We start from the raw sequence: 460,534 nt of genomic DNA, 5'->3' as shown, positions 1-460,534 counted from the left end.
GCTTGATACCTTTGAAAGATTTTTTAAAAATCCAGTAAAAAAAGCTGTGATGGAGCAAAAGAACATTGATGAAGAAATAATGTATTTGAGCATAGCACGGTATTTGATTTCTTGAGTTTAAGCATATTTTTGTTGACAAGCATTTTCTTGTTTACAAACATATCTTTACGCATAAATGAGTTAAACACTGCTTTAGGACATAAAAAATATAAAATGTGTAATTTTAATTTCATGCTACTTTAAATACTGTAGGGATTGCACTTTTCAGTATTAAGGGTTATACTCATGGCCAGGGATAAAGTTTTGAAAGGGCCTAGGTCTAGAGTTTAAGATTGGAAAAAAGGTAGATTTAAAATTGCAGTTAGAGCTAAGATTAGAATTGACATTGGGGCCATGGTTAGCCTAAGGGTTAAGAATTGTTTTACTGTAGGTTATGATTAAGGCTGTAAAATAGATTAGGTATTGGAGGAGGTGAAAAGCAAAAATTTGATTTCCAACACTTAAAGTTTACCACTAAAAAAACACATTAATTTGTATTTCAGAACTTGCACTAAAATAACCCCACAAATAAATTCAGTTTTACTTCGGAAAACTTGTAAAATGGCCAAAACCTAAAATATGTTCCAAAGCACAAAGTTTGACTATGGGCAATAATGAAATCCATTAATAATATTTGTGATTGCTCCCGGTTCTACCCACAGTCCAAAAACATTTTCGGACAAAATGTACTTTATTTCCAAAAAACATCTCACAATAAAACATTCTCACAAAATTAGCAAACATTCTAGCCAGGTATGAACCTCACATGCAATAAAACTTTCCGAACAGGGGTGATTGTCCATTATTAATCCATGCAAGTGGATGGTGGGGCTGGATTTGCACAATTAGAGAGTCTTTCCAAGCCCTACCACTTGCTTTTGTCCACTAGTCCCTGTACAGGGCCCAAAGTCCTTTCCAGCGCTCCCTCGCTATGGAGAAACCCCATTTGGCAAACTTCACGCTTCATCCTCCTTCTGAGGTCCACAAGTATCCTCTCCTCCAGCTCCCTCGCGCCCCACTCTGTGTTGTGCCGGATGAGAGTGTTCCAGTCCAAAAACAAATTGGTAGGTCAATTGGCTTCTGGGAAAACTGGCCTTGGTGCGAGTGTCTGTGTTTGTGTCTGTCTGCCCTGTGAATGACTGGCATCCCATCCAGGGTGTACCCTGCCTTGCACCCGTTCCTTTCCGGGATAGGCTCCAACTCCCTTGCAACCTTCAACTGGAAGAAGCGATTAGAAAATAGATGGATTGATCACCGATGATGATTATAAATAAATAATAAATGCTTAAAGAGAAGTCTGGGTGTACACTAGAAAACTACCAAAGATTGGAGAAAATATATTATACTGTGCTTGTTCAACAAATGGATTAAATTTTACAGAGTCTCCATAACTTCAAAAAAGTTTACTAAATTACTAAGTTAGGGAGAGTCTGTAAAATACCTAACAAAGAATAGAATGTTTCTAAGATAGATGTACCCTTGTAGTGAATGTCAGTTTTGTCACAAAGGGATAAGGCAACATTTATTGAAGACAACTGCTGCAGACTTATATTGATTTATTGCTGGTACCCAAGGTATTGATTTTTCTGAGAGCTGGAAAAACCTTCATATAAGCACTCCGTTGGATACACTGGCAGTAGCTAGAAACTGTTTTGTTTAAAAAATAAAATATTTACTGGAACATCTAGTTTTAAAAGTTCAGAATACAAAATGAGCTTTAAACTCAATGTTTCGCCTCAATATTTATTTTCTCCATAGCGCTAATACGCTGCCTTAGTTCCCGGTGCTGTCGGTTTTAATTGCGGAAGTACTGTATTTTTGCCCAATTCTGTGCAAGAAAAAACGCTACCTCGTCCGCCAGATGCTTTTGGATTTCCATACAGATCCACACGGGACGTCTTTAGTGCGGAGTAATAGCGGGTTTTCCTCAATTCTGCCAAGAAATGACACTGGTAGTAACACTTTACGATTTGTATTTTGCGTCTATTTTGCTGGTAAATGAAATACATAATATTTTATTCCCTCCTAAGTAACATTTTCTGCCATTAACTACTGCTGGTTTAAAATAAAAAATATCCCCAGAAGGGAAAATAAAATAGTATCTCGTTGTTTTCCTTAATATTTTAAAATATCAAACCTGAAGTGATTATTAAACAATTAAATATGGAAATCACGTTATTATTATTATTATTATTATTATTATTATTATTATGTCTTATTTTTAATTACTAATTACTTATTAATTTATTGCGCCTGTTAAAAAGTGTAAAAATTTCTGTTGCAAGTTGAGTTGAGTGTTCTTGATCGCTCAGTAGGTCGCAATTCATATTAACCAAATCGGTTGCCGCAGGACTTCAGGCCGAAGGTTCCCATACCATGGACATTGTCTCTTTTGGCTTTTGTTTTGGCTTCTGTCCGAGTTTTTAATAGTAGGCGAATTGATTTCTCTCTTCTATTGGGGAACAGTTCTTTATGGAAGCCCGTTTCCGCCAGGGAGTTCTTAGACATACCTTCAGTCCTTAAAATGTCGAATGGGATTTTTAATTTTGATCAACCCTGTGTGTACCGTTTTCTGAGGTTCACAAATGCCCTCGTCCGGGTGTGCTGCCTAAAATTCAGCAAATCTCACAAATTCATAACGAAGCAGGCTGATTGTTCTGCTGTTTGTGATTCCCACCTGCATCTGTTCATAATTAATTGGATCACCTATTAAGGAGCTGTTTAGTTAGAACTGAGGTTAAGCAGGGTGAGGAGAGAACCTGCTTAGAGCTCTGAACACGGAAGTTGCTGGAAAGCTTCTATTGTTTACACGTGTTTTACATCTCCTTGAAAACGTGACGAAGCAATGAAAAAGAATGTTTGGATACATAGACAAGAATTTTAAAAAGAATTGTATAATATCTCAATTGAAAGATTTTGCACAGTTTTGATTACTGCATTACAGTAGTAATGACATACTGCTGTTTGTGGATCAGTCCAGAGAAGAGCGATCGAAGACATTCCTGAGCTTAAAGGCATGCCCCCCACTGAGGGCTTAAAGAGTGTATGAGGAGACCCGATACAAATATTTTTAGATTTTTTTTTTAAGATGATGAAAAATGTCAACCGGGGACACTTCCTTGGAATTAATTGTGAAACATGAACCAAAGCACACAAGAGTAAACTGTGGGTAGTATTCTTTTAGTAAACTGAGTACAGGAGACATTTTTTCTTCACAGAGGCTGGTGGGGCGTGGAACAAGCTAACTAGTCACATTGTTGAATATCCTGGATTTTTTCAGGAGACTTCTGGAGGAGATCTTCAGTCAGTTAACTACTTGCAACTAAGTAAATCACATGAGCAATATTAAAGTTTCTATTTAAGGTCATGCCACATCTAAGTAAAGTTTCACAGGCACTGTGATGCTAAAATTAGAATTTATGTCAATAAGGATAGCAAAAAAGGTGGGTAATTCCATAAGAAATCATACAGTAGTTCTTAGACTGCTGGAATATAATGTCTAAATAGAAATTGAAAAGTTTCTTTTCTTCAACACAAATGACAAAAGAGAATCCTTTGAAAGAAGTGCACTGTCAAACTGTCATGTTACATTCAGTGTGAAATCACAGAGACAGTGGCATGTTGGAAAAGATTGTCATTGTTGTAGCAGCAGATAAATGTAAGCAGTGTTGCTTGATCATTATCTCAATGAAAACAAAGAAGTGATTCTCAGAAAGAACTACCAAGGACAGTATGTTCACTTGAATTAAAGGCTTATTTTACCTGTTTGCAAGTGAAATCACATATTCATTACTATATTTGACTGAAATCTACAATATTGATCAGCCATTTGATATGTGTTTGATCTTAACAATTATGTGGTTTTGTGGTGAATAGTTTATCTTTGCATACATCATTCTCCAAAATGGCTTCTTTGTAAGAAAAGGATTGCCAAAAGTAATACTGGACCACGATGGCAGGTGTGTGGTGTTATCACATAAATGTGCAGTATAAGATGTTTCTGCACATTAACTCTTCCATCTCCTTCTGAAACTGGGATGAGATCTTTTTTTCTCTGGCATCAATGTGCTACTTTTGCCATTACACACACCAGTGTTGCACGTCAAATGAGAATCCTGCCCTGGAACGTACTGTTGTTTAATATCATTTGTCTAACTTAATGACCAGAAATATTCAAAATACAAAATATTCTTCATGGAACCATAGTAGTGCTCCAACATTTTGTTTGCCTATTTAATTGCTTCTCTACATTGTGCAAATTATCACCTCAATTTTCCTCAGTTTCACTTGGCTAAACCCACTGTTCAGAAAGGTTTCTTACAGTATGTACTGGAGATTCCCCAATGGGAGAGCATTCATTGAAATTGTTTATACTTCTGACCAGCCAATCCATCATCTGAATCATAGTCAACAAGGTGACCATAAAATGTTATCTTCAACATCACATACATCAGAAATAAGCATTACTTTGTGCAGATATTTTACTTCTTCCCAGCTACTTGAGGTGCTGATGGTGAGTTTAGAACAAAACTTTCCAAGATAGCACTCAAACCTCAATTTACTTTCTTAGTATTTCTTAGGGGCCACAGCAACAGGTTTCCTGCTTAAAATTGTACAAAACCTTTTTTATTACTGAGAGTCCTTTAAATACTCTTGAACTACTTAGAAACTTTTTTCCCTTTCACTTTCTCAAATGCTACAGAAGGTCTTCTAGCAGGCATGTCTTTTTTATAACAATCACTGGTAATTTTATAATTTGCATGAGTGTCAGGTCTTTTAATTTGTGTTGGGCAGGACGTGGGAAAACCAAGGTTTTTTTAATTTTCTCCTTGTGCTATATTATAACCCATCCCCTTGCTCTACCACCAGTCTTCATATAATTGGTCATAGCTGCTACCAGAGGTTGCACTGTAATTGGCATTCCTCATGTATTAATCTGAAGAACATCATACTTAAAAACAGTCTTTTCAAAGGAATCATATTTTTGAAAATCTGAAAGTTTCATATTAATTTCTAACCAACCTCAAAGAAAAATAATCGACCGGCCTTGCAAAGAGATTTTAAATGTGTATGTATAGTTAAGGATGTCTGGATAGGTTCAATAACGACTTAAATAACTGATGTAAATGAGCATATTTCAGAAGCTGTCTGAGTTATAAATGTGAAATTGTGCTTCAAATTCTTCTTCCATGAAACAAATGTATCCACCAACTATCAGGAAAGAGGTAGTCCTGCTAAAAATGAGAGGTAATCATGAGAAAATCAAGTTGATTTCATGTGGATTGACCCAAGTATTTGTAAAGTTGTCATTTTTACTTTGAAAGGAACAAGTAAAGGTTTATTCCATGCTGAAAAGAAAAGAGACAACATTTCAGTTGTGAAGCTTTCTTCAGGTGTGAAGGAGAGAGAAAAACTGGTTTCAGCATGGATTAAACCTTTACTTGTTCCTTTGCAGTCTACAGTACGCATGCTGACACATCTACCTACTTGAAATTTTACCTTTATACTATGAAGACCTTGTCTGTTAAATAGGTACATTCACCAATCTTATAGTGTCCCAAGATGGCTCCATATTTTACGATGGAGTCTTAAAATAACAAGATTTCCTTAAATGGAAGATTTGTAAATTTCAGGCATATAGAGCACGAATTATTTAAACAAGATGGATGAGGCCGCTTTCCATTTTTAATCAGTGAGTTGCAAGCTGATATGTGTAGTTATTCTTTGGAAAATAGACTATTTCAATGAAATAATTGTCACTGTTTCGTGTAGCCCGCTTGGCTTACAGTTTTCTTCAGCACTCAGCCATGTTCCCCTGGATTCTACACCCATGCAGGTGCAATGAGAGATATTCATTGTCACACTGATAGTCCAGTAAAAAGGAAAGGGAAACATTATTTTCACAGTTTTTTGTTCTGTTCAAAATATATACCTCACTTTTATGTCTGTAATGAAGGTGATGAGAATCTCTTGGTCACTGTCACAGAGAAAAGTGACGTTTCACCATTTAGAAAACAAATCTTTCTGTTGGGACTTCAAGGTTGTACAATACAATCTGAATAGTAAAATAAATCATATGGAAGTGAAGAAAAACTTGGACCAGAGTTCAATTTTGGAAGTGTCAGGAATTGTCATAAATGTACTCTTAGTAATCTTCACCAGAATGGCTGATGGTACACTGTCTTTATTGCCTGGAGCGTTTATCTTTTCTGACACCTCATCATATCAATGTTCTCTTCATGAAATTGCACGGCACTTCTAAAAAGCTACAAATCAGATTCATTTTTTGACTTCCAAAATTATATGTTTTTGATCCTATAAGTACAAATAAATGGAATTAACAAGCATCAAAAGCTTGGAGCACAAATTATAATCTCACAGTTAACATACCTTAAAAGACATGATGTAATTTTTGTATTGTTGATAAATATGACTATTCTGCAAGTTGTTGATTAAGATTATACAGTTTACATAATGTAATATTTTTAATTTATTTTTTAAGCAACACTTTCTCTGATCAAGGCATCCAGTGTTTAGGACCTTACATTGGTGTAAGTAGTCACTTAATGTTTCTGTAAATATGTTGAATTCTGAGAGACAACATATTTAAAAAAATACAAATGCTGTTGGTTCTTACACATGTTATGTTTTTAACAAACCAGTATATATTGAGCTGAAATAATTATTGTCATGATGACCATGAAAAGTCATTGAGCAGAATTTAATTTCAGGCAGTAGAGGGCGTATATTGCATTGTGTACATTGCATCAGTCCTTCTTAAAGTATCAAGATCAGTGAGTGCTTTTTGCCACCAGAGGGACTCATTGCGCTAATACAGATCTGAGGAAAGATGATTTGCCTTCTGAGCAAAGCAAAAGGGAGAATTAGTTTTTATAATAGATCATAGGTATAAAGATATTCTTGGATATTCTTGGATGCAACCCTGCATCTAAAATAATTCCTGTATCATCTTAAAAATGGATTCAAATATGTGAAACTGATAGTTAAGCAATGTGACTCGGCTATAACTAATTAATAGTAATATAAATAATAATAATAATAATTGCTTACACTTATATAGTGCTTTTCTGGACACTCCACTCAAAGAGCTTTACAGGTAATGGGGACTCCCCTCCACCACCACTAATGTGCAGCATCCACCTGGATGATGCGACGGCAGCCATAGTGCGCCAGAACGCTCACCACACATCAGCTATCAGTGGGGAGGAGAGCAGAGTAATGAAGCCAATTCATAAATGGGGATTATTAGGAGGCCATGATTGGTAAGGGCCAATAGGAAATTTGGCCAGGATGCCAGGGTTACACCCCTAGTCTTTTCGAGAAACACCCTGGGATTTTTAATGACCACACAGAGTCAGGACCTCGGTTTTACATCTCATCCGAAGGACGGCGCCTGTTTACAGTGTAGTATCCCCATCACTATACTGGGGCATTAGGACCCACATGGACCGCAGGGTGAGCACCCCCTGCTGTCCCCACTAACACCTCTTCCAGCAGCAGCCTTAGTTTTTCCCAGGAGGTCTCCCATACAGGTACTGACCAGGCTCACACCTGCATAGTTTCAGTGGGTTTCCAGTTGTGAGCTGCAGAGTGATATGGCTGCTGGCCTTTATGTTAATTTTTGTAGTACTTTTGTAGTCACAAATCATATTCAGACCTAAAAATATTTCCTGTACATATGTTTTTTCCCCATTACTCCCCATTATTGCCTAATTACTTTTTCTTACAATATTTACAGGGTGTTAAATGTAAAACAAATAACAAAAACGTAGTGTCATAGATTGTTAAAACTAATGCCATCAGCTGCCAAGTTTGTATTTTTTGCTGTTTTAGACACTGTTACATAACTGTACCAACAGTCTCTTACATGATTACAGCAAAAATAACACTAGAGACTTCAGTATTCTTTTTATCAAAAACCAACAACTCATAAAATAAATCACATTAATGTATCCTAATGTGAAACCCAAGCTCTACCTTAGAACATTTAAAGCTAAAAATTGTAAAACAATTCTTCAACATAGAAGTGCAAACATTGTCCAGTTCTATTATGATCACAGGTCCAATTGATAAGTACAGGCGTTTTGAGAACAAAAAAGAGTAATGTGGATTAAAGTTTAGTTACAGTGATACAGTGTAATGTGGGTAAGTGAATTTTCAAATCCACAAATCAAATTTGAGCAAGTAACATCTGTATCAGAATAATCACTTTTTCTGGAAAGTAATGTGCTTTCATTATAATATAGATAGAAAATGCACAATGCAGTTAAATGCCACAGATGCCATTAATTTTTGCTTCCCTTGCCTTTTTGTTGAATTAATAAGTTTGGGGGTTTCTTGTTTTGGTCACATATTTTTCTTTGGCTTCTTTAATTTTGCAGTCATGAAACATAATGAACATAAAATCCAAACACTCCAGTGGTTTAATATCATTGATAACGGAAATTTAGGCACCATAATGTTTTGAATAGAAGGTCTAGTGTTGTCAAGATGAACATGAAGGGTTTTTTTTGCTTTTCCTTTCATTTTGATTTTTCTTTCACTTAGTTGACAGTTTGTAGCTTAGTGCCTTACATACTCTATCCATGAAGACAGCTGATACTTAATTTGGTTTAAAAACACAAGAAAAGTTACAAACAAGAGGAGGCAATTTGACCCATTTATCTCTTTTAGTTGCCAGTTCCTAATTGATTCAAGGGTTTCATCCAGACATTTCATGATAGAAAACAGGATATCAGTGTTGACATGGCAGGGTTGCTTGTTACAAACTCCCTCGGCCCTTTGTGTAAAAAAAGATCCTCCTGCTCTCAGTTTTAAATGAACTTCCCCATAGTTTCCCCTTGTATCTTTTGGTTCATATTTCAATGTTACTTCTGAGAAAGTGCCAGGTTGACATTTTTCAGTCTCTTTGAAGATTTTAATATTTCAGTCGGGTACCCTTGTACTCTTCTAAGGACTAAATAGTTCTTTCTAACTTTTAGTGTTGGACATTCTTTTAAACCTGGAAATGTAGCTAGTTGCTCTTCTCTGAATTGATTCCAGTGTATTCAATAGTTTAGTTTACCAGTGCATTCTACAATTTTAACATAACATTCTTCAATTAAAACTCTGAACATTTATCTGCTGTATCTATCCTGGTATTCTTCACATACTGCTTTTCATATCCCACTTTCCAAGCTAATTCAAGATATTAAAGAGTACATCCATTCCAGGAAGACATTGACCTTCATTTTCATTTGGGGGAGGGGGTGTATAAGATTAGAAGATTAAAATAATGTAACTTTAAATACCTAAAACTTTTTCATTCGTTACTCAGTCAAACTCAATGTTTCCTATCTTCAGTTTGTGTCTTATAGTTCTGCCACCTGCAGGTCACACTCTGCACTTGCCTACAATATACATTGTAAGTCACATGTTCGCCCAGTCTTTATACTTGTCCCGCATGGCACAGGCATGTGAAATTAATAGATTGCCCTCAGATAAAATTCTATAAAGCTATAAAAGGTGTGTTAGCCATGTGTGTTTCTTATGTCAAAGATTCATAGTATTGATTTTTACAAGATTTTTACTTGACACAATGAAAATGCCAGTGTTTTTTTACGATGCTGTAGTGGTAAAATGTCAGCTTGATACTGAGCATAACATACTTTTTAAATCAGGTTTAGTGAAATAAGTGATGAATACAGTAAATGAATGAGTAAGCAATATGTACTTGTGTTGTATACGTGTTTGATTCAGAGATTGCAAAATCACATTCCAGAGCACATTACAGCTCTCAGATGGCTTCCTGTTGTTTGGCTGCTTCTCCTTAGTGTTTTAGGTTTTTTTTAGTCCAACAGGATGGTTATCACTAAGTATAGGAGGTATTTTTATGAAGATCCCATGGCACTTCCAGTGATGCCTTTAGTGACTGAAATAGGTAGGTAATTTCCATATCTGTGCCACATTGGCTCATTGAGCCACAGTTTATCTGGTTTCTGTGATGTTGAATGGGCAAAAGAGCATGTGACTCTCTGCTCCCCCAGGACGGGACACTGAAATAGGGATGCCTCGAAACGTGGCTCGGCGAATTCCATTATAATGACTGGGTGAAGTGTTGTCTAAACCGATATTTTGCATTCACTGAGAAATAAGAACCACAGTGCAAGCACTTAAGAGCTATTTTTAATCCTTGAGTATTTTGTCAAATTGAATAAAGCTTACAGCTCTTACTGTATTCCATATACTTTTATTAATATATATATTACCATAAACTTCTTTTAAGCATGGATCAGTTTGGATAAGGAATCAAGTTTGTGTAATGTACAACTTCAGGGAGAAAATAATGCATACAGTACCTCCAAGTTTGATGCAAGGAATCTGATTCACTTGTTGCATTGTTAATTACAGTATTAGCATAGAAAATGCTGGGTTTTATGTAACACTCCATGAAAAGCCATTTTGAATTTTGAAAGCACTCACTGTGTGCATGATAGACAAACCTATGTATTCAGGTAAAAAAGCTTTTAGGAAACAGATTTTGGATTTGTTCATCCTTAATCCCTACCTAATTATAGGCTGCTAAACTGTGAAGTCCTGTGCTCCACCCTTTACTGAACACTTTGTTCCTCTCATTCATTTTGGCCAAAGTCCATGATTCTTCTAATGCCTACAATAAATTAAAATATTTCCCTGTGCTGATGTTACCTTGTACTTAGTGGTAGCTTTGCCATCTTTTAGCATAGGTGTTTTTCTTCTTTGATCTGATGTATTATCTGTCTGCTTCTAACTTCACTGCTTCTAACTTCAGTGAGATGATAACACTCTTATTCCCAACTATAGTAAATGATGGCACCTTTTTCACTTGCTTAAACATGGTTTAAAAATGTTGCAGGTCACTTGGGTCATTAATTTCAACGTTTGCCCTAGCAGCCAGCATTCGCTGGTTCTTTTAGTTGTTTGCTTACTAAAATTATTTTATGCATTCTTATGCATTCTTCAAACTCAGAGCTTTGCACTATTTCGAGCTGGTTTTAGTCATTAAAACAACTAAGTGTTAGCTTTAACTCAATTTATTCTCTGCTTGTTTCATTGTAGTTGTCTTTCTCTCTCACCATTTTACTGATCTTGGTACCCTCCTGGTTTTATTTGATAATTATATGTTGTGTTGTTTTCAGCCCTTTTGAAGTTGATTGTGTTTTTCTTTAGCTGCCAACAAAATGAATAAATAACGTGCTGTATGCTGTGCTTTCTACAGATTATGTCTGGATGGAGAAAACAACACAGGAGACAGCAGGGATTCAATCAGGGACTCATCCTTTCAAAGAAGACAGAAAAGAGGCAGGTATTTCTAAGGTACTGTGAAGTGGCGGTGTTAATGTACAGTAACTGGTACTTAGCTAGCTTTGTTTAGGCTCATGCATGGTTACCTTGTCTACTGAAGGCAATGATAAACATGGGTGTGCAGGCCTCTGCTACCCCCTACACCCCTAAACCTCACTGGCTTCCCCTCAGTAGTGCGTCCATTGGCAGGATTCCTAAAGCCAAAACAGGGATAACAGCAATTCTGTCACAGACCCTGATACTCCATTTCTGGAGGAAACCGACAGCCTTTGCTTTTCCTGTGCCAGGCTCATTATTTTTTGCCTCTCCATGTGTTACTGAAGTGGTCCAATGGATCTTCTACCCTGCATAGGATTGATAGATGCATAGAGGATGTTCAGGGTATTTCTCTCCAACGCTGCATGACACTCATGTGCACTGGACTCCTCTGGTAGGCCATTCCTTGTTGACATCTGAGCATGTTACCTACAGTTGTAGGTCTGGTGGAATCAATCCAGTTGCTCAAATGATGTTAGGATGGCTGTGGCATACCCAGACGTTACCTGGTATAAATCTTCTGCCTTGGTATAGGAAGGAGTCATGTACGATTAAGGCTTTAGCACTTACCTGGACTGGAGAAGGTTCACTACCACTTACAGTACATCTTGTGGCTATGCACCATGAGCAGCCAACCAAGTCAACAAAAAATAATTTGTGAAAAAACAAAATAAGAGCAAATTTAATAAGGGGAAGCCAAAGAAAGTACAAACAGATGAACAGCTGGCCAGAACAAAACTCAACCAACCACCCAGGCCAAGTTATAAACTATAAGCCCCGCTCCGGGACCTCTTGATGGACAGGGATCCTCCATTTTAAGGGATGGGTTAACAGGATCTGTAACCTGACTCAAGATGGCAAAACAGATAGATACAAAAAAACCTGTTACAACAGGTAATGCACAACAAAATACATACAGTATAATACAAAATTAACACAGCCATTGATACTACAAAAAGAACTATATACAAATGTCCTATGACAGGCCACAAGGCAGTGCAACAAGGCCCTAGCAAAGCACTTAGTCACATTACGTCCCCTCTTTTCTGGAAGTGAGAAGTCCTTAAAAAGAAAAGTGACATTAGATTGACGTCAATCCACGAAAACTAATCTCAAAACTGTCAAAACACTCAAGGCAGTCAGAACAGTCAGAGAGTGCTTGTTTTTTCCACATCCCTTACTATCTCACTCACTAGTCCAGGGTTGGGTGTCGGGATATAAAGTCTGATTTGTAGCACTAGGGTGATAAATAATGTTGAAATCATAAGCTTGCAGCAGCAAATACCACCAAGACAAACAATGATCACTGTCTTTCATATTATTTAGCCATAGTAAGGTCCAGTGATCCATTTCAAGGATGAAGGATCTTCCCAACAGGTAATACAGAAATGCTCTAATGCCCATTTGATGGCTAGGCATTCTTTTTCTTGGTGGAATACAGAGTCTCCCTGTGTAGTAATTCCCTGCTGAGGAATAAAATGGGATATTCCTGTTCACCAAAACTCTAGACTAGCACCACCCCAATGCTATGCTCAGAGGCATCTGTCTGGACCTTGTAAAATCAAGGCTTTTGAGTATAGGATCACCAGTGAAGACTCATCCATGTGGGACTAAAAATCATCACATCATCCAGATAGGCGGCTGCTAAGGCAGGGCAGTCAGCTAGGATACGACCCATCCTCAGCTGAAAAGTAGCCAGTCTTCCATGGAGTCCAAAGGGCATTACTTGGAACTGAAATAAGTCAAAACGTTTTTGGAAGGCTGTCAGCTCTCAGGATTCGGGAGTAAGAGGCACTTGCCAATATCCTTCCTGATATCCAATGTTGTCAGGAAAACTGCCTTTCTAATCAGTCTATCATCTTATCAATCCTAGGTGTGTAATAATCTCTTTTTTGGGAACCAGCAATATAGGAATGCTTCAGGGACTTTTAGAAGGTTCTATGACCTTGCGATCAAGCATGGCACTGATGGCACCTTTGTGGCTGCTGTAGTTAATTATGGAATCCGATACCTTCTCTGGCGAAAACAAGTCTACTTAAATTGGATGTAGTGTTTAGTGGTGGAAGTGAGTGCAGGTCGTTCCTTGAAGAGGTCTTTGAACTCCTGTAACAAATTGGACAGGCCATCTTTCTCAGGCCCCTCAGGTGATTAATAACTGGCATAGAAGGTCTGGGGCCACATGGGAAGACTTCCTTGGGTTCTTCATTGTCCATAGCATGGCACACAAACAGGGAGGGTTTGGTTGCTGTAAGTTTTCTCCAGAGTTTGAGCAGATTTATATGAAATTTGTTTTTCCTGTCTCTTGAAGTGAAGTTCATAGTTATCTTGCTGCATTTTCCTGCAAACTTCATAATGTCCCTGCCACTGAGCTGGTCTCTGGCACAAACTTCCTCTGCATCATTCTAAGTTGACAGGTTTTGTCTGAATCAGTCCACCAAGCCATTTGTCAGTGCATGGTAGTACTAGAGCACAGAGACTTAATGTTAATGTTGTTAAGTTAACAATGAGGCCTGACTACCTGTTTAGCCGTGACAGATCAGAGTGGAAAAGTGTTCATATATCGTGCGGCATAATAATAGACAATCAAAATAAAGAGGTTTTCTGAAATGCTGCATTGTAAAGGGCAAACTATGTCCATTGCAATGTGTTTGAAGGGAACATCAATGAGTGGTAGTGGAATAAGAGGTACCTTATCTGAGTTTTGAGAGGTGAAATATACAGACATTCCTTACACGACTTACAATGCTGCACCACATTTTTGTACATTCCAGACCAGAAAAATTGAGCAACAATGTGAAAAATTCTTCAACTGACCTAAATGTCCTGCCAAAGGAACAGTGTGTTCCAGACAACACTTTCTCTCATTCAGATAGAGGTGACAATAGCTGTTTACCACCCTCACTTACCAATTATTATTCCGACCGACATTAACTATTGATGATTTAACACTGTTATGATGACATCTACACAGTTATACTTATTTTCATTTCTGTGGATACAACAAGTTGTAAGTTCTGTATTAAAAACTTTATCAGATACAAAAGATTGATTCACTAAAGTTTGCCTACTACAAGTATCGACTAACGTGTACAGTGACCTGCCCTTTCTGAGGAAATAATTATCACCTTTGTGAACTTTTCTACCTCAACGAAAACATGTAATAGCTCCTGCCGACTTACTAATACGTGATTTGGATGGTTGGGTATTTCGTGATCAGTTAGAAAAATGTAACTGAGACTGGGCAAAAGACTCAGAACTCCCTGCACCCCCAGAAGAAACTGACTTACCGGCTGGCTTCCTCACGGACTGAGATGACCAAGGCAAAGAACCGAGTGAATGTTGATCAACTCTGTTTCTGCCGAGTTTGGAGGAAGACATCAGACTGCTGAAAGACATCCTGGCCAGTAACCGGCATGTCCAATCCATCTCTTCATCTTTGCTGGCAGGACAGCAAGAAACTGCTCCACAATTAACTGATCCAGGATTTCCTCTGTGGTATAAATGTTGGGTCGAAGCCATCGGTAACAGGAATCACATAACCTTGAGAAGAGTTCCTTTGATGTTTCCGCCACTGATGGCGTTATTTCTCTGAAGTTCCGATGATAAGTCTCAGATGAAATTTCAGTTTTAGCCAAAATAGTCTCTTTTAAGCTATCATAGATCATGCAATCCTGAACATCCAAGGGCATGAAGACTTGTTTAGCTTTTCTCGTCAAGAGTCCAGTCGATTTTGCAGTCCAGGCATCCCGAGGTAAATTACAGAGCTCTGCCATACATTCAAAAGTCATTAGATACAGTTCAATATCATCTTTGTACTTTAACAAAATGACTTGAAAGTGTGTCAATGAAAAAAACAGAAGTCAGTATTGGAGCATCCATAAACAGTCCACTGGGCTGTGACTATATAAGAAATGAAAGAATTCCTGCTTGCAGTGAAGTTGCAGTTAACAATGGCTGCAGGTAATTTTGTAGAGAATGTAGTTTGGGGTTGCACTGATGAGCTTTGCATCGACTCCCTCTCCTACTGTGAAGCGGCTGCAGCTGGTGGCTGTGAAAATGTTGAAGCTGGAGCTGCTGAAGGATGAGAATCAAATATAATGCTAGAAACATCCTTCACAAAGTCCAGCTGTTGCACTGACTCTAGCTGTTTACCATGACCTATATTATGCCCATCTGGGGCATCCAAGCACTTTTCCAACCACTGGAACTTCCTGGAACTTCCAGTTCAGCAAACAGTGCTTTCAGGCTTGCTTCTCTCCAATCACAGGTATAACTTGGCACCAAGTTTGCTGTACAGTGCGATGTTGTATCTCCAAAAATGACCATGTTCTATAAACATAAAATGGGGGACTACAGATCTAGCTAATACTTGTCTCAGAAATATTGGTAACTGTTGGTTAAAGTCTGCACAGAAATGTAGCCCCTCTTCTGCATCCACCATAGCAGCCTGCCCCCTTCTTCTCCAACAGACCACCGACATTTAAAGAAAAGTCACAATGTAAGAAAAGACCAAAAAAACAAAAACAAAAAGTTTTTACTCCTAACACCATATGTGATTTACTACCAATCATAAGCAGGCACCCAAATCAACACAAAAAAGCACTGCACCATCTGAAAAAAGAACAAAATAAGTGTAGATTTATTAAAGAGCACAACCAAACAAAAGAAAACTCAACCAATTTCCACTACAGCATCTAGGACAGGTTATATACTATAAGCCCCACCCCCCAGGTTATCTTGATGGACAGGTGAGCCTCCATTTTAAAGGATCGGTTAACAGGCTCTGTAATTTGGCTCAAGATGGTGGAATATACAAGAATATACAAGTTGACTCAAGACAACTTTATGGATCCACAACAGGTAAAGTACAACAAAATACAACAATACATACTGTATAATACCAAAATAACACAGGAATTGATACTACAGAAAGATCTATTTAATAATGTCCTATGACAGGCCACAAGACTATGTGACAAGGGCCTAGCACAGTCTTTCGTCATACATCTCCAAAAAGGTGTATGTTTTAATTCCTCGGGTTCTAAAAAGGCACAGGGTTGAATATTGAAATGCTCTCCTTAGGTTTAACAAATTGTCATTATTATAGGGATCTGAGTTATGAACCAAAGTTATGTTTAAATGGCTTTTTTATTTAAATCTACAATAAATTAAATAAAAGTTGTTTCCATAAGTTTTATTTACTGTAATTACTCAATGCTCTGGATTCAGGAATACCACTAACTGATTCAAGCCATCAATTTTTTTTTTATTTATTAAATAACAGACTTAGGAGGATTTTTTGTTATTCTAGAAACTAAATATTCTATCTCTATTAAAGATACTAATATATTGATACCTAATTAATGGTATCAATTAAATGGTTATGCGATGTCTATAACTTCTAAGGAATGTAATTGGCATTTAAAACATTTCATTTTTTCTTGTCAAGATTCAATTTCACTACAATCTGATTTTTGTGTGATCCCAACATTAAATATAGCTTAACAGTTCTGTTTTCCTTGGAATTTTTCTGTAATGCAGCATCATTATTTCTATTGGTTACTTTAGTTCATATTAATCTAATCAGATTGTAATGCTGCATTTTAGAGTCTGCTTAATTTAACTTTTAAAAACATTGTTGAAATGTAATGAATTCCTTATTTTAAAAAACAGCATTTAATCTATATTTAAAGTTGTGTGAAAGAATTTGATGGCTAAATATTTTTGTTAAGATGCTTTTGAGTTGGATTTATGTTCTTACAGCATATTAAATGCAATCCTTTAAAGGAACAAGAATAATATATTCTAGCACATTTATCAAAGTGAATTAACAGTACTGTTAAATTTCTGTGCAGGCTAAGTATAGCCTTAAAATGTTATCATTTTACCTATCATTACAACGTAGGATCTTTGCAGTCCTTTTTTTTTTTGGTCAGGCATCTACAGTATCTTGATAACCTTCCTATCTGAGAGATGGAAGCCCTTATCTTCGGATACAGGATGTCCTCCTGCATTTTTTGGTCTATTTAAAATATTTCCTTTTTAGTGCAAATAAGACCCTTTCTAGTTTTCCAAAGTATATGGTGTATGGTTTATAGCTCTTTATAATTTATTATGTATAAGCTGTTATTTCTGAGATGTACTTAATCTGTTTGAACCCAAATTAGACACACACCATAAAAAAAGGTTTATTCTCTGACATCCCACCCAGGTTTTTCATTATTCAAGAAATGTGGGGTGTGTAGAAAAATATAATCTCCACAGTCTCACACATCTAATGAAGGGGTATGTAATAAATGTCTTCTAAGGTTTAAGACTAAGAAACCCCATTGATACTATGCCATTTTTAAACTAGTGGTGTAGGATTTTCTCTATATTAAGTGAATGTTCAGTTATCATTAACCCCATTACTCTACACTGTCCTTTTTCTGTCAAGATTTAGATGATTGCATTTCAAGTCTGATTGCTTCTCACCCTGCAAAGAACTGGGTTTCATTTCAGTTTCAATGAACACTCGGAAAAAAAATTAAATTATATAGTGTATAGCAGATTGATTATTGGACTCTGGCAATAAGATCTTGGCTGTGCACAGTAGATCTGCTTAAAGTATAAATCAATTCAGTGTTATTTACTTCATTACTCATGTGGTGACAAGCTGTGCATTTTACAGTAAACCTTTTTACCCTACAATGTTACTTTTTGGAGAATGGAAAGTAAGGGTGTCTTTGTAATGGTGCCAGTGGGTCAGACATTATGTGGCTCATATAAAGGTGTCTGTGGCAGTGAAAATGTTTGTGGTTAGTACAGATTCTAATGAGCATTGAGTTATCAAGAGAGAAAAGTTAAAAAATTTCCCATTACTAACACTTCATTCACGGTCTGATAAATTTACCGCTTCTTCTGAGACTGGAAAAAGTGTCACAGTGCTCTTGAAAATTCCTTGAAAATTGGTCTTTGTTTCAGTTGTAGGAAATGGTTTTGGTTGTGTAGTTTCTAACCTTGTTGCTTTTACAGTACAAATGATTCCAGAAATATAAAATACCAGTAATCCTTTCTTCACCACAATAAGATAAAGCTTGTCTGCGCTTATTAATAATTGAAAGAGCGGGTTTTATGGTGTAGAATCCCAAGGGAACTGGATTAACCCTTCGTTTTATTACAGGTATTATAATTTTTACATACTTTTGTGAATTTGAGACATGCTTTTTTGGTGTTAGTTAAGTCTGTTGTCAGATATGAACTTGTAATAGGATAGTCAGATTGTTTAGCATTGTCTAAATGTCATTTGTGACACATTTAACTCAAAATATTTCCAGAAATGTTTTCAGTCATCATAGACAAGACAAGATACAGATGCTACAGACTGCAGGGAAAAAAATCCAACATCGAAAAAGCTGAAAGACGTCAGCACCTATATTGGTAATATAGATTCAGCAGAGTGTCTTGGAAAGAGAAAGATTACAAGAAAAAACTTTTGTGGCTGAAGTATTTGGTGAATTTCAGATAAATACAGACTTCCTTAAATTTGACCATCTGCCCTTATTAGCAGAGTAAAAGCCTGATCGCAGTATCTTACACCCTCTAACTATTTACCATGAACTTCACTATGTCTAGAAAAACATTTTACTCTAATGACAAAAGATTGTGAGGGATGACTGATTCTGTTTTAAAACCTTAGAGTTTATTTCAACTGGCATGGATAAAACAGAAAAAGAGTAAAGTATTATTGTCTTGGCATCCTAAAAATAAGAAATGTTATAAATGAGAGTGGTCAGTTTGGTCTATCTAGCCCATTTCATTTCAAGTAGTGTACAGTAACTCTGATTACAGGAGAAGCTCTCAGGGATGATAAAGATTCTCCCTTTTTTATTTGAAGATCGATAATAACCTATACTGTTTTTTTCCCAGCTTAGTTCTATTTGGGATGTAACATTGTTTACAAAAAATCTGATCATGTTTTTTGTTTGCAAAACACTTTGAATGAAATCATAAGAGCAGCAGGTGTTACATGCTATACTATAGTCCTGTCGATTTTTTTCTTATAATTATTTCCTCAAAAGATTTTCTTGTATGCAGCACACTAGTAAGGCAAAATTTATGTATATTTCAGACAGGCGTCAAAATGTTATTTTCAGTTTCCACATGAAGAAGGTGCACTTTTGTATCAGTATATCCATTATTTAATAGCCTTACATTTGATTGCCTTTGGTGCAGCTATTGTTGACTGTTCCTCTAGAGCTTATGATTCATCCACTCATTATCATCTTCAACTTGTATCACTTACATTACTGCTGAATCGTGCTATTAATTGGCATCTTCATCATCAAAATAGCCAGTCTCCCATGTCAGGATGTGTTGATACAGAGATGCTGGCAGTAGGTGCATTTTATGGGTACAAAATTGCATGGAAGACGTGCTTCTGTGTGGAAATTAAAGGCTTTATGCCAGGTGATGGGAGCTTTGACATCTAGCCTCTGCCAGCAGACACTGCTAATGTCATAACATCCCAGAGGGTTTACAAATGGCCCCTTGCCTCTTCATCACTATACAGTATGTGCTTCAATTCAGATAATCAATAGTGCCATCAGGTTTTTTTCTATCCAATTCACACTTGGTCTAGAGATAAGGAGGCACTGCTAGCTTTGGTTGCTAAAAACATAATCACAAGATACATTGCTCTGCACTGTTAATCTATCTGTTTATCTGTCTAAAGACAGGTGTAAACATCTTAAGTGTCTGGACACCTGACTGTTAATGGAATGTATGTAGCTAACATTTAGTCATGTAGAGTCTATCATTCATTGTTCTTACTTTTGTTGATATGAATATTAAGTATTCTCTTCCTGTGGGCCTAAATAAAATGAATAGGCAGGCACCAATAGTTCATTGAGATGCTGAGATGCTGCTTTTAAATTGTGCCAGTTACATACAAATGTGATATATCTACATTTAGACTTTTTTAAGTTAGATGAGGGTTTCAGTTTGATGTTTTTTGTTTTCTTGCAATTTGGTTTCAGAAAAGTTTGTTTTCAAACTTTTTTTTATCAAATTTTAAAAGTTTTAGACTTCCCAGTTTTTCTTATCCAATTTTATAAGATTTTGGTTTTAACATTCTGTGTATATCACATAAATAATAATGTAATAATAAAGTAACCTGACTAAATGCACGAAATTCAAATTGTGATAGATTCTGCTTACTCTGTTCTGTTAAACAGTTGTCAATAGCAAAGGTCAATTGTTAATTTGCTTTATATTCTTAATTTCAAAGACATGAAACACCCATTGAAAATCTTATGAAATTTGTACATTAGACGAATATTGTGATGCCCTAAGTTGTTGGGTTAGGTCAGTGACCAGTGGACAGCTGCATTGGTTTTTCCAGTTGTGTAAATTTGCTCATGGTTTCCTCAAAGCTTGCTTGTGGTTGTGGTTTTGTGTCTATTGAAAAACAAAAATCAAGTGGAAAATGCATTAACGCTACCCTCTCAGTTCTTCCAGTACCTAATCCTTAAGTCAAGAGCCAGGAGCCGAAGATGTCTGTTGTAACAATAGGCTGAGTGTGCTGTAGGCATGTGTCCTGTTTTTGAACTGGTAGACTTTTTGCTTTGGGTTTAATGAGGGTACATGTGAAGACTGGAGCCCTGGTCAAGGCTGTGGCATACCAGCACCATGTGTTGTTTATTTATGACACCATTTAAATAATCAGTGGTCACCCTGTGGTGAGATGATGTTAGACTGAAGGGCATGTTCTGCTATTAAATTGAGCTTCCTATTTCCTATGGCGTAGTAAGTCACAGATGCCTTTAATATGGCGTTAGTGATACACAGACTGAATGGCATCTTTATGCCGTCGTTTTACATTGTTTGCTTGCACATTGTTTCCATGAACTTAGCAAAGCTGTTTATGCTAGAGACACAGGGGACCAAGAAAACAGGATTCTGGAATGGCATTGAAAAGTGATGGTGAGAGTTCACAGGACCCACAAACAGCTTTAATATCAGTGTAGAGGAAAAGCAAAAACCTTAAAGCAAAATTAAGCATCCTTGAGACTAAATGTTAATAATGGACATTTCTTTTGGCTTTTGTTAAAATCTGTTGAATGTGTTTCTTGCTGTAGAAAGTCTTTATTTCAAACTGTGAGTGTGTCAGGAAGTAATCATCCCACTCTGTTATGCATACTGGTGGTCCTAAGGGGGTTTTGATAGCATTTTAAATGGTGACTGGAATAGCTGCTTTGCACTCATGAAGATAATAAACAAGGAATTTAGGCTGGAATTTGTACAAAAATAAACAACATTGTGCATTCTCGAGTCAATCCTCATTCAGTACTCAGAAGTGGACAAATTGTGCTGGAGGCATGCATAATAACTTTGTGCATGCTTTCAAAAGGGAATTTCAGTCCATTATTAGTGTTGTTCAGTCAGTTACTGTTTGAACAGAGTATAGGTATTATTAGAAACAAAATGCTGAAGCAGGATATGATCAACCCAACTGTTACACTTAATGGCAAATTTTGCAAATGTACATACAGTATACCAGATAATTATGGTGTAACTATACAGCATTAAAAAATGGAAATTGCAAGACTGCAAGAGATTGAGGTGCCTCAGGAGAAATCTTTCATTCATTGGATTGGATACTGCCTGAAATGAAGGAACGATTGTTCTTAAATATTATGAAAATGTGATAATCATGGTATATTACTTTTTTTTCTAGCACTAGATAAAGGAGAATGGGCTACTTAGCTCATTACATTGCATAATGATGTCACACATATCTTCAGTAAATCAGTAACTTACTGTAGATACTGATTGACAAACTGAAATCTCAACTGTGGTGGAATTTCAGCTGAGATATTCATTCTGAAATATCCCAGGCATGGCTGCCTTCTATCTATTCTGTTTATATTTGAATATATTTAGATATTCCATTTTTTTTCATTTTTGGAAAGCTGTGTATTTCTGGTAAGGGTCACAACAATCTTTCCTGGAAACATAGGGAACACTATGAATGTACAGTAATTAATTTCTCTTGAAGGGATGTCAAGTACATCACAGGACACACATATGCACATTCACACAGGCACAAATTACAGACACTAATTAATCTAGGAACCAATTCTCTGAGAGACGGGAAGAATTCAGTATGCCTGGAGAAAACCCATATGGACATGAAGAGAATCAAGCCTAGTTCCCAAGAACTGTGAGGCAGTCACACTAACTTCCATGCCACCATGCTGCTGTGAAACATTGCCCAGTGATTTTCAGGAAGAATAGTGGTTTTCTGTAGGCAGTTGGGTTCTGGTAAACTTGTAATGTAATTTTATGTAATTTTAAGCAGATGTGTCAAAAGTCAAACTGCAACAAACACATTTTTGTCAGGACACTATACAAGTAATGAATTGTAAAGGTTTGTCCTGCTGTTGTGACAACCTTGACCACTTCATGTTGTGTGATAGGAGCTCTTCTAACAGCTCCTACACCCTTCGATGAAAGAAGTTCAACACAATGTGTTATTGACTAACAGTATTCTTTAACTCTGTATTAAAAAAGAGATTTAGAAAAGTTTTTTTCTTATTCATTGAAAAATACCTGGAGATTAATTAGAAAATATTACCTTTTTTGTCTGGAATGTTTTTGGCAACGATGAAGTGATTATTACTTTGTTTTTGTTCAAAACCACAAGTTTAAATGTACTTGGATCTTACATCAGTTATGGTCTGGAATTAATCAGCACTGTCTAATTAACTGTACTAGATACTCTTCGATTTAATTTTTGTTTATTGGACAGTGGTTTTATTTTACAAGTGGCTCAATTTTATGTGATTACAGATTGTCATTAATGATACGACAAAACTATTTTGAAGGAATTCACAAAAGGTTATTTTTTGACGACAGGGAGTCTGGTGGGTAAGTTGAGGCAACTGAAAATGTTTACTTACATAAATACATAAGGAAGGTTACAAATGAGAGGGGGACATTCTGCAATTCTGGCTAACTTTTTTCAGTAGCTAATTGATCCAAGGATCTCATCCAGCTGTTTCTTGAAGGAAGCTAGAATAGCAAAATGACCATAGCTAGGCAGTTTATTTCATACTCCCACAGCCCATTAAGTAAAGACGTGCCTCCTGTTCTCAGCTCTAAATGTACTGTACTACTGTCATAGCTTCCTCTTGTGTCCTCTGGTTTGTGTTTCACTGTTGATTCTGAAGGATTCCAGGGTATTGTTGTTGTCAATACCTCTGAGGCATCTGTATATTTGAATCTGATTCTTTTAGTCTATTCAAGACTGAGACTTTCCAGTTCTTTTAGACTGTCATTGTAGAATATTCCTTTGAACCCAGGAGGGCATCTAGTTGCCCTTCTCTTAACAGATTGTAGAGCAGCAATAACTTTATTTTATATTGCTGACCAAAACTGTATACAGTCTTCTAAACACTACTTCTTACTAATGTTACTAGTGTATTGTACAATATTAGCAAAACAGCCTTTCAAAATTCAATACTTTAAAATATTTATCTTGACATTCTGTTTGCCTTTTTATTGCTTATCCATATTGCCAGGAAGGTGAATATGATCTGTCTACGTAAACATATTTCTCATAAGTTGGTTCTTCAAACTCATTGCTTCCCATTATCTGTTTGATTTTTTTTTTGCAGTTTGCATGCAATATTCCTATACTTGTCAATATAAAATGTCATTTGACAGTTCTTTGCTCAGTCCTTAATTTGGTAGTATTGAATTTCTTTTACAACTTATGTGTTGTTTGCTAATCCTCCTTGCTTGGTATCATCTGTGACCTTAAATAGCTTGTTCATTACACTAGAATATGGATGGATGTTGGCCCGTTATGCCTTCCAGCATGTAGGAGGAGTAATGCTTCCATAACATTAGTTTTTTTTTTATGGGACAGGGTTGTTAGCCTGGTGCCCAACCTCCAACATGGAGGACCTGGAGGACCTGACACCCGACATGGGACACAAACCCACTACCCTGAGATTATGAGTCTCATGCTCTACCAACAGAGCTAGTCGGGGCCCAGTACTGGAATATAGATCAATTGATATTTATTAGAAAAAGAAGTAGTCCTAATACAGATCTTTGTGGTCTTAACTCTTAACTTTTATTAATTATTATCATCCCAGTTTGAGAATTCACCTCTTATCTGTGCTGTTTCTTGTTCTTCAGCTAGTTCTTAATCCAAGTATGTGCATTATCGTGAATGCCTACTGTACCAACTGCAAGTTGAGAATCTTTTATTAAATCAAAGGCTTTCTGAAATGTACACATACCACACGTATGCTCTGTCTGTATCCATTGCTGTTGTTCCTTGTTCAAAAACCCTTTCCTAAATCTAGGTTACCTATCTCTAGAATCTTATTGTCATACAATTGATCCTCTAGTTTACTTCTAATTGTTGTGTTTCCATAATCTTGCATTTAATAGAAGACTAATTGGTCTATAATCACTCGGGTCGGTTTTGTTACCCTTTATATGTATATACTGTACATATAATGACACTTCTAATAAATCTTGATTTATTACACCCTTAATTGACTATTTAATGCTTTATAGATTTATAATTAATATTCATACAACGTAATGCCTCCTCCTCCACTTTTCATACCTCAGATGGCCTAAGCACATCATCACTGGATATGAAAGTTACAACACAGTTCAATTCACAAGAAAAGAAAGCAATAATTTATTCTACTTGCAGTCCAATAAGATTAGTTTCTTATTGTTAGGATAGATATAATCCATAACAGAACAGAAAATCAGGTCATTGTGCTATATGACATTTTGTGGTAGGGAAGCAGTTGAAATAAGACTCCACTTCTACTATTGAGCTTTAAGCTTCACCTTACTGTTGCTATACAGTAAATGCAAGCCTACAGGCTTTCTACAATACAGCCCTCTTTGGAAAGGAATATACAGATTGCATCTGAAGATCCACTGAAAAATAGATGATCGCTCTGAATGAAGGAATATGCAAATAAACTTTTTTTAATATAAATTACTGAAAGCAAAAATTGTGTAGCATTATGCACATGCTTAGATTTCTTTCATGTTCTCTCAAGGTACCTGTTCTTATGTTGGTTGTTTTTTCTAAAGTTTTCAAACATTTTAAGTTCTTTTTAGCACATTTGGTAATGATATAGAGCTCATTGTTTTCTTTGAAGAAGACTTTCTATGTCTATTAATAATCTGTAGTGGGTAATGCAACTTTCTGAATCTAGAAAGAACCATCAACATATAATTTAAGTGCTGAGGCACAGCATAATTTCTTACTGTACTGTATATTTCCCCTTTAAACAGTGATAACCAGGAGTAATTGGTTTAGTTAAACCTTTAATACTCCACCTAGTGGATCATACTAGTCTGATATATATTTTTTTTACATTCACTGATGTAGAATGGAATGATAATTACTTGGTTAATCTTTTCTTTGGGCTTCGTCTAGTGTAGGTGATTATTAATTCAGACTTTAGTTTTAATGAAGTGGCCTGCATAACTCACTATTAACTGTGCTCCTAAAGTGCATATGCAGATGATGTAAGAAGAAGAGAAACTCTGCAGGTAAAATGCATGAAGGTCTTTAAAAAAGATTTTTGTGCATAACAGTACGTGCATAAAAATGTAACACCTGGTTTTAGATTATCACCCATTACCATCATTCTGAGTAACAGAAAAGGGAAATTCAGACAGGGGAAATCAACACCCTGCCAAGATTCAAGGGTTTTGTTTCGTGTTATTTCTCAAACTGTATTGTATGTCAAAGTCCTTGTTGAGTCCAATTCATTGGTTTGGTGGCCTGTATGAGGTACTGCAAGGTCTATATTTTTTCAAAAACATACTCCCTTTTGTAAAAAAGCAGGGCCAGTGGATTTAGAATTTGAAGTGTTTACTTAGGTTACATATTTTGCAGGAGAGAGAAAAAATGAGCAGATGCATATTTCTGAGGCTATCAAGTCTGAACAGAGTAAATCAATTTGAGCTCCTTGCAATACCTGAACAATTATGCCATTAAAAGTAACCACCAACACTGTGGTGGTCAGAATTAAGCAATAAAGTGGTTTTGGTGATAATCTTTTCTTCCCCTCTTAAAACTCCTAATTGCCATGGTTGGGTAGCCCACACAGTAAGGCATGAAATAAGAATTGTAGCATTAAGAAAAGCACTGTTTTGCCATCATAAGCACTGATCATTGACCACCATTTAACTATGAAAATGTAACCATGGAATTTTTCATTTTTGTAAACATATGCTTACTATTTAATTGTTAAAAGTACTGTAAAGCAGAAATGGTTTTGAAAGCTCTTATTGTATTTTGTCTTTAAGTGATCACTGTGGTGTTGGTCCCTGTTGTAATCTGTTTATAATGTGGTGCCCTTAATTGGGTCACTTTTAATGGATACGTATACTGTATATTCAATGAATTGGGTGTTCATCTCTTCATCAACTGTTCCTTTTTGTTCTATTTCACACTTTAAAGAAGACCTCCTTTGTTTGTTTCTGGCCTGGATTTTGTAAAACAAGCAAGATATCTTCATCTTATAGATTTTTCCGGGTTAAATAAACAGAATTGTTGTGGATGCAGTGTGATAGTAGCATTCTTGACTTTAATCAGAGATAACCAGGTCAAAAGGTGATGATCAATGAATTGATCCATCCTGCTCTGTAATTCTTCCAAAGAGCAGTCTTTTCTGTATATTTCTCATTAAGTTTTTTAAGGGTTTATAAAATGACTAATTCTTCATGCCATTTATAGTTGTATAGTTTTAGAAGAATATAACATTTGTGTATACTGATAACTGTCAGATAACTCATCTGCTACTGCACAATGTCCTTGAACATATGCTACTAGAAAGGTCTGCACCAGAGGATCACAGTCATAGTACATATAACCCAGCATAAACGAATTTGTGATGGCAAAAATGTAATTTTAAGGTCTTCCGAAGAATATTAAACCATGCTAGTATTAAAACTTGCATATAATGCTAAAATGCTTGGGATGGGCGTGATAGTACAGCTTCAGAGATAATTCATTTTAAAATATCCAACATCCTAGGGAGAAAAATTTTTAACTTTTCAAGACAACCAATTGCTTACTAGGGAAAAGCTTTGAAAAGTGACCTTTCAGTAGTTAATTACAGAGCAGGAGACTATTACATGCAATTAAAGTCACTCATTTTTTTGTTTTTTCTTGTGCTGTTTTCTGTTTGACATGGTTTTTCTTTCTGGCTTCATCGTCCCTATTTCATAATGTGTCACAAATCCTGCTGCTAAGACAGCACAAGATATAAAACCATATTTGACCTCACCAAATTATCAAGGAACTTCTTAGGGGCCTTCAGGTTCGTGGTGGGAAAATAAGTGTTTTACAGTTATTACTATGCAATTTTGTTCTCACTTTTATCTCCTGTTTGTCAGCTCTTATTTAGGAAGACAGATCATCTTCTCAAAGGCTTTAATCTGTCAGGTGCCTAAAGGTTGGGTGAGAATCTGAAAGCAAATAGAAAACCTGGGAGATTTCATCATGACAAAAATGTTTTTCTTCCTTCTTTTAAATTAAAGTCAGGCAGCTATAAGCCTTTCATAGTCCTCACTTAGATGGAGACACTGGAAATCAGCGTCTTGTGTGTTAGTCAGACTTTTGTTCTCTGAATTCTTTTCACCAGGATCACCAATTATATGCTTTAATGTAAATTTCAAAGCGTTTCCTGGTTACTTTTACAGTAGTAAACCACCAATTACTGTATTTTAAAGCCCCACTAAAATTACTTTCATTAACCTCAGTTGTACAAAATTAGTAAGAAAATGCTTTAATTTTCTAATAGAAAAAATAATTATTACAAAACAGAGTACACTTAAAGTTAATCTCTCCTGCAAATATGGACTAGTTGTTTTTTATTTAAAAAAAAAAATTGTATGTTGTTGGTTATATCATAAGTAATAACAATATACAGTAAGTGAGCAAGAATATAATCAGTCATAAATATCCTTAGTGACAGGCCTGTTCATGAACAACACTGGCCATTATGCATTAGGTTAAATGTATGCCTTTTACCTGCAGCTGGGAGCTCACTAAAATATTAATTTTCTCAATTTAAAATTCTATATCTGTGGTAGTTCTTGTCATACTGTGTGGATGTACTGTATCCTTCTCTTCCACAGTTTAACTGTTTAGCGACCAGCTGTGTATTCATTTTTTTGCATCAGAAGCATCTGTCAAGCACACAAGGGTGGAACAAGTTGCAATAGATGGAGTTTATTTAACTAAAGTTCGGGAGGGATGACAACAGCCACGCTCAATCATCCCCAGCCGTCAGCGATTAGCAATCACTCCCTTCGTCCTTCCTCCACCGAATGCTATAAATACCAAATGCGATATCTCTCTCTCCCTCGCGTGCGACTTTTGCATCCCAACTCCACCTCTGCAGCTGCCCCTTGGTTACCTTGCGGGGGGGTCCAGGCATCCTTGTCCTATGGCCAGGAGGTCGGCTCTCAGCCAAGCGGGTTTAAGCCAAATATTCGCTCCACAATAGTTCACCACGTTTTGATTTTGGGGCGTTGTCATTCCTCGTGAAATAAGTCTGAGCGGTGCTTTTCCAGTTTTAGAATAATGGGAGATTCAAATTATCTTTATTGCAATTGTCTAGAGCTCCATTAGAGTGAGTCAAAGGATACTTTAGTTTGGAAATCTAAACTGCACCACTTATGGAATTAAATAGGTGTGAGTTGCATAAACTACAGCTCCATAAGGTTTGAATACCTGACATGCTCTGTCTTTTCATAACTGGTTCTATATAATGTTGCTCTTGTCTTTCAAAAGGGCAACAGTGTGAAGCAGTGTTTAGGGCTCTAGCATACCAAATGTATAAAAAATATTACTTGTAATCCCCGTGTCGACCAAATAAGTTCTTTATGATAATATGCAAATTTAAATTATTAATGTAAAGACAATAAGACTATCGTGTCATATTCTTAAGTCAGTGTTGGGCTCAGATCATTGTTTTGCATTAGGCAGCAAAGCTTCTGTGGTTCTCAGATGAGTCTAAGTATCAAATATAATAATTAAAACTTCACTAATACTTAGCTGGGCAGATTGAAACATGGTTTTTCTAAACTGCTGCTACACTGTATTTCTGGCAGTATGTAGCTGTTGCCCTAGATTTTAGATGCAAAAGATAAAAGGCAAAAAAGGATTTCTATGCACATGAAATGTTTCATGTTACTGCCAACTTGAAATTTATCTTAATTAGAAATTGCTGTACACAAAAGTCAGACATTTAGTCCAACATTTACACATTCCATTATATCCTTGAGCTGACCGTAAATCTCTCATTTAAAGGCAATGAATCTGAAAGGTAAACTGGGGGAAAAAGACTGTTAACCAGCAAAGCTGCAAGTTTACATAGTGATTAACTGTGCTATATTCCAGACATACCATTTTTTGCAGGTTTAAACAAACCAAATTATTTTTAGCTAATTAATCTGTCAATGCCTTTGTTTCAAACCCAGTACTTAAAACATCTAGCGGTTTATACTGACATCTGATAAGTAAAATATTAGCCAAACAGATCCATTTTTTTATTTCGGAGCATTTTCTACACATTGTAGTTGGCTTTTTCTCTTTGAATAAGCCAATAAGATTTTTTTCATCTTAATTAATGTTTGTAAATGTTTGTACAAATTAACCAGATATTCAGCTTGTCTATTAACATTCACACTGTCAGTTTTTTATCTCTTCTACTGACTTTTGTGGAAAGAGTTTTTTTTTGCATTTATTCCAAAACATTCTACAATTAGAAAACTGTAATGACAGGATGTGGTTGGTACAGCTATATGACCTCATCTTCCTTAATCACAGGAATGGCATTTTCAGCAACCAAAGCCTTTCAGGAGGCTCTCTGGTTTAGCTTTGCTGATGTGATGTGTGCAATTATGCCTTGCCTGAAATGTTACCGACATCGTGTCAACCTTACACTTCGACAACTGAAATGAAGAAAAAATATACAATGAGGGATTTAAATGAGATGTAGCTATTATAGCAAGCAGGCTGAATACACAAGAAATGGACACCTGCCTGCTAATAGAATCCTTATAGATTTTTCCTTATTTCAAGATGTTCTAACTTTCAAGGCTGTAGATTCAACTCTGTTGACTTTCTGTCCAGGTCTCTTATACAGTATATGTTACAAGTAGTTAACAAATTAACTTTATTTAGATGCTAGTTTATACTTGTATTAATCTGTTAAAACATTACATTCTGTAAAATGCTTTATATTGAGCTGTTATAGATATGCTGTAAATTCTGCTGCCTCTTCCCAGTTATTTTTCAATTATAACTGTATTTTTAAAGTCTTTCTCACCTTGCATGTGGTGTAACCACTTATTTAACCTCATTATACCAAATGTACGTTATATCCACATGACAATAAGGAAATTAAACATGTGAGTTTGTGAACTCACTAAATACTGATGCCCAAATATATGAATACAGTACCTATTCAAGAATATATTTATATTAAACCTGCATATTAGTCTGATGTAAGTATTTCGCTGATGTACTGTCCCACAGAAAGTCACGCTTCCATATTTCAATATATGCATTTCAAAACCTTAACCCTTTACCTCAGAACATTAAATTTGTTTCAGCCCAGTGTTCTTTTCAAAGACTGTAATTTAAAGGGTGTGGGCAGGACACAAATATGTACTCTACCACACTGCATAAATGCTGAAGTCTTAAATTACAGATAAGATCATATCGCTTAACATTATTTGTATAATTTATATTAACCACACTGAACTTTAAAAAGAAAGGAAAACGGTCTTTCTTGTCCATTTTTCTATAGGCAGAGATCGTAGAGGTGCTGTGCTTCAAACAGAGAGCAAAAGAACAAGTAGATTGTTATTGACTTCCGGATTGATGGCAGATTTGATAAGCCAAGATCAGCATCAAATTTAGGCTTTAATCAGGAAAAGAAAATTGCTGCCTTAAAGTCAACCGAAGGTGTTGATCACAGGAAATCTAATGCTGGTGTATTTTGCAACCCACAGTATCTGCTTTCAGCTAGGTCACATTGCAAAGAGACTTTAATTGAAGTACTGTAGCAATGAGTAAAATGAACCTCATGTGTTAGGAAACCTGGACAGCAGTGTGTATCTGGATAATGCAAAGAGGCAGGTGTAGTTGATAATGTGAAGACTGATGAACAATTATTTTTCAAAGAATGTATAAATGCCTGAAAATGTAGATATGTCTGTGCTTTTCGGCACTTGTGCCTCTGTGATTGCACAACAGTAAAAGGATATATTGCAAAATGTGAGTAAAGTTGAGCAAACAAGTCAAATGGATTGGGGATATTTAAATTCTGTGCACAGATTTTGGGGTGAATTCTAAATATTTTGATAAAATGATTTCTTAATGGACAATCATTACATTTTTAACTGAATATTTTATTGAATAGATAATTTACATTGATTATTTCAGGTAGTTTAACATGGTGGTTGTAAATACAATAATACTAGATTTTTAGATTTTGTTTCTCTGTGGTTCATCTTCATTGCTGGTAGACTAGACATGATGCTTTAGGGTCAAATTTGAGTTTTAAGGATGTAGTTCTAAAAGATCACGCTGCCTAAGGAGGGAAACTTAATCTAAATGAGTTTACTTCTTTTTAGGAGACATGTAGAAAGTAGGAGGGGATAAGAGTTAATGAGAAAGAGTAAGTGAGAATAACGAGAAGTCATTTTAATTGTGAAGAAAATTAATTTTTAATTTACAGTAAAAGAAATTGGAATCTGCATCCAGTTTCACAACAAGAAGATAAACTTAAATGTTGCTTCTTATATTAGTCCTTGTATATTACGGATTTAAAAATCAAAGGACACAAAGGACAAAAAAGGAGGCTTTCAAGGAGACCACTTGGACCTATCAGACTTAGCTGCTCATTTTAAGTGTATCTGTTCCCTCTCTTCTTAGCCTTCCAATTGTGATTTCTTATAAGCAGAGTTATTTCGACTCGGAACACAAACACTGAATTCCAGGTAATTTTATAAATGTCATTTTATTCTAGTATATTCTGGCAATCTACAGTACAGTATACTGCTGCTGAGCTATGATATGCCAAAGTAGATTATACACACAATGTATTAATCTTCTGTGCTGCTCATTTTACCTATTGAGAATACATTATATAGTATAAATTGAAATCTAAAATTACTTGATTCATTTAATTGAATAGTGAGTTCATCCATGCCATACTAAAAGAATAGTAAAGGTGAGGAGTCAAGCATTTGAAAATTGACAGTTTTCTGTGGTAGTGCTTTCCTAATTGGGTGCATGATTGAGGTACTGTAACCAAATAGAAGCCTCGAGGTCTCAAAAACATTCAGTGATTACATTTTTTTATCATTACTCATGCTGTAACTGTGAAAAATTATTTTAATAGTCATTGCCAAGCACTGCATAAAGAGTTTTTTATTTGTAGTTTACCACAAAGAAGTATAGAAAGACATAAAAAAGACTGCAAATGACAGGAGTCCTTTTGGGCCATCAAGGCTGTTTGGTTGCTAGTACCTACAGTAACTGATCTGAAGGATCTTATCCAGCTGTTTCTTGAAAGAAGACGTCTTCATCTTTGACAACATGGTTGGGTAGCACTTTCTAGATTTCTATCACCCTTTACGTAAAAAAAGTACCTCCAATTCTTAGTTCTAAATGCACTTCCCAATCGTTTCCACTGGTTTGTGTTTCACTTTTAATTCCAGTAAAGTTCACAGGACTTTGTCATTGCCTCCGATGATTTTGACTACTTCAGTCAAGTCTTCCCACTATCTTTACTGTTAAAACTTACAGCTTTACTTCTTTTAATTTGTCATTGTAAGTCATTCTTTTAAGACTTATGTTTGGACTTATGTTTTTTTCTTTTGAAACCCTCTGTTTGGTACATGTCTGTTAAGCAATTCTTAGCTTAATCCAAGAACATCCGTTACTTTGAATACCTGAAATTTGAGAATTAATTCTTTATAAGAAATTTGATAGAAAACCTTCTCAAAATCTAAATTTACTACATATGATGTGTGTCCATTACTGCTGCTTTTTCAAATACTGTAACTCTTACATGTTAGTCATGCAAGTGTTACATTTTCTAAATCCATGATGAGACTTCCATTTCTATCTAATGATTTTTGACAATATGAGGATGGGCATGTAACTTTATATTTATCAAAACAATTGAGTTCATGGCTTATTTACAGACATATTCCATTAGAACTTTATGATGAAAAAATATAATATTTCACTTTTTGGCTGGAAGACAATAGCTGAAGTGAGACTCATCTTAAAAGCATGTAGCCTTGTATTAAAAATATTTAAATCCCAATAAGAATGAACTTAAGAGTTTATGTAGGGCTCATGCATCTTACTGTAAGTGAGCATAGGACCATGATCTTATTTTTGCTAATGAAGTAAGGTGACCAGTTGGGGTCAGGCATGGTCAGGAGTTCCTAACCAATTAAATGTGAAGTCCGGTCCATGGTCATCAGTATCATAATAGAAGACATAATTACCTGGGTTGTTTTCACTTTAGTAATGAAAGGTTGTCACATTAAGGTACATTAGATAGCAGCCAAGGTTGACATTTATCCTATGAGAATGTTCAAAATCACTTACATATAGTCATTTAGGCATATTCAGGTCCTCTAAGGAACGGATGTACCTGAATCTTCAGTCCTCAACATCGCCAACTTAAGGAATCAAGTTACCAGCACCTGGAAATCTTAGCTCAAGACCCAGTCAACATTCATGCCAGCATATAAGAGATAAATTCAATACTGAGACCCAGAGAAAAACAGGAGTACACGCAGAGAAATTATTATGGATCTCCACCACCTATGAAATTCTGCACCAAAGTTCAGAGTGCAAAATTATGGTACTTCCTCTTTTCTGGGATTCAGAGGGGGCCATGATGACTAACTATATGCCAGACAAAACTACTGCCACGATGTCAATCTGATGGAAGGCTGATCCAAGTCATCAAGTAGAAATGAGGGGAATGTTGATAAATGTCTTCTGTTGCTTCACCACAACTGAGCTGAGTAGACTGTGTTGCTCAAACTACCATTTGTGAATGTCACTTCAAGCCACTGAATCACCCTTCCTAGTGTACAGAACTTGAACCAGAATATTGGTTTGATTTGCACTGAAGGTTCACCTGTGTGACACAAGGTTTATAGATGATGAAACACTGAAAACAGCCGCTGGACCTCGGCTAGCTGGATAACTCGAAGTAAATAATTGTCGGATAGATTGAAAGAGAAGTGGGCTAAGCACATGAGCTTTAAACGAAAAAAATATTGAAAAGATTTTCGAAAGAAATACTGTACAAAAATACCGTTTAAGTAGAGAGCTACGTGATCTTATTGACCAAATGTACCTTATAGAAAAGGTATGTTCAAGCTTAATGCAACCAAAATAGAGTTCGAAATTAAAAGATGAAAATCATCAAAAAGTATATCCACTACATCTCTATATTATTGTTGATGGAGGTCATTCAGCTTTGTTCATGGTATACATCTCAGATGTATAACAGTAACATTTAATATATAAAAACAGAAGAACATAATCCTTTATTAATTTCCTTAATGGTATACCAGTTCTTTTTCTGCATTAGCTGCCAATCCAATCTCCAGGCTATCCTGTTTTCTTCTCTACCACAAGAGGGAGAAGAGGGGTTTACTCTCTCCTGTAAAGTTGGTGCTGCTATAGGAATATAGGAATATAGGAAACCTATAAGATATATAGCAGACAGTAGATACTTAGGGGTGCACTTTACAATTTGACAAGGTGTAAAAGAAAAAATGCTATTTTTATTGCATCTTCTACACAATGTTGGGTGGTGATTTGGGCCTTAATGAAAGAAACCTGGACCCACCTTTACTTTCTGCATATTCTCACTTATGTTACTCTCTGTGTAGTGCTAGAATATACAGTATATATGAAGAAATATCTGTTGGTCACTTAACAATGACAGCAATTAGTATGGATTTGAGTGAATAACCACAGGTGACTTTAAATGGGACAGAAGGTAGGAATAAACTGTCTTACATTATTTTGTGTATGAAATTAATTAAAAAATTATGCACCTTTCTAAGCCATTGGGTCCCGATATTTATAAAGCAATGTTGTTTTAAGTGCTTAAGAGTTACCAATTCTGCCACCAACATTTTTTATTTCTCATTATAAGTGTTATTTTTAGAATTGTTATAACTTGATAGGAAACCTTTGCAAGAATATAGAGGCTGACTTTCATTAGAAGGCTCTTTGCAAAGATCTCAGGTGTGTTTTCTTTGGATCAAATGTTGTAATTCTTGCTGTGGACTGCTCAGCATGTTCTTGACAGCCGTTAACTTGTAGCATTAAACAGCCCTGTTAGGAAATATTAAGAAATAACTATAAAAACACAGTTTTTACTCTAGATAAAGTGTGGTGATCGTGGTCTTTTGTATCCAAAAGGAATGATATGGCTGCAAGGTGTAAAACAGCACTATGGTTCATTAAGGCAAAGCTCCCTTTGTCATGTGTCTGAAATGTTATCACTTAAGGGAATTTCCAATGCAAACTTTTTAATGTATGGTTATAACTTTCCCATGCATTTCATACATTTAAATTCAGAATGTCAGCTGTAGTGTGCTATTCTGAGTGCTTAACTGTACACCTATTATGTCTGAAATATTTAATATATAAGAAGATTATTTGCTTAGTTCAGTTTTCGGGGATTTCATCACTGAAGTAGTATATATGTATATCTAAAAACCTTCTCAATTGATGTCTGGCACGTGTGTTCAAGAACGAAGCTTATGGCAATAGGAGTTTGTTGTAGTTTGTTGTCAAGTTGAAGTTTTGTAACTCTGTAAGAAAGAATAAAGTCAAAGACTATGAAATAATGAAAGTGCTCACGTATGTTTTAAGAGTTAGACTGTTCAGGCTGTTAGTTTTAACACTTTTAGTCCCTTAAATCAGATAACAATGAATAATACTGAGATATGAAGCCAGCATAATATTTTGCATATCATCTCTCACAAGTGGTGCTGTTTGTATTTGAATAGGATGTCCCACTTAGGCTGTTGAAGGAGATGATTATAAACCAACAGCTTTTAACTATCTGGATGACAGATAAAAGAATAAATAGTATTGGCACCTGTGACTGGCTGAGTTAAATATTTGACCATTTTAATATTGAATCTACAATAAGAGGTGAAACACAATATCACACACCAAAAAATCCTGAGTTGTGACTTAATTGAAGTAATTGATCTCCAGCATTAAAAAGTAGCATATAAAATGTGTTCACAAAGGTATGTAATTGCTGAGCTGTCTACAAGCACGTTTAAAAATAGGACCTATGCACCTGTACAGAAAAATAGTATTCGCCTCACTGACTGTTCAACAGAGCTGTGAAAGCTCTTTTTAAGTACCAGGTACAATGAACAGACACCAGACAGTGTAAAATTAACTTTTTTGTGCCCCCCCCCCCAAAAAAAAAGTGCTATTAGAGCACACTCATTGCAATGTGAATTTGATTATGAAATGATGCCAAAAATGATAAAACACTGCCGTACAATATGTAACTTCTCTCAAATTATTGAACCCATATCTAATTTTGTTTTCATTGTATGTCATGGGGTTTCAATCTGAAAGAAAGAGTTTTTTCATTAATTTCTTTTTAAAATTCAGCTCATCATCCCACTGCACTGGGCTAAGCAGTATGCTTGATGAAACTCAAATACATCCTTGGATGGAATGTATGATTCTGATATTTTGCCTGTTGAAAGAATTTAATGAGAGAACAGCTGGATACCAGATGAAAAATGAGTTTCTTCCTATCTCTGTCGCCATCCCTGCTTTGGTTTGATAAACATTGGGTTTTGTCCCGTTGTGAAAGACTTGTTCCTTGTTTCTGTTTTCCATTCAAGAAATAAATGCAGGCGATTTTTTAACTACTTCCGGTATGTCTCCAGTCAGGTTCAGAACTAAATGATTTAAGTCAGTCTTCTGGTTAAATAACTTATTAGTAAGGACTGATTTGGAGTAAACATTTTTATGTGCTGTTTTAAAACTGTGACCAGTAATTCAGTGACATATCACTACAATATTTTTTCAGTAACCTTGGCAAAACAAGTAACTGAAAATGAATTTAAAGTTTTGTCCACACTAAAGTTGGCAATAACTTCTCCAGAATAATTTACAAAAGGACCTCGGTTTATTGTTTCATCTGCAAGCTGGAGTACCTTCTGTTTAAATAACGTTTTAGAGCAACATTTTGAGACTGTCAAACACAATTAGAGACTGTTAAATATTCATTCAATATCCTGCAAAATTCATAAGGTGTTTTTAACAAGTATCAAATTTTTTTTTCAGCATTTATAGTAATGATGTGGTTTAAATTAATCTAATGTAGACACACAGCCATTACACAGTGTGAAGCCAATTTGTGGTTCACTTAGAATCAACTTTAGTTATAAGGTATCTCACATAGACACAGTAACAAGTCAAATTAAGAGTATTTGTGGAAAACAACTCTTTAATTCTCAAGAAAGAGAAAACAGTGTATTTTAAATGGACCTCATTAAATCTATTATATACTGTAAATGCACATTTACATATACACATTTAATGTTCCCCCATTTCAGGCTCAAATTCTAAAATGAACTGGCAATAGTTCAAGTCACTGAATTGCTAACAAACGCTTGCGACTATCACTAAGAATGCATCTGCAGAATTACATTATATTCCACTAAGGAAAGTGAATACGAAATATTCATTAAAAAATGAACTCTCATAATTGCATTTATGTTTCCAGTTTTTCATTAAACTTTAGTCCTAAGTTATTTTCACATTGTTTTCTTTGGCTTGATAGCCATCCAATTTCCTTTGTTTCCATCAAACATTCTAAATACATTCTGCTGAGAGAGGTATGTGCAGGATCGAAACTTGCGAAGGGTGACAGGGGGAGCTTGCAGGCACTTGGCAAGTGCAGTTTCCAGATTTGGGAGTCTTTTCTACCTTTTTACAGTTTTTGCCATGGGTAGATGTGAATTGGGAGGGAAAAGACATTGCAAACATGATGTTTCTCGTTGCTTTCAAAACGAGTCAAAATTAATTAAACCTCTACGATCCACTCTGCACATGGAATGCAGTGCATCTACAGCCTTGAGGAAAGAAAGAGAAGCAATCCTCACTGTTATTTCATTGAAAACTACAAGTCCTTTTTGATGAGGCTGTTTGCCTTTTCTACGTTTTATGTCTTTCTAGGTTTACGGTTTGCTACACTGGCTTCTTTACTTCGGTGAGCAGTGTGGCAAATGAAAAAGATTAATTGTTCACATTTTAAACCACAGCGGGGGGAAAAAAAACCCTCACTGTATCTGTTGCACTAATTCAAACCAGACATGCTCACACACTCAGCTTTCTGGGTTCCTGTGTATGTGGTGCCAAGGAGCATGCTGGCCTGCTCTGCACCAGAGCTGTTCGTCTGTTTCGGATACCCACGGAGACGACAGTGCGCTTAAGTCACAGACCGCATCTGTCTGCAAATCATTTGTGTTTCCAATCCAGTAAGAAACTACTGAGCAGGGCACTGGGCCATCATCGGTCTTCTCAGGCATCAGACTGAGTGATGTTTCATAAGAAGGTGTTTTAAAGATCAAAAACACGTCCCTGACAGTGATGAGTAGCCACCCAAATTAGGAGTGAGTGCATCAAATCTATTACAAGAATGGAGACAGTATGGAGACTGGTGGCAATAAAGAAAAAGGTTATTTTTAGTCCCTTGTAAGTGGATGAGGACTATGTTTAATGTGTGATAATTGTGCTTCTATTTGATCAAAATTAAATGTCTCTGTCATTTTTGCTCTTATTGTAGGTTTTAGTTTATTTTGTAAGTATACACTTAATTCACACGCTACACTATTACCTTTTTTTTACCAAAAATAAAAAACTATTTTGTTTTTCTGAACACTTTTTAAAGTAATTGTAAACCAAAATGAGAAACAAAAGTAAGTGGTTAATATATATATATTCCTACCAACTAAACGAATAAACTGAATTAGAACTACATTTTATCATCCTTCAGGGAGTGAAAATATACAGTAAGCCATTCAGGTTTTCCAGCTTTTGCATTGCAGATACTGATTTCTCTTTAAAAATCCCTTTTTCCTGTGAAGAGCTCCCTTTTTTCTTTTTTTGCAACTACACTTTAACCCTTTGATAATTTTTTGGAAGGTAAAATTATTCCTTGGCAATGTTGTGTCTTGGTGGCTCCACTAATGAAACAGTAATTTAGCAACACTTTGATGTTTCATTCATTACCTGTGTTGCAGTCAGCTAAGGCCTATATCTAAGGCCATCTCTTCTTGCTGCCTAATTAAATGTAATTGCTTTATTTTGTACCAGGGCTCATACTTGTAGCATAGCCTTGTAATAACATAAATTGCATGGATGGTCAGAGGACTCTCTGACGCCAGAGTGGAGACACTCCTGCTGTCATTCCCTGCCATAGCATGTGAAGCATCAGAACAGCAGGCTTGTTCTGTAACCTTATTATTACTGCTGCCTTTCAAGAGAAACTTATTTGTAAAATTCCCTGGCTGGAGAGAAAGAAGTCATTTTCATTTCACAATAAAAATGTCCTCTGTATTAAGAAATGGTCAATTAGAATGGGAAAAATATTTATTATCAATAGGTGTGCACTCTTTAATTGGCCTCTTTTATGAAAATCCATAGAAATCAGAGGAATAATTTCAGCATCATGAGTGAAGTGTACAAATGTATATTTTGTAATGCAACAATAACCCTTATACCCATATACTGTACCAGTTTATGTTATTGTAATTTTATGTACCTGTCATTTTGGATTTTAGAATGAGAAGTCTAAAGTATTTCGTAATTTATTTATACATTTATACATTTACAGCTTGTAGAAAATGGAAAATACGGCATTGGTGATAACATGATTTTGGAAGAAACATTCCGAGTTGTTTATGCAGCCTTTGCTAAGGTATTTTTGGAATGACATTGCAATAACAGAGGATAAGACTTCCCTTTTATTAGTCCCAATTGTAGAGAGAAAGAATGCTTGGAAAAGCATGGAAACTCGTTTTTATGTTTATGTCAATGTGTCATGGATAAAAAAAAAAACGTTTATGGGAGAAGAGAGCGAATTATAAGTCTGAAGTACATAATTAGCCCTGAAAAAGCTCCATGACCCTCGCAGCGGGCACAAGCCAGGCAGAAGGTGTGACACTGGCTTTAGTGATTAATCATAATGCGGAGCTGGAGTCACTCGCTTTAATGACAGGCCTTTCCTCTGGCTTTGTTCGACAGTCAGCAAGAGCATCTTCACTTGGTGTCCAGTCCCTCCCCCTTTACTGCTGGTGCCAGCAGGTCTGCAACTGTGGCTGTTAAGGCTAATATGACACAGGCTCCAGATCGTATTTCACTCAATATGAGGAACCCCGATGAGTAACTAAAATCTGATCGCAGCAAACCGATCAATTAAACAGAGGACGTTGGGTGGGGCGTTTGGGTTTATGAGCTAGGAAAGTGTGCATTAAGTTATTTTTCTGTTCATTAAAATTAGTTTATGGAGAAAATTGAGGGAAAGGGTGGGAGAGTATCGCAGACGCAGAGTGCAGCACTTCATCTGCCACTCATTGGTGTGAAATAGTTGGAGGTCCATGAAGGCCAGACTGTCATTATTTCACATGGCTCACAATGTGAACAAACAGTTACAAACACAGCAATGGTGGATCACACACAGCGTGTGTTTTTTTTTTCCTTTTGACCCATCTAGTGTGGTTTTCATGTCAAGGTCTTCATCAGGCATATTGTTTCCATCTAAAACAAAGCAACTTTGGTGATCCAAGTGCTAACCATTATAGCAATAATACTGTGCACTGGGTTATTTTGCTTGTGCATGACTACTTTATGTATTTGTCTTCACATTTATTTTTATATAAAGCATGTGTATAAAAATACAATGATGTATGTGTCTGGTAAAAATGGTTTTATTTACCATTTAAATTGACTGCCTGGTTTATATATATTATGGTATTTTAATGGTAAATAAAGCATGCAATGTTTGACCATATATTAGCTGGTTTGGAAACTCTTTGGAGTTAGGAAACTTTTCTTGTAAATATACTATTCCTATAATAATATCTACATATATTGGACATGTTGTTGTAGAAGATTACTTTTGAGAATAAATGTTTTTAAAAGATTATACATTGTACCTGTGATTCTGAGCGGCATAAAGGAAATCTTGGTGTTTGTGCATATTCCTTTCCCTCACCAGTCCTGGACAATGTGAGAAAGTGACTAAAGCAATCTGAATTCTGCGGTATTTAACCGAAAATGTACATTTTAAATACAGGGAAGTTTTTATGTAAGTCCTCATCTGGAATATTGTATTCACTTTCTGTCACGATACCACAAAGACAGCTATTATAGCTTTAGAAACAGTTAAAAAAAGAGCACTAGGAATGATTCATAATCTCATGGGGATTTAAAGGTATGGCCCGGAAGAGGGAGATAAATCTGTTTCATCTAGAAGTAAGGAGGTCAAGTGTTTTTGTTTAAAAATATAAAATCCTAAGGGGAAAACTGTATGTAAGGTCAACCCAGGAGATCATGCCGTGCTTGGCAATGAAAAATTAACAGAAAGTCACAAATGGAAACTAAAAAGGAATCATTTTAATACATAGAATAGTAAACACTTCTTTACAGGAAGATGCGTGGGTGTGTGGAACAGCCTTCCCAGGCAGGTGGATGAGACGCAAGCTCTGGCTTAGTTGCTAGACTAGCAAAGGAGCCAAATAACCTTATCTCATTGGCAGTACCTTTCATGTTAAATGAATGCTTTAATATTCTTTGTGAAATTCATTATTGATTTAAAATATTTTTTTCCACAAGAGAATGCGTGAACATGACGGATGTTCCATCTTTTGTACCTTTCATTTTTTAACTTTCAATCAGGAAGTGAAATTGAATAACTAATTTAATCCTATTAGTCAATTAACAAAATTTGTTTTCTGTCTACTGTAGTTCAGATTGTGTTTATTGTGGTCTTCTGCCCTTATGCTAAACATTGAAGAGAATTTTCACCTGTCCTCAGGCAAGTCTTTCTTACAGTATGTGTACTTCTTGTCGGCTTCTAGCTGGGGAAATTGTTTTATTTTAGTCTTTCTAATAATCTTGTAAATTAACTAAATTATAGGTATAGAGTTAAGTGTCAAAACTGTGACTTCGCCATAGAAATGGAAAGACTAAATAATATACAGTATGTAATAGAAATTTGAAAGACATGGTTATATCTAAACCATGCATTTCCTAACTTAAACTTCTTCAACTATTTCTTTAAAGCTTTGCCAATGGAAATAAAATGTTTATTTTACGCATGCCATCCTTTATTGGATTTTTTATTGGTTTACATTTAAAAGCATTGGATGTCTTTCGTTTAGCAAAATGCACATAGTTGGCGTAGTATTTCCACCGTAATGCAGGCGGAAGTAGATGTGTTTTGAACTTCTGTAGGAAGGATTAAAGGATATGCACACCTGCATTCTTCTTCTTTCCACAAGGAATGTCTTTTTTTTTCGTCTTTAGTGATCTTGAATGTTTGTCCTCCTGGCTATAGGAAGTAGAGCCACTTTGCCTGCTTTGGTCATGTCAGCTTCAATCCTCGTGACGTTTCATTAGTTCTTCCTTTACAGAATAATCCTGAGCAGAAAGAATGTGAAGCTCTGCTTATAGGAATCCTTTTATGACCCAAGTAATTAAGCCTACAAATTAGTGAAAGGCTCCGATGCGGAAGTGAACTAGTAGACTGTGGTCGGGACACAAATTTATGGATTTTCCCTTAAGCTGCTTTTCTTGAGAAAGCTTTGATAGAAAACATATGATATCAATTTTCATTAACTCTGTGTGGTTTCCGTGTTAGAAACTCTGATTTAGACCCTTCCATTATCATCCCCTTGCGAAGTCTTTTAAGTATTACAGATTGGCTTTGCACCCAGACATGCATTTGTTGTTATCTTTTAAAGTCAGATCTTTTGTTTACTGAGCGGATTTATTTTTGTTTGCACACTTTCAAGAGAGAAGCTTTGCAATGTAGGGTTTTAGCACTTCAGTTCTTTTACTCCCAACCTGAATGGAAATAACTACTGTGATCAAAGTGTACAGTACATGTTTCAACAGCTCATAGATTTGGGTAATTCTATGAAACTAGGAAAGAATTTGCGTAGCATTTCAATTGTAATTGCACACACTGTAATTGTGAGATATGTAATATGTTCTCAGTAATGTGTATGTTATTACTATTAAAAATACATTCATTTACTGTATAGTGCCTTTAAAAAAAACAAAGGTTCACATTGTAGTTTTGATACCTGCCTTGATCAAAAAGAGAGCTGTAATGTGAACTTACTGATGTTCTACTTCAAAACTTTAACCACAATACTGATACAATGACAATATTAAGGCGGTTAAAGGAAGGTGACTCTTAAGCAGTCTCCTTTAAATTTGTCATTATTTAAAACAAAGTCTTAAAACTCTCAGTTTTCTGTAATTAATCTATATTCTTTCTTCTATTTGTGGTTAAATGTCAAAATGCCTTTTTGTTATAAGACTGCTAATTATTGTGCACAATGAAAAGTGATATAGGAGACATGAATTAACATCACCTGAAGGCATATTCCATAAAAAGCGTGGGGAAAAGAGATTATAAGGAGAGCAAAAAGGTGTTCTTCAAAAATACACTGACAATGCAGTTTGAGCAGTCATTGTTAATCTCGTACTGTATGTGACAGGTACTATACTAGGTGCCCAACAATGCCTGAATACTCTAAGGATTCTGTAGGAGAATCTCCAAATATGTAGAAACATGACTGTTTTTTATGGATCTTGCTAATTTATTTTAAATTTATAGCTTTTCTATGTACTGAATAAACAAAATTACTGTACCAAGTAACAAACTTGTTGCCCTTGCTGTCATGTGAAGTGTGAATTTTGTCTAAGATGTGGTTCTAATATCTTATGATTAATACCATCTGGCTTTATTTTTTAGTCAGCAGAAAATAAAGCCACACTTCTGAGAGCCTGCCTGCTTATAATTAAGTTCTTAAATGAAGAGAACGATAGGAAATATATCAAAAACTTTACTTTTGAAATTATATTAATGCTCATAAATGTTTCACTGAGCAGTACACACAGGACCACCCCAGAGATTTGTAAAAGATCGATTAACTTGGTAACCCAGTTTCTAGGCTCCAGTATGGAATTGAGGTTTATTCTGTGAAAGGCAGAGAATCTGTAACAAATGGGAGATGTGAAGTTTTTTCTCTCCTTTATTTCCTGATTTATTTTTATCATTATAGTCTGATTATTGTTCCTTTCAAAACATTTAGTGTATTATGCTTTTCTTTGGTCATTAGACTAGTTTAAGTGATGTACAGTATAAATATTTCCAACACTGATAAATGCACCATACATAATACGTTGTGGCCAAGTACTGTAGACTTGGTTATTATTGAGAAATGGCAGCTGGTGTGGTTGGACAGATTTTTAAAAAAATAAGTTAATTGGTTCTCTCCATAGGAGGCAATGTACAGTTGGACATCCTTCAGCCTGACTCTCTGAAATAACCCTACTGAGATCCAGGGGAACTTACAGTCCAATACTACATGCCATTACACAAAATCATCATAACCTTAGCCAAAAGCAAACCTAGAAACATGGGACAGAATTAGGCTAATGATATTTCAAAATGATGGGAATGCTCAAGCTCTTTTCAGGCTGTTCATTTTATGTATGGATCCCCAACCCATTATTCAGTGTGGCGTTAGTGTTCAGTGTATGTAATAGTAATGTAAAATAGACTAGCACACTGCTGAAGAATTTAAGAAAGATTAACATTACCTTGGATGGCATGGTAGCACAGTGGTTAGACCTCAAAGCTCGGGGGCCCTGGGATGGAATTTGTATGTTCACCTATTGTTCAGGTGGCTTTCCGCTGGGTGCTCCGGTTTCTTCCCTCTTTCCAAAGACATATAGGTAGGCTATTTGGCTTCTGGGAATAATCGGTCCTGGTGTGAGTGTGTTTGTGTCCAGCAATGGACTAGTTTCCCATCCAAATTGTATCCTGCCTTGAACCCATTAATTGACAAGATAGGCTCTGGCTCCCCCATGACCCTGTACTGGATAAAGCAGTTAGAAAATGGACAGAAAGATGAATAAATTAGTTACGACAAAAATAAGTCATTAAAAAAGAATGACTTTTTATAGCCAGAACATTATTTGGGACTTGTCAATATTTAATTGCTCAGTATATCTATCAACTGCCATCGATTAACATGCCATTATTGACTTGAGACCACCTTCAGAAACATGCCCAAACTGTGGCATGAACTGAGTCAGTTATTTGGGAAAAGATTTGTTTTCGTTCTGGATAAATTTTGTCCCAGCGTCACTAAGGACATCGGTGCCAAGGCTTTTGGAAAGGGTGAAACACTCCCTGGAATAATGCTGCTAGTCTCTGGTTATGTGGGGAGCCAGTAATTTTGGGTGGCCTGCTTGTAATTTTCCTTGCCTCTTTTTCTATTTTAGGATTACTTTGTTTCTTTTCCAAACAAACCTACCGCTAATATTGACTGACGTATACATATTCGCGTAAAAGAAGTTATTTTACTTTGAGAAATGGTTTGAAAATATCCTCAAAATTGCAGTCTTATGTTAATAGCTTATGTAGCCATTATGGAGATTCAGTTGTTCTTTGTGCTTCTCTTAGCTGCACATGGAGATTAAAAAATGACATCTTTTGAAACAATAAAACAGTTCCTTTATTTTGTGTCATTAGGCACCAAATGGGCTAGGTAGGCAAAATAAGTTCCTGTTGTGTGTAATCGTTCTTATGTTCTTCTATTTTTGTCTGTTTTGTTGGGTTTCCAATTGTATTTGGGAGGATGCATTCCTGTGACCAGGACAGAGACTGAAATGAAGCTCAGTGATAGGATGGAAGCAAGACAACTTCATGAAACTGGAAGTAATCACTGACATAAGGCTGATTTACTCAAGCAACAATAACTTGCTGTTCCACTGCTGAAGCTGCTACTCTTCAAAGAAAGGCGGTGGTGAAAAGTTTTACATAGGTGGGGAATGTTCCTGTTGCACCTAAATCCAGAATAAAATATTTGTTTGTTTGTAACTAGATTGTATAAGTTGCTTAGCATTGTTCTTTCTATAAAGGTAAGCAATAATTGCTCGGGTAAAAATGGAAATACTTGTCCTGAGTTTGCAGTTCACTGTTTATTCAATGATTCCAACTACAAACTCTTTCAATAATAATAGGGATTATTAACGTTGCATTTATACATCAGCTTTCATCTTAAAGGACACCAAAGTACTTTACTCCACCACTGAAGTGCAACATCCACCTTGGTAACACACAGCTGCCATTTGCACCAGCATCCCAACTGCACAGCTCATCAGGTATGAAAGAGATGAATTCATCGTTTTAAGAAGGAACTACAGGTAGCCAGGTTGTGCAAGCTCAGAATGTAATTCAACCAAGGCACCAGGATTAACATTGAGAAAAATACTGACCTGGGTAGGGGGACAATTTTAATATTCTTCAAGTGCATTGACTTTTATCTACTTCATATTGTAGCAGATGAGATAGAAGTGCAAAATCGCAGCACCAGCTAAAAGAGGGGGTACATTTAAAAAAGGAATTTAGCCATAATACCACCACTCCAACTCTTAACCTGCTTCATCGCAACTTTGCAACACATTCTTAGATTTCTTTAGCTCCAAGATTGACAACATCCAGCATCACATTCTCTCCACTACGCATATCATTTCCATACCTCCTCCCTCCTTATCCAACTTTTCTGGTTCCCTTCTCTCCAACCTCTCTTGAATCTCTTCTTGACTCAGCATCCCTCAGTAAACTAGTTACACGCATGAAACCCACCACATCTATTTTAGATCCCATTCCCACCACTTTTATTCCATCCTGTTTCTCTTCTCTCTGTCCCATTGTCCTCAATATTATACATGAATCCTTGAGTACTGGCATTGTACCAATGGTCCTCAAAACTGCTGCCATTACCCCAATGCCAAAAAAGCTTTACATGGCTCTCGACAATCTTAATTTTCGCCCCATCTCCAACTTACCCTTTCTTGCAAACCAACTCATGGCAAATTACCTTTTCGAACCCCTCCAATCTGGCTTCCGTTAACTTCACAGCACAAAATCTGCCCTGGTCAAAGTCACTAACGATCTTCTAATAGCTGCTGATTCTGGTTCACTTTCTATACTCATCCTTCTTGATCTCTGTGCTGCTTTTGACACTGTTGACCATAACATCTTACTTTCTCGTCTTGAGACTATTTGGAGTTTCTGACACTGCTCTCAAATGGTTCAAATCTTACCTCACTGATCGCTGTCACTTTGTCTCTCTTAATGGGTATAGGTCTGAAATTGGTCTTGTTAAGTCTGGTGTTCCTCAGGGCTCAATACTGGGCCCCTTGCTCTTCAGCATTTACGTTTCCATTTGGTCAGCTTTTAAGATCACATGGCCTCAGCTATCATTTCTATGCAGATGATACTCAAATATACATCCATACCAAATCTGACACTGATGTGACTGTCTCTATTCTATCTAATTGCATCTCTGACATAAAAACCTGTCACTTAACTGTGACAAGAATGAAATCATGCTTATTGGCACCCCCCATCAACTTAGTAAAGCCAATCCTGTAACCCTATCTGTAGATGGTTCTATACTTGAGCTTTAGTCTAAATCGAAAAACCTTGGGGTGATATTCGATTCCGGCTTAACATTCGACCCACATGTGCAGCATATCGTCAAAACATCTTTTTTTCACCTCAGAAATATCTCTAGACTACGCCCTGTGTTATCACTAACTGTGGCTGAAAAGCTGATCAACACATTTGTGTTCTCTCGAATTGACTACTGTGATGCTCTACTTGCCGGGGTATCTAAATCTACTTTGAACAAACTGCAGTATGTCCAGAATCCTGACCAGGTATAGTGCAAGTGGTCAAATTACTCCTATCCTGGAGTCCTTGCACTGGCTTCCTGTCAAATTCCGTGTGGATTTTAAAATCCTCATGCTCACCTCTAAGGCTCTGCATGGCTTGGAACCTCAGTATCTGTCTTAACTATTATCTCCCTACTTCCCACCTCGCAACCTTCAGACTTCTAATTCTGGTCTCCTAATTGTCCCCCAAGCTGGTCTACATTGTATGGGTGACAGGCCCTTCTCCTGTTATGCCCCCAAGCTCTGGGACTCTCTGCCCAAGGATATCAGAGAGTCACCTTCTCTAAACTCCTTCAAATCCAGACTCAAAACCTTCTTCTTTAGAAGAGCCTTTACTTAACTGGTTCCATTCTTTACCCCTCTGCTTCTACTTTTCTTAGTACTACCATCCACAGTCTCCTCTATATATTGTAATTGTGTTTTATCTTGTGTATTCTTTCTATTTAGTGTTGTTGTCATTCTGTAAAGTGCTTTGAGAAGCCATCTTTAAAGGCACTATATAACATAAAGTTTATTATTATTATTATTATTATTATTATTATTATTATTATTATTATTAAAAGCCATGCCACTGGACCTTTAATGACCAAGTAGTCAGGGCCTTGATTTTCCCTATCTTTAAAAGAAAGACAAAGGCTCCCTGATCACGATTCTGGGGCTTTGGTTTGGAAATGTTTGTCAGCTTCTTCAGTTAGGTGCAACATGCAAAGACACAGTGGTCTGGGAAACATCTGAGCTCCTGTACAGGGGAGCCCAAATCTGGTCCTCAAGGGCCGCTGTCCAGAAGATTTTCTAGGTCTCTTCAAATCTCCAGCTTTTCAAGAGCAAGCATAGGCATCGACTTGTCCACTCAACAAATAACGAGTTCAATTAGGTATTTTATTAAGGGCTGAAATAGGAAGAACACCAGAAATCTTTTTGGCCTCCAGGGCAGGAAATACACACACTTTCTCTAGCACAAAAGAGCTTCTCAAACAAGAGAGGGCTCTTGTTTGCTAGTAACTAGTAGATTTGCTACTGCTCCTGCTAGGGCATCATCTTTGACAAGAATGTTTGGGGAGCTTGTTCCAGACCCAGACCTGACCACAGACAACCACATGCTCACTTCAGCAAACCACATACTTTTACTGAAAAAGTTTCACTAATAAAACTTTTTTTTTAGTTTATAGACTTGAGCGGAGACCACCTTTTAAATTCTACTTTTTACTACGCATTGCACCCCAATGAAATGTCACAAATATAATTCTGGATTGAGCAAGTTACTAAATTACAAATACATTTTAAGATACCACAAAATTGTCTTTAAAAAAATTAAATACTTCAATTTTTACATCTGCTTTACAAGAGTACCTCCTAACAGACACCTGAAGAAGGCTCAGCAGCCATACTGTTGCGTTTCTATTTGTTGTTTTTTTTTGGCGTGAAATTAACCTTTACTTGTTACCTTATAAGTGGGCTTACTTTTAAATAGGAGTAAGTAGTTTTTTAGTGTTCCTTCCGTATTTCAAAATAGTTGGTTTAGCACATTCAGTATTCCATCACGCAGATCTGTAGCATACAGTGTATATATAGTATTCCATGAAAAGAGGTTTTTCAGTTCAGTCATTTGTCTGATGTTGCCCACAAGACATTAAATAATTACCATGTTACACATCGCAGCAGACTTTCACCATTTCATTCCAGATATTTCTTCCCACATAAAGACAGATCATTGCATGTCATTGGTTAACTGGTTAGAGTAGCAGTCTGCGATACAGATGCTCCTTGGACTGTACATTACACTCCCAGTATCACAGAACACTCCAATATCAGTAAATTGTTCCATTTTGTAAACATTCAATCAACAGCTAATTGCTTTAAGGCTTGTATGTTACACGGTTAATGACATTCTACATTGCAAGTTCTTAATTTTTGGATAATTGTGGCTACTGATGTTATAGTGGAGTCTAATTAAAGTAAAGAATGAGGGTTAATTTTAAAGATAGAAATAGTCAATAATCCATGGAAGGTTAAGAAGATTAATTAAGAAAACCATAAACTACAAATGCACAGGTGGTACATGCTTTTCTATGAAGTCCCTCAACATCACTGACTATAATTTAAATATGTTCTTCCTTACAGATGTAGTCATATACTTTAAATCTTTTGCTTTTACTGCTGTCTCACAGGGGAGATTTCTATATCATCCCAAGAGTTTTGGGAATGATATAGAAAGCAAATGATCTATAACAATATCTGTAATGCACAATCTGGTTAACAAAAGAAGCTTATTAGATTTAAGGAAAGTTGGATGTCAACAGTGCCTTAATGTGCACAAGGACATGTTATGATCAACAAAAGCATGCTGTATGCCATCAGACAGCTCACAACTACAGTAGGTAGTTTAAATTGAAACTTCACGACAGTAACTTGAACACCTAGGGTTTTTACCACCTGGCATTGTGACAGAGAGATATGAATAAATGCTTGATTTGTGGACCATTTAGTGGTCCTAAGTCTGTAGCTGCACTTGAAAGAGGAGAGCATCCTCCATCTGCCGCTACACATAAACTTGCAGCTCTGAATCCAGCAACCCTCTTAAAGAGACTTAAAGAGTGCTGTTACTGGTCAGTTTTCTTTGGTCAGGCACTTAAAACGGAAGCAATTATGGCTTCAACCAGTATAAAAAGATTCTGTGGCAGAGCAGCAATGTGAGACTGAGATGTTGTCAGTATCAAACCTGAAAAGGCCAAGAAGCAAAATGCCTTCAAAGCTAAAGTGCATATGAACATCTGTTTAATTGCTTGAAATGGCATTTATTAAAACCCCACCCACAAATTCCCACTTTTATCTTGGGTAATTAGCACAATACTATACAACATAAATACCCATTCGATCTGCATGACCACTTGGGAGTTTTCTGATGATTATACAGCCTCTTGTTTGGCATCCTCTGTTGTAGTGAATGCTCATTGAAGGAAACCATTTCACTAAGTGCCTACCATTCAAGCTTTTTTTCATATCCTGTCAGATAAGAGTATACAAAAGCCCTTTTGCTTACTAGAATCTTCAAACAGCAGCTAAACTATGCACTTGTTGCTTAACATTTTCCTCTCACTTTAGCCCTGATAAAAGCATGTGTAATGCCTGGAAGCAAGTGCATTCCCTTTACCGCATCCACAGATTCCAGCTACTGAAAGTAATTTTCTCTGCCATTTTTGCATCAAATCAATCAACCATACCACAGTGATGTGGATTAATGAAGCACAGGGTTTTTACAAACCCAGCATTGTTCTGAGGATGCCTAGCTTTCTTAATGTCTTCAAAGCTGTCCAAAACTGCATATTGGTAAAAAACAAAAGGTGGGGGTGTGGAAAAACACTACTAAGAAAAAAAGTAATTTAATAGTTTTAAAAAGTATGCAACATAAATTAATAATTGCCTGGGAAACACCTCTTAGCAGATGACTCATCAATCATTTTCCTGATTCCCGTTATCATTTCAACCTTGCAGATTTTTAGAAACTTTTCCCTGAACAGAAAGTAATGAATGGGCAAATGAACCATTGTTAACAGGCTGATTTTGGTTCCAATATGGCAATTCAATTATAACATTTTTTCTGAGTCTCATAAAATAATAGTGCATTAAATTTATGATGTGGCCTTAATTGTCTTAATTATTGCAGGCAATAAAGTCAGTTTAGCAAGTTTAATGTTTATTTAACTCACTGATATTGTGTCTTCCAAATGTCCTTAATTTATGAGGCCAATTGGCATCTTTAGTGGAAAGCACAATTTTGGAAACATTTCTTGAACGGGATAATTATTTTATCCAATGAATATCACTAACAATTGAATTAAATAGATAAAAGTATGGATTTGTTAACAGATGGTCAAATGAGTAATGTATTTACACACTTTTTACAATGTGTGTTTCTCCTGTGAGGCTATCAGCAGCTGCTTAACAGACAGGCTTTACCTCAAACAGACCTTGTTGCTTATAAATTTAATTTGCTGCCTAGACTGTGAAAAACAAAACACTGCATGTAGCTCAAAAGAAATTGGCTGCTTAATTTGATACCTAATAAAGGTTTCAAGCTTTTTTTCCAAGTTGTTGAATAAATGTTTTGATGCCTGCAAGTAGTGGTTTGTGGCATGCAGTGTCATAGAGTTTAATTAATATCTAATAGGCCAGTGAGAAAATGAACATTAACAGCCCCATTAAAATATTTTAGGCACATATTAGTTGGGCTATTATATAGACGTCACTACATGAATGCACTTTTCAAAGTTTCTCAGCCACATCAGTAATTTATTTTTGGGAACTTTGAGAACTACTTTATGAAAGATTGTTGTATTTTAGACAAAAAGGCTGTACATTTAGGAAGTTGTTAAATGTGAGTCTCACTGTTGTCAGTAAGATCGAAAAAAGAGAAAGTGGACATCCTTGTTTAACAGGTCTCATAGGTCTCTACTCATACGATGAGTTTTTAAGAGTGTTCAAATACACCAGTGCTCAAATGTGCCAGAGGATAAATATTTTGGTGCAGTGAGTTTGACACACTTTGGAGCTGTGTAGCAGTATGTCTTAGATGGTGGATCGAGAGTCTGACTGATGTACTGTAGAATAGGATCCCCAGTTTTAGAGTAGCTTCTCTTTATTGTGGAACTACATACACCCCTTTTAAAACAGAACTATGGTCATGGAAGGCACCAATGTATGTAGTTGTACACATTGTTCATTTAAGATCAGTTTCCCTAGTCTGTGGATTATGGCCTGTTATGGCCAAGAATCTGGATGCTTTGCAGATTGTTCTCAAGCACTAAATAGGGTCTGAGTCTGATATCCCACCTTGTGGAGTGGGATATGATTTTGACTATTGTACGGTCACATTGAAGGTTGTTGCTTTCTGCCTGGCATGTTTAATTTTTTTCAAGATTATCCTTTGGCTATGTTATGTATGTACACTTACACAAAGCAACATTTAAGCAACCTGCCAATGTAAAAAAAATATTCAAAAGACTATGAAAGTCCACTGGATATATCCCAAATGTAAAATGAGAACAGTGCCTATGAAAGTGCCCAAGTAACACCACATATGAGAATCCCACCGTTAAGGATCCTGTGCCAGAATTCAACTGATAATGATAATGTGATAATGTTTCTTTATTAGTCCTATACAATTTCTTGCTTTAGGAATTTGTCTTTTCACATATCCCAGCTTTTCTCCATGAGACACAGACACACAGACAGGGAGAGAAGCTTGGGGTCAGAGCGCAGGGTCAGCCATTGTATGGCCCCCCTGGAGCAGTTAGGGTTAAGGGCCTTGCTCAGGGGCCCAACGCAGTAGGATTCCTCTGCCAGCTGCAGGATTTGAGCCGACAACCTGCCAGTCACAGGCGCAGATCCTTAGCCACAGAGCCATCGCTCCACCCCTGAACAATGTGTCCATGGGAAACAAACACTACATCCAATTCCTGTATCTAAATATCTTATCTACGGTTTCTGAAACAAATCTGCATTTTCCATATGGGAACCAGGGCTCCTGAATTCCAAATTGTCTTTGCACCAGCTACCATAATTATTTTAGTAATCTGTGGCACCTGCATTAACTAAGCAATTGATCAATTAGGCACTTGACTTATTGAAGGTTTCCAAATTCTGTAATATGGTGAGGAATCCAGGCACCAATGCTGACCACCTGTGGCCTGGAGAACAAGAACACCATGTGTGGTAGTTAGTTGTTAATTGATCCTGAGAACTCTTCCTGTTGTTTCTTGGAAGAAACTGGGGTATCGGCTTGAACAGAGTGTGTGGATAGCTTGCTCCATACTCCGACAAGCCATGTTGATTACACATTACTTGAATGCTGTAGCATCAAGAATTTACTTAAATTAAAATAATGATCATTACAATGATAAGGAATTGTGAATTTTTTTAATGTATTTAATAATATAGAAATTAGTTCATATTAATTAGGTATTAGTTACAATCTTACTGACATTAAAAATAAAATGAGTGGCATTGTTGAAAAACAGTGAGAGGGATCAAGTGAACTATTACCTCATTTACGTAATTGTGGTTCACAGTATAGAGATATACTGTACTGCTGTTTTGCAGGTGATACACCCCTTAGGCTACCTAAACAAGACTTGTGGCAAACCATTTTCTATTTGTATTATTTTGATTTTGAAACTTTTCATTAGTTTCCTTGACAAAGCACAGTTGTGAAATCTGGCTTTCTGGAAAACCTCCAGGTCTCACTCTCAGTACTGTAGTTTTTCTTTTTTAGTTGTGGAATTTGGGATTTTTTTTTTCCTTTAGGGCAAAACATTTTTTTATTTTTGACCATTTTGACAATTTTCCTTGAAAAAGCAATTAAGCACATTGCTACCTGAGGCAGCGTAGTGAAGATTGACTGATTGATCTAGTAACATATACAAAGTTTGTTTTCGGATAGTCATAATGAACCTTTTTTAACATAGATTTGTCAATTATATACAGTACCAATACAGTGTGGAATTAACCAGCTGTGAGTGAATGTCACAGGACACAGCAGTGACACTTGTTTCCATAGACTAGACATGCTTGTACCAGGTCATCCTCCTATCAAGCCAATTATCTTATGATACACTACCAGCTCTGCAGTGATGTACAAGTGGTAATGGAGGAGCAGCTCATCCACCACAGACATCACCTTCAGCGTGCAGGAGCTCCTGAGGAGTGCTCTAGCCCACTTACCCCAACCTTAGCCCTGGTGGCACTAAGCCAATTGCCTGCTGCCACCTGGGACATTGGGGTCCGCTGGTCTCTAAATCATAGAGCTCAGCCTGCACTCAAATCAAGCACCTTTACCAGTCCAGCCTCTGTTTGTTTTACTGTAGTATTTAAGTTGGAGTAATTAAATTTTGACAAATGCCTTGCGTACCCTGAAGAAATTGTACAAAAATGTACATATATTTTTGCAGTTCCTTTCCAGAAAAAATAATTCAATTTTTAAGGAAAAATTGAAGTAAATAATTTTTGTTCATTTTCCTTTTTTGTTATAAATTGCTTTATTTGGTCACACAGAATAGTAACCCTGAATTTATCAGGTATGGTTCCCAACATCGGTGGTATGTCGTTGCTTTTTTTTATATTGTTTTATTTTAGTTGAGCACAAGTGTATGTGTATAATGTAAGTTCATCCACAGGGTCATTAAACAGGACAGTAACTTGATCCACATTAGAGAGGTTCTGTTTACTGAACAGTGATACTACTTAACCTCATCAAATTTAGATACGTCTTTATAATTTTTAAAATAAAGTTGTCAAATCAATTATCATGGTGTATTTGTGTTAATATCTTAACAAAATCATTTACTAAATCTTTTGTAAAACAAGCTGAAAAGAAAAATGTAGTAGAAAGCATCTAGAAAGTTCTTAACTACTGAAAGGTGTGAAGCAACATGTTTAAATTTTAGGAGTTGATTGCCAAATACAGTATCTTTTTAATTTGGTTATTGTACGCATTTTATCTCTGTGTCAAAATCTGAAAACAGAATTGGCCAAGTGTTGAAATCATGTCAGGGATTAGCAGAACTTTGTAATGAGCATTTAATTAGTGCCTAATGCCAAAAGCATCTCTAAAACCATTATTATCTTCGATGGATTAGGACATCAGCCTTTGAAAGAATTATAGACAATGCAATTATTTGATAAATAATTTATTACCAGGAGTCAATCAGTTGAGCCAGTTAAAATATATTGATGGGCATTAAAATCACACTATATGCTATAGTTTCTTAATGCCTCTCAGTGTTGATTATATATTATTATTAATGTGCATGAATTTTTTAGGTCCTATATTATCTTTTTTCTTAGTTACATGTCTAGTACAGAACAGTACTACTGTATTAAAACAATTTCAGGAACTGTTAATGCACTTGCTGATACACAGATTAACTGTGAACGTTTTAAAATGTAGGTTGTTGATTTTGGATTGTGTATTGTTTTTAATTGAACAATCAACTTGAGCAGGGGAGTCTTCCACTTTTACCACAAAGTGCAGACACTGTTCAAAACGTGGATTAGTTCCGGAAATGTTGTAGAACCCCAAATACCACACAGAGGAAGTCCTTGGCAGGAGGATTTTTCTCCTTATAATACAGTGTGTTGCAAAGCAACAAAGCTTCTTTAATTTTAAGTGATAAAAACTTGATTGCTTCCAGATAGTCTTTTTTGGCTTAGCGTTTCCATTTGGTGACTAGGCAACATTAGGCAATTTAATGTCAAAAGGCAATTGAACATTCTGGTGTGGTAGGTTTATTCTAAAACAAGTGCTGCACAAATTAATAAGACAGAAAAATGCATGGATTCCATGATGTCTGGTGCTGTTCAGGCATGTGTTTTAAGTATTCTGTGTATTACAAACATTTGTGGTTGCTCCCCAAGGCTGTCTCCTCCTGAGAATTGATAATTATAGTTCACGGTTTAATTCTACAGCAGTTACAGCAATTACAGGTATCATAGCTACCATTAAGCTGTTTTAAGATAAGCATGTTGTCTGATAAGGGACATATAAATAGTATTTCATGTTCAAATGAGTTGTTATGCTAATATATGATGCTCACATACTGTGTGTACAAAATAATATGTTGTCCTGTACATGTGAATAACTTCTATGCTTCTCACAAAAAATAATAAAAAATGCAACAGAAAATCTCACATTGAGAACCAGCAGAATTAAGGTCTAAAAATAAATTCTTTCTCTAGTTTTAACAGTGCTATATGTACTTCAGATAACTGGTCAATGAGAACAATGAGATGTTTATGCCATAAACAAATACATTAATAATACAGTCAATCCATTCAGTTGTGATTAATTAAGTGCAAAATTAATTACAGATTCTCCACTTTAATTATTTATCTGCTTTACCAGTATTAAAATACAAGGGAATAAGGTTTAGTGGTATTAATGGTCGTTTCATCTCTTTATTTCTATTTCTACCTGATAATCACCTCACATTCGTCCTCATAGAAGATGCAATATGGATCACTGAGCCAGACATTGAGGATAATTAAACTAGAATAGTATAAGATCATTATATTTATTACTAATAAAATAAATCTCCTTAAAATGGCATTTGGTGCCACTGCAGAAATTCCCATTTTATTACAGTACAAAAATTAATGTAACAAAATATAGAAAGTGAAAACATTGCGCTAACATTTTTTCCTTGCCAGTGAAAGCTAAAGGATAGTGCATGGTGCAATGATTTTGACCTCCACTTCACTGTTGAATATATACTTCACTATTCTTTACAACATTTTTAAATATACATCCTTATGTTTCACTTATTTATGTTTTTCCCATTCAGGTACTGGAAGGTTTATTTGCAAGAAAAGAAAACAACTAAAGTTCCAGGAATAAATATGAGTGTCAACGTTATTTTTCTTTCTTGTTCTATTCTGTAGTACAGTACAGTATGTCATTTTTTATGTGCTGGAGTTCTTCTGTAAAATACTAAATTTGGGTGACTGGAAACAAGGTTAGCTTGCGTGCCATATCCCTTCTGTTGAACTTGTGTATCAAGGCATTGTGTCTTTTTGTCCTTTGTTTATCCTATCATAAACATTTTGTGATATCTTAAGCTTTAAAGCCAAAGGCACACGTCAAATAAATGTATATAACTGTATATCAATGTAATCTGCATAGAGACAGGATTAGGGAAAGTCATATAAATAAATTTCTTGGTAACCGAGAGTGATTTTCCATGTATTATTAACATTTATTTGTAGTGGTTGGTTGTAGATTAGCTTGTTATAAAAACTGAAGAATATTTACTTTGAAAAATATTGAATAATAGAGGTTTTAATAATGTTATTCAAGTAAAATTCCATTGGCATTTTCTGTGGAATGCTGACTGTTTAACAGACCTTAAGCCGTCTGAGGCCAAGAGAAGCCAACCACATTGTATTAGGTTAGTAAGACTGTTATCTATGTAACAAATCATTTTTAAGACAACTAGGAGTTTTAGACATCATTACCAATTTTCTAAATGTTTGTTGACATGAAATGTTATGTAAGAGGCCAAAGTTGTGGATTTTAACTGTGTCTGGGTGATTATGATTTATAGAGGCAGCCAAATCAAGACAAATACTCTAGACTGTTTTAAAACACTTCATTTTTCCAGGGCTCATTAGTGGGTTTTTTGGATGCTTAAGTGATAAACGCTCAATAAAATGCAAACCTGGTGTTGAGGCCCAAGCAGTTAAAATCTAAATTTTAACTGCTAGGTCTTTTAACTGGTAGGTCTTGTAAACAGTTCACTCACTTAAATCACTTAAAAGTTTCTTATGTACATATCTTTATATATTTTTGCAAGTTGCATGCTTTGGTAGATGACAACCACCAGAAATGGTGAGATTTGAATAGCCAAGGACTCAAAAGGGCATGTTGTTACCTGATAAGTAGCGATTTATGTTTTGGGTAAGAAAGCCCTCAACTACAAGACTAGCTTATTTCACCTGCAGAGAGTTTCCACTTAGCTCTTCAACACCATGGAGTATCCTCCCTTTTACATCTGTCATCAAGACAGTGAAATGTCATTAAGGACTGGTTCACCTTAGTGTCAACAGCAGGGTGGTCCCACTCCGGTCCTGGAGTAGTCAGTAGTCAGTATGTCTGCCAGTTTTTGCTCCAGCCAATGACCTGAATCAGCTCATTATTGGCTTATTTGGACCAATTCATCAATTTCGTCTGGCTCTTCAGATGCTTCATCTTTAAAGAGACCTAGAAAATCTGCAGAAACCATCTCTCTAGGACTGGAGTTGGACCATCCTGGTCTACAGAACTGTTTTTCTGATCATGGACCCTCACACATAGCACAACAGTTAGTCTACATTTTCCTTGTTGTACCTAATCCGCAATGTTTTAGGAAAAGCTATGACTAATTGCTCAAATGAGCAATACTGCACATGAAACTATAAGTATGATAAGTATTTTTTAAAAATACCTATATATGTATATACTTATATAATATGGACAATCAGTATTTGGGTTAATGAAAAATTATAAAATTTTACATCTTATTAACAGCATTAAACCTACTAAATCCAAGGCATGTGAATGGTTGCATACAATTAATGGTAGTGTATATCTGTAGTATCTATTCATGTGGTTTATAATAAATCCTTTGATATTACATTGGCAATATTTGTAATACTTACATTTTATTCCCCCAAAATGGGCAGATGAGATATCTATTCAATTCTACCTATCCAAATATGTCCATTGCCAGAACTGCCTTCATGCAGAGACTGTTTAGACAGTTAACCTCACCAGCAGAAAGTGTGAGGAAAGTGGAGCTATCTCTCATCTTAAGCTAAGAGAATGGGGAGGAAACTCCACATGGAAGCCACCCCAGTCTGGATTCAAACCTAAAACACATATGCTGTGACATAGTAGCATTAACACCTAAGCTATGCCACAATAATGCCCCAGATGAGACTTTAATATTAAAAAATAGACCATTACACTTCTAAGACTAACAATTCTTAGAGATTTTGTGCTTTATTCAACACAGCACAGACCCTGGCTCCAGCTGTGATGACTCATCAGCTATCTTTCTTCCACCTTTTCACTGAACAGCAGCATAAGAACATAGCATCTGTAGGGTAGATTGCTTACTGCTGTATGCTTTTTATGACCTGTTGCTAATGCTAAAAGAATGAAGGTTGCTAACAGTTCTAAAGAAATTACATCACAGTTCTTGGTAGATGAGATGAGACAATTTCAAAAGCTCTCTTACGGAATACTGCAACAATTCAAATACTGAGACAATTTCAAAAGCTCTCTTACGGATTACTGCAACCAAGTGCTACAATGCAACAGAACCCCTGGAATTTTCTGATAAAAACATTCAGAATATATAGTTTCCCTACAGTGTGTACAGACAATCATAGTTAATTCAAATAAAGATAACCATACCATATTATTCTATATTTCAATGATGTGTCTTCGTTTTTATTTTCTGCATGTGGATTGCAGATCACATTACGTTCTTTAGATTTTGAAAGCTTTTTTGTACGGTTTTCAGCTGCATTGCTTGAATACATTTGGCTTCAATTCATTACAACCACGTGGCTAGAAGATAAATTCACATATTTAACCTGAAGCCAAGGATTTGTGGCGCAAGAGGTGTGTTAGTGGCAAATGTGTAATAGCACAGTAATTTGTGTGACCACAGGCAGTTATTGCTGCACTCAGCCAGTGCAAATAAATGAGGACTGGGGTATTTTAGTTCTTTCTTTTTAAAAAAATAAGTTAATCATCTATGTGGATGAACAAATAACTTTTTTTACATGAGATGACTGATGCATTAGCTTTGGTTGATGTTTGTGGCAGACCAGTAGGATTTCCAGAAAAATTCCCTAAGGTTTTAGGTGAATTTATAAACCAGAATTGTCACTCCTGGATATTCTTTGTCAAGCCAGACCATTAGTTTACAGGTTTTTTTCTGGTCTCCCTGCTCTCAGTCAGCCCCCATGAGAATCCATTCATTCGTTTGTTGATTGGTTGATTGATTGATACATCTACTCATTTATTCAGGAAGAAGGGTCAAAAGTTAAAAGCAATAATTAGTCATAGTGTGAGCCATCCTAACGGCATTTTAAGTTTTGCAGTCATGAACTGAGAGAACACGCCTGTGGTGTTGTGCTTGTGCAAATATTTCTCTTCTTCATTTAAAAAATGTGTTTCCTACATTTTCCATGTGCATTGCACTTCCTAATTAAAAAATCTATGCTTTATTGCCATCCAGCTCTTTTCTTTTATATGAAGTACACTACCTAACCAACTGTATTTCCACTGTAAGGACTATGATAAGATTTGCCCATGTTTGAAATGTTATCACTCACAAAAATGTTTAGTACTTTTCATTTTAAAATAAATTTTCTTTTCATTTGTGAAATGCTTTCTTTCCTAATGCATGTTCTCCATCTTTTTTGTGTAGATTTGTGTCTCTTAGAAAAAATGTCCTGGTACAATAACCACATCACTGTGAGTGAGATCCTTATTGTGGCTGTAATGTGTAAATTAGTTGGCTACTGCTGGATTCAACGAGAAGAAAACAGGACAAATCTGTTTTAGAGAAGTGTTTCCATATGGACAAAGGAAAGAGCACATTCTTCTGGAAATGAAAGCAGCTCCTTTAATCTAAGAGACATAATCAATAAATGATAAGGATTCCAGCAGTGAGACAAAGTCATTCTTCAAGATAACTTTGGAAGTTCTTGATGGCAAAGGCCATGATAGTGAATTAAAACATTATGCAGAGTTTGTCACTAATCGTATCCCTTTAAGATATAGAGTACAATCAGTTGGTAAAATCATTTCCTGCAAGACTATTTTCATTTTTGGACAGCTCATAGTTTTATCTTGAAAGAATGATAATTGTAGCATTTAAAAAACTCATTAGAGATGTATGATAAAGCTAAAACACGAGTATCATTAAAAGATATAAATTGGCAAATATTGAATAAGCCAGATTCTTCTTAGTACTTGCCAGAGAATGAAAATGGGAAAATATTGCCTTAAAAGGCATTTAAATCTGTTTTTCTTATGAGCTCTCTCTTAATGTGTACTTCAAAGTACAGATCTGAATTTAAAAATGCAGAAATTATTTAAACGTATTAGTATATGCACAGGCTCTTAGATTATTGAATTGCTGATTAATGAATGAAAGCTATGTTTTGTTTTTCTTGTATTCAAAATACTTGAAAAAAAGTGACTTTGATTAAAATGAAAAATATCATGTATTACGAAGTAAAAAACAGAAACTGAAAAGCTAAACATTTTTGAACCAATTGAAATACCTTTAGAAATGGCAAAGGAACAAGTGATGCACACAGATATAAGTTGGCTGATATCACCATACTAAAATATTATGAATAAGATACAATATTTATATTTAAAATGCATGTTTTATATTCCTTAACGAAAAGTTATATGAATTTGTAAGTAAAAGGTTTTACAATGAAATTATGAAGAGCCCTCAAGGTCCAGTGATTACCCTTCAAGAAGCCCACTTGTCTGAAGGCTGTATCTTCAGTTTAAGGCCAGCTACAAAGTGGCAGTTCCACACAGTTTAATTTAATGATCTTTTGCAATGGGTCATTTTAATTGTTTCCTATAGCAATTTAATTTCTGCAATTTAATGCCGATGAAGATAACTTCACAAGATAACATCATTCTGAAAATACCTTTACCAATGGGCCAAAACTAAAATCCCCATGAGTCAGTTTTCTTTCTAATACAAACATTATACATCTTAATTTAGGTTTCCCTCTTAGTTAGTTAGTTTTGTTTTGAATTAAAAGTTTGGTCTCTGTAAGTATAGTTTATTTGCATCTATTAAAAATATACATATCCTATTAGGTGCTTTGCAGATTCTATAAGAGGACTGTGGAGGCTCAGTGATTGGAATACCAGACAATAGGGCATAAATAAATATTTTACGTTTTGCCTTACAACACAAAAAAGAAGAACCATTTGTTGTGATGTCATTTGTTGTGATGTTATTCATATACATGACCTCACAGGAAGAAGTCACTGTTTATGTAGGAGTAAATGACAGTCTGGTAAAAAGTCAGTTGGGTTGAGTGCTTTGTCAATGTAAACAGAAAACCTGATGCACATAAACCTCAAATGTCTTGCATGAGTGCAAACCTTTGCTTTTTGTGGTGTAAAGACCTCCTACAGTGTTATGTTTTTAAGAAAGCATGGGATTATTTTTGCATGTATTAACATCTCAAGATAAACTGGCACCACATAAAATCCTTGGGTCCTGTATTCAAAAGACTTAGGCTCTTAAATCCCCATTGCTTCCTATGGGGATTTAAGAGCCTAAGTCTTCTAAATATAGGGCCCCACTTCTTCAGCGATGTTGTGCAGAGAAGAGTTGGGTGTTAGCAATTCAGTTTGAATAGTACACAAACGTTTACTTCACACAGCAGACACCTCTAAGAGAATGAAATGCCCCATTTTATCATGAATGTTTTTGTAGGTCAAAGCCAGTTGATCTTCAATGGACAGAACTGTCCACAGAACAAGATTTCTGTGAAAAGCACAGTGCAGTGTACCTGTTAGCTAACTAGTTATTTTAAGGTTTTATATTTATGAGTTTAGTAAATACAACTTTTAAAACTTCTTAGAAACGGGAAAGATATCTGTTTATTAAATTGCAGCTGTGTGATCCGGAACGTGAGATGATCACATTTAACTTTATAAGCAGTGTCACACATTCAAATGTGGTTACCATGATGATTCGTAGAAGCAGAGCTGCCTATGTATTACTTTAGTTACAAACTAACCACGCATAACTCTTCTCTTTTGAGAGCTTTCTGGAAAGCTGGATGAGATTCTGGTATTAAGAAGCTACTACTGTACAAACAAGCAACCAAACCATCTTGCTTGCAACTTTAATTCTTGCTTGTTCACTCTTATTTGGGAATAAAAAGAACATTTTAAGACAGCCAGTTCTGTATCAAAGCATTCCTTTACACACTTAGAAAAGCTCTGAGAGTTAGAATGGCAGGTGCTTGGAATACTACCTGCTTAATCACAAAACATTCAGAACTGTCTGACCTCTGTGCTTTTGTTTTATTGCAAATTATTAAAAGGTTACAAATTATGTAAGAGTTTAGCCCATTGGGTTTCTGTGGTTGCTAATAGCTTAGAGTTTCCATCGTCCCCAAGGAAGCGACATTGAATGTATGTCATGTCCAAGTCATCCCCATAACATACTCTGAGAACATTGAATAAAACATTAAAAATTAAAACATTAATGGAGCGGTGCAGTGGCTCTGTGGATAAGGATCTGCGCCTGTGGCTGGAAGGTTGCTGGTTGAATCCCGCAGCCAGCAGAGGAATCCTACTCCATTAGGCCCCTTAAAAAGGCCCTTAACCCCAACTGCTCCAGGGGTGCTGTACAATGGCTGACCCTGCGCTCTGACCCCCAGCTTCTCTCCCTATCTGTGTGTCTCATGGAGAGCAAGTTGGGATATGCGAAAAAGACAAATTCCTAATACAAGAAATTGTATATGGCCAATAAAGTGATCTTATCTCTCTCTTATTATTGAATAAAAGCTCTTTACTCAGATTGGATGTATGCCTGGTATGTAAGTGGCATATGTCAATGTGTGTACATTTTCTGAATTTGCTTTTTCACGTCAGCTTACTGACCCAAATTCATTTGGCCTATTTCTCATTCTCCAGACCCCTTCCTTGTTCTTCTTCTATAGACTTTCATTAAAGAGAGACTGCATAGATGTGATCATAGGTACTTCCCCCAAAACAGGCCAAAGTGATAGTGTAATATTTAACTAATGTATTAAAAACATTTTGTCTATCCAGACAGTAAATGCCTGGTTATTGGATTTCAGTCTGAACCTCTGTGTTAGTGGTGAGGTCAGTACATAGAAAATTATGCACCACGTAGAACCTGCTTGCCTTTTTGTTTTAAAGACCTTTTGCTTTTGTTTGTTTTTCGTTGTTATTCAAGGAAGTGAGATGAAAACTATTGACTCTCTTCTCAATTGTTAAACTCCAGTTGCAGTGAGAGCAGACTGACTCAGTAACAGACCATAGTGTCCCACTTTGTATCAAAAATGAATGAAAAGACAAGTTATACCACTGGATAGAGTGTAAGTTGAGGTTTATTGATTATTCTTTAGGAACTGCAATCAATTTGGACAAGAAAATATGGTAGGTGACCTTTCTGGAGAATACAATAAGCAGCAGTCTTCACAGAAACTGCTGTCTCTTGCCCATTTAGCTTAGGAAGCAGAGCTATTGTTAAGATGCAGACAAGCTGTTTATACCTGGTTGGCACACAAAAGAAAATGCCCAATTCAAGAGACATGATGTCATACTAATGAGTTTTAAGGTTATAATAATTTTAAAACAGTAAAATGCAATGTTGTCAAGGTTTCTTTACTTTGAAAAAGTGAATGGAGTGGTGTATTGCTGATTTAATTTTACGATTACATATGAAGAATTATTACACCATAACATTTAGAAAACAACCGTAATGACAGAAATGTAAAATACACAACAAAACAAATCCATTAAATGTCTTTTTGCAATCATTTGTTAAACCCTTTCAAATATGATTGACTTCTGGTGAGAACCAGTTTGGCAATACCAATAATATTTTGCCAGAGATGATCAAAAGTCATGCAAAGGCTTGTTTATAACCACACATTTCAATCAATTCTTAATAATGTTACACAAAGAAACATATTCCCTGCGTAATGGATCTTCAGCTGATTCATAATTCTACAGCCAGAGATTTGACTAGTACTGGGATCTGACATCACATAATTCCTGTTTAACTTTAATTGCTGTCCACAGCTCAAAAATAGGGTATAACAGTGTATTGCTTACTTGCTTATCTCTGTCACAGAATTATTAAAAGAAAAAAAAAGTATTATTTGATCATTTGATCAGCTTTTAAGGTTTAATGTTTTGGGAGTTGTTTTTAATAGTTTGTGTAAAGTGCCTGTAAATTGTTTTTACATACATCAGACACAATATAATTGTATTATTGATTGATCAGTTAAACACCACATGACAGATTCATTCTTTCTTAAATGAAGTGGTAGATGCTTCTGAAGTAACCTACATGAGTCAGTCTAGGACCCAGCTTTACCGACCTTCTGATTTTGACCACAAGGGATTTTGACCCAGCTTTATTGACCTACTCTGATTTTTATTGTATTCCCAAGAGAGACACCTACAGTACTTCATCATCCAAAATGAAGTTTTCAGAATGTGAGAACACTGACACAAATTTAGAATCTTAAATTTATTGATTTATGTGAAATGTTAACAAATTCTATGAAAACGTTCTGTTTGTATGTTTGTTAGAGAAATGTCTATGATTATTGATGATTATTGATGTTTAATTTTCAATAGATAACATACTATTGTATTAAGCATGTTGTCCTTTGACATTTGATCTGGCATTACATTATATGAACATGTATACGTTCATATTTTCAAAAAAAATATTTACATCATGGACCATAGCCAGAAAAAAACAGCAGGATTCCCTCTCCAAAAGATACTTAAATATACACTGCAGTATTCACTATAATCCCGAGCTTCTATTATGTCATTCTTTGTACTGGCTTTTTTTACATGGCCCTGTATAATTAGGAATATTCATAATAAATTAGAACCCTAATTCTAATACAATATACAAAACAATGATTGGTTTCAAAGAACTAGATAACATCCACTTGTACATTAAAAAAAGCTTACTTGCTTCAATATGTTTTGTCTTTCACATGAAGTTCAATGGCTTCATAAACACTAAATGAAAGAATTTCAAATAATTGCCAGGTTACACAAAGATCAATGTGTTTAATCAGCTATGAAACTATGCAGCTGGCCTGAGATGCTCATGTTTTATCTGAATCTGTTTTCTGTGTTTTCTTAAATTAATAGTATATATACACCAAGGGTTAGAGAAGAGAGCTGCACCACGTTGTGAGCTGCAAAGGAGAAAGTACTGTAGATCTTCATTCCAATCTGAAAATAAATTGTGATTTCTTTTTCTCTTTGTAGTTTTTGACATGGAATTTATCTCAACTTGTTCATTTGTATCTAATATCTCCACTGTCCTGGTATTTAACTCCCAGCCCATTGCTTTTCCTATTACATGTTTTCATGTGCGAGTGTCTGTTGTTTTGTCCTGAATTATACAGTCCAAAATAGCTCCTGAAGACATCTAAAAGGCAAATGCCAGGAAGTATGAAGGGGAAACACATTAGCATTGCTCGGAGGTGAAAATACAGCACAAAAAGCTTCTAAAACGCTAAAAAAAATCTTACTTTTCGGCAAAGACCTTTTCAGCTGTGTGTCACTAATTAGTTCCCCCTCTAGACTTCCTGACAATCAGTATTTGCAGTCTTTGCAGAAGCTGTTTCATCTACAATTGGTATTTAACATGTCTGATATTCTTAACAGAAGAAACAGTCGATAATGCACAAACAATAAGTCATTCAGCAAGTGACTAATACTAATATGAAAATCTTCATGAAAATACTAATATGAAAAATTCACTACATGTTATGGGCAAATGCTAAAGGCACAATCCAGCATTTGTAAAGGACTTCTTTGTTTGATACAAAAAATAATAATATACCCTTAGGCTAGCTGATGAAGTTAAGCAGAGACAGTACCTGAAAGTACTATCCATAACATCATTGAGATCATGGTATTCATATTTCAAATGCATGACTTAAAAGAGGATAATCTTACTATTTATCTTATTCAATGGTTATTTTATCATGTATATAATTCCAAATCTTTAAGTCTTTTTTTTACTTTTTCCTACCTGTCCTGTAACATGGTCAGATACACTGGACTTGGATTATAACTGGAAACAAATATTATCATAATTTTGGGAATACTTTGAATAAAAACTGAAAAATGTCTGCTATACTTCTGTTATTTAATCGCAATCTGGACTATATTGAAAAAAGATAGGAAACATGAAATTTTCCCTTTGCACACAAATTGATTCATCTCCAAATCAAACAAAAACAGTCTTGATTGTGTTATAGATATATAGGATGTTTTGTTCTGCATTTTATCCCAATGCCATTTTTCATCAGTAAATGTGGTCTACAATCTGCTGTATGGCCTGCTTATTCAAAGTTAATATTAGCAGATGGGTGAGTTAGTAAAATGTTCGGTGTCATTTCTTTTGCATTTTCCCTAAACCAACCACACTGTAAAACATTAGCTTAATTGATGTTGCCTGTAGGTAGAGGCTCGGTTTTCTCATCTAAGCAGATATCTCATCTTCTGTTCACACCGTTTCAAGTTCTAAAATCTTTGTTTTGACCTCGGTTAAGAAAACTCATATGTTTCCCCTGGATTGTGAATGATCTTGCCCCTGGACTCTTCACATGAATAAGCACCTTGAAAATAACCACTCTACCTCGGTTTGCCTAAGAGTCGGCTGCAGTGGGAAAATACCTTTGAAGTTTTGTAATGTATACCCTCTCAGTCATCTTCCCCATTTTCTTTCTTGTTTTTAGGCATGGATATGGAAAAGAAATCTATAAAGTCCAAACTGAATATGTAAATTTTATGAAAAAAATAAGTGACATTGTTTAATTCAAATTGGAAAATGAAACCCATTAGCAGAGAAGGGGAGATTTGTATGTTAAAGCCTGGTGTTTAACTGCCTGACCCTTTTATCTTGCTTCTAAAAGCTTGTTCCTCATTATTAGTAGGTACCAAAGCAGTAAATGTTGTTTGTCTTCAGATAGTGCCAAACCTGTGACCAGGAAAACTTTTGAAGTGTTTTCTCTTACTTTATGTCACCTACTGTTCCTGTCAGCAGACCAAGATATACAGTATTTGATGGACTCAAGGTGTCTGTTTTAATTCCTCTTTTGACCCATATTCTCGTCTTCAAATACTTATGTAAATGAATAAACACTGAGATAGCAGTGCAGTGAGTAATGGTAATGGCCTGTATTAGATAACTGCTATTGTTTTTTAACAGAACCTCACTTCACCAGACTGTAACAACTGAAAAATCCTACAAATTTGCACCTCACTGAGATCAAAGATTTTGTGTTTTCCTCCTTTTTCCACAATTACTTAGGCAAATGAAGTTCTCTCTAACCCTCTTTTCTGTCCGGCTTAAGTCAGTCTTTTGTGTTAAACAAATGGGAGCATTATGAGCTGCACAGAGGGGAGAATGGTATGAAAGGGAAGAAAGCTTTCCTATTAAGCACTGTAAACTGTACGTGACACAATGGAGACAATGGAAAACATTAAACCAGCTTTGGCTGCTTCCTTCTTGAGCCATGAGGGGAAATAAATGTGACATAATTGCCCTTAATAATGAACATTGGTAGACTGACTTATCTTGGAGAATGACTGTGTCCCTTTTATATGGAGACAGAAACTAGGCCTCATGGCCTTTAATTTCCAAATTATTGTTTAACCTCAAGAACATTTGGGGATATTTATTTAACAAGAGTTATCTTGTTTCACCTCCTTCTGACCTCCATACCTTTGCCCCAGAGTGCTTCCTGTGTATTTATCTTATATTGAAGATTTTTTTGTGCGTCATGGCACAATTCAGACACCCACGTGCCTGAAAAAATGCAGCCCGCTACAGCTAAAAAAATATATCAGTTTTTCTAGGGGACATGTTTTAAATAGTTCACATTGCTGACATTTCTAGAAACGTGTAACCATGTTTGAAGTCTTTGAGTTTCGGATGTCAATAATTTGATGCCTTTTTGCTGAGCAATAGAAATATCTGTGAATATGGAAATGGTTTTAGCCACATTTCCTACACAGTACTATGGAATTATCCATCCATTTTCTAAACCACTTTATCCAGGTCATTGGGGAAACTGGAGCCTATCCTGGCAACCAAGAGGCACAAGGTGGGATACACCTTGAATAGTATGCCAGTCCATTGCAGGACACACACAAACAATACTCACAATAGGGGACATTTTTTACACTAGCTAATTAACCGACCTGTATGTCTTTGGATTGTGGGAGGAAACTTCAGCATCCAGAGGAAACCCATGTCAACATACAACCTCCACACAGATAGCACCTCAGGAATTGAACCCAGGGCCTCAGTGCTGCAAGACAGCAATGCTAGCCACTGTGATGCCCTATTCTGGAATTATATTTACCGAAAATGAAAAATAATTTGCACTGTATATGGTATAAAATTGCTATGCTTTTTGGATGTAATCATTCATGGTCATTTGTAGTTCGTTATGTGAATGTGTGCTTCCGTTGTCTCATACATTCAAAAAGCACTGCATTGCAGAGCAAAGCAATTTTTTTCTGTATTATAGAATACCAGTCAAGTTATTTTCAGGAAAATTCTATTTCACCAGAACCAAGGCTTAGGTTTATGTGAGTAATAAGCTTTCATTTAGGATATTTCATCATGTTTTCTGTGGATTGAAATGTCTAGCAAATATTCAATTGCAAAAAATGCAACAACAGCTTTGCTGTACAGTGCATTGTAAGGCCAGCGCAAAACTTTGGTTATTGATTTTTTCCCTAATGAATATACATAATCCCAAATGAGCCTTTTTGACTGCTTTGTTTTCCTTGGAATGTAAATGTATTACACTAAAAAAATTGCTTTCCTTTTGTAGGACATATTTAATACATTTGTATATATAATAAAATAGTATCAGTATTTGTTGCCAACAAATGTATATTTATTTAAACAACAGAGTGAGTAAAATAAATGTTTCTTTCAAAATAATATACAGTATGTATAAAGAAATAGGGTAGGTTTATGGGCATTTATGTATTATCTTTTGATTAAAAAACAACTATAACCTTTGGATATCTTCTGTAGTTTTGCCCATAGTACTTTTATTTTATTTTTGCCCCAGAGGGGGCAGACATAACATTTTTTATTGTTACTTATAATATTCAATTTAAATGCTGAAATGAAATGTACATCAGACAAGATGAGAGATGCTGTTTCAGAATTGATCACAGACTACCCACAGCGGAGCAGTGATAACAGGGTAACTGGTGTGCCACTTCAGGCTGAGATGAATACCATTTAAGAACAAGGTGACAATTTAGTTTATGAATGTCGTGGATGCTGTGGGTTTCGTTAATGTAAACTGTAGGTCAAACTAACACTTTTGCTAAAAAAATAATCTCCTCGGAAAACCAAGTTCCCGTGTATGAAAACAACACTATTAGGCTAACTGTTCACACCACAGTAGGACAGACTGAAGGGACACATTCGCCTTTTTAAAAACAAATATGCATGTGAAATGGAACACAGCCCAATATACAAAGGAAATGTGCTCAAGCGCTGCTCACGAGCCAAAGGTGTCAGACGTGTGAAACCATCAGCAAACAGGAGCTGAGCTGTTAAAAACCCACAGAGTACTGTACTATTTGGGAAAAGAAGCATAGGCATTTCATACAGTAATGTGTATATTATTAAATATACATGATTGATGAACATTAAGCTTAACCTTTGGAAAATTATGTACAAAATATAAAAGATAAATAAAGCCACTAATTGGACTCTGACACGAGATGAAAACAATGTTAAAACACATTTTTAAGAGTCACTGTCTGCCTCATTTTCACATGATCAGTACAGAATGTTATTGCCATGAGAGACAATTACACTTCGGCAGCACCTATTCATCTCACTAATTAGATGCTTTATATATTGTTGTGGGAGCAGTAGGTCTATGAATACTGGTGCCATGGAGCTCCACCTGGGTTGCAATGCTATCCATATTTCTGAAGCATCATCAGTAGGATTTAGGCCAGCACCTAAATTAACACGCCTTTCCTACTACATTCTTTTCAGGATATGCAATGATTATGGCTTACCTACTAGGTATGGGCACTGTAATCAGCCATAATGAGGATTGGACTGGCTATACCAAAAACAGTCCTGTACTGATTTCAGAGCTTCTGCTGCCTGCAGCAGTCATGTTTTACCACACAAAGTGGAAAGAAATTAATGACACTGTCCCCTGAGTGACAAGTTTGCTTGTTAGAGCTGTCACAGCTGAACCTAGAACCATCCATGAAGATAATAGGAGTCCATCATTATACCATATGATTTTCCTTTTAATTACCAAACTTTTCTAGAGCTTCATACAATTATGAGTCAGAATTTGCTTTGATAATGTGCAGGTGCCTGCAGAGGTATCTTTGTAAGGGTTCAGTAGTACAAACAGTAGTTTAAGAGAGTTCAGAGGACGAAAGGGGGCCTTATTCTAGGTGGTAATCTGAGTAGAACAATTGTTTTAATCCATTTTAATCCATGTGATATTTTCAGTACTTTCAGAATCATGACTTTAGGTTTTGTTTTGTTTTTTAATTGGGTATTTGTCTTATACGGTAAAAAACAACACTCGGCTTTTGCCCCGTAAAGGAAATAAGCCCCCTGACAATTAATGAGGAGAGCGGTATAGCAAATGTGCTGCTGAAAAAGGCAGTAGATCACACCTACCTACCTCACCAGGTATGTTAATTGATTTTCTCATCTAATTGGGATGTGTAAGTAAATCATCACAGCCCTTTGAAGTGGCTGAGGTAAGTTATTGCTGATACACTTATGCATTAGTTCTCCCTCTGTGTCTTTCTGTATTACATATTTTTATAGACGAAAAGGAGAAATAGCTCCCGTTCCTCGGGTATTCCCCAAAGCAAATCAAGACAAATGAAGGATGTATAGAGAGAGACTAGAGTAATAGAAGATTGCAATGCAATTGAGACATATTTGAGCAGATATAGCAGACATAATCAATGCTACAAGCCGCCGTTTAAAGATTAACAAGCTTAAAACATTCAGTCATTAACTGTGTTTTTGATCTTGGGCTGGCAGCAAACAGAATAACAATTTGGAATGTTAATGGAAGTAATCTACTTACTTTCACATCACTTTTCTGCCCAGATTTGTGTACAAAGTTAACAGCCTTGAATATTCCACACATGAAATTTGCATTTTGTTAAACTGAAGTATTTTTTAAACAAGAAAGAGGCTGAAACATTTTAGAGATGGTCAAAAAGCCATTTAAAAAATAATTACAGTTATCTACCTGTCTCTCTGTCTTTCATATGTTGGCTGAATGAAACTGAGTTGAAGTATACCATGTGCCTCATAATAGTTTTGTATGTGATACAAATAAAAGTAATTTGCTATAATTTCTATGTATGTTCTAGACACCTTCTGGTATGTTTTGGTATTTTAAGTGCAGAATAACTGTTTTGCAATACTAATCATGGTATGGTTTATAGGTCTGCGTGATTGCATTGTAAAATGATGATAAACATAATAATTATATTTAATATAATTACTTTATATGTCTATAATTTGCCAGTCAAAATTTGTTTTGTGAAGTCATGCTTTATATTTAATTTGTGTGTAATGCACATTTTATATTGCTAATTAATTAAATTAAATTTAGTTATGTTAGCCCTTAAACAGCTTCCCCAAGTCAGACTTTATTAAGTTTACCTAGTCTTCACTAACTTCATTCTAAAGTGTCTTAGGTGTTGATAACAGCCGAATCACATGTACTCATAGAAAAGTTACAAATTGGTAAAAATATGTATTTTATATAATATAATAGCCTACAGCTATTATTTTCAGCTTCTGAGCTGAAAGAGGAATGTCAGTTTCCCCCCACAAACATGGTAAAGAAATTGTGAGAACTCTCTGCACAGAATCAAACTTTTTACTGCAAATAGAGTACAAGCCAAACCATAGTATAAATCAAATTACTAATATATTTTGTATTTTTTTAATGGAATGCCAAACCTTCTTACATCAAATGTGGAAAAAAAGTATTTGTTATTCGTTTACGCAAGAAAGAGGTATTGTATAAGGCATTAAGGATAACACGCACACACAATGTGTTTTAATACCTACAGTACAATGCAAACATAAATATAAAGTGTTTGAGATTCTATCAGAAGACTCTGCATTAAAATTAATGTACTTAAATGGTACAATAGCTTCCAGATATAGCTACATTAGAAAACAATTGCAGGATATCTAAAAGCATTTATGAATGATTTAATAACATATAAGTTAGATGTGGATAGATAAATACAAAACACAGTAAAATAATGTAGAATTAATAACACTCAGTAATCAGGGGCAGATCTACTGATCTACAACAATTAAAAAAAATCACTAAAAGGTGCTAACTTTTTGTAAAAATTAAATGTTCCCTATTTTCACCTAGAGATCTAAGACAACCTAAATATGTGATAGGATTTAATACAGTAATATCAAAACTAAGGAATGAGGCCAGGCCATCATTGCACTATTTTTAACTGCTATTGCCTCTTCATGACCACTAGAGGCAGCGCAATTCGTGATGGGCAAAACATTCATTAAATACTTTCACAACACATACTTTAACAAACTTTTATATTAAAAAAATGGCATGAGAGCTTCATTTTGTCATATCTCATAATGCAAGTTAATTGTTAGTCTTACGTTACTTGGTATCATTATTAAATTTATCAGCACATTGTTTTTAAAGAATTTATTAAGGACATTTTTAATGAACTGGTTTCCTGTCTGTGTTTTGTCAATAAATGTGGTTTATAAATTTTTTGACCCAGACTATGAACAGGGGACCTTGAACTTATACTTCTGCCCTGGCATACAGTAGTTTGTAGTGGGCCCACTAAGAAAAAATCTGCAGACGTAAAAGAAAAAAATGAGTATTAGTACTACAAAAAAATCTTTACTACCTTTTAAAGGCTTTGTTTTTCCAAAAAAAAAGAGAATCAGACAAAGCTTTGTCTATTTTTACGTATTTCATAGTATTTGTAGGCACAATTTATAGTTATGTGCAAGAAAATGAGCACATACATACATGAGAGGAATGTTCAAAAAGATTGCTCTCTGTAATGTATGGAATTAATCTAGAATGGAGAAAATGCATTCATCTCTGAACCATGTAAAAATAAATCACAAATTGTGTAGAAGAATAAAAAAAATGTTAGTATCATACCTATTCATTGAACTGTAGAGTTATGCAGTCCTGTGATTTTGGGAGACCATATTTGTGCGGCTGAGAATCTGTTGATGCATAGCACAGTTGTTTCTCAAATTAACTGTTCCAAGTAGTCATTATAGTTGCAAATGTGTCACAGTAATAACAATTACAGAATGGCATGAGATTAATTGTTATTACACTGTTAGCAGCCTCAACCAATTGCTAATAGAATCCACATTTGAAAAGCTTTTTTCTTTAAAAAGAAAGTTTGTGGTGTGTGTTTTATAGAAAGCCTTGATAGCTAATTTTGAAAAAGGCATACTGAGTTGTAGTTAATACTGCTTTAAAATTTAGTGAAGCCATTTATGTATCTGGATGGTTAGCCATAAAACTATAAAAATAGCCAGTGAAATTGTCTGGATGAGGTTGCTGAAACTATTCTTTCATAATTATCGCAATAACGATTTGTCTCTCTTTTTTTGTGGATGGCTGTAATTATTCCTTAAAGGTAAATATTCACATAAGAAAGGAACATGAAACTCATTGTTGTGGGATGTATATTGAAGTTTAGTCATTAAAATCACTTTATATTCTATATAATGTCACATATTCTTGTCCTTGGACAGACAGATATTGTGTTATATTATATTATACTCTGTGAACAGTGCTAAAATAACTTGTCATGTTCTGTCATATACTGTTCAATACAATATAAACTGATTACGCAATGTATAGTCAAATTTTGTTTTACTCTGGGTTTTTTTTTGGTTATAGATAACACTTTAATCAAAGCAGATCTTTTTCAGACGTTTTCTGTGAAAAGTCTCTAAAGCTGTGTCATTTGTGTTATGTGCTGATTTTCACACCTCGTGTGCTGATTAAGTGGTAAAGGTTGGTAAGTTCACAATCAATCAGTGTGTTTGCTGTCTTTTTTTGTCTTTTAAGTTTTAATTTGCCATGTCTGCGTGTTAGTCAGGTGTAATATTTAAAAAGACAAAATATTTTTTTTCTGTCTTATATCAAAAAGCTTACCTGCAAACATCAATTTGAAAGTAAGCTACACAGTAGTTTCCCATTTCAAATCTTTCTGAGATTTCCTTGTCCAATGTTTTATAGGCTTAAAGATTGTCCTGCTGGTATAATTTTCTTTGGCATAATGGTTAGGAGCCTTAAGCAAAAAGTTAATTGGCATCAAAGTATCAGACAAGTGAAGGGGCTTTATGTTTCCAGGAAAAAGAACCTAGTTTCCTGAAACTTTTCTGGCTGTTGATTTTTGAGTGTTTTATACAGACACAGTACATATAACAGGAGATGCAAAACAGTATTTGTTAGGATAATGTCTGGAGAATTAATGGACTATTAATTCAGATATTTAATGTTTTCATGGCAGCCAGTACATACACATTATTAGGCAACATTGTTTTACCACTTTCCTGTGCACACTTGTTTTTCAATAGTATTTTAACTATCCATGTTTCTAATTGTATCATTTTTTGAGGGAAGTAAAATTGGGATTTTTTTTTCCACTGGAAACACTTTTACAATGTATTGGGATTCTGTAAATCAGTCTGTTATCAATCTCAGATCAACAGGCAGTGTAGTGGTGTGGCAGTTAGCACTTCCGCCTCAGCTCAGGGTTCTAGGTTTGATATGTCATTTAGCATCTCCAAAATGTCCCCCTGAAAACAAGTGAGTGAATTCACGAATGCATGAATATGTCTAGGAATGGACTGGTATTCTGTCCAGGGAGTAGTCCTGCCTTGTATCTTGGCTCTAGCTTCTCACTAAGATTAAGTGGATACTGAAATGAATGGATGGTCTATTGTTATATGATGTTTTCAGTAAAATACATGCTGAGACTGGACATGTGATTTGGTATAGAGTGCATCCAAGGATAAAATGAGTTGTGTCATATCATTTTGCTATTGTGTAAAAAAAAACATTGACATGTTTTCTCAGAAACCTCGGTTTCTGTTTGTGGTTGAGAAGTTGAGTTAATCAGTTTCTCAGTTCTGTAGTTACTCAGACATGCCCACTCTGAATCACTGCGTTTTTCAATATTAAAACAAAACTGGAACAACATACTCCAAACAAGAATCAAGTCAGACCAAGATCAATTTAGTTTTCCATTATTTTGGAAATACATTAAGCAGGAGTAAATATCATTCCACCACTTAGTACAAAAAAAGCACAAAAATCTTAAATGTCAAACCAATTTGTTCAGTCCAGTTCTAGCTGATGGATATGCTTTTCTTGAATTTTAAGTTGACTTTAATCCGAAAATAATATATCTGTTTTAGATAGGTATCGTATGCTCATATACAAGTGATAAATAGCTCAAAACATGACCACTGAAGATGCTGCTTCAAAAATAACATTTGATGGAAGAACATGCAATTTTGCTAACTAAGCCATAGAAGATGTAGAGGATATGTCAATTAGTTCAGTCTGCAGCATCAAATCGACAATATAAGGTTGACTGTACCCAATAAAATCAAGAACATCTGTTATTGTGGCTGTCATTGTTACTGTGAATGACTGGATGTTGCCAGATGACAAATTCATAACATATCTGTGGTACGGTATACTGCTAGCGCCTGTTTGGCAGGAAGGCAATGATCATGCAGTTGGATCCAACAGACTTTCCAGGAAGGGCTTCCCAAAAGACAAGACATTTGATTAAATCATATAGGCTATAGTTGACATTATATAGTTGCCAAAAGTGATATTTTGGCATTTATTAAGTATGTATTGCACATTAAATTACTCATTACTTCCAACAATTTAGGACAAGTTGCCAGCTTCTGTGTTTTGCAAAATAACATAAAATCGGAATATAAACGATTTTGCTTTCAGGGAGGCTTTTATAGTGTCCAATTTATATCGTTCATTTTCTGGAGTTATTTTTTGTGTCTTTGTGGGGTACTGTGTACAGGGATGGCCATTGTGTTGCTAGGATATAAAATCAGGAACATAGATTACAGAAGACAGAGGACAGCACAAGTTGGTTACATTTTAAAATGGACCAATGTACATTTATATACCTGATCCAAAAGAATGACATAGTGCCAATATCAGCATATATGCTTTTCATGTTCTACTCATATTAGAGCAAGAAGACATTAGGCATCATTCTGCCACTCAAGAAATCTGACATAAATTCAACATCTCTTCAAAAATATGCCATGCCCTTCAGTTTTCCTCTAAACCCGTTATTCAGTCTTTTTGGAATGGGGCTCAGACTTGTGAGGTGTGTTTGAATGATTTTTTAATGTATGAGATTTCAATATACATTTCTCATGCTGCTGGAGGATGATTTTCGGATATGTTTTCAGCCTATGTGCTGTGGTCACTAAGAACTATTTCCCATTAGCTCTACTGTATGAAGTGCAATGGAAGAGCAGTGACACAAAAACCACTTATCACCATAAATGCTATCAGGTGTCAATTGCAACAGTCAACACCATTCCTTTCGTCAAGGCATTGTGGTGGCTCTGCATCTCATCTGTTGGGATTAGGAGTCTTGTCATGACTGATGGCACTGGAAATCTTTGAGGTAAACCCACTTTAAAATTGGAACAAAAACTCACCTTTCCACAGGACAGTGAAGCAAGTCTCAAGGCCAAATGAATAAGAATGAAAAAGTGAATGTCCTTGAATGGCCCAATCAAAATCCTGATTTTAATCCAATCTGTGGAAAGACTTGAAAACTGCTGTACCAAGTGGTTCCCGAGCGTCCTGAGAGAGCTCAAGCAAATCTCTAAAGTACTTTAGAGACTTTGACTTTAACTGCTGCCAGAGGTCTTTTTTATAAACATTTAAATCCTGACATTGCTCAGATTAGATTTTCCTGTTTTAATTTGAATCCATTATTGTGAAATTTGTACTTGTAATGTTTGTTCTAGATTTCATTACATAATATAAACATGTACTTTTACATGGCTATTGCATTATTTCTCCATGAGTCTCAAAAATAACTGTTTTGGTTTTACTATAAGCAGAAACAGAGCTATGATCATGAGAAACATGATGTACCCACACAAAAAATTGACTCATTGACTTATTCATGTTTTTGGTACAGTGTAGGTACTGTGTACCGGCCAAGGATGTATGAGTAAGTCTGGACAGGTTCATTCTTGACATTTTTCTCTAAAACGATTTCTAAGGCTTCTGTTGGTTTAATCAAAACCATGGACTGATATGAAAGAGATGTTGGATTGAAATTAGAATACTGCAAATCTATAAAGGAAAGAGGAAATTATTTTCTGAAGCACTGAAAGATGGTTATGAAATTGCTCTGGCACAGACATTTCCACTGTTCTTCACATTTTCTGATTTGGTTATATGCAGAAAATGTTTCAGAATAATATCGATGTACTACATATTCTGTTTAGCATTATGAGTAGTAAAGAGTTAGAAAAGGAGATTTAATTAATAATCACATGTATCTCAAGTTGTTTTTTCTTCCTGTCAAGTCAGCTTTTTCCTTTCTTTGATCCAAACATCATAAGTAGGTAACAACACATGAGCTGTAGGCAGCAATCTTCCTGGTACCTAATTATCCATGTTTCCTAAATTAAAGACACATAGCATGTCACATCCTTATTTATTTGATATGTCAGTTAAGCAAATATTGGAAAGTGATATGCCAAGAGAGTATATGTTGTTCAAAACATATACTTGCTCTTGTTTCCCCTGAATTGCATCACAAAAAAGGCAACATGGTATCTTTCATATTCTACACCTGCTTTAAGTTCAGGAAAAATAAAGTAATTAGAGGTTGTGGCATCTGTGTATTCAAACCCCACCTAAGAGGAGGAAGGGTCCAATTAAATGTCAGCCAGAAACACCAAAGGTTTAGATAAGAGGAAAGGACATTTCAGGCAAGTGATACATGCTTATTAGAGTGTCTCTTTCTGTTTTTTAAAAATGCTGCTAAATCTTATGTTCTCTCTTACAGCGTTAGCTTTTCTTAACCTTTTATGGGCACAAATGCTGTGTGTAGTATCTGCCACTAAGGTAACCAAAACGTGTGATCTCAGATCACATATCACCATTAAAATATTGCTTGCTAATATATAGTACTAATTATACTGCTTCTGATATCCCTTTTGTGGTGCATTGTAGTCTGGTTTGTTTTTGTCTGATGTAGATAAACGCATCCTTAACAACAAATAAAAGGAGCACAAAGTGGCCACAAAAATGCTTTAATACCATGGTTTCGTTTAAGAAACGGCTCTATCAGATCCTCGGATCAATTAGTTACAAGCAACCAAAGAGAATTGAACAGCCCCTTCTTATTTGTGAATGTTCTTATGTTCTAATACTAAATATGAGCCATAAAGAACATAGTCTGCTATTTCATTATCACTTTTTTGATTGTAGTTTGATTGATATTAAATGGCCATTTTATGTTTTTTTTGAACGGATATCACATGCATATGCAGTGAACTCTTAATATTCAGATAGATCATTAAAGCCTTCTTTTATTATTCTCTTGAATTTTCCATTCTGAATTTGTGAGCGCAATTAAGTACTGAAGTGTCACAATTAATTAAGTCAATATCTGTGACAAACACTGCATGTAGGACAGCACACTGCTTTTCTTTAAAACCAAGGTAAGCACACAAACAGAAATCAGCACCTTGGCACCTCTTTTATGTTTTATATTTTCCTTGAGTCTCTGAATGAGCCAATGTTTGCAGTGTAACACAGTGCTTGTTACGCAGTTTATAGTAAGTATATACTTTTCAGAGACCTTTTGTAAGATACCGCTCAACCCCTTGGGCTTTCCAATAAAACACTATAAGACTAGTAGCACATATAGAAAATTATTGAAGGTAAGGTCATTATAAATAACACATTAGATTGAAAGTCTAAATCTTAATGCTGTAGTTTCATCGTATATCTTTAATTACAAGATGTCTGTTTTGTGTAATTCTTTCCTAGAACTTTCTCTCATGTTGTCCCTTTGGGATAACATAAAAGCTACTCAGTTATTTCTACCAGTATAAAGGTTTTACAGGCCTCATTATTTAGCATTTACGTCTTCTGAAGAGCATCCAAATGCATTTAGTGAAGTTAAATTTCATTTTTATAGCTAAATTTACTGTTTTGTATGTATAAAATGTTACTTGTTTAGTATTGTACTTATCATTTTGGTACACATACCTATAGCAGTTCATAAAAATAACTTGCAAAAGCAGCATTCATTGAAAAGGCTTCAGTGATTAAACAGAGCAATGTGCTTTGAGAAGGTTTATGAAATCACTTACGCCTGCTGCTCTAAGCCATGCTGAGGAACACTTAATTCAATGCAGCTATATAGCCTATCCCAGTGGTGCTGTCAATCCCCCCAAACTCACTTAGCTACTGAGCAGTAAAGGATGACTGCAACTCTCTTGTGCAACTTTACAGTTCTAATTTAACTGCTGTCACTGAGTGTATTGGAAAGAAAATCCAGAACAGCTGGCTCGTGAGAGGTTGTGCTGTTTTGTTTTGAAGCCTTTGAGTGGTTGTGGTAGAGCACAGTGACACTTTGGCAGCAGGCTGTCCAGAATGCCTCAGGGTTTGCCAAGATACAAGACACTCAGCTCCAGAAAGAAAAGAAGACATCTTAAGATCTGCAACATCTAACAGACGGTTCTGATGGGATGCGTAAATCAGGCTACTTGTTCTGCCCCATAGAAAATTGGAAAATTGGAAAAGCTATATATTTTATTCACAGTGCTTCCTAATTTCAATGTTGTGTGCTTGTTATTTTAGTCCTTAATTTCATTCATCCTAATGTTTCATTTTACCTTGATAAAGATTTTTTTTCTTCTGGATAAAGCTGATTTTCTGCAGACTCAACGCAATGTGTGAAATAATTAGGTGGGGCTGTGTGTCACAGTTACATGGACCATACTGAATATCTCTACTGCACCAATGGGATGCAGAGCACAGTGCAGCTCTGAGTTCTTCCCTGGAACATTCTCCTGCCATCACTTGTGACTTGTGATGGTGTGTTTTCTAGAACAAGTTAATGACAATGAAAAGACAACCCAGAGAATCATCCCCAGCAAGTATACTGAGTGCTCCTTACTCATCCTTACCTGCAGATATGTATGCAGTACAAAATAAATTCTTGTCACTGCTTTCACATTGTTTTTCAGGGGAAAAAAGACTTCAATTGAGATCTAGGCTATCCAAGTAAACTTCAATGTTCCTCAGTTAGATTAATGTTATAATTTAATATGAGTGGTTGTTGAAAAGACTGTGTTTCATTAGAAATTTACTGAATACAAAGACATTAGGCAACTATTATTTTTCTTGCTGGAAAGGAAATTAAGGTTCTGAGCTATGACTGTTATGAATGGCATCCCATCCAGGGTGTAGTCTCATCCTGTGCCCTGATCTTCTAAGACAGGCTTTGGGCTATAGGGGCCTGTACCAGGAGTAAGCAGCTTTCTGACAATGGATGGAGAAATATGTGTTAAGTTACATATTAAGAATTTATACCATATCTTTCCTGAGGATTTCATAATCAGATGTTTTCAGTATTTAAACATCAGGAAATCAAAATGCAATAGTTTGGATATCTATATGAAAAGCTAAAACCTACTGCTTCTGATTTGAAATATGATTCTGAAAAAAACATGATGAAATTGACATGTCTTAATTCATCAGTCTTATGAAAGACTGACTAGATCTGGAAAATGTATTTGCATTATTTAGATATTTTACTTTTTGAAGAATTTATTGCATTTTAAAGAACTAAGATCTTCTCTTTCATCAAGGTGTGTTGGTAAAAGCTATTTATTTTTTGAACCAAAAGTGCAAATAACAAGCAATATTCAATACAAGCTTAATTGTAGAGTTCTCAGCTGGTAACATCATGTCAGACCCTCCCTCTGGTCTTTGTACACACTGTTCTATTGTATTTAGCAGGTTTGATTTCCTAAGTTTTTTTAAACAGTCCAAACAAGCACTGTGCTTGGAATATGAGGTAACTATTAATAATTTACACTCTATTGTAAGAGGCATTCATGACCTAATTGTACCATTGCATCAGTGGGAGAGTCCTAAAAGACAGAACTGTGGAAACAAAAAGTTACCTACTATGCTAATATTGCTTAACAGTAATATAAAAACTTACAACTGTTAAAGATTATAAATGTCCATGGTAGAAAAACTGTATTTGTAGTGAAATGCAACCAATAAAAAGAATAAGTGCATCATGTTGATTGCAAGTATGCTTAATGGTACAATGTCTGCAAAAATTACTATTTCAAAGGCAAAGAATATTTCTTTAATATCAGACTTAATTATTTTTATTTACTTTATACAGAATATGTAAGTGTAACTGTTGTATCTATTCAACATGCTGATATTACATTCAGAAAGGAAAGGGTTTTAAACAAAAACAAATAAGTTTTGTTTATAATTAGCTTTGAGCTACGTTATCCAGATTTAATGGAATATATATATGTATGTATTTATGTCATTTATTATGTCAGAAGCATCAATGTATAGATCAAACAATATTTTTTACTCCTTTGAAATATTCTAGTTACATATAGAAGTGTAAATGGCTTTGTGAGTTGTGTCCTGATGAGACATAAGTTAGTGTCGAATGGTATGCAAGTGTGATGACAGCAGCCCAGTCTGGTGTTGGACATGTGCAGCCCTGCCTGCTTACAGTTCAGACACACTCCTCTTCACTGCACTTCCCAATTATAGCTGGTATAGACATGACCCTCTAATTCCATTTCTGTCTAGAAAGACTGCTCTTCATTTGCAACTTGCTTAAAGCCTTGCTCGCCCTAGAATCAATGCAGGTAAGAGATACATGTAGACTAGTTCTGATATTTCACAAACTGTTCACAAAATGTCAGCCCCATCTTATGATGCTCAACTGTGGGCTACTTATATACCTGATGTTCACTCATGAGTTGAATACCCTGCTCTTTTTTAGAATGCTTTTAATTAAGCATGGGATCACCAGTTTTCCCACTGGGTGGGAAAACATACTAAGTAAACAAGTTGAAAACGGTGGACAAAGATCTTTATTTAAACAATAGATACAGTATACAGTAAATCATAGTGATTTTGTATGAAAGATTAGCCTTCATGCATACACCCTATTACACAGACAGTATTCATAATCTGATACTGTGTAATAAGTTTAATGTATTTACCAATCAGAGGGAAACACCAATTACTCACCTCTGAGTTATTTAATAATACCAATTATTAATTAATAACACAATTTATTATTAAAATGCCTCATTGCCTGTTCATAGTCATTATAATAGGTAAAGTATTTACTGTGTATACAGTATGTACTTTAAATACATTCCAAAGTATGTTGCACAACATATGCGAGCATATGGAACAGTGCACAATCTGTGCCATGTGGATAAATAATGTATATTCTCAGTTTATTGCTTTTAAATTACTTTAAGTCAGTTACATTTTGTGTTAAATATTGTTTGCTTATTTGTAAACGATTTTCTGTCTACTGCGATCAAATACCTTGACAGAAAATAAATATATTATTAGTATCATGAGGTCCTAATGTGTGTTATAGTTTAGTAGATGTTTCATGCACTCTATCAGAATTGGGTTTGTTTTTCCACAATAGGTTTGTTGTTGTGTTTTGGTGAAAAATCCCATTTGCAATAGAGGTGATTGATTACAGCTTCAAAGAGAATGTGTCTGCCAAGGCAGTGTGTAAACATTTGCGCTGTTTCGCTGGAACTGGATTGCTACTTTATTGTGCCCAAGTGAAAAAGGGAAATCCGTCTTTTAACGCTGATGTTTGCTGATTAGTTATGAGTGAATGCCAGAAACATGCTCCAGTAACTCTTGCTTCCCTTAAGGGAAGCAGATCAAATAGCTTTGCCCCTCTTTGGAATCCAGAAGATGCCTGTCTTTTTTTTTCAAAGAATTATCTCCTTTACTGTATGTCTAGCAGGTGGTTTTTAGTTTCCTCAGCACTATTGTGTTGGTCGAGATTCCTCTCACAGATGTTTTGGGTCTCTCAGTTGTTGATGGTATTGACAAAAGCAGGAGGGGATTCTCTGATCTCGGATGTTGCCCATGTAGAAGAGGCGATTGCAAACTGTACATCCTGTGCTTTGAAATGCCTACCCTTCTGCTTTGTCTCTCGTGACAGCTTGAAGTAAAGACTTAAACTCTTGGGGTTCTAATTACCTGAAAGGAGGAAGAAATGTCATAGAACTTAAACAATGCATTCTTAGAAGAAACAGCAAATAGTGAAATGAAAAGAACACGATTATATAACACTATGTGCATTTGTACTTTGAGTTTTTAATTATCTTGGAATTGCTTATTCTATAACTTTTAAGCCTATTTTGATAAACTAAAATGTAAGATGAAGTATTTATATAACTAATTCAATTTTCACAATGAGAAATTGAAAGGAAGTTGGAAACAAAAAAGTAAGGTACAGCATAAACAGAAGGTACAGGTTTGAAAAGAGCACATTTGTATTTCTCAAACATATGTGTCTGATATATCATAAGTGGGAGTGCTGTTCTTTGACATTGGGTGTATTTTGAGTCCTTGGTTAGGCCACAATGATGCTCAGCAATGGAGCTGTGTCATTTGTCATACATGAATGTAATATAAAAAATGACTTAATTCTTCATTCCTCCAACGAGGGTTACTTTAAAGAAGGTGGCACCTCAGCACCCATGGATGAACTGAGAGACAGGGTACCACTTTCAATACATTACCCACTTTGATCAAGTGACCATCCTCCACTGACCCCTTGTGTATTCATATACAGAAACTATCACCTACCTCTAAGTATATAATTAAACTGAAGCCAAACATGAGCATATTACATCATTACTGGACTCAAGAAACTAAAATGGGCTGGACTCGCAGAAAGAAAAGATTATGAAAATAATATAATTGGACCATGGAGATTGAATTCGGACCTCTCTTCAAGAGATTGAGTACATTTTTCTGCACACTCTTTGACGATGTGAATAAAGCTGGCATTCACCTATCCAAATAAGTACTGACATTGCTATCTTTCTTACATCTTTCTTATGTACTCTTGTGTACATAACATTCAGGAACTGAAGAGTTTATATGAAAGTAAAGTACTTTTGACATAAAATAAAGAAACAAAGTAAACTTTTTAACAAAGTAAAGTAGCTTTTTAGTACTCAGTGTGATGACTTTTAACATTAATTTAAGGGTGAGAGGATTTTCATTTTTAACCCTCCAAACATAAGATATTTGGAAATCCAAGAATTATATCAGGTTAAATGTTACTTGCTCATATGTTGACACTTTTATTATATTTTACTATAGTCAGTAGTTGTAGTATGTTAGATTTTTATTTATATTCCAATTTAAAGTATCATAAACCCTTATGAAGCATTGCATTACACTGTGTGTTTTCAAAGTAATCCCATATGTTTTCTGTGGCCACTTTATTTCTTCAGTGGGAAATTTTTGTTTTGTGCCAACAGAATAGCCTTTGACTCCAAAATTCAGGATCATGGGCTCTGTTGAAGAAATCTGAGATTTTAATGCTATGCTCCCATATGTTGAACCATATGGTTTCTCAAGGGTAGATGGAATGATATTTCAGGAAACATGACTGAAATTTGCAAGTGGGACTCTCACCTGAGATGTTTTAGACTCCTACAAATAGCCTAAATGGCCATATGGTGTTCACTGAGGTGCCATGTTTAATCGGTTGTACATCAGGAACATGTAAAATGGGGTAAAGTCTTGTTAGTCACAACTAATTTTAGTTTTAATCAGAAAAAAGCTTTTTGTTAAATGAAGTCTCATGATAGTATTTCACTGTAACCAGCTTGCACGCCCATTTTGTATACAATGTAATCATAAGCAAGTATCAGTGTACTATAGTATTATCTCCATTATATCCACCACAGCTCAATGGTATAGAGTGTATCTTGTTGAAATGCATGTTTTTTTTTCAAAATGCACACAGCTCACTCGAATGTATTTATATCTTAGTTTGTAATTTGATATTGTAAATGTTGATGTCAAAACCTTTGCATTCTGACATTCAACTTTGTAACTAAAGCACAAAGATCCATTCAAAAAGTTGTAAATACTGGTGTTACCCACTTTTAACTAGGTTTTTGATTCTCATGTGACATAAGTGCATGAACGGATAAGCCAATTTTGATTATGTTTTAATGAAACACTTTTTTAAAATGTTTTAAATATCTTTACATTTTATTTAAAATAAAAATAAAGGCATTTATATTCATATTCTAAACAGCAATATTACATTGTTTACAAATTTACAATATAGTAGAATGTTTAGGATAACCATGCAGCACCTTTTTTCTTAAAATACTTGTTGACATAAAAATAATTACAGCGTAAGTGCCACTCCGAATATTTACAATACAGTAATTTACTGCAATTATTGTGAAGCTGAAGTTCCGTAAAAGAGAAACGATCAATGCTACTCTGCTATTTCGGGGAAAAAAAGAAAACAGAGTATTAAATGTAAACTCTTCCTTTAGCACTTTGAAACACTTTGACCAAAGAATCAGTCCTTAGAATAGGTAAAAATAGATCATCCGATATCCGCTGCGAGACTGATCAGTGTCTCTGACAGGTGTGAAGTCTGGATGCTTTGCTGCTGTGATCACCCTGCTGGGTTCTACAGGCCAGGCCATCTGCACAGTCGCAGCGCTGAAATATCTCTAAACCATGGGTTCCTTTTCTTCGGTGCTTGGTGCAAACTTGTCCTTCTTTTAGCACAGGCTTGCAGATCTTGGACCAGAAGTGACGAGCGCAGCAAAGCCCTTCTGCGCAGTCTGAAGACCTCAGACACACTTCGCCTTCCTGACCTGAAAAAGCAAAGTTAAATGTTAAGCTCTTCGGGGCCGTATGTTTGAGCTTTGTGCAGTTACAAAACATGCTTGCTTCCACATTTCCTTGCATAGAGGTCTACGGTTCAGTCTTGCTTTCGTGAGTGTAGTTGTTACCCATACCTTTAAGCGACTGAGGTCCTGTGGGTACGATGGTTCGTCTAGGATGAGGTCCCACCGTGAACTGATCTTCATCAACCAGACGGTCGGGGATGCTGTCATCGACAACAGCGTGGTAAGTAGTGTCGGGATCATTAGGCAAACACAATCCTGAAGGAGAAACAGGGGTTAAATACACAAATTAAAATTAAGGTACAGTTTGATGGCAAAATGCCCGTTGGAAACTCTTAAAACCTAAGCCCCTCGTTCCTCTCCCCCGAATAGGTTTGTTGAAGTGCACCACAAAACTGGGAATCAAGACGTTTTAAGAGACTATGGTATGTCAGCGTTTCGAAGAATCTTGCCCTAATTGTTCCAGGATGTTAAAACTTGAGCTCACCATTACTGCAGTGGTTGCCAGGACAGCACATAGCGTCCCGGACGCAGCGCTTCCTGCGTTTCTTGCAGGAGAGACAGACGCCTCGGGATCCGAGGCAGTATTCATCAACGGCACATTCCTCATCATCCAAGCAGCTGTAACTCTTAAGAAGGAGAAAAAAAAGTATTGTTAAGGTAATGCTCCTTATGTATAGGTGCATGTTTTGGAAAGTAAAAAAGCTAATGTTCCGTTATACATCTGCAAAAAATAGCAAGTTGCTAAGTTGAATGAAACGCGATACTCCTGTTACTGTTAAGCCTGTGTCATGCTTCACATTTTGTGGAGCTAGTTATGAATAGGGACCCCCATCTCCCAACTACTTCGACAGTAACTGTGCAGAGGTGCTTACCTGAAAGGTGTCCACGCCAATATTCTTGTTGCCGCTGTCGTACATAAGGATGTCCGGGCTTGCACTGACCGGGTAGCTGGGATTCGGCGCACCGCCGGAAAGGTTTTTGATAGCATTGGAGTTGAACAGACCGGACCCCGCGTTAACAGCATGCGAACAGCCGTACAGCCCGAAACATGCAGTTAAAAGCACTGGTATTGTAGCCAAATGCATATTTAAACTGTGAAATTACAACTGTGTCTTCGGGAGGAAGAGGCACACTCCTTGGTCACCCTTGGCGATCTAACTGCAGTATAGTCCTCTGTAAGCGTTCAGGTCGAGTAGACGGTGCAGTTTCTTTCCCGTTTTTTTCTGGAGATTCACTCGTTCTGTTGCTGGATTTATACATGTGGAGTTGTTTGCATTCCCGCCCCTAGCTATGTATAACAAAGGCAGGGATGAAATTTCAAAGAGATTGGACTCCTGGCGCTTCCCACAGAAACTAACCTATTGGAAGGGAATTCTCTTCCTGGGATTTCACAATGATGTTTGTATATAATTATCAATGATTTTCCTTGAGATTACATCAATCACGCACCGACACATCTTCTGATACACTGGAAGCAGCGCCCATACTTCGCTTCGGATTTAAGGGATATAATTAAACCCATTGTTAATGTAAGAGAACCTCCTAAAAGGCTTATGGCATTTGCTTTTTCTATTTTATGTCAACATTAACTACAGTTACTGTATTTTTCTTTCCTCTCACACACCCAGACTGTTTATCTGTACCACTGTTTAAATGTGATTTGACGAAGTTTAATCCTACTCCTTCTGCGCATGACAGCTGAACTTGAGTATCTTGTTGAAATGTTACATCATTTATTTTATTAGTCTGTATTAACAAAAGGTACAGAATCATGTTTTCTCATTAAACGAGACGTTAGAACAGGGTCCATTCTTCCAATTTTACATTTGTCCGCTTTCCGAACCAAAATTAAACAATAATAATAATAATAATAATAATAATTAATAAGAATGAGGAACTGTCAAGAACCAAGAACAGGTCAAGTAAATTAAGTAACCCAGACAGTCCTGAAAGTTTTGTAATGGGAGGTTATTCAAGTCATTTTCGGTCCATTAGCAGCATTTGATCCGTTATTGTAATGAGAAAACTTTGAAATGCACTTGATTCAACAATCGGCGAAGATCAAAGGCTGATATGCAAATCACTGGGAGTGAAAAGTTTACCGAATTAATTATCATCTAGCCTAAGTGCTCTAAAACAAATATGGCTTGATTAGCACTCCACGATAAGGAACTGGCATCGGTCTCTCTGAACTTCAGTTCAGGGCTCGATCCAGAAAACATGAAAAGGCGCAGATATTCAACTTGAAAGGAATTTTTCTCATCAACCACAACTTCATACCCGTCGGTATTAACCTTGACATGGATCGACATCTGCTATTTATGGTGTTGATCACTGTAAAATGTAATTACAATGACATTCTCATTCCCTCGCAGATGTGACTATTAATTGCACACAAACAGGATAGCCTGCTGCATATTTGTATAACCGGGTAAACCTATCATTGAATGAAGTTTTAAAAACAATTGGGACTAATTTATTACTTGCGACTTGAAAAGACATCAAGTACAAATGTCCTGTTTACAAGTAGTAGAACAACGTGTGGCTGTCCGTTATGTGCACATAACTTTCTTGTTAAAAATGTTTATTGCTACATAAACTGCTTGAAGTAGTGACTATCGTGTTTTATTTATAATAATGTTGATATCGATATCCCTTTTCCATCTAATACAATTGTAGATTTTTGTAAATGCTATCTTAAGGTTTTCGCCCGAAGACAACGAGGACAAAAACATGCGCTGGCTGTATAGTAATAAGAATAATAGTAAGACGACTGCACATAAAGAAAGGGCATGGGCTTTTAAGTGTGTTCCTACAGTTTTAGGGATACAAAGCAGGGCTGACGCGCGCCTTGCTCAACGCGTTATCTCCCGGCACATAATAATAGAGGATAGTCTCAGAAGTGTGTGCGCAAACCCATAACAAATTATAAATACTATGTCGCGGAGAAGCTATTAAAATGTCTTTTTGTTTTCTTAAAGTTACGGTCAGAAAAAGCGCTCAGAAAGTTGAATATGAGTACCACTTAAACGTCTGACGGTTTATGCTGCCAATATACATATACATCTTTAAAAGCAGTTGCTACCAAGAGTTCTCTACACATTTTATTTGTTGTCATGTTTTCTTACCTTCAAGAAATCCTAGGATAATTTCTTTTGTAATGTTCACACAATGAATGAACTTTTCCAGTCCAACTATGCGTCGCATCTGTAGCCATTAGTGTGTACTGTTAACCATATAGTATATATAGATACAGTAGGTCCTCCTCGAGTTAAAACACAATAAAAAATAAGAGTTTTATTAAGTTAAAAACGAGAATGTGAAAGATGAGGTGGAAGCCTAACTACTGTTGTATCTGGCTAAAAACTGGAAACAAATACGTTATTACTGATTTATTCAATGGAAGAATGGATGATTAATCTGAAGATATCTGCGTTTTGCGCGTTTGTCATACTGTCAAATACATATGCTCAAAAAGTCAATAATAGTCCTTAGCTCTTTCAGTTTCTGTCTAGTCAACAAATCGAAAGGTGCGTGATTTACTAATCCGTGTAAATATTTTTAACGTAACTGATTGTTACTTGGATATGAACTTGCGTTTTAAATAATAGCTCTGTGGTGTCCGTATATCTCTCTTCGTGATTAAAAAGGACACGTACTGGACTAGTTCCATTGGCCAAATGTTTGTAACCACAAAACCGCGCTAACGATTTAACAGTTTCTAAGAGAATGTCTGCCTGATACTTTGGATAACCTCTTAAATAAAAAGGCTTTGTGATGCTGTTGACAGAGGTTGGTTATAATAGGCAACTACAAGACAAATGCTCAATACACTTCATTAAACGTGAATTGGCAGCATTCACCCGAATTCTTTGGTCTTTGGCTTTGTTTTAACAGTACATCCAAGCCTACAGTAGTGTAAAATGTAGCTTGTGTTAAGGAGCCTTTGATGAAGAAGAGATCAAACAGAACTAGAACCCCATGTCTTAATCAGACTTTAGCAGGCACGGCATCTTCACAAACAGTCCGTTTACTCGGCTTTTAGCAGGTTTTCACAGACATTGTGCTCAGCAAATTCGTCTGGTTGGACGCCAGGTAATCTTGTTTTCAAATGCCTTCTTGCCGCCTAATCCATTCATACTACAATAGGCTTTACTAGTTAGCTACGTCAAAAAGAGTGGTAAATAAATTCATAATCACTTAGTCTTAACTGAAACAAGCAGAATAGATTAAATATCACAGAAAAACTAAGATACCACACTGCACATAAAAATACGATTTTGCCCCATCTAGTGGCCTGTACTCTAGTAAATATTAATGTTTTGATAGCTCCGCTCATTTCCATTCCCTTGAGAATTATAAATCATATCTGTTATAACTGCTGTTTCCATTATACCGTGACTTCAATGGGTGGTAACAGTTTTCTAAACGTGTACTACTGCTTTAAATTCTAGTTCTGTCGTTTTAGTACCAATTGTTAACTGAATTCTGATATGTTAAATCCATCCGAATACAATTTGCGTTGTTAATTTACGGAAATACACCTCTACGTTTCAGACTCTTCGACTGGGGGTGGAGGTTTCTGACGTGGTACGTCCCATATCCAGCACAAACTTGTTTCTGTGATGATATATCGATATACGGCTGTCTCTACTGTTTCGCTGAGACCAAAGGAAAAGATGGATCATTTGTCACACTAAGGTCCAAGAATGTTCTTTTGCAATGAACCAATTTTTTTTCTCCATTAAGAAAAAATATGCTTTTTTGTCACGTGGGATTTAGGATTTGGTTACAGATTGTTCATTGTCCAGCAAGAGAAAATTTGTGCAGTTAGACATGCACGCTGCCTGCAGAGATAAGCGTTAAGTATCGGTACAACTACGGCTTCATTTCTGATGGCACTTACTGCAAAAACAAAGCTCCATACCTATAAGTTCCGAAGACGGCAGCTAATGAGAGATGCTCTTAACTCCATCAGCTGTGATAGAACAGGAAACGTGTCAGTCGTTTAAAAAATTAGCTGGGATGAGTGAAAAGTGCACTGATAAAAGGACAACGGCAACAATTAACAAAATAAAATAAAGAATGTACTCCTAGGAGGGAAAGACGTGGACGAATCAGTATGATTAGCATTTTTGAATAGGCTGTAAATTGAGATATAAGAATAAAATGGATATTTGTATTATGTTTCTCAAAAAAGGAGACAAAGTTGCTACTGAAGGGCATGCTGATTTTACTGCCCTGACGTAAGGGGTTAAAAACTTTGAGCAGCCACCCTTCATAATTCAGCGGTGATGTGTCTTATATGAAATACACAGAGTGAAGAAAGCTGCCATGGCACAATGCAATGGATTTCATCTAAACTCCATCATCGGTTTTTGGATATTTGCTTATTTGGAAGAACACAAAAGACAGAGGAGCCAAGGGTGTGGGCTATGCTGAGTAAAAGCTTCCCCTTGTTCACAGAAAGAGCAGAACTTTAGAAGACACATACTGTATCTACTGTAAAGCTTTACTTTTAAAATTGAATCAGCACCACACCTAAAATGTATATAGCTTTCCTACAAGGCATCACACTGACAGCTACAATGTGGTAGCCTGCAGATTGAATTGCTCTTGTTTGATCCCAGAACAGTAATAGCAAGGGAATGGCCATCATGCACTCTCCTCCTGACTAGCTGATCGATTTCCCTCGGCCTTGGCCTTCAGAGCCTCCAGAGCCTTCTCTGTGAAGACAGGAGAGAGTTTTCTGGGACTCTGGCACTCTGAACTCCGAATGCTGAAGACAAAAAATGGCATTTTTAATGGTGGACCAGAGGGTGAAAACTGTCTGAGGAGTCTAATTCTTAAAGGATTACAGTTTTTTAAAAAGTGAAACATTTCAGCATCACTGATAACGTGAAAACAATAAATGCAGTCAAGAAGTGTCCAAAAGTAACTTGTCTTTATTTTAGCTTCATAAAGTTATACAACAGGCACTCTGCAATTAAAGTTGCAGTGAGAATACAGAATAAGATGTAAGCAGCTCAAGAAAGAAATGTTTTAGGCAACATTGAATCCAACTGATAATTACTTCATGAGTTTTGTTGTGGATGAAAAAAACAAAGTTCCCCATTTAACTATTACAGCGAGCAAAATAGCCTGAAACAGGTTAACACACTAACATATAGCAAGTAGCTATTGTACACTGGACAAACCAACTTCTCTAGTCAAATCATATATTGAAACGTTTTTCTTTTTCATGGTTCCAGCAACATGACTACATTATTGCAATGGACAATGGAAAAGAATAAAACTGTTATCACTGTTATTCTTATACATATCACAAATGAGTTGCATATACAAGAAAGTTACTTAAAGCAATATTCCTATTATGCTGTGCAGTGCCGAGACTGAGCCGCTCTACAATTCATGCCTTCTTTTGACAATAGCCCCTCAAGAAAAATAGTTGGGGATTGCATGTATTTGATTTTTCTGACTTGGCCTAAATATCCATTGCCATCTTTCATTGATAGAACTGTTCTTAGATTTTAGGTATTAATTTTTTTAACTTATTGTGACAGGCTTCAATAATTGCACACAGAATACTATTTCAAATAGCTGCTTATTATAATCCCTTTAGAATTCTTCAATAACAGAGCACTGATTGTGCCTTCTCTCTAGCTGTGAAATGAAATCCTCGTCAGGCTGCCTGACAGAGGCGTCTGCTACCTAAGGTTACAAATCACATTTGTTATTATTACAGGCTTTGAAGAAAAGCACTTACATCGCTCACAAAGGTAAATGACTAAGAAAAACAAGAAATTTACATTCCTACCACTTCGTATGTAACATAATAGCATTGGTTTGTGGATTTGATAAGTAATATGTTCAGTTCTGATTGCAACAAAGCTATGCACAGATTGCTTCATAATGTGGTTCACTATGACATTTTTATGTAAATGGTCAAAATGTAGAAATGACCTTTCTGAGTGATTGGTCTTGAAGCAGAGATGAGCTTGATGGCTATGTCAGCAATTCAGTGGCTGACAGTTGCATAAAAATCATTACAATGCAAGTATTTATTCCATGGGGAGGGGGCATAACCACACAGCAGACTAGGAATATATCTGACCCAATAGTGTATATAGTTACTTGTTTAAGTTAACCTGCACAAACAGTATACATTTCACAGAAATGATGCAGCATCTAATTAACAGATTTACAATTTAGCCACAGAAATAAGGAGATCACTTAATCGTTTGAAAGATACATTTTATTGTAAGAAAGGCTTATAAAGAGCTGAAAGAACCGTAAAAAAGCAGCAAGCTAAGAAAAGACAACAGTTTGAGGTGTTCGTCTTTGTCATGCAGCATTACACCAAATCTGATAGTTATTTTTGGACGCCATTAATTTAAGGCACTTGCAACAATGCCAAACAGCCAGTTAATGAGTGATTCTAGTCTAGTGTTGGAGAGAATACAGTCTTCAAATTGATGATGTTACACATTGAGATCATTCAAGTCTGATTAAACCAAAGACAGACAATGCACACAGTCTCAGATATTCAAATTAAGTATTAATGCCATCATACTCTAAAAAATAAAAAATTAACATGTATCACAAACTGTTGATGCTAAAATATCTATATACACAAATATTTATTTGTGGTCCTACGATTAAATAAAATTTCTCAACTTATTAATCCAGCACAGTGTAAGTCACGTACAGAGCTTTTGCACCTAGAATATGGAATTCATTTAGCTTTCATTGCACATAATTCATTGAAATTCAGGTTTGTGGCAATATGAAGAACATATCTACAGAAAAAGAGTACACTGAAAAATTATTGGTACGCAACGTCTAAGTTTCAATTTGAATAGATGTTGAAATATAAAAAATACTATATATAGATGCTACCACTATTAATGAATTGCAACTAGTATTCATTTTATAGTATGTATGTTCCGATGATTGTAATGTGTTGGTGTTGTTCTCATGTAAATGTCATCATTTCCTTCAGAGATCATTAGTCTCATATGATGTAACACTTGTGCACCACAGTCAGAAATGTAGAACATTGGTTCATACTCCTGTAACAGTCTGCCACCTTGTGGTGCCTTGAATACTGTATCAAGTGAAATAACATCATTTCATAAATGTGCCGTACCCGCATTTCATTAACACACTAACTAAATTACACGCAATTTATAGGGCATTGTTTTTTTTATTTTCCCACTCTAAAAAATTTGGGAATCCCACCAATTCTGTCCAGACAGATTCATGAAGAAAATAATTATATTTTCTGTCTTCCTTACAAAACCCCTTTCAAGTTTTGAAAATTGAGATACAAATTCTAAAACTATTTTAAAGAAATAAAAACACCTTTATGTCTTCCCCCTAGTTTTAAAATTATAATACAGCTAGTGTTCCTTTTCTTCAAATTAGGATTTAAAGTATGTATTTGAAGTATTTTACCTAAAACTGCCATGTGCAGTAGCCTGTTCAGGGGGTTTAAAAAGTGAAAAGCTCTTGTCCTCAATTTAATGTATATGGGATATCATATGAAAGCAGATACCGAAGAGTAAAAAATTGCATATGATGACAACTGTATTTACAAAAACAAGAACATAGCATACAGTTTTATCTGAATATCTGTAGGCTACACATTTTTTAAGTTTAATTAGCAATGCACTCTTCTGATTAGTTGTACAAGTACCATAACTATCAAAAGAGAAAGTAAATCAAAAACAACATTTGTGCTTTTAAGGTAAATTTTCATACACTGTAGATAAACAGATCTTAATATTATATATTAATTTATTCAACAATAATAACATTCAGCTTTGTCATGAGCACTTAGAAAGAAGTAAACATGACAGTAATTACTCTGACGTGAGTGATCCAATAGTGTCATGGTCCTGTCTAAGTCTGAAGGTGGCTGCACTCATTCTAAAAGGAGGGAGCCATGCTGTACCAATACAACGGGCAGCTAGGATTATTGAATATACCTCCACTCCAGTTACCTATGAAAAGCTGTAAAATCCAAAATATACGGATGAACCATGGCTTCAAATTTTTCTCTTATCCAATTTTCTTATCTTTAAAACTAGCAGTAGAGGCGAGCAGGTTCTTTGCAGCAAAAGAAAACCTAACGTTCCTGCTAAGTTTAAACAAAAAGGCCTTGCTCCAGGACCACCATTTGCACAACAATAAATATGAATGTAAAATACCAAAGGAGCCCTGCTGTTATCTAAACTTAAGTCCCAATGCCACTGGAGTAACTGAAGCAGCATCAGTAAAGGCATCTTGGTGACCCAGAGCATTGCTTTTTCCTTCATTTTTCCATTAATTCACCTCTTTGTTACAGGTTTCGCTTGCAGCTTTGTCCTGAAGAAGCTGTCCTAGGCAACACAGAAGCAGGTTGAGGAAATGAGGTTAAAAGTCATTGTCCCATCCTGAGTTATCATCTGGAGGTGGGTCATCGTTGTCTTCAGGGAAACTGTCAAAGTTACTTGTGTCTGTGGGAGATGTGACCTGAAAAAACAAAATGTACACCCAGAGTTATTTCCAATTTGATTAGAGATAATAATACTTACACTTTGTATTAATGGGTCCTAGCCCTGGTCCTGAAGGACTAGTGTCTGCTCATTTTCATTCAACTCTTGAGCTGTTACTTTGAGAAGCGCTTTGAGAAGCCACCTTTAAAGGCGGTATATAAAGTAAAGTTTATTATTATTATTATTATTATTATTACTATTATTATTACTTTAATAGAACTATGTCCACATAATTAACGTCAAAATAAGTCAATTGTTAGTTCAATTGATGTATGTGAGAGCTCAGCTAATGTTAAAGGCAATAGAAACATTGTCAAGATCAGGTATAAGAATCATTGGTCTATATAATACAGAGACATTTGACATTAACTTCATACACTGGACTTCTACAACATACTGTAGTTATACAATTCCTGTCACCAGAGTTGGGAGACAGATCTTTATGATTCAGGTAAAATTATGAGACTAACTTCAAACATTGAATACAGTACAAGTAAACAACCCCAGTCCATTCCCTGAGGATCAAAATCCAGCAGATTTTTAGGTCTGTTTAAAACATTACCATCTATTCAAAAGTATTCAATTGGTCCAATCAATCTAAAGATCAGTCACTAATTAAGTCACTAACAGCAGAAGTGGAAAAGGCACTGTGGCCAGTTGCGTTTTGTAATATTTTTGTAGCTCTGAAAGCTATTAGGATAATAAAACCAGATAAGCCATGTAATTAACCACAAACATGTTCTGTACATAAAACTGAATTACTAAAAATTTGAATGTAGGAAGGTCTGAGCTAAGTAGAAGAACAGACGAAAAAGCAAATTTTGTACTTGCATTGGGTATTATAGGAGGTGTCAGGGTTCCTTTGCGTAAACCCTCCCAGTTAAAGCCTTCAAACCACCTATGAAGAATAAAGCACAGAAGATGGTTAATGGGGTTTTCACACTGATTGACCTTTGGCATCTTAGATACAGTTTTTTATATTTATACAGCACATTGGATCTTCATATTTACACGATCACAAAATATAGTAGCTTTTTTATTCTTAGAGAAGACTAATACATAGCCGTGAACTGTCAAAAGAGTCCCACTAGGGCAGGGCACTCAGCTTTGGTAAAATGATTCCAGGCCTTTACAAAACTTTAAATCTTCTAGTATGATGAGCACTAAAATCCTTTGTCTAAATTGAGCCAGCTCATCCAGGTGCTTCATATCACTTTGGTAATTAACTATTACCTGGAGCAAAAGCCTGCAATGGTATGGATTCTATGTGCCAGGTTAACTATTCCTGCACTTACATACTGAACATAGTGACGTAGAAATATTGTTTCATTCTGCAGTCACTCACTTGTGCTTCTGGATATCTTTCACACCATTTTTCAAGTTTCCTAGTCTTTCAGAAGGATTGTCCCTGAAAAAAAGGAAAAGCGCTTTAGGAAAACTATCAAGCAGTAAAATGAGTGCTCCATTTCTATTCTGAATAAATTACCATGATAGCACTCACCTGCATAGTTTTTTGATTAAATTAGCAGCATTTTTGGTTATCTTCTTTGGAAATTCAATCATGTCAATGCCCCTCAGTATGATGTTGTAAGTTTTCATAGGATCAGGGCCTGAGAAAGGTGGGCTTTAAAAAAAAATAAAATAAAGACATCTGCGTCAGTGTTGCTACCATAAATACATAATAGGAATTTTGGGCAATTACAGTTTACTAATTTCTAAGATGTTGTGAAAATGGACTTGTAATGAATGTAGTTTTGTACACCAAAACAAGTGACGTTAACATCATTAACATCCAGCACCTACCTTTATAAATGATTTCATTTAATTTATTTGATATATAAAGTACTGTATACCCCAGATTTAATAGTGTGTTCCAGCCCTCTCCATCACCACTGTTCAGTGAACCAGATTTGATGAATTCAGCTGCTGTTAACATCACAAGGCTGCCTCCCCAGGAGGCTTGTGTTCACAACAGGCCCCTGACATATTTAACCACAGAACTGTATTTTTACAACCTCAGGAGCAGTTTGCTGGCAGGACTAAGGTATGTTAGTGAAAACACTCTTGTCTTTCAACAAACACTTTGAAGCATTTTGTAGCTCTGTCCAGCATTTGCAGCTTATGATTGTTTTTCAGTTGTTTTCTTTTAAACAGTTAGAGACATGACTAAATAATAAAAAATAACACAAAATATCAAAATTGTATATCTAAAAACCCTGTGAATCTAAAATACTGTATAGTTAATTAAGAAATCTAGCCTTTCATTTTTAGGCACCTGAATAGCAGTTACATTTTTATTTTATATTTTACTAACAGGGCCTTAGGGTGCTTCACATTAATCACACAAGACTGTGAAACTTGCAACTGATGTGTCACTTGTGACCTTTGCTATCTTAGAACAAGTGTTTGCTTTTATGTCTTACCTGCCAGTCAGAAGTTCATACATTAGGATCCCTAAAGACCAGTAGTCAGCTGAAATGTCATGGCCTTTATTCAGGATAATCTCTGGTGCTACATACTCTGGCGTCCCACAGAAAGTCCATGTTTTCTTTCCAAATCCTATTTTTTTGGCAAAGCCAAAGTCAACCTAAAAGAACACACAGTCCTTCAGAATGTAATGTTGCCAATCAAAATCAACATATTTTCTTGTCAACAACAGAAAGCCAGTCTTGCATGCTTTTTTCTGAGCAGTGTATGAGTGAAACAATTCAAGGTATTTCATGACAGTGAGCTCTTCAAGAAGTGTTTAGAACACTGAAAGGGGCACTTCTCGATTCCAATCTGGCACTTACAAGCTTTGCGTAACCTCTGTGATCAAGGATGAGGTTTTCTGGTTTCAGGTCCCGGTATATAATTCCTTTGGAATGCAGGTAAGCGAAAGCTTCAACAACACATGCTGTGTAAAATCGAGTTGTTGAATCTTCAAATGAACCTCTACAATAAAAAAAAAATTCAACACTCACATGTAACAGAGCAACTTTGTCATCTGAATTAAGCATGTGACAAGACTGTAATTTTCTTGTAATAAAATATCCTGCCTGCTTAAAAAAACACTAAGAACTAGTGGATCTATGTCCTGCCTGCATTATTATTTTTACAACTATGGAAAAAGCTACCCAGCCATGTTTTTGAAGTCAATAAGCAGTTTTGTTTAAGATACTATATCTCAATTAGCTACTTACTACCAAGTGATCTAGGTGGGCCAAATGGCCTCCTCCTGTTTGCAAGTGTTACTATGCAGAAATTCTTAAAGCAATAAATGATCATTCAGGAAGACGAATAAAATTGATCATGTTCTTTCTATTCATTTTCATTGTTTATGGGAATGAAATGTATTTAATAAAGAAACACATTAAATTATTTATTTTAAATATTCTATTAAAGTCTATTAAAGTGAAAGTCACCATACCTGTCCCTGAGAATGGTCCATAACTCCCCTCCAAGGCAAGCCTCCATTAACATGTACAGGTACTTGCTGTCCTTGAAAGTCCTATAGAGCCTAAGAAAAAAAGACACCAACTCTGTGATTAAGTATGTAAAGAATCCTACAACTCTTACAATTCTCTTTCAAATAATAATAATAATAATAATAATCTTTATTTTTATATAGCACCTTTAAAAGTGACTTCTCAAAGCACTTTACAACAAAAAATACACACTGAGAGAAAATAGTAGATGGGGGTATGGAATGCAATAGGAATGCAATTGGGCATATAGAACCATTAAAAAAAACCTTTCTGAAAATAGACATCTAAGAAATCTTAAATAATCTTTTTGAGATTTTTGTTATCATTTAGCATGTCATGGCTGAAACCTCTCTGCAAGGAAGATTACTTTCACTTTCTTATTGGACTCCTGCCCCCTGCTTTTCTTCGCTGTACTGTCTGGGACTGAAGATGTGGAGATGTCGCTTTCTCTTTCTCTGGCAAGAAATCCCCTTGGCGTTGGAAAAGATGACTGCATCCTTGCAGCTGCTCCTGCCAGGTTCCCGTCTAACTTTCAGCTCAGAGAGCAGCTGGCTTGTACAGCTTTTCACTTTTAGTACACTCATTACTAAGTGTTGTGTAACATTTAAAATGTATTTTGCTGCAGATCCCACAGCAATTCCACACTTTGGAAACAGCAAAGCTGCTATGGGCATGCATGCTAGGTTCCAGACACAGAAACCCTGCTGGACAGGTGTGGATACCTCACAATGAAATCAGAGTGGGCCTCCTGCATGATCTGCTTCTCTGAGCGAATGTGCTCCTGCTGCCTGGTGTCCACTATGTGTCTCTTCTTCAGGATCTTCATTGCAAATGTTTTGGCTTCATCACTTTTCAGTTGGACCTGCAAAATAAATCTTACATGTAGGTTCTCTAGCTGCTCGAAAGCTGTGCAAAATACTCGATGTTCAGAGTAAGCATGACCTACACTTTTGCAAAAAGAGTTTTGCTGTGAAACATTTTTTTTCAATGTTATTTTCATAAAATAACTTTTTTTTGCAAAATGTATGACATCAGGTTGCTATCGCAGCAGGATGTGACCTTCGTTCTTTAATAAGTTCTGCACTTTTAATGACCACGTGGTGCTAATTACTGTTACAGTGTGGAGTGGTCAAATCTGTACCTTCTATCTTAAGATGTTTTTGCTCTGAGCTGAGTTTTTTACATTTCGTACCTTAGGCGGAATCAGTGTCAGAGGTCATTCGATCTCTGCTATCGAGCAATAATCCACACCAGGGTGAACATGATGCCCCAGGCAAGGGGACACTTGTTTCTGCTTTGCTGTGCTCAAAATAGGTCAGGACAGCCAAGCCAAAAAGAGTTGGGGGTTCCTCATTAGGTCACACTGCTGGGCTTTTCCTTTACTGACCTACTGATGGTCTCAGTTCCTCCACACTGCACCAGCCTCAAACTCCCTGCCCATGTGGTGTCTTGCACCACATACTGCTGTCTACCTAGTTTCCAGAGGCAGTAAATGTACCAATGAGTACATTGCTAGCTACTGTATAGATTAGATCAAAAAGCCTATGTGTTGTCAACTGAATATGACTTCTTTGTTATTCTTTGAATTGGACACCAAGATGCTCTAATCTAAAGAAATTGCTATATTACACACAAAAAAATATTATCAATTCGTCTGGAAAAGAAATATATTTTCATCATAGGTACACAGAAAATACTCTGGTATTTGAGGGAAGCACAGGTGTTTGATCTTACTTCCCTGTACACATGGTAGATTGTACCTGTCACAAAGTTAATCAGGCATTTCATTTTATTTTCCATTAAAAGAGATAGCCTGCAGACAGTAGCACATCTTTATATAGATCTTTACCAGCCAGTGACTGACTAATGATGGAATGCATACCCAGAAGGTTTTTATGACTGGGTTTCTTTTTGTTGTTATTACTGTAATTTTTTAATGCTTACATGTATGCACCAAGAGCATCTCAGATTGAAGACAGAAAATGACATCTACTGAACTAATGTTGCCTAAAGATAAAATTTTAAACTTTGGCAGAATGGCAGAATTTACATGAGAAATTGATTCTGAAATTCCTGGAGAAGATGCTGTGCACGTTAGAGTTTATTAGTGTAGTTTACGAGAGTAGAATGTCAGGCCATTCAATTTCATATAGTGCCAAAGGGTACTGACAAACAATCAAAGGTGTGTCGTGCAGCCCATTGCATGATCTGACACGTTATCATGATTATGTATTTGTTGAGAGTGGAGGGACATGTAATACTTCTGGTACCACTGAAAAATGTGGTAGATTGTTTTGATATTATATAAAACACTCCAGTATAAAGGGTTCCCTTACACTATAAAGGCAAAAATGCCATGGAACTCCCTCATTTTATTGTGTTTTTTTTCAGCAATATTGATAGAATCACACAATTGCCTGAAGTGCCTATTGTGTTTGTCTACAGACAGACCAAACGCATTTTCAAAACTGGACTGGCACAGGAATATTAAGAGGTGGAATGATTAATCTTTTTGGTATCTTTGTTACTTTAATCTATAGGAGATCAGGATTTCCCTAACAGGAAGTACAAAATTAATGTTGCAATGCTTTTTTCTTATACAGGGGGGAAAAAACATTATGAGTAATCATATAAAGATAATGCAGATAAATACATCCTAAATAAAATTGATAGTTTCAGATTAGAGAGTAAATATTAAATATAGCTTTTGTATTTTACTAATCTGTAACATCATCATGCGCAAAATGAACCAAAACTGAATATTTGGCCTATTTCTGTAATAAGAAGATGCTTTTCTGTGGATCCAAGAAAGGCAAAATATTTGACTTCCCTGTGCTGAAGTTGTCACATTTGCTTCTCGAAAGTTACATAAATATTACCTTTGTCAAAATCCTTCTTAAATCAATGATTAATTCAACCTGATCACAGGCTGAAGCAAAGTGGAATGACAGAGAGACAAGAACAGAAGTCAAGTGGATTTTCTCAAAGCCTACCAGCTCCACGCGGCCAAATCCTCCCACTCCCAGAGTATCGATGATGTTGAAGTCGGCCAACTTAAGATTGGAGAAGAAGGCATTCTCTGCTTCATATCTGCATTTTTTAAGGTGAAAGAAAGGAAACTTTTTTGAGGTGCAGATATAGTAAGTGATAGGGACTACCACAGGATGGTAGTGTGCGTGAACACTACTCAGTTGCCCCCTGTCCTTCTTCGGGGGGGTTGGATGTAGTTCTCTCATTTCTATTTCCTTTTCATCCAAGGAAATACTGCAAATATGTAATGCTTACAGAAATGTTTTATAAGTTGTTTTTTTTTGGTTTTTAACCTGGATTTAAAAAAAAACAGTCCTCTAGTCTTTCTATATTTAGAGTAAAAGGGTCTTTTTCCTTTTTACATCTTGGGTGTGTGGTTTAGTCGTCCTTCAGTTACAGAAAAGAGATGTCTTCAGCACCCCTGACTCTGCATGTAGACCTTTTCCAATGGGTTGCAGGAGGTGTGCTATGGTACAGTGCACTGAACGTGACAAAGCCATGAAACGGCACCAGGAAAAATGGACACACCAGGTCCTGTCTCTTCTTCCGACTTCTTTCTGTTACATGATTTAAGCTATATCCTCTGTCTAATTACAAAGTTTCTGTTATGACATGTAGATCTTGCAAAAATACATTCTCAAACAAGCTCAACCCAGAAATGTACTAAGAGACTGACTGGCACAGGCATGCAGTCCAAACACACGAAACAGTCTGCCAAAACAAGTCAGTGTGGTTCCCAGCAAGCACCAGTCCCTAAAAATACTCACTTAACCTTGTGGTATTTTTAGAACTTGGAAAGCAGAGCTGAGCACTTGGACTTCAGACTGCTTGCTGAAAAAAGAGCTCTGAGAATGTGAATGGCCTTGTAATTCACCTTCAACCTTCTGCAGCATATCATCTGATACATGGGAACAGCGCTGACAGAACTCATTATAGGTTCATGCTTTGGAAAGAATTTATTTTTCCTACCTATATATGAGTGTCAGTCGAATCAATTTCAGCATTCCAGAATGCTCAATATTGTATTCTTTTCAATAACTTTAACTTAGGTACAGTCTCTTATTTTACCACGTACACACAAAAAAGATTAAAAATACCTTTTATCCAGTATTATGTTTTAAGAGAAATGAATAAGTTCATTTAATGCAATGCATGCTACTGATCCCATTTTCGTTTTAACAGTAAATAAACAAATGTATGCAGTGTTTAATTAATAACACCAATTAATGCTATTTTCAGGTAATGAATTAACATTGTGAAAAGGTCTTTCTCATTACCAGTGTAACTTAGTCAAATATGTGAAAAACAAAAAGCATGCTACTTGCATCAATATTCAACACCGTGATTCTTAATAAAGGTTTACAATGTAAAAATACTTAAGCTTTGGTTAAGATAAAGAGTGTTTTTATTTCCCTGTGTGTGAGTGTTTGCCTGATTGTGTGAATGGAGTGGGTAGTGGTGGAAAGGAGTGTAACTGACCATTATTTCAATGACTGTGGGGCTGCATGAATGCATTCCGTCAGCTGCATCAAGATCAAGCTTAAGAGAGGAACAGCCTGCAGACGCGTCTGAAATTGCACAGTGTGAGCGTTGCACCGTTAATCAGCGCTGGAAAACGTGAGATGCCACATCAGTTCTGCATCAGCCTGGCCAACACAAAATAAGACCCCCAGGACAGCACCTTCCTAATACATATGACTGAAAAGAGAGAAAGGCCTTGCCTGCTAGGGGCTATTGAAAGGGTATGGACAGAGAACGGTACATCTAGCTGCACAGCCGTCAAAAAATTCTGTGAGCTGTTCTTTACGTTCAATTTGTCTGCTGGATATTATGCAGATGTGTATGATTTTAAAGTCCTCTGCAACTGTTGCCTTATAATCATTTTGATGTCTCAGACGAGAGAATTTTGCATGAATAGGAAATTTACTGGGCTAGCTACTCAGTCTGTGGCATTCCCTTTTTGAGGCCAGAAGTATTCAAGCACAGAAAACCAACTCCACAGCTGAAACGTTGTGTTTTCTTTCTTCTCTTTTCAGCATGGAATAAACCTATTACTTGTTCCTTTGCAGCCTACGCATGCTGACGCAGCTCCCCACCTGAACTACTTAAGTACCAAGCAGCCCTGTTGTAACTACTTGACATTCCTATGCTACAGTGAGACTACAGCCCAGATTATTAATTACTGCATATATAATGGTCAACAGCATCAGCTTGATTGCTTTCCTTAAAGTGACCAAATATTTAAAGTGTTTTGAAGTATCACTGTCTATTTGATTACTGTTGCCATAGCTTCAAACCTACCCTTTGACCCCTCTGAGCAGATGCAGCACATTACTTCCTGTACTCAACCTTATGCCTTATAGAGCTGTGAGATATGAGTAAACAGGGTCATTTATCTTATCCAGTGTAACATGCATGCTACTGACAGAGTAAATACTCATACCAATGTAAGCAATGACACTGATCCCAAAACCACGACTTTCAAAACTAGGTAATCTCATTGGTGCACTGAAACAATGTTTTATTATGTGACTGGATGCAGCTTTAAAAATAATAATTCCCACAATACCCACAGGCTTTCTCTTGGATTTTTCCTACATCCTACACATTACTTACTTTACTTTTATCCCAGATGGGAAATTTCCTTTGGAGGCAGGTAAAAACACTACACAAAACATCCAACACAACATCAACCCATTAACAAATAAGAAACATACTTGTATGATGAGAAAGAAAATAAATGTATACAGTATATAAAAAGTAAAAAATACAATGAGTTGTCCAAATTGAGCAAGTTAATAGCTATGGGAATAAAAGATGACTTAGCTCTATTGCTCTTGAATTTAGGCAGTTTAAATCAACGCCCAGATGGAAAGAGGTCAAATTCACTGTGCAAGGGGTAGTCATGACAGTCAGCGATTGCACTGGCTTTCCACACTATTTGTTTGACTTAGATGTCTGAAAGCTGTAGTTGTTTGAAAGCAATAATTTTGCTGGATACCTTCACTATCCTGCTCAGTCTGTTTTTATTGTGTGTATTAAGGTTACCTAACCAGGCTACCGCACTGAATGTTCTGAAGGGCACATTGAATGAAAACTGTATAAATTAAGTCATTGTTGTAGTATACACATTACAATAGTGGAGATTTCTTTGGAAGAACAGTCTCTGTTGGCTCTTCTAACATTTGGCATCTGTGTTTTCCTCAAAGGTTAGTTTGTAATCAACAATAGTCCTAAGATATTTGTAATTGTTGACAATTTTAATTACATTTGTACTTCTGTACTAAACAGAAGAAACCATAATGCAACCAAACTCATAACACTGGTTTAAGCAACAGGTTTAACTTAAGGGCTGCATTAAATACATTAAGTGACTGCTATAAAGAACAATGTATGTTATACACTGGAGGTCTCTTATCTTAATTGTAAGATTTACGTAATTTTTAAAAAACAATATATAATAATTGTTTACATAATTTTATCTATAATTTTCCACTGTGAAGACAACATTTGTGACAGTCCACAACAATTCTAAATGTACAGTATTAAAATAATGTAAAAATATATATCATTTAAACATACGGATATTTTCTTTAATAACACATTTTGGCTTAAGTAGCTGAAGCAATATCATTAATTAAATCCTGTGCTGCAGCTGAACTATTGTTTATTATGTTGTGTTGTTTTTCTGTGATATGATTGCAATTAGAAACCTGGATGCAATTAAGCAAATGTTGCTTGTATTTATTATTGATGCCACAAATGACATATGATATATTGTTAGCTATTTTCAAATCACCTCCTTTTAAACTCCTATATATAAGGTTTAACAATTACATACAGAAGGTGTCAAGCATGTGTGTCAACTAAACGCATCTTAGTGCTATTAAACAATTATAATATAGTCTAAACGCCACCCAAAAGTCCTGTTAAAGGAAAAGCAGTAAGCAAGCAATGAACTCATTAAACAATATTCCTTTCAGTGCAATATAAAGGTATGACAAAAGCAACAAGAACTGAATCTTGCTTTGCTTAATTCACTGACCATGCTGGAAAAGCTAAATAAGAATCTGTCCATCTTATGTTCACCCATGAAGCATTAGTCAATGTAATTATTTCCCTGTGACTTGAGATACCCTGATCTCAGTCCTGAGAACTTGCTATTTACAGTCATGGGTGCAAGCTAACATTCTCCCTGTCACATTTTCTTTTCTTTAGTTTCAATTCTCTGTATGCCAAATTTATTCACAACAAGTAGACCTTATTCCATTTCCCATGGAAATAAATCTTCAAGAGTCAGTATTTTAGCATAATTTTCAGATGCTTAAGATCAAATTCTTTAGGTTTGTGTACCATATATCTTAGATAATTTTGTCACTTTATTTTGCATTTTGTGAAAATAAATCTTTCTACTATGTCAAAAGGAGTTGTAATTTTAGATTGTGAAGTTTCCTTTTACTTTTGGTATTGGTTGGTTTATTTCCAGAAAAGCAAATATTTTTTTTAAATCATTCTTTAGTTCACATGCTTCACTGAGGACACTGCCAAACAGCACACAAGGTTATATCAATGGTGTTGTCCTTTGCAAGTGAATGTGTTGGCCAACAAATAATGTAATAAAGACAGTACTTCAGATTATAGGCATGGTGACATGGCAAGCCAACGGTGTTGGCAGATATAGTTTCTGTTTCTCAGAAAACACACTTGTGTTTGGAAACTTGAAACAGCCCTTAATACACGGCCTACTAGGGGATATTACCAATAGATTTTCTCTCCACTGAGTTCACACTTACTCATGCCAGAGGAATGTTGCTAATAACTGAAGTGAACAATACGAAAATGGGTTAAATTCAAAAAATAGATCACATCTCTATTCCTTTGCCTCACTGTGTCTAGTCTTTCAGCAATTGCTTCTAAAGGGAATTGCGTTGCGCTGCTATAAGAGCTACAGAGGGGGGTGCTGTGGCTCTGTGGCTAAGGTTCTGCACCTGTGGCTGGAAGGTTGCCGGTTTGTATCCCATAGCCGGCAGAGGAATCCTACTCCGTTTGGCCCCTGAGCAAGGCCCTTAACCCCAACTGCTCCAGGGGTGCCGTATAAATGCCTGACCCTGCGCTCTGACTCCAAGCTTCTCTCTGTGTGTCTCATGGAGAGCAAGTTGGGGTATGCGAAAAGACAAATTCCTAATACAAGAAATTGTATATGGCCATTAAAGTGATCTTATCTCTTATCTGATCTTAGATCTTATCTTAGTGTACTGACAGCCAGGCAGGGGGGTGCTAGAATGGAATCTACCAGGTATTGTGTTGGGGGTCTGAATGAGAACTTGAGTCAGCTGTAAAGAAAATACCTGAAAAGAGAAATTAAAGGATGTTGTCAACCAAGTGACCTTTGGAAAAAGTTGTAAAGAAAGGTAATTTGTCCTCCTTTAGACTCATATTATTTTGGAAAACATATAAATAAATTAAACATTGATATTTATAGTTACAGTATGGGAACTTTATATTCTATGGGGTATTTTTGCAGACTCGTATCTATGCCTTTAAAAGGGAAATCAGGATAAACAAATATAAGATGCTTAAGGAGGCTACTTATGAGAAAGACTTAAAGTTTAAAGATAGACATCATTTTCTTACTCCAGACAAAGAGAGGAAGCAATAAATTAGAAAAATATTAGGATATATATATAAAAATGTGGCATTTAAATCAAGGGATGTCATATTGAAATTATATAATGTGCTAGAGAAACCACATTCAGAATGTGTTGTACAATTTTGGACACCACATTACAAAACTATATTATTGCTCTGGAATAAATCCAGAGTAGAACAAATGGATATATTCCTGGGCAAAATAAGTGTTCTATACTGACTAAAGGCTGAAAAAACTTAATATCAGTTCTGATTTCAAGCAATTCTAAATACTTAACAATTCAAGGTATCTTATTAAAGCACACTGTATGATGTGCAGTATGCTTGTCAGTTCATTTTTTATAAAGAGCTCCACTTATCAGGTTTTCTGCCAAGTGTTAAATTTGACCTGTTCTCCAATTTTATGTAGTTCTATACTATAGTTCTCCTACAGTATACCTTCTTCACAAGATTGAGTTATTCTTTTCCAGGACATCTCTTATCATCTAAGCATTGGTTTATGTGAACATCATGCCACCATGCCAACAGCCATATCACCCTGCAACTCACAACTGGCAGCCCACTGAAGCCAAGCTAAGGTGTGAGCCTGGTCAGTACCTGGATGAGAGACCTCCTGGAAAAGCTAATGTTGCTGCTGGAAGCAGTGTTAGTGGGGCCAGTAGGGGGTGCTCGCCCTGCAGTCTGTGTGGGTCCTAATGCCCCAGTATAAGTGTAAAAAATTATTAACCATTATTATATGGGTTGGCAAATATAATCAAAACATAACATAATTTCATGACATCAGAGACTGGAACATTATTAGTAACTACACTAACTGAGAGATTCAACAAATCTGAACATTCATTTCATTCTCAGGTTCAACTTTTCATGTACATTTTTAAACCCCTTCCATAGTTTAGTATTCATTATAGTATTCCTTCAGTCTAAGTGTTACAGCTCCCTCTAGGAGCAGTTACCTCAACTGCATCAAAAACAATTGTTCCAATTGCATAGCTAGACCAGGAACTACTCCTCATGCAGCATTCTGTGATGATAATGATTATTGTCAGATATCTTAACCCAGGTGACTTACAAAATATACTGTCACATGTAAATACACCAAATTTTATATAAATAAAAATAACAAGAAAAAAAGTGAAACAGTCATAAGTTATGAGTGATTTAGTACGCATATATCTGAGAGCTGAAAACAGAAATCGAAATATGTAATGAAGTCATGTCAAACAAGGAAAGAAAAGTCAAATTATTTTTTCTAAAATCAGATGGATAGCACTTATGACAATGAATAGTAAAAATAAAACTGGGAAAACCATCTCCTAGATAAAACAGTAAACTAGCCTTGTTTCTTTGCCAAATGTTTGTCTTATAATAGATTTCACTGTTACAGCAAATCAGTGACAGTTGAATGAACTGTAAAGTTTTGATGGTTTAAAGTAAAATGTCTTATTACACAAACAAAATTTAACTAATTAAATTGTGTGTTGGGAGGTAACGTCTTGTACTTATTATTAATGTTTTATTAAGACCTGAAAACTTTAAATAATTTGCTGAAACAACATTTGTTAAACTTTCTGAAGAGCAGCATTATTACATTTTTATTTAAAAAGTCTGATCATGGCCATCATGCATTTTGATGGCTGAAATTGCAGATTACTAATTTAATTATTTCAGCATCACACTTCAGTCTCAGGTCCATGCAAGTACAGAGTAGTCTGCCGCTAATTAAATAGCTCAAATACAATGTCTGCTCACACAAGCCTGTAAACACTTGATGGGACGCAAAAGACTAGATTGTTTTCATCAGTGGGTGTTTGTCATGGCAACAACAGCTGTGTGAAAAGCTGAATTGCACTTTACAAGAAAGGAGCAGAAACTGCGAGCCTTAATCGTGACTTGTCAAATTTACATATTTATGCTCAGCAAAGAGATTGGATATAATTTACTCTTCCTTTTACAATACAGAGCTGTCTGGCCGGGGCATGCTGCTGACACACGCACCCACTACTGGTTTCCCTGTCATTCCAATTTCATTATTTCACATTAGCATTGCCTCTCAAACAGACACAGTCTGTTTCATAAGCAGAGCTGTTCTCATGGAACATGGGTTGATTCTTATTCAAGTCTCACCAGAATCCCTTTCTTTCCACAGTTAATATATACTGAGCAAATCACTGTCAAAATGAAAATATACCTTGCTTTTCTACATATTGCCCTTAATAGTATACTATTGCAGTGGTGATAACCACAATAACATAGTAATCATAGATACAAAGACCTATGTTTGCATCAGGACTTCTAAGAACATGGATTTATTATGTATCCTTACATTTCTTTAAGCAGATAATCTGCTGAATCATATCAGTGCTTGAAATTTAATTTTGCTGCTCTGGGGTATTATGGTGATAGAAAATCATACTTTTGTTAACCTTCACATTTGATAGATGGACCACAAACCTCTGCTCAATTGTAATCATTGTGTTTTGATAAAAATAGGCTCAAATAGCAGTATCTTGAAAAAATAATTTAACTAAATGCTGTAAATGGTACCAGCATTCTGAATGGGAAAAAATACATTCAAATGAAAATAAACGTACACTCCATACCACTGAAAACAGGGAAAAAAGTCAATTTATTATTTGATATATGTTCAGACTACAGCCTGGAAGTACCTAAAATTCTAAAGTGAAAAGGTGTAAAAGTTTCATTCACATAGCGACTGTCTTCACATAAAATTATAAAATTAACAAATATAAAAATACAAAATTAACAACTTAATAAAAAATGAGAAAAAGACAATGTAACCTCTACTTGGCTTTTAATATGAATTGCACATTTTACATGAACTGGTTATAAATAGTTATTTGCATTGTTTTTTAGGCTGATTTCTATTTTTTATTTGAGGTATAATGTAATTTCTAACAGCCTAAAGTAAAAATGGGGTAACTTCAAATCTTAAAAAATTAACAGACGAGGATCTAATTGTCTGCCACCAGGGGGCAAACTTGTACAGCTTTTGAAGATGAAGTACCCAGTATCTATTCATATGGCACTGTTAATTATAGTGCTAAAGCTTTCAAATAATACACTGCGTAAAACTTAAGACATCAATGCCAAAGTTGCATTAAGACTTATTTATATCAAATAAATATACACATCAAATAAATATGGAGGATTTCATTTGCTATCTTCACCTTTCAGCAAAATGATTGATTTTGGTCTGTGGCATCACGTCTACTAGCTGGAACAAAAGGAAGTACTTTTTAGTGTAAGAGCTTCTTTAATGGAGTAATTGCTCAATAGAAAGCTTTCAAGCTCTTCCATTGAGAGACGCAATCAATTTGGTCTGACTGACAAAGATTATTTACAGAGGAGTGTCTGAATGGGAGTATTTCACCCTAGGATTTCACAATAAAGAGTGTCAACAGAAAGGAATAAATAAACGTTTTTTATAGAAAAAATCACAAAGGAATTTAAAACTGCTCAAATCTATACTACTGTAAGCCTCGTGTGCTTGTCCTTTCTCTGTTTATGGATAGCTACCTTTTGACACCCCAACTGAAGCCTGTAAACTTAACTGCACAGTCTGGACCGGCTTACTGGACAGCAGCCTATGTCTCCCATAATGGGCTGTGAATCAGAATACTCAGCCAGTCAAAGACAGATGGCAGCAGCCTTCCATCCATTAATTTTCTAACTGCTTCATACAATGCAGGGTTGTGGGGGAGCCAGAGCCTATCCCTTTTAGCATCGGTTACAAAGCAGGATACACCACTGACAGGACACCAGTCTATCGTGTACTGTCCAGGGCGTATCCCATCTTGCACCCGCTGCTAACCGACACTCACACCAAGATCAGTTTTCCCAGAAGCCAGTTATTCTCCACAATGTCTTTGGGCTGTGGGAAATACAAAACATACAAACTCCACACAGATAGCACCCCAGGTCCGGAATTGAACCCCGGAATTGGTTAGCAATGCTAACCACTGTGCCACCTGACCAGCCTTTCTTTAGTATCCTATTTTCCTTGGTTTAGCTGAATTTAACTTTTTATTCTGCTTTGAGTTTATACAGTATATGTGCACAGACATGTTTTTTCAGTTTTTGAATTCAGAACACATGTGGGAACCTCACTGACTTTTTAGTGGCGCAAAACACAGTTTTAAATGTCCAGCGTCTGATTCTTTTAGTTGAAGTGGACCCCAGTGACTTGGTAACTGTGCACTGATGGAAGCCATCTGGACATTTATTATAAATAGGGACTTAAAATCTCAGAGGAATCACCAGAACTCAAGTATCGTGACTGTTAGCCTTGCTTGTGTTGCTGGACCCTGCTTCCTAAAATATTTTAAACACACTTGGCATTAACAACAAATTAATATAGCTAAAACCTAAGACTTCACTTTATTATGTACACAAAACAGTACTCAAAAGAACTGCACTCACAAAACATCCTATAGATACTAATACTATTAATAAGTAAATTTATATTCAATATTTATACATTGTAATAAAAGAAATAAACAAACGGGACAGTAAAAGATGGCATAATGTTGGAACATTATGTCTGTTTGATCAGTTCTCTCCTCATCACTGTAGCTGATTTGATTCCATCTTTATGATTTGAGTTGCTGTCTGAGAGACTAACTACAGATTTTAAACTATTTTCATGCTTTTAAATTACAAAAGCATAGCCTAATAAATACTTAAATGCCTTTATGACTAAGTAACGGAAATAGATATTTACTTGTATGTTTAAATAACAGGAAAAATATTTTTTATAGTAAACCAACATTTATACAGGAGGAAATGACAAATAAAAAAGCAGGAATAATATCAGGTATTTCTGCATTACTTCTATCCTGATTTATCTAGGCTAAATCACCTCATCACCTATGCCCAATTAACTTTCTCACTAATAAGATGGTTTAATGCTTTATGCCATAGTGCCATCAGAGGCACTCAAGTGTATCAGAGACAATGAATGATCAATTAAACTTTAAAACATTTATTCAATATCCAAAATTGGTATATTCTTCTAAAACCCCACCTGCATACATAGAATGTTTCGTTTCATGTTCAGTATACAAGACGTGTATACCTTGTAGAAACAACAAGGTTAATGGAAGTCAAAAAGATATACTGCACTTCTATTGGATATTCTGTAAAGTATCTTTTTTAAGTGTCCCATTTTCATGAAGGATTAAAACACACTTGCATATCCATTCTTGAAACATTAACAAGTTATAAGAAAAATTAAGTTTGTCTGTTTTAATCAAGTCATTACTATGGTTTCACTTTTATTATTCACTTTTCACAGAAAAACATTTTTATTGAAAAAGTAACAAGTGAAATGACTTTTGCACACCCTCCATATTGAAACATTATCCACTACTTCAATTTTAAATCCTATTTAATAGGACTGCTTTTTTAATGCACGCAAATAGGTTGCAAGTGACACATACTGCTTCATAACTACAAATTGCCTTGTTAAATTTGATTGCTCATTTGTTTCTTTAGTAAAGTCATCAGAGGTAATTACAGCACAGGTCAGGGAAAAGAGCAATAGTAATTAAAATGTAATGCAAGCCAATGGTGATTTGCAAACTAATTCATAAAACTCCTGAACTTTAAAAGATTAAGCTGCAGCACCCATTAAAACTATTTTAATTATACCTCTCTCAGATTCTAATTTGACTGAAAGAAAAAAGTGTTGTTTTTCTTCTGAAGGACAGCATGCAAGTAAACATGTCTCTGTGCGTTAGGAAATTCTGTTGTATTCTGTAAATTCAAATATTCACTTTACATCTACCTCATTAACCAATGCTGTTAATAACTACCAGATTAATTCATAGGGACATATGTATATACAGTACTGCACACAACTGGGAGTAATTCTAATTTGAATATGTTTATTCATGTTTGGAAAAATAGTTAAGACATTTTTGTAAATAAATGTAAAATATCACTTTTTGGCTTTTCATCTGACTTACTAGAATAAGAGAGGATACAGGAAATTTGGCTCAATGTGCTCATTTTTTTGCTTAGCAGGTTATGGAAGTAATTCTGCACAGTCCATGTCATAGTACAATGTTCAAAATGTTTAAAATTGAATCCTTTTGAAAGTTAGCTACTTAGATTTTAAATATTTCTTGTTTCTGTAGTGAGGAAAGCACTGACTGATGCCAGCCTGCACTTGATGGGCATTTTGCATATCCCAACACTCATATTCCAAAGGCAGCATCATTACAGTTCTCCAAAGCTGAGTAGATCAACCAAAACAGCAGAACACAAATGAAGATAGCTATTTTGCCTTCTGAGGAATCTGGACTTCGCTCTGAGGTCCGCACCAGTAGCCTGGCCCCAGAGGGTTTAATGGGGTGCGCCGGGTTTTAAAATACTGCCTGAGGATCAGAACTTGTAGGAAACATCTTGCGCAACTGTGTACATTAACAAAAACACATACTTTTAAGATATCTTGATATGAAGAAATATTATCACTATAAAGAAATACTGAGACTTCATAAATGCATGTGCACTTATTTTTTTAAATAAAGTCTATTTGCAGTTGTTCCCCAATAGGAACACAGTTCAGTGTAAATGCTGTTCACCTGTGATTGATTTTTATCTTTTCAAAAGACTTCCCATTCTTTGCAGCAGTCCACAGTGGATAGCCTAATGCCTGTCCGGTCATAAAACTTTCCATCTGTAGAGCATAATCTCCTTTTTGCTAACATTAAAATGTACTTTTTGAAGCCGTAAAACCACGAAGGGCTTCCAGCTGCATTTGAATCGAGAGAGTATAAAGTATTATAATGCCAGATGAGGCAGATACTGAGGGCCACTGATTTCCTAGGGGGCTTGTCACAATGAGACTTTGACAGACTGACTTCAAAGTCAGTGAACAACCCCAACCAGCCTTCTGTCTCAATTTACTCACAGCTTTGCACTCATTTCTACATTTACCACAGTTTATTTTCTCATCGACACAGATGTCTTTGGTTGGCAGAGCTATGTACCAAGAGCTATGTACTTTGTAGTCCAGTATTTAAATTACAGCCACTGATGAGATGATTCACTTCCACTGGGACAGGTTCATTTTTGAGTTTCTTAGGCATCTATCCAGATTGAGCACTATTTCGAAACCACACACTCCAAGTAACATGCTTCTTCTTAGTGTTTCTGAGCCTTCTAGATGCAAGACATGTGAGAGCCCAGTGTGCTGCAGTATAGGCAGACAGACACAATAACAGGGAATACATGGATAATAACAGTGACTTACTTTGCCTTGGCTTCAGCATCTTCATAAGCTTTGTTTGACACATCCTCTAGCCCCCCGATCAAGTGTTTAAATGAGCTGAAAAAGAGTTTTTAAAACATAAATGCCAAAAAATAATTATTACAACAGAGACCAGATAATAACAATTTGCCAGAAGCACACAGTGTTAACCGTAGACTGTATGTAACCTGTTTACCTATTAATATATGTGATCAATTGCTTGTTGAAGGACTGAAAGGGCGGATGTTTGAATTAGGAGCTCAAGTGGTAGCACTAGGGAAGCAAAATTGGCATTTAAGTGTTCTTGCGTAAGGGATGTAAAATGAGTATATAAAAAAGCAAACAGTTGTGTCTGACGATTGGAGGTTTTTGGTGCATTTGTGGTTATATTGCTTTAGCTTACAGTATAAATTTGAAATTGATTGCCTGATCCACGTTATTTCAGCAATATTCAAAAGTTTATAATGTGCCATCATTTCTCTTCTTTCCAGCTAACATTTTTATGATATAGTATTTGTAGAAGATCGCTGTATTATCACACATGTTTTACAGTTAGGAAACTAGACAGCCAATAGAATTTCCAGCATGAAAACAATCTTTTTACAAATAATGAAATGTAAAAAAGAGTACAAACCTTCTAAGAAAAAATATTTTTCGATTTTAACAGTTGGAGAAAAGAAATCATGGCAAATCTTAAGCTTCCTGCATTCTATTTATGCACATATTTTGCATTAGTACATAAATGTCCAAGACAATAGGTAAGTCTCTAATAAGAGACATCAAACACCCACAAAGCAGGAAATCAACATCAAAGCTCTCTGGACCTCAGAGGATTAACTTAAATTAGCTCAGTATTGTAAGATGTAAATCACAATAACACAGGGGCACTTCAGGCCAGGTGAAAAACTTAAAAATTGTCAAGAAAAAGGCCAACTTAACACAGGCTCTTTGGAGATTAGGTTTCCATTATGGTTGACACTGGGCACAGCCCCATCAGAGGAACATGTAAGTGTCTTCTACAACAAAACTCAGTCCAAGACTAAATTTCATTCAGCTCATTTTCATCAATCAATATGCATCTTAAGACAGTTGTCATTAGTATTGTGCATTAAACTTTAATATTATAGCTTATAAGGGAACCTCTCACAGATGTTGTTTGATGGCTAATGCTTTCTGTAATTTAATATTTCATAAGATTTTTAACTGCATAAGACCCAATATTAAATTATAAAACCTCTACAAAGATATTCTTGAATGTCCATGAATTTCAATTCTTACCATGTTTGCTTTCCGTTTTTCTTTAGATTAAGAACAATTTCACAAACGATTGGACCAAGATAGCAGAGGAGAGCTTGATATTATGCACTGCTGGCAAAACGTTATTTACTCACTCTCAGGTTTTCACTAAGGAGCTACAGTTAATTTCTTTTCTTTTCTCCTAAAACGCAAAATACTTCTGAGTACTTTCAGTCTGTTAAAAACAAATTCCTTTTTTGAGGAGAGTAATTGCCGTGCCTCTTCCTCAAAAACAGTATGGATGAAAACGATCAGCTGAGAAGGCACTGGAAACTGAAGTCTATGAAAATTTCCCTTTGTGATACACAGATGCGATATTTTATGGCACGATACAACAAAATATATCTATTTTACTCTTTCATGGAAGCTTCTTCATTTTTGAGAGCTTGGCTGTGCATTTATTATATGTTATCGTGCAATTCTCTGCCATCTGTTGCATACCAAAGCAAAGTACATCAGAGGCTAAGAGGGGTATGATTACCATAACATGGTTCAATAAGGGCAGGTCAATGTGCTCATTTAAATGTTCCATCACACAAGTCCTTTAGAGAGCCCCATTTTCCAAAACGAATTCAAATTTTCCCTGAGGCTGCTATGATACCATCATCATCCTTGAGCTCTCTGGAATATGCTGATGGATAGTATTTTAACATTTCTTTGCTGAATAAAATTTGAATGTGGAACTGTATTTATTGTTCACCACCAATAAATTCTTTTGAATAAATAAATTCCACCCTTTCAATTATATTTTTAAGGCTTCACAAAAATGGTTATTTAGTAAAAAACTGTCACTCCCCATCACTTGTTATTTTAAAAAAATGCAAATATCCCTTGCTTAGTAAATACAAAATGTGCAAATGCAGCTTAAGAGATGAGGTAAACCGCATTGCATTCTCATGTATCATAAGTGGGCAGAACATAATTTATGGTTTAATCAAAAATTACTTAATATTTATTTATACTTATTATAAATAATACACCTTCGGATCAAATATACCAATATATTGCACAAAATATTATACACTGTGTAACAAACATACTGATGGCTTGCAAGATATTTATGACAATATTAAAAAAGAAAACCTGAACAAATATTGTGTGAAAGCAATTTAATGGAAACCTGTTGTATAATATAGAACATAAAGCTGCATAATCTAGACCTTTAACATTCAGTTCTTAGCATCATTAATACAAGTAAACCAAATGCTACTTCACTGTGACGATTTCAGCTTGAAAATAAAATTTCAGTTTGTTGATTGGAAATTTTCCACAGTATTACTGTTTTCTGTTAAGATTAAGTACATGATAAGCTGAGTCCAAGAAAAAGAGCAGATATTAGTGGTTATTTGTCAGGCCAGCAGCATGGAATTATGGTTAGGACTCTGGACTGGAGGGTCATAGGTTCAAATCCTAGATTGCATGCTGCTGTTGTACGATTAAACAAAGTATTTCATTCATATTTCTCTAGTAAATACCCAGCTGAAGGAATGTGTATTCCCCCAGTGATCGTTGACATTATGATTTGTTCTCAATTGAATTAAATATAAAGATGAAAAAGTTCAGGTGGGTAGGTGCATCAGCATGCGTAGGCCGCAAAGGAACAAGTGATAGGTTTGTGAGGAAGAAGTGTGTCACACCTGAAGAAGGCTCCGCAGCCGAAACTTTGTGTTTTCTTTCTTCTCTTTTCAGCATGGAATAAACCTATTACTTGGTCCTTTGCAGATTAAAAAGTTGTTTTGTGTATTGTGGTTAGAGCTTTCATCGTTCAGGCCAGAAGGTTAGGAATACCTCGAAATTATAGCTCTTCCCCAAATGAACATATTCAAAAGATCAGGTGACTTTGAATACACAATTGTGACAGTGAGGTTTTCTGATGTTTCCAACATGTAACCTTCCCAAATTGGAACCAAGTCTCAGCCTTGGAGATGGGCGATGCCTTCTTATTTATAGAAGCTGATATGGATAGGGTGATGGGAACTGAGAGCTTTGTCTCAATCTTTAAACCTTAAATACAGCGGGCTACAAATAAACCTGGCCCCTCAGAAAACCTGTGTTTTAAAAAAAAAATCTTCCCTGCCTGGTGATGAAAGTTTGATATCTTTTGTCCTCAACTAAAAACACTAAGCAATAAACTAACCTTCATTGTCTGATATGGAGCATGTTTTGTTGACGTGTCTCCACAGCTCCCAATCCATCTGTATTACTGTTCAGCACTCCTGAATCATGTTCCAGTGGCATAGCAGTACCAGGAAATCTACATGAACCTGATAATTATCTGCCGGTCTAGCATCCGAACAGTGATCAGCGGCCAAAATAAGTAAATCTTAATGAGCTGAGCTGTAAACCTTTCATCCAGGCTTGGTAATGAAATTAGTGGTTGATTTCCTGCATTGGCATCAGGTCCTTTCAGTATTTGTCTGCACAGAAACTCCCTTTGTAGCCCAGTCTTATGGCCATGGAGCTCTGTGGTAGATGGCACTGTGTCAACCACACATTTAGCCACACATTTCAACAGTGTGCAGCTGATTCACAAGGGAAGCATGCTACACCGTGAAACAAGTGTAGTGTTAATTACACGCTGTAGAGCCTACTTCAGGTCTTGAAAACACTTTGTTCTTTCTTGTACAACATATACTTGTTCCTCTGCTGCCTTCAGGCTGACAGAGCTCTTCTGTTGAACCTCTTCATGCTATCCCACGAGGCTCAAAATCATCAATGCCAGTATGTGGAAGCCACTTTTAATGGAGTTGTGTCGTTACTTACTTTACCGTTTTTTTTTTCTATTAAAACCATATGGGTTTGAGGCTCCTTAGTGTGAAATGGAGGAAAAGAAAATTTGATAATGACCTTTTAAGGCTAAATTCATGTCTTGGAATACAAGGCAACAATAACAACCAAAAGATTTTAAAACAAAACACCTCCAACTGAGAAATGTGTGATTCAGCCATAATTGTACAATTGTCAGTCAACTGAGACCCCACACATTGAAACTGAACTTTCAGCAAACACAGGGAAAGCATTCAAGATGAAGGATTGTCAAAGCATGATTTGACCAATTAACAGATTATTGTTCACAATTGCACAATCAAAACAAAGCAAAACGAAAAAGGTAAAATTAACACACATCTACAGACATATAAAATGTATTTAGGATTACTTACTCTCTGTCTATAACCAAACAGGTCACAGCTTCAGCAGCAATGACATTGGCTGTCCTTATATCTTCTCTGTGAAAAAGACAAAAAATGCATCAGTGCCACAGTCCACTGAGTGGTGTTTTCATCTTTTCACTGGTGCACCTACTGTATCTTTTCTGTCGTTGCTGGGTCTACCAGGAGAAAACAAAATCCAAACAAATGCATCCATAAAATAGAGTTAAGGACTTGTCTAGACGGTTGAGAAGAAGCAGCTTGTTCTTCCATTGGGGAAAACTGGTTTAAAATCCCATCTGTTTAACCACAGGAGAAAATTTCATCAATGTTTTCAGAAATTTACAAACCTGTTATTTTATTGGAATTCTTTGAGTGATTTCGACATTGGAATGTTTTCATAAAAAAAAACCTCAGACCATTAAGACAAGAGATGTCGGATGTTTGTTACCCTTTTGCCTTGAGTACAAAACGCTCTGTCTTTATTCTGATGATGATAACATTTTTTGATGAAAGACATTAATTTACCACAATGACACTGCCAGACTCTACTCGTAAGCAACACTGGTTTCTTTTCTTGTTTCAGAAAGAAAAAATAACTCTTAAATATTATTCATACATTCACATTATTTATAAATAAAGAATAACTATCTTAGAGAAAGATACGAAAGCACGGAAAGATATGAAAGCATAATAAACTTTGTTGACAAATCATGTGAGAATCATTTAAACAAAACTTACAATACAAAAGCAAAACAGAACACAGTGAATAAAACAGCACTGATATTAATACTACATACAGAATGAACCACCAACATGCTTTGACTAGAACATATTCTTTTAAGTTGCAGATTTAAACTTCTGTTTAAAAATTTCAAGAAGTGCTGCTTTTAAAAATTCCAACTCAGCAAAATAGCTATTTCAACATACTGAATCAAAACTGAAATTTATGCTATCGCATAAACTTCATTTATTCTGTGATGCAGGTGGCTGAGTGCCTGACTTAATTTTTTTATCTTCCAGGACCACAAAAAAAGTTTGATTTACAAGCATTACTCTGTATAGTTTTCATTTTCAGCCTCAGAATTGTCTTCAGTACATGCTGAGGAGGAATCATCCCAGTCAGACGTGTCTGTATCACATTCTGTGCAATCCATAATGAATTCAGGTCCATTTGATGGGACTTAAGCACACTCTAACACTCGGAGCGCAGCCACGTAGTCTTATACTTGGACTAACACTGGAATTACTCCCCGGTCTCTGACAGCTTTGGATTCTCCACATCCTCAAAGGTCACAGCTGCTGCTGGAAGCTTCAATTCGATAGTGTTGCAAAGTACGAGAGAAGCAGAATCCAGCAGTCACAAGGGAGCACAGTGAAGCAAGAGATTAAATGTTCACATCAGTGACACTCCATCCAAAAAGGTATGGGGCATTTAGTGTACCAGAACCTGTTCCCAGTTCCTTATCCTTGTACATGTCAACACATTTGAAAAACAATTGCTTTGCGAAGAGAGACACATAAGACGAACACCAGCCAGGTTTTACCTTGAGCTTCTGCACACTCTGTTGTGACCATTACTATTTATTTTTGACTGCTACAAAACAGACCTTTTCCCTGCTCATGCCTTTAAATACTAAAATGCTTCCCTTTATTCAATGCACAACCTATTTACCACATACTGATATCTGCAATGTCCTGAAAGAGACTACTTCTTGCCACTTATACTTCATTATAGTTTCATAAAAGGCAATTTTTAGAGTACATCACCCTATTAATGATATTATTCCAGGACGTTCGATTCATATGTAAAGTAGTTTCCCATTTATGGATAAAAGCATGAAAAACTGAATCTAATGCAACAAGTTACTTAGGACATCAAAGGTTATTAATGTACCATTTCCTTTCCATGCTTTTCTTGGATGCATTCTGCTTTACAGATAGTCTGATGTCTGTTGCTTTAATGTGAGAAATAACGTCATATTTCACTTACTCCTAAATGACTGCGTGCCTGCTGTTCATCAATGGATTCCTCTTTGACTGAGTTTCCGTTAATTTGGCAGAGGATTTCCACAGGTACGCATTGCTTGACACTTAATAGAAGAGCTTACGGTTCACAACAGATGAGATTTCCACAACTGCATTTTAATTTATTTGGCTAAATCTATAGTATTTTCCATTTTTAAAGTTACAGTACAGCCTGTTTATAAGACTAATCTGGTAGATTATTCTTTGAGTTTTAAAACGAATGTTTTGGCTGTGGAGTGATGTGTTAAGTATATCTTGAAAGAAAAAAAAAGATGTTACTGAATTCAACACCCTGGCTTCTTTCAAGAAACGGCTGGATGAGATCCTTGGATCAATGAACTAATCAACAAAGAAATGAGCTGAATGGCCTCGTCTCACTTGTAACCTTTCTTAAGAAAGCTTTTGTCTTATCTGGATCCTTTGGTTGCTGGTAACTATCAGCTTCAACAACATGGCTGGGCAGCCTGTCTTAGACCTCCACAACTCTTTGTGTAATGAGTTGGTGCCAGGTTTTCACTTGTTTCTTCTGGTTCATGTTTCATTGCTGATTCAGAAATCTATTGAGTTGACATTCTGCCAATGCCTTTGAGGACTGTGAACACTTGAACACACTAATTAGCCAGGTCCCTTTAGGAATAAAGAGAGAGTGCCATAAAGAGACAGGACTCATACACCAGGGGGTAAATGGCAAAGGTGGTACATCAGTGCAAATCCTAAATGTTAAATCTTGAAAGAGGCAGTGTGTATTACCGTAAAATACGCGAACTGCCTTAAAAAGACACTAGCATAAGGGTCCAATTGACAGGACACAAATTTCAGAGATTAAATTAAAACAAAAAACATAACAGGTTATGAAGCGGAGCAAGGCAGTTTATCTCCCTTTTTATTTTGGGTATTAACATGTGTTTCATACCATATTGGTCCCAGGTTCCCTTCCAAAATATTGTTGACCTCATAATGTTCCCTCTTGAAAAATAGCTTTTTATTATATTATTCCAGTGGCTATTTTAGAGAAAAAGGTTTCTTTGATTAGTGAATAATAGTACAAGGATTGAAGATAATCCTTGGTCATTCTTGCCGTCATTCTTGGAGGTCATTCTTGCTGTCTGCCATAAGACTGTACAACGCATCCACCTTGCGTCTTGGCAGAGGCAACATCGACAGTGACCTGTTTCGGGACTAAACGCATCTACACATCTACTGCTACATCTGTTCTCTTTCTTTTTCCCGTTTACAACCACTTTTTGTGCAATATATGCCAGGGACCTGTGCAATACATTTATATTTATATCTATAGTTACATCTATATTTATATTCATATGTGTGATACGATTTTCTGTGTACTGTTCTGTTCTAGTTTGTTCTTGTGTGTCGGACTGTGAGTAACTCTTGTATTGTATTGTATGTATTGTACTATTATTATATAATTCGTTACACTGTGGCTGTGTTGTGTGTGTTAAGCTGCTGTTGCACTGCAATTTCCCTCACGGGATCAATAAAGTATCTATCTATAAAATATAAAAATATTTCAGACGAGCTCTTAGCTAAAGATCTTGACACTCCATATTGCACAAATCCTACTAAATTATCCACCTGTTACAAGAAAAAAATGATCAATACTTTTTTTATATAAAATAAAATAATACATTTGAATAAGAAAACTTGTATTTTAAAATGCTGTAATGGAAGATAAATGGAAAACTATACCAAACCTAACTGTAAAAGAATTATTGCATCTGCTGAATAAGCTTGTATTATAAATAGTACTAGTGTAAGTATAGAAGGTGATTCATGTAGTTAAGGGACTTGGGTTCATTTATTTGTCGTGTTGTTAAGGAGAGACCAGCCCCCTTCACCTGTTCTACACTTGTCTTGCATACAAATGCTAACAGTCTCTTTGTCCCTCTTTAGAGACATTTTGTATTCCTTTCTTTGTAGTGACCTCAAAGTGCTAAGTACTGAGTAAATGTTTGGAGTGAAAAATGCATTATCAAACAAAAAAGCTTAAGAGTAATACAATGTAAAGAGAAATAATGATTTGGCTGTGTCCAAACTATTTAACTCACATTTGTAGGGAAACTTCTACATGTGTACTTGTTTACCTAGATAAACAATCTTGGATAGATCCAACAGCTGTAAACCTTAAGTAATTCCTCTAGAGATGTGCCAAGACAGCAGACCATGGCTTTCAGACAGACTATTAATATAATTTTATTTGTCAGTTCTATCTCATAGCTACAGGAGCCTGTTTGAAATAGATGCTGCATGTTTCAGTGTACTGACACAGTACACTGAAACAGTGTATTGTTTACCACAGTGTACAGTCCTGCATCTGTATCTCAATTCTGACACAGAAAGGAAGACACTGCAGAACACAACATTTGTTTTCGAGATTTTGCACTAGTCAAAAAAAGACTAAAATGCCCAGTATTGCTCACAATCTTGATAACTCACAGCATTCTTATCAAATTTTGAGAACTGTAAATACTCTCTGTACTCATTATACACACAACCTTGACCTCAATTTTCATTGATGATGTGTTACATTGTAACAGCATGAAAAGAACTAGCTCCCCATGACAGAAGAAGTGAGAGAGACAAAGGCCCTCAGATGATTAGACTGTGTGAAACTCCACATAGTTTCTCAGTTTAGAATTGATAAGCATTACACTCTCATAACCTCCAAACTACATTTCCAACAGGTACATACTACCAGCATGTTACATGAACTAAATTTGTGTGTAAAATTAAAGTATAACATTAGAATATTCCCTGTTACTGTGATAAAATATTAAATGTCAAGTCAAAATTATGTTACGATCATCAAAAATGTAAGTTTAATGTTGAAAATCACAATGTTGAAAAAACTGGGTGAAGGAATTTATTTTCCTTCACCATCTGGAATTGTTTTTTGTTATTCCTAGAAGAAAAACATGGATGGGGAGAGATTCCCTGTGCTGTATGACAAATACACTCAAGACAGTAACTTTCCAGAACATTTCTCCTGCTTCACTGGAACATATGGAAGGCAAACCACAAACTTAAGAAACAAGGCCTTTCACTGTAATATGGAGCGTTAAGATCTCAGCTAGGGTATCAAAGCACTATTTGTACTCTCATAAGTAAACCTGAAACTTTGTTTCAGGATCTCTGTGCCTGCTTTAAACCTTTTGATATATACCTGCACACAGTGCTAATTATTTATCAATTTTCAAAATAAACTAATTTGATCTATATTTAATAGTTCATAAAATTAGAATGGTTGAAAATTACAGGATTAAAAGATATCAACAAGTTGCAAGGTGAGGTTGCCTACCGAAAAGAAAAAATGCATTGAGCTATTATTATGGTTTTTATATCAAAATGTAACATGAATCGTTTCAAAAAAGAACATTATAACTTTTTTACAGCAAATCACTTACTGTCTCTATTTATAAAATATACAATTTTGTAACAACAGAATTGCTACAGATTTTCAGTCACTTGCTTACCCTTATTCTTAGTTAAAAGAAGTATGAATGGCACTTAGTGAGTAGCTGGTATGCATTAACCCCAGGGGGAATACTCTCAATTATCTGGTATATTGCTCTTTTTTCACAGTTCTGTATTTCATGGTTTTCAAACTGCTCACTACCATCCCTCAAGGCAGGGGTCAAAGAACACTTCCCATCACATTAAGATTTTGTTTCTCACAGTACGCAAAGAGTATAAAAGCATCTATCATTGATCCTGGAGGAATTCTGTGGCACCCTGATCTTGTCTTTAGTGAAGGATTTTTAGCAAGCTTAGTATAATGAAAATGCTCAATACGGCTGTAATGCTCTGAGTACATCAATGGCCAGTGCAAGATGGTCCTGTTACTGAAAGCAGTCATTTCACTTATAACCATTAGCAATAAACCAGCATTGTTTATGACAGCAAAGATACATGCTTTTAATAATTGATTATTCTTTAGCTTTACTGAATCGTGTGTGTCTCTCACTCTTTGTCATCTTTAGGATCAATTAGATTAAATAGTGCAACATTTCAACCTAAAAAATTCAAAGGCAGAGCTGTCCCCTTCACAAGCTTAATTAGCCTGAATGTGATCTGGCAAATCAACTGCAAAGTTTATCTGGTGAAAATTACTTGTCCACAAATCAATCAGGTAACAAATCTTGAGATATCCCCCAATCCCCTCCCCCTAAATACTTCACGATTTTTAACTGCTTACCGAAGAAAAGCATATTGATTTGTAAATCTTGTTAAACATCAAAGACACTGACTTGAGAGAACAAAACACCGTTAGTAAAGAAGCAATTGATTTGCTAAACATGCTAATAAGCTGAATTTTCTTCTAATTAAAACAGAGGTGCGAGATCAAAAGCCGTTTGATCAAAAAAGCTTTTTTCTAAGAAAAAGCCTGCTATATATTTAAACACATCTTCAGTGAGTACTTCGGCACCTATCAAAGATATTTACTTCAGGGTGTAATTTACTGCTCCTGTGACACAAGAAAAAAAATCATATGAATCTTATAAAAAAAACTATTTATGAAAGAAACAAAGATATTACATTGGTTTTCTGGGTCTTTTTTATACCACCAAAAACATCTGTTGCTTTTAAAGCAGACCATAAAGGCAATAAAATGTTATTTGGAAGTCTTACCACATATGGGCCAATGATCTTAATTTAAACCACTGCCAGAAGCTGAGAAAAGTATCAGTAGATCTGCTGACATTCCAAGGTGAAAACAGGCAACAGGCTTCTCCCTCTTATCACAAATGTGAAATCAAAAGTGATGTAATTCCACTGGTGTTTCTGAACAGACACATTTGAATGTATAAGTCAGATTTTATAAGTTGCTAACTGAGAATTGAGCTGCAATAAGGTGTGCATCTGTGACCTTACTGTACATCTGTAGTTTGCAAGGACAAAGACAAGAATCTAAGAATGTAAGAGCAGCAAAATGTATATTCTGTAAATACAACCTGAAGGCAATTGATATCATAATTAATTATCAGTACAGTATTAATACATGGACACCATGTGATTGGATATTAATACAATCACAGTACATAAATATTGACTCCTTTAATTTGTCTCTTTATGAGGCATATTTCTAAGCAGAACTATTCCATACAATGAAATATATGCTATGTAACAGAATTATAATTTCTCCTACGTATGGACACTAATACAGATACTTCATTATTGCTGGTAAAGTAACCAGCACTCAATGCTGAACTAACACTGTGACCAGATAAGAGACTATTAACACTTACAAGTATGATTTAAAAATGGAATCTTCTTTAAGTAGCAAACTTTATCACTTTAAAAAAGTAAAGGTAGACTTCACGTTACTCTTGAGTCTACAAGGTGAATGGCTGACCATCTGGTATTCAACACAGTCCAAGCAGCACTGATGGGTCTACATGTTGAGGTTAGAGTGGAACAGTGAACACTGGTGACCTCAATCACCAGTATAGCTGGTGCTCACATTGGGTGAGCATGGCTAGTACTCTATCACTCCACCCACCTTCAACACAAATTACAATTAAGCATTCTAAACAATATGGAATCTGCACCCAAGGGGAAGCTATTGGAAACCAAATAAGGTCAATTCTAAAAAAAATCATTCTCCATTGAAACCGTCTTCAACCTTATTAATTAAGCAATAATTGTTGTGCATGCTGTAATAACTAAAAAAAAAACATTAATTAATAAATGATGTACATATGCTGTAAATAGAATCAGAATGGATGCTGACACTACAGTGTTAAAAAGCCTGATTTTCATTGATGCATTTTAAACATGGCTAATAGATTTTGATGACTACAAAGAAAAACTAAACGTATTTTATAATCCATTCACTTTCACACACTTTTTAACAAACAACTTTTAACACAGTTCAACACCTGAAGGAAATGGAAAATCCAAACATTGGTCCTACAACCACTGGTCAATTACAGGTATGTAGATCCCTGTAAGTGTCCAACCTATGAGAAGGAAACTTCATTACTGAAAATCGAATTAGCACTACAATTAATCTAATTGTTTATGATTATTCAGATGTATATTTTCTTTGGATTCACCAGCATTTCTGAATGAATAAGATACTGCACAGTAATCTTAAAAGTAAGTGACATGAACCAACATTCCCCAAAAATTCAGATTTTTATGATTTTGTATTGCTGACTGCCGTTACAACACAATGTGTCTGTCCCTTAATGAACCTTATATCATTTGACAAGTTCACCAGTGCTTAATAAAAACATCCTTAGCAGCCTTTTGTTTTCTTTTGGTCTAATTTTAACTTTCAAATATATTTTGAAGTATTAATATATGAGTATTTGAATGTTCCTAGGAAAAATATAACCAAAGGCAACGTATTTAATTTTGAAACCAATGGAAGATTTTAATTGCTGCTTTTTTATCTTAATTTCTTTCTCACTGTACAGTAGAATACTAAATTGTAACAATAGAGCATCAGAGAATTAAGATGAAAGGTTTCTGTCCACAGTGCCGTACCTTCTACACAACATACAAACGTCATTTGGGCTTATCACAGCCAATACAGACCATCATTTCTTGGATACAGATATTATTGCCTCTGGAGGCAATGGGCTACATCATGCCTTACCTTCTCATTTCTTACATTTAGAAAATAACTCTGAATTAGCTCTAGTTTTTACTTTCAAAACACTGTTACACATCTATGCACACATTTACATAATTTATATTAACAAAGGCATCTGACAAGATGATACCTAAATATAAATATTTATTACACAATGAATAGCAAGCACTTTTCTTTAGTTTTGTGTAGACAGACATGTAAATGAAACACCACATTAATGCACTGCAATCATAAAGTTATTAGTAAGAGCATAAACTTCTAATCAGCATAATGGATTTAGGCTAAAAACTTTCAAATTGATTTACATTAGGATTGCTGTTAATTATACTGCAGATATAACCCAAGCCCAGTGCATAAATATTTAAACCATATTACCAACTTTATTAATTAGCTTATTTCTCATGCTTTAACACTATGTGCAACTGCCAGTCTCAGATAACATATACAGTACATATTTGTAATCTGATCTATGGGCAGACACCAAGTGGCAGTTAGCTCAGCAGGTGGTAGAAATCTGGATGAGAATCTCTTCAAATTTTAGCTACTCTTCTCAGACAGTTTGCTAACTAAGAAGGTTAAGACAGTTTAGAAAAAAAGTTACCGGATTATAAATTGTGTAATCTTTATGGATAAACGTACTGTCTGTTCTTAGTTGAAAAAGTACTTCCCTGTAGTTCCAAGAGGTGTCCTCTAGCTCATGTTTTGCTTTTGATTTTGAAGACGTCTGTTCGATCGGCATTGCTTATGTCTGTGAAAATTAGGAATATTTAAATCAAGTGTACTCCTTGTCTTTTCATTTGAAAGTTAAAAGCTTCAGTTCTTTCAGTCCATCAGTTTAGGACAGGGGTCCTTAACCTTTCAGAGAGTGCAACCCTTTTTTGGGGTTAAAAATATTTCGCGAACCCCCCCACACACACAGAACGATTTAAAAATCGTCACGTTGTATAAATTATAAGCCTACTCACTTAATAATAATATTTTTTATTTATATAGCACCTTTCATACAGCTCAAAGTGCTTTTTACAAAAAAATAAAGTTAAAAAACCTTAAGCAACTTAAAATAAGCAACAACAACAAATTAAAAGAACCATGCACAAACAATACAAATAGCGCTTAAAACTATATAAGAAAAAACCAAATAAAAGCAAGAGCATAAAAATAAGTTTTGAGCTGGCATTTAAAAATATCCACAGAGCCAGCCTCTCTAATATTTTTAGGAATACTATTCCACAGTTTGGGTGCGTAGTAGCAAAAGGCTGCCTCTCCAGTCATCCTATGCTTAATTTTTGGAATAATCTTTAAAGGTCGTGCGTTTGTTCCACTGCCCTTGATGGAGTTTACAGTACAAACAGCTTCATCCATTACTTGTTTGTTTGAGTTTGGGGGGCATTTTTTAGCCACAAGGGCATGCCTATGAATCATACAATGCGTCCACAAAGCGAACGGAGCAACGGCCTGTACTTTCGTGACCAGCCCACTGTGTTTGCCACTCATAGCTCGAGCACCGTCACAGCAGATTCCCACACGCTTCTTCCAGTCGATTTCATGCTCACGTACATATGTGTCCAACCAAACGAAAAGTGGATCGCCAGTGGCACGCTCGGGAAGAGGACGACAGAACAAAAAAATCCTCATTAATTTCTCACTCTTCAACAAATCTGGCGTAAACAAGCATGTGTGCATATCCGGAGACATCAGTGGCCTCGTCAAGTTGTAAAAAATACACACTAGATTTTATCTTAGCGATCACCTGCTATTTCACGTCTCTTGCCATACGCCCAATGCGGTTAGACACGGTATCATTTGACACTGATATCACTGCTAGCTGCTCTACAGTGCTTTTCCCACACATGATTGAAAACATTTCCTTAGCGCACGCTAAGAAAAAAGTCTCACCTAACCTGTGTGGCTTCCCAGTTTTGGCAATCCGGTTAGCTATGACCAAAGACGCCTGAAGTGCCTTCCGGTTCACAGTGGTGGCTTTTTGGAGGGTAGATTGGTGGCCTCTTAGCTCCTGTAGCTTTCGTTCAAAAAATTCAACAGGTTTAGACTGCAAGGTCGAGTGTCTGGTCATCAAGTGGCGTAGCAGTTTGGAGGGCCTGAGGCTTTCCTTAGCCAACACTTCGCCACAAACCACACATGGCTATCGTGCATCCTCTCCATCACTTGTCTGTGTAAATCCGTACTTTAGGTATTTTTCGTCGGTTTTTTCTGTTTGGAGTTTTCTTCTGTGCGTTTCTCCACATTATTTTTGGCTCTCACACTTCCAGTGCCACCTATTGAAAAAATCTCCATTGCTAGGCTAATCACGACTGCCTTGCGCAAAAGAAAAAAAGTGCTACAAATATAAATACAATCGTGGCCCACCCAGTAGAAATTAATAGAGCAGGCTGGGAGTTGTAGCCGGGGGGTGGTCTGTAGGCTCGCAGAGTGACCACTAAGTCACCCTGCTAATGTAAATAGTCTTAAACGTGCAGGCCTATATAATATTAATTGTTTACCTCTGTTATTGTCCTTTGATGTGTAACTGCCCTGAACCGGCGTACATGCCCCGTTTACCGCCATAGTGTGCGTGTTACCCTTCAGTTGATTCGGTCTGTATTGCCTATTAAGTGAGTGCCCTTAGGAGTACGTCGCGACTTCCGGGTTAAGAACCCCAGGTTTAGGATATTCTTTTAATTCTGGGAAGGTACTTGGTATTTTTGGGTCTGATTCCAAGGCAATATATTGTACAGAATATTAACATGTAATATTTCAACATTAAAGTATAACAATATTTTACATGATTTGAACATAGTATCCTTTATTTTCAATTCTCCTCTGTTAGCCACAGTATGTATCCTATTTTAAATATGCTTTTTACTTTTTTTTATTTACCTGTCTTGAGAGGAAGATAATGGGTCAACACAAGTGTTTTTTTAGATAGCTTCTTCAAGATCAGTGTTTACCATTTTATAAATATATCAAATGTTTATTGCAAATCATTGCTTTTGGTACCTGCATGTAAAACTCTTCACTTGACTATACAAAATGCCACCTGCCAGATGTTTATCCAGTCTTGCTTTCTGTGTTTATGAAGATACTTTGCTCCCTGTATAACATTTGCAAACCCCCTGTTGTTAGCTATTGTAAATTTGACTAGATTACCAAATGTAACAGAATCTTGATCATTGACATCAATTAGGAAAAGCAGGGATCCAGTACATATCCAGTACCTACTACCAATTGTACTTAAGGAATGAGAGATCTTATGCAGAAGTCATTGACTCTTCCAAGAGTCACTCAAGACAGGTGAAGTACCCATGGACTGGAGAATTGCTTATAGTATGTAGTGCCAATAAATAAAAACCATAGTTCTAATAATTGTCTCCTTAGCCATACATGTAATAGAAGTAAAACTTCCATGTACTGTATGTGATAGACACTAATAGAATAATTAATAGAAGTAAGACATGTTTTTGTTCCTAAAACAATCCTGGCATTTAAGACCAAGCACTTAATTACCTGGAACTCTTTTTTTTTCACTGGAATATGTTATATTTTGTAGGAAAATAATTAGCTTGTTTCCCAGGGTTTTCAAATGTTCTCAGACTTCCCTACCAGATAGTGATCCCTGTACCTGTTTGGCTGAAGTGGATGTTCTTCTTGCAATAAGATGTTGACATTTTAATGAGTGTTTCCTGCCTTAATGCACTGTGAGCTGTGAGTTTCCAAACTGAACCATGCAGACCTTTCCAGAAGAGTTCCCCTAGCTTGGATTTATTTTTTAAACACCAACCCATTAGGTTACTAAGTCACTGCAGATGCTGTGAGAATACCATTAGTGTAGTTTTCCAGCTGATTTTAGGAGACATCACCAAGAGCCATTAGAGCTGTTCTCTATGGCTAGTCTGGCGCCTCCAGGTTGATTTAATATCACCCCTTGATTCACTGTGACATCATTTTGACACCATTTTGCTGTTCAGGGACAACTAATAACATTGCTCCTATTAATCAAATTTGCACTACAATATCAGCCAACACAATGTTTTCTTCCACTTTAATTAATTTGAAAAAAGCAAAGGAAGCTCTTTCATTGGTATATTTTTATTTGAGCAAATGCACACTACAGAATTTAGAAACTCAACCAAATTTAATTTCTGTTTAAAGTGCACATACTGTACAGCACAGTACTGTAAAACCAGCTTTCAGTCAGTGTAGAACTGTAATTCTTCTTCGGACCACAAGATGTCCTTGTAGCCTATGCACTCAGGCATACCTGGAGGATCTTTCTTTTGTGGGAAGTGTTTGATTCTTTTCTTTTAGATTTAGCCTTACAATAAAAGATAATTAGTTAATTTATATCTTTCTGATATCTATAAGAAACCTGTATACACAAACGGAAATAAATGATTTCTTCCATAAGAAGTCAAGCTATGCTATACCTAGATATACTGTATGGGAAAAATAAACAGACCCATTGCCTTTATGTGTAGAAGATGATAAATACTTCCTGAAAATAACACTGAATTCTTCAACACCTAAGAGGAAAACCAGTCTCATATCTGAAAAGCTGGGTACAATATTGTAATGCTGCTATGTCACTTTAAAAACCTATAATTTTTATCATTAAGAATATATTATAATAAATAAAGTAGAATGGAAAAAAGCAGCTTCTTATTTTTTTAGTGCCAATGGAATCTGAAGGTTACTGTCAAGGGCATAATATAAACCCCAAAGTACGCAAGCTGTTATTGTAAATGTGTACCTCCTGGGTCTTACTGCCTTACTATTTTGTGTTGTTTTTTTGTAGAATGTTTTCCACTGCCAGTGCACAATTTTACAGCGCACCTCCAGACACATGAACAATGTTTTCAGCACTTTTTGCTGATGCAACAGACTGGGAAATTCAAAAGCAAGATTTTTTATTCTCCCAAAACGTCTTAATATTTGTGAGTGTATTGCATTTTGAAAGTGTGAGAAACAAAGAAAGCTACTGTAAAAATGGAATTCATTAACAGGCACTCGCTGAAGACAGTGCTTATCCACCATTAGGTATATTTCAAATGCATTCACTGAGCAGTAGGACAAACATACTGAAGCAATTTGCACAAGAAGCAAGCAGATATGGATACTGAACGCCTTGTTTTGGAAGTGCAGTTCAGGAGTTTAGCAATGTGAAGCTGGAGTCTTCACCCAAACTCCCAGATTCATGTTAGGCAATCTTTTGACACTGGTTCAGGGCTCACAGCTCATCTAACACGATCTGCACTGCATCAGTAAACAGGGTTCTGAGAGTCTGCAATATCTTACCCCTGGAGGGCTTTCTCTCCAAACCAGTCTCCTTTCCCCAGTGTTCGAAGGTAGACAGGCTGTTCATTGGGTGAATCATCCCGCGTGACATTCACCTGCCAGAGGACAACACATCAGGCTTTACCGACTTCGCTCGTTAGCTTTTTAATATTCATTCCATATTCCCAGAGATATCATAAACTCTGAATGTATCTGGTAGGGATTTATGTACATATTAAAACAATATGGAAGGGATCCTGGAAAGAACAACAGTTAAACAGCACATATTAATTAAAGTCCTGTGAGACAGCAAGAAGAAGGAACGCAGCTTCATAACCCTTTGTTTTTTTTCCCAGCTGTTTCTTTGCTAACTGTCTTTCCATGTTCAGTCAGAAACTGCATCAGACATGCTCCCAAGTACAGCTGAAATTTGTGTTGTATGTTTTTTTCTTATTTCTTTTGTGCCTATTTATTTCAATTATGTCCATTTGTGAAAATGAACCTGTTTGTTTGTGCCTGACCAAGAGCAAACTATAGCTGCATCTGCTTGTCTACGTACTGAGAGGAAAATATCTAGAAGTATCATATAATCTAAATCTCTACTAAGATTTCAAATTCATAAGAGTACTCTGTGATATCTAGTCCTGTATTTAAATACTTTCGGTCACAAGCTGCAGAAGGATTGCTGTCTTTTACGTGGTTTCAAACAGGAAACTTATAGGACATTTCAGAAAGTGTAAGGATGTGCCAAGGTGTTAGACAAATACCTTGTTCTTACAGGAGTAAAAAAACATGGCTGTAGACAGTAGAGAATAATACAAAAATGAAGACTAAATTTAAAAAGCAATATGTGCTCAGGAAGGTATCAAGGAAATGAAAATGCTCATGGGTTAGATTTGTAATTGTCAGGGCTCTACTAATATTTTTATTGCTTTCCCAGGTAGTGAGTGAGAGCAGAATAGCTATAATATCATATTTTGGGTTAAGAAAACTACTCATAAGAAAGGTAACAAATGATCTACTAGTTAGTAGTTAATTGATTCAAAGATTTAATCCAGCCATTTCTTGAAAGAAGCCAGGGTATCCGCTTCTTCAACTTGACTTGATAGCTTGTCCCACACTCCCACAACCCTTTGGGTAAAGAAGTGACTCCTGTTCTCAGTTTTAAATGCAGTACCCCCTAGTTTACACTTGTGTCCTCTGGTTCTTTTTTCACTGATAATTCTTAAGATATCCGTGGGGTTGACTTTGCTGTCTTTTTCTGAATATCCTTTCTATAACGGGGTGACTATAATTGTACACACCATTTTTAAATGAGGCCTTATTAGTTTTATACAGTTTAAGCATGTCGTACCTTGATATCAAATCTACACTTATAACTATATACCCAAGCATTTTGTTTGTTTTTTTAATTGCTTCTCCACATTGTCTAGGAGATATGAATGATGTGTTTACATTAGTGCCTAGGTCTTTTTCATAATTAGCTTCTTCTAGATCAGTATTTTGTATTTAAAGTTTATATTTTTACTACCTCTCTGTAATATGCTTTACCTTAAATACACCCAGTCTTGTAGTTGATTTAATTTTTTTTTAGAATTTAATTTTGCTGTGGTGTTTGCTATTCTTCCTAATTTGGTATCGTCTACAGTCTTGACTAGTTTACTAACTATAACACAATCTAGACCATTGACATAAAGTTAGAAGAGCAGTGATCCAGAACAAATCCCTGTGGAACACCACTATTTACATCTCCCCAATTTGAATATTTACCTCTTATTTGTATCCTCTGTTTTCTATTTGATGAGTTCTCAATATAAACATGTTTCCCTGAGTGCCTTTTGAGAATTCATTATTTATATGAAAATTTATCAAAAGCCTTCTGAAAATCTAAATACATCACATGCCCTTTCTGTATCCAATTATTGTTGTTGCTTTTGTTGACTGTTTCCTAGGATATTACTCAAATCTTTGTATGAAACGTTTGTCCAGACATGTAAAGTATTTTAGGTGTAACAGAAAGACTCTGACACCTAGAATACCTGGAATTCAGCATTGAAGAGACTACGAACAACAGAATGCACTTTTTCATTATTTTAAGAGTCCTCTTACTTCAGATATACCAATTTCAAGCCTCAAAGGCCACTCAGGCTACTGGGGCTTGTTAATTTGCCATGAACCAGATAAATGGTATTTGATTAAATCTCTCCTAACCTTTCTTCTTTCTAAGCTGCACAGCTTTATTTCTTTCAAACACTTTTCATACCTCGTTTCTTTAAGCCCTGGGATCAGTGTTTGCATTTCTTTCCTGGGCTCCTTCTAAATCCTTCCTTTATTTAGGAGTCCAAAACTGTAAAAGTGCACCGCAGTACTGTACAAGTGAAGGTTTTCAGAATTAAGCTCTGTAATTCTTAATACGTATCCATTTTTATTCAACTAAATCAGATCAACTGAACCATAAAGAAAAATGAAATTACATTGGAAAGAGAAAGAGATGACTCCTCCTGTTTAAAAAAAGAAAAATTAGCTGAAATATGGTAGCCTCTGCCTTGACAAGAGGTGACAGGACTAGTGCTGTCTCCTGGGCTGCCTCGATCACTGTTAATAATGTCTGTTATATCACTGATAAAAGCCTTACCTTTCCTTTGCTGATGATAAAGAATGTGTCTCCTCTGGCTCCCTGTCTTATTATGTACTCCCCATCCTCGTAGTGTGTCTGTTGAGAGAAAAAAAACTGTTATTCATGGCTGTCTAGCATTTCTAGAAAGCTGGTCGTAAGGGAGCTTAAGGGAATTTTTGTCAAGCATCCCTTTACCCCTGAATAATCCTTCTGATGGACCAGGCCGTTTATGTGGAGTCAAGAATCCCAGACATTTTCCCTTGTGTGACATTTGCTGCTTATGATGTTTTTCACCTGATGAAATCCTAATTCACTGAAAGAGAAAATTAAACAGGACCTTCGATCTGGTTTTAACCCAGGTTCAACGCAGCATCTTTTGAGATGTAAGGTATTCAAAAACAAAACAGAGAAATTATTTACAGATGCTACCCTATTCATTTGGAAGACTCTCACCTCCTTGGAATTCAACACAGAAATGACATAGTGTATATCAAACAAACAAAAAGAGGTGTTGTAATGTGCACATGTCTGCTCATGGAGTGTTCTATGAACAGTGCTGATATCCAATAATAACATACAGTAATGAAAGCTAAATAAGTTTTCAAGAAGACGAAAAGCAAGAACATAGCTTAAAAAGAAAGGGAGTAAAGCAGAGAATTACACTAGCTAGTGTAATACTGGCTAGATACTTTATCTAAATTTGAATTTTGACAAATTTCTTTCCTGTACTCTTCCTGACAATCAGCTCTGATATGTCTTTTAACAAAATGTTTTTTGTAACGTTTTGTTGTCATCAATAAGTTTCCTGACTTTGGCACCTACCTAGGAAAATACACAGAACACATAGTAACAGTAATAATACCTCTCAAGAAGTGTAAGAAAAAGGAGCCTCTTTGAAGAATAATTACGATAATTGAATTTTGATTTAAACAGTGCTTTTCACCTCACAGGATTCCAGAACACTCTATATATAGGAGGGGATTAATTTCTTCCACTACTGAAGAGCAGCACCAACCTACTGTTGGTAAGACACAGCAGCCCCACTACACAGCAGATCAGGTAAAGAAGTAAGAGAAATGACCTCAGCAAGCGAATTAACAGGGGACTTTAATTAGGCCACACTGTGCAAGCCCAGAGTGGAATTTAACAAGTACAATGGGGTTAACCTGCCCTTACAAACAGCACAATTTAGAGATGCCAATTATCCTGGTGAGCATTACTTTGGACTGCAGAAAGAAACTGAAGCACCTGAAGAAAAACCACATGGCCATATAAAAGGAACTCTAAACTCTAAACAAATTTTTAAACTCAAAATAGCTTTAGAGGAAATTTGATTCATGTTAGCTTTTAAGATTTTAACAATAAGAATGCATTCTTTTAACAACTCTACATCTTTTTTTTTATTTAAGCCAGAATATGGCAATAACAATATTGTATTAAAGGTGGGAGGAAAATCACACAAAACTTAAAAAATCCTTTATCATTAATTTTAGAGTTTAAGATCAAACATAAATATATACTAGTGAACTGAATGCCACTAATAATCTAAAATTATAAAGGGTAATAATTTTTACAGGCGGCGTTCATGATGTTTGCGTAGTACACATTTCTCAGTAGGTACAGTAACTACATTCTCCCAAAATTGAAAGAAAATATAATCCAATACTTGATCTTCCTGGTTTCTGGTTTCACTTTCTTTCATACTAACACACACAAACTTTGTATCTGTGTAGATCCCCAATGAGTCTGTTCTCTATGAAATCACTTGCACTCTAGCACTTTAATTAAACCATGCTACCTAAAACAGCTGGAACAAATTGCAAGTAATAGAACAGCCAGGTTGCAGAATCTGAGCTTGAACTTCAGAATAAATTATTCTGATAAGGTTCAGGTTTTCTCGGTCTTATCGCACATAGCAAAGCCATTTCCCGCTGCTTCTTTCTTGGCAGTGCTCCAAAGTGTCTCTTGGCCATCTGCAGACCAGCATGGAATTGTCATCAATCCGCTTGGTCACATAATTCCTAAATCTCAGGGATGGAGCCTGAAATGCGAGTCAGATCAATGTTTGAAAAGTGCTGATAGTAGCCGGGGAAGATGGGAAGCAAAAAAAACCTCATCCTGTGTTGATAAGTGAGTTTCTAGATTACTTCCAGATGACTTCATCTCAAAAGCAATCACAACCATTTTTAGGTATGTGTTTTAGGTAGGCTTTAATTTATGAAAATGCATAAAATTCCATTTTAACGTATAAACAAACTTTTTATTAAGCTGTTGCATATACATATACAAATATTTAAAAGTTGTCAGTAAACAACATGTGTGAAGGAAGACTGATAAGCTTTAAATAGTCCACATCAATACTGGCAGCAAATTGATTTGCTTTTGCCTTGATTGATTTTTGCCATACTGTAGGAGCAAGAAACCAAATCTCTATGGAAAGGAGAGACATACTGTATAGCAAAGTTTTATTGAAAAAGAGAACAGTTGAACTATGATACAACAATAAAAAACATGAGAAAAAGATGTGGCTTATGCTTGAAACCTGCTCTTCTCCTACATCTTGTGTTCTGTTCAGAATATATTGACTGTCACCATCTGGAGGGTATTTCTTTCTCTTAATGTAAATAATTGATAAGAATAAGGGTTCGCATCTGGCAGGTAGACAACAGATTGCAGCAGAGAGGGTCACAAGAAATGAGGTTAGCTGAAAACTCCTCCTGTTACCCTCACACACACAATATGGAAAGAAATGAACCCTTGACACATACAGCTTGTCATATCGCTGAGAACACTGTGGGAATGGCCGCCCACTTCTTGACTTGAGACCAGATGTCTGGAATTAAAAATAAAGCAAGGATGTTCGGAAAGCTGCAGTTATTTTCATTATGATATTTATTATGGCATTTTTTTTTAACCAGGCACACCAGACTGATTAATGTCCCTTATTTACTTTATTACTTTTTCTATTTTTACCTCTACACTCCTTGCAATTTTTTCCACTATCACAAGCATTCTACAGTAATTGATATACATTACTTTAACCACAGCAACTGCTTGTGCTGGACTCTAGAAGAAGTTTAATCAATTATCCAAATGACAGTGTGGCATACTGTATAAAGTATCATAAAAGTGAACGATTTTTCTAAACAATATTAATTTTACATTTCATATACAAAATAAGTTTTGATTGCTTGGCATTAGATTGTTGCATTTTGTTTCCATTTTGGTTGTTCAGGCACTTTCCTCCATAGCCTCTTTTCCTTGTCCTCCTCTTTGGTACAGTACATACATAAAAGCAATTCCATCAGTGCAATTGTACACACCTGGGTACTGCACTATACGATAAAACAGGAAAGTGATTGAAGTTGCAGCATAGGAGCGCTGAGGTTTCAGATCTAACGTTATGCCTGCAATCTTTCTCTAAAGAGAAGGAGAGAGAAACTAGAGATGGAAAGAGCTCTTGAAAAGATAAGTCTCAAGAGAGGTGGAGATCTGCCAAATGTTCGGGCCAGTGAATTAATGGCATGCTGCATTAATCGGGGCCTATTTTAAAAAAATAATATGCCACTGATTGAAGAGCAGACAATCTCTTGAAGTGAAATGAAAACCTTTTAAATTCATCAGCCCTTCTGCTCCCGGTAGCATTTCTGTTCCTGCTAATTGATCTTGCTTTAAAATTTCAATGGTCCAGACTTAATGAATTTAGTTCTGCTTCCTGTAGGAAAGCAATTATGTTGTTCCCTCAACGTGTAATGTAAAATGTCAGCAATACACTGAAAATTCTGCACCACTTTCTCGCCGTGGAAGGAGAATTGTTGCAAAACAAGGAAAAATCCTAAAAGTATGAAATTCCATTTCAGAAGCAGCAATTTTCACTACATTCCTACTGTGCTCTTTTGCATTCTATATTTCTATATGCACCAAAAAAGCTTATGGAAATTCTGATTCTTTTTTCTTTTTCTTCTTTCTGGTAAGAAAGAAAACATCTTTCTGTTGCTTCATGAAAAATCAACAGCAGGGGGCCTTGGTATTTTGCTTCTTACATTATTCATGATTCCTTGCATGTCTTCCAATCTTCCTGAATTCTTTGTCAGGTTCTTCCAGTACTCATATGATTGTAAGTCCATTACAATCATCACAATTTGCAGTGTTTTCTGCCCTACACCTCCAATTCATACACTCTCAGGAGGCCTGTGATGCTGTCTCTCTTGTTTACATCAAGATTCAACAGCTACAAAACAATAAAAATCTTTGTGGCAGAGCATGATTGAACATTTATCCTCTGTCTACAGCAGTGATGAGATGGACTCGCTGCTTAGCAATTGTGCACAGCAGAGCAATGCATGGCACAAAGGTCTTTGAAAAAAATCTGTTTTAAAACACAATGATTTATTCTCAAGATTCAGATAAGAGACTAATTGGCTTTTATAGTAAGTATAGAAAGTTAACTGTTTCTGAAGGTAAGTCAACCTGGTTATTTAACACAAAATGAAAACAAGAATTGACTTAAAGTACACATTTTGAGTTCCTGAAACTTAAAAAAATTATACCTTTCACCAATGCAAGAATGTCAAGAGTACATTTCATTTCAGGTACAAATGTTTATATTTGATCTAAATGTGATTGGACTCTTCATTTCACTATATGGAAAATAAAATCAAGAATATATAAGAAACTTGTGTTTAGCCTGAACACACATTAGCACTGCCCACTTCCCTGATCCATCAACTGCACTATCAGCAAAAACAATTTCCATGTGTTTTTCTTTCCTGCTGCTGTTCTGAATTGCCCAAGGTTCTTGAAAGATGGTTTAACTTCAATGCTCCTACTCCCTCCAGCCTCTTCAGTCTTTGCAAGCTGTTTTTGAGAGAACTGTATAATTACTCTTCTGGTTTCATTTCTGTTGGAGGATGAATCTGCTCTGCAGTGAAACACTTAATTATCATCATTTCCTAATTATATAGCATTTAATGTACATTTTATTATGCCACACTGACAGAACACGTTTTCAGACAGCAGTAGTGGAGGACTCTCAGTTATGCATTTCTCAGTCATGTTTTTTCTGTAAAAATAAATCTTTTTTTTTCATAACAAAGGTCTGAATTTTATCCAAAACTAAAGCAGCATATCTAAAACCACATTGATTCCATCCTGTTTTATTTCGGCAAAATTACCAAGTGTCACAAATGTTTCAGGATTCGAGATTTATTCCTTTCAAGATGATCAGGTGTTTCAAGATGGTTTTTTTATTTTCCAAGAAAGTTTAGTAAACTTTTTCCCTGCCAGAAAAGTTTAGTAAAACTTCAGAAACATAGTTCACCAGGGTCAAACAGTTATTATATAACATATTTCTTACTTTTCTGTTTCTAGGTCTACTATAGCAGATGCTTCATTTGATGAATTGGTGCTGCACTTTCTGCAGTGTTGGCAATACGTTTTTATAGAAACCTTAGGGATTTGCCAAAAGACATTTTACTTAAAATGTTTACAACATTGGAAGTATATAGGACATCCTTGGTTAAGATATTTTAATGAACCACATGCTGTTGTCTTATAAGTTTGACATTAAAAATCAGATTCAAGCATGAATCAAATTCAAACTTTTTATAATTCACCGTATATTACCAGGCATATGACACATACACTTCCACAAAATAACTATAAGTCAAGACTTTACAGCTTATTAAAGAGTAACTGGAATATTTTAAAAGTAAAAGCTGCAGCTTTTACAATTCCTACTGTGAGTCCCTACATACAAAATCTGGACCAAAAACACAAGTCCTTATACAAAATATCTGGAACAAAAGCACACAGGTCTCTGGGACTCAATGGACTACAAAGGAAGTTTATCAAATAGTCCCATGAATCTGATACACAAAAACATAAGATCTCAATACAAAATTCATGCAGCATGTGAAGCTCAAAGAAATAGGACTGAACATGTATTCCAGCAATCTCTTTAAGTATTCTCTTTAAGGTTCATACTCTCTAGTAATGGAAATAGAAGCTGTACTCCGACTTTTCTTAAAAGAAGCTAGAACTGGATTAGCACACGACCTTTTACAACAGTCAAATCTGGAGACGATTACTGGACTTCAAGAGCAAGTTATGTTCAGTTATGACCAATGGCCTGCCAACTCAGCTCTGACTAGTTTACACATTAGTTGTAAAAACAGAAGATGAAAAGAAAACTCTAGAATAAGATAATCAACTAGATTGAATTTGTACAGTTAGCTGTACAAAGATTTTTGCTTTTGAGTTTATTTTTTATTGTATCCATTTTATTTTGCAGCAATGAAGAAGAAACGTAAGCATAGTAAAATTTGTTTTGATTCCATAAACAAGACAAAATGAATAATCTTGAAGAAATGAAAAAAATAACAAAACTAATCCTATTTAATAAATCAGTGCTCGGTTTTTATTACTTTCAAGCAACTAAAGCTACAGTACATGGTGGGAAGCTGCGTCAGCATGCGTAGGAAAAGGAACAAGTAATAGGTTTATTCCATGCTGAAAAAGGAAGAAGGAAAACACAATGTTTCGGCCGTGGAGCCTTCTTCAGGTGTGAAGAATAATACTACCTAAAAGTAGTGAGTAGTGAGTTAAACACAGTGAGACTAATATGATACAATTATTTTCTAACCAGATGACCTGACTATACAATGACAATGTAGACCTAATACACCATTCACCAGAAGAGTACTTTTAGGTAGTATTATTCTTCACACCTGAAGAAGGCTCCACGGCCGAAACATTGTGTTTTCTTTCTTCCTTTTTCAGCATGGAATAAATCTATTACTTGTTCCTTTAAAGCTACATGGGTTCATATGTGAACACTCCTTGTCAATTCTATGAACACTGTATAGTGCACTGTACCTAATAACATTTTAATAAATCAAAATATTGATTATACAATAACATTTTGAAACATTTCATAGCTGCAGTAATTGATGTTTATGGAAATGTCAAGCTCCACTTGGGATAGATGCCACTTCCAATGTAGTTTTAAATTGTAAAATTTTACTGGTAGTTTCATGCTAAAATCTCAGTGTGTAACTGCATGTGTTTAGCTTAACATCTTCACTATTGTACTTTTTCTGTAGACTTTGAATAACTGTCTAATTCTCTCCCTCTTTGTGTATGATTCGTTAATGGTGCTAATTACAGCATTAATTGAATTTATTTAACATGCAGTCCTTTCTTGCCAGTGGATAACAGACAATGGGTGCTACTGAAACAATAAAAACCTGAAGCTGAGCCAGGCTACTGGTGAAAGGACTGCAGTTTGACAATACACTCCTGAAGTGTAAAAACAGGCCCCATATTCAAGTGGGGATGACAACTGGAAGCACTGCAGTACAAGCAAGATTAGGAACAAAACCTGCCCTAAATTACCCTATTAATGAAATGGTACCCCTTTAGAAATTCTAGGAGTGTGTGCATGAGGTCCACCATAGCGCCAGAGTATGTAAGGCTCAGGAATCTTGTATGGAGTGTTGCTAGGTTACAAGCATTCCGTATATAACCAGGCAGGAAAGACATGACAGAAACTGTGTACTTTTCATACATACAGTAGAAAAATCTAGCGGTTCTGGGTTTTGTCAATTAAGTTCACAGTTTCAGGCATTCCCAAGTCACATTGCTTCTAAGGTTGTCAAATTAGTTTTTGAATGGTGCGGAATAAATCTGCAATTTCAATATTGAAATGATTCTGGTCCAGATAATTAATTAAAATAATCTGAGGTCATTCTTTAGTGATTGCGAGAAAGCAGAGGCCACACCATCCATAGGGCACAGCTCCTTTTCTTCAGGTCACAAATTCAGATACATTAACAAAACATTAATTAAATATAAATGTATCGTTGTGAAACTAAAGCCTTAAAGGCTAGAATAACATATTTTTTGCATAGTTTAGCATATTTAATGTTCCTCTGCTCTCCAGCTGACACTTAAAGATTTTGAGATCCTAAGGCCACCACTTTCGTGTTGGGGTGTTACATTTGCAAACTGATTAATAATTAGGCTTCTAGAGAGAAACTCTGTAATCATACAAACCTAGAGGCTCTTCTCATTGCTCTTTAAAAGTACTAAGTCACATGCTGCTGTTCTAAGGTCAGTAAATGTAAATGCAATTCATTCATAATGCCAGCAAATCCTCACATCAGTTTTATTTAAATGTGATGGGTATTTGGAGTGAGACCATACAGTACATATCCAATGGACTTTACATTTTTTTTCTTTATATGCCAGTGCCGTGCTGAACTCTTTTTCAACATTAAGACTGAACAACGGTGGTGGACACAGCTCAATTTAACATTCCACCGAGTTCAAGTGTCCTTAATCAGAGCGAATATTTGTGTGAAAGTGTTTTAAAGACAGAACACCACAGCCCATTTAATTCTAGGAGATGGGGGACAGGGGCCGTATAGGTTCAGAGGGTAATGTTAATGTTCACAAAATCAATGAACAATTTTGTTAGCTTGTGTACATTTGCTTACATTATCTTCACTGCTTGCCACCCACACTTACCTGAAGGTCTTCAGTCTATTTATTTAATGTAAATGTACTATGCTTAAACGGCTGACTGATTTTAAATTATAGCCTGATGTATCCAAGACATTAAACAAGTCATAGCAATCTGAAAAACAGATGAATACAAAAGTGCTGATGGCAAAAAGCTACTGACATTTTTAATCACTGTTATTATTGATGAAATTGTACCAGTAGAATAAGCAGAGTACAAGAGTAGAACATTTCTAATATCTTTTGTCTTTTTGTATATTCGCTGTTGTAATAGCCTAAATATTCACTTCACAATTATCCAGTGTAGTAAAATTCATTTTCTTTAAAATTATTTCTGCTCACATACAAAAAGCCCCTAAAAACAGTGAACAAACAGGAGAACAAACGTGATTCACAGATTCACAACTCTCAAAGTTCAAAACTAAGGAACATGTTTGCAATCTACAAACCCACAGCTGTTAAACCATAACAAAACTGCCAAGGTGAGTAAAATATTAAGGATTATAAATGTTCTTGGACTATCACCAAGGACTTAAAAGGAACAAAGCAAAGCAAAAAACATCCCTGGGATTTTTATAGAAAAAGAAACATTCACCTCTTCTAGGACATCAGCTAGTTTGCTCAAGATCTCCTCTGGAAGGCCTTGGAATGTTGGAACACTGTAAGACAGAGCAAGTTGAAGCATTAAGCAAAAGCATTGAAAACAATTTAGAATAACAGAGTATGCACACTATTGTTGTTTCAATATTAAGAGCATCACATTCAGACTTAAGGCATAACAGGAGTAATCAAATAGATTTTCCATGTCTGTGCCTCACAGTTCCTTCGAGCTTTTGTTTTTTTCTTTATTAAAATAAAACCTTTTGTTTTCTCTGAGGCTGAGAATTCTAAGCCATTAAATCAAGATGAACAGCAATTCAAAACAGATAATTGAAATCCATACTTTGAAAAAAGCAGTATCTTATCTTTCATTAACATAACAAGACTCTGAGCAAACCCCTGTCAATGTGCTGCCATTCTTTGGTCCAGGTTTCCTGTACTGGGGATACAGGCAAAAGACCTTAAATGACTCCATATGCCCCCAAAATTCTCTTTATTTATGTTGATAGTTGTGAAGAAGCTTTTAATCTTAAAATATATGAGCAAAATGTTACTCATCACCAATATAAGCTTTTTAAAAGTATTGCATTTTCAAATCGTTTCAACTTTATTTGTCATTATATTTACACAGGTGCATAGCATAATGAAAAGTGTTTCTCATTAGTCTCTCAGGTGCGGTATATACTGTACAGAACAGCAGAGAAGACAACAGACAGAAAATACAATAATAATGTAAACAACGAGTATGGTACCAGTATACCAGTATCCATATCTGTTAAAAAAATAATGCAAAAGTATACAAACAGAGCAAACAGTGCAAAAATAATATAGCATTACCAAATAGTTCAACTCAATCAAGTACAGTTTTATGTTCAAGGTTTTTATGTTTTCAAATTGCACATAATTCAAACATCTCTGTGAAGAGCACTGATGCTGTGTCGGGGACAGCGGAGATTTTTTATGACATCTTAAAAAAATTCTTAATTAAGGCCTCTTATTTATTAGAATAAGATGAATTAAAAAATAAACTTCTAGCTCTGGTAACAGGAGAAAGAAGAAACAAGTAGCTGAAGCCATTTGCTGTATTGCAATCTTTCCTGGGCAATGGAAACACCATACAGGAATGAGGGCTTTTAGAAAGGCTCAATTATGAAAAGCATCAAGAGGGATGCATGGATGTCTGAGAGTCTTCAGAAACTTAGCTTACCTTTTGGAAAACCATAACAAAAGCAAACAAACGGTTAACTCTTAACTCCTGACAGAAGGTCTCATTTCAAGTCGCAAGATTACAAGTAGTTCATGTCTAATAAGAGGCCTCATTTTTTGCAACCAAGATAACCATTTTGTGTGCAAATGTTCATTAATTGTATTCATTCCTTTTTTTAAAGACACCCAAGAGGGTGTTACTTCTTACTGAAACTCAAATGAGGAACACAACACATGACACAGAAAAGCACATTTTAAGGCTGAGTTTCATACATCCTAATACACTTGACTACAGATTTAATTATCCAAAAATCATTTTCACAAATACACTTTCTAAATGTCAAAACACATTTAGCTTTATTGCTATCTTATGTAAGGTCTTATTTGAAAAGACTAGTAATCAGATGTGTTTAATGAACTTTAGCTTCTCCAAACTACAACTTCAGCAGAGAATCCCATACCATAGAATTTGGTTTTTAGAAAAAAGGGTGAAAGTACCTGGTGATTTCCTTACATTTCAGAACATGTTATTATTAATATAGCCATTATACAGGTCTACGCAGAAACACCTTCTTTGTCTGCACAGGTATCTTTGAACAATATAATGCACTACTGCCAATGGCAGAAGGCTGAAATACAACCAAATGAAAAATACTTTTTCAGAATCAGATAATGTTTATTTAATATCTGCTTCCATTAGCATTTTGAAAAGGAAGTAGTGAAAACAGATTATTGATTTCCCCAGAAAGGCCACAGCCCATGTTCACTTCCTTACTCAGAAATGCACAAAAAGCATCTTAAGTTACCAGTAAAAGCTAAGTTGACTTAAATCAGTTCCTGCTTTTCCTAAATCTGACACCAACATGCAAGACTTCCAGTAAAGGCTTTGCTACAGATATTGTGATTAGGACATGAAATCTTTTTCTCATTAAAAGATCAGATACAGCCCTGGAAAGAGGAGAGACAGTGTGATCAATGCCTGAGTTTCCTCGGTCGGGCCACATACAGTAGACCCCAACGAAACGTGCATTTACATGAGAACACTGACAGCTTTTCTTAAATAAAATGTTGAAAAAAATCCTCAGATGCAAAATCCTCAATCAAGTCTGAGTTGACTCGGTACAATCCAGTTGGGGCTTATGATCATGAATCACAAAGCACTGAAGTGAAAACCTCAGTCATCAGGGAGCCAGAATCTGAACTAGCTACACAAGATTGAGACCCAGCCTCAAGAAAGGAAGAATACATTTATTCTGCTTGGCTTTTATCTAAAAACACCAAACCTTCTCCTCCAGTTCTGTGATTTAAGCATCTTAATAAGAAATGAAAGAGTGCATTAGATAGGAATGATGGCTTTTGTTTTGCTTTGTAATGTTTGAGAGTCCCTCCAGTCTGCTCTCTTTAGGGAAGGGCAAAAGCCTGAAGATTACTGGAGCAGGACGGAAGTGATCAACAGGCAAAAAGTAGCCATACGCTTCTTCTTTCTTTGTTAAAAGAAATAACTGTTACAATATAACAAAAAAGAAATAACGCCTTTCTTCTTTCTGTTCACAATTGTGTAAGCTTCACTAGTTAAGAGGTGAAGTTCATATCCACTCCTCTGTAATGACTGTGTGCCTCAATAAATTCACAGCATCCTTTAACACATGCTTGATGTACAGTATTTAAACCAAAACATGAAAAAATGAAAATGAATTTCAACTGTATGCATATAAGAAGGGTAATAACTGAAATTAAAGTAATAAAAATATCACTGTACCAATATCTATATTGTTGGATTTTTATAAAACACGTGTGTGTGATCCAGTCATTTTTCCTCATAATGAATTCCTAAACAGAAGTTCACTGAGCTGAAACTGGCTGCACAACTATCCCATTAACATAGCCAAGATCGCAAGCTCCTTTAAAAAATGGCTTCTCATCAAAGGATTGGTGCTGCATTGCTGAGCTGCCAGTTCCCTGTAATCAGTTAGGGAAAGTATTTCAGGACCTACACTATAAGGAGAATTTTTAAAGCAGTTTTCATAATTACTTATGTGTAATAATTAATAGGCATGAAAAATATTTTCTAAAGGAAGGCAAAATCATGAACTAATTAAATAAAAAAGTATACATCATGTAAGAAATCTAAATGATAGGAAAAGACATACATCTACAGTACATTAAGGATTAAAATAGGAATACAATCAAAACTGAAATAGAACAATAAATAATTTCATTTTCTGAATGCACACTCAGGTGCACTAAACCCTCCCGTCAAAACAACCTTCCAATATAATTAATTTATGCTTCGACACCTTTCACAAATAGTGTTTAGTCTTTGTTACAGCTAACCACTGTAGACTTAAAGAAGTACATAAATTATGCAATGATTTTCAGACGTCTTTGATGAATATTTCTTTTATCAAATGTATCTGCGCAACAATGCGTGCTTATTCTTTTAATATGTAAAATATGGTTTTCAATAGTTCAGGCAACATTCTCCGTTTGCACATCATTATGCAAATGAATCCCACTGATAATGGAATGAAAGCAGCAGAGCTGTGTCTTTTTTATTTCCAGCAGCAGAGATGAACGCCAGGAGCGGGATCACAGAGCTGCCTGGGAAACGGCAGCGGTTTCTCTGAATTAAACCAGCATGGGGTGGGGGGGAGAAAAAGGAAAAATCCTGAAAAGTACCAACCTTTTTAAAAATTCCATGTATTCTGCATGCTTGATTAGCCCGGTCCTCATCATTATCGTCTGAAAACATTGTCGATCGATTGCCCATAGCTTCACATTGGCGAGAGCTGTAGAAAATACCAGTTAATTAATGAAAGATGCCTCCACCAAATACGACAAAACCATTTTATTCTATTGTTATTAATTGAAAAGGAAATTAATATCCATATTCCATAGAAATTGGCAATATTGAAAAATTCTTTGAACCAGTGGAATTCTTTTTGCCTCAATACCATACTTATTTTTAAACAGCTGAGCATTATTTCATAATAATTACATAATACCATTTCACTTTATATTTTTAATAATTCGATACATAGGTTTGGTAATATTCATAACATTTATACATTTACTGTAACGGTTCTTTGGGTTTCTGCCCTTTCCAGTTCGTCCCTCACTTATCCATCGACCTCTGGGTGACGGGCCCAGCGCGCCCCCGCGGCAAGGGTGGAAACCCCAAACAACCATTACGATGGTGGCCCGTACGGTGAACGAAGCAGGGGGAGAATGTAACCTGTTCCCTGTTGCGTGACGCCAGGGACCCGGGTTTGGGCCCAGGCAGTGAGGGACGAACTGGCGGAAAACCCAAGAACCGTTAAACACACAAATCTCAGATGCTTCAGTACTTGCAAAATTATATTTCTCCTTCTTCTCCAAAATGTTATTGCTCAGATGTTGTGACTTCTAAGTGGCTATTCATGTATTGTTGAAAGTGAGAGACCACAGAGCTTTGCAGCGTACAATACTCTCTGTAAGGGTAAAAATACATATTCCTGTTTCTCCAGCAATCTGTAATAAATTCAACACATGCATTATGATACAAATTCTTACTTTTTGGCGAACTGACAGGACATTAAAAACCATTAACTGAGTATATCCGACTAACATCTATTATTATCAACAACACTCATCTGCACTGCCATCTTCAGCTGCATTGCACTGAAACTGAATGTTGCATAACACATAAATTGTTAGTTATAATTAAAAAATATTTTACCTCATAATAAGACCAACCAAACAAGTTTATTTCCACATGTCATGGAAAGGAATACTCCAAGCACTTAATGTGACATTTAGCTTTTAATTGTTTACTTAGAATCAGGACTGTGACAGTGGTAGCTACATCTGTGAACAAAAAATCTGAATCGGCACAATGACTAATTAGCATTTCCTAATCTACTTAACTGTCAGTTAAAACTGTTTAGAGACATAAATGAGAATATTAGAAGGTGCTGTGGGTAAAAGTCCATAAATTACATATGAAAAGCTTTTAGATCTCCTTACATATTCCCAGCAGGCAGTATTGATTGCAATATTTGCATAATTCCTATCACAACTTCTGTAATATTTATGGTGCATATTCTAGGGTATGCTCTATTTAAGTTTGATGATTTTTGTTTTTTTCAAGAATTTAGCTTCCCGATTTTGTTCCAGAGAAGCACACATCACAAGCAGCAGACCATTTCTCACAGCACAATTCAAGTTACTCCAAAAATCCTCAGTTTGAGAGAAGCGCAGACCACACTTTTCAGAGCCAATTTCCAAGCATCTCTTTAAACTGAATTTAATCCAGCCAGACCACTAGAGAATAATGTGGTTTAGAGTTCCGATTTTATGTCCTATTTTAATAATTTTAATTACTTACCCTGAGCAAGAAGAGAGAACTATAGTGTGCTTTGATCTGAGCAACTGAGCAAAACTGGTATGGAAAGTACCAAGGAAAACCAGGCAGCAGCTGTAAGTGGGTCTGGGGGACCAGTAGGTGGCACTCTCCCCTCTTGAGAAGAATTCTAAAATGCCCCAGTATAGTTACCAAGGGCACTGTGCTGGAGAATGTACCGTTCCTAGGATGAAAGGTTAAACCAAGATCACTTTAAAAAGATATTTTAAGATCACTCGTACCTTCCGAAAGAGCAGGGGTGCCCCAGTATACCAGCCTAATTCAGCTCTGGACTTGCAAAACCTAGCCAATCTAAATTTTGAGCTTAATTCAATTCAAATGGTAGTTTCTTATTTCTCTGCTTGACCTGATGATTAGTGATGCTGCTAGCACATTATGAGTGCATTAGGTCACCCAGGGGTCTGCTGCACTTTAATAGTGGATAAAATGAGTACTGTACCTTCCTATATGCCAGTTCTTTGGGATCCATCAGGATGGAAAGTGCAGTATAAATTCAAGGAATCATTCAGTACTTATGATTAGCAATACAATTAATCCTGTATAATTCTTTTACAGACAGTTTCTGTTAAACAAATCTAATGTATTACCTATTTCTGTAACTAACCTTAAGTTGTTTCATTTCAGAATATTCTACATTTTTTCAAATTCTCATGATACCATTATGTTTTTTTCATTAAATTTTCACGAACAAATAAAGAGTCAGGCAATTATTTAAATTATACTTCTCCAGCTGACTACTTTTAAACCCCTGCCACAATGCCATATGTATGTCTCAGTAGAGAATGAACAAAACAATACCAGTACATTCATACTTAACTTTTGCAACATTCATTTAAACACAGGTACATACGGTACACTGCATTTATGTATTTTTATATAATCTATTTACATTGCTATATTAAGTGTGCAAGAACCAAATGTCTCAAGACCCATTCCCTCTGACAGTAGAACATAAGAACTAATTTCTGAAGTCTGGGAATTGCTTATCACACAAATTATATATATTTTTAAAACACTCTGTGAGCTTCCTTCCATTCAAGTAAGGAAAAAAAAATACTGTCTTTCAAGTACTGGAACATCCTAAATCACATCTCTCATCTTCAGGTACATCATAATCAAGAAGCATTATCTGGTGCAAGTTAAGTCAGTCTCATCCATGTACAGTGCTTTGCCTTGGGAAAAACTCTCCAGTTCAGCCTGAAAGATGGTCATGCTTTGACAGAGAATATAAAACACTTTTTCTGCAGAACAAACATTCACCCATCATCTTTTTTCAAACGGCCAAAGAGAACCTTGCACAGAAAACTGGCTCACTGCTCAATGTAAATTCTTGTAACTCAACAGCTGTTGAGACCTCAAACTGCTCGACATATTAGGATTACCTTGATTTAGTTTACTTCAGAAGTCATATTTATCACTAGTTCTTGGCCGGTACATGAAAAAAAAATGTGTGTTCTCGTATGATAATTTGAAATTAAGACATATAGGATTTTGTGAGCTCATACATGAACATAATGAAGAAAAAAAGCTTTACAATATCTTGGTACACTTAGGAGATGACACACATCAAGAAAAGTGTTCTATATTGCATTATAAAAATTAAATTGCTGTGACAAAGCAAAATTAGTACTGTTCCCACATATTCCCACCAGTGGAGTTTTATGCATAATTTTAAGCACTAAATAATGAAACAGGTTGCACAGAGGAGGGAAATTCCATAATCCAACACATTATAGGTGTAGTGCTGCAGTTAAAAAAGATAATTTCGTAGACAATCATGGTCAAGCTGTCCAAAAAAACCCAACAGAAATTAAGAAATTCAAACATATCCAGACTTCAGAAAAATATGATTGATCTCTGCATTCTACATGAATATAATCATTCTTCAGAAACATATTCCTCTGTCTTTACTTAAAACCCGACAGAAAATCTCTTAGAAACCACATTCACTGAGAAAAACCTAAATCTAATCAATTTCTCAATATAGTGATTCTGAACAAAATGTCTTAAAGTTTGTCTTTAAAAAAGGTTGACTCATTCTGGTCATTAGCACAGACAGTCTCTATTGTTTGATACCTATGAAAAAGCATTTCTAAATGCAGTTTTTATACTATACAGGTCCTATGCATTATTCAACAAAACAAGAAAAAATTAATGAAAGGTTGTGCATGCAACTCAACCAACCTGTCAAACTGAAGTCTATTCACAGTTCCAGAAATATAATGCAAAGTACGCAAAATTATCACTCAATATCTGTTTTAAATGAAAAAAAAAACGTGACAGCAATTACAATAAAAAATTTAAAATATATCTACATTCAATTACAGAAAGACAATAAAAAGTTGAGATTCTTTATTTATGTCGATGCCACTTGACAATAAATCAGTTGCCAAATACAGTGTCAGTAAATCCACCTTGCAAAGTTCTTCATGGAATGTTCCGGATAAATGAAGGAATGAAAACTGTTTTTACAGATGGATTCCTTGAGCAGTCATGCTGGAATGTTAAATCACTTTTTCATCTGGCAGTACAAACTGATCAGCATTTGGTGGAAACCATTAAAATATACAATGTCAAATGCTTCAAAGTCCCCCCAAAGTACATTTACATTGTATACAAAAAGATAGGCAACCAGCCTTCACATACCAAGTTAATATCCTGATATGTATACAGTACATACACAAATATTGTACCTCCTAAATTGGATTTTCTGTGTTGTTTATGGATCATGCTGTGGAGTCAAAAGAGAAAGTATCTTTTTTTTGACAATATCATTAGATGAAACATTTAGATTGCCATAATCAGAGAAAAACCTTCCCATGAAACAACATGCTTTTACTTGATCTTTGTACTGAACGTGACATCAAAGAATTTACTAGCACTTTACCTGACAGGGTTATGACTTTTCCTCTAACGGAAAAAGCAGACCAGATTAAACTTGAACCAGCAGCAAGGGAGGCTGGCAGAGTGCTGTGTGCCTGACCATTCCTCCGGGCTTCAGGGTAAGGACAGAATAGTAGAGAAATTACTTAATAAAGTGAGCAGAGAATAGCGTCTTTTTCACTCGACTTTCTACACCTTTCTCATTAGCAGTAGTGCATCTTCTCTTCTGCTTTAACTAGTACATCAACGGCTGGAAAAATGTAATATTGCCTTTCAGCTACACAAAGTTGATTTTACAGTCAGTTCCTTTCAAGTCCTTTTAGTGAGAAGAGGCACACATCAAACGATTGCACAACTCAAAGATAACTGTCGTTCAATACGGATAGGAAAGGCAGACTCAAAAGCATATTGTTAAGGTAAAATTTAAGATATGAGATCATTTGTAAGCTTCTATTTTAGAGTGAGGGAAGAGAGTCTGTAACAAAAGCTCTACTAACAGCGCATTTGCGTTGCAAAACTGTATCGCCTGTAAAGTTGAGTCAGTTTATTTAATTTGCAAATGAAGCTTAGTAGGCTGCCTTTGTGTCAAACACCCTCACACAGTCCACACAGAGTCTCAGGTGCTCTAATGCTTTTCGTGAGGTTAAATCTCACCCCTTTTTTCGTACATACATGTAGCTCACCTTCGTTTCTCACTAGCAGATAGGCTCGCTGCCAGAGCTCATGGGAGCAGAAAAGAACTGACATTCCACATCTTCCCTGAAGGAGTGCGGACGTTTCAGTATAATTCCAGAACAATTTGTATTGAAGCATGAAACTGAATTATGTAACAGCAGGGAACTAAATGTGCCAGGGAAAACAGCCCACTATTGTTAGCATGTCAAAGACTGATATGGATTGCACAGAATTCCAGATGAAGTAACTAAAAAGTCAAACTAAAAAACCATGGGAGAGCACCAAAAGGACCCATACACTTTTAGGACCATCATTATCGTTATCCAGCTTAGGTGAGCCATTAGTTATACATGAACATGTCTTGATTTTACACTGAGATTTTTCGTGTGTTGTTCCCTTTCAAATTCCCAGGGACTGCTTCTTGAGATCCGGGAAATGGAGACAGAAGGTGACACTGTATAAGCAATTCTGCATTTTTGTCTCAGAAAGAGGAAAATCACACATCAATATAACAATCTGAAATCTATGCCAATAAGTCATACCTTGTTGATAAATATTCAGCAAGTGATTTATATTTCACAGATTAAATAGATAATAAAAATTAATATTATAATTTCATTGATATTAATCCAGTAACAACATTCCAATTAAATGAACAATCAATCAAATTAGCACTATCAAAAATACCCTGAACATTCTTTAAAATGAATGTAAATCCAGTTCTATCCCAATTGCCATGATTACCATGTCCATTATACAGAATCTAGATCTCAATAAGTAGAGGACCTGCGAACTGTGTATGTAGACAACATCTGGTTTTCTTCTATAGTCATAGGAATCTCATTTGACAAACAATGCAAGCCTCTGAAAGAATAAGGAGAAAGTAAAAACTGAGAACATTTTAACCTTGTTGCTTCACAGTGAAGGAATGTATATGTGGACGCTTTTGTGAATCTTGTAACATTTCACTTCTGAAGTCAAATTAAGACACTCACATTTCACCCACAAAACATAATACCAGTTGTCTTCTGGAAAACCCTTGTTGCCATGGATTTGTATTTCCAGCAAAATACTAAAATTGCCTGATCTTATTGTTTATATAAATGGATATGGCAATTACTATACAATATAATAACAATATAAGGAGCAAAGCAGCGTTAACAAAGCAAATGGTAATCTCTTGATAAGACAACTGTTCACTTTAACCCTTATGAAATTTACTAACAAAGAATTTAAGGGCCCGGAAGGAATGTTTTAAAACATAATTTTTCTACTGTATCCTGAGTGGGAGTGGAAGAGAGATTCATTATCTCAGAACTTGCTGTGGATGAAAGAACTTGGTTTTTCAGAGTACAGGAAATAGTTCAATAGAAAAACAATTAAAAAGGAACATTCTGGCCTTCAGAGAGTCATATTTTGTACAGTGTAAATTTCCAAGGGAAAAATGAAATAAATCATTTAACAAGTCATGATTGCTTCAATCTGAACTATTAGCATCGCAGATAGTGATGTATGAAAGGAAATGTATCATATGTGACCATCAATTCACTCAGATTTTAGTGAAAGAAAAGTGCTTTGTTCCACAAACATTTAATAACTCATCTCAGTGTCTATGAGCTGGAAGCTTTAGGATAGTCAAGACCATAGAGGATCTCACTTTTAAATAATACAAACAAAAATGAGCAAATCGATATGCATGCCGTATAGATGCATGCTTGAGCGCCTGTCTTTTTTGATCATTCTATATGCCAAGTGGGGTATTCCAAAAATAGCCTAAACTACTGTAGCTTCTCCAAGTTCAATGGTGTTATGCCACTACATGGACTACAAGTATACAGTGAAAGCATCATGAATAAAGATGAGTGAGCCAGCTTCAGAGGCAGCCATGCATGCCCAGCCCTGACATCACCTCTGCCATTCTTCAGAATTTGTTCAGAAGTAATAAGATGAGCTAGGAGAGATTTGGAACAACATATTATAGACTGATGAGGCCAAGCTAAACCTTGAACAAAGTGGTGAAAAGATTAAAATGGAGAGAAATAAAGAAACTGCAGATGCTGCAGATCACCAATTCATCTGTGAAGCACAGTGCAGGTAATGCCACCTCTGGAACCAGCTCACTCATCTTTGTTGACGATAACTACAGGTGGTAACTAATGATGGTAGCGCAGAATGATTTACAAACTTTAAGAATTTTTTCAGGTTATATAGAAGAAAATGCTTTCATACTTAATTGTTGGTGATTCATGGTACAGCGTGCCAATGACCCAGTTTAATTAAGCAGCTCTTCAGAGAAAAAAAGTAGAATATCTTAATCTGGCAAAGTCAAGCAGATACAAATTGTTACGATCCCTGCCTCCCGGCAACGGAAGAGGCAGAAGTAGGCGTAGCCTTACTCCATCAGTTTACCTATCAGTTTTCCTATTCACCACCACACCCCCGTCTCATCCTACTTAAACACCTGTCTTTCCATACCTCCTTGCTCAGTATTGGTTTTCCTTTCGAGCTTCCTGGTTGCGCTACTCCTACTTCTACCTTGTGTCCTTCCTGGTTTACGGTTTACGTTTTTTTCCCCTTTTGACTACGGTTTTTCGGATCACGGCTTGGCTTCGTTACTCACGTTCTGTTTTGGATCTCTGGCTTCCCCTGGACTATCGGATTGCTCTATTGTCTATGGTATCGGATCACGCTTTGGCTTCGGTAATTCGTTCCCTTTTGGATCTCTGGTTTCCCCTGGACTCTCGGCTCGTTCCTTCGACTTCGGCTTTCTTTGGATCACGGCTAGGCTTTGTCAGCTCCTGCAAGTGGGTTCTTTCACTGGTTTCGGTTTCACGTACCGAATCCGTAACACAAATCAAATTGAGGAGCATTTTACATGCTGAAGAAAACATCTGAATTAAGAACAACCCAAGAACAGGCTTGGAATAGAACTCAAAATGGCTGCGGCAATCTCAAAAGATTATAGAAGTCTGCTCCAGCTTGTGGGGTTTCAGTTTGCATGCAGAATCATTGAATACCAAAATTTCAATAGTCATGGACGTAGTCTCGGATACAGACGATCTAACACAGCACTGGTCACTGTGTTGGCACATCTCCACCACCATCTTTCCAGAACACCAGCACAGCATTCTTCCTCGTTTATCTCCTTGTACCATACACACTCCATAGTGTGTTTCCTCCATTTTCACTGTATTTTGTGATCTCCTTCATGTTTTTGTCAATATTATTTAGTGACAAACCATGGCTTCTGTGTTATGTGTGAAAAGATCAGTAGTTTTGCTAAGTGTTCACAGTCTGTGATGACTTCAGAAAAGACAATAGATGTGTTGGATCAGCTTGGCACAAGGTGAATCATTAGGGCTAGTGTTGTGAGTGGCTAAACTTCTATTTCTGTTTATAGAATAATAAGTACGATAAGTTCAGGGTATTGATGGTGTCCAGGCTGAAGCAGGAGTTTGCCTATTGCAGGCTCTCTCATCAAACTGATACTGTATGTTTCAGGAGCTGTGGGAAGGGGGAGAAGTGTTGAAGATGGGCAATTCATGTTATCATGGTAAGGTTGTTTGTGGTTCAGATCATAACATCGTAACATGTTGTGTGGGAGAGGGGTGGGAGTGGGGTTGTTGTTGATGTGTTATGTTTCTTTTTCAATTTAATTGAATATAGTTTGTGTAAAAACATTTTCCAATATACTTCTGTATACTGAAGTATTCATTACACACAGATTCCTAATGAGGATATACAAGCACAAAACTTGTAAAACAAGGGAAAGATTACAAAAAGCTCAGCAAGTTGCAGATTTCATGGATTTATTGCCTAAAAAGCATACATAACCAGATCGTGACTTTTACACTGAAATCTACTTAAAGTGAAAGTGTTCTACTAAAGTATGTTTTTGTTCTAATCTAATCGTCATTTGAGCATAGACGTTATTTTCATGAGATTACCATGTGCTTACACCAGAAGAAGGCTCCACAGCCGAAATGTTGTGTTTTCTTTCTTCTCTTTTTAGCATGGAATAAACCTATTACTTGTTTATTGTAATGTACATATCGTTCATGTTAATCTCATGATCACAAATACATATTACTTGACTGTTGTCCCAATACATATGGAGGACATTGTAAAACTGTTAAGGCTTCCAGGAAAAAAAAGGTTATTATAAACTACAGTGCTAACATGACATAAATAATTGGTTCAGTTTTAGACACTGTTTAAGTTTCACATCAGGACCTGTTTATTTTATTACACACTGATGGCCAACAGGTGGAACTCAAGTAGAACACTTGTACCAGGCATGAAGGTAACCTAAAATAGCTGGAATAAAGAATCAAAATTCTAAAACAAAAGGCTTGAACATAAAATTGAGGTTGTTCCCAAGGAAACCGAGACTTGGCATGACCCTTGATGTGGGGTAATGGTTTTCCTTTTATCAACAACCATCTATTTGCCTGCATTCTCAGAACTGTGCCCTGACTAATTTGTGTTTTATTATTTCTTGGCCTTCTGCTTTTTTGCTGTCTTTATAATAGTGCTCCTACTCCCAATATCATCCCTACCTTCAAAGTGAGGTCAGTACAGCCTCATTTTGCAGGACAGCACACTCTATACCAGAAGGGGCTGCTTGAACTAAATGATATGAACATTCCTCAAGGGCAAGATCAAGGGACTGATCACTATCAGACCACTGTACTATGTGGTGTAAAATCCTAGAAGTGTTTTTGTTGAACAATGAGACTCGCCAACGTTTTATTAATTTATTTGACCAATTTGGCCCTGGTGTAAGTGTGTGCATGTTCGTGTCTGTGTGCGTGCCCTGAGACAGACTGACATTCCTATCCTGTATTGCGTCCGTTGCTTGCTGGGTTAGGCTCCAGCTTCCTCAGCGACCCTGTATACCCTGGATAAAATAGTTTAGAAAATGGATGACGCTTTTATCCGAAGCAACTAAAATCTGAACTCCCTTTATACAGCTGTGCAATTTTCCTGAAGTCTGCAGTCTGAGTGAAGGACCTTGAACAAGAGTTCAACAGCAGGGCCTGACCTGGGATTTGAACCTACAACCTTTGAGTTATTGGTCAAGAGCCCTTAACCACGGAAGTCACCCAGCTTAACATTGAGTAAGACACCTGTTTCATGATTAATATTAAAGCTTAATGACCTCTGAGAATCTGACGCTGGACCTGCTTCTGTCTTGTGTGTGAACCTCAAAAGAGCTGAGTTCATTACTGACTGTGTGGCTATAGTGCAATTTGCTGCCACAACCACACACACATGCAATAGCGTTTGGATAATTCTGCCAAAAGTGCAATCCTCCGCATAACAGCCCCTTGAGGTGTGTAATATTAAACTTCTCACAAAAATCAAGAAAAAGGCATATCAAAGTTTACAAACAAAAAGAAGCCATTTGGGAAAACTGGCTTGTTTGGTAGATAGTAGTTTATTGATCCAAAGATCTCATCCAGCCAAGATGGAACTGATCATTTTTATACAAAAATCCAATCTCCCAAGTATTCTGTTTCTGCACATGTTCATCTACTAGCAAGAATATAATGAAGGATAATTCTGGTGCTTTTCCTGGATTTATCTAAGTAAAGGGTCATCTAGGTCCATTGCAGCACAGGTAGATGCGAATTTCAAAGTAATTACAATGTCTCATTACAGACATAATAGCAAACTCTTGGCTGATAAACAGGTTTCCAAAGACAATAATGTTCTTGGCTAAAAGCCACAACACAGCAGATGTTCACAGCTGTTAGCATTAGTGAACCGGAATGATGAATATTTACCATCCACCATTAAAATGCTGCTTCCACATACAACTGTCATGTACCAAATGTATTTCTTAGTGTAAAAACAAAAGACGTGTTCTACCTTTATATTCCATAACATTATCTAAGCTGTAATTAAGACTTACAGTGAAAACAGAATCATAACATACATAATCATAATCATACGATTATGTTAATGAACACATTTGAAACCAAGAAAACATGAAAATATTTTTCATGCGCTTCTCTTTGATTTTTGCCCTAGACTATAAATGTATTTTAAAACTCGCCTATTGAAATTCAAAGTTTTGCATAACCAATTAAATTCACTTCAAGTTTCTCTGTATACAGAGTGAGTTTCCATAAACATTGGAAATGACTACTCAACTTAAAACAGGTTTCATCCTGCCACTGATTGCTTGCTTGTTAATGTTGTTCAGGACTGAATTAAACAAATTACTTTGGAGCTTGTGACTGCAAAGCTGCTCTTCAGTCCCACTGATGTAGACATGAGAACAGAACAAAACATTAAAGATATTTAGATATTCTATAGACATTCCCCAGCCAAAACAGCAAAATAATATTAATCTCTGTTCTTTTTACAATGAGAGTTTGTTTGATTCAAAGTAGTCAACAGATGTTTTTTTCCAGATTTCTTTCTCTTGTATTTGCAATTAGATTTGAAATAATACACAGAAATAATTACTGTCATTCTTTAATTCTTTATCCAAGAAACCGAGAATGATTATGGTAAAAAGTAACAAGTTACTTTCTGTATTGCTTACCAAATCGGAAAGATTTCTGGCTCTCTAATTTTCCAAGTTTTTAGAAATGTTTCTAGTAGTTGCTTACCACTCTCAATTAAAAATAAAATGCACATTGTACAGCATTATAGCAGGATGTCTAAGTATTGTTATAACTATGGCAATTCTCATTGTTCAAGGCAGGGCAGTCTCTGCATGTATTTTCAGTTTTCTATTCCTTCAGGAAAAGAAAAAAAACACAAAAGATTTCCTGCAAAACAACAACTTGCCCTGCACAAGTAAAAAAGCTTGATCCTACATGCTACAACTGTTATTTTCTTTTAAGCTAGATTTTTTTCAGATAAAGAGATAATTAATTTCTAAACTATTCTTTAACAAGCAGCTTCTCAGAAAAGTAACATAAGCAAACTAATTCCAGTTTTCATTTGCTGGTATCTCATTAGCAACACGGTAGTATGAGAGTTTTAAGGTGAGTGCTTCACTGTTTAAATTTTCATATAGATATGACTCATGACCTGCTCTGTTCTGACAGTGACTGTGATTTTGTCACTAATAAGTCTGGCTCCCCGGCAACCCTGTATTGGATGAAGCAGTTAGAAAATGGAAGGATGGGTGGGAGTCAAAAGCAGCCCTTTTATGACATTATGACTGTCACATTCTTGTGGCTAGTGGAAAACAAAATGATGGCACAGCCATTACAGCACATACTGTAAGTGTAATGAGAAAGATTTATTTAGGGACAGTTCTAAAAAAACATTCACTTCAAGCAACGTAAAACGTTCACCACACCAAACAAAGCAGACGCAGTTTACAAAAACATACTTCCACACAAAAAAGCTACTGCCCAGGCAATCTTTCCTACTCTCTCCTAAAACTCAGATGACACTCAAACTAATCTATTCAGTATCAAAAACCCATCTGAATTAAATCTGCTGGTGAAGGAACTTTTAACTACTTTAGCCCCTTCCCCTGGAATGCTTGACTTTGCAACGTCCAAATAATTGCATTACGAAGGTATTAATATGACATTATGATAATCTCCACACGGTTTATATAAATACTATCCTCATTAAATGAAAATAGTTTAACTATTCCTTAAATGCGAGTAATTTAACTTCTCATAAAACATCACGTGTGTAATGGTCGATTCCTAATTGAACATACATGCATGTGCCCCTGTGAGACAGGTGCTATTAAAACAGCTTTACTTGCTGAGCTTCAGATCGGGTTCTGTTCCCATGATGGAGGATGTATTTGTGCTGGTGCTGCACACAGACGCTTATTTCTGGACCTCAGTTTAATAAACAAAAATCTTTAACCCGGTGTTTTACTTCTTTGTTAACAAAGATAAAAGCTGTTTGTATAGATGTGTGGTTTTTATGGGTTGTGAACAATTTTTCTTTACCTCAAGTGTGCACCCACAAAGCTTGCCAAGTAGTCCCAAAGGTTATATATGGCTTATAAAGTTGAGTAAGTAATGATCATGTTTTTACCTTTAAGAAGCAACTTGGTTTCCAGTCACAATGTCCAGGTGAATGGACATTCAATGGGACCCACTACCCGCAGCCTTCTTAGCAATTGTGAGAAAACAACTGGTCAGTGACAATTGAAAAACAAGAAGCTAACGTTTCCAAAGTTGTCTTGTATCAATTGTTTGGTGGCAGATCCACGATAATGAGTTGTACCAAGTGGAAGGAGATGAGAGAATAACTGATTATTTGGTCTGTGTACATGTGATTTTTTTGGAAGAGATTTTATGAGAGAAAAAAATCTCAGAGAGAGACTTAGGTTTTTTTTGCCAGTAAGCAGCTTAGCTGGTCACTGATAGAGAAGGACTTTATATTCAAAGTCTAGTCAAAAGCTCAAAGAGGAGCCTGGTATTTGTGTTATGAATGTTGCTTTTTCACGCTGTAAATAAAAGAGCATTTTTTAATCTTTCTAGTGTCTTTAGGTGTCTGTTTTCCCCAAGACCTGCTTATTTAAAGATCACTGCTACGACACACTGCCCATGGGTGTGTCACAGAATTATCCTATCATTATTTAGCCAAATTAAATCAAATAATGTCTTCCTGTAGTCTACTCTAAATCCATTCTCAGGAAAAAAAGAAGGTAAAAAGTGAACATAATGTAACCATACATCTTGGTAAAACTCTGTGTACTTTTTTAATATAGTGGTACAGAAGCATAACACTTGCAATGGTTGTGGAATGTGAATTTGAAAAACTGCATTAAAATTATAAGAGTGCTATCACTTTCTTTTTTCATTTGAAAGACGGGCATCAAAAGGTAACCTCTCTGGACCTCAGCAGCCTTTTCCTACTGCAAAACTATGAGACTATTCTGAGTGAAGAATGACTCTGCTTTAAGAGTTAGGAGCAATTTAGAATGGGTTAGCACAAAAATGATCCCCTGGACCTCAATAAAAAAGGACCTGTTAGCAATAACAGTCCCCATCAGAACTGCACTGCTAATAGGACATATTCCGTAAATGTCTCATTGAGTAATGTCATATGCCTTAAGCTTGATGAGAGTTCTCCTAATGATGCTAATGGTTTTCTGCTAGTGACTGTTTCAGAGCTGTGGGATGCCAATGGAATTAGAGACTTCTGTTATTTTCAGAAATTGAAACCCAGCCAGAACTTTCCCTTCAGCTCCATTTTGTAACGAGAAAAATCGGGTATCTTGTCACTGGCAACTGCATTTAGCAAGTGTTAACAATTTCAAACGAAAAACTACATTATCGCACTTGAACTGCTGTCAAATTTATTTTGTATGTTACTTATGCATTTTGTGAATTCATTTGTAAATTGCTACTGAATGTTTATGATCATATTTCTGACAAAGTTGTGTTTCGTGAGAATATAAAAGTAATTGCCTCCACAATCAGAAAAAAAGCATAGGAGTACGTGCCTCACATACTTGTGACTACATACTTGTATGTGTGGGCCCTACACATGGTGAACAATTAGAACATTGTCATTTGCTTCCTTTATATTCATCAATGCACTTTCAGAAGTTAATATAGAACGTGCACTACTGCTACATTTCCAAATGAGCTAGCTACATCAGTCAGTGTGCTCGTGACCAAATTACCACACATTACATAAATGCATTGATTTGAATTAAGTGCAATAGATTGTCTTATATTAATTAAAATACTGTACTACTCCGGGCATATTTCATGTCTTGAACAGTGCTATTTTCTCCTAAAACTATGTCTATTAACAATGAAAATTTGTAAGCTAAAGACTTTTTTTTTCTAAAAACAATGAATATGGAAGAATGAGCTTCTTTACAAAACAAAACACTGCTATTTTGAATACTTGAACTCCAAAAGGCCACAGCAGGAGTCAGTAGTAGTATTCATGATAAGCAATATAAATTTGTTTCTACAAAACCGGTTAGCATCAGTAAATCAGTTGACAAGATCTGCCACACCTCGGCAGGATTCCCTCCTCTCAAAGAAGCTGCCAGTGTCATTTTCTCCAGCACATGAAGCCCTTATGTTGTTGTTCATAACTATTCTTTTTTACCAGGCAGATATCAAGTATATATTGATTAGGATATAATTACAATTTTACATTAAAAGTTTTATGTGAAAATATGCATGGTCCATGGACATTGTAATGCACTGAACACTCTCTCTTATGTTTTAAGAATAATCGTGAGGGTTTGCCACTGTTTTATCTTTGCAAGGAAAAACAGGAAAACCATCTGTGGAAAATTAAGAAACTTCAATGTGTTCATTGAGATTAGCATTTATTTTAAAATACTGTACCTTCACTAAAACACTGGGATGCAACTAAAATATGTGGGCCTGTTCGGGCCATTTTAGTCTATCCCACCCCTTTATCTAAACAATTCTTTAGGAAACATCTGCTCAAGGTATGCTTCCCTATTTAAAATGTCAATTACTCTGTCTAACGTTTCTTTTAAGAAAGGGAGCTGTTGTGGGGAAGATTTAGACTAAAACATGTCTGACCAGTCATGCAAACCATAACATTTCCTTCTGTATAGACTGAACAAGATACTCTGCAGAGCAATAAAGTAACATTTTAGTTTTTAACAACAGCACAATCTTTATGACTTTGATTGTAATCAAGTGAGGTACATTTGTCCCCCTTTCACAGGTTTTCTTCAAAGAGTTTGTGACAGCATGTTATGTATAGCAGACGGTGCTGAAAGTCATTAAAGCCACAGTGGTTTGTGGAAACTTTCCCTGGAATTCTTCATAAGAAAGCCTAAACGTTCCCCTCATAAATGGTCTGCTTAAAACACTAAAATGCGGATAGTACAGGGCCATACTTAAAAAAAAATAGCAAGGCAGCAGCTAAGCTCAGGTTATGGACCTCTGACCTCGTGTTTGCAATGTGTTACAGCAAATCAATTATTTCCAGTCTGTCAGAGAAGGCAGGTGAGAGTACAATGATACCTAGGCTCAGTACATCAGTACTGTCTAATGTTTAGAGTCACAAGGTAAAAAAAGGAGCTGTCATACTACCATAAATTCTGTGGATTTGTAGTCTGAACAGACAGAGAATGGGCAAAGTTAGTATAGAAAACATACCCAAATGACCATCGCTTCTAACCAGGTTTTGAACATTTTGCAGTGAACATGCAATCTGCATTTAAACCCAGGTGCTGACATCGGGCTGACATTGGTGACCTCTCTGCCGATTACCTCCTGGCTACGTTAACCTAAGAAATCTGACAAGCTGAAGGCAAAGATGTTTCATCAGATGTGCTGTCACAGCTCTGAAGCAGAGATGAATCTTTTAAAAATGCAGCAGATCAAAAAGGAGGTTCTTTTGATTAATCAAGGGAAGGCCGAGAGGGGGTGACCACAGCAGCCTGCGAATTACTCCAGAAAATTGAAATGTGGATAGAACACTCCCCCAGAAATCAGAAGAAAAGAGGTTTATTTTTCCAAAACCTCTGATATCCCAAAGGGTCCCTTGCCCCTGCTTCTATTTGCAAAGCTAAATAAGGTGGATAATCTTTCTTTTTTTTAATTCTAAGAGACATGAAAGCAGTTGATACTAAACCAGTAGGAACAAATATCATTTGGCAGCTTGACAAAACGTCAGCCTCCAGTGTTAAACAAAAATCCATAGAACGGACTTGGCACGATTCAGAGTATAGTCTGCATGTATTATCACTGCATACTCACATTTAAAAGCACATAGTCTGATCATTAACATTGAAGGTTTCATGTCCTACACAAACCCGAATACCATTTTAATACTATCTAAAAGAACAACATTTCTTCACATTCATACAGTATAACATTATATTCATGGTTACTTTTTTAAATAATCTACTGTATGTATTTTTTACATCAGTGTCACATTGTTTCTTTTTCTCATCAATTTATTTTGTTCATTTTTCCTTTTCACTGGTTATGATGCATTAAGTTCAATGAAATCATTTTGGTTTATGTATGAGTTATAAGAATATTTTTCTCCATATCACAACTCTGAAAAGCAGCACCAGACAGGTGTTTTGCCCTTATTAGAACAAATAAGCGTAACTAAAAATGACCAGTGAAACAGACAAATACATATATTCATATACCCACATATTCCAACATATTCCAGTTCACTGTCAAAGTTGGTTATGCCCTCTTTATCAGCTCAGATGAGGGCACTCTTCTTGTAAAAGATAGAGTACTGTATGTTTACAGTGGTGACATATTGTAGAAAAATTACAAATTAATCAACGATATGTGGTTTAGCAAGTAACAGTATCAAACACTGATGAAGCCACATGGAGAATTAAGAAAAATCAAAGGTCACAATATATTACATAAGGGACACTGATAATGGCTGGATATTCAATTAAGGTTGATCAAAAATAATGTAAGAAACACGAAGAATCTCTTACAAATTACATAAAAGCTACTGAGTACAAAAATTGGCACAATTATTCCTTTAACAGGGCTTTACCTTTCCATTAACCATAATGATTTTAAAAGCTCTGCTATAAAAATGACTTATTACCCATGTTGAACTCATCCTCTTTGTTTTCTCAGTGTGCTCTACAGTGCTGTAAAAAGCACATTTCCCTGCTGCTAAGGGTCAGAGGTCATAGCTCTGTGTGGAGAAGCAACATCTGTCTGGAGGCTCAACACATTACAAGAGCTTTCTAAGGAAAAACTGTGGGTGTATTACCGAGGAAACACACAGCTAATTCCCTTTAAACCCTAATAGTTAATATTGCTCACAAACAAACAAGAAAAAGAGGCAGGCAAAATAATTAACTTCACTCTGAGGAAAACAAATGTTACTTATTTGTGTTCCATCTTAGTTTAGCTTTTAGGTTTAATGCCTGGGCTGCCCAAAGGAAATACAATTTTATAGTTCATGATCATTTGTTAACAGGTGCTATAGGCAGTAAACATGACAATAAATGCTTCCCATTAACATGTTCGCTGAAAGAATGTAATGCTTCTTCCTCAATAGGAACCGATACTGATAACATGAAGACAGTATCTGCATTTCATTCATTGGCATTCTACATGAAATTATTTGGTTCACCCAGGGAGAATAAATACTGCAAAATCACTTCATCCTCTTTAGTAAATCATTCTCATATACTGTATATGATTTGATTCATTTACTATACCTTCAAATATTTTTTTTCTGCAATCCCTCATGGAATAAAAGATGTCCCTTTGTATAGTACAATATATACTCTTTTTAAGGTGTCAAAGTTACAAAGAAAGTCTTTTTACTGACTGATTTTTAAAAATGACCTAGATTTCTTTCCTCTAGACCTACAGTGGATATCTTTCTGACTTTTAAAGCGAAGCCTATGCACTTGGACTCTGATGCCATCCATCACACGTCTTTGACAAAATACCAATGTATACATTAAATATAAATACAATTTTAATTAAGAGAAATCACAGTAATATCCTTTATGCCACCTTGGATGTCAGTGCAAGCTTCTGGCTTTGTACAAGTGGGTGAATTAACAGCCCTTGTAAAATGCAGTTCTACTTTTCACTTTTAGTTAATTCCTATTCTTAATCACACCACAAAATAGAAGATATTCATCATTCATACTCTTAGGAAAGTCTGAGACTTTGGCATTAAAACAATTTAGATTTTGATTTAGATTCTAAATGAATGAAATAACACCCTCACAAATCCTGTCTTACCCCCATGCCTCTCTAAATAACCGTGATGAAAAATGACAGCTTGTTAAATAGGCAGTGAAGGGGCTTCCTTGAGTGCACATATTATAATATCCACCAATCAGATCTGATGATTGCCCTTTTTAATAGAATGGGAAATGAGAGGAAGCACCCCCACTAAAAAGAGAAATAAAAACGGTTCTGTGTCAACAGCAGGATCAAAGATTCTACATCCAGTAAACATGGTGTTGAGCAGCTACTGGAATCACTGTTTATCTACTTCTTCTGTACAACATTCACGTAGAATGTACAGTGTTCTGTAAAATGTGATATCTACAGATGCAAAGGCATAACAGTTTAAAGCATTTCTATACTAACATGGACACCCTTTTCTAAATATTTATAAAATTAATTCGAAGTGAAACAGGTTTCACAGGTTTTTGAAAACAAACAACCGTCAACATTTCTCTTTGGAAAGGACACTTTCTTTTGAGGTAATTGATGGGATTCATTTAGAGCTCTGGAAGAAGAAAAATCGACAGAATGTTTGACTGATGCCCTGTATATGCACATGAGTGCTTCCACTGTCTGTGCCAGTTCTCACCAACACTGTAGCTCTTTCCTTGGTCCGAGGAGACAGTACTTCACATAACAGAGACAACAGATCAGTCCCTATGCCAATTTAATCCCGCACATCCACCGAGTAAAGACTGCAATTAATTCCAACCTGTCTGGAATTAAAGTCTGTCAAATGTAATTAAATTGTAGCATCACCTAGCCAAGTGTAATACCCGTGCAAGTCCACCATCTGACTAGTTCTTTCTCTGCTTTCTCTGTTACACCTAATTAAAAAAGAAACAAACATTGAAAGAACAGTTGGATATATCCTAATGTTTTAAGGTCAAGGCACATGTAACAGCATTTCTAGGTGGCTAAAATGATGCTAACTGTTACTAAACACTTGGCATTCCTGTCAGTTGGGATCTTTGATTGGGATCAAGACAAGAGAGTATCTCTACACATTTTCATCTGATTGTTTTATTTTGAGAAAAGGCACAGAACACTGATTTCTAAACCACTAAGCTTTTCAAAAACCAGAACCTTGGGTTAAACTAAGAATTTCTTCCTCAACAGTGATCATTGCGATATATCTTTTGTTAGACTTTAAAAATGTTTTTTTTTTATCTTTTGTAATAGCCCAAGTTTATACCATATCTTAAATCATGTCTTATGTCTTCAATTCTTCTATAGAAGTTAGTTTTCTAGGTTCATTCCATAACATAAATAAAACTCTGGAACTTGTCTATCAAATGAGAACTAATTTTTTAAAACTTTCTTCTTGATTGAGAAGAGAGGAACAGTTGCAGAAACAAAGAACATAAGAAAGCAACCAGGTCTTTCACACCACCTAACACTAACGTGGTGATTTTAATAGACATGCTGAGAAATGTTGTCTCATAATTTATTACAAGACACAGCTTGCTTATGATCCCAGAGCTGTCTTCTGATTATCTTTTTATTAAACCGAAAAGTGCACTTTATCTGTTCATTTCAAAGACCAACATCTATGTATATAGTCTATAAAACCCATAAGACAACTTCTGTAATATGTGATGCTGACAAGAAAGAATTTAAAAAATGCTAATAACCTTAAGTAATGGAAGAAATCTTTTCTAAAAAGGAGAAACTGAATTTAAAGTTCAATCTCATTTAATTTGCTGCATGAAGCATAAATGGTCTTCTTCAGCTAATACTGTAACAAATCAAGAAACAATTTAAACCACATTCTCAGTTCCAAAGCTTAAGCACAGAACTATCCATCCAAAGGCTTAAAGTCTAAAAACAATATTGTTTCAAGCAATGCTTTAAATTGCTGTGTATTCAGTGGAACAAGGCACTCTAGTGGTAACCAGGTAACCTTCTAATAAAAGCAACAAAAATTTAACTCATTCAATGGCCTGGAGAAGAAAGGAAAGAAAAAAGTGCAATCTTCTATCTTCATTGTATCAGACAGCTGCTATTAGTATGCCTGATCTTTGCATAATCCCATACGCCTCCATGCACTCATCCAAACTGTAATATCTTGCATGGTTTCCTTCCTAGAGGTATATTTGCACTCTTTTTTCACAATGGTTAGAAGCACATGTCTCTAGTATTTTTTTTTCTATTTCCCTGGCTCCTGGGCTCAAACACTGCTGTTCCGAGTGCTTTGTCTTCCACTGCATCAGTCTTATTAGCTGTCAAGAGTGTTGCAGCCCCTGGCTTCCATTAAACACCTGTGGCCTGTTCTGAGCATTAGAATAAATAGCAATGACAAGGAATTCTGCAGGAAGGTGTTTCGCTACCGTTTTCTGAGACATTTTCTGCACCCCAGTGCTTACAGCTACTACAACACTATCGGGAAAGAAAGAGCATTTATTCAGGCAGGGTTGCAAGTAAATACTCAGAGTTCAACATGTAATTTGTAAAATTAAAAGTGACCAAATGACATGTAAATTAGAACAATCATAAACTTTTGAACATCGGATTCTAAAAGATAATCACAGTTTACCCCTCATGAGACGAAAGCTAAATGGAACTATTCAGATGGTTAATATGCAATAGGACAACCACCTATCAAAAGATGCCTGTTCTTTCTGTGCGTGCCTGATCTTTCTTTATTTACAAAAGAGAATACAAACAGTATACACTACAAGAAATAAATTCTGAGAAAATAGATAGGAGAAAGTCTGAAGTTAAGAAACATGCCAGCAGACTGGAACTGAGGATAACACCTACTGTATAATCCAAATACTTGTGGTATTTCTTGTATTATATTGTTTAATATTGTATTATATATTTCTTGTATTACCTTGTACAATATTTGTGGTACATTTCTTGTGGTAACTAAATACCACAAGAAATAATTACTGTTCTTGTTCATTACTGTCATTACTGTCATCAACATTGCATCATAGGTCAATATACAGTAACTAATAACATCTTCAGTATGATCAAGGTATTTTGTTGAATTAGTAAGCACTGGTCCTGCTAGGTATTAGTCTTTAGCTTTTCTCATTGTCTCTATACAACATAAAATATTCCAGAAAGGCCTGTACATTTGTAAGGATCCTCTTTTCTTCCGATTCCAGGGAGTTCCATACAACCTCAGTAAGATTCTTATCAGTACCTTGTTATGTCAACTTCTGCTTTTCATGTGTTTTTCCATTATATCTGAAATTGAATCTTGGAGGTATTTCTAAAATATCCCAAACTTTCACACAATTGCTGTATGTTATACCTTTAGAACTAATTCACTGCTAATTTTATTTACTGCAGATACAGTACCCCCTACTTATTAATATGTAAATGCTTTAAACATTTGTAGAACGTTTTACAGCAGAGTAAATTAATCCTTGATTTGAGAATGACATGAGTTAAAAAAGATTAATATGAGGAAATAAAAAGTTGCCTGTTTTTTAAATGGTTCATTGAGTTAAGTCCTCTCTTTAAAACATACATTGAAAATCATCTGCATACCAATGAGTGCCCTAGGAAAAGAATTGGATCATTTAAAAAATTCATAATTTGAAACACTGATCATATGTTTAAAATCCTACCTTACAGAGTGACCTTGTGCACACATTTGCTTAAGCGTTGCATCATATCAAGGGCTTTAAAATGCTAAATCAAATGTCATGACCTTTTATGCACACATCATGTTTCTAGCGCATGCCCCGGTTAAGGATTATGCATGTAGTTATAACATCTTGTGTAACAGTTATGAAAGGATTATGAACCCATTATACAGAAACATTCAAATGAAGCATTTCAAAAGCTTTTATTTAATTTGTTGAAATAGCGACCTTTGTCAATTTTCCACACAAACTAAAATATTAATCATACATACACAAGAAAATGAGACAAATATCTTGCACAGTTCTTTGTTTTTCATTAAAAAAACTTATGTTTTTTTTGTTTTGGTAACATTTAATGAAATACATAATGAAGTATTGTGCATGAGGAATGCGTCACGGTTTAAAAAAGGACATGTAAGGTGCTTTCATTGATGCCATAAGTACACTATATATGTTTCTGTAGCTCAGTGTGAAAGGCAGGTCTCTGTTACAGCGCAGTTCACTTCTCTCTCCTGTTTAATCGCTGGCAGCATAGTGAGCCCTGACTGATCGAATGCCTGGGTGCTATAGCAACTAATTGGTGCAAGAGTTTTTATTGTTATCCCTTTCCCCTTTGCCTGCCTCTTTAAGCTTGTTCAAAGGCATCTTCTCTTGCACTCACTTTTTAAGGATAAAAACAACAGTACCCAACACAGCTGCACAGAAAGGTCCTGAAATAGGAAAAGAGAGCTGTGCAGAATGTCTAAATGGCACATTGACCGTCCATCAGAAGGGCCTTCTTCCCTGATCCTTGAGGCCATCACCATAGTCTTTAGATCCCCGGGCTGCAGAATAAGGCATGTGGCGACGATGCTGGCACACAGCTGCTTAGAGAGACTCTGGCGTGTGTTGGAGGAATGCTAATCAAAGAGCTCATCTCACGAGTGAAAAAACATCATGCAAAACAGGCGGATCTATTTTCGGCTTTCAAAAAGAGCTTTGTAAATGCAAGAGAAAGGCATGGCTGAACATATCTGCTATTGCACATCGCAATGGTAAATTATGCTTATTGATTTTAACTTCCTTGTTTCAGCGTTTCAAAGCACATATAGAGTTTGAATACAAATGAGAAATATATACATATACAATACATATGTTGTATATGCTTGCCTGGCTTATGTTAACTAAAGATGACTGAGCCCTCGGCCTGACCCAGGTCTGAGCTTCATACTGCTTCCTTGACATGATTTGTCTGAATTTTTTCAGTAATTCCAAAGATGTGTTTTGATTGTACTGTAACAATATAGGCTCCCTAGCTAAGCAGACCCAGCAGAGTTCAGTTTATTGGACTGGCTAAAATATCAACAACCCTTGTCTTTTCATGCTGCTCTGATAGCTAGACTGTACTATACATGCTGCACATACATTGAAAGTACCTACTGCTCTCTGAGGATTCTGGCAAACCCCAAAGCGCCTAATGTCTTAAAATCAGGTTTCTTATAATCCAACAAACAGCAACCAATTACACTCCTATGGTACAATTGTGACATACACTCACAATCTGACCTTTGATTTTGCCATCAATCAAATTTGAAATACATCTCCATAAGAATAACCCAGCTGGCTGCACCTCGTTGAGCTTAACATCCAGATATATCATAGATTCTAATAACCTAATATCTATTTATTTGGACCCCAAAATAAATCTGGTTCATTTTTAAAATGTCAAACTTCCATTTCTTTTAACATACGCTAGGTAATGGTTATTTCAGTAGGTCATTGTTATTCCAGTACTGTGTATGTATTCCATATGCCATTTCATTTTGCTTACTCTTAGGAAGAATCCAGGCTATTTTCTTCATTTATTTATTACTTAAAGTTTTAGGCCATTTTATTAATGTGAAATTGGATCTAGAGATTCCCTTTTATTATTTATATTCAGAGGAAAAGTCAAACACATTTAGCCCAGTTATGGTTTAATATTATGTTTTATGCAACATGGATCCATACTTATTTCATTGTGTGCATTGTATTCAACAAGCCAAAATGAAAGTTGCAAGAAATGTAACCTAGGGTCAATTTAATTTATTGGATTACATTGCCTTTATAAAACATGTGTATTGGCTGAGTACAACTTTAACCGAACACAGAATCCACCTCAAACTAATGTCTTTTCTTCTCTGCTTTAACTGCAATTATTATTCTCAAATATACTGAGTTAGAATGAAAATCCTACTAGTATCTTTGTAAATTAAGGATGTTATCAAAATTGGCATTAGAACTAACACGGACACCCTGTATTTCTCTTAGCAAAAACCCATAAAATAGGTTTAATTCAACACCTTCCCTTTCATACAGCAGTCTTTGTAAAATATAGTTATTAGTTTTTTATAAGGAACAAATTCATGGTACTGCTGTTACTAAACTGGTGCAAATCATTACATTTATATCAGGCTTTTTGGAAAACAAAAAAAAAAGTGAATTTATGTACTGCTGTAACATGACAACCATCGTTTTAAGCATGCATGTGACCCGAGGTAACAGAGAGGTTAAATGTGCACAGTGGTTGTTTCTGCAGTATTCACAGTGTAACAGGTGTTACAGAGTGCCCCAATCAGGGGGACTGATGCCTATTGGCTACTGAGCTTTAGAGAATTCGAATGTTACAGAGTGCACATAGTGTAACATGATGTGATGTCATTCTCCAGGACTCTCTGGAGTGTGAGGCCAGCTTTTTGGCACACTTGTCTGTGCAGTACAGGGTAGGGGTTAAAACAGACACCTGAACACGTTCTGGTAAGCATCAGTGGTCAGTCAAAGATTTCCCTCCACCGTTCAAAGCTGATGGACAAAACCTTCTGCCACTGCACGTTCACACAGGCTGTACCAACACCTATGCTGCCTTAAAACTTAACAGTTGAGAATAGTTAGTACTCAGTTGCACAACACAGGTTTATTGTTGTATATGTCAGATATGCTGTACATGTGCCTCATGTTTGTCAACAACCTCTTTCCTTAGCCTGCTGCAAATACTAAATCTTTAATTAGACCATGGTTGACTTTTATTTGGGGTTTTTTCCTGGTTTGACAACAATCTTTGCTTTCAGTAATGAAGTTCTCTGAAAGAACTGCTTTAGGCTTTGCTTAATCAACTGACTTCTGTGGCAACAGCAATGTTTACACAGTATATCAGCAAAGTGTACTTTCTTTTTTACTTGATAAGTTCTTTCATTGCGTGAAATATAAGAAAACATAATGATATTTTCAACCAGCAGGAAAAAAGAAAATCTGTCTTGGCAACTCTAAAAAACAGACTATTTTTTCTGTTCCAATCCACCCCAAGATTTTTCCAGAAACATGATCTCAGGGTAATGTACTGTAAATATTTGTTTGCAAAGTCTATTGTTTTTCTCAGGAATTCAGGAAACAGACACGGGACTGTGGGTAAAGGAGAACCATTGTTAGAAAGAGGACTTTTAAGTGCTGTATTTCTTTACTCATCATATGTCACATTGGTGTCATTTTTTTGGTAAATTAAGAGACGAATTAATTATCCATGAAGCATTCTTATGCCCACGTTTAAAGTAAAGGTATTTTTTCCAGTCTGGTTTGGGTGAAGAAATATCTTTCCAAAGGCATTTTCTCTTTGTATCCTTTCTGTCTTTCAGTGTCTACTGCTGCCAACATGGTGGTGATAATCTGTTCAAGGCTGATGTGTTGATCTGTGATGTGTTTTCACCCTTTTGAATACTTAATGTGACAGAGCTGGTTATATGCATTTGCAAAGATGCAAAAGACACATTATAAAAAACAATGTGAGGAACCTTTTTATATTTAGTGAGCTTCAATCATGCACACAGGTATTACATATTTTACATTAAAGACATTTTTAGAAATTCTCCTAGATAGCTAACTATAAGATAGTGAGCCAAGATCCTGCCTGTTACACATTTCAAAGTATGTCTTCTAGTACTTCTAATAAAGAGAAGGAAGTTCTGAAATGTTTAAGCAATTCAGCAAATGCAATCTATGCACTGATCTGTTACATTCATGAGTCCAATAAAACCATTTTCACATTCATCATGTACTTTCATTTTCTTCATACAGAGGAGTGCCATATCTAATCTTTCAACAGTGTGTATGTGCACGTATTTAAAGTTGAAACCTTGAAGAATCATGTGCCTTGTGAGATATAGACCATCAATGGCACTACAAGCATATGCAAGAGAGTTGTAATATATTGTTACTCGGGGAATGAATTTCCACATCCTTGCACTGACAAATTTAATGTTTTATTAACATTCAGAACTACATTTGTAAATACCTGAAATCTAAAACAGCATTAATGCATCTTATACATAGTCTGAATTCCTACACTTAATTTAAATGTAAAATTAACCTGCTAATGGTAGCTAATAGAATGTGTACCATACAGAAATTATTTCTGTGCTTCCATCCTTGCTCAATTATTAAATCAAAATGGATATATCAGGTGAGTTTTCCTCTATATTCTACTGAATTACAGTAGTTCAACTAACTAAAGATAATGCAGAACATGTCTGTTCAATTACATATTCCACATTCATTACTTAACCTATAGTAGATACTAGCCAGGATAAATAAATAATTTTTGGCAAAACAAAACAGGAAAAAAATCACACAAGAAGAAAGCTGATAGAGATAACTGCCTATGTTTATTATCAGAATTCACATAGGACGAATCAGACATCCTGCCTGCAATATTTAATACAGCATCTTATCTTTATTCCAGATGGTACAGTGCATAATGTCTGAAAAATCACTATTTCATTATTGAAATACATTATTCAAAAATACTATTAGAAAAATCACTATTTATGGAATCTCACAGGCTGTTGAGATACAAAATAGCAAGAACTCTTTCTTCTTAAAGCACAGTTAGCAGAGTGAGTTGAATAATGAAGTAAGCATTAAAATGGTCTTTGAAACAGATACTATTTAAAATTACGTTTGTGCTCTGTTTCAGTTAGTTTAAATAAAGCACCAGTTTGAGGAAGTGGTTTAAAAAGGGGTCAACGCAATTCTCCCTTCTTGTGTGGTTTCTTCCTCTATTGTTTTGCCAATGATTATAGCTAACATAAACCACAACCTGAACATTATCCCGTCTACAGGCAGAGCTACTGGTTACAGGGCAAAATAGCAAGGAAGGGGTCTCTGTCCTGCTTTTCAGGCAACAGGCAATTCAGGAAAGGGTGTCAGTCTACAACCCTTTCTTTTCAAAGTGGGCAGAAACCAAAGCACCAGGAGAAAACACATGTGAACATGAGGAGAACATGCAAACCCCAACAGAAGGTGCTCCAGCTACAGAATTGAGACCATAATTGCAGCGCTGCAAGACAACAATACTTACTAGGTGTCTCTAAAGCATATATTTATATATGACAAACCTTTTAAAATATTTTGATGTAACTCTTGTAAGCAGAAGCCAACATATCTAGCACATTCAAGGAATGTCACTGCTAGACATCGCTGAGTGCACTTGTGCTACTGTAACTTATTGTCAAATCCGGAAAAAGGCAAAGGGGCCTTGAAATTAGAAGTGATCCAGCATCAAGTCAGGACTCAAATTTAATTACAGTCAATGTGTGACTCTGGAGTCTGCTATTTTAGGAGTCTATGCAAAGATAAAAAAAGTGATGAAAAGGAAAAGGCAATGCAATATTATTATGATGTTTGACACAAATATACTACTACTGTAGCATAGAAATCTGCTACAGATGGTTTCGCTGCAGCTGAGAAGAAACTCAATGACAAAAGAAGAGAACGAAGTGAAGAGAGCAGAACATTTTAGTAAAACGACAAGGAAAAAAAGAAACAGCAAAATAAAAATCCATGAAAATGTGAGAAGTGAGGAAATCAATGGCAGTGCAGAGCAGGTCTGTTCTAATGCAATGGGGGCTATAATGGTTGCTGTGCTCATTGGATGTTTCTCTCAGAGAATGCAAAGAAAGGAGCTATAACTTTAATAAGGGGGGGGGGGGGGGAGAAATGATGCTCTTGAGATATGGTATAAAAGTCAGAAAGAGAAAAATAAATAATGTATTAAAGGAAATCCCCCAGTGTCTTAGCTTCAGCAGTGAGTGCATGGGGTGCTGAGTGAGTCACTCATTCAGGAGCATGCTGTGGTTAGACCCCCAGAGGCATTACAGCAGCTAAGAAAAAGGAGGAAAGATCAGCAAGGCCCAGGGGCTGTTCACCTCGCAGCACCACAGCAGCAGAAACACCCCATGAGCACCGTGGCAGGGCGCATGAGACCTCTAGCTGAAGCCCAGTTATCCTGCTTGGCAGAGCTGTGCAGCAATATCAGGAACCCGCAGCTAGGTAGAGACCGCCAGCAAGTGAGGAGCCACTAAACCTTTTTTTAATAATTTGCTGATCTACATTTATTTAACAAAAAATAAACTAGTTGCAGTTAACAAAGAAAATTAATTCCAACAGAACAATATTTGTTAAATAAAACAAGCGTTTTAACACATTCAATAAGTGTTTCTTTGCACTCTTTACAGTTCAAAATAGACTCCTTCTGCAATCCCATCACACTCCTACTAGTGACAAACGATAATCACCATAGTGTGTACTGACATTTCCTGCAGTGACACTACTGCTTAAATTCAAAGTCAACAACTTGCCTATCCAAGCAAGTCATCTAGATTCTAGACTGTCTCTATTGTTTATAATTATTTGGACAGAGGTTACAAACCTTTTCTAACTACTTTGTCATCCTCAACAGGCTGACTTCTAAAAAAAGCAGAATATTAGATAAAGTTGGGTACTTAATGTGCAGCTAAAAGAAACAGTAAGGCCCACCAGGATGTACAATGTACAGCATTACACTGGGCCATTTACAGCCAATTACTTCAATGAACACCACTATAATACACTTCTATTTTGAAAGGAAGATTTCTCTGAAAACCCCACCACAGCTGGGAGAGAGTCAATAATTGTGTTTATGATAAATACGCAATTTGCCAGGCTTGATTTATTTTCTTTTAAATGGGATTAGTGTGACATTTTTATCCTATTTTAAGTAATCAACTAAGCTGGAAATGAAAAAGAAATCACATCCTGTTTAATGTAAAACTGTTCAATATGTCCTGCAGCTCCTGCTCAATGGGAGCAATACATATCGTTTCCTTCCTCAGCAACTCGGCAGTAGATTGTCCTTCCTTAGAATGCAAATAACTAAATTTGATTCTACTGCTTTAACCTTCAGTGATCAAATGTTTGAAGGCAGAATGCGAAAACCCATCTTTAACACATCTACATCAACAGAGGTAGCAAACTATCATTAAACAGAGCTGTGTTACAGTCATGGTTGCACAAATGTTACTGAAAAAGGCACACTGACTTACTGCAGCTATTATTATTATCATCATTATTAAAATTTGACAATCATATTGATTAAAATAGTATTAAGCTATTACTATGAGATGCAAATGCAGAACACATCAGCTAACTCCTCTTCCAGTTAAGGTAAAGAGAAATCACACCCTGTTTAATGTCAAACCGTTCAATATGTTGTGGCCTGCAGCTCCTGCTCAATGGGAGCAATACATATCGTTACCTTCCTCAGCACAGAAATAGTGTAAAACGTTTTTTTTTATATTAGCAGTTTTGATATTATAGTTTCTATTCATAAGAAACTTGCTTAAGTTCTAAAAAAGTAGCTTTTATGACATTTGAGACAAACAAATAAGGATACCCTGCACTACGTCACACTTTTATGTCCTGACTCTTAATAGTCATCGTCAATCCATTTGTGTACTTTATTTTATTTGTTATCATCTTCTTGAAGCATTTCTCACTACCTGAAGCCTTTTCCCACTAGCTTATCCCAAAATCACATGATACAAGGCTGAATATTCAACCACACACCTCCTCTAACATGAGCCATTAAAAAACTCTGGGCCCACCCTGATGAAGTTGTGGGGTCAAGGCAAGAGGTAAGTGAGACGCATTACCTGCAAACTCCGGCAGATGAAAAATATAAAATAAACTTGTTACATTTTTGTACTGGAAAACGGTGGTTAGATTAGGCCATGCTTTGCTCTGTTATATAGAACCAAACACAATGTTTGCTTGCTTTATAAGAAACTATCACTAAGCGTTTTTTCAGAACCCTATGCAGACTGCACAATCCGGAGAGAAGTGAGAAAACACAGGGAAAAAGACTAGGATAGGGGCTGGAAGAAGAAGAGGGGGCGTGTCCAAGGTGCGCTGGTGTTCAGGGGGGCGTGTCCAGGGCAAACTAGTCCAAGGGAGTCCGTAAGAATATCCAGGGAAAGCCACTGTCCAAAGCCAGGTGATCCATCCTGACACAGATGAACGAGGTTAAAAGCCGGAGTGGGATCCGGCGAAGGATCGGGGGAATAAAAGGGGGTAACGGGACCAGACGCTCCCAGTCCCTGAACCCAGAAGGTCAGGATGCCGTTTTGAAGCCTATGCCGTCAAGTCACTCCTGGACTTACAGGTAGGCGGGCTTCCGGGCGTCCATCTTTCAAAGCTGAGCCCAGATTCGCAGGAACGTCTGGCTTTTATAGCACAGGGGGCAGGAACCGGAGGCAGGTGCAGGAGATCAGGAATAAAATAAGAAAGGGCTGGAGCGTCCTTAAGAGGAGGGGTTTACGATCATGACAGAAACAGTACCAACAAGAGGATCCAGAATAATGCAGGGTTGAGAGGAATATCATTTGTAGACAGGATTAATGTCAGTTCATTATGATTGGAACATCAAAACCTAAGTTTGGGAAACTGGTTAACTGAAATTTTTAGAATCCTGAAATGTAATGATAAAGGTCACCAAAGAAATCCAGGCCTAATTAACACTCAGCACAGTGATCGGTAGCCGCTCACACAAAGATTCTGCAGTTGAAATATGAAACAATCGGCCCACACTGCTGTTGCTGATTCACTAAGTTCCTTTGAGAGCTCTTGAATAGTATCTAATATTAGCAGTGCAGGACATCTGCAGGGTTATTTGAAGCCATTTTCAGAATGTGTTCAATAATCAAAGTAAGGTTTCAATATACAGTATAAAGAATATTTAAATAAAAAAGCAAAGTGCACTTTTTCCACACTGAATAAGGCCCTTTCCCCTTTAAGTGGACAATCTTCTTCTGCTCAGCAGTTTAGTCTGCACATCATCATGCATCCTGCTCTTAATCTACAACTACAGTCCAGGGCATTTGATAAGCAGTGCAATTGCATCTTCTTTAAAAAGCCATTTACCTGGGTTACGGACAAGAGACACAAGAAGGCATTAATGAAGCAATATCCTTTGTTTTGTCTGATTTTTGCAAAAGGGCACTACTAACAGATGAAGGTGAAATATATGGCAGGAAGCATTTTTTCCCTGAAATTCAGCATAAATGGTCCGGATGAATTTGTCACTATGGCAACAAACTACTTGGTAAGCATGCAGTTTAAATGACAAGGTGGCAAATTGATTACAGAAGAGCGCTTCCTTATGTCCTCCTGATCCTCATACCTACAATTTAAGTGGACTTCTCTAATACATTAGATGTAAGATATAACGCTGTACATTTCATTTTAAGGCTATGTCCCGCACATTGCCCAGCTGTAAATGAGCACTGACACAGAGCTGGGCTGAGTCAGGCTTCAGATTCATGACTATCTCCCCACGTCAAACCTCCAGCAACAGGCCTTTATCTCTGCCATCCTGCAGTTTACTCAGTACTGATCCATGCCAAGGCACATTAAAAGAACAAACAGGTTTTTAACCATTGCAGTATACTCTCCTTTTATCAGATGGCTTATCAATTGTGTGCAATAGCCCAAGGCCTAAATTGCTTGTAATTAAAACTTTTATTTGAATTAAGATACTTTAGTCATTACTGTTTTTTCTAAAGATTCAGTGTTTTAAATGAGTGACATTTGTCTCTAGCTACAGGTTAATCTGTTTAATAAATATACACTTATATTATATTTTATTCAGTTATCAACAAATATTCAATGAAATCTGAAAAATGAATAGAGGGATAATAACCTAATACCATTCTGTATTTCTGTTTTTCAGCAATACTTTATATAATAAAATACCTCCAGTAAAAAGCCAGTGGAGTGTTTTCAAGAAGACAAATGATTTCTGGCTCTTTGGTATCACTCAGTTGGTAAGATAAAAATAAGAGAGAACAAGAGGGCAGAAGTAAAAGATATACCAACAGGAGACTAAAAGGGAGGAGAAAAACATCTGAGACAGTGAAGAGAATAGGTGTTCCACATGGAGCACAATTTTCAAATACCAAAAGATTTCTGTCACGCCACCATTCAGCCTCTTCCGTAATAACAGACTTTAATCAAAATATTAAAACATTATTGCAAACTGCAAAGAGAGTTTTGATTAAGTATAAGACAGGGCTGTTACTGAGTTGTGTTACTATTTTTTTTGTTTAAAAAGGTCATGTATATTTGTTCTTTTCGGAGTTATTGCAGAAATATCAAACTAGATATCCTAAAGTCCTAACTGGCCTGCGAATACTTCAGAAAAAAAACTTCAGAAATGTTGGGCTGAAGTACAGAATTTCTCGTAATACACTCTTGGGTTCAATTAATTTTAAAATTGGAAGACGTTTCGCTGATCAAACATTGGACAGATCAATTCAAAGAAACTTGTACTGTGGAACTCCCACAGACCCTTGGGCATTAATCACACTAACGAAGGCTTCCTTGCTTGAATCCTCCCATTACAGACAGAAACCTCTGTTTATGCAGTTCTTCAGTTAATATGTTAAGTAACTGCGACAGTAGATAGAACAGATTTTAAACCAGGATTTGGTATTTTTTTATTTCAAACTTTGAGTGGTTTCTACTTTATAAAAGAAACTGGAGGAATGAATTCTTAAGACCTGGGACAATGACAGATGCCTAATTTTAAAAAGACAGCACCATTTCATCGTCCACCTTTTTTATTATATTTATTGAATGGGGTTTTATTTCTAAGACAGTGCTCTCAAAATTATATGAAGGGATTGAATTTGTGATTGACAGCGGACAGTTTTCTCAGATTTATCACAGACAGCGTTACAGTAGTTCTTCCTTCAGATATGCCACCATAAGTGGCCTTTTTTTCCTAAATGACAAAAAAAGAACACTGTATAATAACCATTTTTAAACCGACTCACCCTGCCATTTTGGAATATAGACTATAAGTTGAATGTAACACAAACAAGCTACTTCTCTTGTACTTCTCTGATTCATATGTAGAGTATAGTTAATTTTTTACAGAGTATCTCAATGCCAGGTCTGATTCTACAGAGGACATGAGTTTAGTAAACTGTCTCATTTATCCATTGATTACACCCAACCTTTGCTTCAGAATCCTCTTTTGTAAACAAATTCATCTTTAATTTTAGTAAACAACTCCGATCAAAACAGACATTAATCAGTGGGTCACACAGAGGAGGTTATCTAATTAAAAATATAACTAAAGAGAACAATAAGCTACGATGTACTAATTTAATATAGGAAACCAAATAAACAGAGCTCCGCTTTCCTCACATACTAACTGCTAGTTCCCTTGCAAAGTGATAGATCTATCTCATAAATAATGAAATCCTTTTCTCTAGAAGACGTGCATCCCATTTCCTTTTATTTCCAGTGCAGATCCAGAGCTTCCTAAGAAATATCTCGGGGGCGACGAGTTTTTTTGGAAAGGCTAATATTACATTTTGAAATATGAAAACAATTGAAGCAGTTTCAGCACATAAAATTGCTTAATCGAATTTCACAACGCTGCAGCTGCTACCCCTATAATTTGCATTTGTTTTAGTTCTGAGGAACTGATATGCCTGTAATACATTACCAGCTATATATCTAGATGACACAAATGTCAGTTTTATTTTTTGTTGCCCTTCCCTTTTCCTTCATTTATTTCTGGAGAAAATACATCCACTTGCATGGTATATTGTGAAAAACTAATGTTAGCACTTTAAGCTAAAATATGTTTCTTATCTACCATTAGTGATCTAACACTCGAAAAACAATATGCTAAATGAATGTTTGATACAATGCAATGAAAGCATTTCTCCCTAGGCTAGTAATAGTCATTACACTTGTATGTACTGTAGCACTATGGCCCTGACAGACGAACAAGATCAGAATATTGCATGAGACTCAAAGCAAAAGACACAGTGAGGTAACACATTCCTGTGCAGAGGGCTGAAGAGCCAATTTAATCATGAAGCGTGCCTTCTTCAACGAGAACGAGACTCAACATTTTGTTAAGTGACACTCTGAATTTACAACTTGCACCGCATGATAAGAAGGAAAAGGAAAATCAGATCATGATGAGGATCATTGTGTCCTTCAGATACGGTATTTTAACAAACAGCCCTTCCTTTCTTTAGCCTCCAGGAAAGCCTGTGCCTAAGGTGTGTTGCTCGATAAAGCCTGCTTCTCCCTTGTAAAGACTTACTTTTCACTGTTGCTGTCCTAGTGCAGTTGTAAAGGATGGCCAGTTCTCCGAAAACTTTTCCTGGTCCCATTGTACACAGCTTCATGCCTTCTTTGGTCACCTCAACCTTTCCATCTAAAAAATAAATAAATAAAAGGGTTATTTATATTCAATACACAGCTTGTCACGAAATTCCAAATTTAATTTCTTACACAGATGTCTTGCATCTACTGTAGCTCATGGAAAGCCACCAGGATTTGGTTAGTATTTTGTGGCTGGCAGACTCTTGTGTTCAGGTATTGCAGGGTTATTATGATCTTCGCATATATTTTATTATTATTTTTTGTTCAGATGTTTGTGAAGGGATCATAGAATACTACTGAGAGCTTACAAAACATACTTGAACAGTGATTTCAGTCGAAATACTGATATCCAAGGGGCTCAAGATCAAATTGAGCTTAATACAGTAACCACATGCAAAGTTCATACAACAATGACAAACAAAACAGGTCTAGTTGATGAAGAATATATGTCCAGCTTAGCCTTCACATTGTATCGGAAGAAAATTCAATCCCTTGTAGCACAGGGTACCTACAGTATGTCAGCTTGCTGCTGTGTGGGTTTTGAATGGCAGCTCATTACTGTAACATACATGAGATTGTACAGCTCATAATGTGTGGGACTGATTAAAGTGAAATATTGAAATTACTAGCAGATATATACTGTATATATGACAAGGCAGCTTACACACAGCTCCATCCAAAACCTAAAGGCAGAAATAACCAAATTAAGAAAGGTGTTTTTCTCAAAATGAGTGATTTTACCTGAAGCTACTGTAGATGAAAACACTTGCTTTGGCCTGCAAGTTCAAAGTGGAAGTGTGTCCAGTACTTGAGCATGAACACCTCATCCAACAGATTTAGAAACAGAGAGTTTTCTTTAGCATCGGAATGGCGAGCTGTCATCTCATCCTGTGCCATATTGTACACTCTTTTGTTCCCCAGCCCAGCTCAAAGGTCACAGTGTCAAAGCACGAAGAACCAACCCCAGAAATTCCTTTCTTTACCAGCTGACTGAACCACCGTAAAGACTATAACATTCCTCATATGTCCCAAATAGGAGTCTAATTCACTTGTAATAATGAGGGGGCTATTTAACAGTCAATGGCTTTCACTTCTCTCAGGAATAACACTTATTGTAAGGCAGAAGCTCTTTTGTATCCTTACTTAGAAAGTGCATACAATGGTATATACTGGCTGATATAAAGAAAGCAGGAATTATAGAACTATTACTGTTACATTAGAATAATCTACTATTAGAAATTTACATCATTCATAAATTAAAGTTTATTTTATTTATTATAATCTTTTTGTGAAAATGTAGTGCCACACATGAGGTGTATAATCTCTATTGAAAAACTTTTTAGATTCAACCACAATATCCTCATGTGGAGTAAACAGAATCATAGCTATGTTTCTGACACAGAAATGGAATCAATGGATTACTGAAAAAGCAAAACAGCCAAGTGATACAGAACATACCCATCTTGGCTATATTAATTAGCCCCCCACTACCTCCATCTCCATAAACCCATCATGAAAACAATGTAAATTAGACAGCAAGCTCATTAAAATATAGTACAGTATGTGGTAATCCCTTTTCATTTTAATGTCACGATACTTTTTCAGTTAACAAATGTATGCAGGTCTATTCCAGCTTGGATTGTTTTACTATACTCTACAGGGTGAGAGTATACTGCTTCTTTTTTCCTGTTTTTAATTATTACTGAAGTATTGACATCATGGCATATAAACCATTAAAAAGAAATCTGAAACATCTAATTTGATTCCAGAGTAACCACTGGAATTTTGCTTGTTGGGGTCAATGTTTTTATTTTTAGAAGCTGTTTTCTGAGTTAACATGAAAACCCCAGCTACCTGATTTTGTATTCATTTTTAGATCGCAGGTGTCCCAGAGATAGATACACTCCAGGGAAATACTGTGAATCAGGAATGAATGTCAGAAAGGCTAAAGTGGCTACCGTAATAGCTGAGCTGTCTATATGGCAGGGTAGGAGTCAGTTACTGGATTGTTCACACACTGTATGTGGTATTATGCTAGAGGGGAAGTAAAATTATTTTGTCATATGGAAAATTCCCACTAGGAAGATCTTCCTAAGATTACGATATTGCTCATTTAGGCTATGCACAGAAATTATAATTATGTCCTGAAACAAACAACATCAGGATCAGTTGCTCTGCATTACAACAAAACATTAGGTTACTCCTATGACCCTGGTTCCCGTAAAACGAAGACTAACCAGAAACCAATGGGATAATGCAGGATTAAGCATTTATACTAATCCCACAGACAGGTTATCTGTAACAGGGCAGCTGTCTTTGAGGGGCTTTTGGTTCATCTGGAGAACCACAGTGAAATTTAGTGACTATGTTAAGAGACTGGTACAAATGTGCACAAACAGTAGGTCAGAGGCATGAATTTGCACATAGGAGCAGCTCAGCTCTTTACTAGTGTTGTCGTTCATTTGCACATTAATATGCAGTTAAATCATCCGTGTAACAAAACAGTTCATGTCAGGGACTGGCAATAATTTAGTTAATATTCCCATTAAAACTGAATCCTTACACTCCGGTGGAAAGTCCCAAATTTCAGTTTACCAGCAAATACAGAAACACTCCTTTATTTCTATTTGTTATTAAAAGTCTGCACCCCATGACCTGAAGTCATTTGATTGATCAGGACTGAGATTTTCTTTCCCCACCTGCAGTGCAAACAAGTTCAAATTGCTTCTTTACCACCCCAACATAATAATAATAAACTTTATTCTATATGGCGTCTTTAAAGGCGGCTTCTCAAAGCGCTTTACAGAATGACAACAACAACAATGAAGAAAATACAATGAGAATACACAATGAAGGAGATAGTAGACAGGGGTATTGAATACCCACCCAGAGAAGGTGACTCTGATATCCTTGGGGAGAGAGTTTGAGAGCATAACAGGAGAAGGCCCAGTCACCCATAGAGGGTAGATGGGTGTGGGGGACAGATAGGAATGTTTAATAATTTTTACATTGCTGTTGGCTTCTATTGGTAAAAAAAAATTAAAATATTACAGGGCTATTTTTCAGGTCATATCAAAATAAAAATGACTTCACAAACAATCTTTTGAGGAAGACAAAATAATTATTTTGCATTAGGTGTCATATTGCAGAAGCAATGTGCAAACCTAATATTAATGGTGTTCAATATAGAAAAAAAATATCCAAGGCTGCAATCAGAAACAGCTAACATACTGTATGGTGCTTTAAAATTAAATTGAGAAGAAACAATAACAATAAATATTACAATTTAAAAATTAGTGTAACTTTCATGTCACAGCCAAGTGTTACTGATTGTTAAAAATATACTGTATATCCCAACACCATAAATCTCAGTAATGTTATGTCTACTAAGAACATGTCAAAGAAACGTGTGCTAGATTCTCATAGCTTGCTTTCTTCTGGTAATAACCTTTACCATCAATCCCTGTCTTATTCTTAAGCAACCAAGTCACAGATTAACAGACAGGCCAAGATTCTACACAACAGCAATTGCAGATTCACTCTCCCTTGCATTAGAATTTAATTGTATTTCAGTTTGTTTAAAACGATCTGGTGTCAATCATAACACCTAAGAGGAAAACAAGATCATACCAATATGAATTTACAGTATATGAGCTACATTCAAAAATTCACTTTCAGGGATATGTTTACCTGTATCATAGCATTCAATTATCCCTTTATAAATAGAACTTTATCAATCAATTTCATTTATTAAAATAGATTTTTATTGATGAAGTTTCTTTCAGAAGCATCTCAAGGCACTGTACAAAAGCAAGCAAAAGGTTAGACTCTATAACCCAGGCATTAAAGGTTCAAGCCTGAGTCATATCACCAGCATAAAAACTTATTCAGGATTGAATAAGTGGCTCCTTGAGTGAGAATATCCAGCATCTACGCCACACACTTCCCAACACTACAAGAGCTTGATGAATTATAACTCAACTCAAGATAAGATCATTGAAAACGCAGTGTTACGATTTATTGCTGTGCAATTCACGCATCTCCCAAGCAAAGTTTAATTCTCTTATCAGACACCACCAGAGGAAAATGGCTTGCAGGTACTGAAGAAGGAAATTAATCCTTCTTATTGGTGCAACCGTTCAATTGTCACAGTGATTGAAATGATACTTCTAGGAAAAGGATAAGATGTTATAATAAAGTCTCATTATGATATTAATATTTAAACAAAGGGGTTTTTAAGCAGTTTAGAAAGGCTGTTTCTGTTTTCAGTATCTTGTCTTACTGATTGTGCTTTAGTTCCCATCCACCCAGTGGCCATACCACAACACGTTCAATTCATTCAACACTTCGTGAAACGCATTATCTCTCCTAGGTATCCATAAGGGAACTGAAAATGTAAAACTGAAGAGATTTTATTTGATTTTCCAAGACCGTTTAAATTATCTAATATCCTTACAGTCTAAAAGGTAACAGATCAGTTAGTCCAATAACTTCTCTTATCTGGTGATCTACTCAATCACTAGCTAAGAACTAGAGCTGCAGTCCAATGAAATCCATTTGGTAAGAGTTTGAGGTTAATCTAAAAAGGTTAATGTATTGTGTTAAAACGCCACCTGCTTTTAATCAATCTAAGGATCATGCAGGTATTTAGTGTATTAATTATAGTTCATTAAATCATATTCAGCAACCCAATAGTAAAGTATACATTGCAAAAACATGATGTCCAGAGAATCAAACCCCATTTTGACATCATAGCAGAATTTAACTGCAAAGGAAAATTAATAGTGTAGCATCACTAAAAAAGTGACATTTGGCTTCCCAGAACAGAAAAATCCCATCGTAATGTACACAATAATGTCAGTCCAGAATGTGTTTTTGTGACCTGTTAACAAATAAAACAGAAGCTTCAAAGCTAATTTTGTTTGCATTGGAACATCCAGTACTTACCCTGCTCAGTCAAAGGAGGTACAAACACCTACAGGATATATCTACAGTATGCTGAGCACTGTACAGTATGTGTACAAAAGGAAAATGCAAATGCTCAACTGTCAAAATTAAAGCTAGACAAGTACCTGTGGGGTGTATTTACAGTTTTTTTTTGAGCTGTCAAACATATATTGTGTGTTACGCTTTTCTCATCACAGGTAATTCAAATCTGTACAAATTTAATTACCCTGTTTAGAAGTACATTGTAAAAACATGTTCTAGCAAGAAATGAAAGAGATGAATACACATTGTGACAGCTGCCATTATTGAATTTTTTTTCTGTGAATTTACCAGAAACAAAACTCTTCTGAAGATGAATTATCTTTTCCTGCCATTGCAGGTAAGTATTTACAGCCCTTGCACAGTGATTGACAATCACAGCAATACACAGCCTTGAGAAAAGAAGATAAAATGCCAAACACACCAGGGAATACTAACAAACGTGTCCTTATCTTGGATTTTGGCCTAGTGAATCCCTCTTCCTGATGTTCCATTAGAAATCCTGTATGCAGAAATCCTCACTTCCTTTTTTAGTGGATCAATCCTGTGTACTAAAACATTGTCTGTTACAGATTTACAGGTCATTCTATAGAGCAGTTTAAGAAATCCCAGCCGCAGAGGTGAAGATATCTCGAGGACATAACACATTGTTTAGGCTCTGTGCCAGTCTGTGCACAGTTGGACGTACAGCTTAAGTTATCATTGACACGTTTCAGCTACAGGCAAGATCACAGTCTCAGCAGTGTTCCCAGTAATCTCAGTTGCTCAAGGTTAGGCCTTGCTGTCTTGGAAGTGGCACCCAAACAAATAAGTGAGGTTTGCATCCCTAACAAATAGACAAATAGGGTGCAATTTTGATTACAAAGAATTTTGGAAGAATAGTGAGAAGACCTTTTCATTTAATTCAAATCCCTAAAAACAAGCATAACCAAGACATTTTTATGAAATTATGTTGGAACCTTTTTTTCCTGCAGCATAAGGATTAATTTAATTCTTCAAATAAGGATTTTAAAAACTGAAATCAATAAACTGTATATCCCACCATTTTTACATATATGCTGCAGATCTAAAATATTTAGGAAAGGAACTCTGTGTTGTGCAGCAACAAATAGAAAGTAAGCTGATTTACTGACTTATATTAGAGAGGATTTTGTTGAAAGACTAGCTTTATCACAGGCTTAAGCATTTATTACCTTCTTATCAGAGAGCATTATGAATCAATACCACTACTGCTATTCCTTAAACAGTGTACTAGATTTAAAGATACTATTTCCTTATTCACAAAATGCTTTTAATAAATGTACTAAGGCTATCATTCTGACAGTGAATAACAGACTGTACGATGGAGCATCCCTATTTTTATATCAAAGCCTTACATTACACTTGTATCAAGCAGGGCTTAGCTTTCATTGTCATCGGTGTCCTCATGTCAGCTGTCATTGCAAACAAGATTGGTCACTTGAATGCTTCACACATTCTCTGCTACATGTAATTTACTATCAGATGAGTAAAAAGATTTTCAATTTCTGTAGGTAAACCTACTTACAGTATAACATCACTTGACAAAATAAATACAAAAACATTCCAAGAACGTCATCTAGAAATTCTTGGCAAGACCTACTCAGACTGAATTCAATGCACATGCTTAACTCAGTTGACATTTACAAAGGATTACATAGGATTGTCCCCCATTGCAATTTATTTAGCAGATGCTAGTCATTTGAGTTAATCGAAGAGCATAACAGAAACTGATTAAAAAAGCTGGAAGGGAATTATTTTTTTCATGCTAGTGTAGACAGATTATGACCAATCTGAAAACTCTCAAGACACTTTGGGGAGTATGTTGAGAATTTTAAGAGCCATGAGGATGTTATCAAGCTAATGTGCATCTTCTTTAATGCCGACAAAAAGTCAGACCTTTTTTAAATGTCACTTCACACAAGCACTTGTTTTATACTGTAAACCCTGACAGTGCTGTACTACTTGTACTAAGTGGTACGTGCCCGGGCACTTTTCAGATCACTACTGGATCACAAGCACTGAAGAATAATTGCAAAAAATGTGAGAGCAAAACATGACTGAATTTTAGGCAGGATGAAAACTGTTAGTCTTGTGAAGCACTTTGGGAATCTCTATAAAAAGTTTTTATATAACTTTTTAAGTTAACCATTAGATCTTCCCATACTGCAGAAAGACTTTGGCCCATGCTGTGTTGAAGACATAATACATAATACAGAACGTAACAGACATAATACAGAACTCTTGTATCTGACACTGTCTTAACAACAATCATAAAGACGCTAAGCAGGAGGCCAAGGTTTAAGACCTGACGTGTAGCAACATTATGACATATGACGTCTTCTTATTTAACTGTATCTATTGTAAAATGGGATAAATAAAGTACCTGTCACTCAGCAAAGCAAAACGCATAAAACTGAATAACCTTTTATGGATTTTTTCCATCCAGCACAAAAACAGCATGGTACAAAACAAAGGAAATTCAAATTCTCAGCACATTTTTAGAATAAATCTTATTTGTGCCTCTTATGTTTCCTTTTTACACATCCACATCTTTCAGCACACTCGGAAAACAACTCTCTAAATATGCAAATGTATAAAACTGCATCATTTACATGAATTTTAAAAGCAGGGGCATCAGATGTCCAAGCAGACATACCAGTATTTTTCCAAAATGATGGAGGTGCACTTTTTATGTCAATCTAGTTATCCAACATGAACTAATACAACCTGTACGTATTAGTCAATGTATTGGTCAATCAATGTATGATTTGTACCCTGCAAATCTAGCAATTTTTTCTTCTTGTTGGAAATAGCAGCTTTTCACAATCCCTGTACCACTATACTGAAGGATGTGAGACATTTTTTCTCTATTTTCCATTGACCACAGCCAATAAAACAAAACTGTCCCAATTTATAGCCAGCTGATTGTTAAAGTATGCCTTTATTTTTCAATGCACTTATTTCTAGTGCTTGTTGTATTGCTTGAGACAGGACTATCAGATTGTTGTTGAAGACAAGGCTTTGAGTTTTTATTTTAGGAGAAGCGCTGTAGAATAGTGGTTAGCACTACCGCCTCTCCAAGTATTCCAGTTACCTCCCATCTCCAGTGCTCAATGTTCATTGGTGTCTTTAAAAATGTCCATATGCTGTATGTGTGTCCTGCAATGGACTGCAACCTGTCCAGGGTACAGTCCTGTTTTGCATCAGGTGCCTCTGGGTTAGTCTCCAGTGCTCATATCAGGAATAAGTGGCTTTCTCATAATGGATTGAAGTTTGAGATTTAATTGAAACTCAAGACATGCATATTTAACCGCATCATTAAAGCTATGCTAATAACAGATCCACAAGCAAAAAACTATCTAACAGTGATAGCCCCACACAAAGTTCAATATTATTTCATTGGGCTTGAGTGGGACGTTGCATTCATTGATGAGTATGGCCCATTTTGTACAGTTTCATGTAATTGTGCAATAAGGCCAATAATATTCATTACACACAGCATGCTCATTAGGATAGCTGAATTTAATAACTGCCTTCTACAAGTCTTTCCCCAATAAGGGGGAAAACAGCAGTATATTTGTTCATGCTGTATAAATATAGTCAGACTAACATAGTTAAAATAAATTCTTGAGGGCTTAATAACTAAATATGGGATAATGAAGGAAATGTCATTAGTTGCTAGCCCAAAGTTAGTATAAGCCAATTTTAATTCAATTTTTTTAAACTGTCCTTTTTAATTACATTTAGCTGTAGACAGAACTGCTAGAAAGTTTTTGCCAGGATTGGTATACAATGAGAAGCAAACATGGGATAAAATGCAAGTAATCCTGTCCTGTTTCATTAGTTTAGGCTTTGTTTTTGCTCTTGGGAAAACTGGTACATTGATTAAATGTAATCTGATCTGGCCCTTGGATTTATTCCTAAAGTTATTCAGGAAGGTCAACTCTAGGATTTGGTCGAACGAGTAGGAACATTAGATTTTCTCTTTTTATAAGTAGTATATGACATCAGGGAACAATGTATGATTTTAATTAAAATAGATTGCAAATGTCTCTGGTTCTGTCAGTGGAAAATAACATTAGCGCTGAATCAATTGTATGCACTGAGTCCTTAGACAATATTCAATAAGGCTTTTGCACTTTGGGTCACCCTCATGACTACCTTTCATGGAAATATGTTTTTATTTATAAATATAAGATTTTTTAATCATAAGAAGAGTTTTTTTCAATAAACATTTTATTTCAGAGAAACTAGCAAGGCCTGAGTCCTATCTTTGCCATTACAAAGTTGTGTGAAAATCATGTTTAATAACACACAATGAATAAACAGGTCTGTATTTGACTGAATTTCTTTAAATATTATGTTCCAGCAGCAGATTGACTGCATTTTATTTTTAAGAATCATTTCACAAAAAAATGAGAATTAAATATAAATCCTCACATAATCTTGATGATGATGATGATCTGTTTTCCTTCTTACCAGGATCTAACGTACATAGCTTTAAGAATACCTGAACACAAGGTGCAAAAGCAAGTTTAAACATCACTTAATATAAAATATTTTCAACAATAAGATGGTTTAAATGAAAAGGATAATAAGACGTTGCACTTTTTTTTACTTATCAGTAATTGCACAGCTACCCAATTATGAATGAGAATAACATGAGGTTTAATTTACACTAATAGCCTTGTCTCTCATGATGTCTAGTCTGGAATATTTGAGGGGCGCCATTACAAACAATAATTAAATAAATATAGTAAATAGCTTTGGTTTTAATTCAGTCCCATCTTAGCATAAACAAGCTCTCATTGTATCATAATATTATGTACATAAAAGGAAAGTAAAAAATTTGCTACATTAAAAATGCAAAAGGCAAATATTAGAATTAAAAAAATGCAAAATGTTTACATATGACATGAAATATTTAAACCCCATTATCCTGATTGACTTGTTGCATCATACAGAGAGAAACAACGGTGCTTAATTTGTATAGTGCAGCACAATGTTTACAATTAAAATTTGCAGAGAATCACACCAACTCTGCTGTTGTCATCTGTAAAATAAGCTAAAGAGTTATGGGCTAAAAACACATTTTAACTTGTCAAAAAAAATTTACTGTGATAGCTAAATGGAAGGAAAAACAGAAACTGTAAGTGTAACAGCCACACTAAAAGTTTTAACAATAAAGCCTTGTGGTTCTCTTGGTAGTACATCTTTAGTGTGCATTTGATCCGTCAATCAGACTTTTGTGCTAATTGTTTTACTATGTACATTTTTCATTTCCCTAAACTCCGTTCAGTGTATGTCATAGGTCAGTGGTCACTGCAGACCACACAGACAAGGGTTGTTTGTTGTTGTTTTATTTAAATAAAATAGCAGGAGTTCCAGAAATCAAGAGATTATCAACATCCTACACCGTCTGATCTGCAGTGAACAGCAGTCATGCCTTCATTCCTCTTTCGTGACTGTTAGAAACCTATACTGCTCACTCTGCAACTCTAAACTTAGTTACTGTCCACTGTGACAACCAAATGCTTTTAAATTATCCTTGTTAATGTAATTGACACTCCAGTTTCATGTTAACTCCCTGGGACAGTTTAATTGGCCAATTAAGAAAAGGACTGGAACACGCTGAAAAAAGTATTATTGGCTGGTGCTCGTGAAAAAACCCAGAGACCTTAAGCAGGAACAAATCTCATTCAGTAAGCTTCAAATGTGATCAATTTATTACAAGCAAGGATGTCTTACAGGGTAAAGATAATTGCAGCTTCATTCCAATTACCATAATTTTGTACCAAGTAGTTTTGTAAATTTTAACTTCAATCAGAAAAGCTTGAAATATGGTGGGCTTTGCTATTACAGACTTGTGATGCAATTGTCTGTAATTTAAGATAATGATTTATGATTTTTAATGTGATCGAATTCCTGAGGCTTTTGATTGTAGTCAGGCTGTCATGCACAGTAAGTAATGCAGCACTCGGGTCTAATGAAATTACTCAAATATTTTAAACAGATATTAGAATCAGAAAATGCTAACTGAAATACAGATCAAAGAATCTGAAAGAGAAAAGAAATCTAAGCTTTCAGTCTGAAAAGTGCCATATATGTCACACAGTATCACAATGAAAATATTACAAAAGTTATTCCTGGCAGCGTTGGCTGACTCACAGTCCTGATCAGCCTCTGGACAGACTGCTGTGGGATGTTATGTCACTTTTCCTGTGCAGCTGCACCCAGCTGGCAAAGGTTGGCTGTTTGGATTTATCTCCCATCACTGGGGAGCTGGTCCCACTGATGCTGTACTGGACTCAGTTCAGGAGAAAAACCAAGCTATGGTTAAGACCTTCACATTGCTTTCTTCAATTTATTCCAATTTTAATCCTTGCACTATGCTGTCCAACAGGCAAGTCAACATTTGCAGATGGCCTTGCAGGTAAAACTATAAGGTAAACTAACAGGTAAGGTGTCCCTCAATCTTCATCAAAGTTGTTTCTGTGTTACAGCAGATTCTTCCCCCCAACCTAACACTTCAGTGTTCTTGATTATATAAAACCATGACTTTTTAAATTGTTATTTAAATGAGCTTCTTAATTACTTTTTGCAATTGTAACTCATCTCAAACACCAGACACCAAACATTGAACACTTGGTGTTTTTATGAAATCACATGACTTACTCAGTATTTTGTTATCCAGAGAAACAATACTGTGGATAACAAACCCATCTGCTCACTATGTAAAATGTAAATAACATTATGTATGCATCTGATGAGCTATTGATTGAAAAACCTATACTGTTGCATTTTCATCAGTATTTCAGACAGTGATATCAAATGAAGGATTGGAGCTTTCAGCAAAACAAAGACCTCCTTTGATCATTCATCTGTATAACAGGATAAGGTCTGCAGGTTTCTTGTTGAATAACTGCTAGGTAGTATATTTACCTAAAAGCTAAATATCAAATTGTAAAAACATTTTTAAAGGTTAGGTATTTGGCCCTTTCAATTATGTTTTGAAGTTACAATTAATGATGTAAGCTTTATGATATTTTTTTCCAATTGCAGGATAATAATCACAGTATTATCTATAAAGTAGCTATGTATGCTATAACAAGTTTTTACCATTTTTCTGGCTGCTTGATAGTTTTTATTTGTAAGAATGTATCCAGGCTTATATTTATTTTAAATTCTTTGAATTCTCTTTAATTCTTACTTGCAGTCTCTTAGCATCTTAGATACCCATTTTAGACAGATTTCTGGAAGTGTTAAGTCTCCGTGTTAAAAAGCATTAACATTAGAAATCATAAAGAAATGATTTGCTTACAATAACACAGATAAACCCTCCAAGATCACTCACTTCTAAAATCTTGTTTATTTTTTCTGTTTCCAAACCAATATGAAAGTCCTTCTTGGTATCAAAGCCCTATGAAGGAAAGGTTAAAAATCTCAGAGCCCACTGGACCAAATAAATACAGTGTCTGTTCAGTGTATTGAGTGCCACAACATGTAACCAAGAGACAGCAAATTATCAGATTAGGAGAACACATTTTCGGTGGTCTGTCACCGTTCATGGCTTGTGGAATCCCCCTAGGCTTCTATGATATGAAGGTGGTCCCCTTTCAGAAAAGCCTGCTCCATTCAAAAAATCAGTCCATCACAGAGGTATCAGTTAACAAAATATCTTCCGTTTCTCTTCATCTCCTGTGGATCATCTCTTCAAGTATTCTACAATCCCCCTAGAGGAACCGGAATATCAGAATTCCTGACAAACTGTATTCCTCTTCCTTAAAAACTATTCTTGACCTACCCGGGGAACACCCTGAAAGACAGAACTGGACTCATCTCCTCTACAAATGGGCAGACTTCTCCTTCAATGTAGGTTTATATCTCTTGTCACCTCAGAGATCTACTGGCGTGTCTTACATTCCTTAACTTTTGGCTCCCAGTTTCCAACTAAAATCAGCACTCATCTACAACTCTGCAGAGACTGTGTAAAATTCTAAATTCAGTCTGTATCTACCATTCTTTAGCTAAGTCCACTCCATTACAAAATACTTGCAAATTGTATCCATTACCTTCGCTAAACCTTTCAAATTTATCTGGAATTAAGACTACCGATGTTAAAGCACAGGGTGTGCTATCAAAGATAAGATAAGATCAGATCACTTTATTAGCCATATACAATTTCTTGCATTAGGAATTTGTCTTTTCGCATACCCCAGCTTGCTCTCCATGAGACAAAGACACACAGACAGGGAGAGAAGCTTGGGGTTAAGGGCCTTGCTCAGGGGCACAAGAGAGTAGGATTCCTCTGCCGGCCACAGGCACAGATCCTTAGCCACAGTGACACTGCTCCGCCATCTACACTCTCTATAGCTGATTTTACTCCCAACTCTCTCCCTGAACTGCAAGAGCTTTGACACAGTGCACAGCCCTCTACACCTGACTGCTGTTATATTCTAATTTGCTCATCCTATAGAATGTTCCATTATCCAAGAGGACAATCACATGAACTCCTTTTTCACCACTGGAATTTCATCATCAAATAAAGGATCAGCCAATTAGGACAGGCATGTCCAATTTAACTCAAGCAAGAGGAGGCTTCAGCTGGCACCATCCCGCAGAGTATATCAGCCTCTAGGAGGTACTTAAATTAAGAGACACTTCTTTACACAAATTGTTGTGGGAGTGTAAAAGTAAGTTACTCAGTCAGGTTGTCAAAGCTGATTGTTTATTTTCCCAAGAAATTGCTGGATGAGATCCTTGGATCATTTGCCTAATAGTGTCTAATGGGTCTAATGAGCTTGTCTGATTTATAACCCTTTTTATGACTTCCTATTATATCAACACACAGGTTCTTAAAACTTAGCCTCTAGGATGAGCTAATACAGCTAGATAAACCTCACGCAACTTGCTCCCCGTCTCCCACTTGCTCTTGCCAAAGCTTGACTCTTATTGATTAGAGGACTGGCTGTGAAGGAAATGTAAGAAATGTGAAACAGTTCTCTAATTGATAATGAGCTCTCTGTCCATGTGGATATATCGGCAGAGAGAAAAATCAATATTTCATACTTTGTCTAGAAATAACAGTGACATCTTCCTCACTTTCTGTAAATGGGGTGATGTGTTGTGAAATATTTTTTCCAGGGAATCTCGGCTAAAGCAGAGTTCCATGAATCTGCAGAACAAACCAGCACAGAGACATCTGTGCAGGCAAGATGCCAAGATGTAGGAGCCAAATCTAATAGTATACTATTGCACTTAATGTTAAATTGCACATTAAACCTAATTATTTTTCTATTAGTACTTCACTAGAAAGTTAGAAGCATTTTGTAATTTTATGCTAATCGTGTCCCTTCTAATGCTTACATAATGAGTTTCCAAGCATTTAAGAATTAATCACTCTGAAGGAGGGACCACAACAGTAATTTTAAAGTGCATTACCTTTTTTTCCAAAAGTTGCATTTTACTGCTTTACAGATAAGACATGGAGGACCTCAATCAGCCTTGAACTTCTTTATTATTGCTGTTTTTATCTATCTATCACCTTGGAAACAGGAGGGACACAGGAGGTACAATTCAATTTATGTTTCAGTTGGATAAATAAAATGTGGCAATGATGATTTATGAAGCTTAATGCTGCGGTGCCGATCAGATTCAGGAATTGCTCTCTTATCACCTGCTAAGGAATGTCACAGGTTTAAACTCAGTACAAGAAACTGATTCAGCACAGACTTTTATTTAACAAGGGGTTAACTATAGTAATGCTGCACTATCAAGGGAATCTCATTGCTTTTTATGAAATAAGTTTGAGATCAGTGCCATGAGCAATAAAGATAAAATCCTTAAACTGAAGGCACTGTACACTTCACACTGTATTACCCTGTGAACATACTGTTCTTTTTCATTTAGCACCAGACTGGAGTGTATTATAATGTTCAGAGTTCTGCTAAAACTAAGCCTTTTTTTACTTAGGAATACACTTACAAATCAAACTTATCTTTTAACACTCTACTTCATGACCTCTTACAGTGAGAAAACTGGGGATCTTTTTCAGTATGTTCGTTCCTATAAAATACGAGGCCTCAGTTTTGCCTGATATACACTGCTTTATCAAATGCAAACTGCTGAGCTAAAGTAAAGATGAAGAAGGATTTCATGGGTTATCTAAACTGAATAAAAGTAGAAGGGAAATTCCGTTGTTGCCTTTCTGCATTTCTTGAAGGTCATTCCACATCTGTATTATGCTGAGTCCCATTTCTATGTGACAAACGTTTCAAAAAGGAAACGGAAAAACATCATAATTAACAGGAATCATTACAAATATAGAGCTATTACATAATAAACTTGCCCGCCCAGGACACGGCTGTGTTCTCAATGCTAGAGAGAAGAGCTGGCACTTCAGCAATCACACTATTCTATGGTGTTCAGGTGTGTGGACCCCATGCCTGACAGACTCATAAATTCACATCATCAAGGCGCACAGCAGTGACATTCTCTAGTATGATAATCACAGAGAGATTTGGAGAGAAACAGGATTGTGTTTATGTAATAAAGATTTAAACTGCAGTTACTGGAATCCTAGAAGCACTACAGAAAGACACACTAAAGATTAAAAATGACACTTGAGTTGCAGCATGGAAATACCACCTGTTAATCAACTAGATAATGCTGAAACATTCATGCTTTTTAACACAAGTCATAATCTAACCTGAAGAAATTTAAGTACTTCTTGATGGTGATCACCGCTTTCCTGAAAACACTTGGACATAGCCACTCTAACTTTTATTCTAACTGAACTAATCTTGGTTAATTCCTGCAAATTTAAAATTCCATACCGTAGTACAGTCAATTTCTGTAATATTAGACACTATTGTAATATTAGTCAATATTAGTGTTTTTGTACAGTATCTTAAGTGTTAGGACTTTAAAGGTCTGTCGTGTAGAGTAAAACCAAATGTACTGTGTTGTGTTCCTTGCTAGTTTATCTAACTATACACATGCTTTCCTGTCTCCAGGACTGTGTCGTCTGACTCTTCCATCATTCAGGCAGCAATGAAGTGCTGTGTAACTAGAAGGCTGTGGGATTAAATCTCAGGACAGACACTGTTGTTGTACCTCCAATTAAGGTACTGCACCTGAACTGGTCATCTGAAATCCGCAGTTGTATTAATGGCTGCAAAAGTGAGTCACTTTAGATAAAAACACCAGCCACTGAAATTAGTAATTTCCCATTTTCTGAGTAAAATGAGCTGTTTCTTGATGTTTGTGTGCGGTAGAACCCCAGCTTGTCTCTATGGATATGTTCTGCCATACTAATTAGACTACCAGATTATTTTAAAAAAACATCTCTGGATACACATACACAGTTCATTTGAAACAAGCAAATACATCTTTCTGAATCCAATCACCCTGTAAAGTTAGGACCATCTGCCAACAAGGATGCTGATGAACTATTTAAGATTTTCATTCTTTGGGTTGCTTAGCAACCAAATTCTTGTTAAGGCAGTTTGAAGCACCTTGTTCATGACTGCTTAGCTGGTCTTTGCCATTTTGGAGTGGGTGGAAATATCCAAAACCTCTCTGCTGTTTTTGAAATGTATGTCAAAAACTATCAACTTCATATATTTATCTTTGTTGGATGACTATTGAAGCCTTTTTTTCATTTTTCACCAAGAAAGGCATTTCTCTTTGTTACAATTTACATCAAGCTAATAGGTTTTGGTCAGTCTGGCTTATATTTAACAAAAATACAATTGCATAACATAAATAATATGATCAAGATCCAAAAAAAATGATTACTAATAATGAAAACCTAATGAGTAATATTTCTCTTAATCCTGAGAATTTTAGAAGACTGAGTTTCAATACTCTGTCTTACTATTTTCCTGCACCCATTTTTTACATTCTAAACTAATAAAAAAATATTAATCTGTGTTATAATGAAAAGTAAAATCATCATGATCTTAATACACTTGATTCTAAAAGTAGTAAATAGTTTATATGACAATAAAAATGATTCTCTCAATTCGAACTACTACATGTAATATTAAAATACAATAGCCAGTATGTGTTTTTAACAGATGTCTTACATTAAAATAAAACAGGTATTGAAAAGTAAAGAGGTATTTCTGCCATCAGGCTTCCAATAGCATAAAACTGTCAACCGAGTATTCATCTGTGACCCTGTTTCAGAGCAGTCATTTCTCTGAATTGAAAGATAACTGAATATCTATTTTAGATTAACTAAAGGAGAATTTTCCAAAACCCACACTAAAATGGATGAAGAGGAACTTAAGCAAGTTATCTGATGCTTTGAAAGAAAAAAAAAGAAAGAGAGTGCTACCTAATTTTGAACCCATTTATTTTGTTTATGAGTTTGTCTAGCAACATAGCTGAATTCCAGAGCAGAGATCACTAGAGAGTCACTCTGCTGTTCAGAAGGAAAGTGTCAACCGATAGACATAGTATACCCAATTTTCACAAAGATCTAGTCCTAATCAATGCCAACAATGAAATGTGGCATTTATTAATCGTTGAAAGGAATACTGAAGGTATTACTTCAATGAAGGGGCTTCTTTCAACCCACTACAGCACCAGCTTCCAACAATAGGTGTCGAAAAGTTGCTCTTTCAGGCAGTTTCTAAAGGGTTAATTGCCAACAGTAACAAAACTATTTTTGTTCCTGTAAAAACAGTTTAGCTAAAATCCTGTAGAGCCTGGAATGGAAAATTTGCCTTAATTTATTTACCCATTTACTTACATAAAAAGAAGTAGATTACAGAGTTTCAGTCATCAAACAAACCTCTGCAGATCTGACACAGCTTGTACAGGTGATCACCAGCAGGGTCCTGTCTAGCACAGAAATCAGCCAAAAACAACACAAATGGGGAAATAGGATTCTTGTCCACATAGCAGTTGGGAAACTCAATTCTAATGATGTTATATAAAATAATATGTTATATATTCTCTGGCACAGAGATGTCAAAAGGACCATTTCCTGTTTACTAATTTCTTAAGGTTTTATGCACATATGTTATATAACTAAACTCAGGTAGTCATAAATAGAAATCAAGTGGTTAGGTAAAAGGGTACATATGGAATTCATTAAACTTATCTTTGTTTTAGTAAAAGCTAAATATTTTTACCATGTTTCATAAGAAAGCACAATATTTAGATTCCGTTTTACACTTTAAAAGTCACATAATGCACATACAAAAATACAACATGCATGTGTCATTATTATATAGTACATGGAGGATTTCGTGACTAGGGTTTCATGATATGTGATTAATAATAATAATAATTGCTTACACTTAGATAGCGCTATTCTGGACATCCACTCAAAGCGCTTTACAGGTAATGGGGACTCTCCTCCCCTACCACCAATGTGCAGCATTCACCTGGATGATGCGACGGCAACCATATTGCGCCAGAACGCTCACCACACATCAGCTCTCAGTGGGGAATGAAGCCAATTCATAGATGGGGGTTATTAGGAGGCCACGATTGGTAAGGGCCAATGGGAAATTTGGCCAGGACACCAGGGTTACACCCCTACTCTTTTCAAGAAACACAAATTTTTAATGACCACAGAGAGTCAGGACCTCGGTTTTACATCTCATCCAAAGGACAGAGCCTTTTTACAATACAATGTCCCCGTCACTATACTGGGGCATTAGGATCCACACAGACTGCAAGCTGAGCACCCCCTACTGGCCCCACTAACACTTCTTCCAGCAGAAACCTTAGTTTTTCCCAGGAGGTCTCCCATCCAGATACTGACCAGGCTCACACCTGCTTAGCTTCAGTGGGGTGCCATTTGTGAGTTGCAGGGTGATATGGCTGACATTAGTTTTATGTTTGACCCAGCCTCTTTCCTTCTGTAGATATGTTTTATCATCAGGTAAAGCCTGCAGCACATTTTGTCAGTCATTCTGTTCTACCTTTAAGCTCTAATCAGTGCAAAAGTAAGAAAACATATTTTCTCCGGATTGTTTTTACTCTGATCACAGATGCACATATTGTAATATTTTCTTTTTGTTACATTTACTTTAATGATATTAAAGGGTTTTTATCATTTACTAACTGCTCAACTGATTCAATCCACATTGTTTTAACTTATTTAAGACCTATTTTGTGTCCATTATATTCTGGCTTAAATACAGGTATGGCAGGTATTTTGGAGCTCAGGTTGCTACGCTCTGGGTTTTCCAGTTATGTAGATAATAAAATACATTTATTATTGAATCAGGAAAACTTTAAAAGATAAAATTGTACATCTTAAGCATTTTAAATGTCCTAATGTTGCCAACTTTATTTTTCTGCTCAACAAAATGAAAATCATGCTTTTTTCAGTAGTCCCATTTAGTAGTTTGTGCCCGTCGATTTCACAGGCTAAAAACTTAAATGCCCTTAAATCCATCTGACAGGGTTATAACAAGGAGAGCTTAACGCTGATGACATTAATGGGTCTCTGAAATTTTAGAAAACAAGATGTTGAAAACTTTTAATTTTATTCCAAAAGAAAGATTTTTACATCTTGTGTGACACTGATGAAAATCAGTAAATAATCAAGATTGAATTGAACTTTAATTATAACAAATAATAAAATGTAGCTTCAGAAGTCCTCTTGTCTCTTAATCAGTAATAGTAAACTGGAAGCTTTTTCCTTAACGGCATTTGAAGAACTGGTTCCAAAAACACTGCAAATCTGTGCACAGTGAGAACAGGAAATGAAAGATTATAGAGAAATGTCACAGTTCATATCCTGGATGCTTCACTGCAATGGTGATTCAGTTTTTCCAATGACCTCTAGTCTGTTGTTGGTTCCATGTAAGTTTTAGTATTAAGACATATTACTTGAGTCAAATGAGTAATGGCTCCGTACAATGTCGTATTTCCACTGGATAAGTCCATACTCAAGCAGGCCCTTTTTCCAACCAATGTTATTTAAAAGAAACTAAAAAGGAAAGCAATTTAGCCATATGTGTCCTTTTTTACCCCAAACAGTGGGTAAAATCGAACACGTAAACAAGACAGTAACTTTTATAAATGCCTGTTGTGTTGTGTCAGATGACACCCTTGTTTCACATAATTTTTTATGCTACTACAGTGGCAGGCTGGTGTAATAAGCTGCGAACTGTAAATCTGTTAACCCTTCTCTTTTAAAATGTTCTTTACTTTGAGCTGCCCAAATCTTGGTGGGGTGCCATATTACCTGCTTTTAAGGACATATTGCTACCAATCAGATCCACAACCTTTTGAATGAAACAACAAAAACATACACATCCTGGAGGTATAATAATGAAACTGCCCTAGTCAGCGTTTTACAAGCCAGGGTGGAAAAGAAACAATAGGGACACAGGACTATTGAGACCTGAGCCAAATCTCTCCTACAAATGCTGCTGAGGCTGTTGCAGCAGAAGCTCATTCAAGCTCAGGGATCCAGGTGAAAATGGGTGTGGATTTCCTGTGTTCTACTTTATTATCAAGTGTTTATGAGATACAAACCATCATTCCCCAGGGCTGTTTTTTTCAACCACAGAAAAAAACAATGTACAGTACTGCTTTTCCAATAACACCACATGTAAACCCTCACTATGATAATGACAAAGAGCTTCCTGTAAGTGTTCATGAAACTCCTGACATTGAAAGATATGATGGAATCACAAGGATGGAAGGAGCACATTTAGTGCCCATTTTACATTGTATAAGTGTAACAAAGGCCTAAATAAAATAAAAATAAAAAAATGTACATTTCTGTCTCAAATAGGCTAAAGGAAATGTTTATAATTGTTTGCACTCGCAAAGTGCTTTTCACCCCAAAGGATCACATACAGGATGGGGTGAGGAGATAGTAGATAGTAGAGATAGCCAGGGGTCTGGAATACAGTAGGAAAGCAACAGAGCACACAGAACCAGTTAAATAAAAGCACTCCTTAAAAGAATGTTTTTACTCGAGATCTGAAAGAGCTCAGGGAAGGTGACTCCCTAATATCCTTAAGGACAGACTTCCAGAGCTTTGGAGCATAACAGGAGAAGGCCCAGACACTCACAGACTGCAGACAGGCTTGGGGGACAGATAGGAGACTGGAATTAGATGAGCAATGGTTGCAAGGAGGGGGGTAGAACAATAGTAACACAGACTGGTATTGAGGTGGCAAGCCATGCAGAGCCTTGTAGGTGAGCTTCAGGATTTTGAAATCGACACAAAAGCTGACAGGAAGCCAGTGCAAGGATTCCAGGATAGGAGTATTGTGATAACCGGCACTAGATCTTGTCAGGATTCTGGCTGCCCAATTCTGGACATACTGAAGTTTGCTCAGTGTGGATTTAGATACCCCAGAAAGTATGGCATTACAGCAGTCAATATGAGAAAACACAAGACACGAAAGTGTTGACCAGCTTTTCAGCAACATTATTGACAACACAGGACACAGTCTTGCGATATTTCTAAGGTGGAAGAATAATGTTTTGACAATATGTTACACAAGAATCTGGTGCAGGGAGGAGTATTACTTACTGCTCCAACTACTCCGTGTTCATCAGCACCCTAGTTTTCAGTTTTCCTCAGAGGTGTCTCATCAGGCTAAGTCTTGCTTACCTTCCAACATCTGACAAGATAATTATAAACAAGGTCCGAACACTGCTGTTAAACAAAGCCTACATAACACATAGCAAAGGAGTATGGCAACAAAAGACATAGGTATCAATAGAAATATGCCGAAAAATATTTTATGCAATGAACGGAACAGGATTTTCAGGAGGACACTACTGATGCGTCAGTCTGTTCAAGCGTCATACTGAGGCCTTGAAGGATAGTTAATGCTTTCAGAGCAGTGAGGCGACACCACCCGTTGCCTCACAGTTTGACAGTAGCTAAGAAATAACAGAAATTAGGGAGTGAACCTAAGATTGATGGATTATTAGAACATAAACGGTTTCCAGTGAAAGAGTGCACACCTTTGTTTGATGGCTGCTTGCGCAAGTGAAGCTCGAGAAACAAATCTGTAAAGAATTCTAAAAATGTATATTTTGTTTGAAAAATATTCAAATATTTTTTGGAGAACGAACAGTGCCTCCTAAATGCTTGCCTATCCATAAGCACTTTGCGACAGGCTCATAGTTTACACTTCATGTTGGCAGACTGCAGCAATAAAAAGATTAAAGGATTTAACCGTAATGGAAAAGTCGATAGCAATACAAGGTGATGCAAAATTCTTTTCAATTCACCTTATTTCCCTTTATATTCATCTATATTTTAAAACAAAATAGGTCTTGCTAACAAAGTTTTCAAATACTAATACAGCTTTTTGTAATCATTCCTACCACATTCAAAAGTAACTCCTGATATCAATCAAACAAGAAAGGCAACTCCAATGCCACCTATGAAGCATGTTATAAAGCTCTAGAAACCACCTAATTGCAGATGGACTTTGGCATTAGTGCTAAATTAACAATGCATGTGAGAGACACAGGATGGACATTATAAGGCAGTAAACCATCACATTACACATATCACATGGTGACTACCTGGTGATTACCGGGGTAACACACTGAGTCCATCTGCAGTAAATCAACCTCTGAAGCACTAACAAATGAACTACCACTGATTCTGAAGTGCGTCTCTCCTCCCTTTTTTTTTAATAAAGCAGCTTTTTGAATCATCCAATTTTACCAGTGTTGAATGTTAAGCTATTTCAGCATTTGGTTCCAACAGCATGTTCCTTTATAATCAGCATTGTATTGAAAAAGTGTTGTTCATTAAAGTACATTACCCCCATCATTCCTATACTGGCCAACAGAATGCTATATTTAACCAGATGAAACATGGTACCTACACAAGCCAGCGAAACCATTTTAATTTGTTCTCACTTTGATGTTGGCTAAAAAGACGTATCAAATATTCTCATGCAGTTCCCCTGTATGACAGCAGAACACTAGCAGCATAGAACTTTCGTTAAAGTAAGCAAACTGCTCTGAATCTTTGTATGATATAAATTAAGATAAAAGTTACAAAGATGACAGAAACAGAAGCATGTGAGAATCTATAGATGTCGGCTGGAACCTGATCAGGAAAGCTGTAGAATCTATCATTTTTTACCAGCCATACAATTTTATTTTATTTCCAAAAATAAAGCAGTAGAATTGCAAAGGGCAAATTACATCATGGAATAAACACAGTTCATCCATAGTTAGTCTTACTGGTATATGGGATTTTTGTAAAACCTTTATCTTTCTGAGCATTGCCTTTGAGTGGCCTGGCCTCTTAGAAACATTGTGAATTTCCCTCAGATCATAGATATGAACTATCACAGTGCCAGGAGTTCTAGTAAAGACTGCATGGAGAATTAGTGTTGAGCTGTGAAAGGCTAAATATCTTAAGTAAAATATTGGTGTTAAAACCAATACATCCTATAAGTATAATTAATCTTGAAAATCCAATATTTGTGAAATCAAGTCTATGTTTTCCTATAAGTCTTCTATTTATAACTCCAGCTTTCCCAGTCATGATTAATGCACTTCACAGGGGCTTACAAGGTGAATTTATTCTGAAGTGACAGACACTGGACAAAGAATCAATCCTTTTCAAATTACCAATCAATTACTCCAGGCTTTGAACTGAGAAAAGTGCATGAATTGCATCTACCCAGAGTTCCAAGCAGGCTTCTACCCACTTGCATTCACACCTATTTAAAGATGATAGTCATCTTGATCACCTGGAATCAGAAATGGAGTGCAGCTTCATGATGACCCCAAATAATACAAAAAGCAGCCAGGATACAATTACAAGGTGATACCAAGTAGCATAAAAGCTTTGTTTGCTCTTTCTTTTCTGATTTAAAAATCGTTAATATCCTGGAAAATTACAAAGCTACGACATTCAACCTTCCTTTGAACTACTAAGATGCAAGACACAGACACAGCCCTGAAACAATACATTTTCATGGTTTTTGAGCTGATTTTTCCAGCTGGCTCACAGACGTTCACAGAGGAGATCGGTAAAACAATGCAAGTCTCTTTCTTAAATGGCAAGCAGAAAATAACAGAGGAAGTGTCCTGCCACCAGAAAAGGTGACACAAAGCAGGCCAGCAATAAGAGTATGAGCATTGATTGTGGTGTTGAAGAAATGTATAGAATTCATTGCATGCCTTGTTAATTGCACAGCAAAGCGAAAAATCTCAAATGGAACAAAAACATTGAGAAAGAAAGCTAAAAATGTAATGGTAACAATATTTTTTTAAAAGCATGGGCATAATGTCTAAAACAAGCCTAAAAAATAGACAGTGCTATGAGGTAAAGAGTACAAAAAACAATTGCTCTTCCTGAACAAAAATGGAATCCTAAAAGATGGTGAAATACAAAGGTTTCTCAAAGGTCCAGGCAGCTACTTTAAGACAAGGAACAAGTAGGAGGTTTATTCCATGCTGAAAAGAGAAGAAAGAAAACACAACATTTCGGCCGTGGAGCCTTCTTCAGGTGTGAAGAATAATACTACCTAAAATTACTGTTAATGTGAATGGTGTGTTAGGTCTACAGTACATTGTTATTGTATAGTCAGGTCATCTCGTTAGAAAAGAATTGCATCATATTAGTCTCATTGTGTTTAACTCACTACTCACAGGTAGTATTATTCTTCACACCTGAAGAAGGCTCCACGGCCGAAACATTGTGTTTTCTTTCTTCTCTTTTCAGCATGTAATAAACCTATTACTTGTTCCTTTGCAGCCTACGCATGTTGACACAGCTACCCACCTGAACTACTTTAAGACAAGTGTATTTAGGTCAGAAAGTATGTCAGTTGTGGGTGCTTAGAACAAGCTTGCTGTATGGTTAACAAGCTAGTTGATATGGTTAGATTGTTACTAACTTAGAACAAGCTAACCATGTTGTGAAAGCTAATTTGCTGGAGCGTTTCAAAATGTAGTTTGATGAAGTCCTGCAACCAATAAGTGCCTAGCCATGAAACTGAAAATAGTAAGCATTTTATTCACTGAAAATGGACCATGAAAGACACTATATTCACACTGTCCATTTTCTAAAGCAATCTCAGCTGCAGGTCAGTCTGTACTTTGCAAAATGAAGACATGAGGAAATAGCAAAACAAATGAACAACTCAGCATTATTTTCTAAAGACTCATTGCAATTGCAGTAATCACAGAGTGGGAAAGAGGAATGTCACCTTTTTTGTCTGGTATGAGCTGAACTATACCCAATAAACAATAAAAAATGAATTGTCTCAACTCAGTATATGTCTGCATTGGATACTGGACAAGAACTGAAAAGTTTAATTTAAATTCAATACATATAACTTACTATCCGGGTCTGCTCAATTGAGAAATCAACAGAACAGAGTAGGTGATTAGGACTCATTGCCTGTGTATATTCAGCAACCCCAAATGATAAAAGTACAGAGTTCAGCTATTTTAAAGAAGCAGTACTCAGATAATTGGTTCTATCAATCAAGTAAATCAGATTTCCAAAAAGGAAGTTTTACCGTGGTGCGAGTGTTTGTGTCTGTGTGTACCCTGGGACTGGCATCCCGTCCAGGGTGTACCCTGCCTTGTACCCGTTGTTTGCTAGGATAGGCTCTGGCTCCCCTGCTACCCTGTTTTGGAAAAAGCCGTTAAAAAAAGGATGGGTGGAAATTTGTCACCCATAGCAACCATTCAAGGGTCCAAAAAGTGACAAATAGCTCATAAATGTAACCCACTTCTTCTTAAACAAAACATGTAGTGATCATTTCCTTTTATCTTGCTTTATGAAATGCAGTATCTTTAACCACAGTTTAGTCTTATCTCAAAACTTGAAACCCTAGCTCTTTTAATTTTTTTTTTTAAATGGAAGGTATTGAAAAGAAAGGATCTGGTTCATGTAGAATATTGCAAGCAACATTTCCTTTGAGCTGGTCTCTTTTAAATACCAAATCGTTGATACCTGACTTAGGCCCAGATTATATCAACATTTTTGACCTACATACAAGTCCCCAGTTATACATCTAGAGCCCGATTACAGCTTTTTCTTTGAAAGAGACTTCTGTTTACTTTCCAGATTGATGCAGGAACTATTACTCATTAAACAAATTTATAAATGCTCAATTGCTACTTTACCAAATCCAATTGTAATAAGAGCCAACACAGCAAGTTCCCACAAAGATTTTTCAATGCCTTGAAAAGTGCACCTTTAATTAAACAAAAACAAAAGCTTAACAGTATGTTTTTAGTATTATATGAAAAAAACTTACTTTAATCAAGATTTCTACAAAATAAATGTTTCTCTGATATGACTGATAACATAAACAACAATTATGTTACTACAGCTCAATTGAATTTCAGATATGCTGAATTTGAAGATACGCTAATGCAGTATATCTAGCAACTTTTCAGCACTAGAACACTAAGGTATTGCAAACAAAAGAGAATGCATTGGCTCAAAAAAACGAAGCTCAAAGTTACGTTATTTTATTTTAATGTAATTCAGAGTAAAACCAAAGCTCATTGAAAGTCTGTGCAAATTAGGAAGACCTATTATGATTTTAAACACTCCAAATTGATTTTCACTCTCATTTAAAAAACTGCATTTTGTGTTGTTGGTGTCTATTATTTTTGTTTTTGTACAAGAAACACCTGCCTTACCACAGTTTCAGGTATGTGTTCCTCAGTCAATATGTTCCCATTATTATTATTAAAGCAGCTCATGATAGCAAGTGAGAGGTAGAAAAGTCAGCTGCTCGAAGTTGCAAGACTGGTGATGATCTCAAATCAATGGCTTCCTAAGCACCTGGGAGGAAGTGAATGGTGAGGCAAATGAACATACCTTCCATGACATACACCAGGGACCCCACATCGCCTTCTTTAATGATGCAGCTGTCTTTTCCATATTCAACTGGGTACATGCAGTCCACGATTTCCTGGATCTGAGATAACTCAAGGTTTTTCATAAAGTCATTGTCAAGAATTGCTTCCTTGATTAATTCCTTTGACCTGTAAGCAAAGAAAAAAAAGAAAAGCGGCACTTTAAATCCACAATAATACACTTCAATCTGCGCAGTAATATAGCAAAGATATGCCCTGGTTGTTTTCCACTGTGAACCTCAACTGGAGGCTGTTTACCTAAATTGTAAATAAATTATACAGCAAGTACTGTACGTTCAGTTCAGCAGTTATGGATGATTCTGGTAATGCATCAAAATATTTTTTTCACATTATATTTTTTTTCTCCAGCATTGTTGTTTATTTATCACAGGCTTCAAAGTTCTTGCAATATGATAACAACTGAGAACAGTAAAGTTTTGGCTGAGCACAGCAGGGGACAAAACCATATCCTCTCCCTAACTATTCCCTCCTGTCAAAGAGGACAACAAGGAGCCAGGGGTAAAAGTATTCTAACGTGAAAAACATTCTGTATTTACAGAAGGGATTTAATCAGAAAGTGGGCACCTTCTATTAAATAATTCTACTTGTGTAAAAACAGGTCACATGAGAGGCCCAACCTTTGTGAAAATGATCTGGTTTGGGTTGCAGATTGAAGTAAATGTGACCTAGGGGAATATAACTAAGTCACTGTGCAGTTGTTGGAGGTGTAGTTCTGTGCCATCAAAACACATTTGCATCTCTTGGCTAAAATAAGCGCTACATTGGAATATTTTTTGTCTGGTAAAAGTCTCTAATATTTAGATCACCAAATATTCATAACAGAAGAAGTGCTGTAGTGGTTACCCCAAAAAACAGATGAAATTAAACAGAACATAGATCTTTCAATAAGATCTAATTTCAGATACCTCCTCTCATGACACAGAGTAAGGATCCTCTTCCTACCTGATATCTTTCACATACTGTAAGTCGTATACCTTAGTGTGTGTTTTTTGTATGTGAAAAGGAGTATAATATCACCCCTAGTAGTACTTTAAATTGTAGAATGATATTCATAGGTTGAATAAACTTATTCTTCCAGGCTATTTTGCACTTGCACATCCTCTAACCATTGTCTACAGAGATCAGGAGAACAATCAGGCAGAGATCGGGCCACCTCTTTCAGCTACAGTACATCAGTTTAGACACAGCTCTGGAAGAGCCGCCTACCTTTTTCAATACTAATTATACACTTGGGAGTCTCTAGTTTTCCAAAGAGGTTTGCAAAGAATTAATAAAATGTCTTATTTTCAGAATCTAGGAATAAGTCTCACTGGGATGTTAAATTCTCTATGGAGCTATATGAAGGAGGCCAATATTGTATCATTGAAGTGCCTAAAATCTCAAATACCTATTAAAGCCAGAATTAAAGGTACTGTCATTAAAATGCATAGCGAGAAATGGATTTTTCCAAATAGGTGCAAAAATGAGAACAAACACTTCCATTACAATTCAATTAGATACTGACTAAATACTGACCAAACTATTGATTAACAATTATAAGCAGGGCTGTCCAGTAGTATAGCTTTGTGCCTAGCAGAACCACCTTGATCAACTTCTAAAGGTAAAGGGGAAATCTGGAACAAAACTACAATCAAACATAAATTATACCATACTGCAAGTCTAAATGTCTCAAGTCACTGTGTAGTAAGTGAATATGAATAAACATATACATTATTCCACTCTGCCAATCTCAAAGACTGGTCATCATGGTGTAGCCTCTTTAGCCATAAAAAATGCCTTCCACTCGTATAAGAAGGACTGGTACCTGTACTGATGTTTTCTGATGCTTCATACCCACTGTAGCATCTGCGGACACAATTAATCAACCAAACATTTGGGCTGTGTGGAACACAGGGCAAATATGGTTTTGAAAAATAGACTAAGGGTTAGGGAACAAAACTTTGCGTTCATAAATTTTATTTCCACTTCCAATATTTTTTATTTTGGCCTCCATCCTTGATTGCTATTAAAATTAAATAATTTATGACTTGCACGCCTTTACCTAAGGGATAGTTATTAAGTACTGTATGACTACCTTAACCTAATGAATAGGTGTACATATACAGTTTGTGTTTAACAAAGAATAAACAAACCAGACCAATAAACATCTAAATTACACAATGCATTATATACTAAGTACTCAGGGGGGTTCACAAAGACATTAAAAAGTAATTTAACTAAACATCACAATGCAAACAGTATTAAAAATTGAATTTTGTTTTATTTTTTAGAGCACAGTGTATCAGTTATGCTACAAAACGCAATTGCTTCAATTATAGTTTATCTTACAGTATACAAAAAAAATATTTTTAGAGATCGATTAGTTACTTAGCACTTTGAACATGATAGATATCTAGAAATACAAATTAGATGTTGGGACTCCATAATAATTAAGCTCTTTTATTAAAAGCAAAACCATGTTAATTCCTACCATGTTGATTGAAACCTTTAAATACGGAAATGAGTAACCAGTCATAATTGTTCAGCACCCCCAGTTGGCATGCAAGGATATTTTGCTTGGCACACTGACTTCCTTTTGATTCAGAGTCTAATACCAGATATAATATTTATTATGTTTGCTCTGACTTTCAGATTTAACTTAATTTTTGAATAAGTTAACTTATTTTATAACAATATTGACAAGAAGAGGGAAAACACCAGTCTGAAGTCACTAAATCCTGTTTTAAACTGTGGATCACAAGAAAAAATCCAGATCTAATAATGCTTACAGTAGCGGCACATCAGTTTCTTTTCATTCAGCTCTCAGTTTTGATGTAAGGAAAACCTACCTGTGTTTACCGTACTTAATTAGGGATTGTTAAATATTTTGATATTCAAATGCTTCAGTCAGCATGTCTGCACTGACATGTGTTAAGATTGTATTTGGTGTGCCTGGAGATGAAACAGGGCACAATGACAGCAAAGCTGCTGACAATGGCTGCCTCACTCTTGCGTTCTGCATTAGATGCTGGATGCAAGTGCCTTCTGTGTGGAGTCTCCCTGTGTCCATGTGGATTTTCTTTGAATTAAATATTCAAAGCTAAGGATGTCTCATGATTTATTCTTATGTTATTGTAAAAGCATATATAAAATACAATTTCATTAGAATTTTAAGCATCCACACTGAGCAAACATATTTTGTAGCCTTGTTTTATTTGTGTGACAGAATTATCAGGCAAATGCATGTTTCTTTTGTTATATTAACAAACATAAATAACAATTAGGATTTTGCACTCAGAGTTGTTTTGACAGCTTTCCTTTTTGCTTAGTACGTTATTCTTACTGTTGTAAATCCTTATTAGGCAAAAGAAAGCAAAATCCTACAAGGCTGACACCTAGGCCTAAAGCCCTGATGTTTCCTGTAACAAAAGTGTCTGCCAGATGGCAGAGAAGGGCTGAGTTTGTAGAACTGTGATTACTAGGCAGTGTCGGTGCATATGCCCTGCAACCTGTAATTTGGGGAGAAATTCAATGCACATCTCCAAGCTCTGGGTTTTGTAATAAACTGACTTGGCTTTATCAATATCTGGAGGGGGGTGAATGTTTACTGGCAGTGTGCTGTAAAAAGATAAGCAATTTCCATCTATAATCTGCAGCCCAATTGTCTGGGAAGCTCTGTTATTATACACCTCACAATAAGGTATCTGCATGATTCTCTGAAGAGATATTAACATCAAGCACTTCTGTACATTATTATATAATACTAATAATTTAAAAATACATTATCTCTACACTTCCTTTATGAAATTATCCTTCCCTTTGGCTATAAAAACATCTGTTATATCTTCTGCTACAATACAACAAGAGAGTGACGTCAGTATGAGAGCATGTTTGGGAAGAATTAGAAAAGATATACAGCTGAATATGTATTTCAGACTTTTACATTTAGGAATTATCATAGCATGATCATGTGTTACTGAAAATTCTCTTCTTGTACTATAGCAGTGGAAAAAGTCTAAAAGTCTATCAATTTGTTTATGTTTGGGTGTTTAATGTATTTTTCATATAATTCACAGCTGTTTGCTATGCTATATCTTACAATTTTCTAACATTTAATGATCTGCCAAAACATTCACTGAAAGGTATAAATATATTTACTAATAACATGAAGGATTCAAGTTTGGCCCTGCTGATGTGGAGTTTGCATGTTCTCCCTCTGCTTCTGTGGGCTCTCTTTATGTACTCCAATTTCCATCCCTTGTCCAAAGATGGGCTGTCCAGGTTAAACAGCATCTCTAAATTTCCCACTATACATGCATGTGAGGGAAAGCATACTGTATGTGTATAGGCCCTCCACAGACCGGTGTACAAACTTGCTTTGCACCCTGACCTGTGCCTGCAACCCTCTAAGGTTAAAGAGATCACTGAAAATGGATGGATTAAAAATTAATGAAGTCTAATTTTCCAGTTTGCCAATCACATACACTATTTCTTATTTTGAACCAAACAGGATTCATTTTCAGGAGGTTTGAACTGCAATTTCACAGCTTGCAGTAAAATCTTTCTGAATTGAAATAATTCTTCAAAAAACAAAACTCACGTTTTCTCAGGCATTAATGAGAGATCAGCCTTTTCCCACAAAAAGGTGTTGTTTTTGCCTTGTGAGTTTTAAAGCCTATCTACAAAAGCAGATTTGCAAATTCTAAGCATCCTTGAGATTTGGGCAAATTTCAAAGCAATATGTAGGATCCTCAAGGTATTTTGTATTGCACAGCCCGAAAGCATCTGCCTACTGTGTCTTCCAGTGTATTGTATAAGTGAGCAGAACACAAGGGAGTAGGCTGGGGAAGGGAGAGGTGGGTGATGGTTTGAATAACTGCAAATGACAAAAAGGGAAGATACATAATATACATTAAACGTAGAAAGCACAGACTCAAAAGATGCCTGTGCTTCCTATGCCTGCTCCTATACATGCAATTAAAACTGTTCATAAAACGCAAACAATTATCACTTCAGCCACTGCTGTGATAATTTCCCAATAATATCAAGTTAATCAAAGTCACTTGTGGCTCTACACCTGCACCTGCTAGTAAGATCATGACTTTCACTCAGCCAAAAGAGTGCATATGAGACATTAGCATACCAGTTTAATCCAAGACAAGAATGTGTGTCTGGGTTTGTGTGAACACTTCGACATAACGGTGTCAAGTACACAGTTAAAGACCTGTTCAGCATCCTGGAAAGCAGTAAATGAAAATATTTAAGCTTGCATGAAGCCGTTCCATGAATTCAAGACATAATGGATTCATTTATCAAAAACACTAAATCGACAGAGACTTTACAGTACAAACAATCCTAGACAGATGTTCTGCTTAACTGGACAAATCATATTGAGAAGACTACACGCAACCAAGGTCTGAGCCGAGCTCATATCTGGAATGGCTCTGACTCTTATCTATAGCACAATCATACCATTCTCATACAACACTTCTATTTAGTACAGCCGCAAGATAACAAGTACTGTAAGTCTTTCACCTTACTCATTCAACACCACCTGAATCAGTTATAGATTGTATCACTGCTATTAAAGTTGGTTTTTTTAAAGTAAAGTTGTTAGAGGTTTGGGTTCTCCCAGACACCACAGATACCACAGAACTAAGGTACAGTATGCGTCAATAATATATAATTTGTATCATCAATATGTTATGTATCCAATGTATCCCAATTTGATACAATGTACAATATCCTATTTGACATTTAATCACAGCGCCACTTCAGACTGGTGATCAAGCACATTTATCCCTTCTTTTTAGAAAGTACTGTATGTAAAAAGGTCATTTAGTTCATTTGCTGTCTACTCACAAGCACACAGTGCCCTCCTGATTCATTCACACAAAGAAATTCTAACAAAACCATCATAGAGCAAATTGAGTGACGGACTGGATAATGTGTATACCTTAAACATTCTAATAATGTTATGCTGTAATCATAGTGGCACAACACAACAGAGGAATTTAGCTCGACTGATGTTCAGCCTTTTTCATCTTACCGATTTGCAGCCGAATGTATGTCTGTTTCTGTCTGCCTGATCACTCCAGGGCTCACCCTGGCATTTTAGGAAAAGATGAACTAAACAGGCACAAAAATCCCTGTATAAACACTATTCAGTAAAGGTACTTAGATCAAGACTACTGAGATTGATAAAACAGCGCCCACCATTTGACTGGCATGTATCACTTGAGGTTAACACAATATACACAAAGTCTTTTGTAGCACACAAAGCAGAGCAGACAGATAGAGGTACACCCAGAAGAATAAGTAAAAAAAAATCAACGCCAGTTACTGCATCTCACTGCTCCATGGCAACCAGCACTGGAACAGGCATCCAGTGAGACCAGGCGAAGATCAACAATGTTGAATATTGTCCTCCTAGGCTGAGCAGTGCATCTGCATGCACTAATTAGGTCAGAGACATATAAAAAGAATGTGGTCAGACATTGATATTGGACGACACATTAATCTTTAATCATTCTGCCACATATTTGGGTTTCAAGAGATAAAAAATTGATTTGCCGAGTTAAAGCGGACATATGGTAAACCAATTTTTAAAGCCCCACAAAGGATAAAAAGATTTCATTTAAAAAGTGACAAAAGACTGTGTTCATTAGAATTTAAAACCATAGATAATGTGTGAGCAAAGAAGGTTCTGAGAAGATGACTTCCCCATGAGCGTTTGTTCTTAATTATGCATCTTTTTAAACCTGTAGCTAAACGAAGCTCCAGGCCGAGCAAAAAGGAAAGGCAAATGGTAATACTTATGAGACAGATCAATTCGGGGTACTGGCCAGCCTCTGAAGACAAATCATTTGGTTCTGCCCTTTAAAGGAAAAACTAAAAGAAAAGGGAAGTGAAATCGGGGTCTTTGATATTAAAATAGACACGGTAAGATGCGTACCAGTAAGTCTTCAATGGGAAATGCTAATGCAGTTTTGCTAGACTATAGTAAACAAGGTCTGACAGTTTTACATTCACCATAGCAGTCTGTGTTGCTGCTCACATTTACAAATGGGTAACAGCAGTTAAACTCCATCCTCCCCAGCTGGATTTACCCCATTTCCTCATTTTTTTTTGCAAAAGACCATTTCTAAATAACTGCATGTTAGGCCTGAGCACTTCAGACAGACTTCTCCTTAAAAGGACAAAATATGCCTCTTAAACAGGGAGTCTGACAGATACCTTCCACTGCACTTTTAAAAACCTTGTCACAGACCAAGAACAAATGCCTTCACGAGCTACATTTTACTTTCCCAGGAAAAAAGACACACTGCAACTGTTACATTTTAGCCAGATTTTCATTAATCACAGTATACTGCTACGGAACTTTACAGAGATTAAACGGCAATTTTCTTGTTCTCTGCAAAAAAAAGGGAGAAGAAAAATAAGCTTTTTAGCATAACTAAAGCCCTGTGGTCATGTAATCCGTAGAAAACCCTAAGTAAATCAAAAGCAATGAACATTTTAACTTTAGCTTTCTTCAAGGTGACACAGTGTCAAAGTAGAAAACAAAACAGTTCGAACAATGTTTCCAGTCTTGCCAGAAAAATGTTCTAGCTTTAGGAAAGAAAAAAAAGATCTTCCAAATGTTGCTTTCTCTGTCTATATTGTGACACTTTATCCTTTACCATGATGGATAGACTGCATTCTTTCCCAGTATTTTCTAATTAGGTTCACTCATTTGGCATTTAAGTGCTGGTCTATTAAGTTTGTTTTTTGGAGGGCTGGTTTCATGCACAGGTGAAAACTGACAGAGCTACAGCAACAACAGCAGAATGAGTATAAAATACAGGGAAAAAGCAAGGTGTTTTAAGCATGTGAACATCCAAACAGATCATTAGCTTCACGAATTTAAACTGACAGTACATACTGTATGGAGGGAACAAAACGAGAAGTATTGTGTAACGGAGGTATACAATAATTTTTGTCTCGCATGTACTAATGCTCTGTTAATTCAGTGCTGCTATGTTTATATAATAGTACTTGACATCAGCATCATAGACTGATTCAAAGGTTCATTCAGAGGATTGAAAGGGTCTGTTCAGCATCATTTTGAAAGAGTGATAGTGAACACAACTCAAGACATCTTTTCTGACTGACAGGGGAAGAAATCCTAACGAAGCCAACAAGTGGTCACTCCCGTCTGCCTTTCTTCAACCTGCTCTAATAATGTCTACACATTTATAAATCTACTTTGCTCCATTTTCCAAGAGCAATGCTGTTTCAAATTTAACAGAAGTGATTTACTGGAGACAATTTTGAAGCAAGTGATGAGATACTGATTACCAATACAGTGCATGATGAACACTAAAGCAAGATATGCTTTTATGCACAAAGAAATGCATGAAATGTTAATACTAGTGTAGAAAATAAAAATGGAAGCAAAATGTATGCTTAAAATGTTACAAATGTTTGGCTTCCAAACAAATGCGTAGGCTCACTTTGAGCATCGAAGGAATCCATACAAAGAAATACAAAGATCTTTACACTTCACACTGCTGCACTCTTCATTTCCATACTCCAAAATAATCCCAATGTCACAATTCTATATAGATTTATATATAGATTCTATATAGAAGACAAGGAGGCAGTACATGAAAGGTATACATTTAGAAAACAGAAAAAGCACATTGACCTGCATTAGAGAAGAACCAAATCCAGTACTAAGCTTTAGGTTTTATGAAATGACTACCAAGTGATAAATATTTATCCATCATTCAAGCCCTCTATCAAACAATTCAAGATAAGTGCCTTTAGGCATTTCTGCAATCAGAGTGGTGGGGCAGCACAGAATCCATTACCAATACTAGTGAGCTACATTTTTCCAGGAAACAAATTGAAGCTTTCTGTGACTCATGTAAAACTTAAATGGAAGTTAAATTAAATTCAATATAGTTTTTGTACACTATGAGGAAAAAATTGGCATCCAAATGGGAACTCATGCCTGTGCCAACAGGAAATAATATTATATAATGTATTTTAAAAAAAAGTAACTTAAACCTCAGAAATGTATGCAATGAGCCTTGACCTATCACAATCCATTAAATGAACAGGCCTAGGACAGTCTGTTAATTAAGTAGGACGGTATAGACACAGTCATCTGGAAAATACTTGCCTTTGCTTAGAAAATTGTGAGATTTTCAATTAGTTTTATCACAAAAAAATGAAAATGAAACCAAAGTGGCTTGGGTTCATTGCACACACTTGTCAGGCATGTCCTTGTCTCGGGGAAGTCAACTATACAGACGTTAGCTTTATTTGCTTAGGAAAAGCACAATAAAGAAATGAAGGCAATGAATTCAAATGACTTTAGATTGTATCACCACAGAGGCTGAGAGAGTAAAGAGCAATGGCTTGCTTTCTTCCAGTTCAAAGCTTTACAGAGTCAAGAACTTTATAACCTGGCTTTCCTTTAGTAATCCCTGCAAAGGATTTTGTATGTTCAAACTCTTGACAAAATATTCACTTCCGCATATAAAGGTACACATATGAGGACATACTGTACCACCTTCTGTTTTTTACATGTGTTTTGCACATAAGACAAAAGATAATTCGAAATTTACATTTAATTGCCTTTTCAATTATTGTGGAAAATGTGAGAAATCACAACATAATAAAAGCACCTGTAGCCTGTCTTTTTCTGGTTTCTAAAAAAGTTCATCATACTGACTCTTCCACCGCTCGGTTCATTGACTACACTGAAATACCCTTCATTCACTGTCTTTGAAACCAATGCAGCTGACCTTAAGAGTCCAGGCACTGCTGGGATCACCAAGAAAACATTTCTGAAAATCTGCACAGCCAGTGGAAACTGACAGAGCTACAGCAACAACAGCAGATACCACTGTTCAGTGGGAAAGAAGTGTTGAATAACTGAAGGTACTGTACATGCAACAGAATCACTTCAGCATGAAAGACCAGTACCATTACCCAGGTGACTCAAAAAAAAGTAAACACAGTCATCAGAATTTAGATAATGCCTGCTACCTTTCCTCTTTTTAATCACAATGAACTGAACAAATATTTCCAAAGGGACATTAGTATATATGGGCTCTTGATTGTCCACCCACAGATTACTTAAATGATGCATACCGTTTGAAGCAGCTCTAAATGGGCGATTCATTTCGCCGTATACATGATTGAGTTACTGCCCAAACATTTTTCATGTGAAAACATGCCTTTTCCAAATATCACGTGACCAGGAGGCTGGCAGAAGATAAAATGAAATTTCCAGAAAGATATACATCCCCGGCTGTTTATAAGACTTCCCCTGGAAATTAAACAAAATACGTTTTCATAGTACGACATGTTTAAAGTTTGTAAAAATTAATGGGACTTCAGAATGCTTAAATTAAACAAATAGTGCCCCAGAATCAACGGAATGATAGGTAAGGACATAGTTTAACTTAACCATAACATCTTATTTTAACTACAATCTGTTTTCATTATGATACACGCTAGACCATTGTTTTTTCACAAAACCGGAATTACGTTCCAAGTGTCTCTAATCCATGGATTAGTACACTTTTGTTGTTAATAAGTATAGAATTAAACACGGAAATTAAATGCTACAAAAACGTAACATTTAAAATAATATAACGAAACAAACAGCACTACATTTCGATTTACAAAAAAAACCAAAAAGCAATTATTTTGCACGATAACAATGGTGGACTTTTAACATTTTAAAAAGCAAAAAACTACAGAAATTTTAGATGACGGCTCTTGAAGAGGCTACTGTACGTTGCGTTCAGAGATTCGCGTGCAATAAACAGCAACACCGCAAAAGGTGACACTGACACAGAAAATCAGTGACAAAAAAGCGCTTTACGGAATCGCAGCACCTACTGTGGGCTCTTGGGATAGAACGGCAGAGTTACATGGCTGAGGTCCTGAATGTCAAAGGCAGTGGGTTCAGCAGAAATCGCCTGCCTCTTGGTCCTCTGCTGCTCCTGCAGGACGCTCCGTTTGTGGACCTGCTGGGTGGCCGGTCGAATGACAGAGCGGTATTTATCCAGCTCGTTCTGTAGCTTCTGGATCAGCTCGTCTTTCTGATCCAATTCCAGTTCCAGCTCGTCTATGAGCGCGTCCCTCTGCCTCAGTTCTTCAATCTTCTCTTGAAGCGCGTACTGGAGGTCCCGTAAAGTGCCCATGGTACTGTAAACGCAGGACTTCACGAGCAACGCAAACTTTACCAGAAGTGCCCTTCTTACTCTTTTGATTAACTTTATGTTTTCCCAGAATACGTTTTCCCCCAAATTCAAGCCTTGTCTGGCTACAGTAATTTAGTCTGACTTGATTCAAGAGTACCCAGTCGCTGCAATATGAGCGTTTACGCACAGATACCATGAATAAAGTGACTAACTCCTAAAGTGAACCCCTCCAGCATCGCAGCGTGAGAATGTGGATTTCCACTCCGCAATATTTTTCTCTTCCTATACAGTACGTCAGCCACCGTGATCCTTAGAGCTAGTGAGGCGCCTGCAGGATGCCAAAGCACAATGCATTGGCTCCCAGAGTATCAAGTCTGAGACTCTTCTGAACAGACTAACCAATAAGGTAACACATACACACGCACCTTATCAGGTCTAGGCGATGAAGCGCCGCTGCACTGAAAGACCTGTGGCACGGGGTTAGCGCATGAGTTAAACTTTAAGCATTGTGTACTGTCATGTTTTTTGCATCAAATATTTCTCTTTCAGTGGTGACATGAATTATTAATAATAATTACTAATAGTAATAATATCACACTTCCATGCACATGAAATACCTCTGTCACTCCATGTTCGCTTATAACTCATTAATAAAACCTTTTGACAAAGCACTGAAGAAAATATTCATCTTATAGTTTTCTGTATAGTTATCATTTTCATCATTAATAATTTACTCAAAAAACAACAGATCCCTTTGAACTATACCAGGAAACATGACGACATGCCATTTATTACAAAATACACAGCTGATAACAAAATGTAAAGATTGCAATACTTTAATTTCATGCACTTTTACATTCTTCAATGTTGCAGCAGAGCTCTGATGCTTCCCTAACAACATTTTCTGCTTACAGTGTACAATTGTGTGTTAAATTAAGTTGTAAAGATTTTACACCCAAATTTTAATGTCCAACTTCCAGGGCACCACTTACTGTATATAGAGTATGTGCCTGAATTAAGTGTGGGTCTTGGGTCTTCAGTGAATTCCTTCACTGACAGCCTTAAGGAACTGAACCTGTTTAGTCTTGAACAGAGAAGATTGTGAATGGGACCCGATATTCATCTTTATCATGGACAGAGTCGACCCAGTGGATTTCTTAAGAATGAACTATGAAACACAAACAAGAGGACACAAGTGGAAACTATGTGGAAGTGCATCTAAAACCAAGAACAGAAGGCACTTCTTTATGCAAAGTGTGGTGGGAGTATGGAACCAGCTACCCAGTCATGTTGTTGAAGCTGGTTCTCTGCCTTCTTTCAAGAAATGGCTGGGTAAGATCCTTGGATCAATTAGCTGCTCACAACCAATCAATCAGGATTGATGAGACAAATTGACGGCTCTCTTTTCTAACTGTTCTTATGTTCTTAAATTTAATGTGCGGAAGATCAAGATCTTTGTAGTCCGTGCTCTTAACTCCTAAAACTAGCTAACATGTTTTTCAGGGTTTTCAAAAGCTACTTTAGCAGGCTAGCACTTCAATTTAATTTGTTTTGATTTGAAATGTAGAACACAGGGTGTTAAAGTGAGTAATTCATATGCTTTCCAAAACAAATCTAGCAATGTCACTAGCTGAAGACCACGGACAGAATAATTGGCCTCATGTAGAACCTATTAAAACAGCACTTCATTTCTTTCTGGCATCAAGCCGTGTAATATCATTTATGACTCCCAGTGACCCTAATAAAGAGAAATGTTATAAAATATTAATGCTTTGTAAATGTCTGCTTAAGTTGCTCTCTCAATACTAAGCTACACTAAAAGCACCGTAAGTACTGCTTGCTTGACAGAACAGCAAATTAAATAAATACTCCTGAAACTGCACTCATTCAAAAAGATAGTCTTGGCTAATGAGGAGATAAAAAAACACTTTGAAGGAAATTTGAAAGCCAGAACATCAGTGAACTATATGACAACTGACATTTTTGCCTCACATCATTAAGAGACAGAATCCGCCATAATGCTGAGGTGTAATTATCATGCAGATGCATGTTACACTTAAAACGTTTATTTCACAATCTATGACATAACTAGTACAGGAAAGCTCGTTTCCTTCATTAGTTCACTGTAAGTATTACTGCTGGGAATACTTGATTGTAAAACACTTGGCCAGGATGAACATGCGATTTGTCTTGCACAGACTTCCTTCTGTTCTCCTCCCATTATCATGCATCTCTTAAATTGTCCTGCAACTGCTTCTTTTTTTCACTACAGTCTATAGTGAAATCAATGCTCCTGCCTTGATAAACCCTTGCAAGAGGTTTTGTAGGGTGGAGGAGTGTCTGAATCTTGTACTTGGGTTGTGTGGTGACCTTGTCACTTGTAACGAGACCATGCAACCTCCACTGAAAAAGCCATTTCACTGCAGTGCCAAGCAGTTACTGCAACCACATGCTGAAGTACAACAAAACCCACATGTTCTTCTCAAGCTCCGCAGTTCTCAGAATTACCTTCAGTTACATGTAATGTTACATGTTTTCAATCTGCATTAACACAGATCAAGGAATAATTATTCCTCCACCAAAAAAATTTGCAGTCATAGCAGTTCTACAAAGTTACAGCATTTGTGAGTTTTGTTTTATTTTTGTGCTTATGTTTATGCACTCATCATGGGGAGTTTGTCACAAGCATGCTGATAGAGTGGGTTCAATTAAGGGCAAAAACAGGATTAAAAGCACACAACAAATATTTTTTGTAAGATAATGTTCTGATGGGATATTCACCACTCCCAAGCAAATGAACCTGTATCAGAATAATGAAGGAGTTAATTCATTTTTTACATATATTTAGGACCTGATTAAAGCCAAAGGGATAAATCATAATTCTTTGCTGAGATTTAAGTTGACATATAAAATACAAATTCATTTTGGACCAAGCCCTCATCAAACAATTTAATAAAACACACAGGTATAATTTGTTTTTTTAAGACCACATCCCACTAGCTCGTACTGGCAAAACAGGTTTTCTAGAAATAAATGTTTTTTGTGCAACAGATTCCGAATAGACATTTTTAGGTGATTTTTAAAATAGTTTTAGGCATTTTTAAAATAGTTTTAGGCTCTTGCAAAGTGTTTTATGTATGACACCATCTGTCAGATTACGAAACTGGTTTTTAATACTCTACTGTCGGTTTAACTCTGCTGCATGAATTGACACAAAATCTTAGCTGAGAAGGATCAAAAGCTCCCTCTTGTGGTTAATATTACAACTGCTGCAGGAGCATATGATTTATATGCGTTTAAATTTAAAACAATTCACTGTCTAATATTCGATTTTATAAGCAGTGTTCTCACACAAAATAAAACATGACATTTAATCTGAAATGTATTTTAGAGAATTAATAAACATCTGATATTTATATTACATTTTATATTTTAGAATTCTCAAACTGCTGTTCATCAGAAAACACATTTTAAAAATAATATCACATAAACATATAAAATCAAGATGATAAGGGATAGACAGAAATAAAAAGATTAAAAATTAGAAAAAGCAAAAGACTGCAAATATTTTAAGACAGGATTAAAAAAAAATAGAAAAATTCAGAGTGCAAAACGTGTATCTTAAATGATCTGACCTTAACTTGCTAGGATGAATGTACTCAATAAATGTAGAAGCAAAACCACTGATAAAATAAGATTGTTTAACAAACTATTTATTGCACTTAATAAATTAGTGAATATCCTTGTTTAAGTGCCAGAGCTCATGTCTAAAACAGTGTATGTTAGAAAACAAAAATTATGAATGAAATCACATTTGATAAAAATAATTCACTTAGATGTCCACACCTTCAGAGACAGTTTTGAAAAGCAAACACGACACTGAAATCTCAGAAAGTTTATCATTTAATAGTACCACATTTCTAGGTGTCCTTCCCAAAGGCTTCTGTTATGGATTAGTATATCCACACACATCATTTCCTTTTAAAGCAGATGAAATTGCTTAACTGTTGATTCATAATGCAAGTACACAAAGGAGCTACATGTATAGAAATACAAGTTCTTCATATTTTCAGATTGTTGCATAAATTTAAAAGACCCTATTTGAGACCCAGCCTCCATGTCTCATTTCTGTGGTTTTCTACGTTTTTCTTGTTCAATAACGTTTCTTCTCCACGGCTGTCCAAACCTGGTCCTAGAGGGTTTTCATTCCAGCTAAGCTCTTAATGAGCTAAATCGATCAGTAACTGTCTTGATTGGACCAGTTTAACAAATTCTCACAGTTCTTCAGGTGCTATGGATTTAAATCGACCTAGACACACCAAACACCACTAGTCTAAACAGCGTAACACCGAACCAGTTTAGATTGTATAAAATATATAAAATAACAGCAAAGAAATTGATGAAAAGTAAAATGCAGTGCTCACCTGTGCTTTTCGAAATGTAATATGTTTGGGAAATAACATGATTCTCAGAAGACTGGTTTTGAAGACAACAGAATTATATCTATCAAACTAACAAGTTTTATCAGTGGTAACACTGCAGGATCTGACAATGCAATCTCAGCCCTCCATTTATTATAACAGCACAGCAGACATACTGTATGAAAGCTTCAGTTCACTGCCTTTCCATACTATTTTGTTATCTCCCTCTGAAAAATATGTGGATATACAGTATAGATATAATACTATAGCCATTTTCACTTAAGTCCATTTAAATCTGGGAAAAGCAATGTTTCTTAGAAAAGACTACATTTTGAACTATACCTGCCTTATTAGACAATATATTCCACATGTTCACAGCTTTTCATCCAACAACATATCCTCCAAAATGGGTTATTTGACATAAAACTATTCTTTCCCTCAGGCATCTTTCCAATTGAAAAAACTGTGGAAACTACAAAACACTCTTTTGATCACCACAGAATGACACTGTATTCTTACTCATCATGTTTGCCCTGAGATTTTAACAGAGTTCATATTGCAATAAGACAGAAATATCATCTTGTATAAAATTCAGCTTAAGAACTGTATCGTATCATAAAAGCACAAAGTGCAACATGACATGGACTCAAAAATCTTCATGTTGTACTGTAATATTAAAGCCTTTTAGAATAAGTCCCCGTCAACCATACAAATTGCAAAACACATTTGTTAAAAGCTTTGAGTTAAACACAGTGAGAGTAATATGATGCAATTTTTTTCTAACCAGATGACCTGACTATACAATGACAATGTAGACCTAACACACCATTCACCAGAAGAGTACTTTTAGGTAGTATTATTCTTCACACCTGAAGAAGGCTCCACAGCCAAAACGTTGTGTTTCCTTTCTTTTCTTTTACGCATGGAATAAACCCGTTACCTGTTCACTATTCATTTATCAAACCAGACACGCCAGCGAAGATCATTTGCAAGGACATTCAAGTCGAGGGTACTACACCAGAGAGGCACAGAAATACACAGTGAAAGAAAGAAAATAACTAAAAATCAGTAAACTGAAAATAACATGATTGTGTAAAGAAGTGAAAATGTATCGCAAAAAGATTTAATCATACAACTAAAACCTGCCTCGGGTATGAAGTTGGAGAGCTTTTTAAACCAGATTAAAACCTGTTAAAAAACAATTTGACATTGGGATACAGAAAGGTGAAGGATATCACATTGCTTACAGTGTGTTGTTACCTAAACATGGCAAAGATATGTGATGCCTGCTGTCTTTCTATAGACTACAAGACCACACAGGAAAACACCATTGGTCTAAGTCTTCACAAGAATGTTACTATTTGCTATTGTTGTCACTACAAATAGAATCTGCAGTCAGTTTTCCCCTGCAGGCTTTTTAGTGACTCTGGGATTGCTTTTATTTTTTATTTTTCATAGCCACTGTCAGTTGAAAAGCTGCAGAGAAAAAAAAATGGTGTTGGCTCTTCTCTCACAAATCTTCATCTTTGAATGTCTGTCACTGAATATTCTCTGTTTAATTTTTTATTTTATTTTTTTGTGGGGGAAAACATTAAAAGAGACATCGTTGAAGTTATGTGGTTTAGTTTCTCTCCCTTTTTGAACACTCTGCCTGTGAAAACAGAGGACCTTAAGGATTTCATGATCAGGATTTCAGCAGAATTGGGTCCTCACACCCAAGAGAACTAATTTAAAGTGTCTTAATTACTATTTTAAGCATTATTTATTAATAATTGTCATGGTGTATCAGACACTGTAAAAGGCTCAAAAAATAAAAATGTTTCTCTCTATATCTATATCTTATTATACATCAATCTCTGTCACATGCTTTTTCATAATTTAAAAAAGAATTTGACATTTCACAGCAGTAACCATAATAAAACCCAACAAGCCAGAACAGACTTGCATATCTTTTGTATAAGATATGCAAACCTCTATGAGGCTTGCTATTTCATTTTATGTGCATTATCTATCAATGGGTTTTCTTGATGAAACACCTCAGAAAATCACATCTGAGAACATGCTGAGGATGATATTTCCCTTGATGCTTAAATTTTCTTCTGACCTGAAATGACTAACGTCTATCGATTCATTCAAGGACCAATAGAGATGAGTATTAAAGGCACACAGGAAAAACAAATTCTGTCTTTCAACCAACATAATGAACAATTAATTAAATTCGGTTTTGTCTATAGATGGATTTCTGTAAATTCAAAATTCATCAAAGATTCAGTGCAATACAGGAAATCTAGGAAATTGAGGAAATCTACTTTAGTCTTCGTTCACAATACATTGATCTACCACATGCTACTGTAGGTTGAATTTTTTTTTATAAAGGGTAAGAAAAAGTATCACTGCAGAGTACAAAAGGTGTAACTAGCAACAGTTGTTACACTTAACAAATATAAATATGCTGGTCTGAGACAAACAGTGCCAAAATATACTGTATGTTTGAAAATGATTGTAGTGGGTATAGTTCTATTATATGATACTTTGATCCAGTTACTCATTTAGATATGGTATTATCTCCACTATAAATGTTCATATAGTCAACATATACTGTATAAGTAAAAAGAGTGTATTTAATTACACCACATTCATTTGCATTTAATTGCACAACAGCAAAACATAGGAACTCCCTACTGTACATAACACCTTTCATTAACCCATATTTCATTACCTTAGCAAAATATTGCGTACCCTGGCCTGGTATATATGGGACAGTGAGGGATTACAAACAGACAATATTGTAGACGATATAGAATAAAGACTCATTTAAATTTGTTTCTGCATGGAGAATCAAGATTTCTTTATGTTTTATTTCTGCATGTAATATACAGTACCATGTTTTACCTCTATCACAGAAAATACTGTTGTGCAGATGTATTTAATTGATAACAAAAGTCTTTTTGAACAGTTTTACTACTGATATTTATTGGATTTAATACACAGACATCATCTACTGTAAATGCTAGTGATCACAGATCATGTATCTAAGCCAGACTCAACTGAAAAACATAACAAATAAATATGTAACTAATTTGACCTCAAAATTCAGTGCCATACCACCCACCCAAAGACCTCCAGAATACCTGTGTGACCTACAGTACATAGGACTTTCTTTCAACCTATAACATGTTACAAAGCTTTGTCAAAGCATGGGACATTCGACTTATGCAGGTTCATGCTTGCTACCTCTACAGGGAAATGCTTGTAGAAACACTACAGTCTTATTATTAAATAAATTCCCTGAGTGTTTTAAAACACTGAACTCTGCCATAAATAAGACCTGTTACAGTGCGTAACCCCTTTACAAAAGCACGACCAGAGTTATGTCTTGAATTTAAAAATATTATAGATCACAATATGAATAGAGAAGTCTATAAGCGCAATGAAGGAGTGGCTCACAGGAGATATTTGCTTTAAGAACAAAGAAAGAACACAGAAATCCAAGAGAGAATAATCTACAAAGGTGAATTGGATTGCCTAAACTCAGAATACAAAAGTAAATGATTGCAGACTGGTAATAAGCATTTTATAGACAATGGATGTTTTCTATAATGTATATCTCCCCATTGGTAAATATGGGCAATAATTTCAACAACTAGAGATTACTTTTCAGAACACTTGGATATAAAGGCTTAAACAATTTGATATAAATATTTAGACATGTGAAGAAAAGGAAATGATCAGAAATTGCTTGAACATTCAAAAAGCAGCTACTTCTTCCTTCTCTGCCCTTGAAAACACTTTAAACAAGGGCTTTGAATTTCACTTTTTTAAACTTCCTGCCCTGGTACTTCCTATTCAGATCAATAGAAACATGATACATTCCTCAATAGCTCTGTAATCTGATGAATAAGACTGCACTCCAGTGCTAAATATTCACAGTAATGGAAAGTGTTTTTCTAAACAATATCACTCCCTGATGAAAGGATTTGTGTAACTGAAAATGAAAATTCTGTAACATTTTTTTTGTATTTCATTAGTACTGTATTTCAATAATACTAAACCCAAAATAAACTCACAATCTTAAACTTTTCACAACAAAATGCACTTTTACAATTATTATTTAAATAATTTACAAATATCATCATGTGTCATTTCTGTTCTATAACTGCATACAGACAGCTCACAAGTGTGGAAGAGTGGAATACTGTACCTCAGCAGAACTTTACTGAGTGTATCTAATATTGCAGATGAGTAAACCCTTTATTAGGATATAAGGCCCTTGGTGTGAATTTCAATTTTGTTTTAGTACAGGTGGGCTCTTTCTTTCTATAACCTCAATATCATAATATCTTCAGAAGTAATGATGAATGTATATAATAACTAAATGGAGAGTTCTACACACTGACTAAGCACAGGTTAAATAAATACCAAATACACTGAAAGGGTTAATTATTTCAAATGACCTCATTGTACTTCATGCAACAATCTTGTCATTATGATTTCATGTAAGTCCCTTGAAATTATCACATCACAGACTAGCAGACTGCCAAATGATGTTTTGCTTTGGGAATACTAATTTATAAAATTATAAGCCATAGGCTTGACCTTAAAGATATCACTGTAGCACCTTACTTTCATTAATTTGCCTCATCTCAATTAAAACAAGATCAAAATGACAGACTGAGTAATAAAAAAAAAGATTTGATTCTGCCTTTATAATACAGTAAGTCTGTGTTCTGACATGTTAACAAGATTGTGTCTTACAGTACACCATATAAACAGTATCAGGGTGTACTGCTGAATGCTTGTTCAGTAAAAGTATGATACAAGTTATTTTATTACAGTCTAACTGTATATTACAGTATATTTGACTATAATTGCTGTCAAATGTACATATAATGTTTAATTACCATTTTAAAATTGCCCTTGACAAATGGTTATCTATATTGCATTTAATATTGCATCTCACTTCAAATAATGTCTTCAAATCCTTCCAGTCTGGTTTCAGACAATTACACAGCACAGAAAGTGACTCTGTTAAAAGTTACAAAAAATCTTCTTATGGCAGCATATTCTGGTTATCTGGTTTTGGTTATATAAAGTCATATAAATTCTGGTTATATTAAGTATCTATCTATCCTATTTCTCTTAGATCTTAGTGCTGCTTTTGACACTGTTAATCACGACATTTTACTCTCCCCTCTTGAGACTGTGCTCAGAGTTTATGACATTGCTCTTAAATGGTTCAGCTATTATCTTACTGGTCGTTGACACTTTGTTTCTCTTGGGGGTTTTAGTTCTGAAGTTGGGTTCGTTAAATCTGGTGCTCCCCAAGGCTCCATAGTGGGGCCTCTGCTATTCAGATTTTACATGTTCCCCTTTGGTCAGATATTAATATCACATGGTCTGAATTATAATTTATTTTCTGATAATAATCAGATTTATGTCCATATTAAACCTGACACTGAAGTAGCTGTTTCTGCACTAATTACACCTCTGATACAAAAATTTGGATGACTCCAAATGTCCTTCACCTAAACTGCAACAAGACAGAGTTCATGCTGCTCGCCAACTCCCATCCACTGCCTAGGTAAATCCAGTGAAGCAACCCTATCAGTGTGGGTGACGCTGTTCTTGAATTTCAATCAAAATTGAAGAATTTAGGGGTTCTATTTGATCCCGACTTGACTTTCAACCCTCACCTACAAAATATTGTAAGAACATCTTTCATCTATCTCAGAAATATCTCCAGACTACATCCTATTTCATCTATGACTGTAGCAGAAAAGCTGGTCAACACATTTGTCTTTTCTCTAATTGACTGCAATACTGCAATGCCTGCCTCGCTGGGGCTTCTAAATTCACACTGAACAAACTGCAGTACAGTCTGTCCGGAATTCAGCAGCCAGAATCCTGACCAGGTCACATGCAAACGATCACATGCTCTACCTCGTTCCACTTGTGTTTCTATAACCTTATTCTGTAATGTGCTATTCTTATGACTGTTTCTTTTTTTTACTCATAATGTAAAGCACTTTGAGACGTGACTTTTATAGGCACTATACAAAATAGAGATTATTATTATTATACATCATGGCTACGGTACTTGAGTTGGGTCAAACAACATTAACACAAACTAGGTAAATCAGCACAAACTGTGTATGATAAAAATAACTTTAAAAAGAATGTGCCCTGTGAATGCAACAAAATGTAGCGACACACACCTTCCAATAGAAGAATGAGTATATCTTAAAACTTTACACAAACATCAATTCCTTTTGATTTTTTTATTTGGGTGGAGTAATAAAAAATGTCGAGGCCAAATGCATGGACAGAGTAGTGTAAAGCACTAAACTGAAAGAGATAATTCAATCAGAGACGTTTCATCAGTTTGTATAGGCAAGCAGCACTATAGTATAATTTAACAAACATAATTTATAGAATTAAACAAAAGTACATTGCGATTAAGAAATGGAACCCTTCTGCCACCATGTGGTTACTATTAGTGCCCAGACCAGTCAGGTGCATGAATATACTGAACCTTGCCTAATGAATTTCCTTCAGAATCAGATCTGTTGAAGTAAGGGATTTGTTAATTATTTCCTATAATCACTTGTTCAGTTGTGTAGGTTTAGGATTTTATATCTGGAAATTTCATAAATATCACCTATCAAAACAGTAAATATGCATGCCCTTTCGAGACAGGTATTACATGGCACTGAATTTTAAAGTTATATTTCCCGATAAAGTTTTAAAGTCAGAAAAATGCTACATTTATTTAAATAATAACAGATGATTAGCTCAGATAAAGATAAGTATTTTTGTTATTATTTTACTGAGCTAAAGGTTTAATCCACAGAAATATACAGTACATATCTACATGTTTATACAACTGGGCATTTTACTCAAGCAATATGAGAGACAACAGCAGTGCCTTACCTGGAATTTCAAACTATAACCTGGAAACCGTTTCTGCTTTGCTTTTGTAATAAAGTGCTGCAATTACATTTTATAGAAATGCAATTTCAAGTAAAGTTATGTTCACGTTGCCTGATCAAGCATATGTAACGTTGAAGACATGAAATAAACTAAAATGACAAGACAGCTGTCTCTAAAATAGATTTTTCAGTTAAAAAACAGTTTTTCAGTTAACAGCTCTAATCTACTGCGCTGTAGTGATTAAAACTTCATTTACATTTCACTTATGGGCGGTGGCATTACAGTGTTAAACTTAAAAGTACCTTCGTAAAACGACTCCACATATTATCGGGAAAAAGTCATTTAGCCATTCAGACTCCAGTCAGCATCAAATATTTATCACCAATTTTAGAAACAGACGTTGTGCCGGAAGGATGCCTTGTAAGACTGAAGTTAGAAAGCCAATTCTTTATCCTCAAACACTGTCACCTCAGACAGACAGCTGTCACGGTTTCACCTTCGGTCAGCCCTTAAGGGTAAAGTATTATCTGATTACAAGATGTGATTTATTACCAAATTGATAAGTGGATACCGTTATCCTCCATTATTATAAACACAGAGTACAACACTGAAAAAGCACAATAACTGCAGCGGGTTTGAATAGTACAAAGCCCTTACACAAGAGGAGACACCCTTTTACGTGTGTTTCAGTTGATCAGCTAACACTCTGAGAATTATTACTTTTGACTGTTAATTGCAGTTTTGGGGGCGGTCGTAGCAAAAAATAATGTTTTATACAAATTCCAGTCTCTAGTTAAAAGGATTGTAAACAGCATATACTGTACATGAGCTTCAGCTATGTAAAAGCAAAAAAAAATAAGTGGACGAATAGTACAGACCTTTCACATATAATGTAAGTATGTTTTAATTTTAAGAGGTGAAAAAAATCGCCGTTAGTCTTGTTTTTAATTAAGATGCGTCATTGAAGCTTCAGATCCCAAAGGCACTAAACTGACTAGAGAACAGCTATCCTAGCGGATAAAAATCGAACACGTCCCATTTCATTCAAATGCTGCATGAGAGGTTTAATGATTTTGAAAGAAGTGTTTCAGCTTCCACAGCTGTCGTTTACAATGTGCCCCCAGCACCCTTACTGCAGCCTCTCAAGTCACTCAATATTATTACTGCCTTTAAACTCCATTAGCATGTTTTAAAGCTAATGTCAACTAAGAATAACGAAAAGTTGCTGATTTTTTGTCAGAATTGTCACATTTGTTACACTAGCTAATGCTAGTAATGTTGTATATTATTTCCGGAAACAATAGCCGCTTACCTTTTAGTTTATGTTAACTGAACAGTACATTTCACGCATTCATCAGAAAGACAAACTACAGTACATTGCCTAACCAGGCGTAAAGGTCACTGAGGAAGGTCGTATGGGGGTAAGAATAATGCGTTGTTAAAATAAAGTTATTTAAACATCAAACTGCTACTTTAAACAGTAAAGAAGGCAACGGTAAAACAGATACGAAGCATATGATATTGTTGGCGTGTCTCCAATGACACTGTGTCATTATTTACAGGTAGGTTGTACTCCTTTCACTGTCTTTTTAGAGTGTGAAGACAGTAGTGTCTGCGTGTGCTACTCTATTTAACAATAACCGCCCTAAATATTATCAAGTAACCTTTAAGTGCTTTGATAGGCATTTCTCTAATAAACAGGTACCCGGCTCTTCACAGAAGTGTCCATTCACCTCTTTTCAGTTTCTAATATCACCTATCTCCATGGTAACTGTCTACGTTGCAATGATTTCAAATACAGCTATTTTGTCACGGCTCCCTGGGCTGGGATGTTCTGAAGTGGTTCTTACATCTGTATAATCCTACAGTAAGTAGCAGAGGTACTAACTAGAACAACAGAGTAAATAAGGTTAGGAAAAAATAAATATCAATATACTACAAAAAAAAAAAACCCAAAGAAAAACAGCACAGGAAGACCAAGGGAAACATATGGGCTAACAAAGCATTTTCTAATGGAGTATTAAATATCTTAAACCTGCATTTCTGTTAGCATCCAGCTACTAAAAGCCTATAATGCCTTGTACTTCCTCTGCCTAATTTCCAGTGGGGATTATATGATGGATCAGATCAATGAAACTCACTGATGCCCTGTGTTATTTTCTCCTCGTAAAGCTGCGTCATCCCTTTTTTTATGGGAATGCTAGGCAGTAGAAAAAAAATGCCTGGACATGCACCGAAGGCAGTAAGTTCAATTCTGTAGTTTCTTGGTATAGCTGTCCCTTTAAACTATCTGTGCACATTCTAATATACTGTAGCTTCATACAGTACGCGACGGTCAAAAAGAGCATAACTTTGGTAATGCGCCTTTTATCAAGTACATTTGAGATTCTTTTTATAAACAACTTCTAAATGTGTTTAGAAGAGACAAAACCTCCAAGCAAACTGTTACTACAATTATTGGATTTACTTAAAAATCTCCCTACCTGTCCGACTTAGCGTATTTCCTAAAGGCTTGTCTAGTGAGGTCTTGGAAGGATCTGTAAGTCTGTGGCTCTGCTGATATGCCTTGGGCTCGCCTGGTCCTAGGTCCGATGATCTGTGCGCTGGGCAGCACCGACTGACATTTGTGCAGTTTCCTCTTCAATTCGTGGATTTCTTCCTCCTTTTCAGCCAAACGCCTCTCCAGATCCTTTATCCTCTCCTCTTTTAGCACGAGAATTTTAGCAAAGTCTTCTTCCAGATCACTCATTTTCACACGCGTACAAACTTTTTTTTTCCTTCGGAGAACAAACGCCAGCACAATCCAGTGGATCCAGTGGTCGAGCCCTTTTGCTTCTGAGGGAGAGACCTGACACTAATGGGTGGTGTGAGAATTATTCGATCCACCTACTTATTGCTGAATTAGCTGTAAAAAAGAAAGAAAGAAAGGATGTCTAAAAAAGCCGCCGATGTATCTGCTGAGCGCAAATCCGCAGATCCTCCAGGGAACTGGTGATTATCTTTCATTGAGAAACCAATTAGAGCTGCCCTTCCTCTCCCGAGCCCTTCAGTCACTTTGTGTAAGCACACACCGGCGATGAGGCAGTGTCTGGTCAGAGCTGTAGCAATACTCCAAACAACCGTGACAGCATCTATAACACTCTAACACAAAGTGATGGCAAAAAAGGGAAAAAAAATCTCTGCGTCTCTCAGCTCAAGACTTGATCCTTGAAATAGCAGCAATTACCATGTGATCCGAAGGGTGACGCAGTCCTCTGTAACTCGATCTACTTCTTGAAGACAATGTTTTCATCGTTAGATACAGATATCGCTGAACTACGCACACACGCGCGAAAAAGCATGGCATGGTGTCTTTCTTTCGAAGTCATTGAAGTCACGTCGCCTATTGCTGTTCTCGTTCTTCACTGTTGTTCTGGGCGTTTAAGTAGGAACACCTCGTGTTTCAACCGAATGTAGCTATTACGAACAGGCTTCGCAGCGTTTTATGTCTCAAAACGTTGTCCGTAAGCTTGCTTGCTTGTTATCGCGGAAAACATCAAAATTAAGGTTTAGAATTCGGTATTGTCATAATACCTAAACCTGGAGAGTATATCCTGCAACACATTCCATCGAACTGCCCCACAAGCAGTATCAAAGAGCACAGTACAGAGTACTGCATTTCTGTGAAGTTTAACTTCATTGAGCACAACTTCGGCGACTCGCTTTACAGTTGCTTATTAGATCAGAAGTGCCTGTCGAAGTCATAAAAACATCTTTTACAACCAGCTGTGGATTGTTCCGACTTGAAATAGTTCCAAGAGGTTTGGTAGGAGGAGTTACGTGCTGCTGCTTAGTATGCAGAACTGACTGTTGTAGGTGTTAGCTGTGCACAGAAAGTGAATGGTTCCGGCGAACTGTGTTGAACGTTAAGACCAAAAGAGGGAAACTTGTTACCTCTGCGCGGTAACATTAGGATTTTGTTTTTCAGTTAAAAATTGCAATAGCTAGGAGCACGACCAAGATGCAGGTGATAAATCGAAAAATTCACAATATACGAAGGATGTCTGTATCAATTCCTTTATCCATCATAGAAAAGCCGCGTACGCTTATTCCTATCCCTGAAGCATGGGGGAGCAAAATGTACACTTCATCCCGTCCCTCGCAGGACTCACCCACAGTTGTGGGACACCCATTGGCCTGGCACGTCTGTCGAGGGCGAGAGGAAACTGGAGCACCACGAGAAAAGCTACGCGAATAACCCGCCCAGGTCGAAATGGAACCCAAGACCTCCCAAGCGCCGTAAGGAGTGACTGCACCTACCCTAATATTGATAACAGTTTAAAAAAAAACACCTACTGTATGCATTTCTCATTCGTTGAGCTCTAAACATAACCTTTAATCATCACTCCATTTGAATGCACCTACCTTATACGATTGTGTGATAACTCACGGAGAAAATGGTCAAAATTCGTCCTTCAAAGATCTCCTTAAAGTTCTTAATCTTTCCCAACTGTGTGTCGTCTTTCTCGAAATCTGTTCAATTGAACACCTAGAGGCTAATGCAAGCACCCGTGGGCTTTTGAAAAAGCAGGACAATTAAGGAGATTGTCAGTTTTTGTGTTAAACTCCAATGAACCAATATGTTAAGCATCTACTCTGGCAAAGGTCCTTAACGTGAAATGTACATAGTACAGTATTATATATATGGGTGAAATGCACATAGTACAGTATTATATACATATATGGGTTCATTATTTTAAATATTAATTATTGTAACATTCTGTCTTTGAAGATCATTTTAAGAAAACATTTACAACTGAAGAGATGCTTGACAACAGGGATCAGCATTTAAAGCGCACTTTGGAATCATTCTTAGAAGTCGTCTGTAAATTCACGTATGACTCATCCAGCACGGATGGTTAATGAACTGAAATACCGAAAACACGACCATACACAATCTGACAGTTGTGAGCTATAGTAAGGTCCCAAGACTAACAGCTGTAGAGAAGCGCCACCTTGTGAACGACACAACATTTTACTGACCCGATGGCACTGATTGCTTAATAAAGATGTGGATGTGATGTGCTGCAATAAATAATAAAGCTCTCGCCACTCAGAAACAAGAAGCTCTCCATAGCGGCCAAAATATTATGACCTACCCGAAAAACACACGCACACACATCATCATCTCCATCACCATCTTTATCACCAAATAGCGTGTTTGAAATCTCGACAGGACTTTGCAGATATTCCACGAGAATGTGATACTGTACATTTGCGGTACAATATTTATTCTACAGCAGGATTGTCTTCAGCTGAATTGGTGATGAAATGGATGGCGTGTGGTCCTGGCCTTCATTAGGATGAAGTCCAGTGGAGGCTTCTCAGAGGTGTCGAGGGGAGTTATGGCTTCCCTAAAGCAATCTTGTGCGAAAATACACTTGACTTGAAATAATCAATTCTATAATACACACAGTATATACAGTACTTTATATTCCGATAGAAAATGTGTTTACATAATACCTCCTAAAATTTTTCTAATAAACCTTAGAACCTGTACTTGTAACATCGTTCAGATGCTATGATAAGCGGTTTTATTTTTCCGATCTTCCATGCATGTTGAAGAAAAATTGCAAAACTGCATCTGATTCTGGGAATGTTCTCTTATTGGCTTAAATCCCACTGCTCGGAAGTCAGCATCTCCGTATATGTCAGAGCGAATCCAGCTATGAAGCTGTACTGCTTCTTGGGGATAGAGACTGGCAATACTTTCGCTGCTCCTATTGTGTGTTTTTTTTTGTGATATATGGGGCCGCAATTGTGCAGGAGGACATTGGTGTTTTATAACTCGTCACCTTAAAGGCGTTTGCAACCTGACGTCAACGGCATTTGTCTCAGATTCTTTTAAGTACGCTGTTACAACCTCATATACAGTTGGGCTACTTCAAAATACAGTACTGTACATTCACGCATGTGTTACGGTGTATTCCTACAGTACTACTTTGCTAAAACACTGTGTCTTATGATGTTATAGAGAACGGAGTGTAGTTATAAAGGAGTGTTTGAAATGTGGGATATTATGGAGAGCATACAGGTACAGTAGGGGTGGTGTAAAAGCACCGTGGGCAGCGCCGTGAGTGAACAGTATTTCTGACTGTTTACTGTTCTGCGCTCGTGATTGGCTTCTGTGCTCAGTTGTGACACTGTGTGTAGTTTGCAAGTTCCCCTCCCTACTTATGTGAGATTTCTCCGTGCGCCAAGGACAGATTGCCCTGGTTAATAGGATGTTTCAGCATCATTCTTCAGAAAAAAAGATACACTTTTTCAAAAATGAAATGAAATCCAGACTTCCTAATTTATGTCCTGCTTATACTATGTTTTTAAAAATAATTATGTAATTATTACATCAATGTTTAATTTGTTTACTGCAGGAGATTATAAGCAGTAATAAGTGATAGACAATGAATAAGTAAGGAAAGAAAGGAAATGAGTCCACAACAGACCAGCGAGAGAGGTGGTAGAGAGTAAATGAGATTAATATGATTAATATGAATAATTAGCAAAACAACTACCCACTCAGACCCTGTCTGCCCACGGCTTTTGGGTTGCCCTGCATGACCATCACCCTGCGAACTGACTTTGAGCTGCCTTGTAACATCCCTACACTAAGGTAGGCTCCTGAAACATACAGTACCACCAACGTAGGAAAGCTTGCTTCTATCAGCACCCTGACTCTGCCCACAACCCTTCCCCCGCCCTCCTGGGCTTCAAGTGTCTCCAGCTGGCACTCAGGGAGTCCTGGGGGTTGTTCTGGCCAGGGGAAGTCATGGAAGTCTCTCTCAAGCCACCCACACATTGTCTGACACTGAGGGAGCCAATGCATGACTGCGGCTTCTAATACTTCTACCAGCGTGGTAGGTCTGTTTTTTTTTTTGCTGTACAAGTATTCACTCACGACAGATGGGCTGATGTGACCTTTCCTCTGAAGGTAATATGATCCTTCTCCATGTATTTATTTAATGATTTAAATAATAAGTTAGATAAATGGTTTATTTGCAGAACATGCATACAGTAGATATAAAAGGCAGTTTCCGTACTGGCTCATCAGGCAAGATCTTATTCTGGTTTTCATGGCCTGAGGCAGGCTAGAGATCACATAACCCTCTCCGGACAGAACACTGGTTACTCTGCTACCCAGCAGCGCTGGTCCCCTTTCATACAACTGGGATGCCTGGAAAAAGTGGGCTAAAGAATCTCAGTCAAGGTACAACAGCAGGCTCTGCACTAGGGACTTGAAGCCACAACCCATCAGTTAAGAGTCCAGAGACTTACTGATTATGCTACACCACCCCCAATGGGTGTATGAAAAATCATAGCAGAATAACGTATTAAATAAACACTTTTTATGCTTTGAACTACATCCACTCCAAACAAACTCTTTGATTCAGAAATAAGATTGTGGAATGTAACTCGAGGTACAATAAACATAATCTCTCTCATCATAATTCTTATTTGCCTCAAAGACACAATGTTAAATTTGACTTAGGGTAGTATAATACTGGTGCCTCAGGTACCAAATGTCCTTTCTCCAGATCAGTAGTATTTAATAGCTGTTCCAAATGGAAATTTATGATATGTGTAAAACACTGGAATGCATCAAGGCCTTTGGCCATAACTTGGTTAATACTAACAAGTCACAATGACCGGTTATAATGCGTTCTGTTAAAGTTAAGTTAGGCACAAAGTTCTTGTTTTAATCTTTAACCTAAAAGCTGCAAGTGGTGTGCTTTCATGGGAGTCACTTCAGAATTTTGGTGAGCTGTAAAATGGCTGCCAGGCTAAACAAAGTTATGGTAATGTAACTTTTATATGATTTATTTGTATCAAAATCAGTGCTCTGCTTCATTTGTTAAAAAGACAAAAACAAAATCCTGTAGACAGGCTGAAGAAAAAAGCCCAGAAGATGTGGTTGTAAAAATCTGCTATCAAACAAAGAAAAAGTGTTGGAAACTGTTCTTAAAAGCAGAATCATTCACAAATCTGTAAAGCAACTTTTCTACAAAAATATAAAGAATAACATTTTTATAATGAAGTCTATACTACATGCCTGTCAGTGCATCCTAATAAATCTACACCATTCTTTTACCATTGTTTTTTTCTTCTGGATGGATTCTAGCTACCAGAAATTAAAAAATACATCTGCATAAATCTGCATAAAATATACATATAAAATATAATAGCAATGTTTTAACACTTTTAACCTTCAGATCACTTATTGATAATTCTAAGTATAAAAGCAAATGGGATCCTTTGGAATGAAATCTGCTATATAAAAGCTGTTAATTATTTTTTAGAAAGCGGTGTTACCATCTTACTTACCAGCTAGGTAAGGTTGGAAAATTAGGTTGCCAATGCCCTGGTGTGTTGACTAGGGGGTGCCATCCTTTGAATAAGGTGTTAAACTGAGGTTCTGACTATTTGGGCATTAAAGATCCTATTCAATGTTTTGAAAGGGTAGGGGTGTTAAACTGCTTTCCTGGCTAAATTATATTCTTGGCTTGCAGTTGGTGAAGCAATTTTGATTTCTCTACCTGATCTGCTGTGTAGTGGGGCTGCATCTCAGCAGTGGATGAACTGGGTCCTGTATTGCAACGAATTCTTAATTAACATGATAAGTGAAAGTACAAGTTAAACCTAAAATAAGTTTTAGGATAAAGGGAGCTGAAACCTGTTTAGAATTACTAATAACAGAACAAGTTAGATGATCTGAATGGCCTCCAGTCATTTGTACCTTTTTTACTGCATTCCTATGTCTCTTAAATAATGCAGGTCCAGTAATTAAGATTTGGCAGTGCTTAGTTTTGAAAGTAAAGGGAAGTATATCAATCCCATGATATTAGTGGTCTTAGTGGTATTTTGCTATTAGGAAAAAGAGGACAGTCGTGCAGTACCAAAATACCTTCATAACTCAATTAAGAACATATATAAGACAAAAATACAATATCCTGTATTTTTACAGTGACTCCTTTAATATATAGCGGCTTTATTGCCCTGCAACGGACAGTCGGCCCATCCAGAGGGCTTCCTGCCTCGTGCCTGTTGCTTGCCGGGATAGGTTCTGGCTCCCCAGTAACCCTGAATTGACTTGAGTGGTTAGAAAATGGCTGAATGGATTGCTTTATTTCCATTCCAGCTGTGATATTTTAGTATGTATATCAAACTGTATGTTTGATACATGTTTTTAGCTAAATAGCCATATGGGCACAATGGTATTTCCCCCTTCTAACATTTGCACTGACCCACTCAAAATTAATTGGTATGATTTGACAGTTACGAAAACCTATAATCATAATTAACATATATTCTCTGCAAGCTAACTTAATAATCAAGCCAACTGCTCAGTATTATGCTGATAATGAGCTGCAGAAACAAAGATGAGCAAACATATAATGTGCAGTGTATTATTAGAGATTCAAGGTGGATTTAATGGACATTAATATTTAAAGCAATACTGATTGACTGTATTGCTTTGAAGATATCTTTCTGCTTTTTTCAGATATTTTAGCCTTTACTAAATCAGAATCCTACATGCATAATCCTGTAAATTCATCTAATTTATTTTTTTACAAGAGATCACATTAGAATAAACAACTGTCTTATTAATTGGCAAGGGGCAGATCAGTTTACACTGCAGCACAGGCAGACATTAGTCACCCCTTTCCTGTAATAGTCGCACATCCCCTTGCTGTAACTCTAGAGGGTCTCTAAGAGAAGACCACATTTTACAAGATCGATACGTTTTACTCTTCTGATAGGACTACAGAATCATGTTCCCTGAATAACCCACCGCAGCTTTTCTTTTGAAAGACTCACTTGGCAGGTATTTTTAAATGCACACTGAGCACAAACTGGAAGTCAAAGCCTCCACCAGCAGAGGTTAGAGGCAGGAATGTCTCCTCCCATTTAAGTTCACCTTCCAGGTGGCCGATGTTAAAAGCAGACAGACTTAGCTCGTAAAAAGTGTCACCTTACCTACACTGTAATTTCTCATTTCTTTTCTCACTCCCATTTTTAATGTGTGTTTAATTTTAGGTTTCATAAAAAATATCTGAGGTAAATAATGTGGTTCATGTTCAAATTCTTATGTTTTAGGGCTAGAAATGCAATGGACCTTATCGGCACAAGGAAAATACACATGGTTTTGAACAGCTTTTTCACATCTAGATGCTATCCATCTGTGACTTGTAAAGTGTTAATCCTATTTTCCCCTGTTCTCAGACATCCCAGCTTAGTCCTTTTCTTTTTTTATTTTTAGGTCTGTTTTCTCACTTTGTTTGCAAAGCTATAACAGGATTATTTTTGCTCTAGTTGTCCAATTAACCAGGGATCACATGCAGACGTTCTCTCTCCCATCACCCGTATTGTCAGAATCTGTAATTTGTGAAGCACTTGCATGTACAATACAGTAATCTGATCCTGGTGTTCAAAAACTGAAGTAATTACCTGCTCTCAGTTTTAAATATTGACCAACTCCTAAGATAAAGTATAATAATATTATACTATTATGAAATTAGTACAAATAATAATACAGCAATCTTTCTGTTATTAACATTATTATGGTTATTTGGTAGACAGTAGTAACTATCTTTCTTCAAATGTCCTTTCTAGTGCCAGCTGTTTTTTTTTTTTTCGGTGTTTAAATACAGTTTCTGACCAAAATCTGGGGCTACAAGGAGTAAGGATTGGATACTGTATTCTTTTTTAAAATAAGCATATTTTGAAAAAAGACAGAAATAGCTAAAGTTATGCAAGTATAAACTGCACATTGCAGATGCATGTACAGTATATGGAAAACAATACTCACTGTGTAATGGTACAGTACATTTTTCACAATGTCGCAGGGATTCCCTTAGCCTCAAGGTCTTCATCTGTGTTACAGCACTGCGTACAGATCACAAGAACTTCTGCAGATGCTCGCTGTAAAAGACTGCTAAATTGAATGCTTCAGACAGCAAAGAAAAAAACAGAAACAGTCAATTAGCTTCACTTAATTATGAGTTTTGAAAATAAACTTCAGTGCGTATCTTATGTACAGGTATACTCGATGCGTGCTCTTCTGAAAAGGCCAGAAAGCTTGTATTATGATGTTTTATGCAGGAAAACACATATGAAACTGAGACTGGGGGAGATTATTAGTCGAGTCTTTCTACTAGAGTGGACCGAGAGAGGACTAAGTGAGTTGCTTCTAGGCAACCAGCCACAAGATTCACTTGACACATTGTCTGACAGGCAGCTGTGAGGAGTGGTGGAAGGGCTTTAGACTCGTACTTTGAAGGTTGCGTTTGTCAGTTGGGAAGCTGCTGTCGTACCCTTGACCAAGGTACCGATTTCTCCAGTAAAAAGCACAGCTGCATAAACGGATACAAATGCTTTACATAAAAGCGTTAGCCTAATAAATTAATAATTAATACTGAAACTAAAGAACACTCCATAAAACACAATTTAAAGAACCAGCTATCTGTAGGAGTGAGCATGACTGGCACAGTAATTATTCTGCTTTTATAGAATGCACCAAAACCAGTTAAAGTTTCTACATTTTTGTATTTCGCTACGGCCAGTGTTATAAGATCTGATGATGTGCGACGCAGTGAACACTGTTACAACCAGTTCCTTGCAAAGGTCTAGGTGAACCGAACTGTCAGCTCATTTGGTGGGGTAAATGTCTCACTGGGGGCAAAATTGGTAAAGGAAATTTCTGTTTATAATTTAACATATAATTATATTATAAAATATAATTTAATGGAAGGTAAAATTTATACTTAAAACACAATAAACAGAAGAAATACAGTAGCAATGAAAAAGACTTGCACATTTATTTCTGTGTTTTTTTTTTTCGTATACTGCATTCAGTAAATTTGTAATGCTGTCTCTAACCATCCATCTATTCTCAGACCGATGCTTATTTATGGTCAGGGTCATGGCAACCCAGAGCTTATCCCATCTCTGAGCAACTATTAGCAGTTAAGCAATATTAGTTTAACTAGGTTTTAACACTTACTCATTTCTATTGTCCTGTCTAGGTGATCTGGAACTATGGGGCCAAAGCTTTTCCCTCTCAGCAAAGGATTCACTGTAAGTGTTCTTTGCTAATTGTTGATTTAAAAGGCCTTATGGTGCAACACACATACTGTGATAAACATGTTGTTAAAAGCACTGCATTTTCATTACATCGGGCCGATTGTAAGATTTAAGAGCGTATGTACAGGAGACTCATTGATGTGTGGAAAAGCTCACAGCCCCTGCGCTCTGGTCTTGTGTCTAAACAATGGCCTGGAAGAGAGAAAAGCCCTGGAGCAATGCAACCTGAAAACTGGCTATGAAACTGCTTCTCGCCTGCAGCATTCTCACGAATGAAGCCAGTTCCACAGCCCCTGGACATCTTTCATCCTAATTAAGACTAAAACATACTTGGAAGTGGTCAAAACATCTAAAAGATAATGGATTTATACTCACACTGTTAACACTGTTATTCAGTTACAAATAAAACAAGAACAGCCAAAAAATGTTAACAACAACAACAATAATTCCAATTTCTTGATAATTTCTCTTTGCCTTTTTTTCTAGAACCTTTACTGTGAATCCAAAAGTATTCTGTTATCATGAGTAATAGAATTAGAAGCTATGAAGCCAAGACAGAGCCTGGTCAAAAATAACATGATTTCACCTTCTTGCAGACTGCTAATGTTTGTGACTCTGGACTGATTCCAGAGCAGCAATATCTTTTAGATAATGTGCTGACCACATTTGTACACAATTTTCTGAATGAGGTCTTACTAGTGCATTGTACAATTTTAATATAACATCTCTTCATTCAGTTCTGTGCTTTCATTTATGAATACTAACATTTTGCTTGTTGTTTTATTTATCTAGAAGATATAGATGTTGTATTAAAAAAAATCATAAGTAGCTTAATCAAGCTTAGTGTTTCCAATTTTGTATCTCTAGTTTATGTTTTTGCTACCTGCATAAAAGTCTGCACTTATCTACATTAAACCTTTAGAGGGTAAGTGTTTGCCTAGACTTGAATTTCATCAGAATTTAATTGCTGGTTCTACAGTGTTAGTTATTACTCTTATTTTGTTAACATCTTAGTGATTGATTAGTCTATTAGGCAGGGTTGCTTGTTTAAGAAAAATTACCATCTTAAGTAAACAATTAAGATTGTTAATTGGACATGCTATATCCATGTTGGCCATCCTTGAGAATCTTACTTCCATCTAGGTAGTTCTACTTTAACTATTGTTTCCATACACTATATGTTTATTTTGCTGACACAGCCAGCAGTTTTACTGGAGAAAATCAGGTGAAGAACCTTGCTCATGGCTACGACAGCATTGAGTCACCCGGGATTTGAACCCACAGCTTTTCTGGTACAGGTCCAGAATTTTCTATTGCTTTACTGCTTCACACTGCTGCCTGACATATAGTAGAAGACAGGCTTATTGGTCTACAATATGTTGATTCACTTTTGTCACCCTTTATATGAATGGACACTACATTAGTAATTCTCCATAAAGCAGTGTCATTGGCTTATGAATCACATAAAAACCATAGCAATACCATAAAAACCATAGCAATGAACTGGTGCAGATGAAGGATTCAAATAGCTAAGTGCAGCCTTCCCCAGATGACTAGTCTCGAGAGAGAAGCATATGGAAATGATTATGATAACATTGTAAACTTTAATTAATTTTATCTGTTACTGGTCTACAAAGAAATAATTCTTTGCTTACTTCTGAAATATAGACACTTATGTGTGCCATCAAAACATGTTAAAAGGGTTTTAATGATGATATACTAGACAAAGGGAAAACTACACTGTCCATATCAGATAAGGAGACAAAAGCTTGTACAAACATAATAAAAGCCTGTGGATTCAAAAACTGTCTTTTCAAAGATAGTTCCAAAAATATTTGGTAAGCTTGTTTTCTGTTAAAAGGCTTTCAGTTACATGGATATGTTTCTAATTCTTTGATAAGATATTGTACATTGTACCACCACCTGTTCTTTTTAAGGAGATGAAGATGTTCCAGACAGGAGTCTTGGGGAGAAATTAAGTTCTTCTTTATGTTATGTGTTTTTTAGACATTAAAATTTAAGTCATGTTGTAATTGAGCAGCGTTCAGTTTATTTTATATTCTGATTAATTATTCATGCACCTTGAAGAACACACTGGTATTCTGATAACTTGATTCAATACTGTTGCTGGATTCAGAGTAGCACATGAATTCTGAGCAGTTCAGGCAGTAAACAGAAACAAAAAGAAAGATATGTCTTAAGTGCTCAGTGAGACCTATGGGATCAAGTATGAGCCAGTCATGGTTTAAAGACGACAAATTACTTCTTATTGTTCAAATCTGGCTTAAAGCTCCTGATCTGTTAGCATGCCTAGTCTGTAAATGTCACCTGAAAGGCTAACGAGGTCTTATAACACTGCACTTTCAAGACTTATTAATATTAATAACTACTCCTGGGAACATAAATAGAACAGCAGTACAGAAAGATCAATACAGGAAACACTGCTTCTACATCTCAGTTCTTCAAAAGCAAGGCCTACCTGAAGTGAATTTGATCTTTGCTGGAAATGATTGTGCATTTCACTGTCATTGTCACTGACTAGCAATGTTATTCATCCTGCTCCAGCTTGCCCAGATGATATCTATATTTTCAAAAGAGCTGGGTCATTTTTATTTTTATGCTTCAAAATCTGTGTTGTTTTTTTGTTGCTGAAGACATTTAAATTCACAAACATCTCACAGAATATCATCTAATACCTTATGTACCTACACAAAGCTCGTGCATGGAAATTTCACTATAACCAATCATTAGTCTTAACCATTACAGTGTTGTTTGGAATTATTTTGTTACACTAAATAATTTGGTATTTGTCCTACATTTGCAATGTACCCCTGCCTACACTGTAACTTACTGATGCCTAGTTTCCCAGGAAGTCAGATAGCATGCTGGAGAGAAGCATGTAAATGGCAGACAATGGGCACAAGGATGCCAGTTCATTGCATGCAGGGCACACACAATCATAAAGGGGGACTCTTTAGAGTTGCCAAACTGAACAGCATGTCTTTGTGAGGAAACAACAGTATCTTGCGAAACTAAGTGTATTCCCAAACAGAACTTGCAAACTTCTCACAGAAGGTATCTCAGGCTGGAACCCAGGACTCCAGTGGTAACCACCATGCCACCCTCTTTAGACTTTTATACTGTCTCTTTATCAGATAGGTATGTTTTGTTTTGAGTAACATACTGATACCAATCATAGTTGTGCTTGATAGGTCTTGACAGGGAGCAGCACTTAGCTTATACTGTACCTACTGTACACTATTTTTTGCTGTCTTTCTGTGAATGCAGTGCTAAAGATGTTTGCAAATACTGTTGTTTCTTTTAAACCTAAAGCTTGAAACTGTTGAAGAAATTAAATTGGAATATCTGTATGTTGGAGAATGATTTCCTAAACAGGAATCCCAAAAGAGACTGAATGCATGCCTTAATTTATGCAATGCCAAACATTTCTCATTGTGGCTCATTTCTCACTGCTTTTCAGTTTCTAAAAGGACAAATCACCACAATTATATTAAATTGAAATTGACACCATCTGGTCTTACACTCAAGAGTTGAGTGTCCAAGAAAAAAAAAGTTGTATTTCTGCAGAAAACTCTCAATTACATTAAGCTGTCCTCAGAATGAATTTGAATGTGAAACATCTTCATGAAAAATGAAACCTCTTAGGCAATGATTTATTTTTAATATGTCCTTAATGTTTATTGGCACTAAAGATAGATGCAGACAGATTTTATAGATACCATAAACTTCTCCACCTAACCCCCCTCAAATATTTCTCCTACAGCTAAAGGGGTTTCTGGTGACATCACCCCTCTCATGGTTGTGGAACAGATGCTCTGGCCAGCAGCAGTTGAGAAATTCCTGAGCCCTGTGTCTAGTTCTATAGATGGATTCCTGTCAGGCAAGCTGAACCAGTCCTGAATTTGTTGGATATACAGTATATAAACAGTAGCTGGATATTGTAAAATCCCAGTCCTGCATGATTTTGGGACCTTCTTTTGATGTGTGACATCAGTACTCAATCTAATTTTTATCATCCTTAGCAACATGTCTCTGATGTGTTTTAGCTCCTGCCTATGAAGATTAAAAAAAAAAAATTCCAGCATGTTGTTGAAAGAAGCCCTTGGGGGTAAAACAAAATATGCCTAGCCATCTACTATAAATATTTCAGTGTCTAGGGAAATATCAATCAGACATCACATTGAACTTCTATAATAAGACAGTGGTTCAAAAACCCATTCAAAGAATACACTGTCTTCTGATCTTTGTACCAGCTTAGAAAACGTACACTAAATTATCCTTTAATTTGACTCATACTTAAATCTGTTACATTAAATTCATGTATTAAAAAATTGAGACTATATGGTATTTATGAACATTTATGTAAAATCTATAACTGTTTTAAGTGATGTCAATAAAAAGATACAATGAATTAGAACATTATTTGTGTTATGTAACTGGAACTCAGTGGGCTGTATTCATAGAACTTTTACCATCTTGCTAAACTAACACCTGTTTATTTCCTTATAAGAAAACAACAGAAAAAAGTTGGAAAGTAACCTAAAACTTTTTATTTTATTATAGGAGTTGCTGTAAGACATTTAATGGAACTTTAGTGCTGCAGACTCCTAAGGTGCATGTGTGAGGACATTGAACTTTTTTTTAGTTCTCAAATAATCGCTGTCAATGTGGAAAACAATAACAAAAACATTGAAAATATGTTACTCGGGGTATATTTCAGTACAAGCATGAATGTAACAGTATGTACTGTATTCCAGCCAACAAACACAACAAAGTGAATAGACAGAATTGACTCAGGAACCATAAACACCCCTGATGACCGAAGATCAGAATTCAGTTCTTCCAACCATCAACAGAGGTTCTTTTTGGAAAGAGCTCTGCAGCTCATTATTGAGTGGTTCTGTTTTTCTTTTTTGTTGACTAATTAGCTGGTATATATTAAAATCTAACATACTTGTGTCAATAGATACATCAATAGTACAATGTGAGGCTGACACCCTTATGCAATAATGAAGACAATAAATGTCTGCTGGTCTCCAGGGAAGGCATTCACTGCACTCTTCCTCGTGGTGGGTCATGTGAGTGAGAGAGGATTCAGTGCAGGTGTCATTCTGCGCAGTACATCAAGGGATTTATCTCTGCACATACTGTACCTTTCAAGATTATACAACTCTTCATCATTGGGGAAGAAATGAAACTGAGGCAAACATTTTTGGTGACATTGAAGGGTATTAAAACATTCTTCCTAATTTCAATCCAAATCCTAGTAGCAACACAACTGTTACCATGTCATTAAATGCTTCCTATCTTAATACTGTTATGAGAAAAGAAAACACATTAGATGGCACAATGATAAACAAACATCAAGCCACTTCTCAGTTATAGGATATAATATTACCTGCCACTCATTGATTTGATACAGTGCTATAGCCTGACATTGAAACTGTCCTCAGTCTTCTGATGAAAGCAATGACTTTATGATAATGTCGAGCAGATGGGCAGCACAGAATGACAGGGAGGAAGTCAGAGAGTCAGCATGGCAGACTGGCTCATCGACATGCCTCTGTGCTGATGAAAAACTGTGCCAGTAGCTGATGCCATTAGATGAAGGAGTGATGGTCATATATTTGTATATCTCTGTCTGACAATGTCTTGACATTCAGGATACTCTTAAGATTTCACTTTTCAGCTACAAAATCAAAACCACAAGGAATGGAAAGCTCTGACCGATTTGTGTATTGAAGCTGACTGCTGAAAAACAATGCTATTCTTTTCTCACAGAAATGCTGAATATGTTTGCAAGGTTTCAGGCTGTTTTGGCATTCAGAAAAGTCAGCCTTAATTATCCCACAATGTCTGCTCAATTCTGAGCCTGCCACCTCCAAAGATCTGGCCCTAACCTGATAGTACGGAATACCTGTAATGGGTGTGTCAATTACAATACTTCGATACAGACATCAGTACAGTTGCTTTTCCCACATATCAGAAACCCACTAATCCGGGTCAGTTGACAGAGCAAGACCCAAGAGTGATCACAGGAACTCTGACTGACATCAGTCAAGCCTTTCATCTATTACTTTCATCTAGAGAGAAAATCAATAGCTCAATTTTAATAGACTCATCAGCAGTATGTTTAAAGATTTCTTTGTAGATCAACAAGAAGGAATATTTCAAGAAAGAGTAAACAAAAAAGTTTATTTTTAAAGATGTTTGCACTGGCAAACTGCACAAACTAAAGTTGCACTGGCTAAAAATACCTCAGTATATTGGTTCTAAAAAGCATTGCCAGTATTTTGCCAGTATTATTTACACAAAATCTGACTTCAGAAAATATATAGTGGATCAGTGGATTTTTCTGTAATTAAGTGACAATCTTATTTCAATCAGTAATGAAAAAGTTTGTAGTGATGCAAGTAAAGAAAGATCTGTTTTTTTAATTTTTTGCAGCGGTGCCAAAGTGACAGTTGTGGCCTTTTGATTCATTCCAATTGGCAGCACAAAATGCCGAACGAGGTCACCCAGAAAGAAAGAGGTGTCCCTTGGAGACATGAACAGCCCGGTGTGGAGATATACTGTAAATTTAAACATACAAGTGAAAAAAACATGTGTTGGATGTTTGCATTTAAGTCTTTCATAACTGGACTGTCAGCACTGATCTTTGTTACATAAGCTGCTTAAAACACTACCTGCCTAAAACTTGTTTTATCTTTATGTCTAAATAGAATAAATATTTATCCATAAATTATTAAACTTTAGTAGTAAATATTGCTACATTACTACTGCATTACTTTTTTACAAATTTTACACTTCAGAAAATAAACACAAACCTTTAAGAACACATAGTGTTCAACAAGAACAAAAAGTTGCATTCCCAAAGAAATACAGACTGAAATGTAATGAATGTACCAAGAAGTGGTTTTGTTAATTGGGTGGCCTTGGTGTGGATGTAGTGACTGGTTTCTTCTTTTGTGAGCAAAATCAGGGTTCCTGTGTTGGAATGTGCTGTAATGAATCAATCATTAATCATTTGAACATAGCTTGAACATGTAGTGCTTATCATGCAAGTTTCAGTGCAGGGAACCCACAAATAAAATAATGATATTTTCAATGGCAGGACAGTTGTGTGCGTGTTGTAAAAGAGAGAATATACCAGGTAAGAGATTATTCCTACAAGATAAAAACTTCAAGGGACTAAAACTAATCTTCACTGGATTGTATAAAGACCTCAGGACAAGAGAGACACCTACTGTATTCTTTAATTTTCCAGATAACACATGAAGTGTTAGATGCTTTGTTTCTGCTTGCTATGAGAGCTATTCCTTGATAAAACACTTGGGGGCACTGAACAACCAGCTCAAAGAGAAAAACAGCGCTGAAGTTACGACACCAGATGTTTCGCCTGTGCCTCAAATTAAACCAGCTTATCACTCAAAGTGTACCACTAATGGGAAAAATACTGAAGCTGCTGCACCTCTGACCCAGATATTGTATTTAGAACACTAATGCTTTTTTGCCATGTCATTTCCATAGCAAAGGCAACGTCTAAAAGATAAGAACTTTATTTTTTTTCCAATAACAAAATTCTTTTATGTATTTGCCAAGGATCTCAATACACAAATCTTCAAAACGTTTGAACTATGGAACAAGTTTGCTCTCTGGTGGAATATAAACTGCTTATGCATGATTTGAAATTCTGAATTTATAAAGCTCCTGTCTGTATCTGTCTCAGAGAAGCTCATTAGGCAGCACAAAAATAGCAGGCAGACTTAATAATCATAACAACAACAATTTTATCCAGCTTTTATTATTTCAAAGAGAAAATTATTTACTTATGTTAATTCTTTAATTAAATCTTAAAAAATGATATGCAATAAGAAAAAGAGAAACAATTCAATGACAAACAGGCCTGCACAACCTGCCATTCCTTGATTTTCTGAAAACTGAGCTGTCACTTTCATTAAAATGATGAATATTCCATTACCAAAGTATCTTCCGTCATTGCTGATTTTAAGCCACAGTATATGACTGATTATGTAAAATATTTATCAACAGAGAGAGAAAATCCTCTTACAATACTGTAAGTGTTAAAGAAGTGGTGATTTTCACTGTCCAGATACATGGTTACCACCATCCTGTATTTTAAGTATCAGTTCTTTAGGATTAGAGTGTTGCTGATGTTTTATTTTGAATATTTCTTAAGTATCACTCTATTAAAAATTCCAAGTGGAATAGAACAGAAGGAATTAAATATCATAACATTTAAAGATCAAACCTCAGCTTAACGTCTGTCATTTTGTGTGCAGAGCCTATGAGTTGCATGCCTTCTTTCTCTCACTGTGAGATGCACAAGAAGCAAGGTCACATGGAATACCAGTCTTCATGGTATCTAATACAAATAAACAACACCAGACAGCAAACATTAGATTGTGCTGTCAGGACAGGATAACAATGAAATACAAATCTGTATTTTCACATTGTCTAGGTTTTTTAGTAAACTGTTTACTGGTTTTACTCTGATACTAAATAATGCTTATGTTTTATCCCTGTTTTATCTCTCTCGACACAGAATCCTATCGTGTTATTATCCTTAAGCCAAGAAAATCAGTTTATCTGTAGTTGTTTAAACTGAGTGGTTAAAAATAACCTGATGCATTGCTTTTAATACTTTTCCATTCATCGTTACTTGAAGAACAGGACAAACTGCAGCAAAGGAAATCCTGCAAATATCACATAAGTCAGTCAAGCAGCAAAATATTTATAACTCTTGCTAATAAAGATAATTAATTTCTTGACAAAAAAGGTCAGACCTTAGGGATAACAGAATCTAATGTTTGCATTTACTTGAAATGCTTGAATCTGTAAAGTGAAATGTTTACTGTTTATCAGAAGTATTTTACATGAAATTTTAATTTGAGGAACAGCAATAAAGTAAGTTTGAGGGGGTTTTGTTTTTCTGGCAAGATCAATTTGTTGAAGTGATCTTCAGATGATAAATGTAGCAGTAAACGTCGGTTGTACAGCTACAAAAGACCCAGGTCCCTTTGTATATGAGACATTTTTCATTGAACTAAAAATCATTTACTGTATTTAAACCATACAATGAAGATCTTAAGCTTTTGTGTTAGATGCACGCATGATGAGACTGAAACAAACCAAAAAACATGACTTCACTCAGAGGATATAATATAAAAAAAATGTAATTGCATTTGATTGCATTTATTTATAGTATAAATCTATTTTGTGAATGTTGTGCTATGTATTAACAGCTAAGCCACAGTGATCATGTCTCTGGTCAAAGGGCCACATCCAAGAGGAGATAGAGCTGGTTAAAGTTTAACCCACTAGGACTGTAAACCTGCTTGCTAGGACACTGAACCTTTGGAGTTTGATATGATGTGATTACAGAATCCCAGAGTGACACGTCGCCAAATTCACTATAATCAAGGTCTGACTCTTCCGGGTGGTCATCTCACAAATTGCTCAGGTAACTTCTCTATTTCTGTTGCATTTTTGTTTACTGCTTTTCTAAAAGTATAATTTCTGGGAAAATTCTTATTGTTTAAATGGAATGCATCGTCATAATGCAGTCTCTTGAGGAACAAAGAGGACTTTTGCATGATGCTAAACTGATCAACTAGATTTTGAGAAAGGTTGGTTTGGAAAAAGGTTGCTTTTCTGTAGGACACAAAATAGAAATATCTTTACTGACAAAAATGGATTAAGGGCTTTTTCTTTCCATCTTATATTGTTGTGAGAACATATTTTATTTTGAAATGAGTTTTAAAAAGCATTTTGCTAAAGGTGGACATGAAAGACACTAATATCTGAGACATTTACATACAGGTTTTGGTAGCTTTTGGTTAATGCTATTTTTGAAATATTTCTCAGTTGATGTTCAGAAAGTGATCTGTGTTTTATGAACTGTAAATCTTTTGAATCTTTTGAACTATAAATAAGTCTTTTGAAAAATGTGTTTATTTTTTATAACAACCTCTTGTGTCAACATCTTGCTCAGTCCTTTCAATATTTTAGACTGAACTCATAGAACTTGTGTTATTCAACTCTTGGTTAGAGCTGTTTTAGTTACGACAGAGAAATATAAACTGCACCGCCAGACCTACTGTATAAAATACAGTCTGAAGTTCAGGCTAGTTCCTTGTGCTCTATATTGTTTTTACTCTGAACTGATTTTATTACATTATGTGGAGAAATAGTTACCTTTAGGGTTTGAAAAAAGAGTATATTGCAATGCATTGGGAATGTGGCATGGCAAATTGCAATGCAATAAGGAATGTTACAAGGTGGCACTTTTTTACAAGAAAAGCTAAATGAAAAATGAAATCTGAAAGGTTCAGCATGTTTATTGAAAATGCTTATTTTTATTTAATTTGTTTTACCTCTCATTGGCATATAAAGGTTAGGTGCAAAAAATAACACAACATGATACAAAACACTAAATGAATCATTATTATGCAAACCGTTGCTCTGCTCTGTAGTGCCTTGAGTACCACAGTGGATTTCACTGCCTGTGAGCTTTTACTGAGGTCTTTCAGTAGAGAAAGATGGTGCTCCTCATAAATGTAGATATTAGCTGATCTGAAGCTTTCTCAGTTCAAGCCTGTGCTGCACAGTGCAATATGTATGCAAAAGTGACATGAGATATGAAAACAAAGAGAGAACTGAAAAAATTAGCTTTATTATTAGACCCTTATAGCTACATAAAATTGATATTTTACTCTATAACCATTATCAGGAAGTCTTATTCCTCATCTTGCACCCAGAAGCACAGGGGGCAAGGCAGGAATAAATTCATATTTATTAACCATATAACATTTCTTCAAATGTTAACTTATTAGATAAATGAATGGTTGTGTTTGTGTGAATAAATCTAAATGACACAATATAAAAATAAGTTTGTTTAAAAAATGCTATTATAAAATTAGAAATTGATCATCAACAGTTGTATTTTAACAGTATATACTGTAAGAGAGATGAAAGATACGGATATCGTAACATGTTGTTACTGTTATTGCCTTTTATTTTCCTTTCTTAACGACATCATTGTAGGTCAATATTCAATAATGTGTGCAACAAGCATAAGCACAATAACTCTTTGAAATACATTGAGATACAGTATTAGACAAAAAACAGAAAATGTATAAAGAACGGAGTTTGATCATATTCATTTCTAGTTACTGTACATGTACATGAGTTTCAGTTCTTCTGCGCCTGACTTTGAATCACTAATATACAAAAACAGGCTTACACAATGGCCTTCAGTACCATATGTATTCAGCTTAGGTCAACAAACCTCAAAAAGCAGGTATTGATCTTTGCCAGATAAGCAGGCCTGTAGTTATCTTGTTTTTGCAAACGGTATCCAAGCTTTCCGAAAGAGGACCACTGTCACACACAGAGGGCTAATGGAGCATGTCAGCAGCGTGCCACCTGTAAGAAGCTTTTTAAATGGCGCAGGGTTTTCCAGCAGGTTTAAATAGGATACAAGATGATACAAGATTGTGCTTTTCAGACAAAGTATGTTAATGCAACACAAAATAACCAGAACAGTGTAGTCAGGCCAAGGAACAGACAGTCAGAACAGAAAAGAATGCTAGTGCAACAAAACTTTCCTTATGGTGTGTACCTCTATCACCTGCACACAGTGAATACTGCACTTATTCTTGTGAAAAATATGCCAAGTAATGTTCGCTCAAATTTTTAAATGAAGTTCTTAATTGAAATTCCTGAACTATGCCAAGTCACCAAGTCACTCTACAGTATGTCCCAGCTAGTCTAAATCATAATTCGCAAAATTATTTCTCAAAAGCTGTATCTACCATAAGGAAACCCCTATTTTTTGCATTTTGTCTGACATCCCTCCGTCTCACTCCTCCATCTTCCTAGTTCCCCTTTTTTATGAGGGTCCTTGTTGCTCTTTGTGAACTGTAGATTGAAGGTTAATTTCACACTCAAAATGTGAAGAAACCAAGACCACACTGAAGAAAAAACAGGAAAGCTTTTGCAGTTGTAAAAAGTGAAAGACACTGCCATTTTTGCCATGTCTGCAATATCTAGTCATTACACTATTTTGTGCTTCATTGAAGCCCCAGTTGATTTGATTTCACTATACCTATTTCACAACAACAACAAAAAAATATGAACGTGCACCACACTTCTGGATTTTAACACAAAAACACGATCACACATTTGCAGTATTGTTTTTTTTTCTTATTGCCAGTACAAGCTCTATGAGACAATTAAAAAAAAGCTTGGGAAGCTAATAGAGTTCAGTCTCAGGAGGATGTTGTAAGCTTCTGATCAAAGATCCCTGGATATTGAATTCTTTTGTAAATAGAAAACATTAGCCTTTAAGTTTCGAGCGAATCTTGTGATTCTACTGAGGTGATATTTAGTCTGCTAAAAGGGATCGGTTTTAGCAGTCTTATCTAATAGTTTTCAACTGGATAAATCACAAGGATGACCATTTAGTGTAACTTCAAAGCCTCATGGAGATGCACATGCATATCTATGTTTCTTTGAATGACCAGACACAATCCTCCATAACACTTTTGAAAATATGGATATCAGAACATTTGTCATCACATATTTTCACACAAGTATATCCACAGAGTCTCACAACAGGTTGTTGTAAGATATTGATGAAAATCTCAGCAACTTTGTCAGCATCTTCATTGCACAATGAATGACCATTATGCAGAAAAGATCTCATTGTGGTCCAGACAAGTTGATGACAGACATTTTAATAAGGATCTCTTAATGATTTGCAATTGGCGATTCAGTCTCTCAGTGAATTAATCAGAGTCTCGTTGCTCTTTTAAGGTCCATAACAACATTACACGCTGCATTGATTGAGATGGCACTGAGGGGGCTTTGATGTGGTAGACTGCAACTACTTGACTTGAATTGAAAGCTGTTCTGCACAAATGCAAATTTCTTCTTTTTTTATTTTTGTCATTATTGTCATTAAGCTTGTTTCTTTTCAACATCATTTTCATACTGATAAAAAAAGCATGATTATGATTTTAAATATAAAATATAGCATTAGATTAACAAGATTGTTTAAAAATTGACACATGAGTTGGTCAGTAAAGCTTGTTGTTATAGAGATTCGACAGGCTTCAGTTCAGTATGACTAATCACCATCTCTCAACTAGTAAGGTTTTTGGAAATCCTTTTTCTCTCTGTGTTTATTCTTGAGAAAATAACCCGTTAGCCTTCAGTAATCCAATGCAAAAGAGCTGTTTCAGGATAAGAAAAACCCAGTAATTGTCAAATTTACAATTAAAAAGTGCTTTTCAGTACTGCTTGCACTTACCATATCTTTGTAAAACAACAGAATGGTCACATAGGTACAGTACATTAAAAAACAGATGGTCTCACCTGTCAAGAGAGTTTAAAATCAATTAAAAACTGAATCCAACAGAAACAAAAGTCCTTCACCAGATTTACAGGCTATTCATCTTACAAATACTAAAAACTTATTTGACAAGATCAACATTTGGAGTGTCACACTGGTAAAGTTTGGCCAAATATTTAAATAGTATGCAGAATTCTGTTTCTGGAGGGTGTCAATGGAAGTCTTTGTTCTTTTTGCCATGAGAAAGAGACAGGTGGAATGTACTCTGTGCTCTTGAAAAGGCTGCCATTAACCTCAGACATATGGTTTCACTTGAACCAGCTGTTAATGTGTCTCACACTGACCCCTTATTCTGAAAGTATTAGCCTGCGATGGAGACATAAGTGACAGAAATGTTGGCAGGGGATTTAAAAATCTCTTTCCTCTTCTATAACAATAGTGAGGGAGATCTGCTGCAGCTGGTAGCTGACTTGTCTCCTGTGCATTGTCCTTGCTTTTATATATACTGAAATAACCCCTTGACACAGACTGGGAACTGGAGTAATGGTGTCAAACTTGGAGCTACTGGGGCATAAGTGATTGTCAAAAGGAAAGGAAAGTCACTAACACTTTTTCCATAACAGTACCTGCCAGTGAAAAATACTGTACTGTATATAAATATGTTCAAATTAAAAGGTATGTTTATAGTTAAGTTTTGAAAGACTCTAACACACAGTTAAATTTAAATCTCTACTACTGTAGGATAGCTGTAACCTGTTAAAATCTGACCTGTAAATGTTTCAAAAATAGATGTATGCACCGTACAGGGAAAAAACTGTACTCTTCAAATGACTATTGGAAAGGAACTCCTGCATGTGCTTCTTCCATAACTCTACCTTACTGTTTAATTCATTACTTGTGCAGATGTTTGACATTGTCATTTATGTATGTTTTGAACTTTGATTTAATTTCAGTGAGCACCCGTAATTAAGCTGATTTATTGCTGATAATCACTCACAATGGAAACCAATCAAAAATCCGGGGATGGACTGACGGGCACTCAGAAAGAAGCAGCCCTGCGCTCATTGATCCAGCGCACAGGATATAATTTGGTTCAGGTAGGAGCCTGTAGATGTAGCTTTGAACAATGTCGCCTGAAGAACATTCTCACGATTCAGTGGGCTCTGCTTTCATTGATAACTCCCTGCTGACAGCCAGAACAGGCTGAGTCTTTAGTTTCAGTGCTCCCTCTTTGGATCTGTTTGTCTGTGCCTATGCAAAAGCTAAAGGTCCATTTTTCAGAGCATCTGGAAAGATGAATATGTAAACGTCAGTTAGTACTTATCACTATGTCAGCTGAATCACCAGGTACAGAGGTGAAAGGGCAGTGGATGTAAAGGGCTCAGAATCCTGATGCAAAACTCATGTTTCTGAGTTTTATGTAGCTCAATCAAATTGTCCATATTAAAGGAGCACAACCAAATGTATTTTTATATTAAATATATCAATTGAGTTCATCCACCCTTCCTTACCCAATGCTTACAGCCATTCTTTTACAGTTTGTCTGGGGCAAAAAAAGCAAAAGCAAACAGGGTTTGTATGATTTTCTCCTTAAAACATATTGGAATCTGACAGTCTTTTATTTGAAATATTGACAAACTGTATAGTGTACAAAAGATAAACCTGTTAATTGTAAAAAGAGAGCGATTAATTAAATAAACATATTACATACATTTTTTTTTAATATTTAAGATGCAACTTAATTTTATTGGGATTTTGAGGCTTAAGCCTTGTAAAGGCACAGACGCCAGTGGAAAATTGGTACATGGCTCCATCTACTGGCTGAACTGGACAGTCTTACTTTCATAACCTTTCTGAAAAAAATCTCTATCATAGCAATTAAAACCCCCATATTAAACCATTATTTAAGGCTTTAGTCAAATGTATGACAGAAGTTTCTAATGCATATAAAGAAATAATGATAGCTATACCTGCTAGATATTAGCTAAATAAACTGCCTTAAATGTAAAACAACAATATTCATAACAGTAGAAAGGGACTGCTTTACAAATGCAAATAATGCAAAGCAATATTGCTATTGCAGATATTTGAGTTACACTGCTTTAGTTCTTTTCTTTACAAAATATAATGATTAAGAAAAAGGACTCCTGTAGTACATAGAAACTCTCGGTATGTATTTCCCTGATAACATCCTGCTTTCCCAGGTCAACTTGATAAGCCTTATCATGAGGCCTCAACTATGTTTCTTCTAGGGTTATACATATCTATTAATAAAAATAAACAACAAAGGATCAGAATGTTCAGAATGTAATTGTAATTTTAAAGATATGCTTACCACAAAAACAATATGTTATTTTAGAACACACTCTTTAAATAGCTTTTTCTTCACAATATGTATGAAATGGTTAAGGTCTAAATACATTAAAGAAATATATTTAAACCAGTGTAATCTTTAATCAACCATGTTCAGCAGTCTCTAGAACCCAGTACCCAGTAGTTGAAAGGGAGATTTTAAAACCTATTAGGCATGAAAAGCCTCTTGAGCATCTCTTTCATTAATTTTAAATAATCAATTGTTACTTCAAGATCATATTCAATATAACGAAGATTTTTCAAAAACCCTTCAGGTGCTTATGGTCATCAACCCATGAGAATTACATGGGTCTCCACTAGCAAATTCTGATTGTATTTGACTGAAGAGGTGGCAAGTGTAAAATCTGATTAATCCTATTCTGATGAATGCTATTTTCTCAACCATTTCAGAAGCTTTTCACCTCATTCCAAGCACTGTCCATCGCTTCATCATTTGGCATTTAAATCATAACCACTTACCTACATCCTTAAAGGGCTTCAGCTGGAACACTTCAGTGCCTTTTTCATTTGTGACAAGTCTCTGTAAGATGCAGTTCATTTTGATGATAGTCCAGTTGACCATTGAGAGCTATCACCGTTAGTTTAGACCAGCCTTCCTGAATCCACATGTCTAGGGTCAGCATCAGAGATTTTGTTTTCATCTATGTAGGTCAAGCTACCAAGCCTCAGAGCGTGCAACAAGGCTTGGCAGTGTCTGCTGCTACCCTGTAAAACCAGAAATAAATGCCTCGTTTGAAATGTTCTTTTCTTCTTTGAATTCAGTAGCAGGTCAAATTGTACAGTCACAGAATGAAGTGTCTTGTGAATTGGCTAATTTGTATGCTTTCGTTTTTACTAAATTAGGTCTCTGTTTTAATATTTTCTGTTTTATTTCTTTGGGCATGTTTTTCAGTTTCTGTAAATCAAACGTAGCATTTGCCACTATTATTAAAACATCTAGTTAATTCAAAATGATACACAGATCTTCGTCTATGGTTTTATCTTTGTCCCTGGAAGTAGAAGCATGGTCCATACTGTGCATCATTGTCTGCTCCCTTGTTTAATCATTATTGAACAAATCTCAGTGAAAATACCACTTTTTATTATACTTTAAATTATGACACTTATGATTTTGAAGTACGGAAGACTCTCTGTACAGTCCTCTTTATTTTTAATTTTTTTTCGTCCTGCAGGAAAATGGTCAAAGAAAATACGGCGGCCCGCCCCCAGACTGGGATGGCCGTCCACCTGAGAGAGGGAGTGAAATTTTCGTGGGGAAGTTGCCTCGGGATCTCTTCGAGGATGAGCTGGTGCCACTCTGTGAAAAAGTAATTTTGAACATTTCTTGTTACAGATGCAAATATTAGAGATGCACACATTCAGTAAGAGATATTAATCTTCCCAAAAACATATTTTATGCATACAATGCTCTGTCTACTAGTGCTGTTTTTTGTTGTCATCCATTTTAACAAGCAAACATTGTACTTGTCTCTTGATTTTTTATTGTGCAAAATGATTATTCAGTGCCAAAACCGGCAAGCAAAGTCTGACAGTATTTCAGGAATATTTCATTATACCACAAAGCATGGTACATTTGCCAAACAGCCTGTATTTTCAGTCCAGCCTAAATGAGATGGTAATCTTTAAAAGCATCTTAAAGTGCTTTGTGTAGCAACATATAAAATGATCAACACACCTTACTATCTTCATCCACCCATCCACTTTGAATTGCCGAAAAATGACTTGGTATAATCATACAGTATGTAGTTCATTGATCATAATTTGTCAAAGCAAACAAAACACAAAGGAGAGACTGAAAAATTCAGTGAAAATTCATGATTTCACTGACATCCTTTCTTGCTTATGATTAAAAAACATTGTTTTGGGCTTGTTTTTCAGTTTGGAAAAGTCTATGAGGTGCGAATGATGATGGACTTCAATGGAAACAATCGTGGTTATGCATTTGTAACTTTCTCCAATAAACAAGAAGCTAAAAATGCCATGAAACAATTAAATAATTATGAAATAAGGTAAGATTCTTTGCATATTTACAGTCTTCATAGATGGTATGTTTTCCCATCTATTCCTCCCTTACAGCTGATACAGTAGAGAGTTAGGGGAAAAAGTGTATGTGAAATAAAAATAAACCATTATTTCTAAAATAAAACTGAGTGGTTTCACAAAAATATATAAAACAACTTTTGAAGGAATTAATTTCACATACATGCATTCAACTTTTCAAGATTTGACTCTTGGGCACAATAGTCTTTTCAGTTGAATGGTTGCTGGGTCTGCTTAATGATATGCCTAAGAATTAATACATTCCTGTGTGTGTCTTTTCTGAGGAATGGAAGACTTCTGGGAGTATGTGCGAGTGTGGATAACTGCCGCCTCTTTGTTGGGGGTATCCCTAAAACTAAGAAGCGGGATGAGATTTTAGCAGAAATGCGGAAAGTGACAGATGGAGTAGTTGATGTAATAGTATATCCCAGTGCGGCTGACAAAACAAAGAACAGAGGATTCGCTTTCGTGGAGTATGAAAGCCATCGAGCTGCAGCCATGGCCAGGAGGAAACTACTTCCAGGTGAGGAAGTCAGGTCAGTGGTCATAGCTTTAAGGAACTGTGTAACTCTAGTTAAAGTTCCATCCTGTAAAAGTTTATCGCTTGAATTAAGAAATTAGAGCTACTTCAAAACATAATGCACAGCAACAGTAACATCTACTGGTCACCTGCTTTATTCATTCATAGATATTTTGGAGGTTCAAGTCAAAGACCATTGGTAGACTATGGCTTAGTAAACACATAACTTACTGGTACTGTGGGAGGTACCCCACACATCAAGCTGTTAGTGAACGAGGCTGGAGTACAAGCATGTGAACGACAGTGGTACAGCAGTGTGAAACCAGAACAGAGCACAGTTCATAATCCTAATGAGCTGGCAAGCAATGCCACAAAAGGTGATGAATCCCAAAACCTTTGAAAATACTCTTAGTGTTACTGGGAAACAATGCTTTTATGAAGTGTGAAGAGCACTCCTCCCCAGATAGTAAAACTCCAATAAAGGCCAAATGTTACACAGCTAAAAGGTTTATGGAGGATATAAAGCTCATGTCTTGATGCCTTTTCCATTTTATGATACTGATTCCCTCATTTAGTGTTCTGCATCTTCTGTGATCATTTTTTGTCAGGAGATGTCCCTTTAAACTTGACCTTGGTCAATTCTGATTTCTGGTTCCCAGTTAAAAACACTGTTATTCTGTTAAAAAGAAGGCCTGAGCTGCTTTTACTTTATATTTCAGTTGTTGAGTGCTTTGCCTTATCAATCCCGCACAGTTTGCAGGCAATGCCAATCACTAAGCCCATTAAACTTGTATTTCAGTCCTTTGGTTCTCTGATATACAGTATGTTCAAATGGCTGCACATTTATTTTGGTCACCTGCTGAATAAGACAGTATCCAACCATATTCTTTTCAACACAGCAGAGATGTATGTAATGTGCAACATCTTAAATAATTAAGATTAATAATGATAAAAGACAATCTCTATTCCTGAACCAGGCCTGTGCTATGTTCTGCTGCAGAGAAACAGTATAACTAATTGTTTAAGGGGAGAAAATTCCAGGCGGAAATTGGTTCTGGGGGCCAATATCACTTAAACTGAGATCTACTGTATCAAAAGCGGCAATGAGTGCTAAATTCACAGCACTACAACTCAAAGCAGATCTTATAGCTAGGATCTTGTCTGTTATGCACGGCTGAGACTGATCAGCACTGGGAGGGGAGACTAGGTTGCTGCTACAAGTGGCGTTGGTGGACCAGAAGCTAGTTCTGATCTGCCAGCAATGTTGACAAGGATTTTCTAACCACGATTCAGTTAAACCACCCTGAAAATCTCAGGAACTCATCACTCAAGTCTAATGCATTAGCACACAACTGTTTATATTTCTGTAGAGCAACAGGCTTCAAGTCTTCTCATAAGTACAGAAATTGACCCATAACAAAGAGGAGAAAGGCATTTTTGTAATAAGGTTATTACAGGTAGATATAGGTATACCCTTGTAAGAACACAAGTTTGAAAAAGAAACAACTTAAAGCCATCCAATGTAAGGTGTAGGGTCCTTTTGTAGGCACACCTGAATAAGCATGTTTAGAACTGGTCACATTTTCAAAAATAGCATTACCAAATGCATATTAATAACAATGAGCTGATGTTTTTTGTTTAGCGAAGACTTGTGCTTTATAAACAGTAACATGGCCTCACATCATGCCTGATCTCTCTAGGGAGAATCCAGCTGTGGGGACATGCCATTGCCGTTGACTGGGCCGAACCAGAGGTCGAAGTGGACGAGGACACAATGGCCACGGTTAAAATCCTGTACGTGCGGAACCTAATGTTGTCAACCACAGAGGAGACGATAGAGAAAGAATTTAATAGTCTGAAGCCAGGTGAGCAGTGATTCATGGGCATTTTAACCCAACAGCATTTCTAAACTATATGCAAGAGGCCAGTCTATTTGTGCGGTCTCCAATGCTGTTCCTGAGGAACCCCAGCGCGGTTAGCCTTATAAGTCATCTTTCATCACTCATTCATCACACACTTGGAAGTTATCAACAAATTAAACAAGTTATTTGTTCAGTTAAGGGAACTGGTTCGTAACTTCTGGAGAGTATCTGTTGCTCCAAATGACATATAAATTATTACATGTAAAGGAAATTGCCCATTTAATTAATCGGTTAAATTGTCTCAGATCTTTAAAAATTACTCATTCAGAGACTACATATAAAACGTGCATTAGGACTCTCCAAAAATTCGGAATTAATCCAAGCCAGGTTAAGCTTATTCATTCACTACATAGAAGAAACCAATTTATTCTAACACAGAATGATGTTAGTGTCTCAAGTCTGAATGCACAGCGTGTTTACAATCATCCATCGCCAGATTAATACTTTGACTTAATACAAGAGATTAGGCCAGTAACTCCTCATTCTGGAAGAGATCACTTTATCTAGTTATCCTTAATTATACGGTATAAAAGTAAATCTTCTTGTAGGAGAAGAACTGTAACATAAGGCGTAAAAAAACTTTAATGACTCCAGACCCCCTATAGACAGATCTGGAAACCCCAGAAAGAGGCAGGAAGCTACCATTTTAATCAGCCTGAACCATAGCACTTTTTGTATCCTGTATTCTTGCAAAGTACTGTGCCCAATAAAATGTGATAAATGATAAATCTGTTCATCACAAACCTGAAGGCAGAATAGCCCTGAAAAAACAAGAGGACTTTGGTATCTACTGCTTTGAAAGCACTTTTTATACTGTTTAACACTAGAACAAATATAACCTTTGTTCTATATAAGGATAGCTACAGAATATACACTAGTTTTTCTGTGTTTTCTCAACTTTCTCAACTTAACCTTATGGTGAAAACCAAGTTTGTAAAATGGCTGTACTGTTAAATTCTTTGCTGCTCTGATTGATGAGCATACTGTATCTGCAGGTGCTGTTGAAAGAGTGAAGAAGATACGAGACTATGCTTTTGTCCACTTTACTGAAAGAGAGGATGCAATCAATGCCATGAATGCATTGAATGGAAAGGTAATGTACTGTAAATAGCCACAAGATTTATCTCAAACTTACCATGTCATAACGAGTAGTATCAAAATATGTAAATCTGGCATTGACTTACAACCATTCATTTATTTCACTGCATTTTTCAATAACTATTGTTAATAACAGAAATAACAAAAAAAAAACAAAAAAGGCAGAAGCATAAATAAGTGAATAATTCAGATTTTTATAGTAAATCCACTGTATTTAACATTTTAATGGCGTGCTCTAATTTTTACATAAACGGTTTTTACTATAACATAGAAGTAGATAGAATTTATCTGCTGCAAATTAATAATTAACTTCAGGGACAGGCCAACACAAATACACCCTATATACAGTATACATAAAGAGGGTGCACCCTGAAATTGAAATAACTCACTATAGCTACATTGGTACAGAAGGCTTCAATAGTAAAATTCCAAAAATGGGTAAGTACATACCAAATTTAAATCATGTGGTGAAAAAGAAAACCATTCACCAACACAGGTTGGATGATGGGGTGAGGAGGTTTTCTACTTTTTTAAAAAAAAATAAAATTATACATTTATAAACTGTATATAGATTTGATTCAATGTAAAGCCTTTTTACCCAAAACCAATGTGCAATGTACACAAAAAGCTCTTAAAAGGCTGCCGGTTCTAACCTCGACTTGCTGTGGCTGTCTCTTGCAAAGCTGGTGGACGGATCCCCGATAGAGGTGTCCTTAGCCAAGCCTGTGGACAAGGACAGTTACGTGCGCTACACCAGAGGCACAGGCGGCCGGGGTGCGCTGCTGCAGGGGGAGTACGCCTACACGCTGGGACAGGTGTACGACCCCACAGCCGCCTACCTGGGGGCGCCGGTGTTCTACGCGCCGCAGGCTTACGCAGCCTTTCCCAGCCAGCTCCGTTTCCCGGCGGCCAAGGGCCACGTCGGCGCCCGCGGCATCGTGCGCAGCCCCTCGATCAGAGGTATCGTGCCGTCTCCCCACCAGTTTTCCAACTCAAGTGAGGTTTTTTTCAGTACTGTAAAGATTCACACAGGAAGCAGCTCAGCGAACTCGGCGCCTCATTCACATTTGAACTGATTAAACACATTAAACACATTTTAAATCACATTTAAACTTATTAAACCACCCTTCGATTGTTTTAGTTGAATTCAGCCTAAAGTCTGAATGAAGCATGGCTTTTTGTGACATTTATGGGCAGCACAGCAGCATACTGTAGCGTTTGGCTTTGCTGCCTCACAGCTCCAAGGTCCTGGGTTCACCTATGGACTGGTGCAGTTTGCGTGTTCTCTCACGAGAAATGCTGGCTAGGTTAATTGGTGTCTCTAAATTGCCCTGGCGTCCTGGACTGGTATTCCAGGGAGTTACCCCACCTTGTGCCCTAAGGTTCCAAGGTACAATTGCCACAGCGCATATCAGCAATAAGCAATTTTCTGATAATGGAGGAATGGATTTCACCATTAGTTTCTGATTTAAAAGAAAAACTTACAAAAAGATTAGGTGAAGGCTGAACATTGTCCTAGAAATATAAAACAATCCATTCCTGTCTGGCTCCTCTCCCTAGCTGAAGTAGTCGGGTTAGAGGAACAGTTCTTGAATCCACTCTATAATAGCAGTGCACATCTGTCACTGTAATAGTCACATTAGCTTTTCACTCATATTAATGAATTATAAATAGTGCAGCACTGCTTGCTTGAAAACACATTGAAATATATTACCGTAAACATTTCAAATGTATTTTTATTCTGTTAATTAAAATTTTGCTTTCATAACTTTTGATTACATTTACTTCAAATGGACTAGAAAGATAATTTAATTTTTTATATAATCAAAACTTAATACTGAAATAAGAAAACGATATAAGAATTCACAATTAGATTGTTGAGGATGTCCATTCGGTTGTATGTACAGTATATAAAAATCCTTATCAATCTGTTTCCCATGCCTGCACTGTCCAAGGGTAAAAACAGGATTTTGTCTTCAGTCTTTTTAAACAGAACAGATTTCACTGTTCTGGAAAAACTGACATTTCAGAACCATCTCTCTCATAAACCAAAGTAAAAGATGTGAAAGATGGAAGATCTTAGTGCTCATTGACATGGGCAAAAGAATGAGCTGAAGACACTGTCCACACTGCTGCACAGTGCATGGATGGGAATGACTGTTAATGCTCCAGGTGATTTCTGGTGCTTTGATTTGATTTGATGCCCTCTTGCATTCCTAGAAATTTACATGAATGTACCTGTAGGGGCTGCGGGAGTCCGTGGGATGGGTGGACGTGGCTATCTTGCTTACGCAGGTATTGGCCGAAGCTACACAGGATACCAGCTTAAGGGAGACAAGAGAGCGGAAGATAAATTTTATGACCTCCTGCCTGGGATGGAGCTCACGCCTATGAACCCTGTAACCTTGAAACCTCAGGGAATCAAACACGCTCCACAGGTACAAACCAGGAGGACCTCATTCTGCACCTGTAAGAGGAGACCTATAAGCCACTTTATATAGTGATATTTCCTATTGTGCGTCAGCTTGTTTATATCTATTAAGGGAAACGCAGGCAATGATTGTACCTGAAAAACCCTTCACATTTTAAAGTAATACACTCAAAACAAAAGCTTTTGCACTCATGCATAAACTGTTGTCATCGTGTTGTTTACACTTCGCAGATCTTGGAGGATATCTGCCAGAAGAATAACTGGGGGCAGCCGGTTTACCAGCTTCATTCCGCCATTGGACCAGACCAGAGGCAGCTGTTCTTATACAAAGTCACTATCCCTGCTCTCGCCACCCAGTACCCCAACGTGTACGCCTGACCTTTCTTTCCACATTCATGCGGCTTTCGTGGAGCTGCAATGACACAGATGCAAGAGGAAGATAAGAGAACAAATCTACAAGCCGTTATATTTAGACTTCAGTAGGGAATTTATAGATAAAAGTTTATCTTTCAGCTAGCTGTACTTTACAGAAGATTGTTACTGTATTAGAAAATGCACTATAGCCTCTAATTTATTATTCAAAGCCTCCTGGCTTTTTCCATACTGCTAACTGGCACCTTCAGCTGCAGCACACTTGCACCTTCTTGATAGCATTGACTCTGCTTTAATTCACGAGCAGGGGAATCCTTTTTTAATTCTGAAAGGATGCCGTTTTATCACAGGCACCCATTCACACCGGCCAAGCTGAGCCCATCTGTGGATGAAGCCAAAGTGCACGCTGCAGAGCATGCCCTGCAGATCCTGGGCCTACAGACAGAGGGCGCTGAGGCCTCCGCAGCAGCAGCAGCTTTCCCAGGTATGTGAAGGTCTGTAAGGCTGTCCCACACGTCTCTAACACAGGGGTCCCAGACCAGGTCCTAAGGACACACAGGCCTGCCAGTTTCCATTCCAGCGGAGCTCTTTGCTCCACTGACTGCTTGATTGAAATGACAAGTGGGGCTTGACTGTAACTTCAGCAAGTTTGTTCTTGCCAGCTCCAGTGCTGGAGATCTGTACTTATGAAATGTGATAGCTAACAGGCAACCTCCTACATGTTTAGGAGCCGAAAAAAAAATGGAACACTTCAAATTAATCATGAGATTTGACCAATTAAGGCTTCAGATCTGTAACTGAGAGCTCAGCTGTAAATAAAAAAAACAGCAAGTTTTCTTTGGGTCCCCAGGACCAGGCCTGGACACCCCAGCTCGAATACATGTGTTTTTCAGCACAAAAAACCTCCGGACAGCACATACCATTATCTAAAGCATATAATCAAAACTCACAAGTTGTTTATCAAACAATACTGATCTGTATCTGATCTGATTTGCACTTATAGAATATCCATTTATCCTTGTAAACAGCATCTACATTAAGATGTTCCAGTATACATAATTCATAACAGGGAGTTCCAAGACTGGAAGTCTGTAGCTGCCTTTCCTGAAAGCATAACCTACTGTATTTTTCCTGTAAGAAAAGAAGGTGTGGATTTATTTATTTATAATGCCCCTTTTTTTTACAGAAACGTTTTTCACTTTTGATGTTTGTCCTTTACCACAGGGTATACAATAGCAAACACCACTGCCACTGTGGCGGCCACCCAGCTCAAACAGGCAGTGTCACTGGGACAGGACCTCGCAGCATATGCAACTTACGAGGCCTACCCAGCCTTCGCCGTGGCAACGCAGGGAGACGGCTATGGCGTGTTCTGAGCCAGCACTAGGTCATGGCCTCTCGCCTAGTGATTCAATCTATGGCATATTGATTTCAATTTAAATTTATGATTTGCTTTGATTCTGATGATCGATTTAGTACTGTAGTTGAAAGCCTTAGTTAAAGTGATAGATAATTACATGAAATATGTGGGTGATGACAATGAAATTATTTAATCTTTTTTTTAAATGCATTATCCTGCCTTATCTCAGGAATGGGTTTGCTTGTACAAGATGTTTACAAAACCACATCCCTTCCTATTATTTTTCTTTTTTGTTCTTGCCTTCTGTTTTTGTCCTTTTGTTGTTGCGGTGTTAGGATAAGTGCTGATCTTTCCATTAGCGAAACCTCAGCAGTACCACTGTCTTATGTGTTGTCTATTCCAAGTGGAAAAGGGAAACATGATTCAATTTAGATTTGAACTCACACAAACAGGCAAGTTTTCTCTTGGAGCTAGATGTAGTGGCTCCAGTAGCCTAAAAAACAGACACTTTGACTGCCACTCGACTTTGAGGGAAAATGAAATATAACAGCCTCCTCTTGCTGATGCATCACAAAATACAAAATGTCAAGGTTTTGTTGTTTCCCAGGGCAAAGCTGTCTCTATCAGGCAGCTGACCAAGGTACTAAAGCTGCAATTGGCCCATGTCTCAATGTGCTTCAGTATCATCTCAAGAGCGACATCCACAAAATGCAGCACTGCCTTCTTTTTGTGAATACAAACAAGTAGTTCCAAACTTACAAAGAGAAAGTGTTTTTTTCTGAATCCTTTTTTCTAATCTTTACATTGTTTTAAACTGATTTCATCATATGTGCACCAAGACACTAAAAACTTTCTTTCAAAATGCAGAGAGACCGTGAGTAATGGACTTCCAAGAAAATGGCCTCCTTTTTACTGTCTGATATATTTATAGAACGTTGAAGCTTATATTGCTATACTGTATGTTTAGGTTATTTCTCAGTATTTACCAAACACATAATGCTTGTATGACTTCTTTTTTTGGTGGACGTGAAGGGGAAAATGGAACAAACCCATAAGCTGGAAAACTTAAACTGTCCATGAAATGACTGGTTTTCTGTTAGAGCAACACTTCACAGCCACAAATGTTTCTGTGTGCCAACACAAATTGCTAAATCTGTCATAGAGCCTTTCCCTTCAGGCTCGGGAACCCAGGATCTCACCACAGTGATTAAACCAATCAGTTCATCATATGTTTTGAGAGTTAATGGCATAAGTTGGAGGATTTCTTAGAAAGTTCAGTTGGGTCCACAGATTGGCAAAAAGATCATGAAGTGAGACAAGCTTGTTACATGATTACTGCAGCAACAGAACTAATCCTGGGCATGTGCAGTTTAGTTAAAACCAAAAGAAAGGAGAAGTAAACATGTACTGTTGTTTCATATGAAGTGTAATAAGCCAGAGCAGTGACAGTAACAGTATTAAAGTGTGAATAAAGCACTTAAAACTTATTTTTGTACTAGAAATGCAAGATTATTTGTATAGAGTTCTATTCTTTTGGATATATAAAAAGAAATATCCTATTCAACATTCCGCAATTATTCATCTGAAAAAAAATCATTGAGGGAAAAAATTAAACATGAATGGGAAATTTAAAAAAACAGTTTCATTGTGGTATGAATCTTGGAGAAGTGCTTAGATAATTGTAATGTGCCATGTAATTTTTTCCTAAATATGAATAAAGTCTTATACTGTACAAAATATATTGTTTTACTTCATTTGTTCATATATTATTTATTTCGCAGTACTCAGTTCAGTTTCCAGTGTAATTTATTTTTATTCAGATAAACTTTCAAATGGTTTTAAGAGCGATCTGACACTTCTGTCATGCAAGCAAATGCAAATTATTTTGAATTGCACAAACACATGACAAAAGAGACGAAAGTGTTAAGACTATCCCAAGCCAGTGATAACACAAGCCTCTTAAAAAAATGCTGTAACCATTCACACACCTTGTTGACAACTCTGCCTAAACAATAGAAAAGAATTGCATGCTGTCATTTTATTCTGGACCCTTGAGGTGAATTTCACTCCTTTTTGTAGCATCCAAAAATCTGATGGGAAGCACAGCACTTCATTTTTATAGTCATACCACCCATTGTCTAATTGTGCAAAGCAAAGATAAGGAACACTACTATATATTTATGCAGTGCAATCTATAACCACTTTGTCCTAAAGATGGTCTCAGTATTAAGCTCAGCCCGACTTTACCTTATATAGGACACGTGTCCATCACAGGACACAACCGGACTATTAAAAGACTATTAAAAGTGAACCTACTGTAACTAGAATTCTTTTGGAAGGTACTGTACATAGGGATAACATACTTCAAACAGAAGCTGTAGTAGTCTAGAATCAAACTAGGGCTCAAGATCTATGAGGTAGCTGAGCTAACTATCTAGAATACAGCAATCTACACACAATATATACAGCAAAAGTAGTCACTCTCTCAATGATGCCCCATTTTGTGATATTATAAATTATTTATCACAGCAGAGTTGAACTCAAAACTCTCTGTGCTGATGTGAGCACAATATTATGACGCACTAGTAAGGCATCATTTAGAATATTGTTTACAATTCTGGTCACTATATAACAGAAAAGACACTGCTGCTCCAACATCAATCCAGATACACCCCAGTTCTTAATGGAATGTCCTACACTGACAGGCTGAAGGAACTCAACCTTTTGAGTTTTCAAAAGAGAAGATAGGATGCAAGCATTCAAATCATCAAAAGGCAATGATAAAGCCTACCCATAGGACTTCTTCAGAAGTCCTGTGCCCCCGTGCCCCCATTTGTGTTTGAAACACAAACCAGAAAACACAACTGAACACCATGAGAAATTGCATTCAGAACCAAAAACAGGAGCCAATTCTTTACCCAAAGGGTTGTGGGAGTCTGGCACCAGCCATTTTGTTGAAGCCGATGCTCTGGCTTCTTTCAAGAAACAGCTGGAGAAGATTATCTTTGGATGAATTAACAACAGTTCTAACTACCAAACGGCTGGATGGGCCAAATGGCCTCTTCTTTTTGTAGCCTGTGTTGTGTTCTTAGGTTTTTAGTCCTTCAGCATTTGCCATGTTAAAATGGGCCTTGTCGTGCTCCGAATTACACTCGCATAATTAACAGAACCAGAAGAGTGGCACTGAGAAAGCGTTTCCTGACTGGTGATTTAGAGTGAAATTGCAGTGGAAATTATCATTCATGTCTGATCCTCTTCTTGGTTCCATGAAAGATGCCTAGGAATTTAACAAAGAAAGTCCATTTCTTTGAAACCACATAATATTTACCAGAATGTTAAATATTCCCTCACACAGTTTACCCTTTTTACTAACTACAACCAGACATTTCTATCATAGGAGAGAAAACAGAATCTTTGTATCATCCCTGGGTACTAGCAGAGTGCTGTCCAACCTTTTAAAAAGGCACAAAAATAGTTTAAAGGGTATTTTAAGTAGGGTTTTTGTTGTTAATTGTGTTTACTCATAGTTTGTGAAAAAAGTACTTAACATTTGTACACAATTATTAAGTTATTTTATTCAAATACCTAGTAATGGGTTTTTTTCTCTGCTTCGTGTATGTTACAGTATTGGTGATGTGTTATCTGAATACCTCAAATGCTTGGAGAGAATTCAAAAAGACTTACATGATTGGTTGAACACTAGTGATGTCATCACTACAGTCATACAACTGTATACAAATTCTAGTTTACAGGGATAGACAGTACATAGAAGTGTGAGTGTTTCTCCACACTGAACAATAATTATCCTGAAGAGAGACTGAGGAAAAGACTTTAAAGAAACACATAAGAAATAAGTAAAGGCTCATTCCATACTGAAAAGCACAAAAACAGCATGAAGAGCCATTTTCAGGTGTGGGCTGAAATGTGTTTTTTCTTTTTACTTTTCAGCCTGGAATTAACCTTATTTCTTTTCAACAAACACAAACAAACACAGCTCCCCACTGGACCTTTTACAAATAAAGAATATTTGTTATTTTTTAAACCACCCTGCAAGTTAAAAATGACCATTTAGAAATTGTTAATAAGTCATCGTGTTTCTAAGAAACGTGGATATTTATGAAATACACATTTGGGAAATTAGTCCAGGGTTGCAGATACTAGATGGTACAGGAGTTTGAACAGATGCGCCAAAACTTAATATTTTACTTTTATGATCTTTTACTTCACTTTACTTTATTTAGCTTACAGTTTCCTTCAAAGTGACTAACTTTAGTGCTGCACACAGCTGGGCTTTAAACTGGAGCAAGGGGAGTGAAGTACCTTCCTCAGGTGTACAACAGCACCACCAGCCCCACATGAAACATGATATTTCATGTGACAAAACACATTCCTATAAAAATAACACAGGGGCTCTGCTCCATTTTAGCTGGAAGGCAATGATACCAAGGTCAATTCACATGGCTCCAATCTTCTTTTCAGGGCAGACAGGTAAAGAGGCTCAGTTGTGGACTGTAAACATATCAGAGGTTCCCTCATATGGCTTTATCACCGTGGTGAGGCCTTTCCGTTCTTTAAAGTGACCAAAGTGCCTGACTCTGTAAGAGCCGGGAAGAGCCGAGGTAGGGATGTGCCATTCCACTGTCGCGTTGCTCAAGGCTCCACTGCCCTTAATCCAGTGAAACCTGTTTTGGGAAAAGCACACAATCCAAGTAATGATGGGCAACTGAGTTTCCATGAAGAGAAGTCCCCACCGCAGACATGTACAGTATTGCTTGAGTAGATTGAAGATTGTCACTGGAAGCTCATGTTCCCATTGGCTGACATACTACATAAATCAGGCATGTTCAGATTACTCATTTTCTCTTGGTTTTCTAAAGCAACAGCATCAGCATCAGCAATGGAAATGCTGGGGTAAATTGATATGGTATATGGGTCCAGCTACCCCATATAATAAGATGATTAAAGGGCCGTTAATTGAGAAATTGGAATGATAACCTAAAGGCAGCCTTCCATGGAATGGAATGGACACCCTTAAAAAATAGATTTATTTTTTAAAATTTTCTCTCTTACTGCACTTAAAATCCCCCAGTGGTATTGCTGTTCACACTCTGACAAATATTAATGCAGTCTGCATTGAAGACGGACCCTGGTGACATTGGATGTATCAGCAGGGAACCTGCTCCACCTGTCAGTGGTGGAACTCTGGGTGCTGACCCCCCCTCAGGAGGCACCAGCGCAATGCACCCAGTGTCAGACAGGAGCACATCGACTGCCTGCATGGCCCTGTGGCCTTGACACACAACTCTGCCCACAGTCACCCACTACGTCTTCTCTCCATTTAATTGTGATCCTGCTTAAAGCCATCTGCTTACAGACCAAGAAACAATACTTGTGGGAGTCGTCAAAAAAAATGGTCAAACTAACAATGTGCAGATAAAACTGATCCACATTTGTGCCCAATACGAAAATTTAGGGATTCAGACGGCAGGTGTATGAAAATATTGAATTAATTAAACATTCAATGCATTCACATTTTATAGAACTTCTGGCTTGGGGAAGCAATCAATAAAAATAAAGTTTCCAGTTTACTCCAGCTTAACCAGTACCACCAGCCCCCACCCCACTAGCACCTTCCCTCTCTATGGTGTGCACATAACACTGCAATACTCTGAGCACTTCTGCAGAATTTACTAGTCAGTGACAAAACCTATCCAGGAATTTCCCATCTTCCTAACACAGGGCAGTGTTATACTCAGCTGTTTTGAATGTCAAATTCTTCCACATTTTTGTACAAATTTAACCATTTTTTCCTGGAGTTGGATTGGTTTCATAAGCATATATTGTGCATTATGTTAGATCTCTTGTGTTACAGCATTGCTATAAAAGAGCCCTCTAAAAAGTTCCAAAGACATTACCTTGTCTCCCATGAAGCATCAGTGTGAACCACAATCCACTGCTGCGTCATGTTCTCATATTGCTCCACTGTGAGGAAGCTCTTCTCAGCCTTCAACAATATTGGGAAACGTCAGCATTGTGCTCTACTGTAAAAGTGCAAAACCACTACAAATACTGATAAAGCCTGTTTAAGTAGAGAATGTATTTATTCCCAATCCCAGTAGAATATAACGCCACTGTTAGGATGCATTATTGGAATTGTTTAGTTCGCTGTCTCTTTTTCAGTTCCGGTTTAGTTTTGATTTTTTCAGATTAGGGTGACTGCTGACTCCGGGAGGCATACAAAAAAGCCAAGGACATAACAAATTTTCTATTTAGAAGCAAATGGTTTAAGTCAGGGCGGTAACCAACCATGACTTCGATGAGTTTTTTGCACATAAAGTAAAACAATGAAAAGAACAGAAATTCAATAATATACAATGGTTTTCTTACAATGTCACCAGAATTTCTGGGATTTCCACTGACAAATGTCACTTTCACCACCTCTCCCTAGAAATGTACAAAAGGTATTATTTAAATAGCTGCAACAAAAAAGATGTTTAGGTTATTTCAGATTTTTTTCACAGGTCACAGATTTGACAAGAATAAAAAAAATATTTTTTCTTTTAACATGGAAGGTCGCTTTTAGCCCACATTAGCATTCACTGTAGAAAATTCATCTGTGTGAAAATTAGCAAACTGTTACTAACACAAAACTTAATAGATCCTGTCCTCCCAGTATTTCCAGCACAGAGAGGATGCTAGGTTGTGAATAGGACACCAACTAATCACTCCAGAGTGAAATATGTGATAATTTCCCACAAATTTGTAGCCAAATGCTTAACTAGCTCCCAGTTAGGTGGTTAACCTCTGAAAGGAGTCTTTCACAATTTCTGAGCAAGAACCTTGGTCTTTCTGAATAGTGAAACATGAACCAAAGGACACAAGTGGAAACCTACGAGAAGTGCATTTACAAGAACAGGAGGCACTTCTTTATGCAAAGGTGGTGGAGATATAGAACAAGCCAACAGGCCATGTTTTTGAAGGTGGTACCCTGGTTTCTTTCAAAAACTGAATGGATGAGATCCTCGCCTCAGTTAGCTACTAATACCCAACAGACCATGTGGGCTGAATGGCCTGCTGTCGTCTGTATCATTTCCTATGTTCTCACCAGTCCATAAGATGGCAGGACTTGTTCCAGCACTTCTCCAAATGAAGTGTTGGTGGGCTTTTTGTCCACAGGGACTAAGGGCAACAACGAGATCAGCTGGCTGTCCTTGAAGTAGGGAGGCTCAGGACCTTTCAGCAACTCACTCACTTTATTCTGATCAAACAAAAAGCAGAGACATTTAATGGGCAAATGCACACCAATTCTACACCCAGATAGGACTTAAACACCTATGGAACTGCTTGAATAGTACATGTTCACAGTTAGCTCTGTATTTAAAGCAAGTGATTGAGCTGAGATTATATGGTTCAGTTTCTAATTAATATTACTGCAGCCAAGACCACACTGACTGAGCTGCAGACATTCTCAAGTCATGACAGTAATAATAATAATAATTGCTTACACTTATACAGTATAGTGCTTTTCTGGACACTCCACTCCACTTTACAGGCAATGGGGACTCCCCTCCTCCACCACCACCAATGTGCAGCCCCACCTGGATGATGTGATGGCAGCCATAGTGTGCCAGAACGCTCACAACACATCAGCTATCAGTGGAGGAGAGCAGAGTTATGAAGCCAATTCATAGATGGGGATTATTAGGATGCCATGATTGGTAAGGGCCAATGGGAAATTTGGCCTGGACACCAGGGTTACACCCCTACTCTTTTTGAGAAACACCCTGGGATTTTGTAATGACCACAGAGAGTCAGGACCTTGGTTTTACATCTTATCCAAAAAACGTCTTTTTGCAGTCAGTAGGACAGTGAATCGGTCATTCACTGAAATAAATTTGTGAACATAATTGTTATAAAATGCTGTATATTCATTATAGAGGTTGTGAAATGTGGATATGCATGCTTTGTAATCACTCGCCACCAGAAATGTGTCCTTACCTCAGCAATGGCTCTGGCCAGGCCTCTGAAAAGCTGGATGTAAGCTGAGAGGCTGTGGGGCCCGTAAATGTTGGAAGCTCCTTCATATCTCTGGATCTGCAACACAGAAAATGATGGGCACTCGAAAGAGAAATTGATGAGTCCATTGAGAAAGCAACCCAGAGATGAATTATGAATGTATTACTGTGAAGGGTCAATGACTACTGTAAGTGCCAAAACATCCAAGCTTATTCAAATTTAGATGAGTAAAATTCTGTGACAAAAGAAATCTAGAGCTGACCATAACTTTCTTTCCTGAATATGATATACGTTCCTGTCAACAGCACTTCTTGTTACCTGGTACTCTTCATAGGTGGTAATGTAGTGTGTGTAGACATTGCAGAGCCCAGCAATGACCACCTCCATGTTTTTAAGACGCCCTTCAAACTCCATTTCCTAGGAAAATAAAACACATATACTGTAACATACAATGAATGTAAAGTATAACATGGATAACACATAGTGTTAGTGTAATAACTGTGAATGGATAGGCATCTTGGTTCTTTTTTGTCATAGAATATATTGCATTTTCAATACTTACATTTTTGACTGCTTCCCTTATCCTCCTTCCTCCCATAGTGCTAAAATAAATTAAGAAACAGTAAATGAAACAAATACCCTAAGTGTGCAGATTCCCTGACACAATGGCCTGGGTTTCAATGTTAATTAAAAAAAAATTCCAGATGGCAAACTAAGAGTATGAGGAATTCACTCAAGCTAAGGTAACATCCTCAGAGTGGAACATTTCTAATTTAGCAACCATCCATAAATAGGGTGACAGAATAGAACCAAGTAATTATAGACTAATAAGTCATACTTCTATTATATGCATGGTATAGAACATGACCAGGGATTCATCTGTATAGCAGTAGGATTCTAGGGGATAGTCAACACAGATCTTCTAGACAGGGTGAGGAAGCAGAAAAAGCACAAGTTAAAGAATGTAGAATTTAAATCAGAGGATGTTATGTTATAATGGATTAGTAAAATGTAACTTAGAAGTTCATATACAATTATGGCCACCATGTTACAAAAAAAGATATTGTTGCTCTGGAATCAGTCCATAGAAGAACAATTAGATACATTCTGGTACTCTTACACTGACAGGCTAAAAGAACTAAGCCATTTTCGTCTTGAACAGAAGAGACTATGATGGAACCTTTTCTGAGTACCAGTCATCAACCCAGTGGATTCTTTTAAAATCCGCAATGAAACATGAATTTGAAAACACGGGAAATAAGGGAAGATCATATTTAACAGAAAACAGGAGGTGTCTCTTTTTGCAAAGGGTGTACGGAACAAGATACTGTGTCATGTTGTCGAAAGCTGATAGTTATGGATGCTTGACTTCTTTAAGGGCACGGCTGGCTGAAATCCTATGCAGCTATTAACAAACAAATGAGCTACAGTAAATGGGCCAAATGGTTCCTCTTGTTGGGAACTTTACAGATTCATTGCAGGTTTCATTTCACACCTCTCTCCACCTATCCTATCCTAATCACTACCTGATTGGCCACTCTGTCTGTCCCCTGCTCCCGCCTCCCGCTCCTCCTCCCTCCCAGCCTTTGTTCTCCCGCTACATTACCTTTGCTTACTGCCCTGTCTTTCTCACACACAAAGAAGGCTCCACAGCTGAAATGTTGTGTTTTCTTTCTTCTCTTTTCAGCATGGAATAAACCCATTACCTGTTCCTTTGCAGTCTACACAACCTGACGCAGCTACCAACCTGAATAACTTTACAGATGTTCTTATCAGAAAAGGAATTAACAGAATTGCTGCCTGAGCAAACTTACGTCACTTCGCCAGGGACAGCTACAATTGCCAAAGATCCGACAGTAATAATCTGAACATCGACGATGTCAGGGTGCCAAGGGAGAGGCTTGGTCATCTGGAAAAGAGTTGAGGCATGATTATTAATTGTTTTACTAAGTTTCATTGTATTGACAAGATAAAACCCCTGGAGATGCATCACCTCCTTTTCAAGGGGGCCCTATTAGAATAATTATACAATATTGATTATCTTCTGTAACATCATACATGACATTAGCAACTCACTTCTTACAATCAGCAATCTGTCTCAGCAAACGTGGAAAAGAAATGCATTCAAAAAAAATGTTGTGCGTGCCAGCAAATGGATATAATTCCTGCAGACACAGTTGTCCAGGGCACATATATCCACACTTCAGTAGTTTCACCCTCTTAAAAACATTCTTCCTGGAGTTCCATTCATAGAAATCAGCTCTCCATTGTAGGTTTAAGAATAATTTTAGAATTACTTTCTCTATTAGTCTGAAGGAACCATGAAGGTTAGTCTCAGTGCTAAAGCTTGTATGTTGATAAAGGCATCACTGAAAGGTGGAATGGACTAGAAATGTGTGTGATGTGTGCTGTTAAGTGCTGTGAACTCACCTCACCAGTGCTGAAGAGTATAGGTTTCGGTTTGTGACAGTTTATGGTTTCATCTGAAGGAGCTCCTAACAGAGCATCCCGAATACCATCCCAAAATGGATCCCCTTCTACTGACCCTAAGGGAGTAAAAACCCAAGTGGTGTTAAATTAATAACAAAATTAAAATTAAAGTTGTTCTGTTTCAACTGGTGTTGCACTGTTTAGTACCTGTCAGGTACCTTCTTTGCACACGATACACTATGGTATCCTTGTACAAAAATGAACTGTACAAAATACAAATTAACGATTAAAACATACTTTGCTAGATATTCTGGTTTCCTCCCTGCTCCCATAAATATGTGGGTTATGTTGAGCGACTGGATGTTGAATTATCCCCGGTCTTAAATAAGTGGGATCCCCACCCCATTCATGAGTAGAGTGGTTTTTCCCTACAGCCTAATTCTGGTTCTTGAAACTGGCAAGCAGACCGTGTGTATCAGAGGACTGCAGTGCCTCTGCTGGCTGTGCAGTTAGGGACCAGCTCGTAAAGCAGAAATTATTTGGCTCTGAATGACTAGACTTTGATTTTCAAGTCAATTTATTGTTTTAATAATGTCATTAAAGCGTTTTTATTGGTTTGTATGTTTTAGCCTCTCCTGTAATATACAGATAATTATAAACATGGTTACAGGATTGTAACCAATGGTGCATGATTTTGCTACTGTCCAGCTTCCTACTCCACATGCACAACTGTTTTCAGTTGTGTTCTATGTTTTTAGTCTCTGATGCCAGTAAGGCCAGGGAATTAAAAAATAAAACTGTTCACACCTACCTTGTGTAAAATTCAGGCCTCCCACTCCATCTATGGTACCAGCAGCAAAACTGTGGCCCAGTGCGGGTTTGCAGGTTCGACCCTGAAACAAAAAACACACACACATGTAGATGCTCTCTAAACTAAGGATCACTGAGACAATAAATACAAGACCACATTGTTACATTACTGTTGAAATAAAGTCACATCACACAAAATATACAATCATTTCAACTATAGTTATAGACACCTTTCGACCTTTCAATGGCAGAGAGAAACATTAAAAGCAGCCTGTCAACTGTAAGCACTGTCTTTTTATTGATTTGGTAACTGCCTACACCTCTGTTCCTGCCTTCTTTAAACTTTTCCAAAATTAATGGGATATCACAATGAAAACATTTTGACAACCTCCCAGTACAGTAGTCAAAAAACAGGAATGTGAATAGATTGTTTTTTCAGGACTCTATTGCAACTTTGTCCCCATTCATTCCAGAGCCATACTGTCTCACGGAGCTTGGTACTCACTGTGTGTGTGGAATTGAGCTGGACTGTTATATCCGTCATGTTCACCCACTGGTGAGCTGCGCCGATGGGTCCATGAACTTCCTGTTGAGCTGTTCTGTATAGTTCCTAGAAGACGTGGTCATGAACTAGTTTTAGGGAAAGTAACTGAGTTTTCTCCAGGAAAGACAAGAGAGCATCGGTTAAAGGTCTTAACTGATGAGCATGGAGACTCTGAACACTCAAGAAATGACTGCTAGGAAATGGTTACACCGTGCTTATCCGCATTATAGCAGCAAATTTAATATTCATTACTACTTCCGTTCTTACTTGTACTCGTACTCTTATTCTAGGTTATGCAGCGGCAGTCTTACCTTAGCTTTTCTGTAGATGTTCTCTCCAATAATCTTAGTGCTTTCAAACATGTCTGCACCTGGACCGAAGGCAAGGCACATTTGCGTCTTTGTGAAGAAAAGAGACCAGACACATGGCTTAGAAGAGCATTGTAAAAGCTTTTTACATTCTTGCTTATTTCATTTCTATGGCAGAGAACATTATATTGCCTGCGGTTTTCTGTTCCTTTGGTGGGGGTGAGTGGGGATGCATATTGGTGTAATATCGGCTAAAGAACTAAGTTCTTTTCAATTTGCTTTTCAGTCTGCCAGTATACAGTCTACACTGCTTTAGAATTGTTCTTCGTTGAGCATTTTTCGAAGCTACTCTTTAAGACTTAATTGGTTGTGATTACAGATCACTTTAAATGAAAAATACAAGACATACAAAATATTAATTTAAAACTGAGTAGCACTGCTTGGCTGTTTAGCCACTGTTTAAAAATGAATTGCTGTTTCTGCAGAGTCAGATTGTGGCCTACCTACCCCACCAATGGGACAAGAGCTGTTCAGATTCTCGCACGACTCTCCTGTGTTAAGGCAGTGAGGACCTCTGGTGTTTGGAGTAACATCACCCTGATTGCTGGAAGAGAAAGCTGCAACAAATGGGCCCTGGGCATGAAATCAAAGAAAAATGTTACACAGGAGAAGAAAGCCTGAGAAAACCTAAGAAAGGCAAAGAGTCTTTATTCTGTGAGGGGGGAAAATAACAATGAACTAAAATAACACTGCACAAAAGAGCACTGATTGTTTTCACAGCCACAAACTGTGAGTGTTTGAACATTTTCACAATCTTCAAAACATGGGGAAACACATGTTTGACTTGAAAGAAGTGTCTTTCTTCATGATCCTCACCTGCCCGGGCAAAGAGCCGCCATTTTTCTCCTGTTCGAATAAGTACGAGGCGTAACCCAAGTTGTCACTGCTCACCATGCGGTTGGTGTTATTCATGCTGACAGGATGGACGGCAAACCAGCTAGAAACACAGACAGCCATGATCTGGAGAGCCACAACGCACTGTCACTAGGAACAGTTTACTATGAATGTTGTGAAGACTAGAATACAAATCCTAACCTGTTTCAGGCAGAGGCACCCAGATACATTAAACAGACCCAATATGTTCACTCTATACTGTATATCTTGCTTCATTATGTTTCACGCTTGCAATACTAAATTTTGTTACTTGATTAACGGTTCTACACAACTGTGATAGAACCAATTCTTCAGCAGACTGTTCCCAGATCACACTGTTGGCTTGAGGGTGATTCTGTTACCTCAGCATTCCAAGCCCATCACCATCGAGGTCAACAAATTTCAGCACCAGCAGCTGTTTATCTGTGTTGGATCCATACCTGGGGGCAGAACATGGTTTTATTCTACTCCATCAGGCATTCCTGACTGCTGTAAAATGGACTGTGTACTCCACTGTCAGGCAAGCAACAGTGAGGAGAGAATTTGTATCCTGTCTCCTACTCTCCTATCTCAGTCCTAGCTGCCTGACCCATAATGCTACCGTTTGAAGCAGACAGGCATTTCTCTTGTAAAGCCTTCATTTGAGGAGTGTAGGATTGTGGGGAAAAGTCTAACCTCATAACTCTTTGTGTAGGCAGCAGGCCTAAATTCAACTTTGTTGGCTAAGATGACATTTCTTTTATTGAGAAGATTGAAGTTAAAAGAGAGGTTAAACAACAAATCTGAATTTAAATATGGGTTTTTGTTTTGCAAAAACATTTCTTAAACATTTCTTTAGGACACTTTGTGTGATCTACATCTTGCGACATGGTATCAAATTAGTAGGATTAACAAACACTTTACAAGCAGCAGATTTTGTTGTGGCTCTTTGTATTTGAAGATATTTTACATGTTGTGTTTGTTTAAAGGCTGATTTACAAGTTTAGCTGTTTTTTTAAACAGTGCACTGATTTTGTTGTGTACATTCATGCCTCAGGAGTGTAAATCCTCACCTTTGCCTTTCTTCAGGGGGATTTCTCAGGTATGAAAGTGGACTCCTGTTAAGGTTGCTGTTTTCAACTTCTCCTTTGTTCATAAAGATTCTCCCAGGTTTCAGATTGAGATGGGCAATCTCAATGCTCTGCACAAATGTCAGACATAGGAAGATCAAATTTGCAATATTAAATATCTTTAAAATATTAAAAAGAAACATTTCTTCTTACACCATTAGGATACTAAAATAGACATAAAGTTTTGTGCATATTAAATGACCGTGTCACACAACGTCTCTTCACTTTTATTTAGCTGCAGTGTTGATGAAGGCCATGTGAATCAATGAGAAATTGAGTACAGAAATAGTTTTTATGATGGGCGCCACAGTGGCTGGTCCTTTAGCAGTGCTGCCTCACACCTCTTGTTTTTTGTGTTCTTACTGCAGTTGTGTGGGTTTTGTCTGTTGGCTCCAGGTTCCTCCCACAGTCCAAAGACAACCTGTGTAGGTTCACTGGTGCCTCCGTTTGTCCCCTGTGTGTGTGAGAACATGTGTGTATGCCTTCATCCTGTGATGCACTAGCATCTCATCCGTCTGCATCCTGCCTAGTGCACATTGTCTGCTGGGTTATCACTGCCTCACATTACTGGCTGAAGGGCTATTGGAAATGCAGGATGAGGAAGGACAGATGCACTAGAGATGTCTACCTTTACTATCCCATTCACGATGGCTTGGATGGAGGGCTTGATGTAGCCTTTGCTGGTGATCATGAAGAGAGTGTACTGGAAGTAGCCAGCAGGGCCTGAGTGAGTGTGAGTACCACTCAGGACAACATTGTCTTGTCTATAGAGGTCACCATACTTCGCCTGCAGCTTCTTCAACACCTGCAACATGATGTTCAAATAGAACAAACTTCATTCAGTGAGCTAAATCCAGAATTTAAGTGGGTTACTGACAAGTACAGTTTTTGTGAAACATTTGATCAGAAAAAGCAAAGTGCTCATTTATAGTGCAGTCATAAGCGTTTCTTTTATTCTATTCTGTTTTTTCCGCTTTTGAATATGTCACCTTCTATTACAATTCTGTGCAGCCTGTAGTCACATAAAGCCACTGTCAGTATTTTTTAAGTTTCTACTTTTAAAGATGATTTTGAAATCCAGATGATAAAACTGTTAAAAAAAATCAGTATTTATGATTTCTGTTTGGATGAAGATCCAAATGCCTGGTTCCCTCACACATTAACATTTTCCCTCTCTTTCCAGATGAATGTCAGATTTTCCGTCGGGATTTGAGGGCTATTTAAAAGGATCATTCTGTAAAGGCTGTTACAGAAAGTGACATCACCCCCTTGGGAACCTGGAGAGTGCTGGATTCTCCCATGATGGATCTTTTGGAGTACAGGAAGCTCACTGCTGTCTGGGAAGTGGCGCCGTGTGGCTCTAAAGCCAGAGGATTTGGGTCTCGGATTCTCACCTCCAGTCTCAGCCTCTGAGAGACCATGCCAATATCGGCACTCACAAACACCACGCGCTGGGTCCCATCATCCACTATAAAGGCCCGGCTGTAGAGTCTTGTGTGAATCCCAGCAGCTGTCTGCTCTGAGCTGGCGTATCCCATCTAGAAACAAAAGCCAAGCAGTCGAACGCCTAACATACAAATAAGGCTGAAACCTTGTACAAATCAAATCACATACAGTACTACTTGCCTATTGGAAACGTCCATGATACAATGCTTACAATTTCAATTTACTATTTGTAATCAGGCTGATGTTTCAGTTCAGCTTTACCTAAAGTGCCATAACCAATTCTTGAATTTGGATTTTGCATTAAGCCAGGATGACGATCCTCTGTAGCCCATCAGAAAGGATAGTTGTGCTTGCAATGCACACATACAGTACCAGGGGTATGTCAGCAACGGGTCCTGTACAGTCGGCTCGGCCTACACCAATCAGATAGGATGTCTTGGGAGGCATTTGACTTGGATCAAGTTTCCCATGACCTGGAGCAAAAAGATATAAGAAAATGAACACATGGCAAGGGTGAATCAGAGAAATAGGTGTGAGGATGCTGACAAATTCTGACTGCAGCTGCTGCTACTAATGGCACTCCTACTGTTTCTACTAATAACAATTAAGTTGTTTAGAGCCTTTTTGCTAACATGTGTCTGATATTTTCTCCAGCTGGCTGGTGCTGGTGGAATACACGGATATTAAACAACTCAAAGCAATTTTACCGGCCTTGATGTTATCAGTTATACAGATCTACAGATCTAAAGTGTTAGTCATTTGTGTAAGAAATCTTCACTGCTGACTTCATGTTTACTGGTGTCCCCTGTTCAGCTGTCTTCTTTGTTTACATAAATCCACAGGAAATGGCTATACTGTATGTGTCAGGGTTTTGTGGTTAGACTGCAAAAATGACACTTCACAGAAAGCAGCCTCCACTTACTTTTCTCGCGGTTCCAGTCGACAGCCATGACTACAGCGAGCCCTGCTACCACTCCAGTCATCAGCACGAACAGCACTAGGAAAAACACTTCCAGGGTGCTGAAGACACCTCGCTCTACCTTGCGTGCCATGACCGCTACAATATATGACAAATACGAGAATCAAGAGATTTGTTCACTGGGCTACCACTGTTCTTTTAGCTGAAATTTATTTCAATGGCTATTTAAAATTTGTTGATTTTTGCTACGTGGAAACGGAATGAACTATGTGTAAAACCGATAACGAATATTCAAAATGCTTTAGAGATTAAAAAAAATACAGAGAATAAACATAATGTAAGCAAAAGTTGTTTGGCAGCTTAGAATGTTGTTTGGCAGATTAGAATATATTTAACTATTTTTATCAAATATTTTACAGATTTAATGAAAGAGAATCCATGCTTAAACAGTGCAACTTGAGTTAATTGCTGACCAACAGACTCGTCTCCTTCTTGTGTTCTCGGTATTTATATTAGTTTCACATCCAGGAGTTGTACTTTCTTTGAAGCAGCGGGCCTTAACCTGGGGTGCTTGAACGCCCTGGGGGGTGAGACGTGCCAGGTACAGTACATCATCGAAAACACAAATTAAGCACCGGCGCGTAAGTAAAAAAATAAGTTTCGTCGAACCTACAGTACGTATTTTAGGGGTAAAATTAAAAGGGTTATTATCAGTATATTCTTAATTAATATGTATAAATAATTCTCTCTTTTAATTCATAGTTATGATACATCTTAGGTTTAAAGAGCCGACCTACTTTAACGATCTTTGAAAAGGGTTGCGAGAACACATTTTGAGAACCCGAGGAGTGCATGCTGCAGTTTACATTAAGAACCGCTGTGTTACACAGGAAGGCGGGTACTTCTCTATGGAGTCAGCCAGGAAAATCTCTCGCTCGCTATTCTGTCTCAAACTGAATGAACGCTGAGATCAGAAGTTTCTCTTAATTTATTAAATGAAACAACGATATACCCAAGATCAGTATACCGAAATTAAAGAAAGACACTGCAAGGGGAAAAAAAGCATAACTAGCATATAATTTTGTTTTTAATAAAGCCATATAATGTCAGAGGAAATAAAGAGGGGGTTCAATACAAAGAAAAGCTTGAAACAATTGTATATCTAATTTCATCTTGAAACAAAACAAATGATGTGAATGATATTAGCATGCAAAAAAACGTCGTCTTTTACTTACCAAAATAAAATGAGTGGATCAAGTAAATTTCGATTTAAAAAGATTGTACAGAGGTAAAAAAAGAGCAAGTCATCAAATCACAGTATCCATGTACTGAAGAAGAAAGGATGGAAATGTGCATGTTCTTTTATTACCTCTATTTGTGGTTACCATAGTTCAAAGATTAACGATTAGATAAGATTATATATAATAAGATTATATTGCAACTATTTATTTCAAAACCTAAAACCCATGGTAAAAGAAATAGTAAACTAGAGTCCTCATGCATGCAAAAAGCATTGGGATGTGAAGGAAGACAACTATAAACAATATTATTTGATGTGCCTTTGAAAAATACAAATAGCGCTTTCAACCTGAGCAATGAACGACGCTAAACTGCTCTTTTTTATACCGCAGATCAATTGCTACATTTATGTCAAAGTCAGCAATTCCTGTAGGTAAATCTATGTGGTTTCAAAGGTTGTGTAGATCTATATCACTGTAATAACAATAAGGTAGATCATGTTTTTAAAATCATTCAGAAAGTACACGGGGTCATTTAAAACAATAAAAATGTTAAATAACGTACAGGTATATATAAATGTTGTAACTGTTAAATACCAACAATGATCAATATAAAGCATAATATTTCAAATTACTAATAGTAGCTATATCCTCATACTGACCTAATAACGAACCAAAAGGGTGAACTTTAATATAACTGATATTTGCAACATTTGTGGTTGCGGCAACATTTCACAGTTAAAAAGGAAATGTATCTTTAAGGCCGTGATAGTGTTACCCTGTGCAGCTAAGTGACGTAGTGCATGATAATTGCATAACTAAGTGCAATTCTGTGCTTTTAAACGTTATTGAAGTTATTTACTGCTTATTCTAGCTTCAACACATAACAAAGGCTTGAATCTAGAACTGACGACCCAAAATACAATGTGTTTTGGAAAAGAAAAGCTGTTTAAAAGTAATGCTTGGAACTAATTAAAAATGCAAGGGGCTCCGGATCTTTCTGATCTTCTAGGATATCAGGGTGCACTCTGTGATCACGGGTTCGAAATCTGGGTCATGTCACTAGCCGACTGTGAGCGGGATTCTCCGAACAGTGGCGCACAAGTGGTTGAGTGCCTCCTACAGTAGGTATTAGTCGGCCAGGGCTCTCTCCTTTACACAGCGACGCCTGTGGCCTCTTGGGACAGAGACGCAGCCTTTGCTGCAATCTGCACTGAACGTCCTACAGGATGCGGTGCCTGTGGCGTATTAAAAGACAAGTGGCTCTGAAAGTGGGCTTGGAGAGCGGAGTCTGCACACACTTCCGCATTCTGCTATGTGATCTATTCAACGAGACGTGGAAAACACACAATTCCAAACTCTGGTACGTATAGCAAACTAATTGGCGACTATAAACACAAATTATGTAAAGTAGCTGGTCCTTCAAACACAACAAAGGAGATAGACAGAATCCAAGCCTGTTTTTAATAATTTAATTTTCAAATGTGAATATTATCGAGAATGAATGTAACAGAAAAACACTTCTTGACTAGAAACAATATAGACCCATTAAAGCTTAAGAAGACATTTTAATGTTAGCTAACAATGCATTTCAACATCCTGGATGAATGTGGATCAAAAGAAACATTAAAGAAAAAAACACTTTTTATTTAAAAGCCTTTTATTTTCCATCCCTTACCATAACTGTTTTACTATACAAATATCACCTTGTGTATACACACAAAAATCTACAGAAAAGGACCTGTTTCACATAAAATACAGAATAACATTTTTCATAATTAAAAAACTAATTTGTTTTGCGTATTGGCAATAATGGATAATATTATCTCCTTATTTATTGCAAGGAGCAACACTTGTAAACTACATGCATCACCTGCACAAATATAAATTCCATAAAGAAATTAAATGTACGCCAGTCTCTGACCTTGTTCCACACAGGTGAAGTTGAAAAGGTCTTGTTTTAAAAAAAAAATTCTGCTCAAAACAAGGGATATTCTGTAGCTTGAAAAACGGAACGCCTTTTCAAACAGAATTGTGTGTAATTTACCTGCACATATATTTGATGGTATGCCAATTGTGTGCACTTGTTATATACGCCTAAATTATTATTCTCAAGACTACACCATAATTTTGAAACTTTAAATAAAAGGATATCTGGTCTTCAGGTATTTTTTATGCCTAGTGTTAGATTGACCCTTCCCTGAAGGATTCAGTGCAAATTTTAAGACTTAATTGCAGTTTTCACATCACTATTTTATCTCGCCACAGAAAGCTGTTAACAAAATATCAAAATTTGTATTTTGCCAATGGGCAGATTACCACACTAGCTAAAAGAACCAACAAAAAACAGTGGTAGATCGCTTAAAGCTTGCTTTAATACTAAGGAATCATAAGGTGTAGAAATTTGTACGATAAAATATTTGAATGATTACATGAAAAAAACAACAACCAGGTTCTGGCTAAATTCATCCTTGGACTAAATCTAGTAATAAATTAATGTGACCCCCATTAAATCTGAAAGATCAAAAACTGTTCACAGAGGAAGGAGAAAAAAAGACTGTGCCAATATTCATTGATGCTTAATTTACCATTGTGAATGCCTCAGTGAAGCACCCAAACATACTGTAATTTACTGGCACTTCTGTGACCATAAACTCCATATTATAGAAAGAACAGCTGAAGGTGGTCGTGAAGGTAATCCAATGTGAAGGTAATCCAATTATAATACAATACAACAATGTAATAGCTACTGTAAGCCTCAGTGGGAAGACTTCCACTGTGGTAATTTGTTTAGGTTGGTAGGACAGTAAACTGACATTTTGATGCTGGTATAAATGTCCTTCCTTCAAACCAGGAGCCATAATTTGTTTTGAGAGGGCTTCCAGAAAGTTAAACGCCGATGGAAAAATTAGGTTTTGCATGGTTCTTAAGAAATCAGCACTGAATGCTCTGAAGGTGAAGGGTGTATGATTTGTCTTTTACAGTTGGGCCTGCACTTATTGAACCCTCCTTGCACTGTACATCAGTGTGAGCTAAAGACAGCTAAAGAAGAAGCCCCACAGGAAGTTAAGGCTAAGAATGCAAGCCTACACATTACAAAAGCTCTTCTGTATTGTGTACCACTCACATAATGCTATTTCTCCTTCCTTTGCAACCTTTATCCCACTTCAATAGTAAGACCAGAACTATTCCCATACAGTATATTTATTTAGTTGTCTAACTTCAACACAGGTAGTGAGAGGACGCTTGCTTAGCTGAGATATTTCCACGACTGAATTTAGATAAGGACAGTCAACCAATCCATTTGCTTCATCAGGTTCATAAAATTTCTATTTCAGAACATATGAATGTTTCAGTCATTTATTTATCTTTATCAAAGAACCTAACAAAGAACAGCTGTTTGGGGCCAATGCTGAGAGGTTTAAACACTGTTGTAGAATAGGTGGTCTGAGAACAGTAGTTTCTCCTCCTTGTAGTAAGGTTACCATCCTGTGATGACTGTGTTAGTGCTATTCAGCCAGTGGGCAGAGGCATCGTTCTTCACACAGCAGCACACCTATACAGACCGCTGAAACACTCACCATACTCTTTTACACTTGTCTGTACAAACACTTGTGCCTAATGAACAAAATTATTTGGGCTTTTCTTTTATATGTTTAAATCAATGCTCTGTTGATTAAAATACCTGTAGAAAATAAAAAAGCTAAGTAACCCCAATAATAATCATTAATAATAACAGTGTGCAATTACAATTATAAAGGAAAATAAAATGGTCTTTAATACTGTAAAAGGGGAAGCTTAACAGCCTTGCTGTTTCATTCAAATGAAACAGGTCATACTATTGGTTAGTATGTACCCCCAACAAGTGTTTTTATTTAAAAGATACATTATTAATAGCAGCTTTTCATGTTAGGTGGTATATATACTTTCGAGGTACAGACAGAGGGAGATGCAGGGGCTAAAGGAGGAAACACATTCACATTGTCAGGCATACTGGTGTCAACAGTCCTGAAAACCTTCATAGCCTTGCATCCAGAAAAAACATATTCAAGTCAGTCTTTTAACAGTTGAATTTTACACATAACAGGAAAACACTGGGAGCCCAAAGCCCAAGTGGATGTTTGGCATTTAAAATTGAAAGGAGAATAAGGGCACAAAACAAAATACTCTCAACTTAAAAAAAAAAAGTCTGGAAAAATATAAAACTCCAGGCATTTCGGCGGTAGTATGTTTTTCTTTGCTGTTGTTACGTTCGGAAGACCAATTTCTTATCATTATAACTTAAGCATTACATTCAGTTTGTGAATAAAACTTCTTCTGTCCTTCAATCGCATAAATTCAGAATCAAAAGCCAAGACACTGCTTTCGTCATTGCAGATGCCCTTTGTGTGGTTCAAGCCAAATAAATTATGTACCTCTTCACAATGTTTTAAACAAAAACACATTAATGAGACCACCAATAGACTGTACAGTCAAGACAAGAAAGGCACTAGAAAACACTTAATATCACTCTTGGTTTTTCTCCACTTGCTTTCTTTTCAAAATGTAAAAATCTAAAAGTCAATTTATATCTTTAAACATCATTAATTTGAAAAATAAACCTGTGAAATAGAAAAAATCTTTTGCACCTTTGCCATATTTAGTGAGGATACATAAAAAACAATGATCATTTAAAAAAGGAAAAAAAAATCTTTCTGGATCTAAAACCCCTCCAAGTTCATTACTACATTTTCCCCCTGCAATTTAATTAATGTTATTTTAGAGGCAAAATGATTTTGTACATAGTAGACCTTACTAGAGAATGGCTTATAGCCCAGACCTTGGGGTAAACAAATATTTTTTAAGGAAATAAAAATAAATCCAGACATACAAGAGTAAATCATAAAATAACCTGGTTGAAATGTTCATCAGATTTACAATGAAACAATTTCTCTCTAATGGCAAAATACAAAATCATTAAAAGACCCTTTATTCAAACCACTGAGATGCTTAAATCCCTTTTAAATTCAATGGGGTTTCAAGCAATTAAGCGTCTTGAATACAAGATCCTTAGTGTTTACAGTGCACGTTTTGATCTGTTTGAAAATGAATGATGACTTTGGAAAATAAAAATCACAGTGCTGACCAGTGTTACTGGAACAAGTCAAAAGTGAACACTAAACAAGAAAGGAACAGCAAGGAGTTCACTATGGCATCTTCTCGTGATAAGATTGTAGCACTTTAGGCAGTCCATCAGAAACCCTTCTCACCTGTGACTTCACAGTCACCTGGACAGTCTTCGAGTCACGACACTGTTGCTATGTCTCTATCCTAGAGTATTTCACTGCTCCGTTGTACTTTAGTGTTCGCCAGGAGAACGGCCACTGATAGTTCCGAGGTACAATCCCATGCACATTCTGTTCAAAGTACTGGAAAAGTCTGTACCACCAAACCCGAGAAAAAAAGTTACTCTGCGAGGTTTCTTTTAGCACCTGGGGAGAAAAAAAGCACAATACAAAACTTAAATCTCTTAAATACAGAAAACATGCAATTCATCAGTAAAGAGGTCAAAGAACAATGTCGCAAGCTTTCATACTTTGAACATAATGCTATAATGACAACCTGTATGTGCCCAAAAACTATGGGCTGATGCACCAGATTTAAACAGTAGGTTGCATTTTAATTCACTGAAAGTCATCCTGTGTGGATGTTTGGTCTGAGACAATCTGAGACATGCACAAGGACAAGAGGACTTACTTGCTGGTTGGCCATGGTGTGGTACCACCAAAACAGACGTGTAGTGATGAAGTATGCTACCACCACATCCACAGTGTAGTGATCATGGGCAAGCAGAATGCAGAAGATTCCAACAGCACTGAGAGTCCAACATATCCAGTGGTACCACCAGAACCTTTTTGGAGAATCTGGAAGGAAAGCAACTGTGTAAGCCAATGTCACAAACATCCAATTATGCGTATTGTGTGTAAAATTAAAATCATTTGAAGTTATAGGTCAGCTTTTGTACTCTTAATCTTAAAATGACTGTAGGAATACAGGCAACAGCCACGGGGTCAATGTCTTCTGGTGTTTAATTCACTGGTAACAGAAATATCAATTCACATGCAACAATTTAAAATTTGTAAAAAAAAATTCCCCAAAGAAATCCATCAGACTGTAGTAATCTTAACCAAACAAAGCTGTAAAATTATTTAAAAGGTCTAGAACTAGCAGAAGTCCCTGTAAAGAGGAGATTTTGATAAGGGAGTAATGGGCCCCAGTGGATAACACAAGGATGAGCTCCTTGACTCCTTGATAGCTTGAGGATCGCCTGGTTTTCATTCCATCTTTGAACATTACAGCTTAACTGAACTGTTGATTCAATTATGAAGTAAAGTCCTTTTGAAAAGGTAATCTGTTGTGTTGTGAAAAGAAACCTGTGGGAATTTAGCTGAGGAAAGAAATTGTCCAATTTCTAGTTAATCTATAGACCCACCAGATGTCACTGTTGTCCGGCTAGGTCAGTGAGAATGACAATTTCTGGACTTGGACAACTTTGCCATTTCTTAAATAATTGAAATAATGAAGTGGCTAACACCTTTACAGAGCAATTCAACAACAATGCAAATATTTATATAGAAAACATTCTCGACACATAAACTGAGAATTTATGTACACCTAACATTTCTAGGTCTTGATAAACATACAAAGGCACAGTAAAATAGCCCAGTCAAGTTATTAGTTTAAATCTTACTAAAGCATCTATATATACAACAATTAAGTGATGAGCATCACACAAAATAAACGTTCTGTCTAAAATAAAATGATTTCTTTTTCAGAATTAGATTTTTTTTAATCTTTCAAGACTGTTTAGACCAATAGTCTGCATCACTGAACCCAAAAGTGTCTTCTAGTTTTTTTATTTAAATTAAAAAATTGGATCAAACAGTTTTTTCATTAGGAGGCATGAATATGCTTTCCAGACCTCTGCCCATAGCTCATTTAAGGCCACCTGTAAGATTTGTCAGACTGCAATATACTGTACGCATACAGAACTATAACTGTCCAACAACGGGGATGGACAACCCTAGTTAGACAATGGATTAGAAAAACCTAAAGCAAATCTATAAATTATAGGTTTAAGCAAATTAGCTCTTTAAAGAATCATACGGCATATGGCACTGTATCCTCACTGGAAAGAATTAAACCCCGTTGACTGAAACCCACGACAGATGAAGGGAGGGCTGCACATCGTCCCACACTTCCAGTTAAAGAGCTGGATGGGGTGATGATATGGATTACAAGTAGAGAATTACTGTATCCTCCCACTTCATTATTGTTTTTTTTTGCAGGGGGGAGATATGCAATGATAGTTCCTTTGATAATTATAGTTTTTCTTTCTATTTATTAATTAGAATAGAATGATGAATTCTCATTTCTTGATCCTGGTTATTGCTTGTGCCACTCCTGCACAAAAACCCTTACCAAGACCCGCTTGTTAACCACAAGGATTCTGAATCCCTGGCTGAAGGCTGGCACTTCACATTAGCAGAGAAGACCAATACCTACACTCTTTAATAAAGAGATAGGTGAGTGTTAGCATGACTGTGTGTCCGCTGTACAGGTAGTCCCCACACATGGTGTGAGACCCTGTGATGGACAGGCCTCCTCCAGCTATCATCTTCATCACTCTCCGCATCTGTGCTTCCCAGTCTCCAAACAGCTTGAGGAGGGAGGCAAGAAAACACAATGTCAATCACATGATAAGGGGGACAAGTCTAAATTTGATCAATGGACATTAGGACACCCAAACAGAGCATGGAAATATAAAAATATCTCAGCTAACTAAGTAACATGTTAAAAACATCGGTGCTCTTTTAAACTGCCAGCAGGCAGCAAACAGAAGTTTACTTTCATAAGTGATTGTGCCATCCTCTTGCTCTGCATTAACAGGAAACCAAACCCCGTGGCCCGACAGCAGGAAAGTGACTCTTCTGCTCATTCTTCAATCACGTGCAGTTTCCAACGGCCTCCGCGACTCTGAGCACTTCCTTCCACATCACATTAGTGATACCTAAAGCTGAGCCCCACCCGCCTGACTCAAAGCAGCTGGAGTTTGCGGAAGGCGCTGCTGGGGAAACACACTTTTAGTTTTTGATGTATAGCACTGCTTAATTCAAAACAGATGCCCACCACTCGAGCCTCCCGTCTTTGAAATGTGCTACATATATTAAGCAATGAGTGTAATGCAGTAGAATGAAAACCTAAAAAAACTATGCTTATTTTTTTCAGAGTATAAATGTCTTTACATTTTTTCAATATTTTATATATTCTTTTTCAAGGTTTCAGTTGTATTATAAGAAAGCACAGCCATGCCAAAACAGAAAATGTTGGATAGTATCAAGACCTACAGGATGCCATTCTTAAGAGAAGAAAGCAAGTCAAAACTGATCTTTTGTATTTATAGTACAGCGGCGCAATGATATTGTAATTAGAATAATCTGTCATACAGGTATTTGTTTCAATTCGCCAACTTTACGTAACCACCTCAAGGTCTACAACTCTATAATAAATTCTCACCAAAATGAAAGTGATTGATTCAATTAATCCAATACCACTCCATTTGACTTACAAATTTATCCCAGGACCTCTACAAAATGTAAATATTTTTAGGCCCAATTTGGCAGAGTTGGAACAATCATAGGTATTAAGTCTTTCCTCATGGTTTCCTTACTCTGAATAGTGGTTAAACCCTCAATCCACCAGTAAGAAACTTAGAACTGTTTGCAAATCAGGCAAGATAAAAATATTATCTTTTTGTAGGTACCATGGAATACACATTATTGTTAACTATGCAAATCCATAAAAGCCTTTGGTGAAAATTTAAGATCACTTTTGTATGGATTCTCCCTTCACGAGACAAATATTCAACAAAAAGTTTATCTACCCAGTTCCCTGGTTGGCCACGTGTCATATGGAATTAAAAGTCAGTCTTTGGCAAGAAGATTCAGTGACAAATGGTGGAGGGATGGACAGAGGTGCCAACTTTGTGGTATTCTGGCTTGTCCCCTAGAGAGCTTTTTCTATTCTCCTCTAATGTGGAAACTGCCTCATGGCACAGACTTCCTCATTTTGATCTACCAGAGTGTTGCTTCTCTGCATTCTTAGGTTACCTTGCGTTAAGGTTAACCTTCAGCATTGTATTTTTATCTAGGCATTCGCTGTCCTGTGGTGCGAGATCCTGTATTCAGCTTGCAGTACAATACTTCCTGATGCCTAACCCAGCAACGTTGGGATCTGATCTCAATGTTTGGAATGCAGTTCCTCTTAAAAACTTCAATGTCAGGAATTCCATTCTGCCAAGTGATACAGCAGATGGATCTTAATCAGCAAAGAAGAAATGCAACTTGTTGCTTTACGTGGCACTGTTCTGCAACTGAGCAACTGTTTTTCTGAGCTGTCAATGATGGTTTGTGTTGTGGATGTACGACCAGTCAGAGAGAGAAAAGGTCCAGGCAAGAATACGATCTCCTGTGGTGGTTTTCAATCATTTTCACTCTAAAAAAGGGGTTCAGAACATAGGGCTAAGGGTTTAATTAGGTAGTTAAGTCAAGATTAGGGGTTCAGTTGAAGCAGTAAAAATAATCTAGTTCCTGTAGGGTTAATGGGAGAAGAGGTTTGCTCTCTTGTTGGATTAATAAGGCATTGTTTACTACCCTTATGGCCATGAGTAAAAGACAGAAGCACAGCACCGCTCTCATGCCATTTAAAATTAGGCTTACAGGGGCATCTGGTGAGGAAAAGTAGGATGAGGATCAAGTCAGGATAGGAATTTTTTTATCCCAGGGTTGGTCCGGCCTCAGTTTCACAATTCCCCACTGTTTACAGTGACGGCTTTATTCGGGGTATACCACATAGGGGGCAGGTACCCTATAACAGGAATTTGTGTGCAGGTCCTCCATACCACTACCAGATTAAAGGAACCTACCCCAAGTGTCTATGTCTCACAACCATAGAGACATGATGTAAAACACCAGCATGGCGTATGCTCATTTTTTGTGAGAAGGCAGACTCCAAGCTCCTTCCAAAGTATATGGGTGAGCATACTCAATTCTGCCCTTGCCTTGGCCAAGCACTGAGCCTTCTCGTCACCCAGCAGGGCTAGCAAAGAGGGTACTCCCTTACTAGAAGAATTTCTGGACTAGGCGAGGTGTGTATCAGACTGTAGGGGTGGTAGGTTTCGTGCTGGTTAAAATCTATGGTGTCTATAACCAGTGTCTTTTTCAAGATAAATTGTAAATGATCACAGTGATTAGAAAGCATCTAGATTTCTTTTCTTGAGATCGTGCACCATGAGGGATCAGGCATCAGCACATAGGAACTTAGAAGCTATACTCTGTGTGAGTCTTGAATCACTCCAAGATGAAGAGACTGCAATCCAGGCTAATGTAAATACTCCTTGAAGACTCTGGGGCCAGACTCTGAAGATGGAAGACAAGCACTGTTTCCTTGTGGAGGGAAATCCAGGCCTGCAGGTATGCTACCTTTACATATTGGAAATCCCAAATCTCACTGTTAAGACTGATCCTACATGTATTCTTAGATCCTTTGGGATGAGAAGAACTACATATACAATGCTATTATGTATTAATATAATACCCTTTTTTAAAAAAGAAAAGGCACACAATGGTGAAAATGAAGACTCACCTTTGGAGAGCACTTGAAGTGCATACCAGGCACAGGGAGTGTTGTGATATACATTGTAATACACCTGTACAGGTAAAGGGTGCCAACAATAAAGAAGAATCGTCGGCCAATAATGGATCTGAAAGTGAAAACATGCTTGTGTTTCAGACAAGTTTTAAAGATTTCAGATGTATATTAATATCTGATAATATATTCAAATGTCATAGTAGTTTATCAAACTGGGTTGTCTGGTGATCACTGGTGTTTCCAGTATACTTTAAAAGTCTATGTTCAGAAAATTAAAGTTGTATGTAAATAAGTACATCAGCTTCTATATTTCTGTGGTGTTAAATTTGAATTTGTGGCTTTGTACAAAGCCATGCATAAATAAATCTATGAGACCACTAAAGCAAAAAAAATATGCAGTGCAAATTAAGCACTGCAGGCACTGGGCTGAACAAAGTATAGACACCACTTTCATTATCCTTAGTAAAGGTAATGGGATTCAAGCAGAACATCACTGTTGTGTTACAAAGACCATGACTTACAGATAATTACAAAGTTGAAAATAAATTTTAAAAAATTCTTTTCTCCGTTTCAAACTACACTGAAACAACATTAGAAGATACCTTGACGTGACACTCTCTCAATACTGAGCAACAACGGATTGTGAATTCGAAATTTTACTTCTTATGTGAAACCAGGACAAACACACGTGTCCAAAAAACAGTTGCTGTAATGTTGTTGTTACTTACTTGTACTTTAATAAAATCCACTGAAAGAGCCACAGGCCCACCAGAACCATGCCATTGATCTCACAGATGGAGAACGCCCACTCCACCCTGTCAAAAAGGTCAAAAAACTTGTCAGGCAATGGAGGGTTCTCCTCCTTGGGAGGCACTCGCTCATGGACCACGGAGATCATGACGGTGGTGAGGACAAAACAAGATAGTGCATAGAAAAAGGCCACGCCTGTCTTGACCCACTCCAGAGGGTAGGGCGAATGTTCAGGCTCGGGCATTGGGATCTTGACCATCTCCTTGCGGAACCCATTGGGCACCCCGTTTCTCTTGGCTTTGCTGGCAGCATCTCCGTCACCACCCATAATCAGATGCCCATTGGCATGCCCATTCTTGTGCACCTCAATGTGGTGCTCGATTTTCAGAGTCTCAATCCTGTCCAGTAGCTGCCGGCCATTGTCAGAGGTCACCAGAGAAAACGGAGGCTTCCTGAAGTCTTCCTCCGTGAGCTGCAGCAGGGCCTGGCCATTGAGATTTCGAAAGGGCTCGGAGTACTCTTGCATGCCTTCCTCTGTCAGCCAGTTGGACACCTCTGCTGCAGACCAGCTAACCAGTTTCTTCATTTCAGTCTCCAAACAGGGATGAGGAAAGGGAAAAATAAGCTGATGGGTGTGTATGAGCAATTTCCTTGATCTACGGAACACAGTGTCCACCCCAGGCCATTCTCACTCTGTATCAAGGGCATTGGGTTCACGAAGCTGGAGGATCCAGTCTGTCACATCCAACTGGGAAAAGGGACCACAACTTTGAAGTGGTAAGGAAAAATCCACATAAGCCAGGTGATGCGGTTCCTTCACAGCAGCTTATTCCATTATACCGCAGTAATACTTCCTACCTGTAAAACTGAAATGAAAAAAAGGTGTAAGATTGCTTTTTCCAAAATATAACATTCCCTTTGTGTACACATCTCCAGTTACTGAAACAGTATATTTCCTCGTAAAACTAGAGAAATTCTAATTGAATGAATTAAAACTGTGTTGGTCACATTATTTGCACAATGGTAAGACTATACTCAGGGTTCATTGTCTAGAAAATTAAAAAGGAAAACAATAACCAAAAAGAAAAGCAGTCAGTATAAAAATGAGCCCTGAACATTATAGGCATTCCCAAACTACTGTAATATAAACTTTAACCTGCTGGAGACCCATATCAGCATGTGGAACTATACATTGTTCGACCTGCACGCAAGCTCTTCAATGGATGAGAGCCTACTGTGCCAGACTCAGAAATCATTCTTTTTTCCTCAATACCTCTGCTCCATGTCCAGGTCAGAGATAACAGAACTGCAAAAATTGTACCCTATAAAGCCAGATTTCAGTCAATGTGTCCAAACTCTAAAGCTAACAATCTAATAACAGTGACACTTCCTTACCAGCGCCTGCAACCACACATCGTAGGTTCATTGTATAACACATGAATTAGCAACTACATTTCATTATAGAGAGAATATATTCCATCTTTAGTTGCAGCTTGTTTTTATCAGAAAAGGTTCCCCGTGTATTTACTTCTTTTAGTTTTTGTTGCAGTAAAAATACTGTGTTGCTAGAACAAAAAGATACATTTGTGCTTATTTTTAGTCAAAGACAGACAGAACATCCTGTTTAACACTACAAACAATGTGTCTTGGAAGCTAAACAGTGCCAGGAAAGGGCCAAGAGGCAGGAACCTTCTCTTTCAAAGGATAACGCGTTTATATCAAAGAACAAGCCTATAATGTCCCAAACATTCAATATCTAAAACAGGAAGAGGAGAGGAAAAGGAACCTGTAGGCCTGACCATGAAAAAAGGGTATGTAAGCATGTGATTCTATTTACAGATGAAACAAAATAGGACTAAAAAACATTAAAAGTATTTCATAAGACATGTAAGGTTTATTGATATGCCATACTACCAGAAGTAAAACTAAAATATTCTATATTCTTCATGAAAAATATATTTTTGCATTATGACTGAATTGCATGTACAGTATGCTTAATTTTCCATGCAGAAGCTTTACTTCAGTTTATGAGACGAACCTGAATTTAAGGATTTTGACCCAAGCCTGCACAGGCAGCATGGTGGCATGGTGTTGAGCGCTGCCAGCTCAAAGATCATGGCTTCTGGAATGAATCACATTGTATGGAGTTTGTGTTGCTCTGGTTCCAGTTAACGAGGAGGGTACGCTCTCTAAATTGAGTGCCTGAGTGCACCCTGCTGTGGGCTCCATCCAGAGAATATCCCCACACTCGTCCCCTGTCTTCAGGATAGGGCTCAGTTTGCCATAACCCTTACCAGGAATGAGAGGCTTTTTGATAAAGATGACTTTACTTAATTTAAAGTTCATCTTCAGAAGTCCTTTACAAAAAAAGTACATACCAAACAATCAAAAGAGCTTCTTTAAAACTGTCTCTACTGAAGAACTTGGGAACGAAGTTCCAGGAAAAGGAGCAAATGACACCATGTATTTACTATAAAACAGGAAACTAATTAAGGGATAAAATAACACCTTGTGTTTAGAAACGTTTACATTCCAATATCTTATCCTATAATGGGATTTCTCAGTTAAAAAAAGACAAGTCAGATGTTGGTAGGCAATTCGTGAAGGTACAGTATCATAAACCAATGAGATCAATCATCTCAAACATCCCCAGTAAAAGAAACAAATTAATTCATTTAGGTCAGAGAGCACTGCAGGAACTTTTAGCAAAAGGAGACTTGTTATCTCTAAAGAAAATAAAAAAGTTTGAATCTCCCATTCTATGCATTGGTAGTTAGAAGCCAACTGATCCCAGGATCTCATTCAACTATTTCTTGAGAGAAGTATTCAAATACCCTGGCTTCTTTCAGGTCCTATTAACAGTCTCTGCTCTAAAAAGCTCCGTTCCTTCAACCTGTCTGTGTAGGACATTCCTTTGAGCCCCAAAATATATCTGGGTGCTCTTGTATCAAGTATAGGAGTGACCAGGCATAGACAATGCTGTATTCATCTCTAGTGCCTCTATACATCATCCATCTGTCAAACGTTTTGACTCAACCTACTGTATAGTGCAAGCTGAGAAAAGTCCTTTACAGCTTCACATAAACATTCTTTCAAAAACAGCATTCCAATTCTACAACTAACTACACAGTTCGAGAAAAAGTAATGATAAACCAATTCGTTTGCATTTAACCTTGCTATTCAGTTAACCGTTCGCAGTTATTCCAAAAATAATTTTGGGAAAAGGTTACTATAAACAAAAGTCACCTTTTACTTCAGGCATCAAACATCTTATCTTTGTGAGGAAAGCACGATATACAGTACATGCTTAACTTTTTTAAACTAAGAAGTAAAACAGTAATGGCGGTCGGAGTATAAACAACTGCATGCCCTACTTAAATTCTACACAGGGTATGTCGGCCAATAGCATAAGAATCCCACCCACTGAAAGAGGGAATATTTACAGTTCTGGAATGAAATAAGATAAACAGCATTCCACTGTGGGGGGAAAACATCTCACATACTACTCACAGGTCCCTGCACGTCATTCAATCCCTAATTTTACCAATCTCGCGTCAACCACGCTGAATTTATCAGTAATACACATTCAAGACTTCAAACAGAACACACCTGATCAGAATTCCAGGGGTACAAGCCCCAAACTGAACACGATTTCAGTCCAAATCATTCCTGAACCTGTTTTAATTTAATAACACCGATATGGCTAAAGGGACGGCATAAATCTGAACCCCGAAACGTACTGTAACACCACTTAGATGCATTTTTTTTGTTTCCTTCTTGAAGTTGTTCATAAAAATGGTCACGTGTTCATAATGACTATTTCAAGAACGACACAGTTTTTACGTTTTCCTGTTTGGTCACGGTTATTATTTAATACCTAAAAATGCATAGTGCCGTCATTGTTTCTGCTGGGTACACGAATTTTATTTTCCGTGAATAACTCCCAGAGAGCCTCCTCTGTACGGAATGCGAACAACGATTCATAAGCAAGGATGGTCTCTGCATGCCACACACCGCGCATTCTTCGCAGTCCAGGAACCACTCGTGATTTACAATAAACTCTTCCATCTGGAAAGCCGAGGACGTGGAGTACATTATGGATCTGCGCGAGTGTACATAAAACCCCCAAAGGCAGAAAACCACCAAATCCAAGTATTAACTCGTCTTGGAATAGACCTTACCAATCTGCTGCAAAACAAGAGAATGGGACGGAAGAGAAACCACAAAAGAAAGAAAACGAAGTTTCTCTAACCAAGAGCACGTGTGTGTGTGTGTATTTCCGGAGGGATATCTTTTAAAAAGGTAAACACTATCCACTCGTGAAACTCTTTTACGCTTGCCTCAACCGTCTCAACTGTGCGATCTTTATGTAGGCCTCATATCTTCTAGCTCATCTAAAAAAAATGACTAGTTTCAAACAGGACATCCAGGGAAAAAGACGGCCGATTTTTAAAATGGAAGCGTGATTCTTTAAATAGAATGACTGAAGTGTAAAATGACAAGAGGTGAATGACATTCGAGAGTGTCAAAAATACCAACCACCACTTCTTTTTTACTTCGATGCGGCGACGCACCTCTGTCAAGAGTCATCCTATAAAGAAGCGCCCGTTTAGGACTGGGTAACACATTTCCGGCGAAAAGTCCTTAAAAACCTTGTGTTTGTTCGGGCTTCACAGGCGGACAGTCTTTGAACTCTCCGAGTTCGTAATGCAAATACAAAGTAGGCAAATAAAAAGGCAGGTCAGACTACTAGAAAAGTTTTAAGTGAAAACCATCGCAAAATAAAACGGCAACAATTTCCGACACCGCTTAGCTGAAGTTCAAGCTTTAACATTCTCAAAGAACCGCTAGTGGTGAAATTACTGAAAATTAGGATCAAGTCCTCAGTTTATCCCAAACACGCCGAGTCGAAGCGCCCTAAACGTCTTCATTTAAAAGCTTTTAAAGTAAAGAATAACGGCAGGACCGACGTTTCCAAATCCGAAAAGCAGTTCAGCGACGACAAGGAAAAAAATAATTCTATCAACGGAAAACAATTTCGTTTTCAAACGGAAACCTACACATGTATTTTTTAAAGAAATGTGCTTCGATGCAGTCAACACGAACCGTTCTTCTTTTACTTTAATATCTTAACAATTCCCACACCAACTATAAAAATAAAAAAATCCACAAGGACACTGCCTGTAGCTCGAATTTGAACGCACGTCACCTCCTTACCGTTCACGAATTTCTTCCATTAAACTAGTTTTCCGTCTTACGCGTCCATTACAGTAGTAATTTTTTACTCCCAGGGTACTTCGGTCCCTTTCCTCCAGCTGCACTGTGGAACCCTCAACTCTTCGGTAATGGCAGCGGTAACTTCAGGAAACCTGGATTACAGACACTGCAGGGCAGGTTTCAAAGCAGGGGTATGCTTTAATTACTGTAGTACCTACGTCAACAGTCATGACTGCAACAGGGGCGTGTCAGTCCTTGAAACTGTGCAGTTGAAGAGGGTGTGTTAAATTATTACTTAAAATGAACTGGGTTTCCTCCACATGTCAGTGAGTAATCTCTTCGGCGTTACTAGAAAACAGAGCTCTCAAAGAGCGTTGCGACTTTAAACCTAATAAGCGGCCTCGTTCAGGAAATGACTTGTTACGTTTACAGATTTCTCCATAACCTCTCCCCAAACAGCATCTCTCAGTAGTAGATAGGCTCCTTCAAGAGAACACAGACTTTTTTTTTACCTCGATAAAAGAAAAAGTGCAATGTAATAGACGTGCATAAGCCTTACCAAAAATAACATGTGGTTTTGTTTTTGGTTACAAATTAATCAACAGTAGAAAAGTGCAAACTGAGTTCCAAGTAACAAGTTATCCAACCACGTCGTTAAAGCTGATACCTTTCTTTTAAGAAACGGCGTACTCAGTTCTTCATTAATTTAACTTAACCACGTTTTCCTTTATTGATCTTCTATAAAACGAAAGGAAACTTAAAATTCTTATTGAGATAGCAGTTGAATATTTTCATACCCTACCCATACTGTCAAGATGGCAGTATATTAGGCTTGAAACCATCTACTTTCGTTCTAATGCCACTATTGCAAAAGTAAATGGTTTTAAAAATGTCTGCTCAATTACACAGGCCACAACAGCACGTTAAATATGTGGTTAAATATTTGTATGGTTTATAGATGCTGCATATTCAATCTATTGACAGAAGAGGGATTCAGCTCCACATTCAACTCATAACACCCTGTGGCCCAGTATGTCATTTAATTAGCAATTGCCCTTTATGCCAAATGGTGTCTCCTTTCTGTTGTAAGAAAGTTGCCATCTCTGCTTTCCGGAAGAGGGATTTTTTTCCATTAAAATATAGTCTGTTCTAATTAATACTGGATAAAATTCCCTTTTCTACAGTAAAACTATTAATGTGGGGGCCTGCTGTTTAAAGTATCATCTGCGAAGTCCAATTCACCCTTTCACTCTTCCAAGTGTAATGGAAGAGGTTAGACAAATTACTGGCATGATCAAAAAAAGGCATGTTATTAGGTCAATAAAGAGCCAGCTGCAGGTTTAAATTTATCAGACAGCTTGCACTTGCACAAAAAGCCTTTTACAATGTTCTCGTCTTTCCAGCACTAACTGCACAACTGAGGCAGGTTTGTTTGATCTTCAATACTATAATAATCAAGCTGTGTCTTCTAGTACAGCATTTCAAATACAAACTCACAAAAGAAAATAATCAGATGGCATAACTTAAAGAGTATTTATAGGATTGATAGAAACCTATTAAATTTGCTTGTCAGGATTCCTAAATGTTCCAATCTCATCTGGTCACTTTCCAAGCCATGTGCATCATGGAGAGCAATTTCTAATGCCACTATTGCAAAAGTAAATCATTTTAAAAATGTCTGTATACCACCATTACAAACTTAAAAATGGACCGGTGGCTTATTGCTAAAGTTAAGAACAGCGGTGAACGTGAAAGTATGTGACAAAATCAGAGAAGACAGGGGTGTGTTTGAGGAGGAATCCACAACCAACCCCATTGATGTCATTGAGCCGTCCACATCAAGTGCAGGGCTATGCTCAGAACTGAGAAACCTGGGTAAAACTAAAGGCCCCGGTGCAACAAAATGACAGAAATATGGTGAAAGGCACATAAATTATGGATTCATGTGTATCATACTCAATGACTAACTACTAAATGTGTTTTATGTTCCGAGGTTCTTGCAAATGACAGATTGAAACGTGAAATTAATGAGGCACTTAAAACACAAGGCACCCCTCATACAAAGATAAGACAGTTGACTTTTTCTGTCATAAAGAATCAAAGTTGGCTGGCCAAAAACTAACAATGACAAAACAATAAGAAAGAGCCAGCAGCCATATCACTCTGCAACTCACAACTGGAAACCCACTGAAGCTAAGCAGATATGAGCCTGGTCAGTACCTGGATGGGAGACCTCCTGGGAAAAACTAAGGTTGTAGCTGGAAGAGATGTTAGTGGGGCCAGCAGGGGGCGCTCACCCTGTGGTCCATGTGGGTCCTAATGCCCCAGTATTGTGACGGGGGTTTTACATCTTGTCCTTCGGATGAGACGTAAAACCGAGGTCCTGACTCTCTGGTCAGGGTGTGGCCAGGGTGTCTCTCGAAAAGAGTAGGGGTGCCCCGGCATCCTGGCCAAATTTCCCATTGGCCCTTACCAATCATGGCCTCCTAATAATCCCCATCTATGAATTGGCTTCATTACTCTGCTCTCCTCCCCACTGATAGCTGATGTGTGGTGAGCGTTCTGGCTAGGTGGATGCTGCATATTGGTGGTGGTGGTGGAGGGGAGTCCCCTATTACCTGTAAAGCGCTTTGAGTGGAGTGTCCAGAAAAGCACTATATAAGTGTAAGCAATTATTATTATAAAACAGACCACAGTAACAGCCAAAGCCCTGACTGCCTCATTTGAAGTGGCGTATTTGATTGCCAAAGCTAAAAAGCCTCATATGATTGGCGAGACTCTTATTCACCCAGCAGCATTGGGTATTTGTCGAACTATACACGTAGAGAAGTTAGCCAGCGATATTGAGCAGATTCTCTCAATCAGCCTCCGTATCAGTGAGATGGCAAACGACATTTTCAACTAATAGAGAGAATTAAGGGCAGTGAGAAGTTTTCATTACAATTGGATGAGACGACAGACATCTCGAATGCTGTGCAACTACTTGTATTCGTTCGCTACTGCTATGAGGGAAAAATGCTTGAGGATTCGTTATTTTGCTGTGCACTTGAAGGAACGTGCACAGGGAGGGAGATTTTTTATATATTCAATAGCAAATTTGATGAAGAAGGTCTGTGCTGTAATACTTGTGTCAGTGTGTGCACAGATGGAGCAGGTGCTTTGGTAGGGAAAAGTAAAGGACTTAAAGCAATGGTTCATGATATAGCCCCGCATGTTCGATTCACCCACTACATGATTCACCGGGAGGCCCTTGCACCAAAAACGCTCCCTTCAGAGTTGAACAGTGTGCTGCAGACAGCGGCACAAATTGTAAATCTCATAAAGACCAGTCCAGTAAAGTCAAGGCTGTTTGCCCTGTTGTGCAAAGAAATAAGGTTAGAACACGAATCATTATTCCTACACATGGAGGTGAGATGGCTCTCAAGAGGAAAAGTGCTTTAGCGCATATTTTCATTGCAAGATGAACTACGCATCTTGCATACAGTACCTATCGGATATTTTTGATAGACTTAATACTGTTAACTGTCACTTCAGGGCCCCCATTCAAATGTACTGATAGTGACTGACACAGGTTGAGGGGGGAAATGTGGACATGCTCCCCACCATGGAGGAATTGATAACGGAAAATGATCTTCGCTTGGACGCTATGAAAGAGGAAATCGTTCATCATCTGCAAGCCCTTTCTGAACACTTCAGGAAATATTTTCCTGAGCAACAGAGTCGGGACCAACATGACTGGGTTCGTAACCCCTTCATTACCAATGCAGGGTGTCAGCTGTCGTCAGGCCAACACGATACTCTTCTGGAACTTTCAAGTGACCGCACCCTGAAAGCAGTCTTCAATTCAACCCCACTTGCGGAGCTTTCTTTGGCTGTTAGCTGAGGCAGAGTACCCCATACTGTCAAGACTCGCTATTACTGTATGTACTTTAGCCTCGACTTGGCTCTGCGAAACAACGTTTTCTGTCCTTACTTATATTAAAAACCAAATCCGCTCACATTTAATGACAGTGGAGGATGATTTAAGACTCGCAGTGTCTGGAATTGAACCAAGAATCTGTTGTGCTCTCAGAAACAGGCTCAACTATCACACTGAAGAAGGTTAGTTGTAAACTATGTCTCCTCCCTTGAAAGTAAATTAATGAAAGGTGCTGAAATGCATGTATGTATACACAATGTCAGTTATATTGCGTGAGTGGGTGTGACAAGGGTGTTCGCATTGTTTTCTCAATGGGTTTTGGGTTCGGGGGAGCAAGTAAAAAAAAAAAGGTTGAAAACCCCTGACATAGGCTACAACAGCACGTTAAATATGTGGTTAAATATTTGTATGGTTTATTGATCCTGCATATTCTATCTATTGACAGAAATATCAAATAAGCCACCGTAAATATCAACAAGCAACCATCATTTCAGAGACAAAACGCACATGGGATATGACGCTGTGATCCATAGCAAAGAACTCAATGAATCCAATGACACAACCATTAACAAAAATCTACATTTTCAATGAAGAAGACAGACAACAGAGAATGGATCTATACAAATAACAGGAAGGACTGTAATAAAGTCCTTTTTTGTTTCTCTTCTGTTTGCTCAAATGCTTAACTGGACAGTTATGTTCTAATGGCATAATTGGTGCTTTGTGGAAGAACTAATGTGTGTAGCTTCTGAATTTGGCTGGCATGTGATTTATCTATTTATAGTTTAAAATTGTCCTCCACAGAGGAAAATAACCAAATAAAATGAAATGATTTGGGATTGCTGACCAATGAGTAAAGGTTTTTACTATTATAACATATATAAGCACAATCAAGACGTAACTTGTCTTTGTATTATAACAAATTCAGTGTTCTTCTGTGGATGTATTGTGCCTCGCGCCCATTGCTTTCTGGAAGTGGCTCCGGCTCTCTCCGGTTGCTTTGGATAAAAGCAGCAGCCATATTAATAATAATATTTAAAAACTGGACTGTAAAACATATTAACAGTTTAATAATTTAGGTGTGAGGAAGTTACTATTTAACTTTCAAATATAAACAGGTCTGAAAGCTTTGTTTTCTTGAATTGTCAGTGATAAAGAAAATGTTTAATTTCAGTCCTGGAAAAAAAGTTCTCAAGGTACTAAATCAAAACTTTGGTTCATCAACTTTTAATGGTGCACCGTGCTTTTATTGCCCTTCTTTTACATTCATTTTTACACAAATGTACACTCAGACAAATGAATATGCAGATGAATTGGGCTCCTAGTAGCAGACCACACCACTAGTAAACAGACTTGAGAGGTTGAACATTGCCTTTCTGCAGATATTGTAGCTCTTTCTCTGCTTCACTTTGGGCTTAAAGTATAAAGCAAATGACAATGCATTGAGAAAGTCCATCCAACATGATGACTAAATTGAATGTGCTCCAGCCTCCAGATTAAATAATAAGTGAAACGTGTTGTCTGCTTACTATAGATACAAAATGCCAGTTTTCAAAGCGTTTGCTGTAATACTGGGAGAACTGCAATATGTTTTATTTGCTCTAAACCATTAATTGCACAACTATTGAAGACAGCAGTAAAGCGCTACAGATCCTCCAGAGACCTACACTCTGCTAATCTGTCACATGTTGCCATACTGTAGGTAATGCAATATATTAAAAGCATGATAATATTAGGATTATAGAGGCAGGAAAATCCCAGTTCCCACAGTGAAAACTCTTTAGCTAAGATAAAGTGCTCATCTTTGCAAAGCACTATAATCACTCTCAGATTTAAATATCTATTTAACAAACACTAAACAAGAGTACCCCAAACAACAGTGTTTATTTTATTTTGTCACATTTTTACATACCTGCATTGTTAGCAAGAGGCCAAAATATTTACTAGAACTAAATACTCAGACTAAATAAACATCTGTTTGTAGAATAATAATGACGTACAGTAGTATATGTGTTTCATCTGAATGATTGGTTACATTTTGTGACAGCCATTCAAATTCATATGAATAAATTACAGTTTTCAATGACAAGCAAGCTAAAATCTAAAACAAGCTTTAGATTTAAGATACAAACAACTGAAAAAATCTGTTTTATTAAAATGAGAAAAAAATCTTACAATACATAGTTGCAGTATACTTTCAGTCCTTTAGCAAACATATCAAGTGATATTACAGCAACTCTAATGCATATTGAAATCCACTAAATGAAGGGTGCTATAAGAGCCTGGCTTTCATCAAAAGATTTCAGGACAATATGTGATTATAAAATGATTAATGTTTCACAGACGTTTGCGATGGGGGTTTCATTAAACAACTGGAGATTCTAAACAATTACAAGAAAGTAGAGAAACCAAACAGAATTTACTAATATCCCCTGTGGCAACAGAAACGCATGCCATCTCTTTTGTGCATAGTCTCGGTAAGCGACATTATTGTCCTGAAATACTAATGGATGAATGAACTAAACTATTCCTTGGATGCAGACGGATGAAATTAAATTTAGAGTAACATTGTAGTATTTATTGTCTTCAATAATGAGGGTACTTTAGTTCATAGGTCTTGCAACTGAATGATTCCCTAGTCAGTCAAAAGTACTGTATAATGTTACATTTACATTACAATAATGTTTTAAGTTTTAATTTCAACTGCACCACATAAGGTTAATTTGAAAAGCAAAACATCTTCCTGTTGGACTTGTATTTGGCAGATTTGCACAATATTACAGTTAAAACGTTTAAAAAAGAGATGCTTAGACTAGAAGCACTGAAGCAATATTACATCCCAGATCAAACAACCTACAAATAATTCACAGGCATCAGATTAACAGAATGTTGTTAACTGCTCTCTCAATAAACGACTGTTAAATTTACAGTGTCTTTTAACGAACCAAGGAAAGCGGGTCCAGATGGGTGATGGAACAGGCCATCAGAGATGTACATGGGCAAAAAAAAAGCATTATTGCTAGCTATGCTGTTGTTTGAACATTGTTTCAGGTTGCAGTCTGTTAGCACTGAGTAGATTATGTCAAGCACCAATGTTAAATCTTAAACTCAGATAACATGCATATTTTAGCATAGTCTTAATGGATACCAATCTTTGGGCGTGAACCAATCTTTGCTGTACTAACAAAATGACATTCTAGCTCTAAAGAGTATTTGAACTGTGAATCACTCTGTGAACTACAGAAGTACTGTATGCAAGTGTGAAAAAGTGCAATACTGATTTTATGATTTATGACTAAATCCTGATTCATTTTAGATACTTCAATTAAAGAAGCATCTCCTCTTGTGGCATACTGTATAGCCACTGCAACATTATATTTTCTACCATTCCTTATTGCACGCAACACCTGTAATAACTTGGAAATAGCTTATTTGGTGATATAGGTCTTTGTGCATATCCCTATTTTTTAGGTATTGAAGTTTTAAAATCAAATTTTAAAGGGTCATTAAAGAAAAGACATTTTAAGAAAGCCTTAAGCTTTTAACTTCTTATAAAATATGATAAATCACATTACATCTATACAAACGAGTAGGTCAATAAAATATGGTACACAGCAGACACTAGCTGTAAACATGTTGCAGGGATATATATGCAGCTAAACACTTTTCTTCAAGATACCTTTATATCAGAAGATTGTTTCTGTGGTTTCCTGCTTTTTGTGCACCATGCCAACAGGATAAATATTTATAGGCATATTATTAGCACCTCTAAAACAACAGCTTCAGGACAGTGGCACAATAAAGAACAATTTTCAGCTCAAGGTACACTATAGTTATTGTCACCAAGCTTTCTCTTGAAAATTAGTTTCAAGAAAGAATATTAGTTTAGTTATTCCTAGGATGTTAAAAGTTCACATGGTGTCCAAGGTTGACTTAGCTGTTGCACAATTTAAACATCAATGCCAGGTGGCAATGAGGAGATAAATCACTTTGATTTTAAACTGGTCTGGATTCTTCATAGCCCTCATGTTGAGAAACGGTTCCAACAGCTGACAACAGCAGAAGCCTGAAACTTCTACTTCTTGCACTACTGAGCAAGCCTGTTTGTACAGTACCCTTTTCAACACACAAAGCTAAGTAATTACAAGACATTAAGAATTTTTATTCTTATGTCAAAAATGTTAGAGCTTTTCTTAAACCTAAGAAACTCCCTTTTATCCAATCAAATACCTTTTCTTTTCTCACACGTATTTCTTTCAGTGCACTTGATAACCTATAAAATAATTAATCCTTTCAAGATTCTACAGGGGAGTTACGATTCAGACCTTTGGCCTCAAGGTAGAATGTTCATTTATGTTCAGTTATATTTTCTAAAAAACACAATCCATGTGGATAAGAACTATTTTCAGCCCAAAAATGAACACATTTTCCCCAAACCTAAGAACCACAGGGTACAATTTCACAAAAGAAAAATATAATGCCAGTTTTGTGCTCAGATATGAAGGTAAAACATTTACTCACAGTGTGTACAATTAAGAACAGGTAAACATTCATTCCATGCTGAAAGGTAAAGAAAAGAAACACTACGTTTCAGATGAGGAACCTTCTTCAGGTGTCTAAGGAAGGCTCCAAAGGCTTTTTCAAGTGACACCTGAAGAAGGCTCCATAGCTGAAACGCAGCATTTTTCCTTTCAGCATGGAATGAGCCCTCACCAGTTCCTGTGCAGCGTACAAATGTTGATGCAGCTCCCGACTCGAATGTGTATTATTCATAGTCTGCAGAGCTTGGCAGTCTGGTGACAAAATATCTTGTGAAATGTTATTTTTTAATTGTTCATTTCATTCAGTCTTAGTTTTTATTCTTCTCCTCACCAAAGTGATAATCCTTATCCAGACAACGAGTAGCCTCTGTCAGAAACAGTACATTCTACTTCCAAGTTCCAACAGTACGCCCCTAACAGTTATGACACAGTGAGTGAGAAAGATTAACAGACCTTGTGAGTCATTTGCCCACTGAGAACCTTTTACCAGGATTGCTGCTGGCTTGATGATAAGCTCACAAAGTGCAAAAAAGATCAGAGGAATCAGAAATAGAAGACAAGACATTTCTTTAATCACTCAGGACAAAAGCTATTTCCTTCAATCAAGGCTTCATTATTCAGTTTATTGGCTGTGCTTATTTTTATATACATGCACATATTTGTATAGTTTATACTTTGTTTTAAAATTATGGTAAAATTATTTTGTCACAATTATGTGATCACATAGGTAAAAAGATGATTGTTCAGCTGGATCTTGTAGTTGTTAAAGCCTTCCATTTTCTTACACTTGTCCCAGTTTACAAAGATGTGTTGTACTGTTTATAATACTGGCTCCTGTCCGGCACCTTTCGAAATGTCACACTGTAGGTAATGTTTGTTTCATAGCTTTTCTGTTGGTGGACCTTCAAACTGGGAACATTTTTCTATATAATGTATGCCTTATAACTCTGAGAAAAAACACATTAAGGCCATTTCTAAGATGTGTTAGTCATGTGCTACTAGGAACTATTGCTGTGTAAAAAACCCACTAAAGCAAATGGAATGAATAAATGTTCTTCTGTTCCTAAATGAGATAGATTATTTAATTTCTTCACACTTTTTAATGTTCAATGTTTGATATCACTTTGTATTTACTGTAAATATCTTCACCATGTGAAAGAGCCGACCAGATCCATTCAAATAAAATTGAATGTTTGAATACTACTACTACTAATAATAATACTGCAAGTATTTCACTGGAATGAAGAGAGATTCATGAATGAAAATACCATTCACATTTAGTTTTTTAATATAAAGTGTACAAAAATATAGACAAATGTGTTTCCAATTAATGTATTTAAACATTTAATGATTCTGTCTACTAAGATCTTATCAATCCAAACAAGTAAAAATTCACATGTACTTGGTGCCACCAGCACTGAAAAAGGCATCAGCATCAGCCTCAGAATGTTTACATTTGTCATGCATTCCCCCTCACTGCAGTGAAGAGAGAAGGCAGAAGCCTACCTGTGATATTGGACATTGCACTTAAAAAACCCTAAAAAAATAATCTAAGGAACATCAATAGGTGATACTCTGCATTCAAAAGACTGTAATGCTGGAAAAGGTCATGGAAGAGCGCAGAGTGGATTTCAGAAGTTAGAATGTCCTATGTAATTCTGACTCTTGACATCTAGGCGAAACTTCTCATTAACTTTACAATACAATGCAGGAAATGACCTTCAGGCACTATCATTTTCCATTTACAGTGTTTAAATGGATATGCATAACTAACATGTTGGACCTAACATGGGTTCTAACAGGACAGAACTAGACTTCCAAGGTCTTTAAGTCCTAAGGTCTATGCATGGCCATTTCACAGCTCATTGCTCTCATCCACTGCTCATTCCAAGTGCAATAGCTATACCAAGAAACTGTAGCCCAGGGCCCACCCACCCCATTATGTTTACAGAATAGTATAACAGACTTGCTGAAATAAAGATTGGTATCTCAATGAAACATGGACCTGTTGTTGAATACAGTGAGAAATATCGATAATTGAATTATATGAAATGTTATGATTAAATAATATTTTGTTGAGTTTTATTTTACAGTTTTAAAATGCAACACAGTGAGAAGGATTGTTGATAAGTCTAATACCCAAAGGCATGTTTTAGATAAATGTGGAAAAACACCATCATCTTTAAAAATGCACAAATGGATAACTAAAAAGAAGCAAATACTATTTGCTAGGAAATCATCTGTTTTCATTACCAGTGTACTTGATTTGCATACACCAATACAGAGTATAGTACAGAAACATTCCAGCTTCACCATCAGCCATTTAAATGTATGCAACATTCTGGGAAACTGAGTCTTATTGCACAGCAATAAGAGTTGTTAAGTACAAATAAAATAACATATGACAAGTTAACAACTAACCAGCAATTATCCTCAACCTTGAAGCATTCTCCAATACCAACCCTTTTGAGGGTAGCTTGCCTTTCGGGCTCAGTGGATTAGTATGCCCCAAACCCAATTCTATAGAGACTTCTTGTTCTATTAAGCCAATGCCACAATGTGGAGCTGCATGTAAAGAAAACTCACAAGCTCCATCTCATGAGATGTACCAAAATCGAATACTGCACTTTTGAATAGATTTCTTCCTGGGGTTTTTTTCCTTCACTCTTCTGTTGTACTACTTTGTGAGTATGGTCTTTGAATCCACTATCTTTAGTTGTTTTACATGTGTACAGGGAGTAGGTCTGTATTACTGAGAGTGAAATAAAATCCCTGATAACCTCATCAGCAGACACACCTTTTCTCATTTTCCTAGAACCAGCCATTGTATAAATGGGGAGAAAAAAACTGGGACAGTGACTTTCCACTTGTTGCAACAACTACCTTAAGATGAATGCAAACTCAACCGGGATCAAGCCAGAATGCTGCAGTGTTTCCTAATCCCAGAGAATGCAAGAGGCTCAGGTTTCTAGGGGTTAAAGGAGTGAAGTGCAGACCGTGGGAAAGGAAAGGTGATGCCAAATCTTGCTGGGTTTGCAGCCTGGCAGTCCAGTACTGAACAGACGAGGGAGGAGTGTGTCTTTGTAGCAACAGGCAGCCATGCCGCGATGTAATAGTCCACTCCCTTAGCCTGCAGTGAGCAAAGACAATAGCAATTCAAACAAAACTTCACTTCTGAAACATTCAACAGTGATTCCAATGTCGGAACACAGGAAATGACTGTGAGAGGCCCTAAATAATTAAGTAAGGCTGAAGGAAACACTCAAAGGAGTATGTACCTTGGCAGATTCAAACCTCTCTCTTCCTCTCCTCTCCACAGTTTCAAAGATTTCTACAGTAGCTACTGTAGCAATATAACAAATGACCATGGGGCACAGAGAGGAGGAAATAAACCTCTTTGGGTTCCAGGCCCAGTAGCTGTCCCCCTTCAGTGAGATTGCACCACAGTTTATCGCTGACTGTGTGTCATTTAGTTTTGCCTCTCACTAATACACGAAAGGCGCAAAGGCCTGCAAAAAGGCATGACGATTCAAGTAAGCACACTGTGAGGAACCTTTAGAAACATAAATATAAGAATAAATAAGAATCTTTTCCATCTGAGGGTTGCTCAGGTTTTGAATATCATGTCATTTCATGAACATGTTCCTACAACACACTTGGGCATGTTTACATAATTGAAAATAACGTGCTTTTGAAATATCAGACAGATGGCCTTTAAGTCTAGTATAGTGTGAAAATAGAATTATTTTTAGAGAAATTTTAAAATCACTTTCTAGACACCATTTTACTACTAGTTCAGGTGGGTAGCTGTGTCAGCATGCGTAGGCTGCAAAGGAAAAAAACATTTTACTAGGCAGAGGAGAAACTACTGTATATGAAAGTGGAATGATCCTAGACACTCAGAAGTCGAAGGGACTCCTGGGCACAACCACTGCAATATACTGTACAGTATGCAGTATATTTAAGAAGCGCAGCTACATTACTTACATTATTCCCCACAGAAATGTGGGAAACAGAACAACGTCAGACAGCCCATATAATAATCCTTTCAGGTCTTAATCCATTTACAGTCACCTGTAAATACTTCCTTCAGCTCACTGGGGGTTGATTATGTTCAAAATGCAACTCCAGGTTCAGTGAGGGAGAAAAACCTGATTAACCTGAGCTGAAAAAAAAAACTATTACAATGCATGAAAGATTAGAATTTGTAACTGACAGGAAAGCAAAAAGAGTTTCAGTAAAGCTAAAGTGAAACCAAAGTTATGGTCCCAACACTCAGTAGATCACAGAATCGTCATAGCTGAAATTCCCAAATCTAAAAGGAAAGTCTACATTATGAAACAACTAAAAAGTCTACAAACATCTTTTTTCACACAAGTCTGCTCTTAAAACAAAACAATACACAAATCACAAGACAACACTTTCTGAACAATAGCTAAAATTAATGGCTTTACATTTTTTATTTTTATATCTCCATTAGCCAAAGAGCATTTGAAGCTCAAAATATTCCTATTTAAGCCCATACAAACAGCTATCTCCTTTGACAAAAAGTACAGCTTGTTATAAAGGACGCCAAATAATTTTTCAACTGATTCTCATGTTTCATGGGATAAACATCCTCCATGACTGTCCAGGACAAGCTTTGCAAATGCTTTCAACAGCCACCACTTCTACAAACCTTGCTGTTCAGTGACGCATTGACGCAAAGATTTTCCAAACCTGCTTGCCAATCTAGAAATGTGAGGTTCCTGTAGGGCAGTGCAGGACCACATAGTGCTTGTATTACAATGGCATCATTTAAAGAAAAAAGTCAAGGTCAGGCTATGGACAGGTTCTTTTCCATTAGCTGTGGGACCAACTTCAAGTACCATCAACAAGAGCCATCCCAGACCGACCATCCTTCGCTGTCTGTCTTGCACAGCAAGAGATCAGAGTTCTGTCCACAAGTTGACCAGGACCGTGTGTTTAAAGACTGTTTCAAGATTGTGTTAATAAGTGAGCAGGGAGGGTATACCTAATATTAACACTATAATGTTTTAAAGGTGTCTTGTTACATACTCAATACTATCAGGATTCTTGGACCTTCTTCTTCTGTTCTTTCACACGTTCTGCAATTTTATACGATACCCTTGTATAAAGTATTTGATTCAGCTCCAGCAACAAAAAATCTATGTTAAAGCAAAGATCACTCAGGATAAAATACCAAAAATCATTAAACCCTGACTAAAACAGGGTGATCAATTTGTAAAATCATTATCAGATTTATTCAACCTAAAACTGAAGCCTAAAAGCTTAGTTACAACACTGCTATAAATAAAAGTACAGAACCTGGGGTAGGTTTAAGTTCTGAACAAACAGCAATAAAACTATATTTACTAAAGGCCATGAGATTAACACATATTCAAATGTCAATATTAACTAAAATATATCTAATGCAAGGGCATCTCAAACCCAGGACTTTTGTTCCTCCTGCTCATTTTCCTGCCTCTTTTAAGCAAATATAGATCATTAGTCATGCAGACAAGAGTGTGCACCTCATTGTCAGATCTTGTAATGATGAATGTGCTAAAACTTTCCATGGAATGGTTTTCCTCTTCTGTGCCAAAGGCACTGTGGGCTTAGCTTAGTGGTCCCTTCTCTCCACTGCAATATGTATTTTTCAGCAAAGCTCCCCGATCGTCTCAATGACCTTAGTCATCATGTTTCCCAGTTTCCTACAAACTTGTCTGGCACTAAAACAGAAAAGGGAAGGAAAATGTTTTGCTTGTGTGTCGCTAGGCAACATTTCAGAAGTGTGTAGTTACAGTAAAAACCTCTTTTACTCCACACATTAAAAGCTTTAGGTTGCCGTCAAAACTTTAAAATGTAACTACTGCACGAGACTATGAGAACACTAAACTCTGCAAAGTTTCAGTCATAATCCATTTTTCTTTCTTGACAAACATGCAGTGAAACAAACAGCACAGGTCTTTGTTTCAGGAAAGCAGTTACATCCTTCTCACTTCATCAAATATGCTAAAAGACCTATAGTACTGTACCCCTCTAACAGTAAACTCAAGACTTAACATGTAATTGACCTCAATGCTTCCTTACTATTATTCAATTTCATCCATCCCTGGGACTTTGAAATCACACCCTTCTACATACAATAGGATTGATTTTTTTTCTTATAAACCACTGAATTGTTTAAATATACTGCAGTCTCAAATTTCAGAACCTATTTAAAAAAACACAAAGCATAAAATAAGAAAACAATAAGTGCAGAATGTGAAATCTAGTACGGTATGTACAACGTTTTCACCTCAAAAACAAAAACTATTTTATTTCAGGTCTTACACCCTGATAGCCAGTAACCTACAGGATATACCTGACAGAATTTAGCGAGATAGAGGCTTTACCCACCCAAGGATATTTTTCTTAGAATCATCAGAGCGTAACATTCCCAGCATTTAATAGCTTAGCGTCTCAGGTCTTTTCTGATAATCATAGGACAGGAGTGATTGGAAAAAAATAAAACTGTATTTACTGGAAAAGGAACACAAAATATTCAAAGGATAACCTGTAAGCAGATAAACTTTTAAACAGTGCCCAACTTGAACAAGTTGTTTAAATTAATATTTTAGGAAATACTTCGGTCTGAGAATAGTTCCATTTATACTTCTTAATTTAGTTTCAAATGTGAGTCTTTAATGATATACAATAATGCAAAACTTGGAAGCTTTTGTTTTTTTACAAACAATACAGTATACCTAAAAAGAACTTCAGATGTTGCCCTTCAAACTGACAAACATTATGTAATTATTCATTGAATAAAGTAATGTTTTGTTAAAAAAGGTTATTTTATTATACCAGATAACATCCTACATTGATAAAATGCCACAGTTATATTTATTCCTTTTCAGAACTACAAAAAAAAATTGAAGAGAAGAAATGCATCTGTGTTTAAAGGGTTTATTGAAGCTCTTTTAACAAGTGTTAGCGCATCAAGTATCTGGCACTACAATCCCAGAGCCTAGCATTAAAGTGGCAAGAAAGTTTAGGTTTTCAAATAAGGATTACCCACTATATAAGCAATATTTTTCCAGCAACAGTAAAGGAATTAATAAGAGTGCTCCATCGTACTGGCCTCAAACTAATAGACTGAACAATGCCTTTGAAAAGAAAAGATGGCAAGTAAATGGTTAGGAAATGATGAAGTGAGTTCTTTCCTTCTGCAATGAGAGCTCCCCATTAGGGTGCCCACTGAGGCTTCACATTTAATTTCAGAGCTGCCTTTGGTGCTTCAAGCCATCCTAACAGCCAGTAGCCATATATCAAGCTCTAACAGTAAAGTCAAAAGGATGCATTGCTATTGTAACAATTCACATGGCAACTTCTCCCATTCTCCGTATTTTCACTAAACCATACTCAACACGTTCATGAAGTAACAAACTACTATAGGGAATATTAAAAAGGAGCAATAACACTATCTTCGGTTAGACAGATGTAACCTAAAGTACTTAATTTTCACTTTCTGGTTTACTTTAAAACCCCCTCCACTGTACAGCACATTCAAACCAGCCAGCGCGTCTCCATGTACTTTCCTAAACACAAACACAGCAACAGAAAACAGCCCTTCCGCTGAAGAAAAAAAAAGGCCCTGTTTTTCCGATAGTAAGGGTTGGACCCGGGCCACATGTTTGATCCCCTAAACCTCGCTGCACCAGTGCCATTTCATAGCTGTCAGACTGCAATACGATTAGACTTTCCTAAAACCATGTCAATGAGGACAACAGGAAGGGATTATCAGAAGAGGGCTGCACCATATGACTAGCTGACCTTATTTTTTGCAGGGTGGAGCTGATAACTTAATTCACTTAACAGATCTGATGACACCACACTCGGTCTGAATGAAGCCAGAGCATTGTTTACGAGCTCCCTCATTCAGAAGGCACTACTAAAACTCCAAAATCTCTCGCATGCACACTTACAGTCACGATATGGATTATTTAGTGCAATACAGATCCAAGAGTGCAATCATATCCTTGAAACGCTGTCAAATGTCAGTTCACCTCATGTGCCTGCCATCCCTCCACAAGGAACAGAGACAGCAAATACATCTTCTTAAACAAGGGGATCTTTGTGTTAAGCTAAATAACCTGGCAAGTGTAGCAACTAAAACAGCTTGCAGACAGTTTGCCATTTAAACACATGAGCGAACAGAGTGAGCTGAGCTGAGCCCATGACTCATGGTTCTACAAGGATGACTTATCTGCATCAGGCCACAGTTGCCTGCTCTCTGGAAAGCATACTCTATGTAGAGAGATCCACAGACCACAGGCCCCTATGCCTCCTGAAACCGATACTGGAATGAGTTTTTAGCTTGCCGCAAATCAATGTGTGCAGATATTAACATGGTGCAATGGCATAAAAATATCCCTTTTTTTACCTTAAAGCAAGCGAACACAAAAATCTAAAACTGAAAAAAAATTAAATCTGGTTGAAGAGCGTTATAGTGAAAAACTCCAGAATTAAGTTTACTTAGACCAATGCTCATTCATTCACACACCTTTAGTTAATATCGGTAAAAAAGGGCACAAAAATCACACCATTTGCAGGGGATACTTGGAGTGGCCCCACATATGAGACTGAGTGGGTAGATAATGTAAACATGATTTTTTCAGATGGGAGGGAAACCCTTCCTGGCTAGCTGCCCTATACCAAGGACATCACCTGCTCCTGTCTCCAGGACCTTTACAGGTGACTGATAAAACTCCTCTATTCAACTAGCGTGTGCAGCCTAAGTAAACAACTGGAGCACATCTGAGAGTTCACATTTGAATATGTTAAACATTCCACTTTCATCTACAGGCTGTCTGCAAAACACCCATCAATAAAGCCCTTGAGCTTTTTTCCATGCCTTTTGTTCTGCCCTGTAAATAAAACAGAAAAAGAAATTGACAGATTTGGTGGCTAAACCTCTCCCCATGTCCCTAGTGTACACAAGGAAACAAAAGCTGTAGAACAGATACATTGATCCTTGCCAAAGCAAACAGTTTCTTGCTTGGACCATATGGACAATAAATTGTAAAGTAAATAAGTTTATTTAGTAATCAGTTAAAGTTAATTGATTCATGCAAGGTCTGGAAAACAAGGTGTTTCAATGCTGTTGCCTGGAGATCATATTGGGATTTTCAGAGGAGACAAATTATAAAAAATAATATCTTAAAACACAGTGCCAACCTCATCAGAGATCATATGGGCTTCCAAGTGTTAGTATACAATCATTGATAACTAGTAGCGCTGCTATCATCGCTAAACTGTTTACTATTATTGTTACACTTCTATAGTAAAAAACTACACTATTAAACCAAACTGTTTGCATTATTTTTTAACTTACCGAAAGCTGAAATACTAACTGTTAATGAATAAGTCTTGCAACAAACAGAATTTCATCAATGTGCTCCAAATATGCTCTATCAACATATGACCCCATTAGGATTCATGTTGACAGCAAATCCATGTACCATTCACCAGGGTGCAAAACACAATGACTTATGAATTGCATTACTGAAACTGAACTCTGCAGATACAGAGATCTTAATATATAAGATGTTTTTGATTTCTAGACACTTTAACAAGTCAATATGCCTATAAACTAAACACAGAATACTTTAAAATGAATTTCAAATAACCCTCCCTTTAAACATGCTGTAATCTATAAGGTATCAACTAAAGATGGAGATAATCCTGATGATTACCTTTTAAGTACTCATCAAGATTATAAAAGTATACTTTTTAAGTATTGTAAGAACAATCTTATGTACTGAAATTGTGTATTCTACAGGAGCCTAAACTAAATAAAATATCACATTTAAATAATGAGGAAAAAATAAACCTTAAAACCGTTTGTTCAAGTTGTCAGATTTAGACTGTTATAAAAGACAAATTAGATATATTGATACCTATAGATACGTTGTAGATGAGGTGATTCATATGTTTTAGCAGTTTTGGTAATGTTTTATTTATTTCCTGTGTTAAAATATATTTAAAGGGCAGAATAACTGGAAATCCTTTGACTGAGTGTGGGCTTCACTTTATGAGCCATGCCCATTTGCAAGGTGGAACAAGGTGGACATTTTTTCCTATTCCCTTTTCAAGACCCTCCCTTGTAAAGAGGAAAATATTTTTTTTTCACCTAATGCACTCTAAAGCATTACTGCTCTCATGTCTTACTGTATGTCTACAGTCTCTATTGCTATGATATTATTAAATATGGAATCAAAACAAAACACTTTGATTTGCATCTTTTATAAATTATCTTTCAACAAAGATACTGTATTAATAAATCAAACTATTATAGCTCTTCTATACAGATGGGCTAAATGTCTTGAATTCTGACAAGATAGATAAGACTTTATTGATCCCGTAGGGAAATTGATGAGTTTAAAAAAAATGGATTTTATGGTCACTCTTTTATACAGAGTGCCGTAATGGAAGACTGATGTTTGGAAGCACCTCTGGTAAAACAGTTTTGTGGTCCAGTACCATCCATCAATTTTCTAACTTCTTTTCCCAGTTGAGGGTTATGGTGGAGCCAGAGCCTATCCCAGCCAGTAAGGCAGGGTAAACTCTGGACGGGACACCAGTCCATCACAGGGCACACACACACACAATCACACCTAGTGCCAAATTTCCCAGAAGCCAATTATCCTACCAGTATGTCTTTGGAGTGTGGGAGGAAACCAGAGTCCCCAGAGGAATCCCACACAGATGCAGGAAGAACATACAATCCTCCTGCAGATAGTGCCTCAGGTCTGGAATTGAACCCAGGGTCACAGCACTGTGAGGCAGCAATGCTAACTACTAGATCAGTGTGCCACCCCTGGTCCAATACCATTACCAATAATTAAAATAATGTATTGTTTGAACTTATTATTTAATTAATGAATGCAATATGCAGTGATACATAACATAGTAAAGGTGTATGTGTGCTACACCACTGTGAGTTATTATATTTTCACCCACTCTGAAATAGAGCACAGAACACCTAGAATCCAGCCCTGAAGTCTTCAAACATCATTAGAGTGAGTTTATGAACAGCCATATTTTGACAAGAGTGATCAAAATCTTGTCACTAGAGACTTCAGCCCTTATCCTCTGCACAAGAGGAGAATCATTTAAGTAATGCTAAAATTCTAGATCCTTCTAATTTCAAAGTGGGAAAAAAATGTTTTTTGGAATATGGTATATGTAGCTAAAGGGTATCATGCTTACAGGTTTCCGATTTGTACTTAATCCTGTAGCTGTGTTTGGGTTGAATGGGACTGATTAAAGGGAATGCAGCATTGTATCATTTGCTACACATAGTACACAACAGCCAGCAGCTATACCACCTGGCAACCCACTGAAGCCAAGAAGGTGTGACCCTGGCCAGTACCTGGATGGCAGATCTCCTGGGAAAGCTAAGGTTGCTGCTGGAAGTGGTATTAGTGGGACCAGTAGCTTAACATTCGACCCACATGTGCAGCATATTGTCAAAACATATTTTTTTCACCTCAGAAATATCACTAGACTACACCCTATGCTATGACTAACTGTGGCTGAGAAGCTGATCAACACATTTGTGTTCTCTCGAATTGACTACTGTAATGCTCTACTCGCTGGGGTATCTAAATCTACTTTAAACAAACTGCAGTATGTCCAAAATTCAGCAGCCAGAATCCTGACCAGGTCTAGTGCAAATGATCACATTACTCCTAGCCTGGAGTCCTTGCACTGGCTTCCAGTCAAATTCCATGTAGATTTTAAAATCCTCATGCTCACCTATAAGGCTCTGCATGCCTTGGCACCTCAGTACCTGTCTGAACTATTATCGCCCTACTTCCCACCTCGCAACCTTCGCTCTTCTAATTCTGGTCTCCTTACTGTCCCCCAAGCCCGTCTACATTGTATGGGTGACAGGGCCTTCTCCTGTTATGCCCCCAAGCTCTGGAACTCTCTCCCCAAGGATATCAGAGAGTCACCTTCTCTAAACTCCTTCAAATCCAGACTCAAAACCCTCTTCTTTAGAAGAGCCTTTACTTAACTGGTTCCATTCTTCACCCCTCTGCTTTTCTTAGTACCACCATCCATGGTCTCCTCTATATATTGTCATTGTGTTTTATCTTGTGTATTCTTTTTATTTGTTGTTGTTGTCATTCTGTAAAGCGCTTTGAGAAGCCACCTTTAAAGGCGCTATATAAAATAAAGTTTTTTATTATTATTATTATTACTACTACTCTGTTCTCCTCCCCACTGATAGCAGATCTGTGGCGAGTGTACTGGTGCACTATGACTGCCGTCGCATCATCCAGGTGGGGCTACACAGTGAGTGTGAGTGGAGTGTCCAGCGCAATATACATCTAAATTATTATTACTTTTGGACTTTCACACCTGAACAACTGCACTACAGATTGAAATGATCCAGGGGGGCAGTTCCTGGCTTCATAAATTGGTCAAGAAACCACTCATAAAAGGCTCCTTTGGTTGTGGTCCTAAAATAGAAGTATTCACTCCTGGCCCTGGAGTCCTGAGGGAAAGCTGTGTACTCTCAATTTTATTCCACAGCCTCTAGCGGCACTAACCGGCGTGCTAGACATATACCCCTGCCTATGGCTACAGGGTCAGCATTAAGAAATAATCTTTCCCTGACACTTCCTGGAAGTGTTACTATTGGTCACCATCATTAGGACTAATAGTTAGCATCAGGGAGCATGTTAGACTCCTGTAATGCTATTCGAGTACAAACAAGCAAGCCTTCAGATTCATGGATTAAACTCATCACTGCCACATGGATTAATGAACAAATTGGATTACAGCCCCCAATGATGTAATGTAACAGGTGTTGAAAATATTGATGATTTTGCCCTGTACAGTGTATCCACTGATGATCAGTCAACACAAAATCCCAACATTCACGTATTCTAAATCATTGTCTGTCAAAACACAAATTACGCATTCCTCCAGTTTTGCGTCTTGCGCGTTTTTCATTGTATGTGCCTAGTAATGATAAGTTTATTAATAATAAACCATTAGATGATCCATATAGTTTCAAAGATGGGCAAAGCTGCGTACTGATGGATTAACTGCACTTCTTTTAAATACAGATCTTTCTGATAATGTACATTACTTAAATTAAATAAGAACATAAGCGTGCTGAGCCAAGCAACAGAAGGGTAATCATTTTAAATGTAAATACATTTTTATAAGGATCAAGGTTAGGGACCCCTTTCAATATTAATTTTGTTTAATTTTAATATTGTTGGTTTTGCCTGTCACTTCTTAAACCAAGATAGATTACAGGCAGAGAAAAGATGGGAAAAAAATCCAAAAAGTAAAACATGCGATTCTCCATAAAGTTTTTATCTTATCAGTAACTGCAGAAGCTTAAGCCAAGTAAATAGATTTTTTATGCTTTTTACTCATGCTTCTCATTGAGAGTCTCTGCCAAAAGCATCCGCTAATGGGTAAACAACTGTCATAAAGGGTTTTATGAACCTTTTGATAGATTGAGACTGAAGCCATCTCTCAGTTGCACTAGCAGAAAAAAGTCTTTGACTGGGGGATGTAAACACTGTTACTATTACAGTGAGCGATTCAGTAGTCCCCAATGCCTGTTAGAACCCCCTTTGTTTCTCACTTTCTCTTATTGGCGAATATAGTCATATATCCCGCCACACAACCTTTCTCGTTGTTTATTGCTGCACATTGGTGGTGGTGGAGGGGAGTCCCCATTACCTGTAAAGCGCTTTGAGTGGAGTGTCCAGAAAAGCGCTATATAAGTGTAAGCAATTATATAATTATTAAATTAACTCATGATAAATGGGACTGGAGTGTGTGTTGTAGGCCTAAAATGACATCTAATGAAGTTGGAAAAATAACCGGAAACAAACAGGAATACATTGCTCCAATTCCTTCGTGTCTTCGCTGTGAAAGAACCTTCAGCAACAGCGGGGCTGCAGTGAAATGATTGACATGTATCTCGGCTCCTAGCACACAGTTTCAAACATGCATCAGTTCAAAGCAAAACAAACATGTTGAGTGCAAGTCATTTTCTTGCTTTCATTACAAACTTTTAATTCATGTTGATTTCAGAACTGTAATTCTCAGACATAATAGGGACCCACTTGTTGAGTAAAAAAAAACAGAACAGAATCTTTTTGAAACATTTTTTTTCTTAAATGAAGAAGAGCTGTTGCAATCATTCGCCTATCATTGGAGAAATGTCTTTTTTCCTGTAACATATCATTACCAAGGCAGAATTGTTAATGCCTGCCATTTGACAGTTTTTCTGAGGAACTTTATCAAAAGCCTTCTGAAAAACTAAACACACCATATAATACGTTCTGTTGACATCCAGTATTATTGTCGCTTGCGGAAAGAACTCTAACAAGCCAGCTAGGCAAGACCTACCTTTTCTACATCAATGTTGACTATTCCCAGGGATATTTACTGTACATACTGTAGAGGTGACCCACTAGTTTACTTTGAAAGGTTTCCATAGCCTTACCCGCAATAGAAGTCTGCAGTAGACTAATGGGTCTGGTTTCAGTTCTGATGGGTACTACCCATGTCCTGAGTGATTGTTGAAAGACTGGCACTAAAGGCTTCTGAATAATGTAGTTTCTTCAAGTACAATGAGAAATATACAACCAGACCTTGGGGTTTTGTTAGCTTTGAGTTGGCTGGCTACCCAAAATGCTTCTGCCTCTTCTGTGATAATATTAATTTAGAATTTTGTCCATCTGCTGTATGAGGTATGTTGTTGACTTCTTCCACAGTGAATATCCGAGTGAAACACTAGTTTAGTACAGCAGCTTTTCCCCCAGTATTGTCTGGAAGTCTCCCATTATTATATATTTATATATATATAATTATATATATTTATACATGCCGGATATTTTACATCATCAGTTCTTTTATCGCTGTAGTACAGGAAGAACTTAATTTTAACCTCATTTGCTATATTGTTTTCAGTTCTCTTCCTGGCCTTTATAATATCATTTTTACCCATTTTTGCAATTCTGCAACCCATTGTACTTTTATTCATTAACTGTTTTTTCTAATCATTTCCTCATATTTTCTAATTGACTTGTTGAAGCATTTTGCATTTGATTTACAGACATTTAAATTTGTTCTGTGCTTCAATTGGAAACTGTTACCTTTCTTTTTGCACAGATTTCATATCTGTCCTATCCACTTTTACATCTGTTGACAGTCTCATTCTTTCAAAGTCTGCTTTCTGGATATTGTAAACCTGCTTTGAACAAAACCTGTACAGTTTCAATATATACCTCAGACACTTACCACATAATGATAACACTTCCCTTATAGTTGCCCTACTCTATCTTGAGTGATGAAAATACAATATTTATACAAGAATTTCCCTTTGTAGGATTTCTGCCATTCTGTCATTAACCATGTACACCATTTTAGTTTCTGCTGCTGACATTTTCTAATCTTCCTCAAGTTCCCAGTCCCATTATCAAAAGCAGTTAAAATGCATGTTAATAGTTATTCAAAGAAAGTCAGTAGAAATAAATAGTTCAAATGAAAATACATTTTAAGAAATGGTCCTTTTCAAACTGTTTTTTTTCTGCAGTGTCAGCACCTATTGTAAAAATAAGAACATGCTGGAACCTTGGGTAATACATGTTGCATGATCTGGGACAAAATATGCTTTCACAGCAAGAGAGACAATGTCCTCCTTTATCAAACAGCTGTTTCTAAAGTCCACAAAAATACGCTGATAATGAATTCTTTGTTTATTTGAAGGCATAACAAGCTGTCCAGCTTTCAGGAATGTTACTGATAAAACACAAACATTTCTCTAAGTTCTGGATATCTACACATACAGTAGATACCTGTTATTTGATGTCATGTTTGTATAAAATCCAGTTATAAGCGATTGCTTATCCAGTTAAAGTATTTGTGATTGGTATAAATGCATATTGAACTCTGTTGTGTAACATTAACTATCATTCTTTAAATATAAACTTAATATTGAACTGTTCTCTTTGACTTAAAAGATATATGCTGTATTCACCTCTACAGTGGGGATCTTAGACCTTAGACCTCTAGCCCTGGTCCAGCTATTCTCTTAAATAAACAATTTCTGGCGATTGGGAACATGTCTGAAGAGTATTCAGATTTGTGTTCCAAATTATACAATTTGTAAGCAAATCACCTGCTAAATTAAATTATTCCTATTTTTTAAATGACAGGATTGACTACTTGGGAGTTCTCAAAGAGAGGGGGTTGGAGACCCCTAAAGTAACTTATTTAATCAAGTAAATTCTCTGTATTTAAATAAATATTCCACAGATGAAAGACAATGCTTGATGTATAGGGCTTACAGATGTTTCAGTCATCCAATAACCTTAAAACACCGAATGCAGCTGGTTTTCTAACCTGTAACGGTTATCAGCATTTGCGTAGCCTCAATATATTTCATTCAGTGCAGCCTTTTGTTCTCTCTGACACTGAGCTGAATGGGTTGTATTGTACAGTTGCTTTTCTGGAGGTGTAGGGAGAATATGCAGTGCAAGTCATCCTGCTATTCCTTTGTTAATAAAACACCGGTTTACAGTGCGCACCAGAAACGGCTTCTCCGGGTCATCCGTGTAGCTGGATAAGCAGTACTGACAAAAACTCCCTCTTAACTCAAAAACAGTCCATTGTGTCCATTTAATGTAGAAACTATTTGATAAAAAAAAGTTAGTTTACTCTGACAGAAATACATGCTGCACCAGAGAATATTGCCATTGCACTTGTCCGTCACATAGCCGGTGCCAAACATCAAGTTACAACTGCTAATAAAATGAGCTTGAAACAACACAGCTTTAAAAATGGTCTATCACTGTGGGGCAGACACAAAAGTCTCAGCAAATACACATTTTTAAAGCAGCTGAATAATAAAAACATGCAACAATTTTGTGTAAAAGTAGTAATTGGTGAATTGTATTATTTTACTAAAGTTAATAATAAATAAATAAATATTATTATTATTATTATTATTAATAATAATAATAGCACTGTTCTCCCAATGTATCCAAAAGCACTTTACACAAACAGGAGACCCACTTCATCAACCACTGAGTACAGCACCCAACTGGGCAACACATGGCAACCATTCTGCGCACAGCAGATCAAGTGAGAAATTGCTTTATCAGGTCAATTAAGGGGTAAATTTAGGCTGGCCTGAATGAGCAACCCCAGAATGGAATTTAGCCAGGCACCATGGTTAACTGCACTACTTTGTGAATAGTGCTATGTGATCCTTAAAGACCAAGAAGTCAAAAGCTTGGTTTAATGTTTCATCTGAATAGCAGCATCTCCTTCAGCAAAGTGTCCTGTGTCACCAAACCAGATCATTACTTTGTAAATTATAGTCCAGAGGGAAGAGCATAACCTACAACTGGCCCATAAACAAATTTTAGCAGCAACCTGTTTTTCCACAGTGGTCTCACATTCCAGTAATGAGCGGCTTAGCCTTGCTTACAGTCTCAAATTATTTGTTGTTTTTTTTCCAGCAGGCATTTGCAGTGCAGCTGATAACTCTTGTCAGGATATGATTGTCCAGTTGGTTTATGCAGATGTCTTCATTTGAAAAAATGAAGTATTCACCGCTTCTTTTCCCTTTATGGATCTACCACAGGCATGGAAGAGCAAAGGTTCCTGTTAGTAAAGCAATAGAGAAACCACAAAACTTTAGCATTAAATCATTCAGTATCCTGTTTCAGATCACTTTTAAAAAAAACTGCTTAGCTCTTAAAACATTTGTGAACTGAGTTTACACACATTTGAATGGGCCATGTTTTGTCATAAAACAGCCCATCATAAAAAAGCAATGGAATACTTTCCTTTTTCATATGTGAAAAATACATATGGCACATACAAAAAGTGCACCCCCATAAACACATTTCTGGTTTAATTTAACACTCTGAAAGAGGTGGTACAGCTGCATATTTTACTGGAGTAATGGGAGTGAAATGCCTTGCTGCAGTGTACAAGAGCATTTTGAGGTCTGAACCCACAACCTTCCAGTTACAAGATTAGAGCCCCTGAATACTACTCCACAGCACTACTTCAAGTATCCCAGTTTCAGAGAGTATCATATGTGCTATTGTCTGCAGAAGAATTCAGAAGGTGGATACTCAATCAGTGTCCTTCCCCCGAAGACACTGGGCACAGATTCCCACATTACAAAGCAATTGTTAAAGGGAGATCAGTCTCATACGTACAGTATATAGTATAGGAGCGTGTTACTCTACCATAGTGAATCACATGGTATTTCCAAGATTCTCAACAAAGCTAAGACATTATATTTCTGCTTTTTAAATAACTCCAGGTTCGAAAATTACAATCAAGCATCAAGGAAACTGAACAGCCATCCCACAGTGCTGGAAGTTAACACATCCTGATTGAGTTGCAAATATTGGTTTAATGGTTGTAACTCAGGAAATCAGACTTTGAAGTGCAGTCATGGCAACAGTCTCCACTACAGAAGACCACAAAGCCCACAAGGCCTGCTTATATTTACATTATATCCTGGGAGATATTTAAACACAGCAAATTTGTATTAGAACCAATAGCATTTATGACATTCTAAAGGCCTCTCAGTATATGTAAATATAGATTAGCTATTATGGGAACATCACCTGAAGTCTTCAATTATAACTGAAATTTTCTGAAGCAAAAAAAAGTTACAAACCAGATTTTGATATTAACAAGTAATAAATTTAATGCTAGCATAAACAATGTGGGAAGTGCTCAATCTGCTCTAAAGAAAGAGGACGTAATTGGTCAGTTATGGTCGTCATGAAGAAAAATCTTCAGAATTTTAACAAAAAGTTCTTATGGTATTAATTAAAAAATGTCATCTAGAATGATAAAATCAAGAAAATAGGGCTTCAGTAATTAGTCATTTGGGACAAAACCCTTTTAATAACAGCTGTAAAAAGTCCATGAGCCACATTAGTTAAATATGTACAACAACTAGCGCTTCGGAAGAATGCGACACAAAATTGTAGTGTCATGCAAAATCCTTCAGGGTGCTATTTTAAGAGTCACTCTAGGAAGTTCAGTTGTGGTAGATTTTCTAAGCTACGATTTTGCCTTTTTGGTCTCCTTCAGGCTGTGTCCACTATTACTATTAAAAGCAAATCAGATTATCAATATCAAAACGCTGCACATTAAAGTCAGAAGAAGACCTTGACCTATTTTTCAAAAATTATCCCCTCCTCGACCGTTCAAGAAACTTTCACAAACCAGTGTTACTGGTAGACTTGTTTAACGGAAAAAAATTAGGTACAGTAGTCTGAGATTAATGCTAATCGGGTTCTGTGAAACCAAGTGGCAAATGTGACATTTTAAGGTGCTTAAATTTCTCCAATCTGATTTAACATACTGTAGCTAGCAATTAACCTTTTCAGTTGGCAATCATCTCTTTCAGTGGTCTCCTTTAGCTGTTTAATTTTAAAACATCAAGCGGAAGAATTCCTAAGTACTGTTTAGGTTCATATTCTGAATTCCCCTATTCTGCACAAACTGTTGCTAGTACTTTGAACTGTGGTCATGTCGTCTTCTTGCTCATTGTTTCAATCCAGATGCACAGCACATTCTGCTGCCTCAACTTTGCTCAGCAGTCTACTCATCTTTTTTCCTTCATTCCCTGCTGTCACCTAAGACAATCCATCTTCATCATTAGTCCATGCAGCTTTATTCTAGTTTCATTCCACATAAATGCATTTTATATTAATCAAGAACCTAAATCCAGGCTCTCTAGTGTCTTTTTGCCTCTTTGCCTTTTTGCCTCAAATGATCGATCATTTATCCTGGACAAAATTTAATTTCCTATTGTTTTGCTTTCCGTTAATTTAAAAAAAAACAGGTCAATCCATGCAACAATTTTATTCTGTTGGTTTTCTTTCCATAATTAAGAAATAGGGAACAGAGTCAAAGTAGAACCTAAAAGCAAAGAAAAAAGTGTAAAGTGCAATACAACAAAAATGATCAAATTCCAAACTCACAAAACTGACAGCAGATTAATCATTGTTCAAACAGACATCCTCTTAGGAGTAATGTCACACTACACAATGACCACAAAAGGAAAGGGCAATCAAGTTTAATCTTGCATTTAAAACGCAAGCTTTCTTTTTTTAAAGAAATTCATGCCTACAACTATTTTTTTTCCTATTGCAATGAATGCCTCTTACAAACATTTGAATGTAGTTTAAATATGAAGACATTTCACGCCATCTGTTATTTATATCTCCGATACATATGATATGATTTACCTCATTTTGAATGAAAGGTCCTTCCCTTGCAAACATGCCAAGTGCATCGCCAAATACCTCAGATTTACCAACAAGGGGCTCCAAAGAATCATTGGCATTTTTATGTAAGCTTCCCTGTGAGTAAACTGACACATCTGCAAGCTCAGTAAGCTTATAAAAATAAAACTGTAATGCATACCTGAAAACCGAATACAGCTCTAAACCTCCATTTGTTTCCTGATATACATTTTGCACACCAATTTACTGTAATACGTAGTGCTCCTGAGCGTATTAGCATAATGCTAAAACATGATATTACAAATGTGAGCAATGCCAAAAGAAAAACAAACAATATATTATATATATATATTATAACAATATATATAATATGCCATATTGCAAGTCTTAAGAACACAAAGCAAAAATACAATTCTCATTAAGCCTCAGAGAAACGCTCAGTTGCCTTGCCAAGCTTACATGCTTTTTTATTCACACTATATACAGTACCTTCAAAGTATAAAGTTAAAGTTAACAAGTCACTGCAATATCTCAAACCGTATTACAACAGGATGACTTTAGCATGTTGTGTCACTTTGTTCCCTGGATCTGAATGCTAAAAAAAGGATAACGCACTGTATATGGATTTATCACACCCAGTCACATGAACCACTGCAATCATGCAAGTAATGTCAATGTTGATGTTGCTTTATTAGCCCTATACAATTTCTTGCATTAGGAATTCGTCTTTTCGCATACCCCAGCTTGCTCTCCATGAGACACACGGACAGGGAGAGAAGCTGGGGGTCAGAGCGCAGGGTCAGCCATCGTACAGCGCCCCTGGAGCAGCTGGGGTTAAGGGCCTTGCTCAGGGGCCCAACGGAGTAGGATTCCTGTGCCGGCTGCGGGATTTGAACCGGAAACCTTCCAGTCACAGGCACAGATCCTTAGCCACAGAGCCACCGCTCCACCCCAAAGATCCAAAGAGCAATGTCCTGAAGTCAAAGCTCACGGCTCCTGCCTACACTGCCGTGTTGCCTGCAGCCATTTCACCAGAGACACAGACAGTGCTCTACAGCTGCCAGGAAAGTGAAAGCCTTTCCAGACTCTCTGATCGGCGAACTTTGGCAAAACAAGTTGCCCATTTTTGGCAAAGTGAGACAGGCCAATTACAGTGCCAAGTGTTTGTATTATTCATGTATACAGTATGCGGCACTATAACTTTACTGAAATATGAGGGAATGCAACTGTAGGAAGAACTCAGGTGTGCCGCCAGGTGGCGATGTATACTGGAACGCCAATTAAAGGCCTTCACAGCTAGGTGTTCAGCCTCTTTGTGGACAGAATCCGGTGTGTCTGAGTTTTGAATTAATGAACCAAGGGACTCAAAAAAACACAACACAAACCACAAACTGTAAAAATGTATGTGGAGGGTCTGCTTTAAAATTATAATTTGAGAAGAGAAAAGATGTGTGTGAATGTAAATTTTTTTCTGTAAAATGTGCTCAGGGACCATTTATTCATCTTGTTTGGATTTTTTTTGTAAATCAGAGTGGCTTGCACAACAGAAATAAAAAAAAGGGAGCAGCTGAGACAAAAGAAAGACTGTATTAAGTAAAAAAATCATTTTAATTAATGCAACTGGGTATCAGGTTGAATTTAGAGGAGTTAATTGAAATAATAAGCTTTATAACTCAATAGTTATAGATTTCCTCTGAATAAAAATATGTTTCTCAGCCTTTTAACAGTTTCACAGCCAAGAGCTGTGGCTTACTTACTGTAAAGAGGAGGTAAAAGCGGTGAGATGTAAATGTGTTATTTAAGTCCATTAATGATCTAACGATCTGCTCATTTATTAAAAGCAGGCCCATAATCCACAGCTGCCAGGTCACATGTTAGAAAATGAAAATAAAGAAAAAATAAACTCTTAACTCATATGTCTGGACAAATGTTAGTTTTTGGCCATAAATTACAATGATTATGTCAAAACTGAAATGAGAGCAATTCTAACATCTTAAGCTTTATAGAGTCTTAAAAAGGCCCACATTAGGCTCATACAAGGAGAAGGCTATTTAAATGTTGCTATTGTTCTGATGAGAGTACCAGTGTACTACAAGACTATTGCAATTTTTGACTATTGCAGGAACCTATCAGGTTCCTGCAGAACCTGTCCCACTAGAAGATCCCTCACCCACCTCAAAAAATAAAAAGAGAGTTTTTCCTTAATTGTAACAATCCTCAGAGCAGCCACACAACACTGATGTTCTGCCTATTGCACTGCAAGCTGTCTGAAGGCATTAATAGCTCTCAGGGCCTAATACTTTTGAAACCGAGCAGGTTCCAGAGGTGAGGCAGCTCAGACCAGCCCCTAGTGATTGATACAGACGGCCAGCTGTCACTCCACTGCTCAGCATCTAATTTCAATTTCTTCAAAGACTGCATTCCTCAACAATAATGGAAAACATAAAAATAATCTCTTTTAATTTTTCAGTACCACAACATACTCCTCTACATTTATAGGAATGCTAACACTTAAATGTAATAAGTGTAGTATTAATGTAAGAACTGGATATAATGATGCATGAATACTGTACTCGAAAGTGCTGTAATACATGTTTATTGATGCAGTTAAGGTACTTTAATATACTTGGAATAATAGCACAAAAGTATTTACAAATAATTTTCAGACACATAGTAGAAAAAAGAAAGAGCTCATTAAAAACCCCAAAATACCATAGAATTAATATTTAAAAAGAGAGAAAGTAAAATACTTACAAATTAAAAAGAGATCCCTAGTTAAACAGGAAGGTCCAACACCTTTGGCAGATAGAGCATTTGTTTTCAGTTCACATTAACCTGATACCCACTGCAGAACAATGGTCTTTGTGTTTCAATATACATTTATCCAGGAATTACAAAGTACACATTACCCGTGGCAGGCACAACAAGATAACCTTGAAGAACGAGTCCGGTTTTCTAGCATATTGAAATCAAGTCCTTGAGTTTTTAGAGACACTCAGTGGTAAAGATGGTACACTGGCACTCCTCATACAGGTGAGAATGTGGGAAGCACAAACCTGCCCCGAGAATTTCCAACTGCTCCAGGAACAGGCTCTCATATGACATACATTACAGTATTTGCTGTACCATAGCAAAAAGGCTCCACTTGGAAAAATGTGATGCTTCTTATCAGTAATGATAATCCCACAGTTAATTCAAGCATTACATTAATATTTTCTGGAGGACTCACCGTCTCTGCAAGTGAGCTATTGTATATCAGTGTTTGGTCATTGAGAATTTCAGAGGTTCCATTTCAAACACTGCAAAAATACTGATTTTTTTTCCAAATCCTGCAGGACTCACTAGCATCTCTATTGCATAATCTGTGCAGCCAAATAGGATCCCACACAATAGATGCAGACAAACGTAGTCAATTTGGCCACGCACTCCTTAACAGAGCATGGAACCTGAACAGGGCCTTGGATCAGGGCTGGGCATTGAAAATGCATCTAAAAACAGAAAAGTAGCTTTTGCAAAACAGCCAATTAAAATGACATTTTTAAGGTGCTAAAAATCCCACAAAACACAAATGACATACAGAATACAACACATTACCTTTTGACGATATCAAAGTCCCTATGATACAAATTAAATGAGATTTCTGGAGACAATTAAAGGATTAAATCAAAAGCAACCTGTCTGGTTATCATAACAAATAATGAAAGTAGAAGGAAAATTCTTAGAAAACTGCTTCAGGTTACTGATAGCCATGTCTTGATCAACCCAGATCAAAGTTCAGCCAGTGGCCTCATAAAATACTTGTAGATGCCATAAATTGAAAGTTGAAATCCAGGTTGGGCATGTGACCCAGGTCATCCCTACCAGACCTCTAGAATCACTCAATTAAAAGATTAAACAACCTGTAAGAAGTGATAACTGATCTCCCTTGTGAGGTCATTGTTTTATTCAGATCATCTCACCATATTAACTGGGGGGAACAAAAACACAAATAAAAGAGCATGGCTTTGCTTTCTCAGAAAGAAAACAGTATCTGAACAAATACGCAGAAAATAAATCCTGCAAATATCCTGAAATATGAAGTAACCTGACTGAGGGGAGAGGGCAAGGGAGAAAATCGCTTTTTTTTTGTTATGTAGCTGTATATACAGATTGATCACAAAAAAAATGTCTACCCTCACTAGAAGAACAACAAAAGCCACTGTAAACACATGACAATCTGATGTTAAACGCAAGGTCTGGACAAGGGTACACATGGCAGGCACATGCCCTGACTGATGAGTCGGACTGCAGTAGCCGGCAGATAGATGGTTGTCAATGACAACTGGATTGAAAGATTTCTAATTACTGCACAAAACTGTAAAATGTTCCTGTAAAAAGTGAACATTGGAAACCCATCAGGCTGCTAGTTTTTAAACTGTCCCACTCCAACTGACTTTCGAGAGTACAGTCATATCTTTAATTTTGTTAAGTAGTCCAGTAGTGAGATGAAGACTCTTATAGGGTCAGAGCATGACAGGCCTTGTCTACAAAACTGTTGATAAGGAGATGTCCACACAACCTCTTCTGAAGCACAAGGACCTTTTCTGGAGATAAGAGCCAGTAACAGAATCACAGATTCAAGGGGATAAGCCCTTTGAAGTTATCACTGCTTGCAGCAGACTTGGAGAAACCTGGAACTGCAGACCTGGGTTTGCACCCTGGCCCTGAGCTAAAACAGCAAGACTGACCATTTCAACTCTAGTGTGGGATTAATGAGTTACTATTTAAAGTGACTCTATTTAATAAAGAGTACCATTTCTACAATACAGAATTAAAACTTTTATTGATATGGTTATTAAGAAAATACACAAGAGAGTATTACTTTCACTTACCAGATCCCAGGAGTGGAAAATCACTCTTTTAAACCTGTTTGCTTCCACAAAGGCCATAGTCTTTAGGACCTTTCAATTGATTCAATCATACATTTGTATACTGCCAATATATTATTGGACAGAGCCCAGAATTATGACCAACAGAAATACTCCCATAACCCGATTTTGAAAGGCACAGCACTAATGCAATGAAGTTTGCCAGCCATTAAACTGGTAATAAATTATCTACTACTAGACTACAGCTTCAAACATATGTACATACGATACTCGTGTATTTTAGTCTCCACACAGCCCTGATGCTATTTACATTGGCTACAGAGTAATCCTGCAGGAATTTCAGATTTTCAAATATTCCACTTACCAAGGATAGTGGAAAAGTTTCTATATTAGGCCTGCAGTTATCCCATCCACTCACATGGAACACTTTCCAAACGTCAAATCTACAGGCCCAACCATGGTAAAGTAAACAGTGACAAACATTTAAGGAGCAATACTGTATCTATGCACTGTAGAAAAGGATTTAATCCCCAGCCTAGGAAGCAAGAAAGAGGAGCTTTGAGGCTCCATTACAATAAAGAAGAGGGGGAAGGACTAAGGCTCCAGAAAATCTGTTACTCTTTAAATTACATTATACCAGACCCCCCTGTGCATACACGTAATAACAGGCAACGCCACTGAAATTGAAACCACATCTTTTTACAAACATTTTCCATTACCGCCTTCATTTGAGAGCCAGTTAATCAATCTCAATAAAACACACAAATCTGCTGTTTAGTATGTTGCTCATCAGTGAGTCAGTTCCCTGTGGGCTTGGAGGAACATGTTGTAATGGAGACCAACACAATGATACTGTAGCAGAGTTTCTGCAAAGAGTACTCAGCGGTATATAAATTTAAAAGTCATGACACTGCTTCTCAACAAATTAATTTCAGCAATGCACATCATACCCTCCACATTTCACTGCTTTAGTCTAATTTATTAAATACAATTCTTCTTCTCTGCTCCTCTGCTTATGAAATAAATGTTTTTCAGTGAACAGTGAAGCTGCCCAGGTCCAGGAAGACAAGGAACTCACCACTGGGAAAGGCAGCCTCCTAATCAATTAGCAACATGTGGCTTGAGTGTCACTGAAGGAGCTCCCAAAGGCAATTACACAGGCTGGTATCAACCCACTTAAGAGTGCTGGTTGCTATTAAAATAACTATTTGAGAGGAGTTAATTGTTTTTTATTAAAAGGAGAAACAAACTGACATGTATAAGTCAAATCTTCTTACTGGAAAAAAAAGAACATATTTTCATCCCTGAAGAGTTCCATTCCCACTGCAAAGAAGTCTAGATACCAAGTCAAGATAAATAAGACTGAACTATATTTTCAGCCATTTATAAAACATCTGAACTGATAACTCACAGCTTAGCCCAGTACTGAGCTTCCCATCTTTATAACTCAAGCAGAATCATCGCAAAGATTAAAGAATCATCCAAGTTAATCAACACATCTCACTAGAAACTGTCAAAGCTTTTATCATTTGTGTTACCTAAAGGTGTACGTGTCATCTAACCCGCTAGTATGTTTCCCACTCTGAAGAAACTCATGTTCTAAACCTGGCTTCAAGATGTCTTTACAGGTGACTTTTTCCATTTCCTGCTATTATACAGTAAAAACAACAGCACATTTTTTCCTTGTAGTGGCTATTTAAATGCCTTTTGCATTCATCAGTTGAGCTATATGTGGATAACTCCCAATCAAAAAGAACTGTGAACATCAGCAACATTCTGCAAGTTACCCACAGATTCTTGCATCACCACCACAAAATACTGTGTACTGCAATTTCCCAAATCAGCTGTAAATGTGCAAATACACCTGCCTTGAAACATATCAAGCAGTTGCACATTACGTCTGCTCTGACAGGCAATGTCACACTGAGTGCCTGGATGGTAGGGATACTGAGAAAGTACCATCAAAAACACTACTTCCTGCTTTTGGGAGTTTTCTTCAATGAATACCTACTTACTAAATACTGTATATTAAATGAAGTAAAAAGGACATCAGGCTAGATGTTTGGTAAGGCTATTTATTTTGAAATAGTCTATCAGAGACACAACTATCACATAAAGCAAAGTATGTCTAAATGTGGTCTGGACTTACAAAATTAACTCCAATTAAATGCTATAGACAGGCTACATAAAAATAAAATCATGACTGTTTTGACTGTGAAAGTAACCTACCAGTGATAAAGGGTCAGCAGATCTCCAACAAAACTCACTCTGCGCAGCTGGATCTGTAAGTGGGGAAAAAAAAACCACAAAGGGTTATTATTAGCTAAGGCTCAACACATTTGGAACTATGGAAAAATTATCTTAATAGTTTATGAATAAAGGGACCAAGAACTCTGAAGCATGACAAACATATATAGATACAAAATACCCTTCCAGCATAATCTGTGAATAATTTTCAGGGACTGCAGGCAAACTATTTTTAAATTAGCTACCCATAGTTTTTAATCTTTTTTTTAAAAGATTAGTGATTATAGGGCTGTTTCCCGAACTTTCCTTTGTTGTGTACTTGTTTATATGCATATAGAGATCAGATCTACTGCAAAAAACATTTGACAGGTAGTAGAGAGTGTGTCTTTATTATTCCCAAGGCACAATTTGTTTAACGGCAGCAGACAATATAAAGAAAGCATACAAACATTGTAAAATATTAAGGGAACAGATAAGAATTGACAATTTTATTGTGTGATGTATATTAGTAAATAACAGGAATGTTGTGTAATGTCATCTGTATTTAAAATGGTTTTATCGGTTCTCTTAAATTAAAAATAAAAAAAAAACATACAAACAATACACATAAACATGACCAAGAGAATCAACTGTTGAGCACGGTTATGGCCACAGGTATGAAAGAGAACTTGAACCTGTTTGATTTTAAACTGGGAAATCCGTATCTGTGCTCTGAGGGGAGTAGTTGGAACTCATTAAACAAGGGGTGTTAAGGGTCATCAAGGATGGAATATACTTTACGCAAGACTTGTAACTGATAGACGTGGGGGAGAGTTGAAAAATCAGCACCAATGACTTTCTGACAGTTTGATAGCACTCCCTAGTCTATGTCAACAATGAATTAAAAACACTAAATAACCTTGAGCTTTCTGAAGAAAATAGAAGCTGTTGTCCATTTTTCAAACTATAATCTACAATTTTCCTCAAAAATTAACTTGTAGTCCAGAACTGTCCCTAGATACTTATATTCAGTAAATATCTCCACTGATTGTTCCATGATGCGGGTTTTAAGTGGATGTCTTGAGTGTTCTGCCTGAAATCAATCTCCAGGTCATGCAGCTCTGTGACCAACAGAAAAAGTCAAAGGGAGAATAAAAGCACATTTTATAGCTCTCCATTTCCTGATCATTAAAAGACACAGTCAATTGATCAAGAACACACAGAAGACTACCTTGGCTTTAAAGCTGAAAGTGGGTCTATCTTAAAACTTGAAAGAGAAGGTATTAAGATCACTTTATGGGCCAAATACAACTCTTGTATTAGGAATTTGTCTTTTTCATATACCCCTACCTGCTGTCCATGAGACACACAGAGAGGGAGAGAAGCTTGGGGTCAGAGCGCAGGGTCAGCCATTTTATATGGTGCCCCTGGAGCAGTTGGGGTTAAGGGCCTTGCTCAGGAGCCCAATGCAGTAGGATTCCTCTGCCGGCCACAGGATACGAACCAGCAACCTTTCAGCCACAGGCGCAGGTCCTTAGCCACAGAGCCACTGCACCGCCCAAAGGAAAAGCTGTCAGGAGTGGGTTTCGAACCCACGCCTCCAGGGGAGACTGCGACCTGAACGCAGTCCTTAGACCGCTCGGCCATCCTGACTTAAGAATTCCAAATTTTATTCTATAACTTAACAATTGAAAGAGGACAGAAGTTTTAGCATTCCAAATTTAAAATTTAATTTTGTAAACATTCCGTTAAAACCGAACCTGAAAAATGTAGTTCTAGTCTAGTTACATTAGGAAACCGATTGGTATTTAAAGATCAAAATCCTAGGAACAACTAAAATAACAGACATTTTATGGCCACCAATAATAAAGGTGTGCTTAACCCTGCTACTGTTTTTTTCTCCTGTAAAAGCTTGTTGGTCAATTAAAAAAAACACTTGATTTACAAATTCCTTTACAATTCAGTCTCTGTCTTTATGAATTAAACACCACAGGAACCACAAGAAATAAAAAAAAATATTGGTACAAAGACTATACTGCAGGTCTGGTAAAACCAATACATATATTTAGCAAAATGGAGAATGAATTGTTTCTCAATGCAATTAAATGACCACTGTCATTTTTATCAGATGATTTATGAATCATTTGTGAAGCAAAATTCTTGCGCTTCCTGTAATGAAAACACCAAGTGTTTTGCATACTGCAGTATCATTACATGAATGTGTCTTACAGCTTCACTGCGTGTTGACCACTGCCACATTCGGCCGTATTGCATTTTTATCTCACCATTAACACACCACAATAAACCAGAAATCTCTTAAAGAAGAAGTTGAATTATTAAACTAAGTAAAGAAGCCTGTTGAGCAACAGAAAATGTCTTGATAAAAATCCTTATGACATTATTATGGTATTTCAATATCTTTAGGTAGGGAATGTACAAAAATTAAGCTTAATAAGCTTGAAACAATAATTTATTATTTATTGAATATTTTAGGTGTAAGCTATACTTTCCTTATTCGACTAGGATTTTAAAGTTTTTTTCATTAATCAAAATGCTTTTAGTACTCAATATCACAAGTAGTAACTATACACATTCACAGAATAGCCAAGGAAGGTTTGAGTAACAAAGTCAGGAACAACCCTTTCCAGAAGTTAACTAATTCAGCGGACAGAAACTCTGCCCTGGACACATGTTCTAACTGGAAAAAATAATACCAAATGGAAGACTGAATGAAGGAATTGGGTTAATGCCATTTCCTGGGCACCCTAAAGCCTGGCTCTGAATCCCATCAAACCACCATCTGGATGCATATGAAAAAATGATAAACGGGAAAATAACAAAATCTCTTTCTAAGCCACACAGGAAACAGACACTGAGCACATTGCAAACATGCATTTGTCTCCTTCTAGATCAAAACAACCAACATGCCAATCTTAAATTATAAGGCCAGCTCTTGGTTGGAGCTTGCCATCTGCCAGAGCCTTCTCACATCTATCCCTACAATATGAAGCAGTATTATAATTTGCATTTGGTGGCCAGGCTGTGCTTGAGCCTTTACATTCAATCCAGAGGTAGAAGTCTAAGCCAGAAATGCACCAGAAAGAATACAGCACTGCAAAACCTCTGAATCACTGTGACCCGGAGGACTGGCTGGTGTTGTAATATGGCCTATATATGTCATAATCATTATTAATAATAATTCCTTATACATACTGTATATTTCTGGACATTCCACTCAAAGTGCTTTACAGGTAATGGGGACTTCCCTCCACTACCAGTGTGCAACCCCAGCCACATATAATGGCGGCCATAGTGCTCCAGTACGGTCACCACACACCAGCTTTCAGTGGGGAGAACAGAGTGATGAAGCCAATTCATAGATGGGTATTATTAGGAGGCCATGATTGGTAAAAGCCAGGGGGAAATTTGGCCAGGGTGCCACGGTAATACCCCTACTCTTTTCAAGAAACACCCTGGGCTGGGATTTTAATGACAACAGAAAGTCAGGACCTCAGTTTTACGTCTCAACCAAAGGATGGCGCCTTTTTACAGTATAGTGTCCCTGCCACTATACTGGGACATTAGGACCCACACACACCACATTGTGAGAGGCCCCTACTGGCCCCACTAACACCTCTTCCAGCAGCAACCTTAGTTTTTCCCAGGAGGTCTCCCAACCTGCTTAGCTTCAGTGGGTTGCCAGTTGTGAGTTACAGGGTGATAAAGCTATTGGCAGTTATAAACAGAACAAAGTCTTTTCTTAGTCAGGATCATATATTAAATATCAAATCAAATTGAAGAAAAATTGGGTTTATAATGCAATCACTGTAGCAGCTAGAGGTTAGCTAATTGTCCTATGCAAAAAAAAAGTTTTCTTTCGTAAGATATTTGCAGTTCACTTTTAACTGACTTTGGGAACACAGTACCCAGCTGCAAATTATCCAATACCTGATGATACCAACTGTTTAATAATATGCATTTTACCATTAAACACATATCTGAGAATCTCTTAATTAGTCCCCAATCACAAATGTCCCTTTGAACCCTGCAAACTGCCATGTGACAGCCAGCTCCAGATAGCCACGGGCAACAGCACAGAACACTGCGTATCTACACACATAAAAAAGTAGAAAAGATTGGCTAGAGCACGAGGAAACAAAATGTAGAAAAACATTGATATTGATAAATATTGATTGATCGATGGGGCAGTACCTTCATGGTGTTAAGCACAATACAAACACCTTGCAAAGTGTGAAAGATGCCACAGCCTAACTGGGAGCTATCTCTTAAACGCTGGCTGCTCTACAGCGCCCAACAAAAGTACTGGAAAAACCCCTTAATTTTGTTTTGAGGGTGAGAATGGGAAATTCCATACACAATGATTATATTATATTTAAACTTAAAAATACCACATTACCTTTTACGCCGTTTTGCAAAAGTACAGATAAGATGGCTCTTGACACCATGCATTTATATTAAAATCCATATGGTTCCATGTGTAAACCTCATTCTTCAGATTTATACTACAGAGGTTGCATAGCACAGAATTTAAGAGTCTGCATTCTCAGCATATACAGTTTTTTATAGCACACATTGCAACAGTGGCTTGCCCCTGCCTTTACTGTCCAATGTCAAGGCATCCAGGCTCCTGGGAAGCTGACACAAGATCGCAAATCAGATCAGCCTCTTAAAAATACTGTGGGACTTTAATGGATTCAGTCCTGTTTTAAGTATTGCTAAATGCACAGTCCTTGAAGAAGGTGAGCCCCAGGCAAAAACAGGATTTCCAAATAGATACGGAAAGCCTGTAGCTAAGAGGCTACAGATTAGTTTACTGCTCATTACAACTACAAATTCTGAATGCCCAGAGACAATCAGTTCTCTTGCCTATGGACAAGTGAAGATCTCATGATCATTTTGCAAAAACTTTGTTTTTGGTTATTATTTTGTTCAACAGAATAATTAATCCAAAAGCAGCTAAAATTGTTAATGATAGATTTAATTAAGAATGAAGAACAATTACTACATTCTGGCATTCTACAGTCAAAATCTGTCACAATCTGTATTGTGCCTAAAATTCCTCCAGATCATGTAGTCAATTAGCAATACAATACAAAGTATAAGTTTGATATATTTAGAAAATAAAAGGTATAATTGTGTGTAATAGTGACTTTTTAAAAAAGATATTATGTAATGCGTTCTAAAGCAGCTCACCGAAGAACAGTTACAACCTTCTTGCACATTCACTACCAACTTCTGTAAATTGCAACAGCTGCATAAGAACAGAAGCTTTTTCTTTGTTACATTTTTGTGGGGTCCAATAATTCAGCACTGCTGAAGAGTCACAGATGCAGATCTGAACTTACATGGGATTAAGAAACTCACCCAATAACTTTCTCTCCCAAGTAGCTGCTGTGGGTCCAAGATGAATCTTGCCTTGCCTGTGCAAAGCGGACAGCAGAACTCTGGAAGTGGAAAGATGGTGTCAGGTCTGAAGTCTCTCGACTGCTGTGCAAGGAGGCTGGCTGTTCCTCCACCCACCGCATCACTCTTCCCTTCCTGGCAGCTCACAGGGGTACAGGCAGAACCATGAAAGCATTGCTTAAACTCAATTACATAAAACAGAAGGGGAAGTCCCTCCTCTTCACATAATTTGCTTTTACAACCAAATCAAAAGGAAATTCACTTACCAAAAAAAAACCGTTTAGAAACAGGGGCAGTGTGACTCATAAGAGAGGATAACCCTTTCCTCATGACAAATTCCAACTGTGTTACATCAGCTGTAGCTACGGCCTGTATCACGCTGGGGGCCAAAAAACAATATGAAGGAATCTGACCAAAAGCCAAGCCCTGACAAGTCCAAACTGAGGCTGTGCTGTCTGTTCAGACACTGCAGGTCGCCCCCCTCCAACTCAGCTGCCAAGAACCTTTGGCTCAATGAAGAAGAAATGCAAGTGCCATTTCGAAGTGCTATGGCCTTCTCACCTATTTAATACAGCTAAGAGTTTTTATACATCTGGCTGCTGTTGTGCATATAACGAGTTTTAAATTTAAATTGTAAAAAACAGTTCCTTTGTTGAATTCTAGACTTCTGCTAGACAATCCTTCTTTCATGCTTGAGAGGAAAAAATACATATAATTTGGCTATATGTCATAAACTCTCCTCAATAACAATTTCGGGCTTACTTTATTATGCGAACTGCCTCAGTGCCGAGTGTCTTTAGGATTAAGGAAAGATCACCTCAAATGCCTTCTGTCAACATGAAATAATTAAGGGCACCTGCAGCCGCATCCCAGAAGTGGGAACTGACACACACTGGATTTCCTATTATGCCAACAGCCTGCTTTTCATAATTAACGCTGCACTGGGAAACGGCGAATTGTGATAAATAAGAACATGTTTAATTCCACTTTTCAGTAGCAATTACATAAAAACTACTTGCTTTCTGTTAAGTGGACCCTGCTTTTCTCATCATTTAGTACTTGACATACAGTGAGATGAAAGAGCTTTTGGAGAGCTCCTAAGAACTTGTTACTTTTCAGAGACTATCCTTTAAAAAAAACAGGACAAGACAGTCAGGTTACAAAGTAATTTGCTTTTTAAATCCCATCTGCCTCCTACACATTGCCTTTTTGGAAAGATCCAGCAGTTCAGATCAAAAGAGACAGGACACTGCAGTGTGGAGCAGTGGGAAGGGTTTTAGACTCCTAACTAAAACAACAACAAAAGGTCATGGGTTTAAATCCTAGGTACGACACTGCTGTTGGATGCTTGAGCAAAGTACTTTACCTGAATTATTCCAGTAAAGTACCAGCTGTATAACCGCATGCAAATGTAAGTCACTTTTGAAATAAATGTCAGCATAAGCCCAACAAATGTAAATAAGTAGTAATTAGGTCTGGTCATTCAGACACTTGCAGCTGGAATTTCGATTCCAATTAATAAAAGTAAAACTGGATGAACTGGATGGTGCTTAAGCCTGTTTTGTGCTTGTTTTGTTCAGGTATTCATCTCAATGTTTTAATACAAATGCAATGTCACGTGAGCATACATAACCAGAAACATTTTAGAGCACTAAATGTGTAAAAAGAGACCAACCTTTGAACAAACCATGGACTTAATATACATATTTAATGAACTCATTAAACTCAGGATTTGACTATTACCTCTTTTTTAAATGTAGAAGTTATACACATACTGTAATATTGTATGTATAGGATTCACAGAAAGACAGAGAGAGAGGGATAATGCACATCTTTGGAACACAGAGTAATGGTAACAATGGGCTATTATACTAAACAGATGAAAACTGATAGCCTCTCTGTCTGTTGCACGTCCAGTACCAATCTGTTTAAAGTTAACCTCCAATTTCTCTGCATAACTGAACTCACTGCTGACCTTTATTTTCCTGACATGCCCTTGATGATTTGTGGGAACTACGTGGACAGAACCATTTCCTGATGCGTTTAGAAAAAAAACTTACTGAAGAATAAGATGACTGTCTTGAATATGTCTTGCATATGAGAGGAGCCTGATGAACAATGGGTTAACACTAGAATTCACTCTTAAGCAGCAATATTCACTCCTGGTCTTGGAGGGCCACAGTCCCCCAGATTTCATAGGTAACTTATAACCATCAATGAGTAACAACCTGGAAACAGTGACAATATAAAGCAAGTGAATAATGGATTCATGTCAAGCCGTTAAAGAGTCCAGGGTGGATTGAAAACCAAAAGACATGGTGGCCCTCCAGGACCAGGAGGGAATATCAGTGCTCTAGACCTGTTGTCCAGTAGAAAGTTTTACCTGGCTTTGTTTTATAGCCATATAATGTTGTTTTTTCAACTTTTATAAAAATTCTAAATTCAATAAAGGTTCAGGTTATGTGATTTTTCTAAGATCTCAGAGTCACACAAGACAATTACCACACAGGTAAAGAATTTGCCAATATTCATTCAATATCAACCAAACAATATTCTTTATAAAAGTTTAAATTTTCAACTGTCCAAATAAATGAGAATATAATTTTGCAGTAACATGGGAACTATGGTAGATGAATAAAATCAAGTGATATTTTGCTGTAACATAGATTAATGACAATATTCAAACTGGATGCCTGGCATTATTCAATCCCATACCTAACCATGCTTGGAATTTATACAAGTAAGAATGAAAATTAATCTTTTCAATAAAATAGGTCCAAAATGCAAAAAAATCATGAGAGCAAGGGAGTTAACCTAGAGCTGAAATTTGTCAAAACACTAGGGTTACACAAAATGGCCACACTAAATTCTCCACACAATTTGGTCAGTGAAGTACTTTCTCTGGTTAGTAAGTACGATGCACTGCGCATTGGGGCTGCTGGCACAGAATGGCTGTTGGGTGTCACCCAGGTGGGTGCTGTATATAAGTGGTAGAATAAGTGAACCCCTTTTTCTATGTATGAAGCAAATGCAACACTTCCTTTCAGATAAAAAAAACTACAGTATATAATTGCAAAAAAAACAGTAATATCAATATCAATGCACATGTAGATATATACTGGGTTTTTTTTAAATAACCATTGCTTTAATAAAAAAACAAAACTATAAACACAGGAAGTACACATATTCCTTCAACCTTAATACTGTCAAGTAATGACTCTCTGTTTGAGTTTGAATTCCAAAACACTCACTGAACTAGAACCCCTACAGTAGCAGTGGAGATGGTAAACAATATTACCCTCATAATGAAGCACTGACCAATGCTGAAACAGAGATCTGATCTAGTGAGACCAATATAAACTGTTTAGGAATCTGGGCATGGTCCTGATATACGTCTCCTATGCAATTCTGTGCAATACTGATCTTCACATATTCTTATAACAAACACAAGAAAATGTGCCAGAAAAGTGCCATTGGCAGTTCTAATATCCTTAGTGATGACAGCACATGAAAACCACTCCTGCTCAGACAAGGCAAAAGGAGTCTATTGCAGTATTAAAGCAAGTTAAAAAGAGACTTGGTGTTTTGTAACCCATGTTTAATCCAATTGACCATTTGACAATGAACCTCTGCAAAGCAAGTATTCTGCAGGATGTTTTACAACCATTGATGTTTTTATCGACATGTGCAAAGACACTGACTCCTTGGTGCCATCCTCAAACTGCACCTTATCAATGCCAGTGAACCATAAAGTGTATTCAGCTGCAGAAAATCAACTCAACATCGTTTGACTTGTTGCAAGACTTCCCTGGAGTTTCTAAATATGAAGGAAGCAGGCGAGCCGATCCATATCACCATTTCATCCCAGAAGAGTTCCGAACCAGAACCCTGGAAAGTCTCCACTAGCTATAATTGCAATACCCCTCTCCTCTTTCATGTTGGGTATTTGACATCAAAACAAGGAAGTGTGCAGTGCTACCTCATAGACCTGGAATCTGTTAGCATGAAAAGGTACAGTTACAGCAACTTTCTAAAAACAATTAAATAAAATAACTCTAAAATACAGGACACGTATGCCTGGAGATTTAAAATAATGTTAATTACCAACCCTGCTGCACTTAGACTAGAGTATGCTTCATTGACTGAGCCAGGATTTAAGTATTCAAGTATTTTAACCTGTTTGTATCATTTCATTGACTTGATTCACTTTGGCTACAGACAACCAAAGTGTCATAGTGACACAACCCAAGGCATTACATCTAGAAAAACTTCACACTTTATACATTTCTAATTAAAGAGCAGGAGTTAAACGCTGTAATTAAACTCATCTGACTGAAGGCTGCATCATTCCTATGCTGCAAATAAAGCATGACTGAGTTGTCTTTGAAGTGCTCCATCCCAGATACTGACAACCCTTTTTTATCCATTTATAGAAATTCATTTTGCTGAAAACATATCCCTACCAGTACAGTCTCATTGACTGCAGAATATTTCATTAACATGTGCATTTGATAGCTTAATTTTTACACAATTGTTACATGAAACAGCCATGCCTTCAACAGGGAAAATGAATAAATGTATAAACTTACATATTTTAACAGCAGCACTTCTAGCTCAATGAGACTTTGAGACATCTTTCATTGCATCACCAAAATTCTGATAATTTTCTGCAAACAATAAACCTGACCCTGTCCAGACTAGCTGTAACCATAAAACCAATCAAAGTAGCAATGTAAATCCATGGTTTAACTCTAGATTTATTCCTGACTTTAGCATCAACCACACCCTGACTCAAACCCAGCACTATTTATACCAGCCTCAAACCCTGACTTGCTCCATCACCTGATCTAAATCAAACAGAACATAAGGCAAGAGCTGTAAATCAGGCTCAAAACAACAAAGGAGCACCAACAGCTTGACTGAACTGAAACATTATTAATTTGGATGACACAAATGAACATTTATCTAAAGCAATTTACACTTGTTCTCAGTGTATTGCATAAAGCTTGATTGTTTTGTGAGATATTCATGATACAACAGGCTTTTGCTTGCTTAAGGACACAAACAGCTATATTCCATGTGGGGCTTAAACGCAGAACCTCCCCCACTGCTGCCCAGATAGACAACTTAAGAAGGAAAAGTATTCCCAAAAGTGTACCCAAAGGAGCACAGGACAGGAAAGGAAAGGGCGATTTGAGTCTTTTACTGAGCATCTCATTAAATCTTACTTTCGTCTTTGATCGCAGACAAATGAACAGAAGCTGGTGCGTCTTACCAGCTGAGCACATTCCCTCTAGGTCAGTCAGCACACATATGCTGCCTTCCATACCATACAAGTAGTTATGGTTGAAACTCTTAAATTCATAATGTTTGTCTTACTGTGACTTCTTATACGGGCTTCATTGCATATGTCAAGAAGTGTAGCAATGAATTTCCACTTCTCAAAAGTGCTTAAGAGGGAGAGCAGTACAAAACAATCACTAAACTCTAGTTCAGAACATACTGGATCACAGTATACTAATCATATGGATCAAAACCTCTCCACACTGCCAATCTTGGCGTTATGGTGCTTATAACGCCAAGGTCGTGGGCTTGATCCCCATACGGGCCAGGTGAACACCTTCTCTTGTGGCGGAGCGGTGGTACTGTGGTTAAGGATCTGCTCCTGTGGCTGGAAGGTTGCCGGTTCAAATCCCGTGGCCGGCAGAAGAATTCTACTCTGTTGGGTAGAAAGGCCCTTAACCCCAGCTGCTCCAGGGGCGCCGTATAAATGGCTGACCCTGTGCTCTGACCCCAAGCTTCTCTCTCCCTCTCCGTGTGTCTGTGTGTCTCATGGAGAGCAAGCTGGGGTATGCGAAAAGACAAATTCCTAATGCAAGAAATTATGGCTGATAAAGTGATCTTATCTTATCTCAGGAATGAGGCTTTTCAGTGCAGCCTCCTCTTGCACCACCAGGACAGGCCCTTGCACTGATGCTTTCTGACATCACCAGCTTCGGGATGGTAACAATACAGGTGGTATTTAAGTCACTGGGTGGCAATTTTCCCCATTCATAAATTTAACTCTAGGAAATAGCATAAAAATGTAGGTCACTTTGAAATAAAGCGTCAGGCAAAATAGATTAATAATCCCAGCCTCATCCAGCCTCGATTGTCAAACACCTACCTTTTTCTTTACAGTGGGCCAAGTGCCTCTTCTTTTAATGTGAGAAGGCATCTTCCAAAGCTCAGGAGGAAGCATTAAGAAGAGTGATTTTGTAGACTTTAGACTGGCAGTGTGGCATTACAGAGTAGTGTTAACACTATGCAATTATTACACAATGGCCTACTATGTTCGGCACTGCAGCCTGAGATAGGCTGTCTTTTTTATTTGGTTTGGCAATTTAAAGCATCATTACCTCATTGTAGTCTATGGTGCTGAGGCTGTTGTACATTTATTTCTTCTGCTACAACTAAAACGTCAAGAAGTGTTTGTTGCATCACGGCATCATGAGCCAGTCTTCCGCAGCCGTCTCTACATTACAGAGTGCTCCTTCAAATCGAACTGCAAACCACAGGCTGCCCATCTAAATAAGTGCAATGATGGTATGTCTCCCAGGATATGGTTTTGGCTTCTCATTAAACAGAAATCAGAGTGACTTCAGATGAAAGGCCTTAATGTTACTTTGAGTCCACTGTTTTCCCATCTGGTGAGAGTTTTCACCCATCATGCCTCTTTCAGAGGCAAGGGTAAAAATATCTACAGTATGTCATAGTTGGCTACGCAATTCCCAGACTGTAGTGCATATATATCATATAAACCAGGTCACACGTTGATATTTTCATCCTCAAATATTAACCAACTACAAATGCCAATAAGTGCTATTCTTTTCAAACAATCTAACATTTGAGAAACAAGATATTAACATTTCACTTGCACATTGAAACATCGGAACCTCAAGATGTAAAAAGTACCATCCAATAATGATTTAATAATCCAATAATGACCCTCTGACACTTTCATGGTAAATTTTCACAATACTTTCTCACTAAAATCCTAGCTTTGTATAGTTAATACACAACCATGCAAGACAGTGGTGTTTTCTGTTCAAACTGAAGCTCCAAATGAAAGACGCCACAATCTGTGTACTGTGTCAAAATCCAATTACGTTCTCCCTTGCACTTCTAAAGCTTCTTGGTCACAACGATTAGCACCCAAGAGACAGGTACAGACCTGGTAATGGGTTTATGAGATGGTAATTGCACTCTGCACTGTATGCTTTAATCCCATACCATTAAAAACTATATTTAACCTTATGGTTGTTCCCAGGTATCATCAACTTCTAATACAGCAATAAAAATAACCAATTCTCTAGAAATTGTCAAAGTGCACTTTTATTGCTTCTTACTACAATGTACACATCTTTGAAAACAGCATGAAAGAAAATTCACCACCATCTGTCTGATGCACAAACAACTAGATCAAGCAATAATCATTTTATTGTTTTTGTACACAATCCTACAGGTCTCTGCAAACAAGTTTAAAATAATTGTAAATAACCCTTTAAATATTGAGAAAGCTCTAGTTACAAATTTAAAATCATACGTTTGCAGATATATATTGCTGTTGTGCCCTGCTACACCACAACCTAGGATATTGGTTATGCAAACTGTTCAGGAATTAGAAAAATTATATGCATCTCTGCAACTTATAAATAAAACATTTTTAGCATTTACTTCTTCAAAAGTGATGTATTTAAATGATATGTTATACATCTAAGTAGGTTTTACACTAAAACATTTTCAGACTGTGACATAACTTCTCAACAGTTGGCAGTCAACTAATAGTAAAAGTACAGTGCTTCCTAGATATATTATAATAAAAGAGTAATTCATTCCATATAGTACTTTTCAACCTTAAACTGTGTTGCTTCTGGGATAATATGCATAACCATAAACCTATCCTAAAAGTTAGTGTTAAAAATACTGACACTACAGAAATCAGTCACAAATCTCAGGATTTGTTAAATGCTCAATCAACAAGGAGCAATATTATACACAAAATATGTTTCGATATTGCCGACAGAAATAAGTGTTTTAAATGGTAAGGATAACTTATATATTCAATCAAAACATTCAAAATATTCTACAAAACAGCTTATGTTCAAGTCTATATAAGCTTACAAACAAAAACAATTCCTTAATTCAGCGAATTCCTGTTACAATTTAACACGGAAGTTAATTTTGGAAAATAAATTGCAAATGTGCAGTGTTTTATACAGAATATCCTCAGATCAATTAACTTCTAACTACCAAATGCACTAGATGGACCAAATGGCCTCCTCTCATCTGTAGCTTTTCTTATGTTCATATATACACGTATAAAGTTAATACGGGGACTTGAGGAAGTAGAGGGGAATAAGGCAAACAGAAGCCTTTGTTCAAGCTCTTATTTACAAAGGCTCTACAGCTCCACCCTGCTGCAGTTCACAGTACTTACTCCAGTCTCCCCCCTCACAGTGTTGTAGTGCCTCCCCATTCCCCACTACTTGCAACAGTCAGCAATACCAGTGAGGACCACACCCTCTTCCGCACACTGATACTTAAACAGAACCAGCAGCACCACAGTGTTATCAAACCGGTAAATCAAACTGTTTTATCAGCTTCTTGCAGTTCCCATGATATTTCTTCTGGTCCAGGAGACACTGCAATACAAGGTCAATGCATGGAGAGGATGAGGCACGCCTGTGTTCCAGCTCTCTGTCCCAGAAATCAATTTGCTACTCACCCCCCTTGTGGGAGGCCTACCAGGTGTTAAACTGATAAGAACAGAAACTTCACTTGAGCTCAGCTTTAAGGTTAAGGAGAAGGAGCGAAACCCCTGTGTATTTCCATAGGTAACCAAGCTGCATCACACAATGGGGCAGGACTTAAATAAGAACTGGTACACTACCCTTAAAAGTTGTTCAGCAGCTAAGCAAGATCACCCCCAGGATGGCACTAACTTGGGCTAACATCCAGTGGCATCCATCCATGGCAGTGCATCCAGATCTTCTCCTTAGATCAGGAGGTTCGGATTCAAATCATTCCCAATTCCTAAGCAGAACTGGGTGTGGCAGGGCAGACAGTGGCGGCTGGCTCCGATACATCTTTCCAGGACTCCACCCACTCACAGAGCCCGTTCTCCTCCTCAGCACATAGGCCGTGTAAGATGACCGCCACATCCAGGTGGATAATTCCTGTATGGTGCTATAAAGCCACAGGCCTGCATGGTTTAAAAAGACCACCTGTTCTTCAGGGTCATCTTATGGAAGTATGTATGGATGTTTTTAAAGATGTGGCATTTATACAGGTAAGACCGGAAGTGCTTTAGCAACTTGGATCACAACTAACAGCTTCTGACATCATGCCATAGTTCCACTCCAGGTGACTGAGAGGCTGACTGTAGTCATTACGTGCTTCCACTGGGGAGCCATTTGATAGAACATTACAATCCCCATTTCAATGGCATCAGTGGCCACTACAAACAGTTGAAACTCTTGGAAAGCCAAAGTGGGGGACCGGTCAGACACTGCTTCAGCCTATTGGGGGACTCAAAGCAGACCCTAGAATGTAGGCTCCCTCTGTGGTAAATGGCTATGTCATCAAAGTCACAAACCAGAGGTAATGGCACTAGCACCACCAAGCTCCACACCTCTTTGAGGTCACAAAGGAACAACCGCAACTGTCTCTGACCTCTTGTCCTTACTACATCATGTGAAACTCTGGTCCTGGAAGGCTGCAGTACAGTAAGTCACAGACACCTACAGAAGGTAGGAGAACCATGAGGACTTCAGATGTTAAACCTCTCCAATGAAGCCAATTATGTGAATTTGATCATGAAAAGTTGAGCTGGAATGGAAACCTGCAGATGCAGACGCTCTCCTGGACAGGTGTGGTACACCTCTGCCCTACTGCTTGCCACAGAACTTCATCTCCTTCCAAAAGGAAGTGGCACCTCTTCAGGTTTAATGGGAGCCCCGTTCATGGTAATAATGGCCCTGCTGTCAAAACCTCTTCAGTCAGCTTCTTGAAAGGAGCTAGGTCATTGCACAAATTGATTGACATCACATGAGCTGCTTCAGTACTGCAGACCCAACAAAAACTCAATTTTTAGGTGAGTGTACAGCACTGATTTCACTGCCACATGACTGAAAAACCTTGTCCACACTGCACGATGGCTAAAGCACAAGCCTTCGCAGGTTGTGCAGGCCAGAATCTCAGGGTCTCACAACCAGCAGGGGGTAGCAGCTGCTGATCGCATTGCCACTAGAGGAGGTCATGGTACTCGATAATGTCCAAGACTTTGGCTGGCATGCATCTCCTTCCTTCTTGAGATCCTCTTCAGCTGTTAAGAATTGCCACCCAAGGTTGTTCAGCAAGCCCTGCTACCTCATCGACAGCTCTTGACGAGTTAGACATGCTCTTACCAGTCATACCTCCACTTCAAGTGAAGCTGCTGCCTCATCCTTCATAATAGGGTTAAGAGAGAATTATTTTCTCAGACTTTTGCACTTTGAACAACTCCACGCTAACCCAATATCTCTAGCTAGCGTCGGCTTATTCCAAACCAGTAAACACCTACTGCAGATGGCTCCGTTCTTTCCACTATTAACAGAAAGCAAGTACAGGAAGGACCATGGGGTGTCACCGACTCCCCCCACTGTGTTTTCACACACAAGTAAAAGAACTAACAGATCAATAAACTGAACTATTTATCACTTCTTTACATTTCCCGGCATGCCCTTTTGCAAATAAGCCCTGGATAAACTCACACCGTCACTGTTCCACAGCTCCATCTCGCGGTGTTTAGCTGCTGTAATACTGTATAGTATATCATAAAATTAATTACATTAAACAATGGAAAACTTAAATATATGTGAAGCTTTAGAACCTTCCAGTTTTACATTTCACCTGCAGCTATACTTGTGAAACTTTCTCTACTAACAAGGGCAACAAGCAGCACTGTGATGGATTATGTCTATACTGATCGGCTTTAAGGCCTGCCGGAGAATCCGTAAAGCCTCTGCAAAGCATTCAATAGAAGAGAAGCCATAGAAGCGTTTCTATACTGCGTTTCGAGGCCCTGTAATTATATACATATGCAATATATACATTTGTGTTCACATATGCCGACATATACAATAGCCACCCAATAGCATAAATATGCAGAACTGTTGCCTTTCAACCGGCAATTCAATTCAACCGGCGATTTTTTTCCTACATCAAAAGAACAGAGATATAAAAATGTAATTTGTGTTAAGGGTTCGTTCATTTACGGTGCACATTATGGAATCATTTGTTTCACAGAATCTCCCATTCTAGGTCAATCAAAACAACATGTTGCCTGTGTTCTGCCATTACAGGGGACTATGATCTTCAATAAGGATTTATACTGTAAACATAACGGTACGCAAATGCAGTCCGTTTGTTCGGTGTTACCAGTACAATTACATTTATTTACTAAACACTATACAACTACTATACGAGTAGTCGAACACAGATCTGAGACCTACATGGAGTGGCTATGTAGGTAACACTTGTTAAAGAGCCTTTAAGAACACTGAAGCATCAAATGTTCTGCATTTTCCCACGACTCTCGGCAATCCGAGTTTTTAAAGCTATAAATACATTATATATAACCTATCTTCCACAGCTGCTGCCTAAACACCAGACGACACTAGAAGAAAACAGCATAATTTGATAGGTATTTTTTCTTGTTTCCTTTAAAATAACAAGAGTAATATCCCTACTCACACTTCCTCTAACGTAAACACGCGTCAAGGCCATTGCTACAGTGTTGCGGGGGTTATGTTACAGACAAAAATAATATAGTTTCCTGAACAAGCCTTCACTCACCGCGAGGTCTACTTCAGCCACACCAGCAACATGTCAAAATACCACAGGCAGCATCTGGCAGGCTTTTCCGCTACTGTCCTCCTCACGGTAAATGGGATGTTCAATCAGTTGTGTTTATTCCTACGCCCGTGGTTATTTTCACAGCAAATTCTTTACATATATATTAACGCATTGACTTCTACGGGGATAGTGGGCGGGTACATCTGAGCGATTTTCTGTTCTGCGTGGAAGGGGGGTCCCCTTCTTGCCCCATAATCCACAGCGTGGTGCACGCAGACTCAGGAGGGTCTGGCTCCGGCTTTCCAAGGATACGTAACAGAATGATTTCATGTTATCTGCTGAGTGGCAGTCTTGTTGCGTCTTTGCACTAGGTTAAACCCATTATCATTATCGCACTAGCTAATCGCTTTGTAAATCTGAAGTTGTTTGTTACTAAATAGCACTAATATGAATAGAAAATGGAATGCATCGCTCACATCTAGTTTTGTTCCCAGAAAGAATGTATTAGGCGTGCACTAAAAACATTTAGTTTCGTCTTATTTTTGGATCCACATTATTTTAAATGCCATGCCAACATTTTTCATATTGAGAATCAAGAGAACTGATCAGAGCAAGTTGAAGATCCTTAAAATAATCCAAAAATTGCTGCTGTATACACGTATTAACAAACGTTTTGAAGCTGAAATGTTTAATCTGTGGGGAAAAAAAGACAACTTTCTCAAAGATGAAAGTCCTGCTTTTAGCTCTGAGTCCATTACAGATTCTGGGTTACTGTGAGTGCAAACAATTAACAATGGCCTTTAACTCTATTCATGATCAGCAAACAAATGCTTAACAGAGACTATAACAGCTTAGCCCTTGTCTGTAAAAACATGCCTACCAGTTTCAATCAAAGAGCATCTGCATTTGTATCACAAGCAAGTTACAAACGTCCAACTGACTTTTATTATTAGTTTTCATTGAAATAATAACTTCACTGAAGTTGACATCACTCCACTACTGTGCTGCACTCTACCTTTTCTCCCTTGTCTCCCAATTGTCAGCTATTTCTATCATTTTCTAAAGGAAAGTAAATGCAATTTGTTGACTTTCTTTCCTGATGATCAATGCCCTGTTCTAAGAAATTTGATTTGAATGAAACCTAATTCATGCCTAAAAGCTTTGACGGAGACATCCAACTCTCCAGAAAAGAGCTATTAGAATTCCATTAAAGCCTTTTCTGGCAATCAGTTCATTGATTTTTGACAAGGGATTTCCATGTGTAGACATTAAAACAGTTATTACCTGTACCATCTTAAAGCTGTCTAGTGGCAGGTACAGTATGTTTCGGGTAGGTATGTGTGCAAGGCACAGAGATAGCTTGTAGGTATATTTAGATTGATCACATACTGTGTAAAATGCAGAAAATAGGTGTGTATGTAAATACAGGCACTATAGTCAACCTGAAGAAACTGACTATATTTTAGATAGTTTCAGATTTCATGAAAACAGCAAGTGAGTTAGAAAGAAGGGGGATTAAGTAGGAGATGAAACATCCCTAACAGCTTAAAAAATCTTGCACTTCACGCACAGACAAGGGCTAAGCTTTTATAGCCTTTGTTAAGCGTTTGTTTGCTGATCATGAATAGTTAGAGGCCATTGACAATTGTGTCCATTCGCTGCAGTGGAATGTAACCTAGAATCTGTATCGGATTTCTTACGTTTTAAAAATAAACCCCACAATGTTTCAAAAATGTTCTTGTTGTTATTATTATTATTTCCCGGTCGTTATCTATCTCTAGCCTCCTACCCTACTAGAAATAATAAAAATCAGGAGTTAAAATACATTGTTATCTGTCAGAAAAAGACGTTAATAACACACTTTTTTTTCTGTGAAGAGCTCCCTCTGTGGTCCAGCAACAGGCATCGTTCTCATCTAAAAAAGAACATGTAAAACTTCCCTGTGGGGATACTCCGCTTTACTTTTCTATTTAAGAGTACGGTCCAGTAGCTGGGTGCCTCAGCAGTGTGATTCAAGTTGTGCCAGATGCTTTTGTCGGACTGTTGCTTGCCGAAGACACAAGCAACGTTATGCTGGGTTTTAATACTGTGCCTGTACCGATCTGTCATTTTCAATGACATAAGGGAACAAAGGCTATGGTTGCTCTCTCACAGCTCAGGGATTACGAACACAAGACAGGTGACCCTTCTAGCCCCTTAGGTAGCTAGTAGTTAATTATTGCCTTAGCAGGAGGAGAGGGCTTTTGCCTGCGTCACGCAATTTCTTCTAAAACTTTCTGCGTCTGGAGTAAACTAAGAGCGCTGCTGTTTGCATTTGGCCGAAGTCGATTCAAGTGTTTTAAATGCCTCTGTGCATGGGTAAAAAACATACGATTACTAGAATAAATAAAGTCTTGGGTCGCTTTTGCCTTCTGCATCACACTACTGTGTCACGGCTGCTGTAGGTTTTTTTTTGCGTTGGGCTATGGAAAATCTGCTAGGATCTGTAATGGAAAAGCGGCGGGACATCAGAGCATCACCCCACACACTTCCCGGAGAACAGTAAATTTAGGGTGACCAGACGTCCACTTTATCCCGGACACGTCCTCTTTTTGAGACCTAAAATATTGGTCCGACCGGGATTTCTTAAATTCCAAAAATTGTCTGGGATTTTCCTTTGCTCGTTACTCAGACTGTGTAAACAAACATAGGCCTACATATTTTCGTTCTTTCCATGCATTCCCGGTAGATGTTTTGAACTTACACGCAGCGAAGCTTGAAAAGGGTTTTTGTGCGTGTGGCTGTTTCTATGGCCATGAGAAATAATGTTTGACTTGTTTCATGATATTTCCAAATGTTTCGTTAAAATTGTTCATTTTTTGCAAATAATGAGGACAAGTTATGATGTCTTCATTTTTCCTAAGTTGTTAAGACTTTTTGTTGTGTTAAAATGAAAAACTGAAAGTTTAAAATAGGGCTATATTTTAGTTTTTTCCTTGTTTGCCATTATGGAAGAGAAATAGCAATCCTGCAACTGTTTACTGAGTGTACTAAGAAGTGTAATAAAAACTAGAGAGTTTAAACAGATTTTTGTATTACAAGGGGTAATAAAGATTCATTACTTTGGAGGCGTGTTTTTTGAAAACCAAAATATAGTCACCCTACTAAACTGCAAAATTTTGCAGATCTGTAGGAATCTGCGCCACAAGAACGCGTCCCCAACTTTTGTCAAAAGCCTTTATGTTCTGTAGAGACAACACACAATGAGTGCACTAACGAGGGATTCTTACTTTAAGGTGTTCCTCGAGGAACGCGCAGTTACACAGGGCTGCGTCTGCCTGCACTACAAAAACGATATTCAGGACGTGGCCGACTGACAATAGTCTCGGTGTTGTTCATAACGATGAATGCAGTATGAAAAAGCTGCTGGTATCCAGGTACTGGGAGCAGGGAGAGTAAAATTGCACCGCATACACATACAGTAGGAATAATATTGAGCCAATTAACCTAGCCCGCATGTTATTTTAGCTTTAAGAGTGAATGGGTAACTGAAGGCATTGTTGTTGTTCCAGAGTTTATCACCCAGAACATGATAAAAATCAAGTGATGAGAAAACATTTACAACTCAATTATTTATTCAAAACACAAAAGGACATAGTTACCCTTTTCTGAACAAATGGTGCTTCTATTAGGAAGGCCTAATAATACAAACAAAAAAAAAGCAGGAATTTTATGTGGAGGAACAAGTCATAGTTTATCCCATGCAGAAATGCTTACACCCGAAGAAGGCTCCACAACAGAAACGTTTCCTTTCTTCTCTTTTCAGCACGGAATAAACCTGTTACTTGTTCCTTTGCAGCCTACACATGCTGACGCAGCTCCCCACCTAGAAGTTTATATGGCCGAGTGTAAAAAATAGGCATGGGACAGGGCTGTAGTTGTATTGAATGGCCAGTGTCACCCTAAAGCTGACATCACACTTTTTGTTCAAATTTAATGAACTGCAGTTGTTGAATCTCGCTGCCTTTTCTGTCCTAGAGAATGTCAAATTATACGACTAGGAATCGGCAGGGGGTAACTAATTACACGATTCCCTCATGACTTTTCATCACGGTTCCAAATCTTGTATTGCGCTGCGAAAGTACCGCGAGGTTGCCTCATTTTCGCAGCCAATCAACGTGGAGCACACCGGAATAAGATGAGGAGCACCGCACGACAATAAACCAAAAACAAACACGAAACGTCGAACAGACATCTGTGCTGGCTCCAGAGTTCGACGAGCCTCCATTTGCACAGTCCAGAACACTCGCTTCCCTTTTTCCCTTGCAGGTACGCGTATCCCTGGTTGAGAACCACTGATAATAATTAATAATAATAATTGCTTACACTTATATAGCGCTTTTCTGGACACTCCACTCAAAGCGCTTTACAAGTAATGGGGACTTGTAATCGGGGGACTCCCCTCCACCACCAATGTGCAGCATCCACCTGGATAATACGACGGCAGCCATAGTGCACCAGAACGCTCACCACACATCAGCTATCAGAGGAGCAGAGCAGAGCAGTAATTAAACCAATTCATAGATGGGGATTATTAGGAGGCCATGATTGGTAAGGGCCAATGGGAAATTTGGCCAGGACGCCAGGGTTACACCCCTACTCTTTTCAAGAGACGCCCTGGGATTTTTAATGACCACAGAGAGTCAGCACCTCGGTTTTACGTCTCATCCAAAAAGAGACAGCACCTTTTTTTTTTATATAGTGTACCCATCACTATACTAGGGCAGTAGGACCTACATGGACTGCAGGGTGAGCGCCCCCTGCTGGCCCCACTAATACCTCTTCCAGCAGCAACCTTAGTTTTTCCCAGGAGGTCTCTCATCCAGGTACTGACCAGGCTCACACCTGCTTAGCTTCAGTGGGCTGCCAGTTGTGAGTTGCAGGGTATATATAATGATCTATATAGACTCCTCTGCCGCACCCACCTTTGTCCTGCTTTGCCCTTATGTTACCTCAAAGGCAGCACAGTCCAGTTTAGGAGGTTCAGTGCTGATTAGAGAAGCGGAGCCCCAGACCTGCAAAAGCCAATGCAGTTTCCAGCAGGAAAGCCGCAGGAAGGCACTGTGAGCTGACTAATCCCACCCTTCCCTCAATCAGCCACGTCTTGTTGCAAGGAGATTCCCTGTCATGGCCTGACTCGAACCTGCAACGCCTGTATTGCATAGCTCATCCTTGACATGGGTCTCCTTCTGTTCAGGGCTTGGGAGCTTCAGACATTGTTCAGGGGGTGTGAAGAAACAAAGGTAATCTTTCAATTCCCAGTGTAATAGCATGTAAAAGTTAGGGAATCAGTGAAAAAGTAAATGAATCTTATAAGGGATCAGTAGTTCAGGTGGGTAGCTGCGTCAGTATGCGTAGGCTGCAAAGGAACAAGTAATATGTTTATTCCATGCTGAAAAAAAAGAAGAAAGAGAACACAACTTTTCGGCCGTGGAGCCTTCTTCAGGTGTGAGAAAGACAAGGCAGTAAGCAAAGGTAATGTAGCGGGAGAACAAAGGCTGGGAGAGAGGAGGAGTGAGAGGCGGGAGCAGGGGACAGACAGAGAGGCCAGTCAAGAGGTGTGAAGTCAGAATAGGTGTAGAGAGGTGTGAAATGAAACCTCCAATGAATGGGGAAAATTTAGAAGAAGAGTAGTCTGTCGTTAAGAGAAGGGGGAAGGTGTGATCCTAGCTGCAGGATAATTTTGGATGTATGAGTTTGGAAAACCGTCTTTGAGAACACAGACGGAGAGATTAGAGTGGTCGTGGCCGTCAGAGGTGAAATGATAAACAACGTGCTTGGAGAGATCTTTAATCTTTACAGCCCTAACATGTTCTCTGAAGCGGTGTCCGAGTCTCCTTCCTGTTTCTCCAATGTAAATGGCTGGGCATTTACTGCAAGAAATACAGTAAATAAGGTTGCTGGAGGTACAAGATGCCATCTGGGTGATCCGGAATTATATAAGGGATTAGTTGATCTGCAGTTCTTCTTTTAACGCTACACATGTCATAGCAGTATTATATAATAAGATCATCCTGAGATGTATCATGTTAAATTTGGTGTCTATATTGAAATGGGTTTCATGCAAAGGGAGACATTAGGGTTGAAAACTTTTTTTTAATTTTTATTGATGCTTAACAAAAGAACAAACATTACAATACAAACAAGAGTACATATAACAATTCAAAACAAAAATATCTTCAGGGGTACATACATTAGGGTTGAAAACTACTTGATGTACAGTCGCGAACCCAGGGAAACACTTCTGTTGGCCGACTACTTCTGGAAACTCGGATACAAACAGGAAGTGCCAGGCAGGCGGCTGGTTTTCTTAGTACAGCATTTTCTCGTGTATTCGCCGGCAAAGATGATGTCGATAGCTTGTAAACGGAGCTTGGTGCTCGTGGCTTTTGGTTTTGCCGTTGTCCCGTTTTGTTCCGCCGGCAACGTCATGCGAGGTGCAAAAGTGAACCATCGTGCTGGAGGTACACCAGCCATTGCTGAATATTTCGGTACTAAAAGCAGGTACGAAGAGGTGAATCCTCACCTCATAGACGATGCGCTTGCTGTCAACGAATCTCTCTTAAAGCTCCCTTACAACGATTGCGTCCCAGTCCACCTTACCGCCGTCATTCGTCACGGTACCAGGTACCCAACGGCGAAGAACATCAAAAAGCTGCACCAGCTGCACAAGGTGGTGCTGGAGAAGGCGCAGGACCTCGGCGAGGGCTGGCTGGACGAGATCAAAAACAGGTGGAAGATGGACTACACCGATGACATCGACGGGAACATAGCCGAGAAGGGCAGAGAGGACCACAGAAACCTGGCAGTTAGGCTGGCAAAAACCTTCCCCTCCCTCTTCACGGCGGATAATTTCCGTCTGGATCGGATGCAGTTCATCACCAGCACCAAGCCGAGGTGCGAGGACAGCGCCAAGGCGTTCATCCAGGGACTGGTGATGCACCACTGGGAGCTGAAGGGGCCTTTGGACGGTATGCAAACTTACTACCAGAGTGATTTTAATTTCACGTTTAGATCATCTTCGAGTGACCGCGGAGATCCGTGTAGTAAGCAGTGTTTTTTTTTCTTTTGCTACTTTGTTTCCGGGCGTTCCTGTGGCGTTCTCTCATTTAACGCAGTGCCCTGCAGGTCTACTTACTGTACATGTCATGTCATGTCATTTGCCAAAGGGCTTTATACCATACGGTGTCGCGGGAAGCCGGAGCCTACCCGGCAAGCGAGAAGTGTAAGGCAGGGTACACCCTGGACAGGACGCCAGTCCATTGCTGGGCAAGTGCAAGCCAATCATACACGGGGACAATGGAGGCCAGGGTAAAGGCCGAGGGGGGGATTTGGCCTGGACACTGGGATAACTCCCTGCTCTTATCGATAAAGTCTCCTTACATCTTTAGCCAAAAGTAAATGTAATGAAATTGAAAGATTTATCATTTCATACTGGAAAGCAAAAAGAAATCGAGTCCTAGTGTTGAAGTTTCTCTAACTGCACCTCTAAATAGTGGTCGTCCATTTGCTAGTTTCACTTCTAAGTTAATGAATAAAACAGAGGAGAACTTTGAGCTTGAAAATATTAGTGTAAATAACATGTCAGAATTATTTTTATGATAAAGGCTGCCATCCTGTCTTTTATATATTTTAGAGCATTATGTATTCATACTTTTAGTTTATTGACCTTTGATATTGCCACGTGTGATGTGGTATGGACATCATTACTAAATGCTGAGTGGGGTGATTAAGTGATTGTTTCCTCTTAATGTTTTGTACATTGATTCATATTTTTCTTGCAGTTGAGAAGCATCTTCAAAGAAACGATAACCTGATGCGATTCTTTGAGCATTGCCGGAGGTTTGTTGTCAATGTGGAGGAGAATAAGACAGCCCTGAAGGAGGTGGATCTGTTCAAAACCAAGGCGGAAATGAAGACAGTTCTTGAAAAAGTAGCCAGTCGGCTGCATACTGCATGCAGTGACCTAACTCCAGGTAAAAGTCCGCACTACACCCACTAATTAATCATATTAAGGAGCTTAAGAGTTTTAGAAATAGGCATATCTAGTTTTAATGAATCGATTCTTTCATTTAATGGTGCAAAGAAAAATGACAGAAACCTCTGAGCAGAAGTGCCCGTCTGTAGTCCTGCAGGGTCAGTATCCAACAGGTTGCATGGATCACTTTATATTACCATAAGCTGAAGATCTTTGAAAAGCGTTTAATTTGTTTTATAATCATAGGCACAATTTCAATTAGCTCACTGCTGGAGCCCAGTGACTAGAGTTGTGCAGTTGTGGTTGTGCCAAAGCTCACTACTACAAATTAACATTATATTTTATCTCCACTAGATGGTGGTATTACCTAAATGTTTTAACAACACATTAAAGTGGGTGTAAAACTTGGGCAAGGCTGTGGTTTTCACAACTTTGAACTTTCCAATAAATTAATTGCTAAATTTATCCTTAATTGCTCATTTGACCCATGTGTTGAAGATCACTTTGATATTTAAAGATTAGGAGGAACAAATGATTTGTATTTGCAGAGGAATGGAAGTACTGAAGTCCAGTCTGTCTGCAATGCAGCATACTCAGGATCACAATACACACGAAATGAAGTGATTCTTTCTGACAGTTACTTTACATGAACAACATTAAATTTAATTTAAGAGCTACAGATCAATACAGTATACAGGAACAATGTGCAACTTCATTTTTCTTTCAATACATTTTAAATGTATGTTGAATTTGTGGTTCTGATAAGATTCATTGACAAAATCTTTCCATTTAGTTGTGTTCAAACATTGCATAGTTTTTATACTTTTTCTTTTAAAATACATTTAAGGTGAATTTCATGTGTGATCCAAATTGAACTTTTAAGTATTGCAGTAAATTGACTTGATGTGTAATTATATTGTTATAAAAAGGGAATTAACAAAATGGTGAATAAAATGACTGAGCGGATTAATCAAGAAATAAAGTAAATAATCATAACGCCTGACTTGTAAATGATTTTGCCAAGAAGTTACCTGAGCAGTTGGTATAATTAGAGGCACATGAGTTCTTTGTTTTCTGACACACCTTTGGTGAAATGAGTAATAATTCAGGCACACTTGGCTAAAACAATATTTATTACCAATGACAATACACACACTAAACAACACATAACATAAACATACACAAGTTACACAATGTACAACTTTACAAATAAGGCGTTTCAGACGCCTACTACCTAATCACCTCAAATAAACAGATAGCTGCCAAGTTTACAGCTTTTATATAATGCCTACAAAGACCAAAAGAAGAGAAAACTACCTTCAAAATTAAAAAGAATATGACCTGCAGTTGAATCTCTATTTATGCAATCCTGGATGCTAAAAATTAATGGGAACTTACCTCCCTATTCTAAAAATGCACCCACTAACCCCGAGAGTTTTTAACCGAGGGATTCTTTACACAGGAAACCAGAGATCCTTACAACACACTGGCAAGCTCTCTTAATGAGATACAAATACTTAATAACAGTCTGGTCTTTCTGAATGACCTGGACAAAGAGCTCTTGCCTTCTGCCTTCCTCTCCTGTGTCCTTCTGTCTTTTCCTCCCTTCATTTCTTTCTGCCTGTTTTCTGCCCTGTTCCTGGACTGTTAACTGACACTTAGTCATATACCCAGAACTTAATTAATTAAGGTAAACCAAGGTAAATGTTCTGATTGCTTTGATCACTGAATCTCGGCAAACATTCGCTTACTTTTTTAATCTGGAAATGTTGACACGAGCCAGTTGTTTACCATTGTACTGTATGTAGATTCTTAAAGACACTTCTTAACAATATCTTCACATTTCTCTGTGCAGATTTAATTGAAGCAGCCTTTTACTTGTGTTCCTATGAGTTTGCCATCAAGACCGTCAACTCTCCATGGTGCAATCTTTTTGATGAAGAAGATGCTAAGGTATTGAAATATACACTTGGAAGTTTGCAGATAAAAAGGAGCATTCAGGACCAGACAGACAAGATAGCAGCTCTAGCTTGGAACAGTTAAACGTATGGTACTCTATAAAATATGCAACTGCACAATGAAAATGTTGCTGTCTGGATTTTACATAAGCAGTTCATAGGAAACATAAGATGTAAGAAAGAGGGAAGTTGAAAGTTGGAAGGTAGTTTGGGAGGCAAACTTTCTCAAGCACAACAACTCCGAAGCATGGCATCATCAAGATACAGAGTCTACAGGACTCCCATTCAGGCTAGACCTAATGAATCTGATATGGACATCAGAATTCCATTGCACCTACAGAATGGGTTTGCCAAGTAGCAGCTAACTCAATTGGAACCACATCATCATCTTAAGTGAATCACAAACAGTTTTTGGATAGTATAACCAATGGAATTAGAAAAAAAGAAAAAGAATGTCATACTTTCTGTGATGAATACCCTGCTGTCCCAGTGAGAATTGAGGGCAGACAGAATCCCACATTTACCAAAATATTATAGCCAAAAACAGGAGGCATCTGTCAAGAAGCTCAAGCAAATTTATTTGTAGACTGAGGTCTTTCTAAATCAACTTGTGGGTACTGTATCATTCACTAAGGGCATGAATGAATTGTGTAGAGTATGGTATTCTGAAACGGGATATTGTTATACTTAGTTTAAAAGCTTTTTTTGTTAGAGCTAGTAAAAAATTGATTAGAAACTGTTTTTACCTTTACTTGTGTTTGGTAAAAATGCTTTGCTTTCTATTTTGAAAGAATGCGGCTGATCAAAACAAAAAATAACAATTTAACACAAGTGTTAGTAGCATGTTCATGTCTGTGTTGCTCACGGCAGGTTCTGGAGTATGGAAATGATCTCAAACAGTACTGGAAGAGAACCTATGGTCATGAAATAAACCGAAAATCCAGCTGCCCCCTCTTTCATGACCTCTTTGAACGCCTAGACAAAGCTGCGGAGGACAGCAAAAAGTGAGTAAGAAAGAGTTCAACTAAAAAGATTTCAATTATGAATGGATGCATTTTCAATGAAACACACTGGTGCAAAAAATTAAGCAACCTTAGCATTTTCAGCATATCCAGTATTTACAAGATCCAGAATAAGATTCACAGTAATTTACAAAGTGTGGAAGAAGTGGGACTTTTCTTTGAATTTCGAAAGCTGCTGGCTCTTGAAAATAACACTTTTTGTTTTGTACAAGGTGCTTGCAGAACGTCATTGCCAATTGCCAATCATTGCTAACATGCCACAAAACTTTTTTCATAAAATTTCTAACTTAAGTAGCTCCTTCTCTGCCGGCCTTCCTGCAACGACTGCTGTGGGCAAATTATGCAATCAGTCTATCAATTTTATATACTGTACATGTAAGTAAGAGCCCTTCAATCCAGAGCTTTCTTAAGGCACATTACATACATTATACATATAAAGAAGCACAGTAAACAAAAAATAAATACGCATCCCATGCATAAATGGGGAATTAAAAGAAAGGAATGGGTGATGAATTGAAGGGCATTGAAAACAGGCACATTTTGAGGCGAGATTTAAAAATAGCAGCAGAGGGGTCATTTTTAATATGGTCAGAAAGAGTATTTTAAGGGGGGGGGGGGGGCTGCTGCTGAGAAAGCTCGGTCCCCTAACGTCCAATGTGAAGGTCTAGAGGCAGAGGACTGAGGCATGCGATCTGGGACATGTGGGGATAGTAACTCTTGAAGATACACAGGATGTGCTCGACTCCTTTCTTTTTTTGTCCAATCATACATTGCAATGGCGACACATGAAAAAGCCAATCAAGACACCTATAAAAGCAGACAAGCTTCTTTTTTTCAATTAAAATTTTGAGTCTCCAATTCTTTTTTTATCATGCTGTCACACATCAGCTCACAGGGAGAATGAGGAAGTGTAGGCAGACTCCTGTGGCCCACCCTCCTTCGAACTGTTGGTCTTTTAAAACAAAATTCAGGCTCAAACCCTGATCATGGATTGTGCTCAGGGGAATACATATACAGATGCAGCCATTCAAAATGCGCGGTACAAACCCGCGGTACAGTAAACTACCCACAAGCCACCGCAGGGCACCGAAGGGCACCGCGGTAAGTGATTGGCTGGCCAAAATGACCGACAGGGGCACTTGTGGTGCATTTGTTGGTAGTGAAAAGATTTAATCATTTAATGTCTTTACTATGCACATTTTAATCCGCTTAGTTTTGAATATTTATATGGAATTTTACCACTAAAGGGAAATTTTAGTAGCTGAGCATAAAAAGAAGAGGAGCATAACGCATCTGAAGGTCATAAACTATATTAATTTAGGAACATAAACATTACTGTATGTACGTAAACTGTACTGTGTATGGCTGGTAGTTTAAAGAAAAAATACACACCAGTCTTCCATTTCTCCCTAAACATTTTAAGCATGAAAGTTTTATGAAACAGTACCCAAATATGCGATTGCTGTATAGAATGAATTTTAATTTTAAAAAATTATTTAACACGAAAATTAAGCTGTTTATATCTTCCGCCTGAGAACAGTCACCAATTGCTACCCAACGCAGAAACACAGCCACTAACTAGCAAAGAGAGGACATTAGCTAGCCAATATGATAAAGAAATAAATGATTATTTTGTTTATTTCTTTTGCACATTTATTTGAACATTTCCATCGATTGTACAAGCACTTGGAAACTGTCCAATCCCTAGTTCATCAGGCATTTTCTTTTACGCTGCGGGCATTCTCCCGGTCTGGCGTCTGTGTCTTCTAGGATATAATGCCAGCGAACTCTTGTTTTTATGTCCACTATAACAGACAATCTCCTTTGCTTTTAACCGAGCGTTTAATAATTTCCTAAAATGAAAATGATTTACTTTATTTCCCTCACGGGATCAATAAAAGTATCTATCATCTGTCTAAACTATGGGACAGAATTCTGGGGTCTCCCCATACCAGAGATTATGGTAGGGCTTCAGAATGGTGATTGGCTGACACCATCTGACACCCCTCTGATTGGAGAAAAAAGACGTGCTGGTTTGCTATACATACAGTACTGTACCAGGAAGAGGATTTCTTTCTATTCGAAATGTGTATTTTAAAAGTTTAAGAAGTAAAAACCTTACAGCGTACACAGATTTCTAAACTGATCAGGATCGTTATCTTTGTCTTATGCATAATAATGTTCACCGCTCTGTCCAGCAAATTAATAATAAACTTTATTTTATATAGCGTTTTAAACGAATAAGTAATTAGATTGCTAATAAACCTAATCACTTATTCTACATAAACACAGCGTAATTGCTCTCTGAAAATGCTTTTTCTTTTTATTTAGGCTCAGATTTCAACTATAGATCATACTATTATAAACTTTCTTGGAAAAATGTCTTTTATGTAAACCATGTTTGATATTAATTCATTTAGGGCTAGAATATGTTCATTGTCTTCCAATCGAGTCGAGTTGACATTAGAAGCTTGCCACGCCCGGACTGTTACACCAACGCATTAGCATGTTAAAGCGATTTCATTGAGGAGCCTAGCTTTCTTAACTAGTAAGTACTGTACTTCCTTGGTTTTGGAGGGGGGAGGTGTCTTTCGCTGGAAATCTCGCCCCCTTCTTCTTTGAAAATACCTGTGAAACCGGTTTAATTCGTCACAGCCAGCACTCCCGCAGAGAGGGGGGTTGTACTCGTTAATGTCTTAGCCGGAACACATCATTATATCTCATTTTGTATTTCTATAAAAAAATCGTTTGCCCAGCCTAAAACTATTGTTGTTATTGTTTTTATCCTGTAAAGCGCTTTGAGGGGCACAGCTTTCTCACCACTTAGATTACTTTTTGATACCATCCTTACACAAAGCAGAAACTTCTTGTATTTTCCGATGACATACAAGTGGAAAGATTACAGATTTTAATTGTCTTTTTTCTGAACCAGGGAAAATCTGATCATGTTTCTCTATAACAATAATAAAAAACTTTATTTTACATATCACCTTTAAAAGTGGCATCTCAAAACAATACAGTAGATGTAAACCACAGATTTCAAAGTAAATACCCAGACAAACGCAAACGCGTTTTTAATAAAATGCTTTTATTCATTCAGCAGAGAGAGAGCGTAAAACCTGGGCGTAACAGCTGTTCCTTTTTCTGATCACTCGCTCTCTGGATAAACGTCTCACCTGTCCTGTTCTTTGTTTTCCTAATTTGCTGATTATGCCTTCTGCGATCCACTCCTGCCCTCACACCTAAAGAAGACTATTTTAAATTTCTTTGCGCGGTCCATTGTGCAATTAACCCTTGTATGTGCTGTCCTTAAGGTGATATCACATAAAGGTGATATGTAAAATAATGTTTTTTATTATTGTTATAGAGAAACATGATCAGATTTTCCCCGGTTCAGAAAAAAAGATCTAAAGTATACTAGTTAAGAAAAATAAATCTAAACGGGGAGAAAGCTATGCTGAAAGTTTATTAAGATACTTAGAAGACAAAGATATCAATTTACAGTATGTTGCATTTGTCTGCTTGTGAATCAAAAAACACATATATTTAAACCCGCGTTTACGATTTAAATCAAAACGCGATTTAAATCAATATAAATGTTTATATTGTAATGCCTAGGTGACTATTCATTGTTATTAAAATGACTTAAATTCGATCATGTTGTGATATTTAGAAATATACATTTGTTTGGTGCGAGTGAAGTTTTATTTAATCTCTGAGCCATACTGATTCTTATGGAAGCCAGTTTCCACCAGGGAGTAAAAAAAAAACACACTATGGTATTCTCTCCGATGCAGTGCAGTTAAAAACATATCTCTGATGCTGTTCCTAAATGAATATCGTTTATGACCATCGGACGCTTTATGCTCCTTTTCTTTTTTCCAGTGGATTGAACAGGGAGAGGCATTTCATGATGAACTTTTCACTGATGAAACAACATTGGCTCTGGAACAGTTTTCAACCATGTCATTTTATAAAAAGGGGAGATATGTACGCGTTACTGAAGCTAAAAGTTTAGCCTTTGTCACTAATGTAACCACTAAATAAAGACATATAGAAATCCCTACGTTACAGACTGTATATGGCTGGTATTGGTAGTTCAAAGAAAAAATACACACCAGTATTCCACTTTCTCCCTAAACATTTTAAGCATCAGAGTCTTACATGTGGTTATTTCGGAAACGTTTGTACGTGCTCCTTCTGACCATGTTACTGTTTACTGTTACTGACCATATTAAGTTTAAGTGCCTGTGGGCAGTTTTCCTGTCCGTGGGGGGTGGACCGTCTTTCATTAGAAGGTTAGTCTGTTCTACTCTGAGAATGTAGAGGGGGTGGAAAGTGCCCGCGGTCATTTAATTAGTATTAAAAGTCGCACTGATTCCCTTGCCAAGATACGGACATAGGAATATTTGTGCGTGGTCAAAAAAATGGCATAAAAACGACAAGTGAAGGCTGTGAAAACATTCACAATGTACTTTATACACAAAGCAAGTGTTCTCACAACTCTAGGAGGTTTCGTGAAAATGCTACAGGTGTGCCAAAATTGTTTTTTTTAAATTCAAGGTGGCTTTACCGCGGTTTTCATTTTCAGATTGTGAATCAAAAAGGCATTTAATTAAACACGCGATTGCGATTTTAATCAATTACTGTATTGATTGAAACACACATTCTGTACAGAAACAGTACAGTCACATTCTCCTGTCGTCCAGTGGTGTAAAACGAATTAGCAGGTGATTGAAATAACAATGCACCGACCACTGAGTGGAATGTTCTCATTTGTTCTAAATTTGTAAAAAGAGGTGATAATTCTTAATAATTCCGTGTCGCATTAACTAACCTCTTCAGTTTATTCCGCCAGACAGTACATGAATATAATTATATCGTTATTAATTTGTTTAGATACGCAATTCCATATTATATTCCCTGTTAATCAAATTCTAAAAGTATGCATTTGTTAGATAACAAGCGAATTCACAGAAAAGGTTAAAAGACTTATCACTTTTCACAAAGTATATAATCCTAATATAAGTCTAAATCCTAATATAAGTCTAAACAGTATCAGCTTTATTTACGGGTTGCAATTTAAAAAAAGTCAAAAACCGCACTCAAAATGCAATTTAGAGCTTTCTGGCAAGAGGAGACACCCAAACTAATAATGTAACATGCCACTGTTTGTGCATGAACAAGGTTATACTGCTATTTCCTTAGATATGCGATGCCTGTCTGTCCTGGCTGTGCTCTCTCTCTCTCTTTCTCAATTAAATTCAAGGTGCTTTATTAGCATGACAGATGGGTACAATCAGTGTTGGGTATTTACTTTGTTTTGAGATGCCACTTTTAAAGGTGATATATAAAATCAAGGCTTTAACTTGCTTTAACTACGCAAGTCTGAGTTCTTGTGTCTGTCCTATCCGAACCCGAAAGTATTACAATATGTATCTTTATAGCAAGTGGTGTACAGCTTTTTAGTATAGATTACACTTTTCTAAAATGTATTTAAAAAATAAAAACGATTACAATCTAATCTTTCCACGTTTGATCCCAAGATCCCAAGAAAAATAAATCTAAACGGGGAGAAAGCTATGCTGAAAGTTTATTAAGATACTTAGAAGATAAAGATATCAATTTATGTTGCATTTGTCGGATTGTGAATAAAAAAACACATATATTTAAACAAGCGTTTGCGATTTAAATCAAAACGTGATTTAAATCAATATAAATGTTTATATTGTAACGCCTAGGTGACTATTCATTGTTATTAAAATGACTTAAATTCGATCATGTTGTGATATTTAGAAATATAAAAGTCAATTAATTGTCCATAATGTTGCTATTCTATTTTTTCAAAGAAATGTCGCAGTACACGAATATAATAATATCGTTATTAATTTCTTTAGATACCGATTCCATATTATATTAGCAGAAAAGCTTAAAACTACCACTTTTTTACACGCTATTTCACATGTTAGTTAAAGACTTCGATGCTTAAAATGTTTAGGGAGAAATGGAATACTGGTGTGTATTTTTTCTTTAAAGTACCGATTCCTGGAATCTGACTGGCTGACACCCTTCTGAAGTGGTTCCATAATATCTGGTATACGGAAAAGAAAGCATTGATAAAAAAGCCTGGATTCTCATGTATCTGATACAAGTATCTTTGAATACAGTCTTTGCTGTGCTCTTGAGGATCCTTGTGATATTTTGAGCTCTGGTTGAATGATAAGTGTCGCAGTTTAAATAATGTTCGTAGTTAGAAATTATGAAACGCTCTGTTAAAAGCAAGGGAGTTTTTATGTCCGTTGCAGTAAAAGAAAATGCCTGACAAAGTAGGGCTTCGACAGATTCCAAGTGCTTGTACAAATGTGCTAAAGAAATTATACTTTGAGTTTACAGCTTGTCCAAAGTCATTCATTATTAATACTATTAGTAATATCTTCGGTAAAGGCTTTGATGCATAAATATTTCTGATAAAGGTAGGTTGTGTACTTTTGTCCAACTGAGCAATCTTGCTTTCATAAAATATACCAACTTTTTATTGACTGATGATTAACATGCTGTAATACACAGTTTAAATTTAAAAGCTCAAATGCTGTACATGAGAGGTTAAGCTTTATTGGCTCCTCCTGGCGGTTTTACAAGGTGATGCCGGATACTTTCCGGCATGAAGTCAAATGACGCGATTTACCCCGTGATACTGCGTGATACTGCAACACGCCCACCGGGGTATACCGCGAAATACCCCACCTATTTTGAATGGCTGCATCGGTAGTGTTGGAAGGAGGAGGCCCAAGTCTTTTCAGTCCTGTAGGAGATTATGCTGTCATTCCAAAAAAGCTTCAGCTCGTAGTGTTGAAGTGTGAGAAGTGAAGGTGGTGCAGGTTTACAGGACAACAATAAACATTCTTATTTCTTCTGGAACAGTGATAGTGCAGATGTATGAATATGCATAAATGAATGATTCGTGCAGGAAAGCTGGCAGATCTTTCATTCCAGAAGGTGTGAGTATCTCACCTAGGGATCAGTGTGATTTCTACCAGGCAAGGAAAACAAGATCGGGATGATTGTCAAAATGTTAGAAAGTGCAATATTTTCTTAACTAAATTATCACCAAAAAAATCTGTAAGCATGTATAAAGCTGTACATGCAGTAGCTGTATTTTAGATGAAAAGGTGTGTATTTGAATAGCTGTTTAATAATGTGACTATTTTAATTTAAATAATTTATTATGAACACACTACAAAATAAAATCACATCACATTTGTGTGCTTTATAGGGAGAGACCTGCAGAGGCAGTGATGGGCCAGAGGTCAGTGGTTCTGTGCCATTCAGGCAGCGCAAGAGTTCAATTTGAAGTTTTCTGTGGGAAGCAGGAGTGTAGGCAATTGCAGGAGAGGACAAGATCAAATATACAGTAACTGTCTGTAAATATGATGTTAGGTATTTACAATGGGTGTGTTTTAATTTTCATGTTAAGCACCTCAGTCTTGCAGCACCACCTGAAAATCCACGTACAGTGTGTGACTGCATCCTGTTATCAAAAGAGAAGAAGCAAGAATTCATGGGAGCTCTCTGACTGTAGGGTGTAGGAAAATAATGGACAAGCTCGATCACATTGTTCGTTCATGAGGAAACCTTAAAAACAACTTAATGCTGAGCAAAATAATAAATAAATCAATTTTATTTATCTGGGCAATAAATCAGAACTAAGGTCAGCCAGGATCAATCTTAACAATGGTATTAAACATGCAAAAAACACGCTCAAACAGGAATTAGAGGAACACTTCACCACTAATGACCCAAGGCGTATGTGGCAAGGAATACAGGCCCTCACAGACTACAAGAGGAAGAATATCTGTGCACCTGCCCATGATGCCTCCCTGCCTAACGAGCTCAATACCTTCTATGCTCGGTTTGAAGCCAACAACACAGAACCAGTCATCAGAACTGCACTCTCCGCAGCTGACCAGCTGCTCTCACTGTCTGCAGACGAGGTGAGGAGATCTCTGCTAAAAGTGAACACACGCAAGGCTGCAGGACCCGACGGCATACCCAGGCGCGTCCTCAGAGCCTGCGCCAATCAACTGGCGGGTATATTCACAGACATTTTCAACATGTCTCTGGCCCAAGCCGTAGTCCCCACCTGCTTCAAGACAACCACCATCATCCCAATACCAAAGAAAACCACAGTGACATGTCTTAATGACTACCGACCAGTGGTACTAACACCTGTCATTATGAAGTGCTTCGAGAGGCTGGTCATGAAGCACATTAAGGACACCATCCCAAACACAGTGGACCCGTACCATTTTGCCTACTGGTCCAACAGATCCACAGATGACGCAATCTCCATTGCCACACACACGGCCCTATCCCATCTGGACAAAAAGAACACATACGCAAGACTACTATTCATCGACTTCAGCTCAGGTTTTAACACTATCATCCCAGAGAAACTAGTCAAGAAACTCAGTGCACTGGGTCTCAACACCACCCTCTGCAACTGGATTTCGGACTTTCTGACAGGCAGACCTCAGTCTGTCAGGCTTGGAAACCACACCTCCGGCACACTAACTCTGAACACTGGGGTCCCCCAGGGGTGTGTGCTAAGTCCATTGCTCTACTCCCTCTATACCCACGACTGTAAGGCCAAACACAACACCAACTCCATCATCAAGTTTGCCGATGACACCACAGTTGTAGGTCTGATCACAGACAATGATGAGAGGGCCTACAGGGAGGAGGTCAATCTCCTTACAACGTGGTGTGATGACAACAACCTCACCCTCAACGTCAGCAAAACCAAGGAGCTGATCGTTGATTTCAGGAAACTGCAAACCGGACATGCCCCTATCCACATCAATGGGACTGAAGTGGAAAGGGTCAGTAACTTTAAATTCCTTGGCGTCCATATCACCGAGGACCTCACATGGTCTCTCAACACCACCTGTCTGATCAAGAAAGCGCAACAGCGCCTGTACTTCCTAACACGGTTGAAGAAGGCTAAGATATGTCCCCAGATCCTCACTAACTTTTACAGATGCACTACAGAAAGCACACTGACAGGCTGCATCACAGTGTGGTATGGCAACTGCAGTGCTGCTGACCGCAAAGCCCTACAGCGGGTGGTGAAAACTGCCCAGTCTATCACTGGGGTTACCCTCCCATCTATCCAGGACATTTATGACAGGCGGTGCTTGAGGAAAGCTCTAAGCATAATCAAAGACCCCACACACCCCAGCTACAGACTTTATGATCTGCTACCATCTGGAAAACGGTACCAGAGCATTCGGGCCCGGACTACGAGACTCAGAGACAGTTTTTACCCCCGCACTATCAAACTTAAACTCCCAGCCTCTCTCACTCTCACCTCACCTCTCACCTATGATCTGAACCTCACAGTGCCTTCTTTCTTACCAAAAACCCAAACACACATTTAAAATCTACCTCTACCTTACATGTCAAAGGCTCACTCCCCATAATTTCTATCCCTTTATTTCATTCTGTTAATGCATATTTTTGCACATAACCTGTTACCTTTTGTTGTTTTGCACATTGCCTGTTGTTGTTTTTTGCACATTGCTTGTTGTTGTTTTTTGCACATTGTCTGTTGTTGTTTTTTGCACACTGCCTGTTGTCTCTGTCTTTATTTTGTTACACAATTGTATTGTCGTTGTTTTTTTTCTTTGTACTACTTATGTCCGAGAGCTAGCTAAATAGCATTTCGTTATACCATATACTATGTATATGAGTATAATGACAATAAACTTGAACTTGAATAATTAAGAAAACACAACTTAAAACCAAACATCCTAAGACTGTAGATAAAAAAACTACTTTTTCAGAAAGAAAACATATGCATCCCATGTAATCCTGTTGGTACAAAGGCAATAAACCACAAGGCCACACACACACACACACTTCTAATCCTGTTTGACTTTGAAAATACAAAGGAAGCTTGCAAGATCTGTAATGAAAACATCCTGTGCTAATTAAAATACTTGGTACAGTATATACACGCACACTAGTTCATAGACTGTGTTTGAGAATACATAAAAAAAGTTTAAACATGTGAAAAAAGTAACTTGTTGCTCAGGCGTCCCAGGCAGACTCAAAACTACTTACTGTGCTGCAGCAGTAGTACTACTTCGAACTTGGATGGATGTTTTGCTGTTGTAATTCTGAAACCTCAGCAAGGGTTAACATAAAAAATCATCGGCTTCAATGGCTTCTGCTTCGGCTTACACCCGAAGAAGGCTCCACAGCCGAAACGTTGTGTTTTCTTTCTTCTCTTTTTAGCATGGAATAAACCTATTACTTGTTCCTTTGCAGCCTAAGCAAGCTGACTCGGCCCCCAATCTGAACTACTATGAAAAACATTTGTGCATTAGTATTCTGAGTTATTGAAAGCACAATATGTAAATGTAAGATTACTGAAGTGTATTTTTTGCACAAATTAGCATGAGTAGACTTCACAGAAGGTAGCAATGATGCAGAAGACTCCAATCAAATGGTCATAGTAGAGTACATTTGTGTCATCCCTGACCAGAGTTCTGACCAACTTTAATACAAATTTAAAATTGACCTTGTTAAAGCTAATTTGTAGTGAAAAGGTGAAAAATGATTTTTTTAAAATTGTAACTATACCATATAGCAATTGCTAGTAATTATTTATAAATGCTACACAGCTTTATTCTGTTATACAAAAAAATAGAAAATTAACAGATACTGAACACCTTTGCTTAGTCTAGGAAACTTTTGGAGCCGTCGTTTTACCATTTGGAGACAAACAATCGTTTTTGCTTGAATGTTCACAATTCAGAAACTCTCGGCTTGCTGAAACTTCTCAACAGGACATTTTGGAGCCAGCAGAGACTGGGTTGTCAATTTTAGAAAGCACTTTAGCCTCCAAAATGTAAAAACAAATAGGGAATCTGCATCAAATTAGTAAAAGCTGCTCAGGAGTTGAGGGGTGTAGTATCCCCGGAAATCTGTATCCCCCTCCATAAAGTGTACACGCTCCACACAACTTTCCTGGATACTTAATACAGGCAGCTTCTTGTGTATGTTTGTGTCTTTGCTTATCAGTATACAGTTAAAAATGAGCATGTTGTTTGTGTGTGTTTTTATTGGCTTAAAGCTCAAGTTATCTTTACACAAGAGAAGGAAACCAGAAAGAAAGCACACAAAGGCTATGTGCATCATTTGTCCTTATGTGTTACATCTAAATCATTTTATATGTGCAAGGTGAAAAAAATCCCACATCCCTGAGATAAGGGAGCATGCGCATTTTGGAAGGGGGATACAGATTTCCAGGGAACACCGAACTTGATACGACTCCTGTCACGCACAGAAGAGAAGCGTATAGGTCAGTACAATCGTGACAGAACTTGCTTCGAAATGCAAAAGAGCAGCTCCACTGTTTAAATCACAAAGGAACAGGCACTTTGTCCAAGTGCCTCGGGAGACAGCAGCCCCCAGCTTTGAAAGGCAAATACAGGAATCATTTGCTTGTGTACTGGAAATCTAATGAAAGGGACTGGGGCAAGGAAAAACTGTTCTTGGACAAGTTTAACAACTCTTTCATGCTCAAAGTTGAGTATTATATTTGCTCTTATTTTCTTTCTAGTTTTAGTATCAAGCCCTCCACTCATGTTCTAACCGCTTCTCCCAATTGAGGGTTGCAGGGGAGCTGGAGCTTATCCCAGCAAGCAACAGGCACAAGGCAGGATTCACCCTGGACAGGTTGCTGGTCGATTGCAGGGCAGACACACACAGACATGAACAGACTCACACCAGGGCTAATTTGCCCAGAAGACAACTAACCTCCCAGAATGTCTTTGGACTATGGGAATGCAAACATGGGAAAACATACAAGCAATTCCAACCAGCGTGCCTCCATGCCTCCTGGTTTTATAGTATAAGTACACATTTCGGAACACTTAATGTCAAATATCCTTATGCCTTTCTTTTCTCTGTATACCCACACACACAATAGTTTACTGGGTCTCTGATTTGTACTCCCACAAAGCAATCCATCACAGATTGCTCGGTGGAAACAAGACACCTATTCTATAAGGGCTTTTATACTGTATGTGCACTGGGGTTCAGTTGTAATGCTTGTACTGGGAAGCCAAGATGAGAACAATATGCAACTGGCTTTACTAAATCAGGTGCTTATAAAAAAAGTTATCAGTGGTGTTATTTTTTTTTTAAATGAGCAATATGTTTGGGTCATTTTTTGCCACTATTTTGTATTAAAGGTACTACATAGGATTGTAATGTAATTAGGAATAGCACTAGGCTATTGCACCTTTTAGCGTTTTCCTAGTATGCCAAAAAACACATAAACAATAATATGCAAAACTTGTAAAGATCTTTTGTAATAACAAGAATTTCTCTGTTCAGCATTCACTGAAATTTCACGTTCAACTTAAATCAATCTCAGTTACCATCAGAAACATTTTGCAACAGTACTGGAAATGATTAGGTGCAAAGACAGGATGTTTCACCATTTTCCAGTAAAGTTCTTATGAGACATTGTAAAGCTCTGTTAAAGACTTAGAAGCCATTTTTAAATAGAAATCAGACTTACCATGTATATGTTTTAACAGTGAACACGGTGTAAAAAAAGGCTGCACTGTCCAGTGATGTAATTCACACCACGCTACAATGGCACCACAGCTACTGGGATTCCAGTCTTTATTATAAAAGTGAGCGATGAGATTGACAGGTCAGTGGTATTCGCTAGATGGAGAAATAGACAAAACAACAGATCTGATCACTAACTGCAAAGTTGAATTGTGTGTCAATCAAAAACGAAGGAGCCAACATAATCTTGATCCGACACACTGCGGTTTTTATTGTAAGTAAAGGTCTGATGTCTAGTGTTCTTGTCCAGGGTGCAAGGGCAGTGAACCTGCGGTCGTGACACGGTCCCTGAGACATGCAGAGGTTCAGTCAGGGATTAACAAGATCTTGAAATTACCTTGTGCCATCCATACCTGGGGTGTGGAGTTCAGATTGTGATCAGGTCAAGGCAAGAGACTAATAGAACACAGCTAACTTCTTGTAAGCTGTGACTTGTCTAAGTGGCTACCATGGGTGATAAGCATTTGTAGTTGGTCATTTATATTGCTTACCAAATACATACAGCAAAGGTCTGTGATTTAGTTTAGTTAGAAAAGCAGTATACAAGCAATGGAATATCTCTCAGAACCTTCAGAAGCACTATCCCATGTATATCGGGAGAGACTCAAACATTTTGTAGTTCAGTGTGGAGCTTAGGCCTTTGTTGTTGTTTTTTCCTCACTTTGTAATTAAAGGGCACTAGTTCTTTACCTTACTGCTGTGTTTGTATCACTTTTCCTGAGATGTACCTATTAAGAGATCAAAGGCATCCAAGTCCCCTGTGTGCCATAGCCAATGGAACCAAGAGTTTCTTTTCAGAAGCACAAAAACCCCAGACATAATAAACCATTCACTCAGATAAAATAAGGGCTAGAACCACAGGTTCCCCCCACCCTGGCACTGTCAGACAAATGTTTTATTTAACAAATGTTAAATAAACAGTCCTCTTTCACTTGAATCACAGGGTGATTGCACCTTGGAAAAGGTCTACTATTACAGAGCGCAGTACAATCAGTATTTTACCTTTCCCTCACAATTCTGCATCTCATGATTTTTATGTGAAATTTTGCACATAACTTGCTGAACTTGCCGACTTGCTGACTTGCTAAACTGTTTTCACAGAACAAAAAAAAACACCTGTTTTGAAATCTGGAGATATATGTTTGCTCCAATATAAAGGTGCCTTTTTTAACAAAGTAATCACCTTTTAAAATGGCTATATTCTTGGTTATGGAACTTGCTGACCATTAAATCACTGTATTGCACCTAGAAAATGGCCTTTTCTTTTTAAGTCTTTTCCTCTAAATGCAGTCTCATGTGCTCATCCCATACAAACAGTGCAAAAGCAATTAAAAAGAGGCAAAATGCCCAGCAGAGACAAGGGCACGACTAAGGGCTGTGGGCATACTGGACCATTGAGCCTTCCAAGCCGATTCCCTTTTCTTGAGAAATGGCGGGATGAGATTCTCAGATCACTTAGCTACTGAAAACTAAACAAGCTACGGTAGATGGCTTCCTGTTGTTTGCAGACAATATGTTCTTAAAAAGGAAACAGTTCTGATTTAAACCCACAAAGTACTGTAACAGGAACTCAACAGACAGGAATGAGAACGGGAGGCAATAGTGCTGCTTGATTAACACTGCAGAGGGCTCAGAATCATTCTCTGATGTTGTGTTGATCATGATTTAAGATCCAATAACGTTCAAAACAATTTTGCGATTTTATTACAAAACCTTATTTAGGAATGAATTGCTAAATTGGCGTTTGTGCTCTAATAGTGCAGCGCAATGATAAACAGAATTGACTTTGGTACTGATATGATTTAAATTGGTTTCCACATGAGAAAATCACAATAACATAGTCATGTTTTGTTACATGCAGTTCACTGGCACCTGTAAAGTATGTCACTGTATTAAATATTTCCACGTTGATTTGGAATGTACTTGCATTTAGCCTAGAGACAGATACTCAATAATTAATATTTTCTGATATCATTATCTAGCAAGATTGCTATTACATATCATAAATTTTGTCAGTAAAAATGGGAAGACACAGAAGTGTGACTGACTGGGCTTTTGTTTTTTGGTTTGTCTGTTCTTACGAGTAAATTATATGCACTTTGAGCAAACAGACTCCACTCTCTATCTGCCTGCGTTGTATTGTAGAAAGACTTCCTTAATAGCAGGATGAGGAGCTTTTTAAAACCATATACCTCTCAGAGGTCCACTCCTTCCCTGGTCAGATAAATCACCATTGTTGACACTATCTCAGTTTAGGTGTGGCTCTGTGTTTGACAAGACATTTACTTGTCAAACTCGCTATCATTATTGCGTTTACCATTAAACTTCACAGCTTTCTTATCATCATTCTGATCCACGGATGAAGAAATAAACACCATAATGTAAAATAAATACTGTAACGCAATATATAGTTTAACCTTTGGAGACATTTTTGTATTAGGGACGGCCTACCTTGGGTAACATTTTAAACAGCTGCTAGATGTCTTCAGATGCACAAAGTGTGCAATGAAGTATGTGCTAATCTATCCATTCACTTTCTAATCACTTCCTCCAATTCAGGGTTTCAGGGGAACCGGAGCCTATCCTAGCAAACAATGTACACGAGGCAGAGTACACTCTGTACGGGACACCAGTCCAGGGCAGATAGACACACAGACAAAAAAAAAAAGGGTTAGTTTTCCCAGGAGCCAGTTAACCTACCAGTATGTTTTTGGACTGTGGGAGAAAACCCATACATCCAGTGGGAGAACACACAAACTCCACACAGAGAGAACCACAGGTCCAGAATTGAACCCAGGGCTCTAGGCTCTGCTGCGAGGCTGCAATGCTAACCACTGTGTCACTGTGCCACCCAGTATTTAGTGATACACTATATATTCCTATCATTCTGAAACGTCCAGTTGATCACTTCTATGATAATTGTGTGACATTATTGTATTTATGGACTGTGACATGTTAAAGAGTTGTATATAAGAGAAATCAGCATTGATATCCAAGTGGGTAGTGCAACCTACAAGGGAACTAACAGGTTAATTCCCGCAGTTAAAAGTAAAAAGCAAGAGGAAAATTTCAACATTTGACATTTCAACTGTCAAAAAAAAGCTTTGGATATCTTATAAACACATGTACTATCAAGAAGATTATTGACACCCCATTTGTTTCAATTGTTTCCATCCTTGAGAAACTGGAGACAATATTGAGCAAAAGCTCTGTGGTGAAAATCCTGTTGTGCAAATCTAAAGTGTGTTGGTTTAGGAGGAAGTTACACTGCTGTGTCATTTAACATTTTGTAAAATGTGTAGGTATGTTATAATTTATGCCATTTGTTACATAATAGAGTAAGCAAAGTTTGGGGGTTAAGGTTTCACCCAGTTCCTCTGAAACCTCAGAAATTGTAACAACATTTGGTGGCTCAATAGCTTATTATTGTGATGGCTTAAAAACAGAGCGATCATTCATTGTTTTTTTTCTAGGTAAAGCAGAAAAAAACAGTCCCAGTTTGTGTATTATTTATAGAGGGTTTTGTAGCACAGCTGTTGTAAAAATCTGCCTCTAAGCCCCATCGCAGAAAAGAGGATTCAGTCCATCCTTGTGTTTGCCTCTCAGGTTTGCCACTGTTGAAAAGCCGGTGACCATACAGGTGGGCCACGCAGAAACCCTCCTTCCCCTTCTTTCCCTCATGGGCTTCTTCAAGGACGAGGTTCCCCTGACCTCCGACAACTTCGCCCAGCAGCAGAACCGCACCTTCCGCAGCAGCCAGATCGTGCCCTACACCTCCAACCTGGTGTTCGTGCTGCACCGCTGCCGGGATAGCCACAGAGTGCAGCTCCTGCTGAACGAAAAACCGCTGCCCTTCCCTCGCTCCAGCGACCCCGCCCCAGAGTATCAGAGCCTCCGGGACCTCTACGGAGAGCTGCTGGAGGGCTGCGACGCCAGGCGGGAGTGTGAGCTGCCCAACCACAATTTGAGCAATGCGGAGCTCTGAGCACCCCAGGCCTGAAGCTTCAGGCCTGCGCAGAGGGGCGAGGGGGGCTGTGCCTGCTGTGTTGTCTGCTCCCTGTTACCCTGGTTGTTTCTTAGTAGCTGCCATCTCGGGGGCCCCTAGAAACAAACTGAATATCTGGCATTAGTTTTTAGCACCATTTCCATACTGAAGGGATCAGTATTGAGGCATGGGTTTGTTGCGTGGAAGCAGTCTCAATAAGACCTTCTTTTTCTGTACACCACTAGACTGATTGTGAAGAATATCAGTTCCCTAACTAGCTTCAGTGCTTTAGTTTGCATACTGTAACAGCCTTTAGGGAGGGTTTGCCCTAGAATTTTTCATTTTTACCTTATCTGTACTTGTTGACTGACAGATAAGTATACCGTAAGGGATATTTTTTTGTTGGCTGCGTACATATTATTCATTTTTTGTACAGTTGTACAATTGACTGAATTCTGCCAAGGGGTATCTCCCTTCTGTTTCAATACCACATAGATCATACTTTTGTACTGTAATTTCTGGAATGATGCAGGAGAAAGTAAACATTGGAACCGAAACTGATTCTAGATAAACTTGAACTCAGCTTATACAACTAAGTGCAGCAAATGGCTTTTATCCAAGCACATATTTAACAGCAAGTCCACCTTGGACTGAACAAAGCAATGTTATAGTGTGGTGTGGTAAGCAGGATCTACAGCAGGGGTTCCTCATACTGGTCCTGGAGGCAGGCCCATATGCATGCTGGTTCATTCCAGGTGAGCTTCCAGAGCAAATCCTTATTTTAACTAACAAGTTGCATGATTGAAATATTTATGTTTTTCTACAACAATGTTTGGATTTTAGTTTACTTAAGAAATGAGATAGTTACAAGGCAACCTCCATTGTTCTTAAGAGATGAACCAGTTTGGAATCGGTTTCACTTCAGATCTTTACTCCTGCACCATTCCAGCAATTACATTATTAAAGTAGGCATCCTGTCCAACTCACAAATCATGATTAAAACAAAGTTTGGTCTCTAATATGAAAACTTATAGACTAATTTTATTGACTACCTCGGAAATTATAGGAGTTTTAATGAAGGGTAAGTATCCTTACAGTATCTTTAAAGTTTGATTATTTCTTTTCTAGTTGAGTGATTTCACATTTTGGCAGAAAATTCCTGAAGGCCTTGTGTTTTTAGAATCAGATCTAAAACACACAGCACTCACATTACTGACGTTTTAATACATGATTTACAAATAGCACTTTATATAATAAAGTATTTTTTTCTTATGCTACAAAGTTTCAGTTTGATTTGGTGTAGGAACAATTCCAACGGCACAATTTATTACATTAAACAGTTCTTTAGAAAACTAGACCAATTTATTCAAGGTAGTTGCTGTTGTGCTGTAACTTCATTGGAAAAGAAGAGATACTGAACCACAGATCAAGAAAGCATTCCATACATACAAATGTAGTGCTTGTATATGTATGACAGTAGTAATGCAATTCTGTATGCCAGAGCAGTGTTTGAAAAAGCTTTCTGTGTACATAAGTGTTTTCAAAAATAGTCACATTTCATCTTTCTACCTACACTGATTGGGTATTTTCCGAACTTAAAAATATAGCAAGGTATACTCATTGTTAAAATGATATTTTTACTGGTAAGTACATTTCTATATATTTGAAGACAGTGATTGTATGATTTACTGCATTGCCAGGTAATGTGTAAGTGTAAGGTGCTTTTTTCCTCAAAATGCTAGTAACTTATATTTTGTTGTGATTATTTATTGATTCCTTTGGTATTTTATTGTGCTCGTTTCAAAAGTCCAATAACTTTGTAGGAAAAAAAGCAATTTGTCTGGCCAAAAAATAAATAGAAACCAGTAGACATTTTGATTACTGCTTTAATCCAGTTACATATGCTGAAGGCTGAATAAAAGTACAGCAGCTTTTTTAAGGTTACAAACTATACAACCTGCCTTTAGTTGTTTTTATTCTTTTTGCTTAAAGATTTTTTAAATAATTGTTGGTAGTGTAAATTATTATGAAATTAGGACCAGTGTTTCTTAGTAAGGATACCATGAGCTCATCTGACTTTTCATTTATGAAAAATAGTTTCTCTCAAGGGCTTGGAAGACCATTAAGTCAAAACAGATGTGTTTTATGAAAATGTGTCTAGAATTCTAATACTGCAAACATACTGGCAGAAATGTGACTTTTCCCCTATTGCTACATTTATGGGTGGGTGTGTGAGAATTTTGCTTTTGAGTGAACAATGAACAAGCTTTGCACAGACCTACAGAGCCCCCCAGATATATTCATACTCCTGATGGAATAGGAGCAATAAACATCACATAACAATGATTTACACTTTATTATTTTCTTTACAGTTTCTAAAATGTTATATAGTAATCGTAATGGCTTTGCACATCTCAAAATCATATTTGACAGAAATAAAGACCAGAAAAAAAACAAGGGTCACATTTATTCACCCCCTATAGTTATGCTGTTAATCCTCCTGTGGTAAGGATTACACTGACTAGATGCCTCCTGTAGTGTGCTACGAGGTTTTTGCACTACAGAGAGGATATTTATGAACATTCCTCTGTGTAGAATAACTCCTATTTCCTTCAGTCCCTTTAGTTTCCTTTGGTTTTAATGCCATCTTGAGTTAGAATCACAAATGTTCAATTGGATTGACATTGCCAGATTAGAACGTTTGTATGCAGTTATCCATTGCTTTGTCAATTTGGATGTATTCCCTGGATCATTGTCATGTTGGAATGTCCATTTCCAGCCAAGTTTGAGTTTCTTGGCAGAAAGCACCAGGTAGCTAGCCAGAATGTCCTGGTACATGTTGGAGTTTATGAGTTCCCTTGACAAGGTCTCCAGGATCAATAGATGCAACCCGCCCCTCAGAGCATAACAGACCCCTCCACCCCCACAATATTTCACAGTTGGTATAAGACTTTTCTGAACATGAGCTGAATCTTTTAACACCAAACATAACACTGATGAACTTGCCCAAAAAGCACCATTTTTAATTCATCTTACTAGAACACATTGTTTCAGTTGCCATTCAAATGCTGTGGGCCAAGTTTGAGTTGCCTCTTTTTTACTGGTCCACAAAAGGGGCTTCTTCCGAGCAACTCAGCTAGGAACGTACAGTACTGACCCAGGTAACCTAAATGGTATACATATATTTTTTTATTTTGTATCCCGAAGATGCCACTGTGTATTAGAGATCTCCAAATGTTGACTTTGGATTTATAGTTGCTACTGAATATTTTCCATGTGTTACCTCCTCTTATATCCCAGAGAAACGGGAAACGGGAAACCTTTATTGTTCGCCCTATATTGTTCCACTACACTTCCAATACACTGAATGTTGTTCACTTGTATGTTAAAGAAAAACTTGGATGGGGTGAATAAATGTGACCCTCTTGTTTTCTGGGATTCAGTTAATTGTGATAAATTCAACTTTGTCCTGTGCCATGCTAAAAATGATTGCAATCCAACACTATTGGAATTTTTTAAGTGAGACACATTAACCAGCCTATAACTCCATCTGCTATATGATGATTTTGTTGCTATTGCATGGGAGGGAATAAATAAGTCTGGAGAGCACTTTATGTTTACATTTTTAAAAGTTGTAAAAAAGTGTCACACCCTAGTCAATACTGTAGAACTATTTAGTCATAAGACTTTTGTTTTGTATCAGAATTTCGCAATATAATTTTCTATCTTCTCTGGTAGTCTGTCACAGCTATTGTCACTTGTTCTGTATAAAACCACCACACTTAATGAGGAATAGAGCAAAATTAATAAGGATGTTCTGGCCACCATAAGATATTAGTCTTTTTAGTCTTTAGGGCTCACCTTCTCTCTAAAAATCCTCATCAGTAGTATTTACTATGTGTGTTGCTGATTGCTTTTTTAATCTTTTCTAATGTAAATAGAATCTATATTACAAAGTCTGTAAGAGGCAGTCCTGCAATCTGGGTTTCTTGGGCTGCTTTTATTGCTGTGATCAGAGCAGTGAGCATACATACATTCATTGGGGTTTGTTTCCAGTGAATGACCAGATAAAGACAGACACATACTAATATAATAATAAACTAAAATGATAATAAACATATATAGCACTTTTCTGGACATTCCACTCAAAGTGCTTTACAAGTAATTGGGACTCCCCTCCACCAGCACCAAAGTGCAGCATCCACCTGGATGATGTGACAGCAGCCATAGTGCACTAGAATGCTCACCACACATCAGCTATCAGTGGTGAGGGGGACAGAGTAATGAAACCAGTTCACAGATGGGGATTATTAGGAGGCCATTCTCGGAAAAGGCCAGGGGGAAATTTGGGCAATTTTATTAAAAAAACACCCTGGGATTTTTAATGACCATGAAGAGTCAGGACCTCAGTTTTACATTTCATTCGTAGGATGGCATCTTTTTTACAGTATGGTGTGCCCATCACTATACTCGGACTTTAGGACCACAAAGACTACAGGGTGAGCACTTCCTGCTGGTCTCACTAACACCTGTTCCAGCAGCAATCTTAGCTTTCCCTATAGGTTTCCTGTCCAGGCACTGGCAAGGCTGGCACCTGCTGAGCTTCAGTGGACTGCCATTTGTGAATGGAAGGGTATGACAGGCATGATGCTCTCTCAGCTGGAATTTTTGCTGCTTGACTGTCATGACTGGTGATCAGTTACAGAACTGATCAATGCGTACTATTTGATAGAACTATATTCTCCAAAAGGGACTTTTGTGCTCGTCTGTCCAAAAAGTGCCATTATCACAAGTTCCTTAGAGGGATCTTCAGGCTTTTTCTTTTGTGCTGATCCCTGTTCACTCTCGTATAAGGATTTTCATGTGAAATTTGTTTTTATAACATTATTGTAAGTAAAGCTGCTTATAAGACTATAAAGGCGGAAATGTGTACCAACAGAGTATGATTAGGGCTTCCCCTTTGTGAGGAGCTCATATAAAGTTCCTTAGAATCTTTGGACCCCTGATTTGAGAATGTGTGGTTATCTGGACGAATTCCAGTGAAAAACTCTTCCATTAAACCCACATCCTGGGACTGCTGATCTCTTATATATATATTATACAGCAATATTTTGCTTGCGCTAGGTGTGGTTTTAGAATGAAAACAAGCTAAATCTACAAAAAGCTGGCATCTATTTAACTTAATCTAGCTTAAGTATAATTATTTACACTTAATTAATCATTTTTCAAGGGACTGATTCCTCACAACTTTTCGATACAGGTAGCCTAATGGATTAATTTAAAGCACTGGACTGCTAAAACGAGCTTCAGTTGTACTTTGCATTTGTGCTTTGGCCCATCTTTTTGCAATAACCTCTTAGTCCAATACAGGGTCGCTGGATCAGAGAGTGAACAATTGACTCAAGATATGCTGTCCTAGACTGGACACCAGTCTATTGCTGGACACACGCGCACACTGGAGAGGGAGGGGGGTTATGAAATGCCTATTAACCCACACAGCCCGTTTGTAGACATATATATATATAAGGAAGCCTGAGACACTCGAATAAAACCCACACGCTCCATATACTGCGGACAGAGCCCCCAGGTCGGTAACGAAGCCGCCGTGCGGCATCAGCGCTAACCGCCACATCATCTCGATGCCTTCCTGCGCTTACATTTAATAAAAGAACCAAGTTTTCGTTTATGCAGGAGGATATTTGGAGCTCTCCACTATGCAATAGTCCTGTATTCTGCAGCGCAATAACGTAGAATGACTTCGAAATCTGATAAGTGTTTCAACATGTTTGTGCCATTGCAGCCGGTTCCCTTCAGTTCTCAGTGTTCAGTGCAGGAATGTGGAGATTCTGACGCGCTGGGCTGTTCTTTACTGTGTATGCAGATGAGCGGATTTAGGAGGGGGGAAAGGGGCAGGACAAGGGAAATGCTACGTGTCTTGAAGCCTTTTAAACCCCTGCTCTTCTCGTTTACTTGCTCCAAACTAATCAAATACCTTAAAGCACAAGACAAATTCCGACCAGCCGTCAGAGGTCGGGAAGTAAAGGGGTCCGGGATAAAAGACTTGTCTGCACCATGTCTGGAAACAAAAAGCAAAAAACGGTAAGAAAACTGCATTACTGACTTTTCTTTATCTTCACGATGCAATCTCCCTCAGTTTCAAATGACATTTCTTTTCTGCCAGGAATTTACAAAATAACTGAGTTAACAAATATTTGAACTCTTGCGGGGAAGTGATGATGAGAGTTTATTGAAAGAAGAAAGCCCTATTTCTTGCAGTCTCATAGACAAACATACAACTTTTTTATTTCCATTTTATAAGACAGCTAATGCTTGTTATCTTTTTCAGTTAGGTTTGTCCACGAATGCTTGTGAGACTGAGACAGACAGATGACTATACTGTAGGCGATCGCTTACTGAAAAAACAGTCCATTCATGAGCATACGAGATTGCTTTTCTAAAACTGTAATTTCTCGAAGCGTAAGAAATGTTCTTCTCCTGCTTAACATACCCGAATAACGTGATAAGTAGTGAATAACTAGTTTGAATTATTATTTGTTGGGAAGGGCATGCAGGAAAATGAATATTCGTTTTCTAAAATGAAGGCTTGAGAGATCACCATGTCCTTCAGTCTGTTTTCTTTACAAATAAAACCATTAACATGAACCACAAGCACACAACACACCATTCTGGCTAATCTCCTATATACTTAGCGTAAGAAGAAAGTCTACTTTTGAATGTAATCCAAATATTTATAGTTAGTTAATTCAATATTTCTTTAATAGGGAAGTTTGTAAAAATATGTCTTGACAAATTCAACCACGATTTCTGATTATTATTTGATCTAGCTGTGTGTTTTCAATTGCCCGTTTCAAATAATTTTTTTGTTTCTAGGAATCAGTGTTTGCACAGGCAGTGATCAAAATGCCTGTTTGAGAGACCTCCCTGAATTGAGCATCATCTCAGGGGCATCTCAGGCTTCACTTGCATTTTACTTTTCACTTAAATAGCAAGAAGACACGTCCTTGTGAGGACTGACTTACTGTCCTGAACTTTTCAGTACAGAGATAAACTATTCTCTTTTTAAACCATTCAAGAGGTCTTTTTACCAGCTATGTGCAGCCTTTCTTCTTAGACCTGTAAATGAAAGTTAATTTCTTAATTTGGGCATTCAAAATTAGCTTAACTAATTTTTTTATAGTTCTGACCTATCTCTTTTAAAACAATTTTGCATTCATTTGTGTTTTCCAACACCCACATATTTTTGGTATTTTTACCAGTAAAAATAACAAGTTGGACAGCAGATACAGTAACACTTTCATCATGAACTAATGAAGTCTATTCATCCATTTGTTTTTTAACTGCTTTTCCAATGAAGGGTTGCTGGGGAGCTGGTGCCTATCCCTGCTCTCAATGGGCACAAGGCAAGATACACCCTTGATGGGACGCCAGTCCTTCACTGGGTATACACAGACAAACACACACATTCACACAAGGGGCAATTTTCCCAGAAGCCAGTGGACCTACCAGTATGTCTCTGTACTGTGGAAGAAAACCAGAGCACCTGGAGGAAACCCATGTGAACACAGGGAGAAAATAAATGCAAACTCCATGCAGACAGCACCCCAGGAATTTTACCCAGGGTCCCAGAGCTGTGAGGCAGCAATGCTAACTAATGGTATGTGCCACCATGCCACCCACTACTGAAGACATTCATTCTTAAAGAAGAATAGTTACAGATGAGAGGACGCCATTCAGCCTCTCTAGCCCGGTTAGTAGTTAGTAGTTAATTGGTCCAAGAATTACATCTAACACTTCCTTGAAATAAACCACAGTATCGGTTTCAACCACATGGGTACCTTGTTCCATACTGCCACAACCCTCTGCGTGAAGATGTGCCTCCTGTTCTCAGTCTTAAATGCACTTCTAATTATGAGTGTGCTCTCAGGTTTTTATTTCAATGTTCCTTTGATTGAAATACGCTGGTCTGACTTTGTCATTGCCTTTGAGGATTTTGAATTCTTGTGTCAGGTCCCCTTGTAGTGGTCTCTGTTCAAGATTAAAAAGGTTCAGTTCCTTCAGACTGTCAGGGTAGGACAGTTTCTTAAGCCCCAGAATGTATCTATTTGCTTTTCTCTGGACTGATTCCTGAGCCGCCATATATTTTCTACAATGTGGTGACTGTAATTGTACACAATATTCTCAGTAAGGCCTTACTAGTACGTTAAACAGTTTTAACATTACATCCCTTGATTTAATATTCTAGACTTTTAACTTTATATCCAAGCATTTCCTTTGCCTTTTTAATTTATTTCCCGCATTCGTTGGAATATATTAATGATGTGTCAACAACTAAGTCTTTAACTAAGTAATCATTTTCATAAGTAAATGTTGGATACATTTGAATTCTCAGGCAAACCACTGAAATGCTTGGTTTCATATATTTTTGCAATCTTCAAAAGCAGTTCATCACATTAAATATACCAGAGACTGATTAAAACATATTTCTAGTAAGGCATTAAAGAATTTAAGTGAAACACTGCATTTTCCAGCTGTGAACCAAATACAAAATAACAGAGCAAATCCACTGGCTTAGTGCTTTGTGCATTTTTAATGAGTCCAGCTTGAATCAGTGAGTTACAGTATGTAAGGGTTTTGAGTCTGTGTGTGCAAGCTACTGAATGAGTTAATGTTTCATCGCTTCAGTTTACATGACACTACACAGGTTTACAATATGTTGTAAAACAAAACAGAGGCTAAAGTACTGAGGAATACAAAGAGTTAAGATGAAACATCTGAAACCGCTCTGAAGTAAGGAAAGGTGTATTTCAAAAAGGATTAAACAATTGTTTTGCCTAACCAAATTCCCTTTATTCCCAGTTCATGGTGTTTTTAAGCTTAAAATGTAAGATAAAAACTTGAAAAGCAGGAATGCTAGTTTTAATCCTGCTTTTAACAGCAACCTTTCACACGCATGCCATGTTATACATGTTGTAAACTGGTAAAACTGCTAGTGCAGTTGTATTTATTTTGTCTTCATGGTCAGGCAACGATGATTAGAATGCAAACACTATGATTAACAAAAAGATTGGATTTTCCGGAACTAGTGACACTCAACATGAAGGTGTTCTTAAACAAAGTGTTGTATACTTTACTGTGCAAATATGTATTGGAATATATTACATCTTGGATATGTGCTGGCACTTCATGTTAGCTGTCTTTGTTTTTGCTTTGACATTTATTTTCCTTTTAAATACAAAAAACCCAATATTTAATTATGCAAAGGAACAGGTAATAGGTTTATTCCATGTTGAAAAGAGAAGAGAGAAAACACAATGTTTCGGCTGTGAAGCCTTCTTCAGGTGGCTTCACAGCCAAAACGTTGTGTTTTCTCTCTTCTCTTTTCAGCATGGAATAAACCTATTACCTGTATCTTTGCAGACTGTGCATGCTGAAGCAGCTACCCACCTGAAATACTTTATTTAATTATTACAGTTATGTAAGTATGATAAAGCATGTTCAATGGTTTATCTCAAGCTAATTTAAAACATCACATTGTACAGTGGTATTTCTAGAGCTTGTAGCTCTAGGTTTGTATGTTGTTTGCCTGAAATGTGAAGTGATTGTTTAAATGACTTTTAATCATTACTCCAATATTTTTTTTAATGCAGCAGTGAATCATGAAACAGTCACAAGTAGAAACGAAAGAGAGGTGCATTTAGAACTGACTGCATTACACAGAAAGTTGTGGGAGTGTGGAGCAGGTTACCTATCCAAGTTGGCAAAGCTAATTTTTTGGGTGCTTTCAGGAAATAATAAATGATAAGGTTGCTGGTTCAAATCCCAAGGCTGGCAGAGGAATCCTACTCTGTTGGGCCCCTAAGCAAGGCCCTTAACCCCAACTGCTCCAGGGGCACTGTATAAATGACTGACCCCAAGCTTCTCTCCATGTCTGTGTCTCATGGAGAGCAAGCTAGGGTATGTGAAAACACAAATTCCTAATACAATAAAATTGTATATGGCCAATAAAGTATCTTATCTTATTTGTAATCATTATTCTTTTCTTATGTCTAATAATAAGATCTAATATTAAGAATAATATTTATCACCAATCCCCCTAGATACAGGTGTGTGCTAAACAAATAAAAAAATAATAATAACAGATATATTCTGTCACATTCCATGTATATAATATTCTTTTGCAATCTTTAATTTCCCCTAAAACAATCAACTTGTTTTGTGTCGTTGATATTAGGTCAGCCTTCAGGTTGATATTACTAACTATCTAAGTACTGTAGTCAAAACACAACCCTGTTTAAAGCTTCCCCAGCTGGGATCAAATAGTTTTCTGGAGGGGTAAGGCAGGCCACAGGGAAGTGAGTTAGGGTGGCATTTCAGTGTGACACAGGCTGTGGAGTCATTCCTTCGTTATTAACATTGTACCGTCTTACCACATTGGATGTTAGACTGTCAAAAATAATATAAGAAGTTTGCATTTCAATAAGCCAAACAGAGAGCACAAAACAGCGTTTAAAACAAAAGTTGGGGAGGATGTTAGACACTTATAAGGCTCACTCCCGCCTACTTCTGTTTTTACATCCCTCTCTCTTCACCATCCCTTAAAAATGGGGTTCCCACAGCCCCGTTCTTGTGAACAGATTGTCGTTCTCCTGTACCGGGTCAGTTATCCCAGTAAAGCTCATTAATGGAGTCACACCTTGTCTCAACCTCAATTACGGTTTGACTGAACTGCTGAAATATAATGAAGTAATGAAGTAAAATGAAGTAAAGCCAGTCTAAGAAATACATGAGTTAAACAGCCTGCTAAAGCAGGTCAAATATGAATTTGACCAAAGACAGTTGTAGGCTTATAAAAGGCCTCACACATAACCTAATAGTACAGTAGGTAAAGAAAATGTTAAATTAATATTTTAACATTTAAATGGTCATTTAAAACTGGTGACCAAAATGCACATTGTCTGTCGGGTACATAAAATCATGTTTGCCTCCTCTCTTCCAAGTTATAAAGTTCTGATTCTTTAATTCACACAAACTTTAAAGCTTCAGTTTCATCTAATCCATAACAAAGTGCAGCTGTCTGGGAGGGCAGGGTGAAATCTAGGACAAAGGTCTACAAGCTCACAGTCCTGCAGGTTTTATTTGGTGCTTCAAATAGTTAATGAGCAAAAATGAATGTGGAAAACATTCCTTTATACAAATTAAGCAACTAATTGGTTTAATTAAATCATGGTAGGCTTAGATAAAGTGAAAACTAGAAAACTGTGGTGTTTCCAGACAAGGGTTGCTGATCTCTGATCTATTGTTTATTATTACATCCTGTGGAGTCTTCAGGTGGGTTTAATTACTGTTGAAGTTCTTACTGACATACTTCCTTTCATGTCCCAGATGGTAAAATTACTTTGCAGTCAAGTAAAAGATGTAACACAATATGTAATACATTTAAAATATAATGGAGCCATTAACAAGTAAGAAAGATACATCCATAAGACAAGAAAAACAAATTAGCTTTAAGTACTGTACTTGTCACAATTTAGGAAGACAAATAAAGTAATTGGGTGTGTGAGAGAGATACATAAGGCAGATGCATGCTGGACAAATAAAAGTAATGCTTCTCCTGTTTAAATAGTTTTTACATAAATATATTTTAAATAATATTATTTGAGTCTGTATCTTTAACATCAGTGGTTTTCAACTCCAGTCCTGAGGGACTGCTTTGTCTGCTGGTCTTCTTTCCAGCTGGACCCTTAATCGCTGTTGTTAACTGATGCATTGTAATTGATCAGGTTCTTTATTTCGATCTTACTCATCCTTATTTCAAACAACTTGAGCACACAGAGCCTTTTGCATTTTGTATTTCAGAATGTGCTTCTATATTATTGGCTAAAGAGCTTGTAACAGGTGATCAAAGGAGTTAACAATTAGTGAACAGGCACAGGCGGGAATGACACCTGTATCAGACACGCTCACAGTGAGTCAGCAGTTTTGCTTCTGCTTAAATCCAATTGGTCATATTTCAGCTCGTACACCTGAGTGAAGGCAGTCCTGAAACTCTCTAAGTAGAGCAGGCTTTATATAATTCACTAACGGCATTGGCTTTGTAAGAGCTGAAAGAAATTCTTCCAAACACACTTATAGTAGAAAATGTGAAATTGACTGGCCTGTGATGCAGAACTTGTTTGTGTCAGTCACCAGGATTAGGCATACAGCAGTCTCCCAACACTGGACTAAAACATTTGTTCTATAGCACATGAAATGCTTTAATCAGGTGTAGTTGAAGGTTAAGTACTACCCTTCCTACCATTATCATTACAAATCTTTGGAACTACTTGCATGTTAAAAATTCTAATAATTAATAACTCAATTATATAACAATATAGCTGGCTAATCCAAATATCTGGAGTGAAGAGGACTGAGAGTGAGGTAATTTGTCTGTGAGTGGCCCAAAGAACAATAAACCACTCTGCTTCTCCGATGTTCCTCTGCTTAGTGGACAGACATTAAGGCCTTAGTGATTCAAGTAAAGCCTAAATACTTGAATGCACCCATGAGCATCTCCCAGAGATCTGACTGTGTAGAAACTCTTACATTTTAGGAGCACACCTACAAAATAATTATTTTAAAATTGTTGAGGTATAGAGAGAAGAAAAAAATAAAATAAAAAAAATGTATGTATGAGATTACTATTTAGCTTTTTACAGATGAATGATGTACTGGAACGTCTTTTTCTTAACAATAATTAAAAAAATCCCCAGAATTTACTTAATTTTGGATTTTTGGAATACGTTGTTGGAATGTCCCTTTACAGTTTTTTCTTTATTTTTCTAAAACAATCAGAAAAAATTTGAAGCCTTTAAAATTGTTATTTGACAATTTATTACAGAAACTAATTTATGTAACAAGTTTCCCTACTCCTAAAATAATAACATCTCTCAGGCACGCAAACTAGGCACTTTTTATTCTTGCCCTCAATGAAGCAGGCTGTGTGAGGTGCAGTTATCTAGTCTGAATGAAGCTCAGTTATGGAGATTTTAGTGGAAAATGATCCCTGCAATCTGATGCAGAATGTAAGTTAGTCCCAGGCCTTCAGAGAGGCCTCATCTCTGTGATGAATGGGCTTATTTGTTTCCCTGATGCTTTGGCAGCTATTTGGCTCTGTTTTAGCTCCCTGTGTAGTTTCTGTAGCAGGAGTGTATGTGTTGGGGGGTGGGGCCTTAGTTCTGTGAAATCTTGCAGTTACCAGACACAATAGAAATCGGTCCCTGCCCTCTGGTTACGATCTTCCACTGATTTTCACTGATTTAATAGTCTTGGTGCTGTCTGTTAACTGTCTGTTCAGCCGTTTTAGCACCATGGCAGTGGTTTGAGGTGGCTCGGGAGGTTCTGTAACTCCTCTGTCTGAAACACAAGCATTCCTCTGTCTGATCATAGAAAATCCAACCTCTCCTAAGAAAGCATAACACTTCATTTATACACATTTCACATTTTTTACAGGCTCAAAACATGAATTTCAGATAAACATTAGCCAATGACCGAAATCAAAGCACTTTTGGGAAATAGAAAAAAAAACATTTAACAACTATAGCTGCATAGACTCCCCTTTATCATGACACAGGCACAGTTAAAGTTTCTCTTCCCACTATGCAGGATATTTCATAAGGCTGAAGTTCTCAGTGGATTTGAAACCCAATAATGTACCAAAGTTCTGTCTTTAGCCTCAGTAATACTGTGCCTCCACTAAATTAACAATTTTGGTATTGCATCATTTTGGTGTTTGGAGCCCTTGTATTACCAGCTGTAGTTAAAACATTATGCCCAGTTCTCATTAGTTGCAGGGAACCTGTTCCTGAGCTGTCCATGGATAATGAAAAATGTGTATACTGGGAACAACCTCAATACCATGTGTATACACTAATGCTATAACTAATACACTGTGCAAATCAAAATAAATATGCCAAATAACAAAATAACATGACAGAAAATAAGTACAGTACTACATAGCTTTGTGTTACAAAAAGGAATATTGTGAAAATGAATATAAAGCACATACTGTATACTTACAGTTACTGAGTGCAGTAATCTTTAGGAAGATGTGATGAACTGGGGAAGATGTGATGGGTAACAGTTCTTAATTGAGCCTTGTAGATGATGTAAGAAGACTGTGGGCTCTGAGAATGTTCCAGAAGCTTTGAGAGAACTTCTCAGGCCAGGCTTGTCCCGACACCGTGAGGAAACGATAACCGTGGCTGGAGAAACTGCAGATGAGGAGGAAGGAGTGTAAACAGTTAGCACTTAATTTGAGTGAAGATTTCTTGAATGTCCCGCATGGGATTAATAAAGTACCTACCTACCTATTTTTCTTTTTTTCCTTCCTGAATTTCAAACCAGCCCTGGTGCAAAAACATGTAGCAAATTAACTCCGTCCTCAGCAGGTATAATTGCACATACGGGGCAGTTGATAAAAAATATTGTTATCCCTGCTAAAAAATACTATTATCCCTGTTTCAACCAAGATTGATTGGCAGCCTGATCAATATCCATCCATTCTCTAACTACTTTATCCAATACTGGGTCGTGGGGGAGCCAGAACCTATCCTGGCAAGCCCTGACCAATATATTCATTAAATTTTCCCAGCAACCACTGCGCTTATTGAATTGAAACTTGCCAAATTAAATAACAATCAAACCTGACTTAGTTAAGGTAGGTAGCTGCATCAGCTGACCTGAAGAAGGCTCCACAACCGAAATGTTGTTTCTTTTCTTCTCTTTTCGGCATGGAATAAACCTTTACTTGTTCCTCTGCTTCAGACTTACTCCTTACAAGTTATTGTGATGATTTTTCTGTGAGCACAGGATCATCGGGGTTTTTACTGAAGCAAGTCTGTTCAAACTCCAATTTAAGTATAAGGTAAATGTTAGTTTAGAATCAATTCAGTTATAATATTGTAACATGGGTTTCCTCCATAAGTCAAGACAGCTTGTCTGTTGTGTTCTGAAATTTCAGATGACCTCCATTTAAAAATTGTCTAGGTTTTCTACTCCAAACCCACCAGGCATCACCCTGGCAGTTACTTCCAAAACTGATAGATACAACTCTGGGGAAAGTACAATATTGCTTCTGTGTGAACTAGGATGACTGCAAGACTGCTGTTGGTCATTTTTGCCACAATGTTTTAAATGTTTAAATTGTGTGTTGTCAAGCACTGGGCCAATGATCATCTTCAAAATTGGTAGATACCGTTAGAGGCACTACTAACTGAAAGATGACCGTACTATTGCAGTTGCATCAACCAACAGGTAGCCCAAGTAATGTTTTTGAAAAAAAAAAACTTTCAGATACATTTTCTTCAAGACCAATAAACTCATTGCAGCCTAGAAATATATAAGCAACATCCACACCAGCTTCAGCTTGCTTCAGTACAAGCTCTTGTGGTACATTTCGTTGTCAAAATAGTGGTATTGAGTGACTCAAACCCAAGCCCAATTTGACTGTGGGTTTCAGCCCTGGACCATTTAACTGTAAGGAATCCCAGATGAAGAGATATGTGGAATCTGTGCAGACGCAGGAGTGGGTAGATGACAAAGCAGGCGAACGATCCAATACGTTAGGCGAGTTCGTGGTCCAAAGGGAAAAGGTGATTCAGAATTCAGGAAGTACGATAGAAGCGAACAATCCGAAACAAGAGGCAAGGTCGTGGTCAAAAGGAGTAAGGTAGGTCGGAATCCGGGAAGTACACGGGAGGCAAACAATCCGAGACGAGAGGAGAGGAGAGGAGAGGAGAGGAGAGGAGAGGTCCAAAGTCGAAAGGCAAAAGGGAGTCCAGAATCCAGAATTATACGGGGCACGGAAAAACGCCAGGTAGAGCTCTCAACGACTAGACTCAATACCGAGCAGCGGGAAGTGGGTTAGGATGGTTTAAATAGCGCAGCGTGCCGCATGGTAGAGCGTGTGTTAAGGTGGGTGGTATTGGGTTAACACGTGCGGCGGCGCTTGTTATTATTAACCCGCTGCTGGTGCTGATTAGTTCGCTTATGGGTTGATCTCCACTGCCTGCCAGTCGTGACATTAACGTGCTGTCTGGGACCAGGTTTCTACAAGCAGTGGTGTATAATTTACCGAGCACTGCCAAGGGTGGAGTGGGATTAGTTGGCGAGTGTTTTGTTGGCCCTCTGTGGCCTCCCAGGCCTCATCTCCAACCAACATTGATCCTCCTTTATAGAACCGAGTTGCCTGTGATGTGTTAAAAGACAAGTGGCTCAGAGGTGGACAGACAAGTCACAACAGTCTGTTTACATTTCCCATTTGTGTGAGGTCAAAGGATTTATAGCTAAAACATGCTAAACACTCAACACTGCACTTTATTTTTGCAATGATTTGGTTAGTGTTCTTGGCACTAAGCATACACATGATTTTCACTTAACATCCTATGAATCATGTCTATCATGAGGCCAAAAGCTAAATGCCAAATAGCCTTATTATAGCATTTCAGCAACAGCAACTTTTTTTATGCATTATTTTTCATATTAGTGAAGACAAATAATTCCGTCCTTTGGATGAGACATAAACCGAGGTCCTGACTCTGTGGTCATTAAAAATACCAGGGCGTTTTGTGTTACCCTGGCATACTGGCCAAATTTCATAGTGGCCTTTACCAATCATGGCCTCCTAATAATCCGCATTTATCAATTGGCTTCATCACTGTCCTCCTCCCCACTGATAGCTGATGTGGGGTGAGCGTTCTGGCGCATTATGGCTGCCGTCGCATCATCCAGGTGGATGCTGCACATTGGTGGTGGTGGATGGGAGTCCCCATTAACTGTAAAGCCCATGGAGTGGAGAGTCCAGAAAAGCACTATATAAGTTTAAGGAATTACAGTATAAATTACTGTACTACCAATTCTTATATATTCATTCTTTTCTACTAACGTGCAGTCTGTGACATCTTTACTGCCGAAATGAAATGTTTTACTATAGTAAATGACGATGACAATACTTGCTTATGCTAAAAGATTGGAAGTAATTTGCAGTTTTAATAAATTTTGAATTGGTGTATTTAAAAAATTCTAGCTAAAAGCCAGTTAAAAGGCAAGAAGCCAATTAAAACAGACAGCTATGTTTTCTTTGTGATTTCCCTCTCAAAAAACAATGAATAGCACTACAACTGGAAATCAACAATTTTCAACTTCAACAACGAAAACAAGAACAACTTAGCAACTTCTGTTGTAGGACTTTGTACATTTTTATTGAATTAATTTTTTATTGGGCTTTTATAGAGTACTTGGTGTTCTGACACAGTTGTCAAGATAAATAAACGTGCTATTGCCAAATGAACAGAGAGACAATACTGCTGTTAAATTTACTAAAGACACCTTTAGTCTTGGTATCTTGCTAATTTTTAAAACATGTTCATACAAATGTATGATTCACGTTCTTAAAATTCTTCAAATTAAATTTTAGACACATTAAACAGTTAATGATTATGTAACATTTGCACAGTAGTTTCTTATCTTTGTTAACCTCTGTGCCTGATTTTGACTTTGCCAAGTGATCTTTTTAAAAGGCAGTGTTTAATGTTTTTTGAAGTTGTACTATGTTATTTATTTTCAAGATCACATAAGCAGGATCAGCAAAGAAATAGTTGAAAAGTAACACAATGTCTAACAAATCATTTTAACTTTTTCAATTTGTCCCCCCATAGCAACTTCAGCACTACAAGACTGTACAAAAAAAAAAACAGATCACAATCCCTTTTCTGTGCAGGGGCTTGTAGATGAAAGCTAGATGCCACAGTAGTGATAGAGAAGGGAGCTGTTTAGAAACTACTCGCATTGAAATCAATCAGATGTTGTACTCTATATTTTGGAGACATTTTGTGGTCACCTCAAATGACAGTAAAAATCTCTTTACTCTTTAAAAGCGTTCCATTTTGTGGTAGTCACAAGGCAACATCATGTCTGTAACATAACGGCGTCCCAGCAGAGAAACAGGCTGCCTTCTGTGCTTTTAAAGCCTTTTTGTTAAGCTCCCTGTGGTATGATTGTATGAATTGGTTTACTTTCTAAATTGCAGGAGAAACACACCTCAGTACTGAGGCCTTTTCTTTTCGGAAACTTGTCTGCACACTTGCTGCCCTGAGTTTTTTTTTTTGGCTTCTGGTAAATAAATGAGTCTTCTGTGACTGCTGGTGAGTAATGGCCGCCCGAGCCAGCACTAATAAGTACTTCTTGTGTTGCGACTGGGTGAAAAAGTGGTGCTGTGACTTTGGGAGGGAGGGAAAGAGAGGCTGGCGGGTGGGTACTGAAAACGCCACATCATCACTTCATCTCTGGCACAGTGGCTGCATTGTCTGTGCAGCTCTTTTGCCCTTGCACAGAGCACGTTCTGCACCTTACCCTTCCCTTTCTTCAGCTCAGTGGTGTATCATTCTGCTTTGCCTATGAATGAGGCGTTCCAGTGCCACCGCTGACAGATCAGATTATTGACCACTGTATGATGGAGTGGAAAGATTCTGCTGCCACTTAAATCTGTTCTTATTTATTATTTGGAGTAAAATAAAGTGATTTGTGACTTTCTTTTCATTTGTTCAAAGTTAGTTTTCCTCTTTCGTAGATCACGTTGCAGTGACCCATTGTAATCCTCCAGGTGCTGCTTCACAGACATGCGCCCTGCAATTAAAGGCCAAAGCCCAGCTGGTGAACACAGGTGACAGGGGCACCTTACAATTTTTACTTTAATTGTAATTGTATTTATGTATTATTTTTCTTTCTGAAGTATCCCAAAGCGCTTTACCCGTAACTTCACCAAACATACCACTTTGTTGAAGTGCTGCGCCTGTCTGGGGGATGTGTGGCAGTTATTGTGCTCCAGCTGCACCACTGAACAGACAGAGGAGTCAGTTTACCAATTTACCAATTGTATTAAGTGGGAATTTTAGGAAGGCAACGTTGTGCAAGTTCAGAGTTGAATTTTAGTCAACTTCTCTGTTAACACTGCTGCTCTTACAAAATAGTGCCTTGGGATCTTTGGTGACCCATTAGTCAGGACTTTAGTTGAACATGTTTTCCTTTGGATTACACCTTCTATAGCACTGTGTTCCTGGCCACCGTTCTGGGGTGTTGGTTTGGAAAATGTGGTCCAGAAGGAAGAGCACCACCTACTGGGCCTCCTAAGGCATTTATAAAAGCAACCTGGTGTTCCCTGGAGGTCTTCCATCCCTGTACTTACCAAGCCCTACTAAGTGTCTGAGATCTGACAAGAACAGGCTAGAAGGTGGTTATATGGCTGTTTAAAAATCAAACACAGAACGAATCGTGATATTCAAAGCCTAGGCTTGCTGCAAGATTCCTCCTAAGTCTGTTTTTCACTTACTGCTGCAGTCCTCTTTTTCAGCCAGTTCTGTAAGAAGCGAGATTTAGCTCACAGTTGTAGAAGCCTTGCTACGTTGGTCTTCCTGAGTGATTCAGCTGAGTTGGAAATGGATTGGCCTGCTCAGTTCGTAGTGCAGGGGCCTGTGAAGGGGCTGTTTGCTGTAGTGCAGGACAGAGGTCAGAAGTGTGGAGCCTGCATGCCTCTGTATTTAGTTTAAATTGAGCTTTACTCAGTGCTGACGTTCTGGCACCAACCCAGGTCTATTATCTTTTTCTGGAATTCACAATGGGTGTATTTGTTAATGTGTATCAAAATTAAAGTGCGTTAACTGTTCACAGGCCCCCAATGTACTGTACGTTATGCTATGAAAAGTGTTTAAAGATTATTCAGTCCCTATGTGTAGTGCAAGTTGCACTTTGGTAAAGGGTGTGATAAGGAGGTCACATGGTGAATATACCACTAGACTTTCATATATAGATCTTTCAGTTCAATTCAATTCAAAATACTTTATTCATCCCCAAGGGGGCAGTTTGAGATTATACATGTTAAGATATTTCAAGTAGATGCTTGGCTAAACATTTTGTGTCGTTTGGTACAGCTACAAGTTTTTTTAAGTAAGCTTTTAATTACCCTTTTTAAATTAATTACATTAGATGGATTCACAATGACATAATCTTTAATGCACTCAAGTTAGCAGGAAAGTAAAACTGTTCTCTCCTCTGTCATGATTCCATGTTCTACAAATTCCAGTAGCAGGTCTAAAAGTTATAGAACAGCGTATATAGGGAACTATATGACCATGTTGTGTTTATTTTTATCTACATGTCATGTGTGTGACACTGTAGGAGAGCATTTTGGACTCTGACAAGGGAATGAAACCATCTCTGAGATGTGTGGAGGTGTCCCCTGCGTTAGGTCATCTGCCATGGCAGGAACATCATCTCATAATAAACTCATTTTCCTCCCAGGACATTTTTATAAACCACATCATTTCTAAATGCAATTTGGCACCACTGCTGTCACGTACTTAGCCAGAGGACATAGACTGGTAGTTGTAGTGATCCGCCCATATAATAAAGTCAAACATCAGCCAATTATGTAGCGAAATACATGCCTTGGAATGCAGAAAAGAAATAATAGAAACTGTAAATATTTATTTTTGTCATTAAAAGTGTGGAATAAGTTCTTTATTCTTGAAATATTCCTTCTCCTTACATTATGTAGAACATCATACAGCCTTCCTTTACTGTCACTTAAGAACAAATGTTTGAACCTTAGTGAACTTGCTGGTAATTGGGGAAATTAGTTGCTAAACTACAGTATATAGCGGTTGATTTGCTTCTTTCTGTTTTTCTTTTTCTCTTTTCTTTTTTACTCCCAATGACATTGTTATCATATGCATACCAATTTGCAGTCTTCAGTTGCTTAGGGCTTCTCTCAGGGCTACAAGTCATGTGACACACACACAGAACGAAGCCCTGTACATGCTCTCCTCCAACACGTTCACTCATCAGAGCCATTCCTCTCTTGACGCACTGCCAGCCCTACAGTTTATCCCAGTCTGAGGACAGCATTTTTCTCCTGATATTGCTGCAAGCCCACAGGCACCTGACAGCAGTCACCTCTTCACACAAAGCTGAGAAGATACTGGCTTATTAATGTCCACACTCTACTGCTGAGGCTCTGACAAGTGTCTACTGCTGAGTGTGTCTGCTGCCTGGGGACTCCTGGTCACATCCAATTGGGCTCAGATTCAGACTGGTGGCTGCAGGGCTCCACCTGCTCTCTGAGTCGAGCCACCGAAGTCCTGTCTCGCCCCCTCCTCATGTGTACTTTGCTTCTTGTAAGGATCTCCAGAGGTCGACCAATGTGGTCTACCAGGCGCACCACGTGAGCAGAAGTAAGAGAGGCCAGGTTGTGGGCACCAGGGCAGGCTTCCGAGGCTGCACTGTCTGGCTCACGGGTAAGCAGAGAGCACCCCTTCTGAGAGCAGAGTTTGGCTTCATCCGTTCCCCTTTAATCCACCGTGAATTCGGCACTCTTCTCAGTCCACACTAGATTGTGTAGACATCCCCAGCTATGCCAAAATCCTACATTCCTAATAAATTATTTGGAGAAATTCTCTGTTATATATTCTTTTATTAAAATAATATAATTTGCATGCTTTTTTACATATGTATGTTTTACATAATTACATATTTAAAGTGCATGTATTTATTGTAATTCTATCATGGCTTCAATCCAGTATGGCCTATCCCTTACAGGACTCTCTGGGGCTGGTAAGACAACCATTGGCTTTGCTCTGGAAGAGTATCTGGTTTCCCACGCAATTCCCTGCTACTCTCTGGACGGTGACAATATCCGCCATGGACTGAATAAGAACCTGGGCTTCACTTCAACTGACCGGGAGGAGAACATTCGCCGGATCGCCGAGGTGGCGAAGCTGTTTGCAGACGCTGGTCTCGTCTGCATCACAAGTTTCATCTCCCCCTTTACCAAGGTAACACAGGATCCCAAAGGGGCCAAAAGCCCCTGTTTTCTTTAGGGAGAACTCGCATGACTTGCCGAGGCCATGGAATAAAGTCTGTGGAGCATTGATCCAGGCATTCGTCTGAAATCTGTGCTGAATGACCTCTGACCTCCTGTCTGTGTCCAGGACCGGAATGAAGCCCGGAAGATTCATGAGAGCGCGGGGCTGCCTTTTTTCGAGGTGTTCATCAATGCCCCGCTGGACGTGTGCGAGAGTCGAGATGTCAAAGGACTCTATAAGAAAGCGCGTGCTGGGGAGATTAAAGGTACTACTGCACTGAAAGTGGGGCTTTTACGAGAACCATTTTCGCCACCTGATTAACTCAATCTCTATTTAAAACTCAGGGCAAAAACGGAGCTTTTACTGGATTGCGTGGATCAGTGTGCACAACTAGGCCAACACTCATGGTTCTGTGTTTTTAAAAGTTAATTCGGTTGAACCCAGAGGTTTATGTGTGTCTCGGCGTCAGCTGGTTTCACATATTTTTTCTTTCTGCCTTTCAGGGTTCACTGGTATTGACTCTGAATATGAGAAACCGGAGGCTCCGGAGCTGGTGTTGAAGACGGGAGAGGAGTCGGTGAACGAGTGCATCCAGCAAGTGGTGGAGCTGCTGAAGGAACAGGTACTCTTATCCTGCAAGCGTGGGAAACATGCAGGCATCCTTAGTGTCCTAAAGCATTCTTTAGCACTGTACTATATTCTTTTCAAAAGTTAGATATTTTTTTATAACAGGACAAGAAGGAAGCAGAGCACAAAGAATTAGCAAGAAACTGGACTTCAGGCACATTTAATTAACATTTCAGTAAAATGCTACTTTATGCTAACATATAGTGCTTATTTTCCACACAGCTGGGGTTAGTGATGTTAGAACATGTGGCTGCAGTCCATTTAGATATGTAGTTGTTTGATTTAGATGACATGGAATATCAGTTTCAGTAAATTGAAAAAATAGCCCAAACTGTTAAATAAATAATCCTTTACAGAATGCCGCAATCTCAATACGTACATGGTATTTTCCTGGTCATTATGTTTTCTAAAACAAGGATTGGTTTGTAAATCTTTCTGCAAAACTACACCTGAAACATCCTCCTGAAATGACCTTGAATAAAGTATATAGACCCCTGTAAATATCCCACACAGAGCAGGCAAACTTTCCTCTGAGCCTGGTTAGTCCAGCAATACTTGTCATGATGCTTAGGAGAAATGTTTGTGTGTCTTTGCAGAGTATTGTTCCTTCAGCCATCTTGGAGGACGTGAATGAGCTCTTTGTGCCTGAGAACAAAATAAACTTGGTTCGGGCTGACGCCAACACGCTGCCCACCCTTGAGATCACCAAGGTACAGAACAGACTCAAAGCCTGTTCTTTTTTAGCATTTCAGCCCTACTATTATCCCATAAAAGTGTCTTACCAGCATTTTGGATACAGGTCCTTTTTACTACACTCCACATTAATTTGATTTGTATTTGTCCACTCTTTCTGGTACCATTTCCAGCATGCCGCTGGCAACTTGTGTAAGAGCAACACGTGTGAAGCTGTAGGAGTATAAAAGAGAACCAGACAGTTGCCATTATATATTATTGCACAGATGTTTCTATTTTGTTAATGATCAGATAGCTGTTCAACACAGGCTGCTCTGTTGTTTTGTTTTATTGCTGTTCAGTGTCATTCAGGACATGTTAAGTGACTAAGTACAGGTTGATTCCACACTAAAAAGCAGGGAGAAAACAAAATAATGATTTGGCACTGAAAATTAGTGAAACTCCTTCAGGTATGTTGACCCTACACAGTGCTTGTATTTCTTATTTCTACCTTTTCTACTCTGGAATTAGTCTCCATTTGTTAGATTGCAACCTGCACACTAACATAGTTCTCCCACTCAAACCTTATGCTAATACTTATACTTACTTTAATGTGGTTTCCTGCCACATTGGAAGAGAACTTGACTAACACTTGGAAGTGTTCCAACTGATCGGTTGTTTAGTTAAAGAGGAACTGCAATGCAATTTTCATAATTCAGGGTAAGAAAGAAACAGCATCGATGAGTGCATTTCAAACAACAATGATAGTAAAATGTACACAGGAACTTGTAAATCCTCAAATTTACATCACAAAATTAGATGAAGTTTCCAGGTATGTGTAGCACCATATTCTGCAATTCAAAACACGGTAACAAAACTTCAGGTGATGAGTTCTCATTACATTGTAAACAAGCAGACTTGTGAATACATTTCTTTCAATCCAGTAGAAATACTGCTATTCATTTAAAGATGGTTTTGCCAACAAGTACTACTTACTTGTTAAGCCTGCAATGATCATTTTGGAACATTTCTGAGGTGAAATGTCTACTGCACAACCTTTATTTATTCACTCATGGATCTTGTTACATTAGTCATTTCAGTGACTAGTGAGCGGGAAGGGCCATATCATGTCGCCATTCCTGGGAACTCGATTGCGAGTTTGCAACAACATGGCAATTTACAGTACCAAGTTCTTGATTTTGGTGCTCAATTTTAAATGTGTAAAAACTTTCAATGAATTTATTTTGTTACCAAGATGTCATAACCGGTTTGAGAAATTGGGACTGTAGTTCCCCTTTAAGAAAGTTTTGTTGCTGATCTCTTGCAGCTGGACTTGCAGTGGGTTCAGGTGCTGGCAGAAGGCTGGGCCACTCCATTGACAGGCTTCATGAGAGAGAGAGAGTTCCTTCAGGTGCTGCACTTTGGCACATTGCTTGATGGTGAGTGACATACTGTATCTGTAGAATATTTGCACATTATAATACACAACAATGAGTATAGAAACCAATAGCGTTTGTTGTGTTTTGAATTGGCCCTACAGTATATACACTTTTTAAAACCTTGACCAAAACCTTTGTACTTCAGTTTGCATTCTCAAAGCAACTTTTAACAAATGTATGCAACGCTTTCCTCCTCTCCTCCTGCTGCAAAACCACTATTCGCAGCTAAACCACTAACCATAATCTTCAGTTTCAGCATGTGAGAAATTGCAGGAACTAGGGTCAAGAGACAGTCAGTTTCAAACTGTGGGGACTGTAAGAAGAAGCAGGTAGCTAGATCGCACAGGATGAGTATGAATACTGTGTTTCAGAGAGCTACTAAAAGGCTGTTACCCTTGCAGGTGGCACTATCAACATGTCTGTGCCCATCGTCCTGCCTGTGTCTACGGAGAACAAAGAGAACCTGGATGGGTGTGCTGCTTTTGCCTTGGTGTACGAAGGCCGCAGGGTGGCTATTCTCCGTAACCCTGAGTTTTATGAACACAGGAAGGAAGAGCGCTGTGCCAGGCAGTGGGGCACCACTTGCGCCCAGCACCCTTATATCAAGGTACTGTAGATCCTCCAGTGGAAGTGCATTTAAAACCAAGAACAGGAGGCATATACGTCTGTACACAAAGGGTGGCTGGGGTGCAGAACAAGCTACCCAGCTGTGTGGTTGAGCCCTAAACCCTGGTTTCTTTCAGAAAATGTTAGGATGAGATACTTAGATCAATTAAGTACTAACTACCAAACAGGCCAGGGGGGCTGAATGGCCTCTTCTTGTTGTAACCTTTCCTATGTTCTTATGTCAGTCGGAGCTGTCTTGTAACAGTCACTGCAATTCAAATTTTGATTTTAGGTACTGGCATAAAGAACATCTTTTTCATGCTTCATGTGTATTTTAGGTCTTCCGTTTGGAATCGGAGAGTAATGCGATGTGTGCGCCAGTCTGCGATGGAATAAAGGTGCACCGTGTGTTTGGGTTTTACAGATGGTCATGGAGGGTGGGGACTGGCTGGTTGGGGGTGACCTGGAAGTGCTGGAGAGAATCAAATGGAGCGATGGGCTGGACCAGTTCCGACTGACCCCCCTGGAACTGAAGCAGAAATTCAAGGAAATGAAAGCAGGTGAAGCGAGGAAGGAGTAGGGAATTCAAGAAAATAATAAACAGGGAAATCTAAGTTGTTCACACAAAAGTCCAATGGATGGAATCCATAGCTCACTGTTTTGTTTTTCTGAGCCAGTGATCTCCTCATAAGATCAGCTAAAGATGAAAAATTCAATTTTATGACATTTGCCATGTAGACTGCTTAGATGTATTTGGTATTTTTACTTGATTGAATAAAATAAGAATATTATGAGGAGCAAGGTATTTTGTAAAGTCCCATTTCAACTAAAACAGCATACCAAGGATTCTTTGATCTTTGATTCGTTGATCAGTTCCTTCCTATATAGTTCAAACCTGTAACATTTCTGTTAGAAACTGTTTAACACTATTAAAGAAAAAACCCCAAAAAGTTTAAATTCTGCTGAACTTCCAGGCTTGACTTCGAAGGGGATGTTCCTGTGCCCTCCTTAACACCATTCTTTGTTGTTTCTGTCAGACGCCATCTTTGCTTTCCAGCTGCGCAATCCAGTGCACAACGGGCACGCTCTGCTGATGCAGGACACCAAGCGCCGGCTTCTGGACAGGGGGTACAAGCGGCCCGTGCTGCTGCTGCACCCGCTGGGCGGCTGGACCAAGGACGACGACGTCCCACTGGCGTGGCGCATGAAGCAGCACGCCGCTGTGCTGGAGGAGCGCGTCCTGGACCCAGACTCCACCATCGTGGCCATATTCCCCTCACCCATGATGTACGCGGGGCCCACGGAGGTGAGTGTCTCCTCTTCCCTGGGGGCCGAGGGAGCTCAAGGCCTGACAACGACGGCGCGAAAGACTTGGTCACAAACATACTGTCAGTGGAAATCAGTTCAGATAGAAAGTTACTGTTTCCTCACCGCCTCGACATGCCTAAGGCAACACTTTACTCTAGATAGGCGGCTCTAATGTCAGGGAGCCATGCCAACAGATTTGCTGGAATGAAAAACCTGAAAAGCCTGCTCCTGAAATCCAAGTATCTCCGTTCTCATTGTGGTCATTTACTATAGGTTGTTTAGGCTATGTAGAAGCGTCCACTACAGGGCGCCAGGGTAACCGAGTGGTCAAAATTGCTACCTCCTGAGGCGGGTGCCCTGGGTTCAGTTCAAGACCTGGGGCGCCGTCTGCATGGAGTTTGTATGTTCTCCCCATGATCGCACGGGTTTCCTCCGGATGGTTCTGGTTCCTCGCACAGTCCAAAAGAAACATACTGCCAGCCAGGTTAATTGGCTTCTGGGAAAATTGGCCCTGGAGTGAGTGTGTGTGTCTGTGCGTCTGCCCTGCAATGGACTTGTGCCCCATTCAGGGTACACCCTGCCTTGCTCCAGTTACTTGCCGGGATAGGCTCTGGTCCCCCTGTGACCCTCAATAGGAAGAAGTGGTTAGAAAATAGATGAATGATGGAAGTTTCCACTATGTATTAGGAACAGCTAACTTCAGTTGACCTGCACCAAATTAACCTTTGGTGCACATTTTGTTTCCCTTTACAATTATTGTGAAGCACGCCACAAGCTTTTATCTGTTCTACCAGTTACGCAAGAAGGAAAAAACTTGCGTGACTTATAGAATACTCCATTTTTTTTTCCCCAAAAGTGTCACATCAGCACAGCTGGCATTCTGCCCACCTAGAAAACAAACCAGTTGCATCTTAAAAAGATGGCAAGGTAATGCACTACACAAAATCTAATCCAATACTGGTGTATTATGACTGAAAAATGCAGAGCAAGTACATTGTTTTACCAAGATTAGATCACAGATGCTATATTAAACTAGCTATAATATATTTTGAAGTACAGAATAAACTACTAAAACTGCTGAACTTTGTGTTTAAACCTGCAAACACTGTTGCCTACCATTTTATTTTCTGAGTACTGCATTTCGTAGTGAATATCATGATTAAAACTGTAGCCTCTGCGTACGTGGCAAGCTCCATGTGTACGTGGATGTAGGCCCGTAAGCTTCATGAAAGAGTCCAAACCTTTTTCGGTGCCTCCTCTGCAGGTGCAGTGGCACTGCCGGGCTCGCATGGTCGCCGGAGCCAACTTCTACATCGTGGGCCGGGACCCCGCGGGGATGCCCCACCCTGAGACCAGGAAGGACCTGTACGAGCCGACGCACGGAGGCAAGGTGCTGACCATGGCCCCGGGGCTCACTTCTGTGGAGATCATCCCCTTCAGGGTGGCGGCTTACAACAAATCCAAGAAAGCGATGGACTTTTACGACCCCGAGCGGTGAGGAAGGCAGGGGAGGGCGTGGTGGCCAAACTGTCTTTTCTACACGAGTGCCTCCGTGCTGTCGGTGCTAACTCACTCCCGCCCCTGTTTCCCCAGACACAGCGAGTTTGAGTTTATCTCCGGTACCCGGATGAGGAAACTGGCGCGAGACGGAGAAAATCCCCCCGATGGCTTCATGGCTCCTAAAGCATGGAAGGTCCTGACAGAATACTACAGCTCTCAGCAGAAGGACCAGTGACGCCTCACTTTGTTCAGCTCAGACCTATGACCTGGCTAGAAGACGGATTTATTTTTTGTCATCAACATGTAAATCTTTATTTTATTTTTTAATCAAAAAGCATAAAGACAGAACAATTTCAAAAGGGAACTGTAAAGCAGCCCAGTGATATAGATGTTTCTGTTTTATTCTGAACTTTTCCTTCACTACTGTCCTTCTTCTATGCATACCTGTATATTGTAGTGACAGTTTAAATCAGTTCTAGACGGAGGAGCAGTTAGTCTGCTCTGTTATACTGGCCAAATGGGTCAATGGGTCAGAAGACAAAAGAGTTTCTTCTTAAAGCCACATAGCTTATGTCAACGTATCACGTAGATTTGAATGTCTTTCTCAAACATTTGCGGTATGGATAGTTTTCCCCCTCACATCAAGAAGCTTCACTTCTTTTGGATTCCTTGTGGCTAAAAAATGGTTAAAAATATATAGTACCTGGATTTTCACAAATCCAAAGTGACCAGAGATGAAATAATTTGGATTCATGATCGTGATGACCCTTTGCACTCAGAATAACAAATGCACTTGGAAACAAAATATCAATATATTGTAATGCATACTCCAAATACTTGGCAAGTTGAGGTGACCTGAAGTCTTACATGATGCCATTTGCTTACTTTTTTTAGCATTCCAGAATTCATTATTTGCAAATATGCATCTTTAAATAGGATCCATCAGGACCCTTTTGTTTGATATACACTCATAGACAAACCACATTCACAAGTGCATCATCTATTCTACACAAATCTTCCAAGTGCCTGTTTCTCTTGAATGTAAAACATTTTTGTATTAACTGCTGTATCTCAAGTGTTTGAATTTGCTGTCCACAACTGTGACTAAAAGGGCAAAGCCTAATATCAAATAGGGCATTTGAGAAACCTTATTCCTGAATTAACTCGGTGCTATCAATAGACTGGAGCCCATACGTTTTTATATGAAGTTGTTTATGGTGCAGGTTGTACTTACTGTACAACAGGACTGTCAGCAGTAGAGATTACTCATTGATCCAAAATCAACTATATGAAAAAAATACATATTTATTTTAAATCCAAATTTTGTGCCTTAACTAATATTGCCTTTTTATGAAGTGCTTCTTAGAATTTTTATTCTGTTTTTAAAATAAACATTTATTTGATCCATTGTGACTTGTCTCTTCTTTCATGTGATAAACAGATTAGAGATCTAAGAAAACAAGACAAACAAGTCTGAATATAAAATCTTGTTTATTGTAGAAGCACAAACAGCACAGGCAAAATATAAGTAGGCATAAGACTGGGGCACAACCCTCTGGTTGATGTACGCAAGCAAGATTCCAGAGATTGCTCAATAACCTATGTGTGATAAACATGGATCATGTTTAGGGACAGTGCAGGAAATGGAAAGGACTTTGCCAGGTCTTTGCAACTTTTTCAGGGGCTATGATCTGTGCTACTGGATTGGTATAAAAGAGGATCTGTGACGTAACTTCCGCTAAGATCAAGATTCTCAAAGGATTTTAAACTGGTCTAAGTCTACAGTCTTCCATTTACACTTTGTGATACTGGTGATCCATATTAATAGAAGCACCCACAGAGAGTGTAATAGACCATTATTCTTACAACACTTGCACAGCCCTGGTATATCAGCCTTTTACTAACACATACTGTGCAAGCCTGGTAAGATGTTTCTGTCTACTACATTGTTTTGTTTTGTTTTTATATGTGTCACTCTTGTTTCTTCTTCGTGAAAAATTGTTTTTATTACATCGGAGCTCTGTACACATAATGAATGATAGAATCAGGGAATCAAAATTCTGTTGTGGTATGGTAAATTACTTTGTTCTTACCTGATTAATTCTGGGGGAAAATATGGCCTGGATATAGAATGACTTAGGAAATACAGTCTTATATGGCATCTGAAAATATTATTCATATAGACACACCTATGGGAGTAGTAAGTTAGGAAGAATTGGGTTTTTAAACTTTTTTCTTTGATGCCTCTATTAGTTCTTATAAAAAAGAAAGGGCACGGTTTAACTTTTATTAGATCAGCAGCAAAGCTCTACAGACTAAAGAATATTCACCTTAATTTTGCTGAAGAACGGCCACTGAAATATTTGGAATCATATTCTTCAACATCTGTTTGAATGGTGAATACTTAAATCGACATCAGCTCTGCAATCTGAGTTTTAGACCTGATAAATTTCAGTGCATTCTATGTAGAAACAGTGCTTTATGTTTTTGTCAGGTTAACTAGAGCTAATCTTGCACAAACATAAAATGCAATGAGTGTATTGAAACCATGTTTTAAACATGGGAACAACACTACTGCAGCACTCAACTGTATGCAACTAACTTCACATTGTTGCCAAATAAGCGCCAACAAATGAACTAAAGACTAAAAACAATTGTCGCTAATTCTAGAGAAAAAATAAGATAACTTTACAATGTTTAAAATTAAAATTCACCTGTTTTGTAAAGAAATTATTCTACTCATTAAAATAAAAAATATATTAGAGTGCAGTTTGCAAAATATTTCATTTAACTAAACATATAATAGAAAGTATTCGCGTTGATAAAAGAACAGAAGGCCATGCTCTAATGAGCCATAAACTCAGCAGCATCTGAATCATGTCTGTCTGCACACCATAAAGTCTCTATCTGTTACACACGGTTTAATTTGACATCTTTTAGTCACCACAGATGCCTGAAACCAAATCTCCTGTACAAAAGCAGTATAAAATATCTGTTTTGCACATTCAGGAAAGTAATGTAACACCTTCAGTGTATTTAGCAGTGGGCTCTTGGACTTTCTCCTGTATTCTTTGCTTCCTTCAAACGACTAGAAAGATGATTATTTTGATAGACATGCAAATAACACAGATTTCCAATTTTCTAATCCTTTACCTATAAACTGTGTTGTACTATATATGGCATATTTATCTATAGACAAAAATCTTTTAAAAGGAACTGAAAAAAGATTCCCATTCCATATAACTTTTTTAATGAACAGAATGCAGAAAAGTTCGTTACCTCTATGGTATGCTGGTGTAAGAGTGGACCCCATATTTCAAGAGGACTGTAACTTGTCAAAGAAACAAGAAACTAGTTTACCTTGGCTTCAGTCTGCAAATTTAGCTCATGCTCAGATAATGTTGTCCCAGTTCTTTTTTTTCAAAAAACTGAAAATAAATGAGCAATGGTAGTCCTTTCCCTCACCCAGACCACTGCACTCCTTTCCCAGGACGTGCTGCTGTGGAGTACAGTGCCTACACAGGCACAGGCCAGTCTCATCACTGTTGATCCTCAGTCTAAGGCAGCATGCATCAGAACGCTCTGTACTCCCGCACTTTTTGACTTCTTCATCTTTTCTATTGCCTTTTGGAGGTCTTGTTGGTGGATAGGTCGGATAAACTCCTCTTCTTGACTACAAAAAAACCCCAAAAGAACCCGGCATGTTAACTGGACTTTAATTTAAGTTCATGTTACGATAAATGGATGACATTTATATATGCACAAAAACCTTTCATAAAGCTAAAAAAATGACAGGGTGGCTAAACAACAAATGCCAATGTTTAGTTCAAGCAGATTTTAAAGATATTACCAGTTAAAAATGTCACCCTTAGTGAAATGAAAAACAAGGAAGGGGAGTTTTATGCATGTCTTTCACTGCTGCCCTATCCGCTGGGGCCTGAAACCATAGCAGGGTATAGCACTGTACCTGTCATTAACAGTGCTGCTGTGAACAAAGTCTCTCACACACAACAGGGCCGCATCCCTGCACATCTCTCGAAGGTCACTTCCCGAGAACCCATCGGTGTCCTTCGCAACTTCCCGCAGGTCAACAACAGCATCCACCTATGAGAGAACCAAGCCTTCTTTAAAAACACACAGTGGCCTGACTCACAGATAAAAGAGTCCCCTCCCCTGTGGTAAATATATTGCTCTGACATCAAATCAAACCAAAACCTACAGAAAACTGGGAGCTTCCTGCCTCTAAGCAACTGCTCTGAAGCAGATTTGATATATAGAACAAGCACTTACGTTTTCATTTTCCAAAATGAGTTTCAGGATTTCCTCCCTTTGTCGAAAGTTCTGAAAAGAACATTAGAGAGCTTGAAATGGCTGTAGTAAACTTGGTCGTCTTACAATTTAGCAAATTTGTCAAAAGATTCTGAGAGCTATGAGAACCTTTTGAAGTCTACTCACTTAGTCTAAGAACTGTATCCCTAAACACAGGCAAAACGTTTAAAAATTTTACCAGTCAGGAAACAATTTCACAAAATCACAAAATTGTTTTAATAATGATATTTTAAAACATAATATGTTTTAATGATAAACCAATATTAAGGTAAGTACATCTACAGAACATTTAACTATGCCGATAACTCTTTATTTCCTTTAATAAGAAAGACTGATAGCCACTAAACCAAGGGTTTCAAACACTGTTCCAGGAGGACATTCAATAAAGTCTGCTATTTGGAATAGCTAATTATTCACACAGGATTTTTCCTAAGGTCTTCTACAGATCATTACACAAGACTTTTGCTTTATTAAAAGTGGTTACCTTTAAACCACCCCTATGTCTGGTTAGAAGTATGATAATTATCTAACTAATTCATGCCCCACCAGAATAATGAATTCCCCCAGTGTACTAGGAACAACAACATCATGCAGCAGAATGGGTGTAATTGGATAATGTGTCTAATAATGTCATGCTGTAATCATTATAACGCTACACAAAGCAGATTCACATTTGTCATAAATATGAAAAAGAAAGAAAGTCTCCAATCTGTAAACCCTTATGTTACTTGGGGTTTATTTTTCCTCCATCAGGGGTTGGAACAAATCTGGAGCACTGTAACGGAGAACGTGTCTGGAACAAAACCCACTGCACTGAACCACCTGCTACCGACAGCCCTGCAGTAAACCGTGATCTACAGGGAAGAAAGCCCTAGACTTGCATCCCCACTCAACTCACTGGCTGATTGATGTGAAATCTTGTTGGCATCCTCCTCAGTATAGCAGAATCCAGATCCTGAGGCCGATTGGTGGCTCCCATTACCATGACCTATAAAGTGGAACAAAAGAAATATTTTTAAACTGTGTCATCATTCTAAGGACTACCTTAAAGACATCCCAAAAACTGAGCAGGTACATACACTGAAATATCTGGTAAAGATTCAGACCAATAAAGTGTAAGGCTAATCATCTTCTTTATTGCTGGCCATACATTCTCTGTATGTGGTTATTTAAAATTAAGCTCTCCAAAGGTAAAAAAATTTACAATTAGAAACACTTGTTTAAACAAAAGTTATCAGCCACATGTATCGAGTATCTGATCTCCGATTTGGTATTATGCAAAATGCCAATCAGGAAAAACAGGCAGAATGGAGTCACGTTTCCCCATCAGAGACATTAAAATTAAGCCTTAGGAGGCTAATTAGCATGTCATTTGAACAAAAAACTATTTTTTTTCATTAAAAGTCAGATCAGTTATTACTAAACCAGTTTCTCCAGTGCAGGAACTCCAATAGCATAAATTCTCTACAACTCCAGCACTAGAGTGAGCTCAGGCAACAGAATTCACTCCAGTGCTGGAGGAGTAGAGAATCTATGTTATTGAGAAACTGACAATCACAGCGGCACATGGAAGGATTTAGTTTACAAACTGTCCAAAGAATCCACCTGGCAGTGGAAATCCGTGTCTAGCCCATCCCAGAGACTCATGAACTGCGCTTTCATCATGGCTGTGGCCTCATGATCCGAACTGGAACGGCTCCTCAGGAAGGAATCTGGAAGAGAGGTCAAAGATGCAGTATTTCAAAAGCAGATGCTCATTGTCCTGCGCCATGTTATCTAACGGACGCAGACCTGCTAAATCAATAAAGTGTGCAGTGTTATGAAGCTGAAGTGAAGTGGGGTTCAATTTGCCTGCAGAGTGTAACTGGAAATGAATTTAAACAATATTAGTTTTGTTTGTTACAGTAATTATCTGATGTTTTATCAGACCAAAGCAAAACAGCTTCCTTTTGAAACAAAAAAAAACTTTGAAAACCAGTGACTGCTTTAGTTATCACACTTACAGTCATGGAATCAGTCCAGCGTTAACCAACAAGACGATGTAATATAGTACACAAAAACAAAGAAAGGAAATCTAAAACAAAAAGGTTACTAGGATTTTGTTTTAAAGATTGTGTCCAGCCTCATCCACTGACGTCAGACATCATGAACCTGGCAACCAGAACAAAATCAACTACTTCCTTGAGAGCTCCACATGAGACCTGTAACCTGAAGTGTCTTGTGAAGCGAGGTCACCTTGTATATATTAAATACACCAGTTCATGGTGTTTAGAGTGTTCAGTATATTAAATTGAACCTCTTGTTCAGGTTAAAACAGAATACAACACGCCATCTACTGAACAGCCTTTGGCAGCGTAAGGGGCAAAGTTATTTTTTGCCTCAAAGAAAATAAGAATGCGTACAAGATCACAGTAAATTGTGACTGCCTGCCCTTAATTTTCTGATTTCTTAATTAAAGTAACACGCCAAGAACAAGTATCGCTTACCAATCTCATCAATAAAGATGATGGAAGGCTGGAGCTTGACTGCCAGGGAGAAAACAGCAGCGGCAAGTTTCTGGGACTCTCCATACCACTTGTCAGTGAGAGTGGAGGGCTGCAGATTTATGAAGCGAAAGCCTGCCTCCTTGGCTGTGGCTTTAGCAATCAGTGTCTTGCCACAGCCTGGAGGGCCATACAGCAGCACACCTGGAGAATGACCCGAGGAGGGAGAAAAATGAATGCCAGACAAACTCACACTGTAAAAGAAGAGACTCTGCAGTCTTACATGGCAAACAAAAAGGAATGACTCACAACCAACAAACAATATGCTACCGTAAACACGCATCACACAACAAAAGAAGGAACGCGTAAGATCTTCTAACTATTCTCGTCCCACCTTTTGGGGGCTGCAGTAACCTTGATCCCTCAAATAAGTGCCTCTTCTGGATGGGAAGTATAACTGTATCTTTCAGTTCAGTGATGACATCATCCAAGCCAGCTATGTCACTCCAAGTGATCTGAAAACAGATGATTATTTAAGTGATGACCAACAACACTTCTGTTCAAATACCTGATGAGATAAGAGGGATATATTTACTTATACTAATAAAACCCTGCCATTAAGCTTTGCATCTGATAAACCTGATATGACAACAATGTTTTTTTCCTTTCAAAGGTAAAGAAATGGTAAAAAGAGTGATCTTCTGAAGGGGGATCTGTGCTCCTCACTACTTCCCACTTTTACAGTTGTTTCTTTGCAAAGTGCTGCAGAGCATGTGGCCACAAACACTTCAAACATAGAAGATCAAGTAGGTAGCTGCGTCAGCATTCGTAGGCTGCAATGGAACAAGTAAAGGTTTATTTCATGCTGAAAAGAAAAGAGACAACATTTCAGCTGTGGAGCCTTCACCTTTGCACCTTTTCAGGAGGGAATAAACCTTTACTTGTTCCAATTCAAACATAAAACCCTTTTGTACACAATAATGTGTTAACCTACTGCACTGTATGTTGACAGTTGTACAAAACGAACTTTAAACACCTTAACTTATAATAATGTTCGTAGGGACTATTACAGGGAAAAATAGCACATTGCAGTCATCATTTCTAACTGAAAGAATAAAAACGTTTGTATAAGCTACATACTTTATTTCCTACTTGTACTTATATATACACAGAAAATGGTTTTATACACATTGTTTTGCAAAAACCCATAGCAAGAGGTACACAGATTAACTCGAAAAACTCAGGTGGCCTCTTCCTTTGAATAAGGTAGAAAACTCCTGCTTTACAGCACTGCCCTCTGCCAACTCTGTCCAGAAGCCATCTTGAGTTACAGAGCAATACCAAAATCATCCACAAAGAGGCAACGATTTACAAATCTCACCATATAAATCTTCTGCTGTGCTGAATGTGTGTTTAAGTACATGAACATGCCAGCCACGAGAGTGGCAAAATGTCAAAAAACAAGTACAATGATGCCAAAATCCTTAGGAAAATGTTTTATATCAGAAATGCGCCTGAATATATTCTATAGGGCGCATTCCACTTATGAATTCTCCCAAGCAGATCTGACTCCTGCGGACATTTCTACAGTTATATATTGATCTGCAAATCTTCACAAAACAGACATCTCGTCCCTCTTACACTTCTACAAAGATCACATTATATAAAATAAAGGGGAAAGCAATCAATGTCATGGGGTTCTGAGATAGTTTTACTTAGCAAAAAAAATAATTCATAGATTGGGGATTATTAGGAGGCCATGACTGGTAACATCCCTCTCTTTTCAAGAAACACCCTAGGATTTTTAATGATCACGGAGAGTCAGGACATCGGTTTTATGTCTCATCCGAAGGAGGGTGCCCTTTTTACAGCATATTGTCCCTGTCACTATACTGTGGCATTAGGACTCACAGACCTGAGGGTGAGCGCCCTCTACTGGCCCCACTAACACCTCTTCCAGCAGCAACACTACCATCCAGGTACTGACCAAGCTCACAGCTGCTTAGCTTCGGTAGGCTGCGAGTTGGGAGTTGCAAGGTGATATAGCTGCTGGTGAGGAGCTACCTGTTGAGACTAAAATGTCTGAAGTTTAAAGGGAGTTTTCCCAGATAACATCTTGCTCAATTCCTACAGTCACTCACCTGCATACTCAATGGGTCAACCAAATGAGCAGCAATGCTCATTTCATATTCTGAAAGTTTCACATTCTTCACACCAATCTGTTTCATGAGCTTTTCTGCCTGCAAGAGCAAAAGACAGGCCAACAATAGAATCAGGAGTTTCGGTTTGTCAGGGAAATTGGTTTTAATGATTACACAAGGTGGATAAGACAGCTATAGTGAATTACCATTCTTTCTGCCACTCCCTTCTATAGTTTCATTCTAGTGACAGAAAAAGCCTTACCCAACAATTCTATTAAACCAGCAATGCCCAGCACATGAGGAACAACCAGGGTTCTTAAGCTTGGATCGAGTAGGAATTCTGCCTGCACATATAATTATTTTACTTACAGTTTTTGGAAGTATTAATTCTACTGGATATGTAGCTACTCTTGGAGCAGAATATGCTCAAATTAAAATAAAAACCAGCTAGTGTACTGCTCTGCTTTGTCACTCATTCTTGTACTTTATCACCATACCTGCTTCTGTGCTTCAACTTTCTGCTTCCTTGTAGGATCAATTGCATCTACCATCCATTTGATGGTAAAGTAGGTCACTGTACCAAATATTGTCAGACGGAAAAGCAAGCCGATTACTTCATTGCGGCCCAGAGGCCGGGTTAAATTCTCAGCTGGAATCTCTTTCAACACCATTGTCTTCTGCAGACCTGCTGAGAGAACAGAAAAATAAAATGTTATATCTGTCACAAACCAAATTCCAAATTAAGTCACTGATTCTGACCCACAAAGCAGGGCAACACTGATCAAACAAAAACAGCACAACACTGTCTGACCTGTAGCGATTAGATGTCTTCTTTTAAACAATTTCACTTGCATAAGAAAAATGATACAATATTTCCTTCAAGACTAAATTTGCCATTTCTAAAACCTGAACTGATTTTACCAAGTAACTATTTCTGTATTTACTCTGTACTATGTTTGCATGAAGCACATTATTCAAAAGTCTCAAAGGCTTTTTTTTTTGAGAAAGTCAGCCCAGCAGCCTTCTTCAAAATGAACTAACACAAACCAGAGGACATAGGTGATAATGACACAGAAGTGTATTTAAATGTGCAAAAAAGGCCATCTTTATCCACTTCTTTATCCAAAGAAGAAAATGAAATTACCCAAAAGAATGCATGAGTATGAAACAAGCTACCAAACCATGTGGCTGTAGTTGATACTTAAGCTTCAGTCAAGAAAAAGCTAAATCAGGTACTTGGCTCAATTAACTACTAACTACCAAAAGGCTGAATGGGCTGAATGGCCTCCTCTCCTTTGTATCCTGTCTTATGTTTTAAATAAAAATATTTCAGACAGATATACTAAGAATTGGACATGTGGCTTCTTGTGCTCTCACCTCCTGAGGGCTGGAGCAGCTCTAGTACTTAACCCTCTCTTTTCAAGAGACTAGCTTTCCTGCTTACATAAGGCTTGTCTGGGCCTGCACACATCTGAGCCAACAAACTCTAAACACCTTTGCATTTTACAGATACAAAAAGTAAATTACATTTAACACTTGTCACAAGGTAAATAATTAATTTTAAAATGACATTAATATTCGTTGAACCAGTAGAATCACTATACTGCTTATCAAAATGATTACTCTTCCTGTGCCTTTTCGATTTCTATTGAAGGTCTGTCTCCTGTCTTGACAGCTCAAGGGAAGAAGGCTTTATCAGTTAATATGTACTGATTGGACTGTAATAATACAGAGGTATTCTCTGGAATACTGTTGTGGGAAACACGGCGAAAGGTGTCATTTGGCACGACAGCTTTATAACAAATAAAAAGTCCACTTGAAAGATCTTGGACGACTTGACCTGCCAAGGCTAAAGCATTTCAAATACACCAAAGGAACTAGGCCGCCTGCTGCACAAACATACAATTCTATTTTTATTTTCAATAAAAAGAGAATACAATTTCCAAATGGTGCTTATCTAGAAGAAATACTATATATTCGGATTCTGGAACTGACAGAATATAAAAATGATCTATGCTTTTCCTCCCAAATTGCATAAAAATAATAAATAAGGCAATGTACAAAAAAACTAATCGAAGCCATTACTGTTAAAATGGATATTCTGCTTGCGTTAACAAAATTTCACTTACTATAAAAATCACACTTACTATAAAACACTTTTTTTCTAAGATGAAAACCTTACACTTTAATTTATCACTACCACGGCCTGACTTCAACCTTTTACTTTGAGACACGACCTTCTCGTCTTTTTCATCCAGAAAAAGCTCGAAAAAAGTGAATTACTTAATGTCTTCAGTGTTATTTGTAAAATAAAATATGCAATTGTAATTTAAACTAATTTAATGGCATGGAAATTGTAGTATTGTTGAATAACATACTCACCTCCACGTTACTCTATATCACCTCATCCACTCTTCCAGATCCAGGAAGTGAAAATAAAAGACACACTCCATGAGAATGGTGTCACAGCAGTTACTGCTCTGACGGAACCCATGAACTGTTTTAAAACGTTCCTCTATGTATCAGTGCCTTACGCTGTTAGGAAAAAATACATGTTTGCAATTATGGATGTGGTTTTAGTCGATTTCAAGCACGAGTTAACTTAATCATCTCACATCTTTGGCTGGATCTTGGATCGTGGATCTGTCATTTTCGTCTTATAGTTTAAACAATCACGCGGTGATGTAGAAATACAGCTGCGGTTCTTTCTACCTTGTGATGGAACGAGAGTTCAAACCGAAGACTCCCACGATGGCAGATTAATCCGCAAGGGGGTAGTAATATCACAACGTGTCCGTTTGAGAGAGCTGAAACGCTTAAATCAGACTGTTTAAAGTATAAATTATACTATAATTATTTACGTCACCTGTAGATCTGAAGTTCAAATACGAAACCCACCTCCCCTCAATTCACTTACATTTTGTAAAGAACATAAGAAACAGATGACGTTTTCATCTCGACTATTTAAATGTAGAATTGCATTAATTTAAAAAATGTGTTGCCCATGTTTAGCTACTGACTATCAGTACAGACGTATATGCTTGGAGTGTGCCGAAATAAAGTCTGAGCTCTTCAAACTCTACTGGTCACAGGTTTTAAAAATCAGGAAAAACTATAATTGGAGCATAGCATTCATATACAGTAGATATATTCATACATATTATGCACATACAGTACATTCATATACAGACACCTGAAGAAGGCTCCACAGCCAAAGCGGTGTCTCTTTTCTTTTCAGCACGGAATAAACCTTTACTTGTTCCTTCATATACAGTATATGCGCATTCATACACATACAGTACATGATACAACAATATGATACAGTTATTCACGTTTTGTAAATATAAATATAAAATCTGAACTATTTTACTGATACTATATAATATATAGCAATATAGTGTATATACTACATATAATAATTCAGTTTTGATCTATAAGATTATTTAATTTTTCATTGTATACCACACATTCTTGAAGAAAATCAAAGTATGACTATCTGAACATTTACATAAGTGAGTTAGATGTTGTACAATATACATACACAATATACATGTTCCTGCTGTGGTGTTGACATATCTTTTCTGAACCTGCTAGTCACATGGAAATCAGTCAATGTATTTAAGCAGAAAAGTCACATTATGGCATAATTGTTCACAAACAAAAAAATAACCAGTGTGTTCTGAGCTTAGGCAGCACTGTGACATGCTTGGTGAACTTTTTCTTCTCTTCAGCTGTTGCGGTTCTGGGTTTGATTCCGCCTTCTGTGTGGAGTTTACATGTTCTGCCTTCTGCAAGAGCTCCTGTTCTCCTGGCATTTCCCCCAAAACATGCTGATAGTGGTTAACTCTAAGTCATTCTTGTGTGTGCCCTGCAGTGGGCTGATCAGGGTATGGTCCTGCCTTGTGATCTCTCAGCTTCTGCTAAAGGTTGCCACAACCCTTACCATACAAGACCATGTATGATGAGGGAACTTCTCAATGGCATTTCCTTTAACTGTTTACTGGATGACTACACAGAAGAAAAGTCCAGACAATTTCATGGAAACTTAATATTTTAAGATAACTGACACGTATTCATAAATAGAAATGGTTTTATATAATATGATGCATGTAAACCAATTTTAAAGCCAGGTGTTAAAGGTTTTACAAGGTTCAAATCAATAAAGTGACAATAAAGAGATTTCATGTCAGAGATATACTGTAATTCACTCAATGCAATGCCTTCTCAGTCCCCAATGATAGGAATGATAGGAAGGCCTTATAGAATAAAAATATTTCCAATAAGCTTTCCTGAGGATCAGGTCATCTGAGCCATGGTGCTCCAGGTAATCCCATTTAAATACACTAATTGTACTTTGAGTATTTACTATGCACTGAAATGATGATTACAGAGGAAAACAGCCACTGTATAATCTGTATTAGAATTTTTTACAAATAAAGTGGAAAGAAAAATGCAAATGTTAACATGAGTTTCCTTTTCTTTGCTAATCAGAGATTTAAAGAAATCCACAAATTTAGTCAAAACAGTCAATCTTCCCATTTTGACACTGCCAATACCAAACCACGCAATTCCCTATTAGGGGTGGGTAATGATTAATGATACATTTTCCCCATTTGTTCCACTGGGACTCAACAACTATCTCTCAGTCTGGTTATTTTTCAAAGTACTGATATGGCTTATATTCAGCTTTTCCTAAATAAGATGAAGAGCCAATCTAAAAATATAGTCTGAAAAGCTTTGCATCTAAATCATAGATCATTTTGTTTCTCTTTCAGGGTTTGAATATAATTTCTTCTAAGAGCTGAGAGAGCACAGAAAATACTTAACAGCAGCTGTTCACAAAATGCACTGAGCTTGACCTGCATTTAATACAGATACAAGTTCTGATGGTTTTGATCTTATTAGATAACATTAAAAGAATTTTTGCTGCTTAATACATAAGTGTCAAATATGACCTTCAATTAGAACTTTTCTTGTACCCAGGCTAATAACCTTCAATTAAGTGGCCTATAGTGGCTATGAAAATAATAGAGAAGATCTAGACATGTCTAGACATGAACAGGTGAGTTGTAGTATTGCCTTAGTCAGTCATAGCTGTCTCAGATGATTTACTGAACATGCAAAAAAAAGAAATGTTATAGTATCAACCTTACACATATATACATTAAGATCCCTATGAGTTGTGTCTATATGCAAAACATGTTTTGTGTTCTCTATGGAAAACATTTTGTCCTTCATAGTTTCTTGTGGATTTTTGACATGTTTTTCATACCTTTGGATATCCCTCTTGCAAAGCCTGGAACAAGCCGTTGCAGCCAATAACCTGACTTCATTCAAAAATGTCTGGCTGAGACCTTTGGATTATCTACTACCAAATGGGCTTGATGGGTTGAATGACCTCGTCTTGTTTGGGGTTTTTTTATGTTCATCAGTGAGGTCTACAGTCCCATAATGCATATTAGAGAATTATGAAGATGTATAAATGCCTTTCCACTTTATTTGGTGATTTGTCTGTACACTTGATTTGCAAAACCTAAAACAAGTATTTGAAAAACAAGTTTCTCGGCGCTCCTTTCCATGTAATTAGGAGTTCTGAATTTCTTCAGATGGGAAACTCAGAAAGAACATACCAGCTGAGCATGTAAAACAATGCTTTCATCCATATTCGTATCAAGGTCATGTTTGCCTGCACTCTAAAGCTTGGGAAACCGTCCTTGATAATTCAGAAAGCTCTTCTATCAACAGGGTTTTCCAACTTTTTTGCCTACCTGCAGGGCTTTCACAAGGTCAGGGTGTTTCCTGTGTATTAGTGAATTGGTATTGCATTTACATACAGTACCATTTTTTTTTTCAGGTCTCAGCTAAATTTGATAAAGGTCTTTTAGGTGGTATTGGAAATCAATTTAAATGTTGTGAGTTACATTCTTGAATGACAGTTTTTGAGAATCATTGTTTTTTATTTAAAAGTTATAATGTCACATGGATTTGTGTTAGCCTACAAATACTCCCATCTCACTATGTGAGCAAAAATGAGTTATCAGCTTGTTAGACTCAGTTTTTTTTTCAGAAAAGCCAAGGATGGAATATGGAATTATAAATTCTTTCAGTTTGTTTGCAATAACCAATTCTCAACAAAAAAAAGGATTGTTTAAGTCCAACTGTTCTAAAAGTAATAAACATTACTGAACAATTGGATTAAACTTTTCTGAGATTAATTTTTGCGTGTTTAGCTGTTGTCTGCATGATTCCCATGATGTAACCCCTTATATTTGATATATTTGACATATAAAGTATTCCCATCCTAACACTAACCCCAAGCAAACCGCATACCAACAGCACAAACCTTAATCTTGCATGTATAAGTTATTGTAACCAAGGAACATGGAGTAATGGTGTTTTCACCTCAGATAATAAATACTGTAGGCGAATGCAGATCTAAAACATTCACTGGTTTATTTATGTTTTCTTTCTCTAGCTATAAAAAAATAACAATACAATGCCAAAAGAAACAATTGAAAACAAATCTCAAAATTAAGCCAAAGTCTCTTCAATCACAGTAAGGACCTTAACATATTTTATTTGTGCTCTAAACAAGTGCTGGGACTAGCGTTTTACACATATTTAGCTAAAAACGTCAGGAGATAACGTTCCCACATTGCTTAACAGTCTTGAACACGTCAAACCAGTGAGATTCTTGACCCCGTCAAACTCCAGGACAGGAAAAAGCAGCCGGTCTTGTTTCAACGTGTCATTCCAGTATAACCTGAAAGGTGGCGCCATGGCATAAGTCTTTACCCCTATGTCGTTCACTAGAACGTTCTACAAAAAAACCCAAATAACGAGTATGTGCTTTTAAAGCATTTCTCTTGGACCTCGGACTGTAGATGTCTACGTTCATGTCTCTATTTTATTTTTTGGACTTAAATATTATATGCTGGAAGACAGTGTCACAGATGACTGTGTGTGCTACTAAGTGACACGCCTGGCTTGGACTGGCTTACTTGATCTGATTTTACTTTTCTTGCTTGCGTAAGCACTTTACAAGTTGTTCTGGGTGTCACTGCTAGCTAAGTTATCTGTGATTTTTTTTTCATTGTTGCCATTTATTTTTGTTATTATGTAATTTTTTTGTTCGTCGCTCACACAGAACACTTCGCAGACGCTTGTAATAATTATCTCTGATAGACTTCAGAAACAATTGGGCGTTTTTACGTATGTCAGCAAATCCCTGGTCTCCTAATTGTAAAAAAAACCCTCAATTATTAGCGCGAAGCAAAGAAATAAAATATTGGAAACTTCCCCAATTACCAGAACACGTGACCTGCCCTTGGCAGAGAGGAGAGTTTCCCTGCGGTGTGCCTGTGTGTCCTTCCGCCCTCACTGTAGCCGCTAGTAGTATGTCAACGAGGCGCACTACGTCGGGTTTAAATGCGAAATATTTATTTTCGGGACACATTTTTCCGTTGCCGGTTTCTCTGTTGCGTGATCGGGACACCTGCGATTAAAGCGGTGGTAAAATCACAGCCACAGCAGGACTATTTGTGCACGGCGGCAGGATATATGGTGTAACCCAGTTTGTCTTTTTCTCTCGGAAGCCATGATGGAACTTTAGAGTTTTTTTTTGCTGGAGAGGACGGAAAAAAAGGAAGGAAGATCGTCTCTATATATATTAAAATATTTTAAGCCCCTTTTATTATATATATTTTTAAATTTTAAGGTGGAGGCTGTCAGTTTTTTTCCCTGGTGTTTTGGACGAGGACAAGGATATTGTGTGCTTGGAGGGTTTCTGGGGGGGGGGGATTTTAATATATATATTTTGTGTGTGTCTTGTCACAATTTTTCGGGGTTATTTTTTCGGGATCGCTGGAGAGGCTTTCTCTCCGCTTTTCTTCGCCTCAATCACGGCGGCGGCGGCGGATCTAGAGACTTGGGCCGTTTTTGAAAGCTCACGGTTCGGGAACTGGGGGATCGCGGGAGAGATTGCGGGATCGGGGAAGCCGGGCCCGCGGAGGAGCGGCGAGAGGAGGCCCTGCCAGCAGCCATTCTAGTCCAGCCCGCAGCCGCAGGCAGCCGCCACACTCGGGCAACTGCGAGACCCGGGGAGCGAGCGGGGAAGACCGGGGGACAGCCCTTTCCACAGCCCGGGGAGGCAACAATACCCTCTCTTAACATACAAGCCCTAAAGACTCCTTTCACGGCGATGGCTGCGATCATCAAAGAAATCGTCAGCAGAAACAAAAGGAGATACCAGGAAGATGGATTCGACTTGGACTTGACCTGTATCCATTTTATACATATTTTAAGTATGCATATACATGCATGCGTGTCGGCATTTTAAAAATTATTCTTAGGTATAGGATAAGATCCGATTCATGTTGAGTGGAATATAATGTTTTTGAGTCGAGGTCTTTTTTAAATAGAGGTAAGTGGGATGCGGACGAGATCTGGATAGTTGCAGCTCTTATAGCCGGAGAGCTTTCACATTTCGCTGTAAGTGGACATTAAAACGGTTCCTGATTGCACTGGAGCATTGTGCGGGTAAAACGCCGTTTTCTTTCAGAAAAAGCGGCGCGGATGTGCGTTTTAGTGCGGCGGAGAAGCGTTAAATGAAACGGAAAAGGAGCCCATTCTCTTTCGCAGTGTGACGAGGTCTTGGCCTAGATAAGGGAATGGATTAGATTAAATTCAAAATCACTGCTACACAAAGAGACATTGCATCAGCAACCTGCAGAAAACCAGTAGGTACGTGTCTCTGTATTGTGTGGCCAAATTAAATGCTTAAAGGTCTGGAAATATGCTGTCATTTAGCCAGAATCAAGGTTGATAAACGTGTGGTGGGGGGGAGGTAGGTTTGGCTAATTTAGCCAGCGAGAAGAAATGTGTTGTAAAATCTGCGTAGATGTCGTCTTTAGTAAGACTTAGAATTGCAAATAGCGCGTTTATAATCGGTGTGGGTTTAAAAAGATGGATGTGTTGCCTACGGTCAGTAAAACACGGAAAGGATCCATTTAAAATCATCGGCGGTGGATTTATATCGACAGGGACCCTTTCCAGTCTGTCGCCGTCTTTAGGTAGCTAAATATTCTTGTCGTGTCGTTTGGGAATGTCATTTCACGGCTTGGCATATGCGGTCTTTGAGTATCTGTGGGTCCAGTAGGTAAACCGTGCGACTCCCATCCCCAGGCCTGCTGCCTTGGGTACCTCCTCGACAGAAACGCGGTTGACTTGACACTTCCACAAGCAGGGCGAAAACATCTATCGATTATCAGCGAGGTCCTCCAGGCACATCATCACCGGCCATGGTAGAGGCGTTTGATCTTGTTTAAATTCTCTTGTCTGTGGAACGAGAAATGATCTTTGCGTTTTCTAAGTACTTAATGTGCATCGCTCCTTTAGGTAGATCTGTATTATGATGAGTGCATTTTCAGGTAATTATAGGTGAAATGCTGCAGTACTGCTGTAAAGTGCTCCACTTTGTTAACGGTAAAACTGATTTTGCGGATAGTTGAATTAGAGGCTGGATAGCACCACGGACCTATATGTAATTGGATACCTAAAGCTGCTTTTCCTTCAGGTTAGTGGTACTTTCCAGGCCAAACAGTAGGCCAAGACTGTGCTTCAATCACGTCTATGTACAGTAGTCTCCCAAAAGGCAAGGCATTACCACTCTTCCTACGAGAAGTTTACCACCGACTGTTATGGAGAGATGAAGTGCTTTTTTCTTTTTAAATTGAGCTGCAAACACATTTCTTGGTTTCCAGTGTTGTGAGGAGAGACAGAGCTGGGATCAGTCCGAATCCCCATAAGCAGAGAAAATCACAGGCCTTGCTTTCCACTAAGACAGCAGGGGCACTGAGCAGAGACCTGCTTGTCTCGCCAGCTGGATACTGAATCCTGGCTCATGGCTGTGTTATTGGGGCATGCCTTGACATAATCAAAATACTATGTACATAATTCGACACTTGTCTGCTCCTCAGTTTAGTTATGACAGTCTTTGTTGGAATTAGACATTGTCGACAGGAACGGTTTTAAATCAATGTGAAATTTCTTCCAGTTGTTGAAAGACATGGTTGGAGCTTAGCATTTTGTTTTTCTGAGATTTGTTCTTCTATGAAATTGGTTTTCGCCATGCACATGAGTATAGAGAAAGAACACACAGGCCTTGTAATGAGTTCTAGAAATAGGTTTTGTGCTGTAGGCAGATGCATAAATTTCCACTGTAGTTTGGTTTAAATGAATTACTAATTCCCACAGTCTCCAAGAACGCTATTAACTGCTGAACAGCTGTAAAAATTTTGATGGTATTACAAGGCGTCTTTCAGACCTTTAGGAACCTTTTGTGGGCCTCAAACTAAAATATGCACCTTTAGTTAATACAAACTTCTTAAATTCAAAATGTTTTTTGAACCAAGTTTCATCCGTATCTTACGGCATTGTAGGACAGCACCTTTGGAAACCCTCTCGGAGAACTGTTAGGATCATAGCTACCAATACTTGGATCTTCCCTTCTTCGTTCAGCCGGACCACTTGAAATACAGCATGGAGTGTTGTAACTCAACAGAAGATGTTATTTCAATCTCGCGCTGCCATCCCTGCTGTTCAAACTGGAATATTGTCCATTCTGAGGACAATATTCCTAACAGTGGGCAGGTAGATCACTTGTTCTGCACATTTACACCCCATCTGTTAACTGCATCTCGCCCAGTTACCGTGTTTAAGGACAGGAATGCAACTTGTCCTTTTCATCTCTCTGAGCGTTGACAGTCTTCCAGCTTTGGTTATGATATGGTCTTTGCCTGATTGATCGATGGCTGTTTTTTTGGTCACTGTGAATTGAATGTGAGGCCCCAATGTTGATGGCTTTCTATGTGCTAGCCCCCAGTGAGGCTGATAACTGCTTTCCCTAATAAGTGTTTTTCTTTGATGGGGGGTGAGGGGATGGGTAGCCATTTTAGGATTCTTTCTTAATATGGTTTAAGAAAATGGAGAAATTTTTACACCTCCGTAACTGCATTGTCACCCCTTGTCATCTAGTTGTTTAGTAGTGAGCTATGAATTAGTGTGTAGAGAATGTTGGAAAATGATGTCTAAGTGCTCGATTCTAAAGTTACTGGGTTTTTGGTAATGCTGGCATGCAGCTCCTGACTGAATTCCGTCCGAGAGCAAAGGGATTTAGTTAAACCCTCACCATGAAGGACTGCAAAGGGACGTGTTTGCAGTTGCAGGTGTCATCGGTGGTCCTTTTAGCTTTTTTTAGCGTTTTGTCAGAATCCTAGACGGACTTTTATGGAAAAGTTCAGAAAAGCCCGCAGTCCCTGTAGCGAGGTTATGTGAAGTGTACAGCTTCGGAATTTGGTGTATGTGCCTTGTTACGTGATCAGAAATGATTGTTGCCTCTTTCTTAAGTATAGGCCTGTTGTTTGTAAATGGTGGGCTTTCAGTTAATTTCCAAGCATTCTAATGTTGATGGAAATGGGTAAAAGTTGGCAGTTTTTCAAAGTGGTGTTATGGAAGGTAAGCTATGGGGGACTAATTAATAAAAAGGTGTCCGTGTTGTTCACTCACAATTGCTCTGGCCTTTTTTTTATAAACGTTGATTTCTTTGGCGACGCCCGATTAATGCAGGAGCTATGCAATCAGCATTTTGTCCAGAGGCTCTGACAGTTGTGCTGGGATTCGTTTCTCACTTTGAGCCCTTTCCTTTTCTGTATTTTCTGAGCTAGTGGTTTCGACCCTGGTGTGTATCTTCAAATGGAATTAGGCCTCGTCAGATGTAAGTTTTCCTCATGAGCAGCAAAATAACTTTAATCTTAAGCCCGTTATGGTTTTTGGTCATTTAAAATATAGGAAAGTGTAGGATTCGCCTTAGTGTTGGTGTAATCCTGCGCCTAACTTTTAGTGTAAAATGTTTAAATCAATCTAATGGGAGTGAAGATAAATGCTCTGTTGTAGGACACATGAAATACAAATCATAAATTGGTTAAAAATATTATAATTTTCAGCCCACATTTCAAACTGTGGTTGTTTGTGATGAGCACTTTTTCTCTCCTGGCGTTTTAAAACAATATGGCTTCTCCTGTTATGTAATCCTGTATCCAAGTTCTAGGAATCGGCCTTAAAATAGCAGAGCAAAGTGATCTTGCAACAGCATTTGTGGTTATGTGCAGCAGTGGCACTGCATCAGTCATGGTTTAAAGATTAGCCATGCTTGAAATTCAGTTTGAAAATTGGTTTTATCACTTTGCTATTTAGTAATGTTACTGGATATTCAGTGAATTCCGTAATGTGGGACACTTCAGTCTTTTCTTATTTGGTTTAAATGTTCCCTTGATGGCTGTTTAAACATTGAGGACTTTTATCTACTAAAAATATTGTAAACTTAGGTTTAGCCATGATAAAAAATCTTTACCCCTTTTTTAAAATGAGAACATAGTGTACCCACACAAAGCTGAAAATGTGCTTGAGTAGAAGTTTTAAAAATGTGGAACCACATGTAGGTATGTTGTGTGACAACTTTGAATTAGTCCAGACACTTGCATTTTATTAGAAATCCTAATGCACTATTAAAAGTTTGTGTGATCTCTCTAGATGAACCTTAAAAGTTGCATTGTTTTATTTTCTTATTATATTTAATACAATATCTATTTGATAAGCATGTAAGAGGTGAAGCTAGAAACGATAAAGGATTGTGTAGTTTCTGATCATCGAAAAAGCTTTACGAACAGAAGACAGGTTGAAGCCAAGAGTATTATCGGCACTCACCGTCCAAAGTTTTGATGTTTTGTGCCAGTGTGGATATTTGGGGCTGTTAAAATGATTGTATTTAAAAATACATGCGCTTTGTGTCAGCAGAGGACCGTTTTCTAACATTTATTTTCAAGTGGCTGTTGTAATCTATGACTTTGACTATATTTTGTTTAAACGACTGAGATGGAAGTTTATTGCTGATTTTTGTAACGCTTCATTTTTTCTGTTGATGGTCGTGAGGGGGGTTAAAATACCTGTACCTGTCATCTGTGGTGAGGTTTTGAGGTAAAAACAGAGGAAGAAAGGGGTTCAGAAACTGTTTAGATGACTGGAGTATTCAGATTTGATCTCTCTGCAGTGTATAGAGGTCAGTGCGTTGTGTTGCCGTGTTATGTGATGGATTGTCCTTTAGGTGGTATTGTACATTGGTCAGGAACCTATTCAGCAAAAAGCTGCCTTCGTTGAGATGTAGAATACTCCTTGCAAGATGGGACTCTGCCTGTGTTCATTGAGGTCAGCAAGTACGGCAGGATTTCTGCTTGGGAGTCTTAAGCAAATTCTAAACGGTTACCATTCATGATGGTGAGCAGCAGTAAACCAGATGTGGAATATGTTTTTATTCATGTTAGGACTCAACAATCACGAGTCCTCCTGTTCCAGTCCCGCACTTGGTGCGACTGCGACGCCTCTCTTGCAATGAAGCTCGTCATCATAGAGACCCGGGTAGGAGAGGGTGGCACGGCTGCGTCCACAGCGTTTCGCTTGAGGGGGACACTGTCCCTCCAGTGGGCGCGTGTTTAAAACTGTAGTACTGTTTAAAGAAAAGGCTGTTCTCCACTCCAGTGTTGTCTCGACCTTTGTTGAAACCCTCATGCCTTAATTTAAGCGCGTTTTGTTTTGCTACCAGAGCTTTTGAAAAGATCTGTGCTGAAAAGGAGAGTGCTGCTGGATATTACTCATCTTCTTAATAAGCTACCATCTTGGTTAAATGCCTGTATAGAAGTAGTTTTTAAAGTTGAAATTAACCATCCTGAGGTTCTAATAGAATTAGCTCATGAATACTTGGGAGTGGAATTTTGTAGATTAGAGCAGGGATGTCCAGTCCCGGAGCCTCTTCTGGATTTGTTCCACCTGAGTGCTCAAATAACTGAGGCCCAACAGAAAAAAATCGAGGTTTAATTTGAACTCGTAATTGTTTTCAGTTCCGAAACGCGTAAGCTGGCTATTAACTATAGTAGACACCTGAAGAAGGCTCCGCAGCTGAAACGTTGTTTCCTCTCTTCTCTTTTCAGCATGGAATAAGCCTATTACTCGTTCCTTATTAACTATAGTATTTCATAACTTAAGATCCTCAACCTTTGAGCAGAAAAAAAACTAGGAAAGGTTCCAATTAAACGACTTGTTAATTCAGTTGAGGTTTCTTTTAAATAGAGAGCTCATCAGCGTTGAAAACCCGCAGGTGTGTAGCTCTTCAGGACTAGGATTGGGAACTCTGGGATTACACATGTGTGGACAGTATGTGAATTTTGATAAATTCCACATTTTAAAGATTGCGCATTAGTTAATTGCATGCAAGCACTTCGGATATGAAGATTTGTGGAGTTCTACAAAAAAACCTTGTTTGTTAGACATCAGGGTTGCAAATAGAATCTTTGCTATTTTGTGATATCTAAGTTATCCAAATGCTATATAGTTTTTTTTTACTCTAATTTACAGCAATAAGCGTTAACTTCTACTTCTGGAGCACGTGGAAGATTTGTGCGTGGACAATGTACTTCTCACTAAAAAAGGGAAGTCATTTAATTTTACTCATTTCTATAGGAATACTAATTCATGATGGCAAGGCACAGTTGTTGCAGTGCTCATATGTTTGAGAATTCATAATGCTGAGGCGTGTCAGTGTGCAGGATGCTGAAGAAATTAGGAACAGTGCCTCTGGCTGGTAGGAGTGTTGATCACTAGCTTTGCTCAGGAAATTAAGATAAATTGTAGGGCATGAGAAATGTGAGTGATTTGTTCATTATCTTTTGTTTTCTTAAACTGTTTCAAAGCACTTCAGTTTTCAGTGTTCTATTTCTGAATCTTAAAATACTTGATATTGATCAGTATAACCAAAATCGTGTTCATTACAAGATAAAATCTGCTGCTGTTAGTATGAGTTTTGAATTGTACACCTTTTTCCAGTGATAATGTGGCAATACATTTTAGTCAAATTTGCCTAGTGATCCTCATGTAGGAAGTGGCTTTTTGTTGTTATGTGTGGCTGTTCTACCATTAACAATAAATTTGATGAAAGATTCCACATATCTATGTAATTAACTTATATTGGCACACCTATATGAAAAGTGTTGCTTTAGAAGCCTGTACATAAGAGCATTTTAGAAAGCCTTTGAGACTAGTGTGTGTTCAGTTAGGCTGCACAGTAATGTGTAGCACCAGTGTTTTTAAAACCCATTTAGTCTGTCAAATCATTTATTAAATGTTTTACCGAGAAAATGTGTAACAGGCAGACGTGATTTAACAGATTTTTATAACACGGTTTGTTGTTAGTGTCGGTTTTGGACTTGAAATTAGGAAAAAGCATTGTCAAAGCATTCGGTGTCATTTGGCCTTTAACACATTTTAAGAGGTTTGTGTCTGTTTTTAGAAGTAATGCATGTTGCCGTCAGTCATTTTAGAGGAGTTTAGAGATATTGAGAAGTTTTACTCCTGTAATATTTGAACCCTACTGTGCTAAAAAAACTGCCGAATGCTTTCACTTTTTTTTTTTTTTTGCAAAAGAGACAATGGCGGCAACTATTTTGAAAACGGTATATAACAATTAATGTTCATGAAATTTTAATGTACAGATGTTTTCAGAGTACTTTTAGCATTAGCAGTACCAATCCTAAATTGTGCTACATGGTATTTTGAGTCGATTTTTTTTAATCTCTGGAGTAAAAGGGCTGGTTAAGCACTTTTATTTTTGAAGTTCTTTGATGTTTGATATCCCAATTTTAAAATTGAGAAAACTTTAGAAGTGAAATAACTTTCCAATCTTTATTGCCCCGTAGATACACCCAAGCATTTCTAAGCTTTTGCTTTACGTAATTTCCTTTTATTTCTGGCTGTTTTCTTTCCAAGTACATGAAATGTGAACGTGCCCTTTTTTGAGATTTTTAGTACAGCAGATTTTTATGTACTGTATATATTTTACTTCTAGTATTAAGCTAACCTTTACTTCTAGTATTAAGCTTTCCAGTTTTAGGGGTTGATGAGTGATCTAGTTCACGAAGTATCTTGCGAGAAAGATCTTTTGATATCTGCGTTATATTATCAATGGAAGAGTCTTAGGGACTTTTTCTAAGGCAGTGGAATTCTGTGAGAAATGAGATAGTAAAATTTAAAATGTTATTCTCTGTACGTTACAAAGATCTCATTGAAGTTTGGGAAAACTGATATTTTTTTGGCTGATTTGCAATTAATATAATTTACTGTATGTTTGACTGTAATCACAGCTTATGGAAGTTCTCACTGCTTCCATTTTATTCATTTGGATATTAAGCTATTTACCTATTTTTTCAAGATCCTAATAAGACCTCAACTTGGGGACCACCCTTTGCGAGATAAGTTGGTCCCTATTATTCTATTCTTTATCAGAAAGCCACTTAAATCCTGGTAAGGATCGCAGTCTCGATTCTATCCTGGAAGCATGGGGTGTAATCTGGGGTGGGATACCCAGTCCGTCACGGGGCATATGGGGGGGGGGGAGATGCCAGTTATTCTAGTGGGTATGTCTGTAGAAGGTGGCAGGAAATCAGAATACCCTGTGTAAACTCTGAGAAATGTAGGTTCACTCATAACTCACCTGTGGTTTTTAAACAGGAAATGGAAAGTAATTCAAATTTAAAGAACACTCAACTCAAAGTCGTTGTATCCTGTCATCTAGTTCTGGTGTGTGCATATGAAGATTAACATTACAAACTTTGGAAGGTTTTTATTTATACAAGGATGTTGAGAGGTCCAAAGAATTGCTGGTTCAAAACTAAGTTGCATGTCTTTTCAAATATGGAACATTAAGTCTGGGGTAATGTTCTATGTATGGGTTCAGACTTTTGAAACTTCAACCCACACAATGTTTAGAGTGAACTGGTTAAAGTATAACATTATCCTTGTATGTTTGAATGTAAAACAAATGAACCAGAGCAAAAGTGCATTAAAAACATATTACTTCTATAAATGTTACAGGATGGTCTTGCCTTGTGAGATTGTTTACTGTATTAAATATCGTGTTCACTGGGGGCTGTGTGAAAACTCACCATTCCCAGGCTGTGTGCATTAAATGTGAAGAACACTACTGCCTGGTAGTTGCTCCTTTTACCAATAGAGGGAACTCAAACTTGTTTATTAAGATAAGAAATCCTTGACTTAATACTGCAAGTGGCTGGATATTGGACACAAAAAGTTTGAACACTAAGGAATAAGTGATAGGACTTGATACTGGAATTGGATCAGCTGAGCAAGTTCTCAGGTTCTGCCTGGACTGGTCTGACTAGACAACTCAGAAGTCATTGCATGTCAGTTCTGGTATTTCTGTGTGTTTTTATTGCACCTGTTGTTTTTAAAGTTGTTTTCTTCCCTAGACAGTAAAAGGCACACAAGCAAAAGCTCCTCTCCTGAGCTTTAGAACTCCAAAGGTTTTGATTGAATGGGGATTTGTTGAAGGAATGGGTTTTTTCCCTTTGGTTGCAACAACACCATTAATGGCTATTTATCATATTGGAATCTGTAATAAGACTTCGTGCTGGTGTGCATTATTTATATAGAAAATAAATACTAAAACGTAGCGTATATTATACAGAACAGGAAGTCCTCTGTTGCTTCACTCCCATGAAGTCGGACTGTACCCTTTCTTTTGTGAGGAAAACCATAATGTTTTTTCGATGTGGGTTTCGTGCCTTTGATTTTTTTGTAATAGCCTTGCTGTTAATCATATTCAGTACAACCATTTTGCTTGCTTCGTTTTAGAAACTTTTTGTGTTTTTTTCTTTTATCACATTTTCGTACATTAGCATTTTTAAAGTATGCGCTAAAGAAACCAAAGGGCAAAACTCTCAAGCAGTCTTTTTTTAATTGGGTTACATATAAATTGGGGTCTTGGTGTCCCACACAGCTCATTAGCCATGAAACGAATGGATTCCAAGTTTTTATTTCATCTTCTGGCCAATCAAAAGGTTCAGTCTAGGCTGTTTGCCAAATGATGAGTGATCACACAAACGGGAAAACATTGAAGTTTTTGCATTTCAAATTGTGTGCGTCTTTGACCCTTCTTTTTAATGCAGCTGAAGATCTGCTTTTGTAAGATACTTTTGTGTACAAAACTCACCCTTAAGATGGTGGTGAGAGCTGAGGAAAGTGTTTGGGTGGTCTGACCACAGTTAATTTGCATGTTTTTTTTAAATCCCATTTCTGTAAACCTACAGTTTTAAGCCTTCATCTCTATTTTAAATAGGAACACAGCAAACGTGATTTATTTGTGTTTGTGGCGATGATAAAGGAATTGAAGGAAGGCTTACATTTCTGTAAATGCAGCCAATAAACTTATGCTAGCAGTGTATTGTTCTTTTATTGACACTTTAATGTGTCCGTCTTTACTGCGTGTTCTGATTCGTACTTTTCAAAGAACACGGAAAACAAAACTATTTTATCTTTGCTTAAGATTGATTTTTTTTTTATTGCTTAGCTTCATTGTCATTTCTTGAAAAGTTTATGAAGTAACTTGTTAAATTGAATTACCTGTTGTGCTTGAATTCAGTGGCAGCAGGTGCTAGGCACTGCCAGTGTTCTGCCGGATTGTGTAAAGCTCAAGTATGGTACAGTTTACCGTAATTTCTTTCCTGCTTCAGACTTGGATAGTTTACTGTCAAATGTGGATTCTGAAGCAGCCTTTTTTACCACAAGTATTTAGTAACTAAACTGTGGTAAGAATGTCAAAAAAGTGTATCTCTGGGAAAGCCAAGATCCTTAAGTTTGGAGGCTTTTGTTTGAAAATGTTATTTTTGGTGTTTTTTCATGTTGGCCAACGCTCGTTCTGGCTAGAAAACAATTAACTTGAAGAAAGCATTATTGGGGACCTCATTAATTTCAGGTATTTAAACCATGTGTGAATAGAGATCAAATGTTCAGTTAATTTTTTTGTTAAAATTTAAATATTGATTTATTTAACTTTTAAAATACCCACATTTACAGTCTTATATCAGTTCTTGACATGCTTATTTCAGGGGACTTTGTAAAAACATGGTTTTACAGATGTTTCTCAATGTGTTTTAAATTCTACAGCTTTGCTTTGCAGTAAAGAGAATGCATAAAACTCATTCTCTGCATTTATGTAGCCTTTCTATTAGTACTTCGCACATTGGAGAGGACCAATTTCATCCACTACTGAAGAGCAGTCCCTTTCACTCTGGTCGGAGTCCTGCTCCACAACAGATGTGTTGTAAATGGAAATTACTTCAGTTGAATTAAGGGTGAAGTTTTAGGTAGATCAAATTGCACAAGCCCCAATTTGGATTTCACCTATAAACTTGCTGCTAAAATGTTTTCTCTCTGCAGGATATGAAAAATACAAATGGTTTCAGAATTGATTTCTATGTGTACTTTCTTGTATGTAATCGGAATACCAAACCTTATGCAAGTTGTGGATGTTTTGTAACTTCCCAAAGAAATGACTCCTTTTCTTTAAAAAAAGTCCTTTTCTTTACCACGCTAAACTATCACAGCACAATTTATAATTAGAAGTCAACAGGTATCTGATCAGTTGTTTTTCAGTATTTTTTCATAAAGCTTAGTAGTAAATGTTTATAATGGGATATTTTTTAAAAAAATTATAAATTGGTACTAATAAATACAGAAGTGACTGAAAATTGCCTTTTAAGCGCAACATCTGAAGTAAAGTTTTGGCTCAGCTGGAAAGCTTTGTATATGCTTGTAAGCAATTCCTTTCCAGTGGAAGATGTTTTTTTTTTGTCAACCTGATAAATATTGTTGTTTTCTCGGCGTGAAAGTGAACAGATGTGATTGTGGTTATAGTGGGAAGCTGGTTCATGTTTCAGTGGAGACGTTCTTGCTGCTTGGCACATTTGGTCATTAGCTGTATCCTTAGAAACACCCTGCCCTCTGAAGATACTGTGGCATAGATTTGAAATTCCTTTGTCGCTTGAATGTCTTAGATCCCTTTGTAAGAGAAGTGGTAAAATGCTCAAAGAAAATTTTCTTTTGGTTTGTGTTATTCTTGTTATGTGTAACTCACATTAGAAAACGGTGCCCGTCTAAAAACTTTCCGGTCCAGCTACAGTTTAGTAAAAATAAACCTTTTTTATGTGTCCAAAATCGCAACAAGTTGACCCTAATGTTTGTCTGTGTCAAATGAGGTAAAGAAAATTATACAGGAAATAAGTTTGAGTGTTGCAAAGATATCTTTGTTAAAGTACATAATAAACTGTTATTTTAAAGTTTATGCTTTCCGAAAACTAAAGCTGGTAATCTTTGTTTTAATTGCCATTAATAGTGGATTAGATAGTAGTCCACTATAGTAATTAATATTACATCAAGATATGTCAGGGTCCACATTGCACTTAAAGCAATCTAGTTGTCAAATGATGATAGGACTAGAAGCAATGTGGAAAAATGAGCAGAAACCCAGCCAATGGGAAGCAGCTCAAAAAGCATATTAGGGCAAGCAGCCAATCGCATGCTGCAGCTAGCATTGCGGATGGGTCTAGAGAGTCTGGTGAAAGGAAAATGACAGCAGTCTGGAGGAGAGCTCGTTTCAGTGCTCCTTTCCTGTCTTCTGTGGGGGCTCCTCCTCCGAGGCTGAGTTTGTACTCCTTTTGCCTCGATGTGGTTTGACAGCGCCTTTTGTTCTCATGAAGCTTCAGGTCGTTTCCAGCTGGGCTGTGCGTGCAGCTGAGATGTTGGTTCAGGTGATATTCCCAACATCAAAGCGCATCTGAAAACAAGTGCTAAAACATGTTAGAAATATTTCAGTTTCAACATGCTAAAAGATGTGAAAATTGAAGCACAGCAATAATTGTGTGAGCAAAAAGACCTATCGCTCTGTGGAGTCCTTTTTTTTTTTTACCCCTTTGGGTTTAGTTCAAATGCAGGTTGGCATTCTTCACAGAAGTGAAGTGCACAAGTGCACAGTGAGTTTCTTTCTTAATGTTTTCCTCTTAAACCTGAAGCACTTTAGTTCTGGAGGTGACGTATACCCATTATATAAATCTGCTTTTCATCTTCTGAAACATGTGCATCTGCTGAGCCTGAGGAGAATCCTAGAGATCGTACTTTTTCCTGATCATGCAGGTTTCTAAAAATAGCGAGGTTCAGCGCTGATGTGATTTATTCTGTGGCCACACGTGGCCCGTTTGATTAGAAGTCCTCTGTTTGTCCCTCACAGAGTGGACCATCTGCTCTATGAACATAAGGTTTGGTGCAGGGGAAAGGGGCCTGTCATCGTCGTTTTCCTCTTTGTGCGTTTTGGGCTCTGGAATACGAGTTGGTGCTAGTGTGATCTAAAAGACAAATGGATCCAGTGTAAAAGAGAATAGGAGGTTTTGCTTTTAATACAGTTGTCTCCTGGTAAAAAGTTCTATTAGACCTTGCTAGTGTTTAAAAGTTCATTTCATGCTGCCTGCTGCTATGCCATTGATAGTTCATTTTCACTGGGATCTGAAGGGTATGTTTAATTCACAACCTCTGTGGCTGTTGTTTCAGATTCCATTTTTGGATACCTAGTGTTTTGGCCTAATGTGTTTGTGTAAAAAGACTTCTTATCCCCAGGTTTTCTTGACTCCTGCTTTCAGATATTTATCCCAATATTATTGCAATGGGGTTTCCCGCTGAAAGGCTTGAAGGTGTGTACAGGAACAATATAGACGACGTAGTACGGTAAGATTTTTTTCGCCTTCCAAATTTCTAACAATTCAGAAAGTGTTTGTTACAAATTGTATATAACAATCAGATGAAAACAGACCCCTTCCTTAAGGCAGAGTTATGGATTCTCATTCCAAGACCCCTTTTAACAAGCCCTTTCATGGACTTTTCTGAAATCAACCAGTATTCCTAAAAATGGCATTGCTTAGACATTAAATATGACCCTTAAAAAGACTTTTTTCTGCTTTCAGCATCATGAAGTAAATGCTTAGCAGACCCAGCAAAAATGGTCTTTGGTGGTATTTCTTTTAGTTCTAAGGTAGTTTGCCTTCATTCATATGACCTTACATATGTTACAGTATGTAAGGTAAACGGTATGTGTACCTTCTCTGTGCACTGAACTCTGGAATTGTACATGTGTAATTACAATTTCCCAAGCTATTATGGCCAACAGTTTAGTAAAACATCTTCTAGACTGTTGGGCAAAATGATGCACAAGTGCTGTAATTGCTGCAACCAGTTGTGAATTTCTTATTCTGCTTATTTCAAAGAGCAGCAGTTCTCAAGATCTGATCCCCATAATTTGGGGAAGCATAAAGGCCGTTAACAGTCGTTCTCGGGTTCCTGAAGGTGTTTGATTTTACCCATCCAAATCACTGACACCGCAAACCACTTGTGTTGTCTAAATGCAGCAGGTGCATAGCATTTAAACACCAAACCTCTTGCTGCCGTCTAGTAAGAATAACAGACCTGACTCATTCCTCCCTACTAAAAGCTCTTGCTTTTCAGAGGATGGTTTGCTCTTTTTTCATTTCTAGTTATAAGTTTTTTTTCTTTACACTTGGGATGATCTTGCCATTACACTGAAAAACTTTAGAACAGGTATTAAAATTCTTAATTTCTTCTGAGATGTTAGTTATAGTTTTGAACAGTTGTACTCGCTTGATAAACATGCCATCAGGAAGTACCATTTTGCCAGATTTAGCTCAAGATTGTTTCACGTGAGACTGTGCTTTAGTCCTGTTTTTTACCTAAATGTATTTGTCTAGACCTACTTGGCCACTACTGACACATTTATATCGGTGGAGCTGAGACAGTGATAGTATGCAGCAGCCTTGTATTTAAATACAATCTCAACATGCCTTCATGAGCATTGGAAATGATTTTTTACTCCCCGTGCCATCTGAAACAGTAAATGTACTGTAGGTTTTTACACTGTAGCACAAATTAAGTTTCACTTTAGACTGCTGCTGTGTGATACCACTTTTGAATGGGTCATTTAAAAATTAAACTACCACACAGGAATATTCAGCACTGGTGCAATTACATATAGACATTTTGTCATTTGTAATAAACTCCCATCATGAGCAGCAGTACACAAAAAGTGAGTCATCCTATATTTTGCAGGTGGTTCTGCAAAAGAATTGAATTTCAGTGGATATTCATGAGGAACTTTAGCAATATTTGAGAAACCTAACATATTAAACTACCAGTCTGGACCTAATGGAGACTTAACTGTAACTTGCAAGCTACATGTGAACTTTACTTAACCCTGGGGTTGCATTGTCTAAATAACTTCCTCCATTTTTAAACAGGACATGATCACACAATAGTGTAATTTGTTTTACTCTTAATGCTGCAGAGAAGCTCTGCTAGTCTACTTGGATGAAATCAAATCTAATTCCTTATGAACCACTGGCACTCTGACCTTTTCTTCATGAAAACCTTAAAACATTTTTCTGCTAATGTTTTTAGTTTGTGAATGACTGGATTGGAACTGCTGTATTGACACAAGCTAAAATCAGAGTCCACAAATATCAAATTAGAACTACTTTAGTTTTTAAACGTCACTATTTGCTGTTGTATCATGTAAAGCTGTCAGATATGTAGTAAGCTTTTTTTTATTACAGTTCTGAAACGAGGTTTATTTTTCATGTTTTCCAAAATGCATCAAAACTTCTTTCTTCAAGATCTGAATTTAAGTAATTGCATTTCTTAAATGCACGTAAGCTTATGTGTGATGTAGACCAACTTTATCAGACATGCCCAGGGGACCTGTGATGAGCATTTTGGGCCGGATTGCACTTCCTGCAGTTTCATTTTTTCAGTCTTCCTTTAGAAGTAGCATTTGGACAAAAAGACAAAGTTTTAAAATGTTAACCCTTGACTTAGTTACTGTTTATTATATACTCAGTGCCGTGTAGAGAAGTCATGCGTTTGTTGATATTGTTTTTTTTTGTTTAGGTTTCTTGATTCAAAACATAAAAACCATTACAAGATATATAATCTGTAAGTATTTTTTTTTAACTTTACACAGCTCACACATGAGGTTTTCTGGTGTTTGTCATTAAAAAAATAAAAGTATTGCTCTGTATTTCTAAATGTCCTGCAAGTAAAAGCATATTAGTGAACATTTTGCCAAGAATATGTACTGTGTGCTGATAGTTAGATTTGTGCAGTTTATGGTTTAAAATAGACGAACGTCCTGAATCTTTCAAGAAAAGCTTTGTGGGTAACATGGAGCATATTTGACTTATGCAGTATCGTTATGCAGTCTTTAGAGGATCTAAGCATGAGAGAATGCAGTGCCTTATAACAAGTTTGTTTATCTGCCTGACATCTATATTCAGCAAAGCTAAATAGTGGGTGAGTTTACACAGCTGAGGAAATAAAGTAGGAAACTAGTAAATGGAGGGTATCTATTTCGGTTCAGTATAAGTGAAACGGCAGCTGTGTAGATCACCACTGCTCTCCTGTGAGCGAAGCCCAGGTTGGTCCAGGCAGCTGGAAGAAGGATGGTTTCTAGAAAGGGCCAGATAGCAGTGAGTGGTGCTGCAGTTCCGATCTGATATAGCTGGCTGTGTCATGAGGCAGTGGCACTGGTCTCAAGGGCCTGCAGGCTTCAGAGCTGAAGGCTCGCCCTGCTTTGTTTTTTAAAGGTAAAAGCTGCAAGTAGGAAGCAGAAGAGTCAAACGACACCACGAGCTGAAGAAGGCAGGTTTCAGGGACATGCAGGCCTAGTAGTTTAGTAATCCAGTTTAGAAACCTTGATGCAAGACTAGAACTAGGTAGGGTAGTTAGTAATGGAGGGGTATTTTTCAGATAGAATTTAATTTTTATTTTGATTGCATAGGACAAACTATTGTGCTTGTAAATATTTGCATTCTGTTAACAGAGTCTTTTCTTTGCAGATGTGCAGAGAGACATTATGATGCTGCCAAATTTAACTGCAGAGGTAAGTCTAAATGGATCTTCTGTAGGTTTGTCCCTTGTGTGCGTAATACATTGTTTATATAATACTGCACAGACATTTTTCTGTCCACTAAAGTACTTCTTTTGACCAAACTATTTTCCAGTTGCACAGTATCCCTTTGAAGACCACAATCCACCCCAGCTAGAGCTTATTAAACCTTTCTGTGAAGATCTTGACCAATGGCTGAGTGAAGATGACAATCATGTTGCAGCGATTCACTGTAAAGCTGGAAAGGGACGAACAGGAGTAATGATATGTGCTTATTTGCTACACCGAGGTAAATTCCTAAAAGCACAAGAAGCTCTAGACTTCTATGGTGAAGTGAGGACCAGAGACAAGAAGGTCAGTACTTGCATGTCAAATAATTTCTTATCTTCCTGTATTAAGTATTTCTTCCTGCTTTATTATTTGGCTCTTTTATGAAGTCAGTCTAACCACAGTGAGATTGTGTGAATTTGAATTTATTTTCTAGTGAAAACTTTATCGCCCTTTTCAGTAAAAGTCTGGACACAAACCATATGTGGCTTACCTTTTCAGTACTTCCTGTTGTAGCTTTTGAAGCATTAGGAGCTTTGGATTTCTAATATGAAAATATTTTAATCTTCTATCTAAAGCTTTTAGACTGCTGTTACACCTATTCTGAATTTAAAATGTAGATGCCCAGTAGAAAATCATATGCTCCAAATATTAGCTGTGAAAATGGAAGTGTTTGTCTATTGGAGTTGGTATTTCATTTGTTTAGAATTAACTTTTTAACATTAAATTTTGAAAGTTTTCAAGTTTAAAATGTAATAAGGTACAGCTGTCATACTCTTGAGGTATATTTTAAAAGTGGAGAGGTAATTTGAAAGACAGATGGCTAAAAATGTTTTTTCTTTTGAATTAGTGATTTTTTAGGGTTGGAAAGGGCTCCAAGACCACTTTAACTGCAGTATAGGAAGTAGCTTTTGTTAAAAGTTCTAATCAAGCAACTAAAAACATTTAAACTGTGGAGTAGCAGATATTCCTAATGACCTGTTCTTTCTGGTCTGCGACACAGAAATTCAAACTGACGTTTAGTTGCTGAGAAAGCCTTTAGGTTCAGTTGGGTAGAACAGCCTGAAAGCCGCTTTCACTATTAATAGGTGTTAGGAACTTTTGATGAGTTAATGACTTTCACAGCTTTTAAAGCAAGCTGCACTGGCTTGAATGATGAATCTTCCTTTCATGTTCCTTTCGTTTGGAGAAAATGCACACATCACGGAAGTGTACATATGTGTCTGTTTCTTAAGCTGCAGGCACCTTACAAGCCATGAAGTGAGCCCCAGGAAAGGGTGTTCTGGCCCAAGGCGTGTAATTGGACACTTTCACAGTGTGTTATGGAATTTGGAAGAACATCCATGGAAATTGCTTTTACTACCTTTAAGATGGTAGTGTTCATGCACTACTTACTATTGGCCGGTACTGCCTAATGATAATAAATAGGGATATATTTTTAGATTTTAATTTCTAATTGCTTCATGACTTGTTCTTTTAAAGCAAGGACACAAGGACATACTGATTAAGCAGAAGGGATGTAGTAAGCATGTGTCCAAATGTATACATATATTGCATTTTATTTATTTTTTTACAGGGAGTAACAATTCCCAGTCAGAGGCGCTACGTCTATTACTATAGCTACCTGTTGAAAAACCAGTTGGAGTACAAACCAGTGGCGTTGCTGTTTCACAAAATGGTGTTTGAGACTGTTCCAATGTTCAGTGGAGGAACATGTAGTAAGTTATTTTACAGTATTAATTGTATGTAGCGTATGTATTGCATTGTTAGTCTTTTTCAAAGTTTCTCTTCCTGTCCTGCTGGGGTGATTTGCAAATGAGGTTTTGAAATCTGGATGAGTATGCAGTTGAGTGAATTTGGATTATGCAGAAACTGGTGATGTCATATCCTTTGGCCCCATGTTAAGCTTTGCATCCTTTTTGGGGGGAGCCAGAGGTTCATTTGGGATGCAGTGTTATTGCTTTGTTCTGCTGCCCTCTTCCTCCAGTGACAAGTGTAAGACTAAATTAAGCGTCCGCCTTCCTTTCGGTGGATGTGGCTAGCTCTATTGCACTCAAAGCGCACCAGTTACTGTTTGCTTAAGTTTTAGTAGAACAAATGGCATTTTATATGGATTTTGGTTTTTTGTTTTTGTTTTCTGTACTTTGACTTTGTCTTCCGTGACTTTCTGATATGCAGTAGCTCTACCAGGCACCTTTTGAATTCCTTCAGTGTTCTGTATGCACCTGTCTCCTCCAGCTGTGCATCTTACAGATGTTTCCCTCCGGAGGGCCCTATTCTGAATTAGCTTGGGTGTGTTTATCAGCAACGGTTGTGGAAGCAAATCTTGGTTGTGCTGAGTTGGAGTTTATTTTCTTGAAATCCTGCGTAATTTGTGCAGGTGTTTATCTGGATCTAATGTTTTGTTTTTTTGCTTTGATAATAGTTATTTCAATCTACCGGTCTTACTCAGACCAGATGATTTCATGCACACTGGGAAGTAGGCTATTTTTCAGTTATTCACACATAGGTTGCTGTAGTGCTTCCATTACAAGTTGTACTTTAAACATTAAGACATCTGTCGTACTAGCAGAGCTAACTGATTCAGTGAACAGCTATGAGAATAAAACTGAGGAACTGAGCATTTAGTATGCCACATTATTAGTTTTGACCTTAATGTCATCTAGATACTCACGTCATTTTAATTATACAGTATTGGACTAAAGTGCCATCCCTTCACTGTTTGCCATTTCAGTTACCTTTGCTAGGGATGCCAGTGTAATTTTAGCAAGTTTGCAGCCTGCATGCTGACATTTTTAATTTTAAAAAAAAATCCAATTTAATAAGCAAATCAAGTGTGTATAGATTTCAAGAGCCCTTATCAGCCCCAGCAAGGTTCCAGGACTGTGTTTTAATCTCCCTTTTTTTTCCTCTAAGGGGATACTGCAGTTAAAAACAAGACTGAGCAGATTCCACATGGTTTCAGAAAAGGGAATTGGCACTGGGGTAAAAATCAGTTTTTCATAAATTATTTTTTTCACAATATTGCTGCTGAGTAGAGTAGACCCTTATCTGTTTCTAAATGTCGTGCGTACATCATACACCACATTTCGTAGATTTTAGAATCAGTTCTTTACAAAACTGAAGCGGACACAAGCAGTTAGCAGTGTGCTTGACTGAAGAGTTGTTGTATTGCTTCAGAATAGGGCCCTTAGCATTTCACTATTAACCTTGTCTTTCATATATTAACATGCATCTCTGGCAGTGGTACTGTGTATCCTGTCTTTTTTTCCTTCTTCTTGGCATATTGCACCATACAGTGAATTTCACAGATGGAATATGTGCCATCATTTTGTATAGACAAATCAGAGCTCCTGCACAGCGCCAGATTCATTATTCTTCTCTTCGCAGATCCCCAGTTTGTGGTTTATCAGCTCAAAGTCAAGATCCACACCTCCAACCCAGCGCACACGAGGCGAGAAGACAAGTACATGTTCTTTGAGTTTCCACAGCCCCTGCCAGTGTGTGGTGACATCAAAGTGGAGTTTTTCCACAAACAAAACAAGATGATGAAAAAGGTAATTTGGGGTTATTTTTAAATTTCATCTAATTACACTGGGCACCTAAAAAACTTTGCTTTCCCTGCTTTTCAGCTTGGAATTAACCTGTACTAGTTTCTTTGTAGCTTGCGTGCCAGCACAGCTCCCCACTTGAACCTGATTTTAATTGTTTGCTAAGTGTTTCTTAATTGCTTTGTGTTGCGAACCTACCTGGAAAATTACTTTGAATAGGCCAATGCATTTTTCATGTTTTTGCTGTGTTTTTGTTCATCTGAAGTAAATTTGAGGGACCTTACAGTGATTCGGCCATAAACATACTCGACAGTCTTTGTAGTGTCGAGCACTTTGAATAACAGTTACTTGATTTTTGTAAGTGTATTATGGAATGTATTAAGTCATGGTTTTAAGAGGCTGTATAACATTGTCCTTATCAGGATAAAATGTTCCACTTCTGGATCAACACCTTCTTCATACCTGGACCAGAAGAAAATCTGGAGAAGGTTGAAAATGGAAGCTTAGTAGGAGTCAAAGAACTTGATGGAATTCAAAGTACAGAGCGTGGAGACAACGACAAGGATTATCTAATCCTGACATTAACAAAGAATGATCTGGACAAAGCAAATAAAGACAAAGCCAACAAAAACTTCTCTCCAAATTTCAAGGTAAGAATGAGTAGTAGTAGTAAAGGTGGGTGCTTAAAGTAAACCCTTAGTATAGTTTCTTATTGTCAGACATTTTTGTTGGATAAATGCTTTCCAGTAGAGGCTGTTTCATGTACATTCCTGTGAAAGTGTCTTAGACGTTTTGAACTTCTCTACAGTTCATTGCATTTTGGTTACATGCAAAAGCAAAGCTCTAAGGCAGTCTTCTGATTTTATCCATTTTGTTTAAAGCTAATAGTTAATCCTGTTGGGTCCATATTTTATAGTGGAAAAAATTATCCTCTTTGGTTTATGATGTGTAACAAATGATGACTGACAGAGATCAGATTTGATTGATAAATGAGATGCATTAGTGACTACAAAACAGTATGTTGGCTGATCCTGTATACCTTGAGTTGAGTTGGAGGTTCTTAACATTGATATAAAGATGTCAGATACTAAATGTGGCGTTTCTTCTTACCCAAACTAAAGCACCGTCGAAGTTTTGATGGGGGGGAACACTTGTGGAGATAGAGTATATATTTTTATGCTCCCAATTAAGGTGGAGCTGTGATTTTGTTTTAAGACTTTAGTATAGCTGTCTGAATGTGTAGAAAGCAAATGAGTTCCAAATTGTCCCCTCTCTGCCCTCCCCATCCTGGTAGTATTTCTGTTGCAGTTAATGAGTGGTTCAGATGGCGTTCAGTGTGCAGTAGCCTCAGGATGTGAGCTACTATACTGCACTGTCATATGGAGCTTCTTATCAAATGAGCAATGCCAGGCTCCCAAGCCCACTTTTGTTACAAATGACTCAATCTACTAGGGGACTAGTTCTGTAGAGCCAAGCTTTCAAAACTGTCGAAAAATAGGCAGGTTAAAGACCGGTGTTCTCCACTAATTGGGTGAGAGCTTCATACCTTAATTATTTGCCTGTCAGTAGCACCTTTGATATCGTATATAATTCAATAATTCAGTCTTCTATGGGACGATCACTTAAGTGTAATATGATATAAAGTAAATAAGATTCAGGAATTACTTCTAAAAATAAACAGTTGATGCCTTGCCAATGTATGCATCATGTGGTAGTGGGAAAGATAGGGCATGATCCCTTTCAAGTCCAACTTCATCCCTAGTCAGATCTTTGGGCAAAGGTACTGTTAAGATTGCCACAGAGTGAGCAAAGGGATTACTGAAGGCCTACTGTTGTACAGATGTGTGTTGTGTGACATCAAAGTTGTGGACATAGAATATCTTCATGGTAGTATACAGCTGCAGTTTTCTCAAACAGGTCATCTAAAATTGGACTTTTTGGTCATAGCTTTTCTCTGACACCTTGGAGAGTTACATTTTACAATATGCTGTATATCTGTAGCTGTTCGTCAGGGAGGCTTTCTCTCAGAGGGCCCAGATGTTAGCTGCTGATTTAGATATAATGATACAAGAGTTGCCACAGGTTAACATTTTCGCTTGCATGACCTTCAAGAATTAACATTTGAAAGATTTGGTTTAATAGCTTATGTACCCAAGATAAAAGGTGATGCCTTAAAATAAAAATGATTAAGTGTATGGAAGTTTTCTGCTCCTAGCATTGTCACTGGTGTTTTGATGCAAAAGTTCAGTAGCGTCTGGTTTCTTCTTTCCTAGGTGAAGCTGTATTTTACGAAAACCGTGGAGGAGCCATCAAATTCAGAGGCCAGCACTTCAACTTCAGTAACCCCGGACGTTAGTGACAATGAACCCGATCACTATAGATACTCTGACACCACTGACTCTGACCCTGAAAATGAACCTTTTGATGAAGAGCAACATACACAGATAACAAAAGTCTGAAATATTTTTATGGGAAGAAAAAATGAGAAAAAAAGGAGAAAACTTGAATATAAACTGAAAAGCAAGTACCTTTTTTCAAATGGCAATAGGACATTGTGTCAAGTAAAATGCTACCAGTTATAGGAACAATTTTTTTTTCCTGACCAATTTTGTTTTGCCCCATACATCCGCAAGGGTTTGACACCGTTGTCCAGTGGAAAAAAGGTTCAGTAGCTATGTTGTGTATATACCTTTTTGTGTCAAAGAGACAATGGAAAAAGTAACACAATCAGGAGATAAAAGACAGCACTTTCCCATTTAATTCCAGTTTTAAGGTGGAGACAGATCCGGTGTTTAATTGTAGAATGGTCCTTCCCTTTGTGTTCCATCACCAACTGTAGGTGCTAAATGCAAACAAAAAGGGTCCGTATGCTACCCCTTTCATTCCCGCCACAAATAAAAAGACCAGATTGCAGTTGGCTAAAACAGTTACTGAAACGGTTTGCCTGCATTTTAACAGAAGCAGTATGGATAAGGGATGGAAAGAGCACTTATGATGAGAGGAAGACAGACCAGGCTGGTTCATGCACCATCTCCCAGCTTATTGAAATGCACCTTTCCAGCTTGCAAACATTAATAATCCTTGGATGTTTATGGAATCAGCTGCTACTGCTGCTTGTGTTTTGTGCTTTTCTTTCTTTTTTTTTAAAGCATAATGGTGCTAGAAAAGGCAGCTAGAGGGAGCGATTCTTTTGAATTGGGACAAGATAGAACCTTCCACAGAATATTAATGGCCCTTGGATGAAGGGATTTAATGCTTTGGGGTCATACAAAATAAACATCTAGTACTTAACCATAGAAATGTGATTGGTGTTATAACAGTGAGAAGTGGGGGGAGAAATTAGTGAAGATTTTTTAAAATTGAACTTTTCTGCTCCATTTTCAAACAAGGCCAGTGCTTTTGTCACTCCCCCCTGTCCTAGCCAGAGCTGCCCCCCCCCCCCACACACCTCCACTTTTACCTACTGTGAATGTTTTGCGTGCTGTTTGCAGGCTATCTCCCATAATTTGTAATTATTGTGCAGTGGAAACTGCATGTTAGAATTCTACAGTCTATCAATACTTTAAATAGGCTTTGTGACATCTTAAGCATTTTCCATTCCTTCTACCACTGTGTATTCTGTTAAAGGTATGCAGAGAACAGTATCCCATGTAATTGTCAATGTTTTTTTTAAGGTAAAATCTAATATACAAAACAGCAGGGAAATCAGTGTTGCAATAATGTAAACACTATTCATTTAAAAGGCAAACAGATGTGCATGTTATTGGATTTGTGTCCATGTCCTTTAAATAAATGGTATACATTCTTTTTCTAAGCAGTTTCCAATGTCATTTAAACTCAGATTGTATTTGCCAGGAAGTACTTCACAAATAGCATTAAACAGTTCCATGGTTTCTGCAGGTATGAAAAATTTATAGGAACAAGTACAGGTGAATTCCAATATGAAAAGGAGAAAAGAGAATCCAATATTTAAACTAAGGAGTTGCCTTCAGGTGTCATACCCGAAGAACGCTAGACAGCCAACATGGTTTTGCCTTTTTTGTTTTTCAGCGTGGAATTAACCACTACTTACTCCTTTGCAGCTCCCCTCCTGAACCTGATTAAATGTGTAATGCAGTCCATTTCCACATTTCCTACTGGGTTTATAGTAAAAAAAACTGTGTTAAGTGTTCATTGTAGAGGATTACCTTTTTGGGGTTTGACTGTACAAAAGCTCTTAACGGTTTACATTACAAGTAGATGACTACTTAAATCTCAGCTTAACCTTGGAGCTATTTAGGTTCTTTTGTGAGACATCAGATCTTTGGCTCCCAAGTGCAACTTTTGTTTGTAGCCTTATTGTGTCAGGTCTCACTAGATCTAGATCATTTGTATATCCAACAATGGTGCTTACAAACTGCCAAACAGCAAATATTAAATATACAATAACAAGGAGCCAGAAATCTGTGTCTAACATGGTGCAAGCAGTAGTAATGACATGCACTATTGTGTATGTGTGTGAAAACTATTTGTAGACCCTGCAACAATGTGCCCCTTGCTCGTTTCTACAGCTTTCTGCAATAGGTGTCCCTGACTGGCTTTTTATTTAAACCTGTTTAATTCCATTTGGAATGGGGGAATAGTGCAGCTCAAGATTTTTTTAATGAAAGTCTCAAGCTTGCTTCAGAAATAAAAATATAGAAGCCCTATATATATGAGAATATTTATATATATAAGTAAGTTTTGTTTAAGCATGCCAAATTATGTCCTAACTCCTGGCTTGTTGGAGTGTCACAAGCCAGACCAAAAACTTCTCAGTTTCTTGGGCAGGAATATTCACTGAGGGTAGAGATGTAAGCTGCCTTCATTGTACTGTTTGACGTTAAGGCTCCACCCTTATCATAAACCTACTGCACATGCCGTTTAACTCGCCTTTATATATAAAGAATATATTCCCTAGGTATCAAAGGAAGGTTTTATTTTTTTTAAGACCAAATAAACTTGTTGACCCAGTTAACACTTTTTTTTTAATAAGCATTTTAAATTTTCTGATTGTTCGCGCACATCTTATCACATCACTGAAAACCTGCCAAAAGTAAGCTTATTGTCCTTCCTAATTTTAATACTTTTTTTTTTGGAGAGGTGGTCACCTATGGGAGGTATTCTTTGCCTTACTTGAAGATGACAATGCTTACACTGCTACTGCTTTGGAAAATCTACCTTTCTGCCCAAGCACTGACTAGATAGTATACAGTAAGTACATTATTTAAAGCTGCATTAAAGAGCGATCTATTGTACTAGACTTTTGCACTGTTACAGGTTTTTGCAGGGTTTCAGTCAGCGGTCCATAATTGTTTTTTTTTTCTTCCAGAAACGCCTTGCAAGCAGTTTAGGATGTTGTTAGAGGTGGAATAAAATGGCATTAGTGTACCTAAATCTTGTATTCACCACCCCCACCCATAAAACCAACCGTGTTACTTTGACTGAAAATGTCCTGACTTTTTTTTTAAAGAAAATTTAAAAAACTAAAAAATTATTTATGACAGTATTCATAAGTATTCTGGTGAAGACACTCTGCAGGTATTCTTTGTCCCTTGACTTTCTGGACCCCTATGCTTATTTCTTTGGATGTTCAGCGCTTAAATGTATGAAACTATTCAAGGGCATCACTGTTATAGAGCTTACCGTTAGGCCCCATGCCATCCCTAAACATCTGTAGCCCCATTTTGGAAAGATTTGCCACAGTACCTTAAGTCAGAAAAATCAAACTCCCGGGCAGCCTTTGAGGTCCTTAACTGTGGCACAGGTTATAAAACTTGGGTGGAGTTCACAGGCAGCATCAAAATTAAGTTTCAGCTTTAAAATTTTCATAAAGGTGCCAGTGTGCAAGTTTTCATGTCACTAGTTTCTAGCAGATTTGTGCAATATGTTTTAACAATGCCTGTGGTTGCCACAAAGTGCCTCTTGTTTACTGTTAAAAAATACTTGCTAAATACTGTTAAAATACATTTGTCATGCGTGCAGATGGAAGGGGTGGAACTGTGCACTAAATTAAAGGGGCTTAACCTGCAGTGTTGGATAGAGCTGCCTATTGCTCTGTCCATTCCGTTCTGGACTTCATTTTATGTAGAGTATGTATACTCAGTATATTTTCAGTCTGTAAAACAGCCTTATTCCATTTCAGCCTGTTCAGATACTATTGTGCTGTGCAAGAGTTGCTCTGTGTGTAATGCTATGCACTGAGAATACACAAACAACAATGTATGAAAATGTACAGGTTATAATGCTCATACAAATCCGATGTCCGTTTGTTATTGTATGTTTAACTACCCTTTATCTTAGTGTTATAAACTCCACTTAAAACCAATTAAAAGTCTCATTCTTGTCACCATGTGTGGGGATTTTGTCATTAAAGGTTCCTACTATTCTGTGTATTTCTGCACGGCCGATTTTGAAAGTGTAAAGTAGATGTTGAAAGCAAGCTGCCGAGCTAAAGGGGATCAAGAGTGCCACAGTCAGCCTTAATGTACTGGATGGCAAAGGCAACCAGCATTTGAGTCTATAAATTGAAACATGTCTGAGGATTGTATGTACAGTTTTCCAGGTGTGCACAAGGCGAGTCCTTCAGCTCTTTCCTTTAGACAGTACCTACTACAAGACTTCAGATGTCACATGATGTGTTCTCTGAGCTGCAGATGTACAGTTTACAGCTTTGTGAAGCGCTACTACCTGAGCTTCTCTTGAATGTGGAAGAATGCATT

General features: G+C 37.2%; 9 protein-coding genes and 1 non-coding gene across 25 annotated transcripts; 4 read left to right on the top strand and 6 right to left on the bottom strand.

Annotated features, from left to right (window-relative positions):
- Positions 1-87,306: 87,306 nt before the first annotated feature.
- On the bottom strand, positions 87,307-89,205 carry dkk1b (dickkopf WNT signaling pathway inhibitor 1b). The gene is made up of 4 exons (XM_088917208.1): positions 88,854-89,205; positions 88,466-88,607; positions 88,090-88,236; positions 87,307-87,945 (listed from the first exon to the last, which is right to left on the bottom strand). The coding sequence occupies exons 1-4, from the start codon at positions 89,064-89,066 to the stop codon at positions 87,695-87,697; spliced, it is 753 nt and encodes a 250-aa protein (XP_088773334.1). The 5' UTR covers positions 89,067-89,205; the 3' UTR covers positions 87,307-87,694.
- Positions 89,206-93,908: 4,703 nt separating this feature from the next.
- prkg1b (protein kinase cGMP-dependent 1b) lies at positions 93,909-238,183 on the bottom strand. 2 transcript variants are annotated; one of them, XM_088917041.1, is made up of 18 exons: positions 237,918-238,183; positions 212,839-213,005; positions 185,953-186,066; positions 150,935-151,040; positions 147,041-147,104; positions 137,941-138,018; positions 135,327-135,421; positions 121,400-121,465; positions 116,946-117,020; positions 103,981-104,077; positions 101,710-101,849; positions 100,930-101,019; positions 100,313-100,454; positions 99,944-100,107; positions 99,022-99,144; positions 98,866-98,928; positions 98,352-98,418; positions 93,909-97,497 (listed from the first exon to the last, which is right to left on the bottom strand). In XM_088917041.1, the coding sequence occupies exons 1-18, from the start codon at positions 238,181-238,183 to the stop codon at positions 97,399-97,401; spliced, it is 2,016 nt and encodes a 671-aa protein (XP_088773167.1). In that variant the 3' UTR covers positions 93,909-97,398. The 2 variants fall into 2 exon arrangements, with proteins under 2 accessions (XP_088773167.1, XP_088773166.1); XM_088917040.1 differs by lacking the exon at positions 237,918-238,183 and adding an exon at positions 223,779-224,346.
- An 18,799-nt stretch (positions 238,184-256,982) lies between these two features.
- a1cf (apobec1 complementation factor) lies at positions 256,983-274,803 on the top strand. Of its 5 annotated transcripts, none has more exons than XM_088917038.1 (12): positions 256,983-257,056; positions 261,904-262,047; positions 264,496-264,630; positions 265,202-265,332; positions 265,648-265,886; positions 267,584-267,748; positions 268,801-268,898; positions 269,587-269,863; positions 271,148-271,341; positions 271,566-271,702; positions 272,057-272,190; positions 272,931-274,803. In XM_088917038.1, exons 2-12 carry the CDS (start codon positions 261,949-261,951, stop codon positions 273,080-273,082), a joined length of 1,761 nt encoding a protein of 586 aa, XP_088773164.1. In that variant the 5' UTR covers positions 256,983-257,056; positions 261,904-261,948; the 3' UTR covers positions 273,083-274,803. The 5 variants fall into 5 exon arrangements, with proteins under 5 accessions (XP_088773164.1, XP_088773163.1, XP_088773161.1 ...); XM_088917037.1 differs by having other exon boundaries at positions 271,124-271,341; XM_088917035.1 differs by having other exon boundaries at positions 269,587-269,899.
- Positions 274,804-276,627: 1,824 nt separating this feature from the next.
- asah2 (N-acylsphingosine amidohydrolase 2) lies at positions 276,628-290,905 on the bottom strand. Of its 2 annotated transcripts, XM_088915276.1 has the most exons (22): positions 290,817-290,894; positions 290,055-290,161; positions 289,585-289,719; positions 289,035-289,135; positions 288,611-288,754; positions 287,845-288,021; positions 287,160-287,287; positions 286,470-286,547; positions 286,051-286,171; positions 285,682-285,807; positions 285,178-285,264; positions 284,828-284,932; positions 284,324-284,405; positions 283,513-283,628; positions 282,897-282,991; positions 281,645-281,684; positions 281,401-281,499; positions 281,065-281,160; positions 280,172-280,324; positions 279,454-279,510; positions 278,982-279,070; positions 276,628-277,748 (listed from the first exon to the last, which is right to left on the bottom strand). In XM_088915276.1, exons 3-22 carry the CDS (start codon positions 289,712-289,714, stop codon positions 277,565-277,567), a joined length of 2,208 nt encoding a protein of 735 aa, XP_088771402.1. In that variant the 5' UTR covers positions 289,715-289,719; positions 290,055-290,161; positions 290,817-290,894; the 3' UTR covers positions 276,628-277,564. The 2 variants fall into 2 exon arrangements, with proteins under 2 accessions (XP_088771402.1, XP_088771400.1); XM_088915274.1 differs by lacking the exon at positions 290,055-290,161 and having other exon boundaries at positions 290,817-290,905.
- A 1,556-nt stretch (positions 290,906-292,461) lies between these two features.
- sgms1b (sphingomyelin synthase 1b) lies at positions 292,462-363,939 on the bottom strand. Of its 7 annotated transcripts, none has more exons than XM_088915268.1 (8): positions 363,915-363,939; positions 348,730-348,903; positions 343,348-343,400; positions 302,237-303,124; positions 301,503-301,620; positions 298,365-298,518; positions 296,556-296,722; positions 292,462-296,290 (listed from the first exon to the last, which is right to left on the bottom strand). In XM_088915268.1, exons 4-8 carry the CDS (start codon positions 302,842-302,844, stop codon positions 296,117-296,119), a joined length of 1,221 nt encoding a protein of 406 aa, XP_088771394.1. In that variant the 5' UTR covers positions 302,845-303,124; positions 343,348-343,400; positions 348,730-348,903; positions 363,915-363,939; the 3' UTR covers positions 292,462-296,116. The 7 variants fall into 7 exon arrangements, with proteins under 7 accessions (XP_088771394.1, XP_088771395.1, XP_088771397.1 ...); XM_088915269.1 differs by lacking the exon at positions 363,915-363,939 and adding an exon at positions 360,646-360,793; XM_088915271.1 differs by lacking the exons at positions 348,730-348,903; positions 363,915-363,939 and adding an exon at positions 360,646-360,793.
- On the bottom strand, positions 357,428-357,618 carry LOC148834707 (U2 spliceosomal RNA). The gene has a single exon (XR_016091175.1). It is a non-coding gene; the product is annotated as a U2 spliceosomal RNA (small nuclear RNA).
- Positions 363,940-366,943: 3,004 nt separating the features above from the next.
- Positions 366,944-390,141, top strand: minpp1b (multiple inositol-polyphosphate phosphatase 1b). The gene is made up of 5 exons (XM_088917189.1): positions 366,944-367,655; positions 368,469-368,660; positions 370,518-370,615; positions 371,491-371,624; positions 387,897-390,141. Exons 1-5 carry the CDS (start codon positions 367,031-367,033, stop codon positions 388,273-388,275), a joined length of 1,428 nt encoding a protein of 475 aa, XP_088773315.1. The 5' UTR covers positions 366,944-367,030; the 3' UTR covers positions 388,276-390,141.
- A 4,073-nt stretch (positions 390,142-394,214) lies between these two features.
- Positions 394,215-417,748, top strand: papss2b (3'-phosphoadenosine 5'-phosphosulfate synthase 2b). 2 transcript variants are annotated; one of them, XM_088915862.1, is made up of 12 exons: positions 394,215-394,374; positions 409,508-409,622; positions 409,924-410,159; positions 410,316-410,454; positions 410,693-410,811; positions 411,413-411,526; positions 412,816-412,927; positions 413,329-413,534; positions 413,958-414,093; positions 414,571-414,839; positions 416,106-416,335; positions 416,435-417,748. In XM_088915862.1, exons 1-12 carry the CDS (start codon positions 394,348-394,350, stop codon positions 416,574-416,576), a joined length of 1,845 nt encoding a protein of 614 aa, XP_088771988.1. In that variant the 5' UTR covers positions 394,215-394,347; the 3' UTR covers positions 416,577-417,748. The 2 variants fall into 2 exon arrangements, with proteins under 2 accessions (XP_088771988.1, XP_088771990.1); XM_088915864.1 differs by having other exon boundaries at positions 394,248-394,374; positions 409,517-409,622.
- A 67-nt stretch (positions 417,749-417,815) lies between these two features.
- atad1b (ATPase family AAA domain containing 1b) lies at positions 417,816-428,019 on the bottom strand. 2 transcript variants are annotated; one of them, XM_088915866.1, is made up of 10 exons: positions 427,677-428,019; positions 425,792-425,979; positions 425,295-425,393; positions 423,548-423,668; positions 423,157-423,357; positions 422,276-422,382; positions 421,569-421,658; positions 420,632-420,682; positions 420,309-420,445; positions 417,816-420,014 (listed from the first exon to the last, which is right to left on the bottom strand). In XM_088915866.1, the coding sequence occupies exons 2-10, from the start codon at positions 425,963-425,965 to the stop codon at positions 419,894-419,896; spliced, it is 1,101 nt and encodes a 366-aa protein (XP_088771992.1). In that variant the 5' UTR covers positions 425,966-425,979; positions 427,677-428,019; the 3' UTR covers positions 417,816-419,893. The 2 variants fall into 2 exon arrangements, with proteins under 2 accessions (XP_088771992.1, XP_088771991.1); XM_088915865.1 differs by having other exon boundaries at positions 425,792-425,982; positions 427,677-427,749.
- Positions 428,020-432,655: 4,636 nt separating this feature from the next.
- On the top strand, positions 432,656-460,164 carry ptenb (phosphatase and tensin homolog B). 2 transcript variants are annotated; one of them, XM_088915265.1, is made up of 10 exons: positions 432,660-433,573; positions 446,885-446,969; positions 449,199-449,243; positions 450,146-450,189; positions 450,311-450,549; positions 451,820-451,961; positions 453,160-453,228; positions 453,634-453,800; positions 454,217-454,444; positions 456,068-460,164. In XM_088915265.1, the coding sequence occupies exons 1-10, from the start codon at positions 433,495-433,497 to the stop codon at positions 456,251-456,253; spliced, it is 1,284 nt and encodes a 427-aa protein (XP_088771391.1). In that variant the 5' UTR covers positions 432,660-433,494; the 3' UTR covers positions 456,254-460,164. The 2 variants fall into 2 exon arrangements, with proteins under 2 accessions (XP_088771392.1, XP_088771391.1); XM_088915266.1 differs by lacking the exon at positions 453,160-453,228 and having other exon boundaries at positions 432,656-433,573.
- The last annotated feature ends 370 nt before the right edge of the window (positions 460,165-460,534 follow it).

This window comes from Atractosteus spatula, chromosome 5, assembly GCF_055471065.1.
Source record: "Atractosteus spatula isolate fAtrSpa1 chromosome 5, fAtrSpa1.hap1, whole genome shotgun sequence".
NCBI lineage: Eukaryota > Metazoa > Chordata > Actinopteri > Semionotiformes > Lepisosteidae > Atractosteus > Atractosteus spatula.
Note: the sequence above shows the minus strand (reverse complement) of the source record. Positions and strands in the feature narration are given on the sequence as shown.

Excerpts from the sequence above, each read along its gene's own strand:
- dkk1b (XM_088917208.1), bottom strand. The coding sequence starts at position 89,066 with ATGCATTTGGCTACAATACCAGTGCTTTTAACTGCATGTTTCGGGCTG. Across the intron at positions 88,237-88,465 it reads TGGCAACCACTGCAGTAATG|GATTGTGTTTGCCTAATGAT; the intron begins GTGAGCTCAAGT and ends TTTCTCCTTCAG. Across the intron at positions 87,946-88,089 it reads AGGACCTCAGTCGCTTAAAG|GTCAGGAAGGCGAAGTGTGT; the intron begins GTATGGGTAACA and ends TTGCTTTTTCAG.
- sgms1b (XM_088915268.1), bottom strand. The coding sequence starts at position 302,844 with ATGAAGAAACTGGTTAGCTGGTCTGCAGCAGAGGTGTCCAACTGGCTG. Across the intron at positions 296,723-298,364 it reads CTATCTCTTTATTAAAGAGT|ATTCTCCAAAAAGGTTCTGG; the intron begins GTAGGTATTGGT and ends CTTTCCTTCCAG. Across the intron at positions 296,291-296,555 it reads ACACCATGGCCAACCAGCAA|GTGCTAAAAGAAACCTCGCA; the intron begins GTAAGTCCTCTT and ends TTTTCTCCCCAG.
- ptenb (XM_088915265.1), top strand. The coding sequence starts at position 433,495 with ATGGCTGCGATCATCAAAGAAATCGTCAGCAGAAACAAAAGGAGATAC. Across the intron at positions 451,962-453,159 it reads GTTCAGTGGAGGAACATGTA|GGGATACTGCAGTTAAAAAC; the intron begins GTAAGTTATTTT and ends TTTTCCTCTAAG. Across the intron at positions 453,801-454,216 it reads AAAACAAGATGATGAAAAAG|GATAAAATGTTCCACTTCTG; the intron begins GTAATTTGGGGT and ends TGTCCTTATCAG.
- papss2b (XM_088915862.1), top strand. The coding sequence starts at position 394,348 with ATGTCTGGAAACAAAAAGCAAAAAACG. Across the intron at positions 410,812-411,412 it reads TGGAGCTGCTGAAGGAACAG|AGTATTGTTCCTTCAGCCAT; the intron begins GTACTCTTATCC and ends GTGTCTTTGCAG. Across the intron at positions 414,840-416,105 it reads TGTACGCGGGGCCCACGGAG|GTGCAGTGGCACTGCCGGGC; the intron begins GTGAGTGTCTCC and ends CCTCCTCTGCAG.
- prkg1b (XM_088917040.1), bottom strand. The coding sequence starts at position 224,083 with ATGGGCACTTTACGGGACCTCCAGTACGCGCTTCAAGAGAAGATTGAA. Across the intron at positions 135,422-137,940 it reads TTATCATCAGCAAAGGAAAG|GTGAATGTCACGCGGGATGA; the intron begins GTAAGGCTTTTA and ends GTCCTCTGGCAG. Across the intron at positions 100,455-100,929 it reads TGGACCATTCTCAGGGACAG|AGGTTCATTTGAAGATTCAA; the intron begins GTATGGTGACTT and ends TTTTTATTGTAG.
- minpp1b (XM_088917189.1), top strand. The coding sequence starts at position 367,031 with ATGATGTCGATAGCTTGTAAACGGAGCTTGGTGCTCGTGGCTTTTGGT. Across the intron at positions 367,656-368,468 it reads GCTGAAGGGGCCTTTGGACG|TTGAGAAGCATCTTCAAAGA; the intron begins GTATGCAAACTT and ends TTTTTCTTGCAG. Across the intron at positions 370,616-371,490 it reads TTGATGAAGAAGATGCTAAG|GTTCTGGAGTATGGAAATGA; the intron begins GTATTGAAATAT and ends TGCTCACGGCAG.
- asah2 (XM_088915274.1), bottom strand. The coding sequence starts at position 289,714 with ATGGCACGCAAGGTAGAGCGAGGTGTCTTCAGCACCCTGGAAGTGTTT. Across the intron at positions 287,288-287,844 it reads TCGTGAATGGGATAGTAAAG|AGCATTGAGATTGCCCATCT; the intron begins GTAGACATCTCT and ends ACATTTGTGCAG. Across the intron at positions 286,172-286,469 it reads GATGGGCTTGGAATGCTGAG|CTGGTTTGCCGTCCATCCTG; the intron begins GTAACAGAATCA and ends CTGTGTTTCTAG.
- a1cf (XM_088917035.1), top strand. The coding sequence starts at position 261,949 with ATGGAAACCAATCAAAAATCCGGGGATGGACTGACGGGCACTCAGAAA. Across the intron at positions 264,631-265,201 it reads TGGTGCCACTCTGTGAAAAA|TTTGGAAAAGTCTATGAGGT; the intron begins GTAATTTTGAAC and ends CTTGTTTTTCAG. Across the intron at positions 269,900-271,147 it reads CCACCAGTTTTCCAACTCAA|GGGCTGCGGGAGTCCGTGGG; the intron begins GTGAGGTTTTTT and ends ATGTACCTGTAG.
- atad1b (XM_088915866.1), bottom strand. The coding sequence starts at position 425,965 with ATGGTGTTGAAAGAGATTCCAGCTGAGAATTTAACCCGGCCTCTGGGC. Across the intron at positions 420,446-420,631 it reads TCATTTTGGAAAATGAAAAC|GTGGATGCTGTTGTTGACCT; the intron begins GTAAGTGCTTGT and ends GTTCTCTCATAG. Across the intron at positions 420,015-420,308 it reads AGCAGCACTGTTAATGACAG|TCAAGAAGAGGAGTTTATCC; the intron begins GTACAGTGCTAT and ends GTTTTTTTGTAG.